Source organism: Crocodylus siamensis, chromosome 5 (assembly GCF_052110815.1).
Source record: "Crocodylus siamensis isolate JL-2025a chromosome 5, ASM5211081v1, whole genome shotgun sequence".
Taxonomy (NCBI): Eukaryota; Metazoa; Chordata; order Crocodylia; family Crocodylidae; genus Crocodylus; species Crocodylus siamensis.
The window spans coordinates 88,496,945-89,073,660 of record NC_143399.1 but is presented as its reverse complement, the minus strand read 5'-3'; the positions used below and the strand labels follow the sequence as shown (position 1 = coordinate 89,073,660).

Genomic DNA, 576,716 nt, shown 5'->3' with positions numbered 1-576,716 from the left:
GGGGGAGGGAGCATTTTCCCAGGGTGGGAATCCTCCCTGGATGTCTCTGGCAGTTCCTGCTTGTTAGCAGTTGCCAACTGACATTTGACATTCTTTACCCTTCCCAGATGAGATGGAAGACTATCAAGTAATGAGCTCCCTTAAGTGTAGGGGTGGCACAGGAACCAGCCCTCTAGTGCTTCCTGGCTGAAGAACTTGCCCTGGGGTTAGAGGAACATCTGTATAGTTTGGAAGCTGTACAATTTGGAAGCTGCTCTAAAGCTATTTTTCTACTGGAAGAAATTTCTTCTGGTAGAAATGAACATGTATGCAGCCATTGCTGCTTTCCAGCCAGCTCCACAGTGCTATATTTTTCTAGAATTATGAACATTCTCAGTGTTGAGACATTTTGGAGTACTGTAAAAGACAGCTTTGCCATGCTCTAGCAACATATAACACAGAACAACAGTACATTAAACCTCCCCATCCTTGAGGAAGAAGGTTGTTTTATTTGTTCCTAACTATATTGGAGATCACATGGCTTCTCCAAAGTCATCCAGGGAGTCTGCAGAACTGGATGTGGAGCTCTTGAACTTAGTCCTGGACCTTCCCCACATATCTTCCCTAAAACCACTATCTTACAGTTTAGAGGCTTTTCTGCATTCTTGCTGCTCCATGTTGTGATTAATTAATTTACAAGTGTTGCTCTCACCGCCTACACTTGAAATGTAGATGATTGTGCATAATTAAAGCCCAATCTGTTTTTAAGGGTTTCCTTTACCTGGTAATTATCCACACTAACAGCTCCAGCTGTCCCCTCTAGGGATGGCACAAAGGCAGCAGTTTTAGTGTTGGAACTGCTTGCAAAAGACAGCTTGCCTATATCTCCACAGGCAAAAAACACTAAGAATGACAGCCCCCTGTAAAGGCATGGGGAGGTAAAGGAAGGCAGGCTGCATACATATCATCTTATTTACCTCTCTGTCTTCCTGGAGGGAATAGAGCTCTGCCTCTCAGTGCCTGAACAAATGGCTTTCTAGGCTGAGCTCGCCCCACCCCGCAAATACATCCTTTGAAGGATCCCTGGCAACAGCTACAGAATCCTGACTAGCAAAGAGAACAGTTCATATCTGTCAACTGTTCTTCAGTGTCCACTTTAGCCCTTGTAGGGCATCAATAAAACCAGGTCCCAGAGCCTGTCATGTGAACACACACAGCAGTGTCCTATAGAAGTGATTTAGATGACTGGATTTAGGAGCTGAAAATGTTACCCAAACAGCAAGATCAATGCACACTGAGGCAAGTCTACATAGGAAAACCATACATCTTTAGTTAACTTTCCAGCAGTACAACTGCTTCTGTGGAAAAGTGGTAAAAAGTGGCTCATGTGGGTATAACGTATTCCTCTTTGAAGATAAAAGTATAGTCATACCAGCACAGACATTTTATACACCAGTGTAACTTGTGTCCAGGGCAGATGTTGTGGTAATTTAACTACAGATATAGCAACTGTGTCCCCAAGAGTATGCACAATTGGCACAGCACAAAAAGCTGTGCACAGATTGGGCCCAGTTTAAGAAAACAAACATCTGCATATATTGTTTTCCATTTCTCAGAGTAACTTCCATTTTAAAATATGTGCAAACAAGCTGTTTGTCATGTTAATACAATTATAAATCTGTTCAGAATTTGGCATTTGCTGTTATGCAATGTCACTGCTCACCATCATGACGAGTTTTCCTTTCACAAAAATTAACATACACACACACACACACAAAAATAAAAATAAAAGAGGTTACTCGTTAATGTCTGGAACACAGGTCAATGTGCAACCCACCATGTACCAGGGCTGCTGCTCTAAAGCTCAAGGGGCTCTCTAGCATCATTTTCACATCACAGCTTCTGAACCACAGAGTAACAATGTTAAGATCCCAAGCAAGCTACAGTAGAGGATCCAATATGGAAAAAATATGGTGGTTTTTGTCAGGTCGTCTGAAAATTACATTGACTTAGACATGGAAGTGAACTTAGCGTCCTAGGATCATTTTGACATGATCATTGTGGTAGTAATTCACAAGCTGGGGCCCAGGGCAGTGAAAGCTGCATTCCTCTGGTTCAGATTGTGCTGAACCACTCCATCTTCTCAACACTATTATAAATAATTTTGAACTTACCCAGACTGCTTGAGTTCATGTAAATGTTTACTCTGTTAAAATAAGAGAGTCAGTGACTTTATTTTCATCTTGGGATCAAATTATTAGGAATAATTACCTTTATGCAAAATCCATAGTCTGCTGGAGCATTATACAATTTCTTGCCTGCTATCAATGAGAAAATATTGCTGTCTTCTAAGTCAGCTAACAACTGCAAATGTCTTGGCTCCTGTAAACATATTGTAAGATTAAATCACCAAAACATTTCAGTCTCATTCATTAGAGGACAGAGTATGCAAATTTAGTTTGCTTTGTTCTGAGCATTCAAGATGTATTTTTTACCATATAATTGACCAGATCTGCTCAGGCTAACTAGGAGTTTAAGGCCAGCACTGCTCCAGGATATGCCCTGAAAAACGGAACTCACTTCATAAATATCTGCTTGCCAGAGATTTATCTAAAGATTCACATTCAGGCATAGCAAATCATGCTCAAGAGTACTGTTGCCCACAACATAACTGCATTGTTTCTGATAAGTTTGGAAAAGTCAAGGTTAGTGATACTTAAGATACTACCTACCTCCTAAAAGAATCTCATAAGTTGATGAACCAAATGTTTACTCTATACATGTGGTGATGAGGGATAAAACATTTTAAAAATTGGCTACTTAAGTTTACATATAAAAGATAATACTAGATAAATATGGATTGGATGAGTCACAGTGCTCTGGATTGCTATGTCCCTTGTTTGCTACCTGGCCAGAATTAGTTTAACTTCTTTTGTATTTTTCATACAAGTGAATGGAGAATTTTAATCTTAAATCTATAGTTGTTAGGCTTTTTACTTTACATGGGAAGAGTGTACTAAAACTGAAGCCCCCACTCCTTACCTTTGAAGTTCCTTTCGTAGAGCAATAGAGTCCCGACCTCCTCAAACACACATATAATTTCTTCCATGATTTCCGACCTAGCTCTTTGACGTGTAAGAAACCTTGAATTTCAGGGCAGCTACTGGAGTTTAAAAAATTCTGTTGGATGTGAAAATCAAGAATACTGAGTTCTATGATTATGTACCATGAATACAACTAACAGTACTGCTATGCCAGCTGTAAGAAGCATTCAGTCACATTCACTGACTTATTTTCCACGTGCCAGATGCATTTCTGGTGCTGTACACTCAGCACACTAATGTGTTTCTAGTAATCCATCCAGGTCTCTAAAAGGCTAACCATTCTTCCACACATCTGCTCTTCTCACACTCATAGAGCCCAAGGGACATTTAAGGTCAATATTTTCATTACATATTCACAGGCAGTTTATTAACTCTATAAAAACTTGTCGGTACACTTCTTGGAAACACTGACTAGAATCTGAAAGCCAGAACTTTGTGATTTAAATTTTACTTAATAAAACAGACTATTTATGGCATGCCCATGTCCAATTCAAACATAATACTTAATGCAGGTTCTATCACAACAGAAAATGCACACCAGCAGCATAAATCTTTAATCCTCAGTAACTTGAGTACAGGAAATTCAAGCAAATCTCTTTACCTGCAGACTACCAGAATTCAACATCCAGGAGTATTTTGAAGAGTATGTTGGTATGGTATGCCCAACCGATTTAAATATTTTAGTAAGGGAACCAGAAGAAAAGGGCTGATTTGCATTTAAGCCCAATTACGTGTTCAGATAGTTTAATCTTCCACTACAAATGGAAAGGCTCCTGGTTGGACATTTTTTTATGTCATCCTCTTCCTCAATGAAAGATACAATTAAGAGAAGCACAGATTCTCCTCTTTATTACATGTCATAGACCACAAATAAATCAGAGATTTAAGGGGGAGATGGAGGGTGCTCAGGACTTTTTGGTGTCTCATTTAAAAAAAAATATCAGTATCATAATACTGGATAGATTTGACAGAGCCACTACATAGTTAGATGGAGCCATTCCATTAAGATCTGCACTGATGACCCTTTGGCTTTCAAAGTAGTTTCTGTATTCTGGAAAAGCCTTTATATTATATACATATATACACATACACATATACACACATATATATATACACACACACACATATATATACACACACACACACTACTAGCATTTATTTGCCAAATAACAACGTTGCCAATATACAGAGCACTTCAGAGGATAATGTGTTTATCTGAGCATGCCCAACATGAACTCTGCATATACTACCTCTGAATTTACTCCTTTTAAGTTTTTTTAAATGAATAAAATATACACTTTCAGCACAGTTTCAAAGTACTGTATAAACACATACTAAACATTAATAAAACATTTGTTTCTCTTCTCTTAGCAGTCTTCAGTGCTATTAGGCATGGGCCAATTTCAAAAGACAATTTAAAAACAAAAATAAAACTGATAATTTATCTTGTTTCTACTTTGTTTCCTAAAGTTAGTTTCCTTTGGTTGGGATAAATATTAGTGTGCTGATTGCAACTAAACAAAACGTTATTACAAGGAACCTTTCTACTACTTTGATTAGCCAGGAAGCCATGTTATCTAGATAAATGTACTTAAATAGTTATATAGCTTTGCATACACTTACTCAGATTCTTAATTTTTATATTAATCATTAGAAAATGACCTTTTTGTTCACTAGGCATTTTTGTTGCACTTTGAATCTCTGGCAGGCTGCATCTGACTCCAAGCTAGTACTCAATCAAAACTATGCAAAGTCAGCATATTAGAATCCTTATCAGATAGGTTATATATCCTGTATACATAAGAAAAAACCATGCACTGCATTTAAAGTAGGGGTGTACCGGTTGAGATTTCTGGGGCCTACACCAATAGCTGATTTTTAAGGAGACATATTGGCCGATACTGATCCAATTTTCAATACGCAGATCTTCCACCTGATGTGGTAGAAAGGGAGGGGAGGGAAGGGGTGTGGGAGGGCAGATCATGGCCCCTGCAGAGGGCGTATGTCCCCTGGATCTGCATGGCAAGGGGTGGACTGCAGCTGCGGGCTGGGGTCGGAACGGAGGCACAGCTCGTTGGGGGGCCACGGGAAGGGAGGGGGAGGGCAGCTCCTACCACTGCACACGGCTCATCTGGTGCTCGTCTGTTGGCTCCCCCTGCTTGTCTGGGAGGGCATGGGGGGCGAGGGGGGACAAAAATGTGCCCCCACATCTGCCCGGCTGGGAAGAACCTGGCCCCAGCCCGCCCTGCCCCAAGGCACACTCCTGCCCCCCACCCCCCATGCCCTCCCAGATAAGTGGAGGGAGCAGAAGCAAAAGCTGCCAGATGAGCACTGAATGATCCATGTGCAGTGGTGGGAGCCCCCACCTTCCCACGCCCCCCGCAATGAGCCACACCCCTGTTCCATGCCCACCACAGCCCCAACTGGGCAGCCCCTGCTCCAATCCCAACCCCACACCCTTCCTCACCACAGGAGCCTTGATCTGCTCCCCCACGTCCCTTCTCCCTCCCTCCCCTTCCACCACACCAGACTTACCAGCTGCCTACACCACTCCACACTTCTGGGCAGTGCTCCTCACTGCCTACATGCTGCACTGCAGCTATGCGTGTGCACGGGTATTTATTAGACAAATTAACAGGTCGCATCGGGCCTATTTCCAATACAGAAAATGTTTTTTATATTGGTGCCGATCTGATATCGGTCTGATGTATCGGTGCACCTCTAATTTAAAGCCAAGTGACTTACCAAACAGAGGAACTATTACACTGGAGTTGACAAACTGATAGATTACTTCCATCACCATAAGCAAGATTTCTAAGTAGGTCAGGTGCCAAACTTCCATTGAAATCAAGAATGGGACTTGGGCATCTGAATTGCCTAGGAACATCTGAAGATGCTGCTGGGCATTCCTTGCAGGCTATGTACTCTTAAAAGTCTAATCCTTTGTCACAGTTCTTAGAATTAACAGATTTTGGTCTTCCCTACCTGTTTTTTATTCACAGATTGGAAGAGAGAAAACAACTTTTTCAGCTCTGAATGAGCTAGACCAGAGGTAGGCAACATATGGCATAGGTGATGACGGTTTTTGCCATGGGTGCTTGCAGACTTAAAAAAAAAAAAGAATCAAAACAAAAAAAAAAGAGCGCTTTAAACTGAGCACGTTTTCACAGTGAGCTGCATATGTGCTTTAGTGGGGCTTTTTTGGTGCTTTTATCTAATAGCTGATTGAATCAGCTTTACCTAAAAGTGCCAAAAAGCCCTGCTGAAGTGCTCCATCTTTACAGACGTTTCAGAGCCAGGTTGAAGTAACACGCTGCTTTTTCCAGTAAAGCACTTTTTTTTTTTTTTTTTTAATGTCTACAAGCAGCAGCTGTGGTTCATGAGTGCTGAGTACCTGCTAACTTTTTTCAGTGGGTGCTTTATCCCTCGAGCACCCATGGAGTCAGTGCTTATGGCTTGCAGCTGAATTCAGTCTTTGGAGTCTTTGGATCCAACCTGTGATATGGGGCTTTGGCAGTGGGCACTCTTCCCATGCTGCTGTGGGGACAAGCACCAGCAGTGGCAGGGTCCTATTACCTGCATTCCCGCTTCTGATGAAGGATTGGGGTCATCCTAGCCTGCAACTGGAAAAGATTCCCTGCCACTGATGACAACTGATGAAATCATTCATTGAATCACAGAGAAGTGGGGCTGGAAGAGACCTCTATAGGTCATCTAGTCCAACCCCCTGCTAGAGGCATGATCATCCCTATCCAAAACATCCTATGCCAATCCATAATCCATCCTCTTAGTAAAACTACCGCAAAACCTGACATAATACAAGACAACACTCTAATCTGCATAGGTAAAGCAGGAGGATCATGGCACACAATGTCTTGCTTCTGTAAAACATTGTTAATATACACTCGAGAGATCGCAGGTAGAGGGCCCACATCCCATACTCCAGAGGAAGGCAAAACCCTTCCACAGTCTGTACCAATCTGGCCATGAGGTAAAAATCTTTCCTGACCCCAGATATGGCCATCAGTCTGATCCTGAGCAGAGGGGCCAGACCCTCTAATTAGGAACCTCTGGCTTTAAGTCCAAGGAGGAGCACTGACACACCTCAGTCGAAACCCCAACCTTGGTTGCCGCCAACAGACTTAAAAAAGGAAACCCTGATATGTAGCAGAAGGGGATGGAATTGCTGCTCAGCCCCATGCAACAACCAGCAATGCCCTAAAGTGTAGGAAATACCTATAGCAGAACACAGACATAGCTACACCTATATTATCTCTGACCCTCTTCTTGAATACCTACAGTGATGGAGAGTCCATAACTTCCCTGGGAGTTTATTCCACTGCATCCCTGTTCTAACAGTGAAGAAGTTTTTCCAGATATTCAATCTAAACTTACTTTGCTGTAACTTTAAGCCATTGATCCATGTTCTACTCTCTGCAACATGAGAGAAAAGGTGTTCTCCCTCTCCATTATGGCAGTCCTTCAAGTATTAGAAGACTGCTCTTGTATCCCGTCATAAACACCTTTTCCACAAGCTGAGCATGTCTAGCTCCTTCAACCTCTTACAACTACATTCTTAGAATACTGAAAGTTTAGAGTGGAACAGATTATAATTACTTTTGGCATGTACCAAGTCTCTGTTTAAAAAGAAAAAAATTATTAATAAGAAACAGATCTCATTTAAATCAGCTTCTTGTGTTTTTCTAAAACCGGATTTTATCCTTCCTCATCCTCTACCCTACCTAATCTGCTGAATTATTGGTGAAGTTCTTCTACAAAATGTGGTTGATAAAGTCTTCTAGGAAACTTTACATTCCTACTGGCATGTTTCTCTCTCTCCTTTCCAAAATTGTTCAGTGATAGCAACTTGCTCTCACAGGTGTTCTGTTTTACAGATCTTTTAGAGCAGGTTTGTTAAATTCATCTGGCTCCACAAAGTGGGTGAGTTGCATGGGGCTGGTTCACAGGCTGGATACTGAATGCAGAGCCGTGCCATCTGGTCTGCAGGGGTGGACACTACACCTCTGGCTGTCAAATTTCCAGCCCCAAAGGCACCCCTGTGGGCCAGATGACATGGCTGGCCAGATCTGGCCTGCAGGGCTCAGGATAGGGATAGAAAGTTTGCAGCAGAACACTGTCGCTTCTCATCCAACTGTCAAATTTCTAACCCCAGTTTGGTCCGTGGGTCATATCTTTGACACCCTTGTTCTATAGTAAGGAGTGAACCTTGGTCTCCACTTCTCATCCATACATAAAAGCCCAACAGTTTGACTATCTTTCCACAATGCTTTGATGATGATACCTCTATCCAAATGGTATGCCACTGCACAACAAACAGAAACGGAGATTACCAAGCTGCAGCTCCTAAGTTATTTCCATTAGTTTGGCCTACATCCTTATGGATCAGCCAGTTTGAATAAGTAGGCTAGGGTACACTAGAAATCATTCTTAATATGCCATGTTTAACAGATCTTAAAGCAGTAATTGACTTAAGAGGCCTAACTCATTTTCCATGCAACATCCATTTTTAACAACAGAAATGAGCTTTTAAAATTATTTTTCCCTAGTTAAATGGAAATGCAATGATTTTTTAATATTTTCCAGTTTATTTGTACATGGTATTTAATGGGTTTTAGAAGTGTTTTTAGGAGCAAAAAGAAACTAGCAGTTCAAATCAGCAACAACTTGTTATATCTAACAGAGGGTCAGTAAAATGTGCAAAGTGATAGAAATCAGAGGAGAAAAAAGCAGCTGTGAATACCTATGTGTTTTTAAATAATATAAACACAGAAGAAAACATACATGTTAATTAAGGTATCATCTAGGCAACAACATCTTCTGTTTGTAACATACATCCACATAGGGATTACAATTTACAAACCTAATTGACCCATAACAACCTTGCAAGGTAGGAATATACCTATTTGAAGAAAAGACTAAAACACTAGAGATTAGACATTTATGCCCAAGCACTCATCTTTGAACAATTTGGTCACGAATAGATGACTTGATGATCAGTGTTAGATCTGTTCAATTCACCAAACAATTAAGAGTCAGAGATCCCACAGGATCATTGGAGAGTAGGGCTAGAAGGGACCTCTTGAGGTCATCTAGTCCAGCCCTCTGCTCAAAGCGGATCACCCCTGACTAAACCATCCTGGCCAAGGATCTGTCTAATCTGCTCTTGAAAACTTCCAAGGATGCAGATTCCACAATTTAAGAAGCCTGTTCCAATGCCTGATCACCCTCACGGTCAGAAAGTTCCTCTTTCAACCTAAATTTCTCCTGCTGAAGCTTGGGACCATCATTCTTCATCCTGTCCCTTGTGGCCTGAGAGAAAAGCCCATGTTTATGCTCACTATAACCTTCAGCAATTTGAAGACTGTTTTCAAATCCTGCCTTGCACCCTCCCCATCTAGTCTTCTCCAGACTAAAAACCCCAGGGGTCTAGCTCATTCAGAGCTGAAAAAGTTGTTCCAGTCTGTGAATAAAAAAAGAGGTAGGGAAGACCAAAATCTGTTAATTCTAAGAACTGTGACAAAGGATTAAACTTTTAAGAGTACGTAGCCCGCAAAGAATGCCCAGCAGCATCTTCAAATGTTCCTAGGCAGTTCAGATGCCCAAGTCCCATTCTTGAGTTCAGTGGAAGTTTGGCACCTGACCTACTTAGAAATCTTGCCCATGGTGATGGAGGCAATCAATCAGTTTGTCAACTCCAATGTAATAGTTCCTATGTTTAGCTCCTCTTTCAGCCTTTCCTCATAAGTCTTGCTTCCCAAGACCCCCATTTTTGTTGTTCTGCATTGGGTTCTTTCCAAGATGTCCACCTCCTCCTTGACATACGGAGCCCAAAACTGGACACAGTATTCCAAGTGAAGTTTTACCAGTGCTGAATAGAGCAGAAGAATCATTTCCCTTGATTTGCAAGTGATCCCCTTGTTAATACAACCAAATATACTGTTGGCTTTTTTGGGAACAAGAACATGCTGTTGGCTCATATTCTGCTTATGGTCCATTGTAACTTTCAGGTCCTGATAGGCAATACTGCAGCCTATCCAGTCACTCCCCAGTCAGTATTTGTGCATGTAATCATTTCTGTCCCAAGTGCAGGACATTGCTAGATCTCATTTGGGTGACTGCAGGCCATTTTTGCAGCCTATCCAGGTCATTCTGGATCCTAGCTCTACTGTCTGGAGCATCTGCAACTCTGTTCAACTTGGTGGTGTCCACAAATTTGCTAAGCTTGCACTCAACCCCATTGCCCAAATCATTAATGAACACATTAAAAAATACCGGACCCAGGACACCCACTTGATACCTCTTCCCAACTCAACACAGAGCCACTGATAACTATTTGTTGAATACAATGATCCATCCAGTTACATACCCACCTCACAGCATTTTCATCTAGTCTGTAGTTCTATAATTTGTTAACGAGAATACTGTGGGAGACTGTCAAAATCCTTGCTAAAGTCAAGGTAGATCAATCTACAGCTTGTGAACTGTTATGTTTCCCTACCAGCAGATTTCCCAATAATTAAGTCTGCCATGAGAACCAAGTCCTGTAATTTGGAAACTTCAGGCAGATGCTGAGAGAAGTTCTCACCCTACTCCACCTCCTGGCTTGAAGGCCTGTAGCAGAAATCCACCATGACATCCTCCCTCTTGCTTTCCATTTGGACCTTTACCCAGAGGCTTTCAACAGGCCTACCTTCTGCTTCATACTGAACCTCAGGACACTTGTATATCACCTTTACATATAAGGAAACTCCTCCTTTTTTGCCTCTATCTATCCTTCCTGAACAAGCTATATACATCCATGATTGTACTCCATCTCAACATGTCTATGTAATCCTAATGAAATCTTAATTCTGTGTTTGTACTAGGTCCTCCACTTCTTTCTGCTTGCTCCTCATACTTCTCACAATAGAATATAAATATTTCAGATATCTAACTGTCCTATCGTTTGAGATAATCAAACTTGGTAATATATGGGATGTGAATTTTATTAGACAGATTTACCACTTAGCAATATGTGTGCTAACCTTGAAGCAATCATAGCTACAAACTACCGTCTACAAACTGTAATGTGGAAAAACACAGTATAAACCTGAAATATTGGCTATTGGCAGGAAGAAAGTACAATGGAAGTCTTTACAGACATATGTATTTTATACATGCATATACACGTGGGCACACATAAACAATTTAGTTAGGCAAAACTTAACAGGGATTACCTAACTATTTTGAAGTTTAATGAATACTGCATATACTTCATTTATTGTCACCGTCTCTTTTCCTGAAAGAATTTTTACTCTACTAAAAAAGGGTCTAAACTCTTTGGAGACCTGTTCCTTAACTATGAACACTAATCTCAAAACATTCTTCCAATGCATGTTTATGCTTTGCATCACTAGAAATCTTGTGGGGGGGAAAACACACCTGAAAAATTAAACGTTTAAGATTTAACACTTACTGCAGATGCTATGCTAGGAAATACCAGGGTTATGCAAAAAGTACACAATTCAATTTCACTGAAAGTCTGGTTTTCTAAGAATACTTCAGAAGTGAGAAATTCACTGTTAGGAACAACTTTACAGGGTAATATGATTATTCTTATTGTTTTTAACAATAGGGGCCCATTTTTTCTTTTCAAGCTGCTCTTTTCAGGACAAGACACCAAGGGAAAAAAGGTACCCCTATCACTGGTGGGTCAACCTAACTGATAAGGGGATATCAAGAAAGAGGATAGGATGGGATTGATTGGAGAATGGAACAAAAACGTAAGAAGAGAAGAAAGCAAAAGAAAGTCTATTTATTCCTGTGTCTCCATGGACAGAAAGATGATGTTAATCTCACACATTCATCATGTTAACAGCCTAACCAGAGCAGACACTCCCAAAAGCAGTAACCCATGCTATATCAGGTAACATCCAAGTGGGGATGTGGAAGTGGAAGTTCAATGTTTGTAATGTAACACTAGCTAAAATCTTCACAAGACACTGCACACTAAGCTGAAAATTTGCACGCAGCCTTTTCCTGATGACATTTCCAAATTTCTGCACCTTCCTCTTCTACAGAAAAAGGTTGATTTAACATAAGCATGCCTTCAATACCTGCAGGAGCTGAGATTGTGGGATACTGCCGTTTGATTGCTGACACCAAGCCACCATCTGCTCTGGAAAGAAATTCTGGGTTGGAAGAAAGAGAGAAAGAGAGGGAGAGAGAGAGACAGAGTTTGGAGTCAGATTACATTTATGCACATTCTTTAGTCACCACTTCTGAATTAATATATTTAAAAAACAGTGTAAGTGACACTAAGGCTTTCAGGCCTTATTTACCCCTTCCTCCTTTACCACCTGCCAAAAAATAAAACCATAAAAACACAAACTTCATAAACATAGAAAATGGCTTTGTAAAATGAAGTCTGGGATATTTCACAAGGTACACTGCTGAAATTTGAGACTAAGTCATTTCTATCAACACCTTTCTACATAACAGTTTTCCCTCCTCCAGAAAACTAAAATATAAATCAGCTTTTATGATACTTGCAACAAGGAGCAAGAAGCTCTAGTACCTGCTTCTTGAAGTGGAGAGGAATGGCCAACCTGTGGCATGCATGCCATGAGTGGCACAGGTAGATTGTGTGTGGCACTTGGCAGACCAGGAAGAGAAAAGGCAGCATAGCAGCAGACAGGCTGCATAGAAAGCAGAACAGCATATGGGACAGGGAGGATAGGGCAGGAAGCATAATGCACAGCAGCAGATCAAGTAAGGAGCATAGTGCAGGGAGATGAAAGCACAGCAGCATATTAGGCGGTGGAAGAGGATCAGCATGATATTCAGGCAGGGTATGGGGCTAATCTGTAGCATGCCTGCCTAAAAGGCTGGCCCCCACTGGGCTAATACACCGGGGAAGCCTGGACTCAACTTCCTATGCCATCACAGACTTCCCATGTGGGATCAGGTTAGTTACTTAGAGTCCACGTACCCCTAGATCCCCATTTGTAAGATGCAGAGAAGTGGCTGTCTCAAGTCCAGTTGGACTAGATGACCTAGGGGTCAGACCTCCTGTCAAACCCCCAGTATGACCTCCTGAGGTCCTTTTCAACTCTAATTTTTTATGATTCTATAAGTCAGGCAGAAAATAAGACAGAGTGGCACGTCAGAGACTCACTGGTCCAGAGCTTTCATAAGCAACCATCTACTTTGTTATATGCTAACATCTGACAAAGTAGGTTGTTGCCTATGAAAGCTCATGCTCTCTGAATCAGTTTCTCCCCAAGATGCCACCTTTCCTCACCTTCTATTGTCAAGGTGGGGATACTTCCTTGCCTTACAGGGGTATAATGAGGAAAAATACATTATAGAATCAAAGCTCCTGAGTTACCAGGATAAGTAAGAGGCACTTAAATACTTAGCTAGTAGTTTTCTCTCTCTAACCAAATTGAAGTTTAATACCAAATCAGGCCTGAACAACTTTAAGATCCATCAGAACTTTTCTTCTTAATTGACTAGGCCTGGAGCATAACTGTCAGTGTTTAAGCTAGCCATTTGTTCAGCATTTTGTTCACACCTAGGTCTCAACACCTTCCAACTATCAAATCTTCAATTTTTTTCCCTTGAAGATGATTATGTATCACGGCAATGTAAAAGAGCTTGTGCATTCCCTGCAGTGATTAGTTAGCTACACATTCTACAAACTGGAACAGTTTCACGGAGCAACATTCTGTGTATGTTCAGAGCAACTTTATGTGCAGCACTTGCAACTTACAAACAATTTAAGTAGACACCCATTCACGTAGCACAGTAATTTTAGGTCCAAGCAGAATGTGTCACACTTGCAGGGAATTTCTACAAAGCTTTAAATCTTCATAATACTCTACAATGCCAGCACGATGCATCATCTCATTCACTCTGAATTATGATATCAGGAATCTATGACAGCTAAATACACAAGTTCACTTCAGACCACCTCTTTCTTTCTTTATCTCATTTTCAACTTTATACAGGCTGTTAATCTTTGTTAGATGATTGGAGAAATTGAGATCTAAAATAAAAGATGATCAACAAGCTAAATTGCAACCTGTAGCAATTAGGAACGCTTTTCACAAATGCTTTAGATAATAGAAACACACGCCTCAAAGCATTAGCAGATTGAGGATTTAGGAGGAACTGCCTTCTCACCTCATCGTATATTTAGCCAGGTGAATTATAAAGATTAAAGTGACCAGCTTCCCATAAGTACTAGCCAGTGCCAGATTCTGATATTTGACTGAATGGACCAGTAGCCTTAAAATCTGAAGGAATCAGCAGTGTTTGATAGTCAAAACTAAAAGTCAACTGCTTTGCATTTTCTTTCTAACCTCTCTTAGATTAACAATTAATGTTAAGATTAACAAGCATACTATACAAAACTTGGCAGCAGAAGTAACAGAACAGATTACAAGGATGGGGCATAGTTTATAAATTAGGGTTTTCTGATTAGAGACAAAGGCTGAAACATGATTCCCTTTCAAGGGGCAGATTTCCAAACATGTATCAGTAGCTGTCAAACGGGTATCCAGGTGCTTATATACAAGGTGCAAATTAAGGGGAAGCTTAGGGGAGCTGAGACTCACATAAGAGATGAGAGCTCCCCGGTAAGATTTGAAAATCATAACCTGGGGGCGTTGGGAGTCCTCCAATTTGACTGCTCCTTCATTTATGTAGAAATATTAATCAATGAACTGGTTTAATTTTTTTTTGCAGATCCCCGCAGGAGTCAAAGTGTAATTCAAACCCTGCTTATACGTATGCATCACTGGACTGTCCCCACAGATTGTGTGCATGTTTGACAGTATGACCCCAAATGGGTTATAAAACACCATTAAAAAATAGCAACAGCTCTTAGGTTCTTGTTTTACTAGTATTACTTCCAGTTGAACAAGGCAATTATCATGTGTTGCACATTTATCTGTGAAAGGTGAGTGAGAGACAGGGAAAAGTATTTTGAAAATGTCCATGAGAAATAAGAACCATTAGAAGAACTGTCATGGTAAGCTCACCTACTATGGGCCAATGGGCAATATACATATTTATAAACAGGAAATAACTGCATGAAACAAGTGCTTTAGAAGTTACCCATAGGTTTCTTCATTACTGGCAAAGATTAAGGGATCTGAACACTGCACATTATTTGGTCAACTTGCTCCAAATCAAATAACAACTTTCAAGATAATGAATATGTTGAGTTGCTGTTGGCTTAGAGAAACCAAGCTGGGCTTTCCTTTTCTTCAGCATAGCAACAGCTACTTGAAAAACAAATTATATTTGGCAATTTGACAACCACTCCACATCTCTTATTTTGGGACTCAAGACAAGTTAAGATCCTTGCTTGTTTTTAAGAAAGTTGTTTTCACATTTGAGACTTCACTGTGTTCATTACCATTATTAGGCACTGTAGAAAAAGATCCGGTCTATGACAGACAGTGTCTCAAACAATTTATTATCCTTGATGTTTTACTAGTTTAACAATGGGACTCACCATAGGATTTTTAAAAAATTCGTATTTTGCATAATTCTTCCTGAACAAAAATTTACTTTCACTTCCCATTGTGGACTCGACTTGGACTATAAGTTCATGGTCTTCTAAGCATCTCTCTGTGGAAGGAAAAGATGAGTGTTAATACCCAATTACCTAGGGAAAAAGGAGGCAAGACTAACACAGCAAAGAACACAAACAGAACAGTTCAGAATCACTCAACTGCATTAACATCCTTCATGAAGATCCTCAAAAAAGCTTGAGTTTTTTAGAGCCTTCAAATTACACTGAAACCTAGTGTAATTTAACATAGCAATACACTTTAGTATAGTAACACAGGATTGAGGTATCAAGGTATTTGGCTTTAAGTGCCCATTCTTTCCATATTTCATATGCCAGGATTACACAGGTATGATATTTTGAAGAGGAGGACTACTGCTATGAGTGTGAGTGTGAGTGTGAGTGGAGAGAGACACAGACAAGACAAGGGGACAGGGGGATGGAACTCATAACACTATGAAGCAAATTCTTCCTTAACCACTTTGTAAACACTAAATGGAGTGAAATGCTTGGGAAAGCTTTAAGAACAATGGGTGATGGGGCCATCATCAAGTCTCACAATATAACAGAAAAATAGTCACCTCTTCAGCCATATGACTCAAATGTACTTTCATCCTGAAGTGAACTTCAAGCCAGATTTGTAACATGCTAGACTGCTCATTTATTATAAAAGCCGTCAAAGGATTTCACTTAGAGGAAGGCTGACAGACAGAAACATTGGTTCTATATTTGTTAGAGGGCTTTTTTTTTTTGCTTCTAGAGTTGGTCATCTGTATGAATGAACTACCCACCACCACCATCTGTTTAGAGAACAGCACATATCAAAGGATGAATAAGATAGCTTAATGGATCCTATTCCAGTGAAAATCACAGCTCAGTTTAAAAACTTTTCAGATGCCAACTGAAATACATCTACACTTCTGTGATGAAATCAACATCCAGATGAGGTTTGATGAAAATACCTATGCATTTTTAGACATTTTATCACCATGGCTTCTGGTCTAACTAAGATTCCAAAAAGGTCTCATCTTTTCCTGTCTGCACTTGATTCAGCCATTACTATCATTTACAATTCCAAGCCTTTATTACTAGAGTGCTCCTAATGCAGTTACCCATCATGATCACAAGAAAACTACAAGAAGGACAGAAAGCAACTTTGTGTCTAAGAAGCAGACTTCCAGCTGGTGTAAACTGTCATAGAGCCATTACAGTGAGTAGAGCTATGAATCTTTACACCATCTAAGAACCCGTTCCCCTAAACCTCTGAGAGATTTCAGGTAAAATTTAAGATAGAAGTTACGACAAATATTATATATTAGTTTGCATTCTAGTTGCCACTGATCTTTTCTCTTTCCCACAAGGTAAGGACAGTGGAGATCTGACAGCAGGATGTGCTCTGATAGGCCATGAACTCTCAAATAGCCTTCCTTCACTGAACCCACAAAACTGTCCTCAACTTCTTCATGACAGTGCACGGCTCACCTTGAATCGCATGATTAAGGCAGAAACTAAACTTCCTTATCCTAAGGAAATGTAATTTAGGCAAAATATTGTCAGCATGTCCGGTATCTTGACTTTTAATTTGTGCACAGTGAATGTTTAATGGATCTGATACAGACTGCTGAAAAGTCCTAAATCTGTTTCCTTACCAAAACAGTCTCCACTTCCCTTTGAAAATGCTGTCATGGCATTTATGCTGACTCAGCTAATGTCTAGATTTTCATTTTGAGGATGCAAGCAAGCCAGAAATAAAGATTTAACATTTTATGAAACTTAGCTGCAACTAAAGGGACTAGAAATAACTTTCTTATTCTTCTGATCTGCTCCTTGCATTACTTTAGAGTCTTCTCTAATAACTACATATAGGCAGAAAAAGCATTTTAACTGCTTTTCATTACTTTTTAAATAGCATAAAAATAGAACTGTGTGAAAGAGAGATGTTTTCAATACCCAGCAAGTTGCAGATGCAAGACCCAGAGTTCATCACTAATAACAATTATACATGCCTCCCAAAGAAGTCTGATTTCCTATTTCACTAACTGCTGTGGCTATTAAGAGTCATGTGTTTTTTCATGACACTTAAATAAGCCTAATAGAGATACAATACACATGCAAAACCACAGAATGCCATTATTCACCAACCCTTATTTTCAACCCAAACTACAATTTAAAGACCCATAAATTTGCAACAAGGTCTGAAAAACTCTGCTCTCCCAGCCACGTTAAAATAAGTTTGTCAAGGCATTTCTGAAGTTAGGCAGACAGATGCAAGAAATCTCATTTTCTACAACCATTTTACACCATATCACCATTAAAGTTTCATAGGTTGATAAAGATTACGCAATTCCTTATCAGTAACGGTTTGTAGTTAACAATGGAACACCATATAGTGACAGCTAATGCTGGTGGGGAAGGGATGTGTGCGTGATGGGAGTATAAATCGGTTTTTAAAGCTAGAAATAAAGCAGTTGGATTATTATATTGGAGACTAATGGCTCAATGCTGAAAAACTTTGGGGTAACATGGCATGTCTTGGTGTGTCAGGAATCTAAATGAATTTGATGTTAAGTAATCAAAACCACTGATTCTACATGCTGAACTGGACACACAAGTAATTTGCACAGTGAGATAAGTTTGCAACTATTTGCATATTAAAGTTAACATTGGCAGCAAATAAATATGCATGCTAAGCAGACAGCCAGATTACTGGGACCTAAAAGGACTACCACATTAAATGATTATGCTCTGCTTTCCAAGGATTTGAACATGGTACACATATGTAATTTAGCATCCGACATGTGTTGTGTGTCTGGGTCCCAAGTTATGTTCTATGTCCATGGCATGCTACCTACCGTGTGTAAAAAGGTGGGCCCAACCTATTTGACAAACTGAACTCCTTGGAAGAAGAGAGTAATGAAAGTCTAGGCCAAAGAAGTAACCATCACATTCTCAAGGAATTTTAGGGCTATTTTCTAAAGCACTACTTCCGCCAAAGATCCTGAACAAGCAAAACCTAGGGTATGGACAAACTAACAGAGTTAAAGTACAGTTATAGGACTTTACAACTCTATGCTGTAATTTTTCTTGTCTGTTTGCTCTATTAAGTGGAAGCAAAACTACTGTAACTTTAAGCATGTTTCATTTAGGTTTACAATTACAGCCATTTAGCTCCAGGATACTGATACAGGAGCAGAGAGTCTAAACAGGTTCATCGGTTCAACTGGCACAGTTAAATGGTTTATCATTATGTCGATCCACAGCCCTACTTTAGGCAAAGTAACACCTAGAAATACTGTTCAATAGACCTTTTTTCCCTGTCTCCAAATACCTGTTACCACTGGTTAGTACTTCAGCTGTTCATGAGCCAGCTAACTATAGGTTTTAGTTACAGAGGGGTTGTAACTTGAGTCCACTGCCATAATCTGGTAATATCTGAAAAAAACAAAGGCACTTAAGCAGTCACCCAGAAGACTGCAACCAAGGCTATGGAACAAAAACAATGACTGTAAGTATAGACAAAATAGTGCTTGTGAGTGAGAGTGGGTTAACACTACAGCGTACATTTTCCTTCCATTTATTAAGAATTTGGATGAAATTTCTTCTATGTGGCAATTTATTGCATTTTTTTCAGAACTACAAACTGATTCAAGTAATGTATATACGCGGTCTGAATTCTTTTGTTAGTCTAAAATAGCTTTCAACTTTTCTGAAATTTTTTTAAATATTTGCATATTCATATGACCTAAATTAAGGTATATTCTTCAATGATATAATTTAGGAATACTGAATAGCTAATCTCAACATCTACCTCCTCTCATCACCGCCATTTTCCCTGCGGAAAGTGTTTTACAATAACTCAATTTGTAGTTTGTTCATCACATTCAATGGCAACAATTTTGGGTCTGGTTTGTACTTCAGCAGAAAATGGGGTTCCTCAATATGCAGGTTCTAATGTATATAAATGCAGAATGATAAGTATCTTGCTCTTTTCCCATCATTGTTAATTACCAAGTTATTTGTGTGTAAACAGAAGCTTTTGATTTCCTAATCAGCCTCCTGCCTGATTCATTCAGAGATGTCACACACCAGAGTTTGACAGCACAATTAGTCACCATGGAAGCTATTGCGATGTCACAAACACTGAATTGTGGCATCACTGAATGAATCTGGCAGGAGAAGGATGTTGGTTACAAAGGAGAAGGCTTCTGTTTACACAATACCTTAGTAATAAGCAGTGATGGGAAAGAGGATATAAGAAAGGAAGCCTGGTAGTTTAATGAGCATTGATAAAATTTTAAAAAGGTTGTTAGAGTGTGGATCCACAGTTTAAAATGGAAGAAATATAAGATTTTTTTAAAACTTGGACTGTTATTTTATTTTTTGCACTATGGACTGAAAGTGTGCCACTTTATATGAATGAGTTTCCATTTTATGTTTAGCTGCATTTTACATTAAAGAACCACCTAATTGGAAAAAATTAGTAATTTGGCTAAGCATTTGAGAGAGAACTTGTGAAACAGTAAATTTAGCTGTGCTTACCCGTGCTCATTTAGGACACCATAAGTCCAGCAAATTATTTCTCTATGTATCAAAGCTCTGAATTAAATGTTTTAAAGACCTTTAAAAATCTGCAGCAATACCCAGTATGCCAATATTCATGATTACAATTAATGCTTTACCCACTCCTGATCATTTCCTTCATAGCCTTTTCAAGGCAGAAATTCATCATGAAGTACGTTGGTTAACATTTCAAGTGCCATAGTCTTTAAGGTAATTGCACTCCCTCATATGCAGTTAAGCACTGTATATGCAGTGCCTGAGTAACATGCTGTAACAAGCTGCACATCAGTGCTACTACTAATCAGTTCCACAAAATAACAGTGAAAGCCAGATTAAATAGCATGAGATTCTTTCAGGTATTGTAATTAAACCAATTCACAGTGTTACTTAATTCCCCACAGTTCTTCCCGTTACTGCTTTCTTGAAACTGTAACCATGGCACCTTAATTTAAATCAGGTGGAGCAGCTGCTGCCTAGAGAGCAGATGCCAATGCTGGTCCAGGAATTGCCCATGCATTGCAGACTATACCAACAGTCTTCCCTTCCCCCAGCCCCCAAGTCAAGTGCAGTCCACCCCCCTCCCCCGCCATCAGTACGTAGCTTTCATAACCATACTGTAGGTATGCAAGGCTGAGACTCTTTACCCAGGTCTCGCAGCTGGTGATGAGCTGAGCTGATTCTCAGGGCCAGTACTCTTTAGGGATCAAGCTTAATTTGCCTAAGCTGTTTATTTGCAACAGCAAGGTAACAAAGCACTAGTGTGAAGGCTAGACTCACGTACACAGTCACACATCTACATACGCACATGCACACACAACACATAGGAGGGAAAGGGGGAAAAAAAAGTTAAAATGGCTCAAATAGTGAGCACATTGTTTTAAGACAAAGCACAAAAGTAAATTTCAGCCCATGTTACAGAGAGAAACTTTTAATTCACATGAAAACAGGTGAAAGGACACATTGAACATTCAGTTAGCCATGCCACCCCCTTGGCTGCTCCCTACCTAATCCTAGTTGAGGGTGATGCTCCACTAGGGTCCAGCTGTTATCATCCACACAATGACTTTTGTAAACGAGAAGCTGGCAGAGGTCCCTGGCTGTCATGTCTGCTAGAATCTCGACCACTTTGCTTGTTCCATCTTCACTAAAGACTTTTACATCCTGCAACATAAAGGACACGCTTACAGATCAACGGCCTTGTGTTCGAAAACATGCAAACCACATGGCTACCATGCACAGCATCCCTTTAAAAATTTCAGGCATCTTGACAGCCAGCACACATGAAACGTACAATTTACTTTTGATCACTTTCTTCTCATCCCTTTTATTTCCTCTCCCAGCTTCACATGAAGACCGCGTTTATATTAATTCTGCCCATATCAAGTGAAAGCACAGGTTCCTTCTGCAACAGATCAAGGCAAACCAAAATGCAACAATACCAAGAGTGTGTGCTTCTGGAACACGTTTAAAAGAAAATTTGCTAACGAGTTTAGTTTGGGGCCTTTTGCTTTTGAACATCTACATTGACATTAGTCCTGTTTCTAAAAATTAAAAATGGCTCTCTTGTTCAGCACTAACTTTTGACTGTTTCACTTTGGAAGTTTCACTTGCAGTTCACCCTCAAATCGATTAATTAGCTCTGTCCACTTATCTCTCTCACTCCTGAATTTATTTTCCACTTGAGAATTTGACTAGTTTGAAATCAAACAAGCATGTACTGTATGTTCTAAACATTAATGGAAATAAAAAGAACATGTCAGAAACCTCCCCCAACCCTTGAATTATACAGATGCTTTCCTGTTGGCATTGTTCTGCTCAAACAATATACGCTTACTGCAAAATTATATCCCCATACAATCAAATTTTCAATATCAAGAATTAAATTAACCCCACATTAAAACACTGTGCATCCTAGCAAGAAAGGAGATAGATATTTATCTAGCAGAAACCTGAAGGGTAATTTGATATGGAAAATCTTACCTCAACAGCACGTAAAAGGCAGCAGTCAGAAGAACAAGATGGCATTTTAAATATAGATTGCCTCTTGAAAGAGAGTTTGTTCTCTACCTCCTTCCAACCCTCTGCAGACTAAGCTGCACACACTGGGCGTTTTATCGTTGTCAATGGATTATTGTACTGTACCTGTCACGTAGCCCCTGTTGTGGGTACTGTTTCTGGGGAGGCAGACAACTCTTCCAGAGCTCCACTCAAAGGGTTACACGCAATCTTTGCGGTAGTGAATCAAACCACACTGTGTAGACCAATCCTAGCCCTCTCTGTGACTGATGTAATCATTTCCCACACACTATCAGACTTCCAAATTATCCCCCACCCCAGCAAGAAAAAAAAAAATTACATAGGAAATTTGTTTTTTTATGACCACCCACATACGTTTAAAAAACCTCTGATATCAAAAAGTTCAAAGGAAAAGAAGGCACAAATTCCAGAGCCTAAAGCAGGCATGCTCCCTGAATTCTGATTTCTTTGCCAAATCTCTCAATAGCCCAGCCTCACAGCAGCTGATGTCATCTACATGCAACTTAAGCACTTGAACTTCTACTCCGCTTGCTACTGCTACCTCTTGCTTCGCCTTAGCAGGCTCACCCCCCTCCTCCTGATCCTTTAACAAAGTGTTTGCTTAGTGCTCTGAGTTCTCATTATAACAGACTGTGGATTTAACGAGTGGAATATGTGCCGCTCATGTGCGTGCCTTGCTCTAGTGCTACAGGTTAAAGCCAGTGCTATGTCACTGATTAGGTATGCCACTGACTGAATGCAGGACAACTTCCACCTCCCTCATGTCTTCCCCCAACCCCCACCACTCACTTTCCTTTCCCACAGCTAAGGACAAACTCAAGCCCAGTTAGGGAGGAGTTAAAAGCTTAATCTAGCTAACGTGACTCAAACCCATGCATTCAGGAAACTGCTTCGTCTGACAGCAGGGATGAGCCAGCTCTTTCAGAAGTCGGCTCTGGAGAAGAGGAGGGGGAATCCCCGTTGCTGTAGCTCTCGGGAAGGTATGCATTCTGTACAATGTTACAGCTGCACACAGACTGCTGGTAACACTTCACCGAGTCTCAGAAATCCTAGCAAGGAGCTGTTTGAGGGGGCTTTCCCACTGTTCTGGGCCCCCTAGGCAAATTTATTTTCTGCAATTAACACATTTTACAGTATAAATATAAGGCATTATTCTACACAGCCATCTCAAAGTTGAAATATGAACGTTACCAAACTACTTTGCAAAGCTTGCTGTGTACGGGGAAAAGTGATGAATGCTCAAGCCACTGAAGAAAAGCACATGAATTAATGACGGAATGGACTTCTACATTCGTTGTATGGATCTAGAAGGCAATTTCAAAATAAAACTTACTGTTCTTCAAGAAAAGAAAGGTTTTGGGGGGTTTTTTGAAGGAGGGAGGAAGAAGAAAAGGAGAGAATGTTTTCAGATTCTGATCTATTGTTAGAACTGATACCAAAAAAAGAGAGTAAGCTATTTTTTTAAAGGGGGAAAAATCATCTTTTATAGTTTATTTTGTACACCTGACTCCACCCTCTGTAGCAGAACAAAATTACTTAGTTGGACTTTCTATCTCATGAACTAACCTGTTGGCATCACTCGCGCTGCTGCAAAAAGGAACGTTCTTATACTTCCTGCTTCCCAGGCCCAAGAGATAAAGAGCTGTTTCAACTGGGAATGGCTGGTGAGGACTTGTGAAGGACAGGAAGAAGAACCATAAAACACTTGGCACCCTTCTTCCCATTGCCAGAGAGAAGGAAAAAATGCAGTTGGAGTGAAGTCAGCAGGAAAAGGTGTTAGTACCCTCTCACTAACTTGTTCTCTAGTTGTCCTGTGTGCGCTGAAATGCTTCCTGAATTACTTAATGCCATTTTCTTCCCTAACTCCCTATTCACACATAGAAATGCACCACTGACATTTCTACTTTTCTTTCTATAGCTATGTACTGTAGGAAGAAACCCAGTATCTGCATCTGTAAGCTATTGCTAAGGCTTTATTAAATATAGCATGGAATTCATTCAACACTTTAAGAAAAACATTTTGTTCCTTAGATGTTGCTGAGGGATCAGAATACAGCAGGTAGCCAGAATAAAAGCAAACAACTTAATTTCATCAGCTGTTAATCAAGGACAGCACGTGGCCACATGTCACCAGACGCTCCGGACACAAAGGACCACGTTGCTAGCAGGACATAATGGCCTAATTCAAACACTATTCCAGTAAGGGAACAAGGGAGAGCAAGCAGCAAAGGCAAAGCGCAAAATCTTTACAGCGTAAAATATGACATTTAGGGGTCTGAGACAGGAAGAAAAGCTGAGTTTGATTTCATTCAGGTGACCCACAGAATATTGTGTGTTAAGGGCAAACTTTAGATATTATGAGGTTCGGGGTGGGGGGGGGAAAGAGGGAGAAGGAAGGGAAGAGAAAGGAGAAGCTTAGTTCTTACAACCATTTTGTTAATATTGCAATAATCTCAATAGTACTAAAATGGTAAGAGGTGCATGTGTGTTTGTGTGTGCATCCACGTGTGTGTACGTGTGTTACAATGTGCTACCACCTAATATAAACTTGTAAGACTCCATTTTGAAGCCTGTATCTAGCAGAAATGCCACACTCAAACACACATGATATTGCTATGTAAAACACTAGAGCTCTATTACAGGAACATAAATTTCACCTGCTTATTTTAATAGCATGAAGGCTCCCCCCGCCCGCCTCACCATGCTTCACTAAGACAGGGTCCAGAAAATGAGTTTTAAAAAAAATTTTCACTCTGCCCTTCTGAGGCAAAATAAAACAGTCAAATGCTTATAATAAACATTTACAAAATGCTCTTAATTACATCAGCAGCATGAGGCACCTTCTATTCAAAATTAAGGGTAGGAATGTTCAGCCAATCAGAGTACTAGATTGGCTGAACATTCAGTGCCTTACAAACGCAAAAGAACAGATAACAGACTGCACCATTGTTCTATGAAGAATTCTTTGAGAGAGAGGGAGAGAAACTTAAATTGAAAGCACTTTAACATACATCACTTACATGGTTTCATGTCATGGCCACTTATGACTGATAAGTCCACCCACCCCCTTCTTCCTCCCCCCAACACTTCTTCCCTCCCAATCCCACACCTTCCCTGTATCAACTAGAGTGACTTGGTTACATGAAGTAAGAGAGATGAATAAAAAGAACAAGATTTAAAACAGTTCTTTGCCAGGGCTGTATTCAATTTTCATCCCTTCTCCTAATATTTTAATTTGTGCACTTTCTTCTTCCTGCAAATGAGTGTTATTGCAAGTACCTTGTGCAAGGCAGGAGTAACAACTACTTCAAATGAAAGACTATAAAGGGAAATTTTCATACGCTCAACTTTCTGGAAAACTTTCAACATTCAAAACTGAGTTGACATAGAACTTGCTTCACTTTAAAGATGCCCCCCCCCAACACCATATACTAGTTATTTGACTTCTTGAAAAAAAGAGACATGGCAGTGGATTAGTTTCATTTTACATATGAACAACTTGGTTGAAAACTTACACTCCTTACGGGGTGCATCTATGCATGCAATTAATGTGATGCAATAAACTCTGGAGCAGTTTAAGCCAGAGTAAACTGCTCCTGGACACACCATCTACACATGTGCCCAGAGCAGCACAAATTTGAGCCGGGGCAGATGGCCAGGGCTGACTAGGTGCAATTTATGCCCATAGTCAGTATCCACACATGCGTTTCAGTGAAGTAAATTACACTGCTGTAAGACAGTCTTATGGTGGAATTAATTAAATTTACTGAGCCCAAATACCAGCACACGTAGATGGTGATGCTTTACTGCAGAGCTAATTAGTTTACCCCACAGTAAAGCGCATGTGTAGATGCATCCAGTGAGTAGCAGCTGGTTCATAGGGAAGTGACTAAGGACATGTTCACATTATAAGGTTTGATAGAGTTTAGCTCAGTCAAGCCTTGTAATAATCAGACCCTGGTTTTCCCAATTTCTCTAGGCATCTCTGGAGCTGCTGGGTGAGAAGCATGTTCTAATTGTCTCACTGAAACACATGAGGCAATTCTAACATTTTCTCCCTCCAGATTTTTCTGCAATACTGGGGTAGGAGAGCAACAACAGAAGTAGCAGCAGTAGCAATAAGAGCATGAATTCAAAATGTAGGGCCATTAAATGTCACCATTCACTGGACAATGCTTTCTTTATAAAAAAATAGGGAAATAAATTCATAGGTAACCTTAACCTTGGCACTTTGTGCACATAAACATAAATGAAACATTGAGGTTAAGGTTCTCATAGCAACATTCACTCTCTCACATGGCACACACTATATTTAGGCACATTCTTAACAGCCTTTGTGCAAAGAAAGAGAGTTAATATTATAAAGGACCTCAAATCTTGGCATCTGACTTCTAAAGCTGATTGTAATATTAACATTGCACTGGGACTAAAAATTAGACACGACACACCCCCAACCACCTTTTTTGTAATATCACTCTAAGTTTTAAACTCTTTCCTAGAGTCACAGGATTTATTTGTTTTGAAGGGGAACTGAGACCCCTGAGGGGTTCAACTTTAGTTATACCCCAAAGTTAACATAGGCTGGTAGCTGCCAACACAATAACATACTGGGTACTGCAGTTTTCACTCTACTTACAATAACAAAGTACAATAAGCACACAGGTTTGACACATCTGAGCTTCAAAACCAGTCCTACTTCAAATGCATAAGGACTATCCAGTGAACAAACATCAAATTTTGGATTTGGTAAAATGCATCCAATGCTGGTATAAGCTGAAAGACCAGTCAGTGTCCAGTGCCCAAGAAAACAGAGCATGGCTGCGAGCAAACTGTCAGTTTCAGAGCAGTAAGCTTTGATGCCAGTGCTAAGGATATGATCAAAACAAGCTTAAAGCCTACTATTTGCTACTGTTTTACTGCATAAAAAGCAGGCGTTTCTCCCCTGTCCCACACACCTTTTTACAAAGCTGGCTGCTTGATATGGGGCACCTGCTGGAGCCCCTGATCTCAGGCTATTGTTTTATCCTCTCAAAGGCATGAGTACAAATGGCAGTCTGTGGAACCCAAGGGCTGTGCTAAAAGTTTGCTTAAAGCTTCTCCTAAAAGCTCAGATGTGTGAACTGAACTCAGAAGTACTGCATAAAACCACACTTTCTACTCACTGAAGCTTTAAAAGCAGGCAGTTCTACATAACTGCACACTTGAAAAGTCTGAAGGCCTGGAAATACTATGAAAATGATATGTGCCCTAAAATACATATTAGATGAAACTGCTTCTCTTAGACTCAAGGCTCCTGCCACATGTTACACTTAAGACCAAATTAACCAGTTAATCACATTTTAAGTTGTGACCCAGCCACATGTTCAATCAATTAATGGTGTGATGAAACAAGGAACAAGCCACAATGTATACCACAAAAAATGTGGAATAATGTTGTGGCCCATGCCTATCATGCCATTAACTGAATGTGTGAACAGATGCTCTCCGCTGTGGCTGGGAGCCCTGTCAGCTGCTGGAGCTCACAGCTGTGAAGATGCCCCATGCAATAAGGCATGACTGGATCTGATGCTGGATACCACAGTCACAAGTCCTGCCATGCACATGTAGCACAGTAAGAAGTATAGTTGTGTGGATTGTGTATTAGATCCTAACATGCCTTAACCTGAACATTCAGTGGGGGCCCGAGTGACACAAGCCTACCCATATTACAATGAACTGCTTTTATCCTGTCCCAGAAGTTACCTCACTACTTTTAGTTTGTTACCTTAAGGCTCACAGCACCTTGAGTCATTTAACCCTCCAAATTCTTTCCACTTATAAAATTCAAAGCTAACTTTTTCACCCCACTTCCCCATCTATGCTGACTTTGGCTGTAGCATAGCTACAATTACCATTTATGAACACGTACCTAAATTTCAAGAACAGTTTGAAGGGCATTCCACATAATGAACGTGGAAGAAAGTAAGATGCTTGAAATTTACAGTAGATTAATTTCTAAAATTGTAAGGCTCTGCAGAAGTGGACTGACAATATAAACAGAACAAGTTGATTGAGTTCCACAAGGTATTTGGGATTCCAGTTTCCTTGCATGTTAATGTTTTTGAGAAACATCTCATCTCCATCTTCAGTGTCATCCTCGCCTTGCATCTACTTTCCCTGATCAATTTTGGTGATCAATCTGAAGGCAAATTTTCCTGCTCAAATCATTTCTTGTGGTACATCTTTTGTAAACCCTTTATAAAGAAAACTTGGTATGGCCACAAATAGTGCACCTTGGATAATGCTAGCCAGGCATTAGTCATTAACCCTGAATACATTTTACTGAGTAATCCATTCCTAATGTTTTAGAGACTTCCACCCTTATATCTACCATAATATTTATTTATCTCTGACTTCATTTCAAGGATGAGAAAGATTTAATTTTTAATACAGAAATTCTTACAAACTAAACAACACAGTTCTAGAAAAGGCTACAAAAAAGAAATCAAGATTTAGGACTTCTTCAGTAGCCAATCGTCTTGCCAGCTATATTAAATTGTTCTTGCCATTACAAATTATTCTTTAGAAATTGAATTACCACCACATATTCCTCACTGGACAGGCTTTCAACCACAGAGCCCACATCCATTTTAATTTTGGCACACAACATAAGACCCTGGGAAGCAGTTTTCCAGTGGGTTAAGTAACATGGTTTGGGTCCTGCTTACTCCAAGTGGTGGTTCTTTCCAATAATATATTGTGATAACTATGGCTGAAGCATTCATGTTCAGAACACTTTGGCCTGATTATAAGGCAACAGGCCAACTTCAGTTAGGTGACCCAGAGTCATATATTAGCTTCCTGCTTGATTTGCCAGTCTGTGAACATACCTTCCTCCCAGACATGATGAGAGACTCGCTCTTTCTCCTAGGCTTACCCCTAGGGACATTACAGAGCAGAATATAGGGCTCCATTAGTGATTGTAAGTTCCAGTTCTGCATCAGATCGCAGTAAACTTCATGATGTGATATCAGTCATGAGCCTGCTACCTCATTTCAGAGGCAGATTTTTAGAAGGTTTGAAGTAATATTTGTGAGTAGCTGTATTTTTTTAATATATGGGAAATGCCTAGAGCTACCTGCTGGAATAGAAGCTATGGAAGAGTTTTAGGCAAGCCATTAGCTTTAAGCAGGCAGGTTGCAATAGCACTGGTGTAACAGTCCCAGGCACACAGAACAGCCCAAGTTGGGAGTTTTCAGCCATGCTGCATATCACGGCTGTCATGTTTATTCTCTTGCATAGAGCAGGGCGCTAAGAAATTTAAATATAGCTTTTAACAACGAGAGGTTATATTTTGCCTGAAACAAGTCACATTGGGTCCCTAAATAACAACTAATCCAAAATCCATTGCGTCTTCATCCCCAGAACAAAAAAGCCTAATGAGGCAACAGTTGCTTGCCTATCATCAGGGATATACAAAATATAGAGCTGCTGCCCCCCGATTTTGCAGGCAGAATATGGGGCCTGGCAACCATTTTGGAGGCAGTGCACAGTGGGCCACTCCATGTCTCTGATTAGCTGGGAGGCCCCAGTGGTCCTGCCCCTCACCACTGACAGGCTGCGAGGGCTGTTTATCATGTGACCCTATGTGAAATCTGTAAAACTGCAATTTTGGTAGGTCCCTACCTATCATTACTGAGCAGTAAGTACAGATACTCCTGGACTTTTAATCCTTGATTTCAGGGCTGACTGTTGTGGAAAGGGTGGTTTTCACTGGAAAGCATTTTTTGCCTTACCTGCTACACATACTTTCCTAACATTACACTCATGCCTTCTTTTCTTTCTTTTTTTTTTTTTTTTTTTAAGAAAAAGAAACACAAAACCAACAACAACAACAATGTGATCACACTACTGTATGCCTATCTGCTCCTACTGATGCTCCCATGCTTGGTAGTTGTGCTGGGCTGTGTCCATTCCTTTGTTGGACTGCACTGATGGAGTCTAAAGAGCACCTACAGCATATGCAATACATTTTGATAAATGCCAGAATCTGTGGTCCATCAAGAAAGAAATTTAAAAATTTTTGCACAGACAGCACTGAAAATAAACTGATACAAGTCATTAACTAGCCATTCAGATGGAAAGGAAAAAGCTGCTGGTCGCTTCTCCAGCATGAGATGAAGGGGAGGGTAAACTAAAGATACCTTCTACTCCTACACCACAAACTTTACATGAGAAAAGTCAGGTCATGAAGGTTTAGGGAACAGCCTACAAGAGCTCCCACTAGCCCCCCTCCTCCCTGCTAATCCTTGCATATACGCTTGATTAGTGGTGTGATAATGGTAGGAAGGGGCAGTGATAAAAAAAGTGACAGACTATTACCAAAGGCTTTCTTGAACTTAGAAAAGTATTCAAGTGTTTCAAAATTAACAGCAGTCTCCCTGGATGTGAATATTGTGATAGGAAAGAAAAGGGGTTGAATGACTATAAACTAAAAACAAAGCAAAATATTCAAGAGGAGAGAGGGGAGCGGAGGTCTAGCAGTGTGTTGCTCTGACCAGTCTTAAGGCTGATCTAATTCAGAATAATAATAAAAAAAGGCATAAATATGTGAGTTCAGGGCTGGCAAACTCACAGCACATGTGTCACAAGTAGCATGTAATATACAACCACTTCACCTGGCAAGCTGTGGATCTGGCAGACAGAATAATGCAGATAAAACAGAGGAAAGTAGAGCAGTGAATAAGGAAGGGAGGAGAGAGCAGAGCAATGGATCAGGCAGGGAACGGGGAACAGAATGGCACTTGGGGAATAGGCGAGGCTTCTTTTGTGGCATGTTGGCCAGAAAGGGTTGGCCACCGGATAGTGATGTCTTTGAGGCAAGGTCTGTCTTTTTGTTCTGTGTTTGGACAGCATCTAGACCAACAGGAACCAGGCTCATGGGTTTGGCTCCTTTTTGCTGCAAAGCAAATATTAACAAAACTCAGACATGGTTAAAACCTAAGTATTTGTGCACTGAGGATGGAGACAAAAGTTACTGCAAGAGCCAGAAATCATGAGATTCAATTTGAACAATATGTAAGCTAATTTATCTGGTTTCCATGAGAAAACTAATCCATAACAAAAATATATTAAAAAATGCATTTAACAGTATTTCCAAGAGAGATCAATAAATGAAAAGACGCACTTAATATTTTCAAGAGAGACGAGATATAATGCTGGATGTGCAATTTGATAAAAGCTCGCAGTACATTATTGACAAGTTGTATGCTGCTATCTCAAGCTTTTCAAATACAAGTCAACCATCTTAAAAATGAAATTTGAAATCTCATATGATCTGGAATTCTTTTTTCTTTTCTTTTCTTTTCTTTTTTTTTTTAATGCTGATGCCTGCAGCCACGAGTGTAAAATATCTGACTTTTATTAAAAAAGATGAGTGTGTTGGTTAAACCTCCAACTTCTAGAATCAAGATATCAAGAGAAACAGCAACACCAAGATACACATTTGTTACATATGCAGAGGGGTACTGGTTGTAGCTGTGCTGGTCTAAATGCACAGGCAGACAAAATGCTTGCAGTAGAAACAGTATCTTTTATTAGACCAATTAAATAGAAAAGATTTTTGCTACTATTTAGTTGGTATAACAAAAGATGCTGCCTCTTCCCCAAGAATTTTGTTTACCTATGCAGAGGTATGTGGGGCTTCAGGGATGTGCCCCGGTATGTGTGGATGAAGACATACAGATTTAACTATCTGAAGGACAGACCCGAGGGAGGATATAGCCTGCAACAGTGCAGAAGGAGAGAGAAGAGAAATGGCATAGGTAAATACTCGAAACTGAGAACTGATATACCCTTAAGCCACTTCATAAGCCAGGACTGTTTAATGGTACAGGTGTAGCTTTCTAAAACTATTCCACATGGCTAAAAAAGTACAACCGTCTTTTTGCACTGACAAAGCCCTTAAGAGTTCAAAGCACGTGTTGAGAAGAAGCCCTCCAGCTTGAAAGCCTCAGCTGAACTTTGCAAAAGGCTTTTCCAATAGAACCAAGTTAATATTGTTCTATGAGCAGGTGAGGGTGAAGGGTTGGCAGGTTTAAATACTTATGTTCTGGTATGCCACCATAATGTCTGCCCACTGGTACATTCTTTGGGCTGCAGTCCTCAGCACTGTTATTTAACTTCCTGTTTCACAAGTTACTGGTCCTTGAAAGCACAAGATTGCAAGCAGTGTTGGTTAATTGTTGCTGACTGCAGCTTTGAGAATATTTTAAGGTTCAGTTTGTCACATTAAAAAAAGCATTATTGTAAAAAAGCTGCTCACATTAGGAAGCTATTTCTGTGCAACTGTGTCAGCATTAATTGTGTAACTAGAATTAACCCCCTATAGATCCCTGCCATGAAAAAGTTATATAAAATGGGGAATATCATGAGAGGTGTTTTGTTTTGTTTTTAAATTCGTTAGTACATTTGATTTTTACTGGCTACTTTAAGGCGGAAAACTTATTAAAACTTCTAGGGATCCGTGCCAGGTAATGGAAACCCTATGGAGAAACACCTTCAGTTTTTTTTTTTAGATCAAATTCAAGGAGTAACCAAACAAAAGAGGAAAAAAGCCTTCTTCCTGGTGTAATATCCAGGAGGTTCCTTTCTGATGCAGACTGCCTGATAGCTCCATCTTCAACACTGCAAGCACCACACAGGTACAGAATTTCCATTCAGCTTAGTGTAGCCAAGATTTGTTCACTGCTGGGAAGAAAACCTTGTTTTTTTAAACAAGATGGCATCTTGCCCACAAGGAAATATGAATGCAGTCATGCACCAAGTTTGTTAGTACACCAACCCTCTTAAAATGAAGGTGTAAAAATGCATGCATATATGACTTTAAAAATGGTAAGACTTTTACAGCACAAAATAGGAGTAATCTTATTTTCCATTTTCCATGCATCCAGGCTGTGTGCTATGATAGGACCATAGTACATCAGTGACAAAATGAGTTCTGATGCCATGATGATCCCCTCTAATTTAACCTACCTGAGGTTCCCTTGTGTAACCTTACTTCAAACATTCTGTATCTCCCTTCTTCCTGGTGGGGGCACTAAAAACAAAACATACACAACCTAACCCTTTGCTCAGCTTACAGGGACAAATTCCCTGCTGCCATGGTTACCATTCCAACTTCTCTTGTGGAACTAGAAATAAAAAAACTTCCCTTGAGAACAGAAGGCTATAATGTTAGCTCTCTCTCCCTCCCCTCACTTATCATTGTTAGCCACTAAATCGGCTACATCTGGCATATTTAATTTGGACTACATAAAATGTCACTAATTAAAAAGATGCCGAACAAGCAGTACATGACATTATGGAAATAGAGAGCATAGTATTTGAACACAGCCCATTAGGAATTGAAAGGGCCAGCTAGTTTTCCCTAAGAGCTCAGGGATAAAGAAGGCTAAATGGTTCCTCTATAAATTCTTGTTTCTGACAGCATGGTCCGAAAGTCCTGCCTTAGAATCTAGGTATATGAAGGTCTTCAAGTGTTCTCTCCTGCAGCAGTTGTGCTTATAAGCATGGCACTAATTCAGTCCGATGCTGAGAGCATTGTTAGTTTGGCAATGCAAAATCCTTGTTATACCTTTTTAGTTGGATGCCTTTGTTAGAGACATAACGAGTGGAATGTTTCGCAGAACATTAATACAGGTTGTTGCAGAATGCTCACATGGTCATGTAGCCTTCTCTGAACCCTAGAGAGCTGAGAGAAGTCTCTCTCCAAGTTGTATTTTAACAGTCTATTTTGCAATACTGCGCATCACAATGCTATCGTAATCTTCCTCCTTCCCTCAGAGCTGTTTTCTATCAGTTATGTTCAAGGTTATCCTCCCCAATTTCATTTAAAGTCTTAGATCCATTTCCCAGTCTACCAAATCTCATATATCCTGGTATCTGTATTTCATTCTAGTTATATGCAACGACACTATGTGCTGTCAAAATAATACTTTTGCTGATGGCAGCTCCTTTTAGAATCTGCAGCCATACAGCCTGATAAAGTTCAGCCCATTCTCCTGGGTGGCATTTATACCTGTGCAACTAAACCACTAGTCAGGACACTTCCACCCATTAAATAGCTTTTCAGAGCCAAACCCCTGCCTATGTAGGCACATACAAAGATCATTTCATATTCAAGAGCTTGTCTCTATCCTCCATACCCTACTGGTAAAGCATCAAAGCTAAAGATGATCATCATTACAATATGGAAGGAAAACTAACTCGAGGTTCCACAAGAGGTTTCCACCATCTCCTGACTATTCAAACAATCCATAAGTAGTAAAGGGGAAAAACAAACAAACAAAAACACTTGCATGTTTATTTCATATTCTTTCCTTCAGTGTCCCGAAGATTAAGGAAATCTTGTGAGAACAGAGCATTTTAAAACTAGTATGTTCCCAGTCTCAACTAATGAGAAATAAAAAACCCCAGAACAAACAAAAAACAACCTCCCCCGTTCCCCGCCAATGCATGCCTTTGTTTACACATGAATATAAACTGCTATGCTAGATACCCAAAGCATTTTGCTTGACATATTTTCAGGTTTATTCTTACTGGGACTCAAACAAGCTTCCTAAACCCAAGACAAATTCCTCCAAAACTGAGATTTAATGGATATGTTGACTGATGGTCTAATGGTTCATTGTAGTAACAGCTGTACATCAGCTACCAGGTGTTTCATTCTGTATGCTACACTGAAGAACTGCTCGTATTAGCAACACAATATTTGTTGGTGTATTAGCATTGGAGTATAATCTCCACAAGTCTTATTAACTTTAATTAAGTTAACATATCATACCATGCACAGTAACCATACTATTTCACAGTCCCTTTCCCCATATTAATTTAAATACCCATCTCTTCCAAATGTATTAAACACCGTGTATAAAAGTAAAAATTTCAAATACCAGATAGAGACGATTTGAGATCCCTAGCTACTTCGGTTATGAGTAGATGTCTCATTTAACCCAGGATTAATTATCTTGGAGTTTGACCTGAACTATAAACAGGAGCAACACAGTCATTTACACAGACCCTTCCAAGCTACATTGCTGCTCCTTTGCCAGTGAGTGGCCAGTGAAAGTATACAGCCTGACCAGCTTGTCCCTGGAATGAGCAACAATCATTACAAAAACATAGAACAGGATGTCCCGGGGGGAAAAATATTAGGACATTTTATCTGGAATAGTTCAGAGGGACTTGAAAAGGGATAATATACATGATCCTGGGACAAAAGGCTCTCTCCCAGGACAAACAAAATATCTGTTTACAGCCAATGGGACAGAGACATCTGAGAAGAGCACTCAAGTACCCTTGTGGTAGGGGAAGAAGAGAAAGTATTAAGTAATTTTACTGTTAACTTGTACATATTTTAACCATTGAAAAACAAACCAGCCTTCAACCAAAATTGGAAGCAAGTAAATAAGTAAGCATTTTTCTATTTTATTACAAACTTACTCCAGCATGTTTAAAATATATGTGAGCATACCTACTTATATGTTGTTACACCTTAAATAAAAACATTAAAGCCCACTATAAGTTGATCAGTTGGAGGATCCAAACATAATCAAGCTGGCTTTCATTAGTACCTTGCTAGGCCATTGCAGGATGTTGCAAAAACTTTCCTTTGATGAAAATTTATCAGACTACATTCAGAAGGCAATATATTGGTTTAAATTTTAGTGTTCATCAACAGTAAGCCTGATGAGGTAAATTTACCTAAATGAATATCATGATAGAAAAATCTAGCTTTATCATTAGAATGAAAGAGTTTTACTTCTGCACACATTAGTTTCAAATTATTATGAAGCTGTCAAGACATGGTTAGATTTCACTGATAGATTTCTAGGGTTGGAAGGGACCTGTAGATCATTGGGTCTGACCCCCTGCTCCAGACAGGAAAGAGTGCTGGGGTTAAGTAACCCCAGCCAGATGCTTATCCAATCTCTTCTTGAACACCTCTAAGGTGAGGGAAAGCATCACCTCCCTTGGAAGCCCATTCCATATTTTGGCAACCCTTGCCATAAAGAATTTCTTCCTTATGTCCAACCTAAATCTATTGTCCTTCAGTTTGCATCCATTATTTCTGGTAACCCTGAGGGGTGCCCTGGTAAACAGAGCTGACCTCCCCCTGGTGAGTGTATAGGCAGCCACAAGATCGCCTCTCAGCCATTTCTTGCAGTGGCTGAACAGATTCAGGTCCGCCAGTCTGTCTTCGTATGTGCTTACCTGCAGGCCCTCAACTATACGAGTAGCCCTTCTCTGAACCCTTTTGAAGTGTGGCGTCCAAAACTGGACACAGTACTCCATCTGCGGCCTCACCAATGCCGCATAGGGGGGAATTATCACTTCTCTAGACCTGCTTGTGATGCACCTGCTGATGCAAGAAAGAGTGCTGTTAGCTTTGCTTATTACCTCATTGCACTAGCGATTCATGTTCATTTTTGCATCCACCAGGACTCTGAGATCTCTTTCCACTGTTGTGCCACCATATCTCCAAACAGTTGCGAGAACAAATTTTATTCCCTATTCCCATCTACCCTGCAAACTGAAGAAATTGTGGCAGTTTTTAAATAGGTTTGTTCACTACCATTGGTCTACCTGATTAACTTCTTGCATGAATGCAGTTTATTGCCCTTTTCTATAGTGGAAGAACCAATGTACCATCTTTCATGGAATATCTTGAAGGCTAAAATGGGTTGTGAGCCGCGTTAAAGAAATATTTAAATTGGTCACCTGCCTAGTTCCTTTTTTTAATGTATTATGTAAGTGAATATTAACTTTTTAGATGGAAAGACATAGGATCAACAGATTAACCTTGCATTTATAAAAGTGCTGCTCTCTGTTACTCTGAAAGAACAACAGAAAACTGTACACCTACAGGGCTTGCTAGGCTGTGGCTTTACTAGTGTTATTTAGGTTGGAGAAACCATATGTAACACTGACGAACAAAGAAGACAGAAACAGTTTGATCTTATTTTAGTAAGGTCAGTGGTAAGCAAGTTTCCTTGAGTACATAAACATGTACAGACAGAATGATCTTATAGCCTTGGAATTGCCTTCATTCAGAAGTGGAGCTAATTGGTTATGCCAATAAAATATAATACCTATAAACAAGTTCTGTCTAGTATATCTAAGCATAGCCTCTCCCTCCCTGCCCCCCATTTTAACACAGGTTACAGTCAAAGTTAAAGAAACCACTTATACAGAAGAACACTAGAAACTTTATTCCTGTCCTGGCACCAGGGACAGCCTTTAAAAGGATTTTGTAGGTGCAATAGTTGCAACATGGTGCTTCTTGAAGGAGCTCTCTGAGAAAAATCTAGGTCACTGAAACTTTATCTGAAAATGAAGCACAGAGGAGCCAAAATTGAAAATAAAGTACTGATATAGAATTTACTACTTCCTTCACAAGGACATTTTTTCTAGGCCACCTGGAGAAATCTGGGCACTTTTTAAAATTTTATTTTGATCAATTTAAAATCATTCCCATTCAAAAAACACATTGAACCATGTATATGTATCAGTCAAGGCCAGCTACTTGCAAATAGTTTTAAAAAGGATTACAATTGAAAAGCATAGACAGTTTGGACAAAATGGTGCATTGTTTTGTGTGTGTATGTATATATATGCATTTGTATTTAGTTTTTTTCCTTAACCAGAAAACTGGATACTTGTTTCATCTCTTCATCCCAGGAAAATTCTACAGCTTTTACTAACCTATTAAGATTTGTTGGCTTTGATTATCACCATTACCATCTCCACTTATATCATAAAAAGATCTGCAATAATTTTGACTTCAAAACATACCTCTCTTCTCTACCCCTCCACTTATTATTTGGGGTCAGCAGCAGACAAGAGTATTTCTTGAATTAAATACAACTGGTTTTACATGCTGCATCTTCAAAGTCCATTCTTTTACTCAGAGATGTTACTTCTAAACCCATTATTATTTTTTCCCTTTTCAAATGCTGCTTTTCCTATTGAATCTGGATTTCCATAAACAAGCCAAGTTCTAACTTTACACTGTTTTTTTTTCTAGTGACAATTCCTTTTGCAAAAGTGATTTTGGGTAATTAAGATTTCTACTGAAGATTGGTCTAGTCTTGTTTTTGTGGTATGAAAAGTGGAAAATTTTTGCAGGAGTTGCCAATTTTCCCTTCTCCCAGCTTTTGCCATGTATAATCGCATTTAAGAATAAAAAAATTTGCTGGCTACTGAATATCAACAAACACAGACTGTACTTAAATGATTTTCTGTTCAACTGTTGCTTCACACACAAATACACCAACAAGACAGACATTGATAAGACCCTCAATGCAACTTAAAATAAATAATTGGGTTTTATGGGTTTGTTGCCAGAGTACTCAAGGTTCTTCTTTCTACTCATCTGACTGCACACACAATAAAAAAAAAATCAAATGATCCAAGATTTGTTACTGTACCAATTTGTACTGAAGTTCTGCCAACCTATACGCTCTATTAATTTCACTTTTTAAAGTATTATGAAATAAGGAGACTGTCAGCTTATTCCAGGCTATATTAGGACAGCTGGTTTTAAAGACTAATTGAAAAAGACTTACCCTATCGTGGGAGTGTATAAATCCTGTCAAGATGTACACAAGACAATGTTCAGGTTTTTAGTGTGTTCCCCTCTAACAAAGAACATTCTCCCAATATAAACCAGAAGATATCTTCCTTATGAGGACTGGCATTAGAATGAGTTTATTACCTTTCCCAATGCACACTGCAGAGCACTGGTATGGACTGATGGAAAGTCAGTTACAGCCTTGAAACCCTGCTTTAGAGAAATTAACCCACATTTCATCTAAACCAAGCCTGAAAATTGTTGCATTGAATGTTTTGACAGAGGTGTTATGAACGCAGGACAGCTCTTCAGAATACAGGAAGAGCTTGAAAAGTCAGAGGCAACTTGCTGCCATATTTCTGGAGTGCCTGCCACATCAAAAAGGGCTTGGTCTGTAGACTCCAACTGTTGCTCATTCCAACACAGTCGCTGGCTGAAAAAAGAAACATTTGCTGCTCAAAGAGAATTCCAGTGGCACCCTCAAAGATTTTGGAAAGTCTCCAACATGGGTCATTCTCAAGGACTGTAAAGGAGCTGCCAACTTCTGCTTTACTGAAATTTAAAATTGTCCCCCAAAACAAAATATGGACCTTCAGTTGTCATGTCATTCTAGCTAGTGTTAAATTGGACAGACATGCAGACTCACACTCAGCATTTTATTTAAACACCTGTGTGTAGGAGTTACCCAAAAAAGACAGTTCTAACATAAGCCCCAGGAAGAACTGGAAAAGCCTTTCAAAGCCCACCACCCTCCCAGATGCCAATACCTCTGCAACTAAATAGTACCTGCCATTTCTGTCACATGAAGCAGCTCAGCTGGCAGACATTTTCATGGAGATTGTGGGTGGGAGCGGAAGGAAGAGAGGTCATAGTTTCATCGTAGCTAGGATGAGGAGGGACCTGGACAGATCATCTAACCAGACCCCCTCCCACAGGCAGGTTCACAAGACCCCAGACAGGTGATTGTCTAACCTCTTTCTGAATTTGCCCAAGGAACGGGTGAGGACCACTTCCCTAGGAAGTTGGTTCCAGATTCTGGCCACCCTAACTGTAAAATATTGCCTCCTGATCTCTAACCTAAACCTAATCTCCATCAGCTTATTACCATTGTTCCTCCTCACCCCAGGTGGTGCTGGGAAGAATAGGGCTCTTCCTATTTGCTGATGGCCTCTCCTGATGAGTTTGTAGGCAGCCACCAGATCCCCCCCTCAGCCTCCTCTTGCCAAGGCTGAACAGGTCAAATAGCACAGATAGGCTTGGAAGATAATTCATCTCTCACAGAAGAGTTCAGCAGATTGGGGGAGGAGGGGAAATGATTAGTCAGAGATGAGCAATTACAACTTCCCCTGGTTCTGAAGTTCACTGATGACAAAACAAGCCCTATTCACTTGCTCTTTCTGTCCCTCCAAGAGAACAGGAACATGGCGATGAAGGGTGTACTGAGGTCTACTCAAAGGCATCTACTGAATTGCCAATTCCTAATTGCACAGACATGCATGCATGCCTTTCAGATGGACATGTCAAGACCACTGTATTTAAAATTAAGCTATGCACAAGTACTTTTTTAAATTTAACGTTTAGTTACAATAGGCAAATACATTTATCAAACAGAAGTATGAAATGTAGCTCTGGACTAACATACAGCACGTGTCTGTGTGCCTTTCCCAAATACCTTTGACACTATGACCAAGTTGAAAGACTTCAGACATGTTGACGTAGATATATTAAAATGAATAGGACTTGATAGAAAACTTCCATATGTTCATTTTATCCCTATCTTGGTGAAAACAAAATTTTGTGGAATACACTTCAACAAGAGAGCCAGGAGCTTTTTAGATCAGGAAGGGGGCTCAAGTCAAGTCACCACAGATGATGGGTTTTTTTTCATAGAACAGAGGTGTCAAAGATCAACCCTAGGGGTTGGATGCAGCCCAGAGAGCTGCACTGTCCAGTCCATGGTGCTGGCTCTGGGTCTAAGTTGACCTATGGGCCACACAAGATGTATGCACCCATTCTGGGCCACTCTGGGATCTGGGATACATACTGCACACAGTGCTTGCCCCAGCTCCACTGGGTTCCAGACTGGTTGGAGTGGGTGCTCGTGTAGTCCATGGAATAGGGTACTGCATGCAGCAGCATGGATCCCTCAGTGACTGGAACAGGCACTGTCTGCGGTGGATCCAGTATGCAAGGAGGAGTGGGGGAGGGTGTCTGTGGGCCCAAACTGGCCCATGGACCAGCCCCTGTCCACTCATCTGGCCCAGGGAGCATATGGGTTTCACACTCCTGTTATAGAGATTGTATTCATATTAAGCATGCCACACTTGTGCTAAAGGACAGACTGCTCAGATTAATAAAAAATTTAAATGTAGCCCGAGACGTTATATTTCCCTTCCTTCCACTCCTCACCCCCACCCCATCCCCCACAAAAAAAAAGAAAGAAAGAAAAAAAGTGGCTTTTCTTATACACTCATTGAATTGAATGAGACTGTTGGAACACAGTATCTTATATGGCATTGCTGGAATATTTAAAAAAAAAACCCCAACAAAACAGCCCCTCCCATTTTCACCACTGCATGGTGTACCTTCCTGAGCAGTCTAGAGGCAGAAAAGACCTGCTTTTCTGCATGTCATTAATACGCCTCTAAATAGCATCACTCAATATTTCCCAGGACTTTTCAGATGTATATTCAGCTGTACTCTCATACATACCAGTGATATGATTAAACACAGCAGAAATAAAGATGGCACCAACTCACAGTGGAGTCATAAATGGGCTGCAGTGCTCTCTGAATCAAGTATTATGTAAACAATCCAGCTCCATTCCTTTCTTTTTTTAAGCCTCTTTGTAATTCCTTACTAAAGTGTTTGGAAGTGAGCTAGACCTTTGGATGCTCAAGCAGGAAGCCACTGCACTCTCAACCATTCCAAGCTGTATAAGCTAGAAAAAAAAACAGTTGGCAATCATAATCACTATAGTATCAAATCTGGAGGTGGCTTGAGAGCAGTGGAAGAGAAAATATAGAAGAGCTGTTTCTATAAGATGTATAACTTCACCAAGCTAAGTTCCAATACTTGCTACTTCAGAAATAACTTATAAAAAAAGAGATACAGTAACATGGTAAATACAGTGCTGCATTCCCAACCTGCAAACACAAAGACATTATCTGCCTCAGTTTATAATTTAAAAAACCCTAGAGTCTAGTATTTTAATAACATCCAACACTACTAATGAGATTATAAATCTTGTATAAGTTTTAGTTAACTTTATACAAATGTTTCAAATCTGCACTTCAGTTTAAATGGTTCCCAAATACCTAGTCAGGTTGCTTTTCACTTTTAGATGCATCTTTCACGCTGCAAGAAGATGAAGAAGAAAGCATTAAGAAAACTGGAAAAATATAATGTAGTGCTAGAAAACTTGGGAAAGGACTCCACAGTAGAGACAGAACGTGAAACATCCTCATTACAACAGGCTGTAAGTCATTTAGACCTGGCCTTTGACTGATGAATTTGCAGAAAATTGAAGCATAAGTCATAAAAGGATAAAGTGTTCTCCAATTTACTAGATGGGTTGAAGAAAGTCAGAGATGCAATCTTAAACTGGCATAACATTTCTTTAGATACTTTCCCCATGCTTGCCTTTTGTTACTGACATTTTTAAATGCAGGGGGAGAATCTTCACATGATGCTCAGTTTTTATAGGCAGAGGGGCAAGTGTTTGGTAGGGGCTTACTCTAGAACAGGGCACTCAGGGTTGGGTGTAGGCTCATAGGTGCAGGCTCAGGCTTTTCACTGCCTGGCCACTGTTCCACTCCCACTGTCTAGCCCCTCTTCAGGGAGGTAAGCATCACAATAAATAAGTTAGTCTTTAGAATGGGGAGCTGCTCAATTCACAGAAGTTATGAAGGGGTGCCTTGAGTCTATCAAGGGGTGCCTCAAAACACTGCTCTAGATGCAGTGAAACCTTTATCAGACTTGCAGGGGGTAGGGAGATCATAAGATGATTTGATGAGCAACTGAGGAACAACATTCCTTAACCATTATATGATAAGAATCTTGTTTATATGAGGTCTTAAGCTAAGAGTCTTTTATTTTGAATAGTTTGCTTACACAAAAAGAGAGCATTTCCTTCATGTTGGAAAAAAATGTAAGAACATAGCGTACAACTTTAACAGATGTAGTAGTACAAGTCAATTAAAGAGAACTGCAATACTTGTGATAGCAGGAGGCAGAGTGTGCAAACACCTAGGTTGGAAAAATATTTTCAGCAGCAGGTATGGCATGATGCATTAGTTCAGTCTGACAGAACCAGGTTTTGTTAGGAAGTGGCCAACTATATTGTACAAAGTTTACAATAAGTAACAAGCTCTCTACTCTTCATTTAACCAACACCAGCTTGGTTTCACTTTACGTCATATGCAGAAGTAAAGAATAAAGGCCTGCTTATTGCCCAGTTAGCTAAAGCTTAAAACAGTACTGCCTGAACCACAGAAGTAAAATATTACATACGGTTACAATTTAATAACGCAGACTTTGTTAATGGTGAATTAAGCCAAGGTTCTAGGAGCAGTGACACTGCATTTAAATTACTAATGCCCACTCCACTAATGTGTGGGAAACCACTTGTCTTTTCAGTAAATTAAGATACATTCAGAAATCAATGTTATGGATTGAGGGTATGGAGAAACCTACATGCATACCTGCTACAAAGGGGAAGGGGAATTGAAGGAAGCAGGGTCAAAATTTGGAATGGTTTTGCTACAATTGTATCACCATAGACTCAGGCAGATGTAACAGATGCGTGATATATGGAGGCTGAGAGCAAGGCAGAATCCTTTAAGTGGGTTCTAGCACACGCCTTTTAATCGCAGATGCATAAGGCTGGAAGGACTGCTGGAAGTCATCTAATCTAACTCCTTGCACAGGACAGGATATCTCCGTCTAAACTAAGTGTTTGTTTAATCTGCTCTTAAAAACTTCAGTGATAAAGATTCTACAATGCTCTAGGTAATCTGTTCCAACGATTAACTACCTTCAGTCACAAAGTTTTTAATATTTAACCTTAATCTCATTGCTGTAACTTAACTCCATCACATCTTGCCTATCCCTTGCAGACAGTGAAAACAATTAACTTTTACTTAAAAACCTAATCTGAAGAATCCCCCTTATCATCCTCCCCTCCCCCATCTTCGCTTATTCAAACTAAATAATTCCAGTTTAGGTCTACCATCCAACCTATCATAGTTAGTTGCTTGAAGCAACCAGGCTACCTGCTGTCCTGCCAGTTAACGGAGAGGCAGTCATAGCCATCTACTAGTCAGCAAAGCAGCTGCATGGGTATCTTCTTTGGTTAAATATGCAAAGCAAGTCATGTGCCAGGAAATGCCTTAGAAATGCAACTCTTCAGCTATGTTTAGACTCCATTCCTTTACACCACAATGAAGTTGATTCTGACCCTGCTACAAGCCTAGTGGGAACATTAGCAGGTACAGGAACAGGCCCCCAGTCTGAACAGCAGGGGGCAGGAATTCTTCCTTATGCTGATGCAGAACCTCCACACAAGTGCTTTTTATGTATGCATTTCACCTTCCTTTTAAGAAGTTCAGGTTTAACTGGCTGCAAGATTAAGTTTAACACACTGACTGAAGGGATTAAGATTAACCAAATAAAATAGCTTTTCAATATACCAGTAACTCTACAGCTCTGGGTAAGAGACAGCACAAACTAGTACAAGTACAGCATCATAAAGGAAACTATAAACCAAAAGAGCAAAATGCAAGTCATGAAAGGATGACCCCTGAGGTAGTTCAGTCGGGTCCTTTTCCTGCAGGGGGTTTATTAAATTCCTACTGAAGTACTGTCCATTTAGGAAATGGATGAATTTAAAACATCAAGTCACCATGCCAATAAATAAGAAAACTGTAAAGTCAGGTATCAACTTAGCAGGCAAAATAACTACATAAATGAAGAGTTAAGTTTCAAACAGATTTCAGTTTTACACAAAGATGCTGTGCCATACAAGTACCATCTGCACATTTCTCTTTTAGAAGGGACAGTGTCAGCCTCAATCTTTAAAATAAGGACTGCTTTTATATAGTTTGAAAGCGAGCACACCAAATACTCTTGGGGCAGGTTAATACTGAAAGCTTTCAGTATGAAAATGATGACTTAACTTTAAAACGTCTGTCTTGAAGTCTAACTGTAGTTACTAAAATTTTGGCTCCATCTCGTTAGTGCTGCCAACCCATCCACCTTTAGCATCACCCACCTATTTCAAAAACTGCCTCTTGCTGTCCCGAGCAGCAATTAATCCACATTCTATCAGATATTACATCCTGTTCCCTTGGACCACAAAGGCCTTATCTTCTAACTGCCAGCAACAAACAGTATAGATTTTATTAGACTGGTTTTATTTTTAGTTAAGTTATTGTCACCACACTTTCCTTTTATATCATTTGCAAATTATTAAAATTCTATGAGGACACACACAGGTGAGGAATGTATATATTGAAGTCTATAGTTCACACACAAGCATGCTAATATACCATTGCTCTAAGCCACAAGAGGCATTTGGTATTTGTATGATTAATTGCAGCTACCACATTATTTCAAGCTGGTTTCTGAACTTTCACAAATGTTATTATGCCTGTTTTATTGAGCTCCAATGGGGCTAGCCACGTTTACATAGTTGTTTTCTCGGTCCAGGCAACCCCAATTGGAGGAGTGCTCTTGATCTGACTCTACTAAGGCCAGCCATCAGTTGCAACTAAGCAGCATGCCTATGCATGCTCCAGCACTACGGGAGCACTGTGTACTAACAGACAGCGTACTCCTGGGAGCACGGCCATCTCAGTGACAGAAAGGATTTATAAAAAAAAAGTTTCAACACAAGAAAAAACCAAGGGCTTTTTCCAGGACTTCACTTTCAGCCTTTCTGAACTACAATACTGTCACTTGCAGAAAACAATGATAAAGAAATGCTTGATTCTCTTTTCAAAGCCACCTAGTGCAAGAGTTAGCAGAAGGGCAGAGAGAGCTTGAGTTCAGCTGAATCTAGTCCCAGACCCAAGCCAGAGCCCCATGGCCAATGGCAGCACCATTCAGGTTTTGTGCTGTGGAGTGACTTCCTTTACTCTCTAGCACAGGTGTGTTGAATGTATGGCCTGCAGGGCCACTCCATCCAATCCACTGGGCTCCTGATAAGCCAGGGAATTTGGGGGCAGGGCTAGCAGGGGACAAGGTCTGCCACAGGACCTGGGGCCCTAACTGACATAGCTGACAGAAGCATGAGGCAAGCTTGGCCCACGGCTGCTTGCTCCACAGCCACTTAGGCTGCAGCCTTTGTCATTTACCCATGCATATCTGGCTTGTGAGAAGCCCTGCAGTCTGGATACAGCCCAGGGGTGTGGGCGAGTCTGACACCCTACTCTAGCAGCTGTGCACTGTGTTTAGCTTATTTAGTGAACATTAGAAATCTACCGTCTCTCTTCAGTTTCTCCTCGCCAAGCAAAAGGCAATGCAATTTAAGGTGCAAGGACTCAGTTTTTACCTTCCTCAATCCTACAGCTCTGCAGGGGAGGTCTGACCTTCCCAATTCTCCCCACTCTATCATTGCAACAACCTAATAGGTAGAAAAAAGACAAGACACCAGGGGTAGGAAACTATGCACTTTGTCTTATGAGACTCATAAGTGTACAAATGAAGTTCTGGGAGCTTATTTTGGCTCTTGCAAATTTGTAGCCAGTATTAAAAAAAATACACAAGAAAGCTAAAGGTTTCTAAAATTTAACCATTGGTGCAGATTCTGTGACTGGGACTCACAGCTAAGGTCAGCTAAGGAAGCCTGGCAAAGGGGCAAGCAAGATGCTGCACACTGAGACCCCTACAGAGTATCCTGTTAGAAGGCAAAGGTTAAAATAAAAGCCTTTGTTTTGATGTTGACTCAACCTGTTGCCAGCACTTTTCATTTGACTAAAGCAACACTGTGCTAGTGTTACTTAAATGCAACTTTTACATATGGAATGAGGGCTAATTTTGCGCATCAACCATGCATTACCCTAAATGTGCATAATTTTATACTGTTGGTCTTTCAGGAACCAGCACCCCTGCCTTCAAAATAGGGAAAGTATAAAGCGTTTATGGGATGATAATTTAGAAAATCTGTTCACCAATATGTAATTAAACTAATTAAAACTAGAAAGTTTGTTTACAGAAGTTCTCTTAAAGGGTAACTAAATCTGGAATAAAGGTGGATATTAATTTATAACCATTTGTGAGTTAAATTTGATATAAAAGAGTAAATAACTTAGGTACATCAACTGCTGCCTGGAAGTTTGCCTGGGCTGTATAGAGAGGGATGTGAGAAATTTGCCCTATTTTTACAGTTGAAAGCTTCATTGACTCACACAAGATACTTTAGACTAATATCCTGTGGCACTGCAGTGACCTACATGTAATTATTGCATACTTCTTCCAAAATATTTGTACACAACCAGAAATTATAACCTAAGTTACCAACAAGTTTTTGGTTTATACCAGCAACACAGAGATGGACTTCAATTAGTGGCAATCTATCTGTCTGATGTTTTTAGCAATCTTATATTTAAATGTTTGGTCTTGGTTTGGTTTATTTTCTGGTTATAATTTTTCTTAGATAAACATATTTATCCAGTTAAGCAAAGGATATTTAAAATCTTTTAGCGGTCTTTACTCCCATCCTGTAATTAGTGTCCTCCCTAAATTGGGGGGGAGGGCAAAGATCTAGATACATCTCTCTTACCACTCCTTCCCCCCCACCCACTCCAAGCACCCAACACAAGTTAGGTGCACTTATACACGTGCAGTTTCATACTAGCTTTAAACTTAGAAGGGGCTGCAAATGTTCTTACAAAAAAGAAATGCACAGGGTGGAAAGTGAAGGGCTGGTCCTGCTTCTTGTAGGCCTCTCCAAAGATGTCAGAACTTACTGGATAAACCTAAGGATAGCATAGCTTTTCACTCAGTAGTTCCATCAGGTCACAATTTTAAGACAACACCTAGGGATTAAGCAACTATTCTAGCAAGTGTCTTTGAAGAACCATAATTCCTTATATTATCAGATGTACTGGGGGTCTCATCCATTACAGCAATGGTTTTCAGATCCTTCTGGTTCTGTGGCCGACCTCTTCTACCTACCGGTATTGTTGCATGGCCCACCCACCAACATCCTCAAACACACTGTTTACTAAATCAACCCCTGTTGCATCTGTTCACCCTGACACCACAGCTGGCAACTCACTGCAAGAGCACATTAGTCCTGTTACTTGTTCCTAATTTCCTTGATGCATCAGATGTCTGATCACACTAGAATGAGCTTTCCCTGACCTTATCTCTCTTTTAACAGTGCACCAGACTTGATGACAGCACTTCAAATTGCCCTTTCACCTAGTCTCAGTTCCATCATGAAAGCTGCATGACATGGGATTGCTAAAGATATAGGTTCATATAGAAACTCCACGATCTGGTATCAGTTGTGACATCCCTTAATTCAGCTTCCTGTCTGTCACTTTTAAAACTGGTATAGTTATGCATTTACATATTTTCATATCTAGTCTCTCTTGCTGAAATGCAGAAAGTCTAAGTTTCCTTTTTTAAAGATCTAGATGTATTTTGAATCGTACTCTTTAGAGGACTTGCTGTGATCAGATGTCCCACTTGTTTCATACCGCACACATATTTGTATACAAGCTTATCTTAATGGCATATACATACATTTTTACAGAGGAAAGCAAATATAGTCATTCACCTTCAAGAAAAAAGAGAAAACAATGTATTGTAAAGAGGGAAACAGTGAGTGATAGCTTCAGGTTTCTTTCCACTTCTGTTATTTTTCTCCTTGATGTACCACTGAAGTGTTAAGTGTGCGCTACACTTTTCTATCATGAAAACAAAGGCAGCCACAGGTTAAGTCAATGCTAGATACTGCCCTACTTAAAATATAAAAAATATTGCACCCTTCTGGAACAGGGCAGAGAATATGCATAGCAACCCTAGACCAGTGCATTAGTGATGTCTTAAAGTAATTCTTGAATCAAGCAGCAGCAACTCAAACAAAACAGTAGTTTTTCTATGTACATGACACAAAGCACACAAGAAATCTATAGGTTTCAGTTGCAGTGATGGTTTCAAACAAAGTTCCTTTACAAGCATTAAGCTGAAAAAACTCTGCTTTTTACATAGTATTTTGACTCCCCTACAAAGTTGCTGGTTCCTTCCAACTACCAGATTCTTGGGGCAGGACTCTAATCTTTGGTTTACATAGAGCAACACTGCAAGTAAAGTTCCATATATTTTGTCAAGTGCTTCTGTTTCATAAGATTAGCAGAACATGCAACTGCCCTATGTACTTCCTAATGAAGATAAAAATTCTCTAGTTATTACAGGCTGGGCAGCTTTAATCAGTAACCAGTACTTTCATTTATCAGCTATTATGAACACAATCTGAGATGTCTAATTCATTTTTTTTTAAAGTGTAAGTGAGAATAAAACCCCTCAAGCCTACTGCCACAGCATAAAGGGGAACAACTGGTTCCTATAGCTTGGTAATGCAAAATGGAGCCTTTCATCTGTGGGACACTTGTTACAATTTTTATGTCAGTAACTTTAAGACTTTGCTGTAGCCTTTGATTTATAAACTATTTAATGTTCCACTACAGGTCTCAAGGGACAGGTATCTATGTAGCAGTTAACTACTTTGACAGACTAGCCTCTGATCCATTACACCTACAGGCTCAATTGGCATAGAAAGAATTACTTTTCCCTTGTACTTTGTCTCATCCCATGCAATCTAGGGTGAACTCGTTTAAACTGCACATTTTAAGTCCTATTTCATAGATTTCATAGACATTAGGGCTGGAAGGGACCTCGGGAGATCATCGAGTCCAGCCCCCTGCCCAAAGGGCAGGAAGTCAGCTGGGGTCATAGGATCCCAGCAAGATAAGCATCCAATTTACTCTTGAAGGTGTTCAATGTAGGTGCTTGAACCACCTCCAATGGCAGACTGTTCCAGACCTTGGGGGCTCGGACAGTAAAGAAATTCTTCCTTATGTCCAGCCTGAAACGGTCTTGCAGGAGTTTGTGACCATTCGACCTCGTCATCCCTTGGGGCGCTCTGGTGAACAGATGTTCCCCCAGATCCTGGTGGTCACCTCTGATAAACTTATAGGTGGCCATCAGATCACCCCTGAGCCTGCGCTTTTCCAGGCTAAAGAGTCCTGTGGCTCTCAGCCTGTCATCGTAAGATCTGTTTTCCTGACCTCTGATCATGCGCGTGGCTCTCCTCTGGACTCTCTCAAGCTTCTCCACATCCTTTTTGAATTGTGGAGCCCAAAACTGGATGCAGTACTCCAGCTGCGGCCTCACCAAGGCCGAGTACAAGGGGAGAATGACGTCCCGGGATTTGCTCGAGAAGCATCTATGGATGCACGCCAGCATTTTGGTCACTTTACTAGCCGCAGCATCGCATTGGAGGCTCATGTTCATCTTGTGGTCAATAATGACCCCCAAGTCTTTTTCTTCTGTAGTGCTAACCAACGTAACACTGCCGAGCCTATAAGGGTGCTGCAGGTTTTTCCTCCCAAGGTGGAGAACCTTGCATTTTTCGGTGTTAAACACCATCAGGTTCTCGTCTGCCCATTTGCTGAGCTTGTCCAGGTCAGCCTGGATCACCCGCCTATCTTCTGGCGTGGATGCTTTGCCCCAAAGTTTGGTGTCATCGGCGAACTTGGCCAGTCCACTCCTAACTCCAATGTCCACATCATTAATGAAGATGTTGAACAGTATGGGTCCCAGGACAGAGCCTTGAGGGACCCCACTGGTTACAGGGCACCATGATGATTGACTGCCATCAATCACAACCCTCTGGGTCCGACCACGAAGCCAATTTCCCAGCCAGCGGATCGTGGTGGAGCCAAGGCCACAACTGGGCAGTTTGGCCAAGAGGTGATCATGGGATACCAGATCAAAAGCTTTTTTGAAGTCAAGATATATGACATCAATCTCTTCTCCCTTGTCCAGGTGATAGGTCACCTGGTCATAGAAGGAAATGAGATTGGTCAAACAAGACCTACCCGCAACAAACTCATGCTGGCTGTCCCTTAGAATGTTAGCCTGGGCCAGTCCCTCAAGGATGGCTTCCTTAATAAACTTTTCTAAGATCTTCCCCAGGATAGAAGTCAGGCTAATGGGCCTGTAGTTAGCCGGATCCACTCTCCTCCCTTTCTTGAAGATCGGCACCACATTGGCCTTCTTCCAGTCTTCGGGCACTACACCAGAGCACCAGGAGTTTTCAAAGACCCGTGCCAGGGGCTGGGCTATGACGCTCACCAGCTCCTTGAGTACCCTGGGGTGCAGGTTGTCAGGGCCAGCTGACTTGAAGGTATCCAGCTTCTCAAGGTGTTCCTTCACGAGGTCAGCATTGATGGAGGGTAGGGGATCCCCCTCACCCAGATTTCCCTGTCCCATAGCAGGCATAAGCATCCCATGTGACTGATGAAAGACTGACGCAAAGTACCTGTTTAATAGGTTGGCTTTTTCCTGGGCGTCAGTTGTCAGTTGCCCCATCTGGTTTAGCAGGGGTCCAACATTGCCCTTGCTTTTCCTCCGGCTCCCCACATACCTGAAAAAGGACTTTTTGTTGTCCTTGATGCCTGAAGCTAGTTGGAGTTCAGTTGCAGCCTTGGCTTTCCTGGCTTGGTCCCTGCAGGACTGGACCAGTGCGGAGTAATCCTCCTTGGAGGTGAATCCCGTCCTCCATCCTTTGTAGGCTTTCCTTTTTAGCCACAGTATGTCCGCTAGGTCTCTGGAGAGCCAGGGGGGCTGCTGTGCCTTCTTGCTGCCTTTCCTCCGTGTTGGAATAGATTTAGCTTGTGCACTGAGGATCGCTTCCTTGAGAAGCAACCACTCTTCTTGAACTCCCATCTCCCTGGGGTCATGGTCCCTGAGGGCCTGACCGACTAGCCTCTTGAGCTTGTCAAAGTCGGCATTTCTGAAGTCAAGGACTTCTGTGTTGCTGACTGACTTGCCAGCTTTACGGTGGATGGTGAAGGTGATCAGCTCGTGGTCGCTGTCACCCAACTTCTCATCGATCACTAGGTCGTCGATTAGGTCGTCCCCCGTAGCCAGTACCAGGTCAAGCAGCGCTTTGCCTCTTGTTGGCCCATAGACCTCTTGGGTCAGGTAGAGCATGCAAAAAAAGCTGGTTAAGTTAAATGCAAAACAAGACAGTTTTGCATTTGTACCTTATATACTTTCTTAAAGGCTGATTCTCATTGGCTGGTAACCATTAAAGTATGAATATGTAACCTTCACACTAAAGCTGTCCCTTTCTTTTGCAATCTAGGAAATTACAGCATATCTATGAAAATTTATTCAAGCTACTTTTATTCAGATTCTTAATTTGCTTTATCTTTATGATGTTAGAAATACAACATTCAATTAGGACTTTATTACGTTTTATTAAAAAAATTAAATCTACAAAAAGTTGCAGCCCCCTAAAGTGCAAAACAAAGGAATGGAGGAAGGCAGGGAGGGAAAAAGGAAGGAGTAATTGAAGTCTCCAGATTTCTGCAGTCTCTTTCATTACATGCCCTCAAGATTGGAAGAAAGGCAGCAAAGTTATTCTGCCATCAAGTGCAGTAACAAGAGAATTGCTTATTGTTGCCTGCTTGGATACAGAAATCATTCCCTAGCACCAAAGGCATCCTGGCTGTCTAACCTCTCTAAGCACTGTATGACAGCACAGTACTTAGCTCTCAGATCAGACTCCTGCTAAAGACTCATTACAGGACTCATTACTGTGTGGAGACCAGTTGGGAATCTTTATTTCAAGTTAGCCCTTGTATTACTAATGCAGGCAACTGTGAGGAGCTGTTTAAATTTCAGTTTGCAGAACTGTTCTAGACAAACTAATACAGCTAAGTGAGGTAATGTAACATTCCACACCTTGTAGTTCCAAAGGCAAATCATATTTGCACCAAACACAAATGAAAATATGTTAGCATAAAAGGATAAATTATTTTAGCCTCCCTCAAATTGTTCAGGTTTTTCTGGCTCAATTTTAGCCTCCATTATTAGTCTCAGAGCACTCTTGAAATAGAGGTGGTGAAACGATGCTCAGTAAAAGGTGAAGAATAGCAGAAAAGGTGGGGAAAAAAACATATTTTAAAAGGACACCACCTACATGCTCATCATCTTATACATCATGAGAGCTGTGCTGTGGGCCCAATCTGTTCAATTTCCATTGTAAAGAACTCCAAAAGCTGTTCAAGTCAGCTTTCCCCATGTTCATTCTGCTCATTAGTCCCATCTCCTCAGCTATGGTCTTAAGAAGATTACTTAGCTTTTTGTGCAGCTTTATGAAATGCAGTAAAACCAATAAAGATGATACAATATCTCTAAAGAATATAGGCAGCTATTTATAGCAACCCTGAATTTTAATCAGCAACAGGTAGCAAGCACTACTGTGGCTCCTAAAATATGCAGTGTAATTTACCCAATTACTGCTTTAACTCCAAGCAAATTATCCAGACTTCTGAATTAAATGAGTCATTGCCTGGCATAATGAAATTCAAATGAGGATATTAAACATTATTGCTTCATTCACTACAAACATCCTTCATTAACTGAAAGAGCTGCTGATAATACTTTGTACTTACGAACCTTTTAAAGCTTTGAAATCTGGTTGCAGAAATTATTCTCTTTTCTGTGTTACCCTGCTCAAGGACAAGATATATAAATATTTCTAGTATTTTTGATGTTTTTCCTTCTGCCTTTCAAACTGAAATTAAAAATAATCAACCATCAGCTTGTACAAAAAATCCGTGACATGAAGCTCTGCTCATTACTCACATGCTTAATAGCAGGTTGACTTTGAGGTAAAGACCCAGGGGTCAGCACTGGAGAACTTGTAGGACTACAGAGCTCTGGAAATGGATTTGGTATGGCAGGCAAGGATGATGTTCTGAACTGTTGCTCTTCTTCTTGTAGACGTCTACAAAAACACAAACTGGATATTAAAAGGAAAATTTGGCTCTCCTGCCTAAATCTGATGCCCACCGTGCACAGTGGATCATATAATTTAAGAAATGTGAATCAAATAAACCTGAGGTAAACAAAGGTGGATTTTTTTAGTGGAATTACTGAGACTACATGCACATATAAAATTACCAGTCAGACATCTAAGCTTGTTTTGTTACTTATAATTCAATTTGTGTGCAAAACTGAGGTAACTGCACACAAATGAAATACACCTTCTATTTCAAAATTCAAGCCTACACCCTACGTAGTGAGGACTGATTTTCTCCAGCCACAATGCAGTTTGTTAAAGGTTGCTCAAATGGAATGAATGCACGAGAAAGAATGTTGACATAATTTGGAAGCCAAATTATACATTACCTTAAATGCTATGTGTACCTAAAAAGATCAGGGTATGGTGATTGGTGCCAATACCCCCACGATGATACAAATAAAACATTCAAAGCAGCTCAACAGTTGTTTGTCCCAAATGAAAAGACAGACTTAACTACAGTAGCACAGCTAAGAGATGCTTTACTTTTAAGTGTTAACTGCAGCATTAACTTTATGGCAGAGATGCCACAGCTTGAGCAAGTTGACTTGAGAGCCATGTCAAGTGAAGTGATTTTGTGATCCCTTGGGAGACCAAACAAAGCCCATAGCTTATGGTATGCTATCATTTAAGAGTTTCCTTCTAGCTCTCTTCAAAACTCTTAGTCATTGAGGACGTTTAACAAAGTACAGGATGATTATCCATGACTGACTACTTTGTCAAGCCTCCTCGTTAGTGTTCCAACACCAAGGATGCATTGGATGACGGCAAGTTAGGTCTGCAGCTGCTTTGCATAACGTACCATCTAGTGACAAACCTTCAACAGTTTTCAGTGGGGATGTAACAGCCATACCTGGCTCCACCCAAGTAGAAGATGACACAGAATTACCAAACCTCCCACACATCTACTTCCTAGGAATCTGTCATCATCTGACCCAGCTTCAGCCATCACCTATGGCTTAAGTCACCTCTGTTCCACGTTCTTCAGGAAGCAGCTCAAAATACTGCCTGCTCTACATAGCTGGACTGCATAGGGCCCTGTTATTTAGACTTGGCCCTGACCCCCACCCAGGGGCAACACTATCATTCAGGCATTAATAATATTCAATGCTGTGTTCCAAAAACAACCTGATACCACCTCCCATTATGTTTTGGTGAAGCATGAAGAATGGTCATTACCCCAAGATGAAGCTAGTTCTGCCACTGTTTCCACTGAGGACAAACATAATATATTAGCACTTAGGAAAGTGCAGAATTAGGACAGGAAAAATTTTCCATCAACCTTGCTATGCTTCAGAATGCCACGCACAATTTAAAAAAGGACCTCTGCAGACCATGCTGAACTACAGAAAGTCTCTAGAGCAGACACCAGCAACCTGGTTTCAAGCCAAGGTGGTATGTCAGATTTCCCTGTGCTCTGCTAGAACCACACAGCTGTGAATGGTGCCTGCACTGTTGTTGCTTCTCCCCCAGCCCCCTGCTCAATGGCTGCATTGTGAGCACAGCATCCTCTTAGAGAGTAGTCTATGCTGCTGCCACTTCTCCCTGCCTTCCTTCCCCCACTCCCACCTCCCAGTGAAGCTCTGTTCCAGATAGAAGCTGTTTTAGCACTGGAGCCTTGGGGAGAAAGGAGAGAAGTGGCAGTGTTGGACGCAAACCTTCTAGTTCCCTTGCCCCAACACACAGCTCCTCAGTGCAGAAGCTCAGAGCAGGCACAGACAAAGCCATGAGGCTCCACAAACCAAATCCACTAGCTCTGTGGGTCATACGTTGCCAATCCCTTCTTTACAACATGCATGTTGTAAAAGTTGCATTGCAAAAAAGAAAGCACTTTGGAAAACTTCAATAAATAGTTGATTTGCTTTTATCACATGTGCTCCCTGTTACCTGTTAAAATAGAAAAGCAGGAATGCTGCTTAAAGAAAGATTTTTTATTTTGTTTTCAAGGGTATCAATTGGAGGGAAAAAAAAAGAAAGATAGCTCAGAATAAGTTTTAGAGAGCCAGAATTTCCCATTTATTTTGGAAGGCTAGTCAGTAACTAGACAGATGGAAAAGTGAATTGATAAGATTTTTTTTTAGAAGAGGATTTTGGAGAACTATGTGCAGTCAGTATTTATAAGGTTTGTTTTTAATGCAAGCTTGCATTAATTTCACACTGAGAAGAGTGAAATATTCACTTTTCTACTTGTCATGGACTAGCTTACTGCCACTATGTTGCAGGAGCTGAAAAATGCCTGGAGGTGTGGTATTGATAATGGAACACAGCTTAGTATGTTTAACTTGGAGTTTTATGAAGACTCTTATATTGATCTAAAGCTCTGAAAATTTGTGAAGACCAACTGTGGTTTTGTTTTGGGCGTCTGCAACAGGGGGCCTTCTTGGGGCCAGTTTTCCTGTGGCCCGTCCACCTGTTTCTGGGTTGACCACGTGCCTTCACCTGCCATGCCTTGTTGTTGATTAATTGACATTAATCAAGCAGAAGACTGCCCATTTCTTGTCCCAATACCAGGGGGTGCTATCTGCAGCTCTGTTCCTCCCCTACACCACAGCCCAAGCCTCGCAGATGGCATCTGTAGTTCTTACAATCACTGGCCCATGCTGGGCCCCAGACTTCTCCAATCAGGGCCCCTCTAAGATCCCCCCATTCTGGTGTCCTAGCCTGCCTTCATTCCCAGCTGCACAGCTCCCTGAGCTGCTTCCCCCTTACAGATGTGGTCCCCCTTGGACCTTTGGCTCTACTGACCCTGGCCCAGCTCCAGGCCAGTCAGAACCCCAGGCCCTCAGCTCTGGGCGTCTGTTGCGGTGGGCCCTTCGACCCTGCCAGTCCTGGCCCCAGCATGGACCAATCAGGGGATGTCAAGACAGGTTTGATTCTATGTCCCCACTGTCTTTCTGGGGTCCACCTTCCAGACCCTACAAGTGGGTAATCCACCCGGTTGTAGGAGCTGGGGTTAAGGCACCCCAACCCACCTTTCACCAGGGTGGTAACTGGCCTGGCATTTCCTGCGGGCTCCCGTGCTCCTGAGAGCCCCACCAGGTCACCCACTCCCGGCAGGGTGCAGTTTTAGGTCATGCCCAGGACCAGGAGCCTCCTGACCATACCCTACAACTCCTCCCTTACCTCCAGAGTGATACCAGCAGCTCTAGCAGCCAGGCAATGTTGTTGCCTGGCTTTCCAGCAGCAAAATGCCCTGTTTATTTGGGAAGCCCTGAATCCAGAATGGCTGCCCTAATCAGGCACCTGCCAGCTGCTGTCTTCAGGCCCTTAAAGTGGCAGCCACAAACAGTGCCCTGCCACAGCGTTATAAACATTCCCTTGACTGAGGCATCTATGTGATCAGAGTGGTCATTAAAACATTCCTAAGGAACTAGGAAAAAATTCTGAGCAGATATTACAGCTGACAGTACACATAGATAAAGGAAGTAAAATAAATCCCAAACAGGATGTTACTTAAGCAAACCTATATCAATGAAGTGGCTTGTAAGTGAGGGACACAAACAATGCACCAAATTGCATGCCCTGTCCACCTCTATTTTACCTATTCTGCCCCATTCAATACATACATAAATAAATAAATAAAATCAAGGATTTCATTCCTTGGCATGCTAAGCAGCCGTTAGGTGTCAAGTCATAAGATGGAACCTTTCCCCCCACTGCATTTGTTAGAAACTAGTTTTAATAAATGGAAGTCCCTTTGTCTCTCCCCCTTTCCATACCTCACTGCCATAATGCGTACTGGCTGAGATCGCTGCACCTTCTGCCTTGGAGACATAGGGTGAAGCAAACTTGTTCCTGAGGATGGCAATTGGCTGCGATTAAATTGACCGTTTTGAAGAAGTGGAGTGGTTTCTGACTGCATACTGCAGGTAGTGTACAAGCTTTCAAATGAGGAGTTCATGTCGTTTACCAAAGCCTCTAGGTCCACATCGTCATCTGAAAAATAAAATAAAGGTTGCATGAAACATATGAAGACTAAAACTGAAAAGAAATTTGACAAGAACCCTGCCTTGGCTTTGTAAAGACATTGGGTACTCTCCTATTACTACACAGGTTTCCCTTGCTTTATGCTGTACATGCATTCCTGGAAAATGGTGCGTAACTTGAATTCTCATAAAAGGAACCCACTTTACAATGTAACAAATAGGGATACGTTCCAAGACCTCAACTGTACTGACCCCCACTTTCTACCACTTTTACAAGACAATTTTCACCAACAGCAGACTACACACAAGCACAGGGCACCATCATAATGGGGATGACACCTACAGAAACAAGTTGCAGACAACAAGCAAGGAGCACAGATCCACACAGGAGACTATATTTTGGTGTGCGCCACTCCCATAATGCACCATACAAAGCAGCTGACTGCAGGCTTCCACCACACCAATCGCATAAGAGTAAATTTACCTTGCATATCATGAATTTATAGTATAAACAGGGTCATCGCATAAGAACCCACATAAAGCAAGGGGAACCTGTATATCCTTGAGGTCCAAATTTTTTATACAATGTCTTTAAACATTGTGAAAAGATAAGTTCATAATTAAAAAAGGCAAAAAATGATTGTGACAACTGTTGCGAGGACAAGCAACCTCAAAGTTAATTGTTAAAAGTCACTAGGTTCACTACTGTCAAGGTATATTTTGCCCTGCATAGTAGATGAATGTACAATCACAGTTCTCATTAGCTGTCAATACCGATTACCATATTTACTCAAATATAAGACAACCCCTCCCAATCAGCATGGGGAAGAAAGCCCATTTTATATATACATGCGAAGCCAAGGGGAGAGCAGGTGGCTGCTGCAGCTCTGACTCGGGCCCTGAGCCTAGGCTGGGGCCGAGCCAGACCAGACCCACAGCAGCCTCCTGCCTCCCCCTCCCCCTCTGGTCTGCTCTGCAGCTTCTGCCCCCTGCCCATCTTCTTCCCTCCCCCTTATTGTCTCTCCTGGGCACAGAATGCATGGAACCTCATTCCCCTAACCGGCCAATTGGCAACACTGACACTGCTGCACGGGCAGTCAAGAACTGAGCTTCCACGTGCCGTGCTCCAGGACAGAGCAGCTCAGGCAGCATCAGAATGTAAGGGACAGGGAGGGAAAAAGGCAGAAACTGCAGGAAGTAGTTGGGCAGAAACTGGGAGGAGTTTGTGGGAGGGATGAGGCAGAAACTAGAGATGTGGGGGTAGGGGTCACGTGGTAGGGGGAGCAGGAAGGCTGCAAAGGGAAGGGGGTGGGGCAGAGGGCAAGAGGGTCACCTGATCCCTGCCCCAGCAACTAGTTCCCCTGCTGTAGCAGTGTGAGGAGTGGGGAGGGGTGATTCCAGACAGCCCTACTTAGATTCTAAACCTGGAAAATTTTAAAAAAATATATTTACTTTTCATATATAGCATCCAATTACTTGGGAGCAGTCATCTTACATTCAGGGTCATCTTGTATTCATGTAAATATAGCAGTTGTTCAATCAGTAAGGTTGGGAGGGACTTCATGAGATCATCTTGTCTAGCCCCCTGCTCTAGGCAGGATCATTTTTGACTAAACCATCCCACCAAAGTGTCTGTCCAACCTGATATTTAATCTCCAGAGATAGATTCCACACCTTCTCTAGGTACCTGGTTCCAGAGCTTGAACATCAGCACAGACAAAGTTTTTCTTAATCTCCAAGCTACATTTCCTGTTTCAGTTTGATGCCTCTGCTCCTAGCCCTGTCCCCTACAGTCAAACAGAGAAAGATAACTCCATCTTATCTTTGGTGGGGGTGGGGGAGGAAGGTGCAACCCATGGCATAGAAGGTCACAAATGGCATGGACAGCCTCTGTGTGTAGCATCCAGAAATCAAGGAGACAGCTAGTGCAGCAGCCAATAGGGCAGGAAAGTGGAAAGCAAAGCAGGAGATCAAGTAGGGAGCATGGAGCAAGAAACAGAAAGCAGAGCAGCAGATCTGGGAAGGGAAGGGGAACCAGGCAGCACTTGGAGAGGACACAGGGCTAATTTGTGCCACATGTGCCAAGAAGAGTGGCCCTCAGTGCTGTTTTTGTAACTGCCCTTCAGGTATTATCAAGTCTTCCCCGAGTCCTCTCTTCTGCAGACCAAATAATCTTTCAGTTGTTTCAGCCCTTCCCTATAAGGAATTCACAGTTTTTTCAGGTCTTGTCAATAAGAGTTCACTAGTGACTTGATGACAGCATCCACTGTATTTAAAGCACTGTTCTTCTTAGTATAGCAGCTTTATGTAAAGTTAAAAATGCAATCACTTTCTAACTCGTCCTCTAAACCTAAGAATGTCTGAAGGTTCAGAAAAGGTGTTTAGGTGTAATATGTAATAACCTAGATTCGCATGCACACTTGCACGTGGCAGCTAGGCAGCATAGACGGCAGCTCTTGCAGCTCTCTGCAGGTAAGTCGGGGGGGGGGGGTTGAAGAGGGGGCAGACTGAGATCCCCACGGTGAGGGAGACAGACAGACAGACAGGGAGTAGGGCAGGGCTGGAGGCACTGCCCAGTGTGGTTGGGGCTGTGGATGGGAAGTGAGAAGCAACAGCATGGACAGGGCACCAGCATATAAGCACCACAAAGCAGAGAGCGAGGAGTAGGGGGTACAGCCACAGCTGAACCCAAGTCCTAGTGAATGAAGGGGGCAGGGGGAACACCGATTTCTAAGATAAAACGCCCAAAATCAAATACCAAAATATATAGGTATTTAAAATTTATTTTATTATCATGATTGAGGTACTGCAGGCTTCCAAATTGCTTTAAAATGTGAGAATATCAATAAAAACATTGTGTTCAACTGACCTCTCTCTCCCTACACACACACACACACACACACACACACACACACGTATACATACATATTAGTGAAGTTAATTTTAATCACTGAAAAACACAGATTTTGAAGGATTTAATCAGAGAATTTGGGATTTTTAAACAGAGAAAATCAGGATCCCTGCTGATCATGTGCCTTCCATCTACTCAGTTTAAAACTGCGGTAACTTGAGAAGCTAAGCAAGTATTTAAAATACAAATAAAGTATTTTGTATTTGTATAAAACACTTTTTGCTAGCCAATTTGATGCAATATACCCTGCCCTTAAATGTTTCAGTACAAGACAAGTCAGGAAATAAAGGAGGATTAAGTAGGTAGAAAAGACACTGGAAGATTGGTCCCAAAGTTCACCAGCCTTCTACTGCTGTCTAGCCATGCTACCTATGCCATCCTTGTTCACTCATTCAGTGAACTACAGTGACTGCAGATAAAACCCTGAAAGACTTAAAATGATCCAGTCTGTAAAATGGATTATAATTAGTACCTACTCACATGTGATGATTTACATATTCTTTTCAACATGTCACTTGGTGACCACACACACACACACACACACACACACACACACACACACACACACTCCCACCCCAGCAACAAACACAGGGTGGTCTCTTCTTTCTCTTCTTTCTTATAATTCCTGTATAATAGCCCACTCTATAAAGATTTTTCCTAAAGTTATTGTATGTTGAATGAACCAAATGAGCTACCAAATGTTTATACAGCACTTTATAAATGAAAATCCATTCCTTATTTTTTTCCCCCATTAACCAACCACTAAGTTTCCATCAAGTCACTCCCAGTGACTGATCTGCCTACAGTATTCCAGTAAATCATTACTGAACTTCAGAAAGAAGCTGGTAAAGCCTTTACCAGTTTGGAGAAGAATTTGTTGAAATCTCACTACTCTAATTATTTAGTTGTAATCAGTGAACGGTAATAACACAAGACTTAAAATGGCTGCTTTGAACTAGATTTGGACACTTTTTGCTGTAAGCCATGATGGTCAATGATCTGTTAATTTGCTCAAAACAAGACACCAAAAACTGCATTCAGATGTACTTTTAATTTCCTGCACCGTTATCAGAATCACTTGAGTGACTTTGGATCTGCCTACAGAAGTTTACAATCTGTTATTTTCTCAACAGTAACTTCCCACGTTTGTACTCCTATCCTGCAGTAAAAGTAGATTTGAGCTATCTTGCCCCTCAAAGAAAAGTTATGCAAAGCAAGAGCAAACCCATAATTATCATAGAGTACCTATGATCTGTAAATTCACACCCTACTTTACCTTGCAGGATCTTCATTGCAGCTTAAAAGCCAGACCTCACTGAAAACTCTTACTCAGTACAGGAACAGCAGACACTTTTGCCATATTCTGCATTAGTTTCTCAACTTTTTTTGGACTTAAAGCATCATTAGAAAATGCCAGCTCTTAGTTTTCACACAGTTTTCATTACAGAAAAATATTAGAGCAATTGTTCTGTTGTAAAAACACCCAGAAAGACCACAGCAGGTCAGAATGTCTTTGACACTATGGATTCCTATTTGAAATTTCTGGGTTTATCATGCAAATCATGTATAGATGTTTGCACACCTAACAGAGCTAACATTGTGTGGCACCCCCAGCACCTTTAAAAGGATTGAGATACACCCTGATTGAATAATCACTGTTGGAGATTTTGTCCCTCATAGAAAAGCTAGGCAACACTTCCAGCTGGTATACTGAAAGATGTACAACTTCACCTTACCAGAGTCACTTCCTCCTTCAGTTTCCTTCTATGCACATGGCACAGATCTGAAACAATCCTGTTTCAGCTGTTTCTGTCTAACCACAGGTAAAATAAGGATGGGAGGTGTAAAGGTAGATTTCAAGATCCTTGTAGTTATCACGTAACTAAAATACCATCCTCAGGTGCCATTGGGTACCATCAGTAACACATGGGATAAAGCCAGATTGCTGTAAAGCAAGGATGAGACAACAGAAGCAAGACTGTGGTCAAGTGTTCAGTTACAGATTCAGATAACTGTTTCAGAGGAGTGAAATAGAAGAACAGTCAAAGATGTGTATTTTGTGGAACTTGGCAAGGCTTAGTCCCAGAGGGTCTAATTTTATTAACAATTTAGATGAAGCTATTAATGTGCAAGATCATTACATTTTGATAGTAACATAGTATGAATGATTAAGAGTCATCTGGAGCTGATCTCCTGGATGCTCCTGATTAAGCAAATAGGCTCAGGGGTGTAATAGGAAGTTTAATGTGCAAAAAATGATGCACTTGATTAAAATACTGTGCAAACTAAGCATAGCTTAAACTGTGTAGAATTAGTGTTAGCAGGTTTTTAGTGCATCATTATTACATTAACATTAATTTAAAATCACTTTTCAGTGTAAAAGAACAGAAAAGGCTGGTAGGATTTAGTAAGTGCCAGTTAAAATGAACAGAATGCAACATCCAGTTTAACTGATAGATTTTATTAACAAACAGCTTTTGTCAAATACATAAACCAGAGGCATGCAAGATGACAGCAGTGAAGAACAGAATTAAAGGTCTTCTGTCTCACTCAGGCAAACCATAATCGTTAGAGCAGACTGAATTGAACCTCCTTGTTGATCCAAGGTGAATATTTAAATTTAGGTAACCCCCAAGTAGAGTCTGAGAAAATGGGTTTGTTTCACATATGTGAGCTTTAAAAGTGCCAAAAGCAGCACTGACTGAGCCTGCATTCCTACTATTAGAAATCATTTGGCAATAAGCTCATGATAGTTTGATTAATTTTTTAAAGCTGTTTTAACTAAGGACAGAACTTTCCTGAACATGTTCAGCCCACTGTTTCAATAGTTCTAAATGATTTTTCCTTGTCAACCTACCAAATCTGAACCTTCATCATTTTTTAGAGACAAGAGAGCACTTCAAAAATATTGCACTTCACTTGAAGCCACCTACAGGTTGTACCCATAATGGAACTCTGGAGAAATTCAGGACAGTCTGCAGTCATAGGTTAGGCTTTCATACTTCATAACAACGATGTGACTTGGGACCAGATAGGTGTACGAAACAGACCTAGGGGAACCAGACTGCTGGTTTAAACTTCAAGTTTTTAGCCTAAGACTCCTGGCACATGTTATTTTTTAAGGTGCAATTAACTTGTATAAATAGCAACAGTTCTACACATGCAGCTGATCAGTCACACCATAAAGTGGAACACCAGCCACAAAGATATTCCACAAAATAGGAATTGTATGCCGCCATACTTTACATGTGTAGCATGTCCATGCTGATGTCAACAACAAGCTAGCCATTAACAATAGTATTGGGACACAGGTCTTGGGCTACTAGAGAAAGAGTCAAGTTGTAGAGTTCCACAGCAGTGGAAACCTGGTGTTCTGGGAATTGTAGTTTTGTAGAATGACAATGGAGTTTACTGCTACTAGGTGGAGAACTAACCCTGTTTCTTGCTGCTGTTTCTCTTCTTGACAAGGGCTTTGGTGGCAAAAAAATGGGGAAAAACTTCCACCCCCCCAGCAACAGCAAACTGTTGCTGCTGTAAAGAACTATAATTCCCAGAATATCTTCCATTCCATGATGCATGCAGTCTATGCTACTGCTTCCTAGTGCTCCTGTATGCTGCTTCATGCCTAAGCCAGAAGATGCATGGGAAAGAGGGGAGGGCAAGGTGGGAGGCCTGCCCCAGGCACACTCTTCGCATATTACGCCTCTGGCCCTGCTTTCCACATTCTCTGCCTGAATCCAAATCTTGAAGGTGTTATCTGCTTCATCTGATGTCCTTGAAAGCAGTCATTTGTTTAGAAATATATACTTAAAACATGAATTAAGATGAGTGCTGGCTGCCACATTGGGCTAGGAGGGAATTTTTTTCCACCGTGTGTCAGAGTTTTTTGTTTGTTTGTTTGGTTTAAACTCTTCTTTGGAACCATTAAGTGTTTGCTGCAGCCAAGGCTGGGGATTGTGACTGGTATGTGCCAATAAACTCAGAAGTTCCTGGCTGGAGGATCTTGCACCTCTGCTCAAGGTAAGACCGATCACCATATCTGCAGTCAGGAAGGAGTTTTACCCCATGGTCACACTGGCGTGGACTGTAGGGGTTTTTGCCTTCCTCTGTAGGCTGGGGCATAGCACTCTTCCTTGGATCTCTCAAGCATAACAATCTTGTAGGAGCAGGGTGCTGGCTGCCATGGCTCCCCTGCCTTGCATGTTCCAGGTTAGGGTGTTATGTCTTCTGGTTTCTTTCATCAGAGCTGGCTGTGTACTTTTAATAATAGTTAGACCAATGATTCTCAATCAGGGTGCCCTGCAGTGTCATCAGATCATTTAAAGGGTGCCATGAGGAAATAAATGAGGAGTTAGGAGATAAGCAGATAAACTAAGCAGATAAATGCAGGCTTAGGTTTGTCCTTGCCTGGCTGAGCCATCATCCCCACTGCTGGGCCCTCTGAAAGGAAGCAAGCACTGCAACATATAAATTCATTTTTGAAACTGGGCACCATTCAGTTCACAAAAGTTAGCAAGTGGTGCTTCAAGTCCAATGAGAAGTACCTCGAGTCCATAAAGGTTGAGAACCACTGGGTTAGATGATGGATTTGTACAGGATAGTGATGATCCTGCCTTAGGACTAGGGTTTGGACTAGATAACCTCTAAAGGTCCCTTCAAGGCCTACTTCCCATGATAAGAATCAACAATCAAGTGATGGGGATCTGAATTAGTCTTGAAGCTAAATCCTTCAAGTCAAATGCCAGTCAGTGCATGAGAAAGGCTCCATCATATCTCAATAGCAATGTTTCTGGTAAGACAGAAGGGAGTACTTTTAGCTACAAAACAAATGCAAAGGTTCAGCTGGGGAGAAGACATGGAGGTCAACAAAAAGTATCAACATGAGTCCTCAGTGCAGTGCAGCCAAAAAATGGTATAAGTAGTTTTGGGATGAAACAACTGGAACACTAGCTAGAAGACACAGGAAGCAATACCATCACTCTACCTGGCACTGTGTAGAATACTGTGTGCAGTTCTAGGCTCTGCATTTTATAAATGATATGGAGAAATTAGATAGGATACAAAGATGGGAGACAAAAATGATAAAGGGCTTGGAAGGCAATCCATGAGAAACAGTTGATAAAAATAAGCATGTTCAGCTTGCAGAAGAGGATTTGATACCAGGGGGACATGATATCAGTCTTCAAAATTTGAGAGGCTGCCATATACAAGTGGGAGAAGACCTTTGCTATCTTTCTGCAGAGTAGAATGTTTAACAATGGCTTAGAATTGCAACAAAATAGATTTGGACTGGATATCAGGAAAACTTCTTCACTGTTAAAACAATGGAACAGACTGCCTAGGAAAGTTATGGAATCTCCTTCATTTTTAAAGGTTTTCAAGAAGAGGTTGCACAAGTATTCATTAGGGATGATCTAGATGTAGCAATGTCTAGGGTAGGCTGTGAGAAGTTGGAAGTACTAGAAGTGCAGGAGACACCCACAAACACACAGCTTCAAGACTATGAAAAGAGCTCTACAGCTGAGAGCTGCTGGAAACTGGAAAGGACCATGCTCAGCTGGAAAATGAAGAGGAGTTCCACAAATGGCTTGGTTAAAAAAAAAAAAAAAAAAGGAGATTTAGGAGCTGGCATAAGTTCATGTGAATGGGACAGGTTAACACAGGGGTAGGCAAAAATGTGGCCCGGGGGCCAGATGCGGCCCGCCAGGCCATTCTATCTGGCCTCCAGGGCCCCTAAAAAATTTAGAAAATTAATATTCATCTGCCCTGGGCTGCCTGTCATGCAGCCCTCGATGGCTTGTGAAAACTCAGTAAGTGGACCTCTGCCCAAAATAATTGCCCGCCCCTGGATTAACAGAAAAGGGAGTTCTGGCTTTCCAGTTGGGGACCACAAGTGCAATTCCACACACCCTAAGTTACAGTGCACAGTGGAGAATGTTTCAGTTTCCCCATGTTTCTTGGCTTTCCCGGTTGCCACCGGGACTAGGACTTCATTTTTTTCCTTCTTATTGTTACAGGTGCCAAGGGCAAGAGAAAAGTGATATTCCACCTTCTTCAGAAGCACTCAGTGTTAGCTGCAGACTTAAAAAGACCAGAGACTCTTGTTTAGGAGGCTTCTGCTTCTCTGCTCTTGATCAGACCACTTGCCATATTTAGGGGTCAGGAAGGACTTTTAACCCATAGTCAGATCAGCATGGGAGGGAGAGTGCTTTCCACTAAAGCAGGGTGGCCATGGTCCGCCTCTTAGGATCCCGAGTGCATTTTAACAAAACAACAACATTAAGATATTGACATTGTCCACACCCTCTGCTCTACCTATGGTAAGTTGTTCATTTTCTCAGTGTTTTGGGGCTTTGGTTAGGCACACTTAACATACATAAGGGTGGTTTAGATCACCAGGCCGACCTTTCTGGCAAACATGACACAGAGTAGCCCTACCTTCTTCCTTTCCCTTACTCAGTTTGTTGCTCTGCTTTCTGCTCCATGCTCTATTTGCCACTGTGCTGCCACTGTCCCCTCCCCAGTCTGCCAGATGTCACATGCAAAGGCTGCCTACTCTGCTTGTGGCACGTGCTACATGCTGGCCACCACTAGTTTAGATAGTGGGTGTGTATAGATGAAACAGGGGCACTAAATTGAAGCAGTGGGTTTTAAAAAGCATTGCTTCAATTTAGGGCCAATTAAACCCCCCACCCTGTTGACTTATCTGCCTCTCTAGCAGGGAGGGGAGAACAAGCTGCCAGCAGCTGGAGCAATCCCTGGACTGGGGGTGGGGGAGCTAGTGCTCCCTTCACAGCAGCAGCAGCAGACTCCCCACTCCTCTGGCAGCACCTGTTCGCAGGCACCCAGCTTGGGCAGTCTCACGGAACAGAGCCATGGAGGGAAGCACCATGCCCCTGTGCAGCTCAGGCTAGCAGGCAGACTCCGGGGGTGGAGGGCAGGCAGGGAGGAAAGAAGTTAGGCTTGCCACTTTTCTTGGCCAGAGCCTGGTCTTCTGGGCTGCTGCCAGGCTGACTGCAGGGCTTCCTGCAGAGCTGCGGAGCTCAGTGCTTCGCTCTGCAGCTACAGGGGCAGCAAACTAGAACTTCTTGGAAGAGTTTTAGTTTGCTGAACCCCAAGTCATTTAAGGTGCATTATGCTGCCAAATTTCCTACAGAGGCTGGATTAATGCACAATACACTGCTGAGGCATGCAAACACCAACACCATTAAAAAGCTGCAAAAGCATTTAGCCCACTTTAAAGTGTCGTGCACACATGCCCCTCATTTCGTCTACACATGGCCAGAGATGACCTTGTATTGTCCCTTTCAGTCCAACATTTTATGACAGTGTTGTCTGCAGCTGTATTGAGTTCCATCTTTAAGCACAACAAAAGAACTGCTTAAATCACAGCACCATCTACTGTTCTTGGACTTTCTCCTTGTTACAGCCCTCACAAATCAAGCCTAGAGATACCTTCACATCTGAGAGACTTTCTGAAGCTTAATTGATCATGCAAAAAGTTATCCTCTTCCTACTTCCATCTGCTCCTCATGTCCCAACTTACTTTTTGTCCACCAGCCCTCTCTCCTGCTCCACCCCCACCTTTTTAAAGTTGTTACTGGTCCAGTAGAGCCACCCCAGTTAGTAGAAACAAGCTGGATTCCATTCCTTTTAAAACAGCATAATCTCTGACCTAGTTCTCATCAATCAGTTTCACCTGGGCAAGCCTACCAGGGAAAGCAGATTTTTCCATTGCTGTGATGAAGCTTGTTACTCCTGCATAAACCTTGTTCTTCAGAATGCTGCACAAGAACAGAACCCAGATTTTTGCTTAGAATTACACTTCATTTATACTGTAACTGGATTACATTTTATTTCTCTAGATGGCAGCCCAAAAAAACACAAACATCTTTATTTCCATACCAACTGCACTCCACATTGTATAATGTGTCTTAAGTTAAAGACAGTGTAAGTGATGTTTGATTTCAGGGACTGTTAAAAAACTGAATATATCAAAAGACACAGCTGCTTTGTTTTCACTTGCAGCTCTGATATTGTAGGCACAGAAAGCAGCATATGGAGCTGGGTATTTAGTACTGTATAACAAACAGCCATTTATTAACCCTGTTGCTGTCCAGTCAACTTAGTCTCATTAGCATTGCTCACTGAAGCTACAGAACAGCAAAAAGCCCAATCCTGCTTAACACAGACAGTAGAATTTTACCTAAAGTCTTGTTAAATATAGCAGAATTCTGCTCTGCCCACCTAGCCCAGAAGAGGATTGAAGGGCATGGTAAAAAAGCTGAAAGGGGCATGTTCTTTAGAGTTTTGCACTGATTAGCAACCACTATTATGTTAATGCTGGTACAGGCTCTAGGCAACTAAAAGGGAAGTTACATCTATATTAAAGAAAGCACACAGAGTCAATTTATGATCTTTCAAAAATCTGAATTCCAGATAGGTGAAATAATTTTTGCATTAATGTTGAGAGTCATTTTTTTCAGGCACCTCAAAATTGAAGATAAAGTATTCTTGTTCAGATTAAAGCTTTAGACATGTGCTTTACAGGTGATGTCAAGTTTTGGTTCTGTAACTGGCAGGATCATTACCTATGAAGGGTGACTTGGAAAGCCTTTAGGTAAGTTTTACTCAAATAAAGGTACTCTTTGATTTAAAAAAAGGAAAAGAAAAGGATGTGATTATATAACCTAAACATATTCTAAGGACATGTTAGAGATCTGAAAGGGAGTACCTAAATGCCTTGAGTACAAGTTAGGTTTTAAGGGGGGGGGCTGAGAGCAAAAACCTGCTTTTTGGAAAAATGTTGCTACCTTTAGCAAGACAGACAAAGAGTTAATTTTATAAATAAAATAATGAGACCCTATTTCAGATGGATATCCCCTTTCCATATCAAGTATTTTCCTTTCCTCAAGAACAGCAACTCCCAAACTAATGGGTCATGACACCAAACAAGGCCACAGCATTGGTTTCTGGGGTAGAAACTCCTACAGAGACCTTAATCCCCCAGGCTGACAGTTACCCCATCTGTCCTCGATTCCCAGGGATTGGTGCGTCAGTTGCTCCATGTTACCATTTTTGTATTGGCAGTTATCCCACAGTAAGTGAGAGAACTTTTTCATTCACCCCTGTTTTATTCAGGAAACAGCTTTCCTCATTTAGTTCTAACTTTTGAGTACGAGCAGCTGTATGGATTTATACCACAGGACAGCTGAGATGCATCTAAATCTTCATTCCCTCTTAACCGTAGGCACAGAAAATGTGACCACAGAATGGGGTCACAAGCCATGATAGGTCTGTAACTGGCATTAATTGGAAAAAGATACGCCCTATGGTTAAAAGTATGCCAGTACATGTTTTGAGTTTTATTAATTTTACAAGTATTAGCTCCTTATGGGACCTTGTAGCCACTGAAGTCACTACCTTGGCAGGTTCCAGACTATAGGTAGGGATCTACCCAAATCGTGATTGTACAGATTTTGCAGAAATCGCAAAATTGGGTGATCTCCACAAAATCTGTGTGGGGGACAGGACAGCTTACTAAAAATAAAAATGCTCAGTGTGAGCTGTTTGAAGACCAGTGCTCCATTCTGTATTGATGACCTCCAGGATGGACGGCCACAAGCGATTTGCTCCCACAGTTCCGGGTAGATGCCGAAACTCTTTAGGGACACCTTTCGGGTGTCCTTGTACCACTTCTTTGCTGTGCCGTGAGAGCATACTCCATTTGACAGTTTGCCATAGAAGATTTTCTTCAGCAGGTGAGTGTCGGGCATTCTTGAAAAGTGGCTGACCCATCTTAGCTGTGCCAGTTTCAGTAGAGTGTGAATACTGGGGAGAGCTGATCTTCTGAGCACCTTAGTGTCCAGAATCTTGTCCTGCCACTTGATCTTTAGTATCTTTTGCAGGAAGCTTAGGTAGAAGTGGTTTAGTTTCTTGACATGATGCTGGTAGACAAGTAGGTACACAATTTTACACAAAAAAGAATTCAAGAGCTAAAAAGCTCTTCCATGTGTCCATCTATTACTGATTCATGTCACTTGGAACAAAGTCTTTGTTTCCAGTGTGCAAAACCTATCAATAACTTGGACTACTTCCAAGCATCATACCAGGACATTCTAGAGCTCACAAAATGTTATGGGGACTGTCTAGTCAAAAAGAGGACAGAACAGAACAGAAGCCACCAATTTTTGTCTTGCGGAAGTGTCCGGCTGTATTACTGAAAAAAAAAAAAAAAAAAACCAAAAAAAAATCCTCCTTGAGCACAAAATTCAGTATGCATTTAAATCCAGGGCAGAGAAGTCAGAGTGAAGTTTGTAACCCTGCAGTAGTCTTTGGGAAGCTTAAATCCCACATGTATTTATTCCAATTTCTGAAAGCCAAATAGGAGACTGGGAAGTCTTTAGCACAAGATTTATGCATGTTAATCTTTATATACTGAATTCTTTTCAGCACATAAACATCTCTGTGTTTAAAACTTCATGAGTGCACTCTTGTGTGTTCTTTATACCTTATATTTATTTCAATAGTATATAGACAAGTTACATTACATGAAATTCATGTTGCTAGGTAACAACTATAAAAACAAGCTATACACTTAGGATGTGAAAGTCCATGTCAATTGCTTATTTCTGTATACTTTAACATTGGAGCCAAATCTACATAATATATAAAACTAGTTTTAAAAAGTTGGTTGACAAACAAAATGGAAAGGGGTTTCTTGCTTTTTTTTCCCTGTCAAAATTATAGATTCAAGTTTTGCCTATCTGACAATGATAATGACATCATGGGAAATCATGATCATGAACACTGAGCAGCTGAGACAAGAATGATTTTCAGACATACTGTTTAAGACTAAGAGTATTTGGTTTATTTTGTGCATGCTTCTTGAAATTCCAATGATAAATAAATACTTTAGCAAAGGCCATTTTTAAGACATTGAAGAGCCTGTCCTCTGGTGACAATGAAACCACACAACTCAAACATGCAAGGGTTTCTTTACAGATTCTTTAGCTAAACCAAAGACAAGAAAAAAATGGATTGCATCAAACCAGTTTAATTTCTTTTTTGGGCAAGGTAATTGGTGTAGTGAATACAGGGAAGCAGTAGAAGTAATGTATACTTTGACTTTCAGAGCTTTGGACAGCACATGAGCCAACTAAAGAAACATGACTTAGATTTAGCCAGGCATCTATACAAGAACAACGTATAATTAGTTGAAAAACATCAATGGTTTGCTGTCAAACAGGAAGTGGATCTCAAGCAGGGTCCTGCAGGTCCTGGGTCCAGACTATTCTTATTTTTGTTAGCAACTTGGATGATAGACTTATAACATCTCCAGTTTATACCAAAACAGGAGGGACTGCAAGCAGTCTGGAGGCCAGAATAGTAATTCAAAGTAACTGACAAATTTGAGACAGTCTGAAAATCAGCAAGACAAACTTTAGTAAAGCCAAGAGCTACACACTTAGAAAAGAGAAAACAAATGAACAAATATAAAATAGAGAAATAACTAGGTAGGCAGCAGTATGGCACAGAAGGATTTGAGGGTTATAAAGCAAATTCAGAAAGTCCATAGTGCAATGCTATTGCAAGAGGTAAATCTTACTCTGAGGTGGGAGAAGTTATTCTGCTGTACTCTGTCCTATGGAGACCCCAGCTGAAATACCATGTCAGGTCTGGGCAATGCAATGCACACATGTGGACAAAAAGGAGAGATTGCAAATCAGAACAAGAATAATAGGTTTAGAAGAATGGCTTAAGGGCAGTCTGAAGTTATTGGGTTTGTTTAGTCTAGAAAGAGAGAAGAGAGGGAGGACATTATAACAGATTCCAGGATGTAAGCTGTGCTTATAAAGACGACTGTGGTCATTTGTTCTCTGCAGTCACTGGGGAAGGGAGAGAAGTTAGCTTAATCCATAGCAAAGAGATTTAGGTTGGATATTAAGAAAAACTCTTAGTATGACAAAACACTAGGACAGGCTACCCAAAGAACAATATGGATTCCCCTTCCTTATGAGTTCCACCCCCTGGGAAAATGTCAGCACTAGTGTTACATACAACAGTTGCTCAGTTCAATGTCGTATTGCTGTCTGAGTGAAGGCACAGGAGTTAAATCTACAGGCTGTAACAGGGTTGCTCAAGAACTGAATGGGAAAAAATAAGAACAATGACACAGACCAGAAAGCAACAGAGGCTCACAGCTTCAGAAGGAGTTCACCTACGTGCCTGGGATGGGGCGGACGGACGACTGCCAGGCTAGAAAGGGATACTCTGTTCGAGGCCAAGCCTCAGATAAAAGGAGACATAATACTTGGAAGATCCTAGGAGACAAATGGAGTTGGGTTCGCTAAAAGCGACTACTGCATGTGTCAATGAGAAGCCAACAGTCCCACTGCAGCTCAGATTGAGAAATACATGCTGCAATCAGAAAGGGGTACTTCTCCCAGCCACAGATAGAATTAGTTGGGCTAATGGGTAATCATTTGAGGAATAAGGATTGCTTTGCATGGAAGATGCCAGCGCTGTCGCCGCAAACATACCATCAACAACTCCAAAGAAGAAACTCCTGCTGAATCCAAACCTCAACTGGACCTTCTGGACCTTAAAATCTGAAGCTGGGAAAGGGATGATATACTACATGACAATGAGAAGGGACAGTAGCGCGGGCTGCCTGATAGCAGCAACTGTATCCATAAGTTAAGATATTACTTAGCAGTAAGAGTTACCAATATCAGTATTAGAAGTTATGTTAAATAGTTAAAAAGAGGAGGAAAAAAGTGACAAATGTCACCCTGATTAGCAGCCCCTTTGGTGAACTAGACTGCCTAGATTTTGTGACCTGCATGTGCCAAGCATCTAATAAAGCTGGATAAGCTGCCTTCATCTAGAAGGCACGGTAGGAAGAAAGGTTTGTACTTGATTTGCAATGACTGACTGTTGTTGAAAGACTGTTACCCATTCAAGGAAGTGTGGCTAGGGCACTCTGGATTCCCTCTCAATGGCACACTGCATGGGGAAACCAACTTGCTCCTGGAATAGTAACTTACTGGTCTAAAAGTAGAGGTAAGCAGTATAGGGCTGGAATTTCTGGTCATTTCATTGGTCTGCTGTGGGCACTGCCTGTTGGTCATACAGTAAGTAGATGGTCAGCAGATGGTAACTCATTTTAGAAGTCACACTTTAAAAGGATTTCCAGTATCAGCATGATCTGTGCTTTGACTTAGCAAAGGTTGCATTTACTGGAATGCAAGTTATGATTCTTCAATATGGAACTGCATGCAGACTGGATACACTGTTTAAAAAACACACTCTATTTAGGCAGAAGGCAGGGAAGCACCTTAAAGGCCAATTTGTTCAGGGAGGCATAAAGCTTTCATAAGCAACAGCCTATTTCATGAGATGCTCTGAATTTCAGTTGGTCTTTAAAAGGTTCCACCCTGTGCTGTCTTCTGCCTGACTTCAGACTAACACAGCTAAACTCTCTCTCTACACCATATTTACCTTTCCTTAAGTCTATGGAAATAAATGAGTGAAGGAAAACACTATTCACTCTAATAAATATCCTTTGCTCTATAAAAGTAGAACTATAATGAAGATGTGTAGTGTAATGTTGTTAAACATGCCTTAACAGCTATAGTTTTTCTATAACTCTGGGAAAGAAGCCACAAACTGAGTACCATCCCAATTCCCTTCTTCCCCAAGGAGGCACAAATTGCCAAAGGCGGAGGAGGAGGGGAGTGGAAGAAATCGTGTTCCAGAAGGAATTTAGTTGAGGCTCAAATGAAACCCTAGCAAAAACCTCTCACAGTGTTCTGAAATGTTAAGCAAGCATTTAAAAAGTACTGGCAGAAAAACCAAAAATACATTTAAGTGATTATGTTGCCTCAGTTTAAGCCACTTTTCCTTCAAGGAATTTTTCACTCCTACATTGTTTAAATGTAATAATGCACAGCAGAACTGGCAAACAACCCTTGCAAATTAACAGAAATTCTATTTAATGGATTAGCCACTTCAGTCTTGCTAAGGAAGCATAAGCTTTATCCCAGCTCCAGGAAACTGAGTGCATTAACCTCATAGCATGCTTCTGATCACTCTGAGCCAAGGCCTGAAGCATCAGGTCTGCTACTAAACCAAAGACTCCAGGACAAGAAGGCAGCAACAATGCTACAACAGCAAACTAGGCATTTTCAGTTAAACTTCCAAGCAACAGTCCAACTGTAATCAAGTATCAAAGCACTAATTTCACATCTAACTCGCATCATTTGAATAAATCATTAAGATATCAAGCTAGTTATACCAGAAGTAAAATTTTCACTATGTTTATCCTCCCCCATTTAAGAAACAGATAAGAAACTTATGAGCCAAGTTTCATGGTAGTCAATTATTTATATATTAGCACACAACACATGACACCAGGATTATTCTTTTTAATTCCACTTGCTTATCACACATTTTTAAAATTCATTTGGAGTGTGTGTGTTTAGGCCCAAGTGCAATATTCAGCTTAAGGAGTTTGAGCAACTTTTTTTTTCTAAATTAGTTCAGACTGGGATTTATACTTCACCTAAAATCGCACTGATGTAATTTAAAGGAAACTACAGGAAACTAAAAACACCTAAAATATTTGGAGTCATAGTTTAGTGAACAAACTGAAGACAGACAACTTTTTAAAAGTTGGAGTTAAGCAAGGCTGCATAATCACTCCAAGACTCTTCTCAATATTCCATACTGCAATGCCACATCTGACAGCAAGAGATAAACTACCAAATGGATGGTAAACTATTTAATCTCAGCCGACTCGGAACCAAAACTAAGACCACCCTAACCTCAAAGTACTGAGCTCCAGTACACTGATGATGCTGTAGTCTGTTTCCACTCAGAAGCACACCTTCAGACAAATCGTCCATGTCTTTACCGAGGCATAAAAGAAAATGGGACTGATGCTTAAAATTCAGAAAACTAAGGTCCTTCATCAACAAGCTCTTAATGATCAGCCCCCGGCTCTGGTAATTCAGATTCACAGTGAGACTCTGAAGAAGGTTGAGTATTTCCCAAACCTCAGAAGCCATCTCTTGCAGAAGGCTGATATCGACGAAGAAATCCAACATCACCTCAAATGTGCAAGTGTAGCCTTCAGATGCCCCAGGAAACAGCTGTTTGAAGATAGTGATGTTAGATCTGAAACCAAGGTCATGGTTTATGAGGCACTTGTGACCCCCCACTTGACTGTACAGAGCTGACACATACACAACGTACAGGAAACACCTCAAGTTGTTGGAGAAGTAAGCACTTGGAGGAGAAGATGATTAGGAACAGTCTGTATGGATTCACCAAGGGCAAGTCATGACTGACCAACCTGATGGCCTTCTGTGACGAGATTACGGGCTCTGTGGATGCAGGGGAAGCAGTGGACATAATATAACTGGATTTTAGCTTGCTTTTGAAACCGTCTAGCACAGCATTCTTGCACACAAGCTGAGGAAGCATGGGTTGGATGAATGGACTGCAAGGTAGATAGAAAGCTGGCTGGATTGCTAGCCAGTGTAGTGATCAATGGCCCCGTCTAACTGGCAGCCAATACCAAGTGGAGTGCCCAAGGGGTTGGTCCTAGGGCTGGTTTTGTTCAGTATTTTCCTTAATCTGAAAGATGGAATGGAATGAACCCTCAGCAAGTTCACAGATGACAAAGCTGGGGGTGGGGGGTAGTAGATACACTGGAGGGTAGGGCTAGAATTCAGTGACCTAGACAAATTGGGGGACTGGGCAAAAAGAAAAGAAATCTCAAGAGTCATGAAGTTCAACAAGGACAAGTGTAAAGTCCCCTGCACTTAGGACGGAATAATCCCATGCACTGCTACAGCCTGGGGACCAACTGGCTAAGCAGCAGCTCTGCAAAAAAAGGACCTGGGGGTTACAGTGGGCAATAAGCTGGATATAAGTCAGCAATGTGCCCTTGTTGACAAGAAGGCTAACAGCATACTGGCCTGCATTAGTAGGAGCATTGCCAGCTGATCAAGTGAACTAATTATTCCACTCTATTCTGCACTGGTGAGGCCACATCTGGAGTACTGTATCCAGTTTTTGCCCCCCACTATAGAAAGGATGTGGACAAGTTGAAAATAGTCCAGCAGAGAGCAACGGAAATGGTTTGGGAGTTGGGGACTTGAGAGCCTGGATGTCATCTAGATGTCTAGCTCCAGACTCCCAGGCAAGCAAGTTGTATTCTCCCAGCTCAATCAAGGTATACAATCAAGAGGAGGGCAGAGAAAGCACTTCAAGGGCATCCTCAAGGCCAACATAAAAAAAAGAAACAATATCAACATCAACTTGTGGGAGACTATCACCCATGACTGCCTTAAATGGAGGAACAGTCTGCTGCAAGGAGCTCAGTATCCTTGTTTCTCATTTTTTCACTGAAAAGTTCCTCATTGAAACCTTACAGTGACAACAGGAGATGGAAAAGCGGGAGCAGCACAAACAGCATGTCACAGACTGAATTAAGAAACCAGAGCCACTCACCCCTCATGGAAACACATACCCAAGTTGCAACAGAGTGTTGATTGTGGATTGCCCTTGTCAGCCATCTTCTGACCCACGTATAAAACCATCATGGAAGACAACTATCCTCGACTGTGAGGGGTTGCCAAGTAGTAGTAGTAGTTTATTTAATTAAGTAATAAGCTAAGCTATTTTAACACAAACCCCATGTTTCAATTTAGAAATAAAATGGCTCATTTAACTCAACAGTGTAGGGTCTTATCAGTCCATAATCTGGTAGGGCTCTATTAAGAAATTCATCCTGCCCTCATAAAACCCTGTACAGGGGTTCTTCAGATCTGGCAACTTTTTGGAAGAAAGGCATAATATAAAGCATATCTTCTCCCAATACAGCCTAGCTTCCTAAAACATATTTGATCTTTTGTCACTAATGTATTAACAAGGAGTAAGACAAACCTATGTTTTCTCTTCTGTGTTCCATTAAAGAACATTCGCTTTTGGTGTACAAATTTGAGTTGATCTATCTACAGAGTTCTCCATCTCCTTCGATTTGACTGAATATAACGGGCTAGAGTTTCACATAACCTAGTGTTCATCTGAATCAATCAAATAATTCTTACAGTTGTACAACTAATAGCTATCCTTGGTTCTGCAGTTACACGCCCCTATCCAATTAGTGTAGCTAGCTTATAAAATAATTACTTTGGTAATGTTATCCTTTTTCTGCTGCATCACCAGTGAACACCAGAGCTGTCACGTGGATTCACAGATTGCAGAACATATTGCTGAAATCATACTCCAAATGGCTCTGCGGATCAACTGTTGAATGCATCCATATTCTATCATGCAGATGTCAAACAGAGACGTTAAGAAGTCATTATTCTTATGTTAAACAAGTCAGCCAATGTGTAAAAACTTAGCAGTACATTTACCCACTTCATTGGTAGTGTGATCACATGGTCCCTCACTAACTGGCCTTTTCAGAAGACATTTAGCAAAGTTTACACACGTGGTTCAATAGTTTTACTGAAGGCAAAGACACAGAGCAGAACCATCCTAAAGCTTCCTTCTTAAACCTGTAAGGCATGTCACAAGAATGCATGCTCTAACCTTCTGCAGTTATTACATTTATCAACAGAAGAATATGGAGGACCAGGAAGTAAAGCAAAATTCCCCTACGTGCAAAGTTATCATTCATACTTCCACTATCTTAAATGAAGTTAAGAACAAAGAAAACAATCTTCTTTAAAACTTACTAGAATCAGGTTTCCTTTTTTAAAATACATTTCTTTTCTATTTAATTTTAATACAACAAATTAGTTTGTACTCTACATTGCAAAAATGCCACCTCTGCATAGATTGGTACACTATTTTTGTGTATGTAACTGTACGTATGTGAATGGCTACATATGCACCCAAAATAGAATGCCAACCTGTGTTAAAGTGGCATTTGGGGACAGAAACAACCTGATCTGATTACCACCATGGTTGCCCGGATGCCCAGAAAGAATGGGATGCATCTCTTAGAAGCACTGCCCAAATTAAGACTCAAATTGGGATTAGAGCCACCAGAACAAAAACCAGCCTGTGTGATCTATGAAAGCTTTCTCCCAACTTTGTTTAAAAAATGCATCCTAATGCTTTTTACAGAAGTTCCAGCCCTCCTTGTTAGACATTTACAGTTTGATTTTCAGAAGTGCAATGCATGCTGAATTCTGGTTGGTCTATACAGTGAAACAAGATTCTCTAACGCTTCTTATAGCCCCATCAGGATCCTCTCAAATTAGTGGCAAGGTGTTCTATACAATCTTAACTAGATTTACCTTATATCCAGCCAATAAGAGAATGATAAAGCTAAAATAACAACTTCTGTTACTATTATGATAATTTCTTACAGCTGTTTTTCTTTATAGAATCCTAAAAAATTAGGGTTGGAAGGAACCTCAGGAGGCTATCTAGTCCAAACCCCTGCTCAAAGCAGAACCATCCTCAACTAAATCATCCCAGCCAAAGCTTTGTCTAGTCAGGTCTTAAAAACTTCCAAGGATGTAGTTTCCACAGCTTCTCTGGGTAATCTCTTCAAGTGGTTTACTACCATCCTTGTGAGAAAAGTTTTTCCTCATATCTAACCTAAACTTGCATTGCTGAAATTTGAGACCATTGCCCCAGGGTCTGTCATCTGCCACCATGAGAAAAGCATATCTCCATCCTCTTTGGAACCGCCCTTCAGGTAGTTGAAGGCTGCTATTAAATCCCCTTTCAATCTTCTCTTCTGCAGACTAAATAAGCCCAGTTCTCTCAGCCTCTTTTCATGAGTCATGTGCCCTATTCCCCAAACCATTTTTGTTGCCCTCCGCTGGACTCCCTCCAAATTTGTTCACATCTATTCTGTAGTGGGAGGCCCAAAACTGGACATAGTACTCCAGATGTGGTCTCACCAGTGCTGAATAGAGGGGAGGAATCACTTCCCTCAATCTGCTAGCAACACTCCCACTAATGCAGCCCAGTATGCTGATAGCCTTCTTCACAACAAGAGCCCTGTTGGCTCATATTCAGCTTATTACCCACTGTAACTCTCAGGTCCTTTTCTGCAGAGCTGCTGCCCAGCCAGTCAGCCCCCAGCCTGTACTGGTGCCTGGGATTGTTCCTTCCCAAGTGCAGGACTTTGCACTTGTCCTTGCTGAACCTCACAAGATTTCTTTTGGTCCAACCCTCCAATTTGTCTAGGTCTCTCTGCATGTACCTACATGTGCATTTTACTGTGAAGTTGACTAATTAACTCCACAGTCAAGTGTCACTGTCCACACATGCACTGGTATTAGAGTGCAGTAAAGTAATTAACTCCACTGTGAAATAGTACTGTTGGGGATAGTACTATCTTATAGTGGAGTAATTAACTGCAATCAAATGCTCATGTGCACAGCGACCCCTGGGTGCAAAATGCCAGAACTATGGCTCCTGCAAGTCCCTCTGCTGCCCTCCATACCCTCTGCCAGCCTGGGGCTGCTCCGCCCCAGTCCTAATTGCCAGTCCCCAGCATATATGTAGATGCCGAGCCTGGAAGTGGTTAACTCCAACACTAACTGCACCAGAGTTTACTGTCTCCTTAATAGCATGTGTAGATGAATCTTTTGAATCCTATCCCTACCCTCCAGCATATCTAATATTTCCCCCTGCTTGATGTCATCCGCAGACTTGCTGAGGGTACACTCCATTCCATATTCCAGGTCACTGATGAAGATATTGAACAAAAAACTGACCCCAGGAGGGCTCCACATGATACTGGCTGCCAACTAGACACAGCCATTGACTACTGCTCTCTGTTAAATGATGCACTAATTTAAACAAGAGACTTTCTAATTCTCTTGATTTCCAAAGAATCAAGAATCAGAGATATTGCCTCATTATGAAAAGCAACTTCTTTCCCATGAGCTCTGTAGAACCTGGAACCATTACAGGATTTCTACTTACACCAGGGTGTCAGCCAAATCAGACAGCAAAGGGAAAAAGCAAAGCTTATTGTTCGCTTGCCTGATTTTTTTTTCTTTTCATTCTATTTCCTGCTATTCTACAATCTGCTTTCTATATTCCTTTAGACTGTTAAGGCCAGGACAAATAATGTAACAAAAATATATCTAGAATCATAAAACAGTAATCAGGACCTGCCACCTAGCTTTTATGTAGTTTTCCCAGATTATTGTTTTGATGGCCACACAGAAGTTAGATGAAAGGGTCTAGTATACAGAAAATGGTGCTGTATGAAAACTATATTCATCTAGCTTCCACTCCATCCAGCCACACAGGAAGAACTTGAAATAAAAACAGAATGGACTATATTACAAAAAAAAAAAAAGAGACAAAAATTGCAAATAATTCTTGATAATGAGCCAAAATTGTTGAATCTGTTCTAGAATGAAGTTATGCCCAGCAGATGGCACTGCTTCCTTCTCAAAATGAATAAGTAACTTTTGCATTGATATTTCGTATCCTCTTGTCTGGAGTAAGAAACTTATAAAGCTTATTTCTGTAACTCCAACTTTCCCTCCGTATGCACATGCAGCTGAACACTCCACAGGTATACATGAGCAAATTCTACAAACATGGTTACAAGAGTTGCAAAGACAAATTTAATATCTTCCATGCTTTGGGGGTATTGGTTGTAGCTGTGCTGGTCTAAGGACGTAGACAGACAAGTTTGAGTAAATCTGGTATCTTTTACTAGACCAATTGTTCTTTACAAGCTTTTGGGCACAGGCACCCTTCTTCAGGCGTAAGTAGGATCTGCTGATGTTCTCTCTAGGGTCGAACTGAAAGCTAGCAAAAGAACAATTTTTCCAACTATTCAGTTGAAAAGATATCACATTTACCCAAATAACATTGTCTGCCTAAAGACAAAAATTTAAGCATCAGGTGATTAAAGAAACAACCTTCCAAATTTATGAAGACTGGGATAAGGCTGAAAATATTCAGAAATCAGTATTTTTCAGATGTGAAAAAAAGTTATTTTCAGGTGCCCAGCTTAAGATACTTTACAAGGACAATTCTGAATTCAGGCAGTCTAAGTATAACATATAATTAATGTTGTACAATAAGTAAACCCGTTCCATTGTTACCTTCCACAGTTTATAACCTAGAGCAAATCTGAATCCTGATCTGGATGTAAAAGTAAAATATAGTACTTGTGTGAGCAATTGCAACCATTAATTTAATATTAATACCAAGACTTGCATCCTTACATATGATAGCTTTCTCTGGGTCATAGTACTCTATATTTGTTAATTATTTGCTTAGTAACTTGCCCTTAAAGATTGTATTTGGCATTTGTCTTTGCAATGCCAAAATATTCCTATTTTGCTCTAGTTTCCATTATTATGTTTAGCCAAATAAGAAGCAGATTTACAGAATGGGGCTCACATAAGTTATATTAGTTTCCTCTGGGAAGCTTGCTGTTAGAAATAATGCACAACTCTCTTCAATTTTAAAACATTCATGCAAGAAATGAGTGACTAGAGTTATCAGCACCTTTGAAATTATGAGCTTCTAACGTATCCTTACGTGACACTACTTGCTCATGCTGAAGTGCTGCCATTAACTACTTGTAGCACAGCGTTTACATAAAAGCAGGAATAAATATTGTCACATTTATAATATGGTTTAACAAACTGAAAAACTAGTAACTGAGGTTAATGGCTACAGTGTTGCCTTTTAATGAAAGATTAAATATTTAATAACTGCAGAAAGCAAATTGTGGAAGACAAATTTCTGCAAATACACATGCATTCTAAGAATTATTAAAATTTAAGGGGGGAAGGGAGAAATACACCTCTCAATCCAAGATGCAGTGATTAGATTAATCTTATGTCCAACAACAACAACAAAAAACAAAACAAAAAAAAAAACAAAAAAAAAAACCAGGTTTAGAAGTCGTCCACAAGCTTTAGCTCACTTTTGAGTTAGTCTGTCCTTTAATACTGTAGGTATAGTAGCACTTTTTATCGCACATACAGAACCACATTCCATTACGATCTCCCTCCTCCCACACCTCTTCTTAGAAGTACTTTTTAAAGAGTTTTTCCCTCAGGATCACAGCGTTTCCAAGAACTACTTTCACCTTCACAAGGTTGAGGAATGCATTATCTAAAAACACCTTCATGTTCCTTAACACGCAACTGAGAACCATAAACCCTTAACAATTCTACTGCAGAAGTCATGAGCATTATGAGTTTGAAACCTGGAGTTTCCAATTCATGCCATTTAAAAATAAATTTAATTTTGAACAAATAAACATTTAACTATATAAGTACCACATCAATGAATAACTCAAAAACATGGACATTTAAAGCTAAACGAGACCTAGTGTGCTCTAAGCAAGCTGAAATTAAATGCTATTTTGAAGGCCTTTGATCTCTGATACTCCTTTTTGACAAGCTGGAGTTTCTGCATACGTTAATTTTAATTTTTAGTGAATTAAATATGAAATTGATTTACTTTACACAATTGTGCAATTCCCACCCCCACTTATTTTATTTATGTTATTATTAAGTTCAAGTTAGGGCCCTAGCACACGTTCATTTAAAGGCACCATTGGATCTGATCCCTGATCCCAACACATATGCATGGTAGGAGATGCAATTGTTGGTATCACGGATCAGATCCCATTCCACCCTTTCTACTTGCCAGTGCAAAGATAGCCCAGGATCATAATCCCAGGTTCCCCCTGCACTGGCAAGTTAAAAGCCAGGTGTCCATAGCCTGCTATGACCTGGTGCAGTCACAGGGCTTAAATTTTGTGGTGGCAACAAGCCTAATAACAAGCCATCTCTCCAACTGTCCCAAGGAGGACCTCCCTTAGCCTCAGGAGCCCAATCTTGGGTGACCCACCCTAATGTGGGGCATATCTCTGCAAGCAGGGGAAACCCCCTGCAGATACACCTCCTTGTTGAGGCATGAGGGATTCCCTCTGCAGGAGATTCCCTGGACATGTGCCTGCAACCTAGGTAGAGGGGAACTCCCATAGGGGTCCCCCCTTCCATGCTTGTATACTGCACTCTAACCTGGAAGAATGATTTCTCTGGCACAGATGATTTCCGTAAGGTTTCCCTCCACTTGCACGTGGCACCCCAACCTACATTGTATGCACTGTGTACAAACACAGGTTTTTCCCTTTGGGAGTACCCCCTTCCCCACTTGAACTGCCTGAACAGGGGTTTCCCCCCCATACCTGGTCTGCCCTTTTGGGAGCCTCCCTCCTCTGCACTTTGCATACACATAGCAGGAAATACCCAGCAAGCAGGAGGCTTCCCCATTTGCAGAAGCATGCCCCAAGTTGAAGCAGGGCACCCAGAGCTCTTCTCCCCCAAGCCCAGGCCCCTGAAGCCCTAGAAGGGGCAGGAGCCTGACTCTGGGGAACAACATCCCTGGCAATATTGGTTAGACATACATGAAATGGATTAGCTGGCCACAATATATTGCAGCACTCCTGACTGTTGATCCCAGCCCTGGGTTTGGAACAAACATCCTCTTTGGAGCACAATCAGCTGCTTGCTGGCCATGACACTGGAACACCCCAGACATGCCACAGGATCAATTTAAAATGCCACACAGGCCATTCATGCCACCTTAACTGGCACATTAACACCTTAACTGCAGAAGGACTTTAACATGTGAAAAGTCTCTTAGTGTCTTCACTTCCCACAGTTTTTAATAGATAGCTTTTATTCATCTAGAAAGCTCTACTAGAAATACGTCTGGCAAATCGTTTTAACATGAGTATGGACCTACTCAAATCACAGACACTGCAAAAAACGCAGTTTCTGTGGTTGTGTGTGGAATCGCTGAGGGGGAAAAACAAAAACAAAACACTTACTAAAAATAAAATGCTGGCTCCCCAGTGGGAGCCAGCAGCCACTGTAGTCCCAGCCTTAGAGCCCATGGCAGGGAAGGAGGTAGAGGTGGAGGGAAATCCACTGGCATTAAGGGAAGCAGTCAAGATGGCAGCCACCCCCTCCTCCTTCTGATGCTGATTGGCAGAGAGGGCTGCCTTTCATGTGGCCCCACCCTTCTTCACCAAATCAGTGGTGCGGGGTGGGGCTGCTGGGGCCCCTCATCCAATCAGGGGAGAGGAGAAGGGTGCAAGGAGGCAGCCTAGACATAAACCCATGAAAATGGTGGCTGGTTTGATGATTGGCCCGTCTGCCACCTCAATTTGGGTAGGTCCCTGAACATGAGTGTTGATTACACAGATAAAGCAGTGCTTTCCGGCAAGATAACTTATGCCTATTCAGCAAAAGAAAAAAGCTATCCATTGCAGAAGCACTATTTAACCATTACAGTAGCCTCTATTCTAGGTGGGTCACAAACAGTCACACTCCTAACTGGGATTATTGTACCAGCAAAAATTTGCTCAGTTGATCTAGCCTCAAGTTGTAATCTATTTAAGGTTTTTCAAAACCTAAGACATCTAAGAGAAAATAGCAAAAAATATAATGTGGATTGAATGGCACATGATGATAGCAAATATTTGAAAAAAAAAAAACAAACAAACAACAACAAAAAAAAACTTAGACTTTGAACCATCAAATCCATTTACACAGGGAATGTCATGAATATACTTTGACATTTTTAAAGATGTGCTTAGATATTATTCAAAACTGAATGGTGAGAACTTTGGGTCAAGAGTTATGCCTTCCTTTGTGTTTACATATCATACAGCACAAGGAGACTGTACATCAGACTTGGGCTTCTAAGGCAAACAGAAATCATTGGCACATCTCCAAATTCACTTTTTCAAATTCCAAGTATACATCAGTGCACAAATGCCTAAAATCCATTACAGAATGAGTTCTGCAAAAGGCATGAGTATGGTTTTCCATCCTCCTCCCCCTCCCTAAACTTTTTTTTTTTTTAAAGTCACATTGCTATATCTAAAAGTTATCACATAAATGCTGTTATAAGAGCAGTGGAGTGCTTGAGCCGGTATTCAACTTATTTCATTTGCCAAATCATTTAAAGCTATACCAGAAGAAACATAGGTGGTTTGCCATACAGCTATACCAGAAAAACTTTAGAAGCCAAGCTGAAATGGCACAAGAACTGCCTATCTCCAAGAACACCACCCCCAATACAAGTGTATAAATGGCCACTACAGAGCTCAAAACACCTGCCTTGCAAACACCTTCCTTGCAAGCAGATTATTTTTTGTTAGGAGTCCTTAACTTTGAATATTAATCCCTCCAATGAGTGCAGTATTTTCTGTTATACAATATGCAACTTATTTCCAAAAACCAGCTGCTGGAAACTGGGGTGAGCATTACAAGTGAGGAAACACAGTAACAGCAGTTTCTGCTGCTTAAGCTTCTGCTCAGCAACAGCAAACATTACTTCGCAAGCAATCCACAGGGAGCAGAAAAATGACTAGGCTTGGCTCCCCAGCTGCTGCTGTCCAGTTACTTTCTACAAGGACTGATCTTTTTTTCCTCATTCTACCTTTGAAAAACAAGGTTCATATTTTATTCTGGGGTGTCATATCTGAGAAAATATGATACTCTCAGGGTGCCCTGAAGGTCAACATTCTGCCAGGTTCATTTCTGCCAAAGATCTCTTTCACTGCCTTTTGTTCTGTATGTTCTGCCTTTAGCACTGTAGGGCCCTGATCCATGACTGGAGTGCTTGCATGCTACTGCAATACAAACAGATTTAAAAAACAAAACAAAAAAGTTGCACAGGAGTCATGAAGTATTACTATTTGTAGACAATTACTGTATTGGTAGCCACCTTGGCACCAAAAAGAAATAGACCCTTTAGAATATTTTCAGGAAGAAATTATACCTCAACCCAAATGGGCAGATGTAGTATTTGAAAAGTGGGGTGCTGCAGCATCAGATATAACATGATAGAGGGAAGCCCAGCACTGGGAGGGACAATGGCATTCAGTTTAAAATCAAAGCAAAAAACAAGATAAATATTGGAATGTGCATTAGTTCGCTAGATTATGTGTGAAGTTTTTCTTTAAAGAGAAAAAAAAAAGGCAAAAATAGTCAAAAGATACTGTGTCATTACAGTTAAATGTACATTTCTTACTCTGCCAGGGATGCTCAACCTCTGTCCATGGGTGAAATCCAGCCTGTGGATCCATAACACTTGTCCCATGGGACTTCCCATGGGTTGGGATATGTGGCACCTGGGAAACAGTGACAATACTGCCACCTGCCTACTCCCCACTGCCATATTCCCAAGCCCTAAATGGCAATCAGAACTAGGCAATGTCCCTTTCCCCACTTGCCTGCCCAGCCAGACCAGGGCTGGGCAACACCTCCATCCTTCTACATGGCCAAGTTGGGTTAGTCTGCTTGAGCATCTTGACAGTGCCTTCAACTGTCACACTCTACATCTGGGAGAAGGTTTTCAGCTAGAGGTAAAAACCATCTGCAGGGCTGCTAAATAGATGCCAGACAGTACCAGGAATGGCTAATATGAAGTAAGAAGAAGAAAGGATAGCTTGAACATCAAACAGTGAATAGTGGAACATCAAAACCATTAAAAAGAAGAGAGGGGCGTTAACACTTGTGCAGTGGACAGATTAGCAGGAATCAGGGAGACAACAATAAGCCATTAAAATCAGTTGACTCCTTAAACACTACCTGAATAGAAATACCATTGCCCCTCACAGACAGTTGTTTTCAGGATTGAGGTGGTGGGCAGGCTGGCAGTCGCTTAGGATCTTGGAGTGTAGAACAAAATGCCCAAAAGCTTGCTAAAACACAACCCTGAGGCCACAGCCCTGAGGACTAGAGATCATATGGGGTCATGGACATGAAGACCAGACGTACATGCTTGGCTCAGAGGATGGCAAGGACAACACATGGGACCTAGAGTCAATGTGGAAGAAATGTCAACCAGCCAGATATTGCAGGTGGAGCATTAGAACCCAAAGCATCAGGAGGGGAAGGTACAGGCTAGGTATACCACATCTTTCTGTACTAAGTTGAGCTTTGACCCTGGATTTGATCTGGGCTCATTGCTTTATCCAAAAGCAATAACATTTCTTCTCTTAGCCCATCTGATCTTGAATGTACAGGACCAAACCTGTCCTGGATAACCAACTTGGCATGGCAAAACAAGCACATGCAACTGTCCAAAGCAGAAGAGACAGTTATGAAATCTCTGGACTTTGGTGACTTACAGAAGAAAAACAGTATTGTCCCCTTACGTCAAGGAGAGCTTTCAAAACAGTTACAGTGAAAACAACTTCACTAGAATGGTGCCATCACATGGGGGAGACCAAAACACAAGGTGGAGGCAGCAAATTGTGCAAAGGTTAAAACATTCTCCTTCCACTTCCAAAACAACAGATAGGAAGGAAAAGCAAGAAAGAACAAGACACAGCAGAATAAAATAAAGAACCCAATAATGGAGGCTTTGAGCAAATGCAGACTGATGCGACTGTGCTCCATCTCAGTCAGGCCACTAAGAGCAATTGCGTACCACCCTCTCGTCAGCACAGTAAAAGGAGCTGTTAGCATAGTCTTTAAACTGTGCGCCAGGGCAAAGAGGCTCTAGTCAAAAATCTCTGGACTTGAAGCACACTTTCGGTATGAATAATTGTCTGCTTAAACATTAATAAAACAAACAAACAACACCCCCCACCAACCTTTAACACTCACCCAGCTTCTCTCACTTAGCACAATATTGTAGTGAAATCCAATTACTTGAGTACACCACAGTACATTAATACACTAAGACAGAATATGTTAGGCAACTCGTATTGAAGTGGATTCATAAGTATATGGTGAGGCAGTGTATTTGTTTTAATTAAAGGGTTATATTTACTTATTCATGACATTCTGAAATCTGCAGTAGATTCCAAGTCACTTAGCAGAATTATTCTTCTGTAATTGATTAAAAGATATACTTAAGGTACTTTTAAAACTTTAACTTGGTATGAACTGACCTCTTCCACCCTCAGCCAAAAGATGTGCTATATTATTATGCAACACTTCTGCTCTTCTGGAGAATAAGCTCCTAAAATTGTACTATTATGTAGAAAAGAATATTAAAATATTAAGTTAATTCTATACTTGACCAGACAGCTTAACCTAAATTTGGTGTAATAGTGTCAGCCAACTTTTAAAGCCCCATTCAGCTTAAGCACCAAACCTACATTTGTTTAGGATTTATAATTACTTCTATACTGCAAGTCTGCAAGCACCTTAAACAGCAAGTGCACCTGTCGACTAGTATTTTAAATATGCCTAATTTGAATGCGTTTGCAGCTTTACTACTTTTACAATGCGTTATAGGACTCTCTTCCCCAAAGACAACAACTATAAACATATATCATGCATATTTTTAAAGAAAAGGATTAAAAAAGATAATAATATGTATCCTAATTATTTTTATTCCATGATATCTAATTATTTTGTGTATAACCAGATTCTAAACAAAAACTAATCTACCCTTACTTTTAATTTTCTGTTCTACCTGGGAAAAACAGAGCATAAGATACAGGTATTGAGGCACTTTTTATTGTGGCTTCCAATGTTTATCAGTAATGAGTTCTTCACCCTCTAGCTGTTTTCATAGAGACCAATAACTTTAAAAGGCCAATAAAAATACAAGGCTTCAATCTAAATATTCAGAGTCGAGAAGTCCTACCTCATTAACATTATCCATCTCTAATTACAACAGAGCTTCACCTACGTGCCCCGTGTTCCTTACCCGTGATTCCTATGATTCCACTGAAAACATCCTCTGCGTTGAACTGAACATAAATATAGGCAGAACTGAATGCCAGTGAGAAGTCTGCATCATGCCAGCTGTTAGAAATTCTGCCATTACAAGAGATAGAGGTGTCAGGCTGACCAGAAACGGAGCACAAATAAGTTTAGCTTTGTTTGAAAGGTCGGGAGAAGGGGGAGGGGAAACATGACTTATGCCAATATCTGAATCCGAAAAGCATTCAATGGATTTTATTAAAGTTCTAGGACACAAATCCCTATAGTTCACACGTGTTTTAAATAGGTGAAGGGATACTTCATTTTAAGAGAGTGTAGCAATTTCACCTACCCTTGAGTCCCCATGATAGATGTCTATTATCAATTTTATAACCAAATAGGTTCCTTAAGTGCTCCTTTCCCCCCTTGTCTTGTGAAGGATCTAAACGTAGAGGAGGGAAATACTACCAAGACCACAGTTTCAGTGTATTTCACATGAGCTGAAATAGATTAATATAAGAAGGAAAATATTTTCCTCTTCTCAGTCAGCAAGTTTCAAATGTTGTATGTGCTACTGTTACATAAACATCCCACTCCTGAGCTACTCAGGTTGATAGCTTTAAACTGGTATGCAGGCCATAAAGTAGCTGTCTTTTTGGAAAAATATCTATAAGAGGAAGACTACTGCACAAGACTTCCTAAGCAATCTGCTTACAGAAGCAAAGTGGTATGGTAAACAATATTTTACTGAGGTGGACCACAAGTAGGATGTCCTGGGTCATTTCCTTAAGAGAAAATGAGATAAAGAGTGCCCATTTAAGCAGGAGGTTGAAAAAAGGAAGCACTTCACTGTGAACAGACAGGACATCTGAAGAGACATTTCATTCTGTACTGCTGGGGACAGCATGCTTAGAGTCCTGCATTTGTGACAAGGCCAGTACTATGATCTAAAGTAGGGGTCAGCCTGTGTGTCATGCAGTACATCAGGGAGGAGTAGGCAACACAGTGGCAGATGAGACAGAGAGCAGAAAGCCGAGCAGCAGAATGGGCTGAGGAAGAGCACTAGAGTCATTGAAATAACGCTCAAGAGAGGCCATAGAGCTTAATCCAGAGATGGGCAAAATACAGCCCGTGGGTCAGATGCAGCCCACCAAGCACTTTCACCTGGCCCCCGGTGCCCACCGACAAACTGTGCCCCACCCAGCCCTTCTGCCTACAAGGGTGGGAGCAAGGTGCCCACACATAAGCACAGCCCAAAACATCACCTACTGCCTCGCTCCCACCCTCGTGGGCAGAAGGGCCCAGCCTGGCCCGTATGCAGCTTCTGCACGGGGCTGCCGGGACCTGCTCTGCTTCCCCAGTCTCCTGCTGGCTCCAGGAAACACGCAGGGAAACAGCAGGGGTGGGACTGCAGCTGGGCAGAAAAATAAAGCATGGGGCTGAGGCTGGTGACAGTATGGAGCCCATACCCAGGGGGGTGGCAGCAGCATGGAGCTTGGGTGGGCAGCACATGGGTGAGAGAGAGGGTGGTGGGAATGGAGAGACTCCACCCACGCTCTGTCTATGGTGCACAGCCCTTGCAGTCAATGGTGGCAGCAGGAGGCAAAGTGCTCGGGGCACAGGTGTCTGGTGGGGTGTGGCTCCAGCCAGCACTACACATCACAGCAAGGGGCGCAGCCTCCGCCAGGCAGTCTGTATCACCGGTACTCCCTGTCATTCATGTGCAGCCCCTGCACTCGCACCTCACAGGAGGGAAGCTCCACACACTGGAGCCGGCTGCCTTCCTCGCCCCCAGGCACCCTCCCCAGGGGGTTCCCCCCCGCCCTTCAGGGCAGTCCCAGCAGGGAAGGCAGTTGTTTCTAGTGTGCAGGGGCTGTGCAGGAGTGGCAGGGAGCACCAGCGATACAGACAGCAGAGTGCAGGCTGCGTTCCTCACTGCCTTGTGCAACGTTAGCTGGAGCTGTGCCCCACAGGGCACTTATGCCCCAAGTGCCCCACCTGCTGCTGCGCCATGGAAGAGTGCAAAGGGGACCCCACACGCCCCCAAACACTACACACCCATACCCTGCCCTCAACCCCCGACATATACACAACCACCTACATACCCTATATCCCTACACATACAGCCACACCCCGTCACGAACCACCCACACCCTACTTGAAGTACACGCACGCCCACCCACATGCCACCATACACATGCACACCACACCACACATCCCCACACCCCACCATACACACAGACCCACACCCACAATACACAAGACTATGAATTTATTTTTGAGTTATTATGCAATCACTTCTATATACACTACATAAATGTAAATCATGACAAAAATATATTTTTCATAATAAAATTCAAGTATGTTATAGAAGGTGTTTGACTTTTAGTTTATGATGGGGGGGGTTGGTTTTAAGACTGCAACCCCTCCCCCCTCAAAGGAGTACTTCTGGGGGGCAAGGGAAGGGACTTCTGGTGGCAAAGGGCAGGTGTTAGAGGTAGAACTTCCAGTCCCAAGATTGCAACAAGGGGGCCGGGCAACTATCAAAGGGTAGGACTACCCATGCGGCTCTTGACACCTCACCAAAACTTAAGCAGCCCTCTACCCAAAATAATTACCCACCCTAGCTTATCTGTGGCATGCCTGCCAGAAAGTTTGGCCTCTGCTAAACAAGAGAACCTGCATTTCATATTAATACTGGTGTACTAAATTCCATCATCCTCATTACAGCAGGTTTCTGATGTGCAACATTCACTTCTTGCCAACTACATGACTACTTTAATATTCTGCACTGGCAACACAAAGCAGTTTTGTTCTTTTTCAAGTTTTATTACTTTCAAAGCATAAAATGGTTTCTTCATACAAGAGCCACTAGATCGGGTAGATTAGCAATAGTTCCTTAGAGCCCTGAATTACAGATATAGCTTAAGGCTAAGAACAGAAAATAGTTGGATGTCTTTGTTAAACCTCTGGATTACTTCCTTTTGGGGGGGGTGTTCAATTAATAGGGTTTAACATTTTAAGATACAAACACACACACACATGCTTAAGGGAAAAAAAGCTTTGTTTCAGTAAAGAAAAAAAAGATCAGATTCTGTTTCTAATGTATGGTACTCATACTCATGCCAGGATATTATTCTACTCCCTCCTAGCTTTTGGACAGGGTTTGCTGAAGAACAGAGGTAGTATTCCTGCTTTTACATTTGACTAAGAGGTAAAACAGAGGTTAGCCAAGCAACACTCCCAGTAGGACTCACTGCCAAAGAATAAGAACCACTTCTGCTGCTGGGGGAGGGATTTCACTAGGGAAAAAAATGAGAGAGAGAGAGAGAGAGAGAACACACTGCACCAACAGGTAAGCATGCTAATAGCTGCAATCAGAATCTGAATCTGTATCTTCCCCTTCTGTTCTCAAAAAAAAAACTCTGATGCATCACACATGTAGCTGCGTATACATATGTCATCAGCACCAAAGTTTTAAAAAAAAAAATTACATTATTTCATTTAGCAGGTGGTTATTTAAATACTACAAAGATGATTTTGAAAACTGAAGGAGAAAAAAAAAACAACCTTACATTTAAGGCTGGTGAAGATATATACACTAGTAACGATTTAGATAGGCAGCATATGGACAAATTATGTGAAATGATAAGTAATTTATGAGACCTGGCTTTGCTTAACAGAGAATAGGTGATCCTTAATACATAAGTATCTATGAAAAAACTTAAGCAAAATGTGAATGCTAATTTACCATTAGACAGATTTTGTCCTTTCACATTGAGTGACAAAAAAGCAAACCATAACCAAAGTTAGCCTACCTTGAGAAAAGGTATACAGTTTAAAAAGAAATATCACCGTCTCAAGCTATAAGGTAACTAGACAAGGAAAGCCAGGATCAGTTTTCATATCACCCAGCAAATGCCTCACTTACAATGAAATGATGCCAAAATAATTATAATAATAATAATCATCATCATCATCATCAAGAGACTACCAAGGCAGATTTCCAAATATTTCACATTCAGATCTTTACATCACTGGAGAAACTGGAGATACAAATTATAGCCTGCATTAGTCATAACAGTAGCATGATACATTTTAACATCAAAAAAGTTTCTTTCTGGTTGCTCTTGGTCCTATGATGAACACATTTCAGCTTTTAACTATTGAATTTAAAAACTGGACATCTGTTTTACTTAAAGAACAAGAGTTCAATGAGATGCATATCAGGAGTCTTATCTGATTCACCTGGGCTTATTGAGCAACAAATGCTTTAAGAATGAGAGTTCTAGGGAAGTCTAGGAAATAGATTGCTCTACGTGCTTAAATCATACCACCTGCAGGCAAGATTTCCTAATGTGACCAGCAGAGATGGCTGGATCAGCCGATGGCTGTGTCAGCTGTTGAGAGAACTGCTGCTTGCCAGAACTCTTACTGCACTTGTTTTCTGCTACTAAAGAAACATGGCTATAAAGCAAGAGATACAGCACTGCTCTTGGTTTCCTGCTTGAGAAGGTAAAGCAATGAGACTAAGCAGCAAATCCCTCAAGAGTAGGGAGATGGTCTCCCTATGTCAAGGACACCAGGTCAAGGGAAGTGATTCTTCCCCTCTATTCAGCACTAGTGAGGCCACATCTGGAGTACTGCGCCCTGTTTTGGGCCCCACACTACAGAAATAATGTGGACAAATTGGAGGGAGTCCAGTGGAGGGCAACAAAAATGGTGAGGGAGCTGGTAGGCATAAACTTATGAGGAAAAACTGAGGAAACTGGGCTTATTTAGTCTACAGAAGAGGAAACAGAGGGGATTTAATAGCAGCCTTCAAGTACCTGAAGTGGGGTTTGAAAGAGGATGGAGCTAGACTGTTCTAAGTGGTGGCAGATGACAGAACAGAAAGAAATGGTCTCAAGTTGCAGCAAGGAAAGTTTAGGTTTGATTCATAGCTGTAGGGTCGGAAGGAACCTTGTAGATCTTCTAGTTCGACCCCCTGCTTTGGGCGGGAGAGAAAACTGGGTTCAAATGACCCCAGCTAGATAAACATCAAGCCTCTTCTTAAAGACCCTCAAGGTAAGAACCAGCACCACTTCCCTTGGAAGTTGGTTCCAGATCCTAGCCCCTCTGACTAGTGAGAAAATGTTTTCTAATATCTAATTTAGTCTGTTCCCTTCCTCCTGAAGAACGAACTAATTCAATCCTGACAGTTTCTCCAGGATCTCCAGTGTAAAGAGATTCATCCACTGACCTTCAATGGGTTTCAGGTGGTCTACTCTAGTTCTATTTAGAAAGCTTCTGTAGGTGGAAATGTTTACTATTGTAACCCAGGCAGTACTCCAAGAGGTACCCCCTCTCCAACTGAAGGGATCAAAGCAGGTGTACAAGCGCTGTCAAAGGTGTAGGGACTCTCCTCCCCCTACAGAGCAGAACCAGACCACCAATGGGGACTTAACCATATACCTTTTAATGACGGAACAATACTGGGAACATAACCAGTATAAACCAGGGGGTATAAGGGATGATACAATGCCCCAAGGGGGCAGGATTCAATAAAGGTTAATCATACGTATAATCATAGACATTCATCCAGTTGACAAAGACAGGGTTAACCAAAATGTAAAAACACAAACAGCAGAACAAACAATACTGGTTGGTGAAATATAAGAGGCACAAAATACAAAATGTCAAGTGACAAGGAATATAGGGCCTAGGTACCTGGAGGGGGAGAAAGGGGGGAACACAATGGCCCAGAGGGTTCAACTGCTGCCTGCAGGTCCCACTCCTTCATGCTCTTCTGAGGCAACTGCTCCCACCCTGCTGGCCCAGCTCTTTGAAGCTCCTTCCTTGTGGTCTCTCGCTGGTCTCCCCCGAGTCAGCCACACTGCCCCTTTTATCCTCCTCCAGGTGACCCAAGGGGCCAATCAGGGGACAGGAGATGGTGAGTCTCTGGGGTCTGATTGGTGAGAAGAGGGAATCCCAAGTCCTCCAATCATCTTCTGCCCTTCCAAAACCCCTGGGCTAAGCCACTACCAGCTAATCCATCACACTATCTAAAATATCCTGGGCACCTTTTAGAGATAGAGGAAAAGTGCCTCTCATCTGAAAAATGTACCTTCGTGATGATCCTTCTAGTAGTTGGGGGAAAGCCACTAATGACATGGTTCATGTCCAAGAAGGATGTGACTCAGAACAACTATGAGACTACATAAAGGAATAAATACTGTTTTTATAACCAACATTTAACATTTATATAAAAAACAGTTCACTTGCAAGAACACACTCTGATTCCTACTGCTTTGTACAAACTAAAGAGGATGCTCTGCAATGTGTTCACGGGTCAACATACAAGTACTTATATTCCTCCATACTGTAGGGTCTCATCTGCTGTGAGGAGACTTGGACCAGGGTTCTCTACCTTTATACAATGCTCTACTTGCTTAAAAATGTCTAAGGAGGTTCAGATTCCTGGAGAGAAATCCAAGTACCATTTTTACAAGCAAAGCAACAAAGATACAATCTAGAGCTAAAAGCTATTGTACCAACATTTTTCACTTAACAAGGGATGAACACAAATTTAAGTAAGGATGGTAACTTATGGTATTTTCTGAATTTAGTGGTCAAATCTGACATGTAAGTGTATGTACAAAAAAAATAATAATAAATAAATCACAGAAAGGGCTGGAAGAGGGTTTAGGAGGTCATTTTGTCTCAATCCCTTCTCAAGGCAAGATCTTTCTTGTCTAAATCATCCCAGTAGGCTGTTTGTCTAACCTTCCCTTAAAGGCTTCCAAAGGTGGAAACTCTACAATGTAACGGCCAGAAAAAATGAACCGATGCTGAAAATTCAGTTATAGCACATCACAGGATACACAAGACAAAACTAGATAAAATAGTACTATTCAGCCCAACTGCCTTAAAAACTTCTCCTCCAGGCAAGGATGTGACAGAACATTATGGGGCAGCTTCCCCGTCCTCCCCCAAGAAAGCTTAGCACATAGGAGTAAGGGCCAAGGGTATACTACTTGGCATCACTTTACAACTGAAATCAAAACAAACCACCCAACTTGAGCAAAGCTGGGCTCATCAGTACGCATTATTGCTTGTACATGCTCAGCAGCACTTTCAGACAATATTTAAATTTTGCTACAACTCATACCTTCTGATTCAACACCAACCAGGCACTGGAAGCAAATGAAGTACAATACAATTAAGTTTAAGACTATTAATAGCATACTATGTTTTTTTTGTTTTGTTTTTGAATTGGGTGATCTATGCAAGTCACCACCTTGGCCTGTTTTAGACCCAAGCTTCACCTTCCTCTGAAGACCTTCTAAATTGGCTTCTCATAAGCAACTAAACTAGTTGCAATCATCTCTGAAAATGCAGCAGTTGCTCAATGCTAACATACTTTTGCTTTTAAGTCAGTGTGTAAGAGTGCCCTTTTCACAAATTAGAATAGTGTTATTAGGCTGAGGAAAAAAAACAAAATGTAAATGACCATAAGTGCTAAGTCATGGTATGTTTTCACAACAATATGGGAGGAGCATTAAGCATTATTCCTGTGTGGGAAAGATACAGCAATTAAAATGTCAAAAGCAGCAGAACTCTGACCCTTCTGATTCCTCATCCTTTGCTTTAACCACGCCACCCATGCGAATAGTAAGATGCACGTCTACTGTGGCAAGCAAGAAGTTGCAAAATAATGACAATTATAAAGCCACTTCTAGTTTTGTTACATCTTTGACTTGACTGCTCCTGTTCAAACAATGCAGAATAAACACAATTCATGAAGTTTAACAAGATAAACTTATGGTTAGTATTGTATAAAATAGGGTTTTTTTATATGTACATAAAATACACAAAGCTTTACCTTGCTCTTTAAGCATTCCTTAGAACAAACTACCACAAATGTTTTGGAAAATATTCTATTTAAAAACATCTGTTATTCTGGATGAAATTGCATGTGAACATTTGTCTCGAAGTAGCTCAGGCAGAGATAGACATCAGGAGAATCTTTATACATGCTCCGGAGTGGCAGAGCTTTAGAGTGGCTCCAAGAGCTGCTCTAATTAAAAACACCCGCAGCGTCACCTGTACATCAAGCAAGCTTTAGTAAAAGTGCCCCCACTGTCATTTTGAAGCGCGGGGACGCTGAATACATGATGCAGAGACTGCTGCAGTGTGCTGATTGAGTCTGCTTGATTAATCAAGTCTGCTCATGATTAATCAAGTCTGCTCCAATATATACTAATTAGCACACATCGGAGCAGACATCGAACATGTATATAGGTACCCCAGGTCCCATATAAGTTTTCATGTATGTATTGTCAGTAACAAGTAAGAGAAGACAGCTGGAATTACTGAGCATACCCAGAGATCAAAATCTTTGGTTTGCAGGAGCATCATGAAGAAATATTCAAGGTACAAATAGTTTCAAGATATCTGAATAGAGCTTACATATACCAACCCCTCCACCCCCAAAAAGGATCCTTTCAGATACCACAGAGCAGAAACAGTGAATAATTTTGTTTAACCACTTAATGCCTGGAGCTGCCGCATGTACAGAACACCTCATTTTGAAAATTCATGCAAAGAAGTACCTCAAAAGGTTAAAGCATCTGCTCTGCATGAGTGATATTGCTTTTCTATGTACAGATAGATTGTGTCAATTACCAGTAGTGTAAAAAAGGTGGCTACATTATTAGGCAGGACAGGAAAGATTTTTTTTCCTTTGGTAGTTATGATGGCATCCCAGTAGCGTTGAGAGTTCTGAAAATGTGCTTTAAACTAACATCACAGTTTGCAATGGGAAAGTGTGGGCAGAAAGGGGTGGGAGAAGAGAATGATGGATACAAGCAAGCAGTGCTTTCCAGCTCTTCAATATAATCAAGATCTTACTTCTAGCCCTAATAAGCAGTAAATCAACAGCAACAGATTTCATGGTCTAATTCAGTGACATAAACCTAAGGGCCTAGTGTCTGTTGGATGCAATTCTACATTTTGTTAGAAGGCCTGAAGCCTAATTAAGTCTACCATTAGTTTCAAAGATAATCATTTATATTAAATCTGTCAAGAGCACTGGATGTCAGAAGGGAGATGTGATTAGTGCAGGTGATTAGCCCAAGGGGCATGGAAAGTGGAATGTGTCATCCACCCATATCTTCATGTAGGTATCAGAAATATGAAGTAGTACAAACAGCGCGGGATATTGATTTGTGGCACCTTCAAGTAACACACTACTCCCACTGTAGAGTCTTTAGAAAAGGTTTAGGGACCTTAAAAAAGGAAAAGTTCAAATTATAAACAACTTTGGTTTTGGGCACTTTTGCCAAGGGAGTAAGTAACCCAAGGGATTTGCAAAACCATAGAACTCAAACCTTGCTGATTCCAACAAATAAACAGAACAAGTAATTAAAAACATTGAACTGTGTACCTTGTTAATGAAGTCTTTTAGCCACCGAGTTCTCTTTCACTAGCCTTATGTGGACACTGTCAAGGTAAACTGATATTTTATGTAAATGATACTCTAAAGTAGATTTTTGAAGAATGAGGCAGTAAACTTTAAAAAGTTGTAAGGAGTAGTGAGTGCGTAACCCTCAAAGTAGCCCCCTTCATAGTTAATACATAGTTAATACATGGGTCCCATTATAGAAGAGTCCTGTGGAATTTAAGTTCTTTCCTTCCTATAAGGCTTTTAATTCCTTCTAGGATACATAGCATCTATGCTAGGAGTTCAATGAATCCAGGATTTTTAAGGGAATGATTGTGCCTAATAAGTCCCAAACTAGAACTGAACTCAAGAACCACATTAAGAAATAACTAACTGGTGTAATATTACACTTTGGCTTAGGTTGTGAGACATGAGTTCAGAGTTCTTCCTTGAGAGTTAATAAGCAACAAGAAATTCAGGTAAAAATGCAGACCCTTTCCCTACATTAGATAGACTGATGATCACAACAGAAATATTATCCAGGACTAGGCTGTGGCAAGTAAAAACAAGCACTTTAAAATTAAAGTGTTGGATATGTTAACACTATTGGGCACCCATAAAATCCAAAAAACTCAAGAAACCCCACCTGTAACTGCTTTGAGTTCTTCACCAGACTGGAGTAGGAAACGTCAAAGAGGAGCACTTCAGTTTGCAATGCAACTCAAAGGAGTTTACAAAAATGTTACAAACAATTCTTCAACATTCACATGAAGAGAGGAGAAAGAGGCACAACTGTCAAGTTATTAAATATTCACTGTGCCGAGCCCTCAGCTATCTCACTGGCCAGGCCTAAGCTCCACAACACCTCTTACCTTGGTGATTCAGGGAGATGCGATTAGAAGGTTCTTGGAATCCTGGTTCCACCAAGTCTCGTCGAGCATGAGTTGAAGTCTGATCTACATTGTCCTAAAAATAATTAAAAAAACAAACACACAAAGAGCAGGAAAAAAAACTGGATTAAAACATGTTTTGGGTTCACCAAAAAAATCAAACATATTGCAAAGTTAAGGCAAGTTGTGAAGAATTAGTCATCATATCTTCAAAAATGTAAGTTAAAACAAAGGCAAAGTAATGTGGACCTGTGGAGTCTGCAGCAGTGATTAAATAAGACGCAAGACATCAAAACCTTACACTTTTGGCTCCACTCTCAGTCATTTTCCCAATTGAAACTGGGAAATTTGATGCTAATAAAATTTTTCTTCTGGTCAAGCATTCTTCACATGGTATGCTATACAGTTCTCAGGAGAGTCAGGAGGTTGTTTTTCTGTAATTCCAGGGATTACGGTTAAAGGATTTATAGCTAATTAGCCAGAACAAAATGAATGGAAAGGGATTCAGTAGACTCGCTAAGGAGTAACATTGGTTTAGTTTAGACATTCACTAGAAATCTACATGTCAATCAAAACTACTTTGCTCAGGACATCTCATAAGATCAGACCTGAAAAGTTTTAACACTTCTTTTTGCAGGGTCAAAAATACCACAACAGCTTCTTGTAGTTCTTTCCAAACCCCACCCTAGCAAAGAGCAAGATAAGAGGAGGATCCTAGAACTGTAAGGTCCTTTTTTTAAAAGAAAGGTCAGAATTTAAAGGAAGTATGAATCTGTTCTGACACTCACTGTCCTACTCAAGCTAGAACTTAAACTCAAAGTCTCTTTTCAATCACAGCCTAAAACCATGTTGACATGCAATCATACACTTCTTTCAAGGTATTTTAATCTTATCATTTTGCCCTCATTTTATAGCTAGCCAAATAACTACATAGGCAGAAATGGATTTTATAGGCCATCCACCCCAGTCCCCTGCTATTTCAAGCTATAGTGCATAAAACATAGGCACCAGCGTTTGAAAAAAAGTGGCATAGTTCTCCCTGCTTTTCCTGTATGGCAGGTGAAATCAAACTGCTAGAAGACAACTAAATCAAAGCATTCAGGGCACTTGTTCATGTGCTCGCATGCATTTTAATCAGAACGCTCCAGTGTGCTGCAGCATCTCATCTACTGAGAGCCACTCTAATTAAAACGCCCTCCACCTCCCCACCTGGGATCATATATAACCATCCTTAGACTGTACTGGTTACACAGAGAAAGTAGATCGAACTCTACTGGAAGATGATCTTTTAGGAGACTAAGAGATGTGTTAGATGAAGTGGCTATTCCCTGTTAAGCTTAGCACAATATCTTTGTGAGGCCTCTGAAGATAGGAGCAGATCTAAGAAGCAAGAAATTGTTGAAAGACTCTATGCTAGGAACATGAACCCCAGGTAAACTGCAGATCCCCTACTCCTCACAGAGGATCTGGCAAGGATTAAAGAGTTAAATGACACAGAATAAAACGGAATACTTTTCTTCAGTATGGAACTTGAAAATCTATGGCATTCCACCCCTTCAGTCTTATATATTTAGTTTTCATTTGGCAGCTTGAAATGTGACAGGATTATAAAGATTAAGTCCTTCATCATCGTAAGGGTGCTAGTTTCAATTTTCATGCCACAAAGTCAAGTTCATAGAGTATGAGTCAGTTCCCCACACAACCACAGTAGTGTGCTTAACCTGCCATGGCAAATCCAACTCAGTAAGGAAAGTGAGTTATACCAGAAGCTATTTTATCTTGCTACCAGGCATTGGTGTTCTCATTGTCCCAAATCTCTGCCTCCTCTTCCACTCCCTCCCGCAACCCCTCTACACACACTTTAAACCATCTATAACAAGTATAATAATGCTGTGTTTTCAAGAATGCAGTACCTATGAGATGAGAGTCTTTTGCCTTTGCATTCCCCCTACATCACTAAATGGACCTTACTTCAAGCTGTGGTACAGTGGGCATAGGGCATCTACACGTTACTGTATGGTGACATTTCCATGGTGCTGTGTCCTGGTACTTCCTTTTGGAAGTACTAACGCACAACGCAGTATGGGTAGTTGCTGTGTCATGCACACTTAGATTTTGCTGCTAAGGTGCTGTAGTGGCACGCTATTCCCAGGAACACACCACTACGGCAACATAGTTGGCAATCATGTGCAGACATATGTGATCACTATGTTGCCGTAGGGTGATGTGTAGATACGCTCAGCGTTGGCTACAGACGTATAACTTAGTATTTAAACAAGTTTGTTTTATTTTGAGCTAACTAACGTAATAATTACATCTTCTCAGGAACAATGTGACAGTTCTCCAGGCAGGTGCTCAAACCACAAAGCTAGCTCATGGATTCTAAGGTCCAGTTACACATTTTCTCAGTGTCTTTAGAAATAGAGATTTCAATTATCAAGTGTAGAGCAATTCTAAACTTCCATATCAAAACCACCTTCCTGTCTCTTCCACAGGTTTGTTTCCTGCCCCCGCCCCCCATGTTTTTCTCACATGCCACAGAGATCTCCTTAGGGTATTAAAACCCACTGCAACACAGTCAGTCACTCCAGTAAAGTCACAGACTTGCATAAACAAAACCAAACCTGCAATGCAGGCAGCAAAGAAAAGGTAACTAGTGTGTAGTTTTTAAAAGCTCATGATAGTTTCACATGACCCTCCAGGATCTATTTATGTAAGCTGTTCAAAGACAAATAATGGCAAGTTGCCAAACTGCAGTAGAACTCACACCGGACACTGGAACAAGGTTAAAAGTTATATAATTGTTCCAAGTCAGACTGTCACTGTACAGCCAAAGAAATCTACCTATTCTATTCAATCTACATATATTAGAGAGGTAAACACCTGCTTTTTCTATCATTCCCTCCCCCAGCTCAATCCAGGCTTCCAATAAGTCACGTTTCCTACATATTTTTATTCCTCCACCATCACCCTTCTTCCAGTAAGCACTTTCAGCCTGAAATTAAGTATACTGTGACTTGACTTGTTGTGACATCAACCCACAATAGTATTTTTAGAAGCTAGCTTAAGCATTAACCCTTACAAACTTGTTTCTATGTATTGTTTTGTCCATCAAATAGCATCCGCATTCATCAAGCGAGTAGCGACAGGACTGGAAGTATCTGAAGCAACATCTATTTAGAGGTTCCAATGGTAGCTGGAATTTTGGGAGCTGGACAAAAGCACAAGTTTGATTTCAGTATCAATTTGCAAACTTAAATACTGCATGACATAATACAATGCCTGTATTCAACAGGCACAGAATTCATAAACAGCCAAAACAATCTGAGATGATCCTACAATCTATAATTAATAATTATGAAGCACTGTGTGTTACTGTAATTGTTATCCAAATTTAAACTGCTAGATTTGCAATTTGGACCAACACAGCAGCCAGGTCAGTTATCAAAATAAATAATTAAGTCTGGCATTTCAATCAGAAAGATACAGAGGATCAGTGACGTACACTCCTCCCTAGCTCTGCTGCCTACATAAGTTGCATCTTTTATTGCATTCTGCAGCTTTGAATGTTAATGCCAAAAACAATGTGCCTCTTAACTCATGGAATAAGAGTAACAAAAATGAAAGGGGAAAAACAGGTTAGCTTTTTACCCAGTAGTAATTTGTGAGTATACTTAAAAGAACCAGTAGATTAGAAAAAGGAAATTTAGTCCATTGCCAGGTAGAGACATTGTTCCTCCTGACCCTGCTGTGTCCTTTTCCTAAAGAATTTCTAGAACTAGATTCAGAAAATATGGACAGGGAAGAAGAACACTATATCACCCCCACACTCACCTGTCTTTACAGAGGAAGCAAAGAAAAAAAACCTCAGTTCCAGCTGAGTTCTGGGGGCTGCACATAGTGGCACAGAAATGGCCCGGCCTGCTGGCATGCACCTTTGCACCAGACTGGGCTGGCTCCATGCCGCCATGTGGGGTGCCATCGGACTGGATTAGGCTAGCTCCTTGCCTCCACGTGGGCCTTCCAGTACTCCATCAGGGAGCTGCACTGGGAGGCACAGAACCAGCCTGGCCTGGTGGTACACGCTCTTGGCTGCAGTCAGGGTCAACCCTGAGGGGTGTGAAGGGGTGAACTGGGATGAGCATCCCAGGCCCCACATTTTGGGGGGTCCCACAGACAGTGCCTTACAAGCCCCGCCGCCACCACTGCCTTCTGTGGGCGGTCATCACTCCCCCCTCTCGTGCGAACTTCTGTGGCTGGTTGACACTTTCACCCCCTGGCCCTGAACACCCTTAGGGACAGCTCTGGCTGCAGTGCCAGGAGCCTCATGTGCTGGCACAGAGCGAGCCTGGTCTAGTTTGAAGGCATACACTGGTGGGCCAGGCCAGGCTAGACTGGTTCTGTGTCACCACACGCAGCCCCTGGGACTCAGCTGTAGCCACATGCCTCTGGGGACTGTTCCTGCTGCAGGCCATAAGAGCCCCAAGTGCCCACTGCCTGCTACTGCTGCCACCATGGGGTGGGGGTGGGGGGGGGGAAGAGAGGGAGCATGTGATGGGGGTCCAAGCCCCCCCATATCCACACAAACCCCACCTCCCCACACAGATTCCCCACAAACTCCAAACCTACATAACCCCACAACCCCTTGACAAACCTCCCCCACACACTCCCACCCCTCCACATGCATCAAACAAACCCCCTCCCCCAAAGGAACCCCACATCCAATATACAAGAGTAAGGTTATTTTGAACTAATAAGCAAATCACCTTATATACATTATGCAAATACACATAAACCAGGACAAAAATATGTTTTGAAGTAAAATTAAAATACGTTATAGTAGATGTTTGATTTTTAGTATACATTTTTTTTCTGGTTCCAAGATAGAAACCTCCCCTCCCAAAAGGAGTACTTCCGAGGACAAGGAGAGGGATTTCCGGTGGCAAAGGGGCAGGACTACCCTTGCAGCCTTCAACAGCTCACCAAAAGTCATTAGGCAGCTCTCCAGCCAAAATAATTGCCCACCACTGGTCTAAACCAAACAGTGGTTTTCCAGACCTCCGGAAGAGAGACACCAATGTCTTCACTCACTAGAGGAAAAAAATTATTAGGACAGGATGGACTTCTTGGAAGCTCCTAGAAACATGTTAAATTTGACAAGTCCATACTACCGAAAAGAAGACACTCATTTTTAAACTTGATAATTCTAGTACAGGGTTGCTCAATGCCTGGCCCACGGGCCAGATCTGACCTCTAGTGCCAAGTCATCAAGCTTGTGGGGCCCCTACAGATCCCATGAGCCACAGACCTGTGCAGAAGAGTCGGCATACTGAGCAGCATCGGTGCACTCCAAGCGGGGGGGGGGGTGTTGGACAGAAAGGAGTTGCACAGGGCTCTGGAGCCTGATCCCAGTCAGGCACAGCTTGGTCCTGGCATGTAAGGGGATCCCAGATGGAGGTGGTAAGGGACCAGTATGGGATCTGATCCAGTCTGCAGACTGACCCCATGCCATTCTTTGGGCTGCAGAGTCAAAAACTGTGAGCACCACTGCTCTAGTGCATCTATTTTGAAATTGAATTATCTTAAAACAAAAGGTTTATTTGTGTAAGACACAGCCTAGCTCACTTGTGGCACTCCAACAATACCACAGAGACAAATTATGATCAGTATGGTATGCCTGGTTTGTGCATTGCTCACCACACACTAAGCAGAGGCTAAATTTTTATGCAATATGAGAGATGATCACAAAGGTGCCTCTGTTTGCAGTAAAGCACGCCTACACTTAAAACTTGCTCCTTCCTGGGCAAGTGAACTGATTTCACTGCTTGAAATCACATCCAGGTAGATGTCTGGACTTTGTCAAGTGTGAAAGGTTGTACTAAAAAGTATCACCATGTTCCCTGTACTCCCACATAGTATATAAATTATATTCATTTTAGAGACAAACAAAAATGGGCATTTCTTGTGGAGGACACTTTATACCTTTCCAATAATGTCCAAATAAAGAAACAAAGCACTATTATTTTTGGATCGGCTATACCTTGTAGCCTGTTTCTGGCACTGCAGGATGCTACAAGTTTCAGATGCCTTCAACAGTGTTTGTATTTCCATGTCTATGTTAAAGGAAGGGCATGTCACTGAAGCTAGCGTCTGGTTTACGTTGTATAATGACAAGACCGAACAAAAAAGACTAACTGCCACCTAGAGAAAAAGAAGGCCCTGATATATTTTATAACATACTGGGGGCATTTGGCAGACCTTACATTTAACATGCAGTTCACATGATAATCATAGGGCAGCATGTCATTTCATAAAATAGCAAGCCAGCCACAAAAGTGCCCACAATTAATGGAGTATTCAAATGTTCCGCATTCTTGGAATACTGAATGCAGACGGTATAGATTTTTAAACTGAACATGTGGTGGGTAGCTGACAGATGACTGGCACTAGGGTTTACAGGTACCAGGCTGCCTATGCAGGGCTGCTCCATGCACAGGTTTGAATTTGCCTACCTGTTGGAGCCCATTGACTCCTCCCACGCAGCACCTATCAAGCCATCTGCCAAGCAGCCCTGTGCTGGGCTGCAGCACAAGTGGCTTTGAAAAGGTGTCATGGAAAGTGAAATGTTGGAGACCAGGCCCCAGTGCTAGGCCTGCAGTTTGGGATCTAACACATTTTATCCCCAGTCCCAACAGTAACACATTCTGCCATACTCATGTGGCAGGGCAGGACACATGTGATAGGATCTGATCCCAACAGTCTCCATTAAATTAACAATTGTCAGTGGCCCAAATTAAGCTGTAGCCACTATTCTGTGCTCCCTCTGGTATCTATGCTGTGTTAGAGCTTCTGTCCCAAAAGCAAAAATACTCCCAAGGGACGGCAATTCTCTTCCATCTACACAATCAGATGGGGCAGAGAAGAGGAAAAAAACAAACAAACAATTTTTCTACTATGGTAAAAATGTCCTAGAAAGTGTCAAATATGGAGCCCCTGGATAGCATTCAGCAGTATGCTATCAGTAGAAGTACAACTTTCCTCAGCTAGGACAGAAGACACCACTCTATACTAGATAAAAGTTTTAGCACTGTGCTTTCAAATACATGCAGTAGCATTTGAGCTTCAACTCATTTTGGATATTTTTTAAAGTGTAATTTACATTGCTGCATCTGTAAAACGGACCACAATTGTTCCATTGGAACAAATGGAATTCTTTTTCAGATAAACTTAAGATTTTTCTACAAAACAAATTGCATACAAAAGGTTAAACATGCCTTGAACAGCTACAAAAAGTGATTTTAAAGAACAAATTCATAAGGGCACTCTGTAGCATGTGCTTTTTGAATCACTGCTGTGTGTTACAGGAGAAGAGATTAAATACATCACAGTTGCCATATTTTAAAGTCAGCCCGCAAGAAGAGAATACAACTGACAAGCTTAGATGTTTAAAAGCCTTGCCCTATTTTTAATTAACTTAATGTCGCAGTGGCTGTTTGAGAGCCTGTTCATATTTCAAAATTTTATTCTGATTTTAAAATAATTGAGCAGGCAAGATGCTCAGGGAAGACAAGTGCTTCTTAGAACTAGCTTTTGCTTGGAGGCATTTATAAAAATAAAGTACTTATTTTCTGATACAAACTTTTTTAATTTTAAAAACACACCACAAACTAGGTTTGACTACATTTCTCAAAGACGACAGCCAATTCAATTAAAGCTCTACTAGGAAATACCATGGGTCTGGTACATTTTGACCAGTAAACAGAAAAATATGTGCTTACATGAAAGTCTTCTTCCTTCTTAGGAGTTGCCATAGGCCCCAACTATGATTTTTCAGCCTCTACTTAATGGCAAATCTGACTTTCCTCTTAAACAATTAGACACAGAAATAGGCTCCTCTGCCAACAGACTGGTACTGCTGAGTTTCCAAAACCCCAAACTACTGCCTATTCCCAGCTATTAGTTTTCAATTAAAACTGGCCCTGCAATAAAGTCACTTGAAAAGAGACTCATTTCCGACAAAAAGAATAAAACTTGACAGCAGCAATTAAAGAGAGAAAAAGAGAGTCTGAATTTTGCCATAACAAGAAAAGAAAATGTCAGGTAAGCCAAGGTAAATTTTCATATTCTTCTGCTGAAAGAGGTCTAGAGAAGATTACTAGTAGCGTTCCATTAACACTGTTACTAGTTAGAAACAAATTATCTGATATTTGATAGAACATTATTTTCAGATTCTTTAAACTGAGTACACTAATGCAGCATCACCAACAGCAGTACCTGCATGTCAGATACTACTTAAGATTTCACAGACATTAGGGCTGGAAGGGACCTCAGAAGATCATCGAGTCCAGCCCCCTGCCCAAGCGGCAGGAAGTCAGCTGGGGCCATAGGATTCCACCAAGATTAACATCCAAATTTCTCTTGAAGGCATTCAAAGTAGGTGCTTGAACCACCTCCAATGGCAGGCTGTTCCAGACCTTGGGGGCTTGGACAGTAAAAAACTTCTTCCTTATGTCCAGCCTGAAATGGTCTTGCACGAGTCTATAACCATTCGACCTTGTCATCCCTTGGGGTGCTCGGGTGAACAAAAGTTCCCCCAGATTTTGGTGAACACCCTTTATAAGCTTACAGGTGGCCATCAGATCGCCCCTGAACCTGCGCCTTTCCAGGCTGAAGATAATACCAATGTAATTTTCTGAATGCAAGCAGGTGTTATCACATTACTATTTCTCCAAGTTTCTCAAAGAATAGCTTAAAGAGGGCTGGCTGGTCCTTGGTTTTTAAAGCTTCATCAATATGCAAAATACACAGTTGTTTTTAATACACCCGGCATCCTAGGTGGATCAGCCCTTCTGGAGCATTTGCCAAACCAGGTCAGACTGAAGGTCCATCAAACCCAGTATCTTGTCTCCAATAGCAGCAATCAACAGAAGCTTTACAAGAAATATTTTAGAAACAGGTGGCGTGATCCATTCTAGTCAGCACTGGTAGGTTCTGATCATCGTGTACAACAGCCTCTGACAGACCTATCCTCCATAAAATAGGTCTAATTTCTGTTTAAACCTGTTTATACTATTGGCCTCCCCAACATCCCATGGCATGAACTTTCACATATTAATTATGCAAGTTAGAACTTTTGAAGAAGCTTCCCCAGTATTGATAGGACCATGGTTTGCTGACTGCATCACAAGTGCCACAGTAGAACAGACTCTAATCCATCCATGAATCTCTTCTACCATGGCACACGTGATGCAATCAGCAAGCAAGCTGGCCAATCACCCACAGGCAATTCTGGACTGGTGAAGCTTCTTCAAGAGCTCCAACTTGGATTAAAACCAAACCAACATGTATGCACAAAGACTCCACCCCCTGTCTCCTCTTATGACATGTGGTGTAAGAGTTTGAGACCAGGGAAAACCAATCCAAGCCTTTTTTATTACACCTCCCTTCCTCACACCTGCACATTAGTTACCATATTTATTTGAATCCAAGATTAGGTGCCCCCACATTCAGCATGCAGGGAGGGGGGAAGTCTTATCTTCAATCTGAGTAGGGATTCGGCAGACAATTGCTCAGGCTTGGTCTCCAGTTCAGCTTGCCCCTTCCCTGGTGCCTATCCCTGTTGCCACTTCCTCCACCTCACTGCCACTCCCTATACCTCACTTGCACCCCCTGTACTCCCTCTGTCTTGTGCCCATTCCTCCACTGAACGAACCACCCTGGAACAGCCAAACAGCAGTAGCAACAACAACTCCAGCCTGCAGCAGTGCAGAGGAGCACTGCGAACACTGCACAGCAGTAAGGAAGCTGGTATGGTTCCAGTTTTGGCTCTGGCCCCAACCCAGGCACAAGGTTCAAAAGTTACCTTGGATCTGTATAAATACAGTAGATCTTTTGTGATAGTATTCATCAATCCCAGTCCTACTACAGTTCTGTAGCAAACCAGGCATTAAGAAAACTCTGGTGGATAGGTTTAAAGAACACTGTTACAGGAAACATGAAGTACTGCACTGTGCCTTCTGCAGTCTGTTCCTGTTTGGGCTAATGGAGCCTCCTTGACCGGCTCAAGGCCTGAGAGTATGACACTCCAGAATGGTGAAAGCATTTGTTTAAAGTTAACTTGATATGCCTGCCCTAGGGTAGAGGTGTAAAGATGTTCTGTTCACTGAGCTTTATTCTGGGTGAGACTAGGTTGGCTGACCTCTAAGCCAATGTTTCTCAAAGTTTAAAGATCATAACAGATTACAAAGAACTTCTTTCCTGGGCTTGTGTATGAATTGTGAGTTTGAAGAACGATAAATAAGGCTGCCTCTTTGGAGGGCTGGTAAAATACGCTTCATGGCAAGGTCAGGTCAGATAACAGAGCAACTCTCAGATCCCCAGAAAATGATCTCTCAGGGTATAAATAGACATTGCCAAAGGAAATGGATTAGCTGTTCTGGGATGTGTCTTGGCACAGCTGGTCTATTTCACTGGGTAAAACACCTTGCTCAATGCCCTTCACTTTGATCCTCTGAGACAATGGATGACACATTCTATCCCTCCTCCCCTGCCCACAGAGATGCCCCAGGGAACCTCCAGGGTGTGCATCTCTACATCGGGAAAGCCAACTCCGGTTTAGCCCTGGGACTGCCAATCAAGTGAGTGGTGGTCACAGCCCTAGGACTGCACCAGGAGTTTTGACGCACCTGAGGAATCCCAAATGAGGGAACCCAGGAGGAGCAGCAAAGCTTTGATTCTCAGGAACCTCAGTATGAGAAGCAGGTGGGGAGCAGCAGAAGGCTGCTCCTTCCCACCCCTCCTGATTTTCAGGACAGGTGGGAACAGGTGCCCCCAGAGCTTTCTCCAGATCATTTACGGTTAGTTTAAGCTGCAAAGACTGAACCAATAAGCAAATGAGCAGACATTCACTTTTGATTCAGGAAATGCAGCCATGTGCCTGCAGTGGCTCAAGCCAGAAGCCAGAGGGCACTAAAGCACGGCTCTCTGACACACAGCCAGCATGGGCTGTGTATTCCCTTTCTCTTCCTGCTGCCCCCCAGGGTCTCTGGGATTTGTAATCCACAATCACAGCAGCAGGACTCTGCAGGGTTGCTCATCACTTCCTCTATTTACTTCCAGGTGCCTCTGGGATTTGTAGTCCACAGTCAGTCAGCAGTAAGTAAGTAGGGCAGGGCAGCTCCATACTAAGGGGAAGGGCAGTTTCACCCCCCTCCCTGGCCCCAGATGTGGGTTTACTGGGAGGGTAGTGATCCAGCCAGTGAGACCAGTGAGCCAGCCCTAACTGCTCCAGCTAGGGAGCGAGAGGTGGGGCTAGCCTTGCTCTCTGGAGCACACAACACAGCACAGCACAGCACATGGCTGCAAAGCATGCTGAGATGCTGTGGGACTGGGATTTCATAAACCAGTTTGACCTAAATCACTTAAGTCTGATACTACATTCAACTAGGTTTATCTTAAACCAGTTTCAGTCATTTTGAAACTGGTTTATGTACACTGAAATGGCACACAGAGTGGCACACAGTTCTGTACACAGCAGCCGCTGCTGCTTACCTGTGGGGTTGCCCGTGCCAGTGGTGACAGCTGCTGTATACAAACCCTCATGCTGCTGCCGCAGAGCCATGCTTGCATGCATGGCAGCGGCAGCGTGGTGGCGGCCATGGCCGCTGCGCGGCACAGGATGGTGGTGAGGATGGCTGCATGCCGCCCAGCCACCACCACAATGCTGCTGCTGTCCTGCACCAAGCTCCAAGTATGGCTCTGTGGCAGCAGCAGGAGGTTTTGTAGGCAGCGGCCATCACCGCTCCAGGTGAGTGGCAGTGCCCGCCATATGCAAGCCCCCCACCCCCACAGCCACCATCTCTTGCCGCCACTGAAGCGTCAGCCACAGAGCTGTGCAGCCAGCCGCATAAAAGCCTCCTCCTCCCCCTCCCCTGGGCACCACCACACTGCACCCCACATCACATGCCCCCAAGGCCCACCACAGAGGGGCACCCCTGCCCACACCCCCGGCCCTGCTTCTGCTTGTGGTGTGCCGCCTGGGGCTGGCAGCACCCCCCACTGCCTCAGCCCCTGACCATCTTCCCCAGCCCTGCCCCACAACCCCTAGCCTCACTTACCTCTAGGATCCAGAGGTGAAGGGCATGGCTCCACAGTGGCAGCACTTGTCCGCAAAGCGCCTCCCAGCCTGCATGCAGCCACCACCACCCCGCACCACCTCAGAGCCATGCAGCCAGTTGCAGGGCATAAGCAGCGGTGCAGTGATGGCTGCTTGCATGTAAGCTCCCCTTTCCACTCCCTGGCTGGGCGGTACATACATCGCCTGCACAAGGTGGCTGCCACGGCACTGCTGCTGCCGTACCCTGCGCCACTTGCCCACAAAGCTGTGCAGGTGGCCATGGGATGGTAGCGCAGGGTACAGTGGCAGCCTCCATGTGCGAACCCCCTGTCAGGCTGGCCGGTACATGTGTGGCCCGCAGAGTGGCACCCCTGCTCTCACCCCCTGGCTCTGCTCCTCAGGAAAAGTAAAAGATTTGCTTATCCCAAATTTCAGGAAAAAAACTGGCTTACTGAAAACCATGTCAATCTTAGCTACTCTAAGCTATACCAGTTAATCCTTCCTATAAATAGCAGCTGGATACCAAACATTGTACCATCTCTCAAACACAGATCATTATACTAGAGCATTCAAGAAATGGCTAGATTCCAAGCTTCTCAAACTAATCAAAGAGAAAGATGACAAGAAAAGAAGTGGAAGTTTTGAGGTTGGACTTTTTGTTTCATTTTGGGTTTGTTTGGGGGTTTTTACTTAAAATTGATACACCAAGTTATTTCATAAGTATATATATAAACTTGAGTTACAAAACAAAAAGATGCATCATTTAACACACACTAAACAGATTAAAAACCTATATTTTGAAAGCACAATAGACATTTCTTTATCTTTCAGTTCCTGTTGGCCATTCAGGGGTCAGAGCTCTGGAAATTACTGTCTGTGTCACCTACCTCATTTCTTGTTTCAAAAGATCCATTTTGTTTAGATTCAAAATTGTTTTAAATAAGATAATGCTACTAATGGAAGGATCCTACTTTCTATTGGAAGGTAGGATGATACATTTTAGACCGTACTTTGTTAGATTGGCACCATGACAAATTAATTTTACAACAGTGTTCAAAATGGCCAAAGTCTTTATTCTGTAAAAGGAATATCAGACTATGCAGAATCTTACAGTTTTAACTGGGCATTTCAGAGCACTGACATAACAGAGACACTGGTCAGAGCTAAAGCAAACCACTATGTTCTAATCTAAATAGATGTTCCCAGTTCCACTCACTGACTAGGAGAAGGGAAGAACTATTTTGAGTTTACTGCTCAAGTATGCTCAAGCAAATGCACTTTAACTTGTAGAAAATATTTTTTAACCCACTTAAATCTTACTTTTTGTTCCTAGCCTTGGAAAAAACCTAGGAGATGCAGGACTAACCAGAAATTAAAATCTTACAAGTTATACATACTAAACCTGCATCCGAATCATAATGGGACTATCCAGGTCTGCAGCATTATGGATCTTTAGCAGTCAAGTTACCTACAAAGAAGTTCTGAAGCAAAGAACCAACTGTTGGCAGATCTACCAAATATTCAGCATCAGAAAGAGTATTTCACAGATTATTTTTAATTGGTTAATATACCCTGCAGCCAAAGATTCTCAAAAGCTCAGCAATTTGCATTTGAATAGTAACAGATTATGAGTAAAGCTGCAATTTGTCTCAGGAAAAAAACCTGTGAAAAATGTTAGGTCTCTACCTCTTCAAAAACTGGTATCCTTGCTCTTAGCAAGCAAGTTTTCCCAATCCTGCCAAATGTATTGGCAGTTTGTTTGCTTGTTTGTTTTTCCCAAACAGTTGTGCTGCAAACAATAAAATAAGCAGCAGCTTAATTTGCATATTTTTCTCCAGCCAAAGTCTATTGAACACCTTTTGAGCAAGGAAAAGTACTGCAATTCTTCAGGAAGAATGCTGCAACACCTGAGCAAAACTACAACAGCTCTGTTAATATTGTTTAAACCTCCAAATACTAGGCTGTTAGGTCGGATAGGTTTAGCCATATTGATCTAAAGGAAAAAGCAATTAGGGTTCATGGTAGAGGTGATATCTTTTATTTGACCAACAAGATTTTTGCAAAAGAATTTTTTTTTGCAGAAATCTTGTTCATCAAATAAAAGATATCTCCTCTACCATAAGCCCTGATTGCTTTAGGCTATGTTAAAATCTTAACATACCAAAGCATTCCCACAATCACTACTCCATTACTTGGAGGACATTAAGTAGAATGTGCATTTAAGGTTACAAATGTAGTACTACATTTCACAAAAAAGAATCTCCGAATGATGACCATGTACACAGTAGGATCAGAAAACATTGCCAGTCTCTTGAAACACCAAAAACTAGATGCTTGTGTTTTCCCCTAGTTAGGGTTTTAATTCATTATTTGGTTCTATTACACTGCAAAAGAGATTTTGTTATCTGTCAACCACAAAAGTATTTTTGTCTAATGGATTTATACGAATATTGCTTGTTGGGAAGTCAACATTTACTATACTTTGCCTAGTCAGTCAACATTTACTATACTTTGCCTAGTCTTCAAGTTAAGCCACCTAATGGAAATACAGGCTTGTAAACTGAAAATGCTGTAAACAATAAATAAATATTTTTTTAAAATCACTCATTAGAAAAAGCAGAGCAAAAAGCTTCCTACAACCAATTCATGCACATGTAGGTTGTATATTTTTTTTGAAAAACTAACCCTTAGAGACCAACACTAAGAGCAGTGGTTCTCAACAACTTTAGATTCAAGGCACCTCTGGCTAGACTTGAGGTACCCTTAAAAAATGTGAGCTCTTAGTATTCACCCTTATTTTCCTATACGCAAAAAAGAAACAATAGAGCAGTTTTTCTGTTGCAGAATTCAAAACGACCACAACTGTGGATTTTTGTTTGAAATCTTTGGCTTTAATCTTGTGAATCATGTTTGTAAATCTAACCATGCTAATACTGTGTGACACCCTGCAGCACCCCTGAAAGGGTGTTGTGGTACTCTGGTTGAGAATCACTGCACTATATGAATGGAGTGAAAATGAAATAAATTTATTTAACTTTGTGTCAGAAAAACACAACCAACAGTTCTTCATTGACTTTGGTCCATAGCCAAAAGCAGAATGTGCCCAGAAGAGCATCTTTTACAAACTCTCTTCTCTGGAATCCTATTACTGGGTGGCTGTTAGTTGTGGTTCAGTATTTCTTGGGCTACAGCTGCATGTTTCTTGAACCACCCTCACCCAAGGAAACAAAAACCTTCTATAAACTAAAACACACATCCAGTAATGCTTGCTGGACAGATATGGATTGCCAGGATTCTCTCAGTGGCATGTGCAATAGGTTTGGTGGAAAGGGAGTAAGAGCTTGTCTACACTGACACCATGCCCTGCCCACTCACTCCTGCTCCAAATCCCAATGCTGAAGTAGTGCAGCCACCTTTCTTCATCTAGTTCTCTTGGCATTCTGGAATTAATTTGGTCTGGCCCCAACAACACCATTCATTTTTTTGCCAGTTTGTCCAACATGTTCTATACTTGTGATCTGCTGCTCTTCTCTGTCTATATTACATTTTCTTATATATTTGGTTGGAGGTTGTGAAGATTGTGGAAAAGTAGTCACTGAGCAGTTCTGCCATCTTTGCTTCTTCTAATAAAGAAGCTGAACTATTGAACAGTGGATCCACTGTTTCCTTGGTCTGTCTTTGTCAGTCCAATGTATTTTAGAATCTCTTTTTGTTGTCCTTCTTATCCCTTGCCAGCTATCATTTTTTTTTGCCTTCGCTTTCTCAACTTTGTCTCTGCAGGTCTTTGTTATTCCTTGGTATTCTTAGTGACTCATCCTTCTTCCTAATGCCTACACATTCTCTTCATTTTTAGATAACTAAGAAACATCTTATTTAGCCACACACATCTTCTGAAGTTCTTATCTTTACCTCACATTATAAAACACTTTTTGTCAAGCCTACAGTTCTATGTCCTTTACGAATTTAGCTCTCCTGGTCCCATTTATACTTCAGTCTCTCTACCCATGGGACCTTACCTGCTATCTCTCTGTCTCCTGAAGCCTGCTATTTTGAAGTCTAGTATCTCTGTTTTGTTTAATCTCATCCCTTCCCTTCCTTGGAATCCTATCATGTAGTGATTTCTTCCTCCAAAGTTAGTATTACTTCATATTCACAGCCAATTCTTCCTTACTGGCCAGAAAAAAGATTCAAGACAGATGACCCACTAATTGTATCCTCAGCTTTCCAGAACAGAAAGCTGTTCTCTAAACACGCTGAGAATTTACTGGACATTTCACTTAAAGTAGGGGTGTCAAACTCATTTGGTCCCACAGGCCAGGTGAGTGGTGCAGGACTGGTCCTCAGGCCAGATGAACAGTGCAGGTAATGGCCCACAGATACTCCCCCCACCCCTCAGTGGATCCAGTGCACATGGCACCTGGTCTGGCCAGTCTGAGACCCAGCAGGAACAGGTCGCATCCTGGGTACTGGGTTGTTGCCACAGGAACAAGTTGCAGTGCTGGCTTCTAGGGCTGTGCAAAGCTTTGGCCGCTGATTCAATTCGGCAGAGATTCAGACCGATTCTGCAGCCGAATCTCCGAAAACAAATCAAATCAGGAGACTCTTTTAATCTCTCTTAATCAAATCAGAACCCTCCAAATTAATTCAGAGAGATTCGATGAATTGGAGATAGACACAGCTTTAAATGTTTTTCTATATACCTTAAGGTACCTGGGTCTGCCACTGAGCACACAGAGAACCCCCCAAGCTCCTGTGGGATGCTCATTAACTAGGGACTTGACTACCCAAAATAATTTCGTTATCATCTACAAACTTGGAGGTTTTACTGTGCACCCCCCAATTCCAGATCATTGGTGAACATATTGAACAAATATGGGCCTAGCAGATACCTGTAGGACCTCACTTTTGACCTCCTCCAAACTCAAAAGTGACCATTTAGCATTACTCTTAGCTTCCTATCTTTTAATCAGCTCTCAATCCACAAAAGAATGGTACATCATAATCAGAGCTCACACTGGAAGCTTGTCCATGTCTACATGTCATTTACTCCACCTTTAACATCATTTGTCAATGCTGATTTTCTGGGTTTTACTCTAAAATATTCCCCTCTTTCAGCCCCTTGCTTGGCAAATTGAATACGCTGGAAAAGTCTAAGTCAAAGGATAGAATGAGATTTTTAAAAACAGCTCACATTTAGTGATGGTGACTGCCAGCAAAGAAAAATGTTGCTAAGACTATTTCACAGAGCAGTGCTTGCCTTTCAATAGTTTCCATGGCATGATCACCAATTGATCTTTACCATAAGTGTCAAAGACAACTCAGGAATCAAGCTGACAGGTGTACACAAACCTGAAACTGGGGTCATCTATTATTACCATGTGCCTATAAACAATGATAACAACTTTGCAGAAGGAAAGTTGCATTCAGCATTTAATCCTGAATTTAAAGAAAGATTCTTGTATATTGAGGGGAAAAAGTAATCATTTGTATCTTCCTACTTTACAATTCCTGATTACACTTGTGGTTTGTTTTGGAAGTAGTATCATTTTTATTATTCCAGTCACTCTGATTTCTAGTTTTTTACCATTTGTTTAAACCCATGTCATAAGGCAAGTTCACATTGTTTGGTACTTTATTAGCAACCAGCAATATTTATAAAACATTTATTTTATCACATTCTTTTAATTCTTCATTATAGGTGTGATTTATAGTCCATCAAACCCAAGAAAAAAGTCTTTCAATTTATATCAATGGATTATAGATCAGGCCTCAATTCTGGTTAAAATATATGAACTTCACTTTTCTATTTTTAAAAAATACGTGAATTTTAATAACCATATTAGAAAAATCATAATCATATTAGGCAATCTGATGCCCAAGTTTAAGGAAACAGATTAGTTCAGACTAGAGATTTCAAAATAAAAATCAATTTCAGATTTTTAGGCAAGCTGTGTTTTCAGTTAAAAAAAAGAAAAAGATTGATTGGAAACCTAACTGCATCAGTTATAAAGTAGAAAGCCCTGTGTAATTCCTCCTTTCACTTATCAGTCTTAGAAAAACCCAGTAGAGTTGAAATAATGGTCTGTCAATCCAATACACTAATAGCTTCAAGCACTTTTCTTCTAAAAAGATGCCAATACCACTTTGTCAGCTTTCCCCTTCCCCCAAACTGTGTGGAAGTATTCAGTGTTCTGGGGAACTTGCCAAAGTGACAGTATTTACTGTATGACTAATGTGCATTAATGAAGCACAAATGGACAACTATTTACTTGTGCTAATAACTAAAGCGCTTTATTAGAGTAGAGGCCACAAGTATGAAGAACTGCCAGCTTCCCCCACTTGCCAAAAGCATATTAAAAAAAATGGAGCCAATGTATAAGCACTGAGGGCTACCGCCAACATTTGGTAGAGTTTTAATTCATTGTTCAACATGCAGTACGTAAAGTAATAATAAACCCTGAAGCTGCCTCTCTTTTCCTTTTGCGGTCTAATAGATTACAATTCTCACTTTTGTCTTTGCTCTTAAAGTTAGAAATAGCCCCTTTACTGAGCACCCAGGGCTCATGCCCAGATTTATCCATCCTAACTTATACTAATGGAAAGAGGAACCAAAGGAGGCTGCAGCTATATCACTGCACCCCCACCAGCCCCTTGAACCAGATACTCTAGGTAAGTACTGCAGTAGTACTCAGTTCTTCCAATGACCGAATACAGGGGTTGACAGCCTATGGCCCACAGGCTGGATCCAGTCCACACAGCCTTTGGATATGGTCTTTGGAGTCATGCCTTCAGTGCCATGCAGCAGCAAAGGGTCCCCTTTGTGATATACCACAGTCACCCTGGGGCTCTGGCAGAAAAGCTCTGCCCATGCTGTACCACAGTTAAGCGGCACCAGCTCCTGAAGAGGGGGTCTTTCCCTACGCTGCAGCTGAGGCAAGGAGAAGCAGTGATGGTGATTGATTCCCAGTGTCTAACTGCCTCTGACCCAAGCTGGGTAAGCCTGGCCCAATCCACCAGAAAACACTGTAGACCCCTGCTATAAAGAAACAAAGTAGCTGCTGCCAAAAATTGTACATAAACAGCTTTCTGTTACCTGGATAATTAGAAAGAGGGTTTTGACAAACACCAGGACACTTGGTTTCAATCAATGAGTGACTGGCATAGCTTAAGTATCTCCTATAATGTAAGACCACACTGCAGCTTTTGTCTCCCTAGTAAAGGGATATTGTGGTCTCATCTTAGATATACAGGTAAGAACACCCAAGTCACTTCAATATTAAATAGGTGCTACACAGAATGCATCTTAACGGCACCCCTCTCATTATGTAGGGAATAGATTTTCTTTCTCTAGAGGCCAAATTTGTCACAACATGGCAGAGACATATGGGGGGAGGTAGGGGAGGAACTTTTAAAAACTTTGTTTTTACTACAGCTTTTCCAGAGATAAAACTGTCAGTATTAGATGGAGTAGGGGGAGACAGGAAGGAGTGAGGAGTTGCATTCTGTTATACAGCTCCCATATATTGTGCAGAGGTTTGTAGTATGAAGCTAGACTGGAACGAGTTCTCCAACTTAACAGAAGAGTTGTTACTGACACAAGGACACTCCTATTGCAATAAGACCTCATTAAGGATTGTAAATCTGGAAAAGATTCCATTCAAAGGATAAGGAGAAGTAAATATGCTGGATTCAGTTTGTTGTTGGAGTATTTTGATGTGGTAATTAGTAGTAGTGGGACTAATCTTATGCAAGGTCTTGTGCAATCGACTGGTGGGCGTGAGTTAAGTGGTTTTTATAAATGCTGGTGGTCACAGACAGAGACTACCATCTTAACCTTACAACAGACTCCAGATCTAGAAAGATTTGTTCCATCCCTGCACCATCTCCTCCTCCAAAAACATTTGACCCTAGGAAAGAGCTTCACTGAGTTCCATGATAGCCATCAGAAAGTTTTACTACAAATTTTGAGCAATTTTCAAACTTGAATAAAATAAAATTGGGTGAGGGGAGGAAGGAATTTAAGGAACAGACAAAGAAAAACATCTGCTTAGAATGTGTTTCGGAAGCATGTGAATAATCTCCTTGGATGAATGAAAAGTCAAGGAAACAAGATGCCATGAACATCAGTGCCAGCACCATTTCTCAACTCTCAAACATTCCAAATTCACAAAGATTCTGCCCAGACTTAATCTGGATCTTGGCATCACATCTAGTACCAGATTTCTCACCCTTTGCAGTAGAGCTGGTAGAAAGGGTAAAAGATCAACAGTCTGTTGGGAGAAGCAATAAACCTGGCAGGTCTGAAAATAGGTTTCAGTTCTGATACAAGAGGATGAACCTCAGACACCATTCCTATAAAACTCACAAATTAAGACTGAACAAGCCTCTCTAGGATGCTGTTATTTCTAGGACATAAACCATTTAAAGAAAGCCACCTCGTTAGATTATATTACCTGCATTTTCTCAGGGGATCTGCAGCTATGGATCTTGGCTGCTTTATGACACAAATCCTATAATCTTTTTCTTTTCATTTTTTTTTTTTTACTGCAAAGGAATATATGAGATAATAGCAGAATGTTCTGAGCTATCATGTGGGCTATAGATGAGAAAGGCTGAGAAGTAGGGATTTAAAATGTGGAAGTTTGTAAACAAGTATTCATCTATCTTGACCATCAAGAAGGGCTGTTTTGTCATTTAGACTGACATTCGTTTTATAATCCAGTCAGAACCACAGATCCTTATATTAGAATTGCTAACAAACTGCAGTGAAGTAAAGAAAAAAAATTTGATATGGGTATTCCCTATAAAAAAAAAAAAACAGGAAGATTTATAATTATAGTACAAAAGTTGTTTTCATGTCACAACTCTCCAACATTAAATTAAAATGTTTTAAAGATGTAGACTAAACAGAATGAGGGGGGAGGGGAAAGGAGGAAGTAACAGTTTCTTACCGCTTCTAAAATACAGAAGTGGTATTACCACAGTTACCCAAATACAGGGCAACTTTGAATTTAAGATGACCCTCCCCCTCCCCAATAATTAGATTCTATAACAGGAAAGTTTATAAATGTTGATATAATTTTCCATGTATGGAATCTGACTATTGGAGGGCTGTCTTAAATTCTTCTCCCTCCCCACCTCACACTGCTGCTGTAGGGGGGCAGGCAGCAAGGGAATTAAATGGCCTGACCCCTACCCCTTCCCCCCTGCTACCTATTCGCACCAACACTTAACGCTCCTCCCACTGCTGGTACCTGTGTGCCCCAGCTCCTGCACCCCTGCAATCCCATAGCATCTTGTCTCCAGCACCTATGCCTCCTGCCATTTAATTCCCCCATGCCTCTAACTCTTCCCGCCACTACTTGTGCTCCCTCACAGGCCCAGCTCAAGCCCTGAGCACAAAGAACATACTGGCTCTGATCCTCTCTGGGCCCAGCGGTAGCAATTATGGCAGCAGTTGCTCCAGCCCTCGAGCCAGGGCTACAGCAGTTGCCTGCCCCTCCCTCTCCCCTTACTCACACTCAAATCCAAGGGAAGGGCTCCCCCAGGGTTAAATAGAGAAAAAACCCTCATCTGTAAGGATTCAAGTAATTACAGCACTTGTATTCTTTTTTTAATGTTGCTTAAACTAACGTACTTTCTTGAAACTGAAGATTTTTTTTCTTTTAGATAAACCTATTTTTGTTGAACAAGGATAAACAGTCCAGCTTCAGCATTAGTTGTGCAGGAACATGATCTGCCAAATGACTGTGAATCTCTCGAGTTTGATTTTCCACCCTGTATTCAAACACACTGTGGAAGCATATTCCAAAAGTTCATACTGGAGACAATACATCTCATAAAAATCATTTAACTGTGCTCTTGTTGCTTTGCCCTCCTCTATGCCTGCTGTAATTTTACTCATTGATTTGAGATTGGGGTGGTCTTAGTCTTGGCTTAGAGTTGGCTAAGACTAAAGAGTTCCATCTATAAACTTAAACATGCAAGAATACAACTTGCATGGATTTTGGGCTGGAATTCAGTTCGTGTTATCCGGAGATAGTGTGGGGCAGCCAAATGCTCAAATTTAAAAAACTGCTGAAAGGAAAATGCACGGGTTTTCTTGAATTGTTTTGGGAAAACACAGTTGAAATAGCATTTCTATTGGTTCAGTAAAAGTCATCAGCTGACATCAAGAAATCCAACATCGCCTCAAATGTGCAAGTGCAGCCTTCAGATGCCTGAGGAAATGGGTGCTCAAAGACCACAACATCAGATCTGAAACGAAGCCCATGGTTTATCAAACAGTTGGGAACTCCTACCTTATCATATGGAGCTGAGAAGTGGACAATGTACAGGGACACCAAGTTGCTGGAGAATTACCATCAAGGCTGCCTGTGGAAGATCCTTCAAATCCAAAAGGAAGACAGACGCACAAACATTAGCGTGCTCTTGCAAGCAAACACTATGACCATCAAGGTGATGATCATCCAACATCAGCTTCACTAAGTCAGCCATGTCATCTAGATGTCTGACTCCAGAGTCCCAAAGCAAGTTTTAATCTCCCAACTTAGTCAAAGTGTAAACTCAAAAGGAGGGCAGAGAAAGTGCTTCAAAGATATCCTCAAGGCCTACTTGAAAAAAAAATGCAACATTGACATCAACTCATGGGAGACCATCACCCAGGACCGCTCCAAATAGAGGGAGAGTCTGTTGCAAGAATCTCAGTACTCTGAAACCTTCTGATGACAACAGGAAATGGAAAAGCGAGAGCAGCAGAAACAGTATGTCACAGACTGAATCAAGAATCCAGAGGCACCTACCCTACACAAAAACACATGCCAGCGATACAGCAGAGTCTGTCAATCCCAGATAGGCCTCGCCAGCCATCTTTGGACCCACAGAAAAGACAATCATGGAAGACCATCCTCCTTGACTGGATATACTCAAACACGAGCAGCTCCCTGGAAAAAATCTCATCCAAGAAAACCAGGAAAGATCCTCCGCCACAGATATGACCGATTTCTGGGCAGCAGGAGCTGCTTGCTGCAAGGGCAGCCCTTCTCCCTCCTCCCCCCAACCTGCCACACAGGCCATTCAGCACCTTGCTCCCCCAGATGCATCTGCCATGCAGGCTCCCTCCTCCCACCCACTGCAATATTGGTACCCAGCTCCCCTCCTGCCATGCCCACACAGCATCCCCTCATGGCCATGCTCACAGCTCACATGCAGTGCTAGGAGCTAGTCTCTTTCTTTTCCTGCACAAGCAGCCCAGCCCCCACCATGGCACAGAGAACAGGCAGCCTGGCCTCTCCAGCTGAACTGCCGTGTCCCCAAGAGCTGGGGATGTAGAAGCCAGAGGAGGGCAAGGGAGCTCAAAGAACCCAGATACTAAGGGCATTTACACACATATTGTTGTCTGCTCCGATGCACTGGATCTCCGGCACATGACAGCAGACTTGATTAATCAAGTGTGCTCCTCATGCAAGCTGACACACCCAGTGCTGCACTGCATGAATTTGTATAAATGGCAAAATGCGTGATCGCGCTGAGAAAAATGGCAGTAGCTCACTTTTGAACTAAAATACCTTCTATGTTTTTTAGTTCAAAAGTGCGCTACCACCATTTTCTCAGCACTGATGCATGTTTACCTGTTTACACAAATGCATGCACCGCAGTGCCGGATGCTTTTAAAAGCACTCAATACTGTGGCGCAAGTATGTGTATAAATGTCCTAAATTAGAAGCAACATGGTGGGGTGAGCAGCAGCCAGGAAGGAACCTTTTGGCCACGTGCTAACCCTCTGGGGGCACATGTGGCCCATGGGCCGCCAGCTGGACAGCCCCACTCTACGATAGCAACAACAACCTCACCCTGCACTTTGGGAGACCAGCCAGTTTCTCAGCTGCTTTAGGAAAAGCAATGGTTGTACAGCACTGCTCTAATGAGCCTGCATTTATCTATACCAGAAAAAGCTTACATATGTGCAAAGACATAGACCCCTTTTCATGTGGCTACAGAAGGCTTAATATTACTGTAATTAGTACAACTTGATTAGAGGTTTACTTTACTCTAAAACCTTGGGGCAATTCTGGAGTAAAAATATTAGGTGCAAAGTTCTGTTCTGAATCCTTGCCTGCTGATGCTATATTTGATCTTGAAATCCTGAGCCTACAGAGAGCAAGGAAGAAAGATCTGAATTTTTCCCCTACTTTGTAACCAAGTGTTTGTATTCTATTTAATGCCAAGTTATTTGTTGAGCACTGCCAAACAAGTCTTCCTTCTAATAGGAATTAAGCCATATGAAACTGAACACTACTGCATTTAATAATGAAGTTTGTCCCCTCTTTTGTCTCAGTAAAGCGGCAGTTGGGAGAGAAGGAAAAAAAGGGGGGGGGAAGAGGGATAGAGACAATAATGCAAAAGCATACTTTCTGCATTCACAGAATTTCATGTTTTACAAACTGGGTGCCAAATCTTAATCTAGCCATTTGCAAGGGCATTGGCACTTGAAAAATTTATACCACCAAGGGTTAAGAAATTAAGTCTTTTATTAGGGTCAAGTCACTGTGCGTAAATACTGCTGTGACTACAGATTGCAAAAGAACGGAAACACAGTAAATCATCCCATTTTTCTGAGAAATTCTGGAACTATAATCTGAATTTCCAGGAACAGAAGACAAACACTGCCAAATTTTACTGTTGGGTTTTCACTGAAGATTTAGAAAATTTGGAAAGGGCTCCAGAAAGCCACTGAAAGGTAGTATTGATTTTTCTCCACAAAGCTAGAGATTGCATTCCACTGGAAGCACACAAATGAGCAAATGGTTTGTGCAAGCTCCTGATACAGTAAAGAAAATCTCATGTTAACAAAATCCTACATTTGCTGCTTTAGAAGCTCTTATAAACAAAGCTGCTAGCAAGGAATCTCATCAGACACCCAATCACCTACATTAAAAAAAAAAAAAGTCAGGAACTGGTTTGACGGCTGCTTCTGGTTAAACTCTGAACTAAGGAAGGAACAGATGAGAAAATAAGGGAAACCTAGAGATTTCAATATTCTGAGATAAGGCATCATGTAACCTACAACCAGGTGCCTCTACTCATTCTAAACCTTGAGGTACCAAAGTAAGAAAACCTGAGTGTATGGAAACTACAAGAATGAGGTTTTTTGGCCCCTGACTTGCGTAAGTTAAGGAGGATTTATTAAATTCTACTAAGAAAAATACAAATAAAAAGCAAAAAAAGAATTTAAAAAAAAAAAAAATCACAGTATACTGCAACCTAGCCTTTTTTTAGCCTTTAAACCAATATGAAGCGGATTCAGTAACCAGTTTTGTACATCAAAATAAAGGCTTCTAATCAAACTGAAGATTCGAAAAACAGATGTTCCCTTTTCTAAAGAGAACTTAATTCCCCACAGAAGATACATTAGTTGTGAATGGCTTTCCCAAGCCAATTTTTGCAACAGGTTCAATCATTAATTTCAGGAATGCTAGCACTCAGTAAGTTTCACATAACCTTTCCTGAAACAACTGTTATAGGAGTCACTCTTTCACTGTCCCCTCTGGATATTGGTTCAGAAGTGTTGCTTTACCACCAGACATGGAAGATCCAATCCATAGCAGCCCTGCCTGCTTCTGTAGCCTCATGTGAATAAGAATATTCAAAAATCTAAGAATCAATGCAGAGTACAAACAGATTTTCAGAGAGATGGGAGCAAAGAAAGACACCAGTGTAAGCTTCCAAATGCAAGACAGGAAGATTTGAGTTACTAGTATTGTCAACTCTTCCATGATTCTCACAATACTTGCCATTACTCCTGAAGATCCAGTCTCTGGAATCAAGCAATTAAGAATCTGAGCTTTCATCATAAAACTTAGTTCTGGCCTAAGTGACTGCAGAGAAAAGCTGGGAAGTACAGCCTATGCCCTGACAAACTAGAAGCTAGAAATGAAAATAAAAGCCTTCCCCACACACACAAGGCATTTCTGAAGATCTAGTAAGTTGGGTGTGATGGAATGGAAACACTGCAATACTTTTACAATACAGGCAAAGTGAATTAAGAGTACCCAAAGTGGATGGAAATGCAGGAGCAGCAATAAAAGAGTACCAAGGATCCTAGAACTTGAAAAGCTTTCTGTCTCCACAGGGCAACTTGGGCAGGAAGTTAAACCAGTTCTCATTAAACCAGTGATCTCCAACCTTTTTATGGTGAAGATCACTTTCTGGAAGTAAAGGGCACCCCGGGATCTACCATACACCCAACCTAGCCCACACCCCACCCCACCCCATCTCTCTGCCGTGACACGCATCCCGCTGCTGGGCAGGCAAGGAAGCAAGGCTCAGCCAAAAGAAAATGTAGAAATAACAGCATAAAACAGTATATTTTATTCTCTCCTTGTTAATTTAATATAGATCTGTCCAGAATTAGTGAAAGATTGTGACCATGTTATGGGGATAGGTTGTTGGAGTGAGAAAACTGATATGACCTAATGGCTGAGGGACCCACCTGAGGATCTGTGCCCCAGTACATAAAATGTTACTCTTAAAGGAGCAGTGAGAACTCCCTCCAGTGTTCATTACTGCTGGTGTGATCACATGGAAGATGAAAGGCCCAGCTATATTCCCAGGTCAACTGAAACCTATAGTTATGGCTAAATTAGGCAGAGCTTTTAAATAGTGCTCAAGAGAGCACCAAGAGCTGGAATCTGGATTGCATGAGACAAGTAACCCCTGCAACACCTACCGATAGTATTGAGGTTTTGCACCAAAAATGTACCCATACAGACAGCAGCTCCTCCGGGAAGGAGAGAAACCAGGTTTGTGATCCTGGCAGCTCCGCATCCACTACGCTTGGTTCTTGGCCTGGTCTGCCACCCAGGGACACGTGCAGGGGGAGGCACTTGCTGCTGGGCATAGCCCGATGGAGCCTTTGGGGGGGGGGGGGCTGTGCCCCCTCCCCTTGTGCAGCAGGCAACCCGCAGCAGCAGCTGCTTTGTCCCAGCAGCAGGAGCCTCCCCTCCCCCACATGCCCCTGGGTGGCGGAAGTCCCAAACCCAGTCAGGCTGGGGCCCGATACCACACAAGTGCCCACTACTGAGCTGAGCCGCACGTGGCCAGCTGTAGCAAGGCTCAAGGTGCAGCAGCAGCTGCCTCTGCCATTTCCGCCCCCGCAGAGATGGGGAGGGAGTTCCCCCATGTTCCCAGAGGAGTCCCCCTGAGGCTCCAATCCTCCCACCACCCAATGGGGCCATACTTATCTTCCCCTGCTCCTGAAGGAGGACAGTCCCTCACCATGGGGGTGTCAATCTGCCTCCCCTTCTCTCCCCCACAGATGGACCTGCTGGGGCTGGGGGTGGCAGGTGTGCGCATGCCCATGTGCCCAGCTGTCCCCCACAACCCAGGATCGACCTAAAGAGGCTCAAGGATTGACAGGTCGCAAGCCCCAGGTCGGTGACCACTGAATTAAACCATTTTCAAAGGAAGATCCCTACCCTGTAGGCACATAAACCACAGTAATATAATGTGTATTTGCCTGCCTCTATGGGCTGGTCCCTATGGTTAAGAATTTGTTATAGCTATAATCTAAGGAAGTTTCTACTTTAGCTCCAGCAATAAAGACTACTAGATTTTACTGCTGTTCATCCATACATGATCATCAGCCACTAGACAACTTCTATGAGAGCAGAAAGCTTGCAAAGAGGAAAAAAAAGCAGCTGTTGTCACGGACTTGGAGACAGAAGTGGGTGAAGTGTCTCAGAAAAGAACAGGCCTCTCAGCCCTATGAGTGCTATCTTGAGGAAGACTTCAGAGAATGGTGACCTTCAGCACTGAGTTACACACAGAGAAGAACATATGGTTTTGTCCAATTTTATAGTAAAGATCTGCATTGATGGAGTATCTCATCAAATTTCCCAGATTATTCATCATGTTCTCTAGTTTAAAGTCCAGGTTCAGTTTACTCACTTTGTTTTGAAAGATTCATTTTTGTTAGTGCTTGCCAGTGAAAACAGGCCATAGGGAGGCATTCATGTCTAGTGCTGCAAATTTCTGGGGAAGTACTAGCAAGAGTGAGTATATAGGCATTCCAGCCTGCAGCTGCCCCTTCTCCTCTGTTTTCCATGTGTTCCCCGACCAAGCTGATCGTCTTAATGGACTCATTAAGGCAGGGGAGCAACTGCTCCACTGCTCCCAGTTCCCAGGAAGAGATGAGCAGCTTCTCCTTCCCACACGTTCCCCAGACCAAGTGACCCACATCTGGGTAAGGCATGGGGAGCCTTTTGCAACTGCTGTTCCTCTCTCCTCCACAAGACCAGGTTCATCCTGGTCCAAAGAATGCACAGGAAGCATTCATCAGCCACTCTACTCTCTTCAGTCCTAGGAAGGAATCAAGCAGGCATGGCTCCCCACATCTCTTCCAGACTGGAGGAATGCAGCACCAGAACCCTATAAATGTTCTTGCCCTCACAAGAATTCTTTGCACAGGCAAGACCTTCCATATTGAACCAAGGAAGAACTTTCTCCTAGAATTTGTATGTTTCCTGCAGGTGAAACTGAACAAATGCTGTCCTAGCAGGACACAGGCATTTCTGTTAGAAATGTCATTCCTGTCCATACCCACAGACTAGTCTATCCAGAATATGTTAAGAAATGAAGAGCTAGCTGAATTAAATCAATGCTGGAGCCAAAAGGAAAAAGAGATTCTACAGGGCAATCTTGCTATTTGTCTAAAGCTCCCAGCATAATTTTTACCTGAACTCTAGCAGAGTTTAGAAAATGTTACTGCCAACTCCTGTTGACAGTTCAGCTATCAAATAGTCATTCCAGGTTACCCTCCTCTATCACCAAAAAATGAAAACATCTTATGCAAGGACAGTGGAAGCAAATTCCATATACTGAAAATTGAACTATGAAACTCGCTTATAAAAAGATATTGAAACAAAAGGTCTCAAGAAGAACTAGCTACCACATGCTTATTGTTTTTAATTTAGTATGTGTGTGGCTGTAGGGCTCAAAAGAAGCCCAATATGGTCTTGGTTGTGGTAAGCACTCTACATAAAACAAAAGAGAGTAGTCTCTGCTCCAGAGAGCTCATCTGCACTCTCATTACACTAGAGTTAAAGGCATCACAAGAGGCATATTTTAAAAAGCCAACCACTAATTGCCTGAGGAATGGAAGAAATACATTTTCAGGCTTATTATTGTCTAGTTCTCCATTACAGGAGTATTATATCTTCCTCTCAAACATCTGGTCTTAGCTACTCTTAAAAATGAGATAACAACTAGATGGGCCTGCGATCCAGGCCAATACAGCAATCCCTGCATTTCCCATTTCTGCTAAATTGATATTCATCATCCACTTCAGTGCAAGAGATATTGCCACATTCCACTGGTGTTCTGGCCTGGGAAAGTGTATTCCCTACCATCAAATCAATGTGTTTTGAACTCCAGACTGCCAATTTTATTTGCTGAAAATAGCCTTATCTTTACTGCAGTGGGGGCCAACCTTTGTGCCTGGCTTGCCCCAAATTAGCCCTGCACCTTCCTGAATCCCCTTTCCCTGCCCAGTCTGTTCCTCTGCTTTTTGCCCTCTCTGTCACTGTGCTACCTGTCCTCTTCCCAATCTTGCACGTCACATGCAAGCAGAGGCTCCTTGTGCCATTTGTGGCACTCATGCCGTAGGTTGGCCTCTCCTGGTTTATCTGTATTAGAGACTGAGACTGGTCCATGAATGATGATGGAAATCCCTGCCAGCAACATATAATCACACTGAAAGTATTTCTAGAAAGTAGCTAAATCTGTATCTTAAATCAGAGGGTTTAAGATCACCACCCCCACCCACCTCCACCATAGCACTACAATATAATGTTAAACAGTTTTAGACTTACAAGCCGGTATGGAAGATGTAGAAAGGAGTCTGGGCAGCCAGCTAAAGCCATTTGTTCTTTCAATTTTTCTTCAAATTACTTCTACTGCTTCACGGCACCTGTAGAGTATAAACAAGCTGTCAGAAACTACACTGAAGACATTTCATCAATTTATCATTGCAAACAATTTGAGATAGGGAACTGGAAAAGAACAAGGCACTGAAACAGTAAGTATTTGTGAGAAGCATACCAAAACTCCTTCAACTATAACCCTATTTCATTCAGGGTCAGAATTAGCTAAATGGTCCTAAAGGACCATGAAGACAGTTGTATTATTGAGCACTCCCAAACAACTGTCCTCCCTTCCCTTCTAAAGTGATTGAAGTCTATTTGCTCATATCTTTACAAAGCAGGCCTGGGGGTAGAGAATCTGTTATAGTACTCTGCAAATATGTATGCTTGATTTTTCATACAATAAAAGTTAGAGAGTTCTAATAAAGTGGCTATTATCAAGCTGAATCATTCTATAAGCCCATTTGAAGGCACTGATAAGGTACTCCTTTAAGGAGTTATCAGTCTCTTTTTGGAGGCTTGTTATATGTTTAAATTTGGTTTCAAACTTTCTCTGACTTGAAGTCCAGATATCCTCAGTCAGAAATGAAACTTACTCTCATACTTCCCATCTTATGACTCAAGCACTTGCTTATAAGTGAAAAGGAAAGGAGACACGACCATCTTTATATTTCCCTGGTGTATGCCATTGTGCAGCCATGCAGCTCAACACAGCATATTCTCCCTTCTCAATTAGGATTATATCAATCTCCCTTTATTTCTTATTCCATGAATACCTGCTCTAAATTACTAGAGGCGCACTGATACATTGGTCCGATATTAAATAGGTACTGATATAAATAAAATTTGCTGTATTGGATATCAGCCCGATGGGGCCGATAATTTGACTGATAAATGCCCAAGCTGCACACAGCTGCAGTGCAGCATGGAGCGGAGTGGAGCAGAGCTAGGAGCATGGAGAGCTGCCTCCAACTGGTAAGTCAGAAGGGGTGGGGAGAGGGAAGAGGTGTGAGGAGACAGATCAACACCCCCACAGTGAGGGAGGGAGGTGACAGAGGCAGGCCCTGCCCAGGGTGGGGCGGGGACACAAGACAGAGGCACGGCTCATGGGGGGGCAGGTGGCTCATGCAGCTGCTTGCACCCTGGGAGGGTGTATGGCCCCCAGATCTGCGTGGGAAGGAGGCTGGAGTCAGCACTGCATGGAGCTCTTCTTGGTAGGGGCTGGGCTTGCAGCAGGCATTAGGGTGGCTGTAGCTCCTCCCAAATTTTGCTGCAGCTCTGCTCCCAGCCCTGCACCACAAGGTGCAGCCTGGCTCCATGTCCTGCCTCCCCCCACATGCCAAAACCGCGCCCACTCCAAGCCCAGGCCCTGCCAAGAAGAACTGTGCAGCAGTGGCTCCAGTCCACACTACTCCGCACAGATCTGGGGGGCACACCTCTACCCTCCCCCTTCAAGGGTGCAAGCAGTGGTGGGAGCCGCCCTCCACTATAAGCCACGGCTTTGTCCCATGCCCCCGCCCTCTTAGGCAGTGATTGCCCCTGCACCCTCCCTCCCTCACTGCAGGGGGTGTTGATCTGCCCCCTCCATGCCTCTTCCCCACCCCTCCCCCCACACCACACTGACCAGCTGGAGGCAGCTGCATCGGATATTGGATCAGTATCAGCCAATATGCCTCCTTAAATATCGGCTATCACTATTGTCCCCCAAAATCTCTATCAGTGCACCCCTATAAATTACAAGTGAGCTATAGCAAACGTGGGCAATTATTTTGGTTGGAGGGCTGCTTAACGAGATTTGGTGAGCTGTCAAGAGCTGCAAGAGTGGCCCCACCCCCTGGTCACCATGTTGGGACTGGAAGTCCTGGCCCCTAACCCCTGAACTTTGTCACCAGAAGTCCCCATGCCCCTGGAAGTACTCCTTTTGGGGAAGGGAGTTTGCCATTTTAGAACCAGAAAACACACACAGATTATATATTAAAAATTAAACATCCACAATAACATAATTTAATTTTATTTAAAAAAAAAAATGTCCTGATTTATATGCATTTGCATAGTGAATAGAGAAGTGATTACAAAATAGCTCAAAATGAGAATGAAGTCCTACTTTTTTATATGGGGGGTGTGGGTGGGTGTAGGTAGGTGGATATGGGGTTTGTGGGAGAATGAGGCGTATGGAAGGGGAGGGTGGCTGGGGGTGTGTGGATTTATGCATGTAGCAGGGAACGGGGCTCTTCCCAGAAGCACGCATGTGTGGGGAGGTGTGGAAGGGTGCAGGTGAGTACAGTATTTGTGGCATATGTGATTGTGTGCAAAGAAGTGAGCAACTGTAGGGTTTGTGGGAGAGGGATTGAGGGTACAGTAGGGTGTGCAGGGGAGCCCCCCCATGTAGGCCCTGCCCGCACAGCCAGAGCTCACACACCCTGTGGCGCCTCCCCACTACCAGGAAGTGTGCAGGCCCAGCCCAAGCCTGCTCCTCACCACCTTGCCATGGCAATCAGGGCTGAGGCAGCTCCACAGCTGGACTGTCTTTCTAGGCAGCCCAGGAGGCAGTGGCTCCTTCTAGCTGCAACCGCCACTGGCCCCAACCCCACAGTACTGGTGGGGATCTGCACATGCAGCCTCAACCTGGCATGCCATGTGCTTGCTCCAGATTTCCAGGCAGAAACTTGTTCAGTGTGAGGGAAAAGCAGCCCCTTCCCCTCACCACCGCCAGGCAGTTCTTGCTGTAGCACCAGGCTGTCCTGCATCTCCACCACTGTCATCACCACCCAGGCTGCCCTGTGGCTGCTCTGCACTGTCACAGGGCAGCTCAGAGGTGGCAGTGATGGCAGCGAAGACACAGGGTAGCCCAGGGTGGCACGGGCTCTGGGCAGCTACATCAAGAACTGCCCACCAAAAGTGAGGGGAAGGGGCTGCTTTTCCCTCATGCCAAGCAACACTTTCAGCTTGGCAGCTTCAGACTGGTGAGTCTGGAGCAGGCATGGGGCACACTGGGTTATGGTTGCACGCACAGGTCCCCGCTGGTACTGCAGGGCTTGGGCCAGGGGGCTGCAGGATGTGCCAGTGCTGGGCAGCACCTAGACCAAGTGAAACCAAGGGACAATCCACAGGCCAAACAAAGCTGCCCCATGGATTGGATACAACCCACAGGCTGTATTTTACCCACACCTGGGCTATAGCTTTTAGCAGGGCAAATACTCATCAAGCAGCCAATTAACAAGGTAGGATTAAATGCAAATCAATCTTTAAAAGCCTTCCTTAATATGACACTGGGTGCATAAGATCTTTAAATTTCACACCAGTCCCAGACCCAGCTGCCCTCTTCCCAATCTAGTGTGCAGGACAGAAATGCTACTAACAGAAGATTAAGTTTGCATGAGCACCCTTAAGTCTGGTTTTCTTAATCTGAGTAATTAATCTGTGGGTTTTATTTTTCTTTTCTTTAACACAGTTGAATTTTCCAGTTAACTGTTCACACGACTGCAGGGCAGATTACCAAGGAAATCTTGGTTAAGGACCACATTTGTGGGAGACCAGTGAGTAAAATAAGGGGCAACCAGCATGGGTTCATAGCAGGCAGATCCTGCCTCACTAACCTGGTTTCTTTTTACACCCAGGTCACAAAATCCTTGGATGAAGGAACAGAGGTACATGTTATTTACTTAGATTTTAAAAAGGCCTTTGACACAGTGTCACACCCATTTCTTTTAAATAAACTAAACATTTGCAACGTAGATTATTACACAGTCCAGTGTGTGAAAAATTGGATTATGGGACACACCCAAAGAGCGATGGTGGACAAGTCAGCTTCTACCTGGAGAAATGCGGGGAGCAGAGTCCCACAAGGCTCTGTCTATTCAATAGCTTCATTAGTGACTTGGACAAGGGAGTAGAAAGCACCCTGTCCAAGTTTGCAGATGACACCAAACTATGGGGGGAGGTACACAAAACTACAGGGCAGGGAGCGAATCCAGGCAGATTTGGACAGGTTAGGGAAGTGGGTGGAACAGAATAGGATGCAGTTTAACAAGGATAAGTGTCATGTGTTGCACCTGGGGAGGAAGAATCATGAACACTCCTACAGCCTGGGAGGTACCACTCTAAGTAGCACAACTGCGGAAAGGGATCTCAGAGTCATAGGCGATTCCAAAATGAACATGAGTCACCAGTGTGATGAAGTAATAAGTAAAGCTAACCACACTCTTTCTTGCATAAGTACGTGCACCACAAACAGATCTAGGGAGATGATACTTCCCCTCTATGTGGCACTGGTCAGGCTGCAGCTGGAGTAGTGTGTCCAGTTTTGGGTGCCGCACTTTAGGAGGAATGTAGATAACCTGGAAAGGGTTCAGAGGAGGGCCACCCATCTCCTTAAAGGCCTACAGAAAAAACCCTATGAGGACAGATTGAGGGACCTGAACCACTTCAGCCTGCACAAGAGAAGGCTGAGAGGTGATCTTGTGGCCAACTACAAACTCATCAATGGGGGGACAGCAGAAAACAGGGGATACAATGTTTACCATGACACCCATCAGGGTAACTAGAAACAATGGCGACAAACTGAAGGACAGCAAATTAAGACTAGACATCAGAAAAAAATTCTTTACAGCAAGGGTTGCCAAAATGTGGAATACGCTTCCAAGGGATGTGCTACTGTCTGCTTCCTTGGAGGCATTTAAAAGGAGATTGGACAGACACCTGGCTGGGGTCATCTGACCCCAGAACTCTTTCCTGCTCAGGGCAGGGGGGTTGGACTCGATGATCTCATAGGTCCCTTCCGACCATAAAATCTATGAAATAATGGCAGAAGAGGAAAGTAGACTGATTCTCATAAAAGTTTTCGTCTTCAGTAGTATCACCTAGCTAAAGAAAAGTTTCTCTGTTTAAACTGGCCAGACCAATTAAGGAAATGCTACCAGTAGCTTCACACATTCCTACCTAGGAGTGTGCTTCTTCTCCAAGCCAGTGCTATTGTCCTGCTGGAAATACCCCTTAAAACAGTGTTTCTCAAGCGGGGGTTACAAGAATATTGAAAGGGTCACGAGCAAATCCCAGAAAAATGCACAAAAGTGTGGGTTTCCCATTGCAGGCTAGCAGCATTCCAGCCTGCAAGGGGCTGCTTGGGATGATTGGAGGCAGTGGGTGCATGTACATCTGTGTGCACGGACACCTGTGGCCAGCATATAGTGAGGCCAGGTTGTGGGAACAGCCCCAGCCACTGGATGTAGGTAAGTGGGGAGTGGGGGTTGGAGGTCCAGAGGCCTGTCCCAAGGGATGGAGCAGGGGGAAAAGGGGTGTATGGTTGTCTGCTCACACTGGGGAAGGTGGCTGGGCACAGGCTGTGGCAGGACAGAGGGAGCGGGGGGCGGAGGGGCGCCTGGCCCCTCAGCAAGGGAAGGGAGCTGGGAGTAGTACTTCATGGTGGGGAACCATGTGCCTGGGCCAGCGGCACTCAAACCACTCTTTGGTTGGAGGGCAGGATAGGGGCAGCATTCAATGCTTGCACTCTAGCCCAAGTGTGATAGGGGCAGCTGGGGGCCCCCTCTAGCCAGGCTGAGGTGTGCAGAGGACTGCGGGTCAAGAGAGTGAGGGGTCCCAGCAAGGCCAGGGGGGTGTTGGTCAGGACAAGCCATCAATGAGTCCCAGTACAAAAAGGTTGAGAAACCCTGCCTTAGAGCACACTGCAGATGTCTGACCAACCTCCACCCATCAGATGCAGTCCCAGGAAAAAGGGGCTTACTGCCACTACCCCCCCTCAAGACCAAGTTTTTTTGTTTAAATGGTGGACTGCTTCTTTAAACAGAACACTAGAACTTAACAGCTTGCTGCCTCAAGGCCAGTTGTTGCCACACAGAGGGTGTGAAGTTCCACATAAGTCTCTCTCCTTAGCTGGAATTTCAGCTTGAAGCCAATTTGAGTGGAAACCAACCACTGAAAATCCTTTATCTCCATGCTCTTCTTCAGCAGTCAAGCTCCGATGCAATTCTTGAGCCATCTGCCTTCTAGGAGGTGGCAAAGCACTGTCAGTGACAGGCTCTTGGAACTGACTTTGCTCCCTTCATTCCAAAGAGTGCAAGTTGCTGATAGCCATCTCATACTTCCTTCTAGGGCAGGGACTGCTTTTTCATTCCAATTTCATTTAAATGTTAACATGTCCCCTCCATCCCCTCGCATAAAATGGAAAGCTGGAAGTTTAAACACTAGTTAAAAAGTCTGAAGCTCAAAAGTTATAAAAAAAACTAAAGTGGACTTCTCCAGAGGCCAAGGACCTTTTGCGAGTGGTAGGCTGCTGATTGCAACCTGGCTACTGCTGCAGCCAATACCGCCTGCTGCTCCCTCCACAGGCCAGTGTTCCCTCCACAGCAACCCTCAGGTTGTCTGCTGCCACAAGCCACCACTACAACCACTGATTCCTATCCACAACAGAGAGGGCTGCAGAGGGGATTGGTGGCACAGCACAGAATGGAAAAGGGACCACACCAGGCTGACCTGTGTGCTGCTGATCTCCTATGCTGCTGGCTGACTAGGTAAGACCTGCACAGGCTGGATCTGGCTTGCAGGCTGTAGGTTGCTGACCCCTGAACTACCTAATTCAGAGTACAGTGATTATTTGAAGGAAACAAGTAATATTTAAAGTGGGGGGTGGGAAGGAGTCTTAATAGCACCACAGAATAAATTATGAGGTTCTCTCTTACAAAAGGAAAATTTGGAATAGGCAAAGGCAACACTTAAAAAAAATAAAAATTTGTTTAAAGAAACACTGCAATATAAATATAATAAATAAATAAAATTTACTACTCAGCAGGCTATTACTTTGAGTTAAAATGGCACACTGATTTATCTATACCAATTATTCTTAAAAGTTTAGAACTAAAATCATACACTACTTAGATTAGAAAGGACTCTCAAACTTCTAACAATGCTTTTTTATTATGGTGTGGCATGATGACCTGTTAGTACAGCTGCTAGGACATCCATAAAAAACTAAATCTTTACACACGCAGACAAGAAACTCAGCCAAAACCATCTAAACTTTCACTCCTCAGAAGTTTACGTTTTGTTCTCACAAGGAAGCTTAAATTTTATTTTTAAAATACGTGTTCTACCTCAGTTCAACTGAAATACTGTATATGCATTTAACACACACTGCTTCAGGAGGACATGCACATCAACCTAAATCAATCAGCCCAAAACCTTTTAATTCGTACAATATAGGTTTTGTAAACGCTCAAAAGTTTAGCCGGCATGACTCTGCAGGAGGTGCCATGACAGGGACAGGCAAAATACAGCTCGTGGGCTGAATCCTATCTGCCATGCATTTTCATCCATTCCACAGGTGCCCACCAATTAACTGTACCCCCAGCCAACATGCACAGCTTCCAGGTGGGGCCACTCCTGCAACCGCCCAGCCTCCAGCAGCTCCTCCTCGTGTCCCTATTGCAGTGCTTGCTCTGGGCAGAAGGTAGGGAACTGGCAGCAGGCAGGTGGGAAGCTGCAGCTAAACAGAAGTGTGAAGCCTAGAGCCAGCACCTGGCAAGACAGCAGAAGCACATAGCTTGGGCAGGGAGGGTGTGGCTGTGAGGGCGTAGGGTGTGAGGGAAGATAACAGGGTATGGGGATCCCCCATATGCCCCCCTATGACACAGAGAGCCCACTGCCAGAGGCTCCAGCCAGTTTCGGGAGCTGCACATGGCAGCGAGGGGTGGAGCTAGGCCAGCCTGCTTCTATTGTGCGGGGTTCCTCAGGGTGCACCGATAAAGAATTTTTTGCCAATACCAATGGTCGATTAACCAGCCATATCATTCAATTGTCGATATGTAGCCTGGCAGCTTGGACAGTAGCATCCAGCAGGTAATCCTGTGGGGGGGAAGGGGGGAAAAGGGGCATGGATGAGGGAAGGGGCATGGGGGGGGCCAGATTAAGGCCTCCAAGGTGAAGGAGGGAGTGGGGCAGGGGTAGATGCTGCCCAGCCAGGGTGAGGTGTGGGATATCGCCCTGGGCAGGTCATCCAGGAGGCAGGAGAGGCAGCTCTCGCCACTGTGTGCATCCCTGGGGGAGACATGGGTGGCACATGCCCCTGAATCTGTGTGCAGGATTAGGGCGAGGGGCTAGAGCTGTGCCAGTCTCTTCCTGACAGGGGGGTTGAGCCAAGGCAGGGGCTATGGGGTAGGCTACAGCCACTCCAAAATTAACCACAGCCCCCACCATAAGCTCCCTCGCAGCACTGCTGCCACCCACCCTAAGCACAGCCCCGTCCCAGCCCGCCCACCGAGAAAAGGCCAGCACAACACCCAGCCCAGCAGCAGGCAGCCTGCCTTTGCCCCACACACAAAATGACAGGGGCACATGCCCCCCATGCTTCCACCACGGACGCACACAATAGTGGGAGCTGCCAACCACCCCCCACCCCTGGCTCCATCCCATGCCTACCTTACCCCTCACCATGGGAGCCTCGATCTGCCCCCCCCCCATGCTCCTTCCCTCCCCACACACACACACTTACTGGCCAGATGCTGCTCTGCAAGCTGCCAAGCTGCATTCCTGGCCACGTGTATGCTGTGGCCATGCACATGTACAAGGCATTTAGCAATGACATTAATCAGCCACATCAGCCAAAAAAAGCCAATAGTCAATAATTTCAAATTTTCCTTTTAGTCAGTGCCGATATGATATGGACGATATATCAGTGCACTTCTACTCCCCATGACTCATGTGCAGCTCCTAGGACTCACGCACCCCTGGGGGGAAGCCCCATACAATGGAGCCACTTCCCTTCCCCACTCCCTGCTGCCATGTGCAGCTCCCAGGACTCCACTGGAAGGGGAAAGGAGTTCAACTCCCTGCTTTCTGGAGGAGTCCCAGGAGCTTCATGTGGCAGCAGAGAGTGGGGCCAGGCTGCCGGTTCCATCATGCGGGGCTTCCTGCCAGTGGTGCACAAGTCCTGGGAGCTGCATGTGACCCATGGGGACCCCTGCATGATAGATAGGGGCCAGCTTGGCTCCACTCCTTGTTGCCATATGGAGCTCTTGGAACTGCCCCACACCACTGAGCAGCTGCGCATATGCAAGCCATAAGTACCCAAGGACCCGTCGCGTGCTGCTACCACTGGTTGTGGGACCTCTGCCACATGGGGTGTATGTGTGGGGGCCCCATACCCTCCCTCCCACCCCCCCGACAACCCTCCTACATATACACCCCCCCAACATATCCTTGCAGCGCTTGACAGCTCACAACTCATTAAGCAGCCCTCTAGCTGAAATAATTGCCCACCCCAATGCTATGAGGTTACTGCCATAGAAGAGGTACGCTAGAAAAGAATGGTTACTTTTAAATGAACCTGGAAGATGAGCTAGATTAAAGAGACTGAGAGGGAAAAGGAATGGAGGAGAAAGATTGGTTTTGTGCTACAACAATTTTAAAATCAGTATTTAAAAGCAACATTCACAAAACAGTAATAGTTCTGTCACAACAGTTTATCATACTTTGTGCACTTTAGCCACACAAGAGCTTCATGTAATCTGGAACCCCAGAGCCTGCTGTGCCACCACAGTAAAGACAGGGCTCAAATTACACTTTGACTCTTGGGGGGGTCCGCAAAAAAACCCCAACTGATTAATTGATCAACAAGTCCACCTAAGTGAAGGAGCAATCCAATTGGAGACCCGCCTCCCTCCCTCCACATTATGATTTTCAAATCTTACAGGGGGCTCCCGTCTCTTGGGGGGGGGAGGGGGCTCAAGTCATCCCTCCAATCTCCCCCTTAACTAAAAAGAATTAATTTCAGCAACTTTATGAATTACTTTGTTTATTCAAATTACAAGAGGGAAGATTTAAAAAAAACTCACATCAATCCCTCCATTTTTTCAAACATTTGTGAACGTGTTTGTATCAGACTTCAACCATACTCTTGAAATGTCCCTATTCTTGTAAGTTTAAGAAATACAAGTAACAAGATGTTATTCAGGAGCAGTCTTTTTTTCCATGGAGCTTTGCTGAGAACTAAGAGATGGGCGATTCAAGAAGCCTGCAAGCAGAAAGCTCTTTCTACGTAGAGTCACATCCTCATACCAGCATCAGCACATTCAAGAGCTAGAGATCAGCAAAACAGCAACACAACACAGGGTGTAATATACATGACCCAGCAAAGACCAGAGGAGCATGTCTTTGTGTAGAGCCCCTGAAAGAAGTATGACAGCTCAGATTTCAATGTCCACCACAGACTCTCAGTTCAGGAGACATGAACCGCTTTGAAAGGCAGACTTAAACCCTCAGTCTCTCAGAAGATTAAGCATGCTGTTTTTGCAATCATTTGATCAAAGGGGGAAAAAAATCATACTAGTCTGGCACATGGAAAACTTTCCAGGCATGCATATTAAAGCTTTGAATCTGTATTTAAGTATTATTTGTTTCCATTCACACTGAAGTTATCTGACCAAAGGCAGTAGATTAAACTGCTAAATCATAAGCAGAGTCAGGTATGCCTTTGGTGCAAAGACAAAGGTATCTTGCACTGCCCCGAGGAAGCGCACAGACTCACTCAGCCTACGCAACTACATACATAACAATGGGAAGATGGCAATGATATGGTCATTTTGTCAATACAGGAACTTTTCCCAAGTTTTTGCATAAACCATCTGTCAAAGTCTTTAAATCCAAGAGGGGGAAGAAGGGGGGACACTTAGAAAAGTAATTAAGAAGGGTAAAGAAAAAGAAGCAGCAGCAAAAATGTTAACCTAGCATGAGAAGCTATCTTAAGAGAAACTTGAAGACTGGGTTAGTATCCTTTCATGAAGGCAGAGAAAGCAACTAGAAGGATTTTTGGAGGGGAGGCTGTTTTGTTTTGTTTGTTGCGGGGGTTGTGTTTTCTTTTTTTTTTAATAAAAGCATTCCTATGAGTGGTCTCTCCCCATCCCTTTCTTGTCTTCTCTCCTTTCCCCACTCCTTAACATCCTAGCAGCTTCAGGTTTTTTTTTTGGGATACATGCCTCTAGAGCTCTAGAAAAAAAACCCCTAAGGAGTTTTTGGTGCAAAACTATAGCAGAAAGCTTCCTTTCTCTGTGTGTTCCTCACCAAGTTAGAGGCAGCACTGGCAACACATTCCCTTCTCCCTCCCCCCCACAAAAAAAATGGTATGCACTCATTAAATACTGCTTGCCTTCTGTGCAATCCACCTTTTAAATTATTTCAACTGACCACCATCACGTTAGTATTTCTTCTCGAAGCACCATTTCTCTTCAGAATGTGAAAGACCAGGATTTGAGAAAAAGCCTCTTAATGCACGCACTTTGCAGGTGCATTTCACACAAAGCAGGCAAAACAAACAAGAAAGCAAGCACAAACGCCAAATAGAATTGCAACCTCCTCCTTTGCAAGTCGCCATTCAATTTATAATGATAGTCATTTGTAGCCAATAACATCCAAGCATACTTGAAGGTTTCCTTGTGCTCTGTCCTGGAAGTAGGAATAGGGAAATCTGAAGCAACAGCCCAATTTGAGCACCTTAAAGCATCACTTTCTGTATAATCCAAGTGTTCAAAACCATTTTATATTTTGAATTTAAAGAAGAGGGAAAAATCCTCCACAAAATATGCATCAAAAAGGACATTATAAAGGTCTAGATATTCCAGTGATGACATCTCTCCCCCTCTTTCTCCCTCTGTGTGGCATGTGCGCACACACACTTAGAAAGAATTTTATTCCCTCCTGTGATGCTATTAATTGCAAAACTGTTAATCTAAAACTCTAAATGTTATGCATTGAAAAGGAAGCCAATTTCCTGCAAGTCTAGGTTCTTGGCAGCAAAACCTCGTATTTTGGAGAACCTAAGTCAAATGTACATTTTAGAAGTACGGAAGTGATATCAACCATCTCAACTCATGCCAGAAAAAAAAAGATGCATTTCAGAAAATTACCACTACCAAGCCTAAATACTGGCTTTTTTCTTCTACCAGGAGCAGCCAAAGATTTTGATGGTGATGTAAAATGAGGTTCAGATCAAATCCTTGTCAAGACTGCTTAAAGTAGAAAAGGACAGGAAAGACAGAGAGGAAAGTAGTTCACATTTTTCTAGCTTTCAGCTGAAGTTTGGCCCTAGACTTGATTGCACTGGATTTAACCTAAGAGCAGTGTTCTTTGGCATATCAAAACCTATATATAGTTCCACTATTTTGCCTCTTGAACTGAAGCTTTTGGCCAATGAGTAAATGACAAACTTAAAATGAAGACATTCTCCCAAGTACGAGGTCACCGTAGTAAAAGGACAAATACTGTTCTGTATAACTCCCAAGAATAAAGGTCCAATAGAGGGAAAACAAGCATTTTTTGAAGGGGAGCATGACCAAAGCAGTTTATGGTATTTTGTCACTTTTTTTTTTCCATTTAGAACAAATATCCTGTAAAATCAGGTGGGTGGGGGTGCTTAGTTTGGTGTGGTAAACAGAAAGAAGTTTATTATTTTTAGCCTAAGTTGGGCAGTTCTGTCCACTTCTAAGCCTGGGGGCAGCAACATTTTTGGCTGGAGTGCCAAAAACATCCCAACCTTGACCCGGCATGCCAGAAGCAGGCAGCAGGGAAGCTGCAAGGGGCCCAATCTTTGTTGCTAGCAGCAGGTGCACTCGCACCTCAGGGCAGACCGTGGGAAAGGATCCAAGGCTGCACTGCCCCAGGCCCCAGCCACTGCTGCCAGGGCTCCAGAGCCTGGTGCAGCTGTTTGCAGCCTGCCCACTGCCTGCTGCAGATGCCCAGCAGAGGCATGCACACCTCAGGGTACATGTCTGGCCCCTCCCCTGCCATCAGCTCCAAAGTGAATGTGCAGCTGTAGCCACCACTGAGCCCAGTGCAGCCGTTCCCAGCTGCCTGCCACAGCCAACCGGGGCTCTAGGCAGCTGTAGCAGGCAACAGGTAGGCTGCAAACAGCAGCACTGGGGTCCAGCCCGGACTCTGAGCAGCTGCTGCCCACCGTGGAGTCTACAGGCTGTTTGCACTATATCTTGCAGCCTCCAGCCCAGGCTCGATAGTGGGCAGCAGCTACTAAGCCCAGGCCAGTTGCGGCAAGCCAAGCAAAATGGCTTCATGTGCCACGTTCTGGCACATGTGCTAGGGGCTGCCAACCCCTGTTGTAAGTACTTGGGGACTGAACACCTTGTAAACTGCACCAACTGGAGCTGCACCCGGACAAGCCATTGGTCCCACGAGCCACTGAATGCAGACACCCTGGCTGTACTGTGCTGTACTGTACTGTACCTACCCTCAGGGCATAACGCACACTCAGCTCCCCCAGCAATGCCATGCTGCAGTGCCCCACCCCTGAGGCAGGGAGCAAAAAGCACAGGGGGCGCTTGGAACCTTTGGGTGCTCTTGAAATGGGCACTGCAGTCAGACAAGATCCCAGGGGCCACTCAACCCTATGCATGCCACATGCAGCCTACTGGCTGCCAGTTGGATAACCTTGGCCTAGGTAATCACTAAACCATCTCAGTCTAGATAAGGCTGCAGATATTACTAATTGGTTAAAAATTGTGTTTTGCAAGCAAGATCCAGTGCCCCATAATGCATGTTTAAAAGTTTAGGTGACTTGACACAAATAGAGCCCTAATGGTCTCCATCTCCTTTGCAATCTACTTGGCACTGGCATTTATAAAAAGCCAGTGCCAGTGTTCCTACAGTGGTCTGAACACAGAATTTCTCTAAGCAGCTAAAGGTGCATTTTCATGTTGTTTCAACTATTTAATCATATCTGGTAAAGGATCAACTACCAGCAACAATGCAAGATTACTAAAGAAGATTCCATTCCCCTGATGCTTCAAGCATTCATGGACACCACGTTCTTGACTAGGGAGAACAGGAAAAGGACTTAACACAATGCTCATAGGGGATACTCTAAACAGTAATATCAGCTCTTAAAGCCTTCCAAGTATTAGGACTATCTAATCAGCTAGATTAATACCTAGCTCTTAAATGGAATCCTTTGTATGGACTTTGGTCAAGGGCTTTGAGGTCTACATCATCATCATCATCATCATCATCTCCTCTTCCTCCTCCATTTAACAAACGTGGAAATGGAGAAACAGAGCAGTAAGTAAATTTGAGGTCATTCAAACAGCCAGCAGCAGGAATAAAACCCTGATCTCTCAAGTCTCTGCCCACCTGAATGCAGACAGGTTTAAAGCAGTTTCACTCTTAGAAAAGACCTGCAATTTCATTAACTAGACATCTATTGCAACATTCTGAACAGCATCCTCTGCACAGTGCTGAAACCTGGGCGAGGTAGAATATATGTAGTCTGTGGACTGACAGACAGGCTGTCACCTGACATATAGAAACAAACCACTTAACACAGCTTTCCCTTTCCATTCTTATGAGAGTTTGCCACTTACAACTTGTAACATACTTGAGATGCCAGTGTGGACCACTAGGATGCCTTCCATTCACAGGTTCTTCCCGTGAACAGTGCAACAGAGAGGTTGGGAAGGGGAAGGGGGACAGGTGGAGGACTGGGTGACAGTGAAGTATAAACTAAAATCTAAGGTTTTAAAAGAAGCATGTAGCTAGACAAAAACTTCTGTAAATTAAAACTGTTGCATACAGAGTTTCAGTATATATTGAATTAGTATTTCATTTTGCTGATGAATAGTCCATGCTTCAAAGAGGGACTACTCTATCTGCCACCTCTCACCAATTTTTGATTTTGAATAAGACTAGTACTAGTTTTGAGATGGTAAAGTCATGATACTGAGATCCATGATCTTTCCTGACTTCAGAATACAATACAGAAGTTCTGAAAAACTGACAAGAGTTTTTTTCCTCCATGCACTCCCCTAAACCCATTCCAATTCTTAAAGGTTATTCGGATTTACCATTGTATAACCAAGTTCAGATTTACTGTTTTATAACTGAGTTCTTCTAACTTGGACAGAATTTTGTGGTAGCATGGAAGAAGTGGAATGGGTTTAGGGGAGAGTAGGGTTTGAGAGACAGAAATGGAGGATAAATAGTGAACACTTTGAAGTGTTCAACAACTGGAGGCAACAGGTGCTATATTTTGTAGTTTTACTTTCCCATTTCCGTGAAGCTAATGTTATGTAAGCTTTAAAGACCTACATACTTTACTGTGAATCTACCTAAATGAAGCAGCATCACCCCAAAACTACCACAAACCCCCAACAGCTGCCAAAATCATTACTGAAATGTATAAATCCAGCAGTTTGAAATGTGCAAAAATATTGATTTGACTGCACTTCCTAAACATAGTGGGGGAAAAACCAGCATGTTTCAGTAACTTAAATCAAGATTCTCACCATTTAGTACAGCTGAAGGATGCCAAAAAGTTACCTTTTTCCCCAGGTCACCTTCTCTGCTTCTTGGCTATATACATGTTCAACAAACAAAGTCAGTTCCAAGAACAGCATTATTTGCTAGAGGTCTCATCACTCCAGCCTTCCAGGAATTTTACAAGTCAGTGTTGAAGGATTTATAACTTGAAATGTTATTAACTAGTGCAACAAAATATGAAATAAGGCATAAGCTAATTTCCCTTTTACAAAAAATTACTTACGAAAAAACTGTTTTAAGGAAACAGTGAGCTAGTCATATCAAGATTGGAAACTGAGCCAGCAAAAACCGAATAGAAAACTTTGTTTGTACTTCTTTGGGTAGCTGTCTCCTACTTGAGATCACTGACTGTAGAGCTACAAGTTATTCTCTTCCTAATTGGGTCCTTGTCTAAAATAGTCATGTTATTTTTAGCATGGTACTTAAGTATCTGAACTGTGGCCTGTGCAGCAAAAGCTGGCACGTGTCCCTGGCCATGCCAGGAATTCCAATATTAAACATGAATGCACATGCCACATATCTGGGCCAACTTTTGTTCTTCTTCATTGTGGTTCATGCGAGACTTTAAAAGTTTAACACACTAGCAGCATGCTAAAACAGCACCGGATTATAAAGTGTGTATTCTGTTCCCAAAGCATATAGCATTTACATACTCTTTTGGCCACAGCATGACATAATAATTGCCAAAAATGCAACTTTATGAGAAAGTTTCTTAATTAAGGGAGGAAGCAAGTGTTCCCTTGGCAGGATGCAATATGCATTATTATTCTGCTCTATATAAATGCTGTTTATATCACAAGAAAGGCTCTTGAAAGGAAGCTAAGAAACACAGCTTAAAAGTAGAAAAATACTTGGGAGGCAAGAAGTATCTCAAATTGACACTCTGGCTGGATCAGAAATGGCACATTTCAGTACCTAGTTTGTTCAAGAAGTTAAATGTTTAAGCTACTTGTTTTAACTGCTGTACCACAAGACACTGAGTACCAGAGTTACATCCAGAAAGGCAGTCAGCACATTATCTCATCACCAGTTTGATGATTTTTGGTATGGTGATTGATTAGCAACTCCTTTCACAGCAGCTCCAGTATATAATCCTTCCATTCCCAATCAAGAAGACTGTGGACATGGGAGACCCAACAAACAGCACTCTAGCTGGTAGGCCATGGTTAAACAGGGTCTCACCTTCAACAATTAGACACTAACTTGAAACTGCTGTTACTTGGCACTATTGTACAATTTAACAGCAGCTTTTGCACAATGCTGCAGCACCTCTGACTTCCTTCTCACATTCTTGAGCAGAATTCACAGATTTGTTAGAATCTGACAAGGCCGCATGGTAAGCGCTTCTGCTATGGCCTCAAACTTGCGACCCAGCCCCCACATCTTTGACTGTAACTCCAGTTGATTCCATAGCCAAGCAACACCCACTCACTCACCCTGTTTTGGATCTTCATGAGCAAAATCATTTGTGAATTGGCGTTAAGGATTTCTTGTAACTGCAGACAAAGTTTAACAGCTTTAAGGAGAAACGTTGCAGAGACAAAGTAATATTAATTACCAAGCAAGTTAAAAAGGTTGAAAAGTAAAAGACTCGTTTTATCTGACAAAAAAATAATAACAATGGCCATCATTGATCCAGCTCTGCCATTCTGTATCTAGAAGAGTAGATATTGGTGCAAAGAAGAGTAAAATCAACACAAGGAATGACTGCAAGAATTCCAATGTACAGGACTATATGGAATATGAACTTGACTCTTGGTCTCTGGCTCCTGTCCTGCCACCCAAAATTGACCTTTGAGATGCATGAGAACTGTAAAACTAGAACTAAATTAAACCCTCTTCTCTTGGAATGAAATAAAAAAGATACCTAAAGAGGCAGAACACTAGCCTTTAATTACAGAAATGCACTAATTATGCAAGGGCAGCTTTGCATGCTCCTAGATCACAGTTCTCACTCTCCAAAGGTGGCAAGATTCCTACGAAGAGCACTGTGAAAAGCAGAGCAAGCCATTACACAGCAAAAGTCTGTGATGTTCAGTGATCTACCTTGTTAGTCCTTGTGTGTCTACCTGTCTCTTACCTTGCACTTCTGTTGTGAGCTCATCTCAACAAAGACCATCTTTGTTAGGTCATAAAGGACACATCTCCAGAGAGGACCTGACTTGCATAATTAAGGAAAGAAAGCAAGAATTTTGCTTTGATTTTGTCGCAGGGTGTTGCACAGCTAGGTTGAGTCTCTAGTCCAGATCTTCCTGAAGGGAAAGGACCATGCTGTCCATACACTGCCACCTTGCAATATAATGTGGAATATTGGGTCCCTTTCAAAAACAGTTTTCTGCTACCTTCTGACAGTCCTATCTTTGCTCGATGTCTCTATTCCTTAAGCAATCTTTTCTCCAAACACATTTCTACAGCATGTGGAACCAGAACATTTGGTCCTGGGTCATAACTGACAACCCCTAGCAGGGTTAAGTAGGGTCACAATGACTGACACATATTACTTGCATAATTCTGTATTTCATCAGCTTAATCCAAGCACTACACAAATCCCATGTAATTTCAGAAGTACTCAGAACTTAGAGTTCTAGGTATAGATGCTTGCAGCCCAAGTTTGACTGCAGCAGCTCAGTAAAGCATCCACATCTTTTCGAGTACGTATTAAATCTGGCTGACCCCTGCTTTCTAAGAACAGAAACACATTGATTGTGTGCATGTCCTTTTCAACCTTAGGCATTTTTCTCCCTGGCCTTTTCAAAGCTTTGTAGTAGCTTCAAATAATCCTTTATTTTGCTATTGCTTATTTATTACTAAAAGAATTACTTATTGTAATTCACTGCCCTTATTCAACAAAAGCTAAGCAACCATAAAGCTCAGAAAAGCTGTTCAAAAAACACATTTGCATTAACTTGTAGTACTGAGTGGGAATGGCCATGTGGTTTATAATTGAACTAAACTTACAGTTTTTACTATATGCTACGTATATACTGCCCATCTCAATCTGATGAACTTGACCTAAACCAATTCCTATGGATTAAGGCCCAGATTTTTAAAGAGTACTTAAGAACCTAAATATGTGGAATGCTTGTTTGAAAAGCCTGTTAAATACCTCCCTTTATGTACTTCACTCTCATTTTTAGAAGTATGTTAGCACTTCAAAATAGGAAGTGGCATCTAGTGACATTTTCAGAAGTGTCAGTGGTATCTGTAGGTGCTAAATTACCTTTAAAAACTAAAAAAATCTGACCCCCAGCTGTTTAACCCTACACCCTGGGCACATCCACACATGCTATTAATGCACCTTAGGCTTACAGTGCAGTTAAATAAGGCTCAGTAAACCTTCCCTGGGGACACACCTATGTGTGTGCCCATTAGGAGCAAATTTGCTCCCAGTGAGAGCACTTCAGAGCAGAGTTTCTCTTACCCTGCTTTGCCCCTCTACAACAGTGAAGGGGGAGCTCAAGGCTCCCCTGGGTACCAGCATGAAGGTCTGGCCTGAGCTCCTGGGGGGTCTGGACAGCTGCTTGCCAGCCCTGTGACCCAATCTGCAGGGGGCACGTAACCGTCCATGAATCCATACAACTCCCCGCCCCCTGCACATCAGCACATAGAGTTGGCAGGCAGCTCCTCAGCTGTCAACACATACGTTAATGCACAGTACCTAATGTTTGGTTAGTCTGTATCTATAGGTACTAGCAAACCACACATTAGACTAATTTACTGTGCAGTAATTGCTGCGCACATGTAGATGGTGATGCTTTACTGCACATAAAGCACCTCATGCGGACACATCCCCTCGGTGCAAGAATCTACCTATGTCTCACCGTAATCAAACCAGAGACTTAGGAACAGAGAAACAAACATTACAGGCCTACATCCTGTAGTCAGCAGCATTTGAAATGCTTCCTGCTCCAGAAGCACCATCTGGAGGACTATTTTGACATGTGTAGTATTCAGTTACATGCTCAGATGTAAGGCAGGGGAAAAAAACGTGGCTTACAGGTATAATGTTTGGTCAACTGTCAGAGGGCATGGGAAGGTCGTACTAGCCACAGTACCTTTTTTTGGAAGTCTAAGTAGGAAACAAGTCATCTGTGCAGGCTTACTCCAACACACCAATATATTCGAGAAACACACAGGGGCTATCTATTGGTAAAGCACTTTGTCAAAGTTTACTAGCCAATAACCAGTTACAAAAAAAAAAAAAAAAGATTAAAAAACTTAACCCCTTTTGTTTTTATTTTTTAAGCCACTGTCAAATGCTGAACTTCACCCACTGCTCCACCCCAGAGTTTGTTCTTTATGTATGTAAGGTCTTTTGGAACATTTGGGGGAATCAACATAGTTAGACAGGGCTGAAAGCACCATCTTTAGCCAATTCTTTGTCCTTGGAGAACAACAAATTCTCGTCTCTCTCAGCACTCACAGCCACTCTCCGCATCAATGAAAGCATGTCCTGAGTTACATTCTGCAAGTCTTGCAAATTCAATGTTCCTTGATTCAGAACTTGGGTTAGCCTTTAATTATGGGATTGGAAGTTATTTAAACTACCCACAGGGGGTTAAGGGAAGCCTGAGGCTCACATTTGCTTTGCATTATAGAGTGTCAAAATTAAAGTCAGTTTGCCATCTTCTCTTGAACAGGCCAGACTGAGATGCTGACTCAGGAAAAAAACAAGTTTGTTTATAAAGATATTTGACATCCTTTCTTTAATCTAACCACTACACTGATTACATTGCTTTAAGACACTGGCATAGATTGTATCACTACATCCACCAGATCCTTGACACCACAATGCAAGAAGATTGTGGAAGTAAGAATCTAGTTGCTAGCATACATGAAATTGAACTATATGTCAGAGTAGCAGAGAGCAGTACTGCTGCCCCTCTACATAGTAACAAGGTATTTTATTTGAGAACTAAATCTATCCCCTGCGCAGATATCCATCATGTGACCTCAAGCAGTAGGATCTGGGAATAATGACTACCACATCGTTAAAGTCATCTGAGACTACACAGGCAATTCATTATAAGAGACTGACTCTACTGGGGCAGGGGGAAATCAGCTTTTATAACTGTTAAAACTGGTTTTGCCATTTCATTGAGATTTTCCACTGTGTGCAGGCTAGACATACTTTTGTTTATTCATTACACCGTGTGGTGGCCTTGGAATTCCCTCCTATCCAAACTGCCACCATAGTGTAGGATATGCCAATGAAACATTTATTCAGCAGTGACACCTGTGGTTTTGGAGCAACTGAAGCAAGCCCAAATTGTAAACGCAAATTAGTTACCTGCAACACAAATGGGATGTTTATCTTGTTTGTAGTATAAATACTTGGTTTTCCCTTACTACTATTACCTTTCTAATGTTTAACTTCCTTGAAATGGCTATTGCCACCTAACGTGCCAGCAAAAAAAATCTTTTCCCTATGCAGTCTGCCTTCGAAAACAAGATTTGTTTCTTATTTGGAAGTCACTGATATTCTAAGAATGGCTTCACACAGAAAAAGATTATTATAGCTCATATTTGTAAGAATAAATAAATTAAAAAAAAATCTTTTTTCTTGTATGCAAGGTCATGATTTAACGAAGGTTCTGCTTAAAGAGGGAGGAAAAAAGTCCATAACAATCCAAAACCAAAAATGCCAAGGCAAGTGGAGCAGCTTTTGTCCGCTCAATGTGTTTTTTCCAATTAATTTTAGGAATTTCATAGACATCAGGGCTGAAAGGGGCCTCGGGAGATCATCAAGTCCAGCCCCCTGCCCAAAGGGCAGGAAGTCAGCTGGGGTTATAGGATCCCAGCAAGATAAGCATCCAATTTACTCCTGAAGGTGTTCAATGTAGGTGCTTGAACCACCTCTGATGGCAGACTGTTCCAGACCTTGGGGGCTCAGACAGTAAAGAAATTCTTCCTTATGTCCAGCCTGAAACGGTCTTGCAGGAGTTTATGACCGTTCAACCTAGTCATCCCTTGGGGCGCTTTGGTGAACAAACATTCCCCCAGATCCTGGTGGTCACCCCTGATAAACTTATAGGTGGCCATCAGATCACCCCGAGCCTGCGCTTTTCCAGGCGAAAGAGTCCCATGTCTCTCAGCCTATCGTAAGATCTGTTTTCCTGACCTCTGATCATGCGCGTGGCTCTCCTCTGGACTCTCTCAAGCTTCTTTTTGAATTGTGGAGCCCAAAACTGGATGCAGTACTCCAGCTGCGGCCTCACCAAGGCTGAGTACAAGGGGAGAATGACGTCCCGGGATTTGCTCGAGAAGCATCTATGGATGCAAGCCAGTGTTTTGGTCGCTTTACTAGCCGCAGCATCGCATTGCAGGCTCATGTTCATCTTGTGGTCAATGATGACCCCCAAGTCTCTTTCTTCTGTAGTGCTATCCAACGTAGCACTGCCAAGCCTATAAGAATGCTGCAGGTTTTTCCTCCCAAGGTGGAGAACCTTGCATTTTTCGGTGTTAAACACCATCAGGTTCTCGTCTGGCCATTTGCTGAGCTTGTCCAGGTCAGCCTGGGTCACCCGCCTATCTTCTGGCGTGGATGCTTTGCCCCAAAGTTTGGTGTCATCGGCGAACTTGGCCAGTCCACTCCTGACTCCAATGTCCACATCATTAATGAAGATGTTGAACAGTATGTGTCCAAGGACAGAACCTTGAGGAACCCCACTGGTCACAGGGCACCACAATGAGTGATTGCCATCAATTACAACCCTCTGGGTCACTTCCTAGATACTGTCCACTGCGTCTGTGACCAAATATGCCTGTATCATCTGATTATGTATTAAATGTTAAAAGTAATGTTCTTAAGGCACCTAGTAGATGTTTTTTTAATTGTGGTAAGGCTTTTTCCACATTTTTCCACAGCTACACATGCACAGGGCTGGCTGTCAGCAGAAGAAAAAAAAGGGGGCACAACAGCTTGCACTGCTGCTGCTGACCAGCAGAGGGAGCTCTTTCTGATCAGCAGCACCACTGAAGAAATTAGATGCCTCTACTATTGAGCATCCCCCAGGATCACAGCCAGGGAAGGGAGGTGGTTGGGGCAGGGAGATCCCTGTCCTGCTGAACTAGGCACAGTAGGAAAAGGGATCTTGGGTCCTGGGGACCCCTTGATTCCAAGAAAGGGACCAAAGAAATTCCTCCCCAGAGCTAAGCAAAGCACAGGGTTTCTATATTGCAAGGGCAGACAGAAATTACCCCCAAACAGCAGAGAAACCTTTGCCCCAACACAGAGCTCAGCCCTGGATTCTCTCCCTGTCCCCGGCAGCACCACCTGCTCCATGCTGTGCATGGGGGCTGGGGTTCACCCCTCCTGTACATTGTGCTGCCAAGGATGGGGAGAGAACCCCTGGGGTTGGGGCAAGAGTTTCCCTGCAGTAGGCTCTGTGTTCTGTAGGTTATTTCCCACCCCTTGCAGAGTACAAGTTAGAGGGAGAGAAGAAGGAATGCACCCCCAGGATGCTGGATGACCTGGTACAGACCTATCAACTAATGTGTTCCTGCCACCTCCTCAAATTAAAGCTGGACAGAATGAAAATCTGAATACTGACTTTGCAGCTAAACTATATGCTTTGGATGGCTTTGCAAGACAGGCGTGCAAAGAGGTTGGCATGAACACCTGGCAACAGGCTAGTCAAATATTCATTTGCAATACAGCAACACCCAGACAAAGGTCTGTTTTAACACATCTGTGGTGCCACATACCGCACGTTCAGCTGTTCTCTGTACTGTAAGGGAGCAGCTCAGAGAGGGATGAGGGTTGACCCCTGGATATCCAGGGGTCGGAAAAAACCCACGCAAAAAAAAAAGTGGAGTGGCGCATGCAGGGGGAGCATGTGCCACTCAAAACAGGAGCTTAGCCAGCTAGAGCCACGCTGCAGCTACTGGCCAGGCTCTGAGTGACAGGAAAGCCATCACTGCAGCCCTGGGAGGCCCCCAGGACCACAAAGTACATGTAGCACAGGTGTTCCCCAGGGACAACTGGCAGTGGCACAAGATACACCGCCACTAGTTGTCCCCGGGGAACCAAACATCTACGCTCATCTGGACGCAGCCACAGAGTCTGCAATAAGTAAAACAAAGGCCACCCAACTATAGACTGAGCTTGTAAAACAACTGCACAAGGTCAAAAATTGCTCACTAGTTGATGCTCACACAGCCAGAGAATAGAATAAGTCCCTGAAGAGCTGCATTGCTAATCATTTTTTATAATCAAGATTCTGAGACGCTCAAAGCCTTGACTGCTTGTCTTCATAAGTCTGCCTTTCCTTTGTTTTAGCTAGTATTGATCCAACAGGTTATGTCAGTGTAATTCTAACATTTATTAAGTGACATGTAACTGTGGCTAGCATTGCTCATAATCAGTAGGGAGGGCAACTGAAGTAAACAGATCATCAAAAGCTATTCACACTCATTGTGTACTCAAGTAGGGTAATCTAAACAGGGAAGATGGAAGGGGTGATGATGACTACCTTAAAGAAAAGTGTTCTCCAGTCTCTGAAAGACTACAAGAGCTTATGGAAGAGTCAAGGCAGATGTATCAAACAATTGGTAGTCTAAATTTTTGCAAACTGAAGCAAGAGTACTCTCTCATAGGCTTTTATGTGGTTCTCTCAGATATAAAATATAGGGTTACATCATCAAACAGCACTCTATCCTCTTTCAAACAACTCTACAGCAGCCAACCTCTGTGTGTCTTACAGAGGTAGTTTGACAATTAACTCATCTCCATTTCAACCTGGCTACAGGTTCAAGTGAAAGTGTTTCAGTACCATAAATTGTTGAAGAATATTAGCCTTGATAAGGGTTTTTTCTACATTGATGCTAATAGTGTTTTAATAACCTGCTGTGTCTTGTAATAATATATAAAATAACATGCACTAGAACCTGGACCATTTGCTTGCTGGTGGTTTGCAACCCACATAGTTTGCAGCTGGTTTCCCAATGAAGGACTGTGGGACTACACACTTTCTAGAATGCTCTGATCTCTAGCTAATTTTAGAATTATGGCAGGGGAAACAAAGTCTATGTAAGGCTTTGCCCCCCATATACACCAATCCCAAGCTATGTTAATGTTTTGTGAAAACTAATGCACAGGACTAAGTTAAGTGTTCACATAATCCAGACAGAGAGACTGCAAGGCTACCTGTACATATGCTTGGTGGTAGGGGAGGGACATTTTAATTAAAGTAGTCCCTGGACAGATGCTCCAATTAAAATGGCTCACCATCATGTGCATTTCAAAATGGCCATGGGATGCTTTATCTAAACCTCATTTGACGAGGTTTAGATAAAATGCCCCCTCAGCCATACTGAAATGTGCAAGAGCTTAATACACATGATGGTGAGGCAACCCTGGAGCATTGTAATTAGAACACAGTCTGCTCCGACATGTTCTAATTAGAACATGAACAAGTGCAACTATAGGCACTCTGTGTGTGGCAGTGCACTTGCAGTGCCTGCCACTTTAAGGGCTGAGCCAAGCAACCAGCAGGTGCTTGATTGCAGCAGCCATTTTAGAACCCTGGCTGCCCACATAAACACAGCAGTTTGCTGCGCTCAGCCAGGCAGAAACATTACCTGGCTGAAAGGCTGTATGAAACATCTTGCAGGTAAGAGCAGGAAGCTCTTGGTCCTGGGCATGACCTAAAATTGCACCCTGCCAGGGAAGGGTGGCCTGGTGGTGTTCCTAGTAGTATGGGAGCCCCCAGGAAGTGCCAGGTTACTTATCTTCCCCAGTGAAAGGTGAGGAGGGACACCTTAACTCCAGCCCCCATCTTCAGGTGGGCTGTGGAGGCAGCTGTGGGAGTAGTGGGGCCAGGCATGGCAAGCAGAGTGCCACCTAAGCCCAGAAGGGATGCGAGATCCTGAAGGTCCCAGAGGGGGCAGTGTGAGGAGCGTAGTATGGCCCTGCACAGAGTAGGGCTGAATGAGGATTAGGCTTGAAGGGCAGTCCCAGGGGTGCACTGAGTAGGGTCAAACTGGGAGTAAGCCTGAAGGACAGTGCAAGGGCCAGCCCTGTGAATAGTTGATCATGATAGAGGGCCTAGAGGGGGCACAGTAGGAACCCAATGGGTGGAGAAGAGGCCAAGGCATGGTTGTGGATGCCTGAGACTGTAGTTATGCCAGAGGCTGAGTAGGGGGCTCAGCCAGAGCATTAGGGGCAAGTCCTGACCCGGGAAGTCACCCGCTGCAAGAAGGCCATATGTGGGTCAGAAGTAAGACCTATAGTTTGAGCACAAAGACCTGCTGATCCAGGGAGGGAGTGAGGGTCACTGAGACCCTGGAACACCAGTCATGGTGTAGGTTATGATTACATCATGTGGATGCCATCTGCAAAGCATAGGCTGCGGTGTTGGGGAGGTTGCAGCCATAGATAGTGCCACCTGGCAGCGGGGCATGTAATGGGCAGTCTCCCGCATTTTACCACCCGTTTTGAGAACAGCGAAGTTGTAGCAGGAGAGACTGCCCCACAGACAGATGGGTGGGCTGGCATAAGACCCAGCCCCAAGAGTTGCCTCCTGTCACGCTGTGTTTTTGTCAGGCTGGAGAATGACCAGAGATAATGCTACCAACATTTATTTTGAGCCCAATTTTTAGGTAAGATGCCTTAAGTTAAGAACAAAAACTTGTCGTTAGACACCTAAACAGTACTTTAGAAATCCAACTGCTTGTGTATTTAAGCCCTTATTCAGAAGCTGTTGTGCCTAATGGGACCCTGCCAGATTTTAATGCAACTAATTAACTTGTGCTATTCTGTAAAACTCTTGTCAGCTCAGAAGCAGCATTATAACAGCTCCAAGGGCTCCAAACCAGGATAAAAACCTAGCCATGCACCCATACATGGCCAATTACTTCCATAACTGATACCAGCCATTTTCCCTCATTCCTCAAAAAAATAAAAAAAGGGGGGGGAGGGGGAGGAAATAGCCAATTTTCTTATAACCTATAATTATAAGTGAGACCAATTGGTTCAGATTTAAACCAGATTAATGAGGCATCACATTCTGCAATAATACTCTCCTATGTACTACAATCAAAGCAGACATACCACCTTGTAAAGCCCTGTAAAAACAATTACCTGTACCATAACCCCATTGTGTTCACAAGTTTCATCATGCTGCCAGGTTATGCAAGTTTCATCCCTACACAACGCCTTGGCAAAGCAAGCTAATTCCTGCATTGGTAGCAAGGATTTCACAGCTGTTTAACCAGAATATGAGAGTTCTCTTCCTGTAACATTCAGGCCCATTCCAGTAAATCTGCAAGGATGTAAAGCTAGATCAATTGATTCTGTTTAATTGGGCAGACAAACTCCACAGCGCAAGCCACAAGTAACATTTCGTCTGAGATCTTATTTCCAAAGCTGGTCTTTCAGCCACCAACAAACTTTCGTGAAGCTTTCCAATAAAGAAAAGTAATGCCTCATTTGAGCCTTCTTAACTGCAAAATGCTATTTATGGCAATTTGGCTTTCAGCACCCTTACCTAGAAGGATATAATAACAATGATTCATTGCAAATCTAATATAATCCTTACTGTTCAGAGGAAATCTATCAACTTTAGAATCCAGGTAGGGTCACTGTAGAAAAAGTCTCCCACTCAGAATCATCAGTTGAAGAAAGTTCAATCAGAAAGCCAAGGAAAAAAAACCCAGTAACATTCAGAGCTGAACACTGATAAGGACTCAACTTTTGAGATTTGCATATGTCTACTACATGATCCCTGATGTTAAAGTCAAGTACCTTTAGTGCAAGAGAAAAAGCTCCAATAGTTCCAGAAGAACTTGGAGCCTGCATGACCTCAAAGATGTGATCGCTGAACTGGAGTTCTGCAAGCAAATCTTTGTAGCTTAGACCAATTCTAAAAGACCAGTGGTTCCCCCAAGCACAGCATAAGCTTCTGAAATTTTGGCTTTAATTTTTCTGGGATTAATGTTTTGATAAGAAGGAAGCATTAATTCCTCAGCTTAAAGAAGCTGGAGTTTTATCAGCAAGTGAGACCAAAGCATCAACATCTGTCACCCTTACATTTCCCCCCCACCCTCAATTTCAATGAGAAATGATGGATTATTTTGGAACATGAACATTTGAGCCCGGTAGTATGGCCAAAGTTAGCTTCTAAACATTTGAAGAACACAAGCAGTAAGGCCTTGAATTTTTAATCCTTTCCTCTGACAGCTAAAATGTAGAAGTTCCTAGTTTCTGAAACACAGGAGGGTAAATACTGTGTGACTCAAGAAAAGGACAAATGAAAGATATTTACCTCCTCCATCTGGTGAAGATACTGGAAAACGAGAATCAACACACAGATCTGAAGCACCAGTTCTCTGAAAGCCAGTAGAGAGGGCAAACTGAACTCTAGCGTGTATCAGCTGATGTGCTGCCAATAGATCCAGAGAGGTGCTCCTCCCGCTCTATTTAGTATCGGTGAGGCCACAGCTGGAGCACTATGTCCAGTTCTCAGCACCACACTTCAGGAAGGATGTGAATAAGCTCAGAAGGGTACAGAGATGGGCTATCCATATGATTAGGAGCCTGGAGGATAGGCCTTATGAAGAGAAACTGGGAACTGGGTTTGTTCAGTCTGCATAAGAGAAGATTGAGACGTGACTTGACAGCCGCCTACGAGTATGCTAGGAGCAAAAACCAAGATATAGGGGAGCAACTCTTCAGAAAGGCACCCCTTGGGAGGGCAAGAACTAATAGGTGCAAGCCAGCTGAGGAAAAATTTAGGCTAGACAAAAGGAAAAACTTATTTTCTGTAAGAGTATTTGGAACACACTCCCAGCAGAGGCAGTGCAGTTGCCATTCCTGGAGTTATTCAAGAGGAGGCTGGACAAGCACCTCATTGAGCTCATTTGAGCCCATTTACCTCCTGCCCATGGCAGGGGAACAGACTTGAAGTTCTTACAGGTCCCTTTTGGTCCTTCTATTATATCATTCTAAGGTATTCCAACAAGGGCTGATACAGATTTACTTTTATTAGTAAATGTTTAGGATTGGGAATCCAGAAAAAAAGATGACAAAGCTGGTAGGGAAATACAGATCGCCCAAGCGAGGGACTAACAATAGAGGGATGGGGGTGAGGAGGGGAACGCAAGTAGGTTACAGGAGATACAATGTTAGCCAACTAAGCCCAGGGATGGGAGGGGGTTCACAACTCTGAGAGAGAAAGGGGATAGATGCATGCAAACCCGTTACAATGGTCCGCAGTGGTGGAGGAAGTGCCTCAGTCCATATAGTCTCTTATTGCCTGGGTCCTCTTACTAGACACAATGTAATCCAGTTGCTACTTCCTGATCAAGAACCCACTTAAAATGTATTTCAGCAGAACACTGGGTTTTTGGTGGTAGCCGTGTTGGTTTAAGGACATAGGCAGGCAAAGTTCTTTGGGTAGATGTGATATCTTTTATGTGGCCAACTGAGTAGTTGGAAGAAAATTCTTAGCTAGCTTTCAGGTACAGTCACCCTTTGTCAGGCAGAGGGAGTCTCTGCTGGTCATCAGGCATAGGGAGTCTCTGACCAGCAGAGACTCCCTATACCTGATGAAGGGTGACTGCGCCCAAAAGCTTGCAAAGAACTCCCCCCCCCCCACCCGACTACTTAGTTGGTCTCATAAAAGATATCACAAAAGAACTTTGCCTGCCTTTTGGCAAAATATCGTTTTAGTTTTCTCTCTCAGACACATGCTAGATTTAGGCAAGAGTTTTAAGTTCTATATTACAAGTACAGGCAGTATTTAAAGGTTAAGTAGTCAAAGATACTTCGCAACTAAGGAAGGATTTGTTGGGCTTTTTTTAGTTTGTTTTGTTTTTGCATAACTGCTGACCACTTACTGTGTGCTGTGAAAGAGAAAATTATTGTTCTTCATTACTGCACCCGAAGCACTGCAGCTATTGGATACAAGTAAATCTGACTACTGTTTAAAAAAATGCAGGAAAAAAGAAAAGAAAAGGGGTGGAGGCAGAAAACAACAAAACCAACCAACCCTGATCACTGACGTACTAAGAAGCTCCTTGACCTCCTAAAACCCTTACCTCCACTGTGAAGGAATTGTCCAGGACCAAGAGATTTTCCCCATCACTCTATATTTTCCCACCCTGGTGAGGTATTAAAAAGTGATAATCCAAGGGAATGTAGTGCCATTCACTCTGACTGATGAGCTACAGCTCTCAGCAGCTACAAGCTCATGTATTTGTAAACAGACATTATATACTACCCATAATCATATTAATTTGTTGGCAGTCATTTCTCCTGCCTTTTCTACTCACAATCTCTGAAAACTTTGATCAGTCTATACTCTGAACAAGCCAAAATAAGGAAAAAACACAAACTTTTGCTTTGTAACAGTTTCTTCCTCACCTGCTAGCAATTTGGGCATCAGGCTCCCTTTGTTCGGATAGGATGGCACAGCATTTCCTCTGCAGCATGTTCAATACAGCCTGCATCCCAGAAAAGTCCAATTTCCTATTTTTGTCCTGTTGAGAACTAGTAGGAACTGGCACTGATTTAAGTTGGGACAAGTCAGATGCTGGTTTACCAGTGGTTTAACTAAACATATGGTTTACAATTACCTCATTCATTATGACCTGCTGTAACAGAGTTGTCTTTTGGAACTTGCTTGTGTTCACTGGCTTTGGTCTCTGAACAAAGCTGAAAGATTTACTCCAAGAAATCCACTGATGAATACATTAGCCCCTTACTCGAACATTAAAGCTGCCATAATTTGAGACATTAGCCAATACTCAGTCACTCACTACACTGATTTTCTTAGGGTTGTTGCAGCACCTGTTTAGTCATCTAGTTCACAACCTTAATATGCAGAAGTATAAACAGGCCTTTTAATCCTACCTAAGAAGAGGTATAGTTGCATTTAATGTTAATACTAAGGAAGAAGCACCAAAGTCTGTTTTAAACCCCTTCCCCACTCCCTCCACAACACCTCACCCCATGTGGCCTGTATAAATGTGGCTTTGCACATCCTGCATCCCCTAGATACAAACAGCCAGATAAAAAACTTTCCTAAGAAGCAACTCTGGTACACTGGCTTCCTCACCCTGTGGTGACTACATGTTTGAGGGTCCCAGTGAGGAAGTATGCTTGTCTTGCATGTTCTGTGTAGTTAGACAGAAGAAGTCATGGATTCAGGTTCTTGCCCCAAATGCTACTTATGCATTTTCTCCAATTTCTGAAAAAAACAATGCATATGCAATCCTTGAAACAGAACCCAGGCCTCTGTCCTTTCAGGGATGGCTGTTATCATGGAGTTGGAGGCATTCTTGCCTATCTAGTAGCCCAGCTTCCAACAGGACTTCAAGTGCTTAAAACACTCCACTAGTAAAAACCAGGTTAGCTGTTTTTTCATTAGTCCACAGATGCCATTTTAAACTAAAACATAGCTTTCCATTTGCTCCCTACAGATGAAGGGAACACAGCTTTCAACATAGGGAAGTTCAGTTGATAAATAATCACCTGGTTATGTAACTGTCAGACTACAAGCTGCCTTATCTACAGAGGTGAGCTTCACCATTGTTGCACACCACCCTGACCCACTCAGCTATTCAGGATCTGGAAGCTTTTCTGGATTGAATGAATTCTTTTGGCCTTACAAGGGTTTGAGGAATCTCTTTCATTTCACCTTGTCAATAGCAGGGTATATTTTCTGCTATCAGCATTCAAGTTTCTCCATCTGGTGCAGTCAGTCAGAAAAACCAGGAGACCCATGTTGGGGACAAGCTATATATGAGGCTAGCATTTGGGGTTGTCATTTCCATATCGCTGGCTTTTGGTGATTCACCAGGTCGAAGACCTTGTGTTTTGGAGGTTGGGAGTCCTGTACACTTCAGCAAGGTTTTGGAGTTCTTGTCATCCATGAGTCTTCCTGGTCAAATAAGGATCAATGGTCTCGTCTGTCACTGAGGAGCTGGAGGATCTCCAATCAATGTCTTAATTAGACTGTCTGCCCGAGCATCGGTTGGGTTGTGCTGTGCTGTCTTCAGTCTTGATACACAGGTTAAGGCAGATATGGACAATTATTTGGGTCCAAGACCCACATAGGGAGTTTTGATGAGCTGTCCTGGGTTGGGCTGATGACCAGATTCTTTAGGGACATAGTGAAAGGACTTTGTCCTCTCCTCCTCCCCCAAGGACTCACTAAAACTCTTTCTAGGGCTGTCTGCAGGCAGAGAGCAGTGTTCAGTTCTTGGAGAGGCTGGAATGACATGACCCTGCCCTCTGGGTGGGGAGGTGTGTGTGTGCGTGTATGTGTGTGTGTGGAGGAGGGGGCTGCCTGGACACTAGGTCCCACAAGTCTGCTGTGGGTGAAGTGGGGCTCATACAGCAGAGCTTGCCCAGGCAGTTCGCTCTGCACTTCCCCCACAGTGCTCTGCGTGGGGCTGAGCTCCGCTCACTCACACTGGGGCAGCCTGCACCACACTCCCACCAGTGTCCATGGCCCAGCCAAGTGCTGCTCTGTGCCCCCTGCCTCCAGTGGCAACTCCTGCTCCTGGTCTTGCTGCTTGCCTGGAGCAGCATGACTTGGCACAGTGCTGCAGGGGCTTCAGCCAGGATCCTGCCCCTTCAGCCAGCCTCCTGCAAGGTGGCTGGGAGCTAAAGCCTGAGCCCCAGCACTGAGGCAAGCAGCCCAGCTGAAGCTGCTTACCTGCCTGCCCAGAACAGCACGATGTGGTGCAGCACAGCAGGGGCAGGAGAAACTTCTGACCGGCTGTTCCTGGTGCAACTCTGTGCCATCCACCTCCAACAGCAGCTCTTTCTCCTGCTCCTGCCACACCACTCCTGGCAGGCATGTGGGGCTCCAGCTCCAGATCCCAGATGCCTTCCACCAGAAGGCAGCCAGGAGCTGAAGCCAGAGTCCCACGTGCTGGGGTAGGAGCTGCCTGGCTGAAACTGCTTGTCCAGAGTGGCATTGAACAGTGCATCACTGGGGCAAGATCAAAACCAGAAACCGCCACTGAAGGCAGGGAGTGCAGAACAGTACCCAGCTACACCAAAAACAGCCCCTCCCAGCCTGTGTGCAGCTTCTGGACTCGGCCCAATGGGAGCCTAGTGCAACTGGGCAGAGAATGGCCCCATGCAGAGTGACTGGATGCCACAGGCTGAATCCAGTCACCTGGTGGGCCAGATCTGGCATGCAGGCCGTATTTTGCCCACCCCTGGGCTAAGGGACCAGATTTAGATTATGACCAGCTACTTGAATTGAACCAGAAATAGTCCATCTCAGTGAACAACTGAGCTTTTGGATTTTCACAGACTTGTTGATGACCATATTAAAGTCTCTCAGGATGGAACCTTAACTACAACACTGATGGCACTAACCTGTAAAGGAGCATGCAATCTGTTAGTTCTGAATCATTTCTACTCTCATATGAATACAGCCTGAATTTTCTTGCTCAAGGCACCTCCCTTGCATTGACTGTTTGATGAAAAGATGAAGGCACTGCTATTTGGCTTTTTATCCTACCTTGCCCTACAATGAAGTAGTTATCCTGGAGGAACAAGTTGAGCCAGCAGAGAGTTCCCAGTTTCAACAAGGTCTGACAATGCAGACTATGTCAGATGCTTCATCACTGGTGTGGTCAAAGATTGTCTGCTGGCTGACCTTGCTTTGTCCCATGAGGATAAGTCATGTCACTTCGTGCTGCCTGCTTCTAGCCGGCATGTAGGCAATAGAATCCAATTTCCTTTGTATACTTTACATTTCCTTAGCAACATTACCTTTACATTTCCTTTCCTCCTGACTTGAACTCTGAGTTAATTGTGTGAGTGAAGGAACAGATGTCCAAATCTACAGAGGCCAGGAGAAAGGCAGTTAAATTGGATCTGGTTTGGAGTATGTCGAGGTCTGGGACCAGGTAGACTTGAAAGCCTAGTGGCATAGAAGGAACGGAAACAAAGCAAACACTGAACAACCACCAGCAACAACAGGTAGAATGAAGCAAGGGCCAATGGCATCAGGCATCCATTTACCTGAAATAATGTTGCCATGACACCCACATTGCTCTTATCTGGCTTGGGAGAAAGAGGAAGGGAAGCAGCACTTACTTGTCACATCTGAGTTAGAGCCGGAAAGTAGCTTCTGAGCCAGTAACTAGTGGCAAGACTGAAAGAAAAGAACTGAGACTGATACCTCTGTTCTTATAGGTTTCTTTGGTTGCTTCATTCCTAGAAAGGATGAAACTGAGCCAAAAGGGGGGGAGTCACAGCCCCACCCTCACCTGTCGCAAAACCTCACTTCTTAATGTGCAGAGAAGAAAGGGACTAGGAACTGCTCCCAGACCAATTCCTGGGACAGGTGCCCACAGGTATAACCAGATATGGGGCATGGGCCTTCAGTTAGCAGACATAGAAAAGAAGCTCTTCAGAGAAGACCTTATCATTGAAAACCATGCATCCTTAGTAATAAACTAAACCAGACAGTCAAAATGGATGTGCCAGAAGTTCACTACTGCAACACTAGCACATGCCATGAGACTACATTCAAACAGTTTTTGTAAAATGTGCTCAGCACGCTTTCAAGCAAACACTTTTAAAGTAAAGAAATCTAGCCTTACTACAGAAGTTTCTCCCCCTACAGCTCTTACTCTGTCACACACAAGTTTTACGTAGGGAACCCAAACAACTAAATTAATCCAGGGTGCTAAAAGGAAAGTTCACGTAACGCCTTAAAAACATGAGTGTCATTCTCTTATGGCTGACAATGAGTTTTCTTATTGTACCTCTTTGCTTAGTTCTCAAAGCCAGACTGTGGTATTTAGATATAAGCCACTGGGGTACACACCAGCTGCCACCAGCCTCTAGTAAGACACTGCTGACTAGGTTTCATCAGAAACACAGGCTAGCACCATCATATGCCCCCACCCTCTCACCCCATCCTGCAACAGCTCCTGGAAGAAATGGTATTTGACAGTTATACAACTTCTCTGCCACCTGGGACTCCCCAGGCTGGGGGGATCCCAGCTAGGTGAATCCAGCTACTTGTAGACACTGGGCTGCAAAACAGGAAGAAACCCAGTGTCTATAGGAAACTATAATGACATCAGCCAGGTTCTGTGAGCAGAACCAAAAACAGATGCACTTTACAATTAGGGAAAGCTTTCTGGACTAGAAGACAAACACACTGTTGAAAGACTGTCACAACTGGATTAGAGGATGAACGCCAGACACATGGAGCAAGACAGGAGAGAATATCTGGATTATCAAAACCACAGAAAACCACAAAAGTACCACAAGATCTAACACCCAGCCAGAGCAAACAGAAGCTACCTCTAAAAACAAATAAGAGTGCAAATGACATACAGTACAAGAAAAAAAAAATAAGTGTGCGCATGTGTGGGGGGAAATCACTGGAGGCAGGTGTACAAGTCTGCCTTTCTAGCAATTCATAGTTCAGAACAGACACCACCAAGTGCTGCTTTCCAAGCTTTGCTTACCCTACACTGTGCAGCATTTAAAAAAGATGAATCAATATTTTTAGGGATTTTTTTTAGCAAAGCAAGCTTCAGATCGAAGGTACAATGTATTGGTTAGAATACAAATGCACACCTTGAGACCAAAGGATGAGAAAGAGAAGAATACGCTTCTTAAATAGCTGCATCTCTTCTCAACAGACCTTCTAGGTAAGGAGTACTGTAACTGCAGAACACGCTTAATATCTTTTCTCTTGCCTTTGCAGAGGAGGAGCCGACAGGAGTGTCATTTCCACTATTCAGCCTTTGGCGTTTGAGGCACACCAGTCAGGTTTTCTAAGCACCGTACATTTTTTTTTTTTAAACCTGTCCTCATAACTCACTCCTTTTAATCCTCGGATTAGCTCTGCTGCCCTTCTCTGTACCTTTTCCAGTGCCGTAAATAAGGCAGGTCCATGCACGGAAGAAGAAATGAAGTTAGAGCTTTCATGGTGGACCAAGGCAGCTTTTTGTAGCCAGAGCGGTTAAATAAAACAACAACAACAAAGAATTAAAACATCCAGCCCCTGTAGGAAGCAGCAATATTTCCAACCCATTCTCCACGTGCAACTGGAGGAAAGAGGGAGAGGCGTACTCAAACTTTGCCTTCTGTCCCACCCCTCTCCTTCAAGGAGGCAAAGCAGGGTAAGTGAGAAACCTGCATAGAGCTGCTCTGTAAGCCTGGACCCACGCTGCTCTGACATGCCAGCGCCATATGCTCCCGGTTCAACAAATCCAAACATTTCTTCCCTTTTTTTCTTCTTTCCCCTCCACGCACAGAGAGCACCGCTTCAGAGCCGCCTGCTGAATCAGCACTTGCCGCACCGCTCTAAATAGACTTCTGCTCAGCTTCAAAAGAAAAGCGTTGGGAAGCTGGGATGGGTCGGATCCTGCCTCGGGCAGCCGGGTCCCTCCAGCCCCGCTTCTCCAGGGCTCGAGGAGGGGGAAGAAAAAAGAAAAGAGGGGGGCGGCAAGGTAAGACAGACGAGCCCTCCCCGCCCAAGCCCTGGGCTGCAGCCCGTTGTCGATGGCAAGCGAGGGAGAGGCCGGGACAGCAGGAGACGGCTGCGGGCCACTCTGCCCCCGCGACGGGGGCGGGGGAAGCGCCGGGGCAGGGCAGAGCAGAGCTGGGGCTCGGGACGGCCGCGTCCCGGCGCAGGGGCTGGGGCCCCGCCAAGTTTGCAGCGGGGCCGAGGAAGTTGGCGCGCCCCGCGGCCGCGGCTCAGCCTTACCTGCGCGCCCGGCCCGCCTGGCCGCTCCCCCACTGCCGCCCCGGCGGGAAGTTGGAGCCCGGGCGGGCGCGGAGCAGCCCGAGGGAAACTTGTGCGGCCGCTACTCCCGCCCCGCGGCTCCCGCTGCGCACACGAGGCTACGCCGCCGAGCCTGGCCTCTCCCCGCCTCAGCTGACTCCCCGGCTTAGGGTGCATCCCTGCCCCCTCCCACCGCCCGCCCCGGCGCCGCACGCAGCCGCAGCCGCAGCCGCGCCGCCCACGCCCGGCCTCCGCGGGCCGCCTCCGCCCGGGGCTGCCCTTCGCCTCCCGGCCCGGCGCCCGCGGGCCTGTCTGCAACGGACCCCGGCCCGGGGCCGCCACCAGGAACCATAAAGCCTCCCCGGGAAAGGTGGCGCCTGGGAAACTCCCGGCTCCTTTTCTTGGGACCCGGTCAAAGGCGGTGGAAGTCACAGGGTCAGAGTGAGGGAGCCGAGGGGGGACCCCGAGCGCGGCAGCATGGCAGTGCCCCCGGCCGCCCCAGGGAAACTGCTGGGCAAGTGAGCAGGCACCTTACAGGTTGAGCAGACACATTTAGGGTTCAGCAGACATTTAGGGGGCTAGCAGGCACATTAGGGAGGTGAGCTGGCACATTACAGGTTGAATAGACATGGGGTAAGCAGACAAAGGGTTGGGCAGACGCATTTAGGGTTGAGTAGACAGCGGTGAGTGGGCACATTTAGGGCTGCCAGCTCTCCAGGAGTCTCCAGGAATGAGATGTAAATCTCTAGAAGACTGCTGAGAGTCACCCGGGAGATAACTGATAGGACATTAGATAAAATAATTATTAAAGGTTGAATCTAATTTATGCTGTAGGGTGGTAGGTTTTTAAAATGCAATAGGAACATGCATATGTCTTCCTGCCATAAAGTCTACACGTCCATAGGTATAACCCATAACTGATATATGCTAGCGCGTGGGTAGGTTGGCATCGTGTGTCGTGGGCACGTTGGAGTTCTGGAAACCTCCCAGAATAGATTCAAACAGTCAGCAACCCTGGCAGACAAGGGACAGGAAAGCAGTCCCTGAGAGTGTCCCTCAGCCAGTAATGCAGGCCAGTACCCACAAGGAAACGCTATAAGCCCCCCTTAAAAAAGGGAGGCGGCTAGGTAGAAAATAACTGATTTCTGGGGACAACTAAAGACATAATAGGGATGGGAGTGAGGTCAAAGGTTTAAAACAAGTGCCCAAAGGGGGCACCTGGAGCAGAGCACACTGAACAACACCCACTGGCCCTCAAATGAGTCCAAGGAGCCAGCAGACACTGCCCAATGGTACTCTGCCCAGAGAAAGGATCACACCAGGGACAGGACTTTAAAAATCAGGGGATTTCATGAGCCCAGGCCCACCAAGGAAACTATAAGCTCTCTTTTAGTACTGGGGGCCACTACTGATGTGTGACTGGTTACTTGGGACAAATAATAATGAAAACAGGGACAGGAGCAGAGGTCAAAGGTTCATAACAAGAGTGCCAAGGGGAGACACCAAGCAGAGCACACCGGGCAGCACTCACAGGCCCTCAGATGAGTCCAAGGTGCCAGTGGACACTGCTCAGTGATACTCTGCCTGGAGATGGGATCACGTCAGGGACAGGAAAGCAGCCCCACAGTCCCCAGGGTCCTCTTGTCCAGAGCCTCCTTCCTGGTGCAGTATATCACTAGCTTGGCCAGGAGGAGGTTGATGAGGAGGTCCCAGGACTTGGTGGGGCTGTGGATGGGAAGTGCACAAACTAAAAGGTGTAGGGAGTAGTGCAGGCAGAACCCCACCAGGAGGTTCTGGAGGAGGCCATGAAGGGGCTGCAGCCTGGTAGGTGTGCTCCACCATCTCCCTCTGCAGGTAGGTGTGCTCCATGGTCTCCCTCTGCTCCACGATCTTCCTCTGCTCACAGAAAGGGCAGGTGTCAGGAGCATCCATAAACCGTGCCAGATACATGCCTGTAGCAATGGCTCCGTGTAGGAGCCGCCAGCAGAGGCCCGGACCAGGGGAAAGCCTGGGGCTGCCCTCAAGGCTGGCACCAAGCATGGTTGTATTGAGAAACCATTCAAGCTGTGGGGTGTCCAAATGCCTGGAGTTGTTCAGGAAGAAGCAAGGCAGGCTGCAGAAAAAGGGCCTTGCTACATGTTGGACTTTGAGTTGCTCAAATGCTGACCAGTGTTAGTGCTACTCTGAGTTCGGGAGCAATCACACCTTGCAACTAAAAGCCTCCTCTGACTATTCCCCACCTTCTCAGCCATGACTTACTGCTGGTGGGCTGGTGAGCAGAGAACTACATCTGGGACTTGCTGCTGAGACTTGCTACTTGTCTTGGTGAGCTAGGACATGCCCTGCTCTGCATGTTGGGGGGATGTAGCTGAAGGGAGGGAGTGGTAACAGTAGGCTGTTAGCATGATTATATCCATGGAGGAGGGCAGGTCACACTCCCCAGGAAGGCAGGAGATGGCTTGTTGCCTGGGCAGTAGAATTCAGGGGATGGAAAGTTTGTCCACACAGAACAGGAGAGTAAGGAAAGGGACACTGCATCCTGGGATGCTGGAGGACTGCAACGTGGGCGGTTCATCTGTGGGGCACAGCCACCCATTACTAGTTGATTCAATTTGATAGACATGGTGTATCCAGAAATGACACCAAGGAATCTTAAAAACACTACCCTGTTGTGGTCTTTCTGAGTTCTTTGCAGTAAAAGAATGGCTGTATGTTTCCATAGTAAAAAACCAAGTGAAAGCTGAAACAGCATTTTCTGATGAGTGCCTCAAATTTAACATGGGGGCAAATTTAACATGGGAGCCACTGCTCTAACCTTTAGCAATTGAGATGAGGTAGATAAGTGGTAGTCAACCATTTTTAGACTCATGGCACCCCTTGACAGAATCAAGGCCCCCCCCATTCTAGGCTCAAGGCATCCATCAGAAAATATGAGCCCTTTGCATTCACTTGTGTTTGACTATGGAGAAATCCTAGAGAAAATGACCATGTGTTTCCCCGGGGACAAGTAGCAGTGGCACACCTTATGCCGCTGCTACTTGTCCCCAGGGAATGCCCATGCCACGTGTGCTTTGGTGTGCAGCAAGTTACATTGAGTGGGGTAGAGGAGGCTGAGGCCAGCAACTGTGCCTTACCTGGGTTCCTGGGAGCCTCCAGGAGCTGCAGCCACAGTGCTCCTGCAGCAAGGAGCCTGGCCAGCAGCCAGAGCATGGCTCCACCCAGCCAGGCTCTGGTTTTGAGTGTTGCACACTGCCATGTGTGCCACCCCACTTTTTTCTGACATTGGGTTTTTTGATCCAGGAACCCAAGAGTCTCCAGGGGTCAAAAAACCCTCCATGCTGCAAAGTAGCAGTGCAGGGAATGCCTGTATATGCAGTGTGTGGGGCAGGTCTGCAATGTCACATACCACAAGTCCACTCTCATATAGACACGGCCAAAGAGGCCACATCAGGTCAGAATGGTTTTACCACTATGGATTCCTATTGGGATTTCTGGGTTTATCTTGTGAATTGTGTTTGCACACTTAATAGTGCTAACATTGAGTGGCACCCTGCAACACCCTTAAAAGGATCTCAAGCCACTCAGGCTCTCACAGCACCCTGGTGGAAAATTGCTGAGCTAGACAGTACAGAAGCAGATATTTTAGGTAGGCGGCATCTGACTGCTGCCAGAGACAGGATTCAGAACCAAGTGAATTCTCGGTCTGATCAAATGCAGCTGTTGGTTTCTTCCTAAGAAGGGTGGGGACATGATCATTAGCATGATATTGGTGAGGCCTGGCCAATACAGCTAGCACTGGATTCTGATGTTCAGACACCTATTTTTGGCCACTTGTATCCACCTAACTCAAAAGGAGCGGCCAGAACCTTTGGGCACTGGGCTGCAGCACTACAAAGGGAATGTCCTGTCTCATCCTGTGGGCTGATCTGCAAGAGGGACATGGCCAGCTGTCTAGTCAGCAAGGAGTTTTAATTTTTTGGGGGGGGGGGGAGCAGGGGGGCCGGGAGAGGAAGTGCAAAATGCTTGCAGGATGATGTGTCTTGGGTGTAGTTTGGATGAATGGCAAAAAAAGACAGGTGTTGCTTGGGGAGCTAGATGCTGGGTAGTGAACAGGGATGGTGGCTAGCAATGGGGGACAGGATAGAAAGTTTCATGAGGAAACACTTCACCAAGAAAGGTGATGTTAACACGTTAGCATTGCAGAGATTTTGTACGTATTGTACAATCTTTTGGCAAATTCATGTGTGCATAACAAGTAACTGCATGACCTTTCTTTATCCTAGGCTGCCCATCATATTTTCAGTTTTACTCTCACTTATTCTCAACGCTACCATAACAACACAGGGAACACTGCCAGTTTGGTCAGGTGTATAACACAATGTGGCTGAACAATTAATAGTAATGGTACAAATAACAGTAGTGGAAACTGCAGGACAGGCTTTCTATATTGTAAAGATTATTAGATTCTCATGCACTCCCCAGGATTCCCATGTAAGCGTAATACTTTTAACTTTTCCAGAACATGAGGCATCCTGCATTTCACTCTAGATATCTCTGGGGCTGAGTTGGGAGATTCAAGGAAGAATAAGCAACTTATAAATTGCTATGTACCACAAATTACCTTCCAGAGAATCCAAGGCTGTCTTTCTTCAGGAGACTTTTTAAAAAACATGTACCATTTGTTTCAACCGAATGCATTCTAAAGGTGGGCGGGAGGCATTCTCTTAGCCATACATAGAAGAACCCTCTTATAGAAGGACTGGCACTATCTATAGTGTAGGATAAATTCCAGTGGAATCAGGGAAAGTCCCAGTGCCCTTTGTTAGAAACAACTCAACTGCTATATTCATGTTACCATTGTTCAACTCTTCACTAAACATGTTCTAAAAATATAACTCATTCATCCTATATTTCTTTTATTCTTTCTCCCTTTGCTTTTCCTTTAATCCTGCTGTTCTGTACACTGTTGTCTTTGTACTTCATCCCTTCATCATCTCCTTCCTCCTTCTCCCTGTGTTCTCATTCCATTCTCTCTGGTCAATCTTTCCTTCATGCCCTTCAAAATGCTTTTCCAGTTTCTCACGCACACCACATCACCTGCTCCAACATACACAAGTCACTCTGCAGTGAATTCATTGCACACTTTCCTCAATCAGCTTCCAAGTGTGACCCATTCCTACTCTATGCTCAGTCGTGTCCATTTCATTTACTGTTGTCCCTCCTCCCTTTTCACAATACTCACCCCAGTCAGTCATTTTTCAATTTCCCAGTTTAAATTGTCACTCATCCACACCATCAGTCAGTCCCCCTGCCTCTTCACCATTCCCAGTTGACCTAGGCATTTTACAGTTCTTGAGTGATGCTGTCCTCTCTTGGGTGGAGGGTAGCAGAGACTACTCCCATTAAGATCCCACACCTGGGTGGAAGTTACATCTTCATGCAGGCCAAGCATTCTGGGCCCACAGCCCTTCCCTACTTTGAAGAGTAGAGAAACTGGAGAGCTATGGCTCTTTATTGCTACTTTTCTTCATGATTGCTGAGGCTTTTTAATACTTCAGGTCTTCCCTTTGAGTGGGCTAAGATCCAGCCCTTTTAACCCAAGTTGAGGGTTCTATGTGGGAGGCCTTATCTTCCACCTAGCAGAGGACAAAGGCCCCTTAGTTGGGCTTGGTGGTATAAATAGAAACCTCTCCACACACGGTGTCTACTTCTTCCATTCTGGAAAGGAGCCTCTCCTCAGCAGGCCCTGTGTTCTGGACAGAAAATGTGGCTCAGAGCACTACAGCAGCAGCAAAGTAGGCCCTCACAGAAGCAGCTGTAGAAGAAAACAGCTAGGAGGTCGTGACTACGTCCTCCCAGCTGCTTTCTCTTCTCTAGTGAGGGTGTTGAGAACTGAGTTCCTCATCACCGGACACCCTTGCTGCTGAGGCAAGGATATATGTTACAAGGACAAGCCAAAACTGAGTGGCCAAACATCAAGATCTAGTAGCTGATGTAAGTGTTGGTCAGACTTCTTCAGTCTGAAGAGTCTGACTCAGGTTACTGAAGAGGAACAAGACTCTTGTCAGCTAGAGGGGAACAGTAATAACATCCTGCCAGCCCTGCAGGAAATTGGGATCTTTCCCCAGTTGTCAGAAGACAATGGTGATATCCTGTCTCCCCTATGGTGAGGTTGATGTACTGCTTCTTCCTGACACCCGTCTAAAGTTGTCAGCCCGGACCTTCAAGTACAATCTGAGATTGGGCAGTGTCTCCTCTTACCCTCTTCAAGGCTGTGAGTGGAGAGGTGACTTCTTCAGCTCCTCCTTCTATTGGAGTACGTTGTCTCATGGTGTCTGATGCTCCTGCCTCATTCCAAGGTTTATGCAATTGCATTTAGTAGTTACATAGCTATCTCACCCGTACACCTTAGTGTCACTAGTAATATGAATAAATACAGACTGCTGATTCCTGGGTCCCATTTCTAGAGATGTGGGAAGAAAGACATTTCACTTCTTTGTTTCTAAGCTCACAAAGTCTGCTTTCAGTTCAGGCAGACCTACAACATCTGGAATTCCTGGATTCCAAGCTATCCTCCCCTTTACTTGTCCCTAATACATTTTACATGGGTGTAGAGCAAAATAATTTGCAGATATGTTAATACTAAAAATAAACAACACTGTTACAAACACACAGCATTACATATGATACAGAACTGACAGAGGTAGTCTGTTGTTCTTTCGTTTTTTCTCAGCAGCCATACCTGGGGCTTAATTCACATTTTTCTGCAATCTTCATGCTTTTCATCACACAATGTAACACTGCTGACCCATCAGTTTATCATGCCAAGCAGATACCTAAAATTAATTTTTAACTTATCAAAATGTGAAAACATATTATTTTAAAAGATCAAAATGTATATGCACTTTTTGTCATTAATGTTACATTTAACAGACAGTAAAATGACTTGTTTTAGAGCCAGGTAGTTGAAGGATTCCTCTACAACTGTTTACGACACTGATAAACAGTGTCCAGTTGAATAGGTATTAACAGGGTGTCTGTACATAATTTTCTTATAGAAAATACCATTTTTGCTAGAAGATGATTCAAGTATTCAGTTGTACAATATTTATTTGTCTCCTTGTGGCTCTATGGGAAAAAAAACAGTGTGTGTAAGGAATATTTCCTGTACATTCTGGCAAGTATAAATACTAGGAAAGACATGTTTAGTTTCCTAGACTACAGCTGTTTTGTTTGAGACCAGACTATACTGTCATAAAACTGTTTATCAAAAATGGCACCATTAAAATGGTTAAATTTAGCAGTAGCTATACATCCCTGTAAGTGCAGTAAAAGGCAGATTTATGATATAGTTAGATTCTTCTCCCTTAACTAATAAATCTCTGAAAAAGCTGCAGTTATACTACATCATGGAAATAATAGCCAGAATATAAAATAGCCTTTAGGACAACCCCATATTTCCTTGGAAAATAAAAGATAATCTCCTTCAATGAAAACATGCAAGAATTAATGGTGACAAAAACATTTTGTCAGCGCATAAGCATTATTTCTATTCAATGCTAATCACAGGCATGGAGATTCCTCAAATATTTTCATACTAATGAATTTGTCAGGAAAATAACATGAGAGAGCTTGGATTTAAGGCCCCTGCCAGACATTCAGGTAAAGGCACAATAGGACCTGATGCATGATCCACACAATTGCATCTCCTGCCCTGCCACATGTGCATGGCAGGAGGCAAGATTGTGGGATCCAGCATCAGATCCAATCTTATTGCCAGTGCAGGGAGAGCCCAGGACTCCACTGGCAAACAGCAGTCTACTGTGGCTATGAACTCTGTAGCCGATGGGGCTTACTGCTGCAGCACGTCATGGGGTGCTGCTGTGCATCCCATGCTGTGGCACTCATAGCTGCAGAACCGCACTGTGCACCCCAGCTAGGAGCCTGTCAGCTGATGGGGCCTCAAAGCCACAAGAGAACACCTGGCCACATGTTCAATTAATGGTGTGATAAGAATGAGCCACAAGGTTCTGTGAAATAATTTTGAGGCTTAATCTTTGTTTCATCACACCATTAATTGATTGAGCCCGTGGCTGGGTCGCAAGTTAAAATGTGATTAATTGGTTAATCGCATCTTAAGTATAACATGTAGATGGGGTCTAAGAAACTCTCCTTTTTCTTTTCTTCATTATAACTACTGTATGTAGATTGGAATCCATCCTCAGTCCTCATATAACTCTATTGACTTGAGTTCCATCATTTTTAATTTGCAGTAGTGAAATGGAAACGTGAACCAGACCTTCACATACTTAAAACTCCTTTATCTGAATTAAGGCATAGATTTTTATAATGGTCTGTGCATAGGGCCCCAATCCAGAGAGTCAGTGAAACAACATCATTCTTTTTTTCAATTTTTAAGCAAGTTTCTTAATGTAGGGTTGCAAAGAAAATGCTAAAATGGAAATAATGTATTGATGGTTACCTGAGTCTGTAGGTAACATGAAACAATAGTTCTGAAAGGTATGAACTGACCCAAGGTCATTAATGTCAAAATCTGCTACTTTGGAGGACCCCAGCTGCAGTGTCCTAAACCCAGCCCACCCACCCAAGCAGATGATGAGCATACTCTTACACGAATGAGTAAGACTGTCTTCCAAGGATCTTAATAGTGAGTCTGCAGGTGGCTTTATAGCCCAATTCTAGATCCACATCTTGTCACAGTGAGGACAGGTGTTTCCAGGAAGGATGGGCATTGTGTTGCTCTTCTGATGTTCTTTTTGCCTGTTCCTCTTTTCCTCTTCTGCCTGTCGACAAGATGTTTCAAAGTATTCAGCTCCCTCCCAAGGAGTCTTTCTCCATTTTGGTCAGTCTTGACCAAGGGTCTCCCAAGTGTTGATGTCGATGTTACACCTCTTCATCTCTGCCTTCAGGGTGTCTTTGAAGTGCTTTCTTTGCCTTCTGCTATTTTTCTGACCTTCTTTGCTGTGAGAAAAAGATTCTCCTTGGAAGGCAGGAGTCAGCCATGTGAACAACGTGACCTGTCCAGCGAAGTTGGTTTTGGATGATCATGGCCTCAGTGCTGTTGGAATTTGCTTTGGCCAAGACACTGATATTTGTGCATCTATCCTCCCAGCTAATACAAAGTATCCTGCGAAGGCACCATTGGTGGTACTTTTCCAAGCTCTTGAGAGGTCTTCTGTATGTGGTCCAAGTTTCTGAGCCATACAGCAGAGTTGGAATGACAATGGCATGATAAACCAAGAGCTCCATTTCAGCAGTGATGTCAGAATTTAAGAAGACTCTCTTAGATGTCCAAAGGCTGCACTTGCACATTTCAGGTGGTGTTGTATTTCCGTGTAGGATGTCTGCCTTTGATGAAAGATGTCTTCCAAGGTAGACGAAGTGATCCACATTCTCCAGCAATTCTCCATTGATTTGAATGGAGATAGGATTTGAAGAATAACAAGGCAGCTGGTGTTGACGTGAATACCTACAGAGATTTGCAAAGGAGGAGGAGAACAACTTACATGTCAGCTTCATGTTTTCATCCTTAAAATCTGGAACAAGGAAGAAATCCCAGCTGACATAAGGAATGCCTTGATTGTTACTATCTTCAAGAAGGGGGACAGAGCTGATTGCAGAAACTACTGAGGAATCTCACTGTTGGCCACTGCTAGGAAAGTCATTGCCCATATCCTTGCCAACTACCTTCTCCCACTTGTGGAAAAAATTCTTCCAGGATCTCAAAGCAGCTTCAGACCATCTCAAGGAACTGTGAACACGATCTTTACAGCATGTCAAATCGAGGAGAACTGTTGTGAGCAAAATCAACCTCTTTATTTGGCCTTCGTTGATCTCTCTCTAAAGCCTTTGATTCTGTAAACTCTGAAGCCCTATGGAAAATTCTGTCCATAATTGGCTGCCCAAACAAGCCTTCTAAGACTTCTCCATGACAACATGTCAGCAAGGGTTCTCAGCAATGGGAATCAAACACAACCATCTGAGATGTAAACTTGAGTGATGCAAGGTTGCATCATCACTCCAACTTTGTTTTCCATCTTGAACTCCACCATAATGCACCTTGTCAACAGCAAGCTCCCACCTGGAATTGAAGTTGTGTATAGGATGGACAGAAGGCTCCTCAACCTCAATCTGAAATGGACCTCCAAACCATTCTTAATGTATTCTTGGAAGCCTATGAGAGTATTGGCTTAACTCTAAACACCAGGAAAATGCAAGTCCCTTACCAACCTGCTCCAAATACAGAAACAAACCCCTCCTCCATTCAAATCAATAGAGAATTGCTAGAGAATGTGGATCACCCAAGCAGATATGCCTTGGCTGTAGTGGTAAGTACTGAGGTACTCTGGATGCTCCTCTAGGGCCCTGGGTAGTCTCTGCTACCAATCCTAGATGGCATCTAGCCCTTGAACTCTAGTTCAATGGTATTCAACCTTGTTAGACTCAAGTCATCACTCAGAAAATGCCATCTCTTAGCTTTCACTCATTTTTGGATTAAAGAAAAATAATACAGACAATTCTCTTTTTCCAAAGAACTCAGAAAGACCACCACCAAGCCACTATGTTTTTTGACACTATGGGTTCCTGTGTGAAATCTCTGGGCTAATCTTGTAAATCATATGCATTAGTGTTTGTACACCTAACACTCCTAATATTCCATGGCACCCTCACAAGGCACTCAGGGCACCCCCAAGTGCTGTGGCACCATGGTTGAGAATCTGTGCTCTAATTGTAGAGGGATCCACACTGAACTGGGTTTATATTTGCCTGAAACTGGTCTGGGTCAGAAGAACCAATAATTTTAGCAGTGATTTGAATTATGTCATTGTGGCAAGAGATGAAATATCTGGGGGCTGATTCTGCAGTCCTGAATCTGGAAAAGTTTTGGAACAAGAACTTTCCCTAACGCCTGTGTACCAGGTCTTAAAAAACAGGATTTCAATGGTAAGCATGTGCCAATGGGGCCTAATTAAGTCTAATGCATTCTTGATGCTTAAAAATGAAAACACAAGGGCTCAAATTCACCCATCACAGTGAACTCTCAGTTTGGTATATGTGCTTAGAAACATAACAAAGTCTCCGTTCATCACTGAGGTATAACTATGTGACACTTCAAGTTTTGAATTCAATCATTCTGGAGTTGTGCCCAGCAAAAAAGTCAAAACTTTTAAAAAGAGAAAAAATGTTTTTCTTTACTCACCTAATTCAAAACAGATGTTTTCCTCAAACTTTTCTGAAAAATTCATATTTTTTTTGAGTCCAAACATAAGGAGTGTTATTCTATCACTGGCACACTAGTAACACAGGAGTAACTCCACTGACAGCAGTGGGGTAATATTTCTGAGAGACCAGAATCAAGTCAAAGACATACCAGTCCCAAATGACATTTTCTCAAGAAAGCAGGAGTTGAATTTCAACTCCACAATTGCAAATGCTGCAATAAAAGATTTCATCTAATGAAAAGGGTCAGCACGGTCATATTAACTGATGATCACACCACACAAAAAATGCTGATCAGCTTTTAAAATGGTCTGTGAATGACACATGCACACTTTCTGCAAGACATTTCACTTTGAATGAAGAGGAAATGTTTCAATGGATGATAATTGCCATTATTGTAAATGTCAGATGCAGCAAATAATAATTGTTATTATTTCTGCCTCTTATTATAGCTAATTGCAATAATTAGAAATGTGTTTAAATTAATAAAAGTAGATATTTCCCTATTTTCCATGGTAAAAATGTTTTTGATTATATTGAACATGAGAATAAATCTTTTGTTTTTTTGCCTATCTTCTTTTGTCTGTTTCTTCCATTTTTCCACTGAACGAAGATTGCCAGGGATTTAAATTTGATTTAATTCAATTTCATGCTTTATTTTTGGCCACTATGTCTTTTTGAAAACTTCCTTGTCTTTTCTGTGACCTCAAGAAGTAAAGTGAAAAAAAATTTTTTTAAGTCTTCTCTTCATTTTCGGCATATAGTGATAGAATAGATAAAACGTGGACAGGAGGGCATGAGGAATAAAAGGAAAAACTGAAAACTTTGAGCAGTTATTAAATAAATATTTTATAATTGCATTGTTCTTTGAATAAATTTCTGGTTCATTTTCAAAATTACAGAACAAGTGATGGTCATGCTCAAAACTTTTCATAAATTATTTATTAGTCAACTAATTATGTATTTTTTACCTCATACTACAGAATATTTAGCAAGTATATTACATGTAGAGATTTTGGTTTCTCATTTTCAGCTTAATTGTTACTCACAAATTGTTACTCGCTGATAAAAGGAGTAAACTTCCCACTTTTGAAGAATGAGGAAGATTTTAAATGGTTTGACATATATTTCCAAAAACTGTGGAACTTGGAATAAAATGCCAGATTACACTCCGTGGAAGAGGGTAACTCAAAAAAGCATGTCCCTTTCTTCTGCCATAGGAAGAAAGTCAGCTAGCGGCATACAGTATATCCTCAATTTAATCAATAGGAATTAAGACTGAGAAATGGAAATGACAATGTGCTGCCCCAACTTGCAACCAAATCCTCATTCACTTTGGGGAATAAAAATGCAGAGAATCCTGTGCTGTGTACATTTCCCAGGGTGTGAGAGCATCTCTTAGCCTATCTTCATGATGTAGGAGTGTAGCCACTGTTCTCATTTCTTTTGTAACCTCCATATTCTGTCCTTCTCTTCCTTCCCCCAGTACAAAGGGATGGGATATGTTCTTCTTGCAGAGCTCATTTCTCCTCTCATGCTGCCTACCTGTAATGCAGGTAGCCAGTGTGAAAGTGTAAGTGGGTATGTTACCAAGGTGATAACTTGAACCCTTTCTGTTACAGGCAGCTAAGCCAGCCTTGTCTCTCACATCACAACCAAAGGAAGAGGGGCCTTCCCCAGCCCTGCTGAAATCCCTGCTTGCTTGAGGGAAGTATGCCATTTGCAAGCATTAAATTCACTTTGCTACTTATTGGTAGGAGGTGAATTTAATGGATAAAATTTCTTACCACAGGCAGATCCTTCCAAAAGGAGCTGTTGCAGACCAAATTCCCCTTGTGGCTGTTATTCTTCAAAAGCTCTGAGAGTTTTCCATGCTCTACGCTTGCCACATAGCTCTATGTGAAGTGATAGCTCATGCCTGCTTACCACATTTGTGGCAATGTTTGGCATATGCTGAGCATGTCCCACAACAATCCCTGGTGGGGAAGACTGAAGGAAAGACTGAGAGTGACCATTCATTTTGCCTGAAGTTAACAAATGGACACGTCCTCTTAGTCATAAGTGTAGGAAAGAGGAAGGAAGGCTGTTTCCTTCAGCTCCACCAATAGCTGAGAAGAGACCCACATCTTTTTTGTCTGGTGGTTTCAGGAAGGTCCAGTCTTCTAACCCAAGCTTGTGTCCAGTCTGTTTCATGTTTCCTTCAACATTACAGCATAAGATAGTGATACAGGGGAGGACTTTTACACGGTATCCTGTTTGGGCCTAGAGAGAGTAGAGGAAGAAATTAGAGAACGGACCACCAGCTTGCTGGGCTGAAAGCCTACCTCTGAGAAGTTGTGTAGCTACCAGTTCTAGAGGAGGGATTTAGGGTTTTTTTGTTTTGTTTTGTTTTTAAATCAGTCTTCAGTGCATTTGGCCAAATAAGCAGGTTAGCCCTTATGTCCAACCAACCTAGAGGGCCACATGAGACTCAGGAAGCCACATATCTCATCTCCTGAATAGTTTTTAGAACTTCCAATGCTTTTGTCCACATTAGCTCCTTTCTTATCCATTGTTTCTCAAAATATATTACAATGCACAGTCTGGTAGGACTATGCCCCACTATGGAAAATAAAGATATCCATCTACTATGTATGCATGCCTGCATGTATGTATCAAACATGGACTTGGGTTCTGCATGAGCAGGTGTTTTACATGAAAGAACAGGTTATGTTCCAAAGAAGACAGACAATATTTGTTTTCCTGGTCTTATTCTGTTTTTGAAGAATTCTATGATTCTCTTTTTCTGATAATTGTTTGGGAAGTGTTGGAATTGACCTTTGTTTCACCCATGCTTTTGTGATGAGATCACTTAGAAAGTGCCATATAAAAAAGGCACTTATTTCTGTGAACTAGAATGGAGTGGGGAGACAGCCAGTATATTTACAGCAAATCAATGTATCCTTCTAATTTCTGTCTTCCAATTTACAGGATTTACTTTTACAGTAGGAGGCAGACTACTGGTGGCAGTACTACAGACTACTATTTAAGACCAACAGCTGACTATGTCATATTGTGAAAAGTAATGCAAAATTCCTTTTAAAATATTACTACCACATTACTCTCCATGAAGCAGCTGGAATCAGGCCAGGAGCAGATGGAAACTCAAAAGGCAAGTCACTTTCTTCTCTAGAAGAAATAATACTTTGCTCTTCCACGGTGGCAGCAACTGATCATAGCTCTGGATAAAGTCAATTCTTTATACAATTTATGAAAATCAGGCCCTTATTTAATCTGGAACGTCAAACTCCTACTTCATGGACAACATCCAGTTGGTTGCCTATATTTTTATGGCCTATCTGGTATGTTTGTATACTGCAGAATCTAAGCTTTTGCTGTCTTTTATTTTCTGAAGTACACTGTAGTCTTTATTCTTGGTAATTAGCCTTGCAAACATGAATCAGTTGGCTTCCTGAATTTCCAGATAACTTGAAAACATTGTCTTCATCCAACGTTACAACTGAAGTTTAAGGACAATCCTCAATGTTTCATTCCTGAATGATCCTTTATTGGAAAGAAGATTGGAGTTAAAGTTACGAGAAAATTTAGGAACTGCTGCAGGTGAAGGAAATACAAGGAGGTAAAAGGAAAAGGGAGATAGAAAGGTAGACAAGATGGATAGGTAAAGAGAAGTTAAGGTAGAAACAGATGGGTCTATTGATGTGTATATTTTTTCAGAATGAAGCTGAAGGAGGCAATAAGCTGAAGGAGGCAAGAAGTGTAACTAGGGCAGGGTGAGAAGAGTACCAGTGATGGGCACCAATTTAGTAGCAATGCCACCAGTATCCCACAGCACTCAACATCCTCACTCTCCAGCCTTGCCACCAGGCCCCCACTCCCTCACCCCCAAAGCTCCCTGGCGCTTCACAGCATCTCTGCTCAGGCAGCAAAATTCCCTCTGAATAAATACATTAGTAAAAGCTGAATCACTACACACAGGGCATATTCAACTTTTGACATTTGGGGACACCTTGCATGAACATGATCCAAAAGTTTCTGTAGAGCGGACAGATTATAGCATGGACCCTACATTTGTCCTCTTCACCAGATTACAGTTAAATGTAGAATTTTCCCCTTTCCACAGAAGGATTTTGTTCCCTCTGATTGAGTTTGCTTAACAAGTTCTTTTAAGGAGGAGAAAGATAATGAATTACAGTTTAAAAAGTTTAATATTCATGGAGGTTCTGAGGGACAAGGTCTCTTCCCAGGAACCCAGAATAAGTCCTGGGGTTTTACAAAAAGAAAAGCATCATGTCTTGTAAAAGGGAAGCTCCACCCCTTCACAAATGGATCCACCATGTTTGAATCTGGAATATAGCTATTATTGGAAGAATATTGAAAAATTGGAGGATTGTGAATAAATCACAATAAAAATGATAAACGGACTATAGAAATTGATTCATGAGGGAAGATAAAAAGAGTGTCATATATTGGTGTTGTCCAAGTGACTAATAAGGGGAATAACTTAACTACAGTTACATACATACAATAAAAAGGGTCCATATCAACAAAAGAAAAAGAGGCATTAGTCATGGTACATGGGGGCTAATTAGGAGTAATGGGATAAAAAGGGGAAAAATGCATTAAATATCCAGAGAGAATTTCTGACACTGAGAACTCTTCAGCTGTGAAATAATCTCCCAAAGGAAGTGATAAACAGTGATGGATTGGATGACATAATGCATCTTTTCCATCTTCGAGTCTATGACTACGCATTCATGAAACTACTTTGCGACAAAGCAAGCTATGGTCTTACTGGAAACACATTCTGAACACATGGCTGCTATGCACTATACTCTGTAGTGCTTCTGGATGCAGATACTTATCAATAAAGTGAGTTCATCAGTCTTCCTTAATAACTACTAAGTAAGCCTTTGAGCAATGAGAAAGATCTTTTTAGAATAAAATAGTAAAAGGGCATAGGTTTGCATCATTTTCCCTGCTTTTCCATTAAAACCAGAGTATTTATGATACTGAAGAGTATAGGAATGAAGACCAAGTATTATAGGAAATTTTGTATGGCAGTTTTATGTTGATACTTTAGTTGTCCTGTACATTGTTTTGTTATTTTGTTCTCTCTTTCTCTTGTTATAAATTATTATTTGTTCTTTTATAATAAGCCATCTTGAGCCTTTCTTTGTAAAGGCAGGGTATACATCAAATAAACAACTAAATAGATGAACAAACAAATAAATAAACAACTGGATTAACTTGGATGATGAGAAGAAACTTGTACCTCTCAGGCCAAATTCCACTTCGACTGAGGTCAAAAGCACAACTTTAACTGAGTTTCCTCAAGAATATCTTTGGGCACACCAAAAAGACAGGATTCCACTCTAAATGGAAGGTCATGTGCAGGGAAGCAGAGCTTTAAATGACGTATATTGACTTCAGTGGAGCAATGAACAGTTAAAGCAGCTACAGGTCTTCCCCCTGATACAGGCAACCCTCACTTAGTGCTCTTAAATAGTTCCAGAAACACTGAGAGTTAAGCGGAACCGCACTAAATGAAACCCATTTCCCCATAGTAATGAATGTAAATGGAGATAATTGGTTACCGTACTGCCACCTCTCACCATCGCTTCTTGCCACTGCCCCCTCTCCCCACTCCCCCGCCCACCTGCCTACCCACCAGGCACTTTAGCTGCATGTGCTAGCCTGGGCTCGCACTCCAACTGCCCCACCCTGGGCCCCTGTTGGATCTGGCCCCAGGCACTGGCATGGCCCAATGCTTATGCCTACCCCTCCAACTCACCGCTTCTCACCACTGCCACCTCCCGCCCCCCCACCTGCCCACTGGCTGCTCTGGCCCCACATTCCAGCCCAGGCACTAGTGCTCCTGCCTCCCCGCCCTGGGTGTGGATCAGCATGGACCCTGTGCTCCTGCCACCCGGCTCTGGGCATGGGCCCCCATCAGCCCTGGTCCTGGGCTTCTACTGCCCTGCCCTGGGTGTGGACTGGCATGGGCCCTATGCCCCACTTTGGGATCGGGCCCCTGCTGGCCCTGGGCACCAGCATTCCTGACACCCCACCCTAGATGTGGGTCCCCACCAGCCTTGGCCCCATGCAACGATGTGGGCCCCATGCTCCTCACCGCCGCTTCTCCTCACCCCCCCACCCCCCACCTGCTCCAGCACCATGTGCCAGCCCAGGCCCCATGCTCCTGCCACCCCACCCTGGGCCCCTGCCAGCCCTGGCCTTAGGCACTGGCACGGGCTTTGCGCTCATGCCTGCCCCTTCACTCACCCCCCACTCACTGCCACTCATCCCACACCACCACTGCTGCTTCTCCCCGCTGACCCACTGAAACTTGCTGATTCCACTGAGCACCATAGCAAAACTGGCTGAGCACTCAGTGGAATCAGGTATGAATTTTAAATGGGTTGTATAGTGAAATAGCAGTAACCAAAACCTCATTAAAGCAGGAGTTGCCTGTATTCCGATTTCCAAATGTCATGAGAACCTAACATTTTGAGAGAAGCATGTTATGGAACTCTGACCTGTTTGGGGTGGTATGCAAGGAACAAAAGGAAAGTGGAGAGTCAGTCCAGAAGCAGAGAAGATGCTTTGGGGTTGATTGGCAAAGTGATTCTAGGAGATTTTTTAATATTGGCCTTTTCAATAATGAATAAATATTTCAGAGCATTTTGTGCAACATATCTTAGCAAAATAAATGTGAGCAAATAGATGGCTCAAACTTGCTCCAATCTTAAGCTTCTTAAGGCAAGGGTGGGCAAAATGGCTCATTACGCCAGCAGCCGGATTCCATTTCCCAGCAGGCCACCCCCACTGTGGTCCTGGGCTGTCTGGCCTTTTCCCTGCCTTCCACCTCAAACCACTGTGGCTATGCCTACAACAGCCTTCTTGGGCCTATTTGTAGCAAATAATGTCCAGCACCACTTCCTCCAGCTCTGCTCAGATCAGACTGCTCTGCTCCATCTATTCCTGGAGTCAGCCCTTGAGCCTATATCCTAACTCCTAGGAGCTAAACTTAAAGGTGCAGTCACCATTTCCTTTCTCTTACACTGATTCTCTAGTAGCAGGGCAGAGTCCCTGTTACACAAGTGGACAGTGTTAAGTATGAATACTAAAGAAGTGAAATTCTGGCCCTTTTTGCATTCAATGTGAAAATGCTCATTGACTCAAATGAAGCCAGGTTTTTCTCCTACCCACTTCCCATCTCCAAATTCAGTGATATATGAGTCTCAAAAATTCACCTGTACTTTTAGGTTCTACTTTATTTTGTGTTTTATTTTGGGCACAGTCTAGGAAGATATTTGTATTTTATACATCTTTCCCCTTATTCTTTAATCCTTCCCATGAAAATACCTTTCATTGGCACAACCTGTTAGGGAAACCAGGAGTCTGAATGCTGCCCCTTACCACCCATTGATTGGGCAGACTCTTAAAAGAATAAGAAGGAATACAAATATTTCTTTGGGGAATGTGTCAATACAGTTTCTTCTAAATCTTTTATTTAATACTTTAATGATAAAGGTGCAGAATACAAATTGTAACTGCCTCTAGAGAACAGTAGAAATGCAAATTTTAGCTGTCAGATTTCTGAAAACCAAGCACGCAGGCTATGTTATGACAAACTGTGTGAAAACTTTAAAGCAGCAGTGTAGGCTGTTAACATGGTCATTTAAGTTGATGAGAAACTTAAAGCAGATAAGGAATTTACAGTCAGATCTGAAGTCCCTGCCTCCTCAGAAGTGCAGCTCTGTTTGATAAGTAATACCTTGCATATTTACTAACCTAGGCCCTGATGAATGAAAAGTTTCTTCAAGCTCTTTTCCAGAGTGTTATTTGCTACATCAACATGTGGGTGTTCAGATGAATGGGAAGCAAACTGTATCTTTGTCTTTCATAGACCTGACTAACTAAGTCTTTAACGTCTTTGTGTCAAAACGTGGAGGAGGTACCAGAAGACATCTGGTGCCATTATTTATATGTATTATTTATACCACCATTGTACTTGGGAGCCCCAGACATCAACCAGAACCCCATTGGACTATACCTGGTACAAACAAAGGAAGCCTTTCAGTTATGACATGAAGGTATTAATCAGATCAATCCCTATCTTATTAGGCGCAGACCATAAAGACATATACCAACCTTGGAATGTAACCATATGATGTACTGTGGTTCAATGTTGCCTCTTCTGAGTGTAATTACACTGCAGAGGCTGCACTGCTATGAATCCAGATTGTAGATGCAGTGTCTTTGTTACACCACTGCTAATTTTCCTCATTTTGATATCTTGTAAGCTATTTCTGGATGCCAACCACTGATGGGCTGATTTCCTGACTTCCTCCATTTGTCTGTCTTGCTTGTTTGCTTGCACACACCTGCACAGGTGCTTATCTTCACACATATGTGAGTACTCCCACAGAAGTCAATGTGACTGCTCAAGAGTATGAAACTTAACCATGTGAATCAGTGTTTGCAGGATTTACAAACTCTTCTGGACAGAAGCTATCTTGTACTATAGGTTTGCACCATACTTAGCATAAATGGGTCCTTGATTACCACTAAGGTCTTCAAGATGTAATAACATGTTAATACATAAGCATTGTTCTATAAAGAATATTCTCAGGTTTTGTTTTTTGTTTTTGTTCTCAAAGTTTTGGGTGGAGTCAAAGATAAATGCCCAGTGAACAAATGAAAAGTAAGATATATAGGCTACAATAGTACAGTCTGATGTGGTGATGATAAGAAGTCTCTTGGAAAAAATGCTTCCTTTTTCCTAAACAAAACTTCCTTAGGAAATGGAAAACAAGTTTGAAGAAGAAAAATACCAAATGGAGCATTAAACATAACTGCAAGTGTGAAATAAATGCTTACAATTTCAGCACATCGTGTCTAAAACCCTTAGTGTGACGGCTACCATATTAAGCCAGAGACCTCTGGATCACAACACAGGTGTCTTTACAATATGAGCTAAAAGGTCAGCCTGGGAAATATAACAGAATCTCATTCTTTATGAATTGGGCATAAAGGAGGCCATTTAACATGCATGGTCCAGTAATTTATCCTGACACAGTCTATCAAATTGGAGCTTATCTTGGAATAGCTTAATGGGTATGTTCCATAAAAAACTTTTGGAGACGATTTACAGAAGGAGTCAGGAACTAGAGTAGCAAAGAATAGCAGTGCTTTGCTGGGAAAGGAATATACAGGCTTTAAAATGAGACTCACCAAGGTGAAAAGGAAGATTTGTGGCTTATAGAGTGACTTGACTACCTAGAAGCTGATTATTTTGGAAACAGAGCATGTCAAGAGAAATACTGGAGAAATGTTTTCACACCTAAAAAATATAAAACAGAAATGCATTTGACCTGAATTGGGTTTGTCGTACAGATTTCTGGTATGCTTGCTAATTATAGAAAATATTTTCATTTAATGACGTGCTTTCTCCTTTTCAGTTTATCTTTGAATCTCCTGTTTATCATGCATATGAGACATTAGGGAACTAAGCAAAGTAGTGCCATAGGAAATGTCATCCAGCTCTCCTCTTTGTTTCATCAACCTTTCCTTGTGTCCAGAGAGGGGTGTTTACATTCCATGGCTAGGGACACAAGTTACACATAAACCAGTCTAAACCTGTAAGAACAAAAGTTCAGTGCACATAAACCACTTTCAAAAGGGGCTGAACTGATTTAAGATAAACCTGGTTGAATGTAGTATCAGACTTAACAGATTTAGGTCAAATGGGTTTATAGAACTTCTGTCCCAGACCCATTCCTGGTTCAAGTTAACTCACAGCCCCCCAGGATCCCAGGATGCTTTGCAGCCTTCGGCTGAGCCATTCTGTCTGCTCCAGTGGACTATCAGTGCTCCAGCTGGTTGAGAAAGGGATGGGAGTGGGGGTGAGAAACCCTGCTCCGGACCGCAGACAGGTCTGCCTGGCAGGGGCGGAGAAGCCCTTGCCAGGCTTTTTCCTGCTTGCTGCTTGAGCAGAGAGGGTGGTGGTGCGGTGGGGAGGTGCAGCCAGACACTGGCCCCAGGCTGGCACACTGAGCATGAGAGGAGAGGCAAGGTTTAAACCCCCCTCCCTTCCCTCCACCCAAGTCTGCGGGCTGCTGGAGCAGCAAGCAGAGCAAAGCCAAGCAGGGGCTGCTGCACCCCTGCCAAGCAGACCCCAGCTGGGGCCCCATGCCAGAAAGAGAAGAGGCTTAACCCTCCCCACCCTTCCCTCTGCCTCAGCATACTGGCCTGAGACTGAGATCTGGCCACACCCCACCCTCCGCTCCAGCGGGGACCAGGGGGAAAGCCTGGCAGGCTGCTTCCCTCTTCCCCCTCCAGGGACACCCTTGCTAGGATCTGTGCAGGCCAGGGTGGGGATTTAAACCCACCCTCAGTCATACTCAGTGAGCCTGCTGGGGCCTGGCCATGATCCCCCTCAGCTCAAGCAAGGACTAGCAGGGAAGTGGGGAGGAGGGAGGGAGGGGAGGGAAGCCCTCCAGGCTTCCCTCCCAGCTTCCCTTCAGCCTTCTGGCCACTGCTGAAGGGAAGGCAGGGCTTACTCTAGTGTCCTCCAGCAGCTTGTAGCCTGAGCCACTGCAGGCATATGGCTGCATTTCTGAAATCAAAAGTGAGTATCTATTCACTTGCTTCTTGGTTCAATCTATGCAGTTTAGATTAACCTGCAAAGAAAGAGTTGAGACAGTGCTTTGACCCACTGCGGTTCTTTGAGCATCCATATTTTAGCTGAAAGTCCAGCTGGAGCCCAAAGTGGCAAAGATTACTAAGTAAAGGCACAGATACTTCTTTAATCAAGAGTGCAAATATAACTTCTGCCATTTGCTCCAGTTATTTCCACCAACCCTCTTACGCGCCTCAGTCTTCAGTTAGTCAGATGATTCTCATCTGAGCCCCTCCCTTATGGCTGCACTCCGGTCCCCACTGTCCCCCTCTGCCTCCAAGGAGCAGGGGAGGGGGGCGAGGCCAGTGGAGCCCCTCTCCCCTCTGGCTTCTCAGCCCCCAATGTCATGACAGCGCTCTGCCATCTGTCTTTGTCTGTGTACAGCATTCTGATTGGCTGCTGAGACTAATATTATAATATTAGAATTCCAGTAGTATTTCAAAGCCTCAGCCTAAAAACACTGAGCTAGACACTGGATAAAAGCAGAACAAGAAGTCCCTTCCCCAATAATACTTACATTTGGATAATAAAAAAGAAACAATTACACTGTTGCATCGCTCTGGCATATCACAGTTCACTGTCCCATTTTCTATTTATTCCTCTATTTTATGGAAGTTATTTAGTATTAGATCTTTTGATGTCAAAAGTTAGTTTTATTTTATTGAAGGCATTTGAGCTGATTTTTACTGATTTATACTGCCTGCAGAACTTCTCTGAAGACAGTGAGGTATGGCAGTAGGCATCAGGTCAGTTCAGAATCTGGCCCTCGGACAGTATCCATAGCTCTTAGCTTCACTTCTCTGTTTCCCATTCTCTGCCTAGTTTTGTGTGAGTGTTTCAGCTCAGTACAGCAAAGAGGTATAGTTCCACACTCTTATACTTTCTCACCCCAAATCATTAACTCCAGTATGAGGTTGAGCCCTGTAAAGAAATCAGGCTGTGACTTTGAGAGGTGGTTGCCATTTTTAAATATTGGCTTGAATGTTAATTGCATGTAGTTGCTTGTAGAATTCTTCTGGGCTGAAGCAGAAGGCACACTGCAGATGGCAAGGATATTTTTCACAGTTTTTATGGTGGATAACAATATACTTGACATTTTGCTCATTAAATGCGAGCCCTGGTATGTGAGTAAACATGCTAGGCATCTGTGCTCTAAAATTACCCATGTGAAAAGCAACAACTCAAATGTTTCTGTCAATAAATTTACAGCATACAATCAACATTCAGCAACTTTCCTGGATACTGTGTGCAAGGAAAGTACCGAATTTACAGTATTAAAGGAAAAGCTGCTGTTCTGGCATAGGGGTGAACAAGATGATTTCTCTTATTTTTATCACCTCTGTTTCATAGTGCGTGGGGTTGAACCAAGGCTCTGTGAGAAGTGAGAGTTAAGATAGCGTTAGAGTGATGTAGCTGTGATGGCTTAGGAATTATGTGAGAGGCAAGTATGTTTCAAGGGTGATATCTTTTATTGGACTGACTGCATAACTGGGACAGAGTTAGAAAAGCTTTTGAATGCAAGACGTAATTCAGTGCCAGGAAAACAAGGGCATGGAAGAAAGGAGATGAGCTGACCAAGATGGGTGGACAAAGGGAGGGAGACATCCAAGGTTGGTATGGACGAAAAGACAGGATGAGTCAGATAGGGAAAATTTGGGTAGGAGGAGGGGAGGGAAAGATGTTCATTAGGGACAGCATTGGTTAGGAAGAAATAATAAGAGCAAGTAGTAATACATAGGTAAGGATGTAAGGTATAATAAAGGTGTAAAAGGGAAAATTAAAAGGTGGAAAAATAGAAAAAGAGTATACAAAAGAAAGAACCATGGGAAAGGCAAATGTGCTCTGGCACAGAAAGGGAAAAGTGGAATATAAATTCTTAAAGATAGAAAGGAAGAGCAGAAATAAAATGGAAATGGAAATCAAAATGTTGAAAACAAAATAAAAAATACTTGGAATGCTCTTAAATTTGTGAATGCCATTAGCATTCTATATTTTCTAGGAATATGAGTTTGAGATGATCTCATGAGGTCCCTTCCAGACCTAAACTTCTGTGAATCTGTGACTCTGTGAGATGGCTGCATTAGTGACCAGTGTTGAAATTTAAAAAATCACCAGAGAAAAAGTCAAAAGGGTGTTTTGGTTTAGGACCTCTCTCTAAATCCCTCTGCCTCACAGTGTGATTGATTAATTTAGTATACGTTTTTTGCACAACTGTTCCACAGAGGATGAGAGAATTTTTATTCAATTCTGTAACAAAAAGGGTGGTGGAAAATATACGATGCACCATGTACACAATTAAAAATGGAGTTTTGAGACAGTTAATACACCATATATGTATACCGTTTAGTTTCTCCAAGTATCCACAAAATATGGCCAGCTTCAAAGTATCAGTCCCTTTGCATTCTTCATCATAACTTTCAAGAGGTGTAAAGAATGGAAAGATTTAATGCTCCAACTGAAATGAAAACTGTGGAGGAAACCTAATCATGGCATTCCTGGTCCTTCACCATATTAAAAGGCTTGAATCTTTACCCACTGAACCAAATTTAAAACTCTCATTGATTTCTTGGGGGAAAGGATCTGGCTCATGATGTGATCAGAGGAAAAGAAATTGGAAGTTAGTCAAGAAGATACTTATCCAAAAAGCTTAGGGTTTCAAGCCCATTGTACAGTGAGATCTCAGGACACTATGCATAGCAACAGAATAATTCCTTTCATGTAATTTCTTCTACTCCACAAACAATGAGAATTTGTTTTCAGTTAACCATACAATAGGGACATGAAATTTAATGCATACTTAATATTGAGTGATGACTTAATGGAGAAAGCAACATCTAGAAAAACTGTGTGGGACAGATTCATTGCTAAAAATTGAGGAAGACATGAGAGAAGTTGATAGTCTGAATCTGATATAAAACACTGTAAGCCAATGGCCCTCCTACCCCACAGAGGGTGAACACACACACAGGCCACATCTACACAAGATGCTGACTGCACAGTTATTCTTGCATAGTCATTTAGTACTCGCGTACACAAGTACTAAATGACTGCACAGTACAGTTGCTGCACAGTAGCTCCCCTGAATGGCATTTTAGTGATGCTGATTGCACAGTAAGCCATTACTATGCTGCAGTATCTGAGCATCATGCTTCATGCCATGTGACAGTACTGTCCAGTAGTAGTGTAGATGGGGCCACAGACACATACACTTCCAAATTTACCATGTTCTGTGGTTCTGTTGTTAACTAACTTTCCTAATAAAACACCTATCAAAACAACTTTTCTGATCTTGGGCATTTTGAGAGATGCTCTAGAAAAATCCCTTTTCTCTCAGGTCGTAATTCTTTCTCAGTGAAAGGATCAGACACTTTCATATCCCATATCAACTCCAATAGCACTAATTGGTACAAGAAAAGTTGTGAGGCATTTAAATACCTAAGTAACAGGGCATAACAACAACAGCAATGGTATTAGTAGTAGCAGTATTAGTAGTAGGAGGAGTAATTTAACTCTTATATTAATGCCCAAGATAGACAAACATAGATATGGTCTAGCCATAACACCCATTTCTGTAGGTAACATACCAGACTTGTTGTCCAAGGCTGGGTTATCTGTATAGTTCTGTGTAATCATCTGTATACAGTCCTAGAACTTGATATTTTGTCTAATCATCTCATCACTGAGGACAATGTAATAAAACAATTGTATCAGACAGTAGCAGGACACTAAGATGCCTACTACTCTCAGAGCAGAGGCAGGAACCCAGGTGCTGGTTGCTGGGACAACCAGTTAAGGAGGGAATTGGGCTCACCTGCACCTGGTCAGCTGACTGGAAGGGGCAGGGCCTGGCTCCCACATAAACCCCAGGCCCAAGGCCAGGAGGGAAGTTCTTTGCTGGCAGCCAAGGGGGAAGGGAGCTCTGCTGGAGCAAGCAAAGGGGAGAGGCCTGACTGCACGAGCAGCTCCTGATGCTGTTATGAGACGGAGTATTCCCCAGTAGGGACTGAATGATGTTTTAGCCGGCGGCTTGGAATTTTTGTTATAGCCCAGGGGCTTGTGTCTTGTTTTTGCTTTTTAACCGGTGGTTTAGGTGAGGCTATTAGGGGATGGAGGAGGCCTCATAGGGGACCCAGAGCAGCAGGAACCCCAGGCCCAGAGAGAGGGGGCAGCAAGACAGGGCTGCGGAGAGCCTGACTGCCCTGTGAGGCGCAGTGCAAGACAAGGCTGCAGAAAGCCAGAGTGCCAGCGAGGCGCAGTGTGAGACAGGGCTGTGGAGAGCCTAAAAGCCCAGTGAGGTGCAGGGCGAGACAGGGCTGCAGAGAGCCCGGGTGCCAGTGAGGGTGCAGTGCCAGACAGGGCTGCCAAAAGTCTGAGAGCCAGGAAGGCGTGGAGTGAGACAGAGTGAGGTAGGGCTGTGGAAAGCACAGGGAGGACACGAGGAGGGCCAAATTCCAACAAGGCCCAGATCAAACCACGTCAGTATCATCTGCGAGGCTTGGGCTGTGGTGTAGGGGAGGAAAAGGAGCCGCAGATAGCACCCCCTGGTACCGGGGCAATAAATGGGCAGCCTCCCACTAATTAACATCCATTAATTAAGATCAAGGCATGGCAGGTGAGAAAGCAGGCAGTTGGCCCATAACAGGAGGGCGGGGTCACCGATAGACGGACTCCAGAAGAGGCACTCCTATCACACAGACATAAAAGAGAGGGTGTGGAAAAGCAATCTAATAATAAGTTCCTCAGAACACAGTAGAGGAATGGGTTTGCTACGTGAACATAAAATGTGTATCCAACAAATCAAGCAGTAATGTAGTCATATATTTATGAATATTATATGAGGGCGCTTCCTTATACAACATTTAAAATTCAAGAAGGTGTTATTTTATTGTACTTTTGAATGTTTTTCCCCTCTAGCTTTAGGGCCTTTGGATAACTCTTCCCCACCCCACCCCACCCCACCTCTCCAAATTGGGGTACTTAAGATATAAAAAGTAGTATTGAGTTAATTCCAAAGTATAATGGAGATGAGTTCAATCTTTTACCCCTCTGCACACAAAACTCCTTCTGAAGTAAGGGAGAATATCAGATGTGCAAGAAACAGAGGGTTGGGCACATTATTAAAAAATACTTGACTTCTTACCACGTCTGCTGCACTGAGCAGTCGTTTGTCCTTCAAGGAGTTCCTGGGCTTTATTTTTTATGGTCTTCCCCATGGGACTGCTCGAGGAATAGGGCACTACTCAGTATGCAGGGAGGTTGCAGAATCTCATCCTTTGAAACCCTGTCTCTTGCAAATGTCCATAATCAGTTTGTGATGATGAATGATCTGTCCCACAGCTAAATACTCTCTCAGGCCATAAATCCTATTTAAGTGGGGAATTATGAGTCCACATGTTCCATATTAATATATTCTTTTGCTAACACCAGGGTATTCAGTACATAAGACATTTACTCCAGACAGATAACAGTGAGATCTCCAATTATTCCGTACAAGCAGATTTGACATTATGACATATATTCTATAATTTAGGAGAAACTGTGAATAGTAAGTGGCTGCATCTGCTTTGCATTTATTAAAAACAGAGCAATCCTAGATGTTTTTAAAGGAGAACTGCAAAGATTTTATTAACTATTAAAAACTGGATGAGAGATTCCCAAAGAATAAACTTGTTTAAAAACACAACTTGCTCTGAATTTAAGCAATTTATTAGTGTTAATAACTTCACTAAGACCCTGAGAAATTTGGGATGCAGACTTTCTGTCTTCCCTATCATTATAATTACAGAAACACAGGACAGAAAAAGAATGTCCTTTCTAACCTGCATCTGCCATGTGATGGCTTATAAGTGAGCTTAGCATGGATAGCCTAAGCCTGACTGAATGGTGCTATGAGGCTGTTTTGTATGCATCTTGTTCCAGGCGTGTATTTGAAACTGTAGTAAACAAATGAGAAAAAAAGGAGTGGTTGTGTTTAAATCTAATGTAAAGTCTATACAGTACATTTTCAGAACTAAATTTGATAGTGTCTTATTTGTACATAAGTCCTTGGATAAATTTCATGTTGGTATACAAATGACCTTGTTATACTGCGAAGTGCCTGTATGTGTTGTTGAAGTTTTTCACTTGCTAACGCTTTGGGGGCAACAAGATTGATTTGCTTATTGATTTCAGCTTCCAGTGTGATGAATTTTTTGAATTAGCTCAAGATTTCATGGCCACCAGGATGCCATGTGAGAAAATCCTGTGGTCAAAAAGCTCAGTCCATTCCATGGATTTTGTGTTTGGGTTAGATATTAATCCCAATGTCTCCTATGGTTTTGGTTAGAGCCAGTCACTTTTATCCAGGCATGTGACCTTTACTGAATTGTTGAAGAGCTTGGAGAGAGCTCTTCTATTTGATTGAATGTCCTGTACTGGTTCACCAGAACTTCATAGTAATGTTTTGTCCTTGATTACTAACAGGACATGTTACTTCTCAGATCATCTGTGATGGGGTAGCATGCCTGTGGCTGCACTTCTTCCAAGGTATGATATAAACTCTTTTACCAGCTGGCTGGCTCTGATAGAAGGGTGTGTTTTGGAGTGACATTTAGAAGAGAATAGCATTTGAATTGTGACATATGCTTATACGGTGATATAAATGACGGTAAGATTTTTTGCGTAGTTTCTAAATATGTCTGTGCCACCTAAGGGATTACTCACAATTGGGCTGCCTGGGCACAGACACATGACACAATAGCGCCAACTAATTTAACCCGGATTTTAATCAGCAATAAATTTTACACTGTAGTAAGGAATCAACATGTGACCTTTTTTTTCAAGCCGGCTAGTGGTTACCTAGCATAGGTGCTATTATAGAAGCTGACCATTAGGTGGCGAGGGAGCCTGTTTGCATTGAGAAATATTTGCCCTGGCATGAAACTTATAATGGGAGTGGACATATGACATGTACACTGTAGTAATTTTTTCTGGAATAAATTTACTTCTGACTTCCTCAATAGTGACTTTATATCAAACAGTAGCATTTCCTTTGGACTAAACATTGTACATCCCCTTTAATTTTCTGCTTGTCGAATGTCTGTACCCTATATTTATTTCAAAGCTCCCTGACTCCTTCTTCATCCCTTCCCTTATCTGACTCTTCATCTCAAAACATTTTGGTTGTCATCCAAAAGCGTGTGAAATATGAATGAGCAAAAAGTCAGGTTGGACTTTTCTCCAGCACCACCATTACTCCAGCTGAGGAGGCGGCTGGAAAGGGAACTTTTAAAAAGAGTAAAAAGCAATGGCTCATTGAGTGTGACATCCACTTCCCAAAATGCAGGGATTTGTATAACTGAGAAATAACTGTAGGTTGGGTATTTCACTGGTGAAATAAAGTTTGGTCAGTTGACTGGTCAAAAATTGTAAAAAATTGCATTAGGTCCAAATAATACACAAAACCCCACAATTTTCCATTAAGACATATGTTAAAAACCATTTTAAAAGTCATATTTTTGTCAAGAAAACTATAAAAAATGTAGGGTTTTTTTGTAAAATTGCTATAATCTTTGACCGGTCAAAAATATGCTGTCAATTGACCAGTCAATTGATAATATTGGACCAGTGAATTGGCTTGCCACTCCTGTTTAAATAAAACCCTCTGAACATACAACCATCTCAGTGTATAAGAGATGAAAGACAACTTCTAATTGTTGATCTGTAACTTTTCTAATCTCTCTCTCTTTTGTATGACATTTTAGGATTATGACATTCATAGATTAGTATCTAAATTTGATAACCATTCAACTGTTTCCAGGGTAGATGCATGGATTGATTTTTTTTTTTTAGATCGCCACTAAATGATCTAATTAGGCAATTATTTACAGTGTGTTGCAATGTCTGAAAAATCACACCACAATCACAACCTGGACTCTCTTTAATGCTTCATTTACGGAGTAGGTGTCTACATTTTTCCATTAAGTGTCTGGATGCAATTCATCTGACACCACTGAGATCAGTCTAGCTCCATCCTCTTTGGAACTACCCTTCAGGTACTTAAGCTGCTGCAAATCTCCCCTCCGTCTTCTCTTCTGCAGACTAAATAAACCCAATTCTCTCAGCCTCTCCTCATAAGTCATGTGCCCCAGCCCCCTAGCTGTTTTTGTTGCCCTACTCTCTGGAACTCGTTCACATCCTTTCTGTAGTGGGAGGCCCAGAACTGGGCACAGTACTCCAGATGTGGCCTCACCAGTGCAGAATAGAGGAGAATAATTACTTCCCTTGATCTGCTGGCAATGCTCCTATTACTGCATCCCAGTATGCTGTTAGCCTTCTTGGCTACAAGGGCACACTGCTGACTCATACCCAGCTTATTGTCCATTGTAACCCCTGGTGGACAGTTACGTAGCCTCTCAGTGGGTAGTTATATGTTATATATCTCTCTCTACTCTAATATTCTTCAGCCCCCAGTATATCTCACCCATCAGTTCAAAACCAGCATGGTACGCCTTACTGCCTATCCTCCTCTATATCGTTCATTGCCCCCACCCCCAATAATGCTTATGTTCATTTCATTGTAATTATTTGTGTAAAGCTTGCACACCCTGCTGCTGTTTCCTGTGGTAACAAATTTATTATGAAGCATGTGGAGAGGAATTGGGATGATAAGCTGTGACCACACTGGTTTGGATCTGGAGTTTATATCATTACTAATGTATGGGGTTGTAGGGCTCTGGTAGTTCTATGTGTACACCATTGCTTTTAAGTTGTGTATTAAATATTGCTAGTTTATTTTGTATGACTTATCCAAAATGTTATTGTAATAATTAGTGTGTGCCAGTGGGCAAAGTCCTCAAAATGGGAGTCGGGAGGCATGGCTTCTAACCCAGGCTGTGTCACTCAGGGACTACATGACCCTGGCCAAGTCACTTCACCCCTGTGTAAGCTCAGTTCTTGTTTCCATGACACCTCTATGAGCTCCTGGCAAAGGAACTTTCTCTTATTGTTTGCTGGAGAGTCTTGTTCATCATTGGGGCCTCTAAAAGTGCTACTTTAATACAAGAGATACGTGGATACAAATATAATTTTAAAAGAAATAAATTACAGTAATTATTTTTTGGAATGAATGGCTGAGGTCCTGATCCTGGTACTTTAGCTTAGGTTCAGCAGCATGTTGCCAAGATGGTAGGACCCCTTGGGTAACTGAATAACTTAAAAGAGTGTGAGAAACTAGCCTTGTATCTGCACGGTCTTTCTGAAGTGGCAGCACAAGGAGTCCAGCAGTGCTATTCTGAGGCTTCTCCCATTCTTATTTTCAAAACTGCTTTTTTTCTACACCTCTAATACTTTTCCATTCATATGAACTGGTGACAAATGTTTCAGTAATCTTACTAGATATGTTGTAGAGAAGATTCACAGGGCATATATTTGACTACTATCATTCAGGCATTATTCCTCAGTAGGATATATTAAAAAAAGGCTCCCTCATATTTTAAGCATCAATGTATCAAGTTTCCCCAGGTGTGTGCTGTCAAATTTGCTTTAATTTGTATATTCATTTTCTTCTGGAAACATTTCCAGGACTGTGGAGTAGAGTACACAATATACTTTAGCAAGCTAATCTTCAGTTTATTATTGTAATATCTGACTTTGCTTGACAGTTGACTTAATGCTTTCAGTGTCCTTGAGCAGAATAGCTCTGCCAAGGGACCTCCTACACACCTCTTAAAATATTACTCTGTGGTATATGAGGTATAACAATTACACACTTTGGAAAGCTGACCTTTTTTCTTCTACATCCTCTCTCTCTCATATGAAGAACACCAGTAGCTCTACACTTAGGTTGAGTTCTGATAGCTAGGCAGGAGCTGCCAAGGAGAATTGTATGATTCCTCCAGTGAGGTAGCAGCCATCACATGCTCTTCCTCTATGAAGTGGTCTTGAATGTGTCAATTAATGCTATCCAACTGGTGACTGCACGTTGTATATTGACCCTCTAGGTTGAACAGCAACCCTTTTCTTGTTGCTGTCTGATAGGTATATATTAGACTGTCCAGGGCTAAATTTTCACCCCAGGAATATAAGCATATAAAAGTGGAAGGGGCACAGGCAGCTGCTCGCACAACCACTTTTGCCAATCCTGGATCCACCCCGAAACAGTGTATAGGAATTTGCTCTCTCATAGAGAGGACAGAATAGGGCTTTTCATTAGATACTCTCTTACATGTAAACTAACTGATACAGAATGACTCTCCCTAATCTTTATGTACCATATAAGAAAATAACCCCACTTACTGAAAAAGACAGTTTATCTTTAACATGCATTTGACTTAGATCAGGCACTGTATGTGGGCCAGATCAACAGATCCTCAGTTGGTGTAAACTGGTGCAAATTCCCCTGAAGGCAATATAGCTCCACCTATAAAAACCCATGGAGGGCCTGGTATAGGTTTTTTTAAATTAATTTTCTGCTTTTTCAGTTAACAGATCATAGCTGTTCTTTCTCAGTATATAGGTCTCTTTTTTTTCCCCTTCCTTTTTAAAAGAAAGCCATTACACATAACTTGGGCTAAGTGCAGACATTTGTGGGGGAGGTAAGGGGGAGGTTACATCGGGTTCAAAATGGCCACCTAATTTAAGGTAAATCAGGATGGAGGAGGGTAGTGGAGTGAGGGGCTTGGAGGGACTGATGGAGCAAGCAGGCTTGGTGGGGGGATTTGGAGTCTATGGGGGGTTTGGGAGGGCAAGCAGGGTCCATAAAAACAATCGAAGGTGGGATGGGTCAGGTGGCATCTGGAGGAGTGATCAGAAAGACTGGGGATGCAGACAGCATCTGCATGGGTCTGGGAGGGTCTGGCAGGATTGGGGGACATGTGAGGGGAAGTTTGGAGGGGACCAGGGACAAATTTTATCCCCCTGGGTGAACTTTCACCTCCATCCCTCCCACATCTTCCCCCACCGATATTTGCTCAGTTCCCACAACAAACACTGATAAAACAAGTGGCACTTGAAGCAGCACGTGGGATGGAGGGTTGAGGTGGGGGGGCAGGCTGGCTGGTCTGCAGAGGGGGCCAGGGGCTAAAAATTGCTTGATGACAGATGTGGGGGGGGGGCAAAAAGGGGGGGATCTGGGACCAGTGGGTGAGCTTTCCCAGCCATGAGGTTGCACAAGTAACTACAGAACTTCCATGCCTGGTCTAATCTAGATCGGCAAAGTCTGATACTACATTGACCCAGGTCTATCTTAGCCTGGGTTCCACAATTTTTAGATGGGTCTATGTGCACAGAACTTCTGTATTGTTATGGGTTTAGATTGATTTGTGATCCCCGGGTGCATCTACACATGAGTTTTAATGTACATTAGCTTATTTTAATGTGCATTAAATGGTCACAAAAAAGCCATGCACTTTTACTAATGCACATTAAAACAGGCTAAGGCATCTTTTTTTAGTACCTCAAGGCTCTTTTACACATGCTTCAGCGGGGGTGGGACGGGGGACATTTTAATTAGAGCAGCTCCAGACAGGTACTCCTGCCTTTTGTGCATTGGCATCCCCACATTTCAAAATGGTGGCAGAGGCACTTGAACTAAGGCTTGTTTAATGAGCTTTAGTTGAAGTGACCCCGCTGCCATTTTGAAGCACAGGAATGCTGATACACCAGATGCAGGAGGCTGTTGGAGTGAGGTAATTACTATGCTCCAGCAGATTCAGTTAATTGAGTCTGCTCCAATGTTGGAGCAGCCTCCGCACTCATTTATAGGCACCCTCACATTGGAGTTACTAAATTTAATGTGCATTAGCAAAAGTGTATTAATGAATGTGTAGATGAGCCTACTGAGAATGGGTCTGAGTGTAAAGTCAGCATCTGGGGTGAACTAAGTTAGACTGGGTGGCCATTTTGAACCCAGGCTAACCACTCTCTAACCCCCCTGAAAGTCTGCATTTAGTCATGGATGGCATTATTAGTTACACATTGCAAGAAAGAGGAAAGCATTGCATTTTTGTTTGGGAAAAGAAAGCTCTTATCCTGTAGCAGCCTGAGGCAAACAATACCTCAATACTAAAACCTAGGGCACACAATTGTGCATTTTAACTGAATTCTAGGGCATATAAATATTTGCAGGTTTCTGTCCTAAATTATGTTTGTGTTCAATATCCTGGATTTTCATATAATTTGAACATAAACCTGTCACTGTGTAGATTTGGGGTTTAAATTATGTGGCACTGATATTTTATGGCATAAAATCCATTTTACATCTCTGTGGAAACCTGGCAGCTGCATCACTGCATTGCACATGTTCAAAGGGACAGAGAAAATGGAGAAAATGAAGAGTGAGTGCTGTCAGAGAACAAGCTACTCATGTTTTGCTCTCCCATTATTTTTCATCTTGGAAAAATTGAGCCTGTAAGTGAAAGCTGGCCTCTGGTAGCTTGAAAATGCACTGAGCATCCTAGACATGGAAATATTGCCACAGGAAGAGATCCTGATCCTTGTTATGCTCCAAGCACACTTACCCTCTTGTAAATCAGCTAAGCAGGGGAGCAGTACAGGGGCTGGACATGGCAATCGTTCTCTCACTTGTATAGATTGGCAGGGTAAGGATGGGCATGGTATGGGAGTGAATGGCTTTGCCCACTGGCAAAGCTGACCCAGCCTAAACTGGAAAAATTAGCTACAGCAGGTCAAAGGCTGGTGAAATTCATTCTCCATGGAGCAAGGGGGAAGTAAATCCTGAACTACGACTTAAGTTACAGTTTGATCTGTGCTCTGATAACAGAGCCCAGGAAATATGTTCTGGTGTTTAGGCCTGATAGACTGCAAGTCTATAAGGTATCCCATGAAGACACTCTTTTAACATTTTTTGATACAAAATTGCTTTCCTCTGGTAAGAACTATGTAAGGTATTTCCAGTCTTCCTTCTCTGTCTTCTTTTGAGCTGATATATTATGGTTCATCCCAAGTTTGACACAACATGAGTTAAGTAGTGTGAAGGGCCATACACTGGTTTGAATTTCACTTTTTTACACTTGTGCCCTGAACTGTGTAGGTAAAAAAATGACTTAAAACAAGTGACTATTCACTTGCACAATATAAAGTAAAAATAAACAAAGCCTAAGAGAAATCAAACCAAGAAAATCATTTACATCTACTTGCCATTTAGATTTCCCAAAAGTGATGGGAAACTTTATAAAATTAAAAAAGTAGCAAAAAATTCTACAAGATTAGTCTGAAAAAGTGCTGCAAAAATGAAAATTCTAAATTTTAATGAAAAATCATTACTAGAAAAAGATCCGTTACATCTTCCACCATTTATCTGAGGTTAATGCTGGAGGACAGCTGCTTTCCTACTCTGTGTTTGGTGACTCTTGCTTCTTTAAGACTCTGTGTCCAATGAAACATAAAATTGCCTCCAAATTTATGCACATTAATATGTACTTGATATGTAGGGAGAGATTTGTGAATAATACCAGAAACCAAGCTTAGCCCAGCTCAAAATTTGACTCTTCCTGGGCACATCTACATGTGCATATTAATGCACAGCAATAAACTCTGGCACATACCATGCTAGAGTTTATTGCTCCTGGGCACCTTGTCTTCACATGTGTCTGGGACCGCAGCATGTTGAGCTCAGTTGGTGCAGCCCAGGAGCAGGGGCTGTCAGTCAGGGGCTCCTCCAGCCTGGCTCAATGTGCTGCAGAGGAGCTGTCTGGGGCATGAGGGTGCTCCAGTTTGGGACTAGCCGGCAGGCAGCCCCCACACTGAAGCAACCTCATGCTCTAGCCAGCTGTGTCAGCATCTACACATGTGTTACCACACCTGAAAATACTCTGCAACAGGATAGTACTTTTGTTTGCAAGTACTAACCTGCTATGGAGTTAGTTTCCTGTGGCCTAATGGGGCTGCACATGTAGATGCCAAGATATTTACTGGAGAGTTAATTAGGAAAGTCCACAGTAAATGTCTCGTGTAGATGTACACTCTGTGGCCTTTTTTTAATAGTCAGTGGCTTATATTTTTAGAAGTGATGTATATGTCCTGCATGTTTAATTAATTTCAATTGTATTGTTTACCTTTTGGTATTTAACATTAAACAATTCAGTGACTCTATCCTTCAGCAGTCTCCCCTGCAACCTGGGAATGATAGCTAATGTCTCACAGGAGCACTACAAACTCTAATGAACAATGTTTTATCCTGTAACAAGACAGTCCAGTAAGCACATGGACAACGTGTGCCCAGATACTTACATAGGCAGACAAGGTACTTTGGGTAAATCCAATATCAAAATAGTTGGAAAAATTCTTAGCAAGCTATCAGGCACAAACACCCTTCCATCAGGCTAAGGAAGCATCCTCAGCTTGACAAAAGGTGTTTGTGCCTGAAAGCTTGCTAAGAAGAATTTTTCCAACTATTTCAGTTGGTCTAATAAAAGATATTGGATTTACCCAAAGAACCTTGTCTAACTATGTCCTTAGACCAACTTGGTTACAATCTATACTCCAGATACTTATATGGTCCCAAAAGCATTGCGTCCAAGCACCTCAGTCATTGACAGTTTTTAACTTGGCAACATTCTTATGGGTCCGTGTGGCAGGGGAGGGGGGCACAGAGTAGCATAAATGATTTTTCCAAGATGACATGTTTTGATTGAGCTGTGAATCAAACAAGAAATTTCCCCATCCAGTGCCCAGTCTGCTACATTAACCTTATACCACCCCACTTGGTAGTACTCACTAGGGCTGTGCAAAATGGCACCGTTCCATTTCGCCTTGAGTTTTGAGGTTTTGACGGAACAGCATTTTATATTGAATTTCATTTTGATTTGAAACATCTGTTCCATGTTACTTTGTTGAAACAGTGAAGCTGTTTTGACTCTGTTTTGACATTTCGCTAGATCTGCTGGGGATGGGGAGTCAGCTCAGTTGGGCTGACTCCCCACCCCCAGCCTGATCTAGTGCTGGGGATGGGAAGTCAGCTCAGCTGGGCTGACTCCCTGCCCCCAGCCCTATCTAGTGCTGGTGATGGGTACAGCCCAGCTGGACTGACTTCCATCCTCAGCACTATGGTTGCAATGTTTTGACTTTTGAAACATTTTGTCTAGCCTCATTTTGTTTCATGTCTGTTTTGAAGCCCTTTGCTTCATTTCTATTTTGCTGTTTCAACCTCAAAATGAGTCGAAACCATGTCGAAACAAAATGGCCAGCCAAATTTCACCCAGCCCTAGTACTCACATCCTTAACACAGGTGCTAAAATGCTTTGTTAGATTGAAGCCTAGTTATGAACTCAAGTGGAGTCTGCAGTGTTCTGTAATGCATGTTCTGTCTCTCAGCAAGTCCAACCCTTTCTGCTTAGCTGGTTTGATGTCACAGCTAAATTAATTATCCTGTTGGTAGCCTTGTATTTCACTGAGAGACATGCCACAAGTAAACAGAATGCTACAGCCCTGACTATGACCTATGGCAGCACACGCTAGTCTTAGATATAATATTGCTGGGGATACATCATTCTTGATTGCAGCCATCATAAACTGGCTCAGTGAAATAGGAATAAGCACTGTTTTACCTCTTGTTGTGTTCCTGCCCACCTGCATTCATTTTGGAAAAGCTATTTGGACAGTGAACTTTCTGTCAAAGCTTGACTATTTCTCACAAAACACTCATCTCAATCAGTTACTATTCTTGGGCATGCTGCATCTGGTAAAGAAATGTCTAGAAAGCTTATCCTGGGCAGCTGGTACAAGGCACATGGAAGGTAGCTAGAGGTCAATGAACCCTGTTGGATTCATGAGGATTACACAAATAGGTGACAAACCTGGTTAACCGCCAGATGCCATCTTGGCTTCTCCTATTTGTGGTTGTGCAGAAATCCTTTATGGAGCTCTCTCATTCATTCCTTGCATTGATTCCTAGAGGTCCCCCAAGCTTTCTGTGAGATGTGTTTGAGGGCCATTGTCCTGACTCCTTTCTGCCCCTGCTCTCCCAGTCCTTTACACTGACTATGCATTCGCTTCCTACATTTTCTGCTTTGTGGGTAGAGCCTTTATCGTTCCTCTATTAAAATCCCAGAAGGTTTTTCAGGGAACAGAAATTATCCTCAGCTTTTCTCAACTCCTACTACACCAGCTTACTACACCATAGTAGGAGCAGAAAAGACTTCATAAATGCCAGCATGGCATCGACAGGCCTTCAGGACCTTGCAGTACTGTTTCTGGAAGAGAATTGCTTGCTAGCTTGCCCTGACCTAAGCTGAGTAGCAGTATCATATCTTTTGTGCAGAGCTTCTATTGCCTTGTGCCTTTTCTCATTCTCCATGGAGACCAGGGATGTTTTCGGCTATGGAGAGCAGTGAAGGTGTAGTTGATGTGCTCTTTAGTGCACAGAGGAGTTGTAGGGAGCTTGAGCCTTGATTCTGTGTATTTTGGAAATGGATCTTCATGATTCCATCTGTGACACCCATGTTCCAGCAGACTTCAAAGGAACCAGAGGAATTTTTTGTTGTTGCTGATCTGGAGCTTGTTGTTCTGCTGTTTGGCAAAAGTCACATTTAGACGAATGAGCCAGTTGAATCAAGTGGGGAAAAAAAGTATTTGAATAAATTAACCTCCCATGAATCATCCATTTATGGTTTTTATACTGTGCATATGGTCTTCTCTCACAGAAAACCCCAGAGAAAGAATGGCTTCAGAAAGATGGCCCAAGATACCTTTTTTATTATTATTTTAGACAGCACAGCCATAAAATTCCCTAACCACTTTTATCTTTTTTCTTTTTTTTGTTAGAATGCATGTGCTTTTCTTCAAAATGAGCTAATAAAGCTAAGAAAACTGATGACTCTGATGCTTGGACAGCTATCAGAGGAAAAGAACAAGGTATTAGTGTAGGGAGAGAATTGAACCATTTCCAAAACTCCATTAACAGAATGAGAAGTGGTTTCAGAGAAGATGAGTTTCTATATTAGGAAAGCTTTGCTTATTTCCTTTGAGATTCTACCAGTGTCAAGGGGGCTGGAGGAGGGTGGGGGTAGGGGGAAACATGCAGAATGATAGACACAAATTGTTTATATGTTACCTTGTGGAGGAATGGCTTTCTGATGTAGAAGGCCTTTGTTTAGATGAGGACAGATCCTGGGCTACTGAGCTTTACTATTGATTTCAGGCTATGGGAGACATCCAAAGGAATTTAAAGCAGGACTCATGGAATATAATATAAACCTAATAAACACACAGGGAGCTTATCTACATGAGACATTTACTGTGCAGTTGACTAATTAACTACACTGCAAATATCTCGGTGTCTACATGTACACCCTTATTAGGGCGCACAAAACTAATAAACTCCACAGCAGAGTAGTACTTGTCAATACAAGTACTACTCTGCTGAAGAGTTTTTTTGTGCACAGCAATGCACATGTAAATGCTGACTCAGCTGGCTGGGGCACAGGGTGCTTCAGTGTGGGGCTAGTTGAAAGGCAACCCCTGCACTGAAGCACCCTTGTCCCCCAGCCAGCATTAACCACACATGTAGACGTGCCCAGTAAGACAAAGGTTTAACCATAGAAATGAAGATGTAAAGCCTAAGAGAAAATGCAGGAATTCTGCAGCCGCTTGGGGGAGGGCAGGGGGGAGTACATCAACAGTGAAGTAAAAAGTTAGTGGAGCTATGTCTCTCAGTACCTGCTCCTTGGTGGTAATGAGAGGTAGAAGTGAAGGTAGACAGCCCCAATTAAAAAAAAAAAAAGCAGATTTCTGTTTGGAAAATACAGTGTTACAAGTAAAATCTAATCATACAGTAATTGGAGAGATTAGGGGAAGATCTCTGCTTTCCCTAGCTTGTTTATTGTGTGTATTTGACTACTCTTTGGGTATTGCCAGTTGCAGAGTTAGTCAGTTCCCCCTGTTTGTGTAGGTCTTATACAGGCAATAACTGATAAGAGAATCCGATTGTGAAAGATAAGAGAATCTAATAGTAAACCTACAAGAATGACCAGGGAGACTAGGAGGCTGGACAAAACTTTAAATTTGTTCTTAAAATGAATTAGATTTCAGCTTAGCATCCTTTTAAAGGCTGCAAGAAAATATTGCAGGGCAAAATATTCTCATCTCTTTGCACAAATGCAAGACACAGGGGAAGAAACAAGAAGACATTGAGCTCATACGGTAGTAAAATAGAGGGACAATGACTTTCTGGGTAAGCAAACCTGCAATGTCAACGTCAATAATTACAGCCAGCCTGATGCTTTGCTGCCTTCGGTCTTGTTCAGGCCCTAGCACTTAAAAACTTATGCAGATTGAGTGCTAAGTGGGAAGGCAGAAAGTCCTATCATTTTGATTTGGTGGGATTCTCTACCCAGTTTACACAAATGGTGGTAGAAAGTAGTGGTTTCATGGTAGTAGATGGGAGAGGGAAGGAAAGAATAGAGGAAAATGTGGCATGTGAGCTCTGTGTATGAAAAATATTCTAATTTGATGACACAGCAATAGCTATTAATAACAAACATCATACAGAATCTGTATTGCTGGTGGTCTCAAATGCCATATGACCGCCAGAAAAGACCAGCTCCTCTGCTGAGTATGGATTTTAGGAGCTACACCAACAGACATCACCTGAGGAGGGCCTTACATCTTAACAAGCAAAAGCCTTAGACAATCCTGGATCAATGGAAGACTTGAGTTTGTATGTAGAATGACTCCACTCTGAGAGTTTCAAATACAAGGTAATAAAAACATTACTACCAGCCCTTAAAAATACAGCTGTGAGGGATTACAAATAGAGTACTGAAACAACAGAAGGCATAAAGGAAAGTAACAGATATGAATCTAAGTCTGTATCTTAAAAATACATAAGAAGAAATGTATTGAGATGGACATCACGGGGGGACAGGCTCTATACCCCAGGGCCCATTGATGCAAAGGCATAATTGTGTATAAACCAGGTCCCTTAAAAGCAAATCCTGCTTGGACAACAGATACATTTTCCAGCTCTTCCACCATGCAAAGGGCCCAGTAGTGGATTTGACATCTGGATAGATTAGAGGAGCTCTTTCTTGTATTTTCCTAAGGGACTCCTCTTTGGAAGTTAATCCTAAATCAACATTGCCCTGTCCTGCTTACTCTTCTGAGCCTTCACATGATGATTTCTTCTATCTTCAATGTTCTGGCCCTCAGTAAAATCATCTCAAAATTTAAAGGCTTTGTTCTTAGCCCAAATCTTGAACTGGGCAGCATGAATCTTAACTAAAGCTGCAAGATTTCCAGCTTTTCTGGGCCTATTCACTGGTACTTGAAAGCCTTGTGTGAAAAAACTTGCATGGAACAATTTAAGAATTATGTCCCCTCTCAAAGGGAATTAAGAGCTGGAGTCCAAACTTGATATTTTAGCCAGTACCTATTGTTTGCAGACCAGTCCAGTCATTAGATAACCTCAATAAGAGGCCACACAGATATTGGGCATGTCTTCATGAGTATGCATGTGCAGTTTGTGGTTCCTCAAAGCAGTGGTGGGCCTGGGGACAAATAGTAGCAGTGCAAATACATGCCACTGTCTTTTGTCCGATGGGAAATGTGCATCCCTGCACATGTGTGCTTGTTGGTACGTGCCTATTGTGCCAGTTTTTCAGCAATTTTGCCCCAAAGAATTTTCCCCCTCTCCATATATGATTTGGGAAGGCTTTTCCCTGTGTGGTATCAACAAGAAACCTTATGATAAAAGGCTCTCCCATGAAACCTTATGATAAAAAGACTGACCTTTCTTTTTCTTTCTCACCAAACAGAAGAGGGACCAAAGCTCTTTTGATCATGCCATAGGAAAAAGGTAGCTCCAAGACCCTCTGGTTTTGAACAGAGGCAGTCAAAGAGCCCTTCCTTCACAACAAAGTTCTTCTACTTCCTTTTTATGTCCAGAGTTATTCATACTTACTAGGAAACTGTGCACTAACAGAATGGTTTAGCAGAGGGAACAGTCTAAGCCAAACTATTTTTTTCCTCCAGGAACATTTGTGTAACAAGAAAACAATTTAAGATGACAAGAACAGAAAGCAAAGCAAAATTTCTGAACTGAGAAGCCCTGTGATCCAGCATCTTGCTTCCTGAAGGTATTTTTCTTCTTTCTCCCAAACAGCCAGTGTGTAGCTCTTTTTCTGAGTACCTGTGCAACAGAAAAGGAGCTAAGATCAACACCTTATGCGTACTGGAAAACAAGCAGTGCCTCTCTACTCAGACCTGGATATCATACAACCTGGCTGTTAGAAGAACCCTTGGTTTTCTTCTCATATAAACTCCCTATTGCTTCCTTATACCTTTGTGTTGTATGGACACAATTCCACTCTCATTAAAGTGCAGAGGATAAGTTTCAGGAGTGTTGTTTATAGCTATGTTGGTTTAAAAACATAGGCAAACAAGGTTCTTTCTGTAAATGTGATATCTTTTATTAGATCAACTAAATAGCTGGAAAAAAGTGTTATTTACAAACTTTCAGGCACAAACATCCTTCTTCAGGTATAGGGAGAGTCTGCTGGTGTTTGTGCACTCTTTTAGGCTTAAGCCAATATGCAAAATGCATGCCTGTGAAAATACAAATGCATAGCAGGGAACATCAGAGGGCATGGGAGTTAATAGGTGTGGACAGGGAAGTGGGGGGAGGGGGAGGGGTAAGGAATATCAACTGGTGTTTGTCACTGCTCTTAGCAGCAGCAATTTCTGTTCTTTTGTAGTTTACAGAAGTGCATCTAGATTCTCTTGGAGCTGAGCAGTATGTCCTGAGTAAATAGCTGACTGCATTGCCCTAGCCTGTCTTCTGGAGGGTGAATATCATCATTCCCTCACTTTGCTCCAGATTCTGCCCATTGCTTTGCTCCAGTAGTTTAATGACACAGTGGCCTCATTGACAAGAGATGCTGACTGCGCAGTCATTACTGTGCAATCAGCATCTCAGAATACACAGTAGGGAGGTGCAAAGCTTCGGTCCCTGATTCGATTCGGCGGAGATTCAGTCTGATTTGGTGGCTGAATCTTTGAATCTGAATTGAATCATAGGACCCTTTAATTTCTCCAAGTCAAATCAGAACTCTATGAATCAATTCGGGCAGATTTGGACATAGACACAGCTTTAAATGTTTTTTCTACATACCTCTAGGTAGCAGGGGCTTGTGAACGCTGTGGTGTTGGGGGTGCATGAAGCATCCCACTGAAGCATGGGGGGGTTCCTCAGTGTGCTCAGCAGCAGACCCGGAAGTGGACTAGAAGCACTTCCAGTCCACTTTCAGGTCTGCCAGGGAGCGTGCAGAGGGCCCCCTCATGCCCCCTCAGCTCAGCGTCAGGTGCCTTCTGGGGTTGCGGGGGGCACCCAGGGTTCCCCTGCGGCCAATCACCGAGCACGGGGGGAGGGGAGAGAAGTGCGTTTCCTGGCAGACCCAGCAGTTCCGGGTTCACCACTGAGCATGTGGAGGGCACCTCCGCACTCCTGTGGGATGCTCCATGCCCCCCAGCATCACAGCATTCACAAGCTGTACCTGTTACCTCAAGGTATGTAGAAAAAACTTTTAAAGCTGTGTCTGTTTCCAAATCTCTGATTCTCTGAATCAGCATCGAATCTTCAGATTTGGATTTGACTGAATAGAATCAGGGACAGTGATCCGAATCAACTAATCAAATCACTGTCCCCGATTTGGGCCAAATCTGAATCTGAACAGGGCCCGCTTTGAACGGCCCTACTGCACAGTAACTGGAGATACTGTGCAGAAGTGCCACAGAATGGCTCTTTCGTGATGCTGACTGTGAAGTAGCCTGAGAAAACTGCACAGTAGCTTTGTGTCATGCTTCCTGTCATGTAACACTGCCATGCGGTAGTCATGGGCTACTGCGAAATCAGCATCTTGTGTAGACATGGCCAGTGAGAAAAATCATTGAGAATGAAAATGCAGTTGATGGGTAGGTGAGTTCTATGGTATCACATAGGCCAGGTTATGATGAATCATGCATTTACAACCTAGTAAAACCATCACATTGTCCAATTTATTTAAAAGCCTCAGGTTTTTGTGGTATGCACATATATTTCACATTGCTCATTAGGAGAACTAAAAATTGATTATCCTTTTTATTAGCTTTGCAAAGCTATTAAGACACTGAGAGGTTGAGGCAGGCAAAGGAGAACTTGGCACAGTGGTTGAGGAAGTGCTGTACAGCTGGCTTGGAAGCCCACCTTTCCTCCATACTGTCCCTCAGTGGTTGCTGTGACTTGCATTGGCTGCCACCCATTCCAGACCATGCTTAGGTCTTGCAGAGGTTACCGGGGTAGACTTTTCTTCCCAGATTGCCTATAAACAGATTAAACAATTATACTGAATCAAAGGTGTTGGAGAGACTTTCCACTCATGAGTACACCAGCTGATCTGTAGTAGCTGCAAAAAATTACCACAGTTCAGCTTTTAATTGGCACAGAATACAGTAGATACACAAAACTGTTGTGAATTAGCTGATGCAGAGTAAGTACCTCTTCTTTTAAATTGGAATAATGTACCTGTTCTTACCTATAGAATGTATAGGGCCAAAATACTTCTTTGTGTAACTCCAGTGACTTCCACAGAGTTGGTTATTGATATACCAGGCCTGTGTTGCCCAGGTCTGAGAAATGCTTTTGGCTTAACTCTCCATGGTTTTGCAACATATACATTCATTTATATATGTGTAAAAGATTGAAAAGTGGGTTTAAAGTGCTACCAAATCAGAATTCTCCATTCGTTCATGCTGATGGTTGTATTTTAAATTCACTCGGCATATATGCAAATGATGACTCAAGATGAAAAACTGTGGAGAAGCTGGCCCATTGATTTAAAAAGAAAAAAAAAAGGATGAGTTCACTACATGTACTGTAGGCCTGTGCAAAGTGGCCCATGTTTGATTCAGATTTGGATTTGGCCGATTCGGGATACAGTGATTCAATTTGGTGATTTGGATCCTGTCCTGAATTGATTTGGCTGAATCAGATTCGAAAGATTTGGCACTGAATCCATGTGATTTGGCCTTAGACTATAGTGGAGAATCACTTAAATACCTATAACTTTGTCTTTTTTTTTGCAGAATTGGATGAAAACAGCAGACATGGTAACCCTTCTGAAGGCATGAAGCCTACCAGGTGTCAAGGAGATAGTTGCAAAGACTTCTGTGAAAGTGCCCCTCAAATTGTTGAAAGCAAAACTCGTGTCATGTGTGTGTTAACTGGGTTTCTCGTTGGAGGTGTATTGGTCTAAGGAACAGGCAGGCAAGGTTCTCTGAGTAGATGTGACATATTTTATTAGTCCAACTAACTAGTTGGAGAAATATATCTTGGGAAGTTTTCAGGTTTAAAAACCCTTTGTCAGGCTGAGGAAGCACCTGCAGTTGGTGTATGCTCTTCCTGGGTGTAATGAATAGTAAAGAAGCCTTTACACTTCTCGGCCTTTTACAGGTGCTGCCTCATGGTGTCCAACACCATCCGCTGGTCCCGCAACATCTACGTGGAGCACATCATGGGCCACCGCCAGAACACCGACCCCTCCAAACGAGCCGCCGCTGGACTGGACCCAGAGGGCACCGCCGCCTGAACTGCCCCCCGCTTCGCTTCACGTCAAGAGGATTTCTCCACCACAGACGACCCCACCCCACCCGAAGAAGATCCCCGCGATGAGACTCTATGGACTGAGACACTTTCTCCGAGCCATTTCCTCCAACATTGCGGACCACTGTAATGGGTTTGTGTGTATCTATCTCCTTTCTCTCTCAGCGTCGCGAACCCCCCCTCCCCTTCCCACATCACCCCACCCCCAGGCTTAGTTGGCTAACATTGTATCACTTGTAACTTAGTTGCGTTCCCCTCCTCTCCCCCATCCCTCGATTGTTAGTCCCTCGCTCGGGCGCTTTGTATATCTATCTCAGCTTTGTCATCTTTTTTCTGAATTCCTCATCCAAAACATCTACTAATAAAAGTCAATCATCGCTGCCAGCGCCCTCGAGGAGACCGCCCGCAAGAGGATCGCGTGGCAGCCCACCGGACAAGACTTGGCCACCTTCCTCAGCAGCTCACTGGAGGGTGAGTTCAGCTGAGATGGCGGGGACTTTGCCTTGCTGTGGAGCCAAGCCTGCAATGCCACGCACCGCCTTGGGAACCACATTGGCTGTGCCTGGACCTGGACCGAGGAGCTCCGGGAGCTGGGAGTCTCCCTGCAACCAGCCCCGCATGCTGACCACATTACCGTGACACCCTGCATGAGGCCCTTCCTGGACAGGTTCCTGAAGGACTCCATCCGTAACAAGTATGCCGGCGACCTGAGGGCCAAACCCAACCAGGGCCAGGTCTTCAACGTCACCTCAAAGTGGGATGCTAGCAATCACTTCATGCCCACCAGGAGCTTCATGCACTTTGCGGACTGGCGCTTCCTCCACTGTGCCCGCCTCAACTGCTTGCCTCTGAATGGGGCCGTGCACTTTGGCCACCAGGACGAGAGGTGCTGACGGTGCGGCTACGCAGCGGAGACCCTCCTCCATGTGCTGTGCAGTTGTAAGCCTCATGCCAGAGTCTAGCAGCTCCGCCACAATGCTGTCCAGGACTGCCTGGTGAGGGCCATCCGGGCCACGGCTGAGGAGATCTCCGTGAACCGCACTGTCCCAGGCTGCGAGAGCCAGCTGCGACCCGACATCGTCATTACCGACCAAGAGACCAAGAAGATCGTGATCGTGGACGTCACCATCCCCTTTGAGAACCGGCGCCAAGCCTTCACCGACGCCCAGGCTCACAAGCGAGAGAAGTACATGCTGCTGGCCGACACCCTGAGGGGCCACGGCTATGATGTGACGGTGGACGCGCTCATCGTGGGAACGCTCAGAGCCTGGGACCCCAGCAACGACAGCATCCTCCACGCCTGCCATGTCTCCCGCTGCTACGCCAAGCTGATGCGCTGCCTCATGGTGTCCGACACCATCTGTTGGTCCCGCGACATCTACGTGGAGCACATCACGGGCCACTGCCAGTACACCCACCCCACCAGACGAGATGCCGCTGGACTGGACCCAGAGGGCCTGAACCACCCCCCCACTTCGCTTCACTTCGAGAGGATTCTTCCACCACGGACGACCCCGCTCCACCCGAAGAGGACCCCCGCGATGAGACTGTACGGACTGAGATACTTCCTCCGAGCCACTTCCTCCACCATTGTGGACCATTGTAACAGGTCTGTGTGTATCTATCTCCTTTCTCTCTCAGTGTTGCGAACCTCCTCCCTCCCTCCCTCACCCCCCACCCCCGGGCTTAGTTGGCTAACATTGTATCGCCTGTAACCTAGTTGCGTTCCCCTCCTCATCCCCATCCCTCTATTGTTAATCCCTCGCTTGGGCACTCTGTATTTCCATATCAGCTTTGTCATTTTTTTTCTGGATTCCCAATCCTTAACACCTACTAATAAAAGTCAACCTGTTCTTGTCAGTTGTAATATCTTCTATATGCAATATATCTTTTATCTGTTTACTTACTGCTACATCACCAATCTTAAAAAGGCTTTCACCTGACAAGGACACTCCTCCAGAGAGATGGATCACGTTTGAAAGAGCCACCCAGATACCACATGGAGAGTTGCTGCAGTATGGAAGACCCCCCCACACACACACACACAAATCGCACACCGCTTGTTATGACATATCACCCCTCTCTCAAACCCATATGGAAAATCCTCAAACAACTGCAACCCATACTAGAAAGAGACCCTATTTTTAAAGAGATCTTCCCAGAAACACCCATCCTAGCCTTCAGACAAGCACCAAACCTCGCTAACCTTATCACCAGAAACCAACTTCCTCAGGCCCAGGACACACTGAATAGATCCAGACCATGCCATGATAAGAAATGCAAAACCTGCCACCGTATCTCCACCGCCCCCACAATTAATAAACCCTGCAACAGAGCTATTACCATCCCTGCATCTTACAGCTGCACCTCCAGAAATGTAATATCTCTCATCCGGTGCACTAAATGCCCTGATGGAAAGCACATAGGAGAGACCAAACAACTGCTCCCCAGAATGAACATACACTGGAAATCTAGCAATGACAAGAATACCCAATTACCTGTGGGGGCACATATCTCACAAGAAAACTACTCTCTCTCCAATCTCTCAGTTCTAATCCTCAAAGGAAACTTACAAAACACTTCTCAGAGACAAGCCTATGAACTTCATTTCATCAACCTCCTGGATACAAAAAATCATGAACTAAATATAGCCATTGGATTTATGACACATTATAACCTGCCTGACATCTGACTCCACAGGTACCTCTCCACTTTTTAACTGCTACATTCAATGCAAAAAAAAACTCTAAAAAAAAAGTGGTGCCAAAGACACCAAAGTGCTGTGTGCCAGGACAAACATGGAGACAGGGGAGCAGACAGCCCAGGGCTCCCACTCCCCCATCTGTGTGTGCTGCAGAGCCCCCATGCTGAGGCACCCTGTACCCTAGTCAGCCACTCCCTGGCTGGCTGGGGTGCATTTGGCCTTGAGAAGGGGAGCAGGCAGCCTTGGACTGGCTGCTCTGCTGTCTCTGAGTCTCTCAGTGTGGGGGCTCTGCTACAGAGCCCTCATGCTAAGCCACATGGAGTCCCCATGCTGAGGCACCCTGTGCCCCAGCCAGCCTCTCCCTGGTTGGGGACTGGCTGGTGCATAGTATGCCTTGAGACGAGGGCTCCATGTACCTCAGTATGGGGGCTTTGCAGCGGAGCTCCTGCACTGAGGCATGTGGATACAGAGAAACAGCTAGCCCAACACTGCCTGGTCCCCTGTCTTGAGACACGCTGCACCCCAGCTTGTTGGGGAGTGGCTGGCTGGGGTGCAGGGTGCCTCAGTGCAAGGTCTCCACATCACACAGAGACAAGCTCAGGAGCCATGGACTGCCTGCCCCCCTGTCTCCAAGTGCCACTCTCCACCTGGCTGGGGCACAGGGTGCCTCAGTGTGGGGGCTGCTTGCTGGCTAGCCCCCACACTGAGGACTCCCATGCAGCCAGTCAGCCCCCCATACAGCACATGGAGCAGCAGCATGTCCCACTGCAAACTGCACCAGCAGGGGCATGCACTGCAGCACAAAGCTGCAGCACAAATTTGTGCCACTACTATTTGTGTTGCTGCAAATGCGAGCCCCTGCTCATGTGGATGTGGCCCAAGAGCTTAATTTAGCAACTACCAAGGATGAAGCTGTTCTCACAATTTACACATTTATACGGTTTCCCTACAGAATGGATTTTCTTATGCTGATTCACTGCTAAGCCATCAATAATGTTTGACGTAGTCAGTGTGGAGATTAAAGACTTTCCTTTCTAAAGCATCTGCTTCAGATAAAACATCAGCTTGGAGTGATTTCTGAGTGACTGGCTTCCTTCAGCAATCACATTTATTTTGTTGTTTCTAGTGTGATGGACTTCACTCCATGCTTTCTCCACATGGTCCAAACACTTGTAATTTGAATCCTGTGGTATAGTAAAACCATTCTTTCAGCTATCTCTTCTCCACACTTAGTAAGTTGTTTTATTTTCTCCCAAAAAATCTTGTTTAGGATTCTCTTTTTCATGAAGTTTTATACCTTTTCTTATGCAATAGAGAGAAAATATAGGTAATTGTTTTTCCTGTGCTTGGGAGACAGGTAGCCTTGAAGAATACAAGCTGGAAAGCACCAGGAATAGGAATAAGCTGTGCTATATATATTGAGTTCAATTTATGATTTCTTTTATAAAGGTCTTGGGATAAGACATCTGACACAAAGGAAATATAAAACCCAACTGGAATACTCCATAGAGTTTGAGATGTCTTATTCCCATAAAACAGAGACTGTCCAGGGAATATCTGTTAAATTGATCAATGGTATAAAGAATAGCTCTGAGGCCAGACCTACAGGCTCTATACATAGAGAAAAGGAGGGTAGAACATGTGAGGGATCTAACTGTAGTGTGCCTTAATAAAAAAGTTTCTGTTTTGAGGAAACAATAGGTTGTGGGAGTTTAGGCCCTAAAAATTACTTCATATCAAGATTTAAACATTTGATTTTTATCATTGTTAACATATTCATTAGGGTTGTGCAAAGCTTCAATCCCTGATTCGATTCGGCTCAATTCGGTGGCCAAATCTGAATCAAATCAGGAGACACCTTAATCTCTCCGAATCAATTTGGAAAGATTCAGAAAGACTCGGTGATTTGGACATAGACACAGCTTTAAATGGTTTTTTTACATACCTCAAAGTACCAGGTGGCTCATGAATGCTGCAATGGTGGGGAAGATACAGCATCCCACAGGAGCATGGGAGGCTCCCCAGCGCCCTCGGCAGCAGACTCAGAAGTGGACCAGAAGCACTTCTGGTTCACTTCTAGGTCTGCTGGGGAGCATGCTGAGCCCCTGCACCTCCCGGCTCAGTTACTGGGACTGCGGGGGGCACCTGGGGTCTCCTCACAGCTGATTGCTGAGCCAGGGGGTGGGCAGATGCAGGGGAGCCCCCCCATGTGCTCGGAGGCAGACCCGACAGTGGGCTGGAAGTACTTTTGGTCCACTTCAGGTTCGCCACTGAACATGCAGAGGACCCCCCTGTGGTCCAATGGGATGCTCCATCTGCCCCAGCATCACAGAGTTCATGAGCCATGCCTGGTACCTTGAGGTATGTAGAAAAAACATTTAAAGCTGTATCTATGGCTGAATCGCTAATTCTCTGAATCAGCATCAAATCTTCAGATCTGGATTTGGCCAAATCAAATCAGGGACGATGATCCAAATCAATTAATCGAATCACTGTCCCTGATTAGGATCAAATCCAAATCTGAATTGAATATGTCTCGTTTTGCACATCCCTAATATTCATGCTGCAAAAATATGAGATGATATAGATATCTGTCCTTAATAACATTAAACTAACAAATTCACCTGTCCACACAGATATAATGAATATTATTCATAACAGTTTCAACATCTTAGCTTCTCATTCCATCTTATTTAACCTGAAAGAATAAAAAAATCTCTAAAGGAGCATTAGCCTATACAGGCACATCCCCACATGCAGAGGTGTGCATTTGCCATTGCACAAATAGTTGTGGCACATATTTGTGCCACTGCTTTGTGCCCTGGGGCACACCTTGCATACTCACTCTAGAGCATTTCAAATTGTCTCAGGTGGGCTGGGAAGGCTGGGGCCAGCACATGCGCTGGCCCCAGCAGGCTTACCCTATGGTCCTGGGAGCCTCCTGGGGCAGCAGCAGCACTGATTGGCCACACAGTTCCTGGCTGGTGACTAGTGTGGCTCTGGCTGGCCAGGCTCCTTTTCTTGTGGCACTTTTTTCAGCTTTTTTTTTGGTACCAGGATCTCAATATCAGATTTTGGCACCACACTACAAATTTGCAGCATAGTGTACTATTGCACAATCAACGTGTGCAGTTTGCAGCACCACAAACAAGTTTGTGGAGCCTCAAACTGTATGCATGCACTCATCTGGACATGCCCTGATAGTCTATAAATATTAGCTTTGAAGATGGGGACCATATTGGCCCCATGATGTGCACTGTCCAACTGGAAACAGTTCTATACCGATTCACGAAGACAGGTGACGTGCACAAGGAGTACCCAGGTAAGTGACGGGGGTCCGGATAGTCCTGGGAATTGGGGGGTGGAACATGCACCAATTCAAGGCCTTACATGCCTCTACACCAATGCTCATAGTATGGGAAATAAGCAGGTGGAACTTGCCCTCCGGATAGCTAGTTCAAACCCAGGCATAGTAGGTTCTCACAGAAATCTGGTGGGATTCATCCCATGACTGAGTGGTTAACATTAGGGGCTACAGACTGTACAGGCGGGATAGAGTGGGAAGGAAAGGTGGGGGTGTGGTGCTCTACATCAAAAAGCAATACACATCCTCAACTAGCAGGATGGGGTCAGAGGAGGGGCAGGTTGAAGTGCTCTGGGTCAGAACACAGACGGGCCATGGGGAAAGGGACTTAATGGTAGGGGTCTACTACAGACCTCCCAACCAAGGGGAAGAGCTGGACCGTGAATTCTTGGGTCAGCTTGCAGAGCCAATAAGGCAATGGATGTAGTTTTCATGGGTGATCTAAATTACCTGGACATCTGCTGGAAGGAAGAGTCAGCCAGGTTGGAATGCTCACGAAGGTTCCTTGAGTGGAGATACAGGACCTCCACTCAACCCAGGATGTGCACAGTCCCACCAGGGGAAATGCCCTGCTGAACCTGGTCCTGGCCATAGGCAATGACCTGGTGAGGGGACTCCAAGTTCTTGACAACCTGGGTGACAGTGATCATCGCCTGCTGGAATTCACCATCCAGCGAAGGGTGTCAAGGGCCTGTAGCAAGGCAGTAGCCCTTAACTTCAAGAGGGCAAACTTTAATGAGTTGAGGAAATTGGTAGGAGAGGCACTGGGGTTCTGGAGAGTAGAGGATCTGGGTGCCCAAGATGAGTGGTGGTTCCTTAAGGAGACAATACTCAGAGCTGAAGGGGTGACAATCCCAATGAGAATCAAAGGGGGCAAGAGTGCTCAAAAGCCCCCCTGGCTCACTAAGAGCTTTTGGGAATGCCGGATTGCCAAAAAGGAGGCATGCACCCAGTGGAAGGGAGGGGCTATCACCAAAGAGGAGTATACCTCCATCACTCAGGTCTGTAGGGGGGCTGTTAGGAAAGCTAAGGCATATATGGAACTAGGGCTAGCATCAAGGACAACAAAAAGTCCTTTTTTAAAAACATAGGGAGTATGAAGAAGGCACCGGGTAATGTGGGGCCCCTGCAGGAATCGCTAGGCAATCTGGTGGTTTCACCAGAGGAAAAAGCAGAACTTTTTAACAATTTCTTTGCCTCCATTTTTTTGTGCAGGGATTGGGGTTCCCCTACCGAGATTCGGGATGGACTCAGGAGAGACTCTGCCAGGCCTAGGGTCAGGGAGGACTGAGTTAGAGAAATTCTGGAGGGGCTGGACGTGTTCAAATCGGCATGTCCAGATGCTTTCCACCCCAGGGTGTTGAGGGAATTGTCAGGGGTTATCGCAGGACCCCTGGCACGGCTTTACAAGCACTCGTGGTGCTCTGGCCAGGTGCCAGACAACTGGAAGAGGGCCAATATGGTCCCCATCTTCAAAAAAGGGAGGAGGGAGGTCCTGGGCAACTCTTGGCCTGTTAGTCTTACCTCAATCCCGGGGGAACTCTTTGAGAAGATTATCAAGCAGCACATCTATGGAGGGCCAGCAGCAGGGATGATGTTCAGGGGCTAACAGCATGGTTTCATTAGGGGCAGGTCCTGTCAGACCAACCTGATTGCCTTCTACGATCAGGTCACAAAATCACTGGATGCAGGTGTCGTGGTGGATGTAGACTTTCTGGACTTCAGGAAGGCCTTTGACACTGTCTCCCATCTCATTCTCATTAAAAAGCTAGGCGACTGTGGCATTGATGCCTACACAGTCAGATGGATAGCAAATTGGCTGAGGGGCTGCACCCAGAGAGTGGTGGTGGATGGGTCATATTCGACCTGGAGAGATGTGAGCAGTGGAGTCTCCCGGGGCTTAGTCCTTGGGCCCGCACTATTCAATTTCTTTATTAGCGACTTGGATGAGTGAGTGAAAAGTACCTTGTTCAAATTCACTGATGACACCAAGATTTGGGGTGAGGTGGGCACACTAGAAGGGAGGGACAGGATACAGCTGGAGCTAGACAGGTAACAGGGGTGGGCAAATGAGAATAAGATGGGATTCAATACTGACAAGTGTAGGGTGCTGCACTTGGGCAGTAAGAACCAGCAGCATACCTATAGGTTGGGGAACTCCCTTCTTGAAAGCACAGTGGCAGAAAGAGATCTTGAAGTCATTATGGATTCCAAGATGAATATGGGCCGCCAATGCAAGGACACAGTTAGTAGGGCTAACCACACCTTGTCATGCATCCACAGATGTATCATGAGCAGGTCCAAGGAGGTGATCCTCCCCCTGTGTGCGACACTGGTCAGGCTGCAGTTGGTCAGGCTGGGTACCGCACTTCAGGAGAGATGTGGACAGCATTGAGAGGGTCCAAAGGAGGGCCATTCACATGATCCAGGGACAGCAGGGCAGAACCTACAAGGAGAGGCTATGGGGCCTTAACCTGTTCAGCCTTCACAAGAGAAGGCTGAGAGGGGACCTGGTGGCCATCTATAAACTTACTAGGGGGGACCAGCGGGGAATGGGAGAGACCTTGTTCCTCCAAGCGCCTCCCGGATTAACAAGGAATAATGGCCATAAGTTAGAGAGTAGGTTCAGACTAGACATCAGGAGGCACTACTTCCCAGTCAAGGCGGCTAGGATCTGGAACCAACTTCCAAGGGAAGCAGTGCTGGCTCCTACCTTGGGGGTCTTTAAGAGGAGGCTAGATGATTACCCAGCTGGGGTCATTTGAGCCCAGTTTTCTCTCCTGCCTTGGGCAGGGGTTTGGACTAGAAGATCTGCAAGGTCTCTTCAGCCCCTACATCTATGAATCTATGATTCCTACATAGGAGATCTGCTAGGAATTGTTCCTCTTCTTCTGATGTTTTAACTCTGTAAATAACAAATTGTAACCACAAACCACCCATGTCCCTATACCTGTAACATCTTGCCCTGATCTACTTCTGTGGATTTTGTGATTGTCATCTGCAAAAGATGGACATAAAAATATCCCCTTCCTTGGACTACCATCTTACTTTTTTCTTCCCTCACTTTCATTCAGACATGATTTTAACACGTTCTATCTTGAGAACTACTAAATCCAGAAACCAGTATCTTATGCCATCTGGAAGCTTGGTATCTTTGTTTTTTCAAAAGTCTTAAAACAAATGTCTCTAATTCTAGCAACTCCAAAGATTTTGGTTGATAAAGCTACATTTGAATGGGACTGGAATAGAAAGTAAGAATAAGAATCAAGTGAGTTTAAAGTCTCATGTAACAGCACTGCTGAGAGAGAATTTGAAAGGAGGGGTATACAAATGATTGGTGCACTGAAAGTGTGACAGTATTCTAGGTATAAAGGCAACATAAAAGATGGCAGAGATGAATAAGCAGAAGAAAGGAAGCAGCAGGAAGAGAAGTAGAACAAAGGTAGAGACAGGTAGAAACAAAGGCTGAGACAACAGCAGTGGCAAAGTGCTCCAGGATCTTGAAGCAAAGGACCAGTAGAAGGAATGAATAAAGAGATTCAAGGTGGGACCGGGGCATATTTTAACTGCAATATGTTGTTAAATCAAAAAGGGAAAGGGTGAAAGTCATCAGGACCATATAGAGGAGGAGGTAATGATAGTTCAAGGCAAAAACGTGGCCTAAAATGGCACGTTGTTGAATTTTCAGATTGAATAGGGTACTGCATCAGTTGCTGTGCTGCATGTTGAGATGGATTCCTTTTCCTAAAGGTACTGTGAACTACTTGAGTAAGAAGACCATTTTTCTCAAGCTTGGCATAGGGCATATTTGGTCCTGCTGTGAATATATACCTGGTTTTCTATCTCTTCAACTAGGCTTTTAACTCAAATATATTAAGAGAGGGCTAATTGTGAAAAGTACCCAACATCATTGCCTGGTATGTCTGTGACTACTATCTTCTCAAAGTATCCAGTCATATTTCCATAGCAGCTCTACAGGAGGTAGAGAAGGGAAAATAATTGATGAGCAGTGAAGAGACAAAACAGATTTTCCTTATATTGAAAGGAAGTGTTCAACTTGTCTCGTTAGACAGACACTTGTCTGGAATGGCTCATTCAGGGATGATCCTGCTTAGAGCAGGGGGCTGGACAAGATGATCTCATGAAGTCCCTTCCAGCCCTACTTTCCTATGATCCTTCTCTTCTCAGCTATTCATATGCATAATATGGAATCAAACCACTGTTATATGCAGTAATATCAATAAAGAGTATTCACATAAAAAAGGAAAACAAATTGAAAATAAAAAAAACAATTTTGAAAGGACCAGACAATCATGAACAGGGATTAATTACTTGCATGCACAGTTGTGAGGATTATCTAAGTTCATGCCCAGAGAAGGACATTCTCCTGTGCCTGTGTACAAATGGAGCTTTGATTCAAGAGAGTTTTCCACAATGTCCAGTCCTGTAAATAACATATGTTGTAACTATGTTACAAGTAATGTGTAGAACAGGCATAGGCGGGACTGCATGGGTGCCAGAGCGTGGCACATGAAGGCATTTTGTTTGGCACGTGCGCCTCAGGGTGGGCCAGGTGGGGAAAGGGCTGAGGCTGTGCTGCCATAACAAGAATTGGGCCCCTCGTGACTCTCGTGCTGTCCACCCCTGGCAAGCCAACATCTTACAAGTCAAGGTTGTGGGTGTTTTTGGCTGTCTGCCCAAAAAATGTTGCTGACCCTTGGCTTGAACTTTTAGTTCATCTCATCCAACTTGCCATGAACCAGATCCATCACATCCACCGAGCTGAGATGGTTACACCAGGTACCATTAGAGAAATATTAGAGATGCACACAGGGTGTATATATGGAATGAATGCTCCTTCTATTACTGCTCCTTTTTAAGCCAAAGAGATTTTCCTATCGACTTTCATGGAAGCAGAAGCAGATGCAAATGCAGGCCCATAATTAGGGTTGTAGCATTTATGTGCTGTAGACATTCTGAGCCTAATTCAATACTATCCAAAATGACTCATCAATCTGTAAATACTTTCCCAGTTGTTATTACTGAATTGAGTGCATTCAGTAGGTTGAGTTTAATTCTCTATTCGTGCCAGACTGAGTAAGGAGTAACTCTACTGAAATGAGTTATCCTACATTGGTGTAAAATCCACGTTCAGTAAGTGGAGGGTCAGGCCTGATGGGTTTTGCTTATGCATCACCCCCTCTAAATGAGAAATTATGGCAAATATTATAGCTATAGAAGAATAAGGAGGCATGGAACTCTCAATCACACTTTAATATGCAATCATTCTGCTTCCATAAATAGGAACTGGAATAATTATAAATACATCATTTTTAATTGTCACTCATTCTTCAGTTGTCTCCATGAGTAGAACATACACTTAATTAATGACTGAGGTTTTAGCATCAATTACCACATTAGATATTCTCCCATATTCAAACCATCTGCTACAAACAAAATATATTGCCTCTACACAAATTATAGCCATGGCTGTAGCCAGAATGGTATCCATATGGAAACAGGATTTTGCCTGCCTCCAGGACATTGTCAGAAAAAAATGTTCAAAACCTAGAGTTAAAAACTCTCCCCATGTTAAAGTGTTGAAATCAGAGTCTTGCTTTCTTAAGAAGAAATTTGTTCAAAACCCTGGAGCTGCTTTATATTCAATACAACCAGTGGAGACTTACACATCTTATAGCCATAACCATTTTGTTTATCAGTACAACATAGACCACAGAACCTCCACCAATAACTTCCACATTAATCTCAAGACTTCTGTTTCTGTTGTAGCACATCTTTTATGAGCTCCCCAGCTTTAGGTTAAAGACTTTAAGTGATCAAAATACTCCCGGGCCCCAGGGAAGCTGTTCCAGTGGTAGAAATATGTTTCTGCCCAGGATTTGTCTAACTTCAGTTTCCAGTCACTGGATCTTGTTAAGCCTTTTAAAACTGGAAAGAGCTGTCCAGTCAGAAATGTCTTCTTCATGTAGGAGCATAGGATGGGGATGAACCCACCAAGGCCACTAAGCCCAGTTCCTGGCATTCAGACAACCATGTGTCCAAAAAGCCCCACCAGAACATTTACTCCAGCTCTTCTGTCACACCAGAGCCACAAAGCTTAACATAAGAACAAAATAATCTGCCACACAAACAAAGTAGGAGAGACAGGGGCTCCAGCATCACCTTTACTACTGTAAAGACAGGGAATTACTTAAGTAAAATGGGCTCAGAGGAGTCCTAAGAAATGGGCCAGGCATAGTCTTGACAATGCCTTCATTAGTTTTTTTCCTGCTTTTGCATCCTTCGATTGCATTTATCCTCTTAGCTACAGAATTGCACAATGACCTTGTATTCAGCTAATTATCACTCACAACTCTTTTTCATTGTCATGGAATTCCAAAATATTGCCTCCCATATTGTAGCTGCAGCCCGCTTGCTTTGTTACTTTGGCAATGCTAAAATATGAGCTGTTCAAAGATCCTGCCCTATGAAATAAGGATCCTGGCATAAGTCAGGGCCAGAAGCAGAGGTAGTCCTATTACACGGAATATCTGAAGCATGAACAATAAGTAGTAGTGTTGTTGTAGTTGTGATAGTCCAGGGATACAAGAGAAGCAAGATTTCTGTGGGAAGGTGATACCTTTTATTGGATCAGTTTGTAGCTGGGAGAGATCAGTAACAAAAGGTCAAATCTGATGAAGGGCACCTAAAGTCTGGATCCTTGTCTCTTCTCTCTCCTAAGTATACAAATTGGTCCAATAAAAGATATTACCTCACTTTACTGCATGGGCAATACAGCATTCCATGAAGTGCCAGTCAGTACATGCAATCGCTACTGTTGGCCACATGCCATGGCACGCTTTTGGGACAGTAATAGAGGCTGTGGAAGAAAAGCAAGGGTAAAGAAGGGAAGCAGCTTGCTGAGGTGAGCCAGGAAAATCAAAGGTTTCAGGGCCCCAAGGCCTGGGAAACAGGTCTGGGAAATCTGGAATCTTTGGATGAAGATGCTACTATCACAACTGGGCTTTTTGCCTAATGATCACTCTGAGTGATGTGGCTGTAGCTCACAGCATCAGATATACCAGTCAGTTTCTGCACGGAACAGCTTTCTTTACTTTCTGCCCATCCTCAGGGATGATTTGCTAACTTCTGGATGGCAGTTCTGGGTGGCATTCAGTGGGTGAATCAAAATGAGTTCAACACTTGCTTTGTACCTGAAAGTGTGTCTAGAGTAAGTATGCCAGAGAGCCTGCAGATCAGCCTCCTCCATGCAGGAAGTGAAAGAAGAACTCTAAGAAGGAAGCTGGAGTACTGCGTCCAGTTTTGGGCTCCACAATTCAAAAAGGATGTGGAGAAGCTTGAGAGAGTCCAGAGGAGAGCCACGCGCATGATCAGAGGTCAGGAAAACAGATCTTACGATGAGAGGTTGAGAGACATGGGACTCTTTAGCCTGGAAAAGCGTAGGCTCGGGTGATGTGATGGCCACCTATAAGTTTATCAGGGGTGACCACCAGGATCTGGGGGAACGTTTGTTCACCAGAGCACCCCTAGGGATGACGAGGTCGAACGGTCACAAACTCCTGCAAGACCGTTTCAGGCTGGACATAGGGAAGAATTTCTTTACTGTCAGAGCCCCCAAGGTCTGGAACAGTCTGCCAGCGGAGGTGGTTCAAGCACCTACATTGAACACCTTCAAGAGTAAATTGGATGCTTATCTTGCTGGGATCCTATAACCCCAGCTGACTTCCTGCCCTTTGGGCAGGGGGCTGGACTCGATGATCTCCCGAGGTCCCTTCCAGCCCTGACGTCTATGAAATCTATGAAATCAGAATGCAGCATTTTCTGGGCAAGTAAACTGCCATTTATTGCTCTCCTGAATATTTGAAATAGCCATATATTTTAGGTGCAGCCAACAGCATGTTCTGTGAACACTCCTTCAAGCAATCAGGTAATGAATGCATTTAAGTCTTTGATGACAGGAAGAAAGAAAAAAATGGGAAGTGGGCCTGGATGGATACTGGAAGAAACCAGAGGCAGAGTTCAATAATAATTACAATATTGAACTCATGTATTCTTCACGACGAGCATCTCCACTTCTCTCAAACACAGCTATTTCCTCTACCACCAAGTTGGCTGAGGAAAAATCCCCGCCGAACAGTAACAATTAGTTGAAATGGATTACTCAAACTGATAATCTCTATTCTGACTGATCAAGCATGTCTCCTTTGATGAATGACTTAAAATCAAGAATTGTAGAGTATTTACCTATTTATTTATTAGATTTATATCCTGCCATCCCCAAAACAGACAGTGAACTGGCAGCATTGTAACACTAGCAATTGCCTTACCTTACACTGGACTGTTCTGTTGTAAGTAGTGGGGGCTTCTCATGACTTACGTTATGTTTCCAGTAGATAGTGACAATCTTAAGTTTATCTAAAGTTGCTCTAGATCAGGGGTTTTCAACCTTTTTTAAGCAAATATGCCCCTTCTGGTGCTGGCGGTTGGACGCAGAGCGGAGTGGGGGGGAACATGCTCACACATGGGGGCCAGACATAGACTTGGGTGGTGCTTGTATGCGGCAGCTGCCACCGCCACCACCAACCACCCTGGCAGCGGAGTCTGAGGTAAGGTGCTGCACTTGTTTACTCCATGTAATACAGAAAAGACCCCGTGTGTGTGTTTTTTTCCTATGGTTTCAAAATTAAGATTCCTTTAACTCCACTGCATGTGACCTCCCTGCTCCCCCCAGCCCTGCTCACCCCCCTGACCTCTCACCCCCCTTGGTTCTGCTCCTGGGAGTGGGCATAGAAACACACTTACCCCTTCTGCCATTGAGACCCTCACAGCGGCCCAGCAGCCAATCAGGAAAGCGAGCTAGGGTGGCAGGTGGGGAGGTGCTATGGTGTGCTACATGGGGCCAGTGCCGCCCAGCACACCCCTCCCCCGGGTTAGAGGCGAATGCACAGGGGAAGGCACCAGAGCAGTGCTCTGGGTCTGTCCCTGCCCACCTACCCCTGCATACCCCAAAAGACTTTTGTAAGTACCCCTGGGGGTACACACACCCCTGGTTGACAGCCCTGGCTCTAGATCATTATTTGATACCACTTTTATATTTGCAGTATCAAGTGTAAAACTCCCTTTGCTAGGTATAGGAATCAGAGGAAATACAGGTTTCCCTCAATTTATATGGATTCTGTATATGCAAATTGGCTTTTATGTGACGACCCTTTTTATACCCAAAATTCACCATATTCAAAGTAAATTTACTCTTATGTGATTGGCATAGGTGCTCCCCCAGCAGGTAACTCTGTGGGGGGAGGGGAAAGGGATATAGGGCCAGGGCCCCACTCAGCCCAGCCCCTGCTGCAACTGCTCTGGGAGCAGCTGACACCAGCTGCCTGCAGCTATTGGGCTGCACCATGCCTCAAACCCCTTGGGGCTCCACTTGTCCCCACCCACCCCAGCTCCTGGGCTGTGCCATGACATGACGCAGGCAGGTTGTGTCAGCTGCTCCCAGGTCTGCTGCAGCAGGAGCTGGGGTGAGTGGGGACAAGCAGAGCCCTGGGGAATTTGGGGCATGGTGCAGGCCATCGGCTGCAGGCAGCTGGCATCAGCTGCTCTTGGGGCTGCTGCAGCAGGGGCTAGGGTGAGTGGGGAGAAGGCCTGGGGCTGCAACAGGGAGCAAAAGTGGAGGGAACTGTAAGTGAGTGTGGGGCGTGGGATGGAGGGGTGTGGCTCTTGCTGCTATGTGCACCCTGGGAGGGCTAGGGGGCTGCACCAGACTGTTTCTGGGGAATGCACGCCCCCAGATCTGCACACAGGATGAGAGCAGGCTGCTGGTGCTGGCTGGGGCCAGTGGCAGTTCTTCCTGGTGCTCAGTGGCGGTGCTGTACGGGCAGATTGTGGGGGATATGGTGAATTTTGGGGTCGCAGCAGCCCCCCACCCAGTGCCACCCATCCTGAGCACCGGGAGGAGCCCAATGCTGCCACCAACCTCAGCATCTTGTCTCGTGGGCATATCTGGGGGCGTGCACCCCTGGGAAGAGTCCAGTGCAGCCCCCAGCCTCAGCCCTCCCAGGGTACACGTATCAGCAAAAGCCACACTCCACATCCACTTACAGTTCCCTCCACTTTGCTCCAAGCTGCAGCCCTAGCAGTGGCCAACGGTCTGCGTCATACCCCTCCCCCCATCCCTTCCCTAGTCCCAGCCTTACTCCCTCCCTCCCTCACTGCTGTGGGAACATGTCCCTATTTCTGATATTATAAACTAGGTTCCTTCTATGCAAATTCGATTTATGTGCAGTTTTCTGGGAATGCATGTACAGCATAAATTGAGGGAAACCTGTACTGCAAATACTGAGATAATATTATCTGAGCCCTCCTCTACTTGTTGTATCTACCACACAATTACCATGTTAGACTGACTACATGTTCAAAATAACTATGAAGCCTTAAAAGGGTCCGACGAGCTATAATGTTATTGCTTGAAAACGTGTAATAATTTTATACCTGGTTTCTATCCCCAGGTAGTCTGCTGTTGAGAGATTGCAGCAGCTGCAAGCCTGATGGAGCTCTTGTTCCTGACTGCGCCACACACAGAGTCAGGTCCAAGAGTCCTAGCAGCTCTAGGACTCATGGGCCCAGCTGCATGTGGCCCCTGTGGCTGAAAGTCCCCTCAGCAAAGGGGACTCCCAGCCATAGGAGCCTGCTTCTTGCTGATGCAGGGGAAGCCCAGGATCTGCATGACAGGAGGAGAGGTTGTGCAGATCACATATTAGATCCAATCACACCTTTACCTGAACATGTAGAAGGGGCCTGATTATCTAAGACCAAAGTCGAACGTATTTAGAGGATTGCTGTAGGCCATGATTTAAGGGTAATATTAGAGTGATGTTAAAGGCAAGTTTTTTAAAATTATTGCAGATCTTGACATTTGTTGTTAAGAAACAGCACATCAAAGAGCCTTAATATTAAGTGTGACCCTTAATAAAATTAGTAAAATGGTTTTGCAAATGATGAAACACAGATTTCTATGTGAATTAAAAAGAAAGATACTTGAAATGATTTTTCTTTTATATGGGAGGAAAAAACATTTATCATGTTGAAAATGGACTTTTATGCTTTTATATTAGCTACAAGTTCTCTATGCACTTATTTAAATAAATATCTATACTTAACCCTTGAAGTCTACATATGTTTTTTTTTTCCTTTCTTATCTGATTCTAAATGAAGATGACATGATACCTATATAATCATGGACTCAAACAATTGGAGTAGGATTATAGATCACAAATTTTCCAGCTGGATTTAGAGGCTCATCCAGAAGTGGAACCGTGGTACAGTTGCACTCTCCTTTGACTGTGTAGTTCTCTGCTGCTGGTGTCCATTGCCAGTTGCATCCCCCTGTGTGAGTGCACTCTCTGTTCCAGTTGCACTCCCCTGTGCTCTCTTCAGAATCCTAGACCCACTCTTGTACTCATCCAAGACTACCAAGCTAGTTTAGTTTTAGTGGTTTTAGTCATTTTATAACTCTGTAGTTAAAAATACAATTATTATTATTATTTATTATTAATTTTAAAATATTTTTCAACAAAAATTCAAGCAATGACACAGAAAATCATTGCCTGACAGGCCCAAAAATTAACTCTAGCTCTCTGTCCCCAGCTGTCCAGATGACACGTGACCCCTTCAATGTTTGGGCTACTTCAGTGGATCGTCTTCCTCTGAGATCCTCCGACTCCCTAGATTCCCTTCCACTGAAAGAGCAATTACCATAGGGCTGTTGGCTACACCTTTCCATTTTCAAGCATTGCTTCTACAACCAAAACAGCAGTACCTATTTTTAATTTTCTTTTTCTTTTGAGCAGCATCCACATTTGTGTTTTGGAGATACCAGGCATTGATTAACCTGCTGTGACTTGTCTTCATCAGTAGGAGCAAGAGAAGTTGCTTCCGTCTGACAGGGGATCACATCTTCCTGAGAACTAGGAATGTTTCTAAGGCCTAACTCTGTATCACTGCTGTAATTTTCTTTTAAAATAACATATAGACATTAATATTTTTCCATTTAAAAGTGACTAAGTCCACTATTCCTACACACATTTGTCTACTCTTTGTTTTTACACACATGCATGAGCACACACAATCTATTTATCTCTATTAAGTCATGCCACAAAGATGGAAAACTGGGCTGAGAATTTCTTAACTGTTTTTATGTCTTCAGCTATTTGTTCTTTAAACTCCTTCCTAGCTCTCATAAATTCTTTTATGATTGCACCTGTCATAATTTATATCCCTTTCTGTTGGTCTTGATAAGGAGCTATCTACCAAAAGTGTTCCATAGTAGCATATTCTTTGGATTTGTGCAGCACTTTTTAGAATCTATATATGTCAATATAATGGGTATATAATTTATTATGTATCTAACTAAAACTTGGTACCTTGTTAATCACCAAGACATATGTACCAGACAAAAGAATGTGTATGTAACATCGTCAGGATAAAGAGGGAGCCAAAGAGGCAAGTGCCATCTCTGAGTAAGAATATCATTATGTTTCAAATATTAACATGGTTTAAAGACACTTTTTTAAATCCATGAACATTTTAACTATTATTCCAAACTCCAGTCTGACATGTAACAGCTCACATGACAAGCAATGACAGACCAAAACAGCTGCAATAGAAAAATGCCTGCCAAATCTAAAACATTCACATGGAATGTCACGATGAACGCACTCCTTTCCTGATATGCCAGACCCACACACTGATATCCAAAGTATGTCAAAAAGAATCTGGTGTGATGCAGATGTGAAAGTGAAAGGAAAAACACAGTTGAAAGGAACCACCCTTTATATGTGCTTGCCCAGTAACCTTTTCCATGAAGCTCATGGTTTACAGTGGTTGAGAGGAACCCTCCCCAGAGTCTCATTGTGATGGTTCCACAATATTCCTTTTTCCCTTTCAAAACCAGTTCACCTCGTCTTACCAGCTAAAAATAAAGGGGGTGGAGAGAAATATTTGAACCTTCTCAAAAACTTATAGGCAAGTCATGACTTCCTTCATCTACACACAGAGGTGCAGTGGTTTGTGGATATGCCAGAAACCAAAGCCAGAGTAGGGGCTATTAATAATGAAACAGAGCCACAAACTGCAGATCTGTTCCTGTGGTGAGCTTAAATGTCTGAAGTACAGCAGAAGCTAGAATATGTTTTCATGCCTGTTATATACCATAGGCATGCAAGTTATAACATATAAGGTGGGCTATTTTATCCTATATATTTTACATACAAATTAACGTATCTTCCCAGAAAAATGAAACACAAAACATGCATTTTTAAATGCAAGGCCAAATCTCGCCATTCTTATTCATGCTGGGCAAGTCTACATGAGATGTTTGCTGCAGTTGCTTAATTAGCTCCTCAGTAAATATCTCACCATCTACATGTACAGTGCTACCAGGATGGAGTGGAGTTTTTTACTGTGTAGCAATGCACATGTAGATGTGGGTGACTAGTGCCACCTTAGTCCGGGGGGGGACACACACCAATTGTGAAGGGTCCCCTGCAGCTGATCACACTGACCAGGAAGCAGCTGCAGCACTCCTGGAAGTGGTCGTGTCTCTCCCAGAAGTGGCTGCAGCATTTCATCTGGCGCTCCTACTCCCCAGCCAGCACTTGCAGGGAGGAACTTGTGCTCCTGCCTGTCCCCCCTGCCTGTTGCCTACATGGGGAGCGCAGCCTGTCAAGGGGTGCACCAGTGCTGTCAGGGGGTGCATGTGCACCCCTGTGCACTCCCTTACAAATCACTACTGCATGTAGATGCTGATGGGGCTGGCAGGGGCACAAAGGTGCTTCAGTGTGAGGGCTGCCTGCTGGCTAGCCTTGCACTGGAGCACACCCAGGCCCCAGCCAGGCCCTCCACAGCATGTTGAGCTGGGTTGGATCAGCCCTGGACTGGAAGGCTGACCCCCCAGACCCTCTGCCAGTCGGGGACGCTCTAACTAGGCTTAGTGTGCTGTGGTCCTGGGTTGAGAATCACTAATTTAGCTAATGCAATTCACACAAAGTGGCAGAGCAGTTAGGTTATCTTGCTATTGTTCCAGAAGCATGAGTGCAAGTCTTTCTCCTAACTCATCTTGAAACCTGCCCCTGTTACCCAAGATGTAAAGGATACCATTATTTGGAATGGGAATTCAAAGGTTCTGGATGCCTTGTTAGCCCCTGTGACTAGACCTGAACTAACACTCTTTTTTCCCCTTCTTTTGGTGTAATGTCAAGTAAAGAAGAAGACATTTTATCTTGATTAAATCAATATAAATATGTGGACTTTCTCCCACCTGCTTGTGGAAAGATAACATTTGTGCAGTTAAAGAGGAGCCAAATAACAATCTTCCTTAACAGAAAATACAGGAAGATACTGGGAAGGTAAACTTTAATTTGCTTGTAATTAATTTTTTTACATACATGAGCACTCAGTAGCAGTAAAAACAGCATCTGTGTGCTATATCTTTGTTTTCAAGTGGGGGTTGTTTTTCAGTATGTATACTGGATAGTCCACCTTTACAAGGATTTTTTTTTATTAATACACCTTTTTGAATACAGGTTTATTAATAAACCTTTTTTATTGAGTGCAGTTGGTTGCTGAAACTTAATTTTCAGGGATTTTGTTGAATGTCATTCTAGCCTTTCTTTTAGATTCCCTTAAATATCTTAAGAACCAACCAAAAAGAAGAACCACACTCCTAAAGCTGTCTCCCCTCACTCCTTTCTGTCCTGACAACATTTTATGGGCAACAATTTATATTAGCTCTGAATGTAACATGATTGCATACAAAGCAATGCTAACTGACCTCCTCAGTAATTGGGCTAAAAATTACTGGTTTCCACTAAATAAATAAATAAAGCATAACAGCGCATCAGTTGAGGGCACTTTATCAGAGTTAAAGAAAAAAGGCAGGGAGAAAAGGCTAACCCCAGTCTAGTCCAAAGCTTACTTTTATGTATGGAACTGCTGAAAAAACACACACTGATACTGACTCCTACTCCCTGACTCAACCAGCCAGAATAAGTGGAGTTTTCCTGTGCCAAGCTATAATATAATTTATAAGATGTAATAAAGCAAAAACGTAGCTTCAGCATTAGTGACAGCTATAGTTAAAGGTTAACAAATGCTTCCATTCAATGCACCATTTCTCAGTCATTTATAATATGTTCACCTTCTAATAAGAAGTTCAGCGCAGCTGATAATATGCATTTCTTTAAGAACCATTATATATGCAAATAAACAAAACTAACAAGGACCTATACATAATACAACCTGGTGATGCCCAATAACATCACAGCAACATTAAAAAACATTAGGAAATGATTCTGCTCCTCTTTTGCACATTAAGTAGTACCTTATTTTACACACAGATAGTTGGAACCAAACTTTCATTGTAGAACCAAATGGCCTATGATTTCAGTGGGAATTAGGGCTCAAAACAGAAGTCTAATCTGTTTGCAGATGTGGACCTTGCTCCTCAAGTTGCCTTTTACTGTCAATGGGATGACTCACAGGGTAAGATGCTTCACCATATTAATAAGCAGGGCCTGGTTTAAATTGTGATTTTGCATTTTGCTTGAAAATCATTAAATTAAGTGGTTTTTTAATGAAAAATGTGATTTGCAATGAAATGCCGTGGTATGGCCCCTTACTGGGGAATTTCACAGCAACTGGCCATGTCATGGCATTTTGTTGCAAGAAGATGGCTCCTGAAGGCTAGGAAAAGCATTCACCAGCCAGTAGCAAAAGCCTAGCAGCCCAGGGGATGGGAGAAGGGGTTGCAAAAGGGACGGGGGGGAGAGAGCTTGGAAATGGGTAGGGGAGGGGCTGTTTGCTCCTCCGGGTGGGAAAACTGAGGTGTTGGGGGTGGGGGTGGGGGGAGAGAACACATTCATGGAGAAGCAAAGAGCCCCTACCCTACCCAGTGCCAGGGCCATCTGCCAAGGCAGCCCCCAAGTGTCCCCAACTCCCCTGTACCCCAGTCTTCCCACCTGGATGAGCAAACAGTCCCCACCACCCGCAATCCATCCCCAAACCCTCTCCTCCTTCTGTCCCTTTTGTGACCCTGTCCCCCTTCCCTGGGGCTGCTAGGTTTTTGCTGCTGGCTGGGGACTGCTTTTCCCAGCTTGCAGCTGCCTCTTTCAGCAGTAATCAGGGGCCTTGGGAGCAAGGCCTTTGTTGCAAGGATCAAACCTGGCCCTAAACCTGCCCACTGCACTGATCAGGAGGTGTGTTGGGGGATCACCATGACCTGGGCATGAAAATTGCGGCCCCTACCATGATCGAGCCATGATATTAGTGAGCTGAGCCCATGATTAAACCAGGCCCTATCTGAAACTTAAATTCATTGTAATCTCATGGGAGCTAGGTAACTATTATATACATATTACAGATGAGGAAACCAAGACACCCAGGAGCTGAAAAGCACCTACATTCACAGCAGGTGGATACTGAACCCCAGGAACGTGCCATCCCAGCCTGCTGCTCTCAACACCAAATACCCTGCCTCTCAGGAACTAACTGGCAACAGGATATTCTAATCTCCTGTGCAAAGTATCCAAAGGTCTTGTACACATGACCAGGGTTTAGTTCTTAGGGTTGCATTCTATGCCCCCCAAATTGAAACGGTGGGTTTTTAATTGAAATCCACCATTTCAATTTAGGGATTTCCATCACTGTTACAGCAAAGAGCCTGATATATATTTTTTCTGGCGGAGCCTTCCCATGCCCGGGGTGCAAACTGCTGGTAGGCTGAGCAGCCCCTGAGCTGTAGGGAGCCCATATCCTTCCTTCCGTGGCCCCCTCTGGCCTGCAAATGGGCCAAGTGCTGTCCCAGCTCGGAGACAGAACCCGGCCCCATCCAACTCTTCCCCAACCCCGACCTGGGGCAGCACCCAGCTCACTAGCAGCCTGCCTGGGTGGTCCCAGGGGGTGGCACCACTGTGGAGGGAAGGACTGGGGCCCCTCACAGCTCAAGGGCTACTCAGCCCGCTGGCAGCTTTCCCCCTAACCCTGGGGCAGGCAGGGAGGCTTCACTGCAGAAAAGGAAAAGGATCAGGCCCCTTGCTGCTTCTGTTGTCAGCAGGTGCCTGCTGAAGGCAGAAGCGGTGAGGAGTCCGATCCTTTTTTTCTGTGGAGTCTGCCCACATCTCCCATGGCTGGGGTGAGCTGACTAATAGCTGCAATGCACTGTTGCAAACTAAATTACATCAGGAGGTCATTTAGTTTGGAATGATGCAAACTCATTTAAAACCCCCCAAACTCCTGCACGTGTACAGCGTGATGGCTTTCAGACACACAAAGTGACATTTTTGTCACATGTACATGATAATGGCATAAGTATTCAAGAGTCTTTTTAGACACCTCACTAAAAAAACAAGGAAAAAAAGAGACCCTTGAGACCCTCACTGTAGCACAGAAGCAGTCTACCTCTCAGGAACTAATTTGCTATCTGCAGGCATGATTTTGTCATCTTCTCTCATGCAGACGGTACAATCTTCACCAGGAGTACTCTCAGAGTAAACTGCTACTTAATCTAAGTAAAGATGGCAGAGTCAGGTTCATAAACATTATTAATGATCTTTCAAATAATATTAATACACAGCAATAACCTGCCATTTACCATATCTTTTTGAAGAAAACCATACTTGAGAGTAGAACATGATTTAAAAAATTATGCTAGAGTCCTTTAAGAGAAAAAAAAAGAACATTTCTGAGTCTAGCTGTTAAATGTCTTAGATTAAGAGACCAGCTTTCCTTTTTGGCCTTCTGCCATCCCGTTAACAGCGTTTCAGTGAGCAGTGTTTATAGTTCACATTGTTGAAGATAATCCCAAGGACATATACAGTATAACGTGAATATAGCTGGGTTGCTGAGAAAATAAAATGCAGGGGGATGAAAATGCAGAGGAGATTGCAGGCTGGTGCTTTCATCCCAAGTTTTTGTTTCCCCTCCAGCCAAGTTAATCAGCAAAGTCATAAATAAAAGGTTTATTTCCAGACACCACGTAGCTTACTCAGAAATCATCATCACAAGATCCTTATTCATCGGGTCCATATATATTTGAGGGAAGGAAAAAATAAGAAAGCTAAGAGTATTGTTAGCTGTATCAGTAGTTAGTCACCATTTGTGGTCTTTCCAGATAACAAAGCAGACCATATTACAATACTTACCATCTGTTATCTGAAGTTAGACACAACTGAACTAGATTATTGCTGCTATGTTTTATGTGTTTACATTTTTCAGTCAGTAAGCCACAGAGCAGTTATATAAAACTCCACTCCATACACCACCTCCTTTCTTCCCAACAATACAAAAATTATTAAACCACAACTGGGTCAAAGTTTATTGTGATGTGAGTATGCAGCAGTTTTGGCTTTAAATACAATACTAACCATGTGGACAATGTTTTTTGGTCCCCGCCCCCCCTAATTTTCCATTGCAACACAATATCACATTGATAAAGGTTTTTCATTGATTCCAGAATTGAATTTGGCAATATAATTTTACACTATGTTAATAATATAAACTTTTGTCCTTTTTGGACAAAATAGAACGACTTAAGGAGAGATTAGTATGTTTTTTTCACATATGCATGTCACAAACTCCCATTTTACCTTTAAGCTCAAGCTCAGTAAACAAGCATACATACACACACATGCACAGCAAAGTAGCTATAGCTACTTAAATAATTCTTCTGAATAAAAAAAAAATATCTGTTAAATTTTACTCTTCCTTGGCTTGTGAGTAATTCATTGAATCTTTCATGACTCTCTCGAATCTGCTTAATTTTCATATGAATGGATTCTTTGCAAATTGTTTTTTGTAATTATTCACCGTTTTTGAGTAACAATTTTATCTCTGCTCCCTGATTAGATAAGTGAGCCAGTGCAACAGGATAATGAAGACCACAACCAAAAGTAAAAAAATAAGCAACCAACTGATTTCTGTTAAAAGAAAATATAGCATTTTGGATTTTCTTCACAAACATTTTCATAAATACCCAACAGGCATCAGAGGGCTTTCTAAGTTATACATGATTCCACAAATTGCAATGAGTTAAAGTTAAAGAGTTAATAATAAGCCATTTGTTCACAAATATATTTGTAAATCTCTCCTTCGTTTTCTAGTCACTTCTTGTGATAAACATAAAATTTCATTTCCACACACCTCTAACTATTTCTCCTGCTTTCTGCACATGGAGCCATCTCTCTTGAAATTTATTTTAACACCAAAACTTCATCTTCAAACATTTCTCATTTGAAAAAAGAAGAAAAATATAGAAGGCTACAAGAAAATAGTTCTTTCCTCCAAAACGTGGCATTCCCTGTCTCTAACCAGTAATCCTGGTCTGAGTCACCTGGATGAGGTATACTGCAAGTTCTAATATAATAATCAACAAGGCCAGTAAAGAGAACTAACTATAAACCTCCTCTTATATACCATCTTTCCTAGAGGGATTTATTTCCAGCTGATCTTAAAATTCAAAGCATTATGATGCATGGAAAAACTACTTTGAGAAGTTTTTCAGTCTCTGAAATGCTTTATTTATATTTTATTTCTTCCTCCAAGGTCTGTATAGTGAGACTCATGGTGCTAAATCATGCTGGCTTTATTTCATGTTGAATTACACGAAATATAATATCAATATTAAAAAGTAGCTCTGACTAAATAGTAAGGTTTTATTGATGTGCATTTAAAATAATCCACATAGGTCACTCATGGCCTTGCAAACTGTAAGTAATGTGGTCATTTCAAAGTTATGCCCAAAGTTAAAACCTTTAAACACTCCACAACTTTTATTGATCAGGTTCCACTACAATGAATAAAAGTTCCACTAATGGCTTAAAGGAACCAGAATGTATCCCTTTGCTGTGAGCCAAATGTCTGCTTTTGGAAACCAAAACAAAATGTAAAAAACAAAAACAAGACCAGAACAAAACCCTGAAAAATGTTTTTCAGTGCTTTCCAGGATTTCATTTTATACAGAATAACTGTTGATTTGGGGCTTGAAATACACAGAAGTGGCCTTAGATAGTCACAGTGGTTCCATACATAAAGTACTATATTAAGGACTAGAACTGGGCAATGAGGCTTGAATAAAACTAGGAATTTTAACCTAAAATAAAAGGAACAAAAACATTAAAATTTTTGAGATTCATAAAAAATCATCTTTGTTAAGGGTAAAAATGTTCTCTTAATTTCTTCGTTTCAGTGAAGAAGCAGAAGTTGAAAAACACCATGACAAGGCTGTTCTTGTAGATTTTCCAGCTTGGCTGAAACCAGAAAATGCTGGAAACCTCACAAGAAAACCTAGGCTCTTGAGACTTCCAGTCTGTTTCTGGGATTTCTGGAAGGATGGAAACCTACAAGAATAGCCTTTTGTCATGGTATTTCTGTACTATCGCTTCCTGCCTGGGCTGAGACCAGGAAGTGTAGGGAACATGCTTTTTTTAAACAAGATTTTCTCAACCTCAAGTTTTGTCCACTTTGAGTCGAAAGGTCAAGAACTATGCAGCAAACTTAATGAATTTTGGAGGATATAACTGAGGGTTGGATTTAGCAAAATTTAGCGTAATGGCTAGGGACAGAAGTTACACATAAACTGGTTGAAGTGATCAGAAACTGGTTTTACGCTGCAACAGAAGAAAAGTTCAGTGCACATAAACCAGTTTCAAAATGACTGAAACTAGTTTAAGATAAACCTGGTTGAATATCAGACTTAACTGCTTGGGTCAAACTGGTTTATGGAACGTCCATCCCAGACCAATGTCTCAGTTTCCCATTCTGTTAAAAGGAATAACAGCTCTTTCCTACATTTAAGGCAGTACCCTAAGGTGTATGTAAGTGATATTTTGACATCATCTGATAGGAGGCATCAGGCAGATGCCAAACTCTGTTATAATAATCTAATGTGTGAAAGGTGACAGGAATATTTGGAATTTTCACCTCTGCAATAAGGAAACCTGTTGAATCAAAACTCAAATCATCGTGGGATTTTTCTAATATTTCCTTTTTTCTTTACTAGCACTCTGTTGACAACTGAAGGGAACTATTATATGATTTACCAGAACATTACTATAATAAAAAACTTAGTTTCTTTCCACGTGGCCAATATTAATATTTAATGGACAATGCAAAAGGCACCCCATTTTAAGAGGCAATAATATGTTTCCTGACTAGATAAACTATGAATGCTGAAAGGGTGAATAGATCATCTTTGTCAGGGAACCTGATTATTGCTAAGGGAAATGAGACATCTATTGTCTGTCCAGCATTGCCCTGATTTAAAAGAAAAGCAAAACTTCCTTTGATTTCTCTCATGTTGCTTGCTATTCCATGTTACTGGGTGTTGAGCTGTCAGCGGTGCTGTGTGGTTTTTATTCTAGTTTATAATATTTTTAAAAATCAGACTTAAAATGAAGAGGTTTTTTGGGGGTGGGGAGCAGTGTGACAGGGTGATTTATTCTTGATAATTAAAAGGAGGCATTTAGACTTTAAAAACAGATTGTTAGCAGGTCCTCATGGCTTGTCACTAATCCATGCTCCGCTCTTTGCATGTCACAAGCAAGAGATTGCCCAAGCATATGGGAGAGACTCAAAGGGCTTTTCTATACCACATCAGGGGAAGAATAGACTTTCTTGAGGAGAATGGGACTGAGCATGTCCCACCCATGCCCAGACCATTTGAATCCCCTGTGCTTGAGAGACAGAAAGTCCCCCAGGAGAGGCTCCTGGAGTCCTTGATCTATGCTGGGCTTGACAGCAGGTGCTGTGGACTGGTCTGCAACAGTCTCAGAGGCCAAATTCTGATTCTAGTGCATGGTCCAGAGCATGGGTGGGCCACACTCAGTCCCATCCCCCAAGGGATTCACTTACAGACAGTGCTGACAGGGACAAAGGTTACTATAGCATTATTCTCCAGACACCAAGCTTGTGACCTAGAAATGTTTTTTCCATAATCATAGTCATTTTTATTTTCTAGCCATGAAATTAATACCCTGTGGAAGAATTATCCCTCAGAATCTGAGCTCATTTCTGACCAGGGTCCTAGCCCTTAAGCTTGTATAGAAATAAGGTGCGTGGCACTTCAAGGCCCAACAACTCGAGACCAAGGCGGAACGGCAGTGGCAGAGGAAGGAGAAGGAGATCAACCTGGGGCCACGAATCCCACTCCCCTGCGCAAAAACATGCCCCCATTGCTGAAGAACATGCGCATCCAGAATATGGTTCCTCAGTCACCTGAGGACCCATCAAGCCTGATGGACGTCATCCTCAACTTCTAGGGACTGGCGCCACTACCAATAGAAATAATGCAAAAAAGTGACTTGTATGTATGCTTTGCAGCACCATTGGCTTGTGTCTACAGAGAGTTTGAAACAAGAGGTTTGTGAATTTTTGCTTCACACACCTCAGGTCACGGCCTCATGTGCTGTGATTCTGCAGCAATGGAACTTGGTAATTGTACAAGAAATAACAGTATCTGATGTTTTTGCCTTACATTTTAACATTTTTCTCCAGGTTAGGTGCTCAAAATTCATTTTCTGATTCCCATTTGCTCTCTGGCTTCCCCCAGTACTCCTCCCACCGTTTCAGGAAACCCGGCAACAATATGAGCCTAAGCTCAAATCTAGCTTGCAGCCAGTACATGATGTAAACCAGAAGTCTGGGCTAGGAAACTGGGCAGCCTGAAGAATGCTGCAGCTACTTGTAGTCAAGTGGAGGAACCTAGTGAGATGGCCTGCAAGTTATCATGAACTTTTTTTTCTGGTCTACATAGAGGAAAGAAGTTCAAAACAAGCTACAGTCATCTGGGAATTTTGGAATCAATAGACAATATAAATCAAGAAAGCATGAAAATTACCGAAGTCTTGTCACACCCATGATAATCATTATAGACTATAATAACTGATGAATTTTACATCAGGATGAGCTGTACATGTGCAAGCATGAAGGGGGATGAGGGAACACAAGTCATCTACTTAGAGCATAAGCACTTTGGAATAAGGGCTTTTTTTTGGTTCTGTGCTTATAAAGGGTCCTGTTCCACAAATGGATCTTGGCCACACCACCAGAATACAAAGAAAATGACAGCAGTATTTCATGCAAATTCAGTAAATCATTGGCACTCAACCTTTTGGTCCTGCAGGCCAGGTGAGTGGCGTATGGCCAGTCTGCAGGCCAGACAGAACCGTATACACCAGATTCAGGTCCTGTGATGTCTATCCACTGAGATCAGGCTCCAAGGCCCTTAGCCACCCCACCTGGTCCTACATTTTGTGACAAGTCCCAAAGTCCTGTGTTGCCCCCTCCTGGTCCTGTGTGCTGGGATTGGGCCCTGGGGATTAAGTCCTGTCTGCCTTGCACATGCAATCTAGTGCAAAGAGTCACAGCCCATGGACTCCTGGACGCATGGGGAGCCTCACAGGCCAGATTATGTGGTGCTGGGGGCCAGATCTGGCCCATAAGCTGGGGACTGAGCACCCTTTTTATAAATAAATATTGCTGCTGCATTTAGGATCGCCCACTCTGGAATATAGGGACTGTTGCCATGGAATTGATTCAGATTGTCTCATGGGACACACAGGACTCTGTCTAGGATGTACATAACGGCTCCAAAGGACTCTGGACTCTAGAGAAAGGAGATAGCTAGGCACTTCTTCATGGTGTCAGGCCTTCTACACATCTTATTCTAACATTGCTGCCTGGATGCTGAATGCTGTCATGCTACAATGAAGGTATCACATTGAGTTCAGAGCTCTCCAACTTTTACTGTGAAAACCCGAACAAGTAGCCAAACCTCCTTTGGTTTACCTGGCACTTGTTAAAAGGGACTGTGGAAAGAGATTAGACTAGCTGGGCAACCATGTACCCTACCAGGGAGTAACATGGCTCAGCACAAAACAGGCCTTTTATTGAGGAATAATAAAACTATAGCAGCCCTGCTGGAATTTGCATTCATAGTATAATTATCTCATTTTGTGTGTGGTCCCCACAGGAAATAAGATCTCAGTGCCTCTCTGGGTGGCCCTAGCATTAGAACGTGCTGGCCAAGTCTATGGGCGCGTGTCTTCATCACTGAGGAAGGGGAGAGGGTTTTGTGGATGGAGTAAAGGAAAAGCATACCTCAGTGGTGGGGAAAGAGGAGAAACTGGGCTCCAGCAGGGGAGAGAGAAAGTAGACTGACAAAATAAAAATAAGGCTGAAATCATACCGATCAATCCTTCCCATACTCCCAGGGTGGTAGGGTCTAGGTTTTTTTTACATGAGGCCTTTTATCATAACATGAATTAAGTATCACAATGCTCTAGGAAGGACGGTACAATGTATCATATGTGTTAATCTGTAAATGGACATACAGAAAGACTGAACAAGAGATTTTAGTAATCTCAACAATAACATCCAAAAGATGCCCCTGGGTGCTGTCCTGGACCTGATTTCCCATTGTTCTGCATCTTTCTCCAGTGAAAATCAGGCATAAAGTACTGCTTATCAGAATGGCAGTGTTTATACTTTTAATAGTGTAAATGACTAGACAAGGCAGTGGAAAATTAGGAATCCATTCTGCTTCTCTCAAATGCAGACGAGAATTGGAAGTGTTCCCCACTTAAAAGTATGTTAGAATCTGTTGTTGTCAGACAAAATTCCTGCTTGCAAGCTGGCATAGGATTTATATGTATCCAAGGGAGTGCAATGTGTCTGTCATGAATCTTAGCTCCCTTTAATAGTATTTTATGCCACTTTGAAATGGAAGCTGGATTCTGGTGATTGGGAAGCTTTTACTGGCTCCAATTATACAGCCAAGGTTGGAGAAAAAAAGAATGTTATGTGGTTAGATGATGAATAGTAGCAGTAACTACAAGATGTCAGGCAACAGAATACAGTTGTGTCATTTGAAAGAAAGCAGCATGTTAGATCAGGAGATTTAGATTTCAGACGGTTTATAAACTGGATAGTCATCCTTTTGATTTAAATCCATATTCATTATATTTCAGCTATGTCCTTTTTGTGAGCAGCTAGCTATTGAAAGTGTCAGCAGTTCATGGCCCGATATGTTGCTTTCTTCACTCTATAACAAGGTATAACTTACAGTGACCTGGTTCATGTGACTGATCACTGAGAAGCTCTGAACAGGTAAAGTCTTGTTCCAGTCCATTAATTTTAAATGAACTAGTTCCTTATTTATTTACTTATTTGGGGGTTGTTATGCATAAGATTCTCTTAAATTCCCAGCCTTTATGTATTTTTTCCCCATATAATCAATTTTGGAAGAAAGATATTTGACATTTGAATACATACATATTTAAGAAAAACCCTAGAAAAACTCAAAACCTGGTTTACAAAATTCTAGTTTAAAAAATGTTAAACAAGCTATGAGTGAATTCAATTTATAATTTCTCCACTTGTCTTTTATGAGAAGCTCCTGGGCTATTTTTGTAGGATTTTATGCTAGTGTATCAACCCCCCCAGTTTTTCTTTTTTAACACCCCACCCCCCAGATATGTATTCCCTTCCCTTCCCCAATTATTTCTAGCTTTCTTTTTCTCCCCCTCTATTCCCTATAGACCAGCATAAGCGAGCTCAGACTTAGGATAAGCTTTAACATTTTTATTTTGGTAGCAAGTTTTTGGTTTTGGATATCCACTGTTTTATAGTGTACTATTATTAGGTTTGTATTGATTATTACTGTTGTATAATGTATTATTATAATTTTCATATTGATTTTTATTATTTCATATGGATATTGTATAGTTTAGGCCTGTGTTTGTAAGTGAACCAAAGTAATGTCAAGTTTCCATTTTATATGTCAAGTCTCCACCTTGTGTCCTCTGCCTGGGCATCCCATGTTGCAAATGTATGAGTCATGTATCCCTCCCATGTAAATTGGTTCCCAGATGAATGAGAGTGATTGGGAATGATTGAAATACAATGGTAGCAGGCCTCTACTGAATGGCCTGTAACGACCAGGACATCACCTTGCATTGATTCATCCAGGAACCATGGACCTCACCCAGAAACAGAAACAAGAACCCAGCATTTGAAAGACAAAAGACTCTGTAGAACCAGCAACACTACCATTGTACCCCACCATTACAGACACCCAAAACTGAACATCTCTGCATGGAGCACACATGCTCAGTACACCAGGGGCTGACTCTTGCCTGGGCATGCCTCCTGTCACTAGGGTCACACAGGGTCTGTCCCTGTAAAAAGGGGCAGTGAAGACAGACCCAGTGGGACGCTCTCTCCATCTGGACCAGCACCATGCCACACCACCTACCCACCCAGAGGCCCTGCCGGCGACCCCCCTCTGGACAACCCCTTCTGGACAAGGACCCCTTTCCAGCCTGGATAGGTAGCTATCACCCCCCACCCCCTTTTCAACCATGTACTTGGACTCTGCTTCTCTTCCCTACCTGGACTCCAGCCCTTCCACTGAGTCTCTTTCTCTGGCTGCCATTGTGAATGCTTGTGTGTGTGTGAGAGAGAGAGAACTAATAACTTCGTGGGGCTGTGTAGTGTGTTGTCTGTTTAATAAAACAGTTATTTGGACCCCTAAGTTGGGTTTTGCTTTACTTTGGTTTGGCCCTGCTCCAATCTCTGCTCCTTGCCCCTCTAACTTCTGTCTCATTTCTCCCTCTCCTGCTTCTGGCTTACTGCCATCTCCGACACCTGTCCTGAGCTCCCCTCTGCCTCCAAACCCCCAGTTTCTTTGCCATTGTCTTATCCACACTGCCGTTTCCTTTTCCCCTGAGCAACCAGGTTTCTGCCTCAGTTTCTTTCCTGGCTATCTCCTCCTTGCCATCACTTATCTGCCCCCCTTCCCCCAATATCTCAGCTGTCTGCCTCACTTTCCAGTCCTAGTTTGCCATACTGTGTCTAACTTTTGGGGTGTATACTGTATGTACTTGAATTGGTGATAAGTATGCATGTGCCTAGGCTGGTTTGGATGTGTATGTGCTGAGCTGGTGTGTGTGTGTATACACCTAACTGATTTGTGTGTTTGTATATGTGCATACCCTCCTGTCCAACAGATCAATACTGAGATCCTGAGAGTTGGCCTGACCCCACAGGGCAACACTAGATGTTTTAAAGATTTTTCACTGATTTTTCTCCTTGTTGCAGAACTGGTAAAAGAGTTTTTAAATACACCCTCTGCCAGAAAATGTTCCTCTTTTATACACTCATTTTAATTTGGTGCATTTTAGATCATCACATGCTGCACTTCTGTACACTATTATCTTTTAACACCAAGAGAAGGAAATGTCTCCTACACACAACTAAAGGTCCTGTCTCTGTAAGGGATTGAATGGCTAGTAATGTGCTGAACACCTCCAATCTCTACCAAAACCTCATGGGGGTAGATGACATTCAAAACCTCATAGGCTGCAGCCCATAAATAGGTTGAGTATTCAACTATAAACAGAAATGCTTTAAACTGAGATTGAAGTGACCCTTTAGGCTAGGGGCAAACATTCAAAAAGCCTGCAACTGAATTGATTCAGTCTTTGCAGGTTAGTATAATTTGTTAGGTTAAATCAGTTTTGTAACCAGACAGACATCCCAGACATGCCTGCAGTGGCTCAGGCTAGAAGCTAAGGGTAGTAAAGCAGCCCTCCCTTCCTTTGCTCAGGGCTGAGCTGAGGGGGGGCATGGCCAGGCCCCAGCAGGACACTGTGATTAGGGAGGAGTCCCATCCTTGATAACAGAGCATTTATCAGCTCTGTTATCAGCATTTATCACTCCATCAGAAAACAAAGCCTCACTCATTAGTTCAAGCTCTTCTTAAACAGCTTTTTCCAAAGTAAGGCATGCCGGGACATTACCAGCCTAGCTGTTGATTACCTCCAAAAGGCCCTAAACAGACACTGTCCTATCTACCTTACACAGCATTAGCTAGCATACCACATGCTGGCTACAGTCTATGCTGTGGGAGAGAGGAGGAAGAGTTCTCTGCTTAAGCAGCGAGTGGGGAGTGGGAGCATGGGGAAGCCAGCAAACCCTGCTGTGCCTGCAAGTCTCTGCTGGAGCTGCAGCCAGGGTGCAGAGGGGAGAGGCCAGCCCTGCTGTGGAGCAGAGAGCCCCACCCAGCCCAGAGAGCATGCCAGGATGCTGGCATGTCTGGTTTAGCCTAAACTAGCAAAGGGGTCAGGGACAGACATTGCATATACCGGTTTGACCCAAATCAATTAAGTCTGATGCTACATTCAGCCAGGTTTATCTCAAACCAGTTTCAGCCATTTTGAAACTGGTTTATATGCACTGAACATCTGTTCTGTTACAGGTTTAAACCAGTTTCTGATCATTTAAACTGGTTTGTGTGTAATGTCTGTCCCTAGCCTTAAGGTACATATTAGTATCTATCAGATTCATAATTTGAGTTCTGCCCCTTGCGATCACCTTGCATTATCTCTGACTTTCCCTAGGTATAGGCTGGAGGTGTGTTTTTACCAGCGAAGAATCCGGTCGTGGTGGCAATGGTGGGGAAGGTAATGCTTTGCTACATGCTGAATGGGAGTTCAGGGCCTGAACTTGGTTTCCTATTTCCAGGCCAAAAATAAAAAATGACCAGCCCCTTGAAGGGAGGGAAGCCATTTCTCTTTGTATTTTCTCCTCCTCACAAAGATGACTATTAGTCAGGATGGACAAGTAGTGAGCCTCCTAATGGTCCTTTGTCCAGTGTCCCACATCTTCCACCCTTCTTAACTCCTTATTCAGCTTTTCTTCTGTTAGTCTTTTTCCGTGGCTTTCCTCTCTTGTAGCAGTAGCAGCCACAGTTTTCTCTCAGAAGTCTGTGCAGCGTGGTGCCTCAGAAATCACAATGGGAAATGCTTTCCATGATGCTGCTCCCAGCATGAACTGGGGAAAGCAGCACAGTGGAGAAACAACCCAGGGACCAGAACGAGGGAAGAGAGGCATACAATTAATGTATACAGGTACAAACACTTGTATTTGTGTGCATGTGTGTTTTATTTTGGGACTGATTTTGCTTAGCCTGACATAGCTACACAAGAGATAAGTTCAAGGAATCTTCTCTCAAATCTCAGGCCAGGCCCTGTCACAGTCCTGGTGAAGAGAAAAAATTAGTGAGCAGCATGCCAGTGAGGCAAGCAAAAGGTGCGTGATTAATTCAGTTCATTGCACGATTCTAAAGCTTATTGTGCAAATTGTGGCAGTGGTGCATGAAACGTGTGTCAAGACTGGAGGTTTTTGTGACTGATTTAGGCAAATGGTCTACAAATAAAGGCTTGATGGCCTCAGTCATCCCATTCAGACTTATGCCCCCGATTATCTTGCTAGCCGCATATAATGAGCCAGATCCTGAGGTGACATAAATACTGTACCTCTTTTGGAGCCACCAGCAGAGATTCTGGCTTCATTTGTTTTGAAGGCAATACAGGCTTCTTTGAGTTTTAACTTACATCTATTGTTTCACTCATGTCATGTTACAAAAGTCATTAAAAATTTTGTGGTATTTTCTTCCCTCCCACAGCCTGCATTTTCTAATATTCCAAGCGCTTTGAATTCTCCACAGCTGGCCCTTGAGATGCTTGCAGCTCAGGGTGCAGTGCAGGGTATACACACTATGGCTGTGTTTTATTTTTGGAGGCAGGAGCATGCCCACATTTTAGCAGCTGTGAATGCTGGCATGTATTGGGGACAAAAAGGTTTACATTGCATAGATTCCAGCAGACTGATTTAGTGCGACTGTTTGAGGCAGTTGGGCTGATAAAACCCATGGCCTGTTCCCTGTGAAAGGACTCTGTTTAAAAACAATTGTCAAATCGACTGCTTCAGCACACTGATTTTAATACAAACCAACCTCTTCTTCTCCTGTTCCCTCCCTGTCCTGATCTCAGGCTCTGACAGGCGAAGGACTGATTCAGTTGTAGTCATGTTCTTATTGTTCATTTCTGGCAGAAGTTCATCAACTTTCCACTAAAAATTGAGTACTTCTGCAATGACACTGATTCTGGCAGGCCCACTATCAATACAAGAGCATGGGGAATCCATGTGGTGCAGCTAAACATCTTTGGATGTTGATGGGGAGATGATTTATGGTTTGTTTTCATTAAGGTCAAAGTCCCCAGTCCACAGCTAGACAGCAGATGATTAATTTCTGACACTTTTTGGAATGTTAACTAGCCTGTAAAATGTTTTGCCAGTGTCAGTGACCCAAGCAGAGATATGATGCAATGATTAGGGATACACTCAAAGCCCCAATCATCCTATTACACAACTTTAGTAATAACAGCAAATGCGTTTTGTATATTCATTTCTTACCAACATAATGCATTTCATGCTTTAAAGTACCCCTGGGGTTGTAATAAACGAAGAACACTTCAATAAATTAAACATTGCTCAGAGTGACACCCTGCTGAGTGACACATAAACCTTGTAAAAAGAATCAGAAGTCAGAAATCCTAGGGCTACCACTATATACACAGTGTTGGATAGTGTATTGTATTGTATTGTATTACTATTGTAACGTGTCTTGATACTGTGACCTTATCTGCCTTGCCAAAATCATCTCAGTCCCACATGCTTTCAGTTCTCCTCACCACTCAACCTTTTGCAATTGCACAGCTGGTTAAAGTTTTGTATCATGAAAACACAGCTTATACAGATATACGTGGGGAGCACACAACCAAGAAACATACCTAAGGTAACTGCTGCAGTTATCTTTTGTGTATAATAATGATTTGATTGATAATTATGCTTGTGACTCACTGGGTGCATCAGAATTTTTTTTTTCACATTGCAAGACTTGCTTCTTTTCCACCTGGTTCCCTTTACACTATCCCAGTAGTGTGAAGGGGACAGAACTGGTCCCTAGAAATATGCCTGTGACCAAGGGTTCTCTGGCTGGTAAATCTATTTGATGTTTGTTGTCATTCGGTCCCTGTCACCAATGTGCATGAGAGTAAAAAAGGCTAATGTCATCCAGTAATCTTCCCTATAAAAAAAGATTTGAGACAAGCTGATCACTGGTGAGTTCAAGTGGAGATTCTTGATTGCAGAAGTGACCACATCATGTTTAAAGACCACTCATAATTTGACTGTTTGTATCCTTAACTCATGAAGGTTAAGGACACAGCTCATCCATTTATTGGTTTGCTTGTATGCATTTTATCTACTCTAGATAGCAAACAATTTGAGGCGAGGATCAACTATCTTTGTGACTTAGCACATTAAACACATATCTGTTATTATGATCTGGGGTATGCAGATGCCCAATTCTAGTGCAGGGCAGAGTATTCAATAACTGAAAATTAAAGAATGCCAAAAGGCAAATTAGAAGACAAATAATGTGTAAAAAGCTAAATCAGTCAGTCATGTTATAATTTACCTTTTTTTGGTACAAGCTAGTAATATAAAACAAGGCTTTTATGAAACTTAATTACAGCTCAGAAAACATGTTTTCCTATTATATTTTGTTAATAAGATGCTAGTCATAACACATTATTTTAAAAGTTCAACAGATGCATCGTTTACTTTTGATTAGGCAAGTGTGCCTACACCTGAGTAGATCCCAATCAGAATGAAATATTATTGGTCCTATATTCTATAAAAGTTTGGACACTTCAATAAATTCCACATGTTTCTACTTTAATTACAGCAAGAGGACCTTGGGTATTTTGTTTCTAAAAATCAAATTGAGCAAATTCACTCTGGGCAGGTTAAATACCTTCCTTAGAATACTCCATAGCACTGAGTACCTGGCACAGTAGATAAGCCATGGTAACCATGTCTCCCTCTTTTAAACAAAGGTTTTTTTGCTAGTGGTGGAATGTTTGCTTTAGGATGCAGATGGAAACAGTGAAGAAAGAGACAAGAGTGGTCTCTTGAGACATGACAGACACTATAGGCTAAATCATCAGCTGATGCAGATAGTTGTAAATCAGGAGAACTGTACTGACATGCTGCTAGAGGAGCAAGACACTTAATGTGCCATGAGCAAGGGGTACTAAATCTTTCTTGAGAAGAAGCATTGAGAGTGGGGTGTCTGATGGAGAACATGTGGAAGAGGAACAGGAGCAAGATGATTTGGCCATAAGGGAAAGGGGAGATGAAGTAGCTGGTACCTTGTGGATGAGCTGGTGGGAACCATAAGTATATAGTTCTGACCAATGCTGAGCAAACATGGACAAAGAGGGGAGGAGATGTAGCCAAGCCAGTCATACTGTTGGTACAAGAGAAAGGGTTTAGTGCCTATTCTCTTCTGATATTCCTCTTTAGGGAGGCATTTTGATAACTAAATAGACAAAACTGATGCATTTTAGCAGGATGCTAAACTTGGCATACTGCCTGTATATTTAAATACATCTGTGTTCAGAAGGCAAGAAGTCTTGGTCAGATGACCAAGAACAATGTCATTCTATGAGTGAAATCATAGCTAAATTTAGCCAAGAGGGAAGTTCTAAGTAATAGAGAAGGGCACAAATTTAAGGTTCTTGTAAAGAACGGTACAAAAAAGCCCCTTGATTCTTAGTCTTGGTAAGAGAAAAGTTGTTTGTATTATTTACTGTATCTAAGGTAGCAGCAAGGGTATGTGTCCCTTCTCCCTGATGATATAGGAATCAGTCATCAATTTTTTAACACACATACAGAGACTGGGAAAAGACACGTGTGTGTGTGTGTGTGTGTGTGTGTGTGTGCGCGCACGCTCCTCAGTGGTGGTAATGTGGCATCAACTATCCTTGGGGTTCTGAAGAACGTTTGCAAATGGGGACTGTAGGGTACCAGGATTGACACCATAGGGTTATAACTTAGAACCTGAGCTGGAGACCACTTAGATCACAGGATCCTTCCTCTCAAAAGAGAAGTGAAGGCATGGAGCTGCTGCTTCAAATTGCATTATTGTTCAGAGTTCAAACCTGAGGAACTGGAAAAAAGCATCTCTCAGAAGAGGCAGCCTGACAGGGACCTTGTTACATGGCACCATCAAACCATGTGCAGCATGTACAGAGAGAAACAAGAAACATAATGAAGTCATATTCACTGCATATGCTGATGTATTAAAAAGCTTTTACTGCACATTCTGGTCAGCCCATCCCCATGCTTTGAGAAGTTATAGAGTAATTTAATATGTGATAAGGATATAAACTGGTGCTCCTCACATCTGAGGCCTTCCTTTGCACAAGGGCTACATTTTTTCACATGAATTAGCTCCTGAATTATTTAAAGCCTTGGGAAGTAAAGTTCCCTGAAACCAGAAACAAATCTGAATATCAAACATCACTCCTCCAGTCTAGGCAGTTCAGAATGACATAGTCGGGTAAATAAAACCTTGTACTAGGGTGAGGCCCCCCTTCTACAGTTTACTATTTCTTCACTGTTAATTGAGCCCATTTCAAGATTTTTCTTACATATCAAAACCTGAAGTCTCTATATTTGAGTAGAAAGCTTTACCACCAATTTCTTTAACTCCTTCAAGAGCCTAGAATTAAACTTAAAACCTGTTGGCAACATGGTCTTGGGCATGCCTCAATCGCTCCAGTGTGAAGACACATTTGTTTCTTGTTAATATAGTATCTGATTGGATGACAGGGCTCAGTTGCTTCACCACTGGCTCCTGAGAATAGCATATGAAGGGAAAATTAAGACTCTAGGGCTGCAGCATCCTAACTGCCTTATCATGTAAGATGCTTCACTCAAAAGAAGTCTTAGTGAAGTCAACAAAAGAAGAGCTGTGCTAGGTTTCCTGTCACAAACTTCCTGTGTCCTACTCTCTTGCTTCCAGGACCTAGCCCTCCATCTAGATATCTTTTCTGTCCCACTTCTCCCAGGGTGATAGTGTCCTTCAGGTTCTAAGGAGTGTCCTTCATTGCTACAAATGTGGACAGCTCTGTTCTCCCCAGGACTACCCTTCAGTCCAGCCTGTCCAACAGATAAACACTCAGATCATAAATGCTGCAGGATCTCTATCATCCATGCTGTATCTGAGGTTTTGTTACTGGCTTCAGCTTCTTCTGCTTCCTCCATCACACTTCTTGTTGAGGTCATTCTTCCAGTAGAAGGACTCTCCATTTCCTTTCCTCAGGGTCTCCTTTCTATGACTATACCAGGAGCTCTTTCTTCTGAGCACCTTCCCCAGCTGTACTAGGTCAGGTTATCATTTCTGAGATTCCCTTTATTGGGTCTACATGACACTGAAATCCTAACCCTGCCCTGCTCCCTCGGGGCTGTTTCCCAGACAGTGATAGTCCCTTCCTCCCTGCTGGTGATCATCTGTTTTTATGGACAGTCCAGCTCTGCATTCCTGCTTGGTCATTATTAGGAAGAGATGACTTCTATCCTGCAAGACCTCCTGGCAACAATCCTAAAGTAAGATCCTTTTGCATAAAGCTGCTTGCAAGGCTTAATTGTGAAGCTGCCAACAACTCCTGAAGCTTCCTGATCTTACTATATGCAAAGTGTTCAACATTCTCCGGCTCCTATCCATCAATAAGGATATTTGCTGGCAGACTTAATTGGCTGGGAGCAGGCTGATGAAGCACCTATTTCCCCCTCTGTTAAGGGTCAGTCCCAGGCACTAGTATGCTTGAGAGAAGCAGTTAAGGGCTAGCAAAGGCATGCAGAGAGGATTCTGGCTCAGGGTTGCCAACCCAAGAACATTTTTTTTTTACTGATGATCTGCAGATGTTCTACTGATAACCACATTTTTTTTTTACTGATATATGTTTTACATAATGTAAATATGACCTTTTGGGCAGGCCCTGGGTGGCAGTGACATAGGCTGAGTCCAAATTTAGGGGTTTAGCACCAACTTTCTAACCTTGAATCCTACCCAACTGCTTCTCCCACAGCTCCATCCTGGGTGCACTGCCCCAATCCTTGTTCTGCTTGGTGCCTGAGGCCACACAGCTTTGCCTACCTTTGAGGTAAGCAACCATTAGAGGCAGGCAATAGCTGATGGGAACACAGGAGCAGCATGTAACTGGGAGGGGTGGGATAGGGGGTGAGTGGGAGGGCTAGAGAGGGTCCCACAGACCACAAAACCCAGATGGAGAGTTCTCTGAAGGGTGCCAAATGGCACTGAGACACAAGGTGGCACTGCTCTGTTTGGTCTATCCATCAAGACTTGCAGCTAGCTTCATCCCAAGAATAGATCGTCTATCAAGTTCACGGTTACTTAGTTTCTATGGACAGCTCACCTTTTTTTAATATGGACTTTACAATCAAGCATCATTGACCCTTTTTTATGGACTGTCCATAAATTTATGAATAATTTGCTACCCTGTTCTGGATCATCCTATGGCTGACCCAAAGGATTTAGGAATCATCTAATGAGGCCTTCCATCTTCTGACTCAGTCAAACTTTATCCCCTTCTGTGCCTGGGGGTGATGGGGATGTGGAGAGGTGTTCAAATAGCTCCTCCACAAAGGTCCTCATCACTTCTCAGAAGGTCCTAAAGATTATATCCCAGAAGTGGATGCATCCAGGCAGATTCCAGAAGCTTGGTTTATTTAAGTGAAGGACTTACCCAGATGTAGGATTAGTCCTTAATTTATTGTAAGGTGTTAGAACACTGAATTTGCTTCTTCTAGTTTTGAACTCTCACTTGCCAGAAAAATAGCCAGCCCCAAAGTAACTATGGCAACCTGTCTGTATCAGTACATTTGAAGGAAATCCAGCCTGCATAGTGGCTGATCCAGTATAATGAAGGAGAGGGATGCAGAAATTTAATACTATTATTAACATTAATAATTTAAGATTATTGGGAAGATTTAAAACATTGTGATGTGACAACAAGATTTGCTGAATTTGCAGCAATTCATATCCTGATTACAAACCCTTCCAATGCCTTTAATTACAACAGCAAAACAGTGTGTTGTGTGTGTGTAAAAACTAAATTTGATTAACCTAGCTCTCTGTATGTTCCCTAGAAAAGTTAACAGTGAGCCATCTAACTATCTACACACATTATTTTACATAGTGCATACATGCCCTGCAACAAGCTGGTGATCATGAAGGAATTTCTTAGTTGTACACTGGCACTCAAACCTTCACAGAGACCTGTTGTTTAGAGACTCAGCTCCCTTTGCTCCAGAAACACAGACTTTTAACAAAGGTCTGTTCTTCTAAAGAAGAATATATTTTATCTATAAGATGAATAAGGCCTAGAAGACACAGCGGGGCAGTTCAATTCCAGCAGTTAAGAGGCATGCATTCTAACCTGTACAGTGCCATAGCCATGGTCTTCTATCTAACTCATAAAACCTGTCTCTCTCAAAACCTGAGTCTCAACCTTTCCAAAGAGTAGAGATTATACTGTTTCTCCTGTCTGAATCATAGCACAATCCCTAAAAATCATATATGTACATTGCATACAGAACGTTACTGTTAGGGTGATCCCCCCATGGTTTCTCATTCCTGGAACTGCCTCTCTCTCTGATGATCAATTTTCATTTAAAATTGCTCTTGAAACCTGCTTCCTGTGACACCTCCAGCTACAGGTGATTGAATAGGACAAAGACAGTGTTTATTAACATTCATTGGACTTCAGAACAAGATTTTTGTTTGCACATTTGAGGAATAACCTCCTTTTTATAGCTACCATGATATTCAACAAAACATCAGTTTGCAGAGGAGGATTGGTGACTTACTGGGAACATCTACATGTGCACCCCACTGTGCAGACCTAGTGGCCTACAGGTTGTTTCTGACCCTATTGTGCAGTAGCAATGAGCTCACTGCTACTGAGCAGAAGCAGCGGTGTCACGGTTAGTGCCTGCTGATGCTACGTCGCTGTAGCGATGAGCTACGTCACCATAGCTTGTTGCTATGGCAATATAGCATCTCATGTAGATGTGCCCACTGTTCAGTATTTGTTATTCTTTTATTTTAAAGTCTCCTATTAACATCATTATGTTTAGATGATCATTTCCATCCTATCAGTAAGGAAGATCTAATAGACAAAGTGAACAGCTTGCTAACTGCCTTTAAGGTGGAATTCGGATTCCTTTGCAAACAAAAAAGGATACATTTTAGACTGTAATATTGATTTGTAAATAAACTATTTTTACTTCCACAAAATTCTTATTCTAGAAAAAAACCCAAACAATTTTTAGGGGAAACGCATATAGAAGAAAGCAACAGAAATTTGTTTTAAAAACTGCCATTATCTAATCCTGATTCTTCACCTGATTCTGTGTGGTATTCTGTCTCTGTACTGTCTTGCCTGTCTGTGCTAGATTGTAAGCTTCATTTGGCAAAGTACAGGTCATTGCTAGTGCGATAATAAATAAGGATCTGCATTAACAAGAACAAGGTACATTTGCTTTTTTGGGATGGAAAGAGACAATGCAGAGAAGGGAATAAGTGAAGGACAGCCTCCAAATACATGGGCATATAGGTCTGCTCTCATAACCCAAAAATCTGAGAGAAAGAGTTGGGAGTCTTTATAAGAGAGCAGGACAAAAAAAAACCTACAGCCATTATTCTCCTCTTGAATTAATTCCTGGAATTCCTTCCACAGGAAAATTGCAGCAGATTTATGGACTTTGTTTAGCAGGCCAAATAATACAGTCTTGGGATGTATTCTTTGGCCTGCTAAACAAAGTCCATAAATGTCGGCATAGAGCCTTGTTGTCAAATACTATAAATTCTAATGGTGTTCCTCTGAGCTTGTATAGATTCAGTACAAGGCATCATTAGCCTCTGTCTTGCCATCTGGAAGCACAGAATAGAGGCTGGACCATGCTGACTTTGCTATCCTGTCAAAGACTAAATGGATAGGTGTAGCCATCATATTCTGAGAAGGACCCACTGAATAAATTCAACATAAATATTTGACACCATATATACCACAATAGCCAAGGAAAACAGTTAATGGCACAATGGAAATGTTATTTAAAAACAAAAGACCCTTGCTGCACAATCTAACCACTAGTGGCAAGTATAAAATCAAATGTTGCTTAGTCAGACATTTGAAAGTATACTTCTATGTTGTACATACACATTATAGCTATACCTGAGCTACTACCCAAGAGATGGTTGTGTATATAAAAGGGAAAGATTGTGTTTGCATGTTTCCCATGAAGAACTTAGGTGCTGACTATTTAAAATTTGTCCCATTATGCTACTGTGAAAACCCTGTACTGCACTGGCTCTCAAACGAATCATGATTAGGTGTGAGACGGGTATGAACCCCCTGCCATATTTCTGAATGGATGGGGCAGGAGGGTCTTGGCTGCATCAGGGTACTCCTATGGAATACACAGCACCTGTACAAAAAGGCTGAGCACTTCTGCTGTGTTTCATAATATCAAAACTAAAATGTAGGTAATCCCTACTTTAGACACAGATATTAGTGAATTGTATAGCTCCTGGGTTTAAAAAGAGTAAGAAAACAGAAATCTTTCTTTTTGTTTACAAAGATTCTGGATTCCCATTATACACATATTGTGCAGCGGGGCAGTGTCTTTGTAGCAAATCTTGTCAAGTGCTAACTGATGATACAGAGCCCTAACCTAAAGGATTAATAAACATTTCCTAAGATGAAGCAGCAGGCACTCCAAAACGTTTAATTTTAGGGAAGCAGCTGATCCAAGTCAGCAAGGACAGTGTTATTAGCCTTATGTTCTTGCAAAGACATGTTAAGAGATGAATTCAATCTCTGTCTCTGGTAAGGCTCCCTATTCTTCTTAGCCTCCCTATCCATGGAGGTTGGGGCAGCACAAATGGAATTAAGAGCATTTCTGGAGTAATGGAAAATAGCAGTTGTTATTCAATAATTTGATTTCTTGGTGCAGGAAAGATTAATGATCTGTGTAAAGAAAATTTGCCAGCTTACATCTATTAAGAGGGGAGCTGAATGGCTTGCCACAATGTTCCCAGCCTGCTTTTTCCAGAACCTGACTGCCTGGTGATGTGATGCACATGTTCAGTGAATGCCTGACACTCGAGCCATAGAGGTTTCCAACTCCAGGGTCAAATTCAGTACCTCCCTTCCAATCCTCACTTTAACGGTACTCTCTTGGGCTAGTATGGACTGCGTAAAGGCCATATTGAGTGAAATTAACTTCCTCACAAATGCCTTATTTGTGTGAGGGAGCAAGATGGAGGGATATTCCAAATATTTAACTCTGAACAATAATGCAATTTGAAGAGAAATTGGGTGATTTTTGCTACCATGTGATGAACTTCTATTCAGTGACTAGAAAAGGCTTTTCACTGTTGGACGGGATGGACAACAGGGATGTGCAGTTCATGGCAGGAACTCTGAAGAATCACATGCACAGACCCAAAGGAAGAAAGTATTTCAAACACCTGTGCATGGTTTGTTGCATTGCACTTATCAATGTGAAATACTGGTATGAATCAGCAGCCATGAGCCAACACCAGAGAATCTGGATTCAGATTAATAGAAATGGATGTTCTGGCTTGACCCATTATAGAAATAGCAAAAGCTACAAAGTGCATACCTGAGTTTAGATTTACACATCTCCAGAGGCAGAGGTCAGTTGAATGTTGCAATCTGGGTCTCCCTCCCTATTGGATATGGATAATAAACCTTCACACTAGAAAACAACACAAATGTCTTCATAGAGCTCTTCCTGTACCAATAATATTACCCTGTATTCTACTAGGAAACATGCCAGGGAAGCAGAGAAGAAAATTCTTCAGAGAGAGCATATCTGAAAGCCTTGATTCAATTTATACCCAGCTCGACTCCAAGACTGTCTCTGAGCTGCTTCAAATTATTTTCATTCTGGCAGCCCAGAAATTAAATGTTAACCCAGAGAACTGTATTTGCCTCTATTAGCGGGAGGCTGCAATCTAATCAGCTTTAACCTAGACTTTCTCATGTGTCAAATCAAGCAACATATATTTATCCAATGTATAAATCAGTCTGTCAGACAGAGTGAATAAAAATAGGCAGAACACATATGTAATAATCTGGGCACAAAGTTTCTCACAAAACTTTCCTCTGATTTGCAACAGTAAACAAACAAAATGTCCCAAATCAGCAGGCTCTTTAGCCATTATAAAATTAGTGCAATAAACAGTAAAAAAAAAAAACCCCAAAAAACCAAAAATCCCAAATATTACAGTTTACAATAGTGTTACTGCAGGGTTTCTTTTTTAAAAGGGTTTTTTATAATGGGAAATTCTCTTGGATAATTTTTATTAGATAGTGTTGAATCAGTAATGATCACAGAAAATGGGAGATGGACCTTCGGGCTAAGCCTGCGTAAACCTAGGGTGCTATTTTAAACAGTGGCCAGGATCCTGTGCTCAAATAATTATGGAGTAATCTGCCCATAGAGAAAGCTCGTTTTCTACCTTAGGCAATTCCTTGCTGGCTACAATCCAAAGCATGAAGGTTTATAAGGCCTATACATTTATTATCACAGCCAACCTCACTGTAAGTATTCTTAACATTCATAAAACATTTCACGCTTTTTCTGTGTCCCATTAAATCCTTTGCTTTAGCAATGCATTGGTTCACTGACTTGCATAGGTTCTGAGGTATATGGTATTATCTCCTTGATCAGTTTTGGATTTTTTTTTTTTGGCTTCTGACATGTCTCTGTTCTTGTGGTATGAGAAAAAAGTAAACAGGAGCCCCACCTTGCTAAACTGTTCATTATTTTGTATGCATCTATAAGTCACCACAATTCTGGTCCCAGATTTGTTTTCATACCTCCTTTTATGTAGGTGTATCTTCATCTGAACATTTGTACCAGAAGGATTTTGCTTACTTTCATCTGTTTGAGCAGCTCCATCTGGAGTTCCCATACAATACTTCAGCTGTACTTGGCGTTAAGGTTCAGCCAACTCTCTTTAACACGGTAAGGCAGAGACAGAGATTGGTCTCTTGTTACTAACAGAGCACATTTGCCCAGATATGGCCTGTACAATGCCAATGAAATCAATTAGTATCACAGAAGGCAGGTTACTATTGCTTGAAATTACCTTGCTTTAATTTGGGTGCTTAACTTGAGGCACTTGAGACAGTTTTGAAAATGTTGTCATTAATGACATGACTAAAGTCCAAGGGCCCCGCTGTAAGTACCAAGGGCCCCGGTAAGCATCAGAATGGGGAAGTAGCAAGGGCACCTATTGGGGCCCTTAGATGCCTCTATACTAATGCTAGGAGCATGGGGAACAGGCAGGAGGAACTCGCAAATAAAGAATTTGACCTGGTTGGGCTACCAGAAACTTGGTGGGATCCTACCCATGATGGGGCAGTGGACATTGAGGGCTACAGGCTGTACAGACAGGACAGAGTGGGGAAAAAAAGGGAGTGGGGGGCATTACTCTCTATGTTAAGGAGCAATAAGCATCTTATGTAGTCAAATTGGGCCAGGAAGAAGGGCAAATTGAGGTACTATGGGTCTGGGTACCTGGGGGGTCAAGGTGAAAGGGACTTGGTAGTGAGGGTCTACTACAGACCCCCACACCAGGCAGATGAGTTAGACATAGAGTTCTCGAGACAGCTCTCAGAGGCAGCATGCTCAAAGGACCTGATCATCATGGGTGACTTTAACTTCCCAGACATCTGCTAGGAGAAACAGGCAGCCAGGTCTGCCCGTTCATGAAAGTTTCTAACCTCCTTATAGGACCTTTACCTATCACAGGAGGTACGCATTCCTACTAGGGGAAATGCCTTACTAGACTTGGTACTGGCCACAGGGGATGACTTGGTGGGGGATCTGCAGGTGCAAGGTAACCTCAGGGATAGTGACCACCTATTGATAGGGTTCACTATCTGGAGAAAGGCAGGGAAGATAACTAGTGGGGTGGAAGTGTCAGGAAGGCCAACTTCAACCAGCTCAGGAGATTAGTTTGGGAGGGACTGACTGGTAAAAGCCTTGGAGAGTTGGGAGTCCAGGAAAGCTAGAAGGGAGGCACACTTTCCTAGCTAAAAGGGAGGCGCACACCCAATGGAAGGGAGGGGCCATCACCAGGGAGGATTATACTGCAGTTGCTTGGGGATGCAGGGGGGCAGTCAGGAAGGCCAAGGCAGAGATGGAACTGGGACTGCTTCCTGGATCAAGGAAAACAAGAAGTCCTTTTTTAAATACATAGGAGGCAAAAAGAAGGTTCCGGGTAACGTGGGGCCCCTGCAGGACACGCTAGGAAATTTGGTCATCACACCAGATGACAAAGCTAACATATTTAACAACTTCTTTGCCTCCATTTTCCTGAGCAGGGACCGGAACAGTCACCCCCCCTCTGGGCCTGCCCTTAGACCCCAGGGGAGGTGCACCTAGGCCAAGGGTTAGTAAGGATCTAGTCAAGGAACTTCTGGAGGGACTGGATGTATTCAAATCAGCTGGTCTGGATGATCTCCACCCTTGAGTACTGAGGGAATTAGCTAAGGTCAAGCACTCGTGGTGATCTGGTGTGGTGCCAGAGGACTGGAAGAGGGCCAATGTGGTTCCCATCTTCAGAAAGGGGAGGAAGGAGGACCCAGGAAACTATAGACCAGTTAGTCTTACCTCAATCCTGGGCAAGCTTTTTGAGAGAATTATTCTGGCACAAGGGGCCAGCAGGGGAGATTATGCTTAGAGGCAACCAACATGGGTTCATTAGTGGCAGGTCCTGTCACTAATGAAACCTGGTGGCCTTCTACGACAAGGTCACCAAATCCTTAGATGCAGGGGTAGCAGTGGACATAGTCTTCCTGGACTTTCGGGAGGCCTTTGACACTGTCTCTCACCCCATTCTCATCAAGAAACTGGGGGACTGTGGTATCGACACCCACACAGTCAATGGGTCACCAACTGGCTGGAGGGTCGCACCCAGAGAGTGGTAGTGGATGGGTCATTTTTGACCTGGAGGGATGTGGGCAGTGGGGTTCCGCAGGGCTCGGTCCTCGGGCCCGTACTGTTCAACATCTTCATCAGTGACTTGGATGAGGGGATAAATAGCACCGTGTTCAAATTTGCTGATGACACTAAGATGTGGAGGGATGTGGGCATGCTAGAAGGGAGGAATAGGCTACAATCAGACCTAGACAGGTTACAGGGGTGGGCAGATGAGACTAGGATGGGATTCAACACTGACAAGTGCAAGGTGATGCACCTGGGGAGGAAGAACCAGCACCATACCTACAGGCTGGGGAACTCCTCTCTCATCAGTACAGAGGCAGAAAAGGATCTTGGAGTCATCATTGATGCCAAGATGGCAGTGTGGGGATGCAGTCAGGAAGGCCAACAGCACCTTGTTATGCATCCACAGATGCATCTCAAGCAGATCCAAGGAGGTGATACTCCCCCTCTATGCGGCACTGGTCAGGCTGCAGCTGGAGCACTGCATCCAGTTCTGGGTGCTGCACTTCAAGAGGGATGTGGACAACATGGAGAGGGTCCAGAGGAGGGCCACTCGCATGACCAGGGGGCAGCAGGGCAGGCCCTGCAAAGAGAGGCTACGGGACCTAAACTTGTTCAGCTTCCACAAGAGAAGGCTGAGGGGGGATCTAATGGCCTGTTACAAACTAGTCAGAGGGGACCAGCAGGCATTGGAGAAGTGTCTGTTCCCCCAAGCACTACCAGGAGTGACCAGGAATAATGGTCACAAGCTGGCAGAGGGTAGATTTAGGCTAGATATCAGGAGGCGCTACTTCATGGTCAGGGTGGCTAGGATCTGGAACCAACTTCCAAGAGAAGTGGTGCTGGCTCCTACCTTGGGGGTCTTTAAGAGGAAGCTAGATGTATACCTTGCTGGGGTCGTTTGACCCCAGTACTCTTTCCTGCCATGGCAGGGGTTCAGACTCGATGATCTGCTCAGGTCCCTTCCGACCCTAGAAACTATGAAAAGGTGGGTGTTTCTCAAGGGACTAATCTTGCAGGCACAGAAAAGGACCATCCTAGTACACATAAAAGGAGGCAAAAAAGCAAAGAAACCCTCTTGGTTGAGCAGGGAAATCCAGGAGATCCTGGAGGGAAACAAAAGAGGCCTAAAGGCTATGGAAGCAGGGTGCTGCCACCAAGGAGGAGTATACCTGCTTGGCTCAAGCTTGCAGGGAAACAGTGAGGAGAGCCAAAGCGGAAATGGAGCTTAGGCTGACAGCAAAATTAAGGATAACAAAAAGTAATTCTTTAAGTACATGGGAAGCAATATGAAAGTGCAAGGTAACTTAGGACCCCTTCAGGATGAACTAGGACAACTGGTAACAGATAGGATAGCCAAAGCGGAGCTTCTAAATGATTTCTTTGCATCCGTGTTCCTGGACATGAATACAAATATGTATTCCATTGGGACTTTAGGTAAGCCCCATGTAGATGCCAACCCACCAACTGTTTGTGCTGACCTAAGTAAAGGGGCACCTGGAGGGGTTGAATATATTTAAGTCAACAGGTCCTGACTATCTTCATCCTAGGGTACTTAGGGAATTAAGTGATGTCATAGTGGAGCCACTTGCACAACTGTTTGAGCACTCGTGGTGCTCAGGACAGGTCCCAGAGTATTGGAAAAGAGCCAATGTGGTCCCTATTTTCAAGAAGGGGAGGAAGGAGGAAATGGGTAACTATAGCTGGTTAGTCTCACCTCTATCCTTGGCAAGACCTTTGAGAAAATTATTAAGGATCACATTTGTGGGGGATCAGCAGGGAAAATGATGCTAAGGGGCAATAAGCTTGGGTTCATAGCAGGCAGATCCTGCCTGACTAACCTGGTTTCATTTTATGACTAGGTCACAAAATGCTTAGATGAAAGAACAGAGGTAGATGTTATTTACTTAGATTTTTAAAAGGCCTTTGACACAGTGTCGCACCCAATTCTTATAAATAAACTAAACAGTTGCAATGTTGATTATTACACAGTCCAGTGGGTAGAAAATTGGCTTATGGGATGTACCCAGAGGGTGGTGGTGGATAGGTTGGTTTCTACCGGGAGAAATGTAGGCAGTGGAGTCCCCCAAGGCCCTGTCCTGGAACCGGTACTATTCAATATCTTCACTAGTGACTTGGACAAGGGAGTAGAAAGTACCCTGTCCAAGTTTGTTGAGTAGAAAGTACCTTGTCCAAGTTTGTTGATGACACCAAACTATGGGGGGAGGTACACAAACCAGATAGCAGGGAGCGAATCCAGGTTGATTTGGACAGGCTGGGGAAGTGGGCGGAACAGAATAGGATGCAGTTTAACAAGGACAAGTGTCATGTGTTGCACCTGGGGGAGAAGAATCATCAACACTCCTACAGCCTGGGAGGTACCAGTTTAAGTAGCACAACTACGGAAAGCAATCTCAGAGTCATAGGTGACTCCAAAATGAGCATGAGTCACCAGTGTGATAAGGTAATAAGTAAAGCTAACCGCACCCTTTCTTGTATAAGTAGGTGCATCACAAACAGATCGAGGGAGGTGATACTTCCCCTTTATGCAGCATTGGTTAGGTCACAGCTGGAGTAGTGTGTCCAGTTTTGGGCACCGCACTTTGGGAGGGATGTGGATGGCCTGGAGAGGGTTCAGAGGAGGGCCACCTGCCTGGTTAAAGGCATAGAGAAAAAACCCTACGTGGACTGATTGGGAGACCTGAACCTCTTCAGCCTCCACAAGAGTAGGCTGAGAGGTGATTTCGTGGCTTATCAGGGGGGCCAGCAAGTAATATGGGATAAAATGTTTACTAGGGTGCCTGTCGGGGTAACTAGAAACAATGGCCACAAACCGGAAGAGAGCAAAGTCAGATTGGACATCAGGAAAAAATTCTTTACAATGAGGGTTGCCAAAATATGAAATAAGCTTTCAAGGGAGGTGGTGCTAAAAGGAGATTGGACAGACACCTGGCTGGGGTCATCTGACCCCAGCACTCGTTCCTGCCCAGGGATGGGGGTCGGACTCAATGATCTTATAGGCCCCTTCCGACCCTAACATCTATGAAACTATGAAGTCACTAGGAATGTCAATAATGTGTCAATAGAATAAGAGTTTTTGTCTCCCAGTCTGGTGCTCATTCCCAGTGCCCCTGCCCTTCCTTCCCCCACTTTATTAAAATCAGTGGTGATACAGTGAGCTATGTGTGTGGGAGCTCCCTCCTTTCCAGTTTGCATTGTGCCTGACTAACTTTAGTGAATATTGTCAGGTTTTTTGGTCTTGGAAACACTCCTGTTCAACCCATCATTAAACAACAATAACTTCAGAGCTGCTGATATGAGTATGAAGCCATTTGAACATAAAAACTATGACACTGCAGGGGGATATGCTGGAGCCACCCTCCCCCATTGTCTGTGGGGGCTTCCTGGCAGGGCCTCGGCAGCCTAGGGGGGAGGAGGCAGTGGGATTTCCCTTGCCTGTCCCACATGTGCCCACCTTCAGGCCTTAGAGAAGCAGATGAGGGAGCTCCAGGCTGAGGTCAGCAGGCTGTAGAGGATTAGGATGGCCGAGGATGAAATTGATGGGTACTGTCAATCTCTGCAGGGTCAGGAACCTAGAGGAGAAGCCACCAAGGAGGGATCCACTGCAGAGGTATGGCAGACAGTAACCTCCAAAGCCAGGGCTACTTGTGCTACCTAAGTGTCAGCTTCTTAGATACAGCTGGGAAACAGGTGTGAGGCCCTGGCAGCCATGGAGAAGGAGGTAAGAGAGGATGCCTCCAAGAGAAATGATGCCACTCCAAACATGACACAGGCCAAGACCTAATGGAACACAAAGAGGAAGAGACGCTGGGTCCTCGTCATAGGCGATTCCATCCTGAGATGAATGGAGGGGCCCATCTGTCACTCTGACCCCATGGCACATGAGGTTTGTTGCCTGCCTGGAGCTTGGATTCGGGACGTCACAGAGTTGATCCCAGACCTCATCCAACCATTTGATTAATACCCCATGGCCCTCATCCACGTGGGGATGAATGATGCAGCCAGGGGCAACTCAGACTGCATCATGAGAGACTACAAGGCTCTAGGGGCAAAGCTCAAGAAGAAAAGGGCACAGGTGGTTTTTTCTTCTGTCAGTACAGTGAGCAGACACGGACAGCACCACAAGACATGCATCGGCGCGGTCAACTGATGACTTCAGAGTTGGTGTTACCAGGTGGGCCATGACCCGCATTTCCGCACAGAGGACATACTGATGCGGGATGGGCTTCATCTCTCCCCAAAAGATAAGCATATTTTTTCTTTCAGGCTGGCTGATCTTGTATGGCAAGCTTTAAATTAGGTTCACCAGGGGACGGGGATGCAGGAACATGAGGACACTTTGCCATCAAGCCAGGCGACGTGCACAGATAGTATCCAGGTAAGTGACAGGGGCCAGGGTAGGCTTAGGAACAAGGGGGTGGCACGGGCACCTTTAGGAGGCCTCAAATGCCTCTACACAAAAGGTTGAAGCATGGGGAAAAAACAGGAGGAACTCACCCTCCTGCTAGCTAGCAAAGCCCCAGACCTAGTGGGGCTCATGGAAACCTGGTGGGATTCTACCCATGACTGGGCAGTGGACATCGAGGGATACAGGCTGTACAGGAGAGACAGAGCAGGGAAAAGAGATGGGGGTGTAGTGCTATACGTCAAAAAGCAATACATGTCCTCAATGATCAGGATGGGGTCAGAAGAGGGGTAAAATGAGGCACTCTGGGTAAGAATGCAAGGGTGGCGTGGGGAAAGGGACTTGATAATGAACTACTACAGACCATCTCACCAGGGGGACAAGCTGGACCTGGAATTCTCAGGTCAGCTCACGGAGGCTCTAAGGACAAAGGATGTGGTTGTCATGGGTGACCTAAACTACCTAGACATCTGCTGGGAGGACCAGTCAGCCAGATCCAACTGATCATGTAGGTTCCTAGTTGGGATACTGGACCTCCACCTAACCCAGGAGGTGCATAGTCCCACCAAGGAAACGCCTGGTGAGGGATCTGTGGGTACTTGACCACCTGGGTGACAGTGATTATCAGTTGCTGGAATTTACTATCCAGCTCAGGGTGATGAAAGCAAGCATCAAGGCAGAGGTCCTCAGGAGGGCTGACTTCTGTAAGCTTAGAAGGTTAGTAGGACAGGCATTGCCATCTTGGAGCTTCAATGAGATGGGAGTCCAAGATGGGTAGTTGTTCCTCAAGGAGACAATCCTCCAAGCTCAAAGGGAGTCAGTCCCAATGTGAGTGAAGGGGTGAGGGCAGGAGTGCTAAGAAGCCCCCATGGCTCAACAAAGGCATCCAGGGATGTCTGAGGGCAAAAATGGAGGTGTACAGACAATGGAAGCAAGGGGCTATCACCAAGGAGGATTACACCTCCATTGCTCGGGACTGCAGGGAGGCTGTTAGGAAGGCCAAGGCAGAGATGGAGCTAGGGCTAGCAACCAGAATTAAGGATAATAAAAAGTCCTTTTTCAAATACATAGGAAGTAAGAAGAAGGCACCAGGTAATGTGGGGCCCCTACAGGATAGGCTTGGCAATCTGGTGACTGTGGCAAATGAAAAAGCTGACCTCTTTACTGAATTCTTTGCCTCCATATTCCTGAATAGGGACCAGGACATCTCCCCCATGAGAATTGTGGACAGACCCAGGGGAGGCACCGCCATGCCTAGGGTCAGGGACAACCTAGTTAGGGAACTTTTGGAGGGGCTGGATGTATTTAAATCAGTAGATCTAGATGCTCTTCACCTGAGGGTGCTGAGGGAATTGTCAGGGATCATAACGGCGCCCCTGGCACGGCTCTATAAGTGCTCATGGGGCACTGGCCAGGTACCAGAGGATTGGAAAAGGGCCAATGCAGTCCCCATTTACAAGAAGGGGAGAAAGGAGGACACCAGCAATTATAAGCCAGTCAGTCTTACCTCCATCCTTGGAAAGACCTTTGAGAAAATGATCAAGGAGCACATCTGCAAGGGCCCAGCAGGGGAGGTAATGCTCAGGGGCATCCAACATGGGTTCATTGAGACCTGGTCCTGACTGACTAACTTGGTTTCTTTTTATGAGCAGGTCACAAAGTCCCTGGACGAGGGTGTCGGGGTAGATGTCATCTTCTTGGACTTTAAGAAGGCCTTTGACACAGTTTCCCACCACATTCTCCTAAAAAAACTTGGTGACTGCGGCATTGATGCCTTCAGTCAGGTGGGTGGCAAATTGGCTGGATGGTCACACCCAGACAGTGGTGGTGTACGGGTCATTTTCGACCTGGAGGGATGTGGGCAGTGGAGTCCTCCAGGGCTCGGTCCTGGGCTTGTACTGTTCAATGTCTATGTCAGCAATCTGGATGAGGATGTGGAATGCACACTGTCCAAATTCACTGATGACATCAAGCTGTGGGGTGAGGTGGGCATGCTGGAGGGGAGGGACAGAATCAAGCTAGATCTAGACAAATTACAGAGTTGGGCGGATGAGAATAGGATGGATTTCAATGCAGACAAGTGAAAGGTACTGCATCTAGGGAGAAGAAACCAGCAACACACCAATAGGTTGGGAAACACCCTTCTTGTCAACACAGTGGCAGAAAGGGATCTTGGAGTCATTGTTGACTCCAGAATGAACATGAGCCGCCAATGTGAGGAAGTGGTCAGTAAGGCTAACTGCACGTTGTCATGCATCTACAGATGCATCACAAGCAGGTCCAGGGTGGTGATCCTTCCCCCTATGTGGCATTGGTCAGGCCACAGTTGGAGTACTGAGTCCAGCTCTGGGCATTGAGAGAGTCCAGAGGAGCCACTTGCATGGTCAAGGGGCAGTGGGGCAAGCCCTATGAAGAGAGGCTAAAGGGCCTGAACCTATTCAGCCTTCACAAGAGAAGGCCGAGAGGGGATCAGGTGGCTGTTTGCACCTGTTTACACTCTGCTCCCCCAGGCACCACCCAGAGTTACTAGGAATGATGGCCACAAATTGTTAGAGAGAAGAGACATTACTTTAACATTAGGGCTGCCAGGCTCTGGAATAGACTCCCAAGTGAGGTGGTACTCTCTCCTACCTTGGGGGTCTTTAAGAGGAGGATGGACAGCTATTTGGCTGGGGTGATATGATCCCAGCAAGCATTCCTGCCGCGGGCAGGGTGTTGGACCTGATGATCTGTTTAGGTCCCTTCTGACCCTAAGCACTATGATACTGCCTTAGTAAACAGAAAACAGCTAGTAAAGCAATGTTTTTGTGAGCAGTGTCTGCAATACCAAATTGCCTGAGGTGTGTATTGTTGGTATTGCTCATGGTTTTGCTATGAGTATCTCTCTCTCCAATTGTATGAGTATCTCTCTCCAATTGTCACACAACAGCCATTTACTAACTTTAGCCAGGGGCAGTGCCCTCTCTGGGCAGTGTCTAGCAGAATGTGTGGATCACAAGAAGGGATTCAGGTTTGTAGTATGCTTAGGCCTATTCTACTGACTACTACACATGCATTTGATCTGACCTAAATGTACTCTTTTGTAAGCTACTTTGGTGTCAGCCCTTTTGGGTAAGCAAATATGCACGTTGGGGTTAAGGACCAGATTTGCACCAAGTTTCCTGCAGCCCTGCAATGGGCCCCTGGTGCCACCAGGGGGAGCTCCAGGTTCCAGCTGTAGCTGCCAGCATCCAGCAGCCATTTTTAAAAGCCAGCCCTGGTGGCTGCTCTCTGGCCAGCCCCTTACTTGCCTAGGAGCAGCGTGCCCAGTGTAGGGACAGCACGCAGCAGCCCTCTCCTTGGTCACTTTGGCTCCCTCTGCTATGGCTGCTCCAGCCCCTGCCACTGGCAGTGATAAAGAGCACCCTGTGCTCCTGCTGGCTGCTATGCTGGCCTGCCACACTGACTGCTACCTGGCCTATGGCTGTCTCACCCCACTTGGTGCTCCCGTGCATAGCGACCACCTGCCTGGCCACAGCATGCTGTCCCGGGCTGCTGCCACTGCTGTGCTGCTGCCGTCAGCAAGGACACCGATGAGGAGCTCCAGGATGCCACTGCTGGGGCCCCTGTCACCCTCCTTGACCTCCATCCCCACTGCCTCTGGGCCCACAGCACCAGCCATGTCTGGTAGCTGCACATTGTCCAGCACACCTGGGATGACAGGCAGTGGCTGGACATGCTCCAGCTGACCCAGGCCATGTTCTGGAACCTTCTCCAGTGCCTCCAGCCCCATCTGGAGTGGCAGGGCACCAGAATGCACCCATCCCTCCTTGCAGACACGCAGCTTGCCCTCACCCTGCTGAAGCTGGCTATGTCTGCCAGCCTTCAGTACATTGGCATGGGCAGGGCCACCACCGGGGAGACCACCCTGGATGTGTGGGGCCCTCCAGGACATGCTGGGATCTGGAGGGGAGGGCTAGGAGCATGCTTGTGCCCTGCTTCTCCAGATGGGGCTGGAGGTGTTGGAGGAGGTCCCAGAAGGTGGCCCAAGTCAGCCAGAGTGTGCCCAGTCACTGCTCACCTTCCCAGGTAGAGCACACTGGATACTGTGCTCCATGCCCACAACCAGTGGTGTTGGGGTTCATAGATTGTAAGGCTGAAAGGGACTTTGGAAGATCATCATATCCAGCTTCCTGCACCAGGCAGGAAAGACCGAAGCAAGGTGACTGTCCAGCTTCCTTGAAGATTTCCAGGGTAGTTGATTGCATCACCTCTGGAGGGAACTTATTCCACAGTCTGGACACACCAACTGTGAAGTAGTTTTTCCTCATGTTGAGCCTAAAATGGTCTTCTAGGAGTTTGTGGCCATTACTCCTGGTTTTCCCCAAGGGTGCCCTGGTAAAAAGTTGTTCACTGAATGTTTGATCTACTCCCCGATGTAGCGTAGCAGTAAGCTGCTACCAAATCCCCTCTTAGCTTTCTCTTTTTCAGGTTGAAGAGTCCCAGGTCCCACAGCCTTTCCTCGTATGGCTCGCTGTGCAAGTCTCTAATTATACAGGTGGCTCTTCTCTGGAGTCTCAAGTTTTACCATGTCCTTGTTAAGTGCGGCACCTAGAACTGGATGTCTCACCAGCTGGGGTCTCACCAATACTGAACAGAGCTGAAAAATCACCTCCTTAGTTTTGCTGGAGATGCATTGATTGATGCATGCCAGAGTATTATTTGCCGTGCTGGCAACAGCATTGCGCTGCAGGCTCATATTCACATTATGGTCTGTTATTACCCCCAGGTCACTTTTGTTTGTGGTGCTGATCAGTTTGGTGCTGCCAAGCCTGTAGATGTGTAGGGGGTTGTTTGTCCCCAGAAGGAGCACTTTACATTTCTCAATGTTGAACTTCATCTGGTTCTGACTCACCCAACTTGCTAGCCTGTCTAGATCTGCCTGAATATGTAGCCTATCTTCAAGCATGACCATGCTTCCCCATAACTTGGTGTCATCCATGGACTTGGCCAGTGAGCTCTTTAACCCCACATCCAAATCATTTAGCCATGAGACAGAAGCTTTTTGTGAGTTTACAACATTTCAGAGATAAGCTGCTTTGTGCCAGGCTGGGGCAGGGGCTTAGGCAGGCAGTGATGGTGTATACTGCATGGCTGCAGCCTGGACCCTGGGGCAAAAGTTGCTTCATAATGGGCATGGACTTGTGGGTATGGCCAGACCGATGACTGTGGTCGGTCACAGTGACTCACTGTGCTTGCAAGGCCTTGACCTTTATGCAGCATTACTGTGCTGACTGGTTGTTCCCACACTCCTGCATCTGGCCTGACAGTGCCTCAAATATGCACATCAGAGAGCCCACTCCAATCAAACTGGCACTGTACCTTTGCCTCTCTCTGCAGCACCATGAGGTCACCAGTTTCCTCCTTGGTTCAGTTGGGGCCCTGGGTGGAGGGCATGGGCATGGGCATATCTGAGGATGGGGAGGAGGCCATGGTGGGCCCCATGCCTGCTCTCTGGGCCCCTCCATGGCTGTCCCTGACCTTCCAGGTCTGGACAACTGCCAGCCATGCCCAGCACAGGGCCATAGCATGGGATAGTCATCTGCATGGCAGAGAAAATGTCCCACAGCACATGTAGGCACAGAACAAGCTGCTGGGGGCTTGCTGCAGGCTGGTGGTGATGGGCCTGCTGGCCAGAGGCTGCCTGCAGGTGGCCCTGGGCTGGCAGGCCTGGCCAGACACTGCAGCACCCTGTTGACCTGAACAGCACTGTCCTAGAACCTGTGTGACAGTGTAGTGCCAGGCAGCAGTGATGGGAACCTGGCAGGCAGGCACAGCTATGCTGTGACCTTTCCAGGGGGACACAGGGGCCTGCAGTGCCCTCAGGCTCCCTATCTTTGTGCCCCAGGGCTACAATTGGCTGCATGCTTTTAAAACCTGCAGACAGGGGCTGCCATAGAGGCAGTCCAGCCCTAGGCCAGGAGAGGCTTCCAGTTTGCAGCCCTGTGGCTGGCCTGAGGCCAGGCCCCTAGTGGCTGGTCACATCTACACATGCACTACTGCACAGTAACTAATCCCACTTAAATTTGCTACTTGCATTTGCAAGTACTAAATTTAAGCGGCATTAAGATTTTTTATTGCACAATAAGTGTGTGCACGTGTAGACATGCACTTACTGCACAATAAACTATGTTAATGCACATTACCACATCTCGTATAAACATGCCCACAGAGTAGAACTTATGTTTATTCTAGGAAGAAGAGAGGAAGAATGGCAGGGTTTGTCTACATCCAGAAACTCAAATATCCTTCACATTTGGAACAGTAGTCTTGCTCTGACCCTACAAACATGACAATTATTAGTCCAGTTGTTTAAATGTGCTACTGGAAGGTACTCAAAGACTACAGTGAAAAGTGCATTATAAGAACCTACAGTGAATGCTACAAGTGATATTACAAACTCATTTCTATTTCAGAGACTGCCCAAAGATCTAAAAGAAACGCTTTACAAATGCTTTTGAGATTTATTCTTGTCAGATTGTAGCAAGGAATTAACAACAGCAAGAAAAGGAAAGCCTGTATGGCTATGAAGCAAAGGCAGTTCTGGAAATCTGAAGCAGTGTGCTTTAATGTCCTGAGTCAAGCTTCATATCATGTAGAGCCGTGGGGGTGGGGAGGAAACCCAACTTCTTTAATTCCCAGGAGGAGGTCACAGAGTTTATCATGTCCAAAGGCTTGCAGCCCTAATTCTACAGAAAACAGCAGGGAATGTTCTCTTAGAAAATGATGTATCTTTTCCTCTTCTGTCAGGACTTTATGTCTTCCTAATTGGATAAAAATGCTTATTTAAATCAGTATTTATAAAGAAGATCTACAAAAAAAGGTAGGGTGGGGAGGAGGGGAAGGGTAGGGGAGTGTACTCCCAGTTTTGTAACTTCTTAGAGGACTACAAGTACAGTGTAAAATAGGACCCTGCACATTCTCTCTCTCTCTCTCTCTCTCTCTCTCTCTCTCTCTTTCTTTTATTTTTTATAAGGATTTTATGTGCATGTTGCCATACCTTTAAAATTCAGGTCTTGTCTAGTTTGTTTTGTGTGAAAGTCAGTTTTGGATTTTCAAGAATCTCAGTGTGGGCCTAATTCTGCTCTCACCAAAATCCATATCAGCCCTGTGTGCTTGTGAAAATCCCATGTCCCATGCACTGATCCTAAATGGGGATTGTAACAGGGCACTGGGATGTGCCAGCTTCTTTCAGAAAGCAAGCAGCCTGAGAGGCTGCTTGCTGGTGGCTGGGGGGAATTAATTAATGAAGGACTTATCTGACCAGAAGAAGGCTCAGCCTGGAGCAATAGAAGCCTAGAGCCTGCACTGGTCAGATAGTCTCTCTCCAGCAACTAAGAAATGAGGAACTCATGGCTACAGGGCACCTGAAGGGATCTGGATTTTGGGCTGAACAACTCTGTAGACCTAGAAACAGAGGCAAGTTTGTTGGACTGAGAAAGACTGGGTTTACAGGCAAGTGGCCTGTAAGTTTGGTTAAGTTAAACCACCAGAAGAACTGAGATGTTTGCCAGAGGGCAGTGATGTTGCTTATTCATTTGGGTTAGCCCAGTAGTTTATCCCTGAGCCATGCGGGGGGCAGGCTCAAGACCTATTTAGAAAATGAGTAACCCAGGAGCACTCAGACTGGAGGTGGAGCCTGGCAAAAGGCTGAAACCCAAACCAGAAAATCCAAGAGCTTAGGGAAAGGTTGAGCCGGCCGGAGGGTCCATGAACCCAGAGCAGGCTGAGCCAGACTAGGGAGTCCAAGACCCTGTGTGTAGGGCTGAGGGGATCCAGGAGCCCAGAGAAGGGGCCAAGTGTATAAATACACTTCAATAAGAGAGAACATTCGCAAGGCTTCGGGCACAGTATAGGGAAGGAAAAGGAGCCGTGCAATCTGCTCTTATGATTCTTGGTGCACGACAGGGGCCTGTTCATGCTGAGAGGGACTTGCCAAGCCTGATTGTCGGATTGAGGCTAGTAGGGTCTCAGGAGAGACCCAGTGTGAACTTATTGGGATTAGGGCTCACTCTAAGGCCTGTTGGCAGTCTCCCTGAATCAATTTATACCATTTAAGAACAAGGCATGGCAGGTGAGTAATCTAGGGAGAGTGGCATTAGAGTTTGAGCCAGGCAGGAGTGATAAGGCAACTAGGGGATGTTATGGCTGCCCCTGTGGCCATAAGCCCATTATAGGGATGTTAACTCCTATCAGACTGTAACAGGGAACCCCAACCCTGTTAACAGCAATCAGAGGGGGAGCAGGGCATTTGTAGCCTGTAGGGGCCAGCAACAATAGCAGCCAGCTCCAACAAGAACACAGACCTCAAGGCTTAGGCCTGTTAAGGATCTTGGGAGGGTGCAGGGCAAGAAAAGCCAAATCTTATTAAATCAAGTAGAAGCAGCTGAGTGAGCTCTGGGGCACCTGAAACCAGAGATTGGGAGCTATCAGGGGGCATCTGGCCCTGCAGACACCAGGCAGAACATCTCCTGAAGGTGGATTGGCTGGTGCCTAAACCATTGCCAAGGGCTGCAAAGAGAAAGCCAAGGGGAGCTTAGGGCAGGCGGTAAAGCAAGGAGCCAAATGGGGATGACTCTTAGTTGGAAAGCAATTTGCTTGCGTTTATAGAATCATAGAAATATAGAACTGGAAGGGTCTTGTAAGATCATCAAGTTTGGTCCCCTGCCATGGGCAGGAAGTTTTGGGCTCAGATGAGTTCAACAAGGTGCCTATCCAGCCTCATCTTGAACACATCCAAGGTGGGAGTGTGTTCCAGATTTTGGTGACCCTTACAGAGATACTGGCCCCCAGCTCCAGACACAGCACCCTCACTGGGGCTCCTGCTGCTGCTGCCCCTGCACTGCTCCACTTCACCCCACGTAGAGCCAGGGTGGGGGCTGCCACTGGTGCCTGGGTATGCCAGGGTAAGTTTTTGGGCTGGCACAGGATAGGGGTGCCCCAGTGCTGCTTGGTGGGGCTGAGGGACCCATCGCAGGTTAGACAAAATCACTCTACAGGCCAGATCTAGCCCGCAGGCCATATTTTTCTCACCTCTGCTTTAGCCTGATTGTGACGACTACCTAAAAACAACAGGTTGCTCTGTATGCAGCCAACTCACCTGCGGCAGAGGGCAACTGACCCAACCTTCACCAATTTTAGGTTTGTTTCATGATCCTAACAATCAGTTCCATTGCTGTGAATGACCTAAAGCCACCTCTTGCTCTCCATGCCCACTGACTAGTACATGTAGCACCTGCCTCTGACTACTACAGGAAGGCTAAAGGAGGCTACACTTGGATGGCCAGAGATTCCTGAGCTGTGGGGTTTCAGCCATGGAATTATCTGCTAGAGAAGAACAGATTGGACTGGAGACCCTCCACCTTAGAGCTGGACTGTTCTCAGTGGTGACTGATGACAGACAGAGGAGCAATGGTCTCAAGTTGCAGCAAGGGAGGCTTAACTTGGATATTAGGAAAAACTCTCTTATTAGGAGGGTGGTGAAGCACTGGAAGAGGTTACCTAGAGAGGTGGTGGAATCTCCAATCTTAGAGGTTTTTAAGCACCGGCTTGACAAAGCACTGGCTAGCACGATCTAGTTGGGGATGGTCCAACTAAATGACTAGATGACCTTTTGAGGTCCCTACCAACCCTAATTTTCTATGTTTCTGTGTTTACAGCATTATATATTATATTTCTTTTTCGGCAGCACTTGCAGCATGTGAGGGTCTTTGCAAACATTTGAAGAGACATATTGTCCCTGAATATATTTTTGAAGAAAGGTTGTGATCATCAGAGGAGCAAGGGTCTAGCACAGCCTAGACTAGCAGGGGTAGGAAACATCGCATTGCTCTTGATTGCTGAGTTTGGTGAGTTTATAGGATGTGGCTGTTTGTGGTAGCAGAGCGCTGGACTTGGTGACCCAGGAGATCTCTGACAATCCTATGTTTCTGTGGCAAGAAACTTGTGAGCTGATGACTAACAAACCAAGGTCAGGGGAAGGCAAACAACAACAATTTGTAAACAATTTATATTCAGATAAAGCACAGCTATCTGACAAGTCCCCTTCTAAGATGAGTGGGCTACCTTCTTGCCCTCCCTACAACTGCTTTGCAGAGCACAGCAAGCGTAAGAGGGGTTTCTTCAGTCTGCAAGGCGTGGGAGCAAATAACTGGGATAGCTAATATTGTGGCAGCAGCTGTCACACCATCCTTTGTTTCTTGACAGTATGTTAGATCAGTGATTCTCAATCAGGATGTCATGACACACTGAGGTGCCTCAGAATCCTTTTAGGGATGCTGCACGCTGCTGTTCAATATCAGCACCATTTGGTGGGAAAGCAGCTACACAGGATTCACAAGATAAACCTAGAGATTTCAAATAGGAGTCCATAGTGTCAAAACCATTCTGACTTTCTGTGGTCTTTTGAGTTATTTATAACAGAAGAAAAATATTTTTCTGTAGTTAAAAAAATCCCCAAACAAACAGGTAGAAGCTAAGGGCTGGCACTTTCTGAGGGGTGCCTTGAGTCTAGGGGTGTCTTCAGCCCCAAAAGGTTGAGAACCACTGGTTTTGAGGGAAAGAAGTGTGCTGAGATGCTACTCTGCCTCAGTGATGGTCAGCTGTCAGAATGACCCTGGGGCCATGGGCAGCTGGGCATAATTACTGTAGGGACTGGCCCAGTTCCTAGCTGGCCCTAAAACTGTGTGTAAATGCATGGCTTAAAGCCACCATTAATCAACCAGCTTCCTGAGCTCTGCTGAGAACAGGTCAGATACACCTCAAGAACAGAGCCAGGGCCAGGATTCAAAGGGTATATCTATTTTGCATTGTAAATGAGTCTGACATGCCACTGAAGAAATAAGGTTTGCTTGCTCTGTGTGCTTGTGGGCTTATAAATTTGGAGTGTAAATGTCCTGGTGTGGTCTCAGGACCATGGTAAGGTATTGGTTCATGCTGTTGAGACTGTAACAAGCTGTGTACACTGCAAGTTTACAAGCCCAGGTATGAATGGGTGGGGCATATTTCTTATTCTGACTGCCAGCCTTAGTCAGAGTACAGGACAGATATCCACCAAGTAGCCACCTGGTGATGGTACTTGCTTGAGAGTGGAGAGTCTTGACTCTCTGGATCTTGTCCTAGCAATTCTGTGAATTTTATATTCATTGTTTATCAAACAGAAAGAAACAAGCCTGTCAGCAGCATCTGGATGTCAGGCTTCCCTCCCAGAGAAGTGCTGTAAGCAATAGGCTAGAGAGTCATGCTCCCTCTTGCTTGCTTTCAGTTTGCCCCTATGAATCTTTAAGTCTTGGATGGCCCCTGGCCTCAGGAGGTGTGAAGGGTGCTGGGTCTGTAGGCTACCTGGGTCTGTAGGCTAGTGGTAGAGAACTTAAATGCTTGGAGGCTGTAAGTGGGAGATGAGAAGGGAAATAACCCTGGTCCTACTCTGTTCGCTCTCCTTTTCAGCATCCACTGTCTGCCACTGTGTGACACAGGATACTTGGCAAGATGGACCTATGGCCTGACACTAAATAGCAGTTGTTATGTTCTTAGTGGTTGGGGCACTTGTGTGGGAAGTTAAACATATAAGTTCAATGCCCTTCTGGCAGATGATGCAGCCCATGTCTCCCTTGTTGTGTGGGTGCACTCTAGCTATTCCTGTGTAAAAACTGAGGACCCCTGATGATGCCACTGGTTCTGAGCTGAATTCACTGCTGCTGACATAAGTGCATCTTTTTCCACAGACCAGGGAAGAGCTTTTCAGGGACTTAGGCAGCAATTAGGGTCCTCCCAGCTACCTTTCCAATTCAGTGATTATAGGCAGGGTTAAACCTCACGCAGCACCTAAGTACTCCCATCTGAATCATTTCTGGGCATGCCCTAGTGTAGACACCTTGGGGAGCTTTGCAATCTAAAATGGAGGTGTCTAACGACTTGTGACACTTCATGAAGTCTATAGTTGCTGAAGCAGGCCCATTTTGAATGGTTCGGCCTATATTCCATTTAGATGCTTAGGAACCACTTTGAATTTGATCCTGACATATCAAAAATGCTCTATACACATGCCTAGGACATATACAATGTGAACCTCCTTACTCTAATGGAAACTCCCTCTTGTTGACATTTTTAGCTGGAGAATCATCAAAACAAATGAAGGAGAATTTTTTTTTTAAATTCAGAAAGGTAAAACTCACTTCTTGGCTGAAGGCTGCTGTTTGCTCTGACAGGATGAAAATGAGTTGGTCTTCTCATCTGTGCCCACACCCTAACTGGATCAAGCCCGCTATGAAACATTCCTCTTCTCTCCTTTCCTACCAATGGTTCACTCAAGCATCCAAAAACATCTCCAGGAAGCCTGGGCCACACAGGCAGCTGGCAAAACCTGTCACCCAGAGGTGAAGGGAAGCCAGGCCCATTCTGTTATTTTGTAGGAGAGCCCAGAAAACCCAGTGGCAACCTGGCATCTGACCTGTTGCTTGCCAGGAACATCAGGGGGAAGGAACTCTCAAGGAAAACTTTGTTTTTTGGCTCAAATAGAAAGAAACAAAGCAAAAATCCCCCAAAAACCAAGGACCGAGGAGGATTCACTCCCAGTTGAATCTTCCAGAATTTAAAGGAGATATTTTTCTAATTCCTCTCCCACTTGAAGCCTCCAGTGTTTAAGGGAGGTATTTTCTGATACTAGAATGACACTTATAGGGGGAGTGGGTGAGGGCAGCTGTAGAAGGATGCACTGGGAAGGGTGGTGTGTGGAGTGTATGGAGTGACAGTTGCCAACATTTTTTAGATGTTTCATCAGCAGCTCTCCATTAGTCTGTGCTCCGAGACAAGCTCCCAGCTGGCAAGGGGCAGTGTGTTTATTCTGAAGAATTTCAGATTGTGTTTTCATAGGGGTCTCTTCATCTGTGGGCCTTGATAGGCTGGAAGTTCAGATAAGCATCCCAAGGGCTGAACCTTTAGATGAGTTTACCTCTTTAGAGCCTCTTAATCCTTGACTCTAAACTCCCCTCTCTCAATTGGCTTCCATACAACTAATAGCTATATCTATACGTGAGGAGGCCCTGTGGCCTGCAACTCACTCCCGTGATAACTGTAGCAGAGGACGCATACTTCTCCCTCGACAGCCACTCCAGTACTAGAAGTGCTTTCTTCCTTTACCATGTTCTGGCAGAATCACCTGTCTCCTCCCTCCTTTTGGGAATGACCACATACCTTCAAGACCACACTTTTCTTTGGGATCAGGATGGCTGTGTGTGATATTATCTTCATTCTTTGTTTCTTAAGGCTAATCCAGATGTATAACACAGTGGTATTTGTTTTAATTATTTCTTTAAATTTCTAGAATAAAACTCTGGGCGTCTCTCTATAAATGAAAAATCACAGCATATGAATAGGTTTGCTTAGTTATCTCAACCTCTCAGTCCCTCCTTCACAGCCTTAGAGGAAAAGAAAACCTAAGGGAAAGGAAATAAAGAGAATATAGTATCTTGAATACATGTAACTCTTTGTTTAACTTCTCTTTCCTGAGAAGCTTACTGTAGTCAAGGCTTTGGACTCCAAAACAGTATGTTAAAGGAGCTTATTGTTTCTTGGGGTGTATCTACACATTGCTGTACAGTGATGTTGCTACAATGCTGTACTTTAGTACTTTGGCGACAGTTAAATTTCACTGCTATAGCACCATTATGGCACGCTATACCCAGGGAGTGTACTGCTACAGAGACGTAGCTGGTGATCATGTGTAGACACACTTGATCACTATATTGCCATAGCACACCATGCAGCAATGTAGCACATTGCTATATCACTGTAGGGTGATGTGTAGATGCACCCTCTGTTACTTATGGGGGTAGATCTGGGGGGTGGGGGAGTGGGGTGGTACAACTGCTCCCCTCTTTGATTCATGCTCCACTTAAACTCATGTGTGGCACAGCCAGACGCAATGCAACCATGTTGCTGCACCCCCTCTCTGATCATCATACACAAGTTAGAATCAGGATTTGGCCTGTTATACTGTCTGGCTTGAGTGTGGCATAACCTTATGCCTGGATAATCTAGACTTCCTTTGGATTTGTAGGTGAACTCATTTGTTGGCCAAAGGGTGATACGATGATCACACTAGATGGCATTGCATATTGCCTGCCAATTTTGTTGTCTAATTCCTTTTTGGAAACTGCTCCTGATCCTGCTCCAGCTAAGGCTTAGACAGGAGTCATATCATATCCTTGACAATTTATATCTGATGTGGTACACCCCAAGATTTTCATGAAACAACAACAACACTTAACACTTTGTAGATTAAATGTGTTTTACAAATATTACTAACTAATCCTCACAACACCTGAATGATTAAGTGGGTAGCTACTTGCACCTCCAATTCTAAGCTAAAGTAACTACATCACAGAAGTTGAATACATTGTTCTATTATTATTTGTAATGCAGTCATAGCTAAAAGCCTCAAGCAGGATCAGAACTTCATTGTGCTGGGTGCTCTTTAAATACCTGGAAACAGAGAGGCTACCTCTGCCTTCAATAGTTTACAAGTAGAAAAGACAGTCAACAAATTAAAAAAAGAGGATACAACATATAAACTGAAGACTGAATACTAAGGGGCATAGAAATTAAGCAACATGACCAATGCTATGGCAGAAATCTGTAGCAAAATGCAGACTGTCTCTCAGACTTTAACCACAAAACCATCCTTTCATCTAAGAACACAGAATCAATGGAGACAGCTTTGGAAAACGGGTTTTTTTTAGTTCCTGGTACAAATTAATCTAAACTTTTGGCAACTGTTCCAGTTTACCAGGGTTAGTATATTAACCATTACCTGTGGCCCCCTAACTCATTTTGGAAATTAGGCTGCTTCTCTTGATTGAAATCCAGACTTAATTGTGGATTGCAGCATGCAGTCAAAGGATCAGCAGATAACAGTGGTTCAAATACAAATACACCAGGGGATCATTAACATAACAAGGTGAGCTGAGAACACCACCCCTGTCTGAAGTACCAGCACTGGCACACTGCTCCATGGTGTGGAACAACAGCATTAGCAGAGTCCTTCAAAACCTGTGGAAAGTTTTTATTTCTCATGTCTGACTTGTCTCCCCATTGACATGAATCAGTTACATTTGTTCAGCTGATAACATCTTTACCATTTCCCCCACCCCATGTTGCCCACCCAGAACCTTATAAAAATGACATGAAATACCACACTGGAACATAATGATTAAAATATGAGACTGCACTTTTCATCTTGAAATTCAGATGATCTTATGAAGTGTGGAGGCAAAGGAGACAGAAGCATAGCCTTTTGTGTTTGGTTGGGTACATGTATTATTTATGATGTGGAATGAATGAATGACTGCTTTGAATTTTGATAGGTGAGAGAAATGAAGAAACGTTACCCTTTTAATGCAGTGCTACAGGAGAAGGATTTCTTTAAGCTGCTGATCAGGAGAGAGAAGGATTATGGCCCATTTTATATGTATAAATTATAATTGAATTGAATGGTAAATATGTAGAGCTGATTTAATAACATGTTCAGCTCTGGTGCAAACTCTCTTATGTTAAGCAGCTTTACACCATGATTGAATTTACCAAGTATTTGCCAATTAAACCTACATATAATAGCAATGTGGTTAGTGGTAGAGTGGTGACCTTCAGCCTTGGAACTTGTTTCCAAGCCAGAGAGTGTTGTGGTTGAATAATAGACTCGTGTTTGTAGAAGACTTGAGTCATAAAAACCAAGCGTCTCTTCTGACTTTGTGATTTTCTCTTAATGGCCATCAGGAGAGCAGGTGAATTAATCTCTTTTCTTAGTGGCAAATGACTTCTAAATTATTAAAGTTAGAGAAGAACTATACATTCAAATCCCCCTGAAAAGGACACAGGTAATGAATCTGAATGCTCTATTGATAATATCATATTCTTCAGGCGATGATTCATCATTAGTGATATAAGGTGTTTGTGCTATAGGCATATGTTTAAAAGATGTTTGGACCCTGTTTTTAAAGCAAGTTACCCTTTTTAACTCAATAACCAAGAGGCCAATTCTGTTTTCAGTGTAACTAAAGGTCACCAGACAATATCCTTCCTTTTCTTCCCACATGTAAGTCCTGACAGCATTTGTGTGACTATTTTCCAACTACTGCTATGCACAATACTCCCTTTTTCCTGCTGCATCTGTCCACCTAGTGAATTCTGACTATTTCCGTTGCATTTGTTACAGTATGTATAAAAATGGACAGAACACCCACAAAGACAGGCTCGCACATGCACACAATAGTGACTTCACTTTAAATATAATTCAAGTTCAGAAAGCAGTTTAAAATTAAAAGCTTCACATAAATGCTGAGTACAGTTAGCATTAACATTTTATTTTTCCTTTTTTACAGAGACGACCTTAAATGTAAACCATAACGTCAACAAAATAGAGCTGTCTCACCGGGACTGGCGTCCTGTTGCTACACAAGTGGTGGGGAGGAAGTAAGGGAAACTTGAATGTTGAGGGAAAGAAAAGATCTTCATTTTCAGAGCAGAAGACATAGATTCAGTGACATGGTTCAACCACTACAACTTTATCCTTGTTATACAAAATGAACTGATGAAGAGGCATTACAGATGACTCCTCAATATACCACATTATTAGAGAGAGTCTATCTAGTCTTTCTGCTGCATCTAGGTGCCAGTACAATCTATTGCCTCATTCAGGAAGAGCCTAGATTATTCAAAAAGCGATCAAGAGCTTGCAGAAAAGAAACCGCTTTCTCATTTTGATTCAGACTTTGACAGCCTAATTTGCAGGGAATGCAATTTTACTTCCCCAAAAGTACCTTAGACTTCGAGGGACTTTTGGAAGAATAAACCATTATTCACTATACAGGCTTCTCTGCACAAAACTGTAACCCATCAGGGCTAGTTGGAACAGCATAACCTCTGTAGGGTGGGCACAAAAATACTAGTACCAAGGTGCTTATTATTATCAAAACAGCAATTTCCATATGAGAACTGGGAAGGAATAGCTGTATAGCATACATTCCCAGAGTTGTATAACTTTCCAAAAAAATTACACTCCTACTGAAAATAATTCTATGAGTAGAAAAACTGGAGTTTGGGGTGGCGTGGGTGCTCAGGTGCATGGCTGACAACCCACAGGCTGCAAATTCAAGACCAGGACAGAAGTGCTCATGGCATGGCCCTGTCAGGTTCCAATGAATCGGTGAATTCTGCTAAATGCCTTGTCACAAGGACCCCAAAAGGGAAAGGAAGTAAAGAGAAGTGTGCAGAGCAGTACTTTCCCCCTAAGTAGTATAATGCCATTTTCAGGAAATACCTGATTTCTGACTGGCTACACATTTTTCAGTGTTCATCATGAGAAATACCGAGCAGCCTGACAGACTGACACAGACTCTGCTTAATACAATACAAATATTTTAAAGGAAAAGAAAAAGGTCACACTCTTTCCCTCTATGTTAGTGGTGTTTGTTATGGTTTTCTGTACATAAAGGTCAATCACGTGCCTTCAGGACAGGAAAGCAACTAAACACAGAAGAGCAAGCTGGAGACTTTGCACAGTGCCCAGTTTGCATGTCTCCTTTGTAGTGCATGCCGCCTTAACTGTCTCACACAAAGGAAACGATCTCTGGAGACAACACAGTTCCAGATATGTGAAGGGGTGCTCCAGGGAAAACAAAATGATGGCCACTATTTCCCTTCGTATGTTGTGGTATTCCGGGTGGCATTGTTTTGGGGAGGGAATATTTGGCTGAAAAAAAAGAGTATTGAAATAAGCCAGCTCTGTATGGAACGTGGCCAACCCGCCTAAGCAATTTGTGAGTGACAGGATTTTGGTTTTGACTGGACCCCATTTGACGGGAGCAGAAAGTCCAGTCCAGCATGAAGGAACGACCACTCTGGCTGCTTTGACCCCAGGAGGAAGGGAATAGGACTGGCACCCAATCAGAGCTGCCTGGGAGGCAGGAAAAGCTCTCTTCCCACTCCGATCGATATCTCTTTCTCCACTTTCCTCTGATATCCCAACACTAGCCCTAGTAGTGAAACTAGGGTGAGTGGGGCAGCAGCTCCAGGCACTGACTTGTGGGAGGCACAAGGATTGACACTTGCTGCCACAGTTGCATGATTGCACTAATAGCATGGTAGCAGTCAGAAATCACTGCCCCAGGTGCCTGGCTGTCTTGTTGCGCCTCTGCTCAGGGCTGGATTAACGTATAGGCAAACTAGATACATGTCTAGGGCCCTAAGTGAAGAAGAGGCCCAGCTGTGCTTATTTTACATATTATAATTATCGAGTGAAAAAAAGTAATATAAAAATTTCATCTTTAGCTGGGGGCCCACTAGTTTGCTTGCCTAAGGCCCACTAAAGGGTTAATCTGGCCCTGCCTCTGCTAGCCTGACAGGAGAGGAGTGGGCAGAAAAAGTATGAAGAGCCCAGCAGCTCAAGGCAACTCCACTCCTTCCTTCCCCCTCTTCTCCTATTAGCAATGGGGACAGCCCTCAGGTCTCCCCCTCCTCCTACCACCCGCTCTCCTTAGCCTGGGTGAGGGGGATGAAGATCCCTGGGGAGAGCGGGAGCAAGGTGGGATGGGCAAATACAGGGGTAAGGGCTTTTGCAATGCCAAAGAACCAAGGTCGCCTTCCTCAGTATGTTTGGGAGTATGGGCAGAGCCAACACACGCACACAAGTGCATGCACAAATACACAGCTGGAATAGATGTGTGTGTGTGTGTGGGGGGGGGAGGAATACCAGTCAAGGAACAAGAGATAATCTCCTTTTATTTAAAAGCTCACAATTTTAGGGAACATCTTCCACTCTTGTTAGGGATCTGATTTTTGATGCTTTGAGTCTGTCAGGACTGTGCATAGTTTATTTGCCTCATCTATTTTTTTTTCTTTACTCTGTTTAGGGCCTTAGGTGCAGGTTAAATAAAGCGCGCTTCAGATGTCAAGTTTTGTTTTGTTTTTATCTAGATTCATGTATTTCTGTGATTGCCCTAATGGCAAATTCTGCTGTTAGACTTTTAGTTGGACTCTATGCAAAACTGTGAGCTAGCTGTGGGGGGATCTCTTCTGGATCATTATCTTGCCCTTCTAGGAACTTGCTTTTCTTTCATTTACCTTTGATTATAAAGAATTTGCTTCCTGCCATACTGCTTGTGTGAGGAAATTATGTACATTTTCCCCTTACGATGCTTGTTCAAGGCTTCCCTTTGGTTAAAGAAAAGCAAACTTCTCTCCAAGAAAAATTTCAGCAACAGACTTGGTTTAAATCACTTTGCAAATCCCATTCAATGTGGGCTGTTGGTAATGTAACTTGAGATTAGCATCCTGAGGAAAAACAAGAAATCCTCACCTTTTGTTCCCTGTTTGGGAACATACAGCATGTTGCTATCCTGGGTTGGGCTCTGAGAAATGCGTGAAAGCCAGCAAAAACATTCTTGCTATGGAGATTGAAGGGCTGCATCTTTCTGGAGACCACACAAACCTAAGAATGGTTCTTGATTCAATGAAAAAAAAAGTACAGGCTGTCCCCAAAGCCTTTCACAGGGCTTGTGCAATTGCTGTGTGCTTACCAACTTTTTACTCGTTATAGAATCAGGATTAAAATCCAGTCTCTCTACTATGAAAAGAGCTGTAAAGTTTTTTTTGCTTGTGCTGACGTAAGTCTTTTCCTTGAGAACAGGACTTTGGAAGTGCTGGGTCAATTGACAGAAGTTTTGATTGTTGGAAATAGTCCTTACAAGCAGCATAAAGGATTTTAATATGAAATGGGCTTTTTTACAGGCAATCAGTTAAACATTAATGTGATTTAAAAAAAAAAATCAGTGTTCCACCAAAAAAAGGCCTTAGGAACTCAATACTTTTCCTAATGCAATGCCATCTTCATTGGGCATTTTGTACCAAGCTGCTGGGCACCCATTTTGGAACTTTGTATTGCTATTGCAGTAACTGCAGGGAAGGAAGTCCAAATGCCTTCCTCCAACAGCTCAGATACCTTCCTGGTGAGAGTCTCCCCTAGCTGCTGGTATGTAGCAGTTCCAATCCCATGTAGCAGAATGCCGTGAAACACATATACAGTCATCGGAGGTAACAGCTCTGTGGCTCATAAAAGTGAGAAACATTAATCAAAATAGTGACCTTATTTCTTTTCACCCTGGAGAAGTAGATGTGTTTGAAGTACGGCACTAGAAACTCCATTGTTCCATCCCAAAGAAATAATGGACTGGGTTTGCCATGGTGCTCTGCCTGCTTTCTGCTGGATTAGACTCCCAGCAGCTCTGACATGGTGATGGCTGTGTTCTATGTTTTGGGCTCTGTTTTTTGGAGTAGCTGCCAGAGATAATGGGATGTTTGTGATGTTGTGTTGGCCTTGGCCACATAGATCTGACTGAGTAAGGATAAGGCTGGTAATGGAGCATTGCTGGGTTGGAATATAGTTTCATAGTTTCTAGGGTCGGAAGGAACCTGAGCAGATCATCTAGTCCGACCCCCTGCCATGGTGTTCATCTAACCTCCTCTTAAACACCCCCAAGGTACACCACTTCGCTTGGAAGTTGGTTCCAGATCCTAGCCGCCCTGGCCATGAAGTGAAGTACTGCCTAAATCTACCCTCTGCCAGCTTGTGACCGTTATTTCTGGTCACTCCTGGCAGTGCTTGGGGGAACAGTGACTCCCCCAATGCCTGCTGGTCTCCTCTGAATAGTTTATAACAGGCCACAAGATCCCCCCTCAGCTTTCTCTTGTGGAGGCTGAACAGGTTCAGGTCCCGTAGCCTCTCCTCATATGGCCTGCCCTGCTGTCCCCTGATCATATGAGTGGCCCTCCTCTGGACCCACTCCATGCTGTTGACATCCCTCTTGAAGTGTGGTGCCCAGAACTGGACGCAGTACTCCGGCTGCAGCCTTACCAGTGCCGCATTGAGGGGGAGGATCACCTCTTTGGACCTGCTCAAGATGCATCTGTGGATGCATGACAAGGTGCGGTTGGCCTTTCTAACTGCCTCCCCACACTGCCGGCCCATGTTCATCTTGGAGTCAATGATGACCCCCAGATCCTTTTCCCCCTCCGTGCTGACAAGAGGGGAGTTCCCCAACCTGTAGGTATGGTGCCGGTTGTTCCTCCCGAGGTGCATCACCTTGCACTTGTCTGTGTTGAAACCCATCCTATTCTCGTCCGCCCACCCTTGTAATCTGTCTAGGTCTGATTGTAGCCTGTTGCATCCTTCCAATGTCCCCACGTCCCCCCACATCTTAGTGTCATCAGCAAATTTGAACAGGGTGCTTTTTACCCCCTTGTCCAAATCACTGATGAAGATGTTGAACAGTGCGGGCCCAAGGACCGAGCCCTGCGGAGCCCCACTGCCCACGTCCTTCCAGGTTGAGAAGGACCCATCCACTACCACCCTCTGGGTGTGGCCCTCCAGCCAGTTGGCGACCCGTTTGACTGTGTGGGTGTCTATACCACAGCCCCCGTTTCTTAATGAGAACGGGGTGAGAGACAGTGTCAAAAGCCTTCTGGAAGTCCAGGAAGACTATATCCACTGGTACCCCTGCATCTAATGATCTGGTGATCTTATCGTAAAAGGCCACCAGGTTGGTCTGACAGGACCTGCCACTGATGAACCCGTGTTGGTTGCCCCTAAGCATGCAGTCCCCTGCTGGCCCCTCCTCGATGTGTGCCAGCATAATTTTCTCGAACAGCTTGCCTAGGATCGAGGTAAGACTAACCGGCCTATAGTCTCCCGGGTCGTCCTTCCTGCCTTTTTTGAAGATAGGAACCACGTTGGCCCTCTTCCAGTCCTCCGGTACCTCACCAGAGCACCACGAGTACTCGTAAAGCTGTGCCAGGGGACTTGCAATGACCTCGGCCAGTTCCTTTAGAACTCTAGGGTGGAGATCATCCGGGCCGGCTGACTTGAATACGTCCACCTTGGTCTGCTTGAGCCTGGATTTGCTCTGCCTGAGGTGCAAATGATGGTTTTGTAGTTCAAACTGTTGATAAGTCAGAATGGCTGGGTCCAGCAGTTCTGGGCACCACATTTCGGGGCAGGGAGAGTGCAAAAATAGCTTCTGTCACCACTGGTGACATGGCAGCCAGTGAAGCCCTGTCAGGAGCTGCTGCCCCAGGTGTAGAGCTGCTCTGTTATGGTTCTGGTTCAGGTCTTGGTTCTCTCCAATGTGTCTATGGCAATGATGCTCAGTCAGGATGCTGGAGCACCCTGGGAGTGGAGGGAGCTGTGAGATATGTAGCTAAGGGCAGGTGCAGACTCTCTCTTTCTGGTGCTCCCCAGCCCCCACTGCGACATCCCCTCTGCAGGGATGTAAGCACTGTAAGAAATAGTTTTTGAACTGGGGTACCACTCAGTTCACACAAGTTAATGGGGGGGTTCCTCAAATCTAATGAGCAATTCCTCATGTCTAAAAAAGATTGGGAACCACTGGCCAATGGGGTGTATCCTTCCCAGGCAGAGATACTTTTCTTGTGCTTGGACAGCAACCAGCAGAAGCGATCTGTGGCGAGGTATCTAGGTGCTCCCAAAAACAGCAGTGGCAATTTTGTCTCAGGGTCTGGACGGCCAAAACCATCCTGCCAATTGAAAAACTATCATATTTCCAAGTGCAACTGTTCTGTGCTGTCCACTGTAACCTGTAGTAAACTGAAGCCAAACACTTCGTAATTTCACTGCTGTTTTATTCTGGTGTAAGTTGGGCCCGTTTAGCTTCACCCACTGCAAGGGTAGAAGCAGATGCACAAAACAAATGCAGTGTATCTGCTGATGCAGGAGAGCAGTAAGTCTTCTTCCCTCTTTTAAAACTTTATAATTGTTTCATCTGTCTCCAGCTTTAGGCTTTCCCTGAGGAAGAAGAGGGCATCAGGTTAAAGGAAGCTAAGCAGGATGCCAGGATAGATATATTTTTATTTGTGATCCAGGAACTTTTAATATGAAGAAAGCCTGTTTTAAAATTAGTACCTGTAGCCTGATTTTTTTTGTCTTTTGGGCAGTGTATTTGTTGAAAATATTTCTTTTTACTTTCCTGTGATCTTATGATGCTACTTTAGGTATGGGTAACAAGAAATATATTTAAATAAAAACCAAATGTAATGCAAACTATATATTTGAGAGGATTTCTGGGAACACAAAAGCAGCATCTTGAGGTAGTTTGGAGCAAAAGGTTCCAGCTACATGAACTGCTACTTTTACTGAATTTCTGAGCAAGGAGCTACATCCAGGGAATTCACTTTTGCTGCTACTTAATTGTGTGTTTGCTACACTTAACAGGAACAAGTCACCTGCTGGAAAATAATGAGTTAATAGAGAAGCGCACAAATTGTGATTTGTGAGACATGGGTCTCCATCACTGACTTGTTGTGTGACTTCAAAGGCACATCTCTTTCTGTCTCATATATGGTCAGATAGACCCCTATTGCCTATTATTTTTAAGGGCCTTTTGAATGGGGCTTTTGGACTCTGTGTTTGGACAGAGCAAAGCACAAGGGGACCTTGATCTCATCTGGGGCCAGTAGGTAATACTGTAGCACAACTAGATAATAACATACACCAAAGTAGTCAATGAAAAATGACCTGAGTTTCTGTCAACTCAGCTCTTTCTCCACATGAAGATTTAACCCATTCCAGAAGTCTGATCTCTTCTTGACCGCTTTGATGCTAGGACAATATGAATAAAACATGTTCCTTGTTAGTTTAAAGAAGTATTTGCATAAAATATATTGCTTTATTTTACTACATTTCTACATTTTACAAGTCCACCTTTATGTGGTAAGATTTATGGCAAGCTAAGATTTATTGACTTATTTCAGCATGGAAATGGCTGGTAAGATTGACTCGTCAGCAGTTTTTAATTTAATTGCTCTTTGATCCTTCAGCCTTGAACATATTTGCATTTTCAGCTTAGCATCTCTTGGCAACCCTTGTAGAATAAAGCAGCAGCTGAGAACCAGAGCCCAAAAACCAGTGAATCTCTCCATTTCTAAATGCATCCTGGTGTTGAATTACAATAAAGTTTCAACCTCTCTTTATCCTTATGAGAGTTCTTTTTGGTGGGAATAATACTGCTAGTTGTTTTCATTCCCTAATCTTTTAATCCCAGTTTGATCGCAGAAAATGCAGTCTCAAAGGGGCAATTTTTAACTTCAAACCAAAAATGGATACATCCTTTTGGCCAAATGCCCTGAACTCTGCCTAAGTAAGCTCACAGGATTGCTTCACAGGGCGGGGGACTAGAACCTGCAGCTGCTACACATGAAAAAGGGCTGTGGCTTGCTCCTCAGTTTAAAATACGGCCCTATTAGGGTGGCTGATTTTCATGGTCTTTATCCTTCTCTATGCACAAGCCAGTGTTGATCAATAGATGTTTACTGGTGCAGAGCTGGCTATTTGGATAATGGGTTGGAGGGTCAGGGCTATAAATGAAACACAGGAGGAAAGAGAATTTACTATCTGGTTAATGTTCTCCAGGAATAGAAGAACCCTCTGATTCACAAATGAAACTTCGAAAAATTGTATGAAGTGGCAGACAGAAAGGAACTGAAGTTGCATTTGCAGTCAGCCTTGCACTGAACGGAAGAGAGATCCTTGCAGGTCTCTGGGTAGAGATAAGGAAGACACCTGCTCCCTAAACGAGGCAAACCAAAGATATGAGGTGCTGGACTCTGAAGTGGCTTGGGACGTGCCTGGGATCTCAGGATCTGTTTGTAGAATCTCAGGACCCAGATGTGGCAATGGAGTTTGACAGCTAAACTGGTTAGGCAGGAGTTATCTTCAAAATACAGACTGGTATGATTCTATGTACTGATGGGGCTTACTTCACAGACCTAGAAGAAGAAAGTTTATACAAATGTCATAATCAACATTTAGAGAAGAGGAGATATAGCTTCAGCAGGTCAGAGGTATCCATCTTTTCCCAAAAACCTCTAATCCATTACTTCTTCCCCCAGCACCTAAAAAGAAGTGGTTTAGGAGGCTACCTGGCTATGTTCTCCTGCAAGTTGCTAATTCCTCTGCATATCCTAGCCCCATTTTGTTACACATACCTTTGTTCCCAGTCAATCTGGCAGCACAATGGCTCGCTGGGTCATGTCATGTAGCTGGACTCAAAAATGACTAACAAGCCAGGATGAAAATGGGAGACGTAACAAAGCTGATGGTGATGGAAATAAGAACAGAGCCCAAGAGCCTGGACTCCCGGTTCTGTAGTCCAACTGATGGAAGGCTCTAATACTAACTTACTTTATAGAAGACACCTTTTTTCATGGAACTTGTGAAATATGATTAATGCAAAAAAATAGTATTCATATTTTACTTTGCCTTCTATATTCATCTTATGGCAAATGTGGTTTCCAATAAGACATAAGTTAATTTTCCACAATATTCTAAAAATAAAATATGTACAATGAAATATGATTAATATATAAAATATACAAATAACATTTAAAATAAACAATAAAGTTAAGATATTTTCAGCTCTTGTTGCCAAGTTGTAGTTCCTGGCATTCACTTTTACCAATCACATGCAATAGGTGGAAAAGTATTTTTGAAGTAAAGAGGTGCTTTCATAGTTACCTGAAGAGGGGAGTACTTTTGGCGGCTGAAACTGATACTGCTTTGCTCTTTGATTTTGAGCGGTTGTTGTGAGTACACATTCAAGTTAGTCACTGATAAAGTTTCCTCTTTTGCCAAGTGCAAAATCTGCCGTTGCAACAGCGAAGAGGTTCACCGGATTCTTTTTGTTCCCCTCCACCCCCAGATTTGACCTCAGTAGGCATAACTAAAGTTTCATATTTGAAATTTTGCTTTTGTTTGATTCTAAGTGAAGGTTTTATACTAGGTTCTATAGTGAATAAAAAGGTGAAAACAAAGCCAAAACAAAAACCCAAAGGGTTTAAAGTAAAAGTCTTAGTAAGCAACTTGTTAGATTTCTGTGGAACTTAATATGCTGCTTTTTCCTGGCAACCCTAATGTGATGCTTTCTTATTTTGACAGGCACAGGGGCTGCATCTACGTTTGCATGGGGATACATTTTTCACTGAAGAAAACACCAGAGAACGCTTCTAAAGAAGCAAAGCAAGCATGCAAAAATTTCCTTATAAAGGGATGCTTGTCAATTTGAAATCCAGGCAGTTCATTTGGAGTGAAAATAGTGTTAGGTATTATCTCTGCTTCCATGACTCTGTGCTAGATTTAGTGGTTGCATAAACACCAGTTACGAATAAACTTTCCCTACAGGGTTTTTCTTTATGTTCTCTACAAACCATCAAATTTTGCCCATTGTTTCTGTGGTTCTTTTATGTTTCAAGAGGCGGGAAAACCATTTGCAATATTAGAAAAAAGTTCTTGTGTAATCACAAAAATCTCTAAATAAGCAGTATAACTTCAGTGCCTTGTACAGTCTCAAGGACCATGTTGGTACTTGAAAAGAAAATTAAATGCAAACATAATTAAGGAACATTCCATTACACAGACCATGGTGAAAAAGTGAGTAAAGGCAAACATTTAGGCTGGAACAACAACATCAATGTCTGGCATATTTTATGGTCCATAATTAGCAGCAACAAAACACAGTAAGTTAAGAATAGAAAACATATGGAAGCAAGACAATCAATTGTATATTATAAATGTTAGCAAAATCTCCAGAGGCCAATAATCCAGGGCAAACTGTCTTGACTGTAGTCAATGGGAGGTTTTGTGCAAGTAAAATGAGTAAGATTTGACTATTACTAAACACCTCATACATGTACAACTTTCCTAAGTCACAATGGTGTAGTAGAAACCTATCTTTCATATTGTATGTTTAAGTAAGCAAACCCTGAAAATCTTACCCAGTCTTTTATAGCCTTTCTCCAGAAACAAGTATGAAATAACTGCGCAGTAACATCCCCGCACGGTTATTTTGAGATGCTACTGACCAGCAGCAATGATTTGTGCAGTAGTGTCACTGTCACGATTTGTGCCTGGAGATGCTATGTCACTATAGCAACAGGTTACGATGCAGTAGTTTGTTACTACTGCACTGTAGCATCTCATGTAGACATGCCCACTGAAAACTTAAAAAAAAATCCCATAAAACTGAAGCTGTGCTGCCTCAAGTCAACTATCTTCTACAGACAGGCAGTATTATCTAGAATTGAAAACAGAAGGGAGCCACAAACTGTGTTATTCTCACAATTAAAGAATATTCTGAGTTATGGAAGAAAGTCATATGAACAAATAAAAAGTGAAAGGGATCTGTAAGTTGTTTCAAACAGCTGGCTCAATGGTGGCAGAGAGGGTGAAGTGTCTCATAATAACTCCCGGGGCATGAACAAAGCTCTGCTCTGGGCTTGTCCCCCACCAGCTGAGCCAGTTGAGACTATGCCAAATTGCGTTCTACTCGGGGTAGTCATTTCTGCAAGGTGTAAATGCTGACAAGTCAGAAATCTCCATCCAGTTGGGTTGCTGAGGGTATTTTACATCTACTTGGAGCTCATTGTGTCCAGTTCAACAGGTAATTGTGCAGTTTTGCGTGTCAAGTGTCAGCAGAACACCACTCCTCAGTTAAACTTATGTAAGAGACGAGTAAAACTCCATTATCTGCAATCCTGCATATGGCCAAAGACTCAGCCAATGAAAGAATTTCCTCCATCTGGGATCATACATGATCAGGGTAAATTCAAACTAATTACATACTAGCAACACCTTTGCTCATCATCTTCGACATGCTTCCCTTCATCAGGCCAATGGTTGAATGTATGCTGGACAAAGTTAGGTCAGCAGAAATGCAGGGCAGGAGTTGACTGCATTTCTTTTAGCCCTTCCAAGAGAGAAACCTCTCTGAAAATTGATCTGGAACAGGGACTGTGAAGGGACATCAAAGAGTTTAATCTACAGATAAGGGGCATGGTGGCAGAGGGGTTAAAGTGTCTCACTATGCTTCTGGAAGCATGAACAAAGCCCTGCTCCAGACTTGTGCCAAAGACTGTCAATGAGCTCCTGGTCATTCCGGCTAAGAAATCAAAGGTAACTGGACATGGTACTAGATATGCCACTCCTTTGTGCGTTGTTGGATACAGAAACTGCTGTGCTTTAATCACTCTAGCCAAGTGTACTTCAGGAACTTTAACATGACTTGAGTTTACTGGTAAGTGGACATCTTCCATGGGATCTATGAATGCATGCTTCCTGACCTGGCATGGTCTGTAGGCATGGTTTCTCTGTGCACAATATGCCAAAGAGAAAGGGATTGCTTAAGGGTGGTAGCATTTAGGTAATTTTTGGAATAAATATGGGTACAAATTAACACTCCCATTTGCTGGGTCCACTTAGGCCCATTCTATACTTCTACCAGAACTTGACACCTACTGTGACAGGCATGCAGTGGTGATGAGAAGAACAGAACGCGTATGTACATACATTTTCAACAATAATGGTGTAAGAAGTTGAACACACTGTTGATATAAATCCAGCTCTAACTTCACCTATGACCATACAGGTGGATTTTTTTAAATCTTCCCAGTGTTGTAGCAAACACAACATTTCACATGACCAACATTCAAATTCTTATAATCGCTTTAACCATGACATTTTGCTCCCCAGCAGTTTTTCCAAAGATAAATTTTCTTTTCTTTTTTCTTTTAATCTTATGTTGGGCCTACATTTGAGTAAGAAAGTTTTTATGGTTTGAAACTTAGAGTAAAAGAGACAGTGGATTGGTCTATACATACAATTAGTTGTGATTAAATTATTTGCTCATTCAGCTAATGTGCAGTAAGCAATTTTTGGCAGGTGTCTACACGTGCAAAGACTTGGCACTAAATCTAGTGCCTAGTCCCTCCAGCCCTGCCATGTGCCCCTGTGGCTGCCAGGGGAGCTCTAACCTCCGGTCACATGGCTGCCACCACTTGGCAACCATGTTGAAGCCAGAGCCAGGTGCCAGCACTTGCAATATGCCCCTTCCCTTCCCAGGAGCTGTGTGCCCAGCACAGGTGCCCAGCACACAGCAGGTTCCTCCTTGCCCACCCTGCTTCCCTTTGAGATGGCTGCTCCAGCCCTTGCCCCTGGCAGCAATGCCCAGCACCCTACTGTTCCAGCCCTACGCCTGGCAGCATTGACCAATGTCCTGTGTTCCTGCCGGCCATGGTGTTGCCCCTGCTGGCCCCAGCAGGCTCCCCTGCCTAGGACCCAGGAGAGCTGTGCACCTGTCAGCAGGGGCCAGGGCACTGGGTGCAGAAGGCTGATCCCCTCCTGCACTCCCCGCTCCAGCTACCCACACCTTCCCACCCCTGCCTACCCACAGTACCACTCGCAGGCCAGGCACATGGTTGAAACAAAAAGCTTTATTTCCTTAACACCCATCCCATCACTTCCCCCTCCCTGCTCAACAGAAGCCCCCCCTCCCCCTTCTCAACAAAGAGACCTCTCTCCCCACCCACCAATAAAAAAACTGTTTACAACATCAATACTATTTACAATATCTCTGTTTTTCTATCTGGGGGGGCAGGGCTGTGGGAGAAGGGCCTAGGGGGCAAAGTCTGGGGGCAGGTGCCCAGCACCCCAGCCTTGGTCCATTCCCCTGTGGATCTGGGGGCCATGGAAACCCCAGCAGGTGGTGGGCTTGTGCTGCAGCCACCTGGGATGGTGCTCCTCAAGGGCAAGTTGTTCCCCCTCTGGTTGCCCCAATAAAGCCCCAGTGTACCTGTGAGGCATGTCTAGATCCCCAGTGCCTGCTCTCCACCAATGCACCCAGTCCAGAGTTCCTGAACATGTGTGCATCATGTGTGCTACCCACCCAGTCAGCACTCAAATGGTGAAGGTCCCCTGGTGATTGACAAGTGCTTGCAGGACCACCAAGTGGAACCCCCTGTGGCTATAACAGGGGTGGTCTCCATGGGGTGGGCAGGTCACTGGGATGTGTGTCCCCATCCAGGGCCCTGATACACTGGGGGAATCCCAGTGCATGGAACCCTGCAATTACCACCTGGGGTGTCTGCCAGCATGTCCTGGAGGGTAATACACACCTCCAGGATGGTGTCCCCAGTGGTAGCCTTGTCCACTCCAAACAAGTGCCCTACATACCGCAGGCTGGTGGAAGTGGCCAGCTTGAGCAGTGCCAGAGCCAGACGGGTGTCGGCGGGGAGGACCAGGCACATGCCAATGTCCTGGCGCTCCATGTGGGGCCACAGCTGGAAAAAACAGGTAGGTGAAAGTGCCCAGGTCATGCGAAAGGCATTGACCCACTGCTCATTGTCCAAGCACTGCTACCAGTTCTGGCTGGTGCAGCAGACCCAGAGGTGATGGGGCTGGAAGGCCAGGTCCCTGCATGTGTAGACGCCTACCCAAATTTGCTTACTGCATGTTAGCTTAATGTGCAGTAAACCTAGTGATGACTAAATGCACGTGTAGACGCACCCACTGGTACTACTGGTATGTCTGTGAGTAACAGCTAGTCGTATTAGGTCCTGAGTGAGCAAATTTTTTTATCTGAGGGCACCTGTAATGTTCTGCAATTAATGCTGTAGAACACTTTGAGAAATTTTAAAGCCCCAAAAGCTAACACGTAACAAGGGCAACCCATTTACCCAAAAGGGGGATCTTAACTGAGACTTGCTAGTTGAGGAACAGCATGATGTCATGTTACTATGGCCACATACTGTCATTTAGTTTCTCATGGGAGTGTTGATGCTCTTGGAGGAGACACCGCGAGTAAATGGATGTTCAGGATTGTTTTCCCTGGGCAAAATGGCTGCTCCAGGAGAAAAATAACCCAGGAACAACCAGGAATAAATCAGTTCCAGGAAAGTTTCTCCTGGCAGAGCAAATGTCTGTACACGTTCTGTTCTGAGAGAAGTCACAGGATAGTCCTCCAGCATCCCAGGGTGCTTTGCACCTACTCTCCCCCTGGAAGACTGTGTGTCACTCTGGTGCATCAAGCAAACAGAAAGACCATGAGCCCTTTACAATCCCACATTGTGCTGACCCTGAGCAATCTGGGTCAGCCAATAAGGGCTGCCCTGTACTGCTGCCATCTATCTCCAAGATGATGAGGGGAATCTGCAGAGCACATTGAGGTGTGTCCACATGAACCCCAGCTGTGCAATGTCAGCATTGCAAGCTCTCTGCTCATCAAGGGCTTTGCATTCAAATGTCTGTTCAGCATCTCCAGGTAAGTTTTTCTACCAGGAGACAAACCTGAGAGAATTCTCTAAGATCAGCTGAAAGTGTGTACACAGTCTATGCCTGATTTCATACTATGCCTGATTCCATAGTGAGGAAATTACCTCATTACCTGCCCGAATCGCCAAATCAGATTCGGCTGAATCAATTCTGGATAGTTATTCAAAACAGTGAATCAAATAACTGTCCCCCGAATCGGCTGAATCTGAAGCGAATACTAGCCGTTTCGCACAGGCCTACCTTTTTCTAGCTTGATCCAATGTATATGAAGAAATGGAACACAACACACTGCTGTTGTCTTTTATCCACAACTAGTATGTTCTGTAATTGTAAAATGTTAGGTACAGGGCTCCTGCAGATCTTGTAACATTTTCTTTATTTGTGGCACTAACAGATATCAGTATTTTACAATATATAATATACAGTAACTAAGTGCAGGTGGCTATATATTCTCTCTCTTTTTTAACATTACATTACACATCTATGTTTTTAAATCCCAGCTCTGAACAAAAACAAGCAACTTCCATTCTGGTCTGGTAATTATCAAAAATTTAAATGTACAAACTTTCACTTCCTCAGTTTCATTACAATATAGGAAATATGAAAAAAGACAATTTGATTTGTCCTTTTTAAGTTATCATTTAAATTTAACAAAATATTTTCAAAATATATACAATGACAACTACGAAAGTAGTTAATATTTTTAAAATCTATTACTATAAATACCTGTGAAGTGGTGTGCTACAGCCATGAAGAATGAGAGGGACCAGATTATATTCAATTTATACCAGCTTGGGGACTTAGTCCTGTTCTTACAGATGTGAGTGAACACTGCGGCATTTGGGTGGGCATGAAGGACTCCCATATTTTTTGAATCTCTAAGCAGCATTCTAAATCCCTCACAGTCCTTGCTGTAGATGAAGGTCCCTTTATTTTTCCTTAATTTAATCTTTCAATGTTGGAAGAACATCACAAATGTTACTAGGGTTCAGTATCTCTCTGCAGGTTCGTATTCTATACGTCATATATCCCATAAGTAACTTCTCAATAGTACACCGCCTCACATTCAGTATTGACTACGTGTATAGTGAATGTTCTAGAAAGAGAGTTCACCTAATTAGAAAAAACAGTGACTTCAGTATATGGCAATTAAGGCCTTTCAGAATGTATCATAACTTTTTCCTTGTGATTATTTTTTCACAAATAAATGTGATGGATCTTTATTCTACTTTCCCCTCCTTATTGCTTATAACCATCTTCCAAATCAAAGAGCAAGAAGCAAATAAATGTTTGAAACAGTTACATATTTTAAAACAACTTAAAAATGAATGTGTTACATTTCAGAGAACTAGCAAAAAGTCTTTTAATTTAGCCCATAAACATAATTAAGTATTAAAGCAGGACTACACAGTGTTTATATTCTTATTAACCTGCCAACAAGAATGGTTTATTGGCAACCTTAAATATTCAGAGGCAAAATGCAGTTTCTTGGCACAGAAGCTGTGCAGCAAAGCAATGTATTTTTTCCCTTAGAACTATTTTGCCGGAACAAAAAGATTAACTGCAACTTATTTTGGCCTGTAGACAGGGGAATAAACTGAACTTCTTGATGTTCTTTGCCACTTCAGTCTTGAATGATGATCATGGGATCATGTGGGGTTATATTTTCCAATTACTTGTTCTTTATCCACGATTCAAACTAGCAGAGGGACCTGTAACAAAGAAAAGCAAATAATCACTCAAGATATTTTTAAACTTCCAACTGCTGACTTTACTAACCAAATATTCTCTTGTGGGGCTATTTTATTATTATTTTTAAATCACCTCTCTTTATTAGAGCCAAGCAAATAGACTGCATTGAGTAATCCACAGTGTGAATTTCATGCCTTTTCCTTTATGTGGACTACATGTGGTCAGATCAAGATTTCTCCGTCAGCTTGATGGATGTCCACTTCTATATCATGTGATGATTTTCTCCATGGATTTATTTAACATTGGACTGATCACAAACGCTGATCATGTGCATTCAATGCTGAGCAGTGAAAATATAAGCTGTATTGGTTAGTTGTAATAGGTCACAAGAATGAGTTTTTTCCTTCCCTAGATGCGGAGAACTCCCATAGGCTCAAATACAGGAAAATACTTAAACATTTGTTTATAGTTCATCCCTAGTCATGAAAACACTAAAGCATATGCTTAACTCTAAACACGCATTTAAGTGCTCTTCTGAAATAGGGATGTTTCCTGAACCAAGGCTAATGAAAAGGCCCCGACCTGTCTGTGATATAAGACCTAATACATACACACATCTGCACACACACCACTTTTAAAAACAGAGGTCATATGGATGCAGTTGTGCTGATGTGAAAATAGTGTTTTGCTCACTAATAACAGTGGAGAACTTGGCCCTAGATAGGCAGGAACATCTTTTAATTTCATTTCTAATATCAATAGAATTATCTTATTCCTTTGTCTATGCTGTGATCACTTTGTATTTCTTTTTCTTTTTATGACAGCCAAGAGTTAAAATAATGCATGTGCTTCTGTCTGTACTGGTAGCTTTTCCTTCAACCAGAAGAAAGCATGCATTTCATTTACAAAGAATGATTCCTTGGTGTATATGACACGAGGGAAACTAAATATGCAGCACCAAAATTCAATCAGGAACCATATGGTACCCTCTACCTGCCTATATAAGTCTCAGGTGAAGTCAATAGGAGCTACATGCAGAAATTGAGAAACAATATGGCCTATTTATTTCTAAAAAACTGACAGCACCCTGCGTACATGTGCACAGCCATGAAAAGAAGCATTATAACAGACAGAATTTTCTATGTGGGAAAAAACAAATCTTGCATTAAAAAGCTATAAAATTAAATATGCTTTAAAACCAGGTTTTAATCAAACAGGTTTTATGCTACATGTTGACTTTGGAAATGTGAATACCACTCTGCTTCCTGCAGTCTCTTCATTGCATGTAATGAAGTAAACCCTCTGCTTATGAAAGCTTATGCCATACATCTCTGACTTATTCTATAAAGGTACCAATCTACACTGCCTTCCGCTAGACTTAAGACTAATATAGCTAATGACCTCTCTCACTATGCACACTGACAAAGCAATTATTAAAAAAAAAAAAAAGATCTTTGCCAAAAGGTCACAGAATTCAGGGAAATGGATCAAAACCAAGGAGGAAACCAATACAGATATTGTCTTGCTTGTGCTTGACTGTTCCCTCAAGTCCCTAAGATGACATGACTTTGCCTGGCATTCTCTGGGTGACAAGAGCAAAGCCTCTTTGCTGTAGCCATTAAACATGTAAACATTAAGGCAGTAGGTATTTTTCATAGATTTCATAGACATTAGGGCTGGAAGGGACCTCGGGAGATCATCGAGTCCAGCCCCCTGCCCAAAGGGCAGGAAGTCAGCTGGGATTATAGGATCCCAGCAAGATAAGCATCCAATTTACTCTTGAAGGTGTTCAATGTAGGTGCTTGAACCACCTCCGCTGGCAGACTGTTCCAGACCTTGGGGGCTCGGACAGTAAAGAAATTCTTCCTTATGTCCAGCCTGAAACGGTCTTGCAGGAGTTTGTGACCGTTCGACCTCGTCATCCCTTGGGGCGCTCTGGTGAACAGACGTTCCCCCAGATCCTGGTGGTCACCCCTGATAAATTTATAGGTGGCCATCAGATCACCCCTGAGCCTACGCTTTTCCAGGCTAAAGAGTCCCATGGCTCTCAGCCTGTCATCGTAAGATCTGTTTTCCTGACCTCTGATCATGCGCGTGGCTCTCCTCTGGACTCTCTCAAGCTTCTCCACATCCTTTTTGAATTGTGGAGCCCAAAACTGGACGCAGTACTCCAGCTGCGGCCTCACCAAGGCCGAGTACAAGGGGAGAATGACGTCCCGGGATTTGCTTGAGAAGCATCTATGGATGCAAGCCAGCGTTTTGGTCGCTTTACTAGCCGCAGCATCGCGTTGCAGGCTCATGTTCATCTTGTGGTCAATGATGACCCCCAAGTCTCTTTCTTCTGTAGTGCTAACCAACGTAGCACTGCCGAGCCTATACGGGTGCTGCAGGTTTTTCCTTCCAAGGTGGAGAACCTTGCATTTTTCGGTGTTAAACACCATGAGGTTCTCATCTGCCCATTTGCTGAGCTTGTCCAGGTCAGCCTGGATCACCCGCCTGTCCTCTGGCGTGGATGCTTTGCCCCAAAGTTTGGTGTCATCGGCGAGCTTGGCCAGTACACTCCTGACTCCAATGTCCACATCATTAATGAAGATGTTGAACAGTATGGGTCCCAGGACAGAGCCTTGAGGGACCCCACTGGTCACAGGGCACCACAATGAGTGACTGCCATCGATTACAACCCTCTGGGTCTGACCACGAAGCCAATTTCCCAGCCAGCGGATCGTGGTGGAGCCAAGGCCACAACCGGCCAGTTTGGCCAAGAGGTGATCATGGGATACCAGATCAAAAGCTTTTTTGAAGTCAAGATATATGACATCAACCTCTTCTCCCTTGTCCAGGTGATAGGTCACCTGGTCATAGAAGGAAATGAGATTGGTCAAGCAAGACCTACCCGCAACAAACTCATGCTGGCTATCCCTTAGGATGTTAGCCTGGGCCAGTCCCTCAAGGATGGCCTCCTTAATAAACTTTTCTAGGATCTTCCCCAGGATAGAAGTCAGGCTAATGGGCCTGTAGTTAGCCGGATCCACTCTCCTCCCTTTCTTGAAGATCGGCACCGCGTTGGCCTTCTTCCAGTCTTCAGGCACTACACCAGAGCGCCAGGAGTTTTCAAAGATCCGTGCCAGGGGCTGGGCTATGACGCTCGCCAGCTCCTTGAGTACCCTGGGGTGCAGATTGTCAGGGCCAGCTGACTTGAAGGTATCCAGCTTCTCAAGGTGTTCCTTCACGAGGTCAGCATTTATGGAGGGTAGGGTATTAGCCTGCAGCAAGCTCCCTCTTCCCTTCCTGCACCATGGATCTTTAATCTCAGGTTCTGAGTCTGGAACAAACAGATCTGTAACCCGCATTGAGGTCAAGGAGCTGCCTCTTCTCAGCTATTATCAGTGCTGGAGTGGTTGTTGGAATGCTTCTTATTTAGGTGAGTGCATTTCCTTTCCTGCTTGCCTCCTCTTACATATGCACCATGCTCACACACCCACCCACACACACCCCTATAATCTGAAGAAAGTCATCTCCTCTTTCTCCACCTGATATACTAATCATATTACTTTGCCAACAGGACCGTTTAATTCTGGAGTATACCAAGAAGAGGGGCAGAAAGACACAGAATTTAAATGTCTAAATTGCTTACAACACTGCACTACAACAGTGCAATCAAAAGCTAATCGAGGGCTTGACATGGAATTATGGGGTTTTCTTGGGTAAATGGCTGCCTGGGAACACAGCAGACTGGACTTGATGGCCCAGTATGTCCCTTCTAGTAACAGAAAACATTAGCAAGGCATCCCTAAAACAAGCCCTGTCCTCACTTAGGCCCATCTGGTTTTCTGATAAACAAAGCAAAATGAAGCAAGTGGGCAGACAGCTGCAACTCCAGTAGCACAAAATCCACCTACAACCTGTCTTTACGAACAAGAGGCCCAGAAGCAGACTGAGGCTGCAGTGGTAAAGGAAGCATATTGGAGCTCTTCCACAAAGACAGCCTCAGGTAAATCTCAGCCAGCAGAACTATTCTTTGCTGAGAACCTGTTAATCAGCTAAGAGTGCCTATATCTTGACTGATGAAAGGCAGTAATTCCCAGCCTTCACAGGCTCAAGGGCAACAATACAGAGCATGAAACAGGTAGCTGGCAACATCATACTTTGCTCTCCCTGTCAATTTCTCTTTTAATTTGTTAATTTCCAAAGGCTGCAAGCATCACTGAAGGGTCCCACAGACAATGCGTTTCCCAAGAAGAATGGATAGGAGACCACAGATACACAGAAATATAAACACAAAGGGCTAACATGGGAAAAAACATCATCTGACTTTGAAAAGTTCACTAAATCAGAGCAGAGTTAGGTATGTCACCCAAGAACCATCCCCATCCCATCTGCCTTGAAGGAATTTAACCCAATTTCCCAAACAGAAGGAACAGAAAATTCAGACACAGTTCAGAAGTCCACCAGTTAGGAAACTAACTTCTTCCCCACCACTTGACCCAGGCAAGTCTAGGGAAGAACCTCTGGCCTCTGGATGTCAAGCAGGGTAACCAATGTCTCCTTCAAGGTAAACAAGCCACCAACTAAACTGAAGAATACAGTATTAGAAAATGGAATCCAGACAAAGCAACCAGTTAAGGATCCTGACGACTTCCTACTCCCTCTTTTTCTAGAAGGGGTATCTAGAGGGTTAGGGAACCCTAACTTCAACGGCACTCATGTCTTCTTACATACTAGATGCCTCATCTTCTAGGTCCAGTGGAGCAGAAATCACAAGTGGTCCTACTGATGAATGTCCAGCCACTGGTGGCAGAGTAATAACAAATCTCCCTGTGCCCTTCATCACCATCTTTCTGATGGTGCTAATGGTATGTGTAAAAGATGTTGGATTAACTGGAGCAGTACTGAGACACAGTACAGTTATTCCTATTCAGCAGAACTCAACCAGATATGCAGGCAATTGTGCCTCAGCACCATGCAAAGCTACAAAAAAGGTACATACTCCTTTATCCTCCCTTTTAACTCATATAGCCTACTGCCTGGAGAAATCATAAGATGCTACAAAATCACTTACCACCAATGCGCAGCTATCACATTCTCTTCCCTCCAGGACTACACCTGCATTCTAAGCAAGGTGGCCCTATGTCAGGAAAAGAGCACCAGATAGAGAAGTCAAAAAACTAGAACTCTTGGTTCCAAAATGATACCTTTTATTAGACCAACTGGAAAAGTACATCCCAGATGGAAAAGAGCATTTGTCTTTGGTCTATTCCACAACACACAGAACTAATATCAATAGGAATTGGATGGAAGCCCCCTGAAAATGTGGAAATATTGTACAAACTGTCAAGGGTAACTTGGGCTTGTACTGGTGAAATGACATGAGGCCATACAGGAATTACCATAATTCCTGGATATGCAGACTGCCACAGCAGTAGCAATAAGGAATAGCTTATTCCATCTTGCAAAAGAGCTGTGGGTGAAGTACTCTTGGTCTCCCTGGTGTTAAGACTATTACAACAATACAGTCCACCCTAAGAATGCAATCACTATAAGGTGGAAGTAGGTGTAACATCTGGCAAACTGTCTAACACATGACAAAGAGCACATGAAGAGCTTAGAACTGCTTTCATGGCCTGTCTGCCCACACACTTCAGAATAGGTCCTGACCCTGATCTATAAACTTTAATGGACTGGGGCCAGGCTACTTTAATGGCTCTGGGGCCACAGAGACCACAAAAACTTCAAGAAGACAGCTAAACTCCTCAGGGCTAATGCCAATGGAGGGATCTAGGTTTATTACTGAAATAATCAGAATCAGGTTCATGGCTATGGAACTCTTTGCTGGAAGAACTTGGGCTGACAATGCTGGCTGAGCTGAGACCTACTATGCTTTAAAAAGCACATCTCCAGGAAAAGTATGGATACAGAAAAAAATACATTCATAAGTTACCCTTGAACACCTAACAAAACTCTTCTTTAAGAAGGTGTAACAAAGACAGAAAATACTATATTTTATACCCTTTTTTTTCTACAGAATTTTGTTAGGTGTTTTCCTACCAAATGTGTTTTAAACGTATCTAAAACAACATATCATATAATTCTACCCATGTAAAAATAATCACACAATCTATTTTATTTTAGCATGCTGATGTAGTAAGGCTCCTAAAAACACTACTGTTTGTGTAATTCTAAAGAATTTAAGCCTTATAAGAACTAGATGTTTTAAAGGCATAGTATCATTTGATAGTACAGTATTTTTGGTTTGTTTTATAAAGGGCAAGGCTAAACCATATACATAAGTCACAAGGTGAGAAAGCTCCATCTGTGTTGGTAAATACCCAAGTCATTGGGCCAAAGTCCATCTTGCTTACTGGAATAATTCAACTGAGGCCAATGGGCTCCATTTGTTTCTTATTTAAATCAGAAGTAACTTCATACTAGTGAAAGGAAGATCTAACTCAGAGCTCCAAGCAGTTACTCTGAAAAATACACTTATGTAGCTAATGAGAATAATATTTGGCTTGCTGAGAGTTGTACCCATATAAATGGATGCAGACTGAAAGCCATAGGGCCTGAGTCTGATCTCATACCAACCTAGTACTCTTGTTAGTCTGTGGATTTCAGCAGAGTTAACTCCGACTCACACCAGAACTTGAAAGCCTAGACATTTCCTGGTGTGTGATTATGCATAGAGCCCAGGCCCATTTTCCTCAGAAGGCCCTATTTCAAAAAGATAAGAAAACTATCGGTATACATGATATGCCTTAAAATAGGCACCGTCAAAGATATCAGCTTCAAAATTTGACCTCCAAGCAGCCTTAGTGATGCATGATTCAACTGAAAGTATTGGCTCCCCAAATCAAAATAATGCTAGGAATTAAAGTGAAATAGTTACATCTAAGGCTGCTGAAAGATGTGGAAAAACAAAACAAAACAAAGTAGTGCTTTACTGGATGAGGAACCATGTCAGTTTGACCCAGCTCCCCAACGTCTGTATAAATCATGAACTTTAGTGGTGCTTTTCCATCAGCTATTAGATAAAAGGCTAAAAAGCTAAAAAGCCCCACTGAAGCACCCGATCTGTACAGATATTGGGTGAGCTGGGTCAGACTGATGTGGTTCATCTTCTGGGCATGTGGTACACTCAGTGTGGGGGCATGCAAGCTGAAAGTAAAGCACCATCCCCCAGCCCCCATCTGTCAGCAGCCGAAATTGCTTTGCTACTGGTATTTTGGAAGTGAAAAGGGGGAAAATGTGCATGTCAGATTCTGATTTATCCTAAGTCCTGTTTGTCCCAAAACTAACTAGAATGATCTTGTCCAAAAAGTGGCAAAGGTCATGTTAATTTTTTTCTAAAATGTATGCTGTTAAATGAACTCTTTTTTTAACTGTATGTTTGCATATGTGTATACTTGTATGTATATAAGTGTATATATATCCCAGTCTCCCTGCAGCAATTAAAGTGTGTTATGTATTTTTTTAGTTGGACAAGAAAGGGGATTAAAAATATGGCTAGCACAGTTTACAAGCTTTGCATTCACAGAGCAGTATAGCAACTTCTGGCTATTTCAGCTGGCAACGCAGAATGGCTCCTTTACCTTTTTTAACCTTGCTGCTCCAGTGCCAGAGCGAATGGCCTCCATTAGGGCTTGTCTTGCCTCCCCAGGGTTACTTTCAGCAGTGGTTGAGAATGTAGGGGCGGCTGTTACAGACAGGTGGACTGGTGGAGGTGGGGGTGGTGGTGGTGGTGGCTGGGCAGGGGGTGGTGGGATAGGAGGCTCCTCTGCCCAGGAGTTTTCTTTATTTTGCGAGGCCACTTCTGCATTTTTGAAGCTCCGTAGCTCGTCAGAGGCTGCTGATGAGATCTGTTAATGATACATTTGTAGATGAATTGGTGATATCAAACATAACTAACCTGCACATTATTTGACATTTGATACATTTTAAATTCACTACTCATGGCTTGAGCTTGTTCCAACGATGTAAAACATGTATAACTTATGTTTGCTCATTGGTTTAAACATCTGTTACTACTCTCTCACATCACTCAAGTGGGCTGATTACCAGGATCAAGGATTTGGCAGTGACTCTGTCTCAGAAACTCAATCTTTATTTACTGTGAACTCTAGCATCCTGTAACTCTTCTTGGCATGTAAGGTAAGAGGCTGAGAGTTGGACTTGGGAATGACCACAAGGATTTTGCAATCAAGAAGATGTATGAGGATTGCAGTCGCCACCCAGGAATCTTGTTACTCTTGGTAATATGTACTGCATGGTGGTTATAATGGATGAGAGAGAGCTGGGCTCTCAGACCTTGCTCCATTTTAAAATTGCTATTAAATCTGAATACTCCATCCGAAATGGAAAGGAAATGGGACCGGAAAGAACTATTTACAAGTAAATAGGAAAAGCCAACCTGACTGCTTTTTCCAAGAAAGGTTTTCTGTGAAATTCCTGGACTTAACATTTCTGCCTGAGTTATATGTGGGGAAGCTCACTCCCTTGCAAGAAAGAATGGAGGAAAGGGAATTTTTAAGCAAAGCTGGCTTGTGCTTTATCTTCAACTCTCTCCACAAAGATTTTTGTCTTTTACAGTATAATTATTCATAATAATTGAGGTTAGCTTGAAAGCCTATATTTAGCATATATTTAGCATTTATCATGGTGTTATGTATCTTCAAACCATTCGGCATCTATCAACAAATGCATTCTCATGTATGACCAAGAAAGTAAATATCATCATCATCCCAACTTCACTGACAGCAAAACAGAGGCAGAGGAACACAAAATTAACTGGAGCCTCTCAAGGGAAGCAGTTTTAAAACAAGGAATAGAACTCAGGAGCTCCTGTATCCCATTCCTGTGCTCTGACCATTGGGAAACACATACATATTATGTTGATTAGCAAGTGTCCCATGCCCAGCAGCTTGGCAGGGTTATGTAGCTGAGAGATGTAGTTAGCCATGTTAGTCTGAAAACAAGGCAGAATGCAAGGTAGGCTTGCACCTTAAAGAATAACCAAATCAAAGAGGTATAGCAGAGGGCTTACTTCGTAGCAGAGGGCTATATATTATCGTTTATAACTATTTATAAGTCCCTTATTAAAACTTATATTTTACCTCTCTGATTTAGTCTGTAAGGTTAGACTGCCTTCTGTCTATGCATAAGCTGTCTTTACAATGGGATGGCTGCACTCCTGGCTGTTTTTTCACTGCCCCAGCGTCAGTCTGAAAGGAAGCTAACTGCTCTACCAGCTGTGAGGTCTATGTGGCATTCATAGCTGCTTTAAGGGAAGGGAAAACCAGAGTAATATAAAGAACATGAGGAATGCTGACTGGTGAGCATTCAGTGATTGCTACTGTTACAGATACTTGGTAATGCCTTAAGTCACTGTGCAAAAGAGAGGGAAACCTCCTAATCAAATACACTTCTTTGGTGGGTTAGTGAGCCTGATGGAAGCGCAGGCTGGAACAATTCAGGCCCTGGTTATTGAATATTATAAATACTTTAATGATCAGATAGGAAGCGTCATTTTTTAAATCTAATGAAAACTGTCTGCAAATACGCAGTGTGCCATATGAAGCCATGATTTCCCAAAACGTTTGATTACAGCCACAAGTGCACAGTTCCAGTGGCCAGTCAAATTCTACAGCTAAGGTCATAACTTTGTCCCAGAAAACATTAAAATCCCGTACTGTGTAATCCTGTTTTTTCTAAAACCCTCCCTTTGCAGTACAACTTATGCTGGATGTTTTCCAGACTGCTGTTTACCTAACACATTCTCAGTGGGAGCCATCTATGAGTAGAGCACGATCCTCTTTACTTCTTACCTTTTTCAGCCCTGAGGTGCCACTGTGACCTCTAATTGCTGCAAGCAGGGCTGACCGCTCATTTTCTGGCTCAGTATGTGGGGGCTTCTGCTGATTTCCATTCGTCATGCTGTCTGAAACCTAGAACAGGATCACAACAGACATCATCAGTTTGGTACTAGAGATTTTCTTAAAAACAGTTTGGGAAATATTATTAAAAGGTGCTTGGAACGTATTTTTATAGGGTGAGCTGCATGGGGAGGCACCATGTCTCCTTTTGGACCTGCTGCTGCAGCAATTCTTGCTGACACTGAATTGTATTGGCCAGGTCTACATGAGAATGCACTACTACTGTGCAGTAGCTTGTTACTACTGCATAGTCAGTGTCACCAGGAAGCCATGCAGCAATACTATGGCACAATAATGCCAGATACTGTGCAGTCATTTAGTACTTGGGTATGCAAGTACTAAATGACTGCTCAGTAACAACTGCACAGTCTGTGTCTCATGTAGATGCGGCCATACATTCATAACAGTGAGCTTACTGAGCTGTATTTTGCACAGGGTTGCAAGTCCTTTGTGTACTGCATTGAACAAAACTCACTTTCAGTGCCTAAGTAATAACTCTGGATAGTCAAAAACAACTTATCTGTCATTTGCATGTATTTATGTATCATCTTCATGCTATTTTTATCCTTCAGAAACACAGGTTAGGTTTTCAGGCTAACTAACCTCAAATACTTCTTTTCCCTTTATACTATATACTTATTCTCCTCTGCAGCAGCTAAAAGGTTGCATAACACTACACTATGTGCAGTACAGCCAGTGGCCTGGTTCCACATTTTGCCCTCATGCATTTTTAAAACATAACGTGCAGTCCAGCCCATCACCAGTTATAAAGCAGCAAGTGGCTGACTAGTGTAAATACACGATTCTCCAAGCTGGAATGTTCCTTTACCTTTCGCAGCCTTTGTTTTCCTCCTCCAGTCTGAATAGCCTCCATTAGTGCAGTGTGCAGAGATGTGTCTTTTAGAACTGGTTTCTGAACAACTGGTTTGAACTTCTTCTTTGGCCCAAAGATATTGGTTTGTACAGTGATATCAGACTCATTGACATTACCCAGTAATATACCATTGGGTTTTTCTTCTCTTTCTAAATCACTATTGTTGTTAACAGATGCAATGTTCAACTCAGATGAGACTTTTAAAGAGTTTCCAGGAGGCTTGTCCACAACCTGCCATTTTGTGGCACTCAGAGATGAACCAGAAGAGAAGCTGGGTTCATGGAGACCAGGTGATCTGAGGTATGAGGAAGAATTAGTTTGGTTCCTATGCTCAGATTTCTGATCAAATACAGGCTTTGTCTTTTGTTTGCTGTTAAGCCTGTGATCATCTTGTGCAAAACTGTTATCCATCACTGAGGTTTTAGTAAGTGGTACATTGACACTCTTTTTATAGAAGCCAACAGGAGTTGCTTGATTCAGTGCCCTGACATTTATAGCTTTGTTTTCTTCTCCAAAATTATCACCAAGTGTAAACCTGTTGGATGCGTTGTGATTGCAAGTAAAAATATTTGAATGATCTTTGCTTGTTTCTATTGATTGTGTTTCTTCCAAAGGGCTGTTTTTGGCCACAATGTTTTTTTGGGAGGAATGTTCTGCTCCAGTTTTCATTCCTCTCTCTTCATGGTTATTTTCTTCTTTGTCATGACTGAGTGTAGGGTCAGCCTTAAATGTAGGTGAAGTAATATACTTTGCAATGGCAGAGGCAACATATTGGCTTGAAGTTCTTCTATAAGGCTTTAGAAATGGGAACTCTGTCTTGTTCCTGTTCAGTATTGGAGCTATGGATGGTTTTACCTGAGACTGTGTGGTTGCATTAGGCTGTTTGATTTTTTCAGTTTCAAAAGACCTTTCAGTCACCCTGGATGCAAATGTTTGTGGTGGTATTGGTTTTGCATCTGTGGGAGAGAGAGGTGTGCTTTCAGGTTTCAAAGTAAAAGGTTTAGAGTTTGTGGTAGCTACTGTCTTTTTAGAATTATGTTCTATGCACTCATCAAGTTGCTTTTCCATAGAGTTTGACCTCCAGAATGCTCTTATTCTCCCAATGAAAGGTTCCTCCATTTCACTGGTAGAAGCATCTGGCATGTTCTTACCACCACCAGCATTTGGACTTACAAGATTGCCTAGCTCATCTATCTTAATGGCACCAGTGGAGAGAGATGTACCTCTATCAAAATGTTTTATTTCAGGTTTGGGAGGGACAATTTTAAAGGTTGTCAGACCTACTCTGGGTTCATAGCTTGTTACTGTATATGTACTATGAGCACGCTGACACCACATGGGTGCTGACTGAGTATCTTCTTTCTCTTCTGTGTTTTTTGCTGAAGTTTGCCTGAATTTCAATTCTGTTTTTCTTTTGTTCTGAGATCTTTCTAGATTATTTTTTTCATTAAACACATTGTTTTTCTCTTTCTCTGCACTGCTTTCAGTCACAGGCTTGAGGTCAGAAGAAATCAACTTAGGTCTACATTCCTTGGACCTAACATCATTTTTATAGATCCTTTCTAGCCCCAGATATTTCTCATTTTTCTTGTCAAGTGAGACAATATGAGACTGAGACATATCCCTCCTTTGTCCTATAGGCAGAGATTTGAAATCAATTTCAGATGACTTCTGATGTATTAAATCTTTTGAAATATGTAGAGATCTGCTGTCCACATGGTCCTTATCAAAAGAACCTGCATTGTTATTTTTATTAGTAAAGTTTCCTACAATAATTGAGCCAAATGAGAAATCTTCTATGCCATCTTCATTAGGGAGTAGAGCATTTTCTTTGTTTTGAGGTGCTGGGAAGTCATTAACTCTTGGAATCTCATCTATGATTGTTACTGGAACAGAACAGGCAAGCACTTGAGCGGTGTTGACGTTGCTTGTATGTGGGCTTAACACCTCATTTAAGTGATCGAATACAGAATCACTACCTGTGTCATAATGTCCAGCTTCCAGTGCTGCAAAATATATAAACAAAAACATTCATTTATTGGTACTATACATTTAGTTTTTGGGTATGACCATAAACTGCATCCAACTGGAGGGCCTGGTGGCAATGTGGTGGGGCTACTTGTGGTGTGGTAGCTCTTACCACAATGTTACAACCCCCCGAGTAAGGCATCTATATGGTGCCCCAAAACCTCAGTGTCATGTGGTTACATCTTGGTTGGAGAAAGGCTAAGGGACATCACCCTGATGGAAATGCATCCTTGCTGAGGTATAAGGCAGTCATAGCACCTCTAATCTGTTATTGTCTGGCAGAAGCTACAACCACTGACACACTGAACATCTGGATTCTGCTTGGCCTTTGGACTCTGTCTTGATGGTCTAAACTTTAGACTCTAAAGGGGGCATGGTAGGCCTAGGGCAGCCTCCATTCCAGCATACTCTTGCCTAGGCATACTCCTTGAAGGTCTTGGTGTGATGATCGCATAGACCTCTTGCACATACACCATGATCCCGAGGATGGATGGTTGCCAAGAAGAACATGCAACATCACTTTCAATTACTCAGAGATAGTTTATAGTCTCTTAAGAACAAGCAGGTGTTTGGCTATATTAATTACAACATACATGTTCCTAAGAATCTTAGTAAACTTATAAGCTTACAAGCTCCTGTTATGTGAGAGAGAGCTTTCTGGATACATTTTACTGTTTGGTTGCTGATTATGATCATCAAATACATGTGTTCATGCATTGCAGTTAGTGGGAAATACACATGTGCAGTTGAGAGCAGCATTTAGACTTCTGTTCATACTTTATCTTTGACTAATTTCACTTCATCACCATATTACTGCAAAGGAGAAGCATTTCTGGGAATCAGCAAGTAACTCCAGATTATGATTCCCAAACCTGGTTAGTAATTATAACACATCTGAAAGATTTCCTCAAGCTAGCAAGCAAAGAAACAGAACTTGTATTTCTTCTTTTACCAGGCTTCCTTTATCATTCAGGAATCATTCAGTTGCATTGTGCAAGAAGCTGTTGGATGCAATTCTTTTTTCAATTACTTTAATATATATCAAGAGTTATTCCACAGCAGCTAATGGAATCACAGGAGTACATCACTTTCAGAAATGAGATAGGTTCACTAAATTCTAAGGTAATGCAAAATTATGAGTGGTTTATAAAAAGGTTTTTGTTTTATAAAAATGTGCAGTATTTTGCTTTACTACAGAAGACTGGTTCTGATGTGATGTCATTTTCTCTCTCTTTTTTTTTTTCACCTTTACTTGTCAGGATGTTAGATGTTTAACTTCAAACCAAGCACTGGATTCAATTGAAATACTTTTATATAAAAAAGTTTGCCATCCCTCACTCCATTCTTATGAACTACAAAATAGCAGCTTATGTGATACAGAATGATGGATTCTGCTTCAAAGTTACAGTTATGGCTTACTGGTCAGGCTTAGGGTCAAATTCACTACTTACATAACTTCGCTGAAGCCAGTAAAATTATTACAGAAAAAAAACTGGCCCATTAAATATTGCTGATTCCTTTCTAGGAACAGGTGCTCAGATATAGTGATGATATTTATAAAAATATTTGCAAACATATGTAACTGTAGTCTAATACATTTGTTTGCCTCATCAGGAAAACAAAACAGCATCAATTTATACAGCACAGGCCAGTTTCTGACCTTGGATCTGTATGTACCTCCCATGAACTCAGTTAGAACATTGCAATACATTTGAGGGTAAAATCTGGCTTTGTGTCCCTTTGCTATTCCTTTTCCAGTTCAGAGATAATATTGTTTCATACCCCCTAAATCGTCATCCAGTTCAACCAAAGTCTGTTGGAGTTGTGCAGCAATGTCATCCTCATTGGCATTCTTAGAGGCAGCCATTACATCTCTACTGAAAGAGAATAAAATGTTATTTTCCTTGTTGCCTAAAATCTGTTCTCATTTCAACATCTTTTGCTCCATTTCAGATGCACAGCACATACCCCAAAGAACAAAAACCTTGATGCTCTAGAGACTTGTGTCCAGATATCTCCAAGGCTCTTATTAAAAGCAGCTTTGCACTGTGGGATTTGTGTAGTTCCTGAATGTGATCAGTGTGTTGTTGATCGCAAGATTAATCTTAATAAAGTTTGTCACAATGAAGCGGCATGTTGTTTCTGCAAAGTCCACATTTGAGTAGCACAGATCAAAGGACAGTGTGCAAGTAAGAAAGCCTTTTGCATCTCCATGTTGCTTTAAAATTGACCAGCACATGTACTATCCGCACTATAAGTCAATCTGAATTGAAAAGTTCTGTTAAACATCTACACTTTATTCTGAGGTGGGAGGAAGGAACATATTTTTTTCTGGAGGTGTCCCTGATTATATATACTGTGGGCCTAATAAACGAAAAGCATTTAGTAAAAGTATAGAATGGCTTATAATCCTTTCAAATTCCAAATATTTCTCAAATTTCTCCTTTCACCCTCAGCATTTATTTGTTTTCCCTCCTCATGCCTCATGTGGAGCTGTAACACTACAGCCTGGAACATCCCAGTTAGGTCTTGTCCCTGTGACTAGACTAGAAATCATAATAATTTTCTACTATCACTTTCTTCTTCAAACCTTTTCTTTGGTTGCTCCTTGCCTGCTACAAATGTTAGGCTTCTTATTTCTGACCAAAAAGCTGTACAATTCAGCTCTCGCCCATATCTACCGTGTTCCTTCTTACTCCCTCCCCTGCTTTTTCCCCTTCTTATGCTTTTCTCCAGTCTCTTTGCATTGTGTTAGGGGTAGGGTGACCATATTTCTCTAAGTGTCAAAATGTGACCCTCTGCCGCCTCCTCCCTCTCTCCACAATATCTTCATGTTCAGCCATCTCCAAGCTTTGGTATATAAATAATATATACTGAACACACTGGAGACCAGGCAGGTTGGGGTGTGGAACAATGAATAGTGGAGGGGGGAGGAAGATGAAAAAGTCCCATTTTTACTGGGACAGTCCTGTTTTAAATATGTGTTTTGGGCATCTTGCTAAAAACAGGACAGAAGCAATAATTTGACCAAACTGACTGGATAACTGTGATAGCTGTTTAAAATGGGACTGTCCAGGTAAAACAGGGCATGTAGTCATCTGAACCAGAAGCACTCCTCTGGCCTCTTTGCATTGTCTTCCATGTCTCGCCTCTCTGATCACAATATTCCCTCTATTCTTTTACCCTTCATGGTACCCTTTCTCATTCAGATGCCTCCTTAAAAACACACTTCCTTCTGGGAGACCTTTCAAAATTTAACCTACTTGGTTCAGCAAATTAAAAAAAAAAGGGCACTGTTTTGTGTACGATCTGTCAGTGCATCTCACAGATCTCAGTGGTTCTACGTTGGTTCAGACTGTGAGGGCCAAATCCTGACTGGTGGTGCCAAGTTCCAGGAGTCTTTCAATCCAGGTGGAATCAACAAGTATCAAAATTTGCATGTCCATTTTGGGGTTTTTTCTCCTGTTCTGAGGACTGATTATAATGACTTTCCCCATTTTTGTTTTTAGGCTATTTTGTTGTTGTGTACTTTTCTCCTCCTGATAGCTGTATTAATGGAATAGAAATATCATGTCTGCAGAATCAATATTTCTGTGTTAAAGTCCATCTCTGTTTTCTGTAAGCATTCCTGCAGATATCCACCCTGCCTCCTGTTGTTGATCTTTACTTATGTGTACAGATAAATTCCTAGAAGCCTGCGCCTTCTTTTACTTGCATTGAAGTAAATCAGCAGTTACTCCCCTGAACACTGGATCAGAAGCTGGTATAAAATAAATCAATTATTTAGTAAATAGCCCTGCCAAATATTTTTTCAGATGTTTACTATTACAGAAAGCCTCAGCTCAACAAAATATTTAACTATGGGTTGAAGGATGGACTTCAGTACAACACTTAATGCCCTGCATAAACTTTAAGCAGGCCAAAGATTCCCTTGAGATCAATGGACTCATGCACATACTTAAGTGCTTTGGTGAATAATGACAGACCAATGAATTGAGGCTATGTTAAGATGGAGCTTTTGCAAACTGGAGGTCAAAGGCAGTAACCAAAAAAAAATCACTTCCTTAAAGAGCGATAGAATTGACAAACAAGGACAGTACATAAGAAAACCACAGCATATGGACTACAGCTTGCTTCATCAACACTCTGAACATGATGTTGGGAGGTGCTGAGCATCAATGGAAACCAATGGAAGCAACAGGTTATCAGAACCTTTCATGATCAGGCTCTTCTGGTGTTAATGCTCAGAGTCACACTGCAGTGCTTACTGAATTGTTTTCCTTATAGACTCGAGAAAAGGCAAGAGTGCAAGAAAAACAGAACTGTCTTCACTGATTTAGAGCCCAAAATACTGGATGCTCCAAGGGAGAAACCTGATTGTATGAGACTGTGTCCTACAAAGTGCCTAAGCATACAAAGTTGGGGAGGACGGGGGTACTTACTGAGCAAAGTTTTAGATCTAAGGTCTGAGGCTGTAGATCTAAGGACTAAGCAAAGATTCCGTCTACCAGGACTCTGTGAAGTTCTCAACTTTGGAAGGAATAAATATATCTTGCTAATTTCTGTGCATCTTCCCTGGGCAACATCCCTTGATGTTATTTTTTTCTTTGTACAAAATAAAAAATTTTGTGGTAAGCTTTATAAAGCCAATATAAGAATGAATGCAAAGTGCATGCTTTGAAAGAGCCACTTTTGAGACTAAAAGAATTCTTTTCAATGGGAATAATAACATTTCATTCCAAGTGTACACGAAGTCAACAATGCAAATAACAAATGTAAAATACAAATATTGTTTTCACATTCTGTCCTGTGCCATATTTTGGGCATTGTGTACAGCAGTGATCTCCAACCATTTTATGGTGAAAATCACTTTTTCTAAGTAAAGGGCACTCCAGGATCTACCACCCCTGCCCTGCCCCACCCCCTTGCCTTGTCTACCTGCTCTCTTTCCTGTACCCCTGCCCCCTGTCTCCCAGACAAGCTGCCCAGGCTCTGACCCCACTCACCCAGCCCAGCTCAGGCGGCAGGGAGTGTGGTTCAGCCCAGCCATGTGCTTTCTGCCGCTCACAATCATGGAGCCTCTGACAGACTGCAATCGACTGCCAGAGGCTCCACAACTGACAAGTCAATTGAGATCAAGTGGTTGGTGACTACTGGCGTACAGTGCAAGTGATACTAGTGGGAAATCAATATTGTGCTAAGACATCATATATAAAACTTTTGGGAGGAAGATGCCTAACGCACTTGTGGTGCCCTGGCCAGGTACTGGATGACTGGAAGAGGGCCAATGTGGTCCCCATCTTTCAAAAAGGGAAGAGGGAGGACCTAAGCATCTATAGGCCTGTTAGTCTTACTTCAATCAAGGGGAAACTCTTTGAGAAGATATCGAGGAGCACTTCTATGAAGGGCCGGCAGTGGGGATGATGCTCAAGGGCAACCAGCATGGTTTCATTAAGGGCAGGTCCTGTCAGACCAACCTGACTGCCTTCTATGATCAGGTCACAAAATCACTGGATGCAGGTGTTGCACTGGATGTAGTCTTTCTGGACTTCAGGAAGGCCTTTGACACTGTCTCCCATCTCATTCTTATTAAAAAGCTAGGTGACTGTGGCGTTGATGCCCACACAATCAGATGGGTCGCAAATTGGCTGAGGGGTCATACGCAGAGAGTGGTGGTGGATGGGTCATTTTCGACCTGGAGGGAAGTGGGCAGTGGGGTCCCCCAGGGTTCAATTTCTTTATTAGCAACTTGGATGACAGGGTAAAGAGCACCCTGCTTAAATTTGCAGATGACACCAAGATCTGGGGTGAGGTGAGCATGGTAGAAGGGAAGGACAGATTACAGCAGGACCTGGACAGGTTACAGGGGTGGGCAAATGAAAATAGGATGGGATTCAATACTGACAAGTGCACAGTACTGCACTTGGGCAGTAGGAACCAGCAGCATACCTACAGGCTGGGGAACTCCCTTCCTGAAAGCATGGTGGCAGAAAGAGATCTTGGAGTCATTATTGACTCCAAGATGAACATGGGCCGACAATGCGAGAACATGGTCAGTAGGGCCAACCGTACGTTGTCCTGCATCCACAGATGCATCACAAGCAGGGCCAAGGAGGTGATCCTCCCCCTCTAGGCAACACTGGTCAGGCCGCAGTTGGAGTACTATGTCCAGTTCTGGGCACTGCACTTCAGGAGGGATGTGGACAGCATTGAGAGGGTCCAAAGGAGGGCCACTCGCATGATCTGGGGACAGCAGGGCAGACCACATGAGGAGAGGCTACAGGACCTTAACCTGTTCAGCCTTCACAAGAGAAGGCTGAGGGGGAACCTGGTGGACATCTGTAAACTTACTAGGGGGGGACCAGCGGGGTTTGGGAGAGACCTTGTTCCCCCGAGTGCCTCCCAGAGTAACAAGGAATAACAGCCATAAGTTGCTAGAGAGTAGGTTTAGACTAGACATTAGAAGGCACTACTTCAGTCAGGGTGGCTAGGATCAGGAACCAACTTCCAAGGGAAGTGGTGCTGGCTCCTACCTTGGGGGTCTTTAAGAAGAGGCTTGATGTTTACCTGGCTGGAGTCATCTGAGCTCAGTTTTCTCTCCTGCCCAGGGTAGGGGGTCAGACTAGAAGATCTACAAGGTCCCTTCTGACCCTACTGCTATGAATCTATGAACGCCACAGTGACAGAAATGCTAAGGTACTGCTTGTTGGAGAATGTGTAATCCCATATCAGAGAATGAAGCCTAGTTTAAAGCAGGAACCTCTAGCCTTCTGGTACAAAGGCCCATCTCTTTACGTAGTAGATGAGTACTACATAACATAGCTAAGCAGGAATACTGCCTGGGTGTCACATGGAAATGATGCAACTTCTGTTCTTCAGAGAAGTGCAGTCAGCATGTCCACTGGACTGTACTGAGGGGCTACAAACTATAGACTCATAAACTCCACTTCCATCTGCAGCTACTGCATGGCCTCAGTGAAGTCATGAATCCACTTATTACAGAAATCAATGGGATTCTTTCCAGGAAAACTGGATTGGTCCCTTACAACTCAATTATTTCTTCTCCAGAGTGGGTGTAACAGCACAGGCAGAGAAAATAAGGATTTCTCCCCCAAATCTCTGAGTACTAGCACAGTGATTAGGCATACTCTGCTTCTCAACTTCTCTGTCTCATTTTCCTATCTGTAAAACTGGGATAATGATGCATAACTCATAAAGTGTCTGAGGAGGAAAATTTGCTCCTTGTGCAGTCTCTTAGAAATAGGAATAAGGTACTCTGTTTTTCTCTTAAATGTATGGCTTCAGAGAAGGTGGCTTTTTTGTGCATTTCTTAATTCTCATAATGACAGTTCACCTCTTCCACCTTAAATCATAAAGAAAATCAGCATCTATGAATACCAGAACTCATGGAATTCAAACGAAGACCTTGAAATACACAGCATGTGTGTGTCTTGGGAAGCGGGTGGTCTGAGGGTTTCTAGTAGCTCACATGACATATAAATATGTTTAAAACTACTTTTTCATACAATAGTATTTAGCAAAGGAAAGCAAAAGGGCTTTTAATTAAAAAATAAACTTCTCCCTCCCAGCTCTACAGACTTTTTTTTTGTTAACCATTCTGTTTTGGCTAGAACCCAAGAAAAATATAAGACTTATTCTGATATCATGTTTTACATTCTGGATAAACATTACCAATGACATTTTCTCTCACACTTTTTTGACTGAGTTTGGAGGTTATCGTGTGCTTTCCTATCTTTATCATAAATTACAAGGTGCTAAAAATTACAGTGCTAGTGAGTTTTAAGCACAAAGTTGAAAGAGTGAACATGCATGGGTTCTAGGATGCCCATTCACTTTATTACTCATGTAGATTAGCAGAGATTCTTTGAAAGAGAAAAGAACAGACAACAGTGGTTGTTAAACTACCAATCTGTTAAACTACAGCATCTGATGAAGTAAACTTGGGTTCATGAAAGCTTGTTTGCATGCTCTCTTTCTCTAAATCTTATTTAGCTAGTCTATAAGGCTAGGGACAGACATTCAAAAAGCACGAGCCTGAATTGATTCAATCTTTGCAGGTTAGTCTAACCTGGCTGGCTAAACCAGTTTTGTAACTGGACAGACATCCCAGACATGCAGGCACATGCCTGCAGCGGCTCCCTTCCTGCCACAGCATGGAGCTGTGGGGGGTATGGCCAGGCTCTGGCAAGAGCTCTGATTAGCGCAGCAGGGAATTGATAACTGTGTTTATCACCCCATTAAGAAAACAACAGAGGGACATTACCAGCTACTTCTTGACTCTGCCTGTTGCTTCAGCAGGGACCCTAGCCAGCATGTGGTCTGCTTCCTGATTCACAGACACCTCCTCAGCAAGGTAGAGGAGGGGAGGAGGGCAGCCCGCAGTCTCTGGAGCTCTGGCCAGGGAGCAGAGGGGAAGGGCCAGCCCTTCTGTAGAGCAGAGAGCCCTGCCTAGCCTAGAGAGCATGCCAGGATGCTGGGGGAGTCTGATTTAATTTAAACCAGCAAGGGGTCTGGGACAGACATTGCATAAACCGGTTTGACCCAAATCAGTTAAGGCGGATACTACATTCAACCAGGTTTAAGTCAAACTGGTTTCAGCCAGCCATTCTCAAACTGGTTTATGTGCACTGAACATTTGTTCTGTTACAGGTTTAAACCAGTTTCTGATTGCTTAAACCGGTTTATGTGTAACGTCTGTCCCTAGCCTAAAGGAGCATATCTACCCTACCTTATGTTAAATTACTACCTTTAGAATTCCACTGAGCAGAGGTTGCAATACACAATTGCTCTTGTGTTGGCCACTCGTTCAGTTGGAGACAAAATTGAAGTTACAACAGCATTTTGTCAAAATAATATTGGGAGATGGACCTTCATAAGAGTCTGCATTCAAAAGGGAAGAGATAAGGCTCAGATAAATCAGCCCAGAAACACTAGATAAGATACTGGGAATTTAATTAAAGATACTAGCAATGCAGTTAGAGAAGCTGCCCTTACCTTATTTTTAGAGCATTTTCATTTAGTTATTTGTAAAAATAACTTGAAGTCAGCACATTTCCAGAGTTATGGAAAGCTTTATATACCGTACTGGGGCTGATGAAAACTAAACACTAACAGCATAACTGCAAACCACAGTGCATATGGAAGGCTATGTAAACTGTATTACGGACACTGACAGTTATGCTGATATTCCATCATCTCCATCTAATATCAAAAGACCCAGGTAAGACCTTCATATCTTAGCCATGATAAATAATAAGAGGCCCACTTTTGAAAGGGAACAAGTACCACTGACTTTCTGTGAGCTCAGTTACCTCTGTAGGTATTGAAAGTGCTCAACTGCTCATAGACACTAGCCTGTTTAATGTAGAAAGACAATATTATGCTAAGAGCAACCACCTGGGTCCTAGGGAATCTGAGGTCATTTCACAGCTCAGTTGGTTACCCGGGTTGCCATTTTTAAGCTAAATACTATTGCGTGTAAAGGTACGGTTAACTTTAATATCTGTCTCAAACTCTAACCAGTAAAATGGGCTTAGGAATACTCCCCCAAATTATGTGAAGAGAACTGCTTTTCATACAGTGTAAAAACAGAGAGATACTAAACGTGTGAAAATGGCTTTCTGTTCAAACCAAGTCATAGTGGTGACCTCAATCTCTATGTGTTTTTGGATTGGCTTCAGCAAATGTCTGCATGTAAAACACTTGGATTAGCTATTTTTCAAATGAACCAACAAAACCATTGGGATCTGTTTTTCTTTCTTCATAGTTTAGGCTGAATGGGCTTTTCTATTGGTTTTTTAAGAGAGGAACAGGAAGGCTGCAAAATAGTACAGCGTGGCTATTTCCATCCCAGCTGGCAGGCTCTCTCATCAACTATGTCACACCACCAAACATCAAGTGTTTCCCTTTCTCTCCCCCCTCCTCCCCCTAACTGTTTCTGAGATGGAAGTGAAGTTTGCTGTGATAACTTTTTAATGTCTCAGCTTCATATGACCAAAGCCTGTGAAAAACTGTAAGCTGTTAATGTACTAGAAAGTATATTCCACCAGGGACTGGTTAGATAACAAAGTCATGATTTGTCTTTAATGTAACTTTTCTAAAAGAGACAGACAAGTAGAGGAAATTAAAAAAAAGCTTCAGAACTGCATTCTGCCACTGTCTGTGTATCACACAGCACTTACAGACCTTTCAAAGTGAAAAAAAGAAAAGACACCCTTTCCCTTTTGAAAACAGGGTTGTTTGGTATTCTGCTATCAGGCTCTTCACAATTTTCTTTTGTGGGGGGGCAAGGAGGGGAACAGAAGTGGAAGGGTTATTATTACATCTATAGGAAGCATGCAGAGACTGAATTAATCTTATTTCCCCTGAAACTGGCCCACCAATAATACTACGTGGATTCAGTTTTGCCCTTAGATATATAAGCTTCACCATCAATTGATTTAATAGGAACTGCAGTCGTCCCTATCAGAGGGAAGATTAGCTTCTTAGCAAGTAATCAGTTTATATTCCCTCTATAATTCTTCTTCATAATCATTGGTGAAAACACAAGGACGGAGTAAAAATGTTGTTGCTCTATACAGACTACTGCTTTGTATATCTTAAGACCCTTTGACCTAAGATTCTATACAAGTATTGATATACTTTATATAAATATCCTTATATACAAGTATTGATACATTAAAACACTGTGCCTCACATCACAGCAACAAGGTATCACCTCAGGTTTGAAGATGGGAAACTGAGACACATGGTGGTTAAATGACTTGTCTATGCTTTCACAGAAAGCCACAAGGCAGAGATGAGCTCCTGCCTCCTAGAACTGTTTCTTTACCAAAAGCCTACATTTCCTGGTGTACAGTTATGGAATATTTTACCCAAGTATCAAGTGACAAATTTTACCTAGGGACAGATTTAATGAAAAGGCTTCTTTAGATTGTTCCTGTAGTTATTTTGAATGTAACATCTTAGCATAGCACTATCATCATTACTTTCCTTCCACAAGCACTTTCACAAAACAAAACAAAAAACAAAACATGAAGAGCTCTTTTTGGGGGAATGTAAAGGGGAAATCTAGAAGGCAATTAGTTCCTTATACACAGTTGTGGTAATATGAACATTACTGTTATTTTTCTCTTAAAACCAGAGCTTCAGAAAAGGCTTTTTTTGTGGGGCATTTCATAATTCGCACCAGTTTTATTCTCTTCCCCACCTCAATCACATGTACAGGGATCTAGAGGGATGGAAAACAGCAAATTACGTAAGAGGCTGAACACTGTGATTCTCTTAGAAACAACAATTTCTTCCCCGCCCCCCATGGATTTTTTTTCCCTTCAAGTACACTTTTATGAAGAAGGAAAAAGGCACTGAAATGAAGCCTGTCAAATTTGGAAGAAAGCAAAAGTATCTCCTCACTCTGGAAGTCAGACCATCACAGGCAGCCTATCTATTCTGTACACACTCCTTTCCTGGTAACTGAGTATGTATTATTTGCTCTGATCATGTCTTGCTCCCTTTTTATGAGGTTTCTTCCCTCTTCACTTACTCCCCTGCAGCCCTCCCTAGACAGAGCACAGAGCTGGTAACCTCTAAGTTTGAACAGATTCAGAATTAGGCAGAACACATCTGCCCAGCCCTACTCTTTCAAGTTTTTCATTATCCTCCCACCCACAAACCAACAGCTCTGTAAGCAGCAGAACAACCACTTCTCAGGCTGGTAACATAAGACCTTGATCTTTCTGCTCACAAACAGCCTACATTGCTAGGGCTAAGTGCAACAATCCCCAAGCCTCCACATAAAGAGAGGAAGTGAGTCTCTTTCCCTATTTATATCCAGGTCATTAATTGCTCCCAGATTTTTTTCATGCCCTCAATTACCTTAAGAACTTTTCCCCTTCTATGGCTGCTGAAACAGTAAGGCTGGGGAGGAGGGGAATGCTCTTCCTATAGTTCATAAAAAACAACTAATTGTTTCATTACATTCTTGTCACAGGCTAGAACTACTGTTTTCATCTTGGGTTTGTAGTCTGTGTACTTTTCTACTTTATAGTTTAATAACCTGAGTTGCTGTTATTAGAGAGGTAGCAGCACCATGTATGGTGAAGATTGCCTGGAAATTCCCATCAGAAGACCCTGTTTATAGATGCTTATAACTGTGTGAAGTGTTAGTTACTTTGGCTGAAATTTTCCATGCCATTTTCCATGCCAAATGGAAAATAGAATTTTTTATTTTATTTTATTTTTTGGCAATTTCAGCCAAAATGGTTAAGCTATTTTCAAGAAGAGAAGGGGGGGGGCAGGAAATCTGTTGTTTTAATCAGGCTGAAAAATTCTGGCAACCTTTAATATGAAATGCTCTGGTACCCCAATGCTTTAGAGCCCAGACCTGAAGTTTGGGAAGAAGGTACCTTTGTGTTAGATATGCTTTCTGCTGTGAAAATCCACCCATTTATGCAAGTTGTGAGCCTTTGCAAAATGGCAGTTCTCACATGCTTACTCAGGAGACACTTGGCTTTAGTACTAAGATCTCCAAAGATTGTATTCTCACTCTAACAACTTCCAGTGTTGATGATAACTTGTTACAGAGTAGCTGAGCATCTTGGGCTACAGGGACAAAACAAGTAAGGCTGCTCCCGAGTGTAATAGGGTTGGTTTGAAACAGAGAACATGCCTTCCCTGTGCTCCCATTGACCTCTTGCTGGGTGCCCAGACAGCATGGAGAAGGAAGCTGTCAGATGTGAATGAAGAGGAGACAAGTGTGGAAAGGGGAGGGACAAATGCAACCTGGGAAAGGGAGCCTGGTATGGAATAGGATTTGGGGAAGAAAAGAAAAATTGTGTCCAGGAATTGTAGAGAAGGTTGCCTCAAATTAGTAGATGATTTTAAACTTAATTTCTCTCTGGCTTCCTACTTCACAGGAGTGTTGTGAAGACAGATTAATTAATGCCTAAGAAGCACCTGGATTTTACAGTTTTAATGGCCGTAGAAAAGCCCATGAAGAAATTAATAGTTGTTTTCAGAGCAGAGTTTGTACAGTAGGCAGCAAATAGGGCTTACGGCCACACACTGAAAATGAAGAAATGGCACAAAGCAGAATGGCTGCTTGTTAATGGAGCACTGTCCATTCTGTGCACTGAATGAAGCATGGAAAGAAAGTTGACTATCATTTAATTAGAGAGTGTATTTGCACATGGGCCCAAATTAAGGTTGCACAGGCAAATATAATACTGGTATTACTTAATTTCTGAGTGCTTGACATTGCAATGAGTTCTTCTTACATGCTGTTTTATGTGCAATTATTTATACAGCACTAGAGAAAAGGTGTGTGCTCTGTTTTACAGGCACATAAAACTGACTGTTCCCTGCCCCAAGGAGGTTGTATGATGACAAAAAGGAAGGATGGGAATTGAAGGGGTAAGAGAGGATAGTAGTTACAACAGGGAGAAATCATGCAACGTGCTCATTGCTGTGCAGGCAACATTTGAACTTCTCTGTAGTTTCTTATTTGCCTCTTGTACTATATATTAAAAGGTGGTGAGGACTGCAGGTACATGATGGAACAGCAACCAAAAGTTGTCAGGTGTAAGGAGGGATATGAAGGAAGCGAGTTGAGCTAAATGGTGAATGGGATCAGTGGTTAATGGTTGTAAGTACATAACTGCATACTGGCTATATCTAGTGTTTATATTATGGTAGTCCCACAAGGGTGCTTGCAGGGGTCAGGATATCACTGTTCTAGGCCCCTTACCAACACATAGTTAAAGAAGAGCATCAGCGTTCCAAAGAGCTTACAGACCAATAATGACAAAGAAAACACAGGGTGGGAGAGAGATAAAGTGACCTGTGCTAGGAAATGCAGTAAGCCAGGCTACAACCAAGATCTCGTGACTCCTTGTTCACTGTTCTATCTAATAGATAGTGGCTATTTGGATTAAGTTACCACCTCAGAAATAAGCGATGCTGCAAGTGCCTCCTATGGTTGGTGTGAAGGGGCTGCTGGACAAGCACCCAAGTTGCCTGCTTTGGATACCTCTAGGTGTTTTTTTAAGTCTCTCTGTCTTGGGGGTCACAGATAACAAGCACCCTCTACATCTCTGCTTGGGAGAGAACATTGTTTGAGATTCATATGTGGTAGTCCCTGTGTTTTCTGGATACATGAAGTTAGCAAGTATGTCATTTCATATCTGAGTTCAGATGTATGCTGGCAGGTGCATACACATCTATTGCATGCTAAGGGCCAGATTTTCCCTTGGATGCACATGGTTTTCCCTACCATTGGTAGCCAGGTACAGACTCCAGACATGATTTTTAAAGGTTGGAATGCATTTCATTTGTATTTGCCTAGAGTATAGTCATGCATCTCCTATGATAATAAGTTTAAATGAATAGAGCCACCCATGCCTGAAGGTCTCTGGGAACCTTAACACAAACAAATTATAAATATAATTAGCCCAAACAATCAACATGGTAGAACATCTCCAGCTAAGCCTCATGTGGAAATCATTAGACTATGTAAACACTTTGAATTTCATTTACACTAAGGTCCCTTCCACTGCAAACATAATTTATTCCCACTTCAAGGGTTCATTACACTGCCAGAGCACAGTGTAAAGTGGCTTTAACGTAAATGGGTCTTTGGCCCTTTCTATAATAGTTCTGTTTTCTTTGGAAACAGTTATTTCATAAAGCAACTCAAGGCAAAATTGTAATCAGCTTTCAACGTTATGGTTGGTAATAGTGATACATGTTTAGCAAACTTGTCAGCTTTTTGTAAAATAATACTGGGCCAAACTACTGTTTTGAGTAATACTGCTGACTTTGGGGAGCTTGGTATCATAACAACTCTGGTTCACAGCTGTTGCTAAATGGTGCACTTTCTTGTGACCAAAGCAACTGTTCGGTTTGGTTTTTGGATTTTCAAAGTAAATCAAGGTAGTGAAAATTGAATCATGTATTATTTGTCCTACATAGCAATGAAATGTTGTCTCTGTTTATTTCATTTAATTTTTTATTTCATTTTAAAGAGATCCTAATTATTTGAACTGGTAGAAAATGGGCAGGAATCCACACACTTTCTATATAGTTCTCTCTTGGCGTTCCGCAGCTTAAGAAACACATGGTACACCCCACTACTGCCAGACTCTACTGTAACTTCACTGGGGTTTAAATCCCAGGCAGAGGGACAGTCCCTGCCCATATGAAGACCCAAATGCAGTCCCAAATAAGCTAGCTGATTTTGTTTTACTCCAGTGGTAATGACTCTACTGGGAAAGCAGAACTTTCAAACTGGCGCACACCAAATTTGGCTACAGTGCTCAAAACAGCTTTAAATCCAGCTAAAGAAGTCAAGACTTTCAAACAAGCAGGTATTTAAAAAATAAATACATTCTTAGGAAATGGGTTTTGAAGACTTAACAAGCTGACCTCAAGAAGAGTGAAAAGCACACTATTTTCAATACTGGCATGTTTGCAAACACTGGTTAGGAGTACAGCTGGATTTCACTTCCAATGCTGTACAAATATTCAAAGCACATCAGTTTCAAAGATTTTACTGTCAGTGGATGCATCTACATGTGTTTTACTGCAGTCGATTAATTAGCTGTACAGTAAAGCATCACCGACTACATGTGTTACCCCTCTTAGGGCACAGTAAATTAACTCTGCTGAAGGATAGTACTATCCTACAGCAGAATTATTTAGTGCACCAAAAATGCATGTGTAGATGGTGACCAAGGCTGGCTGGGGGACAAGGGTGCTACAGTGCTGGGGTTGCCTGCCAGCTAGCCCTGCATTGTAGCAACTTTGTGCCTCAGCCAGCTCCTCCATAGCATGCTGAGCCAGGGCAGAGGAGCTCCACACTGGCAGGCTGATCCAGACCCCCTGCCAGCCAGGGCTGCTCCAATTTGGCTCAGCCTACTGTGGTCCAGAGTGTATGTGTAAATGCTGCACCTGCCTGTGCCACAGTTTATTGCTATGTGCTAATTACATGTGTAGATGCACCCAGAGTCTCTCTTACTAAACTCCAAGTTGTTGCCACTGCAGCATTACAATCAGGATTCTGTAGGGCCTTAAAGCTGAAGTGATTTCATGTTTACAGAAAATAAACTTAAAAAAATAAGAAATAATCCATATCTTACTACCTCAAGTATCCGTAAATTCAATGCCAGGCTTTTATTTTATATATGGCTAACGTTAGGAGATCCAAGTATCACTCACAGGAATGATATGTTATATCTCTCATGTGATACTTTCTTTTTGTAACTTTCTTGATCTTTTTGTGCGGGACTGAGGTAAATCTAAGTCTAAAATGAGGAATGTTTGCCTTTCTGTTAAGCAAAAGATATGGAAGCACTGACTTTTAAGCTGTGGCATGTCACTTAGGTTTTGGTGCTATGTGACTAGTCTTCTCCTTTATTGAGAGATGTGCATGCCATCATAGGCTGCAAATTCTTTTACGCTGATGAGGAATGCTATATTGTTTACCTGTGTCATCATAAAATTTATGTCTATAAATGTCACAAGTATGAGATGAGATTTAGGGATAAGTAAAGAAGTATTTATTAAAGTGAGCATTATTATGCTATATATTATTTATCATGAATATTCATATAAGTTTTTAATCAGTTTGGACCCTTCAATTGGAGTACAAATTGACAACATAGTCACTATGGTGTAGTGTAATTTGGTAAATGTTACACAGTAGCAAGGAACAGATCCACATCCAGCCCTTTCAAGTGCTTGCCTTTATAGAAACAGGGCTGCTAGGTGATGGGGATGCCAATCTGCACAGAGAAAACAATTAACCTGAGGGAGGCAGACACAGGACACATTCCCCACAGTAAGTTTCTTATAGAGAAAAGTTGCTACAGGTTTTTTCCTAGGGCTAACGTTACTCTGGATCCCAGGAACTAATTGAATATTAGGGTTGTGCGTGTTGCACATCTCCTCCCCTACTACACAGTGGGCCCGTCTCCATGTGTGTTTAAATTGCATGAGCGTATTTTAATGCACATTAAAGTGTTACAAACAAGCATGCACTTCAGTTAATGGGAATTAAAATAAGTTAATGCACCTCTTTCTAGTACCTCACAATGGCATTTTTACACATGCTGTGGGGGCAGCGCGGGGAGGACTATGCATTGATTACAGCAGCTCCGAGAGCCACTCTAATTAAAACACTGTTACGTCTCATGTATCGGTGTCCCCCTCACTTAAAAATGGCAGTGGGGGTGCTTGAACTAAAGCTCTTTCAATGTGGGAGCGACGGTGCTTGAACTTAAGCATGGGGACACTGATGCATGAGATACAGGAGGCTGCTGAACTGAGTCTGCTCCAATGCGGTGGAATTCCAGTGCATTGGAGCAGCCTTGTTGCTTGTGTATAGGCACCCAGAAGTACTACATTTAATGCACATTAGGAAAAGCGCACTAATGAACATGTAGACATGCCCAGTAAAGTCGACAATGAATGCAGTAACAGTATGGAGTAAATGTGTTGTATATTCACACTCTGAGATGAAGATTGCTTATTCTTCCCCAGAGGCCTGATCCAAAGCTGATTGTTTGGTGGAATTTAGATTAGGCCCTGTTTGGTGGAGTTTAGACTAGGCCCACAAGGTTAGCAGTAGTAATTTTACCACTCTATGACATCTTCCGTGCACAAAAGACCCTGAGTATCTGTGGTAGATTGTACAGTAAGGAAGGTCTACCAGTTAAGCATATATCCATACGGATCTTGACTTTGTACCCCACTGACACTGATGGAAATACAGTCAGCCCCATGGTCCACTGAGAATGTAAGTATTGACTATGTTAACTTATGCCCTAGCATGACTGGGGAAAAGTGGCCCTTGGAAACATATGGGAGTAATTAAAAAGATCCTGATATATGCTGTTTTGAAAGGATGGAAAATTCATTGCTGAACACAGAGAAGAGAGCAGGGCTTCTGGGGGAATAAGGATTTCCAAAAATGTCTGGCCCCAAACCATTACAGCATCAGGCTGGGCAGGTGCCCATTTGTGGGTTCTCTTGAGCCACCTTCCTTGTTGGAGGCACAGCTGCACATTTGTCTTAGCAGCCATTGGCTTGCCATTGCTATTTGCAAAGTACTGGGAATTCTGGGTTCTCTCCGCCAGTCTGCCTCTGACTCACTGTGTGATTTTTGGCAGATAACTAGAAGTCAGTTTCACTGATGCATGTAGGAAGTTTCTACTTAGTTTCCAAGTTCTTCTGTACCAGCTCCATGCTACGTTTGTGTTGCAAAACCCACAGGGAAATACTTACTTGTCTAAGAAAAAATGATTTAAAGAGAACTGGAGAATCATCTCTGGTGGAGTTAGTTCTTTTAAGGGCTTACACATACATGAGTACTCATGTATATATGCATAGAAACATACATCAATATATATTTATCTTCCAAACATCAGTGTGATCCGGCAAAGTCGTTTTCATCTAGCTTTCATAATCCGACTTCTGCCAGCTTTCATCATGAACCAAACCTGAGCAAAATGTTATTTTCTTAGCTTAATATGCTGACATACAATAAAATTACGGCAGCCCAGATGCTATCAATGCCTCAAGGTTAACCAAACAATGACATAGAACTGTTTAAGACTTCTTGGAGAACTCTGTCCCAAAGATCAGCAGCATTGGGCAAGAAATACAGTTACAAATTAAAACAAAAAGGTAATATTTGCCAGTTGCTGCAGATGTAAGTTTTGGACCAAACTTTTTCATTAGGATGAGCCTGAAGATGTTGGCATTGGTTTATGAACTAACAACAGAGAGCAGAAAGAGAAGTTGGCTTTGTAAATGTTTTCCTATAATATAAACAACCAAGACAACTTTTAAGGTTTGCTTGCAAACAGGGCTTACCTCTTGTGAGTGCTTCCAGATTTGTTGCTATCACAGGAGGCATTCCTTACTGGGTACAACTCTGCAGCATGAGGTACTTCTGTTTCAGCCGAGTCCACTTGACCATTTGCTGATCGGTCTCTTAATTTTACGATGTCATTTTGTGAATCCAAAGACACAATATCAGATGGAGAACTCATGACCCCTGAGTCATCAGTGGTATCTTCTGATGCAAAGCAGCTGCTTACTGAGGCTGTTTCCTCTAGCTCTGACAGTTCCAGGACCACATCATCCACAATATATATATATTCTTGTGTGAGCTGCAGGCTCTCTGGACGAAACATAGCAAGGAGAATTAGCTGAATTTATTACTTATGCTTAAGGAACTCCTAAGGAGAGTAATAAGCCTATAAGGGGAATGTCTATCACATTGAACTCAATGGGAATTTTGCTAATGACTTAGAGGGTCCACGGTTTCACATACTATGCATATTCCTGTCTGATTGGAAACGAAGGGGAATGCTGTCTGAAATAGCAGGAGTGAGCAAGGCACTTGCACCTTTAAAAAAGATGACCTGAAAAAGTGAAGAACGATGCTTTCCCCCTTCTTTGCTTTCTGAAAGGTGCTTCTCTTTCCCCTTATTTTCTGTTAAAATGTCAGTGTTTTTTAATCTGTCTACTGGCTTACTCTATAGAACTCCTTGGGGGATTATGAGAGTGGGAATTTTCTGTTCCTTCAAAATGAAAGAGTAGTGATTTTTAATCAAGATAATTATTTTCCTTAGTGTTGGTCCATTTGACTTAAACAGGCATTAAAATTAAAAAAGCAAAATAAAAATCCCAAAGTTTTAAACTGCCTGGTTTAAAAAAAACAACCAAGCAACAAAATTATATTGCTTGTGGTGTCATAATCCATCTTGTTCTTTTGTTGACAGCAAGGAAGTCCAGAAATTCAAACATCAAATTCCAAGCAGAAATAAACCCTTTACTAAAAACAAGACTGGCACTAGGGAGAGATGTATGCTCTATTCCAGGTCTGCCACTGGCTTGCAGGGCATTTCTACATGAGCTGTTTTATCTCTTTGGCTCTGAGCCTTGGCATCTCTAAAGTGTGGATGATGACACCTCTCCCCTCTGTAGAGCACTTTTAGACCTACTGATAAGTGCTTTATCTGAGTTAGGTATTACAATTAAAATTAAACAAAGTAGAAAGTTTGTGACTTTCTGTCTTATATAGATGCATAAGATAGGGAACACAGGCAACATTCTTCCTTCTACAGGTCAAAGTTTAACTTTGTGAAAGAGGTAAGTGATGAATTACTCAAGACAGTACCATTGTTCACCCGCACTGCACTTCAGTTCTTTTCCTAGGTTTTTTTTCTTTACCAAAATATAAACTTTTTGATATTTCCAAAAGCAATACACAAATTTGGGCTCCATCCTGCAATTATTCCATTTGATGAGAATTCCCAATTAGGTGAACATTTTTGCTAATGAAGATGAAAACTGAATCCAAATAAATGTCTTTCAAGAAAGAATAATACATTTTTTCTAAATATGGAATTATAAGTAAACTCCATTATGCTCTTTCAGCTCCCAGGGAGAGGAAGTTTCAAAAGCAGTGTGTATTCTATCTCGATTCTGTAAACATGCATACATGTGCTCACTTTAATTGAGCAGTGCCAATGAGTTCAATGGGGCTACCATGATGTGTCAACATTAAGCAAATGCCTAAGTGTTTGCAGGGTGGGAGCCTACAATTTAAAAAAAAAAAAAAAAAAGAATATGAAGGTCAGTAATAATAATGCAGACAGACAACTATTCCATGTGTTAAATTACATCTTGAGCTGCAATATTTTATTCTCTTTTGAAAGGCAACAAGTTATTTGACAACTGTTTGGTTAAGGAAAAAGGAGATGTTTTGTAGAAATGCAGTATTAAATAAAATATATATAGTTTTTAAGAAGATGAAGCTTTAAAAAAATTTGAATAAAATCAAACCAAAATTCTCCTTGGCTGAGGTTACAAGATACCATTAAGCACTGAAATTGATTTCTGGCAGCAGAAGCAATAAAATTCATAGGATTACAAATCATGATTAAAGCTGTAAGTGCTGTCAGGCATCAATATGAATGATTGAGGATGTTACAAAAACTCCACAGCAACTTTGGGGGCTATTACTTTATTCATTTGACCTCATTTTCTATTACATTAGTTCTAGTTTTTCAGATTTAATCAAGGATTTTATCACGCTTAATAGGACACTTTATAAAAAAGTACAGAGAGGGCACTAAACTGATCATGATCATAGCACAGAAGAGCATCTAGTACAGCCTGAACACAAAGATGTAAGAATAACCATGTAACTAAAGCCCCTGCCTCAAAATGGGAGAATATGCCCCTACAACACACAATAAACAAACATCATATGGTGTACATGCTGCTTGGTTATCAATTAACTTGAAACGTGTATGAATAAAAGCTAAAATAAGAGACTAAGAGAGGGAAATAGAATATATTATAGCAAAGAAAGTGCTTTAAAGGGGAAAAAAGCACACAGGGCAGCTTAGAAGCAATGCACAATGCAATATAACTTGATGCACAGACTTTCACTGATAACTATGAAATACCTGTGTCTGCTGCCTGAAACATGCCACCCCTGCTGCTGCTACAAGGCTGCATGTGCAGTTTGCTACTGACATGATTCCACCGGTTGGCATACATATCTGTGCATTTGGGATTTCTCCCTTCCTAGGGCTCCTAGGACAGCAAACTGTCAAACTTCAAGTCTTGCAACTCCAAAACTCCTGTTCCATACAGCAACAAAGAAAATAGACAGCCGTCCCCAAAATATCCACGCCCAAGTGAGAAAAGAATCCAGCATGTGAGACTTTGAATCCTGGAGTTCTGGGATTTGATGTGAAGACCTTGCCTCCAAGACCTAATGCTACATTTCTATTTTGACATGTGGCAATGTGAAACAGCATCTTCTTACTCAATACTTCTGTAACAAATTGGTCACTCAGTCCATCCACTGTGGAAAAAGAGAAATATTTCCTGCTTCCCTATCCTCCTAGTACAGCCAAGGCCTTGTCTTCATGAGGAAAAAAATAGTGTGTTTCAGACAATTGTGTTAATTAGCAGTATACCTTGTTGAGATAAAAGATATAGTCTTCTCCAGAGCTAACTTTTACCTTGGCCCATAATCTTCACTTAGAAGTCAACAGGGCAAACTGTGCCCTGCTGATATTGTATAATTTTCAGTGTCCTTTGATTCAGTTGATTATGAAGTACTGATAAAGAGTTTACATGACCTGGTGGGTATTTGCAGGGCAGTTCGTAATTGGTTCCAACCTTTGCTAGCTGGGAGATCTCAGAGGGTCAATGGGCAAGCCTTGTCATCTCCTTGGGATCTTACCTCTGGGGCCCCCAAGGCTCCAATCAGATCAACATATATATGAGGCAAGTTTGTGAAGAAATCTGGGGTGAGGTACCATCAGAACGCTGATGGCACTGCTCTTTCTTTTTAATCTGCCCTGGGCTGTACAGTCTCTGTTCTTTCTCAGTGCTTGACTACAGTTGTGGATTGGGTGTGGATGAACCAACTGAAGCTGAATCCAGACAAACAGAGGTGACAGTAGTGGACAGTCTGCATGACCTGTGGGAGTTTAGTACACTTATCATTGAGGAGGTTCAGCCTCTCCTTTTTACTCCGGTTCATAGCTTGGTTTGGGGCTCCAACTACTATAACTGGATCTTCAGGTGTGTCACTTTCAAAGTGTCTTTCACTAACTTCATCCTCAGATAGATTCAGATAGGGCCCTTCATGGCTTGGGCTCTACAAACGTAAGAGACTGCCTTCTCCCTTATGCCACGTTGTGATATCCAACATCATCCAAGAGAAACTTCTCTGCAAGTATCATCAATACTTCAAGTTCATCTGGCAAAAGCACATGAAAGATTGTTCTTGGTAGCCGCCCTTCTCTCCCCCTTCAGGCCCACCAGAGCCCAAACTTGGACATCTGCTGGAAGCACTATAAGACTTTGCCATTTGAGTAGGAGTTTAAGCTGGCAAAACTAAGATAATATTTTTTTTCCCTTTGGGGTGAGGGGAGGGTTGCTCTATAATACATTGTTAATATAATAATAATAATATAATGTCTTAATACTCTGTTGACTTTAATAATTTATTTCATTTTTCCTGTTTTATTCTTGTTTGTTTTATTAGCTCTTTGGCTCTCTTCTGTATGCCACCCTGAGTCTTTGTCAGGAAAGGTTGCATATAAATCTAAATGACAATGATAATAAGAATAACCAAATAACCCACGAGAACTTGTCTTCAGTGGGGCTTTACACTGAATTTGTTATCATAATGGTAAGAACATACCACTATTTGTGAAATAGTGAAAGAATCATGCTCAAGAAGAACAGGCTGGCTCCTGCTCTTCCTTGTGGATTGTTTACACAATTTCAATCACACTCACCCAGGCAAAACTGCTGAAGGGAAAGGGATTGCACATGTGCCAGTGAGACCATGATTTGCCTTATTACAAGGGATGACTCATGATATGAAAAGCACTAAAACTTGACTTTCAGAAGCCAGGTTCTGTGTCTAGAGCTAGCAGAAAGAAAGCGCCTTCTATAAAGTGTAACTTGTAAACAAAGTACATTTGATGTTAAAAATGCAAAAACAGTGCCTTTTTTCTCAATTCACTTTTCAGTACACAACTCCAATCCAGAGGCAGAGGAAAGATAAAGGAATTGAGGACATACTAACTGTTTTGCTGTAGGATGCTTAGAAATGAGTAGGGATGTGATTTTAGTTGCTTCTGGAAAGAAAAAACAAAGCACTTTTTCATGTTTTCTCCCCTCTCATTATACTATGCCCAACAAGCCTGCAAACGTAGGCCCCAATTTTGGAGTTCTTAGGCAAAAAAACGGTTCTCAAGTAACAGACACTGAGCAAGAACTTCAAGACTAATTTTACAGATGATAACTACTTCAGATAAATTAATGTGATAGGTTGTCTGCATTGCTAAACACATAATGAACTCCAACTCCTGTTCTCAAGGCCATCAGTGCAAATCCACTCACTTCAATTGGCTCACGCTGTGGTAAAGGGGAGTTAATCAGCAATAGCATTTCATACTCTGTGGCATCTAAATCTTAACCGAAATTAGATGGTGCCAAGTAATACATTGTGCACTCTCTTATCTCTACCACGTACCAGGTTACAGTCTGCCAAGCCCACATTTGTCTTGGAGCAAGGCTCTCTGTTGCTTAGTAGTGAAAAGCACTGTCACTGCACAATTAGGTCAACCACAAGTAACAAAGTTGTTTTTTGTTTTGTTTTGTTTTTAAGTATGCTTCCTGCGATCTTCAAGAGGCAAAGAGGAGTGTAGCTCATCAGAAAAGAATGTGAGCTACTTGTTTAGCACAATACAAATCTTGTCAAGTTAATCTCAAAACACTGTAAGTAATTAAGACAACATTAGATTCTAATTTGAGGAGAATCACATATTTCCCATGTACATATATCTACACGTGTTTTGATAATGCATATATGTATACACAGATTTTATACATACAAATAAATACATACAGTGTCAAAGTTGGTAGATTTATCATTTTCAAGCATCTTTCACCCAATTAATTTTTTCAACGCTTGCAAAGAATGAATCAATTTTAATATTTAATGAATGACCTAGGATAAATGCACCTCCTAGTCACACCAACATAAGCCTCACCAACATAAGCCAGTCACAAAACTTTTTTTTTTTTTTCAGTGGGCATACGGTAAAGCCCTTTAGTTGTCTGATTACAACAGCTTGCTAAATGCTGTTATATTCTCTTTTTATGATATTGCTGATTTGCTGGCATATCCAGCAATGACAGAAATAGTAAACTGAAATGCATATTTAAAGGATGCTGTTGATTTAACCCTTATGTAATGGATAGCTGGAGCTTTGTATTTTTTTAACAGATCAGTGTTCCTTTAATAACTCTCAGTAGTTGCATTCTGCTCTAAAAATTATTTTCAGGTTTCTTTCATTCCTTGTTTTTCTGCCAATTTTTTTATTTTCCCAGGGCAAAATTGTTCTGTTCTACCAACAGCATTTTTTATAGGTAATAAAAAGAATTACATTACATAAAGCAAAAATTAATTTCTTATAATGCCCTCCCCTAGAAATTACCACTGTGACGGTGCTTAAAACCTCTAGCTAGACAAAAACAGTACTCTAATTATTAGCATTGGATATTGCCACTGGATATTTGCTAAATATCATCACAAAAGAAATAATATTTGGAAAAAATCTCTGAAGTTGATCAGAAAGACTTGTAACGTGCAGAATGGGTGAATTTTTCAAAAAGGAAATTTCCTTCTGTAACTTTTTTTTATAAAGGCAAAGATTGAGAGACATTATAAAAATGGGTGAGTCAGGATAATTTTCACACAAGTTAAAAGGTTTCTTGCAGAAATGTATTTGAAAAGGGACTGAAAACTTACTGTGACTATGAATAGTTAAAAGAAGAGTTCTTACTAAGCAGGCAAGGCCAAGAACAGGGAGGGCCAAACTCCCTTCAGTAACAGCTCTTCAAATTTATTCACTTCAGTTAGCTGGCCTACTGTAACAGTTTCTTGGTGTGTTTTCTGAAAGGAAAGCCCAATTGAACTGCATCCATTTTACAGTTGTTCTCAGAGACACTGAACCGAACAGAGAAAGCCCAGATATGACTTTGTAACATCTTCAAAAAAGGGAAGAAGGAGGACCCAGAAAACTATAGGCCAGTCAGTCTTACCTCGATCCCGGGTAAGCTTTTTTAGAGAATTATCCTGGCACATGTCCATAAAGGGCCAGCAGGGGAGATTATGCTTAGGGGTGACCTACACGGGTTCATCAGAGGCAGGTCCTGTCAGACCAACCTAGTGGCCTTCTACAACCAGGTCATAAAATCCTTAGATGCAGAGGCAGCAATGGACGTAGTCTTTCTGGACTTTAGGAAGGCCTTTGACACTGTCTCTCACTCCCTTCTCATTAAAAAACTAGGGGACTGTGGTGTCAACACCTACACAGTCAAATGGGTCGCTAACTGGCTGGAGGGTCGCACCCAGAGAGTGGTAGTGGATGGGTCATTTTCGACCTGGAGGGATATGGGCAGTGGGGTCCCGGGCCCGAACTGTTCAACATCTTCATCAGTGACTTGGACAAGGGGGTAAAAAGCACCCTGTTCAAATTTGCTGATGACACTAAGATGTGGGGGGATGTGGGCACACTATAAGGAAGGAATAGGCTACAATCAGACCTAGACAGCTTACAGAGGTGGGCGGATGAGAATAGGATGGGATTCAACACTGACAAGTGCAAGGTGATGCACCTGGGGAGGAAGAACCAGCAGCATACCTACAGGCTGGGGAACTTCTTTCTCATCAGTGCAGAGGCAGAAAAGGATCTTGGAGTCATCACTGATGCCAAAATGAACATGGGCCAACAGTATGGGGACATGGTCTGGAAAGCCAACTGTACCTTGTCATGCATCCACAGTTGCATCTTGAGCAGGTCCAAGGAGGTGATCCTCCCCCTCTATGCGACACTCGTCAGGCCGCAGTTGGAGTACTGCATCCAGTTCTGGGTGCTACACTTCAGGAGGGATGTGGACAACATGGAGAGGGTCCAGAGGAGGGCCACCTGCATGTTCGCGGGCAGCAGGGCAGGCCCTATGAGGAGAGGCTACGGGACCTGAACCTGTTCAGCCTCCACAAGAGAAGGCTGAAGGGGGGTCTAGTGGCCTGTTACAAACTAGTTAGAGGGGACCAGCAGGCACTGGGGGAGTCCCTGTTCCCCCAAGCACTACCAGGAATGACTAGACATAACGGTCACAAGCTGGCAGAGGGTAGATTCAGACTAGACATCAGAAGGCGCTACTTTACTGTCAGGGCGACTAGGATCTGGAACCAACTTCCAAGAGAAGTAGTGCAGGCTCCTACCCTGGGGGTCTTTAAGAGAAGGCTATATGAAAAGCTTGCCGGGGTTGTCTGACCCCAGTACTTTTTTCTGCCATGGTAGGGGGTCGGACTTGATGATCTGCTCAGGTCCCTTCCAACCCTACCAACTATGAAACTATGAAACATTTTCTTCTGCTTTCTCTGACCCTGTATGGGACAGGAGAATGCCTGGATAATAGTTCTTTGCTGTACACATGAACGACACATGGCCCTGGAGGCTGAGGGGTGCATGGAGGTAGGAAGAGCCTGGCAACTACAGGGCAGTCAGCTTCACTTCTATCCTGGGGAAGGTCTTTGAAAAAATGATCAAGGGTCACATTTGTGAGAGTCCTGCAGGGGATGTTGAGGGGTAACCAACATGGGTTTGTGCCAGGCCGATCCTGCCTGTCTAACCTGGTCTCTTTCTATGACCAGATAACAAAGAGCTTAGATGGGAAGGAGGAAGTCAATGTCATCTTCTTGGACTTCCAGAAGGCCTTCAACACAGTGTCCCACCCAGTTCTGGTGGGCAAGCTGAGGGACTGTGGCATTGATGAATGCATGGTCACATGGGTGGCAAACTGGCTCCAGGGGTGCACCCAGAAGGTGGTGGTGGATGGGCTGATGTCGACCTGGGAGGGTGTGAGCAGTGGAGTCCCCCAGGGCTCGGTCCTTGGGCCAGTGCTGTTCAACATCTTCATTAGTGACCTGGACAAGGGTGTGAAGAGCACCCTGTTCAAGTTCGCTGATGACACCAAGCTGTGGGGTAAAGTGAATACACCGGCAGGCAGGGACCGCATCCGGGCAGACCTGGATAGGTTGGAAAAGTGGGGGGATCTGAAGAGAATGCAGTTCAACAAGGACAAGTGCAGGGTGCTGCACCTGGGGAGAGGGAGCCAGCATTAGGGGCTGACCCTCCTGTTAGCACAGAGGCAGAGAGGGATCCTGGAGTCATGTTTGACTCCAGGATGAATATGAGTCGCCATTGCGATGAAGCAATAGGCACAGCGAACCACACCCTGTCCTGCATCAACAGGGGCATCACTAACGGGTCCAGAGAGGTCTTGCTCCCCCTCCATGCGGCACTGGTCAGGCCGCAGCTAGAGTACTGTATCCAGTTCTTGGTGCTGCACTTCAAGAGGGACGCGGAGAACCTGGAGAGGGTCCAGAGGAGGGCCACTCGTATGGTTAAGGGCCTCTGTGTCCAGCCCTATGAGGAGAGACTGAGGGACCTGAATCGCTTTGGTCTCCGCAAGAGGAGACTGAGGGGGGATCTTGTGGCTGCCTACAACCTTATCAGGGGCCAGCAGCAGGGACTTGGGGAAAGTCTGTTCACCAGGCCCCCCCTTTGGAGTCACCAGGAACAATGGCCACAAGCTGAGGGAGGATAGGTTTAGGTTAGATATTAGGAAGAACTACTTCACTGTAAGGGTGGCCAGAGCCTAGAATAGGCTTCCCAGAGAGGTGGTGCTCTCACTTTCCCTGGAAATCTTCAAGAGGAGACTGGATAGGCACCTGGCTGGGGTCTTATGACCCCCTCACCTCCAGTGCTCCTTCCTGCCCATGGCAGGGGGTTGGACTCGATGATCTGTCTAGGTCCCTTCCGACTCATTGATTCTATGATTCTATGACTACAGCCATCACAATGTACATGTGAATGTCTGTTGTCTGAATTAAAACTGGCTCCAATCTGAATTAACTAATCCTCACTGAATGAGCATTAAAGTTAATGCAGACTGGGGCAGTCTGAACTAGGCAATTTAAACTGTATGAATTAACATGTATCTAAGGCTTGCTGCTGTTTGTGCCCACTACCAGGTGTAGCAAGCAAGTGCAGTTTTGTGGCCCTGATTGTGAGTGGTAGGCAGTGTCCAGCACCCCCTGCCATCTCTCTGCAAAAGTGATCATCCATTAACCCTTAATTTGAATTATGTGATACAAATATGTTAACACGGTTTAGAAAAACAGTGACGCAGCTGCTGATCATGTGTAGACTTGTGATTGCTCTGTCACCATAGCATGTTGTACAATGACGTAACACATTGCTATGGTGACATACAACGATGCTAAAGAGACAGTGGGCGCATCTACACCTCTCACATCCCTCCACTTCAACTGATCTGGAATTCTGCTGCCTATAACACCAACCATATCATTTATACTGTGATACCCTGAGTTTTGTCTTTTGTTCTGTGCCTGCTCCTTTCGTATAGGGGACTCTGACTTCAGGGCATTGAACCATTTCTCTGAATCCATCTTCCCTCTCTTCCTGCTTTGCTAACAGAATCTGACAGGGGGTTGCTCCATGGCTGAGAAGAATATACACGGTGTGTCTACACATTCAGGTACGTAAGCTGCAGTAGCTTAAATAGGAGTGGCACAAATTTGAGTGGCTGGGGATTTTGGTCATGCAGTTTGGTGTGGGACAAGTTGTGGCACCTGGGACAAAATGACCCTGTCAGCACTTATAAAAAGGTGTCTTACCACCGCTGCTGCTGTTCTGCTGGTGCCCCCTCTCAGGAGAAAAGGGAGCTCCCCTGCTGCACCACCTTGCACCACTCATCACCATACCTGCACTGGATTACTCTCTAATTGATTGATTGCTCCTGCCCTCCCCCACAGCTGCCTCACTGCATCTGATCCTGCTTTGTCTTCCTGCCTATTGATCTGCTGCTGAGTGTCTGGCTGGAGGCCTGAGGGGCTCCTGGACTGACCTCCAACAAACAACCCCTGCCCCCCCAGCCATCTTTTAAATATGCCTCAGCAGCCTTCCCTGTGTGTTTTTGCCACTGTGTGGTAAGTCCTGTGGTTCACTCCCTCTGCTCTGGTGTTTGTTGTGTGGCTGAGTAAGCCAGCCTGAGTCTCCCCAGCCGTGTGTGTGTGTTACCCCTCCCCCACATTCCCCAAACCTAGCCCTCCCAGTTTTTTTCCTATGGGGCTATATCTCAGTGAGCTTCAGCCCCCTTCCCCCCCATTTTCCCCACAACCCCAGCCTGCCCCTATTAGATTCACCAGTCCCACTGAATATTTTGGTTGTCTTTATTGTTTTCCCTTCCCTCATGTGAAGCAATGGCAGGGCAGGAACCTTCTGGGGTGTGTGTGGTAAATGCCCCCACAGAGCTTCTTGTAGCTCCAACTATGGGGGCAGATCCTAGCCAAGCCCCCAAGGAGATGCATGCCCCTGCAGCCCCCACCTTGCAGGCAGAATCTAACCAGCCACCTCCAGGGGTAAAGAAGCCTGCAACCTCTGCTGCAGGGGCAAGCGGGATTCTGGCAAGGAGCCAACAGGGCCAGGGGGGTCTCCGCTGGCCAGGCCCCCACGGAGGGGTTCCCAAGCCCCCTTTCCCACCATCAGGGACCAAGGGCAAGTGCAGTGGGAAGGGCTCCTTAGTTTTCTCCACAGCTGGGGGTGGGAAGGGCAAGGGCCCCAACCTCAAGCCCAGCACAGGCTGAGGTCCCAGCCAACCCAGGGAAGGTTTGGCAGTGGACCACCCCCACGACAACCTGGGGGAGGCAGGGGCCCTGGGGCTTACCCAGTGAGGGAGGTCCCCTTTCCCAGGACCCCGAGGCAGACTCTGAAGCCACCGTGGTGCCTGATGGGTTTCTTCCCTCCCCCTCCCAGAAAAACCTCTCTTTCAGCCTACCCCATGGCCCCGCACCAGAAGGGGTTGGGATGGGCTCCCTGGACCAACAGTCCGATCTTGTTGGGGACCCTGTGCAAACACCCCTGGGGATCCAGCTCTACCCTGCCATTTTGTGAGGGAACCCTGCCACCACCCTTACTCCCATCCCCATCCCAAGGGGCTGCACAGCTTTCCCAATCCCAACCAGAGTCTGGGGTCTTAGCAGACCAGGGGGTTCAGATCGTGTCTAAGGAGCCCGCTGAGCCCCAGGACCAGGAGGAGGATGCCTGAGAACTGGTAGGCTCCATGAAGCCTGCAGACCTCTTGGTCCCGGCAGTCCCCAGGGGTGAGCTACTCACATTTCTTGACCGCAAGTACACCAGGCAGTCCACCAACAAGGTACAGCTCACCTTAGACGGCTGGGGAGATTTTGACAGCGTCCTTGCCACTGCAAAGGTTTTGGTGGGGAAAGGAAAGGGGCCCAAAAGCTGCAACATCCAGATCTATAGGCAGGTTTGCAGTTTCCTCTATGCTTATGGGACAGCACTGCACAAACAGGTGAACCCCACATCAGGCATCGAGATGTGTGAGGCCCCTGCTAAACCGTCCACTCCACCCCCCAGCCATGAAGTCATTTAAGATACTGACACTCAACGTTCACGGATGCAGGAAGTGTCTCTGGAGATACCAGGTGCTCTCCTTCCTTCAGGAGAGGGGGTACCCCATGGTATTCTTGCAGGAGACCCTGATGACTCGGGCCAACGAGCCTAATTGGTGGCTGGAGTGGGGAGGCAAGGTCTTTTTCAGTCACTTCTCAGCCACCTCTTGCAGGGTCCCCAGGCCTACAGCCAGAGGTTCTCCAGGATGTTGAGGTGCTGCCGGCCTGCCTGCTGCACCTCTGGGTCCATGTGCAGGGGCTGGCCCTGAACCTCCTGAATGTGCATGTCCCTGTGAAGGCCCTGGAGTTGGCAGATTTTTCCATCAGGTGGCCACTTACATCGGCACCCTCAAACCCTTGTGAGTGCTCGGTCCTTGGCAGGGACTTTAACATCACCCTAGAAGCGCAAGACTGGTCAGGCACGGAGCAGAACCAGGCCACCATGGGCGTCCTCAGGGAGATCCTAATGGACTACCCCCTGGTGAATGTCTGGCATGCCTGTCACCCTACCGACCCCCATGCTTTCACCTATGTGAGGGTGGGGGAGGAGCAGGCATGACACTCCAGGTTGGATTGGGCTTTATCTCTTTGCCGCACTCTGCCTGGGGCCACTCCCCAGTATCTGGCCGATCCCTTTCAGTGATCACCACCTTGTCTGGGCCCAGGCCACGCTAGGGCCTGGGTGTCTGTGGTCGGCCTACTGGCATTTCAGTGCCAGTCTGCTGGAGGATGTGGGCTTCAGGGGGGCCTTCAGGAGTTCTGGCTGGCCTGGCGGGAGCAATGGGCAGCTTTCTCTTTGGCTCAGAAATGGGAACGTGTGCATCCAGCTTTTTTGCTGCAGCTACACTCCGGGGCACACCCAGCAGAGGGAGGTGTTCCGGGAGCAGCCCAAGCCAGAAGTGCTAGAACTGGAGAGGCACCTGGCCACTGACCTAACCAACCCATCCTTCTGCAGAGAGTGTTGGGAGAGATGGGAAGAGCTTTGTGCTCTGGGCGACTACTGCACCCGTGGTGCATTTGTCCGCTTACACATCCAGCTCCTGCTTCTTCTATGTCCTGGAGAGGAGGCAGGGGGCCAAGAAGTACATCACTTCCTTCTGGTGGGTGATGGCACCCCCCTCATGGATCCAGGTGAGATGTGTCACCACATGCAGGCCTTCTATGAAGAGCTCTTCTCCCTGGACCTAACCAATGCCGAAGCCTGTCAGATCCTGTGGGAGGGTGAATGACCGGACTGGCTGGAGGCTTGTTTCACTCTGGCTCAGTTTTTGATCACCTTCTGCCTGATGCCTGGCAACAAGGTGCTGGGCATCAATGGGCTGACCACGGAGTTCTATTGGGCTCTTCTAGGACGTCCTTGGCCTGGATTTTGCCATGGTTTGGGCCAAATCTGAGGAAAGTGGGGAACTCCCCTGTCATGCCAGAGGGCTGTGCTGACCCTCCTGCTGAAGAAGGAGGATCCCCATGACCTGAGGAACTGGCATCCCATGTCCCTCTTCTGCATGGACTACAAGGTGGCAGCGAAGGCATCTGTGGTCCATGCTAACAGACATGATCCATCCTGACCAGACGTACACGGTGCCTGGACATTCCATCTTTGACAGCCTGTACCTGGTTTGGGACCTCCTACAGCTAGTGCACTGGGAGGGCCTGTCTTTTGCCTTCCTATCCCTGGACCAGGAGAAAGCATTTGACAGAGTGGATCATGGGTACAGGCACAGCTGCAGGACTTTGGCTTCTAGCCCTGCTTCGTGTAGGCTCTCCAGGTGCTGTACAGCTCTGCAAAGTGTTTGATCAAGCTCAACTGGACCCTGACAGAGCCTGTCCCATTCAGTAGAGGGGTGTGTCAAGGCTGCCCGCTGTCTGGCCAGGTGTATGTCTTGGCTCTGGAGCCCTTCCTTGTCCTCCTGTGGAGGCAGGTGGCAGGGTTGATGCTCCAGTGGTGTTGCTGGTCCTGTCAGTGTATGCTGACAATGTACTCCTCACAGTTCAGGAGTCAGGCAACCTGGCACAGGCAGAGGCCTGCCAGGCATTGTACTCAGTGGCCTCCTGTGCCTGGGTCAACTGCTTTGGTCTGACAGTAGGTGACGGGTGGCAGGCAGGCTCACTCCCACCCGTGCTCCACAGGATCAGCTGAAGTGCAGGCTCACTGCTCTACTTGTGGGGTCTACCTGTCCCTCACAGACCCCTCCGCACCAGAGAACTGGCATCAGCTGGAGACAAGGGTGGTGGAGTGGCTCTGGGCATGGGCAGGGCTCCTGAGGTTTCTTTTCCTGTGTGGGAGAGTGCTGGTGCTGAAGCAGCTGGTCCTGTTCATGCTCTGGCACCGCTTACACACCCTGCCTGTGCCCCCTGAGGTTCTGGCAGGGATCCAGAGACAGGTGTTGGAATTTTTCTGGCCAAGATGGCATTGAGTCACTGCAGAGGTCCTGAGCCTCCCCTTGTGGGAGGGCAGCCAGGGCCTGATTTGCCTGTGCAGCCAGGTCCTTATGTTCTGCCTTCAGGCCCCGCAGCAACTACTATATGAAGTTGGTAGCCACATGGCATGGGGCCACCTGGGGTGCGCCTTTCTCCACCACTTCCAGGGGCTCCAATATGACTGACAGCTCCTCAGCCTGCAGGGCTTCTCCCTCCAGGAACTGTGAGGGCTGCCAGAGTTCTACCAAGACCTCCTCTGGGCCTGGAGGCTGGTCTTCGCCTCCAGGTCCCCTGCAACATTCACCCAGGGCACTGACCTGCTCATCAAGCCCCTCCTCTGGAACTCCCAGCTGGAGGTGCTGACAGCAGAGGCACCTCATTTGCGACAGAGGTTGATCCTGGCTGGTGTCACCCGTATGAGAGACCTCCTGGACTATGATAGGCAGGAGTGGGTGGACCCCGCTGTGCTGGCCCAGTGCATGAGTCTACCCATGACACATGCGACCTGCCATCTGGTCCAGAAGGTGAAATCTGCCCTACTTTCCAATGTTCTTGCCCTTGTTGACCAGGTCCTGTTTGGTGGCGGTCCCTCCACCCTCCCCTCCGTGTCCTCCATCACACCGGAGTTTGTTGTGGCGTGGGTGCCTCACCCGGTCTTGCGGTGCTCCCTACTTCAACACCTGTGCTCGCTAGAGGACACCAGACTGGTCCACTTTTCCACCATCCATCGCCACCACCTCTACATGCTTGTATGCTCCGTGATTCATCATGCCACCCTTGCGTCCTGTCCAGACACCACATGGCGGGACCTGCTTAGTGAGGGTGTGGCTGGGGCACCCCAGTGGCTGAGTCTGTACTCCACCTTCATCCCATGAGCCACTGAGGACCTCAGCTGGTGGCTCCTCTACAAAGCCGTTGCCAGGGGCATGTATGTGGTGAGCTTCATGGACACCCCAGTCTTCTGCCCCTTCTGCGGGAAGAGGGAGACCCTGGCTTATATGACCACTGAGAGTGCCTGGCTGCACACCCCTCCACCTCCATCTCCAGAACCTCCTCCTGAGGGTCTGGTTGAATTTCACCCCCAACCTTTTTGTTTTTGGTCACTCCATCCATGGCCCCACCAAGTCCCAGGATCTCTTGGTCACCCTCCTTTTGGCCCTAGCCAAGCGGGCCCTGTACTTGACCAAGAAGGAGGCTTTGGCCAGGAAGGTGCCCAGACACTGCACGGCCACTTTTCTCTCACTTGTCTGTGCACATCTATGGGCAGAACACCCGTGCGCGGCATCCACTGGCCCCTTGGATACCTTTGAGGACCAGTGGGTGCAGCCCAGGGGGTCTGCTCGATGTCCCCTCTGGAGAACTTCTGTACACATTTTGAACCTTTGACCCGCATGTCACTCCTATCCTGTTTCTTCTTTAGTTGTCCCACAAAAAAATAAAAACAATTAGTTGTATCTTTCAATCTTTGGCTCCACACAGTGGGGGCTACTAGTTAACTAGGTCAGCCTTACTATCTCTGGAAGATACAAATAGACAGGAGCTTCTGGGTTGTGCCAGCTGGTATCTACGGACACTAGCCCCTTGTGCCAGCTGGACTGCTGAAGCAGCCCTGACCTGGAGTGTCCTTCTACTCACTGTAGTAATCTGGCAGTGGGGACTGCTGCCTGGATATGACTCTGTCGCAAAGCACTCAGGTATCCTGCGCCTGACAGCAGAAAACAGCTCGGGAGAGACCCCTAGTGGCAAGAAGGGGGAGGCTCAGCTACCAGTCACCAGGGCAGCACAAGTGCTGGTTGCTAGGGCAACCAGTGGAGCCAGCGGACAGGAAGGGGCAGGTCTTGGTCCTTCTTAAGCCCCAGGCAATGAGGCCAAGAGGGCAGTTCCCCTCTGATGGATAAGGGAGGGGGAGCTTGGCCAGTGCACACAGAGGGGAGAAGCCCAACTGCCTGAGCATCCTGATTGCTGCTATGGGTTGGAGTATTTCTCTGTAGGGATTGAATGTTGTTTGGCCGGATGGTTTAGTTTTTATGTTATAGCCCAGGGGCTTTGTGTTTTTGTGTTCGCTGTTTTGACCGGAGGACCAGGTGAGGCTATTAGGGCTTAGAGGAGGCCTCATAGGGACTCCATGATAGCGTGGGGATCCTGGTGCCAGAGTGGGCACAGCATTTGGGGTGCATTGGCCCCAGCCCCAGAGCAAGGGGGGGGGGGCAGTGAGGGTGAGAAGCCTGGAGAGAGGGCTGTGAGGAGCACAAAGCCCCAGAGCAAGGGCAGGGCAGTGCAAAGCCCCAAGGAGGTAAAGGAGAGGGCCAAGTCACAACAGGACCCAGGTCAAAAACTATGTCAGTACCATCTGTGAGGCTTGGGCCGCGGTGTAGGGGTGGAAAAGGAGCCGCAGATAGCAACCCCTGGCACCAGGGTGCATAAAGTGGGTAGCCTCCCGCTAATTACATCAGCAGATTTAATCAATTAAAATCAAGGCATGGCAGGTGAGTAAGCAGGTGGTTGTCCCATAACAGGAGGGCGGAGTCACCAATAGAAAGGCTCCAGTAGAGATACTCCTGTCACAGACCCGCTACCACCTGCATGTGGCCCCAAGGTTGCACGCCTGCTAGACCTGGATGGGGACTGCATGGCTGCAGCAGAAGCATCCGCACCTCTGGCCCAACTGCCAGTGGGCTGTGGCTGCACAGTTAGCTCTTGTGTGGCACTGCTGCCATGTGTGCCCCCATCCTGCCATCTGGGCAGCTATTGCTTGGAAGATGTTCTCCTCATGGTGGTCTGCTTTGAACTGTCAAGGCATGTCTTCCTGGCCCCAAATGGCCAGTAGTTCAGCCACCTCATTTGTCCTCCAGCTGGGCTCCAGGTGCCAGCCCTCAGCAGGCTCCTATGCCTGGGTCCTGCCAATTGCCTCACTAGCAGGAAGCCTGGTGTTCCCTTTTTAAAACCTGGAAATTCTCTGATAAAAAAAATCCCAAATTCACTCTTTAAAATACTGCAAAATCCATGTTCTCGCACTATTAAAACAAAAGACCCCTATATATATGTACAGAGAGAGAGAGACTGATCAGTTGGGTAGTGCTCTATTACTACATTTACAATTTTAAAGCAATTTGGAAGCCTACTGGTGTCTCTATTATCATAATAGATATTTAGAATTTATTTTATATGCCTTGATTTTTGCTTTTAGCTTTTTTTATCCATGAAAAAATAGGGCTCCCCCTGACCCCTTCACTAACCAGGATGTGGGGACTGCTGCCCCCTGCAGCTACAGCTCCTGCCAGCAGATCTTATCCTGTCCTGCAGCTGGGCACTCTGGGTGTGTAATGGGGGGATGAGAGGTTTGCAGGAGGGGGTTGGGAAAAGGTGTGGGTGGTTGTGTGGGGATGGGGGGTTTGCAGGAGGTGGGGCATCTGGGTAAGGGCGGTGTGGGGTTTGCAGGAGGTGGGAGTAGGGTGGTGTGGGGTGATGTTGGATTTGTCAGGGAGCTGCCACATGCCTACCTCTCCACCTCCTGCAGCACTAGCTGGGCTGTGCCAGTGGCAGCACTGCCAGACCTGCAGTCTGTGCAGGGAGAATGCACCCGGTGGGACTCGACCCAACTCACTAACAAACCTTTGCTCAGGACCAGGAAGCGTGGCTCTTATCCAAAGGCACACGCTACCTGAGTGGGCTGGGCCAGGTCATGTAGGGCCAGCCAGATGTGTTCTCCATGAGGGTCAGGCTGCGATGTACTATGGCTCGTTGTAGCCACAGCACCACGGCCACGCATTGCCACCTCACCCTTATGGAGAACATGCCCAGTGCTTCCTGACCCGGCCTGCGCAGCCAGTGAGTACCTCTGCACAGGAGCCGTGCATCCCAGAGCCATACCTCCTGGTCCTGTGCAAAGGTGCACTAGTGGGCTGGGCTGGGTCCCACAAGGCGTGTTCTCCACGTAGACCTCAGGTCTGGCAGTGCTGCCATTGGCATGATCTGGCCAGCTGCTAGCACTGGGTATGTGTGGTGTGGGGGGATGTGCTCTTTGTGGGTGGGTTTGTGGAATAGGCTTGAGCAGGGGCCACCACAGGCCTGTCCCACCACCCATTCCCCATGGTACTGGCATAGTGGCAGCACGGCACTGCATTATGTGGGCTCTCTGCTGAATGGATCCAGCTCAGCCTGTTAGCACATGGCTTCCCCGGTCCTGTCCAAAGCTGTGAGCTAGCAGGCTGGGCTGGGTCCATTCAGCATGTACAGAGCCAGGTCTGGCTGCTGCTGCTGCGGGTGCCACGGTGGGTGGGAGGGGGGGCAGGTGTGTGGCAGTCCCCACTCAAGCCCCTCCACAAACCCACTCACAGACCGCACATCCCCCCACACCCATAAAACCCGTGACCCCCATGGCCCTAACTTCCCTGGGACAGCACCCAGGTCCTGGTCATGCTGCAGCCTTGCCCCACTCTTCTGCTTACCCCAGCATGCTAAGAGTATGTGCCTCGCATGCTGGGGCAGCAGAAGCACCACAGAGATACTCTGGCCAGAAACTAGAGTGTCTATCTGGAGGATCGGCTTCCAGGTTACCTCAGGGCACAGTCTGGGACCGTGCTTTGCCCCACTTCTTTCCCCCCATGTTTTTTTTTTTTTTGATACCTGGATTTACAGATATCAAATTTTGAGCCCATGCTGCATTTTTTTTCGTTCACAGCATGTCTCTTGCAGCCTCTCAAACTAGTTTGAGATTTTGTTCGTCTGGACATGTCCACAATGTCTATCTACCCTGGTATTCCCCTTACCATACCTGTTTCTATACAGTCAGCCTAATTAAGTAACCAGGGGCTGCACACTGCCCAGGCCACAATAGCACCAGCTGCAGGTAGTGATGGCCTCCTCACTGCTATTGTGGCCTCCTCACTGTACAGATGGCCTACCCTCCTTCACTGTAAGGCATAAAGGTACATATCAGGAGTCATCATGTGCAACATGAGTGATGTTGAGTGATTGATCAAAAGGATTCCAAAGAGCCTTTGTGGGGCAGAAGGAAAAAAGATCCAAAACCAGAGACTATCCTATATGTTGAGTGGTTGAGAAATAGGCTGTGAGCCACATTTTGCTGGCAACACTTTCTCTTAAGTGGTAGCTTTTGGCAATGCAAGTCCTATACAGAGGTGGTCTGCTGCAATATAAACATATTTCAGGATCTGAACAAATAGACTGTGAAGGTGATTTTCAATAGCCACCTTTGAGAACAAAGACTCCAGTTTTGGATAAAATTGCAGGAAAAACATATGCAGTAGGGTGGTTACAAGTTAAAAACAATTAATATACTTTTGCAATAAACCAACATTTTATTAAGTGATTTTAAAAACCACATAAAAAAAGGCCACTTGTTAAACTTTTTTCATTGTTAAAACTACCAGCATGAGTTCCCCTGTGCATTCTGCTTTGTTCGGTTCAGCATTTCTCTCACTGATTTTTTTTTTCTATTGCTAAGTATTCAAAAAAAAAATCCCTATGACTGATTCATTTTTCTAGGATAATCCAGAAAAAAAAAATAAAGCACATTTGCACTATAATTATACTTTCCTTCCCAATAGACTAGCTGCCAGCAAACTCAGCAAGAGGGGATGAATACTGAAAAAAATATTTAAAACATGCTTTGAACCAAATTCTTTTCCTTGTATACTTGGACTTGGTTCTCCTCTCCATTACTCTAGTGTAACTCCATTGACTTCGAAGGAGTGACTTAAGATTTAAGCTCATTTCACCGAGGGAAACTTCATCCGTGATCAACTCTTCTTGAAGAAGGTGAGTGGCACTCCAATCAGAAGAATTTTGGTCAGCATTCTTGTACTTAGGGGGTGAAATGCTGCTTGCATAACTCATGGAAGTAGTCCCAGTGCACTAAATAGGGCTGTGACATGAGTAAGACAAGCAGCATTTAGTGTAGTGGCAATGGTGCGAATTATATCACGGGCTATAGCTGCTGAAAATCCAGTAGCTGTTTGTCGCCAGTGGTGAAGGATCACTAGCTAATGCTTTTCACTTATGTAAACAGTTAAAATTAAAACCCAGACTAGAACTGTGCCTGTGACAGGATTTTGTCACTTTGTTCACTTCTCTTATTTATCCCATCTGATAGAGTTGGCTTACTATTAACTGCAGTTAATAGTAATCACTATCAGTTCCCCCACTATATTTCTCCTCACATCTCTCTTCATACTTCTACAGAATAGTAGTTAAAATTGTCCTAAGATGGTCAAAACCCCAGAGAAATAAATGCTTCACCTCTCTCATATACAATTAGGGCGACCCAGAATAACTTGTTTTATTGGCCCAAAAAACACACTTCAGCTAAAACCACCAATAATATAAATAGCTTCACAGAAGATTTTAAGCTGCTAACTTCCAAATTTAGATATGTTTTAAACATCCTTTCAGACATCTCCATGCCCTAAAAACGTGATGCTCTACTTTGGCCTCTTTTAAATTTATTTAAATTAACCTTCTTCGGTCTTCTGAGGGATAGAACACTGGCTTCCCTGTTCCTGCATGATGCATAACAGCCTTTTGGTTGTTTGGCTAATAGCTTATTTTGGCCATTATATTTATAGGCATATTTTAGACCCAGAGAAGGCCACTCCATGTATACATGCAAGCAACAGAGATTCGAATGCACAGCTTAGTGTAGCAACTTGCATATGCATAAAACATCTCAGTGGTGTCAGTGGGACCATTGATCTGGGTACCCGTACCTGTAGTGCTTGAGCCCACTACTAAAATATTTGATCCTCACAGTAGCACTGTGAGAAAGGGAGGAGTTATTTTGGAGAGAGAGAACTGATATCCAGGATATTTAATTCAAGCCTCAGTCTATGAATCCTATGCAACTCAAATGGAAATCTGTGGATAAGCCAGGAACTGAATGCAGGACTTGTGTTCTAGATCAGCACCCTATTCCTTGTACCAGACTTCCTAACAACATGTAGGCTGCAACCCCATGAACAAGGGCAAACTTTTTGCTATTGGCGCTGCAGAGCAGTCAGACTTTTGTTTTGATTTCTGCTTCCACTGGCCTACTTGGCTTGCTCATACTGCAGATTTCAAACTACATTCAGATCAGCCACAACTCCGAATAAAACTGATGGGGAAACTGTGCCTCTTTAAGGAAGAGCTGAATTTAGCCATTTATTTTCTACATTCTTTCAAGGATGAAACACTGGATTATTTGTGCTTTGCCCTGGTCCTCTCTTTTGTCTCTTCCCCTGCTAATGTGACCCCGGAACAGGAGCCAATGCAAACGGGTGGCCGTACAGCTGGTGATTACACTTTGCACCACCCGGGTAGGCATGGACTGCACTCATGAAATGCTGATGGCAATGTTGAGTCTTCAGCTGGAGATGCACTGTTGGCTGTTTTTTATGTAAAAAGTAATATGCTGCGAACAATAGTGGCAGTCTTTATGGGTAAGTGAAATTGTTTTTTTTCCCTTCCAAGCCTCGGTCTGTAAATCACTGATTGTGTTCTTTCCCTGGTGAGTTCTTGTGCCAGGGTTAGATCCTGATTCCCAGGGAAATCGACGGATTTTTGCCATTGGTTTTTAAGGCTAGGTCAGGTCCCCAGTGATGAAACTGCAGAGGCTCTGCTTTCTCCCTAAGGAGACCCCCGCGGGAAAAAAGTATCTATATTTTAATTCTTCAGGGTATTTTTAAGTCTCTTTTTGTATTCAGTTTACTCAGTAATAACAAATGTGTTGACTGTTGGGTTATCTGCTCTAGAATGCTTAAGAGATCTGGTGAATTGAGGCCATACCCCGAGTTTGAGGTTAAATATGAATTTCTCCCCATAAAGGACAGGCAGGCTCAGGGAATTCCCAGCAAACTCAGGAAGAGCCTTTCATCCAAGGTTCAGGGGGTAAATTCAGATTAGGAGTGGTGGAAAAAGGCCATTTTTCAGTGGGACATATCCAAATGTTTTCATGAAACAATTTTTAAAACTTAAGGGGGAGCAGAGAATGGGAAAAAAGAGGGAAACTCCAACACAATAAGTTCTTGGAAAATACAGAAAAAGGTTTCCCTTTAAATTTTCAGGTTTCTTTCACATCTCTTTCTCCTCTCTTCTTGACCCCTTGCCCCCCACTGCCCTTTTCAAATATGAGAAATGTTTGGTTTAGCAATCTCCAGCAATGAAATTTAAAAAATTCTCTGTGAACAGTTTAAGTTAGGAAAAAAAAAGACCTTTTCTGTCTAAATTAGTCTTGACAAGAAGTTTTCAAAGAGTTCTTACGCAGATTCTGTCAGTTCATGGATCCTCCTGAAATTCAGTCTCAGGACTGGTGATGAGATATATGAGAACAGATTCTGATCTTTCCCTTTACCCTCTAGGTGACAAAACAGGCCTTAGTCATACTGGCAGGCTGGTTATCACTGCATGTGCAGGATGGAAAGCAGAAGAAATATTTTTGTCTCCTTACTAGTCTGGCAACTTTCTCAGAAGGTGCATCTGCACACGAAATTACTGCGCACTGGAGTTTATTGCTCCTGGGTGCCATGTTTACATGTGTGCCCAGGACTGCAGCATGTTGAGCTGGGATGATGCAGCCCCAGCTGACAGGGTGCTCTGGGGGTCAGTCTGCCAGCCCAGAGCTGCTCTACCCTGGCTCAATGTGCTGCAGAGGGGCTGGGTGGGATAAGAAGGCAGGCAGGCAGTCCCTGCACTATGGCACTCCATCATAGGATAGATCTTACATCAGGCAGTACTAACCTACAGTGGAGTTAATTAGTGTACTCCGACACACGCACCACATGTGTAGATGGTGATGCTTTACTACGGAGCTAATTAGGCAATTGCCCAGCAAGCGTCTCATGTAGATGCCCCCAGAGGTACTCATTTCACTTAGAAAGGAAAGACCTGGGTTCTCTCAGTATTCTATGTCCATATCACAGCTTGTCAAAGCTGCATATTATGATAGTCTTTTTTATTTCATGCACACTGCAACTGAAGAGAAGTGCTTTCATGCAAAATCAATGTCTTCTTCTGAAGAGTATTCTGTAAGCTGGAGAAGGTGAACGTGATTGGGGATTTCTGTTTGGATCTCACTGATTAGCCTTGGCATACATAGACAGGAAAGTTGCCGGATACAGAGGAAGCTGGGCTTGTCCACTGGGGAGTGGAACAAACAAGCACAGTACAGTATATGTATTCTTCTTAACCAAATATTTTCATTTGTAAAACATAGGTAATTAAATGAGAGTCACCCCCAAATTCCTTTAACTGACATGCTTAATCAGCAGATTGTTCTGGTCATCACAACCAATAGCAACCCAGGGAATGAAAAAGGTCAGGTTTTTGCACAGTGAAATTGTTTCTGAATGGACTTCTTAACGGAGTATGTTCTCCTCTGACAACAAACATGTAGCTAGAAACATGTAGGAGAGAGAAGTGAGACAGGCTTGACCATTACCAATGAGATACCATGATTCCAGATGGTTGATTTTTACATCTCTGCATGATTGCTAGTGAACCAAAACCAAATATGTTCTGAATAAAGGCCCAAAATACTTACAATAATCATTGCATTCTTGCATTCATCCCTAAAATAGCCAGTTCCTACTTTTGATGATGCTTGATAGTGACACAGGCTTGCATTTTCAAAGGCTTTGACTAAGCTACCACAGAAAGATCTTCTGTATCTTTTTCTTTCATGGTAAAGTGCCCAGAATTCTCTCTCTCTTAAAGGGTATGGAATCTTTTATCATAATAAAGCCATGAACTAAAGTTAAAGAAAATTCTTACCTTGAATGTAAAGATGTGTTTTGTTAGGCTTTCTACAATTAAATCCTGACTGTGATGCATGTACCTCATAAAGAGAAGTCAATAAATTCTTTTCAATAAAGAATCAAGTTGAAAAATGACCTTTTTAGAAATAAAGTATGTAAAAAACTACTTGTTTTGAATTTCTGATTTTTTTTTTGCTGTCAAAAATGAAAAAAACCTAAATATTTCCCCTTCCTTTCTTATTTTTAATGGAAAAATGGAAAAGGAAAAGGGGCAGAGAAAGAATAAATGAAATACAAGGAAAGAAAGGAAAAAAATCCTTACTTTTTTTTCCCATTAAAAACTTCAAAAAACAGGAAGCATGGATTTTTTTTTAAGGAACTCATGCGATCCTTTTTTTCCTCCCAAGAAAAAAAATCAATTTTTGTTTAAAACATACTGTTTGTACAAGCTATAATAATAACTTATCACAGTCTGCTTTAATGGACCGCAGTGGCCATCATGTTCCTGTTCCTCATACTTACCAGCCTATTTCTGCCCTTCATTTTAGGTTTTTGTCCTCCACTATGTTCCACCTTTTTCTTATGGTACAGTTGGTTGGAAAGTATATGTTTCATTCATGCCAAGAACAAATTCCTACATCCACAAAAGCAGCTGACAAAAGAATCTCTCTCAGCTCTCAACTTCTTGCTCTTTCAGGCCTTAAACCAAGATATGATTATAGAAGGCTAGAGAGCAAATGGGAGAAAGGATATACAGGACAAATATTTTAGTGAATGTTTACAGACAGAGAAGTGAAAAGGGAAAAACAGAGATGTGATGCCCACCTTTGAGGGTGGACAAAACTACAGGATTGAGATACTACACAAAATGGAGAATATGAGCATTCCCAAACACTTATTTTTAGTAGCCTTCACTACCCAGATTCCGTTCAAATCACAACGACTCCAAGTTACATATTTCAGATTTCCATTTTCAAACTCAGCCTACAAGGCTTCTTACTTCAAAGATTTGTTTGGATGGGATGCAAACCTAGAAATTCTTGTTCAGGATTAGATTCTGAAATCTGTACATGTGCACAAAACATATGTGAAGGGAGTCCAGTGCAACTGTGCTAGTGATAAAATACAAGAGTTTTTACATTTGTGTGTGTGTGTGTGTGTGTGTGAATGTATGTGCATACAGGCAAAGAAGCCTCAAATTCTAATGGCTTAATGTAATTGGGAGTGTTTACTGTACTTTTCAATCATTAGAGGTTTTATAAGGAGGTATAACAAGGTACATTTTCATTACTTGGACTAGGGAGGAGCAAACCCTAAAAATACAGGACTCAGTTTCACTTAGAAAAATTACTCATGCAAAGGTATCTGTGCAATCCTTGGTGAACTAGTGCAGAACTAGTGCAAATTTCACATGTAGAGACCTCCTCAAGAGATAACTGTTGTAATCAAGTCTGATCCAGAGCCCTTCCATTTCACCACCTACTGATCTGTCAAGATCTTGTTACCCCTGGAGAACATACTATAAACAAAAGGTAGAGAAATCACTGCCTGTGTGGCAGATAAAGATGTAGGAGGAAATTTTACAAAAGCTTAGTAGAAAATGTGTATACTAGCTAGGGTACCATATTTTCAGTTCCAAAAAAGAGGACACCAACTCACAGCCTCTCATCCCTGTTGCTGACCCTCACTCCTGACCCACAGTCCCTTGCCCCACTGGGCTACACTGGTGACCCTCAGGCCCAACCTGCAGCCCCCTGGCCCTGCCAATGCCCCTCACTTCTGAGTCACAGCCCCCTGCCCCTCCTGTGCCCTCACTCCCAACCCTGCTGGCCACCTCACTCCTGACCTGCAGCCCCCTGCTCCCCCCCAGCCGCCCCTGTCCCAACCGGGCTGGAGCACAGTGACTCTGATTTGTGTAGGTGGCAGCAGTGAGTCCAGCCCCGGCATGGGAGGGAGGGAAGAGGAGGGGAGGCCTGCGACACCCCCTGCCTTGGTCCAGGGCTCCTGCACTGCCCTTCCTTCCACTCTCCCCTGGGCGGCTTCATCTTCTGGTCATCCTGCTCCCATGAGCACAGAGACCAGCCCCTGTGTTGCCAGCCTAGCCACTGAATTCCCCACTGCCCTTAAAGGGCCTCCCTACCCCCTTCCCCTGCAGGAGGGGCAGGCAATTCTCCTCTACCCTGCTGCAGCCCCAGCCCCAGCCCCAGCCCTCCAACCCCAAACCCCACAAACTTACCTGCATTCAGCTGTTGTGCACGGACACGTGGTACTCCCTGCCTCCAACTACCCTTCCCCTGCTCCCACCAGCAGAGCAAAGCAAAACCCCAGACATTTGTTCAAATTTAAAAAAACTGCCCGGACAGAGATCAAAGGACTAAAAAAAAAGGACATGTTTGGGAAAACCTGGACCGTAATATAGTAACCCTAATACTAACTCTAGGTTTTGGAAAGGTTACTGGAATAGGCAGGGAATTGAAAGTAAATGGTGGCAGAAAGACTGGCTTATTGTCCTTGAGTAGGGAGTTTGTAGCTTTGTTATGACATTAGAAAGCAGTAGTAACAATATAGCTGTAATTGTGGAGCGATAAAATAAACTATATTTTGTTTTCTAAAACAACATGTATTTTAGAATGGAAAGTTAAATGGTCCCTACTGCAGGAACTAAATATATCTTGAGAGTCATAGTAGTGACCTGGAGCCAAGCTAGAAAGACAGCTCCGTGTCTTGTATACACATTGAAGGTCCGTGTTTCATTCGTAATGCTGTGGCCTGAAAATGGATGTAAGTATAAATTGTAGGTATATGAGAATCAGGCCTACACAGTTGTTTCTACGCTCTCATGCACATATACACCACATATGGGGAGAAGAGAGGCATGTGATAAATTGCACAGGCATATGTTAAATAAATAAGTTTATCACATACCTGTGTAATTTATCACACAATTCTGACTGGATCATCTACCTGCTAATCTCCCTCTTGAGCCACTAGTTTTAACATGCCAAAACCATGAACAGCTTCAAATACTCTCCATTTAAAAATCAATCTCACTAACTGAGAGATGTTTGCTTTGTCTCCTTGCAAATACAGAATTCTACCTCCCAATTATACTTGCCCGAGGACCAGGATGAGTAAGATTTAATCCTGGATTAAGGACAGATTTTCTAAACATAAAAATGTAATGAACCTGAAGTCTAGTATTTTGCTTACCTACCAACTGAAAGAGAAAATTCTTGGCATCTCAGTGGGAAATACATCTTTCATTTCAATCCTCAAAAATCCCTGTGAGATTGGATTTTAAAACTGTGACAACAAATATTATGTACAGAAACGATAGTTTAGAGGGTAATTAGGCTTGCTACTTCTTTTTCCCCTCTTCCCCCCTAACACCTGAGCCACTGGACTGCAGGTAACAAAAACACCCATCTTTACAATGGAAGGATACCAAAAATAGTCCTTAACATTATCTTAACAGTTCTTTATAATGCCAACCAAAAGCAAACCATCATGTATCAGTAGTTTTTTGGGCTTTGAGCCCTCAGCTGAAATCCTGGTCTGCTTCTGTACAGTGGCGTTCAGGGTTTCTAGGGAAGTTCTATGTGTTCTGGGACACAGCTACAATTCATCTAGTAATATTTATATGGGATAAGATACATATATACACAGAGCACTATGTAAGACTGATCATGGGACAAATCTACGCATGTGCCCTGACACAACCATCATAATGACATCGTGGGCAAAATAATCATTGTTATTTCCTAATTTATGACGCAATTCACAGAAAAATTCTAGAAACAAAAATTCTCTCTCCATTCTTTTTTTTTGAGAAGAAAACCCCTTAGCAAATTAGGTTTCATTTCAAGAAATGCCAAGAATAAGAAAACCGTTGTATAAATTCAATATCCATTTTAAAAAGTCGCTTTTCACTATTCTCATCAGGTGCCTGTTGCATCCACGTGACAACCGGGGCTCCCTCTGGTGGTCAACAGAGTACCATACAATTATTTTGTTGTTCATGAAAGTCTGCAGAGCATAAAGCCTAACCTGGGGTAGTAACAAAGGTGTCACTCCTCCATGAAATCCAGTGTAAATAGGAGACATTTCAAACATCCCAGAACTGGATGCATCATGAATTAGATGACTGTTCCTCTTCTGTATGGAGGACTCAGCAGAGAATTTTGTATGCGTTGGAGTTCAGATTTTTGAGCCACATTTTGATTTTTAAATTAAACATACACTTCTCCCCTCTAGATCCCTATGAAAAGGATTATCACACTTTCAAACACATAATTCTTGTTACCATCCAAACAATTTTGCCCCAGAGGAAAATATCATACTGACTCGGTCGGTATAGAAAAAACATTGATTCCCATGACCAGAGTCAAACAGGAAGACCTTATCACAAGCTGACAAACACACATCATTGGCATACTCTAGTCCTTGTAGTTAATTTGTTATTAACTTGCAATTCTCATATTCTTATTATACTTCTATTGTCTTCATGGAATAATCATTTCCTTCAAGGCTGCTATAAGACCCTGCCCTCCTTCTCCCAGTGCAGATATTGGAAACTTTCCTATTAGCATTTGGTAGGGCCAAAGCAGGTTCCATGTGTTTTAAACATACTATGGCAACTTCTGTAAGTGAATAGTGGCACTGAATAAATTTGCACCCATATGCTTTACTGTTGAACTAGAGTCCTATTATAAGTGGTCAGATTTTCAATCTATGTTTTTTAAAATATACATCTCATGCATGCTAAATGTGAACAGTTACAGCTATAAAACCCTGCTGAATTTATTCAAACTGCATGAGTTTAACTCAAGAACATTTCCCACTTTCTATAAAGTAATAGGAGGATTTAAATTATGCCTTACTGTTACAAAGGGATGTCTTCCCTATAATTAGATAATTTATTGTAAAGACATGAGGTTTTTAAAAATTTATTAATTTTGTATAAATGTTAGCACTGATGTTTGGATTATAGGAAATAAAAGTGACAGTTGATATTAGGACAGGTGGTAAATTTAAGATGCTACTTTACAATCACAGGGTCAGGAAAAAAGTGCCTTTTCTTTCATAGAATATTTTGAAGAAACTGAAATTAGGTCATTTTCATGACAATTTTCAAGGGAAGCTTTTCAGGCAAGTTATCTACTGGAAATGATCAGTGTTCTGGGTTTAGTTTTCTGATGAAAAATCTGAACATTTTCTAAGAAAACAGATCTTCTCCACAAAAACATGAAGTCAGTTGAAAAACTTGTTTTCCACTGAAGAAAGTTTTCAGTGGTGAATTCTCAACTAGTTCTTCATATAATACAAAGCGTCCAATCTACCACTTCATTATTCTGGTTTTTGTATCTGTGTACCTCCTCAGTCTTCCACAGGCTTATTTAACCTTACTGGGTTTGTGTCCTGAACGCTTACAAAGGCTTTAAGAGAGGAGAAGTTCTGGGAAATCTGTAAAAATCCCTCCTGCTGAAAGCAGCCTGCACTATACTGAGTAAAATTCTACTTTATTTTTCCAGGGTTTTTGCTGATTCTGAGTGGTTGAGTAAAACATGAACTACACACTAAAGAACTAGATCTCTCTTTCCTCTTGTTCTATACTCTTGGTAGGAATTTCCCGCTTTTTTCCTTCTCCTTTTCGTCTACAGATAAAGAATTCAATATGAATGCAGCTATTTGGCTCAGGGTAAAATAACAATACTGTGCAGTTTAAAAAACAGCCAGGTACTGCATCACTTGTGTAAGTAACATAAACATCTGATACCTGGTAGCGGTGAGGTCAGGGTGGTGTTCTGGTTGTGTGAACAGGTTCAGTTATCAATACCCCCACTTACAATTCAATTCAAAGAGATTAAAAATGTGGGCTTAGGGCAGTGGTTCCCAACCTCTGGGGACTCAAGTCACCCCTCAGAAAATGCCATCTTAGTTTTCACTTTTTTTTTACTACAGAAAAATAATAGCACAATTCTGTATTCTCCTGTTACAGAGAACTCACAAAGACCGCAACAGGTTAGGATGCTTTTAATAGGGGTGCATTGATATACATTTTTTGGGCCAATACTGATGGCTGATTTTTATGGAGCCATGTCAGCCGATACCAACCCGGTTCCAATATGCAGCTGGGCAGCTTGGAGACCAGCACTGGGCTGGTAAGTCTGGTGTGGGGGAAGGCGTGGGGGGGAGGGAAGAGGCATTGGGGGTGCAGATAGAGGCCCCTGCAGTGAGGGAAGGAGTGGGGCAGGTGCTGCTCAGCTGGAGCATGGCAGGGCACAAGACAAAGCAGTGAGTGGCTCATCTTTGGGGTGTGGGCAGCTTCTGCCCTGCACGTACCCCAGGAAGGCATGGGGCAGGGCAGCTGCCGCTGTGGGCTGGGGTGGCACCAGGATCTTCCCAGTGGGGGCAGGGGACAGGCAGCATCAGCGCTGGGAGGGAGATTACAGTGAGGGCTGCAGCCGCCACAAAATTCACCGTAGCCCTCCCCTGTAGCCTGGCCCGGCCCAGCCCCTGCTGGGAAGAGCCTGACGCAGCTTCAGCCTGCAGTGGTAGCCCACCCTGCACCGCACGCAGATCCAGGGGCACACCCCCCCATACCCTCCCGGGGTGCATGCCATGGAGGGAACTGCCCTCCTCCACCCCAGGACAAGCCACTCATAGCTTCATTTCACACCCCACCCTGCCCCAGCTGAGCAGTGCCACAGCCCCACTCCCTCCCTCACTTTGGGAGACTCAATCTGCACCACCCCACACCCCTTCTGCCCCTCCCCTCCCCCCCCACCTCTTCCCATGCACCAAACTTACAGCCAGATCCTGGTCTCCATGCAGTTGAGCTATGCTCCTGGCCTTGTGCATGCTGTGGCTGTGTACATGCACAGGACATTTATCAGCCACATCACCAGCTGCATCAGGCAAAAAAAAGCCAATTTCCGATCTTTCAATTTTCCCTATATTGGTGCCAATGCAGTATGGAACCAATGTTTCGGTGGACCTCTAGTTTTTAACAAGGATTCCTATGTGAAAACTTGGGTTTATCTTGTGAATCATGTTTGCACACATAACAGTGCATGACACCCAGGGCACCCTTCAAAGGATCTCAAGACACACCAGGATGCCAGGGCACCCTGGTTCAGAATCACTTACAGGCTGTTCGCAAGAGAAAGTTTTCTCAGTGCAAGAAGTTTGAAGTGTATGCTACACTATCAACTGACAGCTGATATTTTAATTATAATCCATGACACAGTCCTCTTGCAAAGGAAAAAAATGAAAAACCTAGGTTCCTGTGGAATTAGATTTATCTTGAGCAAATGGTGTTGGGATCTTTTGTTACAGAAATCAGACACACACTTTGGTTTCCATGGTATGTTTATAGAATCAAGAAGAAATTAATCAAAATAAGCATTAGTATGAAAAGAAAAAGTAAAGCCTGTGAATTAACGCACTTAGTACTGAGTTTCAGTCTTCTTTTTTGGCACTTTGTAGGTTTGACACAGCTTTAAGGTTTCTATTTTTTCCTGAGCTACTTGATTGGTAGCCAAAATATGAAAGGAATCTTGCACTTTAAAGCATAGGTTAGGCCACGCTCAATTCCAGGTGTACCCAGATGACTATAACATGGGGAAAAATGAAAAATGCTACATCTATCTTGATAGAAAAATGTGAAATTATACTAAAAACTTTTCTATAAATCCTTCAATGAGGTTAAACGTAAGACAAAAAATGAAAACATCGTACTAAATTCAATACTGACTTAAAGCAATGAGAATCATTTGGAACAAATATATGTGTAACAGTGATATATGTATATGTGTATATAAAGATGTATAACATAGCATTCAGTTCTGGAGAATGCCTCTCAGAAATGAATTTGAACCACAGCTAAATATAATCAATAATAATTAAATGAAGATGTGCAAGTTCAGAAAGAAAGGCAGCCAAGATTGTAGACAAAGTGTTCATTTCCAGCAGGGAAGGAAGAAAGGCAACAGAAGAAACAGGAGAGCAGAGGCAATGTGAGATATCAGAGGTATGAAGGTCATAGGAAGAGGAAGGGTCTGTCAGACACGGCTGGTACGGGAAGGGAATGATGCACAACAATAAACTGTGGGGGAAAAAAAGCAATGATAAAATATATAAGCATACATAAAGGCCCGAACAGAAAACTGACTTGCACGTTCACAGCTGGAGATATGCAAAATTATTCTGGCTTAAAATCTAATAAAAATATTAAAAAATCCTAGCTTATATCTACAAGGCCATATATGAGAAGGCTTCATTCAGCTCAAGTCAATGGAATAGGATCAGCTGATACTCTTGGCACACATGACTTTTTCTTTCCTTGGCTAAATGTTAATGCTCATGGAAGGTGTCAGGCTGACTATCTTTAATAAAAAAAAAATATCCAAGTTCTTTTACTATCTGCAGAACAGACAGGGGAGGAGAAGCAGAAGAATAAGTGTTTCTACTCTACCCCTACATGTAGCTTCCTATGCTGGACTTGCACTGAAAGAGAGGGTAATCACTCTCTGCCCTCATACAAACCTTTGCACTGAGAGGGAAAATGAAAACCATGAGGCTGATTAATGGTGCATTTGATGTGAACACCCTAATGGCTAATAAATTCCCCACTAAGCAGGTCATAATCTATAACCAACAGGCCAGTGCTCAAATTGTTGTCTATAGATTGGTTAGCATTAAAACAGAGAAATCCAAGTCTATTCTTTAGAGACTGCCCTTGAAGGGTGGAGGTTACTCTAGGATATAATTTGCTGAGAAAATAAACTATTTATACTTTTTATTTATCTTGTTGATCCCCTATTGCACTTTTATTTATAGTGAATAACATAGAAAAATAAAAATGTTATAGCATAAAGAAGTTCACAGGAACAAGACCAATGGTCAAATGGTCTGTTTAAAGACATTTTAAGGCAGCATACTTTAGTTTTGTTCCAGGTATCGCCATTGCAAAATTTTGCATCATCTAAATTGCATAAGAAACAGCTGGTTTGTTTAGAACTCATTCATTAGAAACACTCTAAACCAAGTAACAAAATCATGCAACAGGTGAGAGAGTTTCCATTTGTTAACTACAATGAATGCTGAGGCAAAAACTAAGAATAATATGTCACAGAACAACCTGATTAGTAAGTGTAAGGAGGCCAAAGGATCATGCAAGACATGCATACAACACATATAGCTAGCTATATGTCCATTGATCCAAAGTTAACAGGAAATCTTACTTAATGAGAATAAAAAAATTAAAGGGAAGAAAAAGCAAGTAGAACAATTGTACTCTTGTTTGTTGATGAGACTCTTACCACCGAGGCTGAAAAGCTCAAATATCTCCATAAAGACACTATTCATCAATGCCGTGCTCCACATAAGTTTGGGAAACTCTGTGAAGAACGACTGCACCCACCCCCTCTAACTCCTCTAAAATGGGAATACTTAAGTATGAGCTTCTCTGAGCACAATAGGACAACTGTCTAGTTGGTGGGAGAGGAACAGGGAAGAGGTGTGGTGTCTGATAAAAACATAGTGGAGAGTAAGGCATTGGAATTTAAACTCTGCACAAATGATTGCAGACTTTTAATTCCTGAATAAGAATCAGAGCTTATGAAGGTAAAAATGGTGATGACGTTTATCTGGGCAGAAAGAAAAGGATGCAACCTTCATTAGTACGAATTACTTTTTCATTTAAAGGTAAACATACATTCCATCAATATCAGATGCAGTGCATTTCTTCACTTTCTATTCTTCCCTTTTTTTGAGAAAGTATATTTATGGCGGTCAAAGTAAGGAAGACATAATTATTCTCTTCTGCTTGTGTCCTATCTGTGCTGTCAAAGGCATTCTCAAGTAACACAGGGCCTCACCACAGATCATCACAGATTCATAGATGCTAGGGTCGGAAGGGACCTCAATAGATCATCGAGTCCGACCCCCTGCATAAGCAGGAAAGAGTGCTGGGCCTACATTACCCCAGCTAGATACACATCTAGCCTTCGCTTGAAGACCCCCAGGGTAGGGGAGAGCACCACCTCCCTTGGGACCCCATTCCAGACCTTGGCCACTCGAACTGTGAAGAAGTTCCTCCTAATATCCAATCTAAATCTGCTCTCTTCTAGCTTGTGGCCATTATTTCTTGTAACCCCCGGGGGGGCCTTGGTGAATAAATACTCACCAATTTCCTTCTGTGCCCCCCTGATGATCTTATAGGCAGCCACCAGGTCGCCTCTCAACCTTCTCTTGCGGAGGCTGAAAAGGTCCAGTTTCTCTAGTCTCTCCTCGTAGGGCTTGGCCTGCAGGCCCTTAACCATACGAGTGGCCCTTCTCTGGACCCCCTCCAGATTATCCGCATCCTTCATGAAGTGCGGCGCCCAGAATTGCACGCAGTACTCCAGCTGCGGTCTGGATCACCTCCTTGGACCTATTTGTCATGCATCTGCTGATGCACGATAAAGTGCCATTGGCTTTTCTGATGGTTTCGTCACACTGCCGACTCATGTTCATCTTGGAGTCCACTAGGACTCCAAGATCCCTTTCCACTTCCATGCCACCCAGCAGGTCATTTCCTAGGCTGTAGGTATGCTGGACATTTTTCCTCCCTAGATGCAGCACTTTGCATTTCTCCTTGTTGAACTGCATTCTGTTGTTTTCTGTCCACTTGTCTAACTTGTCCAGGTCTGCTTGCAGCTGCTCCCTGCCCTCCGGCATGCCCACTTCGCCCCATAGCTTAGTGTCATCTGCAAACTTGGACAGAGTACATTTCACTCCCTCATCCAAGTCGCTGATGAAGACATTAAAGAGTATCGGTCCAAGCACCGAGCCCTGCGGGACCCCACTGCCCACACCCCTCCAGGTCGAAACCGACCCATCCACCACGACTCTCTGGGTGCGACCCTCCAGCCAATTCTCCACCCACCGGACTGTGCAGTCATCCAAGTCACAGCCCCTTAACTTGTTCACCAGTATGGGGTGGGATACCGTATCAAAGGCCTTCCTGAAGTCCAAGTATACGACATCCACCCCTCCTCCTGCGTCGAGGCGTTTTGTAACCTGGTCATAAAAAAAGACTAGATTGGTCAGGCACGATCTGCCTGCCACGAACCCATGCTGGTTTCCCCTCAGCATAACTTGCCCTGCCGGGCTCTCACAAATGTGAGCCTTGATAATTTTTTCAAAGACTTTGCCAAGGATGGAGGTGAGACTAACTGGCCTATAGTTGCCTGGGTCCTCCTTCCTCCCCTTCTTGAAAATGGGAACCACATTGGCCCTTTTCCAGTCCTCTGGGACTTGACCTGTGCGCCACGAGCGTTCAAATATTCCCGCCAGTGGCTCTGCAATGATGTCGGCCATGTGTTAGGCTACTATTCTTATCACATCCCATGACGTTATAGCCACTTTTCTTAAATTTAGGTGACGATTTAGACACCTATTAAAGGGGTGGGGAGGCAACAGGATAAGATGGGATGGGATGGGATGGGACAGGACTGAACTGATTTTCAAAAGTTCCAAGCATCCAAACATTCGCTGAGGGTAAGATTAGAAACATATAGTTGACAATTTTTGCATAGTAAGTGTGCTAATTTGTAATGCCTTTCCCTCCGCCTGAAGCAGGGTTTTTGTACTCAAAAGCTTGCAAAGAACAATTTTTCCAACTATTTAGTTGGTCTAATATATCACATTTACCGAAATGACTTTGTCTGTCTAGTTTTTAATGACCCTCTGTTTTTGGAGAAAGAAACCAATTTTTTTTTCATCTTTGTGACATGTGCATCCTTTCCTCACCTAGCAACAATATCTATGACTAAGTGAGAGACTGTTAGAAAGCACAGGTGATATCCTGGCCTCATTGCAGTCAATGGCAGACTTTTTATTGGCTGCAGCAAGGCTGGGGTTTCACCCCAAAGGTTTATGGGTTGAGACACAGACTTATCAAGCAACTAACAACAATCACGCTATTGAAATGCTCTAGCCAGACCTCCCATTCCTATATACATATGTAGAAAGAGGATAGTATGTTGAGATTTGAACATTTAACTTTAGTCACCACTAAAGTCCTATATCCAACATAATCAGGGAAATTTCCCTTGCAAACATTTGAGATCTATATTGTTGTGTGCATTATACTACACAACATGCCATTTACTTCTTCTAAAGTTCTCATGAAATACCCGGTACACCACAATATCTGAGTACCTTTCAAAAGTGCACTCCGCCACATGATTATCAACACTCACATGCAGTCCCCCTTTGTTCTCTTTTTCTCTCCCCACAGTAAGGCCACGAATCAATTACAGAGATTATTCTTTTTTATTAAAAACATATAGAATATGCACACTTGTATTTCTAGGGTAGCACAAAGTATAAAAATTACGAAAGGTTTGCCTAGGGGCAATACTGATGAATAGAGCCCTGAAAAAATGCAAAGTTCTCCTTCCTTCAGTGAGCTTATGCAATGTATGGGCTCAATCAGAATTTTGCCTGGAATATTATGTTTGTTTAAAAGCAAATGATCTGACTGATAACATCAGAGCCATGTTGATTAAAGTGCATTTGATCATCAGGGTAGAACAGGGAAGCACTGAAAAATACTGCAATAATAGGAAGTCAGATGAAGCACAAATATTAATTCAAGGATGACCAGAACAGATTTTTAATACAGATTTGTAATACGAAACACTGTGTGTGAACTGATGGTATCCAGCTGAAAAATCTAACTATAATGGTATTTTCATTCATATGTTGCTAGGAGTAAAATAGGTTAATCCACAATAATACTTTTTCTAGCAGTATAAGTCCATGATCTAGGTTTTCCTCTCCCCCCTTATAAAACCTGAAACTATACATTTATTTAAGGTCTGAAAAATGCTGCTTTGGGTTCCACTGGTATTCAACAAGAAGAGCTACCGACATTTATAACACTGGGTAAGAGGCATTCAAAGTGTGATCTTGGCAAAGGAACATTCCCAGGAAAAAATCTCAGTGGAATTAGCCAACAGCAGAGATATTTTTCTCTTTCTAGGGTTCACATATAGATGTCAATCCAAGTTTACTGTTTCTATGTGTGTACAGGGATGTAGCAACATGGAATTATTATCACAGTTACAGTCTCAGACTCTAGATGAACACTTAAAGGACTATATCTATATGATAACTATCACTATAAGATACTACACTGCTTTTTACAAATATGCAGGCATGTGGGAACTAACACTTTTCACTGTATGGTAACAGTAACTCTCCTAAGGCTGGAGAGAGTGCATGAAGGGATTGCCAGAGTTAGCATGGAAGATGCACCTGTTAAGAATGGCTTATTTATCAACATATGTTTGGTTGATACAAAAGGTTTCACTTGCTTGAGAGGAAGCTCCAGCTTCCAAAATTTGGGGGAATAAAGATTTGAGTGACTGCTCAATACCCTACTGTACCTCAAAGGCCTCTCTCATGCATATATTCATGCAGAAAAAGAGAAAACAGTTATAAAACCACACACTTGTGCTTCCAAATGCATAAAACCTACACGATTTGATTGTCACATCTCCAAAAAAAAGCCAAGCAGCAGCAGCAGTGTTATCTGGCAGCCGATCTTGCATTCATTTCACATTAATTAGTTACACAGATATAATGCACTGAGCATTTCAAAAGAAGACAGACTGGAAAAGAAAAACATGCATGTCTGGAGAGCAGAGAGGAAAGTCTGGAAAAAGTCACCCCAAGAGTGCCCATCAAAGAGATAAAAAGCAAATACATATTATTTTAAACATACGTTTAGGTATCAGCTTTGTTGATGCCGTTACATCTGCTTCACTGTAACAGACAGTTGGATCCATAATATCTCTGTCAGGAGGAGGGTAAGGTGGGGGTGGGGGAATCACTAACTGGGGTGGACCACGTGTGTTGCCTCTAGGAGGCTTTTGTGGAACCTGTCGTCCATTACCTACAGGGGGATCAATTAGCTAGTTACTTTATTGTTAATCCAGCTGTTGTAAAGTTTGCTTTAAAACACATACAGACATATGCATTCATTTCCCTCCTTTCTTTCCCCCTCCACACATAGATACACGTGCATGTACATGCACGTGTGCGTGTGCACACGCGCGCGCGCACACACACACACACTCTATCTGGGTCTGATTCTGCTCTCACTCACCTCAGCATAAATAATAAAGGAACAGAGTGAGCTACTCTGGTAATACGTTTATGTGCATGAGATCAGAATAAGTCCTGGGATATACATGTATGAAGTCCCAATCTACCCAGGGCAATCAACAGAAACATCCACAAGTGTTTTGACAAGCGTAAGGAGTAAAGCATGTTGATTTAAAAATACCAATGAGAAAATATCTTTTTCAGTTTTTTTTCTCTTTTGGAATTTTCTTCTCCTTTGGTCTGAAGGACCCCATGTATGTTCACATTATCACAGAATCATAGACAATTAGGGTTGGAAGGAACCTCAGGAAATCATCTAGTCCAACCCTCTATTCAAAGCAGGACCATCCCCAGCTATATAATTCTAGCCAAGGCTTTGTCTAGCCAGGTCTTAAAAACCTCCAAGGATGGAGCTTCCACCACCTCTCTGGGTAACCTGTTCCAATGTTTTACTAACCTCCTTGTGAGTTTTTCCTATCATCTAACCTTAACTTCCCTTGCTGTAACTTGAACTTGAGACCTTTGTTCCTTGTTCTGTCATTGTAGCTCAGGGGTGGACAATTATTTTGGGAAGAGGGCCACTTACCGAGTTTTGGCAAGCCATTGAGGGCTGCATGTGTAGCCCCGCCCATTGACAGGTGCCCCACCCCCTGGTTACCATCTTGGGACTGGAAGTTCTACCCCTTAACCCCTGACCTTTACCACCAGAAATCCCTCCCCTTCCCCCCAAAGTACTTCTTTCAGCAAGGGGTTTTGCTATCTCTGAACCAGAAAAATACCAAATTACATTGTAAAAATCAAACGTACTACAATATTTATTAATTTAATTAAAAAATGTTTTTGTCCTCATTTACATGAGTTTGTGTAGTGTGCATAGAGGTGATAATATAATAGCTTAAAATGAAGTTTTACTCTTGTATATTGTGGGAGGGTGGGTATAGGTTTGTGGGTATGTGGGGTGTGGAGGAGGGTGTGTGGGGGCTTGTGGGGGGTGGATAGGTGTGGGTGTGTGTGTGTGGGGGCAATGGGTTTTGTGGGAGGGGTTGGACTAGCTGCTGCAGCTGTTTAGTTCTGCCACTGGCTTCCCCTGGGTCCTACTGCCCCTGGCTCCTATCAACTTTGACAGGCAGCACGGGGCAGAAATATTAATTTTCTAAATTTTTAGGGGCCCTGCAAGCTGGATAAAATGGCCTGGTGGGCCGGATCTGGCCTGCAGGCTGCATTTTGCCTGCCCCTGGTCTAGCTCCATCCTTTTGGAACCACCCTTCAGAGAGCTGAAGGCTGCTATTAAATCCCCTTCAGTCTTCTCTTCTCCATACTAAATAAGACAAGTTCCCTCAGTCTCTCTTAAGAAGTCATGTACACCATTCCCCTAACCATTTTCATTGCCTTCTAATGGACCCCGTCCGATTTGCTCACATCCTTTCTGTAGTGGGGGGCTCCTGTCCTAGACACAGTACATCAGATGCGTCTTGACCAGTGCTGAATAGAAGGGAATAATCACTTCTCTTGATCTGCTGGTAATGTCTGTACTAATGCAGCCCAGCATGCTGTTAGCCGTCTTTGCAACAAGGACACGCTAGCGGCTCATATTTAGCTTCTTGTCCATTCTAATCCCCAGCTCCTTTCCTGCAGAGCTGTTGCTTAGCCAATCAATCCCCAGCTGGTACTGGCGCATGGGGTTGTTCCATCCTAAGTGCAGGACTTTGCATTTCTCCTTATTGAACCTTATGAGATCTCTTTTGGTCCAGGCTTCCAATTTGTGGAGGTCTCTCTGAATCTAAGCCCTACCCTCCAGCATCCTGGTGACCTCAACAATGTTAAATAAAGCTGTCTCTTTTCCTATCTTCCTAAACAAAGGAAGAGAATGATGAAGGCACATGGATGCCAGATTCTAGTCCACCTATTAGGTGCAAAGTAGGTGCTTAAGTGTGATCCTTGTTCAAATCCCTAAAAATCTAATACATCTTCTTCTGTAACATACCATTTTCTGACCTTTAAGACTCAGTCACAAAAAGTGGTTAAGAGGAAGACCTACCCAGCTTCGGTATTAATAGTTTTTGAGGTACTACAGTAGGGTAGTATAGCACACATTTAGGCACCTAAGTTCACTTGCATGTGTAACAGCTGCAATAGAATGTGGCCCTCGGTGTACAGTCTTTCATGGGTGTTTGTCATTTACATTATGGAAAGGCAGCTGCATTGTGTTAGTGGTTGAATGATGGTGCTTTTAGCTTATGTCAGAAAAAATTGGGCCCAGATCCCATTCCACCTCTAAGATTTACATGAAATCTCAGGGAAGACCTTCTAAGTGTAAGAACTATAGAAAAATGGAACAAGTTGTCAATGTCTCACCATGGTGAAACAGAACTGGTCTTTGGTGGTGGTGCACTGAAAGGAAGAGCTTTGTGCCTCCCTGGGCAGTATAGAAGAGCATTCCTAGCACAAGATATATGCTTTCAGGGCTAGCAGTGCCAAAAGTTTAGACATCTTTAAGAGATAGCAGAGGATATGGTGCTGAGATCCTTGGCTTTGGTGCTTATTTTGGCACTGTGCAAACTAAAGAAGATAAACACATCTTTACACATGCTCTAGGGCTGGGTGGGGGGAGGATACTTTAATTAGAGTGGCTCTGAGAGCCACTTTAATGATCCCACAGCATCTCATGTATTCAGCATCCTGCACTTCAAAATGGTGGTGGGGGCGCTTTAACTAAAGCTCATCAAATGAGCTTTAGTTAATGTGTCCCCACTGCTATTTTGAAGTGCAGGAACACTGAATGCCCCTGAACACATGACATGTGGAGGCTGATGGAGCAAGGTGATTAGCATGCTCCAGCAGACTCAATTAATCAAGTCTGCTCTAATGCACTGCAATTATAGCATGTTGGAGTAGCATCCCCACACATCTATAGGTACCCAAAGTATATACCTATTATATTACTGCATGCAGAAGTAATTATCAGCAATGCCATGACCTGTGGTCAGTGGGTGATGAGTAAACCCAGAAAAGTTTGGTATACATGGAAGCCAGATCCATCTCTCCCTTTGGTGTATGAAACAAAAGGCGTGTGATTACTTACAGGTTTGGGTGTGAATAACACTCTGCATTCGTGATCTCACATGGGCCCTTATGCTTCCTGATCATGTCTCAAACCTTCTTCTGAGTATTTGGGAATGTTCAGCCTTAACTAAACCAGAGTTTACCAGGAATAATTTATGTCCAATTAATTTGCCAATGCCACTTAAACCTCTCCAAACGATTTATTTTTCGGACTACATGATAGATAACATATACTGTTATTACAAGGCCTTGTATGAATCAGTGTAGTACTGCAGATGAGCAGAAGCAAGAAGGGGGGAAGAGATTTAACTGAACCAGATTTTCCTAGAGTACACTTGGCTTCCAAAGTTTCACATAACGTCGTAATGCTTACAAGAATGCCATAGTCTGATGGCCCTTTTTGCTTGCTTTGAAAAAAAAGGACCAGAAAACTCTGGGGTTGATACAAGTGATTTAGTGCTAACTATTTAAAGTGACCAATTTGTCAGTTGAATGCTTGAATAGGATCTTTATGTTCTGATTCATGTGGTCAGAGCAGGAGAACCCCATCATGCTGCTGTTTCCCCACCACATTCATGTCTCCTTTTGCCTTTTTCAGAGGTTTCTAGTAACTGTCTCAAAGAGAGACTGTTTTATCAGCCTTTACTAGCTTTGTAACATTGTCTCCATGTCAATGGTGATAGTCATTTGGGATTGTAACAAAAATGACAAATGCAGGGGAGATTATAATAGGACATATTCTCTGTCAGTGTAAATTGGTAAAGCTCCATTAACATCAATGATGCTATAGCAATTCACAACAGATTAGTCTATCCAACAAATAGTCACTTATATAGCAGGGGACAGACATGAGTGGTAACCTTCCAGAGACTTAACACAAAATTAACATCTGCCTAAAGTTAAAACACCTTATGCCATCAATAAGAAACTAGTGGTTATCAGAAATGGCACTGGAAGTGGCAGACTGTGGCATCAGCCACAGTTAACAGAGAGCTATTTTTCTGAAAACTACTATGTTATACTGAGCAGGAATAACATCTCCATAGAGGGTTTAAATAAGAGATGTCAGTGGAGTCAAACATGTCACAGGATAATGGACTCCTGCTGCTATATAAATGCTGAGACATTAAATGTGAAGCATTTACTGAAAATAAATGTTGAAACCAAGCCAAGAGGTTTCTTTCTAAACTGAAAGGCATTTGTAATGTAAGCAATTATATATGACAAGGTGTTCACTTAGGGTATCATATCTGCATGTCTTGGGTGCTTTGTGAAACATGAGGTCAAAGACATGACCTAGAGCATACTGAGTGCATTATGGCACTTTAAAACTGATTCTCTTAATGTACTGGATAATGAGTTCTAATATGTGAGGCTATTATCTCATATCTTTCAGGAACCCATCAGAAAACCACTTTGCCTGCTAAAGGCATAATCTTACTGTCCTCACTCAGGTAAAACTTCCATCACATTAAGAGAGAGTTTGCATTGCATCAGGACTGAAGTATGGGGGGAGTACTTCTCGTTTTCTCTGGGTGAGTAAATGTGATGTATAACATAAAACTGCAAACTTGGTCTTCTTTAGCTTTGTATGGAATTTCTTGCAGAACATGCCAGCTTCATTCTCATACTGATTACTTAAATTCTCTGTTAATGGAAATTAGGCTCAAATTGGACTGAAGAGAGAATGTGACTTTACTAAATATGGTCAACTGCTGTTAGACTGTCACAGAACTAACAAAAAAGAGACTGTGCAACAGTCTGAAGCCTTTGCAAACTGAGGGACATCTCAGTTAATGTACAGCATCAAGGCTCCATTGAAGGGAACAGAGGTATATGATACTGCAGACCTGCTGAAGACCTGCCCATGTTCCTAGAAGTCAGACCCATGAATTCAAATGCCATTCTATGACTGACATTGGCAGGGATGGTGATCTTCAAATGCACATTAGCTTCACTTTTCTTCTGCTGGTAAAGCTCCCACTGACTTTAAGTAGACAAGAGAAGAGCTCAGACTAAATGCTTCTGAAAAAATGTTTTTAATTCTGTATTAAAAAAACACCTAGCGGTACTATTAGCTTTTATTCTTCTATGAACACCTGAAAGTGTTGACAAGTCACAAAATGTGGCACTTATTTCCAGACTTTCGTTCTGCATGTTAAATATATGTCCAGATTATATAATTTCCAATGAATGGGACACAGAGTTATGAAATCTTCAAACAGTGAAGCGGTCCACATATAATGCATGCACTGGACTGGAGAGAGTAGAAAAGAAGGGCACTTACCGACTGTGCTCTTTCTCTTGTCTTCCTTTTCTTCTGTCCTATTTGGCATGGCAGGAGTTGGAGTTGGGGGTGGAGGCGCACGTCTCTTTTTTTTCTGCAGATCATTCTGCGATGATGCCCCTTGTAAAATCTAGTAAGACAAGAATGAAAAATCCACACTAAGGCATTTACTTGCATAATTGGGAACAAAAATGCACAGCTCATCTTGCAGTCTCTTTGTTTAGTAATGGGCACTTGACCAAATAGTATCAAGATAGATGTGGCAGCAATAGTAAGTCTGGTATGTAAGCTCACACATTGTGTATATTTTGTATATTTTCTAATCAGAGATGTGTTCTGCCCAACTGAATGTGCATAAAAAGCCTGATCCAAAGCCCATCAGTGTCTTTCCAGTGGCTCTTATGAATTTTGGATTATGACAAGGGAGGAAGGAGGAGAGAAGCCAGGCCAGGCACTAGATCCTACCCAGGAAAGGTAAGTGATCCAGCTACCTGTACCTTTGGTTTGGTTGACGGTTTGTTTGTTTGGTGGGTGTGTGCTCTGAGAAGCTGGGAGTAAGTGTTGAGTGACTGTTGATTCTCACCTCCATCCTTGAAAAGGTCTTTGAAAAGATTATGAAGAATCATATTTGTGGCAGTCCAGTTGGAAAAATAGTGTAGCTGGGAAACCAGTACAGATTCATAGCAGGTAGATCGTGCCTGACCAATCTGGTTTTGTTTTATGACAGGATCACAAAACACTCAGATGCAGGACTAGAGGTGTAGGTCATTTTCTTAGACTTTAGCAAGGCCTTCGATATGGTATCTCATTCCATTCTCATAAATAAATGAAGAGGCTGTGACACAGATGTTTACATGGTCCAGTGGGTGACAAATTGGCTTAGTGGTTGCACCCAGAGAGTGGTAGTAGACGGGTCGGTACTGACCTGGAAGGACGTGGGTAGTGGGATCCCTCATCAGTATCTTCATCAGTGACTTGGATGTGGGTGTCAAGTGTACTCTAAGTTTGTGGATAATACTAAATTGCAGGGTGAAGTGCACACTCTGGAGGGTAGGGAATGATTGTAGGCAGACCTGGACAGGTTAGAAAAGTGGGCAGTACCTAATAGGATGCAGTACAACAAGGACAAGCGAAGAGTGCTGCACCTAGGGTGCAAAAATATCCAGCACACCTACTGGCTGGGGAATGATCGTCTCAGCAGCACAGAAGCAGAAAGGGATCTCGGAGTCATAGGTGGACTCCAGGATGAACATGAGTTGTCAGTGTGACGAAATCATGAGCCAAGCTAACCGCACTTTATCATGCATCAGCAGATGCATGACAAACAGAACCAAGGAGGTGATACTTCCCCTGTATGAGGCATTGATCAGACCACAGTTGGAGTACTGTATCCAGTTTTGGGTGCTGTACTTCAAGAAGGATGTTGATAGACTCTAGAGGGTCCAGAGGGGGGGCTACTCATATAGTTAGAGGCTTACAGGACAAGCCCTATGAGGAGAGGCTGAGGGGCCTGGACCTCTTCAGACTTTACAACAGAAGGCTGAAAGGTGATCTTGTGGCTGCCTACAAATTGATTAGCGGGGTGCAGCAAGGGATTGGAGATGCTCTGTTCACCAGGGCACCTCTTGGGGTAACATGGAACAATGGTCACAAACTGACAGAGAGCAGATTTAGGCTAGATATCAGGGAAAACGTCTTCATGGTAAGGGTGGCCAAAATTTGGAATAGGTTTCCAAGGGGAGTGGTGCTCTCCCCTACCCTGGGGGTCTTTAAGAGAAGACTGGATAGGCATCTGGATAGGCACTCTTTCCTGTGTAGGCAGGGGGTCAGATTCAATAATCTATTGAGGTCCTTTCTGATCCTAGCATCTATGAATTTATGACACAATCCTCCAAGTGCAGTGCCTGATGACATCTGATTTTCCTTAATTTCTCTCTCAAATTCATGTAAATTCAGAGTAAGCTGGTAAGCCAACAGAGTGAGAGGAAGAATCAGATCGCAAGCCCTAACTTACACATAGGCATGGAAATGTGTAGGGCTCCTAGGGTAGGGTCTAGGCAGGGCTACTGCCCATTTGCAACTCATTCAGACACATATGGTTGTGCTGATTTTGTTGATCAAGGCAACATACAAATAGGTTAGCTGTGTCTTGCATGCATTTTTACATCTTTTAACAGCAAAAACGATAATTTTATGCCAATGACTCAAGATTAGACAGATAGCATTGCATTTCCTGCAGATTACTGGAACATGGTTCTGTTTCTCTCTTTTGGGGGAAGAAAACTTCTGAGAAAACTGGAGAAGCTGTCGTATGTTCATCTTTTATAATCTGGGTGGCACTAATAATACTAGCCTGAGCCAGGTTTGAAGTAGGTAGGAAATGAAAACCTCCCCCACCACAGAGCTCTGCACAACCAATCAATGTTCAATTGAAACACAGCTGCTATGCCTGCTATGAGACTATTAGCATGCTGAACTATCTGGTGATTTTTCAGTAAAATGACAAGTTACTCAAGTCTAAATGATGATGATGAGGATGATGACAATGATGTCATACAGGCCTATTTTATTTCCTCAGGGATAGGATAAAATAAAACCAGGAACAGGCAAAAGATACTTCCTTGGCATAGAAGTAACTATGACCAAATGTAACCATGATTAGAAAACTTCCATCAGAACAAGTCTGAGAGCAACCAGGGACAAACAGGGACAACAAACAGAGCAGTTTGCAAGGAGTTGGCAGGTCAGTTTACCATCTCCCCTCTTCTAAGGTAAGTTATTTCTTTAATTATGAATAACTAACCTAGATATTTAGCATAAGCTGCTAAAACTCAACAGTTCAATCAATACCTAAGTCCCTAGAGACCAGAGCAATTGGGGAATTCACCAGGGAGTTCGCAGTAGCTCACTGGCTGCATGGTAACAAGGCACAATGTGCTAAGTGAACATTTGCAGGGCACATTTCTTCTCGTGTACCATGCTGCTCTTGCAATATATATACTGTGTAGGCTAGCAACAGTAAGTTACTGAGGAGATGGAAGACAAGTTGAATCAATGGACCTTGGATGGAAAGCAAGACTCAAAAAGAAGATTACAAACTGAAAGAAAATAGGTATCCTCACCTCATACTTCCAACAGAATTGACACAGGCTATAGAAGACTCAGAAAACTAGTTATGATTGTAATAACAAAAATGAAGATTTGAATGAGTGACTCTGACAAATAAAATAGTTTGGCCAACGCGATAATAAACTGCAGCCCGGGTTTTCTCCATCTGCCATTATGATGCGGTAACTTAACAAAGGATGAAAAATTGCCACTATAATGAAAAAGTACCTAAAAAGTTTTTTTTCCACCATCTCCTGAAAGCCTCATGAGCCTTCCACGCCTCCTGGAGTGGCCTTTGGTGAAAGACAGTCCACCAAGACAAGATAGCCTACTGGTCTATGAAAGAAGTAAAAACTGATAAATCTTCCTGTTGTGGAGGAGTCAACTATCACCAAGAAGGATGTTTTTGAAATTGCAGCAAGCCTGCAAAACTTGGGACTGGATCAGATTCAGTTACTGGCAAATGTACCTGAAATGTGCACATCACATGGTGGCATGAATATACCAAGAGGTTCTTGAAGGAAATCAAGCAGGTGGCGGAAACTTTGATTAGGATAAATGCATCATAACACTTATCTAATGTGGGAATGTGGTTAGGCAAATCAATCTGAAGCTTGTAAATGAAATGGAAACAAAACAAAATAACCTGACACAGAGCACATGGACAAATATTTTGTACTGAATCAACTTCTAAAGATAGAACCCATGAAGAAACAAAAGAATGACTGCTAAGACTTTTTTTTTTTTTTTAAACTGCCTGGAATGTGTTTTAAAGTTTGAACTAAATTCCTTAAAAACTCGCAACAATAAACAGATCAGTTATACCCATGCTGCTTATAATCTCGTGTCTCAAGACACATGCAAAACCCAAGTGGCCCAAGATAAGCCTAGAAGGTCTGAACAGAAAAGTGAGGATGCTCTTTACACATCTTCTATACATCACTCAAACTGCTGCACTACGTGAAGACCTTTTGAAACTTGACCAGCTTCACAAGAGTCAGGTGGATGGCTTGAGGGAGACTCAAAAACACTTGAGGAAAATTCACTGTTATATCTGCTAGTTGTTTCAGCTGATCAGCATTTTATATATCTGGCAGTAGGGAGAGAAGTGTCAGAAGTTAAAAACATGAGGACAGTTTAGGAGTGGATAGGATGGCAGTTGAAGGCACAACAGGGCAGGTTCATTTTCATGGTGTCCATTGACCAGCACTTGACTTGACTTGACTAGAGAACATGAGATCCTGGAAGAAGATAAGAAAGCCAGGAGGACACTAGGCATCAATCTCACTACAGAATCTCACTACAGCTCTGGATGACAATATGCAGTGCACCACTGGAGAAAAAATATCTGTTCACTATCACAAGTTGCTCAGAGAAGTGAAGTTGATCTAGCACCTAAAAAGGTGAGCATCGTAGTAGCAGCATATTTCAGGAAAGGAGTTAAATATTAAGGTAAAGGTAAAGGCTTTATGAATACTGAAAACAGAGTACACATACCACTCATTAAATTGTTGTCTCCATGTGGAAAGCAAGGATTATCTAAAAGGCTGTCTCCGTGAGAGCAATCAGGTATGGCTTAGTCACTTAGTTCTGACATTCTGTCTCCATGCCCTGGCACATGCCATGAGCCTACATGTTGATGATCATAATGATGGAAGAGGAGCTTATACTGGCTCCAGGAACATTAATGAACATGTAATGTAAGTATATGTGGAGAACACCCTAATAGCAAACCATAATTTAACATTGCTAATGGCTGCTCTCAGTGTTTCAAAGGAGAGAACCTCATTTAAATGTTGGAGTGTTTTTCAAAAGTGTTTAGCACATGCTGAACATTTCTAACCTCAAAACTTTTAGTTCTCAAAAACATCTAGGAAAAAAAATACAGCTTCTCTGGTTGCTGGCAAAATGTTTCCATATCAGATCAATCTTTTCTGGGCTTTTATGATAAAGCTCACATGGTAAAAGCATTACAAAAAAAAAACCCAGGGGACTGTGGCATTAACACCTACACAGTCAGATGGGTCACTAGTTGGCTGGAGGGCTGCACCCAGACAGTGCTGGTGGATGGGTCTTATTCAGCCTGGAGGGATGTGGGCAGTGGGGTTCCGCAGGGCTCGGTGCTCAGGCCCGCACTGTTCAACATCTTCATCAGTGACTTGGACAAGGGGGTAAAAAAGACCGTGTTCACATTTGCAGATGACACTACGTTGTGGGGGGATGCGGGCATGCTAGAAGGGAGGAATAGACTGCAATCGGACCTAGACAGGTTACAGGGGTGGGCTGATGAGAACAGGATGGGCTTCAACACTGACAAGTGCAAGGTGATGCACCTGGGGAGGAAGAACCAGCACCATACTTACAGGCTGGGGAACTCCCTCCTCATCAGCACAGAGGCAGAAAAGGATCTTGGAGTCACTAATGATGCCAAAATGAACATGGGCCGGCAGTGTGGGGATGCAGTCAGGAAGGCCAACCGTACCCTTGTCATGCATCCACAGATGCATCTTGAGCAGGTCCAAGGAGGAGATCCTCCCCCTCTATGTGACACTGGTCAGGCTGCATTTGGAGTAGTGCATCCAGTTCTGGGTGGAACACTTCAGGAGGGATGTGGACAACATGGAGAGGGTCCAGAGGAGGGCCACCCGCATGATCAGGAGTCAGCAGGGCAGACCCTATGGAGAGAGGCTATGGGACCTGAACCTGCTCAGCCTCCACAAGAGAAGGCTGAGGGGGGATCTGCCATTTACAAACTGGTCAAAGGGGACCAGCAGGCATTGGGAGGGAGAGTCCCTGTTCCCCCGAGCACTACCAGGAGTGACAAGAAATAATGGTCACAAGCTGGCAGAAGGTAGATTCAGACTAGACATCAGAAGGCGCTACTTTACTGTCAGGGCGACTAGGATCTGGAACCAACTTCCAAGAGAAGTAGTGCTGGCTCCTACCCTGGGAGTCTTTAAGAGAAGGCTATATGAAAAGCTGGCCGGGGTTGTCTGACCCCAGTACTTTTTTCTGCCATGGTACAGGGTTGGACTTGATAATCTGCTCAGGTCCCTTCTGACCCTACCAACCATGGAACTATGAAACATTTCTACTCTGACATAACACTGATGAAATCATCTCAACAGAAAATTTCCAGTTTGAAAGAATGACACTGGTGATGCAACATGCAGAAATACCAGAAGGAAAATATAGGTTTTAGCAGTACTTTGTCTAGAGATAGTTTTGCACGGATATATTAGAACTTCAAGCAAGTTTATGGCAGGTGAACATTTTACACTCTGAATATTTATAAAGAAATATGTATTTGTCCCTATTTACAGAACTTAAATCTTTAATACCTCTAAAGTACCCATCACTTTTCTCAGAAAAAGTGTACATAAACCAGTGAAGACTGGTAATTTTTTGCATAATCAATATTCTTTTGCGCAACAGCAGGAAACAGGACATTAGGCTACACAGGACATTTGTACATACATATTTTTTCAATGTAGGTAAAAATCTTTTAACTAAATCCTGCAGCCCTTAGACTCCAATTTAGCAAAGCCCCCTGTGGAAAACTTATCTGCTGAAGCTGGGAGGCGGTGGGGTGCCGCACCAGAAGACAAGCACAGGAAAAGTGAAAACATGGCGGGTGGAGCCACCACAGCAGAACTTCAGAGAAAAATGATGGGGACAGCTCCCACATCAGCGTGGGCACATTTTTTACATGCCTGCCAGGGCCGATTGGCCAGCCAGATGCCCGGGGCCAAGACAAAAGGACTAGCGGAAGAGCAGCGGGGGTCCTGAAAGAGAAACCCCCAGCCAGTCAGGAGGGACAAAAACGTGCCCACAGTCCCAGGGAGGAGACCTGGTGGGCACCTCAGGAGAGGGAAGCCCTGAGGATCTGCGACCAGCTTGAGCCAGGGGAGCCACCCACTGAGTCAGAGTGGGCACTGACCAGCACCACTGAAGACTGGGGTCAGGTGGGGCCCAGCAGCAACTTAATATGGACGCCACCAGCGGGTGGTAAGGACCCCATCCAAGGAAGGGACGACGCGACAGGGAACAAGACAGAGCCAAGGACAAATGACGCCTAACCAGGAAAAAGGGGACTGCAGAAGACGCTTGGGGAAGGAACACCACTGACTGACTGCTGCCATCAGACCCTATGAACTTGAGCGTTGAAGACCATCCGGGACATCGCCCTTGACGACGTGAGTGGTAACATTGTGGTTAGCAGTAGGCAGGGTGTAGGGGAGGCAGAGCCCCACAAAAAAGGGACTGGAGGAAGTGACCAAGTTTTCAGAGGCAGGACCAAACATCATCCTCCTGATTCAAACCAATTAATCATCAAAGACATGGTAGGAAAGGCTCCTGGGGAACCAGCCCGAAGTCCCTTGGTGACTAGAACATCTGGCCCAAGAAGCCACGGCAAAGTCCGAGAGGCATCCCTACCCATGACATACCAGGGCAAGGCACAGGAGGTTACATCCCCAGATACAGGCTTAAAGTTAAGAATGTGCTACGTGGTAAACATTTTACTGAATTGGGGCTCTAATGCTTACTTTTGGGATCTTGGGAAAACCCATGATGGTTAATGGGATTTTTTTCCTGGATTTAGGGCTGCATCAGAAGCAGTTGAAAGTAGACAGAATGAGTTCAGTACCTGGGTACACTGTGAGATGGGCTCTATTTTCCTAACTGATAGCAATTCAACCACATCCTTGAATCTGAAATACCCTCTGGGCTCTTTCTGGCAAGAACATTTGCAAATATTGCAAATACAAAGGTTCTGTAGCAGGAACTGAGGTTACAATTTTGTTGATAATGCTCCTGTCCATAGAGCTTGTAAAGATTTCCTGAATACAGTATAAGAAAACTGTTAGTTATGACCATAATCTTAGCTTTTGCATAACTGGGCGATTGATTTAGGTCCTGCAGGGGAATAAACTGCTGTGATTTTGGTCACAATTAGCATTAAATATAATTTCTGAGACATAGAAAGAATGTTTAGAACTTGTTGGTTTCTAAAATGTTCAATTTTCACTTGAAAGTTTAGTAATGAGTTACCAGCTCTATAACAATAATGTGATGAACTACAATGGTAACACTGAAAGTACAAATAAACCTAAAATAAATAAGTTATATATGTGATATTGATTACCTGCATTGATTAACAGATAGATGCAAATGATTTAAAAATGGAGCAGACAGGTTGCCTGCCTACCATCTCATGGATCAATTTGTTCATGTGTTTATTTTCTATCATTTGCTGCTTTGATTTATTATAGACTGGGAGTTTTTAGGCAGCGACCAAATTTCTCTATGAGTCTATACAGTGTTGGATCTATTTTGGGATAATGGATCTGAAATTTCTCAAAGATCATTGGTGTTTGTGCTCTGTTGCATCTTGGCAGGCATAGATACCTAGGAAGGGCAGTTGGATCTATAGCTCCTCTCTGGGAGTGATAATAATGTGCCTGTATATTCTACTGGAGCATCCACAGGCATATTTTTACCCTCATGTTCTTCTAGACAAATGACCATTTATTTTCCCATGGACAAAGTTGGACAGGTAGGTGGTTAAATATATAAACTTAAAAATCTTGAAACCCAAGTGACAATAGAATTTTCTACTGTAAATGATAAAGATTGTTTGGTATATGGCAAAGAAGGCTACTGTGTGAAAGCATTAGTTTGGTATAGTTAAATTACTCAAAGATGGATTATTTCATGCTTTACCAAGAAGAAAGAGTCCTTGGTAGAAAGATATCCTGTTTTAACCTAAAGACTGATTTGCTTCTGGGGCTGACCCTTTCAATAAGCTCAGACAGATATGAAGATGTACAAGCTACTTTAGTAACTACAAATAAACTATATTGTACTTTAGTTTATAATATGTACTTCTACTCTGCCTTCTGTCTGACTTTAGACTAACATAGTTAACTTTCTCTTTGCGAACTAACTGATTTAGGCTGGAGAAAAAGGTAGAATATAGCATATGCACCTTTGCAATAACAAGGGTTTGGTGAACAACACGGAAAGTTCCTTCTACAATCTGGTCAGCTATGTGCATGATACTTATAAAAACTTTAAGAAAATGAAAAGCTCATTTAAAACTAGCAATGGTACTTCTTTATAAAAAGTGCGCAGTTCAAGAATAGGTCATAAAAACTGTTAAAAGTGGTTCTTTAACATCAACCTTGGAAATTCTAGGAAGCTAAACATAAATGGCAAAAAAATACAAAGGATGTTCTGTTTCATTTTTGCAATCGTATATCCTAAAACAATAGTACTTGAAAATCATTTGTTATGGCTGGCTGCTCCTTTTATGAAGAAATCAAGCTTTAACAATATTATCTGAAGTAATTTCCCATCCAAACTTTGTTATAAGAACCCCTCACTGAGTGTAACAGATTATTTTCTGTTCTCAGCACTTTTCAGAAGGACTGACGAGATTATTAGGTGAGTTTCTGGTTATGCAACAAATAAATAAAGAACACTTAGGGTTATGCTTTTAAAATGTTCATGTTGGATACCTTGAACCAGCCAACTTAAGTAAAATGAACTAAAATAGGCCTTTGTGACCCGTATCTGACAAATACTATTCACCTATTCTACCTCCTGCTTTGGTGAGACCATGCAAGATGCAAAAGGCAATTTTTCTATTAAATTAATGTCACTTGCTCATATATTACTTTTTAAAAGACTTACAGTATTATACACAAAACATCTGAGGAATGTTGTGAATGTGTTCTATTTTATGAAAGTTCAGGGACCTTAATTAGATTTCTGAGATAGAAGTGAGATTTCAGGGAATACTAAAACCAAAAATGTACTGCAAACAATGCCATGAGAAAGATACATGTCAAAATGGTGTGGAAAAGAAGTTCTGTCTGGTAAACACCTGACAATTTCAATCAGTGACATTTTAGGCCATGGACAGAAATGCTATTTGAAGCACTCCAAGTGCCTTTGAAGTGTTCTGAGTAGCAAGGGTGCAGATGTTCAGAGCTGAATAAGCACTTCAAAAAAGGCTGGGGTGCTTCAAAATGACCCTTTAGAAAAAAAGAGGAACATCTTTGAAGTACCTGATATTGATTTCTGCACCCTCCAGCAGTCCATTAGTATCCTACAGTGCTCTGTTCCCAGTCTACCACAAGGAAGTAGGAGGGCAAACAGCCAACAAGCATTCTCCTGTGTGCTCCTCTGTCCTTGAGAATCTCTGGAGATTGAAAGCCAAAAGGCATGCGAGTATTCTTGCTCATCAGCCCCCTAACTGGAAGGCACCACGGCTGCACACCTTCATGGCTATTCTGAAGTGCTCCACAAGTGAATCTGGAAGTGGATCCATTCATTCACATGCCAGATTTGAAGCATTCCAGGATTTGGAGCACTTCAAATAAACATCTCTTCATAACCTTTTCCACACAATATAATGCAAACCCAGTCTCAGAGAATAAAGACTATGTTCCTGAAAATCTGATAATGAAGTTATATTTAGAAAAAAAAAACCCATACGCACACCAAGATGTTCAAAGGTTGGAAGGTTGTCAATTAAGCTTCCAAGTAACTCTAACTTTAGCTCTTCTCCCTTAACTACATCTGTCCTCAGAAATCCCTTTGCACTTGCAAACATTTACCGTCACTCCTTATCCTCAGTATCCCTGCCAACACTAGCTATATGCTGATTGCCAAATGCCATCCATCTCTTATTCCCATGTCAGAGTCATAAGTCTTCCAAACCTGACTACCCACTATATGCCAGAGATGACAATCTGTCTCAGCTGTTCTTTCATATAAAAAGTGTACATCAACCTTAATATCCACCATTTTGTAACAGACCTGATAATCTGCTCTGCTTTACTAATTTTTCTAATGCAGGAGGAAGACTTCAAACCTCTGCCACACATTACATATATTATACAATTAACTATTTAATCACATAATAATTTAGACCAGCCACACATGCAAAGTAAGACTGGCCACATGTGTAAAGTAATTATCATGCAATTAACCAGTTAATTGTGCAATACATTTAGAATGGCCACAAGTGCAATGTACAGTAAAAGCTCTGTTATCTGGCATCCTCTGGGAACGGGGGATGCCAGATAACAAAATATGCTGGTTAACTGGGTGGCCTCAGGCATCCTTGCCTGTTCGGGCCGCCACTTCTCCCACCCCTCCTGCGGCACCGTTGATCCTCCCGCAGTCCCTGTGGAACAGGGAGGCGGGCCGTGTGCAGCCAGTTATGCCCCCCGGGGCCGTGGGGGTTCGGAGAAACTGGAATTGCCACAGTGGACACTTTCAATTTCACTTTTCCTTACAAGCTGGCGTGCCGGTTAACAGAGCATGCTGTTAACCAAGGTCCTGGTTACTGAAAATTTTACTGTAATTATCAAACCATACAAATGCCTATCCAGCTATAAAAAGAGCCAACCAGCTACAAAGTTTGTACCTGAAAATGTACAACAGCTGTACGACCAGCTTGAACATGTGGCAGGGCCGTCACTGTACTGGACCCGCTTCAGAACCCCACACTAGAGATAAAAAGGTAAATTCCAGCCTGCAAGGGGCTAGGGTGAGTAGGAGAAGGGCGGTCAGGCAAGGCGTGCCTTGTGCATGTGCACACCAGGCAGCATGGAGTACAGCTCCCACAAGTAAGTCTGGCAGGGAGAAGCAGGGATTGAGGCCCCCATAGGGAGGGAGAGAGGGAGTTGGGCAGTGCTGGGGCTGGGGCTGCTCCCCAGATGGGGCGGTGAGTGGGGCTTCAGGCCCTGGGCTGGAATGTGCAGCTGCAGAGCCCCGGTGGGGAGCAGGACGGGGCTGCAGGCAGCTTATCCTGGGTTTGGTGGCAGGGGCTGGCTTCCCACCTCTGCAAGGTCTCCCAAGAGGAGGGGCTGCCTGCTAAGGGGTCAGGCTGCCCTTTCTGCTGCCCTTCCCCTGGAGCCTCTGCAGCCTGCAGGTGGGACCCAGTTCAGCAGACCAGAGCATGGCCGGGAGAAGAAACTTTTTGCTGCTGCAAGCCCCACACAACTCCATGCCACCACTCCCACTGCTGCTGTGCAGGCAGGGGGCACCTTGCCATGGTGGCATGGAGCTCCTGGTGGTGGGGGTTGGGCAGGGAAGCTTGTTGCCCTCTGCCCTGCTGTGCTGGGTCTTGTCCACTGGGCTGTGGAGACCCTGGTGAGAGGGTGGCAAGTCAGGGAGCTGAAACCTACAGCAGGCAGCCCACATCACACAGGCTCCACTCTGGCCGTGGAGGCTGGGGAGCTGGGCTCCATGCTCTGCTCCATTTCAGTAGCTGCCACCTCCTGTGGGCAGCCGCCAGGGCTCAGGCACTGCTGCAAGGGGCAGAAGGCTGAGGACCCGTGTCCTAGGCCCTGTATCCCTGGCAGCTGGGGACCCCTCAGGCAGGGCTGGGAGGGTGCGGAGTGAGGAGCACAAGCATGGCTTGTGGGTGGGGAGTGAGAGGCACAAGCAGGGCTGGGGAGCTGTGGCTTGGGAGTGAGGGGCCTGGACTCATGTGCTGATGAGAGAAGGGAGCAGGGCGAGCTCTGATTTTCCATGATAAAAAGCCCAGAATCAAATACCAAAATTTACAGGTACAGCAAAAGCTCTGTTATCTGGCACCCGTGGGCAATGGAGGGTGCCAGATAAACCAAATATGCTGGTTACCAGAGAGGCCCGAAAAGGCATCTTTTCCTGTTCGGGCTGCCATGTCTCCCGCAGTGTCTAGTGCGCTGCCCCTCCAGATCCTGCTCCGTCAGTGTGCCAGGGGACAGGAAGGGGGGCCCCCACACAGGCCACTATGCCCCGGGCCGTGGGGGCTCGGCCAAACCGGAAGTGCCACAGTGGGCACTTTGGGTTTCGCTTTTACCTTACAAGCCGGCATGCCGGTTAATAGAGCATGTAAGGTGCCAGATAATGCAGCTTTTACTGTTCTTAGAATTTACTGAGGTGCTGGTAGGCTTCCAAACTGCTTTAAAATTGTAAATATATCAATAAAGCAGCGTGTTCAGTTGTTTTATATATATATAGTGGCATTTCATTTTAATCACAGAATTGCGGGGTTTAATCAGAGAATTTGTGTTTTGAATTAAAGAAAACCAGGACCCCTGATTACTATTATAAAATAAAGCACGACAGTTTTTCAATGCTTATACTAAGCAAGGCAGGATTAGGTTTTCTGTAACAAAATTTCTTCAGCACATTGCCATAATCAGGGAGCAAAGGGAGGTCTGAAAGGCAAAGTTAAAGATAATGATGGCAAATTGTGGATTGTGGGGAGAGATGTCATGGAGACTTTGAAGTTGAAAATGAATGGTCAAAGACTTTTTGAGGGCTGCTTTCTCTTCAGTACCTCCTTCTCCTTTCTATTTAAGGGGGTTCCTGCATGGGTAGATGCTCTTGAAGGGTTTCAGAGTGGGAAAATGAGGAGCTATTTGCTTCTTCTCTAGGGTGGCAGTGAGGAAAGAGGAAGAGAAAAATGGGAGGATATTCCACAGCAAGCACAGGAAAAGCTGAGAAGCAGTTTGGGGACCCCTGCTCAGACCAAAATGGACAGGCGTCACTTCATATCTGGCAGAACTGGGGAGTAGTTATGGGGAGGCTTTTTCAAGCTAACAGGCAAGAGTGAAGCCTACTAGCTCGAAAAATAGTCTAAACTTCTTGAGTTGCTCTGATTTTGAAGATGCCTGTACGTGTGTTTGCAGGTGCTGCTGAAATCTACAATTTCTGGCTGGTATTTGTGACATTTGCTTTCTAACATTTGCAAATGCCCAATGGACTTTGGCTGGCACCAAGTGATGTACCACTTTAAAAGGTTTTTTCAAGTGGCTTAAATATTTTTCAGCCTGTCCTATGCACAGTGAGGACTAATTATCCTCTGAATTTTCACAAGCAAGTCAAACATTCAATTAATAAGGCATAAAATCTTATTTGTGTACTCTTCAAAACAACCTCTTAGAATCTTCATATATTCAAAGAAAACGTGTCAGGTTTATTTAATATTTTACTTCAAAATGCCACTGTTCTTAAATTAGATGTGAGAATGTTCAGACCATTAATGGATATGGAATCATTATTACAGACAAAATATCTGAGGAATGTTGCGAATGTGCTCTATTTTAGCAAAGTTCAGGGACCTTAATTAGATCTCTGAGATAGAAGTGAGATTTCAGGGAATACTAAAACCAAAAATGTACTGCAAACAATACCATGAGAAAGATACATGTCAAAATGGTATGGAAAAGAAGTTCTGTCTGGTGAATACCTGACAATTTCAATCAGTGACATTTTAGGCCAGGGACAGACATGATGTTTGAAGCACTCCAAGTGCCTTTCAAGTGTGCTGAGTAGCAAAGCTGCATGTTCAGAGCTGAACGAGCACTTCAAAACAGTCTGCTACTTGCCCAGACCCCCGATCCAACGAGATTCATCCAGCCCTCTGACTACTACCCAGTATTGCTTATCTCTGTGCGCACCAATGAAATTGCTAGTGGAGACCCTGAACAGATCAAAAGTGACTAAAGGGCTCTGGGATCAAGAATAAAATGGTCTGGGAAGGAGTGGATGCATCCTGCAGATCAATGCCTGGCTACACAGGTGGTGTTGCCAGCAGGGTTTTGGCTTTTTTGACCATGGGATGATGTTCCAAGAACAAAGACAGCTAGGAAGATGAAGTACCTGATGAAGAGAGTCAAGAGCATCTTTGCAGACAGGCTCGCTAACCTAGTAAGGAGAGCTTTAAACTAGGTTTGCTGCGGGATGGAAACCAAAGCCCTGAGGTAAGTGGGTGACCTGGAGGAACAGCAAGCAGGAGCGGGCAACAGAAGAGGTGCTCTCATTCTTCCTAAGAAATCAGGGCAATCAACTAGTTACTATAGGTGCCTGTACACAAATGCACGGAGCCTGGGAATTAAGCAGGAAGAATTGGAAGTCCTCACATAGTCACAGAACTATGACGTGATTGGAATAATAGAGACTTGGTGGGATAGCTCACATGACTGGAGCACTGGGTACAAACTGTTCAGGAAGGACAGGCAGGGGAGAAGAGGTGGGAGCCGCACTTTATATAAAAGAGCCATATGATAGCTCAGAGCTCCAGCATGAAACTCGAGATAGGCCTGTCGAAAGTCTCTGGGTTAGGGTCAGGAGACAGCAACAAGGCTGATGTTGTGGTAGGGATCTGCTATAGACCACTACCAGGAGGAAGTGGTGGATAAGGCTTTATCTAAACAGCTAGCAGAAGTTTCCCAGTCACAGGGCCTGGTTTTCTCTTCAATCACTCTGATATCTGTAGAGAGGGCAATACAGCACAGCACAGCACAGGCAATCAAGGAAGTTTTTAGAGAGTGTTGGGGACAACTTCCTGGTGCAAGTCCTGGAGTGGCCAGCTAGTGGCTAACTGTTCGTCTTGACCTGCTGCTCACAAACAGGGAATAATTGGTGGGGATGAAATAGTAAATGGTAACTTGGGCAGCAGTGACCACAAGATGACCAAGTTCAGGATCCTAAGGAAATGAAGGATGGAGAGCAGCAGAGTATGGACCCTGGACTTCAGAAAAGCAGACTTGGATTCGCTCAGGGAACTCATGGGCAGGGTTCCCAGGGAAGCCAGTCCAAAGGGGAGAGGAGTCCAGGAGAGCTGGCTGTACCTGAAAGAAGCCTTACTGAGACTGCAGAAGCAAACCACCCTGATGTGCATGAAAACTAGCAAGTATGGCAGAAGACCAACTTGGCTTAGCAGGTAACTCTTCAGCAAACTAAGTCACAAAAAGGAAGCTTATAAGTGAAATCTTGGACAAACAGCTAGGGAGCAGTACAAGAGTATTGTTCAGGCATGCAGGGATGAAGTCAGGAAGGCCAAAGTGCAATTGGACTTGCAGCTAGCAAAGGATGTGAAGGGTAACAAGAAGGGTTTCTACAAGTATGTCAGTAACAAGATGAAAATAAGGGAAAGCATGGGTCCCTTCCTGAATGGGGGAGGCAACCTAGTGACAGACAATGCAGAAAAGGCTGAATGAAGTACTCAATGCCTTTTCCACCTCAGTCTTCACAGGTAAGGTCAGCTCTCAGACTACTGCACCAGGCAGCACAGTTTGGGGAGGAAGTGAGCAGGCAACAGTGACAAAAGAACAGGTTAGGGACTATTTAGAAAAGCTGGACATATACAAGTCCATGGGACCAGATGGGATGTGCCCAAGGGAGTTGGCTGATGTGACTGCAGAGCTCCTTGCCACCATCTATGAAAATGCATAGCAAATGGGAAAGGACCCAGATGATTGGAAAGGGCGACACAGTGACCATATTTAAAGGAAGATAGAAAGGAGGATTCAGGGAACTACAGACCAGTCAGCCATGGAAACTGGCCTCATCCACATGGGTAGGGGCTGCTGGGAAATGGAGTCCGGTTGCCAGCTGGATCCATGATTCTGCCCACCCCTGGTATACAGCCTAATATACTTCCTGTCATAAAATATATTACCATATCTTGTCCTGCTTTATACTCATTTAATATCAATAATGCTATGGGGTAAACCAAGGGTGGGCAAGATATGGCCCATGGGCCAGATCCCACCTGCAAAACCATTGCATCAGGCCTGTAGGCATGACTGCCTGTCAAAGATGGCAGGAATCAGAGACAGTAGGACCCAAAGGAAGCCGTGCCAGGACCCTGTAGCAGCAAGGCCCGCCCAGCCCCAACCCCTCCAGCTGGAAGTGCCTGCCCAGCAGAGACTTCTGGCCTGGGACCATGGGGCTGTTTGTGCCTCCCTGTGCCAGAGTGGGAAATTCAGGTAAGAGTGTGGGGAGAGGCAGGGGAAGACTGCGGGCTATTTGTCTGGTCCTCAGGTTGGGCTGGCTCCTGCTGAGTCCTATGGTCCAGCCACGCAGCTGGGAGTCACATGGTGCAGAGCAGCCAGCAGGCAGGAAAGTGGTGGTGGGGGTGGGAGGGAGTTGAAGCTTGTGGGTGTGTGGGAGCGTGGGACCCACACTGGTGTCCTGGGGCCAGTGCCGGTGGGGCCAGGAGTGGGGCAGCAGGAACACAGGGCCTGGGTTGGCAGGGGTCTATGGAGTCAGGCTGGGCTGTGCCATCAGGGAGAGAGAGGAGCTGGTCCAGCTTCACAGGGCCCCTGCCAGCCAGGACCCGGCACTCCTGCTGCCCCACTCTGGGCCCTGCTGGTGCTAGCCCTGTCCAGCTGCCACTGGATCCCGTGTACCCGCTCGATCTCAGTCCCCCACGCCCCAGCCCCACAGTACAGGTGGAGACAGGCACTCACAGCCTTAACCCCACACACTCCACAGTGCTCAGTATGGGCTAAGCAGTAGTGGCACGGGATAAACTGCTGCTCAGTGGGGGAAAAGTGGCCCCTCCCCTCCTGCTGCTGGAACTTCCTGGTATGGCCGCTCGGAACTCACACAGGGCTATCCTGTGTGTCCACCGCGTCACTACCGCTTCTGGGCTGCCCCACAGGGCAGCAGAGCAGGTGCAGGGGCAGTCCCATGCAGGCTCCTAGTGGTTGCACTAGGAAGTGCCAGCAGCAGGAGGGGGAGGGGCTGTTTTTCACCCACGGAGCAGCAGTTTATCTTGCGCCGCCGCTGCTCAGCTTGGGCCCCAGCCCAAGGGCTCCAAGGAGTTGCATCACAGCCTGGTGTGACACCGGCTCTGGGCAGCTGCAGCAAAAACTGCCCAGTGGTGGTGGGGGGGCAGCCTCTTTCCCCGAGATAACCAGCAGTTTCTGCCCAGTTTCTGCTCAGCCCCGACAGGTGAGCCTGGAGCCAGTGTGGGGCGCACAGGGTTGTGGCTGCATGCTCTGGTCCCTGCTGCTACTGTGGCATGCTCAGGAGTGGCAGGACATGCCATGGCTGGGTGGTGCAGGTACAGGGCATGTTGGGGCTGTGTGATGTTGGTGGTGGCAGGGAGGTGCCATGGGGCACTCGGGCTCTGGGCAGGGTGGGGGTAGGGGATGACTGGCTCAAGGGTGCATGTGGAGGAGGCTCCCATGCACACCCCACATACCCTCAAGCCCTTCCTGCAAACTCCACAGCCACACCCTCCCCCATGCACAATCACATACCCCACAAATACCATACCCACACATATATCCCCACAAGCCCCCCATACCCACTCATACCCCCCTGACAGCCCTGCAAACCCCACACACTATACAAGAGTAAGACTGCATTTTGAACTATTATGCAATCACTTCTACATATACAGTGCAAACACACAGAAATCAGGGCAAAAATATGTATTTTTAATTAAATTAAATATATTATTATGGGTGTTTGATTTTTAGTATATTATTTGTTTATTTCCCGTTGTAAGATGGCAAACCTTCTTCCCCAAACCCTCATCTTCAGTAAGCAGCCCTCTGCCCAAAATAACTGCCTGCCCTTGAGTTAAACTGGACCTTCAGATAAAGCCTTAAGTGGTCAAAAGGTAGAAAATTTTTCAAAAATTTTTTTTAAATTTCAATAAGGAATTCATTTTGCTCATTTTAAAATTTTCATTAAAGTTCTTACTGGAATCTTTTGGTTCAGGAAACTTTCCTTCCTTTTTTTCCCCCCTGGCCTTCCTTTTTTTTCTGATCAACATTTCCCTCCTTTTTTATGATTTTAACAGTGAAAAAGAAAGATAAAAGTTGAAAGAAACCTGAAATCTGAACACTTAAAAATGTTTAAGTTTTACATGTTTAAAAATATATATATATATATATCTGTTTTTAAAGCAAAACAGTAAGACCAGCAAGAGGTGATATGTAAATTTCAACAGCCACAAAGTAGCTCTAGCACTAGGTATTCTTTCTCAGAAGCATCCCATGATGGTCTACCATCATGTTTAAGTCAATAAGTGACCAAGATTTTAAAGGGGAACCACAAGGTGGTGAGATCTGCTTGCCCTCGAACTCTCACTCCTTTTCCTTTTGCCCTTTTCAATTGTGTCAATATATTTTTTTTTTTAGTTTATGGAATAATTTTACTTTGGCTGTTTTTAACTGTTCATTCAGTGTATACTTCCTCAGGGAAATGACAGCAGGCATTTTATAGTTAAGTATTTTTAGTATTAAAGTAGAGGACTTAATGCAGAGTAGAATCCACACTTGCTAAATCATGGCCATATGCTGATTATCATCTAGATTCTGTCACATTTCCTTTCACTGAGCAGTACCTGTCTTTGAGGAAAGCTACCTTTTGTGATTAAAGTAAGGCAATTTTGATTACAATCATACTCAATAGCTAGGGACAGAAATTACACATAAACCGGTATAAGCGATTGGAAACCGGTTCAAATGTGTAACTCAACAGCAGTTCAGTGCACATAAACTGCTTTCAAAATGGCTAAAACCAGTTTAAGATAAACCTGGATGGATGTAGTATCAGACTTAACTGCTTTAAGTTTAATCAGTTTATTGAAATTCTGTCCCAGATCCCCTCCAGATTCAAGTTAACTAACAATACCCCAGCATCCCAGGATGCTTTGCACTTCTCCCACAAACCCTCTTTGCAGGGTGGATGTCTTGGTGAAAGCTGTCTGCTCTGGTCAAGCAGAGAGACATGCTCTAGCACCCCCTGGCTTGTGGAATGGCTACTGCAGGCATGTGGCTGCATTTCTGGAATCAAAGGTGAATTTTTGTTCACTTGCTTATTGGCTCAATCTACACCTGCAAAGATTGAATTGATTCAACCTTGGTCTTTTTTGACTGTCTGCACTTGGCCAATTTGAGGGGAAGTGGAAGACTCTGGCACCCTGAAAATATTTACAATCAGTGTTTTAGTTGGCCAAACAATTATACCACTAATGACTGTGCCTAGGACCACCCCACCCTTTTTTTCTCCTCCATGAGGAAAGCAAGGATATATTCAAATAAGAATAATTTTACAGGAATACTCGCTCATAAAAATGTGATTTATCTGCCCTGTTAACTTGGTTTACTGTCTTGTTACAATAGCAGCTCTACTGAGTCGTTGCCTGCATACCATTGTTAGAGAGTTAAGGAACAGAATGGTACCACGGTCTCTCAAATGCTTTCTAAAAAAACCCTAGTTTCACTGTTATATACAATTTCCTGCAGCCAAAAATAAAATGTTTTGATCTGAAGAGCAGTCACTCTCAGGAAATTAGAAGCACAGAGATACATCTTTGAGCAGCAAGATGACAAATTTGCCCACTCAGCTTATTGACAAGAGAAGCTGCTCTGTCCAGATGATCTTGCATTTTCATAGGACAGCAGACCCTTGACCAGGCCTGACTCTGGCAACCCCAAATGATCTCAGTTTGACAGTAATGCATCTTTAACAGTATTTGCTCATATGTTTGATATTTCTAGGCTAGGCCATGAGTTATTAGACATACCCAACAGAAAAACAGATTTGGGGAGCTCCTCAAAGAAACAGCACTTATGAGTAATTTTATTGGGACTGATCCTTGTAAGTTATACCGTGTAATATCTCTACCCAATGCTGACTACTTCTGTCTTCTTCCTTTTTATCAGATAGTCTTCTATTTCAGTTGACTAGAAATTTGTGCGTGTGTATAGTACACACAAAATACAGTGGTCTGATGGGCTTTTTGAGCGATTCCCATTACATGGCCTCTGTGTTATAGGAATCATTTGAATGGTGGGCTAGTATCAATAATTACTATGATGGCTAATATTGCACAATAAAAATGTTACACTGAGGACATACTCAGATAAGAGATGTAGCATACAGAAACTTGGCTAAGTGTATATGTTTATTTGCTATTGAGCAGCTCCTCTTTTAAAAGGTATGTGTGTCCATGGACTAAAGTAGTTGAGAGGAAGAGGACCCACTGGTAAAGGCATTGGTCTTGTACTCAGATGAACTGGTCTCTGCTCTACCATAGATATATTGTCTGACTTGGGGCATGACCTTCTCAGAACCTCAGCTCCCCATTCTGTGACAGGGATGAATATTGGTTCTCTGCCTGACAGATGGACTGTGAGATTAAATCATATATTTTATAAAGCTTTTGCTCAGATGCTGTGTTCTTGGGATCATAGAACCATAGGAAAATAGGGCTGCAAGGGACCACATAAGGTCATCTAGTCCAGCCCCCTGCTCAAGGCAGAAGCATCCCCAACTAAAGTATTCCAGGCAACCATCTGTCTAACCTGCCCTTGAAAAACTTCCAAGGATAGAGATTCCATAATTTCTCTAGGTTGCCTGTTCCAATATTTGACCACCCTCACAGTTAGGAAGTTCCTTCTAATCTCCAACCTAAATTTCCTCCGCTGAAGTGTGAGGCCATTTCTCCTAGCCCTGTCCCCTATGACCATGGAGAAAAGCCCATTTCCTTCTTCTCTGTAATTGTCCTTCAGGTATTTGAAGACTGTTATCAAATTTCCCTCTTTTCTTCTCCAAAATGAATAATCGTAGCTCTTTCAGCTTTTCCCCATAAGTCTTGCCTCTCAGGCCCCTAATCATTTCTGCTGCTCTGTGCTGGAGTCTTTCCAAACTGCCCATATGCTTCCTGAATTGTGAAACCCATCTGGCCACAGTACTCCAAGTGAAGCCTCACTGGGGCTGAATAAGGTAGAAGAACTGGTCCCTTGAGGTTAAATGGGGCAAAAAGATCTCACTCCTGTCTATTATTTTAAATGTACACCAAAAATATTATAGGATTCTTATTGCTATTGTACGGTACTTTTTTTTTACACTAAAACTCTTGATATATCATTTTGATATTGAAATGCATCTTGTAGTTACGTGAAATAGCCACCACTTACCAATGCCAAGCAAAATTGAATAAAGGTGTGTTAGTGCCATCAGCAACAGAAGTAGAACTTAACAATGGCCATATAGGTGGGGTTTATAGGCAGACTACAGGCCATAAATTGGTACACACTATTTTGATAATTTATTCATAAAATGAAGACGACAAAAACCACAGATGCCACTGAATACTGGATTGACTGGACATAGACATAGACTGTAAACCAGTTCTGTTCATCCTTATAAGAAGAATGACAACAGAAGGTGAAGGGGCAAGCTCATTTTTCCATCTGCTTTTGCTGAACACACCCTCTGTAAAATGTTATGGTTAGAGGCAGTTAAAATTATTATAGGTCTAATCTTAAAACACTTATTCAGCTGAATGTGTCAGACAGGAAACTATCCATAAACACATTTGAGATGTTAAATTACTAAGATAGCTGTGATTTCCTCCCTCTGAGAAATCTCACTATTAGCTGTGATATTATTTCCACTCAAGGAAGTCACTCTACAACACCAAATATTTTCACATGCATTGAAAAGTGTAGACTACACAAGTCCACGGATGTTTGTTTTGGCAAGAGAACTGAGTTTCCTCTATTTTTTTTCTGAATACAATGTAATTCTCTTCTTTGCTTTCTACATTTAGGAAAATAAAGACACCCTGAAAACTCAGAAGTTACCTTGAACATCCATAGTTTAATTTGCTACAGAGGTGTTTACTTTTCCTAAATATCTTAGCTTCATTATTAAGGTTCATTTATTACCAGATTCCACCCCCATCTCCCTATCCACCCAAAGAAGCCCCACCAGATTTTTACATTTTTCAGTTCTCTGTTTTATATTTATATTAAACTGATTAGTCTATTTGGACCATCATTTGAATAAAACAAAAGAGAAGATCATATAAATAAACCCACTTGATACCTTGATCAAAGAGATCAGGGACATACATTATAGATCTGACTCAGTTGTACTTCTAAGAATTGTGAATGAATTTCAAAGGGGCTGATCTACAAGCTTTTGAGACAAATACAGTGTTAGTGGGCAAACATTGTAATACAGTGGAAGGTAAAAGAATCAGACACTTGTCTTGGTGTTAGATTTAGGATTATGCTGCTTCTTGGCAGCGGAGACTACTGGAGGAAAGAGGTTTAGCTGCCCAATTCCATTCTTCCTGAGTATGAGGTTCCCTACCTTACACAGAAAAATCTCAAGGCAGGGAAAGAAACATGTAGCAAATCCATGGGATTCATGTGTTAGAGCTTTCCTGTCCTCCCCTTGAGGGACATGCTTTTTAACTTTTTGGAATAGATTTTGATCTATGAAGTCTGTGGGGCCCCCAGTTCAGAGGGAGAAACAAAACTAAAGTCTTATAAATCCAAAATCCTGGGTAAGCAGTACACTGAACCAGTCCCTTTCTCAGTTGAAATTGCCTGGAAGCCTGCCAGGTTTGGAGGAGGGCACAGCTTCATATCAGCTCAATTGTTCCTTTACCCTGAAGCATTTCTTCCCAACCTGTAGACTACTTAATGTCTAGCCAGAAGCTGGTTTGAGATTAGAGTGAATTTTCAGCAAAGTTTCTGGGCAACCCCCTTCTGTTTTTCCCTGTTTATCTCTAGCACTTCTAACTCCCTTCCACTGGCACAAATGAAGGGGAGCCAGCAGTACTCTGGATGGTAGAAACAGCAGAATGGAGTGATTCCAAAAATTTCTTGTTATTTATTATCACAGGCTACAGTCCTGTAAGTGTCTTGTGGTCTGTAGTGCACCACAAGAATATCAGAACATGATTTTCTAAATTGATGACTAGGCTCCCCCACACAGGTTTGTTAACAAAACCCACCATTGCTATTCTGGTGCTAGACATGCTTTTAACTACCACCACAAGCATAATACTACAGCGTCTATTTATCAATCTGCAGGATACCCAAGTGACACAGAAGCCTAAATGGGAACCAGGATGAAGCATAAGTCATTTCACTTCAGATAATACTTTAAAAAGGTGAAAGAGGCAAAAGGGTGGATTTTTTTTTTTTGCAGAATAAAATGTGGATTACTTTAAATGAAAAACAGTTCAGAGTTCTAACTGGCATTTGCACTGTTTATTTATAGGTATTGTCCCTGCTTTCTTACTGGTTTAAACAATAATTAGCACATAAAGACCGTTTTTAAATTAAATCTGTTTATCCAGCACATTCTCCATCTAGAGCATTCTTACTGAATACTTCTTTCCTTTTTAAATCAAAACCTTTACTTTAGTGAAGTGAAAAGTAACAATGGGAGAGAGAGAAACAGAGTGGTTAATAAGTGAGACAACTCTGTGTTCTAAAACAAAGCTAGGAATTATGATCATTTGTCATTATTTATCAGATGCCAGTTCTCTCGATAGTCTTCTGTTAATTAAAATTATATTTTCTAGTCTAACTTCCCCAAATTCTTTGCCCAGCAGAGCCTAGTAATTACTTGATGCTTATTTTCTCTCTAATGAGAGTTTAAACTTAGGATGACATCAGCATATCCTATTTGCCTGTGTGACTGGTGAGCCAGATGAAGTTTATTTACTAAATGCTGCAGCCTTGCCAAATTGCTGGGCTGCACAGAACAGTATGTTCGGGTGCTGCCTGTCTTGCCAGCTTTCAGTGAAGTACTTGACACAGACCACATGTGGAGGTCAAGTGATTCTATCGTGATCTCACCAGATGGTAAGTTATGGTATTATTCCCAAGGCAGGTAGCATAGTCTGTTCAGAAAGAGTTGGCAGTTCCTCTGTGATCTCACAGCCAGGAGCAACTGGATTATTGCAAAAGACTAGGAATGTTGTTGATGTTGGGGAAATGCTTTTCCAAGAATTTCCTCACAAATTATTTGAATTCAAAACTCTCGAGCTGTATATTTTCTAGTAAAGAAACACGAGGGGCAATTCTACAAATCAGAGGCCTTTCCTTAAAACCTAACTATGAACAACTCTAGCATTTGTGCATGGTTATTAATTTCTGGTTGAAATGGTGTCAATTCTGCAGTAGTGGCATTCATAGCCTGCAAGTTAAACCTGCCTACAGTTCTGTGATACACAAAAACCCACCTCACATCTGTTGCAGTGCGAGTTCAGAACTTACACTACCGTCTAGGACTGGGCAAGTGCAAGTTCCAAGAACAAATGGTTAGTAGGCAGGCTGAAACTACATGATTGACAAGGCTAGAGTACTGCCTGACCTAGTCTGCAGAAGAAAATAGAAAAAGCTGTCTGCTGAGGGATCCGATGAAATACTGCAGGGCCTTAACTTAACAGAAGATAAAGGAAGGGCACTTGGGCCTTTCTACAGTCTGGCTTTAAATGACATGTGCCAAGCAATTTAAGCTGCCCCTGAATTCAGCCAACATTGTTCATGCTTTCCCCCAGTGTCTGTGCTAGTATTTTCCACGGCCTATCTGGCAGATGGCATTAAACTCTTCATGTCAAAAGTAACTACATCTGTACAGTCAAAGGCTCTAAAAACCACAGGGAAGGCTCATTCCACTTAATATTTTTAATCAGAAGGGATTGAATGGGTCTTTCATGTGTAAAAATAAAATTAAAACATGAAACACCATAAATTCAAACAATGGCTTTTACTTAAAGCGAGTGTTGAAAGATAGGTGCTTACAGGAGCAGGGGTGCTGCATTCAATTCCTAGGTCACTGCATAGCAGGTCTGTCCAAGTCAGGACTGCAAGGCTGATTCCCACAGGGCTGATGCAAAAGCAGCTCTACTCCCCCTCGCGCTCCTCTTCAGCTTTGCAACCTGAGCCATAACCTAGTCCTAAATCTTCCCTTGAACTTTTGTTCTTTATTTCATTCATTCTTGCCAAACTAAAGAAACAAATCAATGACTCTTAATCACTCTGGGACTGAGGAAGCAGGAATTTTTTAATTGGCTCGTCACACCAGGAAACTTTAACCTATTTAAAACCATAGGACAACCTAGACAAAAAAAAAAAAAAGAGAGAGAGAGAAAAAAAGATAAAAAAATTACCAGGGACAGAAGCTACTTAAATAAAATGGAAAATATTATTAGACCACATTCTGCAATTTTTCTTTCAGAAGTGGGGCATTTGCTACCAACATATTACTCTGAAAACAAACACAAAGTTAAAGAGCAGCAGCTCTGGAAAGGATGGGTGGGAATTTCGATTTGAACTGTGGAAATCCCTCAGATATACAGAGAAGAGAGTTATGTCATATGTACTATCAAAATGAAACATGCCTTGGACTGACACTCTTGGAAGAGGTTAAGAAAGCATAGTCACTATAGAGCTATAATATAAATCATCCTACTGGTGGCCTTTGATAAACTTTACTTACAGGAATTATAAATAATAGCTTATGAATGGATGTGTATGTAAAGGCCCAGAACTAATTAGCTTAAGAATGTTTTTTTCTGCTCTAAAAACACTGGGACAAGTCATCCTTTCTGAAAACAAATGTCTTTTTGAGCCTTTTGTACATTTCCTAACTTGGCCATAGACTGAGCTTCAGTAATCACTGCATTTTTCTCTCTTTTATTTTAAAATGGCTTGTTGAGTCATGAACAGAACCAGAACCATTGTCTAGCTAATTAAGCTTTAATTTAGTGAATTTTATGTGATTGTATGTGATGAATTTTATGATGGTAGTGAATGTTATGTCATGTGCTATCAATTAGTTGCTTATTTACCATTTGAACATTGTCTTCTCAGATATGAACAGGACAAGTTTCTTTATTTCTTTGGATGGTTCATATTCAGAAAACTGAATGGTATATTTAAAGTTATTTAAGAAGAGTGAACAAATCACTTTTAAATTAGTTTATTATTCCATGTTTTAAGTCCATGGCCATCTACCTCAACAGAGGAAATTTTAAGGACCCCAGGCCTTCTTTATATAACATTGTTTCTACTAATTGTTGTTGTAAATTTTGATAATGACTTGTATAATGAGTTAGTGGCAGTTAGGTAGAAATCTATTACAACTGTTAGGTGGATTAAACCTAAATTGTTACCTAGGGCTGATAATATACATTGCCTCTGCGAAATTCAGTTTATTTCTTCCCATCACTTAATAGCTACTAGGGAAAATAGGCTTTAAATGAGCTATTATAGCACAAAATCTGCAATAGCAAACCCTTGAAAAACCGACATATATTTACATTTGAGTCTAAATTACAGTTTTCTTTTTGGGAGTAACCACAAATTCTTACCTGTTCATCTACAGTTTACTTATTTATTTGTATTTAAGAAAAAGTCATTATCCAACATTTGTGGAGAACTGCATTAATTCAATTAAATTCAACTTCAGTGTAAATCAGGAATCAGACTTACAACAGGGATTCATTTGTCTTATGGTATTCTGGCAGGTAGAAATACCATCCTTGTTATTTATTAAGCACCAGCAATGATTCCTGCACTGTACAAGACACAAATACCCACATCATTCCCTGGTTAGTCTGAAATCTAAAAAACAGATGGGGAAAAGATAAAATATACACCAGGACATAGGAGAAGGAATCATTCTAGTTAAATTGTTCTTAAAAATAATTTCTGATCATTTTCATTCTTCAAAGTCCATGAGAAATGTAGCTTTCAGGAGAGACCTGTGTAAGGGTGGTGGTAGAATGACACATTACTTCACTAACCAAGGATCTGAGGCTGTCTGAAAGAATCTATGAAGATAGGGTAGAGGGGAACAAAGAGACAAGATGTCAGAACTGTTCCCTTGGCTAGGTCTGGCCTGCCCCTCCACCTCTTCATTAATGAGAATATTTAACATTGAGTTCCACTGGAACAGGATCACGCCTTTCATGTTGCTTCCTATTTCATCAGCGCAAGGCACATAGCCAGCGGAATGTGTTAGGCACCAAGTATGTAGCTCCAGTTAACTATAATTTGATCTGTTCACTTAAACCCCATGCATTGAGTTGAATAACACTCCAGGAGTTCCTCACATTTTGGATTGTTTAGTTGTTTTTATATCTGCACACAAAGACACAAACAAGTGACTTCTAAGTAAAAGGTGCAAAATTCACCCTTGGCATACGGTTATTCTTAAAATGCCACTTTCACAAGAAATGTCTAGCTTTGCTTTGCACAGTACAAGTGAAGTTTTGTGCATAGGGGTTCAAAGTCACACAAAAGAAAAACAAAAAGCAATGAAGCAGGACTAGGAGTGCAAAGGCACATGATCTTGCAGTAATGAGAGCCTTGGCTGCCACATTACTCCTGCTTATAATAAGATCTAGTGCACCCAGTGAAGTCAGGGCAGCATTGTTGTTTAAGTTACTGCTGTAGGAACAGATCTCACAAGAGAGGGCCACCTTAGCATTTTCCAACACTGCCACATTTTACTATCCTATTACCCTTTTACTGTACCCCAATCCCCTATTATCCTGACTTATAAATGAGAGACCAAGCGCTCTGGAAACCTGACATTTTTTAACATATTAACTATAAATATAGTTAAGTACATATCTTCAACTCAGACTTGTACTAAACTGCATCCTCATCCAACCACATACCACATGAGAGCTGGTAACAAGGCATTTAACTCCAACCCTGTACACTGTAAAAAATAAAAACATCACCTAACTGGCAAGGAAATGCTGAATTTATCCATGGAGTTGAACAAGTTCTTCAAAAGAACCAGAACTTTACAAGATGTGAATGTAACAACAACACCAGGATAGCAAGATAAATTCCAATAGAGTGATTAAGATTTGTACATGTTTGGTTAGCTACTGACCTTGCTGAACATGTGAGCTAAAAAACTTAGTGTTGAAGTAATTACTGCCAGAAGACCAAAAAACCCCAAAAAATTATCCTACATGAAGAATACGTTTCATGGAATCATAACAACGTTCCTTTTGAGAAAGATTACAGAACAAGACAGATGAGTCTTTGTTATAATTATAACAACACTTCAGCTGTGAAATATTTGCTTATTGTCAAATGAAAGGAAAAAGGTCTTCTTGTTCTTGGAAATTTTGATTAGGAAAAAGCATTAGACAAACAAAGCATTTTCATCTTTGCAAAAAAACTTCAAAAGAATAAGAGAGTTCTGAAATTGGCAAACATTTGAAATGGCTGCCTATCAAGTATATATTTCATGTGGGATGCCATGATGGGAGCCTCAATATAAGACTGGACACAAAAACTGATGGGGAGTATAAGTTCTACAAAAGACTTGTGAAGTAAGCTTATAGAAACCGGGTAAGTGGCATCACAGACTCTTCTTAGGCATCAAAACCCTCTCTTAACACTAACTGCCATATTCTTCTTTCACTGTACACCCTTTTCAGAATTGGTAACATTTATAGCTTTCTACCATAACTTGTGGTTGCTTGCCAGGCCATCATGTAGATTCACCACTGTGAGTATCCACGGAGAGTGTCTTTGATTTTTCCTTGGTTATCTTTCTTCCTCTGTAATTGCAGGTACTGTCCAACATATACAGACCTCAGCTGCTCATTTCAGCATGTCAGGCCCATATTAACACAGCTTCACCTCCCTCAACTTCTGTTCAGTTGGAGCAGTCTCTATTAGCTTCCTTTGTATTATTTATGAATCTATGATTCAATTTATCTATCATTTCCTTGATGGAGAGCAATTTATCTATCATTTCCTTGATGGAGAGCATGTTCACTCTTCTCCTTGTGGTTAACCAAGCCTTGGTTCCATTCACCAGGACAGGGCAATTTACAAGTTAAGTACATACTGCCCTTCAATTCTACTTGCACTTTCTTATTAAAAAGAACTGGTGTCAGCTTCCATCGTTTGTAAGAAGTGACTTTGGTGGCACCATCATTAGCAGCCACTGATCTAAGATATTTGAATTCTTTCACCATTCCACCCTTCTTTTCTGTGATACCCTCTTTGGTGGGTCCACCTGTGGTTATCTCCATCTGCTGTCACTTTAAGTCAGCCTTCTTATGAGGATGTTACCTTTGTCCAGAGCTGACTTGAAGAAGACCACAATCTTCTGCACACATCAAATGTCAGCCTCAAAAAACATAATTCAAGGTGACTGTCTTAGTATATTTTTCTTTATATCAATGGCATCAGCAAGTGGAACTGGATTCAGTGTTGACCCCTGATGCAGGCCATCCTTTCCAGCAAATCTTATACAGTAGCCTTGTTTAGTTTTGACTTTGGGGAGTCTGCTTTGTTATACATATCCTAGATAAGGTACATGTATTTGTCTGGTATACCAGTCTGGAACAAACTCCATCAACTTGCTCTCTGGTGCCCCATCTGCATTTTCTATGTCTCCATAACTTCTGTCTCTTGATTTCTCCATGAGAATTGCATAGAGTTACCCGAACACTCCTAGTAATTCTTTTCTATATTTCTCTACCGCTACTGCCAGCATAACCTCCTCTTTCCCCTGCCCCAACTCCCCACTCCTGGGGCACAGGACATTGAACAATGTCTCCAGTATCTTTCTCCTCCTGAAACCCCTGACCTCTCAGCCCGAGGAGATGGAGCCAAGGCATGATTTGCAGAATGCACAGCACAACTGAAGGAACTAAAGTTCCTTATCTATGCTGTCAGACAGGTTTGACTTCTGTTATCAAATTACAAGGATGACCTTAATGTGCAAGAAAAGGTAAAGTGAAACTGAGTTGTTCCACCACCTAAAGGTCACTAACTTCAGGCAGCCATTTTTTCTGATCAGAAGCACAGTAGCTTGATCATTCAAGGGGAAACCATGTCATAATTCTGTGCAGTCTGACCCCACCCACCTCAACCCCTAATGGTTTGTCTATTGAGGCAACATAGCTAGAGCCAGTTTTTGACCTCACCCAGACTGTACCTAGAAGCCATCTGGGTGGAATGTGAGGAGCTTCTAACCCTCTGTAAAGGGGACCCTGGGGAATAAGTTTAACTGAGCATAGAGTAGGGAGCCCTGTAACAAGGCATCTCAGCAGCCTCTATCCATTTCTGCCTCTGCGGGGTCTGAAACAGTGTTATCTTCAGTGTTCAACTCAGGGCCTTTGAGGCCCACAACTTCCGAAAAAAGACCTGTATTATCTAAACCTGTCTTAAGCATGGACACACTGACTGACAACTGTGGGAGCCTACCGAAGTTGTTCAAGGTGTTACAGTTAGTAGGGGTGGAATATACAGATGAGTGGTAGCACTCATCTTAAAGATTTGGTTTTGAATTAAATATAAGGCAGCACTATCTCTTGTTATGGGAGCTTAGCCATCTTCAGCTACTTGTTATCAAGGATCCAGTAGCATGTTTTTAATGTAGATTTTTTATGTTAACAATGACTTCAGTAATTAGAATTTTGGAGAAATATTTTGTTGGTTAAAAGACTTCTCTGCCCCTTTAAATAGTATTTTTTTTTCTTTTTTTTTTTTTTTTAGATAAAATGCTATTGTGAGATAACAATGCATATTTTCCTCAGAATTCTAACAAGTCTTCCAGTATAAGGAGGAAAGTAAAAGATGACAGCTGATAATCCTGCAGTATCTCAGATAACAAATACAGGCATAAGGAACTTTTATAAATAACATTTACCTTTCAGGCCTTCTTTACATTTCAGAGAGAAGCAAAGGAAGGACACAAGACTAATTTTTACATTTTTTTTGCAAGCCACCTTTAAAAAAAAGAAGGCAAGTGCTCTTTCCTCTTTGGGAATAAACCTTGTTTTCCTGTCCTTAAGGGAACTTGTAAGAACTGGAAAGTCATCTAGAAGAGACAGTACTTTGTAGAAAGCAAGAAACATTCTGAAAAATAGCTTTTCCTTACAGCTGAAACTGATTCACTGCATCCTGCCTCAAAGCATGAAAAAATATCTGTTATTCTTCAAGGGGACTTCTGGATGCTCCACAGAAAAAAACATTCACAAAAAACTAAGGAAGAAAGGAAGTGCGTCGTAAGAGAAAGGTTGGGAAGACATGACCCACAAGACCTCTGAATCAAAAGAAACCTCCCTTCCTCTCTGAAGAAAGATAAAAACATAGCCTACCTCTCAATGACTTGTGATGGTGTTTCTGACTTAGGTGTAACCCACAAAAGGAAGATAATTAATCTGAGCCCACCCGTCTGTTTTGTTGAGTGAAGAGCTCCTTGGTAACATGGAATAAATGCAGTACATTCTGAACGCTGAACTGCTCATGACCTTGATCCAAAGGAAAATTATGCCGAAATACAGAACACAAGGAAGACAATTTAGGGGGAAAACCCATCGGAAACCTGTCTTGTTGCTCAGCAGAACAAACACTGAACTAATACCACTGTGAACATTTGTGTAAGTGTAAAAAAAACAAACAAGCAAAAAAAACCTATCTGCTTTACCCTAAAGAAATGCTGGGGATTATTCCATGGTGAAAGGGACTGTGGTAACAGCATAAATGAAGCTTTTATGAACACGATATGTTGGATACAGTACTTGGCATCTTACTCTATTTTTTTTACTCTAGCGAACAATGCAAAAGTTAATTGGGCAAAGGTTAGAGCATTGGTGTTGAGTAAGTAGCACCCATGCCAAGGCCCAAAACAGCCCCTCTCTTTCAGTTGCTGTTTTGCCTCTTGTCTTTTCTGTCCTCATACAGATGTAGCAACGGATTCAGGAAGTTCAGGAGTACTGTGAGGAAAAAGGTCATATTCTGTGACTATGCGATCGCCTTCTTGAAATAGTTTCTCAGATGTTGCTCAGCAAGAAATGCTTTTGCTGGAGATCTTGAAAACAAAAAGTGAAGCCTCCACAGTGGCTGAGACAAGGCTGGGGTGGCTGCTATAACCAGTGTAGAATAGAGCCCAGGAGCTTTGGTAGATATGGCTGAATACCTCATGAGTGATACTGTGTCTGTCCTGCACTACAAGTTGGCTTGAAGACTGCTTTGGGGTTCAGGCCTGTTCACAGAGAAGTCATTCTGAAGGTCCACAATGATCACAGGATCATAGGAAAATATGGCTGGAAGAGACCTTACAACATTATCTGCTTCAGGCAGGACCGTCACCATCTAAACCATACTTTTGTGACGAATGGTGGCTGTATTGCTCCAAACCAAGAGAGAAGACTTGTCTATAGCCCTGTGGTCAGCTGGCTCGGGCTTGTGCTAGACTATGAGAACTCAAGGTGAGAGTGGCAGTCAGTTTCTGTAAGACAGATATAAGCCAGGTCCCATTCTCAGTAAATGCCGCACACAGGGGCATTGCTGTAAACACTGCATTACTGAAGCTATTATACCAGTGCTCATGTAATACGTGTCCTAAGACAGGGGTACTCACCCCCTGGCCTGTGAGGCAGATCTGGTCCATGGAGCCATGTTATTTGGCCCACAGGGCTCCCCACAGGTCTGAAAATTTGGCTGTGGAGGAAGACTAGTAGCATTAATAGCTGTATCCCTGCTGCCAAATTTCTGAACTGTTAAGACCCTTGCAGGCTGGATAGTGTGGCCCTGCGCATTCAATAATACATACAGGGTCATGACAGTGCAGGGACTTAACCAGGCAGCACAGTGCCTGATCTGGGCACGCAGGACCTGATCAAGGCCATGTGAAGTGGGATCTGGGTACACAGAGCTTGAGCCACGTGGCATGAGGCAGAACCTGGACACATGGGATCTGATCAAGGCAGTGTGCAGTGGAATCTGGGCTTGCAGGGCCTGATTTGGGCAGTGCAAGGCAGGATCCAGGCATGCAGAGCCCAATCTGGGTGGCGTGAGGTGGGATATGGGTGCACAGGGCCCAGTCCGCATGCCAACCCTATGGATCTAGCTTATAGATCAGCCCCGTGCCAATCACCCAGCTCGCAAAACCAAAAGGTTGAGCACCATTGTCCTAAGACTGCTCTACAGAGGCCCCATACAAATAACAAAGAGAGGCTGATCTCTTGGAACTAGCCAGTTTTCACTTAGAACAACATCCAAAGATAAGAGAGGAAACAGGCTCTTTTTTATGTCCTGTATCCTGTAACAGGTTACCTCCAACACACATTATAGTATCCTCAAGTTTGCCGCCACTTGTGTTGATCAGTAATGGCCCACAAGTTGCTATTCTTGCAGGAGGAAATCCCCTTGTGAAATACTCCATAGAGCAGCAATTCTCAAAAAGACTATGAGGGTGATTGCTTTATTTATATCTATTTGTAACAGGTAACTCCTCTTGTATAATGAAAATTGCCCTTCTATGGGTAAAGCATGAGCAAGCTTCCAAACAACAGGTGTTTCACCTTGCTATTCTAACTGCAGCAGAACAACACAGTATCACACTAAAACACCTCCTCATGCTAAATGGGTTGGATACATCACATATTTTAAAAAGTGATTTGCTTGCAACAGCAGCCTACAGATGCTTTAAAAAAAGAACCCACCAGAGGTCAGGATTAGGAACTTGCTAATTGTTTGAGATAACTAAATACCTGTGTTTCTCTGTATGCCTTGTGCCCTATTAAAAGAAATACAGCAAATACCGAGGTAAACTTACCTGTAAATCTAGAACAAACTTGGCAATTTTTTAAGATTAACCAACTTGCTTGCTCAGAAGGAGGTCTGTATAAAGATTTGATTTACATTTGTTTACATAGCAGTGACAGTCTCAGGACTAACCTTTTCTTTAGGCATAAAAACAAAGTAAAACAATTAAGGAGAATTAAAACTTTCCTCCAATACCCTGAAGAAGTATCTGAATATATTTGACCTTCATCCTGCAAATATACATGTCCAACTTTACTCATATATGCAGCCCCCTTGGGTCAAATAAACTGTATGTGTTGTGTAGTTAAAAACACACCTAAGTGGTGAGTGCATGAAAGGTTTGCTATGAAATGTCTAATCCTGTTCCCACACAATTCAAAGGCAATGCTTGACTTCAGTGGTACAGGTCTGAGGCCTAATGAGAGCCAACCAGGGAAAAGCAGAAGTAAGGGAAACCCCTATCAATTCATCTACAATACTTCATCTGGACAGTAGTAATCTTAAAGGTTTCTGTGAATGCAGGTAAGCATGGAAAAATGGCTTAGAGAACGAAAAATACATGTTATTTTTTTGGAAAAAAAGGTAATTAAATATGAGGATTTAAAAAAAAATGGAACCTTGATGACAAAATTCTCAGCTGATGTCTACAATACAGCTCCACTGAAATAATTTTATTGTACCCATTTAAACCAACTAATGTCCTAACCTAAGATTAAAGGTGCTATGAAAGGTGCTACATGGAAATGTCAATTTTGGATGTGCTGCCTTATCTTTCTCCCTTTTTATCCTATGCTTAAGAAAGCTGTAAGTGGCTAATAACAAACTAAATATTTTGCTATGAAAAAGAGCTTAACATCCAAAGCAACAAATGCAGTATGTAGCTCTTGTTAACAACCTCCTTTCAGCATTGATGTTCAGATCATTAGGTAGGTAAAGGGCTCTTTTTTGCTCCTAAAAACGAAAAAAAGTTTCCTAAAAGTCTGATGATTTTATTTTGAATAAATCTCATGCATTTTGTACAAAGGGTCCTTATAGAAAACCCTCAAGGCCTTGTTTCTTGTCTTCTCTCTTTCCCATTTCCTTTCCCATGCCTTGAATGCTTCCTGTGCTTTGCTTGCAGGCCCCTGTATTCAAATCCCAGAAGAAGATTCACTTCTTCACTGCTAACAAGAAATGACCCAAGACAGACTGTAACCCCCCAGCAAAAGTATTGTAGTTAAAAATGCTGAAGAAGGATTCAGGAAATCTGGGTTCATTTTCCAATTCTGCTGCACTTCCTGTGTGACCTGAAGCAACACGCTTTGGGCCAGATCCTATTTCCTCTTCCCATGACTAAGTGCCAGCCATGTAGTTCTAGTGTTTGTCTCTTATGCACAATGTGGGATTCAGCATGGGCCATGTTCCAATTGGGTGGGTGTCAGGAGGGAGGAAGGGAAGAACAGAATCACCAGATAAATGCATGTATATGTATATAGCACCAGGTAAATCCCAAACAGCATTAAGAGGAGAGCTAGAGAAGTATTCTTGGCAGTGCCTGGTGGTTCAAACACTTTGCTGGGAGGCAGAGGCAGGTTCAAACCCCCTCTCAGTGCAGGAGGCCTTAAACCCCTGTTTCCTGCTCTGGGGGCAAGGCCCTAACTACCACACTAGAAAGTGGGAGACTTTCCCTCTGTAACTTCCAGCAGATACTAACATAGATGGACCTTATTTCACCACTGAAGGGGCAAAAGAAGATCCAAAAGTGTTACATAGGCATGTCCTTGCCATTTAACTGTTTATAGTGAAATGGGATCTGGCCCTTCACCTCTCTGTGCCTCAGTTTCCCACCTGTAAAATGGGAGAATACACTTTTCCCCCGCCCCTGTTTCATCTATGTATATACTTTGGGGCAGGTCTGCTTATACAGTATCTCCCATAAACTGTCACTACTCACAGGTGGCAAGTTTAAGCTCTACAACTATTAAAAACAATGAGACTAACTAATAAAAAGTTATTCTTTGTTTTGGAGTTTGGCTTTCTACTTCTTTCTGCTCTGGGACAAGGACATTCTCTCTTTTGTGTTCAGCTCAGTGCTGAGAAGACCATATGGCTATTTAGCCAATAAAATGGAAGTATTCATAAATGGGTAAGCTGGTTGAAAACTTCCAAAATTCTCACCATTATTCAGGAGTCACTAAGAGCTCTCATGAGTAGGCAAAAAACACAGCTTTGTCATTTGTTGAGTTATGGCAGATCGTCTCCCTAAGGTGCTGGCAAACTTATCCGAATGGCACATTTACTGTGTGTCAGAACTAGGCAGGGAGATACGTAATACCTCCTTCTGGACTCTGCTCTGAAGATGTTAGTGTTGGCTCCAGGATTACGGTACATAGCTTTGGGAGTTCTGCATCATAATAATTTGCAGTAAATGGCAGATGCTTAGACAGAATGATCTGTGGGGGAAGAAACACCTGGTTTCCCTTCTTGGACTTCCCCTCTCTTTTCCCCTTTTAAATTATTTGGTGTAGACTTGGCATGGTCTGGAATGTTACTTCATAGTGCTTTGAATGCAAATGAATATTTTCTAGGGGAGTTTTTTTTTTAAATGTGATCAAGGGAAAACTACTCATATGCCAGTTTTGGGGGCAAGTATCTGGAAGGTTATCAAAGGGCTCTTTCTTTTTGAGAAGTTAATTAGCATGATAAAACTCATAGAGATGGGAGCTGAGATACAGTTAGCTGTGTACAGGATAAGTTATCTGACCATCTGGAAATACAACTAAAGAAACTTGAAAGCATTAATAAAATATGTTCCAATCTTGATGCACAGGGCATTTACCGAGTATGCAGTCACTGAGCAGGTAGTTGATAAATATCACCATAAGGTTTAGCTACACTGTTTTGCACACAGAATATCCTAAAGCTTTGGAGTAAGTAAAATGGGAGGTCAGGGCCTGTGACACTTACAGGCCCTGCTTTTCTAAAATGGCTTTTAGGGAAGCAGATTCAGTTTCAAAGACAAAAATCCTCATAAGGCTCAGAAAAAAACCTCTTATTTTATATAATGTGCTAGCCTCACTGGAAATAAATGTGTTCTCCTTTTTCAGGATCTTCCTGTTAGTAACAGTTGCACATAAATAAAGTTTTCTAAACAAACATCTTATCTTTTTTATGGAAGGAAGTCCATTAATAAAGAATTGACGTTCTTCCCTGAAAAAAGAAATAATAATAATAAAAGAATGCCAATTCATTCCCATAAACTAAAGAAAAAAACGTACACCCTGAGATTCACTCCATTTTCACAGCAAACTGAATAATCTGCATGGAGATAAGTTAGAACTGTTTGGGTTTCTGTATAAACAATGCTCCTGTTGCTACCTTACCATATAATACCAAAACAATCAATCTCTTTCCTCAGTTTTCCACTGCTTCATAAAATTGTAGGTATTAAAGTCTCAAGCTCTCTTCCAGGCCTGTGCATATGCATATAGGATAAACACTAATCTAACTTTCAGACAGGAAGCCTTTGGGATGAAAACCTGACACCTGTACAATGTCTTTTTTCAGACCTATACAATGCCATCCATACCAGTAACACTATATAAGCAACAAGAAACAAACAAACAACACTACCCAGGTTTGCTCAATGCATTTCTGAAGCATATTTCTTGTTTTTCTGTAACTTAAGTTCTTTGAACTTCTTTTCATTGTCATCTATTCTGAATAACTGTGTTATGGTTTCCATGTGAAATACAGCTATTTTAAAAGATTCCTGCAATTAGGAGTGGCTTTAGGCCTCTAGCAATTCCAGCAACCAGAGAGACGATACGCAAATCTCTAGAAGAGAGAACTCCTGAATAACAGAACTACTGATGTAAGGCATTTAACTGGCTGCTGGACATAATGGCTGACCAAATCACCCAATCATTGGGAATTTGTTTTTAGACAGATTATGGGTCCATTCTAGTCAGTCTATGCAGCAACACTGCTCTTCCTTATGGCTCTCACCTGGGCTGCCATCTTTTCTTGGCCATTCCTCTCTTTGTCCTGCAACTGCGGTGTCGCTGTGGGAGGAGGAGGAGCTCTGCGTTTCTTGATTTCTGGGTTTGCCGTCATTCCTGATATGTTGCCAAGAGATTGTGATGGACCCAGTGTAATGGAACGTGACATCGCCGAAGGGGAATTTGGTGCAGTTGAAAAACCCTGCAAGCAGATGGACAGACAACTTGATCACTTTTCATAGACTATGAAAAAGAAAAAAGAAAAAAAAAATGTATCTGATTAGCCTTTAATTAAGACTATGCTCTAAATAACACTGCATGTTCCTCCGCCAAGCTCACTGCACTGGAAACTGTACACTATTTGGACATTAAAACAAACAAACAAAAAATCAACTAAGAGTTATTAACCTCTTTAGCATGATGTGCGAGTTGCAAGAGATAAAACCTACATGATAATATAAACAGGTAGAAATATTCAGTAATGTTGATGGGAACTTGATCAAAGTAGGCAATTCCTACTTCTTTAGAAAGCCATTTCTTGCTATTTAAAAAGTGTACCCTGTTCAAATGTATCATCACAATCAGCCAAATATAATATAGTATAATGAATAATAAGCCATATTTGTAATTCCTGAGGGCACAATTTATTCTTACATCAGAATTACATATATAATTCTGATAAATTATATGCTGCAGGTTATATCTCAGTACACATTTCACTGTCAATTACCTTCAATGAAAATCCAAAAGGCCCGATTTTCTCCTCACCTATGCAATTTTCATTTAATAGTCACTCCTCATTTACAGAGGAATGGACAAGAACTGACTGAACCTGTCCAGGAATAGCTCCCATGACTTCAGTTTAGTGGAATCACTCTGGATTTACACAGAAGTAAATCAGAACCGAAGTGGGCCTGTTTCTATGTGTATATGATGAATATGCCTAATTGTACAACTCTTAGGGCCTGATTCAAAGCTCCGTAAAGTCAGAGGAAATGCTTTAATTACAATGTGTTATATGAGGGAATTAATTAAATCTTTGTGTGCATGTGTGTGGTATAGAGCTTGTGAGTGGGTGGGTATAAATCCTTGTGTTTTAATATATATTCAAATACACAAAAAGGAGAGGTCAGGAAATAACATCTCTTTAAATTACTTATGCATTTCTCCGATGATTATAATTTCATTTTATCAAGTATTCCTTGGTGTTGCTTAGAAATGATTTTTCCTCTACATAATTTGTCAACCATTTTTTTTAGCTTAATGAAATCTTGACGTTGCATTTTGGAGGAGAGGGAGAAGACAGGAATTGAAGAGGATTTCACAAAACATTTTTTTAAACATGATGTGAGTTATTGATGGCAATTCATTAAAGCCAGGACACAGCTATCTAAAAGACCACCTAAAAAACCAGGATGAAGACCACTGATGGTTAACTGTGCTCCTCAGGTACAACTGAACTTTTTACCACCTGGGTGTGTCCAGGAAATACAACCTTCCTGGGGCCCGGTCTGAGACAACTGAATAAACAATGATAGGGACTAAGTTGTGTAAGCCTTTCCATTTCTGTTCCAATTGAAAGAGGGCAATTCTTCAACCTTGTCTTTTTTAGCCCGAACTCTCAAAGCTGTGCATGCGTTTATCCTTTTCAAAAGTAAATGAGTAAAACCCCTACAGCCAGGGCTGTCCCGGGGGTGGGGGGAACGAATCAGGGCAACTGCCCTGGGCCCTGTGCTTTGGGGGGCCTGATGGAGCTGGATGGAACAGCAGGAGTGAGGAGCCAGGCAGAGTGGCAGCTCCATGTCCAGCTACTCACTACACCCCTCCCACCACCACCATCGCTGCCACCGCTGATGGTGGCAACAGCTTCTTTGGGCCTGGGATTGGAGCAGGGTTGGGGCCTCTTCTGGGCCGATTTGTCTTGGCCCCTGTGCCCTGCTCTGGTTGCCTCTGCCTACTGCACACAAGCATATTGCTTCTCTTTCACTGCACCCTCAGCTGTGAGAAAAAATGATACACATTACAGAGGTTAGTCCCACTGCTGTGAGATTGAAGGCTTGACAAAAGTCAATAGAGAAAAGAACTGAATACATTTCCCCTTAGCCATATACCCACATAACAAAGTCTATTGCGCATTATAAACATCCATGTTACCCAGCTAAGCAACAAGGCTAAGCAACCAAAGAGAAAATAAGCTACCATGAGAGTCCCCTAGGTCAGAACTGAAGTTCATTAATAACTTGGGGCAAAATGCTGCTGCCAAAGTCATAGGATAGTAAAACTAGAAGAGACCTCAAGGCTAGGGACAGGCAGTACACATAAACTAGTTTAAGTGATCAGAAACTGGTTCAAACCTATAACAGAACGTAAGTTCAGTGCACATAAACCAGTTTCAAAATGGCTGAAACTGGTTTAAGATAAACTTGGTTGACTATAGTATCAGACTTAACCGATTTGGGTCAAACTGGTTTATGGAATGTCTATTCCAGACCTCTTTCTGGTGTAAGTTAAACCAGAGCCCTGCAGGAATCCCAGGTGCTTTGCAGCTCTGGGCTGTGGTCTCTGCTCCAGAGAACAGGGCTCGCCCCACCCCTCTGCTCCCTAGCCAGAGCTCCGGCAGAGAGTGCAGGCACAGCAGGGTCTACCTTGCTTTCCCCTGCCTAGCCCCCCACTTGCAACTCAAGCAGGGATCCTCCCCTCCCACAGCAGCGACCCCAGCCCCATGGACCCTAAGCTTGTAGTATACTAGCAAATGCTGAGGGGGGGAAGGGAGTGTGTGTCTGCGTGTGTGCACGTGCGCATCTAACTTCAGCGGGACAGGCAGACAGAACAGTGTCTGGTTAGAGCTTTTTGGACATAATCTGCAGGTCAGCTGGTAAGGTCCCTCCATTCCTTCCTTGGAAAAAGCTGTTTAAGAAGAGCTTGAACTAATGAGAGAAGCTTTTTTGTTGATGGGCTGATAAATGCTGTGTTATCAGCCTCCTGTTGGCTCCCGCGCCTGTCAGGTTTGCAGACAGTATGAAGAAGCAGGGAGCAGGAGACTGAAAGGCTCAGTATCATCAACAGATGCATGCATTGCACACCCTACCTTTGCCTCGGAGTGCTAGGGGGTCTGGCAATACTCCTGCCCCTTGACCAGCAAGCAGAGAAATGCCTGGGATGGTGCAGGCAGGGTTGGGGTTTAAACACCTCCCTAATCAAAGCATCCTGCTGGGGCCTATCCACACCCCGCCCCCACCCAGCTCAGCACTGTAGAAGAGAAGGAAGAACTGCTTTAGCACCCCCTGGTTCTAGCCTGAGCCACTGCAGGCATGTGCCAGCATTTTCTCAGTCCAGAGGGAATGTCTATATGATTGCAAACTGGTTCAACCTAGGCAGGTTAAACTAAACTGCAAAGATTGAATCAATTCCAGCTCAGGCTTTTTGAATGTCTATTCCTAGACCAAGAGATTATCTAATCCAGACCCCTGCTCTGTTCAAGGCAGAAGCATCCCTGACTCAACCACTCCAGCCAAGAGTGCGTCTAACCTGCTCTTCAAAATTTCCAGAAACGGAAATTCCACAGTTTTTCTAGGTAGGTGGTTCCAATACTTGACCACCCTCATAGTCAGAAAATTCCTTGAGCTTGAGGCCACTCCTCCTAGTGGCTTGAGGTCACTGCTCCTAGTCTCGTCCCCTACAGAAAAAAGAGAAATGATGATTTCCGTCCTCTCTGTAGCTGCCTTCAGGTTACTTGAAGACTTATCAAATCCTTGTTCAGCCTTGTCTTCTTCACAGTATGTATTTTCATCCTTTCTTCACAAGTCTTGCCTTCCAGGCCCCTAATCATTTGTACTGCTCTGTGCTGGACTTCTTTAAACTGTCCACCTCTTTCTTGAAGTGTCGGGCCCAAAACTAGTACTCCAGGTGAGGCCCCTCCAGTACCAAATAGAGTGGAAGAATCACTTCTCTTGACTTGGAAGTGATGTTCCTGTTTATAAATCTCAGTATGCTCGTCTTGTTTTTTTTGTAACAAGAGCATACTGTTAGCTCATATTCAGCATATAGTCTTCTGAAACCCCCAGGTCCTATTCTGATCTACTACAGGCTAGCTAATCATTCCCCAGTCTGTATTTGTGCACGTAATTCTTCCATCCCAAGAACAGGAAGCCCTTCGCAGGTTCAGCATTTGTGGCTTCAAATATTCGCAAATGCCAAAACTGCATCTTAAATACACTTAAAGGAGCTCCTTGGGAGCTTTGCGCTTGCCATCACCAGGCTCCTGCCATCGCCAGTACAGCCATGTCCCCCTCCCCAGCCATCATGGGCACTGTGTTCACAAACGCAGATGGTGTTCATGAACACAGTGCCTTATTCGTGGATTTCGCCATTCGCGGGGGATATGAGAACGTAACCCCAGAGTATGGTGACGGTTTCCTGTTCAGGGCTCTGCATGTGGGATGGAATAATTGTGTGCAGAAAGTCAATTTTTCCTTGTTGAATTTCATCTGGTTGATTGTGGACTATTTTTCCAGTCCATCCAAGTCATTCTGAATCCTGGCCCTACCCTCCAGTGTGTTTGGAACTCCACCCAACTTGGTGTTGTCTGGAAATTTGCTAAGCATACATTTGATCCCATCACTTGGACCCAAGACAGATATTTGGGGAACCACAATTAATACCCTATCCCAGCTAGACACTGAGCCATTGATAACTACTTGCTGAACACAATGATCCTACCAGTTATATATTCATGTTACAGTCTTTCATTTAGTCTGAATTTTCTTAGCTTGTTAATGAGAATGTTATGGAAGACAGTGTCTAAAGCTCTCTCTCTATCCACAGAAAATCTTACCTTTTCATAGAAGGAAATTGGGATGAACTTTCCCTTTGATTCATATGTATGCTGGCTGCTCCTGATCACCTTGTTCTCCTCTATGCACTTCAGAATAGATTCCTTAAGAACCTGCTCCATACTTTTTCCAGGTATCAAGATAAGACTGACTGGTCTGTAAATGCTCAGAACCTCCTTCTTCCCTATCTTAAAGATGGGCACTATATTTAGACTTTTCTAGTGATCTGGGACCACACCTACCTCCATGAGTTCTCCAAGAGGATAGCTAATGGCTCTGAAATTGGCTCAGCCCATTCCTTCAGTACCCAAGGTGCATCCCATCCAGCCTTGCCAACTTGAAAGCATCTAGGTAATTCTTAACTTGTTCTTAACGTGTTCTTCTACACCTCTAGACTTTCGGTTTCCTTAGCTTTGTGATAACCACACTAGCAATCTGGCAACTGCCCCTATTTGTGAAGGCTGAAGTAAAGCAAGCTTTCTCTGCACTATCTGTAAATAGATTGCCTTCTGTATTCTGTAAAGGACTTGTGGTTTCTTCTGTCTTCTTCTTACTTTTATCATAGTTGTAGAATCTCTTTTTATTGCCCTTTATGTCCTTTGACAGCCACATCTTGAAACATGCCTTATCCTTCCTAATTTTCTCCCTGTATGCTCATGCAATACTCTTATACTCATCTCTAGTACTATGACCAAGTTTCTACTCTTTATAGCATTCCTTTTTTAGTCTCAACTCATTGAAGACATTGCTGTCTAACCAGGCTGCTCTTCTGTCACATCAGGATAGCTTGGTCCCGTACCCATAAAGGGGTCCTGTTAAAGTACAGTTAGCTGTCCTGGACTTTTTTTCCACTCAGACTTGTCACCAGGGGATGCTGCCCACCAGTTCCCTGAGTTTGTTAAGTCTGTTTTTCTGAAGTCCTGTGTTCTTATATTGTTGCTTTCCTTCCTTTTTCCCCTTATGACCTTGAATTCTATCATTTCATAGTTATCTTCCACCTTCACATTCTAAATCAGGGGCGGGCACAATATAGCCCACAGGACACATCCGGCCTGCCAAGTGTTTTCATCTGGCCTGTGGCGCTCCCCAGCAAACTGTACCCCACACACGCCTTCCGCACAGAAGGGTGGGAGCAAGATGAACATGCATACACCCCCCCCCCCAACATACCCTATTCTACCTTGCCCCCACCCTTGTGGGCAGAACAGGCCGGCCTGGCCACAACACAGCTTCGAGGCAGGGCTGCTGTTCAAGCTGCTGGGGACCTGCTCAGCTTCCCTGGCATCCAGCTCATTCTCAACAGCAGGTAGGGAAGTGGCAGGGGTGGAGGCAGAGCTGCAGCTGGGCAGGAGTGCAGAGCTTGGGGCTAGTGGCATCATGGAGCCTGTGCCCAGGGAGGTGGCGGCAGTGTGGAACTTGGCAGGTCAGGGTGTGGGTGGTGTGGGGACCTCTGTCCACACACTCCCCCCATGGAGTGCATCTCCAGCAGGCAGCAGCAGCAGCAGGCAGGGGCACTCACGGTGCTTGTGCTCAGTGCAGGCACTGGTGCCCAGCAGTTTGTGGCTCTGGCCAGTGCTACACATTGCGGCAAGGGGCATAGCTTCTACCAGGCCATGTCTATTGCTGGTGCTCCCCGCCATGTATGTGCAGCCCCCTCGCTCGTACAGCATGGGGGGAAAGCCCTGCACATCGAAGCCGACTCCCTGTGCCACCCCCTGAAGGTCCAGGGGTAAGGAAAGCAGCCAGTTCTACCATGTGGGGCTTTCCTCCCATGGCACATGAGTGTGGGGACTGCGTGTACGTGGCAAGGAGTGTTGGTGATAGAGACAGTCTGGTGGAGGCTACGCATGCACCATGGGGAGCACCAGCAATAGAGATTGCCTGGCAGAGGCTGTACCCCTTGCTACGATGTGTAGTTTTAGCCAGAGTCAGGCACTGCTAGGCACCAGTGCCTGTGCTGGGCATGAGTGCCCCTGTCTGCTCCTGAGCCGGGGGGGGGGGGAGTGTGGGGGTCCCCACACCCCATGCTCCCTTATACCCCACAAATGCCAGACACACACATCCTGCCCCCACAACCCTCCAACATGCCCTATGCCCCGCCACACAGGCACACCCCCTTACCAACCCCCGGAACACACAATATACAAAATTACCCACACAATATACAAAATTAAGAATCTATTTCTGAGTTATTATGCTATTGCCTCTATATACACAATGGAAACACAAATCATGGCAAAAATACTTTTTGTAATAAAATTAAAATATGTTATAGTAGGTGTTTAACTTTTAGAGTACGATTTAGTTTTGTCTGCTTCTAAGATACAAGCTTCCCTTCCCAAAAAGAGTATTTTCAGGAGGCAAGGGGAGGGACTCTCTGGTGGCAAAGATCAGAGGGTAGGGGTGGGACTTCCGATCCCAAGATGGCAATTAGGCGGCAGGGCAACTGTCAAGGGGTGGGGCTACCCACGTGACCCTCAAAAGCTCAAACCTTGTTCAGTGGCCCTCCACCCAGAATAACTGCCCACCCCTGTTCTAAATCAATCCCTTGCCGCTTGCGAGCAGTAAACAAGAGCTTCCCTCCAACTAGTTGGCCTCTCTACCATCTGTATAAAAAAAGTTATCCTCTCCAGGGGTTTGCTGGACTGCTTGTACACTGCTCTGTTTCTCTCCCAGGAGATGTCCTAATTAAGTCTTCCATGAGACTCAAGTTCCACAATTTGGAAACTTCTGTCAGTTGTCTGAAGAAAGCTTCTTCCACCTCATCCTCCTAACTTTGCTGGCAGACGCCCATCATGAAATCCCTCATATTACTCTGTCCTTTGACCTTTACCCAGAGGTTTTCAACAGACGTATCTTCTGAATAGTTTGTACTGCACTATATATAGCAAAATCTTTTCCTTTTTTCTCCTACCCTTTTCATCCTTTCTATACCCATACATGGATGTACTCCAGTTATATGTTACATCTATTGTTTCGTCTGTTCTGTGGGCAGGGCACTATGTGCCATAGTACTGTAATGTCATTCTGGTACCTTTCACTTGCTTCAAATATGAACTTTAAAAAAAATCTTGTGGTTTGATATATCACATTCAATTCTACAACAACTGGAATGCTGAAAAGCAAAGACTGCAAAAAAAGGTAGAATACACACAGTAGGCTAAAAGCAGGAATAACCTCAAACAAAATACTGGTATTGTAGTAACACCTGGTCCTGAAGAAGTTTCTCTTGGTATTTTGGCTCTCTAACTGTAGCAGAGGAATCAGTAATCATAGCCAAAGGGAATGGATAAGTCCACAGCTGGACTGCCTAGTTTTCAGGAAATAATCCACCAATGCTTCTGCCATGAAGAGATGGATTATTCTGAATAAATACTAGCAAGATGCTACTAAGAAAACACATACGACACAAATTTTGGATAGCTTAGTGAAGGCTGATACTGTACAGGTACTGTGAAGATGAACTCAGATGTTATTTGTACAAGTTTAATTGATTTGAGTGTAATCCTGCATCTACTATTTAAGTGGACCTAACATTGACTTCATGACTTAACTGCTTGTCAAAGAAGCTTTAGTTAAAAAAGTGCCCCTGCTGCCATTTTTCAGTGTGGGGACACTGACACACAAGACGCCAGTCTTCTGGAGCACGGTAATTACCACATCAAAAATACACCCTAGAAACTGACAGACTCTCTATACAGATATCTCTCTCGATAGATAGATAGATAGATCGATCTACATATATATGTTTTTCTAATATATTAATACTTTGCTTTAATTTGTCTGACACACACATATATTACGCACACTAAAACAAAGATATATAGATTATCACACTATGATATATTTATAGTAAAGTGTGTGTGTGTGTGTGTTTGTCTGTGAGAGTAAGTGTAGTATTAGAAAGTCTTACTATAATAATTCTCTACTAGAAAGAGTAGGGCTGTGAAGCTGAAAGCCAGCTATATTTGTTTTCAAAATAGCTTCCGTCACCACCCCCATTATTACCGTTGCCTTGGCTTTCTGATGACACAAAGTGGCATTTAAAGGTCAGCAAGGACTAGAATGCTGGTTGCCTGCAAAAGTGATTTGGCTTCCTGTTCCCTGTCCACACTGGTCAATAAAAATTTTTCAAAATGTCAAGTTCTTTTCTTGTGGGGGTGTTACAACCAGGCCTTGCTTCCACAGCTCTGTGCCAAAACCCACAGATTTGAGCTATCTGTCTTGTTATGCAATTTCCTCCTGAATAGTTTTTACATCAAATCTAATCAATCGAATTGTTTTAAGAGCTGACATTACTACATGCATCAACAAAAAAACCCATGTGTATATTTTTCTTTTAATTTTTCCTCTTCGTCTCTTTTTAAAACAAAACAAATCCCGCCAAATTTCCTTTGTATGGGAGATGCATTTTGGTGTACACACGCTATGAATGAATGTGAACAGAAAGACCTGAAGGGGACAGACAAATCCATCAGCCCAGTGACAACAGGAGTATTATTACAGTTGGAAATGTAAACCCTATTAACACAAACTCGTATTGATTGGCTGAATGACACTACAGCTCATTACAAGTGGGCATTGAGAATGCCAGACAGGTTAAGTCAGGGGCTACTGTGAAAATTAAAGTTGGACCTTGCTTTCCTTGAGGTGATATTAAAGCCCCATATATTAGCATTAAATGTGACAACACCGAAATTGAATTAATTCAGGCATTTGTTTCCTATCAAAGGCATAATACTGTGGTCTCCAGACCACCTGGAGGGACACATAAAACAGTGCTCACTGACTAGTTTTAGAAAGACATAATCTTTTCATTTCATCTTCAATTAACAGTGTAAAAGCCATTTTATTCCAATTCTTATAGGCTGAAATATAGTTCAATGTATGTGGTAAGAGTCTTACTGATATACTTTTGCATCTGTGTTTTCAAGGTTTTATAATAACATTTTTAAGTAGTGACTGTAGATCATGACCCCATTATCCTATGTTTTCCTTTAGCTGCCTGGTTGGCAATGAAATACCTGTATTCTAACAATGAATCTGATATCTTTTATTAGACGAACTTAAATAGTTAGAATTTTTTCTTAGCATGCTTTCGGGTTTAAAAAACCCTTCATCAGGCTGAGGAAGCACCTGTAGTTGGTGTGTGCTCTTCCTGGATGGAAGGAATAGTAAAGAAACCAGAGGCTTCATGAATACCATGTTGTCACGGCATAAGGTCCCCAGGGATGGCCATGACGCCCCTAGGGCTCTGTGACCATGCCAATCTTGCCCAACAGCGGGCACCCTTTTTCATCACTTGTCACATCTTGCTGGTAATTATAATAAATAGGGAGGCTGCCTTCAAGTTTATGTTTGGACATGGTCCTGATGGACCCCACTGAACCCTGTGGGTTCTTGGACCCCTTTTTGGGTCCTGCTCAAAATGGATGTCTCACAGGACACCCTCACCCTCATGGGCCAGATGCATGGCTCCAAAATCATCCCTTTACCATTGTGCGGGAGCGGCGGCTAGGGGCGGCCGTGAGCCCCCTAGCGCCCCCTACCGTCACATTAGGGTGACGTAGCACCCTCAGAATCTCGCCCGCCACGACTTTGATGGTTAAATATATAATGTGGAGGCTGCCAGTTTCCCTAGTGGACGGTCATGGTGTTCCTGTCCCTATTCCAGACCGGGGTATCTATGTGCGTCCCGCCTTAAGGGCTATGCGTGCCTCCAAACCTCCCCTTTAGCACGCCCCAAGCCTCGCAGCTGTTCTGGGGGACGTTTGTATGGTCCCTCGCCCCTCGGGTGCCCTTGTTCTCTCTCTCGGGCCCCGGGGCTCCTCGCCCACCTGGCGCCTCCTTGGGTCGGGCCCCAATCTCTAGCCCGTTCCCCGCGCCCTGGGCCTGTCACGCTGGCGCCCAGCTACTCGCTGGCGCCTCCTGGGTCCGGCTCGCTAGCGCCGCTTGATACCGGTGCCCCCTGGGCCGGGTTCTAGCCGGCGCCTGGCTAATCACCGGCTCCGCCTTGGGTCTGGAGCGCTCTCGCCGCCCTAGTCTCGGCGCCCTTGGGCCGGCACGCTCTCGCCGCCCTAGTCTCGGCGCCCTTGGGCCGGCACGCTCCCTCTGCCCTGATCTCGGCTTTATCGCCGCCCTAGTCTCGGGGCCCTTGGGCCGGCTCGCTCTCGCCGCCCTAGTCTCGGCTCTATCGCCGCCCTAGTCTCGGCGCCCTTGGGCTGGCTCTATCGCCGCCCTAGTCTCGGCGCCCTTGGGCCGGCTCTATCGCCGCCCTAGTCTCGGCGCCCTTGGGCCGGCTTGCTATCCCTTCCTGGTCTGCCCCGCTCTGGGGCCTTGCCCTCTCAAGGGCCGGGGTCCAGCGCCTCGCGTTCTGTCCCTGCCCCACTCTGGGGCCTTGCCCTTTCGAGGGCTGACACCGTGCCTCTCGCGCTAGGGGCACAGGCGCACGCCGCCGTGCCTGTCCCCTTGACCCTTCGCTGGGTCCGTTTGCCGACTGGGCAAACACCACCCTTATGGGCTGGGGTCTGTAACCCCGCCCACCGCGCCTCCCTGGTGCAATATGGTGCCCGGCAGCACCGACAATAGTGCCCCTGGCACTGTGCCCCAACTGGGCACTGGGAACCCCCAAGCTGTTGGGGAGCTCCCTTGAGGCCTCCTCGCTCCCCTACAGCCTCACCCGGTCCTCCGGAGCAAACTGTAACTTAAACTCCAGCCCTCTGGCTGCAACATAAATACAGAGGCTCCATATGCCTAACCATAACTCCAAGCCCGACCAGGGCTCTCAGTCCTACCTGCAGTCAGGGTGATCTTGTTCCCTGCATCATCGCAGCCTGTTAATGGGGTAAGGTTGCGACCACCAACTCAGGCCACTCAGCTCAAGCCACAGAGCTCCTGCTCCTGCGGCAGCCAGAAGGGAACTGTGAGGCAGGCTCCGGCCTAAGCTGCTTATAAAGGCCTGGCCCTGCCCCCTTCCGGCCATGTGATCCACCTGGTTGCTCCGGCAACCAGGCACCTGAACTGCCTGGGTGATTGACAGCTCTGCCAATCACCCTCACACTCACGGGGCACCTATGTGACTCCGTGACAACCATGTCCCAAGCCTCGCAGATGTTATTTAAACGCCTCAGTCTAGTTCGGCCTCCTGTCATCACTGTGTGCTCCGCAGCCCTGTCTCTGCACCTACACTGGCACTGGGCTCTAGATAGCCCTGCCTCCGTGTCCACACTGGTGCTGGCAGCCTGCTTACCCCTTTGTCACTGCATTCCCTGGTGCTGCGCCCACTGGTGCTGGGGTCTCCACACTGTAGTGTGCCCCAGTGAGGCCTCCTCCTCCCCAATAGCCTCATCCCGGTCCACCAGTTTATATAGCAGCAGAAATCACAAGCCCCTGGGCTATAACATAACACAAACAGGGCAGGCTACATTCTGTCCCTTTAAAAGAGGCCCGCTTCTCCCCAAGCATTAAGCACCTTGTAGCCCAGGGTACCTGGCGAGCTCCTGGAGTCCCATTAGTCCTGCATGTAGCAGATCAGGTGGCCATAGCGTCTCTGGACAGTTCTTCCCTGGAGACTCCTTCCCCTGACTGCTGCCAGAAAACTAACCCCTGCTGGTTTCAGCCCTGGGGTTGTACCTTCTTCTGGTCAGCTGACCGGGTGCAGGTGCAGGCTAATTCCCTTGTTAGCCAGCTGCCATAGTAACCTACACCTGTGGGGTTTCTGTCTGGCTCTTAGGGCCCTCTCCCTAGGGAGGTTCTGCTCTTAAAGGCGCAGGCACTTTAGTACCTACAACACATGTAAAAATTAATCTTTACTATTCATTCCACCCAAGAAGAGTACACACCAACTGCAGATGCCTCCTCGGCCTGAGGAAGGGTTTTTAAACCCAAAAGCTTGCTAAGAAAATTTTTTCCAGCTATTTAAGTTGGTCTAATAAAAGATATCAGATTCACCCAAAAACCCTTGTTTGCCTATGTCCTTAGACCAACACGGCTTTAACCTACATACACCCCTGTATTCTAAGGATTAAATTTGGTGAATGCTGGAATAAGTTCACCTGGAATTAGAAATGCTGGAGCTGAATATGGCTGGAGGCATGGCATGCAGTCTTTCATGCACAGCTCTGCCAGTTTCAACCCACGACTTTCCTGTTCTGTTCGCACTGGCTTGGTGCTTACAGAAATCAAAGAAGTGTAGGGCTGCAAGGGAAAACATGAGGCCTCATATTCTAGTCTGTCTCTAAAGCCAGACTGAGTGAACCCAGACCATCCCTGACAGATATTTGTCTAAACTCCCACAGCAGGGATTCCACAGACTCCAGGCTTGCTGTTCTAGTGTTTACATATTCCTTTAGTTAAAAACTTTTTCCCTGTGTCTAACCCGAGTCTCCAATTCTGCAAATCCAGCTAATTACATCTACCCTTGGTGGACGGGTCAAGGTAAAACATGCAAGTGATTAATAAAGCAGAGACCAGAATTCAGGGCTCCCACTTGCCCACGTGAGTGTGTTAAAAGCTAGTTTAACAAGCCCTACTTCCTTTAGTGATCTTTCCCTGCCCCAAAGAAACATGGAATTATTTTTGTGTGTCGCAGCACAGCTTCAGAATATCTATGGTTAGAAAGAAAGAAGTGACTCAGGCTCTGCTTCAGAACGAAAGAGCTTAGAGACCCACCTTCAGGGAAGGGCTGTGAATCCTGAGCAAAAGGAAGTGCCCGCAACAGCTCACCATAACTCCCTATGTGGGCCATGGGCCCAAATAATTGCCCACCCCTGCTCTAGATGCTTAGAGACAGACTGTTAAATAATTTGTTCCAGAACCTTTCTAGGACGCGAAGTTAGGGTGACTGGTAATTCCTATGTCCTCCTTTTCACCCTGTTTCATGACAGGTACTATATTTGCTTTGCTTCAGACCTCTACTGCGCAAGTTTTCAAAGAGAGTTTCTAAAGGTCCAGAAATTGATCCAGCTAGTTCCACAAATACAGTAGGAAAGAAGTCATTGGGTCCTGTGAACACATCTAAATTGCCAGAGTATTCTTCACCCTGCAGTTTCCCTTGTGTAGCCTGACTTTCTATCTTTTTGCTGTTAAAGTTAATTAACTAAAACATTTGGTCACAATTAAGATTTTTTGGTGACGACTACATTAAAATTGGCAGCGGCGATCTCTCACAGTCTGTCTCATCTGTTTTTTGTTCTCCTTTTCCACCATGTAAAGAAATGCATTCACAATCTAATGTATTCAATAGAAATGTTTCTTATTGCCTTGTATGTCCCTTACTAAATCTAACTCATTCTACACTTGGCCTTTCATCTGTTATTCTCTTCCTTAGAAATAGTTGTTATTTCTCCTTTTTTAATGATCTGTGTTCGATTCTCATATCATTAAAGAGCTCTTCGGGCAGCCATACTGGCCTCTTGCTCCACTGCTAATCTTTCCTTTGCATCCAGATAGCTTGATGTGGTCCCTTATGAGCAGAAACAAAACACTCTAAATGAGGGGTTGGCACCATACAGTTGCTGGATGGCTCTAACTCACACAGCTACTGGATCTGGTGGCCCACAGAGCCAGGGGCCTTTGGTGGCATTCTGATCACTGGGGGCTTCCACCAGTGTTGGGGCCTAACAAAGTGGAGCTGTACCTGTGCTGTGGCTGGGGGACAGGGGAGAAGCAGTGGATGGGAAAAGCTGTGGTCACAGTGGTGCTCAGGTCAGAACACTGGCCCACATTTAAACTGAGTAGGGTAGTTCCAGTCCCTGGTGTAACAGGGGGCCTTCTCAGGGCCAGTCTGCCATTGCCCCGCCCACCTGTTCCTGGGCTAACCACCCACCTCACTGTCCTGCCATGCCTTGTTGTTTCATAATTGGTTCTAATTAGGCAGGAGGCTGCCCATCCTTGCCCCAATGCCAGAGGGCGCTCTCTGCAGCTCTGATCCTCCCCTACACCACAGCCCAAGCCTCACAGATGGCATCCACCAGTGGTTTTCACTGGGTCTTTCATAAAACATGCACACAAACAGACAAATAAACACTTACTAGGCTCCAGACCCTCAGTCCCCTCACTGGGGCTCCCCACACTGCCCCCTCACTGAAGCTCACTGGGGTCCGCTACCCCATCTAGCTCAGGTGGCCATAGCCCTGCCTGGCCCTCTGCCCTGGGGTATTACACCCTGTGAGGCTCAGGTGCCCATAGCTATGCCTGGCCCCCTCTCACGGTCTCTGCAGCCACAGGACTCACAAAGAGCCTGGGCACTGCTCCAAAGCCCTCCACTGACCTGTGCCCTGCCTCAGGACTCCTAAGAGCCTGGGCTCCCCCTGAACCAAGTGAACCTACCAGGGATGTGGGAGCTGGGGTTATTAGGGCGCCCCGACCTGCCTTCTACAGGGGTGGTAACTGGCCTGGTATTTCCTGGGGGCTCCTGTGCCACTGGAAGCCCCACCAGACCACCCACTCCCAGTAGGGTGCAGTTTTAGGTCATGCCCAGGACCAAGAGCCTCCTGCTCCTACCTGCAAATGCTTCATTCAGCAGTTCAGCCAGGCAATGTTTCTGCAATGTTTCTGCCTGCCTGCCAGCAGCAAACTGCCCTGTTTATGTAGGTGGCCATGGTTCTAAAATGGCCACAGCAACCAAGCACCTGCTGGCTGCTTAACACAGCCCTTAAAGTGGCAGGCACCAACAGTGTCCTGCCACACCTGGCTCAAAAAAGTTGCTGACCACACTGCCTTAAATCACAAAACTTTGTATAGTGGAGCCTATGAAGTGCACAATGCTTGCTACAAAGCAGACAGATATAACGGTGTTTAATAGGTGCCCTAAATTAACAGCATTTCTCAATGCAACAAGTGGCAGGACTCTTTTATTGACCCATCCTATCAGTAGGTATCATGAAATGTATAAAAAGTGCTGAGGTCTTGCTGTCTCTGGGTGGCAGGTATGAGTCATTTACTGCTTCAGGGATATAGGAGAGGTAGGAACCTCACTTTTTAAGAATGGGAACCAGAAGACAGTAAGCCCTGGAGGAAAATCTTATCAGTCTCAGCAAGATAGCTAGGCTGATATTTATATAGTAGCATTACTTGTAAACTTCCAGGAAGGAGCAAGTCTGGACAGGCTGGATTCCATGTTGAGAGTGGGACCCCACTCCTCTGACCGTGAAATACAAATTTCTGCAATTTTTGCTTACAAAAATATTTTGTGAAGCATTGTTCAAAAAAGAACAAAGGTCTATCCCAAGCCTCAGCAGTCCATTACTGTTGAAGAATTCAGGCACATTAGTTTCTGTAGCCAATGGCACAGAAGAGAGTGATGTGGCTAGCAGCAATATCGTTAGTTTCACATCCGATCATCTTTGACTTCCTGGCCTGATAGACTAGATATCATGATCCTCTGTAGGTAGTCTTTGGCAAGGCTCCTGGGCATATTTCAAACGTATGCCTCTAGATCTATAGTGAGATGCCTTAGCACGTGTGCCTTATGCAGTCACAGATCTCTCCTTCATTAATGTTTGGCGTTTGAATATATTCCCTGAAAAATCAAAACTCTAAGCATTCAGGAAGTACCTAGTATTGATATTTGTTATTTAAGCTTTAAAATCAGCCATCCAATTCATGAGCAGATAACACACACATTCCATGCAGACTACATTCATTTGTGAGTTCAGGTAGATTAAAAAGGCTCAATACAGTCAAATCACACCTGAACCCCAGCATTTGGTAAATATTTTCTGCCTCCACCTCCACAACATTCAGCCAATGCTATGTATTACAAATATGAGCTCAACTTTTCAAAGGTAGATTATCTATCATGACAGCTATAAATCCTATTAGAATAAAGATTTTTCAATTTAGGAAACGGTATACGATCCTCATAGATCTTGTATTATTTAGAGACTTTCATAAGTTTTCTATAGGTAAGACCCAGTGTTTCTTTGTGAGTCACAACTCTCATTGAAATATAGATTGAAACTAAGAATATTGCCTATGCAAAACACCAGCTCCTTAGCGCTGAATTTTAAAACTCCACATTTTTTGGCTCCAAACCTCTGGTATTTTACTATTCAGTACATTTGCTCCAAGGCCTCACTTCTGTTTTCATATCTCATTCCCCAGACTGGTCCCAACCAAACAACTCGGGGTGTTCTAAAAAACTTTTCTCTGTTGCTACTAACTACCTGATAATATGCTGAAGCCAAGACCAAAAGGATTTCATTTGAAAAAGCTTGTCCCTATGGAGAGGAAATCCCTTAATTAGCAGAAACAGGAAAGCAGTCAGGAAAACTGGATGAAAAATCGTCTTCAGTCATGGCAACACATGCAACGTAAGGGAGTAGAAGCTAAGCTTGATTTACATTTCTATGTCCTCATGTAAGTTTCTATCATTTAAGTAGCATTTTTTTTCTAATGGGTTTTAAAGTTTGAGCAAAATATCCCATAGGGCAGAGACAGATATAAAACACTTGGATCATCTGGTACCAAACTGAACATTTCAGGTCATATATGGTAACCAGAAGACACAGCCTATTGGACCCTGTGAATCAGAACTGGGAGCATACTAAAATGAAAGGAAATAAATCTTTTTTAAATGTAGACATTTTAGCATTGACAAAAAAGAAAAAAAAAAAGGTTTCCTGACTTCATGCAGTGAAAATTGCTGCAAATCTCTCTCGTGTATAATCTGCAGAGTTCCTGTCATTAAGTGTCATGTAAGGGGTGAGGAAAGGATTTTACTGAGATTGAAGGTAACCAGTCACTACTATTAGGATCTTAGGAGAATGAAGATTCTTTTTAAAGAAAAAATGATTTTCAAAAGCATCTGGGTATAATTTCCAGGAAGCAAGCAGCAAAGTAATGTTAATTCTTACTTCACAGCCAGTTGAAATGTCAGGCCAATTAAATTTGCAGCTAGTATTTCACACACAATACATATATCTTCCTTCCCTGAGCAGCTCAATTTCCAGGAATAATAGTTTGCTAACAGTTCAAAAATGATGACTTGTACATGTTTTTAAACTGTATCTCTAAATTGTATAACTATGCACATTAAACTAGTATAGAATATCTCTTTAGCAGTGGAAGTGTATATGTTACAGAATTAACTGTGAGTATATATCCTACATAAAAACATCTAAATCATTAAAACATCCATGGCCATGCTTCCACAATGATCAGTGCTCAGTCAACTCCCACTAAGGCTAAATACCTTATATTATCAGGCTGTACGATAACACATAAATACTCTCACATATTTTTATATGCATCTGTAATCCAAAACTCCGTATAATGTAAATATTCCACTTTTTGTTTGGGATATTCTGAACCCAGCTGGAACAAGACAATTGTGCATGCAGCAATGAAAAGCCCCCGTGGTGGATATTTTCTGTCCGACTGAGTAGTTTGATGTAAATTTTATTGTTCAGCAATATGGCAGGAGCTTGTGCAGGCTGTAAAAAGAGTCTGAGTGCAAATTCCAGTCAAGTTAATTAGCAGGTGACAGTCTGGAATGCCGACAATGAGAGGTTAGAATGAGGTTTGTTTACATTTCATACAAGTGTGAAATGATTGGTAGTACATTTCAGCAGCATGTGAACACACTTCTGTGTCTTGCATGCCACGATATATTTTTCATATTTGAAACTTTGGGGATATGCTATCTGTACATAGTGCACACCACCTGGTGTGGAGGTCCATCTACATATTTAAGCTGCTGAAATATTACTTTTCAGAAATCAGTGGTTCCCTTGGTGTTTTGTGTTTTTTTTTAAATAACAGCACATTGTCAAAATGTTTCAGTCCATGCCAACAGACTCTTTATCTTTTTAACAAAGCTGATAAACAACCATATTAGATGAATTAAAGGAAACAGGAAAGAAACTCAATTCAACATGACCATACATAAAAGAAAGAAAGGGAGAGCAATGTAATAGACAACTATATAATGGAGTAATTTATGTTGATTTATACCTCATTCAGCATCTTATTTCTATACCTATATTAAATTACCATTATTTGTAATCATTCAAATAATTCCAGAAACACACACACACATGTTGTATGGTACTATTTCTGTGCCAACGAGATGAAGGCCCTTGCTCCATACTGTAAAAGACAAAAACCAGAGCTAATCATACAAAGAAGGGTCTGGATACTAAGCCTGTGTGAAATGGCTTTTATTCGCTTCCGATTCAGATCTGGCCAATTGGGAGACAGTGATTCAATTAGGTAAGTGATTCAATTAAGTGATCAGAATCACTGTCCTGAATCGATTCGGCTGAATCACCCAGGCCCAACCTCCGCCCACTCTCTCACCCCGGCCCAACCTCCACCCACTCTCTCACCCTGGCAATGGCTGACCTGCCTGTCCCAATTCCCGGCACTTTCGAAAAAAAAGCCCCACTCACCGGGTGCTGCTGGGCAGGGCAGGGAGGGTGATCCCCTGCTGCCCCCTGTTGCCTGGGGGTCTCAGCACCTCCCCAATGGCTGTCATGCCCGTCCCAACTCCAGCCCTTTAAAGAAACCCACCCCCGCCAAAACTCCAGACTTACCAGTTCCTGCCCAGTCGGGGGGCGATTTTTGCTCCTCCCTGCTGCCCTGTGCCATGTGGGGGGCTCTGCACAAGCCCACCAAAGCTCCGAGGCCATTGCAGGAGCTGGTGAACCCGGGGTTATTTTCCTTTTTTTCTTAAAGGGCTGGAGCTGGGCCAGGCTGGGCGAGGGGTAGGGGGGCTTGTGATAGAGGCCCCCCATTCAGCATGGGGCAGTGGGGATTGCACCCCTGCCCAGCAGCATCCAGTGAGTTGGGGCTTTTTTTAAAGCACCAGGAGCTGAGGTGGATGGGGCAGTCATGGGAGGGGGGGGGAGGGAAGACAGGGGACAAGGGGTGATGGGAGGGACCGGGGGAGCAGGCAAGGGCTGGGGCTTGGCAGGGGTCCCCCCATGGCCCCCTCCCCCTCCTCCAGCTCCCGACCCCTACTTACCAGCTCCAAGTCTGGCTCCAGCTCCCTGCTGCAGCCAGCGGGGACCGCCTGAATCATCGAAGCTCTCCGAATTTTTTCCAAAGATCCAGAGAGCTTCAAATCGATTCAGACCTTTCTATTAGTCCCCCAATTCTATTCGGATTTGGAGATTCAGCCACCAAATCGAACCGAATCTCCTCCGAACAGAATCAGCACTCAAAGCTTTGCACAGCTCTACTGAATACTGAAACTTGAAAGCTTCAATGAATAGTGGGAATCTGGGAAAGCTTGGAATAGAAGAGTTACAGGGAACTTGATGTAGGTTAAAAGGGAAGCTACTACATACACACAGGCCTGTATGGAAAAAGTACAGAACTGGGAGCTATCAAAGAAGGCAAGGTGATGTAATGAAGTAACAGGCAGAGGTAAGAAGCAGGACAGGAACGCTGGATGAAATGAAGGGAAGAAATAAAAAACAGGGAATATGGAGAGTATATATAAAAAAAAAGTTTACTTGATATGAAAGAAGAGTGGCGGCAGATGCAGAAATTCAAGGAAGAGCAAGATTCTACGGGAGGAACAAGGTCAGAATGGAGCAAGCCAGAGGGAGACAGCTGCAAGTAATGAGATAAGAACTAAGAGCACACGCTCACACTGTGGAAAAGAAAGGATGAATTATAGGAACTGCGAAGGGAAGGAAATGGCTGTATCTGACATGGGCGCAGCTGAGACTGGAAAAGCCAAGGCAGCTCCAAAACTATAAGTGAGAGTGTCAGAAAATATCATACTTTGATTAGTGACAGAGAAGAGAGACGCTGAGGGTAAGGTAACAGGGCCAGTCACCTAAGTGTATACAAGTGAAACAAGGAAAGAGCTGGAATGGAAAAGAAGGTACAAAGATGAGGAGTGGAAATGAAGCTCGGTGGACAATACGCTCATTCAAAGATCGAGGCTGTAGGAGAAAAGAAATGGAGAGGGGACAATAAGTAGAAAACAGAGAGAGTGGGAGGATGGAGCCTGATGAGAAGAGCAGCAGAAGAGGCAAAGGAAAGAAAATTCCAAAACATGAATCTGAAGTAGAGAAGACAGAAAAATGTCAGTGCTCAGAGCTGCAAAAAGGTCCTGTGCATAGACCTAATCAAGAGGTCATTAGCTAAGGTGGCAAGAGTAATCTTGGGAAAGAGCAAACAGCAAGAGTTTACAAGAGACTGAGGAGAGAGCCTGGGCCTGATTCTACTTATAACTCCATAAATGAAGCTTAGCTCAATTGAACACGAGTTCCACTCAGGTGAAACTAGGATGATATCAGAATCAAGCCTGGTAAATCTATATGTGTATCTGCAACACAGTTCATGAAACAGAGAGTATAAAAGGTAAAGCACGAAACTCACCTAATTTCTTCTGTTACTAAGCATTCATTAGTCAAATAAGCCCAGAAAGCAGACCACAAGTCATGAACACTGAATTTATCATTCCATCAAGAAGTGATTTTCTTTATGCTTACTAATTCACTTAAATCAACAAATCAATTTGACAGAAGGTATGCATTGCTGGATATGTCCTTTCACAGTCAGATGTGCTTTAAAAAAAAGCTACTGGCTAAATCTGCAGTGGGTGGAAGGTTCCTTCTAGTTTACAGGAAAATAGACATTACCAGATTGGATCAGATGTGAGGTAACATCGCTGAAACTGTGCCATCTTAAATAGGAATAGGATTGACTGCAATATTGTTAACTTTAAATAGTCTGGTATAATGCCCACATAGCCCAAAATGGTTATAAATGGTTACCAAGAAAAACTCATATTAATGTTTTTATTATTCCTTAAAAGAAAAAAATCCCATTAATGCCAAATTAGCTATCTGTTGCAGTTTAAGGGTTTTCCATTCCAATTTAATAACAGGTTTTGTTTTTCAATTTATGTAAGAATTTTCCTTTATGAATGCACAGGGGAGAGCTTTAGATCCAGGAGTAATCAGGGAACCAATTTGTGGGCTCCTAACTCTTAGGTAATCAGGGAACCAATGACAGCTGGGCTCCTAACTCTCCTATGTACCTCTGAAGATAAGTCTATACTGTTCCATGTGACAGAGTGTAGAGTTAATTTAGCTAGGTCTTTCAGTGGTAGCTGAGTCTGTTGTTCAGAGTTGCGCTATTTTTTGTTATGTTCAGAGTACACAGAACCTGAAAATCTCCTCCCCACCCCAAATTCTCTTAGCAAAAAAATACAAATGAGGTTTAATGGAGAACATCTTAACTAAAAACTAAGCCCAAATTTTCTGTTGGTGTAAGCCAGTGTAGCCCTGGCAAAGTCAGGGAGCTGTTGTGATTTACAAATTCTGAAGAATGCTGTCTCCCAGTTTTCCTCATCTAATTCCTGCACATAAAGCATCGTTAATTTAGAGCTAAGGTTGTGCAACTACTTTCTTTTTGAAGTCCATAGTGACTATGCTTGTTTGGCCAGAGGGAGACAAATAAAACTGATTATCATAGCAGAATCTTAAAATGGGAAAATTAAAAGAAATTTCCTGTGGCATATTACCTAATATGTTCATTAAAAGATATTAAAGAAAATCCATGGGTCATCTGACGAGATTTTATGTGAAATTCAGAGACTAAATTCTGTTCTTGATTTATGAAACAGAGGGATTTTTATCCAGCTAGAAGTGCAAATCTCAACACAAATCTTAATTATAGAGTTGCTACCAACACCTCCATAATGTGAAGATTCGAACTTGGTGATTCAGATGTAAACAGCCTGGAACTTTTCTGCTTGAAATAGCTCTTTTAAACTTCTAAATGTCAATTAATCAATATTAAGTGTTGAGTTTTAATCCCTCCAGGGTTCTAACCAAGCCCAAAGAACTGTACATGTAGCTTTCTGGGCTGTGCAAACTACAAAATGTCTGCAATAAATACCAGCAGAAAGCAGGCCAGCCTTTTTAGGTGAAATGTCAGGCTGTTGCAGGTTTTGCAAGCCTTCTCATCATGCTGTCCTATATTCTTACTTAGTGTAAATTAGCCTTGCTTCATTGATTCCACCAACCAAAACACACAGGAGTCAGAGACCCTCAACTGGTAAAATCAATAAAACAATGCTAATTTGCACCATGTAGGAATATAGGGCAGCATGATGAGAAGGCTTACAAAGCCAATTGCATATAATACCTACAATCCATATGATGCTGCCACTCCCATACAACATTTTTTCCTATATATTTATACCGTTCATTTTGAAGAGAGTCAAAACTATGTACATGGCACTTCTGTGCAGCACCCTGCATGTTGGACAACATTCTGACCAACTACATCACAGTACAGGGAGTCTTCCAAAGAGTTCAACAGGATCTTTTAAACACATCAGTGAGAAAGAGAGTCTTCGTTTTTAAGATCTTATTTTAAGGGCAGCCTTATTTAGCATGCCCCTCCATCTCTCTTTTGAAGTTAGTCAGATTCCTGGAACCAGCACTACGAATAAAAGCTAATTTTTCCCTGGATGGAGTTAACTTACAGTTATTTACTGAAAAAACCTTAAGAAAACTAATCTCAAGACTGGAATCTCACAAGAGTAAAGGAGTTTAGCTCCAAGAACTCCCCTCTGCCCCTCATGTCATCCCCTTCTGAAACATGATCAACATGCTGGAACACCCTGGTATAAACTATATGAGCTGTGCATGCATAAGGATGAGTTATGAATGAGGGAGATGATTTCCTTCTAAATTGTCTTGGTATTAATGTCCAATTTGTGTTATTACTTCAAAACAGCTTTGGATAATTATTTTTGTGTTTATTTTAAACAGCAACGTTGTTAACTTACAAGTTCTAGTATACAACCTAAGGATAGTAACTTCCCCTGTTTAAGACATTACAGGGTGATGTAAAATACAGGCGCTCTGGAGCTCCAGCCTCCTCAGTCTTCACTTATACATTTTTCTGCGTTTGATTTCTCTCTGCATTTATTAGTATGTATGCAGCATTCAACTGAAACCACAAAGGAAGTTCCCAGCCTATAAAGAGTTATGGTAACTTTACGATGCAGGCATTCAACAACACTCTATACTCCTTTTTTGTGGCTGGTGACATCTAGGTAAAGTGGTCGCAGAACTTTATCAAATGCTGCTTCTCTATTCCTCAGTTGAATTATCATTTTATACCTGCTTTTTCCTTTCCAGTGACAGCACTGTGCCAGAATCATTTGCCAGTGTTATCTGACACTGGTAAAAACCTGGGAAGTTAACCAAACCTTTTTTTTTTTACATCTGATCTCCCACTGGTTCTAAGAAAATTGCTTTGGAAGCACCTGGGAATTTTTCCCTGCTGTTCCCATACCTACACACAGCCCTAGACGATAAAGGAAAAACTGCTCTGGAAACAAATTATTTTCAGTCAAAGCAACTCCTTGTTTGGCACTGTACATACTTCATCTTCCTCTGCAGTTTTCAATGTGTATGCTGGTTTGGCCAATATGAAAATATAACCAATGAGATGATGAAGTTGATTGACCTGAATAAGCTCTGAGTACGCTGACTATCCCAAAGGACTTTCATTATGTAATACAACATAAACCAACTGTCACTTCACTTCTACTAATTCTACAACACACGTTTCTTCTCCATATGTTGTTAAGATTAATAAAAAGTTTTAACAACTTTACAAGGGATAGAAGCAGATATCAGATTTTTTTTTGTCCCCCAAATTGAATTTCCCCAGTGGAAACTCATGGGGAAGTGAAACTCTCCAGTAAACGTGCCCCCATTATTAGTATGTAGCATCCTACTGAAACTGCAAGGGATGTTCCAGGCCTAAATATGGTTTTGGTAACTTTAGGATGCAGGGACTTGACCTATGAACATTCCATACTCATAAATAACTCCTTAGGTGCCCAACAGTTTGTATGGCTAGTGACATATGGGGAAAGCGCTCATGAAACAGAACTTTACTGGAGTTAGTGTGGAACCACACTGTAAGAGGAGATGCCCAAGGGTATGCAGGACAGTTAGCATGCTTTGCTGTCCCCTTCACTGCTAACCAGATCTATAGGCTTGTGCTCATTTCCCCTTCATTCCCGGCTCACAGGCTGGTGCAACTATGGCATACCCTGATTCAGGGCTCCTGGTTACTGTATGACTTAGCCCTATGTGGTATGAGCTGCATTGTGACTATGACTGGCAAAAATGTAAGATTTCCTCATATATGACTCTGATTAACACAAGGTTCAGAAATCCTTCCCATAGGAGAGATATATTACATTTCACTCACTCAAATGCAATGAATAAATACTTATTGGAGCTGCAGAGATATTTAATCCTGGGTTAGGCATCTGTACCCTCAAAGAGGAGTTTTCTTACAGGGACAACTTCCTTTTAAAAGTGGACCAAGAGATTTTGAATGAAGAATGACACATAAAAAGGACCTTGACTCGGCCTAGCACGTATATACTAAGCTGAAAAGAGACGCATGTGAGCATGACACTTTAAAGAGGGCTAAATGCTTTTGCATCGCTCTAATGGTGTTGGTGTTTGCACATCTTGGCAGCGTACTGCACATTAATTCCAGGCACTGTAGGAAATTCAGTGGTGTAATGTGTCTTATATGACTTGGGGTGCAGCCTACAGCCGCAGAATGAAGCATTGGGCTCTGTGCAGCTCCACGACTCTGCAGGAAGCCCGAGCAGGCTCTGCCCAAGAAAAGCAGTGAGCCTGATCTTCTCCACCCTCCCCCCCCCGCAGAGCTTGCCTGCCTGCCTGAGCTGTATTGGGACACAGTGCTTCCCTCACCAGCTGAGGTGCCCCCCCGGACTGCCTGAGTCAGGTTCCTGTGTGGGTGCCACCGGGGGGGGGGCACCACTGCCATGGAGGGAACCACCAGCCCCCCCTGTAATCCAGGGACCACTCTGCCCACTGGCAGCTCGCCCTCCCATCCCTTAACTGGAAGGCTGCTCAAGCATGCTTCTTTCTGTTATTTTAACAGTCAGCCAGACGAAATTAGAAGCTGAACACTATATCAAAATATAGTTAAAAACCACAAGCAAAACTGTAAAAGTGTGCAAGTGCTGAGTTTGTGTAGGTATAGCACGGGGGTTCGTTAGTCTAAAGTGTTTTCCCAGTGTGGCTTTTATAAAACCCTTAAATTGGGGACTTCTAAGAGAGGCAATATTAACTAACCACCAGTTAATTACTTGTGTAACTGCCAGTGCTTCAGGGCTAGTTCACACAGGGTTTCCAATCCCTTATACCAGAAGAAGGCACGTCGTTAACATTAGTTAAATTTAGATGGCGCCACTACTCTCCTACCTCCTTCTCACCACCATGTTGCTAATCTCCCATGCCAGCTGCTCTAATGTTTATATCTGAAGGGCTTTCTCTGTGCAGAAACAGTCTCTGAACAGTATCTCTCATCTGTACATTTGCCAGAATGAAAGCAAGAGAAGCTTGCTGCTGAGAACTCTTGATTAATCATCTTACATGTCCCCCATTCCCTCCATTCTGTCAAATCCATCACTGTTTGGTTTTTATAAGGCAAGCTTTGGTATTGCAATTTGTTGCTCGAATTCTGCTCTCATTTATATGGCCATAAACCAGAAATGACTGCCTTTATGTAATATCCTATTCTTACTGAGATCAGAATCCAACCAGATACATGAAATTTTGCTGTGATGAAAATAAATAAGGGGAAAAATATAACCAGGAGAGGAAAAATTTTAACACAGCACATTGTCAATTTTTGCACATACTTTTTTTCCTATTGTATGTAGGAAAGGGAGGGTTGTCTAGTGCAGCATTTCTCAAACCCTGGGTCGCAACCTAAAAGTGGTTCGCAAGAATATATGAAAGGGTTGCAAACAAACTTCAAAAATGAATCAACAAACTTTAAAAATGGGTTCTCCTTTAAAGGAGAAAAACGTGGGAAATGGTGGCTTTTTCCCTTCAGGCTGGCAGAGTTCATTGCTTGGGGCTCTCCGCCCTATACAACCCCTCCTGCCTCACACAATGTGGGGCCGTGGCCTGGGGTGGAAGGCAGAGGGTCAGGAGTGAGAGACACTAGGTCGGGGCTGGCCATCAATGTTCACACATGGGTCCTGGTACAAAAAAGGTTGAGAATCACCGGTTTAGTGGTCAGAGCAGGACCTGTGACTGTTTCTGGGTCTACTACTATTGTACTGATTCAGCAAGCCACTCAAGCAGGTGCTAAATTTGAAGCACAAAAGGAGCTGTACTTGATGCATAGAGGCATACTCACATGCTTACATTAAGCCCATGCTTAAGCACTTTCCTAGGCCGGGACTTTTCTTCACTCCCTTCCAGTTTATCTATATAAAAATGAGATGATACAACCCTCTCTCATGATTATGGTGTTATCTCATCCTATTTGAGGCTTTGTTCAAGTGTGAATTATTATATCTGAGAACAGAAGTTACTCAGAGGCTTAGAACACTCTATAAAAGATATAGACTCACTACCACTACCATTCATTGCATTTTTGCAATTTCTTATCCTTCCCCAAAAGCTGGATATTAAATTAAGCATGCTGCCAGAGGATTAAGTGTGGTGCCAGAGGACTGGAAAAGGGCCACTCTGGTCTCCATTTTCAAAAAAGGAAGGAAGGAGGGCCCAGGAAACTATAGGCCAGTCAGTCTTACCTTGGCCCTGGGTAAGCTTTTTTAGAGAATTACCCTGGCGCATGTCCACAAGGGGCCAGCAGGGGAAATTACGCTTAGGGGCAATCAACATGGGTTCATTAGAGGCAGGTCCTGTCAGACAAACCTGGTGGCCTTCTATGACCAGTTCACAAAATACTTAAATGCAGGTGTAGCAGTGAATGTAGTCTTTCTGGACTTTAGGAAGGCCTTCAACACTGTCTTTCATCCCATTCTCATTAAAAAAACTAGGAGACTGTGGCATCGACACCTACGCAGTCAAATGGGTCACTAGTTGGCTGGAGGGCTGCACCCAGGGAGTGGTGGTGGACGGGGCATTTTCGACCTGGAGAGATTTGGGCAGTGAGGTCTCCCAGGGCTCGATCCGCGGGCCTGCACTGTTCAACATCTTCATCAGTGACTTGGATGGGGATGTAAAAGCACCCTGTTCAAATTCGCAGATGACACTAAGATGTGGGGGGAAGTAGGCACGCTAAAAGGGAGGAATAGGTTGCAACTGGACCCAGACAGGTTATAGGGGTGGGCGGATGAGAACAAGGTGGGTTTCGACATTGACAAGTGCAAGGTGATGCACCTGGGGAGGAAGAACCAGCACCATACCTACAGACTGGGGAACTCCCTTCTCGTCAGTGCAGAGGCAGAAAAGGATCTTGGAGTCATTGTTGATGCCAAAATGAACATGGGCCGGCAGTGTGGGGACGTGATCAGAAAGGCCAACCGTACCTTGTCATGCATCCATAGATGCATCTCAAGCAGGTCCAAGGAGGTCATACTCCCCCTCTATGCAACACTGATCAGGCCACAGTTGGAGTACTGCATCCAGTTCTGGGCACCACACTTCAGGAGGGATGTGGACAACATGGAAAGGGTCCACAGGAGGGCCATTCGCATGATTGGGAGTCAGCAGGGCAGGCCCTACGGAGAGAGGCTATGGGACCTGAACCTATTTAGCCTCCACAAGAGAAGGCTGAGGGGGGATCTGGCCATTTACAAACCGGTCAGAGGGGACCAGCGGGTATTGGGGGAGTCCCTGTTCCCCCGAGCACTACTAGGAGTGACTAGAAATAATGGTCACAAGCTGGTAGAGGGTAGATTCAGACTAGACATCAGGAGGTGACACTTCACTGTCATGGCAGCTAGGATCTGGAACCAACTTCCAAGAGAAGTGGTGCTGGCTCCTACCCTGGGTGTCTTTAAGAGGAGGCTAGATGAACACTTTGCTGGGGTTGTTTGACCCCAGTACTCTTTCCTGCCATGGCAGGGGGTCGGGCTTGATCATCTGCTCAGGTCCCTTCCAACCCTACCAATTAGGAAACTATGAAACTATGCTAGGAACAGAAAAAAAGTCCTGAATCATGAACAAAATACCTGTCATATACTCTGGTCCTAGAGTGCAACAAAATCTGGTCTCATGATAGTGAAGAAGCAGATGAAAAATCTGTCAAATGGCTATTTAGGCTGTAGGCTAGCATAAATTACAACATATATTCCTGTACTAAAGGCCAAGGACAGTGTGAATAACTCTTATAACTCTTCCTACTGCTATATAGCTCTTGATTCATGTGCAAATTCTCATTTATTCCAAAGTGAAGATTGAAGGCAGAATTAGACCCATATAAAGATATATAAATTCTTCTGTGCAGCAAAGAAAAGAGCATTAAAACTCAACTGGACTAATATTTTCTCTTCTTAAGAGTAAAACTGTATTATGTCTTGTCAGCAAGAAATGTTTTGCAAATCCTCCTTCACCTGCCAAAAATATTTAAGACACGATTTTCCTACCACCAAGTTGTTTAATGTGACTGATGAACAACAGGATGTCAAAAAATGTCATGTGAATATCATGAGATCATCTAATTAAAAGAAATGTGATTGTTTTTCTTCGCTTTTAATGAAATCAAATCTCTGTATTTCACAGAGGTGTCTGGAAAAGAAACAAATTTCAGTAGCACTCTCACTTAATTATATTATAGAATTCACATCATGAGTAGAAGTAAAAAGTGTAATATTTTCAAATTCTGTGTATGCCAGTATGATATTTATGTTACTCTAACAAAGACACTGGGGCTAACTGTGACTCAAGTTTTCCTGCTCCAAAAAACATAGGCCCTTACCACTAGAAGAAAAAATAAACTTCATTGCATATCAATACTACAGAGTTTCTAATTATAGCATTTTTTTATTTCATCCAAAGGCAGTGCCACAGACACACACTGATCTGATTCATTGCAGCAGTGAATAATATGGAATCTAAAACTCTTTATAAGGAAATTTTAGATATTTTGTCAGTCAAACAGAAATTTGCTTTTTAATCCAATTGATGATTCCCTAGCTCACACCCAGACATTCCCAAACTGAAATACAGACAGGATCTTACATGTGCAGAAATCCCCTTTTATGAAATTGTATGCATGTTTATTAAATAGTGTAAAAATATTACACTATAAGATAAACATTTCCTTAAAACTGATATTTCCAGCTCCAGTGTGCTCTTACCAATTGGACTGAGTACACTCTGCTAAATAAATTATAACTAAATGTGAATTACAAGACTGTTATGTCACTAAGAGGATTCTGGAAAAATCAAATATTACAGAAACAGCATCTGAGATGTCACTAGAAAACTAAATGCAATTATAGTTCTGTTTTTCTGAGTATCTAATACCTTTTGTATAGTACTCAGACATTTATGCAAATTAAACCCAAACACATGGACATCACTCGCTGCTTTACTCTAGCTTTCCACTGATATAATTTCGTGATTTCATTGGAAAGCTGGAACTCAGATAAATCAGACACTAAGGCCGTGTCTACATGAGACACTAACTGCACAGTAGCCCATAAGTACTGTGCAGTCATGTCACGTGATAGAAAGTATGATTCCATACTACTGCAGTCAGTGTCATGAAAAAGCTGTACAGTGATGCTATGGTGCAGTAACTCCGGTTACTGTGGAGACATTTAGTATTTCTGTATACAAGCACTAATCAACTGCACAGTAATGACTGTGCAGTCAGCATCTCATGTAGACACAGCCTAACAAAAGGATTCACAGAAAACCATCATGGTTTCCCAGTCTTACCTAACTACCACTTTTAGCACCTATGTCTGAAATGGCAATCTTCAAACCCCATGTTCCAGGCATAATTCTGTAGACACTTGGATGCTTTACACCTCTGCCTTTTCAATGTAAGAGTGTCCCAGGTGCCTAATGCTTCACTTCCGGGCCTTTCCAGAAAAGCCCAAGTCTTGACATTGCTGACAGAAACAGTGAACCAAATGACAGCAAGCCTAAGCTTGAAAAGTGTATTCAATATTTAGAGCCCATCTTTTCCCCCTGATAAACAAAGCTATATCATGGAACCTGTATGGAATACACAGCCAATCCAGGAACCATGTATCACACTCCTGAGCACCATCTGCTGTCACCTGATACAGTGACTGGTTACATATTCACAGAGAATCAGGATTTGTAAGGTGAAATCATAACTTTTATTGGACCAACTTTATAGTTAGGAGAGATCTTGGACAAGCCTTCAGGCAGACAAATGCTCTAAGGACACACAATCCCCAAAAGCTTGTCAAACAGTTTTACCAATTGCATAATTGGTCCAATAAAAGATCTGACCTCACCTCACAAATCTTGCTTCCATCATGCATTCCCTGAACCATCCCAGCTACAAAACCAGTCCTACAATTCTACAATTACAAGCCATCAGATATGTGGGGACAACCTGTACCTCCTTCAGCATTTGGAACACTTATCTTGGGTCTTTGGCTGCTTTTTCCATCTTTCACACAAAATTTTAAACAAAATTGTGTACGGATGAAAGGCAGGAGAATGAGCAAGGCCCTTCTGATGTACACTGATACAGCTCCACTGAAGATGATGGAGCTGTGCTGACTTAGACCTAGGGAAGTTCTGGCCGTATAGCTGCAAATATGATAAATGATGCAAAAAATAACGTAAGCAAATTGTTAAGCATCCATAACGGCACTGGGCAAAGGAAAAGTGAGTTCAAAGTAACCTTGAGGATCAGAAACAATATCAGTAAAAAAATAAGTAGGTTTGTGCGTTGCTGTAGACAATATGGCCACTGTACAGCTTTGCTCTTGGCTGGGCAAGACAAGTGACCTCGCAAGAATCCTGAGCAAAGGCAGCAGTGTACAGTAATCACTCTGGGCCCAAAGATTTTGGAAGAGAGTCTCTTCCTCCAGGGATGTATTTCAGCTGCTTCTGTAAAAGAACACAAGCTACTGGAGCACCTCTCATCTAGGGTCTCAGCTTCTGGGAAGCTGTACTACTTAGAGGTACCATTCCAGCTGTTACAAAGGGTATTTTCTGCCATCTATTATGAACAAAAACTGTTTAGAAATATTTTTACAAGAAAAAGTTAGTTCTCCTTAAGTTTAAAAGGTGACCACCCAAAGTTATTAATACTCACAACCTGTGTATCTGGCTACCCAATACCAAAATGAACAACTTTTTCAAATACTAATGCAATCGGGGGGGTTTTTGTTTGTTTGGGTTTTTTGGGGTTTTTTTTACTGAAAATGTGCTCTACTTCTAAGATATCAGAGCCATTCTATGTTGCAATGGAAAATGGTGATATAAACAGCAACCCAGAAAGCTGTAGGTAAAACATGAACAGGCACATTAAGAGGATGTTAGGCTTGATTTTCAGACTGGAGTTGAATTGACTTCATTTTTTTTGTCTTCAGGTTCAAAGACACAATAAAAATGGCTATAATTTATTTCATTCAGACACAGCGCTATTGGACTGTACAACACACCTGGGTTAACTGATCCTCAATTATTTACAGTGGTTAATGCTAGGTAGGTACACAAAGGAAGGCATATTTTAAAAAGGAAATGTTTGTATACTGCACTGCTGAAATCCTTTCCTGAACTGCAGAAACCTCATGTGATACTCTGTGATGAAACATACTCCGTGATGAAGTTTCAAAACATCTGAAAAAAAGTGCCTGGCTATACTTAAGTATTTTTTTCCAATCCAATTTATTACATAAATAAATGTTACATTAGTGATACATGTGCTTCAGCACTTAGGATATATTTTCTTACTCCTGATTTATGAAAATATAAAGACCTCCCAAAATAAACACAACTAATTTAAGCTCCTGCTGGTCTGAATATCAGGTTTCATCTAGTTTAGATGTTCTTTTGAGGATAGTGACACCAAGTGGCAGAAGTTACCTCTGCTCCCTTATTCTGTGGGCTGTTCTAAATCCTAGCCGGGAAACTATACACCCTTCCAAATATAGGCGAGTGCAGAAAATAGTAACAAATATGCTGTGGCCCTTCACTTCTGTTTTGGTATGTATAATGCAGGCATCCTTAACACACCCAGTTGATGAAAAGTCAAAGTAAACACACACAGGTCTGTTTCTTAGCTTTGACACAGCTGACAGCAACCATTCACAAGGAAAAAATAATTCAAGGGAAAGAGTTTTATTAATTCAGATATTCTCTCTAACTTTATTCCCACAGATCTTTTTACTGGTGTGGTGTTGTATTATATGTTTTGTGGGTGCCGTGGACAAAATTATTTTTTAATACATTCTTTATCTCTGTAAAATTATAGCTTTTTTTCCTCCCGTTTCCTCCTATTCACTGATTACATCAACACATGTCCTTTCATTGTTACTTCTGGGCTCTGAAGAACATCTAAATATCTATTGGAGGTACTAGCAACCCCATATTAATTTGTATGAATATGGTACTGAATATAGTTTGACTGCTGTAACGAGTGCATAAACTTTGTTTGATGAGGACCCAAACATTTTCTAGTTTTTCCTCCCATTGCTTTCCATTGTCTGGCTCTCATACAAATAATACAAGATTCCAGAACTGCATTACGGTCTATGGCTCAGCACTGCAAAGAAATTCCGAATCTTCAACATTCAGATCTCTGATGTTCAAGCTACGTTGAAAAGAAAGCAAGAAAGCAGCTCCAGAACCCTTTGTTCCCCCCATTCAGCCCTCAAAGGTGCTGTGTTACAATGCCTTTTTTTCTTTGGCATGCAAAGTTGAACAAGGATCCTGTGCGGGCCTATAAAGTTTCTTCCTCAAGTAACCCAGAAGTGAGTCTCTGAAGAGCAATGCCAGATATTCTCGCCTTAGAAAATCAGAGCATATATCCCCTTGTTCTGTTCACTCAGGGAGCTCAGAACCAAATTGGAAACCCATGCTGAATTTTCATACAGCAACATAAAATATGTTACATGTAGTCCAGAATTGAAAACAGCTTGGAAAAGAATTTTGGCAGGAGTTGGAGGAAATGTCTATTGCATAATGTCTTGATAAAAGTAATATATTAACATCTAACTTTTCATTGTGCAGGATTCAAAGTATGTTTTAAATGTATGGACTGACCCTAAAACCAATGTCTACACTGAACCGCACATTAGTCTAAGAGTTTGCTTCTTAACTTCAATGACACTATCCATGGAAAGAATTACAGGGAACCTTCACTACTCGCAGGTTCAGCATTTGCGGTTTCAAATATTCACAAGTGTTGAACCCACATCTTGCCATTGCCAGCACAGCCGTGCCCCACCCCCAGCCACTGGGGGCAATGGATTCATGAATGCAGTGCCATATTCGTGGATTTTGCCATTCACGGGTATCTCCAGAACATACACCCCGCGAATGGCGAGGGTGGCCTGTACTCAATTCAGTTAATGGTATCAGAGTTAGCCCCATAAGGAGATAAATATAGGACTACTTCATTCATCACCAAAATGCAAGTGCTTAATAGTATACAGCAATGCTATGTAAGTTAGGGAATGTCACAAACTGTATTTAACTGAAAATGTAGGTACCAGAATAACACTAATTCTCAAAAGAAAGGTGATGTGGTCATGGCTTTTTTACCATATCTGAATGGTTCATCACAGCTGTCATAGGATTACATGTTACTTATGGAAGCAACAATAACATTTCTTTCAGCACCAAGGGGCACTTATACACATGATGAAGCTCTGCTCCAACATGTGCTAATTAGCCCGGGATGCTGAATACATGTGATGCTGCAGGTGATTTAATTAGAGCGGGTCTCAGAGCTCTAATTAATGTACCCTCCCACTCCCCAACTAGGAGCACATATATAGACGCTAAAGGTGTTCACCTGCCAGTACTGATACAGTACTGATTCAGTACTTATTCTGAGAGAGCACATTGTGACACAGCTGCAGGTCACAAAGAATACAAACTATGATCGCTTCTTTTTCTGTATAAGCAGTAATTAAAATACTACCAATATACATCAAGTAAAATAAAAAGTAATTTTACTTAAAAGGAACATGCTAAGTGTTTAGAAACAAAATCCTTAAATGCTTGCATTCTCAAAGCTCACTGTCTTCTAGTTCTGTGAGCTCATTTCTGTCATAAATCATTCATTTGAAAGGACATTATGTAAAAAAAGAGTAAAGCAAACTTTATGGACACATGACCTTTGCAAAGCTATTTATGGCTTCTCTGAATTTTCTCATCATTAGGTTTAGCTTCTATTAGATGTTACTACTGTGACAAATACGATGAGACATTCTTGGAATTTAAAGTTTAAAATCCAGGTATTATTATAACAACAACTAAACACACACACACACACACACACACACACACAGAGTTATAGACCAAAATGCAATGCAACCCAAGACAAATAAAATCTGGTGCCTAAACACATTCCCATTTAATTTTCTTTCTGTTAAAATGCCACTGTCAGATACACAGACTGGAAGGAGCCATTAAAAATCTACTTGAGGTTATAAGGCTTGTTTTCACTAGGAGAAAGAAAAAAAACTGGGTTCACATGACTTGTCAGCTTACCATGAGGTAAAATCCTAATACATTCAAGGCTATTTGTAGTTTTAACACAAGTTAAGGTGAGATAAAACTTTTAACTAACTTGTGAAAAATATGAAGTATCACGACTTTACTAGAAATGTATCTTGTTAGAATCACCATGAGTTACCCAAGATGAGCTAAGAACACCTCTTTTTATCCTACTGTCCCATAATGCCCATTTTTCAGACCTACAGCCTGGTCTGTTCAGGTATTTTCTGATGTATTTCCAGCCTGTTTCAAGTACATGTATCAGGGAAAACTCGACATACTGCTGAACAGATCAGCTACAGTTACTTATTTTCTGAGGAACATTAACCAAGTAACTCCAAGTTAATAGGACTATTTGTGTACTTGTATTTTAGCACATGCATAAATCTTTGTAGGATCAAGGCCACAGAAAGTAACAGGGAATGCCAGCAGAGAAAGGTAAATACTGAAACAATACTAACACTGTACTTGAAGATGTATTGGTCTTGGAGAAGAAATAAAGGATTACACACCTGACCTGAAAACGTTCCAGCTATTGAGTACAAAGGGCACATTCCTTTATCTCTGATTTCAAGATTCATTTGTGCCTTAAGTTATATTACTGTGATCTTACAAGATAGTGTTACTCCTTTGGGTAAGATTTAAGGCACTTTGCCAATTCTTTGTAATGAGCTCACAGGTTTTATTACCCTGTCCCTTAGCACTCTACCTGCCTTTCTGTCTCTGTCCCCTTGACTGTATAATTCTCCACAGACTTGCTAAATTGAATTTTTTTCACCTCACATTCCCCTTGCTGCTCCCACACTTGTTCTATCCATCTTTCTTGTCTCGGCCTCCTTTCAATGACTTTTCAGGTCTGGGAGTTGTTCCATTATTGTCCCTCTTCACTCATCAGACATTTTCTTCCCAGCCCTTCATCTCTGCCACTGATTTTTACCTTTAAGCTTAGCATCCCTTTTCTATTGACTTCCCTTTTCTGAACACAGCGACCTGGAAGCTTAAGCTCAGGTTTCAGTGTCCTTAGATGCTACCAATAAGTTCCTCTAAAAAGTTTTGAAAAGTCCTCAACCAACCCCTGCCCCTGCCTCCCTGATTGTTATAATGATCAAGAAAGTTAAAATCTAGGCTCTCCAAAGAGCTTGCTACAGGCATCCAGCAATAGGAGGGTCTACTATTTTTAACATTTAAAAAAACCAAAACAAGCAAATACTCTGTTAAAAATGGTTGAGCATAGGAATGCACAGGGATATAATGACTCCGTTTTTGCTCATAGTTTGTCGTTAAGGTATTTAGGTGATATGCCAGCTCCAGTGAAGTCAGTGGAACTTTTACTGAAAGGTGCTGGGCTGCATTTTATCTGGTTAGAAAAGTGCAAGTTATGTGCCCAATATGTATAGTTTGGCAGACCTGTGATAGACTTCACTATTGTTATTTCTTTTATGACAAACAGCTGGAAAAGCAGTAATTTCTACTGACTTGAACTGCAAAGTCAAGGTAGCAGCAGCATCTATAGGCCATGTTAGTACTTACATCCACGTTCCTTTCACTTGCAGAACTAAATACATCCTCATCACCACAATCACTGTCCATCCTCAAATGTTCTTCCTTCTGCAACACAAACAAGCATCCAACACATCCATGGAAAAAAAACAAGACAAGAAACATCTGTTTCTACAATGTGCTAAGCCTGTTTAAGTGGCACTGTGAGACCCTGCTTAGACCTTACTGCCTCCAGTGGCAAGAGGGTGATGGGGAGGGTCTGAGATTAGGCCTTGTACCTGCCTTCAGAATGGCCCATAAAGAGGAACTGGTACCCTCTGGGGAGCAATCTGCCTCATGAAATAGTGTGGCAGAGCACATCTCCCCTGGGGCATAATAAACAGCCCTGCACCCTGCAAATGTGCTGGCACTCTGTGCTACTCCCTAACACACAGACCTTGTGCAGAGAGTACAGGCCATACCAGGGTGTAAAACAAACACATGCTGCAGATGTAGAGGATCATAATGGGTCAGAGTACATTGAAAACAACACAAACACTCAAGCCCTTACTGGAGAAAAAAAAGGCAAGAGAGTAATACAACAGAATAGCTGTGACTCAAGGGAGACTGAAATGCAGAACAGAAAATTTTATGAGCATTCAAAAGTAGCAACAAGAAAGAATTGCATCTTTTTATTGTATTTGTAAAATATGTATCTCATGGTCTGTTTATAGAGTTTCTGCCTTGTCCCAAATCCTTTCGTATTTATCAGGGCCATAGCCAGGCATGCAGGTCATGCAAGTAAAAATCTGGTCTGATATCTTGGGATTCGGGTATTAATACCTTTAGGTTCCTTCGAGAAAAAAAAAACACAGATCAGAATGTCAATTTCTTCCCTCCCTAATCCCAGAAATGTATAGAATGAAAGGGCATGGCAAACATGGCATGATGCTTAGTTCACACCTGAATAATTTCATTTTAGTCCCAACTGGATGTCATAGAACATCATGGTTTCCAGCAAGATTTCCAGCAAAAATATTAAGATCTTCTCTGGAGAAGCCCAGGACTGTAAAAGCAAAAATCCTGCAAATCAAACCTGAGGTATGTGAGGGGAATCAACTAAACTGACAGGAGCTTACAGGCCCCAATAAGAGGTTTTTAGACAGGTGGGAAAAAAGCAAGCAGCACATTACATCCAGAGAACTACTATACGCTGCCCAGCTAAAGAAAAGACAGTTCCGTGTTTAAGATACTAGAGTCCAGAAAATGTGGTTCAACCTCCTGGCTTGCTAAAAACTTCCTGTTTGACACAGTGTGAGCTGCAATCTCTCAGGACTTCAATTTTTCACTTTTAAGGCAAAAATAATTTCTTATTGAGGATAACAGCACTTACTTGACTTAAATTCTGTCCCTTAAAGCAACCAGTTCAGAGGTGTCATTTACAATGATTTCAAAAATGGTGAGACCAGATATACAACAGAGTTCAGTAACCAGCACGTCCTGTGACATACTAAGTGTGTTGAGGTCTTTCAAACATCTGACCCGAATATTGGCTCTGAAACATTTTTAAAAGCTTAGATGTGCACTTCTAAAAATCTGACTCTCCAAGACTCTCCAGGATTAGGCTAATACCAACAATGTCATCAAGCATATATTTCCCAGTAAATAATCCAACATGCTTACAAACTTTCTGAATGTATTGGTATAGTCTTGGGAGGAATGAAGAAACATGAAACATTCCTTTGCTAGGCTGATATCCTAGAGGGGTGAACTTTAATAGTACTTTATCACATTCATTTAGTGATACTAAGATTGCAAAACAGTTGTCCTTATAAATGTGTGTTTTTACATGTTCTCAGCTTTCTGGAAGATTCACCTCGTGGGCTGAAACTGTGCAGGTTTAGCCTCTGTGATCAGTAGCAAGTGTTTCTAGAAAAGCATCTTCAGCAATTTTTGAGTTCTGCAAGCCATGGACAAAATATTCCCTGTAAAATTTTCCCTTTCAAAACATTGTTGCTGCATATCCTTCACTTACTCCTCTAAAAAAGTAAAAATTTGACAATAAAGGTAAAGTTAAGCCAAATCTTGACTACAGTTAAGCCAATAGCAAAACTGCCTTTAAGGCCAGGATTTCAATGTCGGTATATAAAAAAGACCTGCACTGGACAACAGAGGTAAACATCTGCAACGCTGCCAATTTTTGCAATGTGACTGAGAGTCTTGGGTATTTGATACCTTTCCAAGATCGATGGGATTCAGTGTAAGTCTCAAAATAAATAAATAAAAAATAGCAAACCAGCTCCCATGGTTGGGAGAAAGTTTAATATCATGACAAAACTTAATCTGACAAACTCAGATGTGAAAATCAAAACAATGAGCCCCAAGTTTACTATTTTCTCCTCAAGAGTTTTAAGACATTCTTATAATTTTTGAAGGCATAGGGCCGGCAATGCTGCAATTGCAGATATTACTTAATTTAGGTATTACTAAACTTACAAACAATCAAAAATTGAAGACCATGTTGACAAAGCAGAAATGCTGTTAAGTATTTGTTTTTGTTTTATATAAAGAGATGTCACTTCTATTATATATAGGGATACTTTGTACATTATGGATTCCTTCATAAATGCACACATAGTAGCATATGGTATTAATGAGAAGGGAAGTGACTTATTCACAAATGTTTGCCCTTATTAATGCCTACTGAACTCAAATGCTTGACATTTAAAAAACAAAGTCTTTCATTAGCTGTTCAATACACTCAACTCCTTCAATTAAGAGCTGAAAGACGTTCAAGATGCATGTGCCTAAAGTAGTTTATTCATCTCCTACTGAACAAACCTTCAAAATAAGACACATAGAAGGGACTGAAAAGGAAGCTAGAAAGAAAACAACTTATTGAGCACAATATAAACACTTACCTTGCTGCTTCTTTTATTAACTTTGAAAAAACCCAGAAATCCTCTTTTTTCTTTTTCTATTGCATCACTGCTCACTGAAGCATTTCGACTTGTTTCTGAAACAGTGATAATGGAAAAATGTTTACGCTCCTTAAAGTAAAGCAGGAGAAACTCAGATTTTAAAATGAACCAGGATTAACTCTGTAGTCCTTAAAAAACAACTTGTGTGTGTACAGCCAGTGATGAGGGAAATAATGGAATAGAGTGCCAGATCCTACATCCTCCCTTTCATAGATTCTTACCCAGTCAGTCTGTCCCACTGCTCTAGGAAGTCAATAGGAATCTGTCCTTAGACTGGGTTTCAGATCAAACCTTACTCAAATGTGATGGTGGTTACATCTGCAGGGTAAATCTACCCTACATCACAGTAATGCACTTAAGCACACTGAGTTGCTTCAGGCAATAGGATCTGAAACAGGAAGTAAGGTAGTCATGTCTCTGTGTCCATAAGAGTAGGGTAAGTAGCCTGGGAGCCAGCTAACTGGCCCTGGCACCTAGTAATGCTACCCAGTTTACCCAGGCCAGGAGTATGTACTTGAAGGTGCTGTTGCAAGGGTCAGGAATTTATAAATAACATTCCTACAGGAGTAGAATGTTGGAAGATGGGTCCCCACATTGGTTACTTAGGCACTATGGGCACTGGCACATATTACATTTATTGTGCAATTAACTGTACCATACTTTTAGACTGGCTACACATACAAAGCAAGTATTGCACAATAAAAAGGCCAACCAGCCACAAATACGTTGCTTCAAAAAATGTAAACATTTTTATAACTGGTTTTTATCAAGTTTTAATTTGAATGTGTGGCATGTCACTACTGAAATAATGCGGGCACATGCTACATTTACTATATAATTAACTGGTTGACTATGCAGTAATTCTGGAGAGGCTACATGTGCAAAGTAATTACCGAATGATAAAAATAGATCTTCAAAAATGACCAAGCAGCCATAAAGATGTTGTTTTAAAAATGTAGAAAAATGTTGTAGCTGGTTTCTAACAAGCTTTTATTTGAATACATGGCATGTCCCAGGTCCTTCCTGGGTCCTCCAGCATCCCTCCCCTATCTTATCCCCCACATCTACCTGAAACAGCAACACAGGCTGTGAAAAGGCTTCTGCCCCCAGATGTGGAGCAGGGCTCTAGGGAATCCTTCTCTCTGCATTGGGCAAAGGGATGGGGGGGAAAATCATATCTTCTGCATACAGCCAAGTGCACAGGCAAACTCCTTCCCTGCGTAGAGCATGCACAGGGGTCCCTTCCTCTTCCCATGCTGAGGGGTCTTCAGAAGAAAACTGAGTGACTTGTTCAAGGCCATTCACAGAATCAGTGGTAGGGCATTGTATGGAACCTGGTTTTCTCAGTGACAGGCTAGCACTTTTACCAATGTGCTAGCCTTCATCCTGGTATTGTATTCAGGACTCAAAAAACCCCCCCAAAATTATTCTTTTAAAAATAACGATTCCATATCTTCAACAATCCGTCATTCTGGGTCCTGGCAGCCATGGGGTGCTGCTGCAGTGTCCCAGCCCGGGGCGGGGGGGGGTCCATCTGCAGCTGAGTAGTTCTCAGCTCAGGGGGCTTCTAGCCACGGGACCCTGCTTTTTGCCTTACAGTATGGCAAGAGACACGATTTTGTGGATTGTGCATTAGATCCCATCGTGCCTTTACCACACATGTAGAGGGCCACTAAGATACATCAGCCTAAACTGGGTAAAGGACAGGACATCCCAAAAATGTACTCATAACCACTGAACTGTTCTGCCACTAGCTGGATCTTGCTTTATATGAGCACTAGCCAACAAGAAAGGCCATGATTCTTCTATAGGGGATCTGAGTTAAATCTGCAGTTTGCATAAATATAACTGCCCAGAACTGATTCAGGGCTGTTCCCCCACCCCTCCACCATTTGCTCTTTCTGCATAAGGGCCTGAATCAATGCCAAATTAATTTAATCAAGGCCTGAACATTGTTCTCTGGTACACAGTAAACACCCTGGATGTCACACAGAAGCTTTAACAAACTGAGAAAAGCCACCACCTGTAAGGGCCATATTTGCTTCATAATAGAAAATATATCCCAAATGACCTAAAATTCCTGCTTTAACCATAAAACAGCAACGTATTTCACAAAACAGCCCCACGATAATTCTTGTAAGTGATGCTGTGTATCCCACAAAGCATATCATTGTCACGCACAAAAGACTGCTTCCTCATATTGACAGGAGTTAGAAAGTGTTAAGCGGATAAAGCAGATCCAAGCATGAGAAAAGAGTAAATATGACAGACAATCAGAAGAAAGCAGAAACCCACACCATCCTAGATGAAGCGAAAATGCCCTTCTACTGCTACAAAACTAACAGCAATAAACTAACCAGTTCTCTTCCCTATATGGACTATAAAGCATGGCCTGCATTTGCAAGTCTGAAATGGATATCTCTGTGCTTAGGGACAGATGGTGGCTGGACCTGTACACTCTTCAGAATTGAGTTCTTGATATTTAAGAGGAATAGCCCAAGGTCAACATGAGTTAGTGGGAACTGTTTGCAACTTGTGGGAGCTTTTGACCGCCAACATGTCAAAAGGAAATACCCAGCTACTGAGAAACAACAGATGCACATGTATAAATACAGAGAAGCAACATCTACAGGCTTGATTTTAGGTTCAGATTCATACGGGCCAATCTCTGGATCAGCGAGGAACCCTCTTAACATCAGTGGAACTGCACATAGATGCAGGGGTTCTCACTTGTGGGTCAGCTTGCTGAAGTATGTAATTTCATGGATGAGTTAACAGCCTACCAACATTTTTAGGATAAAACCCTATAGAAAGTTGCATTGAGCTAAGATAATGGCCTCTCAGACCAACAATTTGGGGGAAAAAATTCTTCTTAAGTACATGTGGTAAATCTTGACTCTGACTAAATGGCAAGTGTAAATGAGGAAAGAAGATGCTGAAGTCAAGTGGCTAAATAAAACTACTGAAATCAACAGTTTCACAGTAACTTCAGTGTGGCCATAATTTTACCCAGGGCCACAATGTCAATCATAGAGGAGAGCATTCTAATTATTCTAATTTCTGTACTAAATTGGGGGGGGGAGAGGAACGGGGACAGATCCTGATCCATCACTTGCCATAGAACACTGAGGGCCAATTAGCTTTACTGGCAAAATGAGTCACACACTACACACATTTGTGTACACCAGATAGGTAGAGGAACATGTGACTGAACAACTGTACACTTTGTTGCCCACTGGCATGCATACATTTTTCAGGCACAAGTTTAGGAATCATTGTGTCAAGGTATGACCACAAAAGGTTTTTTGTGTGCAGGGCTTTTCCACTGCATACTCTTTTCTAAAGCAGAAGTGCCCAACAGAAAAGCCCACAATCTGAGAAAAAAACAGTATGATGGGAAGGCTAGTGACAAATACATTAACTGATGCATTTTATGATTGAAATATTGAGCAAATATATCAGGGTTTTGTTTTTAAGCCTTCCTGAGAGACACTGGGTGTTGGCTATAGCCAAGGCTAGAGATTTTGACTGGAGTGTGGCAGTGCTCCTCCTGAGACTTAACACTGGAGGGTCCCGGTTAGAGGGTCTTCCCTCTCCCCTCAGTTGGACCGATTACCATACTTAGGGTCAGGAAGAAATTTTACCTCATAGTCAGACTGTGACTATGGACTGTGGGGCCAGGTATGGACTGTGGAGGCCTTCCTCTCTGATGTGGGGGTGTAACCCCCTACCTGGGATCTCTTAAATATATATTAACAACCTTTTACAAAAGCAGGATGTTGGCTGCCACAGTCCTTCACCTTCACCTGTGGCAGGTTAGGGTGTTGTCTTGTGTTATGTCAGGGTTGACAGTAGTTTTACTAAGAGCTTGGATTAGGAATTTTTATGGCCTAGCTTGGATAAGAATCATCCCCCAGGCAGGGGGTTGGACTTGATGACCTATGGAAGTCCCTTCCAGCTCTGCTTCTCTATGATTTCTCACAGAAGTTTTTACTCCACTCAAAAATTTGCAAGTATGTTACTTTGTGTTTTCCCACTAACACAAGACCCCAATATATAATAATAGATACAAAAAGGATATTTGAGGCAGTAAACACATATGTTATCCATTTACACTGCCAAAGTAGCACAACTGCAACCAGAACAAGTGCAGTGATCATGCTTAATATTCAGCATTTGTCCACATTTATCCCATTCACCCTGGTTTTTTAAAAAAAATGTTCTTAAGTATAGTACAGATTCCTAATCAGCTGAATATCTCAGGACCTATCTTTGGTTGAATTTCAAATCCACAAGACAGATCTGAATGTCCAACTTCCAGAAAAGCAAACAGTTCTGGTCATGGAAATTTATGTAGGGCATGGACAGACATAACACTTAGAACTTTCTAAATACACTTTAAAACCCAAGAGTCTAAATGTGCATGCCACTTTAGACTGGTTTAAACTTCCTGGAACATTTCAAAAGTGCACCAGGAAAATCAAGTACTATTTTGAGCCAGTCCTCCTTGAACTAGTTCAGTGTTATGTACAGACACATCAAGCATTCTGTGCTTAGTCTGGTCAGTCCTCCAGGCATCCCACAATGCAGTGTATGTCACCCCCCCGCCCCGACCCATCCAGGGGCTGCTCTGGGATGCAACCAGGACTCTACTGCTCAAAGATTTATTGCCAACAGAGACCACAGCCAGGGAGGGCAGATCACCCCTCCCCAGACCCCGGCAACCTCTCCACTCCAACTACTGCCTCAATCCAGGTCTTCCTCCCTGTAGGGACATCCTGGGGAAACTCTGAGCACTGACCCTTAGAAAGCATGATGGTCTGTGTACTCTACCAACTCCTGGAGGCATTTTGGCAGCACTGCAATCCTTAAAAGGTGAAGTTTTACTTGGAACCCTTAGCAGTGTACATGTGGACACTTCGGTCCAGGGACAGCTGTGAACCGATTCCCAACCAGTGACATTTTTGGAACAGTTTAAGTGTTATGTCTGTTTGCACCCTTATTGTCCATATACCATTAGGCAATCGTGTTAATGATATGTTGATATATTAATAGCAGTTGTTCTATTTTTGCTTTGACTAGAGAGATGGGCATGTGACATTGTCAGTCTGCAAGATAAATAAAACAATCTAGGATACAACACAGGGAATTAAACCAGCTCTTTTTTCTGCAGTGTTTCATGCCAGAATCTTAAAAATCTAGCTATCAAAGCCATGCTAAAGACAACCTGGAGGGGAGACTGATTTTTCCCAAACATGGTTGTACAGTACCTCTGTAGTTCAGAGTAGGTTCAGACTGAGTTTTTGATGGAGGGGCTGAAAAAGGAAAGCATTGAAAGGACAAGAAAAAACACATTAGAGCTCAGACAAATCATCTGGTAAACCACAGATATGATTCATTACTCTTAGTATGTGCCTTCTCAAGCACTGTTAAGAATGGCTTTTTCTGAAACTGGACTTGCAAGGCTGCTGTTTGGAACTGCAGAACACTTATCTGAGGAGAGAGCTTTGTTTTCATTCCTGACCTTTACAGAGGCTGCTTCAGTTGCTAAAAGAAAAAATGTAAGTAGGTGGCAGCAGAGTTTATCTTTTAACAAGACTTTTAACTTTTGAATGAAGTGTTCATGTCTCGGGCAAAGGGAGGGTGCCAATCAGTCAGCTCATCTAAAATCAACTCTTACTTACAGCATGTGTTCTTCAGCATATGAAATGACATAAGTGGGTTTTTTAGGGGATCCCTCCCAAATGAAAAGGTGAACAGGAGTCCAACTTCTCCTTCTTATCATTAACAATGCTAGAGCCCATTCTGCAACCCAGATAGGTGGGTGACTGCCACTGATATCCCTGGAAACCTCTCCCTTGGAATGCCATCAAAATCTTGTGAGAAAAAATTATGTTCATAAGACTGCACTAGATACATTTTATTTAAATTATTATTTCTTGTTATTTCTCTGGTTCGATGCAAACACAGGCAGACACAGTAAAACATACGATGAAAGTATGAGTGCCCCAGAAGAACATGTGGGCCCAGAAAACATATTACTCTGATAAAAGGGAAAATGAGATGATACAAAGAATTTCAGTCACTTGGTGCAATGGATTTTATATTCTGCAATGTACTAGTCAGCAACAGCATCTGTTGTTTATTAGAATCTTGCTTAATGGAATCAGCTACATATCAGAATTAAAACCAAGAGCCATAAGTCCAGGCATTTTTGACTATTTACTAGCATACCATTCAATGGAATCAGCAACTGTGTGAAAGTGCACTCTACACCTAACAAGCTTTTTCATTACTCAGTCAAGTACTCTAATCAAGTTCACATATGTGCATGTTCTTTGCATAGCTAAGTTGCTATGTAACAGCTGGTGACAACTGAGCATGCGTGACAACAGCATTTGCATGGGCTTCTTAGTTTACTTTCTTTACTTTGCTGGCGCTTATTAGAATCACTGGTTATTAAAATAAAAAATGATCTGTCTGATGTGACCCTAATAAATGATGGACATTGTACTAACCCTGAAAGTGAATCTGCTACTGTAGACTTCTGCATTTGTTTTGACTTCAACAGGACTCTTCCTATACAAAAAAATTATAGTGCTCACCAGGACCTACTGATATATACTACTAATCATACTGTCATTTTTCTTGTTCAAATATTCAAATTTAAAGGAAAAAAATTCTTGCAGAAAGCCAAGACTAATTATCTAGCAAGATATCACTGAGGCATACTACGGCTTGATAGAGAACTCTCTGCAAACATAATGCATAACTCCGGAGTGGTTAATTTAATTAAATACATAAAAATGAAAGGGTAATTGCATTTGAGTTGTGGCAGTAAGTAGCACTGTATTTTGCGGATCTCTTTTGAGACTCTCACCAACTCAAAGTGAAAGAAGACATCCGTTTAATTTAAAGTCTAAACACACTGAAATTTAGATTATACCAAAATAAAACTGTCATTCAGAGGGATTTGAAAGAAGAGACAAAGCACCAACATAAATAAATTACTGTATAAATAAAAGATAACCCTGCCTAAGCGCATATACAGTGGAGGAATAAATAACAAAGTCAGTGCCCCTAGAAGAGCTTCTGATTGTGACAAACCACAGGAAGCCATTTTTAATGAAGATCACTTTCTGACAGCAAAAGGAGTCATGCTTATCAACATCAGCTTTGAATTTTTAAAGCATGTTTAATATTTATGCTATCTGAATCAACAAGCAGTCTGATTAAACTTGAGTCCAGGTAGGCATCATTAGAATAAAAAATGGGGAAAAAAAGACAATTCACAAATGAACAACATTTTAAAGACAAATACCTCCTTAGGTCCTCTTCACTAATAGTAAATAGCTTTGTTCATAGGAAGAAATGCATCTGCATTTATCTGCAATTGTTTCTCATAATCTCTAGTATATTTCTGCTCTTCTCACTTCTACCAGCTGCCATGACTTTTTCCTATCTGTCTTACAGTACAGGTGAGAGAACAGCTCTCTCTGGACACGGTCCCACGGTATGTGCACCCCCTGTTTATAGCAAAGCTTGGAAGCAGCAAGGCTCCTCCTTCGCATCTTTAGTGCAGGCCAATCACCTCCTTGACAGCTGGTGGCCTTCACTGGCAGGCTGCCCAGGAACAACACACACTATTTATGAGCTAGGGACTCCTGGGTGACAGCTGAGTGTGCTGTTGTCACTGCTGCTGCAACTGGCTGTGCTTATAAAACCCAAGTAACTCTATAAAGCTGAAATGGATGCAATCCTATTTAAATAATAGATCAGCAATGATGGTGTTAATACTGATCAGGCTGCAGGTGTGATTCTGGGTTTATCACTAAGTGCACAATAGGTGATGTTAATCTTGACTCACCTCTTTTCCTATCCCAGGCATATAGTTCCTTTATCCCCAACTCATCCAGGGACTTGGTAAGCTCCAGCTCTTCCCCAGTGATGTTGTCTCTCAGGAGGACAACATGCTCCTGGCTGACGTCGCACTTCTCACAAATGGCAGGGATGATGTTGTGCAGAGGCACCTCAGGACTAACGCGAACCACTGCCTTTTGTGTCTTGAGGTAATTCACCACCAGCCTTACTGACTTCTGAGACAGAAAAGGGAAAAGACACTGTCAGTCTCTAGATTCAGGTCCCCACAGTGATGCTTCCACCATTTAAATAACACAAAAGAGATAAGTGTTTTCCTTCATCTTTCAAATGCAAATCTAGTGATTCACATGGGGAAAGTTACTATTGGGCAGAAAGTTTAAAACCTAATCTCTAGTGGTACCTCTTTCACTGGGGAGTGAGTCATAAGGGCAGTTTAGTCAGAGAGAAAAATCAGAGGCAGTCATACACTAGGAATCCTATCCTAAGTATGAACTAATTACTGTCACAGCAAAGTAAAGCACCTTCAGAAAGAGTTTAAAGTTAATCACATGGAAGTCCAGAAAACTCTTCTAAAACCAAATGCTTGGAAACCATATTTTTGTTTAAGGAATAAGGATCTCTGAATTCATATAATTGAAAGATAGAAGCAGTGTGGTCCATGATCTGAATCATCGTGTGACACCTGTATGCTGAGCCACATGTGCAAAGGAATCACCAAATTGGTGGAATATTGCCAACTAAGGATTCCTTGAACTAGGAACTGCAGCTCCTATATCACCTCTGCTCACAAAAGCCAGCACACCAGATGTGTCCAAGAGAAATGAGAGCCCAGTGCATTTTAACAATGTCATTTTTCAAGATACACATGAACCTTCCTATATTTATGTGTATTAGAAATCCTGACACATATTCATATACTGTGCATTAAAAATTTAATCTGACCTTACCATTACATGATAATGTTAGAGATTGGATTGATTTACCACTCTAGTTTTACCAGTTTAGTTGATGACTATTCAAACTGTATAAAAAGAAAATCTGAGCCTCTCCCCTTCAGGTATGAAGACAAGAAAAGTGGAACAGGTAGCAGCAGCATCCCTGTTAGAAACTGACAGTGGGTTCATAGCACCTGTTCTAATGCCAGGTGGTACTGACCTCAGGGACCTTAGGTGGGGGTCGTTTTATCTTTCCTTCAGGGACCTTCTCCTTCAGAAGTACTGTCTGAAGATCCAGCACCCCTATCAAAGTATTTGGCTTGTAACTCAAAGGTTGCTGTGACTCCCAGGCCTTCAGTTCAAGAGTATGGTGGGCTGGATTTAAGTGGTAGCGGCTGCACAAATCAACCAAGAGATCCATCACAGCTTTACTGCAAAGAAAAAAAAGGGACATTCTCTATTATTACGAGGGGAAAAACTGAGTTGCTAGAATGTTATTGAAGTTTCATATGACAGAAGCAGCAGCCTAGGCTGTGGATTTTTCTCAAGCTTCGGAAAGCTACTGAAAAACAACAAGTAACAGATATAAATATATATAAAAACAACAGATATAAATATTAAGAATTACATATTTTCCTATGCGGTGCTTTTGAGTTACTGATTAACTACTCACTGTCAGACAACAGAAGTAATAGTAGTACCTCTAGCAGTAGCCATTGGTGGGTGAAGGGCAGCTTGTTAGCTGAGTGTACCCATAAAGTTGTAACTTGTGTACTCTCACCTTTACTTTGGACTCTGAGGGCAAAAAACTACACGTTCAGACATGCAGTGCTCCATCCTGATCTGAGTAACAAGATCCTGCTTCTCCAACTGTAGCAGTTTAATTTGAGGCAAAAGCTTGATAAGTAACTATTTCAATCCCCCCCCACCAAATTATAGATTCAAAAACATTTTCACTTTGCATCTTCCCTTCCAAACTTTATTTATATGCATACAAACTATAAATACACACATGCATACACAGTACTTCAAAACAAAAGAGAAAAAGAGAGGGAAGAGAGAGAGAGAGAGAAAGGGAAACAGAAACACCTCCACACACTACAACAGCCTACTACTCAGGTTATGCACCTGGGATATTACAGACCTAAATTTAAGTCTACCTTACCATACGCTCACATCCCAAAGTAAACACGGGTTCAAAAGTCTGTCTCCATCTCTTTCTCACTCAGTCTCTTGAGTAGAACCTGTTCCTCTGTCTAAATATTTCACTGGGCCAATGAAAAAACATACTCCATATCCCAGAGTTTATGGTCCTCCTCTGGGATTCTGGAGAACAAAAGAGCAGAAGGTTTCCCTTGTGTCTTCCACACCCCAGGCGTGTGTCCAAGCCACCAAGCTATGAGTTATTCTGAATTGGATGTTATTCTCTCCCTCTTTTTCTCTCTATCCCCAGAAATCCAGTTGTATTCCTGACAAGGTTCTTGTGGTAAATCTGGTATCTTTTATTTGATCAGCTCATATAGTTGGAAAAATTCTTCTTTGCAAGCTTTCAGGTACAAAAAGCCTTTGTCAGGCTGAGGAAGCATCCGCAGTTGGTGTGTGTGCTCTTCCAGGATGGAATGAATAGTAAAGAAGCCAGAGACTGGTATGCATGCAAGAAGGCCAGTCCTGAGAAACTTTTCCTGACAAATGTTTTGTTGAAACTGACACGTTCATGGAAATTTTTCACTTTTAACAACTTTATCATCTTCCAACAACAACAAAAAAAGTTTTGTCAAAAAAATCCTGTCCAGCTTTACCTGGCACCTGTAATTTTCACAGAAGAGTTTTTGTTTGTTTGTTCTTTTACAGTGAAGGGAAAAAAAAATTGTATAGACACTGCAAGGCAAAGGCATATTACTAGCGAGTACTCTTGTAACAGCACTATTAATTTACACATTCTTCATGAAGTGGAAATGTAAAGAAGGATGCTTCCAAGAACCCTGCAGGAGCTCCAAAATGTTCACAAGACAAAATCCTTTCCCCACTGAGGCAAAAGATGTGAGGAACTCAAGGTTCATGGCAGTGGCTTTGTGTCCACCTAGGTTTGATTGAAGAATTATTTAAGATAGAATTCTAAATATTTGAAAACATGGGGCACTGCATAAGTAATGGTTCATACAAAATGCTATTCTATAAATCCACTGCACAAGGGAGTCCAGATAATATTAAAGTGTTCTATTCCCCAAAATGTTCAACAAGTATCAATAGTTTCACAGAATCATAGAAGCAGGGTGGAAGGGATGTAGTAGATCTTCAAGTCTGACCCCCAACCTGGGCAGGAGAAAAACTGAGCTCAAATGACTCCAGCCAGGTAGGCATCAAGCCTCTTCTTAAAGACCCCCAGGGTAGGAGCCAGCACCACTTTCCTTGGAAGTTGGTTCCAGATCCTAGCTGCCCCAACTGTGAAGTAGTTCTTATGGATGTCTAATCTAAACCTACTCTCCAACAACTTGTGGCCGTTATTCCTTGTTATGCCAGGGGGCGCTGAGGGAAACAAGGTTCCTCCCAAACCCTACTGGTCCGCCCTAGTGAGTTTATAGACAGTCACTAGGTCCCCCCTCAGCCTTCTCTTGTGAAGGCTGAACAGGTTCAGGTCCCGCAGTCTCTCATTGTAGGGTCTGCCCTGCTGTCCCCGGATCATGCGGTTGGCCCTCCTCTGGACCCTTTCAATGTTGTCCACATCCCTCCTGAAGTGGGGCACACAGAACTGGACACAGTACTCCAGCTGTGGCCTGACCAGTGTTGTGTAGAGGGGGAGGATCACCTCCCTGGCCCTACTTGCGATGCACCTGTGGATGCACAACAAGGTCCGGTTAGGCCTGCCAACTGTGACTTTGCATTGTCGGCCCATGTTCATGTTGGAGTCAATAATGACTCCAAGACCCCTTTCTGCCTCCGTGCTCTCAAGAAAGGAGCTTCCCATCTTATAAGTGTGCTGCTGGTTACTACTGCCCAAGTGCAGCACCCTGCACTTGTCAGTATTGAAATGCATCCTGCTTTTGTTAGTCCACCCCTGTAACCTATCCAAGTCTTGCTGCAGTCTTTCCCTCCCCACTAGCATGCTCACCTCACCCAAAATTTTGGTATCATCAGCAACTTTTCACCCCATCGTCCAAATCACTGATAAAGAAATTGAACAGCACAGGCCCAAGGACCGAGCCCTGGGGGACTCTGCTGCCCATTTCCCCCCAGGTCGAATATGACCCATCCACCACCACCCTCTGAGTACGACCCTTCAGCCAATCTGCAATCCATCTGACTGTGTAGGCATCAATGCCACAGTCGCCTAGTTTTTAATGAGGATGGAGTTGGAGACGGTGTCAAAGGCCTTGCTGAAGTCTAGAAAGACTACGTCCACGGCGACACCTGCATCCAATGCTTTTGTGACCTGATCATAAAAGGCAATTAGGTTGGTCTGACATGACCTGCCCCTAATGAAACCATGCTGGTTGCCCTTAAGCATCATCCCTGAAGCCGACCCATCGCAGATGTGCTCCTTGAGGATCTTCTCAAAGAGTTTCCCTAGGACTGAAGTAAGACTAACGGGCCTATAGTTGCCCAGGTCCTCCCTCCTCCCTTTTTTAAAGACAGGGACCACATTGGCTATCTTCCAATCATCTGGCCCCTGGCCCAAGCACCATGAGTGCTCATAAAGCCATCCCAAGGGCCTTGCAATAACTCCTGCTAGCTCCCTCAACACCCTGGGGTGGCCCAGCATCTGGACCCGCTGATTTGAACACATCCAGCCCCTCCAGAAGCTCTCTAGCCTGGTCCTCCCCAGCCTGAGGTCTGGAGGCGTTCCCCTCGAGTCCGCCTTGCATCACGGTGGGGGAGTCCCGGTCACTGCACAAGAAAACGGAGGTGAAGAATTGGTTAAAGAGGTCCACTTTCTCCTCTGGCGCAACCACCAGATTGCCCAGAGGATCTTCCAGGGGCCCCACATTTCCCGGTGCTTTGTTCATCCTTCCTATATATTTGAAAAATTACTTTTTATTATCTTTGATCTTGGATGCTTGGACATAAGTCTATGTCTGCCTTAGCTTTCCTGACAGCCACCCTACAGGCCCCAGCAGAGGAGGTATATTATGCAAGTTTGTATGCAAGCTCCCTTGCTGGAGTAGCAGCTCTTGTATTACCCTCCCCATCGCGGTGTTTCTCTGTTAGATATGATCACTGATTTCAAATCTCCCAAGCTGACACTTGGGGATCCCCCAAGTTGACATCTGGAAATGCACTGGACTCCTCAGAGCTTCAAGGTCTCTAACAGAAGGTCCTCAGGATGCTTCTTGGCTTCTTTGTTGGAGGAGCTGGTTCTTTGTATTTCTTTAGTCCTCAAACACATGCACATGCATGTAGGCTTCACTGTACATATGTATATAATGGATCACACTGTGCAGTAGTGGACAAGATAGGTGAGGTCTGGTCATCCATCCATATGGATACAAATCCCAGTTTGCCTATCTGTTTAGAGACAGAGTTAAAGAGACCTCTTTTCAAATAAAAACCATAGGCTGTGTGTAGATGCAATGAGGGACATGTATGCAAAACATTATAAAGTGGGTTAAATGTTTTTGCACTGCTTTAATGGTGTTGGTGTTTGCACGGCTTGACAGCATATTGCACTTCAATTACAGCCACTGTAGTAAATTTAGCACCATAATGCGCCTTAAATGACTTCAGGTTTTAGTTTGATGTTCTAACAGCCGCAGAGCTCAGGAGCTCTGCAGGAAGCCCTGCAGGCAGCCTGGCAGCAGCCTGGGAAGGCAGGCTCTGCCCAAGACAGGAAAAAAAAAAGTGGGAAGCCTGATCTTTTTCTTTTTCCCCAGGAGCCTGCCTGCCTGCCCGAGCTGTGGGGGCCTGGTGCTTCCCTCTGCGGCTGCAGTGCCCCCTGGGACCACCCAAGCTGGGTGCCTGCGGGTGGGTGCCTCGTAGTGGGGGGGTCCCACTGCTGCAGAGGGAAGCACCAGCATCCCCCTCTCCCCAGAACCCAGGACTGCTCCAGCTGCCAGCAGCTTGCCCTCCCCCTCTGCCGCCAGCAAGTGTCGGGCATGTGTACAACATGGGGGTTTAATTGGCCCTAAATTGAAGCAGTTTTTAAAAGCCCACCACTTCAATTTAGGGCCCCCATTTCATCTACACATGCCCATATATGTTAAGTTATTTTCTACGTATTCTTGCAATCGTTTCAGAGGAGAAAAAAATCTGATAGAACCTCAGTCCTTGATATGTTCTTATAATTTCTATACCAGTCATTATTTCTTGAAATAGAATGACAACATATTTCTGTAATGTGTAATATCAGATAGTTCATTTAAATTTGGCTTATGACTCATGGGCTATTTCATAGAAAGCATTTTATAGTACATCATTTTTTGCAAGTGTTTCGTATAACTTCTGCTGGTGCTGCACCTCTCTCTCTGAAACAGTGAACTACATTCAACATCAGGTTTCTAGGAGTGCTCACAGCTGCAACAAAATTGTAAACTCCATGTCAGTGATGTGAAAAAAGTAAATTATGGTCTTCCATTTGAGATGAACTCTGATCCAGCAGACAAAAAAATATCTGAGTTATTTTCTCATTAACTGTGGGTTACATGAAGGCAAGAACAAAACACAATACTTCAAATGAAATCTGCAATGACCAAGCCTATTTCACTCTGAATACTCCAGCCTACCATGGAAAATATCCCCAAGCTTCAACTATATCATTTTGAAGTCTTCAGATTAAAGGATAAAAGGAAACTACTAAAACAACTTAAAAACAGTTTTATCCCACTGTTGAAGTGAAACCTTGAAACATTTCCTTAAAACAGCTGCAGAAGAAAAGCAAAACTGAAGAAAAATAAACTGTCCATCTTCCCAGGCAGTGCCTTTCAGAAAGCTAAGAGCTCATGTTCCACAGACTGGAGACCTTTTGTATTAAAGTTATGTTTTTCACAGGACTTCACCATAAACAGAATTTCAGTACCAGTGGAAACACACCTTGTAATTGACAGTGTTCTTCCACAGAAAAAGAGGAGTAGCAACATTTTTTTTTTAATATAAGTAGGTTCCATATCCAAAACTCACTCTTCTGAGTAGAGCCACCACGCACCAATCAAAATGATCACCATATTTACTCAAATATAAGATGAGTATTTTCTCCGCAATCAACATGAGGAAAAAAGCCCCGAATCTTACATCTGCATACAAGGATACCTCACTAAATGTACTGTCTGTCATTAAACCACTGCCAAAAGCAGCATGTGCTCAGACATGGAAACCAACTATGAAGCTGATTAAATGCAGCCAACACTCAGGATGACTATAAAACATATGGCCCATATGTGGCAAATATGCTGATAGGAACCTTCAATACCAGAGCTAGCCCTGACCCCTTCCCTTTAGTGCCAAAAATGCTACATTTGATATGCTGACAGAAACCTACCACAAGAACAGACTAGTGCACCCCGTCTGAATAAGACATACGGTAGTGCCCTTGTGCTCAGTTCCCCTCAACACTGACTCTTTTCCAAGTAATAGTGAGCCACTATATTGAATATATTTTGGCTTCCACTTGATTCCCATGCATGAAGTGTATCTTTCTTTACCATTTCCAGTGATTCCTGTTTTTTCACCAGCCTTACACGTTTGGCAAAGATCACTGAATGGGACCCAAAACAGCTTATCCAGAATCCCTCTGTTGTCCCCTCTTTCAGCATGTCACATATGATAAGTGTTACCCTGGCCCCCATGAGATAGGCTGACTTGTGCCTCATCTACATATAAATGTTTGGAAGATCCCAGGACTCACGACAAGAACACCCGGTCCCACTCATCTGGTGCAGGGGACATGAGGGGTGCTAAATAGCACACATCCTTTGTGGGGAGATATCTGGAGTACCCACACCTACTGAGCAGTGCTGAGCTTGGGGTGGGGGGAGGGGTTACCACTGTAGGCCTGTAAGCTGCCTTGACTTAACTGATGCTATTTTTTGAATGGACCATTAGCTGCAAGTGAAACTAGCAGAGGCAATTTAAACAACTGTTGTAGGCAAATCAAAAAGTAGACAGCTGTAGAATATAGAGAAACAAGATAGAATAGATTAGCAAAACAAGCCCAAGGATGGCTCAGTAGGTGAAAAGTAAGTTAAAAAGAAACAGACTGAGGGTGACAGATTGATGAGAAAATAACTACTGTAAAAGTTAACTAGTATTGCTTCCTTCTGACTTGCTCAGGAAATGAGGGAAAGCAGAAATCTGATTTTACAGTCCAGACACAGAACTGTTCAAGCTCCAGTAAGCCTCCTTTATGCTATCTCCTGCAGTGACCTCTTGCCATTAACCTTCCAATGAGGATGTGTGTCCTTTAATTGTCCAAACCAGAATTTGGAGGAATTAGGGTTAATAGAACACTAACAAAGTCCATTCCCTGTACTTTCCATAGATCTGTAATGTCTACAGTCCCAAAGAACCCAGGATCTACAAGACGAAGCTTTGTTAAGGTTCAGACCAGACTGCCCAAACAACTATTTTTAGCAAGGGACAGTAATCTGGCTCAATCTTGCTGTTGTATTATTAAACAGTATGATATTTAAAACCAACTCTGCAAAGTAAAGAAGAGGGGATGCTGTGTCAGCAATACTTGGTAGGCTGGCATCCTGTTTAGGTACAGAATACATTCCTGATCACTTGTGTGTCACAGTAAATCTCAGAGCAGACATTTATAATTGAAGACAGAGTAAACAACAGAGCTGTCCACGACGTGGCTTGCCTTATCTCAACCAGAATGGCAAACAGCATTCAGTTTAAATATGCAGGACTACTACAAGATCATGCAGGGCTAAGTTCTCTTTTCTACTCTGACTTTCACTGTTCTATTCCTCTTCATTCCTATATGATCAACCCGCTGCTGAGATAACAAAATATGGATGATCCGCTATTCAGCACAGAGAACAGAATTTTGCCCTAAACAATTTCAAATACCCTGTCAGGTTCTGATCTATTGACATTAAAGACAACTGAGAGTCTACAGCTGGGAGGGTTTTGTGTATACAGTGTCATTTCAGCCTACAGAACTCTAGTAAAACTGAAATATCCCTGTACAATACTGTTTTGAGAATGGAAGAAAAACAACGCGTAGTATTATTATTATTGCTTTTTTCACACAGTCCTTCAAGGCATGGTAGACCCTTGACAGAAAAAAGAAAAGAAAAGAAAAAGAGGTTTACCCTAAAAAAACTTACAAACCAAATACGCGCTATTTATTTAGAAGGGGAGAGGACAGTGTAAACAATACATCAAAAATGTCTTTTGGCTATTTCCTCACTTGTGTCTGTTTTGCCCACTGCCTTTTACCACTCTACGTCTTCACAGTCCTTTCATTCCTCACACACTGAGGCCCCGAGTAACTGCTCCTATAACTAAATCTGCTTCCTATTTGCTATTTTTTACTTTAATCCTTGTTATTTTTAATTCATTCAGTTTAGTTTCTTGCATTTTTTTAAACCTCTTCTGTATTCAGCAGCTAGTACCCATTTTAATTTTTAAACATTTGTTACTAGAAACCCTTCCATGTTTTATAAGCCTGAACTAGTACCTCACCAATCACAAAAATACCCCATTTATTCTCTTTAGAAGTGGTTCTCATTCTGTTTTATCCATGTAAGTGGCACCAATTTATATTATGTATAGATCCTGCATTAAGAACTGTGTGAGTAGACCCCTAGGCTGTTTAGAACTCCACTGAAATCAAGGAACCTGCAACAAAAAGGTTTTGCCTTGTGTAGTTCTCAATATAAGTGTAGACCTTTAGCTGGCAAATTTTTTTGGCCAGGAACTTTTATGAAAATTCTTTGGGTCTGTTATGCGTCATGTGCATAATGCCTGCCTTACTCTGGGAAGTGTAAGTACAACATTTACTCAAATCTAAAACGACCCCCACATAACCTGGGGGGTGGGGGAGTAGAGGAGGGAAGAAACGCTCATCTTAGATTCAAGGACAGGCCACTGCTACTGCTTGGCATGGCCAAGTACTCCATGCACACAGCAGAGACAGAGCCAAAGTAGCTGCAAAGGTAAGTGGTGGGGAGAAGGAAAGGACACTAGAGACAGACAAGCGGGAGGAGGGGAAGGCACTGGGTCAAACAGGCAATGCAGGGGCAAGCATGGGGGTACATGTGGAGCAAGGGCACAAGGGGCATAGAGCAGGTTGCCTGCTCTCCAGTCACTGCTTTCCCTGCCACTACTTTCCCTGTGGCAGTGGTGGGGGGAATGAATTTAAGAGGACCCTCCAATAACTAGAAAATACATAGAAAATTAAAACAAACTTACACTTTTTCATGTCTAGAATCTAATAATTGGGGGGTCATCTTAAATTTGGTGTTGTCTTGGGTTTGGGTAAATATGGTAATAATAATTTTGGCCGTTGTCTCATCTCTCTGCTTAGAGTAACAAAATTACATATTCTTTCCTTTTCTCTCTTACAGCTGTCTCATCTGTAGGTGGATTTTGGTTTCTATAGTCAGTTTGTTCAATGAACGTTTCCCTTAAATAAAATTCCAGCCTACTTCCTACCACACATGCCAATATTACAAGTGATCTCTAGTATGATGAATCCACAAGCTGCAGCTAACAAAATGCAAAATAACTGGAGAATCTCCAGTAGTGACAAACACAGAGCTAGCACATAAGCTAAATGCTGTCACTGGGATAAAATCTGCCTTTAGTGTATACAGTAGATTTCCTGAGAAGAATAAGAAATATGTCAACACTGGGAAGAGCAGAGAACAAACTGGGGCCAAGCCAAAAAAAAAAAAGCAACTCTGTACCATACTGTTAATTCAAGATGCCAGGAAACATGCAACACTCAGAAATTTCTCTGCAGAGGACAGAAATGGATTTATCCCCAGGTATTATGATCCCCTCATAAAATGGCCAATTTTTGCCGTGAGCTACCTTCTATTATTAGGACTACCTGGGAATTTTGCCTATATGATGGTAGTCCAACAATATCTAACTTCCTTTTGGGACACAGTGATTTCCACAAATGTTTCATACAAGGTTCTGGCCAGACAGAAAGACAACCATTCAGTACCCAGCAGGAATATTTGATTACTTATGCAAAGTAAAACAATTCTAACTTGAAAGAGTGAAAGTGACTCAGACCAGAATAGACAATATCCTCGAATACATGATATTTACCAGCCGCCTGGGAAATAGAAATACGAGTTCCCAGTGTAAATTGGGAAGAGCAAGGATTTGAACCTGCATCTCTCACTTTCAAGACAGCTATCTTAATTACAGGGCTGCTTTGTGGTGTCTCTCTTAAAAATTCACAATTTTGCCTCAGTGTGCAAAAAGGAATCATGTTTCTTGCCAACCTTTATTTCTTATTTTTGTTTAGGTAATAAATAAATAAAGTTCTTGTACTATACTCTTTGATTGCTACACATGAACACTCTCTTTGCAGGAAACTAAACTAGATGCAATTTAAATTACAAATAACCTTGGTCAAAAAAGATGTAGTAAGAAGCAGGGATTTAAAAATAGGATATGTGAAAAGGCAGAAAACTAAATGCATTTACAAAAAGAAATAAGGTGTTTGTCTCCAGTAAGAAAATGGCTTTGCATTAATCTACCTTTTATGAAAATTTGAAGTGCAAGCACAAATTCTTGGAAGTATTTTCCATAAATTATTACAGAAAACCCTTGCTATTCGCGGGTTCAGCATTTGTGGTTTCAAATATTTGTGAATGCCAATCCTGCATTTTGAACACACTTTATACACTTACAGAAATGGGAGCTTCGCACTTGCTGCCACTGTGCTCCTGCTGTCACCACTGGAGCCGTGCCTCCACCCCCAGCTGCCAGGGGTGCTGCATTCATGAACACAGTGACTTATTCGCCATCTGCGGGGGATACGAGAACATATGCCCCATGAATGGCGAGGGTTGCCTATAATTGATAAGAGGATACAAAGTTCTCACTTCTCAGAACTGTGTAATAAATCGACTAGAGAATTTCTACCCAAACCTTTCACAGCCCTAGAAGTAACATGTTGCAAAAGTTCAAAGAAGGTATAACTGAATTTTATATTGAATGAACCAAGGCAAGAATAATTACTGATGGGTTTATTCTCAGCAATTATGCAGGAAAATACACTAGGCATGCTAGGAAAGCTGATGCATACTGTCTTTGGTGTTGGCAGCCCCTTAATAAGAGGATAACAGTTTTCCAGTAAATAGCGAAGTAAACAGTGAATCCAGAGATGAATAAGGAGAACATTCTAAGATCCACACGTTTAACTGCAGACACGTCAAATATTTCTCGCTTGTTTATCTACCTCCAGAGAAAGGTGAGTTTGCTCAAAAAGATCAGTATCTTGTCACACAATACCATGACACTATTAGGGATGATTCAGTGCTCAAGTCTCCCAGGTATTGATGTTAATATCGCATTTCTTCATATTGACCTGCAAGGTATCTTTGAACCTCTTATTTTGTGTAACTCTAGAGTAGTAACCATTGGTGAGTTAGGAGTATAGGACATATTTTGGTAGCTGGTTGTCAGGCATCCTTATAACATGTCCTGTCTAAAGAAGCTGGTGTTGTATAAACATGGTTTCAATGCTGGTGGTGTTTGCTGGAGCAAGAATGCTGCCATTCATTCTTCTGTCCTTCCAATTAATATGGAAGATTTTCTGAAGACATTGCCGATGGTAACATTCCAAAGCCTTCAGGTGTTTCTGATACATTGTCCAAATTTTACACCCATACAGCCAGGTAGGGATGACAGCAGCCTGTTAGACAAGAATTTGGGTTTGAGTCCTGATGTCATGATTATCAAAACGTGATTTTGGAGATGTCCAAAGGCAGCATTGGGATTGAATACCATTGTCTAGGTTAACATGTTGGAAAAGGTGGCTACCCAGGTAGGGGAAATGCTCAACAATCTACAAGGCATGCCCACTAACTGTAACAAGTGGAGCAGCTGGTTGATTTGGAGTGTACTGGTAAAGGATCTTGTATTTTGTAAGGCTGACAAGAAGTCCAATAATTTCATACACTTTACCGAAGCAGTCAAGAGTGACCAGGAGCTCTTCAACTGAGTGTGCACACATGACAATCACCAGCATACTGAAGATAAGCAAAAGAAGTGTTGGTTATCTTGGATCTGGAATCTATCCAGTTGATGCTAAAGAGATTCCTGTCCATGCCATGTCCAGTAGGGCTGTTTGAAGCTTTGGCAGCTGATTCGATTTGGAAGATATTTGGCTTGATTTGGGGCCCAAATCGCCAAATCTGAATCGAACAGGGAGATCAAGTAAAAGCTCCAAATCGATTTGAAGCATCTGAATCGATTCAGAAAAGCTTTGGAAAAAGATTCAGCCAATTCAGAGATTTGGCCATATACCAAACAGGTAACTGGGACAAGCTGCCCAGCTGGGGCAGGGGGCCATGTTACTTGGGGAAGGGGCAGGGGGGTGCAGAATGAGGCAGTGCTGGGAGCAGAGGCTCTGCCCTGCTGCTGCTTGCCCAGCCAGGGCAGGTGGGCAGGGCAGGATGCAGGTCTGGCTTTCTCTGGGCAGAAAGGGGCAAGTGGCAGCAGGGCATAGCCCCCACACCCAGCACTGCCACGCCTGCATCCCATGCCTCCGCACCCCAGCTGGCAAGCAGCAGCAGGGCAGAGCCCCCGTTCCCAGTGCTGATGCTGGTGTGGCAGTGGGGGATATGCCCTGCGAGCCACACCTGCATCATAGCCCTCTGCACCAGCTGGGCAAATGGTAGGGCAAAACCCCTGTGGCTCCCCCTGCTGGGGTAGAGGCAGGCACAATTGGAGCTCTGGGAGAAGCCCCTATGACTGCCCTGCCCAGCCTCCCAGCACTTTAAAAAAAAAAAAAGAAAAAGCCCCACACTCACTGGCTCTGGCAGTGGGGATCAGGGCCTGAGGGCTTGTAGCAGAACTCCCTCCACACAGCGCAGGGCAGTGGGGGGCAGCAAGCATGGCCCCCCCACTTGGCACCTGCATGGCAGTTACCCCATGGCCCGGGTGCAGCGTGGCTCAGCAGGGCACCGCACACTGCCTAGGAGCTGAGGCCACTGAGGCTCAGTGCTGCTGGGCTCTGGCTGACATGTGGAGTTTCCCCAGCTCCCAGGCAAATTAAACTGGGGGTTGGGGAATTGAACCAGTGGCTGGGAAGTCAGACAAGGAGCTGAGGAATCAAACTGGGAGAAAATAGAACTGGGGCGTGGGGAATTGTACCGGTTCAATTCCCCAGCTCCTGGTTCAATTCACCTAGGAGCTAGGGTGGCTACATGTGTCAGCTGGAGCCTGGCAGCACTCAGCCCCAGCTCCCAGGCAGTGTGCAGCATTGTACCAAGCCATGCTGCACCTGTGCCAAGGGGCAGCTGCCAAGTGGATGCCAGGCAGGGGGCGATCCTCACTGCCCTGCACTGTGGCCCTGATCACTGCTTCTACAGCCAGTATGTGTGGCCTTTTTTTTTATTTTTTATTTTTTTGAAGTGCTGGGAGGCTGGGGCTGGGTAGGAGATGGTGCCAGGCAGGACAGCTATGGGGGCTTCTCCCATATGTCTCCCAAACCGTTCCAAATCACTGAATCTCTCCGAATCAGTGCCTAATCTTCTGAAGCTGATTCGGCCAAATCAATTCAGGACAGTGATCCAAGTCTCCTAATCGAATCACTGTCCTCCAAATTGGCCGAATCTGAATCGTTTACTTCCCTATCTGCACAAGCCTAATGTCCAGCCCAGAAATACTGGGTACTGACTCCAGATGAAGGTTTATCAACAGTGAGATATGGAATAGCTACAATATAGACATAAAAGAGTATTTGTGCAATCTGGCTCGACTCCAGTTCTAATAGTGAAGGGGTCCTTTTTCCAGCCATTGTTTAGAATGGTTGCTGTCGTGTTATTGTGAAGAAGTCTGATGATAGTCACTGATTTTAGCAGGTATCCAAATCTCATCAGGATCTTCAATCAATGTTGATTAAATCATAGGTCCTAGGGCAATGAAGACCATGTAAAGATCTTGGTGTTGCTTGTAGCACTTCTGCTGCTGTCTAGCAACAATGATTACATCTATTGCACCTGTAAGTGGTTTGAAACCACACTAGGACTCAGGTACAATCTCCTCCATGAGGAAAGTGAGTTTATTGAAGAGAATGTGGATGAGGACTTCCTGACTCTAAACAGGAGTGCAATACCACAGTATTTTCTGCAAACCAATATATCTCCTATCTCCTCTCTTGAATATGGTAATAAGTGTGGCATCTCTCAAGTCAATGAGAACCTGTTCATGTGTTCAGATTTTCATAATAATGACATGTAGTGGATGTGAGAGCTTTTTTTCTACCTTGGTTATACATTTCAGTTGGTATTCTATCAGGACCACATGCATTGTTGCTCATCTGTTTAATGGCTTTCAAGGTCTCTTGATAAATTAATGGATCTGAAAAGTAGTCCTTAATGGGGTGTTGTGGAATTGCTTTGTTATTATTGTTTTCAATATCAGAATCCCAGTTGAAGAGCTCCTGAAAGTAAGCCTTCCACTGTGTGTTGATGATGGAGCTGTCTTTAAAGAGTGTTGTTCCATCCTTGAACCTCAGAAGGATGGCCCTTGTGTGCCTACCCCGTAGATACCTTTGCTTGCACTGAAGAAACTACACATCATGGCTGTCAGCAAACATTTGAATCTCTTTTGTTTAATCCTCTACCACTTGTAATTTTGCTTTTGAATTTTCCTTTGGGTCTTGGTTTTAATGCGATCAGCACTTTGCTTCTGTTTGGAATTGATGTCATTCTTCCAAGCTTTAAAGGCTTTCCTCTTTCTGTCATTAAGAACTTGAATTTCCCTATCATACTCATCAAACTTGTCCTGATTTTTCTTTGCGGAGAAGCCTAAAGATTCTTTATGCGCCTAATGGATGCCTTTCTTAAGTCTCTCCCAGTGATCAATGTTTGTCATGATCATCAGGGATATTGGAGAATTTCTGAGTGAGGCACTGCTGGAAATGATCACTTTTAGCAGGGTCTTCCAAGCACGTAATATTGAAGCTCTTCCTTGGTTGCTTGTTTACATCATTTTGGAATGATGCAAATGGACATGATAGAATGCATCAAAAAATGATTCATTCAGTAGTGTAGGCTGTAGCCATGTTGGTCTAAGGACATAGGCAGACAAGGTTCTTTGGGCGAATCTGATATCTTTTATTAGACTAACTTAAATAGTTGAAAAACAATATTTTTGAACCCAAAAGCTTGCTTAAAAATTGTTTTCCAACTATTTAAGCTGGTTTAATAAAAGATATCAGATTCAACCAAAAAATCTGCCTAGATCCATTCAGTAGTCATTCTGAGCTGGTCATACCTTTGGTAATACAGAGGTTGTGATGGTCCTAGGCAAGCACGATGATGTTGACAATCAGGTACAAGTGTTTTGAGTGGAGATGCATCCATGATGTCTTCCACTTGTCGCTTTGATGGAATAGGGAGTTTGTGATGATGAAATCATGTTCTGAACACATGCTTAGGAAACAAATTCCATTTGAGTTTACTTTTCCCATCCCTTTCTTTCCAAGTGTCCCCTTCCATAGCTGACAGTCCAGTCCACTCTATCATTGAAATCGCCAAGAATTTCCTTATATTCTTTGGGGACAGATGACAAGACTTGATTGAGTTTAGAATTCTTCTTTTGTTTCACCATCTGCTTGAAGGATTGGGGCATATACACCAATCACTGTTACATGTTGTCTGCTGGTCATTTGAAGACAAAGGGTCATGAAATGCTCACTGATGCCAGCTGGACATTGTGGCATCCAAGTAACAATCTTGGTCTGGAGGCAAAAACCAACACTGTAGATGTGTCTATTTTTTTAAGCTTTTCCTTTCCAAGAAAAAGGTGTAGTCACCACCGCGCTCTGTGAGCTGCCCTTCTTCTGTATGGCTGGTCTCCCAAGTGAAGCAATGTCAATATCAAAAAATTGTGCAAGCTCTTTGGCCACAAGTGCTTAGGTCAGTCACTGTTAGCATTGTCCATCGGGGTGCAGACATTCTAGTTTGCCAACTTCACTACCTGATTTTGACCATAGGAATAGCAATCTCACTAGATGCATTTTTCCAGTCAGGTGAAATGAGATAGACTATGTTTGGGTACCTTTCCTAGCTGCTTGTATACCAGCAATCTCTTAATTTATCAGCACACATCAACAGGCAGAGGAGTGTCAGATCTTTGTTATATACCCTAAGTCCATGCCCCTATCCTAGTGATGCTCTATTGTCCCAGCTTGAAGGGTTCTGGTTGGATACAACAGATTTGAGTCTCCACTTCCTAGCACTTTCATCAGTCATTTACTCCTGTGCAGGGTGAGTGACATATTCTACCAAGTTAGTGTGGGAACATTTTAGTGGTCACACGGAGCATGACAGTAAGCAGTCAGCATCTGATTAACTGAGCTTCAGCCCATGAAAGCTTGTGCTCGTACGCTCTCTCTCTTAGTTAACCTATAAGGCCACATCCACACGAGCACACATGTGCCTACTGCGGCATCTCAAAGCAACTTGAGATGCCGCAGGAGGCACACCATAAACAAACAAATGTTCCCTGCACTGCAAACATGCAGCACAGACTCTAAGTTTGATACCTGGAAATCCTGGTATCAAAAGAAAACAAGGCAGAAGAAAGTGGTGCAAGGCATGTAATTTTTAAACAAGGAACACCTGGTTACCTGCTGGTGAGGTAAGTGGCGGGGCCTGGGCAGAGGAGTCTGCCCAAGGGCAGTAATGCAGGCCCAGCTGGAGGGTAGGTGAGGTGGCTGACCTCTTGGCCGTTTGGGACCAGGAAGACATGCTTTGACAGGTCAAGGCAGGCCACCACAACAAGCACATATTCCAGGCGATAGCTGCCCAGATGGCAGAGCAGGGCCACCAGAAGATATGACAGTAGGGCTGCCCGAAGGCCATCTGTGCAGCCAGGGCCCATTGGTAGTTGGCCCAAAGGTGCAGGCAGCTCTGCTGCAGTGTCTGTACCAGAGCCCAGGTGGCCATGTGGTTGCCATCTGGGTCTGGCAGGCACGAACCACAGGGCCGCAGGCCCAAGGGTACAGGTGCTGATGCGGGTAGCAGCAGGCCACAGCCAGGCAGCAGCCCCCACTGTCGAACTGCTGAAGTAGTTAGAGCCACTTTAGGTAACTGTTGCTTCAGCAGTCCAGCTGGCACAAGCAGCTAATGTCCCCAGATACCAACTGGCAGGGCCTTAGCAGCTGCTGAGGGCAAGTAGCCCTGAGCTGCTCACCAGTTGAGGTTTTTATATTTCTGGGGCCAGCACAGGAGCTGGCCCCAGCTTCTAGCTCCCCCTGGCTTAAGATCCAGGAAGAGCTGTTACAGTAGCTTGTCATATTTTATGCTTTAAAGTTGCACCTGTTTATAGAGTGGTGAATTATAGTATTGTTTAAAGGTTTTCTTTTATATTCAGCCTAAAGTTCTGTATAGCCTCATTGTTATCTGAACTTTTAATTTTGCTGGTGTTAGCAATATCAGCTGGCCTTGCCTCTTGCAAGCAGCTTATAGCCTTGAGTTGCTCGCATGATGTTTCTTTCCTTTTCTATCACTGTGAGCAGTTTTTCTAACAAAACATAGTAATAGTTTTGTTACTAGCTCAAATTAATTAAACTGGGCACTAACCCACTGAACCATAGGGATAAAATGATGTTAATGAATAAAGGAGACCAATGGACAATGCTCAAAGTAAGACACCGGAAAAAGGCCAAATTAAGAGTTATGCTCGTGATGGGTCTGTTGAACAAAGGAATATGCTAACAAGATAAAATATGGACAATATGCTGACTGCAGAGAGACCAATCCAAAAGTAAGGAGTCATCAAAGGAGTCAAGTTAAAGAAAAGCACGAAAGTGGGAAACAAGAAAGTTAAGTGTGTCATTGTCATCATCACTGACATCCTGAATCCAGCTTTAACAGCTGTCTGGACTGTCCCAGCCAGACAGCACGATTTGTTTCAGGAACTGAGTGGCTGTCTTTTCTGTGAAGCAAAGTAACATCTGGGATTGGGTGTACTAAGTGCTTTTTCTCTCTCTGAGTATAGAAACTGCTAATATAATACTTGTATTACTACAGTTAGACTTTGATTTTAGGACACTGAGGTGTCTGTGTTCATATTTCATGTTCCATTTAAGGGTTACTTGTGATTTAACAATCCCTAAGCATTACCTGCTGGACAGAGGTACTAACAGCTGGGCAGGTTCAGTTTGCCCCAAGTGGCACAATTTGCCCCACAGTGAAGTGCATATTCAGGCACACGTGCTGAGGCACAAATTTCCAGCACAAATTTGTGCCGCTGCTACTTGAGCTGCTGCAAGCACACATGCCTGCATGTGTGGACTCACCCTAAAGTTGTATATCTACCCTGATTTTGAGTAGTAATCAAGCCCACCAACATCCTACTAACTTTTGGGATGTTATTCCTTATTTACACTAGTGCAACTGAAAAGAGACTCCGCCACAGTCCATCCTCTAAATCATGAAGATGGATCCAGCTTTAAGCGCTAACAGTGTACAGGTACATTCATGGGACAGTCACAGAAAAGACAGACAGGGCCAAGGTGCGGGGAAAAACATTGAAAAATGGAGAAGAACAGGGAAAGGAGAGATGCAAACAGAACATGATGGAGGGATGAAGGATGAGAGTGAGAGTGAGAGAGAGAGAGACATAAAGAGGAGGATCAGTAGGTTGCTTCCCTTCATCCCCATCTCAAGAAGCAGATCCCATTCCCTAAAAGGAGAATTCTTTCCATGAGCTTTCGTGATCTTTACACACAGGCAGCCTGACAGAGTGACAACCCTGTATCTCCTACTAGACATTCTGGATTACTGCTGGGGCACAATAGGAAAGAAATCTTAGCAAGGGCTGGGGTCAGTAGCCTCTGGCCTCTCTTACAATTTTGCTTTTATTTTAGCCTGTGGCAAAGTGCAGACTGTTCTCTTTTTCATTGACTCAGCTGACCTAGAGAAAATGCTTGGAACAGGAGTAAACAATACGGTGGATTTTCTCTAGATAAATCCTCTTAAAGGTTAAAACACTGGAACACCAATTCTGTCCTTACTTTCACTGACTCAAAGCATTTGCTTCAAGCAACAGGACAGAGGCTAGATTTGCAATAACTCTTATAAATTCTTCCATTTATTTTCTCTCTCAATATCTTAATTTCCTTCTTCTTTCTCACCTGCCAGCAGTTTGTGCTAAACTGATGAAAGCTTAAGAATGAAAGAATCACACATTTAGTGTCTGGACATATTGCAGCTGTCATACAAGAGTACAAGCACTGATTAGTCATTTAAAAGAAGTATTCCATGAATACTTTGGCATGAGAAGTCTGGTTTTTCAGCAGGAAAGTATGTTTTATACTAGAGTTCATGGAGATAAATTGTTCTAAAAAAACAACCTCTTTGTTCATACTATTAGAACAGTGCTAATTAAGAGTGAAGTTCTGTTCTTAAATCTACAGCATGGATTTCTAAAATGTGGAACAACTTGGGTATTTGAAGAACTGCTGGTATCTTTGGCATTAAAGGAACACGATCAACTTAAATTACTTTGATAAACCAATTTCTGAAAAAGATAATCCACTTTTTGATACAATATTCTTTAAATAATATGATCTGACTTTTTTTCTTTTTAAAAATAACATTCAAAGCATTTCTTATACGAGTTGTCCTGGTCTCTTGTTAATATTTATAAGGATCTATTCAGCAACACAAATCCTGACTGGGCATAAATGCTGTCAGATGTGCAAACAGAAGAAACTGTTAAAAAAAGAGATTTTTTTTCCAACTCTTTGTTCAGTTATAATTATCTAAGGTTACTTGCAATTATAGTAGGACCAGTGTTTTCAAAAAGACAGAGCCCCTTTACTGTTCGTCTGCTGTCTTTCATGATGCTGATTTCAACAGCTGCATCTTTTTAACTTTGCCGCTGGCAGATTTTGAAAAATGGGTAAGGGTTTTCTTATTCCCCACCCCCCAGAATATAAGACTTTTCAGAATACACACAAACATATTCTGCTTGCTGAAACACAGGTTATTTCCAAGTGATTTTCATTCAGTCACTAAAATTACTCTGGTTTTATGTCAGTGTGATGAAGAGCAGGGTTTACCTCCTTCTTGCACTATGTGCTCTTGCCAAGACATTCCTGAGCATTCTCTGCATGTTCCTGCATGCATACTCCAAACCTGGAAATGTGCCAGTGAGCTTGCTCTGGATCATTCCCAGCAACTCTTTTCCAGCATGCCAGAGACCAAAGTTTTGAAAGCAGCTGCTGGGGAGAAGCCCAAAGCAGCCACACCAGTGTATTTCTGGGTTTGGAGTGTGCCTGTGGGAGCAGGTAGGAAGACATACGCAGAAGTTTCCTGGATGGAGCATGCTATTGATTAAAGAAAACTGTCTCAAAAGTTTACGTAAAAATACAACTGATTCCCACTTAAATACCCTTCATAGAACTTCCTTCTCCATTACAGTGTGACTTTTGAAAGTCTTTGTAATTCACAGTTGGCCTGAGAAAGAAGTGCAAAATGAGAATAGCTGTTCTTGCAAGTCGTACAGCCCATGTCTCAGACTTAAGACAGTTCATATAAATGCATCAAGTATTTCTGCATGTTATGTAAATAATAACTATAACAATAACAATAATAATATCTGAACTGCAGTCAACCTCCACATCTTTACAAACGTGACCAGTGCTAACCCTGAGCCAGCTTCACCTTCTGTGTCCTGATATTTGTATCCACCCACAGGAATCCTGTACACAGACTGATGACAATGTGCTGCATGCCTCATTGAACATAATCTATTTCACACCCTTGCTGGGATAATTCACCCACTTCAGCTTCCATAAACATTTAGCCTAAAGGGAACAGTCTGGCTAGGGATAGTGTAATAGTTTTCAGTAACTCTTAAATTTCACAGGCCACTAATGCCACCAATTGGTGATTTCTGGTTTATTTCTGATATTGGCACATGGGCATAGGACCCATCCATGAAAAGCAAACTAAAGTTTGCTTAAAGCAGGCTCAGGTATAAATATAAACAAAACAGACTCAGCCTTGTTTTTTCCCCCCTCTTACATTTTCTTTCGTAGTACAAATTTTTGTTTTTGGAAGAAAAGGGATTCCTTCATTACAAAGTTAATACTAGCTCTCTTTGTTTGAGATGCTATATGATAATCATAATTTATGGCACAGTGATCAGATGTTGTCTATATTGGCTGATGAGATATCTAAACTCTTTGGTTTTGATGAACAGCAATTTTCATTTCCGAAATCCATTCTGTTTCCTAGTCCTGTTCTTTTGTTCTGTACTTGGATCCCAATATCTCCTATAATCTCTTTTCTCTATGCTGTCCTACACCTGTGACACCACAGCAGTGATAAGATTTACCTTCCTTTGATCCTGCAGCTCCTTGAATCTGCTGTGGTTTTTGGCTTGATTCTATTAAGTTAGGGATTGTCACCTGGGGGTACTTGGGAAGGCCCTAAGGAGCAAGCACTAGTGGGCGGTGATGGAGTGCTGCCACCCACCACCCTGCACCGCTGCCTCCTAGGAGTCAGCTGGATGCCAGGGAAGCAGGGGGAGGGGGAGGGGGAGATCACATGCAGCAGCCTCTGCTGCCATCCACGACACCACGCTCCTGCTGCTCTGCGTCCAGCTGCATACCACCCCCTGCGTCCAGCCTCCAGGGGCACACTTATTAAAAAGAATGGAAAACCCTCACAGTGTTAGACTTGGCACTTGAGCTGGACACGATACTCAGGGCCAGTCAGAGCATGTACCACATCTGCACTGAACTGTCCTTATGTTATGGATACAGGGTCGGTCTGGATCAGGTCGATATATCATCCCTGCGTGCCAGAGCCGGTGCACAGGTCAAGTCCAGCATGGGCGCCACATGCAGAGTGCAACCTAGACTGATGGTGAAGGTAGGAAAAGGAGAGGTGCCAAAATGAAAGGGTACAGTGATGCTTTACCTTCCCTGCACAGTATTCCTCTGTTCCTCTCCAGTTGGCAAAATGACTGTGACATCCACCATCCTATTTATTATATTTTCCTTCATGTTTACCAGGTTCTGATCAGGGATGACTTCCACATCTGTGGGAGGCTTTTGTTCACTGTGGATTTTACTTGCAGTGGCAGGCTGGCCTGGTGGAGGGGGAGCTCGAGACTTCATTCTCTTCCTTAAGAAATAAAAACAAGTAATACATTAATGGGCATCTTTACACATGCTGCGGGAGTGAGGGTGAGGGTGGGGAACTTTAATAATTAAGCAACCGCAGCATCTCGTGTATTTCATATAATCACAGGAAATTAGTGTTGGAAGGGGTCTCAGGAGGTCATCTAGTCCAACTACCTGCTCAAATCAGGGCCTTCCCAACTAGATCAGCCAGGACTTTGTCGACCTGGGCTTTAAAAACCTGCAAGAATAGAGATTCCACCACCTCTCTAGGTAGTCTGCTCCACTGCTTCACCACCCTCTCAGTGAGAAAGTTTTTCCTAATATCCAACCTCCCTTGCTGCAGCTTGAGACCCTTGCTCCTTGTTCTATCATCTGACACCACTGAGAGCAGTCTAGCTCCATCCTCTTTGAAACCACCCTTCAGGTAGTTACAGGTTGTTATCAGAAGTCATGTGCCTCAGACACTTAACCATTTTCATTGCCCTTCGCTGGACTCTCTCCAATTTCTCATATCCTTTCTACTATCTGCCTATCTGAGTACTGCCTATCTACTACACCCCCAAGCTTAATGTCATCCACGAACTTCATTAGGGTGCAATCCATCCCATCTTCCAAATCGCTGATGAAGATATTGAAAAAAATTGGCCACAAGCCTAAGCCCTGGGGCATTCTACTTGATACTGACTGCCAACTAGACAGTGAGCCCTTGATTACTACTGCTGAGTCCGATGATCCAGTCAGCTTTCTATCCACTCAATTCTGACCAACTCAGCAGTCCACATTGTGCTCTCTTTATCAACCATATTCTCCTCAGTTAATCACCTGGACCCAGGCCCACCTACAGAATTTTGTGTGGGAACTTCTGACCAGAAGGAATTTGCAGTAACTCAGAAGATCTTAAAAAGACAGGTGTGTTTTTTTGATTCATAGAAAGTTAATAAGCAGGGAGAAACAGGGCTAGTTACCACCATATGAAACCACATTTTTATATTTTTTCTTAAATCTGTGCCTTTCCCTGCCACTTTAGTCAAGCTTTACTCAACCCAAGTACCTCTGAATAATTAAGCCTCACTAAATAATCCAGCCTCTCCAACAGTTTTCCTCTTATCTCAGAGGCTTTTATCTGTTCCAAAGACCTCTGTTGAACATTTCCAGGCTTGTCTAAGTATACTTTATCCATATGAGAGAGAGAGAGAGAGAGAGTGTGTGTGTGTGTGCACGCGCGCGCATTCATGTGCACGCACTTCTTCAGAACGCAAATCCCATGAACAGAATCATCATGTCATCCATATAACCAACAGACAATAAAGCTATCTACCATTATTAACCTGGTTCTTCTAACCCCAAAGCTAACTAGACTTGATTCTAATGGCTATCAAGAAACCTAGTCCATCAAGCCCAAAGATTATGCATATTCATGATATGCATAAAAATACTGCAGATTATTTCCATGTTTGTCAAAGCTTCAAGTGGAAGCTTAATTAAAACAACTCTGAGCGTTTTGGAAAATCCAAATTTTCAAAATCAAAATGCAACAAGGATGTCTTGTATAGTTTTATAGTTTCTAGGGTCGGAAGGGACCTGAGCAGATCACTGAGTCCGAACCCCTGCCATGGCAGGAAAGAGTACTGGGGTCAAACAACCCCAGCAAGATGTACATCTAGCATCCTCTTAAAGACCCCCAGGGCAGGAGCCAGCACCACTTCTCTTGGAAGTTGGTTCCAGATCCTAGCCGCCCTGACGGTGAAGTAGTGCCTCCTAATATCTAGCCTAAATCTACCCTCTTCCAGTTTGTGAAGGTTATTCCTGGTCACTCCTGGCAGTGCTCGGGGAAACAGGGACTCCCCCAATGCCTGCTGGTCCCCTCTGACTAGTTTGTAAATGGCCACTAGATCCCCCCTCAGTCTTCTCTTATGGTGGCTGAACAGATTCAGGTCCCTTAGCCTCTCCTGGTAGTGCCTGCCCTGCTGCCCCCTGATCATGCGCGTGGCCCTCCTCTGGACCCTCTCCAAGTTGTTCACATCCCTCCTGAAGTGCGGCGCCCAGAACTGGACGCAGTACTCCAGCTGCCGCCTGACCAGTGCCACGTAGCGGGGGAGGATCACCCCTTGCACCTGCTTGAGATGCATCTGTGGATGCATGACAAGGTGCAGTTGGCCTTCCTGACTGCATCCCCACACTGCCAGCCCATGTTCATCTTGGCATCAATGATGACTCCAAGATCCTTTTCTGCCTGTGTACTGACAAGAAGGGGGTTCCCCAGCAGGTACTGTAGCTGTAGGTATGGTGCTGGTTCTTCCTCCCCAGGTGCATCACCTTGCACTTGTCAGTGTTAAATCCCATCCTAGTCTCATCTGCCCACCCCTGTAACCTGTCTAGGTCCAATTGTAGCCTATTCCTCCTGTCTAGCGTGCCCACATCCCCCCACATCTTAGTGTCATAAGCGAATTTGAACAAGGTGCTTTTTACCCTCTCGTCCAAGTCAATGATGAAGATGTTGAATAGTGCGGGCCTGACGACCGAGCCCTGCAGAACCTCACTGCCCACGTCCTTCCAGCTTGAAAATGACCCGTCCACTACCACTCTCTGGGTGCAGCCCTCCAGCCAGTCGGTGACCCATTTGACTGTATGGGTGTCGACACCACAGTCCCCCAATTTCTTAATGAGAACGGGGTGAGAGACAGTGTCAAAGGCCTTCTGAAAGTCCAGGAAGACTATGTCTACTGCTACCCCTGCATCTAAGGATTTGGTGACCTGGTCATAGAAGGCCACTAGGTTGGTCTGACAGGACCAGCTGCTAATGAACCCTGTTGGTTGCCCCCAAGCATGATCTCCCCTGCTGGCCCCTCGTGGACATGTGCCAGAATAATTCTCTCAAAAAGCTTACCCAGGATTGAGGTAAGACTAACTGGCCTATAGTTTCCCAGGTCCTCCTTCCTCCCCTTTTTGAAGATGGGAACCACACTGGCCCTCTTCCAGTCCTCTGGCACCACACCAGAGCACCGTGAGTGCTCATAAAGCTGTTCCAGGGGTCCCACAATGACCTCAGGCAATTCCCTCAGTACTCGAGGGTGGAGATCGTCCAGACCAGCTGACTTGAATACATCCAGTCCCTCCAGAAGTTCCCTAACTAGTTCCTCACTAACCCTTGGCCTAGGTGCACCTCCCCTGAGGTTTAAGGGGGGCCCAAAGCGGGGGTGGCTGTTACGGTCCCTGCTCAGGAATATGGAGGCAAAGAAATCCTTAAATAGGTTAGCTTTGTCATCTGGTGTGACGACCAAATTTCCTAGTGTGTCTTGCAGGGGCCCCACGTTACCCGGAACCTTCTTTTTTGCCCCCTATGTATTTAAAAAAGGACTTCTTGTTGTCCTTGATCTGGGAAGCTAGTCCCAGTTCCATCTCCGCCTTGGCCTTCCTGACTGCCCCCCTGCATCCCCAACCAACTGCAGTATAGTCCTCCCTGGCGATGACCCTCCCTTCAATTGGGTGCACGGCTCCCTTTTAGCTAGGAGACATTCCTGGATGCTTTTGGTGAGCCATGGTGGCTTTTGCGCCCTCCTGTTCCCTTTCATCCATGTTGGGATTACCTCCCTCTGGACTCGGAGGATCGTCTATTTAAGAAGCGACCACTCTCCTTGGACATCTGGCTCCCCTCCCCTCCGGGACCTCAATGCTTCCCCAACTTTTCTCCTTAGCTCATTGAAGTCCGCCCTCCTGAAATCTAGGGCTGCTGCCTTGCTGTAGACCTTTGCCACCTTGCGCTAGATGGTGAATTCCAGCAGGCAATAGTGCATGTATGAAAACAAATAAGGCAAGGATACCTACACATAACCTGCTAGTCTAAGTCTGGGCTGTTTAACTTGGGAACTGGGGATAGTGTATGGTGTGCGAATGGTTAGCACGCAGCCTGCAAGCTCCTGGCATAGCTACCACTGCCCCCCTCCTGCCACTGCTCCTACTGCAGCGGCTGAGTCCTTTGGGCTCCCCACTCTCCTCTGGCTTCCACTTCCTGCGCCTGAATCTGGGAGCAGGATGGTGCAGCAGGAGGGCCAGTGTGCCCCAGCTGCGTGTACAGTGAAGGGGGCACAGTACCTGAACTGTGTGCATGACAGGGGAGAAGGCCAGGCTGCTTACACCGTGCACGAGAAAGGCACATGCAAGGTTGCTGGCACTGCAGGCTAGTGGCACTTGTGGCCAAGAGGGGAGGAGAATGAGGTGCTGTGTGCGCGGTAGAAGGAGCTGGGCTGCCTGTTCTGCAAGGGTGGGAGGGAGCTGTCTGTGCAGCATTGAAGAGGGGGATAAGCTGGGGGAGGTGCTGTATGCATGGCAGCCGGGAGCCCACGGAGTCCTTCCACTGCCACATACAGCTAGTGGTCCTCACAGTCTGCAGCTTGCACATCACGTGGCCCCCAGGGCTGCAGCCCACAAAGCTGTGGCCCCCAGCTGCCTGGAGGTTGGATAGACCTGATCTAAATAATCAAAACCACTCTGTCCCACTTGTTTTTTTTAGAGACTTTAAGCTTAAAAGAGCCCACTATAATCATCTGGACTGATCTCCCACAAGACAGAAACCTTAATCATAACTTTTCTCCCTGTCACACTGTAATCCATACATCTGTCAGGGCTGTTTTCCTTCTCTACCTCTCTGTATTGTTGCAAAATTTAATAACATTAAACAAAGCTAATCATTTCTCCACAAGGCTTGGGTATTTAAAATATACCTGCAAATGGAGGTGCATTGTGTTGTATGTAGGTAGCATCATACACATTTACTTGGAACTCTGCTATGGTGACAGAAGTATTTGAGGTAAGCATCAAAGAGAAGCTATGCTAATACATGCTCCTGTTTGGGAGTATTTTAAATTCTTGTTGAACAAAACATCACCATATTTGATTACCTTCTGTAGTAAAGGGTTCACTTGAACCCTGTGAAGCCAATGGTAGTACATGTATATCAGCAGTCTCCAAATCATTCAAATATATGGCAGACAATGTCAAATTTTATAACATGAATGTCTCTCTGCTTTGATGCACTGCCCTTGCATAGACAGTGATGGGAGTAACAAATAGCTCTAGCTGTCCTGCAGTCCTTTCCCACTCCTTACTCAGAAAATTTGCCTCTTAGTTTCAACCATATTTACTATATGCAAGTAAGAAAAAAGTAATTCTAATAAAGCTCCTATTGATTCAAGAAGTTGAATTTGGGTTCCAAATACTAACAATGAAAACAAAGTCAGATACTACGAAATTCTAATAACCATGTAAGTGGTAGGTGCAGAAATGAATGTACAACACTTCACTTTTTAACAGTGAACAGTTGAAATATTGTGTCCTACCTGGCAGCACAAGGTTACAAGAGGTAAGTTCAAACTGCAAAAAGTTGGTTCATGTCCAGAGGTAGGATTTGACTGCCCCCAACTTCAACAGTTCTTGGATCTAAGTTTTCACTAATTTATATTCCAATGATTTATACATCTGCACATTACTTTGGAAAACTCTTTGAAGACTAGAGAAGCGAGTGCTGCATCCAAATCCAGTTTCTCACATTCTCAGGAATGGCAGGAGCCTATGACAAAATTCTTCAGAAATACAACTTGTAGCAACAAACTACACTATTGAAAAATGCTTATTCTGCAAACAGGCCCTGGATAAACATAACAGGGCAGTCTGCCCCTTCATGAAGGAACAGTCAACCCTGTTGAGAAAGCCTAAATGCAGGGCATTTGGATAGTACTTTAAAAAGGTCCCTGAACAGTTATCAAGGGAGGAGAAAGTAAGCTGTGAGCAGAACAGCTTGCTACATGGAAGGGCCAGAGACAAGGGCTCTCCTCCTATTGCCCAGGACAGGGCAGAAGGGTCTTTTGTTTGTTTGTGTGTTTGCTTGTTTGCTGCTTAATGACTGTGTTTTATTTGGGAGAACTGGCTGAGGAGCTCCTCAGAGAGCAAAATCCATCTCCCAAAAGCCAGCAGGCTGGGCAAGCTGCTTACTCTAAGTATATAAGGCCTCTCTAAGCTTCATTTATTTACACTTAGCCCATTTTATACCAGCGTAACTGCACTGGAATCACTGGAACACAGTAGTGAATCAGACCCTTCATTAGAAGACAGAATGACAATTATTTTGCACAGTAAAAAGAATTCTCCTGAGACAGTCAAAAATACTGAGCTCAACCCCATTCTCCTTTAGTTCTGCTAGATTGTATACTTCTCACAAGAATACCCTGGTAAAATAAGACCTGGTTCATACAGTATCATGCTAATGGACCTGTAGACTAAGAGAAGGTAACTCTCTGGACACTCCTAAAAGGTAAGTTTCTAGAAGCTGATAGAGAGGTTGCATCAACTTCTACCACCAAACAAGCATCAATCTTAGTACAAAAGAAGCACCATAATCTCCATAAAATCAACTTTTACTTTTACTTTCTTTGAAGGCAACCAAGCAGATACTTGATAAGTAACAAACATTTATTGCTGAATAACTAAATAACTGACTTTGTACTTGGGGCATATGTTTAATGATTAATATCCTAATGACCTAAGATGATTAGATTTATGTTTAAATCAGATTTTAGCATAAGGAAATGGAAAAACAGTAAAATGTTTTCAAGCTAATTTCCAAAAAGACTGGTATATAAACACACTGAATTTTTTGTCTGTTTTTATTTAAGATATCTCTTTTGCTACATAGTCAATATAAATGGAAGTCCAAGGAAAGCAAAATGCACACAGAAACAGGTTATTGGAGGTGGGTGAATAGGCAGAAATGATTGGTGGGAAGGGTAGAGGGAGAGCGAACTCTGGAAAGCTCAGTGCTGAATAGGACTGTGAAGTTTAGCCAAAGGTCAGACAAGGACCTGACAACTTCAAAATTTATTTTCTTTCTAATTAAACCCCCACATCACCTGCACACCATGCAGGCTCACGCTGGAACAGGCTTTCCTTGGCCAAATATGTAGTGCCAGTGACCCATGTTATGTGGCTGTGCAGTGCAAAGGAGCTTCCCCATAAGCAATGATTTGGGAATGACCTGCATGACACCCCTTTTGCCTACATCTGAATGCACACTGACAATTTCTGTGTTATGCTGCAGTCTGAGGAAGCCACTGCACTGCTTGAAAATGCCCATAGTATGAGACTGCCAGCAGAATACCATGACATTAGCAATGATGTTTCTATGGCACTGCTGCTTTTACTTCATGTGTCATGAAGGTGATAAATATCATCATCTAAAAGACTCACAGAGAAAAATGGTACTATACTGGCACTAGTGCCAATTACACCATATAACCTACTTAAATATAAATCACCTTAAATCAATCACATAATTTTTTCTACTTAAGATTTATACCTATTGACTGATGAGCCACTTTCTACCCTAGGCCCATATTCTATTAGAATGACTGCACCAAAATATTTATAGTTAAAACACTGACTCAAGTATGAAAGATTTATGTGGACATGGCTTTTCAAAAAACGAAGAGTCGTGGTTTCTTCAGTTCTCCACTGGCACAGGGCTGTATCTCATTCTAGGTCAGTGGTTCTCAACCAAGTGCCACAGTGCCCTTGGGCACCTTGAAATCTTTTCAAGGGTGCTGTGGAGTACCACACTAAGATAAGCACTCTTAGGTATGCAAACATGATTCACAAGATAAATCCAGAGAGATTTCAAATAGGGGTTTATAGCATTAAAAACATTCTGACCTGTTGTAATTTTTGCAATATGAGAATTGCTCTAGTAATTTTCTGGAGTGATAAAATCAGTGAAAACTAATTTTCGGGGGGGTGGAGGGGGCGGTGCCTTGAGTCTAAAATGGGGTGTCTCAAGCCTAAAACGGTCAAGAACCAGTGACTGAAGAGTATAGGAGAGATAACCCCAGAACCTCTGGGAAGTGGACTTGTATTGCAAGTTCCCTGTGGCTGCTAGTTGCAACTCCCTGAAGAAACAGACAGAAAGCAAGTGAGACCAAGAAACTGATGAAAGAGTCTAGAAATTTAAGAGGAGAAGGAAGTGATTAGGAACAAGAAGCTGAGTGAAATTAGTATTGGAGCTAAAAGTGTGTGAAAACACTTCAGGGACATTTAATTCTGAACAATAACAAGCAGCAACATGTGATTTTCCAAAAGAATACAAAGGAGGAACAGACCTGTGAGGTCTGATGGCCTATCTTTATGGCTCTGGTGTAATTTATACCTGTGGAAACTGGAGCACAGATGGGTGTCCCAATCTGGCTTTATACCCAGTCTGCAAATCTTGTTGCCCTGTTGGTAATGGCTGCACAGAGGGCAAGGCAGTGCAGAATGAAGTCTGGTGCTTTCAGAAGAACCCACATGGGATGCATACTCCCCAGTACATGCTACTAGACCTGTATTAAATGCTCAGCAAGCACTTCCCTGCAATCATGTAATTGGCTGGTGCACACAAGGTCCTAACCATGACCCAACCCTGTAAAAACATGCCCCCTTCAGCATGGAAACATCTGCTTGCAGCACTAGACTTTCACTGATGGCAAAACTGCACCTTCTTCCTGTACAACTGTGCCTCTTTCTGGCTGAGATCAAGTGTAGTACCTGTATATGAGTATTAGGAGGAAAGAAGGAACTCCCTACAGTTTTCCTGTCTAGCAACCCTCATGCATACCATCACCCTCTTCTAAAACATACTGTAATTGGCTTGAATTACTGCCAGCCTTGGATCCACAAAATGCTACCAGGTATAAGTAGAACAGGCTCTGGATTGCTGTCCCTTCAAATTTAAAGGATAAACTAAATTGTACTCTAATAAAATCTTACTCTTGTTACTAAATGAATGCACTTAATGAGCTAGTCTGTTGGATGAAGAGGGATGTCTTTACACTGTCACTTTTTTACTACATCAAGACAACACCTTAATAAATTTTAAAATTAATAGAAGTTGAGTCTGGTCCCTTTCTCTGGATGTTGGCAACTCTTCAGACTAATTTTAGTTCAACCTCCAAGGAATGTTTTCCCAAGAAAACCTGAATAGTTATGAGATTCTTGTTAATCCTATAGCTACTAGGAAGCTGTTGATAACATTACAATCCAGAGCACTTCAGGGCTGGATGTTTCAATCTTTTGGTAGATTTATATAAGAATGGTTCATTCACTCTGTACCCTGATACCAGCAGAAATAAAAACAAGCAGTTGCTTATATTACATAAAATGCTTCTTTTCTCCTTAAACATACAGTGCAATTTACCGAGAGACTGAAATTTCACAACATGTTATATTCTAAACTGCAGAAAACGGACACAGAACTGAGATAACTTGATGGTATCACCTAGCATCACTATTCTGAATCTCAGAGATGCCTCAAGGTTGGATTCCTCAAGGGGAAAAACAAAAACAGCACTTGCAGCAATTGAAAGCAGCACAGCACAACAATGAAGTCTCTTGGTTTTTCTCAGATTAAGAACACTGAGGCATACCAGCACAATAAAACGAAACCAAAGTCCTTGGACCTATATTTCCCTTGATTATTTATTAGTAAAAAGATGCAATATCATGCAACACTAGTATTCCAAGTCCTGGAAGGAAAAACACCTTATATCAAAAATATCACTGCTGTTAGGACTTAGAACAGGGGTGGCCAAAATACAGCCTGCAGGCCGCACCCGGCATACCAGCCCTCTCTATCTGGCCCACAGGGCCTTTAAAAATGTTAGAAAATTAATTTATATCTGCCCGTGGCCACCTGTCAAAGATGACACGCAGTGGCAGCAGGACCCAGTGGGAGCCTGTGGCTGAGCAACAAGACTACCCTGGCTCCACCCAGCTCCACACCCCCTTCCCACCCTCAGCCCCCAACCAGAAGGCTCTTTGACTTCTGGCCCCATGCCTCTGGAGCTGTTCCCTCTCCTTCCAGCTGAGTGGAAAATAAGGTAAGATTGGACAGAAGGAGTGGCTGGAAGTGGTGGTTGCGGGGAGTGGTGGGAACTGCATGGAGCAGTGGGGTGGCAGGGGGGCCCATGGGGAGCAGCACGGGAAGCGGCAGCTGCGGGGAGTGGCAGGACCCACATGGTGCACAGCAGGCAGCAGAGCCACAGCAGGCAGAGGAGCCATGTTGGTCCCCAGTGGGCAGCGGGGCCGCGGCAGGCCCCAGCAGGCAGCACAGTGGGCCCGATGGGTGGCAGAGCCACGGCTGGGCCCCAGCAGGTGGCAGGGCTGCGGTGGGCTCTGGGAGGCAGTGAAGCCAGAGCAGGCAGCAGCGCCATTGCGGGCCCTGGCTGCTGGTGGGGTTGCGGTGGGTGGTGGATCGGTAGCAGGCAGTGGGCCCAGCAAGTGGCAGAGCTGTAGCTGGGCCCCAGAGAGCAGTGGAGCCAGTGGGTGGCAGAGCTGCGGCCAGGCCCCAGCGGGACCCGGCAGGCAGCAGAGCCACTGTGGGTGGCGGGCCTCAGAGAGCAGCAGAGCTGCAGCTGGGCCGAGGCAAGACCTGGTGGGCAGCAGAGGCCCAGTGGGTGGCAGCAGCGCAGTGGGCCCCGGCGGGTAGAATAGCCATGGGGGCACCCCGGCAGATGGTGGGCCACAGTGAGTGGCAGGGTTGCGGCAAGCGGCGGAGTCACAGCGGGGCTGCGGCAGGTGGTGGGTCCTGGCAGGCACCAAGGAGCACTGCAGGAATAGGGCAGCTGCAGGGAGCAGTGGGCAAGCCTGCAGGGGGGAATGCAGGGAAATGTGGCGGTAGTTGGAAACACAGAGCCTGTCAGACCCAGGGTGGGGTTGTAGAAACACAGAGCCTGCTCACATGCAGTGTGTTAGAGCTGCACACTATGGAGCCAGCAGCCTGTCCCCGGCTCTCTCTTTCACCACACACCCAGCCACCATACCCACACCCCACCACGTGCACGTGTGCACGCACTCACATACACACACACACACACTGCCACTTATATCCCCTTACTGCCCACACAAATCACACAGTAGGACTGTATTTTAAGCTATTATGCAGCCACCTCTCAATACACTTTTTGTAAACACAGGAATCAGTAGAAAAATATTTTTAAATAAAATTAAAATAGGTTATAGTAGATGTTTTCTGTGTGTGTTTGTATACATATATACATCTTTTTCACAGTTTCCAGATCACAGCAACCTTCCAGTACTTCCAGGGCAAGGGGAGGGGCTTCCAATGGCAAAGGTCAGGGGCTAGGAGGTGGGACAGTCCCAATATGGTGACCAGGGGTGGGGCAACTGTCAAGGGGCAGGGCTACCCTCGACAGCTCCCTAAAACTTGGTAAGTGGCCCTCCGCCCAAAATAATTGCCCGCCCCAACTTAGATTATTTATGGCAACACTTGTACAGAACAAGTTGTATGGTGCAAGGGCTGGAGATTTAGGTAATGAAATAGCATCTGGGTGTTCCCAGCAATTCAAACAAAGAATCCTGGAGTGTTACCTCTGCTGAAGACAGAGGATACTACATGAACTTATTACTTTGCAGGAGGAGCAGAGCACCTCACCAATTTGGCCAACAAGACACTAAGGCCAGAGACAGACCTTCAAAAAGCCAGAAGCCAGGGGCGCTACAGCACACCCTCGGCTGCAGGGAAACTCTCGGAGGTGTGGCCAATTCTGGCTGAACTGGCTGGTGAGGGGTTTAATTCTCCCCTCCCTGTCCCACCAACGGGACAGGGAGAGGCTGTGCTGAGCAGCCGCTTCTCCCCCACTGCCGCTGCTCAATCCAGATGGGGGAGCCCAGAGCCAGTGCAGGACAAAAGCGGCCCCTCCCCCTCCCGGCACTTCCTGCTGCAGATGCCTGGAGCTGGCACCGGGCTTTCCTGCGTCTGCCCTGCTGCCACCACTGCCTCATGGGACAGCCCAGAGGCAACAGTGACACGATGAAGACACGGGGTAGCCCTGCACCAGCTCTGGGCTCCCCTGCTTGTGCTGAGCACCAGCGGCAGGGGAGAAACGATTGCTCAGCATGGGCAAAAAACCCTCTCCCCCCACATGGGGCAGCCCAGAGTTGTCAGTGATGCAGTGGAGACACAGGGCAGCCCAGTGCCAGCTCGGGGTGGCTGCACCTGAAAGCGCTGGCAGCAGGAGAGGGAGGGGCTTTTGCCCCATGCTGAGCAGCCATTTCTCCTGCATTGCTGCTGCTCAGCCCGGATGGGTGAACCTGGAGCTGGCACAGGGTGTGTTGGGTCAGGGCTGGGGCCAGCAGCAGCAGCAGCAGCAGCAAATGAGCTGCTGCAGCTGGGCTGCCAAGAAAGCCTGCCACAAAGCACCTCCAGCTACAAGCCCATGAAGTGGTGTCTTAGCCTAGTAGGACTGAGGGACCCACCAGGGGCCAAAGCCCCTCTGCAGGCCAGATCCGCCCAGCCCACGGCATCTGGCTGCACCCCCAGCTGGCTGCTGGAGCGGCAAGGGGGGAGCAACCGTGATGATGCAGGAGCCCCTTCCCACTGGGGGGCATGCTGCAGGGTGAGGAGAGTCCTTCTCTCCTGCTCCCTTCCTCAATGCGCAGTGTAGTATACAAGCCTCCTCCCTAGAATTCATTCAGAGACTAATATAAAGCACTGAAAATCACTAATCTAGCTATGTGTTTTAAAAATAATAGTCAGGAGAAAAAGATCTAAATTGAAAATATGTACTTAAAAGTGGAGAGGGGTAATTCAGTGGATTTTGTTTTTTAATGTCTCACAATGTGCAGTGCCTGCCACAGACGAACAGGTAGTCCTGGGACAAATCCTGGGACAAATTTACTCAGACTTTGCGATGCAAGATAGCACAGTCTAGTGAAATAAGCAAGGAATGAAGTGTTTGAACTTCATAGCTCTAATTAGAGCTCTTCCACTGGCTCACTGCAAGCAAATCACTTATCATCCTCCTATTTCAATTCCCCAGCCTCAAAATGGGGGGAAATACTTATTAATCACAGGATAATTAATGAATTGGAATAATCCTAGCTTAGAAAACACCTCAAAATCTCACTGCTTTTAGTGGAAGTTCGAGGTATATCCTAATCAGCGTTCCCTCTAAGCTGCTCAGCATGCACAGGTGCACTCGTGCCATGCTGCCAGTCATGCCTACAAGGCCATTCACGCCACACAGCTTAGAGGGAACGTTGATCCTAATATATGGGAAAGTCATGATCAAGGTGTGAAAGCATTAGGCAAAAACTGACACTGCTCACATTTTGGACAGAATAAAAAACAATGAACTGACAGATATGTCAAATGTTTTACTAGCATATAACAGATGTCCTCAAATATAATTTTCTTCATCTTGTTTATATCTGTGAGAAACTGCAATTTTTTTGTAGCAGACTCTCTCTTCCAACATTATGGGGAGCTACTGAGCTACTATCTACTTTTTTCGCTCTCGTATTGCCTTTTTCCTTCCCAAAAAGCAAGCTTACTACATGTACTCCATTTTGCAGGAGTGGTCCAGTTACAGAAATGTATTTCCTACATTAATTCATACACAGTATTTTCTTTCTAAAACAGAAGGGCATTTTCTATGGAACCAAAAGCCAAGACAAAATGAAGAACATCTTTCAAATCTTTTCTGCTTTTCAATGTCAAAGTTTTTTTTTTTTAATTTAGTTGTATCTTTTTAAAGCTCTTTTATCTTTCTTTAATACCCTTGTGTATTCTATTTCTGTATTTGCTCTAAGCTTAGTGCCAAATGACAGGCTTTAGGGTGCACAGAAGCCTTTGAGGGAAATTTATGGAGACACACGTACCAGGTATCATTAGTAGCGTTCAAGTGATGTTGCAGCTGGTATGGTCCAGGAATTATGCAATTTTCAGGGGGTGATATCTTTTACTGGATCATTGGAAAAAAGTTAAACAAGCTTCCAAATGCAAGGTGTCCTACATACCTGCCTTACTGGCCTTTGAAAGGCTCCCACAAATTCCAAGATAAAGACTGAAGTTTGCAGGAAATTTCCATAGACTTGCAGGGCCAGATCCTATTCTACCTAAGGGTGGTACTTCTCTAGTCTGCTCAAGTCCCTGAAAATACATTAATGTGCCTACTTTTGTAACACACCATCATCTAAGCCTTATGATTAAGCTGCAAAAAAGCAAAGAGGAGGAAGAACCAGCTACTTTTTGCACTCATTGTTTTTTCGGAGGGGGAAGAGAATCACATTTAGGTGCCAATGTCTACTTAAATGCCTAACGGTGGCTCACAGACTTTAAGACTCGAAGGGCCCATCTGATCACTCGTATGACCCAGGCCATGTAATTTTATCCAGTTACACCTGCACAGAGCCCATCATGATCAGCATTTGTCTGCCTAGTGGATCCCAAAATGGACTCTTGGAATGAGTTATATAACTAAAAAAACCACAAGGATATATTCACCGAGTGAGAATAATCCTCATTCTTCAGTTCCTCTGCAGCTAGTGAGCATGCTGTCTGAATGGACATTGCAGGGTTTGTCCAGTGTCTCCCCGCTGGATGTTACGATACCCCTCAACCCACACATACAGTGTGGGGCAAACCACCCCCACCAAATCCAAACAAAAAAACCAACGAAAAACAGGTTTTGTGCTTTGTGCTAGCATTAGTGTGGAATATAACTGGCTTGCCTAATGAAAGAAGCACCTACCAGCAAAATAGTTGTTGACATGTAATTAAGAAGTCATGCTTGGCGGAAGGGTGTACGGGTAAATTTTATTTTTGACATATTACATCAATATGATTCATCATGCTTTCCAGACACTGCTTGCAGTACATAGACCTGTAATATATCAAAGCTCTAGAGACCAATATTTCATTTTTACACTGTCACTTTTTCTTCTGTTTATCAGATTTCTTTCCCCCTATATTAGACCATTAAACTTTCCCTGGGGACTGTGTCCTGGCACAATGAGAAAGCTGGTGTGTAACAACCCTCAGAACAATGTTGGTTAGTTTAATGCCCCTAGGGACTTTCAAAAGGAAGAGACCTGACAAGAGGCAATCCACTGACTCTCCAGGTTGGGGATCAGCCTCATAGCAAAGTTTTAATATAGAAACACAGCAAGGCATCCATGCAAACAGCATGATAGACAGGGATGTCAGAGCCTTGTCCCCTACATGAAGTGACAGATACCAGTATGACAAGGATTCAGAGTCTGATTTTGTGTTCTGCAGGGCACATCCAAATAGATGTCTGCACCTCAAAGCAACCTCATTCTGCACAGCAGTGAGACATCTGCCTTCCACTGTTGTTTTGGGCCTTTTAATTCAGTAGTGATGAAAGCTCATGTATTACTAGCCCTAAGGTTCAACACTTGGGTTTATCCCCAGAATAGATAAAGCACAAGAAAAGGCAAGGCAGTTTTCACTGTCCTGTCCCCACATGATACTTCCAACACAGAAGAAATGCAAAGCATAATATATTCCATTATTAATCAGGGATCTCTCTAAGCCAGCCTGTTCTGTCTCCAACCGTCATGCATCCATGACCTTTGTCTCTCTGAGATTGGTGCCTGCAGTAACTGTCTCTCCCTCAAACATTTACTTCCATTGACCCAGGCTGAGTTGTTGGTATTTTTTTTTATTTTTAGGAAAAAGAAAGAAGCATTAAGCTGAGGCAATGTTATGCTCTTTGTATATATATGAAACATCGCTCCCTGCCTGTGGGTATTGGCCAAACTCTACTTCACTGTACATAGATGAGTTATAATATAGGAGAATGGCTTGGTCATTTCTAGTAATGCATGCACACAAAGGTGATGGATGTGGAAAGACCAGTTATGCCGTCAAAGGCCAAATCCAGATAGGAACCGTTCCAGAACACTGCTGCCTATATGGTTTAAGTCAAAGGAGGAAGCAACATTTGCTGCTCTCCATGCTGGAATGGCAGCCTGTCCCTATAGCAGGGGCAAGCAAAATCCAGCCTGCCAAGTCATTCTATCCAGCCTGCAGTAGGCCCCTCTAAAATTTAGAAAATTATTACCTGTAGGTGGCTGCCTGTCTAAAACCTGATGAGGCATCAGTGGCAGGAGAAGCTGGCAGCAGGACTCAGTGGTGGTAGGACCTGGCAGCAGCAGCAGCAAAGCCTAACCGGAAGCTTCTGCCTAAGGTGACCGTGGGGCTGTTTCCCTGCCCTCCCTCCATCTGAGAGTGGAAACTCAGATAAAAACAGGCAGAGAAAGGGAGTGGGTACGATTGCTGGCATAGCAGAAGACAGCCTGACTCAGCCAGCACCAGACAGTTCCCAGCTACATGGCCAGGACCACAGGACACAGCAGGAGCCAGCCGGGCCCCCACAGTTCCCAGCTGGCTCCTGCTGTGCTGTACAGATCTGGCCATGCAGCCAGGAACTGAGTGGTGCTGGCTTGGCTGGGCTGGGCTGGTTCTGGCACCACACGATTCCCAGCTACATGGACCAGGACTGCACAGCGTGGCACAGAGTCCACCGGGAACTGTAAGCAGCTGGTTCAGGCTGGGTCCTGCTGCATTTTGCAGGCCCAGCCATGCAGCCAGGAACAACGCACTGCCAAAGCAGCAGGAGGATGAGTGGAAGGGGAGTGGTGGCAGCAGGAAGTGGCAGGGAAGGTAGGGAAGCATGGCATGCAGGGAAAGTGGCAGTGGCAGTGGCAGCAGGCAAGCAGGGGGGGAGGGGAGTGGAAGTATGCAGGCAAGCAGAAGTGCGGGGCCCACGCCAGTACCCCAGGGCCAGCAGGGGCCCAGGCCAGGGAGGCAGGAGCGTTGAGCCCATGCTCACAGGGGCTCTATGGAGCCGGGCCAGTTCCCCCCTCTGCCTGCTGGCAGCCTGGCCACATGCAGTCCTGGGGGTTGCCAGGACTGCACACCACTGGGGATCTCTGCCTGCTGCGGGCTGTGAGCACTCCAAGGTCTCATCACCTGCTCCTGACATTGGTGGCAGGGGCTGTGCACAATGAGGGAGATGAGTGTGTATGGAGGAGGCATATTTGTAGGGGGGGTCTACCCCACCATACACATGTACCCACATCCCCCCTCACACTGCCATATACACGCACCCACTCCAGCCACCCTTCCCTTCCACACACACACACACAATCTCCCCATTGCCCTCCCCCCACACACTCACAACCCCCCACAAAACCCATACCCACCCCAAACATCCAAACATCCCCCCACAAGCTCCATATCCATCCACCCACACCTATCCACCCCCACAAACTCCACACATACAACCACATCCTCCCCCACCCACAGCCCCCCACAAACCCTGTACCTACCCACACATACCTCCTCACCTTACTATACCCACCCACAATATACAAAAGTAAGACTTAATTTTAAGCTATTATGCAGTCACCTCTGTGTATACTACACAAACACATAGAAATCAGGACCAAATATTTTTTTTAATCAAATTAATATAGGCTGTAGTAGATGTTTGATTTTTAGAATATAATTTGGTTTTTTTTCTGGTTCCAAGATGGCAAACCCCCTTTGCTAAAAGGGGTACTTCTACGGGCAAGGGGAGGGTCTTCTGGTGGCAAAGGTCAGAGGTTAGGGGGCTGGACTAACCAAGAGGGTGACCAGGTGGCGGGGCACCTGTCAAGGGGTGAGGCCACCCTTGTGGCCCTGGACAGCTCAAACTTGTTAAGTGGCCCTCCAGCCAAAATAATGCCCGGCCCCCATCTGAGGTTAGGGGGCAGGACTTCCAGTTCCAAAACAGTGAACGGGGGTGGGACACCTGTCAAGGGGCGGAGCTACCCTCGTGGCCCTTGACAGCTCGCCAAAACTTATTAAGCAGCCCTCTAGCTGAAAGAATTGCCCACTCCTGCTCTATAGGGTTTTACCATGGCCTAAAAGAGGTGGGAAGGCTCAAGACAGCTGACGGGATACTGGCTATGACTTTGGAGTTGGCACAGACCAGGGAAACTACATAATTTAATTCTGAAAATTCAACAGTTAAATCACAAGTAGCCAGTTAATGAAGATGATTTCTCACCACTAACCACAAAGTCATGGTCCATATCATGCGACTTGGTTCTACAAAATGCAGTCTTTCTCTGCAAGAAAGTACTGTAATGAAAACAAATCCAAAGAGGCTGGAATCATGGCTGGTACCCTCTGGTGACCCTCTCACCTTTAGCCAATACTGAACCAAGAGGTAGCACAGCACAATGTAACATTTTACCCTAGTAAATATTATACATTCTCACACTCCTCTATCACCCAGAGCATTTCTCTGCCTGCAAGCCACAGGTCTGAAAGAAAACTCAGCTCAGCCAAATATCAGAGTTTATGAAACCATAAATCTGGAAACACAGACAAGTTTTTAACAACTGCAAAGCCTGACAGGTACTATCAACACATTAGTAAACAGTTAGGCATTTACAGATTTTGTTTGTTGCAATTAACTACAAAGTAACAAAATAAATAAGTTTCCACAGGTGTCCTGGCTGAAGACTGAGTTAAGTAAGATAGATGCTTTCTTAGAAACTTTCTCACTGTATTAAAAAGCTATTTTAAGCCATAATTACAACACAGGTCTCAACATGGTTATTCTTTTCACATCAGCTCTTATCAAACAGTATTAATGATTTATAACAGGGAAAAAGAATACAATATCATTAGGCAATAAACCGTCTGATTTATAGCTTATGCTATGGCAATCTGAATTTATTTACACTTAGAAGGTAACTACAACATATATTCCCTGTTTATTTCGGATGTTATTTTTCTAGACTATGCTCTTCCATTCAGCGCCTTGTCCCAGATCTAATAAAGCACTTGAACACATGCTTAATTTTAAGCTCATGAGTAGTTCCATTGATTTACAACAGGATTAATTGCATGCCTAAGGTTGCCTAAGCACTTAACTGTTCATGGACCAGAGCACTGATATGAGGGAGATTCTGAACCCTTTTTTCACCTGGGACAATGAAGACTCACATAAGTGTCCCACAGAAGTCATGCCAAGGTTCACAATATGCCACTATACAAAAAAGTAAGATATCGAGAGCATATGCAGCTTTTTTTTTAAATTCTTGCTGAGCATACAGTATCCAGCACTAGCAATGTAAAGTGGAACAGGTACAGAAAAGCAAATGCAGCGATAGTTTTGAAGTAATTACTTTTTACATAGCACAATTTAAAGAGTGAATGTATTTCATGATAACAATTTCTTAAGAATAAACTAATTTGCTGGCAGAGAAAACAAACAGTTAAAGCTACACAGGCATCCTGGAGAAAGAGGCTATCACATGAGTGTAACATCAGCCACTGAACTGTGCTCCAATCAACTGTGCTGACTCATTAAGGGTTTTACATCTTGGCCCTACACATTACTAAACTCCCTAGGTGTCAAGGGATGCCCACAATTCCCTGTGACCTCACTGGGAGCTGGTGGGGCTTTTCACACCGCAGAATCAGGTTGTTGTTGAATTTGACACTGAAAAGCTCTTGCTTGCATATATGAAAGACTTACACTCTGGAAGATTAACTGGTAAAGTAAATGTGCCATCAGCCATGCTCCTCCTCCTCCGCGCCTCGTGCCCCTGGACAAGCCACCTATGAGTCTGTCCTGTTCCCGACCCTGGCCCCAGGGTCCCATTCAGTGCCCTGCCTGGGTAGCACCCCCAGCCCCAGCCCCACTCCCTCCCTCACCATGGGTGATTCATTTTGCACCCCCGTGCCCTTTCCCTCCACCACATCCCTTCCCCTCTACAGACTTACCTGCAGGGCACTGCTCTGAATGCTGCCAGGCTACATTCCTAGCCATGTGCAGCTGAGTGCAGGCAGGAAGTGTCCAGAGGCCCTGACCAGAAGGCATACTGTATTTATTGGTAGATTATCACCTACACCAGCCAAAAAAGCCGATAATGTTAATTTTCCTTTTATCAGTGCTGATCTTGACATGGCACTGATGTACTGGTGCACCTCTACAGATGATATTTTTGAATATTTCTTATTGAATAAAAAGGCTCTAGGTAGAGGATAACAATATTTTTCTATACTTCTTTAAGGAGGTGTTGCAAGTTCCTTGCCAGCCACGATAACAAAAAGTTGTGGGTGCTCAGCTTCTTGAGAGATTAGATCACTCAGTTCCATTCCATTACCCTCAGGTCAATACCACACACATCCAAAACTTCTTCTCAAAATGGAGGTCACATGTGTTTCAACAGTCTCAGACACCCTAATGCAGGAAAGAGGCAGGTTCTTCTCAGATAGCTAATCATTTTAAAGGGCCTGGCCAAAGTAACCACCAGGAATCCTGGTTTTCTCTTTTATAAATCAGAATTTTTCTGATAAATATCGCTAAATCTCTGATTTAAAAATCCCCCCCAAATCCCTGTTTTTCCATGATTTAAATGAATGGCCACTATATATATAGTTATTAGTTGAACACAATGTTTTATTGACATATTTACAATTTTAAAGCAATTTGGAAGCCTACCAGTGCCTCAATCACTACAATAAAATAAATTCTAAATACCTATACATGTTGGTGTTTGATTTGGGGTTTTTATCATGGAAAATCAGAGCTCCCTCTGCCCCTGCTCACCAGGACGCAGGTCCAGATGCAGCTCACCTCCCCCAGCTGCTCTACAGTGCTGAGCAGCCTTGCCCTGATATGCCAGTGCCCTGCCCATGCCATTGCCCCTCGTTCTCTACTCACAGCCCACCCCCCAGCCCTGATGGTGCCCCTCACTCCTCACCCACAGCCCCCTGACACTGCTGGTGCCCTTCATTCCCCACCTATAGCCCCCCAGCCCTGCCGATGCCCCTTACTTGCCACTCCCAGTCCCCTGGCTCTGCCAGTGCCCTTGACTCCCCATCCACAGCCCCCTGGGCCCTGCTAGTGCCCCTCACTCCCACCCACAACCCCCTGGACCCTGCCAGTGCTCCTCACTCTGCACCCATAGTCCTTGGCCCCCCAGCCCTGTTGAAGGGGGCCCCCAGTTGCCAGAGCTATAGGGCTAGGGACCCAGGACTGCAGCCTCCTACCTCCCCGAGAAGCACCCCAGCCCTGGCTGCCGCTTGTGAGAGGCAACAGCTGCTGCAGTGGAGCAGAGAGGAGTGTGGAGCCCAGCTACCCTTCCCCCACAGGTAGCACGGCCACAGCAGAGCCTGTGTGGGGATAGATGCAGGTTGCCTGATTTGGGCTTGGGCTCTCCACCCTGCTGCTCTCCCTTGCGGCCTCCACAGTCCAGAAGGCAGGACCCAACAGAGTAGGGCAGAGGGGGGTAGTGCCGCTACCAGGAGCCTTGCACCAACGTAACTAGGTGTCCCCTGCCTGCCTGGCAGCAGTAAGGGGAACATCTCCATGCCAGCACTCCTGCTGCTGCCAGGCAGGCAGGGGGTGCCTTACCATAGTGGCACAGGGCTCACGGCGGTGGCACTGAGCTCCTCCACTCCACTCTGCCCAGCCACAGCCCCCATCCAACTCCCTCCCTCTCTCACTATGGGGGCCTCAATCCCCTCACCACCACCACCACACTTATCTGCAGGAAGCTGCTCTCCAGGCTGCCCAGCTGCCATGTACATGTCTACATGCAAGCATACACATGGCACCCCCTGCCTGACCGCCCTGTTCCTGTTCCCCCCCAACCCCTTGCAGCCTGAAATGCTGCCAGCTTGCAAGGGGAACCCCATCATTTCCTGCATTTTTCTCCTTTAAATGAGAAAATCTGGGTTTTACCACCTTTTTCTGTGGCAAAACGGAAAAATGGAATCCCTGGTAATCGCATGTCCTTGAGGAAGTCAGCTGGGCAAAAGGAAGGAGGAACACATCAAGAATACACTGGTAGTATAACTAAGGGCATAGGAGGTGACTTAAGCACCAGGTCCCAGACGGTAACTTTGGAGGGTGAGGACAGAAATACAAGTTGTTACTGCTGTTGGCATGTTTCTGGCAGCAGCAACATGGGGATCAGGCTGTAACTACATGGGGCTCAGGATGCAAAATGGAATGGAACTGAATATGGACCTAATTTTGCAAGGATCTTAGCACCCACAACTTTTTGGTATCATGTCTGGCAAAGAACTTATTAAAGATGTATACAAAAATGTTACTACCCAGGGAAGCCCTGTGCTTGCAGACATACTCTGGGCAAATTCCTGCAGAGGGATTCCCCTGTTGTACACTTCATTGCTATGCTCTGACACATGGGGGCATGTCTACAAGGCGGGGGAACCTCCCACTTGCAGATATGTGCCCTGTACTGTAGAAAAGTCCCGAATTTCCCTGTTTAGCCAGATGCTCCCCAGAGACCCCTGGGTAAGCAGGGAAAGCAAGGAAGCCACTTCCAAAGCCTGAGTGGCCCTATCCTGCACAGGAATTCCCAGGGTGCACAGAACTAGGCCCCTCAAGCACACACAGCTCCTACCCCAGGGTGGCTGGAAAGCATAGGAAGCTCTGGATTGTCTGTGCTCTCCTGCCATAAGCAAACAGACCGCCACAATAAACCAATACCACTTTAACACTACCTGCTGTCATGGCCACACTTTTGGGCATCTGTCGCACAACAAAAGGCACAGATATGTATTTGCTTTACTTTGTGCTGCCAATTTCTTTTTTTATGGCAGCACAAGGACAACATCTGTTTCCACCCTGAAAGTACCAAGACATTACACAGTTCTTTTTACTCAATTAATTAGCATTTAAAATTCATTCTTAATTTCTGTTCACGCCCACATAAAAACTTGTGGACCACCTGATTTTAAAGTTTTAATAAAGTAAATATATAGCAACACTGAGGTCATAAAACATTTTGGCTTCATTACAACAGCTGTGCTGCTGTTAGAATACTCTCATGATGAGATGCCACAACCCTATCATTAGGAAATTTCACTGCTCCCAAAGAATTTCTGAATATTTTCTGGAGGCTGATTTGCTTAATAAAGTTTGATTAAGAAGGCAAAGAAATGTATTGTGCTTTCCTCTTTGTAAATGGCATGGGAATAAACTGTCTGAAAAAGCCTTGCACCATTAACATGCAGGCAAAGAAGGAACCAGAAGCATTTAGAGTTAACTAAAAAATCTGGAGCCCGGTTCTCTTCCTTCACTTCAGCTTTGTATTAGTGTCAGGAGTTTCATGTTGACTAAAAAATATGGGGGCAAGAGAATGAAAAATCAGGCTAGTAAAGTACCCTTGGATAAAAGGCATAAGGAAAATGCAATATTAGTATGTAATCCTTTCCCCAGCACATACATATCTACCCGCTATTCAAGTAGCTGATGGAAACAGAGCTGATAAATGAAGCTCAGCTGTTTGATTTTGAGTTAACAAACACTTTTACACTTTGTAATAGGAAGAGACATATTTTCAAGATCCATTAAAAGATTCTTCAATTACATTAGCTTTTCTTCAATTTACAAAATGTTTATCATACTCCCTAGGCATATTCATTGACTTTTAACTGTATGAAACAAAAAGGAAACAACATTGATATGAGTACTCGAAAGCCTCTGAAAAAACAAAACTAAACACTACTATGGAGAAAATCTGACTAAAATGATCTGCACAAGGTATCTGAAATGACAACCAACCTGCAGCATAACTAAGAACAGTTCCAGAAGGGGGGGGGGGAGGTGTGCAAGAACAGGTGGGTCTACAGCTGGATCGCTGTGCTGTGCTGCTGGCAGCTTGACAGTTAATGCATCCCTATGCACCACCACTACCCCAGATTCAGAGCTGTGCTACAGCTCTTCAATCAAAATACCAAGAGGGTGACAGGGGAAGCTACTAATGAGCCAAAGGCCATTTACTATAAATATCCCACTGCCAGGGGCTGTTCAAACCCAGGGGGTGATGTTACTGGAGCAGCAAGCAGTCAGATTCCAGCTTAGTTGCAAAGCCAAGTGCAGTGTAATTCATGCAAAACTGCCTAGCTTTACATCAAATTGGAGAGATGTGAGCAGGTACTGGTGATGTACAATAAAACATCACTATACAATCAACTATCAATACAAAATCCATGGAAAAAAAACAAGACTGCCCAGAATTCCTTATGGTCAACACTGAAGAGTGCCATCTACTGTTAGGCAGCCAAGCAGTGGTGGATCTGATCCTAGCAAAGAGATGGGTAATTATTTTGGCTGCTGGGCCACTTAAATTTTGGTGAACTGTCGAGGGCTGGGCTGCACACAATTTTTTTCAGAAGATATTTTAACTAATTATAGATTTTAAAACCCCCAAATCTTATACTAAAACTTAAACATCTACTATATATCATATTTTAATTTTATTTTAAAAAATATTTTGTCCTAATGTATAGGTTTTTTTTAGTATTTGTAATGTATATAAAAATGATTGCATCATAGCTCAAAAAAAAGTGTTACTCTTCTATATTGTGTAAGGGGGTGGGGGGCTCATGGTGGCGGTGTGTAGGTGCCTGTGTAGGGGGCTAGCTGCATGCTAGGCCCCAAGGAGCCAGCTGGGGGGAGGGGGAGGCAGCAAGGAAGAAGAGGGGGCAGCGGGCGCATGCAGCACAGCTCACCTGAGTACTGCAGTGCAGGTACAGGTGCAGCCTGCTCCCCCCCAATCTGGCCTGTGGCTGCCCCCGTGCCACTCTGTATGGGGCTGAGCCCTACCCACTCTCGCCTAGGACAGCCTGCATCGTACTTCTGCCTACACTCTCCCCATGCCCACCAATGGCACCCCCAGGCCCTGGCCACTGTGCACAGGTTCCCAGTAGGACTGTTCCTTCTCCCCTTCCTGCCTCTGCTGTGCTGCTCTGGGCAGCAGGTAACATGGGGAAGCAACATCTGCCATGCAAGGCACCATATGCCCAGCCAGGCAGGGGGGAAGCTGCAGTCACGCAGCTCCTGCCTCAGCAGATGGGGCTCCAGCTCTAGTTTCTGGTTGCCCACGGGTGGTTGCTCATTGCACCAGGCAGGCAGACTGGGTGGAAGGTGGCCATTGGCCAGGAGCTAGAGTTGGAGCTCCACACAGTTGGGCAGGAGCCACCTGGCTGGGCATGTGCTGCCTGGTATGCATCCCCACAGCCACCACTGTTTCCCTGCACTACCTACTGGCCAGAAAGATGCAACAGGGCAGGAGGAGAAAGAGGACTTCTGGAGGCAGGGGGAGCCACTCAGTATCCAGACAGCTGCAGCAGCAGCAGGAGCAGCCCCACCAGGAAGCTGGGTGCACTGGTTAGGACTGTGGCCAGGTCAGTGCCACAGTGGGAACATGGGCTGCCTTGGGCAGGAGCAGGCAGGGCTTGGCCCTATGAGGAGCAATGCAGAGGCAGTGGTGGGCCAGATATAACCAACTGCAAGCCAGATCTGGCCCATGGGCCATATTTTGCCCACCCCGGTCCTAGTGCAACACCAGAATATCCTTCACATGAGAGAGGATCCAAGAAGCACAGTGTGATCCTTGTCAGATTTAACAGAGTGCAAAGATGTATTGAGAGGGAGGTGGGTAAGCTCAAGTTAGAAATAGACCCAGAAGTACAACTGCTGAAACAGAGTACCACCAGCCCTGGTGGATCCACTCAAAAAGGACCTAATGAGCCTAATAAGATTAATTATTATTAGATTAAATAATTTCCACATTATTAAACCAGTGGAAATTAGCACTGACTGGATCAGCAGCCTGGAAGTGCTAAGGAAACCATCTGGCAAGCAGGGATCAGCAGGGATCCAAAACCTCTTAGCAGGGCATTGAAAAGAAGCCATTATCCACTACCCACTACTGAGGACATATGGCCTGAACTATCAAAGACAGAAGTGTCTCACAGTTTGTGATTTTAAAAATGAAAGCTGGCATATTGAGCTAGATGAGCCTTCAAACCATCTAAAAACCTTTGCAACACCCATCAGCAGATACTGCAGGTTATGAATGCCTATGGGAACTGGTCCTGCCCCAAAAGTGTTTCAGCACAAATGGAATTAGGCACTAGATTGACTTTCAGGAATCAGGACAATAGCAAATGACATTCTTATTCTGAAGGAAGAAGACAGCAGGGAAGAGGCTGTTGAGGACCATGACGCTAAGCTACAACAGCTCCTAAATGGGTATAGGGAGCAGAATATTCAATTTAATAGTTACAAGCAGTTACTGGACACCTTCTAACCTTGGCAAGACTCCAGACTGACTGTAAGAAAGTAAATGCCATTAAGGAAATGCCCAGACCAAAAAGCGTGAAGGAAGTCCAGCGATTTATAGTCAAGACTAACTATTCAGATTCTGTGCACATCTCAGAGGCTTGCAAACACTGAGGCAGCCAACCACAAGGAGGCAGCACAAAACTAGGCAAAAGCCCAAGAGCAGGGATCTGAAAGAATAGAGAAATTCATAAGCAAGACACCAGGCTTGAAGTGCTACAATACAGCAGAGCAACTACAAATACAATGTGATGCCACAAGAGGAGGCCTCAGAGCAGCATTAATGCAAAACCAGCAACCCATAACATTTTCTAGCTGGGATCTGACAGACCCAGAGAGAAGGTAGATTTTCATTCGGAACCCAAGCCACTGGAAAGCCACTCTTGAGTACACCAAAGACACTGCAATGCATGCTATTGAGACTTCAGCACTATTATGTGAGTATCAGGTACTGTCTAGGGAAGTCATTGGTACTGTCATATACTCTGATTAGGCCTACCTTGTACAGTACTCCATATTTGGCTTCATAGAAGGGAAATCAAGTCTATCAACACCCTACAATACATCTCTGTCTCCAAAGGGAGCCTCCACCAATACGAAACAGCAAAATCTCCAAGCAATATGAGACAGCATAGAATTGGATGAACAGCTAGACTGTGCTATGAATTGTATGCTGGGGTGGCCAGATTGAAGTGCTCCAGGAAGTCATCTCCAACTGACAGGTTAAAAATGAACTGTGTACACAAAATAGGGCCCTGTTTAAGGTGGCAGAGCAGTAATCTCTGCCAATTTAGAACAGTACATCATGAAAAGAACACATGCTTCACATCTGGGAATAGAGGTATGCCTGTGGTGAGCTCCAGTGTGTCTACTGGCCAGGTATGAATTACCAGATGAGGACATAGATGGAGCAATGCAAGGTGTGTAACACTCCCTCCTATAGGATATCCCAGTATTGGGTCAGGCATATGGGTATAAGCAAGTCTAATTACCCAGTAAATCCCATCTCAAGCAGATGGTGAGGAATGGGTAGATTCTTGACTCCACTCTTATTAACTGGTTATAATAAGCAAACCAATTTAAAGGTAAGAGAAAAGGATATCAATGAATGCTATAGGCCAATAGCACAAGGGAGGCTGAAGAACTAGGACTCAGACACCCCCTGAATCAAAAGAACTATGTCTGGGGTGGTGCAGCTATCAGCAGAGCCCACTGCTGCAGCTGATGCCTGAAGTCTAAATATAACCCTTAAGAATTACTCTGGTTTCAATCACATTGCTCCAGTGAGCTCAACAAATCCTGTCTCTTGCTTACCGTTCAAGAAAACACACAACATTGGGTCTTGCCCCTACAAACAGGGAAAGGGGGCAGCATTTCCTGGCATGTGATTTGTCTCCCAGCAAAGGGAAGATATGTCACCAACTGACTTTTTGGCTGCAGCACATTACAAGTGTAAAGCCTGAGTATAGACATGGCTCTCACTTTCAAGGGAAGGCATGCCATCAGCCACTAAGCAGCATGACCTGTACAAAGGTGATACAGCTTATGCTGGCTGGTTGTAGTATATATGTTACCAGCCCATTTGCAATTTGACTTGTACCAGTCAAGAATAAGATGCAAGGAATGGGACCAAATATCAAATGTAAGCATGCAGTTCCCTAGTTTTATTTACCATATTTATTCATATACCACATGCCTGTAAATAACACATTACCTTTTTTTTTTTTTTTTTTGAAGGCACTAAATGCAACTCTCCTCTATTCTTGAGGTACCTCCATGGCCACCCTAAGCCAGGAGGAGGTTGCTTTCAGAGAACTGCCAACCAGCAGAGTAGGTACCAGCTTCCCAAAGCATAATAAAACTAATGTGGATGTCACAGGCCAAAGATGAAGTCTGCCCCGTATCACAGCAGAAGGCAGGAAAGACTTGTTGCCATTTGGTTTTATCAGTACTAAGGGATACAACTTGGGGGGAAAAATAGGGGACTCTGTGACCTTAAGGTTCAGTTTCTACTGATGCTGTTGTTGAAGTCCACATGGGGACTTAGGCCCCCATCCTTTCCTCTTTGACGTGACTAGTCTGAGCAGGAGAAAGGAGGGAGCAGAGAGAAAGTGCTGTGACAGCCTGGAAAGCCGTGCTCCTTTCTGCCAAATGCTACATGATGCAAGAATCTTGGGAAGAGGTAGCAAGCAAAGGCATAGAGATGCATGTGGCTGCAGATTCACCTACACAAAACGCTAAAAGTGCAGTAGACTAATTCTACTGCACATTAGTGTGTCATGGTGAAAGCTGGGCTAATAAGCTAATGCACAGCAGAATTAGTCTACTGCACATTAGCAGCAAATAAAAGATGTGTGCCAGCGCTACTGCTCAGTAGTGCCACTTATGGTGCATTAAGTTCGTACCTGTTATTACATATGCACAAGACACAGAACTAGACATGAGTTTGATATAAATGCTCCCCATAGTCAGACATACACATGAAAATCAATACAGAACAGCATATGCAACAGGTTCTGCTTCACTCTTTAAATAAATAAATACAGTCCTATGATACTTTTCTGAAAAGAGGTTTTGTTATTGGCAACAGGATTTACATATATAGCAGTGAGGGAGATGGTAGGGAAAGGAAACATGAGAATTTTATTTCATAGCTGCTCTTCTCCTGAAAATAAATAATGAATTAAAAAGTTTAATCTTTCATGGAATCACAGGCACGTTGATAGTCTTAGCAAATGAAAACTAAATTAAACATATATGAAGGGTGTTATATGACAAGTCTAGTCACTAATTTTTAAACTTGGAAGAACTTGAATACTTGAAAATATCTGGGCTGGGTTTAGAATGAAATTCCACACATCCTTTACATACACCCTGTGTGCATAGTTAAATATAATACATGACACTGAAAAAAGAAAAAGCATATAAAGCGATAAAAGATAAAGGGTGTGATACTGTTTTGCATTTGTGATGTTAACAAGGAAACATGCAAGGTTTATTTTGTATTGTGTGCAGCAAAATAGGGAGAAGGTAGCATTGTGAATAGGAAGAACTATATAATAAATTAGTTAGACATGATAAAAATAACAACCTGATCTCATCCACACTGCTGAGAATTAGCAATCACTCCACTGAATCAGTAGACTTACACCCATATAAAACCAAGGTGAGTAAGAGGGGAAAGAGACCTGACGTATTTTAAACAGACACGGAAATGATAATAGTAAATATTCACACCTCCATAGAATAAATATTTGTTATTGAGAGAATAAACCATTTCTATATTGTTGTGGCAGACAGGTTATTCCATGTGAGAAAATTAGATTTTGATTTCACATTATGCTGTTTAACAGCTCCTAAAGCTGGTTAGTGTCTAATTGATGTCCACGATTTGCCTAATAAAAAGGTTTCCATCATATTAAATAAGTTTATTTAATATTTATATCCCATGGAAGGGGGCTGCATGGATCAAGAAGTTTCAAGCAGAATGAGGATTGGCCATTTCAAATTCAGCCAAAACTAACAATGACCAAACACTGTGACTCTCTCTGCCAGTCTTGCTTCAGACGAGTCAATGATTTCAGTCTAGGTCACAAAGGAGAAGCGCCCACGATGCTTGCTACGAACTAGCAGAAATGTGGGTTTGCCAGAAAATTTTGAATTGGAAACTTTTCTGGAAATTTTTCCAATGCCCTAAATAGAGCATGATCTGATTTAGCCTGTTTATTTGACTTATATTTAGTGAACAAAACTAAAAAAGGACCCCCATATTAATTTTTTGTCCCTATAGCCACAAGTATTTGAACTGAAATATTTGATTAGGAAAAAAATTAAATACAGCACACTTAATGTACTTTAAATGTTATATTCAAACAAATTCAACGCTTTATGTGGAAATAAATTATTTTTATTGGAATACTTGTAAACGTGTAAAGACAATACACAATGGCATGTACTTCCATTACACACTGTTTATCTAAAATCAAGAAAAATAAAGAAGGCACTGAAAATTGTTGACATGCTAATTTTAGCACACCCAAACATCTGTGCACGATATGCCGTGCTTTGCTTTTCATTTGACCTGCATAGCCAAATAGGTGATTTCATAACTCGATTTTTGATTTGGATTATTATGTGAGTGTATTTACCCTCCTGTTTACAAATCAATAAAACATATGTACTCTCTCACACATTTCCTAGGGATAATCATCTGAAAAACATTAATTCCAACCTTGAAACTGCCAAGCTTGCCTAATATTGTATTGGCATTCAATCGCTGTTACTAATGAATTTTATGAAACAATGCATTTTTAGAAATGGAAAACTTCCCTGGAAAAATAAATGACTGGAAAATTTTCCAGAAAAATTTCCATTTTGGAAAATTTTCTGCAGAAAAGTTTCCACCCCACATCTCTGCTAATTAGCACCCTAGACTGTAGGGGCTGAAGTCAGACTGGGTACAGACTAAATTATTTTTTCCCTCGGGTATCTCCAGACAACAAATTGTCCCCAGGAGGAGTGACAGTTTACTGCTTAGGGCACTATCCCCTGGTGATGGGAGACCAAGACTATGATCAATCAAAATATGTGAATACCCACACTTACAATTCCACCCCTTCATTCAAAATTTCCAAAGAGGTCCTTACCTCCATTCAAAAATTTTAGGGGTCCACAAATGAAAAAAAGGTTGAAAAACCACTGCTCTAATGTATCACTACTTTGCTACCATATTAAATTGCTTGCCTCTGAAACAATAGCTACTAGTGTTAAAAATAATAATTTTTCCACAGTGATGAGACAACAGGAGTAATCCTACCAACAAAGAGCCAGATTCTGATAGTTTCATTCAGCACCATAGTTTCCAAAATCCTATTTAAGTGGGTTCATTCATGGATAAAGGGTATCAGAATCTGTCCAGCTGCCAGTGTCCCAGGTTCAAGTTAACTCATAGTCCCCCAGCATCCCAGGATACTTTGTACCACCTCCAAAGCCCCACCTTACAGGGTGGGTGTAGTAGCCTTGGCCCAAGCCGTCCCTCCAGTTTACCAGGGTAGTGTGCTTTAGCACCCCCTGGCTTCTGACCTGGGCTACCGCAGGCATGTGTTTGCATTTCTGGAATCAAAAGTGAATGTCTGTTTACTTGCTTATCAGTTCAATCTATGCAGTTTAGACTTACCTGTGAAGATTCAATTAATTCAGCCACAGGTCTTTTGACTGTTTGTGCTTATTAGCCCTTGTGCTCACAGACACAAGCACACACGCAGAAGGCATTAATTCCATATTTTTTCTGCCCAGGCCAGCTTTCTGAATCAAGGAGTAAGACTCTTGTTCATTTCAAACCCCTACACACTGGTAGACAGGGACACACCTGTCCAAATTCTATATGTCTTTTTAAATGAATACCCTGTATTAGCCCCACTGCTTTTGAACACATTCTCAAATCTTTCAAATATTTGATTTCACTACTGGTCTGAAAAAAGTGTGTGTAGTCATTCTTAGGACACAGAGACAAATTTTTAACATTAGCATTAAATATTTTTAACAAATATACAATCCAACTACATTTAGACCCACTGTTTTCTAAGCAAATTGCTCTGTCTACACATGTTGATGCAGTCAAACAAAACTAGAAGCTTTAATACAAATTAACCACCAGGGGGCATTCTTATAGCCTCTAGAACACAACAGACACATGGCAACAGCAACAAAAAAATAATTTAGTATCTGTGGAAATTATATACTGCTAATGGAGTTATATCTTAAGCTGTAATAGTATTCAAAGCTTTATTATATTTCCTCCTTCTACAAAAACAGAAAAAGCTGATGGAATATTTTTATGAGATGCACCACATTTATAACTGATAAAGAAAATGATGGGACCAAAGTCTGAAAAGGGTCCCCTCTACCATTGTTCTAGCTGGGCAATTTGCATGAATATTTAGAAAAGTGACTCAGCTGGGTCAAGGGGATTAAAATCAGGCATACTTCCATTATATTAGCTACTCATCCACAGAGTTCAAAGAAACAATCCCAATTTATGTCAGGGGAGGATCTGTCCCATGAGCTCACTGTAACATAGACACTTATTCACTGGCTGCATTATCGCAGTTTAGAGCAATATTAGAATTGACCAAAAGAATGAGACCCTCTGCTGTTTCACAATTTAGAAAAAACATATTGAGAACTCTAAATAAAAAAAATAATTTGAGAAGTATACATATAAACATATATAGAGATTAAAAATGGTTTCCCAGCTGATACCAAGTGTCACGGAGTCACAGAGGTGCCCCGTGATTCTGAGGCTGATTGGCAGGGCGGCCAATCACCCAGGCAGCTCAGGTGCCGGGTTACCAGGGCAACCAGGCGGTCACATGACCGGAAGGGGGCAGGGCCAGGCCTTTAAAACCAGCTCAGGCCAGAGCCTGAAACACAGTTCCCTTCTGGCTGCCGCAGGAGCAGGAGCTCTGCGGCTGAGCTGAGCGGCCGGGGTTAGTGGCTACTACTTCATCGCGCTAACCGGCTGCAATGATGCAGGGAACAGGATCGCCCTAACTGGAGGTAGGATTGAGAGCCCTGGTGGGGCTTGGAGTTGTTAGGCGTGTGGAGCCTTTGTATTTATGTTATAGCCAGATGGCTTGAGTGTTTAGTTATAGTTTACATCCGGAGGACCGGGGAGGCTGTAGGGGAGCAAGGAGGCCTCAGGGGAGCTCCCCAACAGCTTGGGGGTTCCCAGGGCCCAGTTGAGGCACAGTGCCGGGGGCACTAGTGTCAGTGCGGCTGGGCATGGTATTGCGCCAGGGAGGCGCAGTGTGCGGGTTACAGACCCCAGCCCAGAAGGGCGGTGTTTAACCCTGGAGCGGAGCAGTGACAGAGCGCAGGAGGCGCAGAGTCAGCCCGAGAGGGCAAGGCCCGGAGCAGGGCAGAGACAGAGCACGGCGAGAGCGGCCTAGCTAGCCACCCAAGGGCGCTGAGATTAGGGCGGTGATAGTGAGCCGGCCCGAGGGCGCCGAGGCCAGGGCGGCGATAGAGCTTAGGCCAGGGCGGCGATAGTGCCAGCCACCCGAGGGCGCCGAGATTAGGGCGGCGGTAGTGCCGGCCCAAGGGCGCCGAGACTAGGGCGGCAATTGAGCCAAGGCTAGCGCGGCGAGAGCAGCCTAGCTAGCCACTCGAGGGCGCCGAGACTAGGGCGGCGATTGAGCCAAGGCTAGTGCGGCGAGACCAGCCTAGCTAGCCACCCGAGGGCGCCGAGACGAGGGCGGCGGTAGTGCTTGCCCAAGGGCGCCGGCCCGAGGGTGGCGAGAGACCCGAGATCCGGGCGCAGGGAGTGAGCCGGCCCGAGGGTGGCGAGAGACCCGAGATCCGGGCGCAGGGAGTGAGCCGGCCCGAGGGCGCCGAGGCTAGGGCGGCGAGAGTGCTCCAGACTCAGACCGAGCCGGCGATTAGCCAGGCGCCGGCTAGAACCCGGCCCAGGGGGGGCCGGTAGTGAGCGGCGCTGGTGGAGCCGACACAGGAGGCGCCAGCAAGTGGCTGGGCGCCAGCGTGATAGGCCCAGGGCGTGGGGAACGGGCCAGAGATTGGGGCCCGACCCAAGGAGGCGCCAGGTGGGCGAAGAGCCCCGGTGCCCGAGAGTGCGAACAAGGGCACCCGAGGGGCGAGGGACCATACAAGCGTCCCCCGGAATAGCTGCGAGGCTTGGGGCGTGCTAAGGGGGAGGCTTGGAGGCACGCATTGCCCTTAAGGCAGGACGCTTATTAAAATCCCCAGTCTGGAATAGGGACGAACAACTAGACCGTCCATTAGGGAAACTGGCAGCCTCCACATCATATATCTTACCATCAAAGTCGTGGCGGGCGAGGTTCTGAGGGTGCTACGTCACCCTAAAGTGACGGTAGGCGGCGCTAGGGGGTTCACGGCCGCCCCAGTTGCCGCTCCCTCACACCAAGCACATAAAATTCAACTGTTACAGTTCAAGAAATGAGAAGAAACTGGATTTATTTGCTACTTTCAAGAGGTATGCAGCACTTTACTCCACAACTAGCTATAACAGAGAGCCAGAAGGCTCCTGTTACTTGGGAAGAAAAGAGTAACAGGGAGAGCTGGCCACAAGGAAAAAAGCCAGCCAGGGGAAGTGGCAGAGGCTAGGTGTGCCTATCCCAGAACTGATTACCCTGTGATACAAATAGCAGGGCACAACCCTGGTTGGGAAGCACAGGCCCTGCTGCAACAGCAAGACTAGCAGCACTAAACTACACTGGAGGCTAGGCAACTCAGGAAATACCTGTGGCAGCTCAGGGAGCCACATGACCAAATGGGGTGTGGCTTCCACCCATATAAGCCCAGGCCTTAGCCAGAGCAGGCAGCTTTGCAGATGAATGTGACCCAGGCAAGGGGAAGCCTGGTGATACAGATAGGGAGCCACTGTTTATGTTTGGACCCACAGTGGGTTACCTGCTGTTATAGCCAAAGGGCTTTTGTTATAGTTTACCAGTGGTTTGGGTGGGACTGAAGCTGGTTTTGGAGGTTCTATTAGCATCAAAGAGCACATGGCTGCCTTGAGCCCTGCCAAGGGCCAGCTCAAGGTAGAACCAGGGGCTAAAGGGCCCACAGCAGGGTAGAGAGGGCCGAAAGCCATGAAGGTAAACCAGAGCCCGATGGGGCAAGGCTACAGCTGAAGCCCAGAAGCTGGGTTCAATGCAGTGGATCTGAGCCAAGCAGCCCATCACCAGAAAAAGGGGTGGAGAGTGGGCTAAGGTCCCAACAGAGGAGACTGATTGGACAGGTAACACCTGCAAGGCATAGGCATGGTATGCAGGAAGGATAGAACCATGTAATTAGCCCTTCAGGCTTACAGGTGCCCCAGGGCACGGGCAGGTTAAGAGTGCCCACACAGCTTAAGGGCAAGATTAAATGATGTCCAGGAGGAACTTGTTGGTTATGAGGCAGGTAGAGGCTTGCTCTAAGACCATTAGGCAGCCTCCCTTTCAATCTAATAAGTACATCCGGCCAATAAGGCACGGTGGGCAAGGAGGGGAGGGTACCCTAAAAGCAGAGTGGGACACAGGTTACAGGGCCTGCAAGGGGTATTATGGCCACCCCTAGAGCACAACCTGGTAACCTTAGCATACAAGTAGTAGTAATAGTATTAATAGTAAGGATCTGAACAAACACTGCAGGAATTTCATGACAATACTCTATTTCCACTCAGTGAACTAGACAGACATAATGGCAATGTTCTTTCTTTCTTTCTTTTTATAAACTCAAAATCTTGTCCTGTTAGACACTTAAATCACTACAAGTGCCTAATGATGAAAATAGTTCCTGGCACTCTGGCACCAGGTGATATTCTGACCCAAGTGCACCAAAAGTAATTGGAAACACAAACATCTGTAAGATATCATCCCTCTCCTATTTCTTACTGTTGGTGGCACACATCAACGTGTTTCGCAAATACATTCTTGAAATGAGGGGAAGCAGGGACCAAACAAATGAAAATACTGCTTTGCATTTTCCTGAACGAGTGAATCCTCGCAGGCCACCTGAGAGGCAGGTTAGACAGCCTTCTGTTTCACAAAGAGGGAAACTGAGATGCGGGGAGGTGGAAGTAAAGCCCACACAGCTGGTCAGTGACTGAGCTGCAAACAGAATTGGGACATTCCTAGCTCCCTGCCTTTTAAACATTTACCTGCTGCTTCTCTACTGTCACAGGATCTGCAGTGGGAGCCTCTGAATTTTCATCCAGCATCAGCAGTGGTTTTTGGTGGCTGGTACAATAAAGTTGATCCTAGTACAGCTTGTCTCTCAATTTAAAATGGCTCTGATTTTAAATAGTTGATTTTTTTTTTTAAGAACAGAAATGACACTTTATACAGACTACACTGAATGATGGTTAAAAGTGTGATGCTTTAAAGTTGAAAAGTGTCTGCAGAGAAACTGAGGACTGCAAGAGACCCACTGTATCTGCTCATTTTCAGTAATCTGCTGAAAGCTAATCTTCAGGATCACAAGCGAGCCTTTGTGCACAAGAAGAAGACCACTGTTTGTACCACTGCTGCACACACAATAACTGTTCTGCAGTATCCAACTTTGGAGCAAGAAACAGAAGCGGAAATGTTCACTTACAACTAGTGTAATAGGATTATTTATTAAGGGGAATGCCCATGCAGTGCTGCAGATAACAAGAATATGACCAACAAACAACCATGTTTTACTTTCTAACTACCTGTTTGTGTTCATAGTTAAACTTAAAGAAACTTGATGATATATTGTATAACACAGTGGAGGCCAACCTTTTCAGCAAGCATGCTACAGATTTAGCCTTGAACCCTTCCAAAGTACCACGCTGATCCCCTTTCCCTACCTTATCTGCTGCTTTGCTTTTTCCTCCCTACCCCATCTGACACTGTGCTGCCTATCTACTCTCTGCTCTGCTGTATGCCATACAGAGGCTGCCTGGGCCACCTGTGACATGACTGTAACATACTCAAAAAGAGTTCAGTTGTAGGTTATAATGCAAGATTTGTGTGTCCCAAGGATTGATGGTATACATACATGAAATAGGAACTGCAAATACCACAATGAGACAGATAAATGCACATCTGCTGGAGTACACTGTTGTCTTTCTACCCACTGGCTGTGGGGAGGAGATGCTGTCATTGGCCTCCTTGAAGGGCTGACTCAAGGTTTAACTTTAATACTGGTGAGCAGATGCCTTCAATTAAGGCTGAAGAAAGTGCCCCTGTTTGCTTTCTGAAATTCATCTTCCATTTTTCTTCTTACCCTAATCTGGGCATCTCTGGATTAAGTCTGAGCTTAGTGTTCCTTCATTCACCTTTTTTCTTGTAGACACTGTAATAAGGCCCCTTCCCCATTACTAGTGGAGAGAAAGGGGGTTAGAGTACCTAAGTTTCCCCCCTTCCCTTTCTCCTCTTGCTTCCATGTTCCCTTGTGGTCTACCAGTTCATCCCTTCCCCCTTTGTACCCCCTTCTCCCCCTCTACCTTTCCTGTATTATTTTCCTGTTATTTATGCTTCCTTGTGCTGCTGTAGTTAAATAACAGAAGGAGAAGCCTGAAACAAGATGGCCACTGGGTTCATGTGCAGTCAGTCTCCAATGGCCCAAGAGTGGAAGTAGAAGAGTCAGGTGACTCAGAGCACCTTTTGTAAGCCCAAACCTCAGGCCTGAGAGACAGTCTGGCCATAGAAGCCATGGGAGGAAGGAGCCAATAGCCTCACATAAATGCCAAGGCCTGCTCAATGCTCTGAACTGAATGACCACTCAGAACCCATCAGGCTCCAGAACTTCTCTCACCTATAGGCACCTTCCTATGACTTAGAAGCTTTTTCTTGCCCTGTACATCAAGTCCCCACTCCCCACCACTTGCCCTTAGAAACACATACCTCTAGCCATTAGAAACACTTAGAAACAATTACCTTAATCTTACCTCCACAGCCCTTTCCTTCTGTGATCATAAACTTTCCCTACTCACCCCACCTTCCCCTAGGGCTGGAAAAGCAGAAGCAATATGGAAGGACTGTGGTAGTAGGCAGCACTCTCACTGCCTTTACACAGATAACCTGGAAGAAATGCAGCAGGACTTTACCTTCATCAGCATCCATTAAGTGGGTTACAGTCACTGAAGTATCTGGGGCAGAGAAGGCCTGTCTTCAGTAGGAAGCCCCACCTTGCTACAAGTGGTACTGCTCTCTTCTTTCAAGCAGTCCCACTGTAGGACCCTACACAACACCTTGTTCAGAGTTGAAAGACCTGCAACAGTAATGGCGGGACTTACCCAGCTAGCCCCACCAAAGCCCAAACATACAGCAGCCCCCAACATGATGCCATTCACTGAAGCACAGAAACCAAACATGGAAAAAACCTAGCACATCCAGTGAGTACCCCCACACCTCGCCCATTCAGTAAAAGACTAAAGGCAGACACATGAAGGATTCCTACCTGCTCCTGGTCCCACTGTAAACATAGGGAATAAAAATAGCAGGGTTCCCCTAGGTAGGGTGAAACGAGGAAGCATGATGGGCTGATTCTGTGCTGGGTTTTAGGCATATAGGTCTAGATCAAGCAGATCACTTTATCTGAATTCAATGGAACTATTCAAATGTTTAGAGTAAGGACTGCACACAAATGCTTTGCTAGATCCAGGCCAAACTGCCCTGAGCTCAGGGATTTAGACACACAAAAGCAATTAATGAGAGTATTGTGTCTAAATCCTACAGCTGGCTCTGAAAATCTCAACCATATTTTCCAGTGCTTCACCTAAGCTAGCCAATACAAGAGAGCAAAAGGGCCCAGCAACTGTTAAATTCTCAGAACCACCTTCAGGGTGAAGGAATCAGTGTAAATAAAGGATGGATTTATCATCAGAAAAACCATGACTGCAAATGACTTTATCAGTGGGACTGAATACCCAATGCACTGGCTCTGAGTCGGAGTAAAGGTAAAAGGGACATGATCTAAAGCCCACTCTAGCATAGATTCATTGTGTAATATGGGGCAAGTCACATAACCTGAATTTGACCATCTGTAAAATAAACAGAATCAGAAACCAAATTTCCTTTGTCACACAGGGCCATATATTCATATAATTCTTCTGCATTATATAGATAGATTAAATTATTGTTGTATAATTATATACATTATATTATATATACACTTGCATTCATCTACAGGGAACCCAACTGCCACTGCTCCAAACAACAACAGCTCAATAGGAAGTGCTAAAATAGGTCCCATATCTCACCCTAACGTGGCAATGAAAGAGTTTCCTTAGTAGAACTGGAGCTCTACTTTGTTTTCTTTGCTCCTAGGTTTATATTCATAGCTAATCATCAATGGATCTTTGGTTCTTAGACAACAACAGCTCCTCTGTCTGCTGGCAGCAAAGATGAGGAAGAAAAACTGCCAAAAGGAGTCCTCTAATGAGCTGCAGCTGAATTTGTACAGTGTGAAGCGTGCACTTTTGCAGACTGCCTTCTTTCTGGCCAGGTTTGATGGAATGAGAAAGGCATAGGAATGCATGAAATCCAAGGTAGTCTTATACCTGCCCTATTTCTTTTGAAGTGTGTTCACACCCTCCCATCCCTGAAGTTGATTTATACGTTAGAGCACTTGTGTTGTCTTAGAAATACTTTGGCCAAGTATAACCTAACAACATAGTAGCAGACTCTTTTTACACCTGATCAAAAATAGAGGCACACACATTTCTGACTGGTTTTGAGTCAGCATTAAAAGGCAGACCTTTTAAAGTGTTGGAATTGAACAGTATCTTCAGGAAGGTGTGACCCACTAATAGCTCAGCTCAGCAAAAATTCTTGGAGGAGGCAGGTAGACCTGATGGGCAGAGGTAAAGCTTGACAAGCCACCTGGGTTGTGAAACTTCAAATCCCATCGCAGTCTTTACTGTTCTGGTCCTTGAACATTTACATGTTAAACTAAGGGTAGAAGGAACTCTATGAAAAAGAGATGCAGTCTCAAATGGTATCTATGTTGAAAAACACAGTGTAAATAATCAATCCCAACCCACTTCACAGAGATGAATATCCTGTTCCCCAACTGCCAGGACATTAGCCATCAAAGAGGCTCTCATACCACACAGGAACACTTCCCTAACGTGCCTCCTGGTTGTTGAAATGCACTGGGCTCTCTATTCTAAGAATGGCAACAAGTAGTTACCACCAGCATGTAGCTGGTTTAAAGCCGCCTTGTCTTCTGCCAGCTCTGGGGTTTTATTTTCATGCTGAGTTCTGCATGTCTGTGCGGATTCCATATACATTAGAGTCTGGACATTTTTTAAGGCACTTTCCACCATGGTTGAGCTTTCTGATAATGGGATGCACCGTACAGCAAAAAAATCCTTGCTCAAATGTTGCAGAGGTCTGATAGCTGGCTGGGACTGCTAAGCACTACTGTAATGCAAGGACTAAACAAACAAACAACAAATGCACAATGTACCAGGTTCATCTTAGCTTGAGGCAGGCAAAATTCCCATGACCTCGTGGGAAGTGCTTGCTCCAGGAACAAACTCAGTCCATTTTTATGATGTTTTCCAAACTACAGAGTCGATACTGCACTGAGAGCTGTGTAATTAAACCCCAGAGCCCATGTGGAATCCCACTGAAGCCATCCAGGCTCATTCCAGACACAGCGGTCTTATTCTGTGGTTCTTAGGGCAGGATCAGGGCCAAAAAAAAAGAAAACACAGCAACATCTCTCTTAAGTGACCAACAAAAATCCCTTGTTTTCAAGGTCTGAAATCTGCCTCAGGTTCTCTTCCCAGTAGATATGGGCATCTCTGCTAGTGTATCTCCTTGCAGGAGTTACATAGAGCCACAGCAGAAATTCCCCAGTGGAGAAGGGGCACACGCTCTAGCATAAGTATCCCTGTGCTACAATACTGCAGATGGATGCAGGCAATGACAGGCCACAGATGGGGCATGGTGGCACAGATGCACCCTGCTTTCAGTTCATGCCACAGGAGCAGCGATTGAGGATTTTTTTTTAAGGTCCTGAAAAAGAATCCTACCGTTCTTCCCTCTCCATTGGCACATGCCCTCTCATCCCATTCTCTCCCTCCCCTGTCTGCCACTGCTGCTGTCCCTGCTGACCTGGCAGTGAAGGGCTCCAGAACTAGTACTTCTACCCCACTCCAGTCAGACTATGTGGCGAGCCGGACTCAGTCAGGTACAGCAGCGGTGGTGGGCAGCTTCCTCCTCCCTGCCAGCCCAGGACTGAGAGAAAGGAACCTGCCTGCTCTTGTGCCACTGCCTCTATGTGCTGATTACAATGGCTTCCTGCAAAGCCCAGCTGGAGTGGGGCAGGAGTAGCTCTAAAGCCTCCGTTTCCCCACCCCAGGGCAGCTGAGGAGAGCAGCAATGGTGAGCAAGGAACAGGCTGAAAGGAGCGAATGGGGATGGGACTTATCACTGAGCACAGTGGGGATGGGAGGGTGGAACTGAGAATAGAGAGGGAAGATTCTTACCTAACTGAGGGACTTCAAATCTCCCATTGTTGATCCCACTGCAAGGTATGCCTGCCTAGTGGAGATGGGGAACAGACCTGGGAGCAACAGCTACAATCAGTGGCTGCTCCTGCACCCCTCTTTACAAATCTCTGGATCGATTCGATGCAGAAGTGGGAGTGTAAGACTGGGCCATGGTAGAGCTCAAAGGCAGCCTGGGCCAAGATTCTGCAAAGCACCTCTTTCCTTGGGACTGTTCTTACTTATAAATATGATCTGCAGCCCAGAGCCCTTTAGACATGGAGGTGAGACACCAAGCTACCTTTGTCCTCCCTCTCCATAAACAGCACCTCAAATGCTGCAGCTCTCAGGAGGCAGAGCACAAAATTAACCCCTTGGTTTTGCATTCAAAGCATTCAAGACAACTAAAACAAAAAAACCAACAACCTCAGAAACAAGCTAAACAAACACAGTGGCCACCACAGGGAAGCAGTTTGTTGTTGGAGGTAGGAAACTTTACTGTATGACAAAATATACTGCTAGCTGCTTCAGAGAAGTGTCTAAAGTGGCTGTAACATTAGATAGCACTATGTAAGAAGCCATGTCCTCATCCACCTCCCACGCTCAGAATTACCTATGTGTACAGAGTACAGCCTGATAGAGAATGAGCTGTGCCTCTCTGGATGATATGGCAGCTATATATATAGTAGCTGGATTTCTTTTGCATCCAGTTTAGAAACTGGGATCAGGGAAGCAGATAGCAATGCAGTGAAATGTCACCCTTATTGGCACACCCTTGTCATTAAGGAGGACAAAAAAACGGAGAAATTATGCCCTCAGTTACATACGTAATGGACAAATTGTACTGGGACTGTACACATGTAAATGAACTTGTCCGTAAATTTTTAAATCCACCGTTAATATTCTAGCATTCATAAAGTGCTCAAAAAACCAAATCATTATGGATTGCACACTGAGATAAACTGCCACAAATGGAATAGAAATATAAGATGAGATTGGGAAAATAACACAAAAGGAGCCATATCTGAAAAAGAGCGACTCCAAATCACAATAAATGTTGCAAGAACCTACGCTAAAACTTAACAAAGGTCTTTAAAAAAGAATTTAAATTCACAAGGTGGATTTTAAATAACTATTTTTACAAGCTTTTCACTCACCTCAGCTCCTACTGAGGATCATCAGAGCTAAGGCTATTCATCATCTCATAAAATCAGATCCTAAACCTCAGTGTTATTCTCCACAATCCTCAATGTAAAACTTCACCATAAGAAAAGACAGGCTTTCTGTTTGCATTAACTACATTTATTTATCTAGCTATGCAAATAATATGAAAAGTTGAAATAGCCAGATGGAGCTGAGTTAAAGATTCCCATCATGAAAAAGCCTGATTATTTTTTCATGTACAATGACTTTACAACTTCTATTTGGATGGAAATCTTTCCAATTTATACTTGTGGGAATGCCTGGGGCGAGGAGAATAGAGCTTAGGGTGTCTTTATACACACAGTGAACAATATTCTGCCAGCACCTCTGTAGACCTAATCCTGTGCTGTGACGCCACTTAGCAGCTCATCCATGCCAGGTTTCTTTCCCAGAAGCTGAGAAAACAGGAAACTCTACAGAATTATGAGTACTAGTACAGACACGTCTTACACCAAGTAGGAACGACCTCAAACTGCTCCAGTGGAAGTTCTTCTTTTTTTAGGAGAAGACTGTAGCTATGCAGAAGATCTGGGGTGCTCTTAGTAGGAGACCGACTTCAAGATTTGAAATTCAAAACCTGTAAGCTCAGAGGAAGACTGTACAGCACAGAAAAAGGGATCTTCACATTTTACTTGACCTTAAAGATTCCAATTAAAAATGCCAATGTTTGTTCCTCTTAACATCATCTGATGCTTAAGTGACCACACCTATGTCATGTGTGCCATCTCAAAGAGCTAATGTGCTAATAATATGTGTGAATAATAATCTGAGGTGCTGCGAGTACAGTGCCAGGAGACTCAGGCAGTTTCTTGTTTTGTATATTATATAGAAATATATAAGAACTGTAAGTTGAAATGAGAACATAAATACAAGTGACACTGAACTACCACAACAGTTAAACTGTAAGCCAGCATGTAGGGAATATCTTTACCGCGCCAAAATAGTTAGTGACACCTTGAGGTATCTGCCACCTAAGCCACAACTCCTCAAGTTAGTACTATTAGGATAAAGTATTCATATACCAGCTCCATCTAAAAATCTGTTCGCTGCTTTTCCTTTTGGACTCAACGTGGCAGGCCCAATTAAAAATTTTTCCTTCCAAGATGTTTCTCCATCCTATTTCCTTCACAAACATGAAGGGCTGAGTTCATGCTGCACATTGTTATGCAGACTATTTCAATTTCTCATTATACGATATTTACTTAAATAGAAGATAAACACCCAATAGATTCTCTATATGAAAAGTTTATAACTCTTATAATTTTCCACGTATAGAAACTAAATATTGGAGTGTTGTCTTGAATCCCTCCCTTGCCCCTCACTGCTACAGCAGGCAAAGTAGTGGCTGGGGGTAGGTTAGGTGGTTCCCTTAACCTCTGCCCCCACCCACAACTTCACCCTGCAGCCTTCCTGTTCCCCCTGCCACCTGCACACCTGCCAACCCCAGCACCCCTCAGTCCAGTAACTAGGTCTATCCAAATCAAGGAAGCAAACAGCTGATTTCATGGGCAGATTGTGGGCTTATTACAGCACCCTCCCCCCACTTCTCTGATTGACCAAGGAGCTCCCGTGGCTGCTGATGACTGGTTAAGAGGGCTGTCGATCATATGACCATGCCCCTTGCTGCTGATTAGCTGAGAGCACTGTCCATCATGCAGCCCTGTCCCTTGCCGTTGATTGGAGAGCAAGGCTTCACAACAGGCAGCCCTCTCAGCCAATCAGTGGCAAGGGGCAGGGCCCACAGCCATCTTGCCTGCTCCCCTTCATGCTAGCAGCCCCCCCATGTCCCTTCCTGGTAGGCTGCACAGTCAGGCTGCAGTGGCTTTGAGGACTGCTGGCTCCCTCTGAGCCAGGATTTTGTTTTTAGCAAGGTTTTTTTCTCTTTTTTGTGGGCATCACCTGATTTTCCGATTTCTGCGAAATCCACAAAACCATGATTTGAGTAGGTCCCTACTTATAATTCCCCAGGCACAAGGTTGGAACCAAGTAATACACACCTAAACTGGTAACATCCCTAATTGATCCTAATTGCATTTATACCTCAATGGATCAACCCTCGCCCTTCTGCCTTTGAAGTCTACATATAACATTGGAACAAAACACAATACAAACCTCAATCAAAGTTTTATTCTGAGATTAATTATTTGAATTTTTCTTTGCAACACTGTTCTACTCTTGACTGGAGTTACCTTTTCTTCAAAAAGAAACTTAACACTCAAGGACTGAGGTAATAGCTTCCAGTCCAGCTGCTAGGGCAGACAACAGAAATAACTTTTTCTGCATCGTAGAACTTGACAGAACTTTTTCAGTTTCCATCTCTGCACTGACATTTTTCATGTTCTAAATGTATATTACTGTGTTTTGTCATGAAGAATCTATGGAATACTTATAAGTCTGCAGATACAGTCAGCATTTGTCCATCACTATCACTAGGGACCTACTGAATTTACGGCAGAAGTAGAGTGCATGGCGGCTCCTTTAATCTTGCACGTTCCCCAGCATGCACCTCACCCCTTTCCCCACCCCCCATTGCTGATTAGTGGAGGATCCTGCCACTCAAGTAACTCCTATCACCAAATGCTTTTCTTAGTTTCATATCAGTTCCCCCTCTAATCCTGCTCACCACTTACAGGGATCTTGTTCCTCTGAGCAGCAGACTTCTGGATCCATACGGCAAGTGTTCTTCACAGGCTGCTTCATGGACTTCTAGTCACCACCGCCCTCTTAAACACTTTGTTAACACACTCTATTACTCAGAATTAACAACACATCTATGCTTCACCTAGAAGACTCTTCCATCCCCTCAAGAGCAGAGGAAAGTCCTGGCTTTGGTACCAGACCAGCCTTCCTTCTCAGCAGGTGCAGAAGCCTTTGGCCCCAAGCTCTCACTCAGTTCCATCTTCCTGGTATTCTGCAGGACTACAGTGCCTGACAGACACAAACATGATGCTGAGGAAATGCTTGCTGGCACATCCAGCAAGTTCTTGAGAAATAAAAATAAAACAATTCTAGCCAACCTACCTCAGCTCTCTCCTTTCCTGGTCTTACCTAACTTCTGGCACTGGAAGGAACATTTTGTGATGGCTGCTAGTGACCAAACAGGTTTTTACAGAATCCTCAGACATTCAATCACTTTCCCACCTCTAGCCACAGATTTACTTCCCAGAACTTAATATATAAAAAACATTTAGTCCCCACAGTACCTAACATTTTCCACAATGGTAGGAAGGACTTTTATGCTCTGGTATAACTGTACGTATATGAAGGCTTTGCTGGATTTTTTTTTCACATTCCTATGCAACACAGCCATTTTCTTTCCTGAGCCTTGATGTTCTTGCTGCTTCTGTCCAAGGGTTCACACACCCTGTTACGTATCCAGAAGGGCCTAATTCTGCCTCACAGTAGTCAGTGAGAGGAATTTTGTAACCTTTTTTAATAGAAACAGGAGCAGAACCTAGTTGTTAGTCTCAGGAGCTGAGCAAATGCTCTACTTTTCTTGAACTTTTAATGGCTGAATACTGCAGTGGGAGTTGTGTACTCTAACCTGAAGGCAGAATTTAACCCATGTGATAAAAGCATTTGTTAAGATACTGTTGCTATTTATCTAAGAGTGGATCTAGGATTTTGAAAATGGTGCAGTAGAGAGCTCAGTAGTGCATGTACCACACAATCAAAGGGGGGGCACAAAAAAGGGCAGAGACCAGAGCTCTAGGCAATGGAGATCTCACTGCATGTGAACTATACAAAGAGGGGTAAGGGTACAACTGCACCCCTGCACCCTTCCCTCCCCCCCCCCAATTTGCCATTTGTATTTGCCACCATCATAACTACTCTTTTTTCAAATGTTAATTCAAGAGTTAAGGTAGCTGAAACCATTGTTATAACCCTGATACAATATTAACATTTAAAATCCATACATGAAAAAGGCTGGTGAAAAGGAAGTCCTCCTTTGGCACTGTGGCCAAATGGCCCCTTCTTGTCCAAAAGATCTGCTCCTGTATTCATTCAAAGTCACATCCATTGACTCTATGGACAAAAATAAATACTTATTGCTTTTGTTTTCTGCTGTATAGACCTAAGTTGAACACAAGCTTTCTTTTCGGTTCTTACACAGATGTGTGTGGGGGGGGGGGATTTCAGCCCCGTGCATCCTTCAAGTTTGTAAAATGAATGATCAGTAAAGCACAACATAAAATACTTTGCACATAGACCTAGGATGAATAAGGCATTAAGATCCTCAGGTCTACAGGAGGACAAACTTAGGGACTTATCCTTAGGGACTGTGTAAGGGACATCTGGTTCTACAGACTTCTTTTGATCAAAATGGAGCTTTCCTCCTGTATGTTTCCAAAAGCATACAGAAAAATGCTTTGTTACACCAGATCCAGAATCCTCACCCTATAGACCTTCCATCAGACACAAGGGCTTTGATTCTCAACCAGGGCGCCAAGGCACCCTGGGGTGCCGCAAGGTGTGACGTAATTAAGCACGTGTGAGAAGGTAAGTGCAGGCTCAGGATCCTCCCAGCCTGGCTGCTGCCCTGCATTATCCCCCCAGTTTAGCTCCTCTGCAAGAAGGCTGGTACTGTAATAAATACTTTATTTTTTCAAATGGGGTTCTGCTCCTTTCACAAAAGATACAGAGGGGTGCCTGGAGTCCAAAAAAGGTTGAAAACTAGGGCATGAGTGATTTCCCATAGAGATCACTGATGGATTTTATTCCTGAACAGTTTTATGAAGAGAATCACTCTGTGAAGTGCTTCACTACTTGGCTTCTGAACACTGGCATCAAGAATCCTTCTTTTGAGCACTGAGTGATGCTTACTACCACCTAATTTTTCCACATTTAAAAACTGACAACTGAAATGTTAAATGCTAGAGTTATGTTTAAGAGATCAGAATTTATTTATTTTTATTGCAGCTTTCTCCATAAGCTGAAGGATTCAGAAGATTTAATATGAATAAATCTATTGCTAATTTAACTATTTTTTATTTAAATTTATGCTTGCGATTCTGAACTGCAGAATTCAGTCTTGGTATTCACTATGGTATTTACTAAACACAGTACTCAAAAAATAGCTAAGTCAAAGAAAGCATTAGACATCAGACCTAACCCTTCAGTAATAACTACAAATATTCTTAATGGTAAAAAACCCTTACTTGTAAGAAAAATTAAACCAGTATAAGGGGAAATGTTTTTTATTATCTATCTAAGGTGATTTCAACACTGAGCCACTTCCCACCAAAGCTGATGACCACATGCCAATTAACTTCAATGGTAAGGGACCAAGCCCTCACATTCAGAATGCTACCCCAATGTGCAACTGCTAGCAAATCATCCATGATACTCACTTCATTTGATTTTTCATGGCAGCTTTATTTTTTGTAACTCAAAAGTTGCAACACTGAACTGTATATATCCTTTTTTCATATGTATTCATTGTATTTCCATTAGTTTACTTTCAAAAACTCACATAGGTTAATAAAACATACTAAGAAAAATGGTAATAGTTATATAGACTGCCTATGCTTTCAATGGAGGAAAAAACTGCCAGTTGCAAATAAAACCCCTTGCAGCCACATGGTTTTCCTCTGAGTCATAGCTAAAGAGCAACTACATGCTAGAAATTCTGAATAACCTACACACCCACACAACATGCGCCCAAAGAAGATCATTTCCCAACAGACATTTGTGGACTTGTTACTAATGATCCAGCTGCTAATTTAGCATCTGCTCTTCTTCTCAAGTTACCAGCAGGTCCCTTCGTATCTAACAACCCAGCTCTGAATGGGTAGTACACACGCAAGGATTTGCTGCTTTTAAATGCTCTGGTATATTTAGAAGCAATAAACCACACTGTGATACACAAGCAGCATATTTAAGATTAATCAGAAGATTTCAGGTAAACAAGATCAGCCTAGTGTAAAACAGATATTTCCAACAGCATTTTTCCTGGTTTGGTAATATCAGGAAGGACCTCAGGATGAAAAAAAGCTTCTTGCAAAGTAAAAAGAAAGTTTTCATATTACGCTTTCCTGAAGGAAATTCAATTTCTTTCTTTTAAAGTTATTATTTGATACAGTATAGTTAGCCTGAAATTTCCTCATAAAAATATATATACAAGGTCTGCAATATATTTTATATTATATAAAGAGAAAATATACAAGATTTTTACACACAAGCACACAAAGTTATAAAAATCTTGCATGCATATATATATTTTAGACTGACCCAGAGCACTCAAATATGTTTTTATGCTTACTGAGAAAAACAAAACTACCTCTGATAAAGAAAAAGCCTGCTTGCTCCTTTTCCGTCTCCATTCCTCCACTAAATCCCACAGAAGTTTTGTAGTTGAAAAGGTTTTTGGTTTTCTCTAATCCACAGTTCTTAATTTGAGTGACTACAACTAAATATAACGACTAACATAACAAAGTACTGAAGGAATAATTTATGTTCATTTGTTAGCCCTTGTATAAAATTGAGTTATATAATTTTAGTAATTTAGCATGTTACTTGATGATTTTTACATCATAAAAATATTTCTTAAAAGAAAAATAAGCCCCTTACTATGAAAAATCAGTTCCTTAATATACAACTGGATCTTTCATGGAACTGAACCATCATCAAATAACACCCTTCTACTATTACATATAAATTTAGTACATATATACTGTATCGCTATATATAAACAAGACTATTATATGCACAATATGAACCATAGACGGAGATAAATATATACACCTAACTGGGCTTAATGGGTGAATTGATACCAGCATTCATATCTTAGTCATTATAAATATTGTAACTAGAGGGCAAGCCATGGTTTATTACCATGATAACCAACATGGAAATATGCATAATACTGCAGTATGCACAAAAACATTTAAGTAGTTTAGACCAAGAACAAAGTTTAAATCAAGGGTAGAAAACTCAGCCCAGAGTCCCAAACTCAGCTCTCAGTCCAGGATATCCAGATATTTTTCCTTAAATGATGGTTGAGCCACTGTTTAAAAAGTGCACATTGTACAGCTCCAGAGTTACGCATTCACTAATACAAATAGGGTAATTTATTCTTTCACAACCAAATATTTCCCTCTCTCTTTGTGTCATGCAAATTTGGAGAAAGAGGCTTTAGGCCAAGAAGCTGCAAAGCGCTGAAGAAAAATTAATCCCCACACGGCCCAGCAGGGTGGCATGGTAAACCACATGGCTGCAGCTACATATTCCACGTGGGCCATTCCAGTGGGGGCTGGGCAAGGAGGTCTACGGATCTGTGCGAGATTGACTTGTAAGTCCCTCTTTATAGAGAAACCGTCCTGGTTGGGCTGGGGTTATGACTTCACAGGTCCACTGACAGGGTTGTGCATAGTTATGGAGCCCTCTGAGGTATGGTTTTATCTGTCTGCAGACTTAGCCTTGTATTCAGTTGTGTTCAAATCTACTTCAATTTAAAATAAAACTTAAGATTCTGCAGATAGTGGTGGGGTCACCAGCTGACAATGCAAACCATTTTAAATTATCCCAATTACAGCCCCAATAGGACAAGAACTAATTCCAAGCATAAAGAAGAAAAACATTCATGTCCTCTGTCAAATCTGAAACTAATAAGAGTTACTCAAGCGTAAGAAACTTACCTTACCTACAGATAGTTAGATTTTATCCAAATTTTATCCTCTTTGCAATGAGTCCTGCATATGTTCTGTTGCAGGTAGCATGTTTTCAGACAGTTTTAACAACAGGTAAATGCCTGAATTCTAGCGCTTGCAAAATCTGCCAGCCCCATTGCCAAATCACAGCAACATGCTGTGTGACATAAGCAGTGCAGACAAGACTATATAGGATTTCAGGTGATTGGGAATCTGCATCGAATGTCAACGTGGTTGTATTCTCCCGGGCAGCCGCAAACATAGATCTCTGTCAGTGTGGCCTCTGCATGGTTCTGAGGAGCAGAAAGCACTCCCCAAATACTGTTACAGCACACAGCACATTTATAAGGTAGGAAACTAAGTGGAGGTCATTTCACTTTAGATTTTACACTAAGCACATTAGGCATTTGTCAAGCAACTCTCTTCACACATCTATTTCCCACTCAGATATTGACTGAAATACATAAGCATAGCCCAGAAATATTTCTGGAAGGAGAGGCAGAGTAGTAAGATCCGGGGGAAGTGGGACCTGGGACCAGAAGTGAGGTCCTCAAAGGCACTGACTTACCTTTTTTTCCTCACCATTTGTGTCCCTAAGGGTGCCACTTTAAAAATGCACATAATACAAATCCATATGGTATTTTATACTAGCGTAGGCTGGGATTTTTAAAGGATCCTAAGATCCCTTGCACTGATAAAGAATATCCTTGGGAAAATTTGGAGGTAAAATTGTACTGGTCTCAGTAACACTAGTGTAAGCATCATGCTTAATGGAAACAAGATATTACCTGCTTCCCATCATGTAGTAACAGGACACTGTAACGGCATCTCCTGCAAGCTACTATATATGCAGTGGACAGACAAGCAGCTGTATCTCAGTACATTTACTACAGTATATAAAAGTGATAAAAACTGCAGTGGTTTAAACATGTTGTGTGTCCAGACCCGGAGCTAGGAATCCTGATGCTTTTAAATGTCAACAAGATTTGGACACCTATCTCCCTACCAGCCATTAACTCAGGGGCAGGCAATTATTTTGACTGGATGGCCAGTTAATGCGTTTTGGTGGGCTGTCGAGGCCTGCAAGGGTAGACCTGCCCCTGGACACATGCCCCACCCCTGGCCGCCATCATGGGACCAGAAGTCCCACACCTAACTCCTGACCTTTGCCATGAGAAGTCCCTTCTCTTGCCCCGTCAAAGTACTCCTTTTGGGAGGGGGGTTGCCATCTTGGAAGCAGAAAAAGCCCAAATCATATACTAAAAGTCAAACACCTACTATACACTTGCATGCCACTGGGGGAAGCCCCGCACAATGAAGCCAGCTGCCTTCCCCACCCCCTGCTGTGCAAGTCCCAGGACTCTACTGGGAAGCAGGGGGCAGGGTTCTCCTCCATTTCTGGCAGAGTTCTGGAACCTGCATGGAAGGGGGCAGGGAAGGCAGCCAGCTCCATTGTGAGGGGCTTTCCCTGGTAGCATGTGAGTGCGAGAGCTGCACGTGCACCGTGCAGACCCCCACACAATAGAAGCAAGCCAGCCTGGCTGCCCTCCTTACTACCAAGTGCAGTGCTGGCCTGAGCTGCACACCTCCAGGCAGCAGTGCTTGCATGGGCCATGGGGACCCGCCACCTGCTGCTGTTGCCGCCGCCAGCAGTAGGGGAGTCCCTGGGGGGGTCCCCCCTCCTCACCCTCCCTTACACCCATACCCTGCACACCTGAGCTCCGCACTCCAACTGACCTGCTGGGCACAGGCTAGATGCGCTGCTGCCAACCCCAGCCCCATGCTCCACATTCCAGCCCCGCTGCAGCTCCCCCGCAACCCCGCTGCTTCCCTGGTGCTCAGAGTGAGTGGGATGTCGGGGAAGCTGAACAGGTCCCCCTGAGGCTGCAGCAGTGGCAACAGCAGCCCTGCCCAAAAGCTGTGTGCTGGCTGGGCCAAGCCCTTCCATGCAAAAGGGTGGAAGCAAGGTGTGAGGTTTGGGCAGGGTACAATTAGTTGGTGGGTACCTGCAGGCCGGATTAAATTACCTATAGGGCAGGTCATATTTGCCTGCTTCTGTGTTAACCCCATACACTGCCTACCAGAACTGTGAAAGCAACTCCTCAAAATACAGTACGTCCAAAACAGCACAAATACCAGTACGATGAAAGATCATAAAATACAAGATTTACTTTTGCCCTAGCGTCTAGGGCAATTCTAAGCACCAAACCCTGCTCCTAAGCCAGGGGTGGGCAAAATACGGCCCACAGGCTGGATCTGGCCCACCAGGCCATTGTATCTGGCCTACAGGGCCACTAAAAATTTTAGAAAATTTAGATTGATCTGCCCTGGCTCCTATCAGAGATGACAGGAGGCAGGGGCAGTAGGATCTAGGGGAAGCCACCACAGGCTCTTGCAACAGCAGGGCCCACCTGGCCCGCCAGCCCTCCCGGAACTCCTGGGGATGTTCATGGCTGCACCAGCGCAGGAAATTCAGGTACGAAGGGGGGAGAGGGGCAAGGCAGAAAAGGACCATGGAGATCGCCCAGTCCTTAGGACCGGACGAGCTCCTGCTAAGCTCCATGGTCTGGCCATGCAGTCAGGAGCTGGCCAGCGAGAAATCAGGGGCAGGGGGGAGTGGAAATGAGCAGCATGCAGGAATACAGGGCCCGTGCCAGTGTCTGAGGACCAGCCCCAGTGGGGCCCAGAGCAGGGCAGTAGGAGCGTGGGGAGTGGGCTGGAAGGAGTCTGTGGGACCATGCTGGGCTGCACCAGCAGGGAGAGAAGGGAGCTGGCCCAGCTCCATACAGTCCCTGCTGGCCGGGACCCTGCGCTCCTGCTGCCCTGCTCTGGGTCCCACTGGCACTGGCCTTGGGACACCAGCACGGGCCCTGCGCGCTCCTGCCCGGCTGCCACGTGCCCACTCACTCCCAATACCCCCACGGCAAGGACCAGCACGCAGCCCCAACCCCGTGCACCCCACATTGCCCATCTGGGCTGAGCAGCAGCTGCAGGAATGCTGCTCAGCGTGCAAGAAAAGTGCTCCACCACCACTGGCACTCCCTGCTGCAAGCAGACAGAGCCCACAAGGGGCTGTCCTGCCTCTCCGCCACAAACAGTGCCCAACGGTGGTGCGTGGGGGGGAGGGGCCTTTTCCTTCACACCGAGCAGCAGTCTGTACCCAGCTGCTGCTGCCATAGCTCAGCCCCTATGGGAACCTGGAGCCAGCGTGGTGCCCAGGCTTGCAGCGGCAGTGGAGAATGAACTGGTGATCAGTGCAGGGGAAAAGTGGTCGCTCCCCCTCCCCGTGGCCGGTGCCCCATGCTGCAACTGCTCAGAGCCCATGCAAGGCTGACTGTGTCTGCTCTCCGTTGCCGGAAAAACAGGACAGTTTCACATCGGCTCTGACCAGCTGCAACAAGGAGTGCTGGTGGCAGGGAGTGAAGGTCGCTTTTCTCCTGCCCTGAACACCATTCCTGCTGCTGCTGTTCAGCCTGGACAGGCAGCGTGGGGCGTGCAGGGTCGGAGCTGCGTGCTGGTCTCTGCCTACCGCAGGGCTGGGGCACTGGGAGTGAATGGGTGCGTGGGCGCCAGTGGAAGCTGTGTGGGAGTTTGGGGCCCACGCCAGTGTTCTGGGGCTAGCGCCGATGGGGCCCAGAGCAGGGAAGCAGGTCCCGGGCAGCAGGGGCTCTATGAAGCCAGGTCAGCTCCCCACTCTTCCTGCTGGTGCAGTCCAGGCTGGCTTCTCAGACCCTTTCCAGCCCACTCTCCGCATTCCTACTGCCCTAATCTGGCTCCCCCTCCTCACCTCCAGGCTGCTTTCTCCACTTTCCTGCCCGCCCACCCACTCTGTACTACATGGCTCCCATACCTACATCCATATCCACACATACATGTCCCCACACACCCCTATATGCAATTACTTCTGCATATACAGCACAAACATACACAAACCAGGACAAAAATATATAATTTTTAATTAAATTAAAATATAATATTATGAGTGTTTGATTTTTAGTATGTAATTTGTTCCCCCCCCCCAAGATGGCAAACCCTCTTCCCCAATGGAGTACTTCAAGGGGCAAAGGGAGGGACTTTCAGTGGCAAAGGTCCGAAGTTAGGGGTGGGACTTCTGGTCCCAAGATGGCAAACAGGGGGGTGGGGCATCTGTCAAGGGGCAGGGTTACCCTTGTGGTCCCCAACAGCTTGACAAAACTTGTTAAGCAGCCCTTGTTGTTGGCTCAGGGGACAGAGCAAAAGAAAAAGGGGAAACAAATCTTTTGGGCCCAAGATCAGCAAATCATCCTTTCTACAGCAAGTAGGACAGATATTGCACTAGGTGTAGGCTTCTGGCTAGTATTATTAGTTACACACCCACCCACCCTGGTTTGTTTGACTAGACTCTGAAATAGACTCCCAGTGGGGGTGGTACAGGCACCTACCCTGGAAATCTACAAAAGGAGACTAGATGTACACCTTGCTGGGATTATTTGACCCCAGCAGTCTTTTCTGCCCAGGGCAGAGGGGCTGAACCTCATGATTTCATAAGGTCCCTTCTAGCCCTAAATTTTTGTGAATCTGTGAGTTGCCAGCTCCCTTTGGTTTAATCTACCTCTGTCTTACTTCTGTGATACAAAGACTTTTTACAGCGGTGCTTGACATGAAAGAAAGATCTGCTACATGGAGTGTTTATACTCTGAAGTCCCCTTCCCCATTGTACACAAAGGCACACATGTGCATACACAGAGATTACCTGTTGAAACGCACAGCTCAGATTATACTGTACACAGTTCCTCCTATCCTATAACCAAGAAGGGAAGAACAAAAAACCCCAAGAGGCTCTCCTACAACCTCTTTATATCTAAATATTTCTTAAACCAAGTGATTTTTACATACAGTGAAAATCACTACAGAAATCGCCAGTGAGATCTGTTGTTCTACATTTACTGCTTTTTATTTTTTTTATTTTTATACGTTTTGGCGATAAGCTTGGGATATTTTCCCCTTATTAAAAAAATGCACAGAAAACTCCTTCTAGATGATTGAGATTCAGCCTTAAATAATTCTAGGTGAAAGAAATTTAATATAGGAAAACCCCTGTTGTTGACTGAAGTCACTAGGGTTTTTATCCTAATATGAATAATGCTTATGCAATATTTATAGGTGCTCAGATACCATAGTGCACATTTAGCCAGGTGCTAAACACAGCATAAGGGGACTGTTTGCAATCTGAGCTTGTGTATTTTCTTTTTCTAAGTAATTCTGTCTGCCCAGACGAAACCACTCTGACTGAGATGAGAACAAAATTCAGTCTACATGCTGATAATGTGTTGGGTGTCACCTCTTCAGAGGGAAAAATGTTTTAGAGTAAAACTAGGGTAGACTTCCAGAGGCACAATCCAGGACAGCAGTTAGCACAGGGCTGGTAAGATACAACGGAGAAGACATTCTGGTTTTTTGAAAGGAAAATACTTGGGCAAGTAATGTTGGGTAGGTCTATACAGCACATCACACTGCACCATAGTGTCGACCCAAGTGCTGGCTCTGATACCAGAAAGCATCCTAGGGAAGTTGATGCTCTGCCATGGCTAGTTCACTGTGCTGAGAAGGGAAGCCAGAAAAAAAACCTTCATGCTACCACAGCTAAGACTGCTTCCTGTACCCAAGCCAGCTGGTTTGCACAACACTGCAGTCCCTCATACTTCAGTTCTCCAGGTAGGATATAGGGATAATACTATTTCCTTAACTTGTCAGATACTCCGATAATGGCATTATGCGAGCTGTATAAGCAACGTAACTGGACTGCTGCCTAGAATAGAAACTGCAGTCCCAGCACTTATCTTGGTAGAAAAACTACAATTATGCCTGATCCTTACACATGCAGATCTAACTATGAACAACAGTGGGCGGTTTCTCGTATCCTCAGTCCACAAGACATGTGAAGACAGGCCAGGCAGATCCACAAGCTTACTCAGGATCACTGCACTAAAGTTGCTGGGAATTTTTAGAACAGAACAGCTGACTTCTAATACAAACCACTTAAATCCTATTTTCTTCATGGATTTTCAACAGAAAATTTTTTAATTCACTTTATTCCCATGGGCACAGAATTTACATTCACCATTTTTGTTGCTATAGTAGAATGAAGAAGCAATGTTTTTTATACTTCAAGTTGAAAGATGCATCTTATATGCATAACTTTGTATAAAAATGTTAACATGGCAGACCCTAACCTACTGCAAAGCCTGAGCAAATAGACTGAAAATAGTTTCAGAGGGATGGGGCAGAATCCTCCCCACAAACCATGAAACAGGCATGTGCATAATGAGTCAGTGGAACAAAGGGGTACTTAATTCTCCAGAATCCTCAGTTTGGACTGCCAACAAAGCTACCAATTGTGACAGTGTCCACCCGTGTGCTGAATCAAGACCACTGACTAATTTCATATGAGTCATTAACAGCCTCTGAGTCAGTCCTGACTTGAGTCAGGATGGAAATGTTAATTTCAGAGACGAAAAGCTCCACCTACTACAACTAATCTCTGACTACTCTTCTGCTTGTAAGCACTGTTAAAAAAACCCGCAACAAAATAATTATTTATATTAATAAATCAAAACAGGTAATTATTTATATTAATCAATCAAAACCCACGGGGAATTTCCGCTCAAAATTCTTTTAATGGTCAATGCAATTTCTGCAGGAGAAATTCAATTTTGCTACTTTTTTTTCTATCAGGAAAAGGGCAACACAAATAATCATCATGTTTTGGATTGCTGAACATTTTGCTTTGAATTTGTCATTAAACTGAATTTAAATTCCCGCATTTTTCTTATATAGCGAATTAAAATATAAACTGTTGGCAATACACTTTAAATAACATTTCATTTTATGTTACTCTTTATGAAAAATTTAACAGCATAGAAAATGTACAGTGCTTTTCAGAGTAAGAAACCTAAGGTATATACATAAACAGGTTTTGTACTCACAACAGTTTTATAGCTAGGCAATATTTTCCAGTAGTCATGGACTGGAAACTTTCCACTATTAAAAATATGGTATAACCACAAGAATGCAAGGAGTAGCATTTCAATCTACAATAACTTTGACTAATTTGAGACTATATAAAAATAAACAATAAACAGCAATAAATTTAGCATGATTTTTAATTACAGGTTGCTTAAAGCTAGGAAACAATTTACACACATTAACAAAAAATTAGTAATATCTAGTTGGAAGGAAACAAAAGTAGTCAGAACAGAAATAACCTCTCCTTTATCCTAAAAAGACTATTAACAAATACTATGTATTCAAGTGTCAGAAAAGGTGCGAGATACCTCGCATGTGTTAGCAATTTTGCTGTAAAACATCATAGGAGCCAAGGCATTTAGTTTTACCACTGTGCAGACAGCAAAAATCTAGCACACACAGTTTGGGGACAGGGAAGAATAGTGTTAATCTTTGTTGTTTACATTTTGTTTACTACAAAAAGTACAGTGAGACAGCTAAGATATTTTACAAAAAGGTTACTAATACAAACAAAATGATGTCTAACAATAACATCAATAATCAAGAAGTAAAATTCATTTGAATGAATAGAGCCAGTGGGTTATGTGATTTAACCACAAGTATTAGCATGTACTACATGAAAGACAGAGGATCTACTGCAGGTCTCTCTTACATCTATGTGACACAGGAATAGCTCTACTGACTTCACCGGCATTACAAAGACATGGCAAGATCCTCCTTTGAGACTATGAAGCACGCACATGCGTTCACACTTTTCTGGCAGAAAGAGGAAATAACACAGGCTTCTCAGTTGCAAGCAAAGTGCAGTAATATTGAAGGTAGGTGGTCATAATACCATCTGTCAATTCCACTTTACTGTTAAAAGCACAGTAAAATGTAGTATTTCAAAGCCTGTTTTATGATTCTGAACTGAACTGACCGATGAATAACTCATGCTTTCATTTTCTCAAAAGTACCAACAGATTCATAGTATCAGACTCAACATTGCCCAAAATTGCATCCAAGACCGTGTGCCCCTGCTAATCTGTTTGTACAATGTTACGTGAAATGCTTCTGTTTAGGGAAAAGATTCATAGTTCTAACGAAAAATTCAGAGGTAACTAACTCAAAAATACCAATTCTCTTGTTGGTCAAATATTTCTGCACGGAAGAAGAGACCATAGAAAAGAAATGGAAAGGGCACAGCTGAATAAACAATTATTAATTTTAACCTCAGAATTCTTCTAGTATCTTGTAATATTGACATATCTTTTTAAAAAGAGAAATCTATTAAAATAATACTGTGCAAGCATTCAATTTTCATCTATGGATACTTGAACATTTTCTGATGTCTTTTTCTTTTCTTTCTTTTTTTGTTTGAAGCAGGTAAAACGGAAGTTCACTTAGTTTAAGAAATTTTACTTAGGTTCCAATACAAATCAGTAAAAGAAAGTGTAGATAATTTTACCTGTCTACCTTGATTGGAAATAAGATAAAGGGAATTTTTCTTGGTAATGCAAAGGTTTACCCACCAACAAATTGCATGGTTCTGGCACTGTGATTAATTCGTATAACATAAAAATCTTTTAAGATTCTCATTTATGTTTTTTACCATTTAACTATATAAAAGGTAAGATATAGCTTCTAAGTTCTAAAGGTTCTGCTCCCAAATTACTTATGCTGCCATTCACTTCGTCGATTTCTAGAATGGATAGATTTGCGTGGGTCTTACAATATGAATGTTGGCTTGGTTTTTACGACAGCTTTGCATTCACAAGCTTAAAGCAGACATATTTTCTGTTTTTTCTTTTTTGTTTTTTTTTTAAACTAAAAATCTGGTTATGTATCATTTGGGAGTTCTTCCTTAGCAGGTTCAGAGGGTGCCACAATAGATTAATTTCTGTCATGACCACAGTACAAAACCCCCAGTTTAGGGTGGCTACCTGGGCAACTGAGCATAGGATGGATGCTATCCAGTAGGGCTGTGTGAAGCTTCGGTCCCTCATTCGATTTGGCGGAGATTTGGCAAAGATTCGACCGGATTCAATGGTCAAATCTCTGAATCCGAATAGAATCAGGAGATCCTTTAATCTCTCCGAATCGATTCAGAGGGTTCCGATTCAATTCAGAGAGATTTGGAAAGATTCAGAGATAGTCACAGCTTTAAATATTTTTTTTACATACCTCAAGGTACCAGGCGGCTCGTGAGTGCTGCAATGCTGGGGCAGATGGAACGTCCCACAGAAGTATGGGGAGCTCCCCAAAGCGCTCGGCAGCAGACCCAGAAGTGGACCGGAAGCACTTCCAATCCACTCCTGGATCCGCCAGGAAGCACGCTGGGGTCCTCCCCCAGCTCACTGACTGGTGCCTCCTCAGTCTAGCGGGGCATCCAGGGTCCCCCCATGGACAACTGCTGAGCCAGGGGGAACAGCCCCCCCCCGGCATGCTCTCCAGCTGACTCAGAAGTGGACTAGAACTACTTCTGGTCCACTTCAGGGTTCACTGCCTAGCATGCAGGTCCCCCACCCCTGGTGGGACACTCCATCCGCCTCAGCATCGCAGCTTTCATGAGCTGCGCCTGGTACCCAGACGTATGTAGAAAAAAGATTTAAAGCTGTGTCTATGGCCAGATTGCTAATTCTCCAAATCAGCATTAAATCTTTAGACTTGGCGGAATGGAATCAGGAACAGCGAGCTGAATCAACAAATCTAATCATTGTCCCCAATTCTGGCTGAATCCTAATGGAATACGGCCCCTTTTACACACCCTATCCAGGGCAGGCTCAAGTAAAAAAGTGATTCCAATGTGTATCTTTCAACAATGCTTACACTCATGGAGATGGGTGCCTTGGAGTCAAGGAGATCCACCTTAAGGGCTTGAAAGAGAGGTAAGAGAAATATCTTTTCCTGCCTAAACAACTTGGAGATAGGCAGATAGAGGTATATGGACACAGAAACAGAGAGGACCAGAAATAGTCAAGTCACAAAATTATTTCCATTTGGTGTCCTGATTTAGTGTTATGACAGCATGTTACAGCTTTCTACAAGGCCATCTGATGACCAGCTAAGCAAGCTTGATACAAAATAAAATAATCAGGAATCCAAGTATAAACAAAGCCTGAAATAAAGATGCCTGAGTAATACTGCCTCCGATAAGAAGACAGCAGGCACTGGGCAGAGTAATACAAAGATACTGAAGGAGGAGTAAAATCTCTTCTGGATGACTACAATTCTGGTAGCTGAATGACCTAGTTTGATCCCTAAAGGGCCCTAATCTTGACTTCATTAGTAAGGGTTTTTTTTTGTTGACTTCTAGTTAGATGGACTTGTGTTTTCATTACAACATGAATGCTGGGTTTTAACAGTTTAGTGCAAAACACTGGTAGCTAAATTTGAGAAAATGTCTAAGTATAAACAGCCTTATCAGAACCCTGCAGAGTGTTTTGGAGAAGCAAATGTTAACAACATGACAAGCCCAGTTAGAGCAGAGAAACTACACTGATGCTGAAATATGAGCTACACTCCCAGGGGACACAGGAGTAATTTCTCTGGCACCCATAAAATGTATAGGCTCAGTACCAAAGACTGCATTTAACAAGCACCTCAGAAGTAAACTCTCCAGCAAGGGAATGATAGAGATTCCTTGTGTCCTTCTCTCCCCCTCATCACCAAAGGGAGCCTGATGATTAACAGCTTGGGCTTTCACCTGCTGGGGAAGGGGACAGGCTATAAATGAGCAGCCAAAAAGTTACTCAATAAAAAAGTACCAACAAAGTTACTCATTAAGAAGGTTGTCTAAAGCTGCACCAGATATTCTATCGTCAGCATTGCGAGGTACAGACATTAAACTTATACCAGTATAACTGATCGGAAACCGTTCTATATCTATAACAAAACAGAAGTTTGGTACACAGACTGGTTTAAAAATGCCAGAACCCAGTCTAAGACGTGCACCCCATACGAAAGGGCAAATGTCTGTTCTGTTCGCTATCACTCTAAATCATGCCGCTTCCAGAAAACTGCATAACTTAGAACAATTCCACCCAGGCTTTTTGAATGTCTGTACCTTGCCAAGGAGAGAACTGGGGAGAAAGAAATAAAACAGTTTCTTCTTCAAATTAGGCTGAAGCTATTTACTGACTTTGCAGACTCAGTTCACCATGATGGGACAACTGTGATGAAAAGGATAATGTATGTCTGGTTCCTAGTAAACATAGACTCTACCATGTAGTCCTTGCTCTGTTTACCTACTTTGTGTTTTTGCTGCCTGTGCACAATACTCATCTCAATCCAAATGCACAACCAGAAAAGACAGCTAAAAGCAGAAATGAGAACAAAAATGAAATATGCATTTCTTAAAAGGTACTTTTTAGTGGTTCTCACTTTTAAAGAAACTTCTCCTTTGATACCTATTAAGGTGGGGAAACAAGGGAAAGGAAGTACTTACTGTACCCCCAATAATAACCCCTCAAAAGCCCCAAGAGACAATTAAAATAATTTATATTTAATGCTTTAAGGAAAAAAAATGTACAAGAAATTAATGGAGGTATTAATATTTACAGAGGCCACATAATTGTATTTTCTACAACATACCATGAACAGATTGTAATAAGTTTCCAATTCTGCTAAGAAATTAGGGTCAGCTCATGCCGTGTTGTGTGAGGGGAAGCCTGCCCTTTAGCCTAACAGAAACTCTACATTGAATTAAGAGGTCCTAACAGAACACTATATAACAAAAATTATTTTATTTTGTTCTGCTATTAATATCAGTGGCTTAATTTAATAAAGCAGTGCTCAAGACTTAAACAGTCAATCTCACCAAGCAGGAACAAATGCTGTGTACCCAAAGCCCCAACAGACCACTTTGGAAGCCTGAAACCTCCTCCCTTCATGCACTTGATCTTTGTAAGTGCCCTTTGTAAGCTGTTTAACCCTGAAGGTTCTAACTTTTGGGCTTACATTCACAGGAACATTACAATACAGGGTAATTCAGTTAACAAGAATTTACAGATAAGGCAGAATACGCAACTAAAGAAATCCAATCTTGCTAATGTGAAATCCTAAGTGGTTTTTTAGCTGTCCTAAAGCTTCTAGATAAAGGATTCCTTATCTGACCGATTAAGTGCTAACGCATTGGTTCTTATTGCTAAACTTTACAATATGGTTATACTTAGGAAACTGACAACATAAAAATGACTTTGCGTCTTACCTCTTCTTTATTGAGTAAAACAAGATACTACTGCTATTAGCACAACGGCAGTCATACAGGTCAGAAAAATCAAGACGCCTTACCTTCTGTCTGTGCACAGCTAGGAAGTTTCTGGTAAGATTTTTTGGTTGAAATTGGATATTTTCAGGGAAATGCACCAATTTCAGTGCAAGTTTCCTCAGGACCCGAGTAAAAATTATGAAAAGGGAGAGACAAGAGAGAGGCCCCACCTTAATAATAAATTATCTAAGGTTAGGGCAATGACTTGGGATGTGAAACACTTTGGTTTAAGTACCAAATCCAGCTGATTCAGATCAGGAACTTGAACCTGGGTCTCCCATACCCTAGGCAAGTGTCCCAGCTACCACAGCATTAGTGAGGATCTCTCTTAAGTGGTCCTAATGGAGCAGTTCCACTTTGTACAGCTAATTCCAAACTTCTGCCATAACCTGAACAGTCCTGCAACTGTTCAAACCATGACACTAATTCTTGACACTGCTTGAACACTCTCCGAGTCCCAGTACTGTTCGTGAATCAATGCCAGTGCCTCCCTGCCCCTGTTTCCACCCCCAACCCCACCTTTTCACCAGCTGCTCATTTATAGCCTGCCCCCTTCCCCAGCAGGGAAAAACACAAGCCGTTAATCATCAGGCTTCCTTAGGGATGAGGAGGAGAGAAGGACACAAGGAGCCTCTATCATGTACCTGCTGGAGAGTTCACCTCTGAGATGACTGTGCAGCTCGCTAGGCAAGAGACTTGAACACCTGCAGTCCCCTTCTTACTGCATTTTTGTGGGGCTTGAAAGTATTAGTTCTCAGTTTGAACATCTGTCAATCTGAGAGAGAATAAGCAACCAGTGAGAGAAAAACCAACGATCCCCATGTTGTGTTTCAGACACTTTTCTAACTGAAACTGTGATGCTTCACAAATATACTGATCTATAAAGCTCATTAAATAGTGAAATAGTACCACATTAGTAGCAGTGAAAAACAGTATTTTGGGTGCAGAAGTACTAAAAAGTGGATATCAGATGCTGTCTCTCATAGTTATCTTGGCACTCCCCCACCATGCAATCTTTCTGACTCATTTTTTGGCATGTGCTAAATCTCTGGCTCATTTCTAATGTTGTACAGGATCACCTGTTTATTGACAGCCGGTCTAGCATATGGATCACCTGTTTAGTGATAGGCAGTCTAGCATATGGATAACCTACCTCCCAGGTCTGGAAACATATTTTACATTAAGAACATTAAGATGTTAGTCATTTAAAGGTTAAAAGTGAGAATACTTGTAATTTGCTGTAGGGCTATTCATACTGAAAGACAAGAGAAGATATTTGATAATAGTTGGAATTTTCATTATCTGAAGATCAAACTATTTCAAAGAGTTCTTAATGTTTCATTTTTCCCCAGAAACTCTGGTTTTAAAATTTGTTTCAAATTCCAAACTTATTGGGCACTTGGCCTCACTGACTGAGACAGTAAATACGATTCCAGAGCCCTCTGCCATAGGACATTAAAAACATGAGTAATGCAGGTTTCCACATAAATCTAAACAAAAACCTACCAAAGAAAACTGTATTGTGAAAGATGGAGGGTGCCACACCAGGAAAAAGTTTGTTAGAGGTAACCAAGAAAGCAGTTCAAAAATCTATTACAGGAAAAGCTCTGTTAAGGCATTGAACTGGGATTCAGGAAAACTGGGTTGCATTCCTGGGTTTACCACAGACTTCTTGTGTGGTAAACCCAGTGCACCACACTGTTTTTTTTTAGTGGTGATTTTTTTTTTATACCAGATCTCCTAGTGACAAAAAAACCCAGCCACACCGCAAGCATAGCAAATGGGTGAGCGTGCACTGCTTGCCATTTGCAGCACCTCAAAATGAATGATTGTTTGAAGCACCGCAAAACGTGCATGCATGCTCTTGAGGACAAGTCCATAAAGTCCTTCTACTGTTGTACTTCAGCATCTTCCCAGTGCATGTGATTCTGCGCATGCACACACACACAGACACACGCAGACATAAAATGTCAAAATACCTGTGAAAGACAGAGAAGTGTTTTCTCCATTTTTCACCTTAAAAACAGAAGCACAGAAAATTAAGGCCCTAATTCAAGAATGTACTTAAACGCATGGTTTCCTGAATACCAGTGCCTTTTTTGAATCAGGATCTCAGGGTTCATTCAAGATCAAAAAGCAAGTCAACAGGGGCTCGAAAATGGAAAGTGTTGAGCACCCCCATACTGTTAACAAAGAATGGGCCCTTAGAGGTCATAATGAACCTAAATTTCTATGGAACCTCTATGACAATGCTTCCACATATGACATCGTGTAGATTGTCTTGTAGCGTTCCCTCTAAGCTGTGTGGTGTGCATGGCTGCACAGGCATGCTTATACTGCGCTGCCAGGCGTGCCTGCATGGCCATGCGCACCACGCAGCTTAGAGGGAACGCTGTTTTCTTGACCACCCAAAACTCCCATTGATTTCATTGATAAGATGTTTGAAAAGCGCAGCAGGGAAACCCTTCCCTTGGTCCTACTGAAATAATGATATGCAGGACCAGGCTCCAGACTGCTGTCAGTGTTTTAAACCACTTTATTTATTGCTTCTAATAGCTGCTATGAATTAACAGAGAAAAATAAATTCTGCTTTTCTAGTGACCACTACTTCTCTCTGGGTGCATCTACAGTTGCAATTACCCCAACTGAATAAACTCCAAAGCAGTTCATGCTGAAGTTAGCTGCTCCTGGATGCAGAGTTCACACATGCGCCTAGGATTACAGCAATTCGAGCCAGGGTGGAGCAGCCCAGGGCTAGCAGGGAGCCCTGGGGGGGGCCACCCTGGTCTCCAGGTGACAGCATCTGTAGTGGAGAGGTTGGCTCAGGCACGAGGGTGCTACAGTGTAGGGCTAACTGGCAGGCAGCCCCTGCACTATAGGATCCTCCTGCCCCAGCCAGTCCCGATCACCGTCTCCACTTGCATTTTGGCACACTAAATGACTCCACCATAGGATAGTACTTCTCTCAGATAGTACTATCCCACAGAGGAGTTAATTGACTGTGCTCTAATACAAGTGCATGTGTAGACAGTGACACTTCACTGTGGAGCTAATTAGTAAGTTCTCCAGTAAAGCGCAAACGTAGATGCACCCCTTGTTAAGGTAAAATAAAGCAAATCTGTGCCCACAATGGCAGAATTTGCCCTAAAATTTTCAAGCTTCTGCTTATTACTATACTATCTGCATGCTAAATGTATATGTTTAAGGAACAGCAGAACCAAAAATTGGGCTTGGGGTCTTGCACAAAACTATGGATCAGTTAAGCAACCCCTCCAAACATGTTCTCAAGTAGGCCATAAGATTTGTGCCGGCTCCTTCCACAAGAATGAATTTCACCCAGACCAGTACTACTACTTGGTTTCAGAATTGGCTCTGAAAAAGAATATTTAAATAATGTATTACCGTTATACAAAACATCTGTCTCATAACTAGCAATTATAATATTCATAAATTCAAAATTCTAAAGGTGTTCTTCAAAACAAATGAACAAATACTTGGTAAAACACTGTAATCTTAGACCTTGTAACTTAAGCCACAAAACACTATTTTCCTAACTGTACATTTTCCAAGAAGCAATGCTATTAAATTTATCTGGAGGAAAAAATACATGGCCAAGCTGTTCTACTCAGGAACCAACCATACATTAAGTTTGCTCACCTATTTAACAAAAGAAGCCAATACCAGTGCTATTAATGATTTACATTGAGACAAAACACACTACCTAATTTTGGTTAAAAATTGCAAGGTCAGGTCATTTTAACCTCTTGCTTTTACAGCTGTAAACCAGCTCAGTCACTAGTTAAGTCAGACACTTGATTAATGCGTTTTTTTCATCCACGTACTTTGTGACAGCCCTTTTATGAACAAAATAGGTGCCCTCAAGAACTCATGGGTTTTCTTCATATCTACCTAAAAGTTTCATAAATACAAACCTGGTTCATTACCTGTATTACTAGCAAATCAGTCTTAAGAGTCTCTCAGTATTTCTCTTGCCCTACCTAATTTCCTATTTAATTGGTATGGTAAAAGCAAGTAAAGAACTAAATTTCCACCAGTATTGGTTATCAACATTAGAAATTCATTACTGTTCCAGCAAATTCTGATGGATAGAAGGCATGTATGTGCATAAAGTCACCTAAAGTTCAATTGAAAGTAACTTAGGACCACTACTGAGCTGACTTCTGCTGCAGTGCCCCAGTGATCCCAAATCCATGGATCACAGATAAAATCTTTCAATCCTGCTTGCAGACACAAGACATTAAAGGGATAATACAGAGGTTAACAGGCAGCGCAAAACCAAATATTGTCTGCACCACAATATTTGGTTTGTACTGTTGCCGTGAATCCATGTAGACTTAGGACCACTGAAAAAAATGGCTTGCCCTACTGACATTTGTGGGATTTATGCCACTAACTTCAGACAGAGTATAGGATTAGACCCAGATACAAAATATTCCAAACACAAGTTCTCTGCAGGCAAAATTCTGCGCAGTTATACTACTGTAAATCTGGAATATACTCACTGACGTTCATGGGGGCATTCTCTCACATGCTTCAGACGGCAGGGGCTATTTACTGATACACAGAACTGGTCAGAGAACTTGAGCCTTTATTTAGAAATACTAGGCTTATGAGACTTCAGTGTATCAGCTGGCATTCTGTTAGCTGCACTGTTTGAAATGGGCACATCATGGGCACTTGCAAATCCAATCTGTGTGTTTTGATGCACAGCAATTCAAGTGTACACTGTCTGTCACAGCCACACTTAAAGACAATCCTTACTCATCAAAACACATATGCAAGTTTACATCCTAGCTCCCTTCCTCGCTACTTTTAAAACCAATTTTTGTTTACATATCAAATCCCAAGAAATGATGGGATTGCACATAACCCATGGCTTAAAAAGCCCAGTGAGATTCTGTCAGATATTTGAAGAAGTTATTGTTAAAAAGAAAATCCTTAATGCAACTAAGCTTTCTAACAACAATAACAACAAACTAGTAAGTGAACATTATACAGGCTGATGTACTTTATAGACTAATTGAATCAGAGATGCATCAGCTTTTGTGAGCACAAGCTGACTTCAATTTACAGCAGGCTGCCTGTATACATACAGCAGCGTAACTAACTCTGATGCTATTTTCCTTCATCCATTACTTCTTGCACAAACCCAAAAACTAAGTATCTAACTCCAAGGACTGGCAAGAGCAAACAAGTAAGCAAGCTAAAGAAACAGAACTTTATAGCAACAACAACAAAAATATTACCCCCATTCAGTACTGTGCTTTAATCAAATAGAAATCAGAGAGCTGTTTTTCTTTTTCTGTTTTAGGATACATATACCTGTATTACTCCTTTTTATTTCATTACTTTTTAAAGTAAAAATATAATGGGCAAACACACTCCACCCTAGCTGTGGAAAATACTGTGAAGTTGAGCAGTGAATTGAGGAGACTTCAGCTTTGAAATGTTTGCCTAGATTTTACTCCAGTAAAGAGACTGCCCACAACTTCAGGTAGACGGAGTTGTTTGTAGTTCTTGGACTAGCACTGTCACTACTTTTATATCTTGTATTGATTCATTCTCTTTAAACATTACAGGTCTGTATTACACAGCTTGTAGGGGAGTTAACTGCATCACTTAGGGCCGGGGGGAGGACGTAGCTCGAAGAAGGGGACTGCAACAAAAGCACATGTACAGTGAGACAAAACAAGAAAGGGTTTTGGTGTTCCTAAAGCAGGGGAGGGCAATTATTTTGGGCGGACGGCCACATATTGAGTTTTGGCAAGCCATCGAGGGCCACATTACAGGCAGCCAGGGGTAGATATATATTAATTTTCTAAATTTTGTGGGGCCCCACGGGCCAGATAGAATGGCCTGGTGGCCCACATCTGGCCTCCGGGCCCCTGTCCTAAAGGATATCCAGAATCCCATCTAGAAAAAGAAGGCTGCAGCCTTAAAGAGCTGCTCCCTCAGCAGCTGGAATCAGGATTTTTCCCCTCTGTGCCAGAATATAGACCTTTCTGCCTCTAACCCTTCCATGTGTCACTGTCCTTCCCACTGCAAGGGCAGGTTAGAAGAGGAGGCAACTGGGATGGGGGCAAAAAACCTATGTGCCAGTGCTATCCATGGCTCTCCACATTGCTGTTTTCTTGGGACAATCTCCGTGCAGGGTTGTGCAGGGGACCCCCATGCTCCTAAATTTGGTGGGGAGGGAGAGGGGTTCATCTCTAGACAGAGATTTATTTGATACATGTAGATTTACAACTCTGTCTATATGTGTGTCTACACACCAGCGGAATCAAAACGTGTGGCAGAGGTGATATCTTTTATTAGACCAACTAGACACTTGCAAAAAAATAGAAGTCTGTATTTGCAAGCTTTAAAAGATATCGCCTCTGCCACAAGTTTTGATTGCTTTTGCCTCTAGACCAATGTGGCTACAACCTGGATACCCTCTACAGTCTACACACCAAAGAATTTCAAATGAGACAAAGCAGCTTAAAATTCACCAGTGTAAGCACACGGGAGGCAAGGATTTCTCGGAGCAATCTCTTTTATGTCCTCTGTCGCTGGGATAGGGCTAGCTGAGGAAGACCCTTTTCCTCAGGTCTCAGCAGCATGTGGACGAACCTACCTACCTGTGTAAACACACACACACACACACACACACTCTCTCACTCTCCCTCTCTCTGCTACTCAATGTGAACACTTGATTGATTTCTCCCTGACACGACCTCTGCCCACTCGCCTCCCCTCTCGCCCTGGATTAGTTACGCCAGGCTCTTCTGCCCTTACGTTAACTCCTCTGTAACTTCACTTCAGCCGGTCATCTTTTCACCCTAAAATCTGGACATGAGCACACCCCCTCCCTGCCCCTGCTCCCCGCAGCCGCCCCTGCCCCCCGGGGCTGGTGACAGGTGGGGGCCTGCAGGCCGACTCCCGAGCAAGCATGGGCGGCGGGGCTGGCACGAGCGGGGCTTACCCGGCGGGCGGGCCGGCGGGCCCCGGGCTCTCCATGGCGCTGCGGCCGCCGCACTCAGCCCGGGCCGGCCATGCGGCGGGAGCGCCCTCCGCGCGCCGCGTCCCCCGAGCGCGCCCGGCAGCCACCGCCACGCCCGCCGGGCAGCCGGGCCGGGGGGAGGCGCTGGGCGGGGGCGGCCCCGGGGGAGGCGCCTCCATGTGAGCGCGCGGGACTCCTGCAAACCGGGCAGCCGAGCCGGGCCAGCGCCGGCCACCGCCGCGGCTGCCCCCACGCGAGGGAGTCACACGAGAGCGTGCAGACAGGCACATTCACTCACATCCGCACGTGCACAGTCACGCACGCACTCCGAGACACAGTCACACTCACTCACACCCGCACGCACTCAGTCGCACTCAGTCACACTCCTGCACACACACAGGCATGCATGCACACACACGCACTCCTAGACACACAGAGGCATGCATGCATACACACTCCTGGACACGGACACACTCCTATACACACACACACACACACACACACACTACTAGACATGCACACACATGCATGCACACACGCACTTCTGGACACACACACACGCTACTAGACACAGACACGCATGCACACACACATTCCTGGACACACACACGTACGCACTCTTAGATACACACAAGAAATGCAAAACTCTAGAACTGGTGTTTCAGAGATGATCCCTTTTATTAGATCAGCTAAGTTGTTAGTTGGGTCTTAGAAAGAAGGTTCTTAGTTGGTCTAATAAAGGATCATCTCTGAACCAAAAGTGCTGGAGTTTTGCATTTCTTTTTTGTCTCAGACCAGCTACCAAATACATTCCTGTAGTCACATACCTACAGGTACAGTCTCACACACACACACACACACACACACACACTCTCTCTCTCCTAGACTCAAGTCACATAGTTATACTCTCATAGACACACTTATATAGTCATACACACTTGCAGTCAGACACACATAGTCAGACACACACTCTCATAGACATGCAGCCACACACACGTTTACAGTCAGACACACACACAGTCACATTCAGTTACACAGTCACACACTCAAATCACACTCACACACACTATTCTTTTAATAAATTGCATATTACTATGCTATACTATTAACATACAGCACATTTCTCTGCATAACATGTATTATACATGCCCTGTATTTTACATACTTGTGTGTGCACAGACACAAAGTTGTTTGTATGTATTTGTGGATAAAATGTATATATTAAGTTTGTATGGAATTTATTTTTTTTAACTCAAAAGATAGGCAGAAGTGTTTTGTCTACATAAATCATGAATAGCACTGGCATTAGCTGTGATTATTAAATATGTGAGCGAACTTAATGTGATTGATTGTATATATTATGTGATGTATATATCTGTATAAAATCATAGACAACTAAAGCTGGAAGGGACCTCCAGAGATCATCTAATCTAGTCCAACCTCCTGCCTGAGGAAGAATTACCCCTATCCAAACCATCCCAAACAGCCATAATCTAAACTCTACATAAGGCTACCATCAACCCTGACACAACACAGACCCCAGCCTGCCACAGGTAAAGTAGGGGAACCATGGCAGTCATATGTGTATATACATGTGTGTGATACATTTATCCCATCTGTTCTTGCCATTTCTACCTCCACAAGAAAAATCACATAGGTGTTTGTGTATACAAACACATACACACTATATAATAAATAACATATCAATATTATACAATATATATATAGCATGTAATGCATATTAGGTATCATACATGTATTACATACATTTCACATTGTGTGTATGAACATATGCATGCATTCACATGTAGACACACAAACACACACTATAATACATATAAGGATTTGTATCAACAGAGGAAAACCCCAAGAAAGTCACTTTGGGAATGTGGTTCTGTCCCGTTGACATTTCTAGGCAACCCTACATGTCTACTGCATTGTGATACCAATCTGTTGTAAGTGGGCCTCCACATACGATGCTTTCTGCGGCATTGCATAATGCCCTAACGTCTGACTATACATTTATATTATTCCCCTCATTCTTATTTCCCCAGCCTCAATGACAATTACAGAGAAGTATCCATTTTCTTTGTGGTGCGCTGAGGCTAATGTCAGAAACGAGGGAGGTTGCTTTCTGTCCCTGCTACCTCGGCTTTCTCTGGTGCTACCTGTCTTTTGGGTGTTCCTGGACAGTAGTTTCTTTGCACCACACCCCTCCACCCACTGTGTTTGCTTCACTTTTCTCTGTTAGTCACCATGGGTGGTAAGGAGAGAGAGACGATGGACAGGTCTACTTGTTGCGACACAGACCAGGTTTCATCTGCCAATGACTAAGACTGGAGCAATAATAAGAGGACAAGTCCCTTTCTTTTTCTCCACCTTCCTTTTTCTGTGCTCCAGGGCCCTTTTGGATGATTAAGTAAACAACTGAATTTCACTGCAGGGTGCTTCATTTGCATCATATATCAGGGAGGATCAAGATTTCCACCCATAGTGTAAATAAAATGTTATTAAAATCAATACAATTCAGGTCTCTTAATCTAGTGTTATACACTTGTGTAATCTTCCTTGACTTCATTTTTGTCTCTTGACAAATTCCAATTTACTCCTCTCCACTTCCTGGTCTATAAGCTCCACATTGTAGAATACTTACTGTTCTCTGCTTTCTCCCTCTCACAAAGCGCATCTACTCATACCATTAATAGGCAACAATAAAGTGCAGAGCTTAATGGTCTGCAGTTTACTGATCCTGGGAAGCTCCCCGGTTCATGGTTTATACCTGTGCCTGCGTCGCAGCAGCCCTAGCTGGCAGAGGTTTGGGGAGGTGGAGGGGGGCAGAGTGTCAGTTTCCCAGGCCGGGGTGTTCCAACAGGGCTCAATGTGTTGTGGAGGGGCTGGCTGGGGCACAAGGGTGCTTCAGCACAGGGCTAGTGGGCAAGCAGTGCCCACACTGAAGCACTCTTGCAGCTGGCTTAGCATCTACACATTTGCTTCTGCACACACAAAAAAATCTGCAGCTGGGTAGGACTTGTAAATAGGACTGCAGAGTTTATTCGTTTTGTGCACCCTAATAGGGGTATGTATGTAGATGCTGAGACATTTACTGCGCAGTTAACTAGGCAACTGCACAGTAAACTTCTCATGTAGACGTGCCCACAAACATACAAAAAGCCTTTCCTTTTTTTGCAGGATTCCCAAACCCATGTTCTTGACTTACCAGTTCATTTCAAGAAACTGCTCCAAATCATATTTTCTTGGTTCATCTTGTGCTTGGTCATATGAATACAACTGCAGTTACAATCAACATGACTGGCCCCTGACAGCAGAATTTAGCCCCTGATTTTAAAGCAGTCAAAGCTGTAGCTCACATTGCATAGTTCTACCCATGTGTCTGGTGCCTCCTATCTCTGTACCCCATCACATAATTTCACCACTGCTGAATCTGTCATATCAGTTCTGCTTCATAAAGTAGACTTCTATATACTTTTTCTATCTTAAAACATGACAGGTTGATACCTCTTGATTTTTTTCATTGGCTTCACTATTTCTCATTTCAAATGATCCAGTATCTAACAGAGTTATACAACAGTTTTCTGCTCTTTATACCACATTATTCTTTCAGTTTTCAGAGGTTCAAATCCAAAATTCCCCAGCGATGCCCTAATCATGAAGAAGAAAGAATACATGGGTCTTGGGGGCAGAGAAAAACAAAATAAAGGACCTTGACTATGTGATGGGGGAGGACGCATCTTGTTTTCTGGACTGCTTATGCATTCTGAATTCTGCTGTTGTTGGGTAGACTATATCGGGGTAGGCAACCCCTGGCACAGGTGCCAGAGGATAGCATGCAAAAGCATTTTGCTTGGCACATGCTCCTTGGGGCTGAAGGCAGGGAAGGGGCTGTGGCTGCACTGCCACAACAAGGATCGGGCTGCAGCTCTCCCACCATCCACCCCAGCACACCAACATCTTACAAGCTGAGTTTGCAGGTTTTTTTGGCACTCTGTCCAAAAACATTGCCGACCCTTGGACTATATGAATAGTTATGTTTATATTTGTAGTTAGTATTATCTGAAGATAGTTTAGCTATTCTGCATGAGCAATGATTTATTAATGATTATTACTCCACATGTGGCACCAAACTGTTTACCTAGAAACATACAGTGTCATAATGCTATCTCCCCCTGCTCTAGAGTGACAGGTGGGAGAGCACACAGTGCTTTTCTCTCCACTATCCCCATATAAACCACACAGGCAGGATGCTATGGGGGTTCCTTGCAAACTAGACAATTGGAAGCAGGGGCTGAAGAACTGCAACCTATGCCTTTGAGTAGCAGAAGCTAATCTGCAGCCAAGCAGGTTGCTTCTGTTCCCTTGAGAGTTCCTACTCAGTGGCTCCACTTGGCCACTGAAGCTTGATTCTACACCTCATGGTGATCCAAAGAAATAGTGCCACTATGTAGAGGAGACTTGTAGCTCAGAGATGACACAAGTCTGATGATGTCCTCCCAGACTGCTGGCTCAGTACGCTCAGTAGGTTAAATAAATGTGGATTTTGATAGCGGTGGAATAGATGGTGTGGAGTGAATGCCTGAATAAAGATATTAGACTCAGCTCCTGAATGAAGAGCATGAAATTTGATGTTGCTGAGCTGGAAAGGGACAACTTTAAAATGTGGTTGTGAACAGACTCTCTGTAGACACAGTCATCAGACTAAAAACAGTTTACTTTAAATGTGGTTATAAGTGGCCATGGCAGACAGTAAGTCAGGCTGACGCTACTATTTCTACATAATGTGCTGATGGAGGCTGATGAATCTAAGTTTGGGGTCTGCAGGCATTTTTTTAGCAAGTTGAATGCTAATGATATGATTACTCACTTGTTCTTTATTTACCCTTATTTATAGGTAGGGAACATTTGACTAATACTTCAATTTTACATTTTGGACTGGGACCTTCCATATCATGTTAGATGGTTTCCTCTTGCCTGCTTATTTTGGGAATCCATTTTGTATAGGCTCCCTTGATTTCTTCTGTGGTAAAATGACTTGCCATTAAGAAGCTTCTGAAATAGATGGTGTATTGACAAGTCTTGCCAATATGCCAAAGCCTGTGTTCTCTGCCGCTTCTGTGTTCGGAATTTCAGGGAAGGCAATGGGGTAAAATTCTCCATGCAGTGAGAATCAGATGGGATAGACAAGTTATAACCACATACTTCTGTATGTCATGTGTTTATCTTAGTGCAGGGACAGCCTAACAGAAAACAGTAATAGGTGTCAGTAAGGGCTATTTCTGTACATTTTAACAAAATAGTTTGACCTGTGCCCTGGTATTAGATAACTGAAAAATACATGAGAACCAGGGCTGCCAATTAATCATAGTTAATGCGCATGATTAACGTGTTACTTCATTCTTATGTTAATTTTTTAATGCATTAATCGCACATGTGGCTTTGGAGCCCATGCCCCGGCTCTGCTCTGTCACCACTTCTGGGCAGACTAGGCACAGGCTCCAGGTGGATGCAGTGGGGGGGAGGGAGGAAAGATAGGCACAGGCACAGATGAGCAGGCACAGCCTGGCGGCATGTAGAGCAGGTCCCTGCAAGTAAGTCAGTGGAGGGAAAGGGTGTGGCGGAGGGAAGAGGCAGGGGGGCAGATTGAGACCCCCATGGTGAGGAAGGGAGTGGGGCAAGGGCAGGGACTGGGGTGAATGGGACCTAGGGCTGCGGTGGGTCATGAGACAGAGCTGTGCATGGCTCATCCAGGGGGGCAGGGGGATGTGGCTCCCTGCCATTGTGCACACCACTGGGGGAGGCATGGGGGTCACCTGCCTCCTGTATCTGTGTGTAGGGCAGAGGCAGGCTGCCTGCTGCAGGCTTGGGGCTCTGTGTCCTGCTGCCTTTGCCCTGGGAGCCACATGATGCCATGTTGTGCCTCCCATGGCCAGGCAGGCAGGGGACACACACTGTGGCCTATGTGCTGCTCTCGGGGTAAAGGCAACAGGGTGCTGAGCCCCAGCCCACAGTGGGAAGCTCACTTCTGCCCCATGCACAAATCAAGGGGGCACTACTGCCCATGTCTCCCACAGGGGTGCATGCAGCAGCAAGAAGCCTTCCCTCCCTCATACCCCTTCCCTCCACAAACTTACTTGCTGGGCGCTGTGACTGTCCCTCTGCATCTGTGTGTCTGCCCCTTGCTTCCAAGTCACAGCCTTGCCAGCCCTGCTGCTGCCCCTCACTTCTGACCCACAGTGCCCAGCTCACTCCTCCCTCTCACTTCTGACCCATCCTGCCAGTCCATGTGGGGACCCCCCCCAGGCACCAGACCATACCCACACACCCACAGCTCCCCACACCTTCACAAATTCTCCTCCACATACACACCACACCCCCAACCATACAATGTACCTGCATACTTTTGCATAATTTTGAGTTTTTCTGCACATCATTTTGAATTTTTAGCTGTGCAATTAAAATTGTAATGAATTATGCTATGTTTTTAAATTGCACTAATTTTTAATTTTTTAAAACCATTTCACAGCCCTAATTAGAACATTAGACTTAGACTAGAAAAGCATTTTAACTACCAGTATGTATAATTCTCGCCACTATACCCTTCACTGAATGGATTGATGCTGGTCATAGTGTCCTAACTACAGCAACTCATTTGGCAAATGTTATTTGCTCCTCAGATTCTCTTCACTTCTAAGCAGTATTTTAGACATAAGCTCCACATCTTCCCAAATACCTGTCTCCCTAGAGACTGCAGAAATACTGCCTCCTCCTGTCATGGGCATCACACAGGGACTGCTGAGGGTTCCCTTCAGTCTTCTCCTGGAAGAAAATCAATTTTGTGACCATCCAACCAAGAAGAGAGCTGAGCAAAAGGGTCACTCTGAGCTTTGTTTCTAAAGGTATCTTCTCTGTAGTCAAGCTGTGTTGTTTTGTGGAGTCAGCTGATTTTGAGTGGGTATAAAATGATGCTCAGTGAGCCTTGCTACCCTATTCAATTTTTTAATTTTCAGCAGATCCATTTTTCAGATCTAAGTCTAGAGTTGATGCATTAAGAAATAAATAAAGACCATTCGAGTTACTGGCTAGTGTGAGGAAAATACCTAGAGTATTGCTTTAATCAACTATATATACATATGTGGACTTACAAATAGCCACATATATATATTGCTTCACAGCAATGATTTGAGCCAAGTTCAAAAGAGATCCCTACGGCTGCTGATCTGCTGGTCTTGCTAGTGGAGGTACACAGACAGAAATAAAACATATTTTAAAGTCCAGAATTAATTGTTTCAGAATTTTTATCCATGCAAGCTATTACAGTCAAATTAGCCAAATTTGGATTTGTTTGGGTGCAGATGGTATTCAAAATTAGGCTGCAAAATCATCTCACGTTTCCTATTTTCTAGGCAAAATGAAATATCTTGCCTCTGTAAAAACCCATACATTTAATAGAAGCTTGCCAAATAAGTAACAAAGCTACAATAGCAAGGATAGGATAATATGGTTAAAGGCTAACCACTGATAATCATTTCTTCGTCCAGAAGATGTATCAGTTATGAATAGACTTTATTTTTTTAAGTGGAAGAAGAGGACTTGAGGTCTTCTAAAAGTATCAAATTCTGGGGCTCTTCTTTAAAAAGCACAACACTGCAAGGCCATTGGGACAAAAGTGTTTCAGCCCTGCCTGACTCTCTTCTCTGCAGGATCTCTGTGTAGCTGGTTCTCTTTTCTCAACCAGACATAACTAGAGAACTGGGAGAAACTTTTGTGAGTCTGGGTATCATGGTGAACTGAGGGGGATGAGGAAAGATGGAAAGTTGAGAGCAGAGCATTTGTGGACATAGGCAGAAAAGCAGCTCCACATTGCAACTCATAGCACTTCGCAGGAAGCACTGTGAGTTGCAATGACCTCCTATGGACCAAACAGAAGTTCACTGTTGTGTCCAGGAGTTGGGGATTTCAGCAGCTTGCTGTAAGCCTGCAACCCTGTGTCCATAGCAATACCACTCCCCCTCCCAGCCTCTGTTTTCAGAATGGGAGGGGGGAAAGGGAGCAGAGGGAGCTCGTCCTTGGGGTTCCCCAGCTGGCACTGAAAGTTGATGGGGGTTGTTTGGAGCACCCTCCCCCCCACACTTGGAAAAGTCCCAAATCTTCCATTAGACCCGCTCCACCATCCATTGTGGACTAAAAAAACCCAAGACCAAACTCCCTTTACTACATTTTCCCCTGTCCCATTCTGAAAACAGTGACAGGCTGGGAGTGATGTAGAAACAAGTTACAGAACATGCTCCATTTGAACCCTCATGCAGTAAGTGTTCTGATTTTTGCAGTATCAAGCTCTGCTAAAGCAGTCTGCAGCTGTAGACTTCTGTTTGGTCATGCCTGTAGATGGCTTTCTGGGGCTAGATCAGGCAAAAATTATCACTTTTGTCTGTGACCTTAGACTTTCTTCAAAGTCCATTAAACTCAACAGAAGACTTTCCAAAAGGCCCAATCTCACTTTGGCTTGAATGTCACTGTATCCGCTAACTAGGGCAGCAACAACTGTGATTTTGACACAGATACATCTTAGTTCCCTCAGTTCTCATCTTAGAGTCATGGGCTTTTTGAAACTATTCACTTTCTTACAATTTCACACTTTCACCATTAATGCTGATGTGCTCCACAGTATCACGGAAATGCATGTATTTTTCTGGCAAGCTAAAAGGAACCTACTACCATTCAGCATGCTCTAAAAGATAACCCAGGTGAAAAAATAAGTCCCAGAAAGAAAGTACCTAGTACCAATTGATTTCTATTACGTGGATAAGCTGATTGAACTTTCAGTTCTTTTTTTTAATCTTCCCAGTCTTTTGTTCTGCCAGAAATGTTATCTTTATGAAAACATAGTCCTTCTATTCTTTGTGCTACATAAAAGGAGAAGAATAAAAATTAACCAGAAACATGAGACTGTAGGCTGCACTAATCATTTGTATTTATTCAGAGAATGTCCACTATGAAAAACTACCTTATTTTCAGCATATTTATTAATAGCCCACCAGAGCTATTTAAACTCATTTTGAAAAACATATGTGTATTTCTAATTTATAAGTAAAGGAAACTAAATTCTGACTGCTGGAATAACCAGATGAGCTCAGTTTTGACTTTCCGATGAATGCAGAAGTATATTGCTGTGCTGCACCAGAAGCAGACCAGAAGTGCATTTGTGAGGCAGAGATTCACAGTTTCCTTCTCAGTAGGGCAGACAGTCACCTTCTGCTTAGCATGGTGTTCTCTCCCTGGCAGGTGACACAGCTATCCCAGCCAGAGAATAAGAATGGAAGGAAGCCACAACTCCACCCCTTCTTCATCAACTCCTTCTCCCAAGTGTAAGAAATACTGCAGTACAGTCCTGCAGAGACAGCTCTTTTCCCAAAGCCGCAAATTCTATTGCAGGCAAATACACAGGCACAGTGTGGTAAAGGAGCTCTTTGCAGGCCCATACTCACTTGTGCAGGTGTATAGAATGGACCACAATCCGACCCTTTGATGAACAAATGCTTTAAGTGTATGTAGTATAAGTATTTCCTAGCTATTTACTTACTCATCTGTAACCCACCGCCCATTAAAATTTACCAAGAATTATTTCTAAAAAGGCTATAATTTTAGACATTTGACTTGGTTTCTTCTTTTTGTACAGTACAATAAATAGGAGGAAAAATCCTTAAAAGTATAAAGTTAATTCTAGTAACATCAGTGGGGGCACTTTACCTACAAAACCCAGATTGACTCTAATGGTAAACATTGCAAAACCCCATGTAAATCTTTGAAAAAATCAGCCCAAATATTTAATACAACTCTTCCACAAGTGAGCTATACATAGTAAAACAATACACTGCCATCTATCTTTCTTTAAAAACAAACCATCTTTTTAAAAGGCATCCATACATTTGCACGTCTCATTTGCTTGTGCCCAACACTGGAATAGAAATTGAGGTTCTGCATACACACAGACATGTACATATGATCATCTGAAGGGATTAACCAATATCTTTGTGACCCAGGCTTTATTTTAGATAAGGATTCCTCACTGTAAACTTTGCCACAAGGGAACTATTGTTCATATGGTCCAGATGGCCCTTCCCTTGGACAGAGGTGTATTGGGATATGGTAAACAATGGGTGTGCTGTTTTGATTGGCCTAGGCAATTGCCTCCTTGTCCAGTTAAAGAGCTGTTCTGTACAGTACTTGGGGTGGAGCATCAGGAGGAGCCTACCCAGCCTTTGCTATCTATGGAATGTAGAAGAACAGCTTTTCTTGACCATACCTTGTCCCTAGTCCCCTCTCCACTCCTTTTCTGTCTTGTACAGCCTGTAGAGGACCCTCCAAATGCATGGGCTGTGCATTGGTGCACAAGTTGGTTTGGGATCTGGAGAGTGCTTTACTCACCTGCCTTAACAGTTCTTATTTATAATGAATGCTGTTCCAAAAAGCATGTTACTTGCTTGCTCACCAAAACTGCTGCGTGCCAGTTATATTGTTGCACAACCTTGTTCTCATATTTATCCATTTCAGTGAGGGATCAGTGCATTCACAAGAGATTTTCCAAACAGAAAATGCAATTCTCTGAAACAGGAAGCACAGCTTATTGGAGCTAAACCCCTTCTGTACCAAAAGGGGAAACCCCACAAGAATTCATGGGCTTTGAGAGCAAGGCAAGTTTTAGTGGTCACTACTGTCAGCCTCCAGCATTAGCTATCCTGTAGGCATGATCCTTTCACTCCTTGCTAAGGCTTGGTCAAAAAATTTAAGTTACAGCATAGTAGAGTAATTGGACATGCTTCCCTCTGTTTAGGATTTGGGACTTTTCCTGTTTCACTGGAATGTGGATCAGAGTGCCCCTTTCACTCTGTTATCTCTGAATTTCCTTTGCTACAGTGCTTTAAAGCAAGTCATGACTCAGGACATGAAACCAACAAGTAAACATGTGTACATGTTTTGCTCCTTCACTGGTGTTTAAATCACAATGGATTTTGACTAATTTTTGTTACTTTGCCTTTTTATTCAAGTATCAGTATATAAACATTTCAGAGAGATGAAAGTTTTAGGTATTCATCCCTTTAAAAAAATCAAGCCACTTATCTTGGTGTTTAAATGGTAGCTGGGGGCTTAAAAAGAGACCACTCTTCTTCCCCTCCCTGCAGCCCTCCTCCCCCCAGAGTAGCACACTTCACCCTAAGTGCTTTGCTCATAGTCACATAGGAAATTTGAGACAAACCAATACTAGAACCTCACAATTCTAAACCCCAAACCTCTCCTTAAACCCCTGCATCATATTTCCTCAGAAAAAAGGACAAGTTCAAAATGTAGTCCCACAACATTGCATGTAGACATGTTAACATGGAATGCAGTGAATAAAAATGATTTCAAAGTAATGAACATGATTTCCAGAACCATGATGTAACACTAGGGAAGCCAGCAGAATCTTTGTGACATTTCAAATTTTGGTGTGGGTTTCAGAGGAAGAGCCAGGAAAATCAGCAGAGAGGGAAATACTATTACAAAAGTAAACTTGAAAATGTTTGCAGCTATAACATTCTCCAGAGTACAAGCTTCTGTCAGGCATCTCCGGAGCTTGGCACTGCTTCTGCATTTGAAGAAGAGCTAGTTCTTCAGATGCAATCTAACAATTTTTTAACCTTCTTTTCTGAACGGGAGCATGTGCTCATCCTATGCTGTAACAGAGGATAAAGGAAGGGTTCCAAGTTCTGATTTGAATATTTTGTCAAGCCTCAGGTGGCCCAGCTGTGATCTGGTTGAAGTTAACGTGGTTTCTCCTTTTGAATTAATTGGGAGCAGGTCCCAGAATGTTTGTGAATCAGAAGACACAAGCATGAGCAGGTTTCATAAAGGAGGCAGGCAGTGAGAGATCCTGCTAGCACCTCCCTGAAAATAAAGGAGTAGTAGGGCCCTGTGGATAGACATGTTAATAATGTTTTCAGTTTCGGTGAGAGAAAGAGAGAGAGATACAAAGATGAAGTCATAAAAGGAATTTGAATTGCATAGCTATTTTCAGGAGGCAAAAGGTGAAACCAGTAGGTGAAGTCCTCATTCTATTGATGTTCATGATACTTTTATCATTGATTGATATCAGTGGGACTTCACTCGTTATATTAAGATTTTGTACTCTCTCTCTCAGTTACAAGAAAATTAACATTTCAAAGTCAAGTTTTCAAAGTTAGGAAATGTCTATATTAAGGCTGCTTGTGCAACTGTACTTTGGTCTCCTTTTGCATATGCATTATGATAAAGCCTTTAATTACCTGAAGTCATACAACCTGTCCCACAAGACCCTGCCTCAATCCATGTGCAAGATGGACCATGCTCTAGGATATATCAACTTTATGTAATTAAGAATGCCACTGTTTGTAGAACACCTGCTTCATTTATTGCAGAAGTTGGAAGGGGTTTGGTGAACAAGGCAGAGAATTACAGGGAGAAAAAAAAGTGTTCAAGCAGTGAAATGCAACCTTAGAGAACCAGATTCTATTCCTCCTGCTGCTGCTACAGCAGGGGTGGGCAATTATTTTGGCTGGAGGGCTGCTTAATTAATTTTGGTGAGGTGTCAAGAGCCACATGGGTAGCCCTGCCCCTTGACTGTTGTCCTCACCTCCTGGTCACCATATTGGGACCTGAAGTCCCACCCCCTGATCCCTGACCTTTCCCACCAGAAGTTCCTCCCCTTGCCCCACCCCTCCAATACTCCTTTTGTTATCTTAGAACCAGAAAAATAACAAATCATACACTAAAATTCAAACACCTACTATACCAAATTTTAATTTTATTACAAAATATTTTTGTCATGATTTGTGTTTGCATATTCTATACAGCGATGAAGGCATAATAACTAAAAATAAAGTCTTTCTCTTGTATATTGTGTGTGGGGCACGCGCAATGTGTGTGCATATTGTGGGGTGTGTGGGGATGTGTGCGTATGGTGGGGTGTGAGGGTATGTGGGGGTTGTGATAGGGTTTTGCTGTGTGGGGGGGTCATAGGGTATATTGGGGTGTACGTATATCTGTTGGTGGGAGTTGTAGGAGCTGGGTGTGACTGTGTGAGGTTTATGGGGTGTGAGGGAGTCTGGAGGGTGTGGGGACCTCCTCCCACACTCCCCCACATGGTGTGTAGCCCCTGTTGCCGTCAGCAGCAGCAAGCACCCCCACCTGCTGCTGCTGCCGGCAGCGGGGGCTGTGTCCCATGCTGGGAGCAAGTTGGACACCAGGGAAGCCAAGCAATTTCCCATGAAGCTACATGCTGGCAGTGCCAGGACCTTCTGCCCATGAGGGTGGGAGTAAGGTGCAATAGGGTATATTGGTGGGGTGTATGCTTGAGTTCCTGTCTGCTACCTTCACAGGTGGAAGGACTGGGTGGGGTACAATTCACTGGTGGGTGCCATGGGCCAGATGAAAGTGCCTGGAGGGCCGCATTTTGCCTCCCCTGTGCTATAGGGTTAAAGGAGAATAAAACCAGGTACAGAACAGGAGCTCATTAAGTGAGCCGCTTCTACTTTGTGCAATGATTGAGGCAGGAGCAATGTGGCAAAAAGTGTATTAATGTTATCAGCGTCTACCAATGTTAGTAAAGACACAATGTATGCAAAAGAGGTGCTGAAATTAAGGATGCATAGGCAACTATAATTCTGGTGCCTCCTGACCTTTGCATGCTTGAGTTTGCAACCTTGTTTTTTTCACTCTGTGTGTGTGTGCACACATGCGTGCGCACGAGACAGGGGAGGAGGTTGGGAGGGTTGGGGAAGTGGAGAACAGAGTATCTTTCCTGCTGTTTCATTGTCACACGTGGAGAGTTTAGCAATTAAAACCCTCCTTTCTCATTCAAGTACAATAGTCACTCCATCTCATGATCTTTTCCAAGATTTGTCTTCTCCCAAAACATAGGTTCTCTCATCATTGTCTATGGGAGATATTATATTGCTCCTATCAAGCTATATATAAACAGGCTACAATGATACTTTATACTACTTACATGTCTGCTTTTGTAAAAAGTCAGCTGCCACAAAATACAAAATTTTAATAAATATATTATGAGCTTATTTCTTCCTTCACAGACATTTGGGAATAGGTGGCCAATTGTACAGTGGATGCCATATACATTTGGATTTTTAAAACGTTTTTACCCACAACAGCTGGATTCTCTTTCCATTTAGAAAGAAAGCCTTCCTAAACCAGGCAGGAAAGAAAGATACACGGTACACAAATTATAGCTTTGTGTACTCTCAAATACAGTTGCAGTGCTATGCAACATATATAACTAACAGTCACAAAATGGAAGAAGTGGGAGAAACAGAATGCACTGGACATGCAGGGCTGCAGGTGATGCAACAAAGAGTGAACACTGAAAAAGTTAATTGCTCATGAGCTTGACTGCCTGGGACTGGGGGAACAAAAGAGAACAGGGAGAGAGCATCCCAGCTTTGTGCTGTGATGGTATGCAACCTGGACAGAATGTAGTATTCTGAAGTCAGCCCAGAGGTCAGCACAGTATGTGGTTGACATTTGAACTCTGGGCTGCCTTACTAGAAAGGACTAAAAGGGAGGTTGGCAGTGTGGGAACAATGTGCAGAGAGAGGCATATGGGAACATCAGGGAGAAAAGAAATCAAAAACTATAAAGACAAGACTGAACAGGCAGCAGGGAGGAAAAGAAAAAGGAACCCATAGAAAAACCTGGGAACAGAAATAGATACGTGCTTTATGAGAAGAACAAAGGTGTGGATGTGAGTACATGGAGTGCTGGGGTGCTGGGTGGGTAGGTGTGGGGGATTTAAAATGTGCCCACACTCAGTGAAATCCATAAATTCAAGGGTCTATGATGATTTGTCAAACTGCAAAAAATGGAGAAAGTCATTCTGAGAGCCTGATGGATCCTAACATTTTTCCAGTGCTGGGAATTGATTTTTTTTACTTTTTCTCTTTAAATTGTTTTGAAGGTCAAAGAAGTGGGTAAAAACAAATAATAAGGAATTAAAGACATTTGAATAGCTGCTCTGGACCAGGCTGAGAATAATGGTTGGAGCAGTGGTTCTCAACATTTTTTGACTCAAGGCACCCCTCATTAGACTTGAGGCACCCTGCAGAAAATGCTAGCTTTTAGATTTTAGATAGACTGGGTCTGATAATTTTCCTCAGTCTTACAGGAATTAAATGAGGACCACTTTCATCTTGGAGAAAGTGATTTCCAATGCTCATAACACTGTCAGAGGCTGTGAGATAGTACAGGGTATTGACTTGGAAAGTCCAAGCCCACAACAACCACTTGGTAAAATAATTACACTGCAATTTTGACAGGGAGAGTGAAATTAGTATTAGTTACTCTAAGCTGAATTCAATTAATTCTTACTTCATGCAGTCCCTCACACAAAAATATACATAAGTGGTTAAGGATTGCCCATTTCTTGTGAGGTTAAATTGGCAGAGGTGTCTTACTGGGGCTTGTTGTTGTGTTTGAACACAGCAGGGTTCACCTTCCAGTGACTGGTCAATATGCACCAACTGGTTACTGCAAGGATGGAAGAGGGCATGCATACCCACAGAGTGGACAGAAGGGCCTTATCACTAGAGTGAAGAACCAGGAACTGGTTGTGCTGAGCACTATAATGGCAGCCTACTGATATCCAAGTGATAACAGAGGGGCAAAAGGTAACTATTTGTCTCCAAGTTTCCCTCTGTTTAATATTCTAATTTGAAGAGAGATGAATAGGAAAAATTGGGCAAAAATTCAGAAGAAATTTCAGCTTGAAGAAGCAAATCAATATGCAATCTTAAATTAAGTTTCCACAGTCAGTCTTCTCTGTTAAGTTTTTCACTTAGCAACTTTACAGTGGGGAAGAATATAGATTTTCTTGATCCTACAGACAATTGTGGTTTAGTTTTCTCTAAACCACAGGTTAGAGAGGTTAAAACAGGAAATGCTGGGGAAGGGACAGGAGTAATTGGACCAGTTGAATAAGGATGCCAGGACAAAGAGGTAGGAGAGCATCCTGGGCAGGAATCCACAAATTGAATAAGGTAGGAGTACAGTGAGGAAGAAATATGCATATGTGTTCCAGTAGTCTTTAAATTCATGAGAGGCCCCAGTAAAGATTGCATGTTTAGCTTTATTTTGATATGTACTCAACTTTTCAGTCTACCTGTTCTTTTAGCATAGCTGTGCGTGTAGAAGCATTGTCTCCAGCAGTACCTCCTTAGCATCTCAGAAAGCAAGCTGCTGCTTACAAAAGCCTATACGTATCTAATTTAGTTAATCTATAAGATGCTAAATACACCCTGCCTTCTGCTTCTGTTATATATAAACAACTTAATGATATTTCTTTGTTTGATTCCATGTGAATGCCAGTTTTTGCAAGCTCAGTCCAAATCTCTCCTGTGGTTCAGTGTCAATGTTCTCAGTAATAGTAAGCAGAATTATATATGAGAAAGATCAAAGATCATGATCAAAGATTCAGTTCTGTAGCCAGTATCATAATTGCCACTTATTTACATGAGTCCAGTATCGGGCAAAAGTGCTTTAACAACAGATATTGACTCCCTCAACATTTTAGATGGCTAAAATCAGAGTATGAATATGGGGGGGGGGGCAGTTAAGCACAAGTCAAACTATAATATTAAAATCCTTGAAGTAGTCTTTTTAAATTACAAGCTTTCATTTACACTAACCTATCTTCAACCTCTTCTGCTAGTGAGAAGAGGCATTAATCCAATAGAAATAACATTTATACTGCTGTGAGTACACTGCCAAAGCACTAGCTTATACAGATTATATGAAGAATTCAAGGAAATCTACTCAGCAGTGGGACATTATTGTTAAATATTAATTCTCAGGAATGTATAAATCATTAACCTTTTTCACATATCACTTCACCTGTTCTTTATTTTTTAATTTGTAGAGACAAAGACAGGAGTTTAGGACCAAAATGTGTAAAATAGGAATGTTTTCAGGAAAATGAAAGAATGTTTTTGTTTTGATATAAAGGTTCCATACATCCTTAATAAAGTTTAAACACTGCGGTCTTGTGCTAGTGTGTAACAGCCAGGAAGTGAAACAGACTAGAACACAGGTGTCAAACTCATTTGGCCCTGGACTAGGCCTATGGACTTCCTACACTTTCCCCTCCCCTAGCATACTGGATCTCCAGCCACCTGTGCTGCATGTAATGTGGAAGGAGCCACATGCAGCACAGTCTAGGCAGTAGCATGTAGAAAGGATCCCCAACTAGCCAGAGCGAGCACCATGCTACCTAGAGGGCCCAAACTGGCTGAACTGCACCATACACAGCACCTGCTCTGGGAACTGTACCAGATATGCCACCTGCTCCAGCTGGTCTACCTTCATTGCATGTGGTCATCGCAGGTGCCACATGCACTATGGGTTCTGGACTGGCTGGAGCAGACACTGTGCAATGTAGTTCTGGATTTGCCAGAAACCAGTAGTATCCAGATGTGCCTGCAGCTGTTGGGTAACTACCTGTTCAATCACTTTTCCTAGCGACCAAAATGCTGGCTAGTGACCAAAACACTGGCTTAAGCGACCAAAACGCTGGCTTGCATCCATAGATGCTTCTCAAGCAAACCCCGAGATGTCATTCTCTCCTTGTACTCGGCCTTGGTGAGGTCGCAGCTGGAGTACTGCGTCCAGTTTTGGGCTCCACTATTCAAAAAGTATGTGGAGAAGCTTGAGAGAGTCCAGAGAAGAGCCACGCGCATGATCAGAGGTCAGGAAAACAGACCTTAAGACAACAGGCTGAGAGCCATGGGTCTCTTTAGCCTGGAAAAGCGCAGGCTCAGGGGTGATGTGATGGCCACCTATAAATTTATCAGGGGTGACCACCAGGATCTGGGGGAACATTTGTTCAACAGAGCGCCCCAAGGGATGATGAGGTTGAACAGTCATAAACTACTGCGAGACCGTTTCAGGCTGGACATAAAGTAGAATTTCTTTACTGTCTGAGCCCCCAAGACCTGAAACAGTCTGTCATCAGAGGTGGTTCAAGCACCTACTCTAAACACCTTCAAGAGCAAATTGGATGCTTATCTTGCTGGGATCCTGTGACCCCAGCTGACTTCCTGCCCTTTGGGTGGGACGCTGGACTCGATGATCTTCCGAGGTCCCTTCCAGCCCTAATGTCTATGAAATATGAAATCTATGAAAAGTGGGGTGGGGGTGCATGGAATATGAAGAGCACAGCTTTGGGATCGGGGCAAATAGTTGGGCTTTCCCAGTCCCAAGGCTGTACTCCTAGGGTGTGTCCACACATGCAAGCACATGAGCTCGCAGCAGCTGAAAGAAAAGCAGTGCATTTTGAGTTGGGGTTTTTGCCTCAGCGCACATGCCTTGACATGCACTTTGCTGTGGGGCAAATTGTGCCACTTGAAGCAAAATAACCTTGCCTGGCACCTCCTGGATCCACAGCCAGGGGGAGGTAGAGCCTGGGTCCAGCACCTGTGCTGTGCCCGCAGTATAAAAAGCTGCCTGTCCTGGCCTCAGCAGTACAAAAAGCTGCCCTCACAAATAGCTCAAGGCTACTAGGTCTCAGGTGCTCCTGGGGCCCAGCCAATTGGTACCTGGGGACACTGCCCCTTGTACCAGCTGGACTGCTGAAGCAGCCCTGAGAGTTCCTTGTACCCTTTACCCACTGCAGCAGTCTGGCAGTGGGGGCTGCTGCCTGGTTGTGACCTGCCATTGGGCTGTGGCTGCAGGGTTGGTCTTTGTGTGACGCTACTGCCATGTGTATCCCCTGCCTAGTCATTTGAGCAGCTATCATCTGGAAGATGTTCCCAGTGTGGTGGCCTGCTTTGAACTGCCAAACCATGTCCTCCTGGCTGCAATTGGCCAGGAGGTCAGATACCTCCAGTTGGGTTCAAGGTGCCAGCTCTGAGCAGGCTCCTCTACCTGAGTCCTGACACTTTCCTCCCTAGCAGGAATTCTGGTGTTCCCTATTTGAAAACTTAAAAATCCCTGATTAAAAAATCCCAAGGTCACTCTGTAAAATACCCTGAAATCCATGTTGCTCCACAATTAAACCAAAATACCACATATATATATAGAGAGAGAGCGAGACACAGCGATCAGTTGGGCAATATTTTATTGACACATCTACAGTGTTAAAGCAATTTGGAAGCCTATCACTATCTCTATCATTATAATAAAGTGAATTCTAAATACCTATATGTTGTGCTGTCCCCCACAGGGGCCACAGCCCCCCAACCAGGGGCTACAGCCCACCCCACAGACATCAGGGGGGGATGAGACTGGGCAGGGCAGGGGTCGGGGGGGCCTTGGGGGACAGGTGGGGGGGCAGGTGGTTCAGGGATCTGGGGGGCTGGGGGAGTGGGTGGGGCTGGTGGGCGTCCCCCCCAATAGTCCCCTTTCCCCTCCTTTAGCCCCCTCAGCCCTCAACTTACCTGCAGTAGAGCCCAGGTCCAGCTCCCAGTGGCTGGCATGCTGCCTGCCCTGCATGGGCAGGGAGTGTGCTTCAGCACCAGGGTGAGGGCCAACCACAGAGATGCTCTGGCTGCTACCAGAGCGTCTCTGTGGAGGATCCAGCCTTCAATTGCCTCAGGACCGTGCCCTGCCCTGCTTTACTTCCTCCAGGTTTTTTTTGCCCCCTGGATATCCCAGGGTCTAATTTTGCCTCCACGCTGCGAACCTGCAGCAGAAGGAACCTTTTCCCATTCCCACATGTGCCTCTTGCAATGTCTCAAAGAGGTTGGAGATGCTGCAAGAGGCATGTGCGGGCTCATCTGAACGTGCCCCTAATGCATATAGATGTTCAATAGATTGGGTTAGCCCATTCTGGATCTAAGTTAGCTCAACATCCAGTTGGACTGATCTAAATTTAATGACAGTATGTACCCTCTCTCAGCAAAACAAAGAGGTAACATTTAATCAAATAAAACCAGACCCTTGAAATAATTAACTTGGGGAGTAGACCTCAGAGTAAGGTTCCCATACTGTCTTTGATAATTCTGTAACCCAGATTTAACCATAATTACTGTCTCTCACTTAAATGTGTGGCATTCTCTAGGTAGGAAAATACAATGTAGGTTTGAAGTTCAGAAGAAAAATAAAAGGTTTCCTGCACATGATTTGGCAGCAAGAGAAGACAGGTTCAGGAAAAAATTAACAAGTTTCATAAGATTTCAAGTCTCTTAATACAGAGTAAACTGTACAACTAAATGATTATACTTTGCTACCTTCTCCCCCAACCCCCAACCATGTATCTCTAAATCTGTTGGATATTTCTGGAAAAAAAAGAAGTTCAATAGTACAGTAATTAACTACTGAGGGCAAATCCTCTCTTCAGATGTGTGGGACAGATTTCAGATAAACAGCTCAAATGAAGGATTATCTTGTCTGCAATGTGAAAATGTTGATTAGCCTAATGCTTCCATCTCCCCAGTAATAATGCATATGGGCTGCTCATCATTTCCACAGTGAGGCAAATATCTTTTTTAAAAATGCGTGTGTGATTTTGGTCCTGAAAGGGTTTCTGATTTTTCGTTCAATGCATAACACATTTGCTTGTGCTGCTTCTCACATAGGAATGAGATTTGAATATAAGTGATGTACAGCAACCTCATCAGACACAGGCTCATTTGGCAGATGGATGGACATATGATGAATGGGATGGAACATACTGAATATCTGCTAATGCAGTACTCTTGATGCAAACATTAGCACTTAAGAACATTACATGGATTTGTGATACTCTGGAAGGTTTTTAGTTCTGTGAAAATGTTGGCATCTTGTGACTGGAATAACTCTATAGACATACTTTTCATGTCATCTAAAAAGAAAGGGTACCCTTTTTTTTATCTCTACCCAGTAAATTGAAGTGTCAAGCGATTCTCATCATGCACAAACTAAGAAATTCTATAGAAAAACTGGAAATTCATATTGGATGTTTAGATTTGATATTTCTAGTCTGAAAAAATGGGTAGGTTTCTGTTAAATATTCTTTTCAAACATGATCTATATGATAATACCACCAAATAGTGGGTCTGCAAGTACTCCCATAATAATATGATTAACAAGTTAATGAATAGGAAATTTCTAATGCAATATGAAACTGTGGCACTTTTGGCATCTCAGATGTGGAGCAAGCCATATGCTTTTTGGCATGTAGCTTTAGCCAAGAAAGGATATTATCTTCTCCTCCCTTTATTGAGATCACAGAATGTGGCAGTCCTTATTGTCTTCCTTAGTACCCATATCTCATGGTAATAAACCCTTTTATTTTTTTGGTATGTGGTCTGGCACAGGAAATCCAAACATGATTAATGATCTGTGTGTGATAAGGACTGTTTTTGGAAAATACTGAGACTGATATGCCATCTTACAAATTCTTTTGCTCAGTGGTGTTGCAGTGTTTAACCAGGGAATTAAGCAATGATAAATCAGGCCTAACATCTGGGACAAACTTACTATGGAACAATTTTCTGGAATATGTGCTGAGAATCTGTTTTCCCAGAATATCAACATGAATGTAATTCTGATTATGTTCATTCCAATTAGGATGATAAACTATTCACAGTCAAGTTGGAGAATAACTAGGGGCCTTGTTCTCTGCTTGGCAGCCAGACCAGGATGCTTTGACAAATGAGCTGCTTAAAGTGCAGAGTTAGTCAGAACAGTGACTGTGAAAATGGGAGCTTTTTTCCTCCACTGATCTAATCCTTGTGTTTATTGTGACTTGTCTTCTGACTTCAATAAACATTTATACTATGGTTACACTTAGAGGACAGCCATCTTAGGGGCCTGTGCTGCTAGGTGCTATACAACAATTTATATGGTAAATGACATACCTTCCTTTTTCCAAAGAGCTTACGAGCAGCAAAAGCATGCTTATACATTTTTTCCTTCTGTTATCATTCAGAGGTAGCACATGTAAAACCAGGTGCTGGTTTAATCAAGGATTGTCTTCAGAGTTCTTAACTAAGTTCTAGCTCCAAGATTACCGGCATAAATTAATCAAGGACTTTTACTGACAGATTCCCTGTCTAATAAGGGAAGACCCAAAGTTCACTTACAGGATGCAGGGTAAATTTGTACATGGGGAAACTTCCTCCTCCACCCTAATATATTCATTTTCAAAACTTAAAAATTAAGAGACAGTAAGAGATTTAACTGTGCTATTGGTACATATTTTCCAGGGTAAATATAGTTTAAAATTTTATTAATTAATATTAGCTACCCACTTAAATCATGCTAGATATGAAAATTCCATCCAAAGCTGTAAGTGCAAAGAAACAGTTGTCGCGGATAGATGATTTTGATTTCTATTGCCTTATTCATGCAAATAGACTGGAAGTCGGGAGATTGGCTCAGAGACAGATTCCCTGGCTATAATGTCGCCTTTTCTGATGAAAGAAAACGTTAGCTCATTCACATGAAAGAGTATGCTACCATCTCAAGAGTCCAGAAAAATTATTGCTAGAGATCCAGTTTTTAATTTCTAAGAAGGCTCAGAGCATCCTCCAGCTGTGAACATTGGCTCAGCTGGGCACATTGTAAACATTTTTTTTGAAGGACCCACGCTTATTCCTTGTTTCTGCCATGCAGTGCTGAATAGCATGAAACAACCATAGCGTCTCTGCCTTAATAATATTTTTAAAACCATCCCCTTCTTTAGATTACATAGAGATTTTCATGGGAATCATATTAGATACAGACCTCAAGTGATTTATAGGGAGTCTATAAACTCTATCTAAATGTCTGGAAGGAAGATAGGACTCTTACCCCCCAGAGATTCCAATTCTGTGATAGAAGTAATAAGAACAGGTTAAAGATCACATAAAAATATTAGACTAGATAATCTCATGAGGCCCCCATCAGCCTTATGATTCTATGCTCTCGTTTCAGGATAAGAACAATGAAAAAAAGCTTACATATAAAAGTAGTTTTAAAGAAGGAGCTTCAGTAAAATATCTAAGTTTGGGATTGTTAGTATTCCTATGATCCGTTTGGGGGCCAACCACTTGTTAATATGTGACTCCAGGGAGGGTCCTTTTAACTTCTTAGGTTTTATATAGGTGGGTGTTCTGTAAACAAACTTATTTTAAAGAGCTAGTCATGTTAACCTTTCTGCTACTTACTCATATTTCATATTTAGGAAAGTACATCTATTTTCATAGGGCTCTATGTTTAAAGATAGGTATTACGAAAATATAATTATATTTGAGGCATTAACTCAAACGAGATGGAACCAAATTCTGTTACCCTTACGGTGAAAAAAGTATAATTATTTTTCAGTCTGGAATAGAACAATTGAAAGCAGACAGTAAATTACTACAGAATACAAAAGCGAGTAAAGGAGTCCAATCATTAGATTACCATTACGCTATCTGTTATGTGATGTACACTCTGTATGCAGCATCCAGTTAAAATGGAATTATTTGTAATTTTCATTAAGAAAGCCAAATACATAAGGCTTTCATGTTGAACTAAATGACTGTATCTGGAAACCTGGATTTCCAGATACCAACCAAGTTTCAAAACATCCCCCATGAGAAAATAAATTTCTTTCCCCCTTACAATAACAAAGGTGAAGACTGTTAAAAACATGCTTACTTAAACTTAAACTGCTAAATCCAAATTTCAGTATCTACTCTAGTATCCTTTTCTAGGGGAATTAAGTACCCAGCAACTGTGACATTTCCTAGGGTTCTATGCAATCAGTGGTTCTGGAAGTCAGGACTTAAAACAGTGCAACAAAGGAAAACAACTTGCCCATGTCAAGAATGAAAGGACCAGGTTATCCAAATTAATTCATCAGCCTGAGAACTCTTGCTTTGTACAGTTCCCCTCCCCCATACTGAAGTGTTACTTAAAGACATAAGACAGCTGGCTTGAGACAAGACATTATTAACCTTTTGTTTTTGATCATGTCAATATCCTGCTCAGTATTCTGAATGCACGCAGTAGAGGATTAGTTTCATCTGAATAATTAAAAATGCTTCTGGCCTCTTTCTGGTCAGACTTTTAGACAGTGAAATGAACAGAGACAGAATTAGTTTCCTTCCAAAAAGGGTATCATGTGATCACACAAATAGCACATGTTTCATTGGTTGCAAAGCGGCATGCTGCTGTACCATGGAAAAACAGGCATGCTGGAATCTCTGTACTACAAATGCAAGCACTAGTGTTGTCTTAAACAAAGCTCCAAAATGTACAGGTCTCCTGAACACCTGTCTAAATGGGGAATCTTCACAGTGTGTCTTTAAGGTCAACAGATTTGTGGTAAACTCTTAGGGTAAACTGTTGAAGTAATATAGAAGCCTAAATCCCATTGGTATGAAGTGAACCTCAGGCTGTATAGTGCTCAAGTTATTTTTGAAAGTGACTCCTAAGCCTCTTACTTGCTTTTGAAAAAAATCTTACCTTAGGTCTCAAGACCTAGTTGTGCTTGAGAGCAGTCACAGAGGTATGGCCTGGTGCAGCCTAACCAATGCATTTCTGGGTCTGAGTGTGTGAGCAAGAGCACCTGAGCAGAGCATGCTTGGCCAGCTATAACAAACTGCTGCCACAGTGTAGACTTACTCCAAGGGAGCTCCAGCACAAGTGCCTGCAATTGATCTAGTAGAATGGCAGAGAGGGAGAGGCAGCCTTAGCAATCTGTGCCGAGGCTGAAACACACAGCTGAACATGATGCCCAAAGCCTTTTGCACCCACTTCAGTTTCAGAGGTGCCAGCAAGTGTAGCCCCACATCAAAATACAATGGAACAGTCTGAACTTGACTTGATGAAGGCCTTGAATGACAGTAAATGGGGCCCACATCAGGAAGAGATGCTCAATTTCCTGACTCCCTCCATGGAATATATGTTATGATTTCAGCTAGTCTATGGTCATGCAACAGTAACCAGGAGTTGCCCTCAGCTGACCACTGGCAGCAATAAATCATAGTCAGGGTGACTGATACTTAGGGACCTACTTAACAGTGAGATGAAATCATCTTCACAGCTTTATCCTGGCATTATATAGCGGCTACAGCCTTTGACACTGATTGGCAGAGAGGCCCCAGGGGGGAGGATGTTCAGGGGGGTGACTACCATCTTGACTGCTGACTACCCTTTGTCCAGCCTTGCCTCTTAGTGCTGATAGGCAGAGACACCCCAAGGGGGGAGCAGGGTGGAGGGAC

At 43.3% G+C, this 576,716-nt stretch overlaps 2 protein-coding genes and 2 long non-coding RNA genes across 11 annotated transcripts in view; 2 read left to right on the top strand and 2 right to left on the bottom strand.

The window, feature by feature from the left end:
* Positions 1-166,145, bottom strand: part of GRB10 (growth factor receptor bound protein 10) — a 187,643-nt gene extending 21,498 nt beyond the window's left edge. The window contains exons 1-10 of one of the 2 annotated variants that reach the window (XM_090049654.1): positions 165,910-166,145; positions 129,830-129,927; positions 99,827-99,920; positions 57,701-57,917; positions 53,765-53,906; positions 21,231-21,387; positions 15,610-15,725; positions 12,200-12,274; positions 3,022-3,159; positions 2,251-2,361 (exon numbers count right to left, since the gene is read on the bottom strand). In XM_090049654.1, coding sequence (XP_089905780.1) covers positions 2,251-2,361; positions 3,022-3,159; positions 12,200-12,274; positions 15,610-15,725; positions 21,231-21,387; positions 53,765-53,906; positions 57,701-57,917; positions 99,827-99,920; positions 129,830-129,880 — 1,101 coding nt within the window. In that variant the 5' untranslated portion in view covers positions 129,881-129,927; positions 165,910-166,145. Of the gene's footprint in view, positions 1-2,250; positions 2,362-3,021; positions 3,160-12,199; positions 12,275-15,609; positions 15,726-21,230; positions 21,388-53,764; positions 53,907-57,700; positions 57,918-99,826; positions 99,921-129,829; positions 129,928-165,909 lie in introns of those variants that run through there. The other variant, XM_090049655.1, reaches the window with a different exon arrangement.
* Positions 165,352-208,187, top strand: LOC149864383 (uncharacterized). The gene is made up of 3 exons (XR_016442672.1): positions 165,352-165,652; positions 180,139-180,319; positions 207,824-208,187. It is a non-coding gene; the product is annotated as an uncharacterized LOC149864383 (long non-coding RNA).
* Positions 208,188-296,318: 88,131 nt separating this feature from the next.
* On the bottom strand, positions 296,319-551,722 carry COBL (cordon-bleu WH2 repeat protein). 7 transcript variants are annotated; one of them, XM_090049646.1, is made up of 16 exons: positions 551,494-551,719; positions 482,194-482,400; positions 460,338-460,548; positions 459,169-459,397; positions 456,572-456,616; positions 451,242-451,336; positions 448,372-448,449; positions 411,556-411,750; positions 373,295-373,424; positions 367,562-367,732; positions 329,371-329,680; positions 312,262-312,356; positions 308,407-310,457; positions 307,470-307,589; positions 305,238-305,504; positions 296,319-297,671 (listed from the first exon to the last, which is right to left on the bottom strand). In XM_090049646.1, the coding sequence occupies exons 1-16, from the start codon at positions 551,688-551,690 to the stop codon at positions 297,654-297,656; spliced, it is 4,419 nt and encodes a 1,472-aa protein (XP_089905772.1). In that variant the 5' UTR covers positions 551,691-551,719; the 3' UTR covers positions 296,319-297,653. The 7 variants fall into 7 exon arrangements, with proteins under 7 accessions (XP_089905772.1, XP_089905773.1, XP_089905778.1 ...); XM_090049647.1 differs by having other exon boundaries at positions 312,262-312,353; XM_090049652.1 differs by having other exon boundaries at positions 482,286-482,400; positions 551,494-551,630.
* LOC149864382 (uncharacterized) lies at positions 351,344-376,015 on the top strand. The gene is made up of 4 exons (XR_016442671.1): positions 351,344-351,471; positions 372,404-372,542; positions 373,622-373,768; positions 375,873-376,015. It is a non-coding gene; the product is annotated as an uncharacterized LOC149864382 (long non-coding RNA).
* Positions 551,723-576,716: the final 24,994 nt, after the last annotated feature.

Excerpts from the sequence above, each read along its gene's own strand:
- COBL (XM_090049646.1), bottom strand. The coding sequence starts at position 551,690 with ATGGAGGCGCCTCCCCCGGGGCCGCCCCCGCCCAGCGCCTCCCCCCGG. Across the intron at positions 411,751-448,371 it reads CAAGTGAAAGGAACGTGGAT|GGTTTTTCAACTGCACCAAA; the intron begins GTAAGTACTAAC and ends ATCTGCTTGCAG. Across the intron at positions 305,505-307,469 it reads GCACCTCAGGGCTGAAAAAG|ATCTCATCAGCAGCCTCTGA; the intron begins GTAAGAAGTAAA and ends TATCATTAACAG.